Source organism: Antedon mediterranea, chromosome 7, assembly GCF_964355755.1.
Source record: "Antedon mediterranea chromosome 7, ecAntMedi1.1, whole genome shotgun sequence".
NCBI lineage: Eukaryota > Metazoa > Echinodermata > Crinoidea > Comatulida > Antedonidae > Antedon > Antedon mediterranea.
The window spans coordinates 29588102-30044575 of record NC_092676.1 but is presented as its reverse complement, the minus strand read 5'-3'; the positions used below and the strand labels follow the sequence as shown (position 1 = coordinate 30044575).

The 456474-nt window shown below is 33.8% G+C and overlaps 35 protein-coding genes across 51 annotated transcripts; 15 read left to right on the top strand and 20 right to left on the bottom strand.

The window, feature by feature from the left end:
- Nucleotides 1-3584: 3584 nt before the first annotated feature.
- Nucleotides 3585-7762, bottom strand: LOC140055602 (uronyl 2-sulfotransferase-like). The gene is made up of 8 exons (XM_072100939.1): nucleotides 7660-7762; nucleotides 6761-6984; nucleotides 5620-5763; nucleotides 5247-5326; nucleotides 4921-5053; nucleotides 4585-4682; nucleotides 4072-4235; nucleotides 3585-3754 (listed from the first exon to the last, which is right to left on the bottom strand). Exons 1-8 carry the CDS (start codon nucleotides 7760-7762, stop codon nucleotides 3594-3596), a joined length of 1107 nt encoding a protein of 368 aa, XP_071957040.1. The 3' UTR covers nucleotides 3585-3593.
- A 1131-nt stretch (nucleotides 7763-8893) lies between these two features.
- On the top strand, nucleotides 8894-12999 carry LOC140055601 (tubulin alpha-1B chain-like). The gene is made up of 4 exons (XM_072100938.1): nucleotides 8894-8908; nucleotides 10854-11076; nucleotides 11501-11649; nucleotides 12028-12999. Exons 1-4 carry the CDS (start codon nucleotides 8894-8896, stop codon nucleotides 12997-12999), a joined length of 1359 nt encoding a protein of 452 aa, XP_071957039.1.
- Nucleotides 13000-14202: 1203 nt separating this feature from the next.
- LOC140055189 (tubulin alpha-1A chain-like) lies at nucleotides 14203-21067 on the top strand. Its single transcript, XM_072100439.1, has 4 exons — nucleotides 14203-14375; nucleotides 17933-18155; nucleotides 18601-18749; nucleotides 19253-21067. The coding sequence occupies exons 1-4, from the start codon at nucleotides 14373-14375 to the stop codon at nucleotides 20228-20230; spliced, it is 1353 nt and encodes a 450-aa protein (XP_071956540.1). The 5' UTR covers nucleotides 14203-14372; the 3' UTR covers nucleotides 20231-21067.
- Nucleotides 21068-21164: 97 nt separating this feature from the next.
- LOC140055190 (protein jagunal homolog 1-like) lies at nucleotides 21165-25497 on the bottom strand. Of its 5 annotated transcripts, XM_072100441.1 has the most exons (4): nucleotides 25381-25497; nucleotides 24417-24494; nucleotides 22122-22300; nucleotides 21165-21838 (listed from the first exon to the last, which is right to left on the bottom strand). In XM_072100441.1, exons 3-4 carry the CDS (start codon nucleotides 22208-22210, stop codon nucleotides 21385-21387), a joined length of 543 nt encoding a protein of 180 aa, XP_071956542.1. In that variant the 5' UTR covers nucleotides 22211-22300; nucleotides 24417-24494; nucleotides 25381-25497; the 3' UTR covers nucleotides 21165-21384. The 5 variants fall into 5 exon arrangements, with proteins under 5 accessions (XP_071956542.1, XP_071956543.1, XP_071956544.1 ...); XM_072100442.1 differs by lacking the exons at nucleotides 24417-24494; nucleotides 25381-25497 and adding an exon at nucleotides 22874-24380; XM_072100443.1 differs by lacking the exons at nucleotides 24417-24494; nucleotides 25381-25497 and adding an exon at nucleotides 22751-22859.
- On the top strand, nucleotides 23101-27522 carry LOC140055600 (24-hydroxycholesterol 7-alpha-hydroxylase-like). The gene is made up of 11 exons (XM_072100937.1): nucleotides 23101-23283; nucleotides 23680-23818; nucleotides 24003-24177; nucleotides 24442-24588; nucleotides 24769-24853; nucleotides 25101-25193; nucleotides 25282-25503; nucleotides 25890-25985; nucleotides 26482-26570; nucleotides 26717-26804; nucleotides 26985-27522. The coding sequence occupies exons 1-11, from the start codon at nucleotides 23101-23103 to the stop codon at nucleotides 27048-27050; spliced, it is 1383 nt and encodes a 460-aa protein (XP_071957038.1). The 3' UTR covers nucleotides 27051-27522.
- A 49-nt stretch (nucleotides 27523-27571) lies between these two features.
- Nucleotides 27572-36386, bottom strand: LOC140055188 (protein-glucosylgalactosylhydroxylysine glucosidase-like). Of its 3 annotated transcripts, none has more exons than XM_072100437.1 (10): nucleotides 36289-36386; nucleotides 34588-34865; nucleotides 33863-34074; nucleotides 33031-33241; nucleotides 32069-32667; nucleotides 31684-31890; nucleotides 31106-31315; nucleotides 28996-29240; nucleotides 28166-28472; nucleotides 27572-27845 (listed from the first exon to the last, which is right to left on the bottom strand). In XM_072100437.1, the coding sequence occupies exons 1-10, from the start codon at nucleotides 36289-36291 to the stop codon at nucleotides 27787-27789; spliced, it is 2331 nt and encodes a 776-aa protein (XP_071956538.1). In that variant the 5' UTR covers nucleotides 36292-36386; the 3' UTR covers nucleotides 27572-27786. The 3 variants fall into 3 exon arrangements, 2 of the variants coding, with proteins under 2 accessions (XP_071956538.1, XP_071956537.1); XM_072100436.1 differs by having other exon boundaries at nucleotides 36079-36351; XR_011846639.1 differs by having other exon boundaries at nucleotides 27806-27845; nucleotides 28166-28273; nucleotides 36079-36351.
- A 209-nt stretch (nucleotides 36387-36595) lies between these two features.
- On the bottom strand, nucleotides 36596-38530 carry LOC140054637 (carbohydrate sulfotransferase 1-like). The gene has a single exon (XM_072099705.1). It carries the CDS (start codon nucleotides 38452-38454, stop codon nucleotides 37165-37167), a length of 1290 nt encoding a protein of 429 aa, XP_071955806.1. The 5' UTR covers nucleotides 38455-38530; the 3' UTR covers nucleotides 36596-37164.
- A 1104-nt stretch (nucleotides 38531-39634) lies between these two features.
- Nucleotides 39635-42027, bottom strand: LOC140054489 (interleukin-1 receptor-associated kinase 1-binding protein 1-like). The gene is made up of 3 exons (XM_072099494.1): nucleotides 41679-42027; nucleotides 41356-41552; nucleotides 39635-41119 (listed from the first exon to the last, which is right to left on the bottom strand). Exons 1-3 carry the CDS (start codon nucleotides 41940-41942, stop codon nucleotides 40846-40848), a joined length of 735 nt encoding a protein of 244 aa, XP_071955595.1. The 5' UTR covers nucleotides 41943-42027; the 3' UTR covers nucleotides 39635-40845.
- A 466-nt stretch (nucleotides 42028-42493) lies between these two features.
- On the bottom strand, nucleotides 42494-51483 carry LOC140054285 (probable E3 ubiquitin-protein ligase HECTD2). The gene is made up of 21 exons (XM_072099217.1): nucleotides 51423-51483; nucleotides 50849-50997; nucleotides 50568-50678; nucleotides 50232-50440; nucleotides 49960-50023; nucleotides 49335-49838; nucleotides 48973-49225; nucleotides 48566-48667; nucleotides 48171-48344; nucleotides 47699-47898; nucleotides 47422-47538; nucleotides 46901-47006; nucleotides 46738-46815; nucleotides 46007-46210; nucleotides 45532-45649; nucleotides 45087-45322; nucleotides 44637-44714; nucleotides 44380-44448; nucleotides 44068-44216; nucleotides 43537-43633; nucleotides 42494-42821 (listed from the first exon to the last, which is right to left on the bottom strand). The coding sequence occupies exons 2-21, from the start codon at nucleotides 50989-50991 to the stop codon at nucleotides 42636-42638; spliced, it is 3198 nt and encodes a 1065-aa protein (XP_071955318.1). The 5' UTR covers nucleotides 50992-50997; nucleotides 51423-51483; the 3' UTR covers nucleotides 42494-42635.
- A 360-nt stretch (nucleotides 51484-51843) lies between these two features.
- Nucleotides 51844-63062, bottom strand: LOC140055599 (uncharacterized). The gene is made up of 21 exons (XM_072100935.1): nucleotides 63002-63062; nucleotides 62712-62819; nucleotides 62409-62444; nucleotides 61797-61865; nucleotides 61541-61576; nucleotides 60971-61060; nucleotides 60683-60730; nucleotides 60168-60215; nucleotides 59556-59642; nucleotides 58944-59015; nucleotides 58475-58519; nucleotides 58228-58251; nucleotides 57745-57780; nucleotides 57523-57600; nucleotides 57109-57159; nucleotides 56575-56660; nucleotides 56268-56361; nucleotides 54576-54875; nucleotides 53865-53959; nucleotides 53321-53420; nucleotides 51844-52965 (listed from the first exon to the last, which is right to left on the bottom strand). Exons 1-21 carry the CDS (start codon nucleotides 63060-63062, stop codon nucleotides 52745-52747), a joined length of 1785 nt encoding a protein of 594 aa, XP_071957036.1. The 3' UTR covers nucleotides 51844-52744.
- Nucleotides 63063-63448: 386 nt separating this feature from the next.
- Nucleotides 63449-82705, bottom strand: LOC140055062 (protein mono-ADP-ribosyltransferase PARP4-like). 3 transcript variants are annotated; one of them, XM_072100243.1, is made up of 28 exons: nucleotides 82643-82705; nucleotides 77117-77277; nucleotides 76286-76472; nucleotides 76049-76112; nucleotides 75792-75867; nucleotides 75428-75556; nucleotides 74445-74606; nucleotides 74029-74166; nucleotides 73516-73692; nucleotides 72510-72670; nucleotides 71986-72126; nucleotides 71595-71693; nucleotides 71300-71483; nucleotides 71015-71171; nucleotides 70434-70564; nucleotides 69918-70136; nucleotides 69426-69631; nucleotides 69148-69229; nucleotides 68908-69048; nucleotides 67701-67887; nucleotides 66898-67159; nucleotides 66600-66699; nucleotides 66089-66259; nucleotides 65624-65704; nucleotides 65065-65247; nucleotides 64478-64660; nucleotides 64314-64336; nucleotides 63449-63653 (listed from the first exon to the last, which is right to left on the bottom strand). In XM_072100243.1, the coding sequence occupies exons 2-28, from the start codon at nucleotides 77246-77248 to the stop codon at nucleotides 63623-63625; spliced, it is 3807 nt and encodes a 1268-aa protein (XP_071956344.1). In that variant the 5' UTR covers nucleotides 77249-77277; nucleotides 82643-82705; the 3' UTR covers nucleotides 63449-63622. The 3 variants fall into 3 exon arrangements, with proteins under 3 accessions (XP_071956344.1, XP_071956345.1, XP_071956346.1); XM_072100244.1 differs by having other exon boundaries at nucleotides 69148-69226; XM_072100245.1 differs by lacking the exons at nucleotides 63449-63653; nucleotides 64314-64336; nucleotides 64478-64660; nucleotides 65065-65247; nucleotides 65624-65704 and having other exon boundaries at nucleotides 66185-66261; nucleotides 66601-66699.
- A 9317-nt stretch (nucleotides 82706-92022) lies between these two features.
- Nucleotides 92023-98607, top strand: LOC140054080 (uronyl 2-sulfotransferase-like). Its single transcript, XM_072098918.1, has 8 exons — nucleotides 92023-92447; nucleotides 94157-94413; nucleotides 95104-95247; nucleotides 95866-95945; nucleotides 96212-96359; nucleotides 97236-97333; nucleotides 97721-97878; nucleotides 98262-98607. The coding sequence occupies exons 1-8, from the start codon at nucleotides 92222-92224 to the stop codon at nucleotides 98435-98437; spliced, it is 1287 nt and encodes a 428-aa protein (XP_071955019.1). The 5' UTR covers nucleotides 92023-92221; the 3' UTR covers nucleotides 98438-98607.
- Nucleotides 95241-104621, bottom strand: LOC140054079 (peptidyl-prolyl cis-trans isomerase-like 4). 2 transcript variants are annotated; one of them, XM_072098916.1, is made up of 13 exons: nucleotides 104459-104621; nucleotides 103829-103896; nucleotides 103664-103728; nucleotides 103453-103570; nucleotides 102987-103129; nucleotides 102708-102804; nucleotides 102295-102411; nucleotides 101775-101899; nucleotides 101285-101351; nucleotides 100924-101035; nucleotides 100586-100656; nucleotides 99183-99652; nucleotides 95241-95710 (listed from the first exon to the last, which is right to left on the bottom strand). In XM_072098916.1, the coding sequence occupies exons 1-13, from the start codon at nucleotides 104526-104528 to the stop codon at nucleotides 95707-95709; spliced, it is 1527 nt and encodes a 508-aa protein (XP_071955017.1). In that variant the 5' UTR covers nucleotides 104529-104621; the 3' UTR covers nucleotides 95241-95706. The 2 variants fall into 2 exon arrangements, with proteins under 2 accessions (XP_071955017.1, XP_071955018.1); XM_072098917.1 differs by lacking the exon at nucleotides 95241-95710 and having other exon boundaries at nucleotides 98674-99456; nucleotides 99508-99652.
- Nucleotides 104622-104874: 253 nt separating this feature from the next.
- On the bottom strand, nucleotides 104875-113152 carry LOC140055341 (DNA mismatch repair protein Msh2-like). Its single transcript, XM_072100659.1, has 21 exons — nucleotides 113030-113152; nucleotides 112594-112643; nucleotides 112420-112455; nucleotides 112144-112231; nucleotides 111504-111649; nucleotides 111184-111372; nucleotides 110832-111048; nucleotides 110455-110513; nucleotides 110173-110293; nucleotides 109816-109926; nucleotides 109253-109503; nucleotides 108774-108888; nucleotides 108542-108687; nucleotides 108079-108250; nucleotides 107907-107970; nucleotides 107526-107748; nucleotides 106897-107064; nucleotides 106704-106795; nucleotides 106261-106415; nucleotides 105459-105634; nucleotides 104875-105115 (listed from the first exon to the last, which is right to left on the bottom strand). Exons 1-21 carry the CDS (start codon nucleotides 113061-113063, stop codon nucleotides 104957-104959), a joined length of 2772 nt encoding a protein of 923 aa, XP_071956760.1. The 5' UTR covers nucleotides 113064-113152; the 3' UTR covers nucleotides 104875-104956.
- An 880-nt stretch (nucleotides 113153-114032) lies between these two features.
- Nucleotides 114033-120284, top strand: LOC140054906 (uncharacterized). Of its 2 annotated transcripts, none has more exons than XM_072100023.1 (3): nucleotides 114033-114099; nucleotides 116195-116260; nucleotides 116507-120284. In XM_072100023.1, exons 2-3 carry the CDS (start codon nucleotides 116208-116210, stop codon nucleotides 119679-119681), a joined length of 3228 nt encoding a protein of 1075 aa, XP_071956124.1. In that variant the 5' UTR covers nucleotides 114033-114099; nucleotides 116195-116207; the 3' UTR covers nucleotides 119682-120284. The 2 variants fall into 2 exon arrangements, with proteins under 2 accessions (XP_071956124.1, XP_071956123.1); XM_072100022.1 differs by lacking the exon at nucleotides 114033-114099 and adding an exon at nucleotides 114435-114624.
- Nucleotides 120285-121086: 802 nt separating this feature from the next.
- On the top strand, nucleotides 121087-123680 carry LOC140054865 (uncharacterized). Its single transcript, XM_072099963.1, has 2 exons — nucleotides 121087-123147; nucleotides 123426-123680. The coding sequence occupies exons 1-2, from the start codon at nucleotides 121347-121349 to the stop codon at nucleotides 123506-123508; spliced, it is 1884 nt and encodes a 627-aa protein (XP_071956064.1). The 5' UTR covers nucleotides 121087-121346; the 3' UTR covers nucleotides 123509-123680.
- Nucleotides 123681-123988: 308 nt separating this feature from the next.
- On the top strand, nucleotides 123989-128149 carry LOC140054002 (uncharacterized). Its single transcript, XM_072098794.1, has 9 exons — nucleotides 123989-124217; nucleotides 124879-125020; nucleotides 125113-125231; nucleotides 125452-125834; nucleotides 125916-126172; nucleotides 126752-126953; nucleotides 127502-127575; nucleotides 127703-127819; nucleotides 127953-128149. The coding sequence occupies exons 1-9, from the start codon at nucleotides 124101-124103 to the stop codon at nucleotides 128147-128149; spliced, it is 1608 nt and encodes a 535-aa protein (XP_071954895.1). The 5' UTR covers nucleotides 123989-124100.
- A 115-nt stretch (nucleotides 128150-128264) lies between these two features.
- LOC140054005 (3-oxoacyl-[acyl-carrier-protein] reductase FabG-like) lies at nucleotides 128265-135660 on the bottom strand. Its single transcript, XM_072098797.1, has 9 exons — nucleotides 135510-135660; nucleotides 130237-130367; nucleotides 129994-130086; nucleotides 129723-129808; nucleotides 129162-129255; nucleotides 129007-129076; nucleotides 128848-128884; nucleotides 128695-128758; nucleotides 128265-128577 (listed from the first exon to the last, which is right to left on the bottom strand). The coding sequence occupies exons 1-9, from the start codon at nucleotides 135559-135561 to the stop codon at nucleotides 128419-128421; spliced, it is 786 nt and encodes a 261-aa protein (XP_071954898.1). The 5' UTR covers nucleotides 135562-135660; the 3' UTR covers nucleotides 128265-128418.
- A 101-nt stretch (nucleotides 135661-135761) lies between these two features.
- Nucleotides 135762-143917, bottom strand: LOC140055598 (uncharacterized short-chain type dehydrogenase/reductase y4vI-like). The gene is made up of 20 exons (XM_072100934.1): nucleotides 143770-143917; nucleotides 143162-143259; nucleotides 142884-143014; nucleotides 142653-142745; nucleotides 141665-141753; nucleotides 141194-141287; nucleotides 140851-140920; nucleotides 140678-140714; nucleotides 140490-140553; nucleotides 140032-140179; nucleotides 139175-139177; nucleotides 138269-138289; nucleotides 137829-137959; nucleotides 137567-137659; nucleotides 137393-137478; nucleotides 136835-136928; nucleotides 136675-136744; nucleotides 136546-136582; nucleotides 136356-136419; nucleotides 135762-136214 (listed from the first exon to the last, which is right to left on the bottom strand). Exons 2-20 carry the CDS (start codon nucleotides 143214-143216, stop codon nucleotides 136056-136058), a joined length of 1539 nt encoding a protein of 512 aa, XP_071957035.1. The 5' UTR covers nucleotides 143217-143259; nucleotides 143770-143917; the 3' UTR covers nucleotides 135762-136055.
- Nucleotides 143918-144538: 621 nt separating this feature from the next.
- LOC140055597 (metabotropic glutamate receptor 3-like) lies at nucleotides 144539-147745 on the top strand. Its single transcript, XM_072100933.1, has 4 exons — nucleotides 144539-145129; nucleotides 145380-146861; nucleotides 147209-147358; nucleotides 147581-147745. Exons 1-4 carry the CDS (start codon nucleotides 144539-144541, stop codon nucleotides 147743-147745), a joined length of 2388 nt encoding a protein of 795 aa, XP_071957034.1.
- A 306-nt stretch (nucleotides 147746-148051) lies between these two features.
- On the bottom strand, nucleotides 148052-153924 carry LOC140054004 (protein FAM76A-like). The gene is made up of 9 exons (XM_072098796.1): nucleotides 153666-153924; nucleotides 153142-153206; nucleotides 152972-153032; nucleotides 152685-152837; nucleotides 152323-152495; nucleotides 152098-152166; nucleotides 151386-151551; nucleotides 150994-151095; nucleotides 148052-149561 (listed from the first exon to the last, which is right to left on the bottom strand). Exons 1-9 carry the CDS (start codon nucleotides 153768-153770, stop codon nucleotides 149499-149501), a joined length of 957 nt encoding a protein of 318 aa, XP_071954897.1. The 5' UTR covers nucleotides 153771-153924; the 3' UTR covers nucleotides 148052-149498.
- A 76-nt stretch (nucleotides 153925-154000) lies between these two features.
- Nucleotides 154001-157572, top strand: LOC140054003 (centrosomal protein of 57 kDa-like). Its single transcript, XM_072098795.1, has 9 exons — nucleotides 154001-154141; nucleotides 154591-154765; nucleotides 154895-155074; nucleotides 155166-155407; nucleotides 155539-155616; nucleotides 155703-155891; nucleotides 156051-156262; nucleotides 156528-156672; nucleotides 157031-157572. Exons 1-9 carry the CDS (start codon nucleotides 154121-154123, stop codon nucleotides 157265-157267), a joined length of 1479 nt encoding a protein of 492 aa, XP_071954896.1. The 5' UTR covers nucleotides 154001-154120; the 3' UTR covers nucleotides 157268-157572.
- Nucleotides 157573-157777: 205 nt separating this feature from the next.
- Nucleotides 157778-163593, bottom strand: LOC140054001 (U3 small nucleolar RNA-associated protein 14 homolog A-like). Of its 2 annotated transcripts, XM_072098791.1 has the most exons (12): nucleotides 163514-163593; nucleotides 163205-163256; nucleotides 162882-162949; nucleotides 162324-162537; nucleotides 161620-161775; nucleotides 161079-161201; nucleotides 160570-160664; nucleotides 160209-160332; nucleotides 159609-159686; nucleotides 158698-159503; nucleotides 158492-158591; nucleotides 157778-158163 (listed from the first exon to the last, which is right to left on the bottom strand). In XM_072098791.1, exons 1-12 carry the CDS (start codon nucleotides 163534-163536, stop codon nucleotides 157915-157917), a joined length of 2088 nt encoding a protein of 695 aa, XP_071954892.1. In that variant the 5' UTR covers nucleotides 163537-163593; the 3' UTR covers nucleotides 157778-157914. The 2 variants fall into 2 exon arrangements, with proteins under 2 accessions (XP_071954892.1, XP_071954894.1); XM_072098793.1 differs by lacking the exon at nucleotides 163205-163256 and having other exon boundaries at nucleotides 163514-163573.
- Nucleotides 163594-163728: 135 nt separating this feature from the next.
- LOC140055046 (uncharacterized) lies at nucleotides 163729-180712 on the top strand. The gene is made up of 21 exons (XM_072100216.1): nucleotides 163729-163851; nucleotides 164414-164519; nucleotides 165005-165113; nucleotides 165468-165715; nucleotides 166380-166480; nucleotides 166884-167014; nucleotides 167635-167971; nucleotides 168432-168620; nucleotides 170630-170739; nucleotides 170902-171106; nucleotides 173705-173878; nucleotides 174035-174136; nucleotides 174328-174607; nucleotides 175050-175166; nucleotides 176335-176556; nucleotides 177019-177098; nucleotides 177562-177741; nucleotides 178138-178300; nucleotides 178551-178622; nucleotides 179023-179164; nucleotides 179719-180712. Exons 1-21 carry the CDS (start codon nucleotides 163827-163829, stop codon nucleotides 179845-179847), a joined length of 3222 nt encoding a protein of 1073 aa, XP_071956317.1. The 5' UTR covers nucleotides 163729-163826; the 3' UTR covers nucleotides 179848-180712.
- A 1217-nt stretch (nucleotides 180713-181929) lies between these two features.
- On the bottom strand, nucleotides 181930-184867 carry LOC140054251 (probable tubulin polyglutamylase TTLL2). Its single transcript, XM_072099170.1, has 2 exons — nucleotides 184709-184867; nucleotides 181930-184413 (listed from the first exon to the last, which is right to left on the bottom strand). Exon 2 carries the CDS (start codon nucleotides 184345-184347, stop codon nucleotides 182296-182298), a length of 2052 nt encoding a protein of 683 aa, XP_071955271.1. The 5' UTR covers nucleotides 184348-184413; nucleotides 184709-184867; the 3' UTR covers nucleotides 181930-182295.
- Nucleotides 184868-186362: 1495 nt separating this feature from the next.
- On the top strand, nucleotides 186363-192586 carry LOC140054917 (uncharacterized). Its single transcript, XM_072100040.1, has 3 exons — nucleotides 186363-186467; nucleotides 188021-188423; nucleotides 189060-192586. Exons 2-3 carry the CDS (start codon nucleotides 188037-188039, stop codon nucleotides 191418-191420), a joined length of 2748 nt encoding a protein of 915 aa, XP_071956141.1. The 5' UTR covers nucleotides 186363-186467; nucleotides 188021-188036; the 3' UTR covers nucleotides 191421-192586.
- Nucleotides 192587-192830: 244 nt separating this feature from the next.
- LOC140053980 (1-acyl-sn-glycerol-3-phosphate acyltransferase gamma-like) lies at nucleotides 192831-200856 on the bottom strand. The gene is made up of 9 exons (XM_072098769.1): nucleotides 200758-200856; nucleotides 199693-199952; nucleotides 198513-198682; nucleotides 198238-198399; nucleotides 197184-197337; nucleotides 196370-196466; nucleotides 196176-196254; nucleotides 195507-195720; nucleotides 192831-194814 (listed from the first exon to the last, which is right to left on the bottom strand). Exons 2-9 carry the CDS (start codon nucleotides 199868-199870, stop codon nucleotides 194678-194680), a joined length of 1191 nt encoding a protein of 396 aa, XP_071954870.1. The 5' UTR covers nucleotides 199871-199952; nucleotides 200758-200856; the 3' UTR covers nucleotides 192831-194677.
- An 11503-nt stretch (nucleotides 200857-212359) lies between these two features.
- LOC140055595 (centrosomal protein of 162 kDa-like) lies at nucleotides 212360-231764 on the top strand. The gene is made up of 28 exons (XM_072100932.1): nucleotides 212360-212431; nucleotides 212671-212779; nucleotides 213175-213248; nucleotides 213696-214167; nucleotides 214340-214370; nucleotides 214474-214523; nucleotides 214904-215099; nucleotides 215400-215511; nucleotides 215713-215737; nucleotides 216165-216302; nucleotides 216497-217176; nucleotides 217266-217323; nucleotides 217505-217612; nucleotides 217767-217894; nucleotides 218087-218344; nucleotides 224329-224469; nucleotides 224858-224970; nucleotides 225115-225262; nucleotides 225522-225671; nucleotides 225980-226141; nucleotides 227075-227158; nucleotides 227251-227487; nucleotides 227616-228006; nucleotides 229301-229431; nucleotides 229959-230183; nucleotides 230563-230712; nucleotides 231298-231350; nucleotides 231476-231764. Exons 1-28 carry the CDS (start codon nucleotides 212360-212362, stop codon nucleotides 231708-231710), a joined length of 4731 nt encoding a protein of 1576 aa, XP_071957033.1. The 3' UTR covers nucleotides 231711-231764.
- Nucleotides 231765-240824: 9060 nt separating this feature from the next.
- Nucleotides 240825-278283, top strand: LOC140054208 (glutamate receptor ionotropic, kainate 2-like). Its single transcript, XM_072099117.1, has 14 exons — nucleotides 240825-241048; nucleotides 252461-252843; nucleotides 264965-265105; nucleotides 266931-267182; nucleotides 267819-267991; nucleotides 269022-269072; nucleotides 269385-269531; nucleotides 270188-270355; nucleotides 271539-271751; nucleotides 272165-272365; nucleotides 272618-273178; nucleotides 274411-274642; nucleotides 275266-275534; nucleotides 276389-278283. Exons 2-14 carry the CDS (start codon nucleotides 252741-252743, stop codon nucleotides 276524-276526), a joined length of 2649 nt encoding a protein of 882 aa, XP_071955218.1. The 5' UTR covers nucleotides 240825-241048; nucleotides 252461-252740; the 3' UTR covers nucleotides 276527-278283.
- A 687-nt stretch (nucleotides 278284-278970) lies between these two features.
- Nucleotides 278971-346417, bottom strand: LOC140054061 (glutamate receptor ionotropic, kainate 2-like). 2 transcript variants are annotated; one of them, XM_072098889.1, is made up of 15 exons: nucleotides 346382-346417; nucleotides 335716-336050; nucleotides 300598-300756; nucleotides 290502-290753; nucleotides 290017-290192; nucleotides 289681-289734; nucleotides 288409-288549; nucleotides 287154-287300; nucleotides 286215-286340; nucleotides 285160-285261; nucleotides 284624-284827; nucleotides 283762-284322; nucleotides 283230-283461; nucleotides 281383-281639; nucleotides 278971-281135 (listed from the first exon to the last, which is right to left on the bottom strand). In XM_072098889.1, exons 2-15 carry the CDS (start codon nucleotides 335819-335821, stop codon nucleotides 280974-280976), a joined length of 2679 nt encoding a protein of 892 aa, XP_071954990.1. In that variant the 5' UTR covers nucleotides 335822-336050; nucleotides 346382-346417; the 3' UTR covers nucleotides 278971-280973. The 2 variants fall into 2 exon arrangements, with proteins under 2 accessions (XP_071954990.1, XP_071954989.1); XM_072098888.1 differs by lacking the exon at nucleotides 346382-346417 and adding an exon at nucleotides 336197-336364.
- A 12333-nt stretch (nucleotides 346418-358750) lies between these two features.
- On the bottom strand, nucleotides 358751-362676 carry LOC140054063 (E3 ubiquitin-protein ligase E3D-like). The gene is made up of 10 exons (XM_072098892.1): nucleotides 362599-362676; nucleotides 362135-362309; nucleotides 361859-361986; nucleotides 361324-361555; nucleotides 360733-360802; nucleotides 360509-360623; nucleotides 360318-360420; nucleotides 359995-360167; nucleotides 359488-359626; nucleotides 358751-359247 (listed from the first exon to the last, which is right to left on the bottom strand). The coding sequence occupies exons 1-10, from the start codon at nucleotides 362652-362654 to the stop codon at nucleotides 359224-359226; spliced, it is 1215 nt and encodes a 404-aa protein (XP_071954993.1). The 5' UTR covers nucleotides 362655-362676; the 3' UTR covers nucleotides 358751-359223.
- Nucleotides 361471-390173, top strand: LOC140054062 (origin recognition complex subunit 3-like). Of its 2 annotated transcripts, none has more exons than XM_072098891.1 (18): nucleotides 361471-361580; nucleotides 378984-379029; nucleotides 379166-379266; nucleotides 379540-379678; nucleotides 380182-380342; nucleotides 381714-381803; nucleotides 382048-382208; nucleotides 382738-382897; nucleotides 383323-383436; nucleotides 383616-383749; nucleotides 386134-386197; nucleotides 386411-386607; nucleotides 387312-387439; nucleotides 387820-388021; nucleotides 388137-388278; nucleotides 388659-388775; nucleotides 389338-389411; nucleotides 389513-390173. In XM_072098891.1, exons 4-18 carry the CDS (start codon nucleotides 379543-379545, stop codon nucleotides 389616-389618), a joined length of 1986 nt encoding a protein of 661 aa, XP_071954992.1. In that variant the 5' UTR covers nucleotides 361471-361580; nucleotides 378984-379029; nucleotides 379166-379266; nucleotides 379540-379542; the 3' UTR covers nucleotides 389619-390173. The 2 variants fall into 2 exon arrangements, with proteins under 2 accessions (XP_071954992.1, XP_071954991.1); XM_072098890.1 differs by lacking the exon at nucleotides 361471-361580 and adding an exon at nucleotides 378640-378689.
- Nucleotides 374655-377832, bottom strand: LOC140054211 (pyridine nucleotide-disulfide oxidoreductase domain-containing protein 1-like). Its single transcript, XM_072099121.1, has 5 exons — nucleotides 377802-377832; nucleotides 377133-377363; nucleotides 376313-376790; nucleotides 376074-376210; nucleotides 374655-375809 (listed from the first exon to the last, which is right to left on the bottom strand). Exons 1-5 carry the CDS (start codon nucleotides 377817-377819, stop codon nucleotides 375102-375104), a joined length of 1572 nt encoding a protein of 523 aa, XP_071955222.1. The 5' UTR covers nucleotides 377820-377832; the 3' UTR covers nucleotides 374655-375101.
- On the bottom strand, nucleotides 390051-396347 carry LOC140054064 (nuclear migration protein nudC-like). The gene is made up of 10 exons (XM_072098893.1): nucleotides 396311-396347; nucleotides 392579-392755; nucleotides 392230-392307; nucleotides 391908-392120; nucleotides 391483-391548; nucleotides 391280-391390; nucleotides 390966-391157; nucleotides 390776-390859; nucleotides 390509-390627; nucleotides 390051-390393 (listed from the first exon to the last, which is right to left on the bottom strand). The coding sequence occupies exons 2-10, from the start codon at nucleotides 392657-392659 to the stop codon at nucleotides 390342-390344; spliced, it is 996 nt and encodes a 331-aa protein (XP_071954994.1). The 5' UTR covers nucleotides 392660-392755; nucleotides 396311-396347; the 3' UTR covers nucleotides 390051-390341.
- Nucleotides 395794-453928, top strand: LOC140054060 (uncharacterized). 4 transcript variants are annotated; one of them, XM_072098883.1, is made up of 88 exons: nucleotides 395794-396064; nucleotides 397264-397839; nucleotides 399314-399465; nucleotides 399762-399935; nucleotides 400184-400388; nucleotides 400899-401126; nucleotides 401432-401594; nucleotides 402205-402444; nucleotides 403125-403349; nucleotides 403873-404146; nucleotides 404572-404692; nucleotides 404784-405088; nucleotides 405325-405409; nucleotides 405694-405895; nucleotides 406799-406926; nucleotides 407485-407607; nucleotides 407856-408000; nucleotides 408173-408521; nucleotides 408707-408924; nucleotides 412583-412875; nucleotides 413390-413565; nucleotides 413940-414096; nucleotides 414475-414687; nucleotides 414776-414889; nucleotides 415477-415608; nucleotides 416089-416198; nucleotides 416522-416793; nucleotides 416967-417148; nucleotides 417377-417576; nucleotides 417835-418096; nucleotides 418647-418781; nucleotides 419283-419507; nucleotides 419983-420091; nucleotides 420922-421049; nucleotides 421603-421770; nucleotides 421871-422008; nucleotides 422441-422664; nucleotides 423087-423173; nucleotides 424167-424318; nucleotides 424891-424911; nucleotides 425060-425220; nucleotides 425428-425632; nucleotides 425800-426059; nucleotides 426190-426384; nucleotides 426517-426603; nucleotides 426769-426833; nucleotides 429625-429831; nucleotides 430280-430430; nucleotides 430537-430651; nucleotides 430908-431006; nucleotides 431278-431528; nucleotides 431871-432116; nucleotides 432349-432501; nucleotides 432690-432806; nucleotides 433078-433244; nucleotides 433500-433686; nucleotides 434297-434404; nucleotides 436170-436309; nucleotides 436563-436694; nucleotides 436901-437102; nucleotides 437571-437710; nucleotides 438105-438358; nucleotides 438678-438823; nucleotides 439109-439352; nucleotides 439831-440037; nucleotides 440359-440591; nucleotides 441794-441999; nucleotides 442699-442936; nucleotides 443082-443264; nucleotides 443640-443795; nucleotides 444223-444432; nucleotides 444881-445026; nucleotides 445195-445380; nucleotides 446301-446412; nucleotides 446501-446674; nucleotides 446910-447145; nucleotides 447523-447745; nucleotides 447910-448101; nucleotides 448297-448491; nucleotides 448830-449046; nucleotides 449533-449663; nucleotides 450204-450221; nucleotides 451040-451154; nucleotides 451599-451762; nucleotides 451881-451997; nucleotides 452249-452464; nucleotides 452763-452924; nucleotides 453299-453928. In XM_072098883.1, exons 2-88 carry the CDS (start codon nucleotides 397291-397293, stop codon nucleotides 453620-453622), a joined length of 15777 nt encoding a protein of 5258 aa, XP_071954984.1. In that variant the 5' UTR covers nucleotides 395794-396064; nucleotides 397264-397290; the 3' UTR covers nucleotides 453623-453928. The 4 variants fall into 4 exon arrangements, with proteins under 4 accessions (XP_071954984.1, XP_071954988.1, XP_071954986.1 ...); XM_072098887.1 differs by lacking the exon at nucleotides 423087-423173; XM_072098885.1 differs by lacking the exon at nucleotides 424891-424911.
- The last annotated feature ends 2546 nt before the right edge of the window (nucleotides 453929-456474 follow it).

Here is a 456474-nt window from a genome sequence, read left to right as displayed (position 1 = left end):
AGGCCTGGTGTCCCTGCCTTAACCGCTCAGCCATTTGACTTGCTGTAAATAGATACCTACCTAAGCAGCACTTAGAGTAGGGGAGAGTGGGGTTGGTTGAATCAAATTTTCTATTTTTGACCATAATTTTTTTTTGGTTGCATTGGTTAAGCTGTAATTAACAGTGTATGTTCACTAACATTCCTTCAGGCAACACAGTGAATTATATGGACATCAGAAAACATATTTAGAAGTTAGAAGCAAATTACCAAGATGAGTCGACCGATTCAACCAACCCCTTCATCGGGGTAGGTTGAATCACATAGTGGGGTTGGTTGAATCATGAAATAATATGTAATAAATACAATGATATCTTTAATATTTATTTATTAAGATGAAAACCACATTATAACAAATATATATTAATTAATAAACTACTATTAAAAAAACTATTTCCTGATATATAAAGCTGCTGCACTATTATGTTTTTAAAATGTTAGTTATTATTACACGTAAAAAGCACCATAACATAAATATGAATTGTTTAAAGAGTTAGGCTTTTTAACTAGCCTAAGTTGTTTATTTGAGTTGTTTAAAATAATATATTAGAATTACAGGAACAAACTTGGCACAACAAAAAATGTAATTAAGTATATACAGTAAATGTTTATGTTTACATGAAAAACTGGTTACTCGCAAACCGAGCAAATGAATGTGCGTCCATTTTCGGTGCACTCCACATGTGACCATTCTTCACAACCCTCCGCTAAACACTTTACCCACTTTTCTCCCTGTTTGCTATTTGAGTAGCTTTCTCCACAAATTTCACAATACCAGTCAGTTTCCTTACTTGGTTTTTCTTTTTGAGTGTTGTTTGGCGTTTTCGACTTCGATTTTGATTTACCCTTACTTTTACTTGCAGATTTCCTTTTCATTATTGCCTCTTTTTCTGGGGTGTCGGTCAGAATTGCAGATTTTAAAGTTTTTCTGCCATGGCCTTTGTTTTTTCTTGGTGGAGCAACTGGAAATGGCCGAATAGTTTCCGGGCTAAATGGCAATCTTCGGCATGCAGCAGATGTGGACGGTTCATCCTCTAAAATTTCATTGGGTGTTGATAGTTGACTTGCATTGATAGGTGGTGGAATTTCAAAATCATCTTCCGACACTGGCTCATTTTCTGCTACTGGCTCGTTTTCTGCCAATGGCTCATTTTCTGCTACTGGCTCGTTTTCTGCCACTGGCTCATTTTCTGCAATTGGCTCATCTTCTGCTTCTGGTTGATCAGTTGTCGCTTCTGCAGCTCTTATACTAACATTTGGGTGACGCTTCAAAAAAGAACAAAACCAATCCTTCCCTGCTTTCTGGTTTTCAGTCCAACTTTGTGGCAAATCTACTTCATATGCTATGGCTAGCTCATATGCAAACTTCCTTACATCATCCGGCGTCAAACCAAAATACATAGCAGCAGCTCTCAATATATATTGAACCAGCATTTCCTCTTGGTTGTCACTAAACACCTGTCGATTTCGGACATATCCAACGTGTGTGTCAGTTAATGCTCTTGTCACTTCAAGAGGGTAATTCAAAGCACCATCGGCATCTGAAAATATAGTTTAATGTATACAGTTAGCTAATAGTAATATTTTAATACCTTATTATATTTTCATACATTTTAATATCCATACCTTTCTTTAGTTTGTTGACAAGTCTTTGGAGTGTACTGTAATTGACATCAAAGTCTTTTGCCACTGATCTTACAGACAGGTTCTCCAATATCACAATTCGTGCTGCTCGTTTTAACATTTCTGGGTTTTTCCCCCGTTCGGTTTTTCTCTTATGAGTTCTAGGCATGACTGTATGTTGATAACTGAAAAATGCAAACGAAAGATCATTAGAATTAACAAAAAAATAGGTAGCGCTGGCAGTCGTATACTAGGCCCTATAGGCTATAGTAGCCTCCATCATTTAATTTTAATAACTATGCCTATAGTAATACAGTAAATTATTTGAAAGATGTTTATTTATATTTTTACAATACTTAATAATAATAATACTGTAATTTTAGGCTAGGCCTAGTGTAGTTGTAGTTTAATTTCTTACAATTTACATCTTTAAATTTCTATTCTGTATAAGAACATTTCTATAGTTACTATTATTGAGTTGAAAAAGTTTAAAACTACATAAATTAACATAAACAATGCACATTATTATCTTGGGGTTGGTTGCATCACGTGATGGGGTAGGTTGCATCACCTGATTCAACCAACCCCATAGGCACAGACAGCATTAATTCGTGTCATAGAAAAAAAATACGTGGCTCAACCAAGAAGCTTATCATATAATATTTTACCCTAATATATGTGTTATATAAGACTACTAAAGATTTCAGGAAAAACAATCAGTATAAATAAACAAAACGAAAATCTTTACAAATTGGAAAATGTACTTACAGGCACAAATCGAGCTGGATTTTTAGAACAATAGGTTAACAAGCGTGTATCGGAATAATTTTTGGTGAGCGTGTAGAGTGACGTCAGCCAATTGCCAGGTAGTTCAACCAAATTTTTACCCAATTGTAATTTCTGAAATAATACGGCTGATTCAACCTGCCTCCGATTCAACCAACCCCACTCTCCCCTACAGTGTAGGCTTATGCCTAGCTTAACTAGGACTAGCCTACTACACTAGGCTAGGGCCTAGATAGATGATCGATAGGCCTACTACTAGTCTAGAGTGTAACAACTGTGTGAGAGAAAGTCGATGCCTTTTCAATCTCGTCATTCAGAAACATATATTACCAACTAGGCCTACGCTGTATTCATTAATTGATAAAAATCAATATATAATAATTATACTAATTGAGAAAATATAATAATCTAAGTACCCTTCCCTAGGTATAGCCTATAGCCTAGTTTTAGGCCCCCTTTACGTGTACCCACGCTGCTGCTGAATACCTGCTGTCTGGCCGGCTGCTGCTAGCTAGCTAGCTGCACATGCTGTTTTTATACGGTAGAAAGTTTATGTAGATACTTAATATAGAGGGCGCCAAATCATTAAAGCGTCACGTGGTGGTGGTGCTGTGTTGCGCGGTGGTGGTGGTGCGGTACTTCGCTGTCTTCTTTTGATACTATTTAAGTTAAGTTATACAGGAAATATGGTCGCCATCAATCAATAATAAAAAGCAATTGGGTTATTTAAAGAATAGAAAACTGGAAGTTCATTGTCTGAACCTTCTTTGGGTGTATCTCCATTTCACACATGATGTTTAGATTAGTTTTATAATCCGCACAATTTTATAATCGTAATTCAGATCAACATTAACAATCAGAGAAATTGCATTGAAGATTTCTCTTTTCATTTGAATACGAACGGCGACCTTTATAAACTCCACAATAGAACATATTTGAATAAAACGCCTCCCGAATCCATGGCCTTTATTTATTTCCTCGAATAAACGCCCCACCACAAGCATATAAACACAACATTGTATTATTAGAACACATTTATATTTGTAGTAGAAGTTATTGATTAGTAGGATCAGCAACCGGTAAATCAAATTCGCTTCAGAGAGTCTGCGCATGCGTTAACATGAGGCATTACCCATATCCCCAAAGTCACCTTTTGATACCCAGAGTTTTCTTCTGATTTTTTAAGCGTTCTTTTACATAATCGTATAATTGATATTCCCAATACATTTCTTTTAATAGAATTTTGTTGACTTCCTCTGTTGGCATCACTTTAGACTTCGTTTGAAATTGTTTGTTTTTCTTTTGCTCTGAAAAAATTATAAAATAACTCAACTTAACAGTTGAACGCAACTGAACAGAAATAATTATATTATACAAGTTACCTATTACGACGGTACTTATACTATCAAGAGAGACGCAACGCAAGCGAGTTGACCAATCGCAAGCGACAGTTCGGATCCATCGCTTGTGATTGGTCAAATCACTATGTTGCGCTTACAGTCTTTGCGCGCGTCACGTCTCTAGTGGAAACCACGCTTTAAGTAGGCGTGCCATCCTCCTATTCACCATTCATACATTAAAATAATCATACTTGTTAAACTATAATATAATTGAGATTACATACTTTGGCGTCGAACAATTTCAGCAGTAGCCCCCTGAAATAATCGAGGTAATGCTTTTTCTAGGACAGCAAATGTGTCTTCAATTTCATCAAGTAGTCCTAACGTTACGAAGCTTTGTTGTATGTTAGTTTTAGCCATCTCCAAAGGAATTGAACTATTTAACAAACTGTTTAAAAAAATCACAATCGTCGAGTCAGAAATAACGTAAACGCAGAATCCAATCATGGAGTAACACTTCATATATACCGTACTAAATGTCAAACGTTGCCCTGCAGGGAATGACAACTGTTTAATTAGTCTTAAGCTCTGTCTACACTATCAAACTAATTTGACAACTAAATATGGTAGTGATATGCCTAAATATGATAGTGATATAACATCATCATGTCCATATATGGGCACATCACACCTTTTTGTCACATAAAGTTTGATAGTGTAGACAGACAGAAAAGAATAAAAAAGAACCTGAACCTCACCACAACTCAATAAACAATACTGAAAATTATCTATCTTACCTGCACTGAGGGTTGTGTCCACAAAAGAATGGAATTATATACTGAAGTCTATTCCCTGAGCATTCAGGGCGTCGTTTTAGTACACATTCGTTAATGGTCTGTAAGTAAGTAGTACACTTTACTTCTTAAGTTCATAATTCGGCTTAATATTCGTAAAATATTTTGACACACACGGCGTAACATACTACTTGAGCTACTTCGTAGTTCCCACTCACTAAGAACGCAATGTCGTACGCGCAACGCAGGTTAATTGACCAATTACACACAGTTCGGATAATCGATCGCGTTGTGATTGGTCAAAATTACAACCAATCAAATAAATAATATTAGAATTACCTGATATTTCTCTTGATCTGTACCCGAAAAGTTCATAGGATTTCTGTCGTCGCCAAAACGTATGAAGTAGTACTCCGATATGAACCTGTCTATGGGATCTCGAATTATGTTTATATATCTAACTCTTGATGAGCTATGGATAAGGTAATAATGAATTTTTTTTTTCTTTCTAGCTAAGGACTACTTTCGATACATTACTGTGCGTCGTGCATTTGCTATTGACTTCCCTCATCCTAAGCCAAAACCAACCAAAACATGCACGCACGCACACACGACACAGCTGATTATCGGATTAAATTATGTATCAGGGAAGAGTACCTACTTACTTTGGAAAACTTAAAAAATGCATATGACGCTGGAATAAAACCGGAGGTTCCGCCGCCAGAATTAATTCTTTTATCAAAGCCTAAATTGTGACAAATAGATAAACAAAAATCAATCAACATTAAATAACTTTAACTGTAATATGACCTATGATACGTGTGCTCTATATTTTGTCGTCCCTTGTAACAATTGTTGTTGAATCATAATCATCCAACATCAAAGCGCTATACCATCACGACTGGCTTATATTAGTCCTACCATGGGGTGGTGTGAACGTAAAAGAAAACCGTATTTTTTGCCAATATAGATGACTTCACAGAAATTTTTTTTTAAAGACAAAAGAACCATTGTTTTGAATCAAATTTAAAACATTACCTTTTTATTTTCTGGTAGATGAAGAGGGCCATATATTGTAGAGCTTATCATATTATACTGGTTTCTGTTCGCTAAATATTTGAAAATATCTAAAACAGTTCGACTTCCACACTTAGGTACCCGGTTGAAGATTATTCGTTCCTCCTAGATACACAAAATGTAACGATTTAACAATATTATAGTGTTGTAATATCTATACATTGTTTTCTTGTTTTATTTCTGCTCGGAAGTTTGACAGCCAGTGAATGACGTCACAGTGCAGTCACCAAGCAAGATTGTAGCAGGTTTGAACGACTCGGCAAGAAACTTGCAAAGGCAGACATCAATTTCTTTAAAACATTCAAAACGTTTGGTGTAATACCTAAATTCATTATATAGTATGTAATAACATTCAAAACGTTTGGTGTAATACCTAAATTCATTATATAGTATGTAATAACATTCAAAACGTTTGGTGTAATACCTAAATTCATTATATAGTATGTAATAACATTCAAAACGTTTGGTGTAATACCTAAATTCATTATATAGTATGTAATAACATTCAAAACGTTTGGTGTAATACCTAAATTCATTATAGTATGTAATAACATTCAAAACGTTTGGTGTAATACCTAAATTCATTATATAGTATGTAATAACATTCAAAACGTTTGGTGTAATACCTAAATTCATTATAGTATGTAATAACATTCAAAACGTTTGGTGTAATACCTAAATTCATTATATAGTATGTAATAACATTCAAAACGTTTGGTGTAATACCTAAATTCATTATAGTATGTAATAACATTCAAAACGTTTGGTGTAATACCTAAATTCATTATATAGTATGTAATAACATTCAAAACGTTTGGTGTAATACCTAAATTCATTATATAGTATGTAATAACATTCAAAACGTTTGGTGTAATACCTAAATTCATTATATAGTATGTAATAACATTCAAAACGTTTGGTGTAATACCTAAATTCATTATATAGTATGTAATAACATTCAAATTTGTAATCATGACATATTTTCTTATATACAACTCACCGTGTTTGTATCAAATGTGCTGCCTAAAGGTAGATAATGCATACAACTCACCGTGTTTGTATCAAATGTGCTGCCTAAAGGTAGATAATGCATACAACTCACCGTGTTTGTATCAAATGTGCTGCCTAAAGGTAGATAATGCATTGTCTGTTTTAATTCTTCCCAATAAAAAAATCTCTTCTTTTTCCTCCTAGGAAACTTTCGTCGACCATTCGTTGATTTAATAATAGGCATACTATTAGGCCCACTCTTGTTTTTCGAGTCTGATTTGATTGGCAAAATAAACTTGTTCATGTCACTTGATTTCTTATCGAGAAACAATTTCTCTGTAAAATTAAAATCATATTCAAATACCATATATCATTTCAGTACACTTTACAATTATAATACAAGCCACTTAACCATTGTTATGCCTACGTTTGCCAATCGGTATATGAAAATAAATCTCTCTTTACAAATTGTTTGCTTAGGGTATGGTGTCTATTGAGGTACCAAGGCCTATGTATTTGAATAAGCTATAATGAATGGCTATTCACGTCAAGTACAATTACAGGACATCGATCGCCATCATAAAAAATAAGAAACACGTTGTATGCAAACTATTAGGGAGGCTGGATCAAAGGTAAAGTTAATAAATGCTCGTAACTCTAATTGCCATAATAAAGGTGAAAATTAGGCCTGCAAACAAAAAACAAGAAAATGAAAATCACTCGGGGGATTGGGAATACCTCTAGCCTGACAGTCAATCTAATAATTCTGATATTAGGAAAATGCTAAATGTTAAACAAAAACATACATAAAAGATAATGTACGCATACATTACTATATTTTATTACGATTAGGAAACCCCTTTGTTGGGATTCCCAATAACAATACTGTGACGTAATAATAAAGTAGTAATGACTACCATCACCCAGGAAAGATTAGTAAGTCGGTACTCAATGCTATAACCATGTTTCATAACTTCTACTCTCGTACCGTAAACAATCCTATAGGTCTACCTTTTTTAGCTGACGTCGTATTAGAGTCTGAGCGGCAACATGATGTTGTTGGAAGCTTGTTGATTGGTCGTTCTCCGTAATATTTGATATATCCGATGCTCATAAAAATGCTATAAATAACCAACAAAATTACTATCTTTGATAGTTTGTCCATTTCGTGTAGAAGCACTTTTCTTTCTATGAGAGTGTCTTCAGATGGGTGCAGGTCAAGTCGGCCCCAAACCGTCTCGGCCAAAGTCAAGTCGGCCCCACGTCAAGTCGGCCCCAAGTCAACTCGGCCTCAAGTCAACTCGGCCTCAAGTCAACTCGGCCTCACGTCAACTCGGCCAAAAACTAATCGGTCAACTCGGCCACAATAAAGTATGCAACGCAAAAAGTGCTTAATATTATTACGATTCTTACTATCCACGTTTTAAAAAAAATGAAGAAATAAAAAATATAATATCATATAAAAAAATGAACTCATTGCCGATATGAATAGAAGTACCCGCGTGTTACAAAAAAACACGTGCAGGTACCGTATTTTAGGAAATCGAAGACGGAGGCCTACGTTCCACCATTTGGCCATAGAAAAAATGATCGTACATCGTTTTTGTGCATGATTTGCGTTTTTAAAAAAGGGGAATCCCCCGGTCAACGAAAACACGTAGTAGTTGTAGATATCGAAAAAGCTGGCAAACGCGCAGGGAGGCTCAGCTACGAAATTTTATTAAACGTAAATAATAAAAGGAAAGTTGGTGAAATCATTCCTATTTTTTTGCTAAATATATTAGGCCATATTGTCTAAATAATAATATTCATTAAAAGTCAGAATTATTCATAGTTAAAAAAGAAGAAATATTATTTTATCAATCCCCTTCATTTGCACTTTTTGCGTTCCATACTTTAACGGGGCCGAGTTGACCGATTATTTTTTGGCCGAGTTGACGTGAGGCCGAGTTGATTTGAGGCCGAGTTGACTTGAGGCCGAGTTGACTTGAGGCCGACTTGACTTGGGGCCGACTTGACTTTGGCCGAGACGGTTTAGGGCCGACTTGGATCGAAACCCTTCAGATTCATCGATTCATCGATTCAATAGCTATTCAAAAACCACGACAATGGTTACGTACCGTATCGTTTAAATTTAAACATAGGGTCCATGGTTGAATCAGGGTTTGACAATACATACGAATAAAATAAGCGGTTCTTTACTCCATGGTTATAATATCATTAGAGGCTCCTTCGTGGTATGACCATGGGCCTGACAAACGTAACTAGACGCTACAAATCTGAGAGTATGTTGCTTGATTGGTTTTTTTGTTTTTTTAACAATTTCTTCACACTTAATAATTATATCTCTTATAGTATAGATAAATGTTGTCATCTAAAAAAACGTGTAAAGAAGGTAATTTACATTATTATAATATTTTTTTTTTTGTCTTTTCCAAAATTTCAATCCCTTAGTGCTCAATTTCTTGAGTTATTATTTCTTTTTGGTATATATTTGTATTTTATTTATTTTTTACACGCAAAAGCCCTTATGAAGGGGGACAATTCCGGGTTGTTTGTTAGTGTCCTTTAAAATAAAATAATCAGTCAATTCTTTTTCCTGACAAAAGGTGTAAAATTCCTTTTAATTTATATTTCTATGTTCGTATTTATTTTAATTTATTTTAAATTGTTGTAAACCAATATATTATAATTATTATTATAATTAAATTTCGTGATTGAACCATGAATTAAACGACCGGATACGATATCATTTATTTGATTGACAAGTAAATTAACAATTTGTAACAGTATAATAAAGACCGTCTATGTGTTACATAATTGAACAAGTAAACTTTATTTAAAACTAACAGGAAGTAGATAGCAATATTGGATATATTGCAGGCTTACATAGCATTTCGTTATTATGATCGTGTACTTTATGAAGTAGACACATTATATTGAGATTGGTACAGAAACGTTTCTTCAATACAAAATGGTATGTATGCAATAATTTTACTTATACAGTACAGTACTTAATACAGTACTTATGCAGTACTTAATACAGTATTTAACGCAGTACTTCATACAGTATTATACAGTACAGTATTTAATTACAGCTTATCCATCGATGGTTTAGGTCAGGTTTGCGCATGGTTTGCGGTAGCATAAAAACATTTTTGTATGTAAGGGGTTAACATGTACTGACTTGCACGTACACTCTCTTAAAGTAAATTGACTTATTTCTTTCAACAAACAATTATTTATTGTATTGTTTAAGTTGTTTTTAAATGTTATCAAATTTGTATAATAAATAATTAATAATAATATATAAACACATCAGGCATAGAACATTAATTCTAAACCGCCCGGTGATATACTGAAATTGAATTAAATCAAATCAAATCCATTCATTGCAACAAAGTAAACATTGTTAAATTTACAATTCAAAAATAAATAAGATAAAACACAAGTAAATATTACAATATAAAATTACATTAAAATATGAAACAACTTGTACGATAAAATGTTATAAAACTATATATGCTCTACCTTGGTATTGAGCACTCTATCCTAACGGTCTGATAATTTCAACCTGAGTATATATATATATGTATATAAAAGGAATTAAAAATGTATTCATTTGATACGTGTTTGTTTTTATTATTATTATCTTAGCTATTTATTGTAATTATATAAGTTATTATATAAGTTATTATATAAGTATTATATAAGTAATTATTATATAAGTATTATATAAGTATTATATAATTATATAATTATAAGTATTATATAATTATTATATAAGCATTATATAATTATAAGTATTATATAATTATAAGTATTATATAATTATTATATAAGTAATTATATAAGTTATTAAGTTAATTAATTTGAAACGATAAAGATGAGGAAATCATATATATTATATGTACTACTTTTTACTAGTTCTATTCAAATGTTACACGTGTTCGACTTTTTCATTGTTCTTTTTATTGCTGATTGATATTGGTACGTTATACCATATTTCCTCCATGGTTTTACCATGGAGGTAAAAAAATTAATTTTTTTACCTCCATGGTTTTACTAGGCACGGTGGAAGAACAGTATATAGGTAGTAATATAGATTGTGTAGTATAGTACTGAACACTGGCTTCATATAAAAAATAAAAATATAAATAAATTTTAAAAAACAACAAAATTGTAAATTTTGTTTTATTTGATAGGTTCAACGTGATTGTCTATCTATTCACATTGGGCAAGCCGGGGTACAGACAGGCAATGCATGCTGGGAATTGTATTGTCTTGAGCACGGTATAGACGCAAATGGACGCAAATCAACGACTATAGAACTCGACGACTCATCTTGTAAAACGTTCTTTAACGAACTAGAGTCTGGAAAACACGTCCCACGAGCAATCTTCGTTGATTTAGAGCCAACTGCTATAGGTAACATTATTTTAATTCAACTAATATTTTAATAAGTGTGTTTTTCTCGGTACTGAATCTATTTCCGAAGAAATTATATAAATGAGATGCTGTATTACAAAATATTCTCTTTAAAATGTTTCTAAAGTTTAGTTTGGGCTTACTGCAAACATGGAGGTAAACATATTTTTCCTTCCATACTGCAAACAAGTGCCACTTGAATACTTGTACCAGGAAATCCCCTGACTGTTTAATTGGTATTTCTTTCTTGAATTTAGTCCTTTTTTAGTTTCTTTATTTGTATATATAATCAATTAAGAAGCTTCTTACAACGTTTGCTATTTTTTTGGAAGAAATTGAATAATTTGAATCCGGGTAACCATGGTTCTTAATTTAATCGTAAGTAAAAAAATAATAATTTTCGTTTTCTTTTATTTTGAAATAGATGAGATTCGAACCGGACGTTATAAACGTCTTTTCAGTCCACGTCAAATGATTAACGACAAAGAAGATGCTGCCAACAACTTCGCAAGAGGGCGTTACTCGGTGGGAAAACGCGTTATCGATAACGTCATGGAACAAGTTAGAAAATTGGTAAGTTTCTTCACTCTTTGCTGCTGCTTAAACGTATTTTCTGGAAACTAAAAAAAAATTTCCTTGACATTTTGCTTCTCACTCCTATGAAGATCATATAGTATAATGATCGAAACGTTGAGAAACTTAACAGTTCTCTTCAGAACTATACAAGTGGTGCACTGCAATCTTTACGGTACTTGTGCGCATTCTCATCGTCGTCGGCGCGCGGTGTTCTGCTAAAGTATGGAACTGATCGTGTCGCAGCCACAGATAAACGCTTTGATCTCAGCATCCTGTGTTAGATTGCCTTGATCAGAGTTTCTAGCGAATGATGGATCTCTGTAGTCTCTCCATAGTCTACATCTTAATTCTATTTTTATGTTTATTATCTTTTAGGCCGACCAGTGCAGCAGTTTACAAGGATGTCTAATATTCAACAGTTTAGGAGGAGGGACAGGTTCCGGCTTCACGTCCTTACTAATGGACGAGCTTTCTAAAGAATTTTCCAAGATAAATAAGTTTATGTTTTCCATTCATCCGTCACCTCTCGTTTCAACTGCTGTTGTAGAGCCATATAATGCAGTATTTGCGATGAAATCGGCCGTAGATGAGAGTGATTGTTCTTTTGTATTTGACAACGAAGCAATTTACGAGATCTGCAGGCGAGATCTTGACATTGAGCGTCCATCCTACTTGAACTTAAATCGTCTAATTGTACAGACAATATCGTCAATAACCGCTTCGTTAAGATACCAAGGAGTTTTGAACTTTGACATGAGTGAGCTCCAAACAAACTTAGTTCCTTTTCCGAGAATCCACTTCGTTTCGTCAGCTTTTGCACCAACATTATCTTCAGAGAAATCTTTTCACCAAACGTGTTCAATCCCAGAAATTACCAGCTACTGTTTTGAAAAAGGTAGTCAAATGGTCAAATGTAATCATCAGAATGGTCACTACATGTCATGTTGCCTGCTCTACCGCGGTGACGTAGTACCAACGGACGTTAATATTGCAGTTTCGAACTTAAGACACAACAAGAACATTCAGTTTGTTGACTGGTGTCCAACTGGTTTTAAAGTTAGTATAAACCACCAAACTCCGACAAACTTTCCAAATGACGACCAAGCAAAAATGCAACGTGCCGTCTGCATGATCAGCAATAATACCGCCATTTCCGAGTCCTGGGCGCGTCTTGACCACAAGTTCGACCTGATGTACGCGAAGCGCGCGTTTATCCATTGGTATGTTGGCGAAGGAATGGAAGAAGGCGAGTTTACTGATGCTCGATATGACATGGCGTGCTTAGAAAAAGATTACCAAGAAATTATGATGGACACTGATGAATCAAGTAGTGAAGAACAATTTTAGCTTATTAATAATTATGCTATCAATATTTTTAAATTCATGTAGTACTCTGCAATCTATGTAAATAATTGTATTGTTGACCATTTATAGGAATTAATAATGTATGTGTGTGAAAGCAAATTAATAAATTTGAGAACATTCAATATTTATAGATTTGTTTATAATAACATTTTTGGAACTCGGTTTTATTAATGTTTAGGCCATAATAAATGTTTTTATGAGAATTATTTTGTGTTTAGCATTGATGATTTAATCGTTAAGTTAATCAGTTTAATCATGGAGGAATTTTTTTTAAAATAATTCCTTCAACATTGAAATGAGTAACTTCATTCGACGCTTCATTGTGACATTTAAAATGAACTTCGTTTATGCATTCCAACATAATGTATACAATGACATGAGTACTTTAACACATGGCATACAGATACCGCGCTGAATGTGTGTGTGTATGCCTATATAACATAGTACATTAATATTATCTTGTTTCTGATCTGGTTGCTCATCTTTGTAATCGCTTCACCCCGCGCTTCCCACATAATAGCTTTAACTATAAACTACATACGGTACAATATGTTAATTACAGTTCAACTGCAGTGCGAAATGGATCGCATTTGTTGTCAACATGATTATTGTAAGGTACAGTACTGTAATTGATGAGATTCATTTCAATGTGAACATCATGTTTTACCTAGCACCGCGTTGCACGTCGCGTATCAATGATAACATCGTTTGCACGCTCGCGTAATCTTCTGTATCACTGTGTGAACGCAGACTATAGATCGTAATGAATATTTCAAGCAGATGACTCATCGAGTCATATTAGAAGAATAGTTCAACCTCCAGAGACAAAAACGCACATATATTAATTATAAATTCTAAAAGCATTAGGAATTAAAATATACATTATAACAAAATCTATTATCGTAAAACAATAATTGCTAGTAATATGTATGTACTAGTTAATGTTACCATGTATCACTAAGTTTGCCGACAAAATTAGATATTTGCCAAAATAATGTAAAATATTTTATTTAAATATAAGTAGCCCTATTGCATTGTATTGTTTTTGATGAATAAAAAGATTGATTTGATTTGATTGATACACACGTGACAGATTTATTATTCATTTTCATATATATCACAGAAATGGCAATATAATTATAGTTGAATTGTATTCCTCAATTCTAGCATGGAGTATTCTAGCAAATCAGCTAACGCATGCGCATCGTGGACTTTAGATCGATGCTATCGGGTTGTAGATTGAAACAGGCGTGCATATTAACCGTGCTCTTTCCACGCATCACATTGGAGAAGGCAACGCCTTACATCTTGCTTCCATTTCATAACGTAACATTGCGAGATTCTAAACTTTTAAAATGGTAAGTGTTGCTATCATATTATTGTTCATTTATTCAGCTATATTATAAATAATTTAGTTTTTTTTTTAATTTTCAAGATTTGTTTTGACAGTTGGGATGGTCAAATTGTATAGTTTTGACGCGATTAATGTTTTTTGCTGCTTTCATTCACATTAATGTTCAATTTAAATTATCAATTTAAAATGGTATTGTACCTCATCCTCAGTTTAGATTTATTAAGAATGAGATTCAATATGCTGATGAGTATACGTAGTGATCGGTTAGTATTCGACAACGGTTTGGTAAAAAAACCTGTCCATTAAAACATGAAATAATTGTAACAACCATGCCTTTAATTAACGCGAGGCCGCGGTTGTTTCTGTATATATACATTTTTTTGCCATTCTTGTACTTTTTTTTTTTGACAATTCAAAACAATCTTTATAGTTTTTCTATGCAAACAAATTATTAATGATATGTGTGAATTGTAACGAGTAAACGGAAGAAATATTAGCTGGAAACGGGTTTCGTATCTCTGAAAATATTGATTGAATGAATCAAAATACAAACCAGTCCTATTAATTAGATTTAGTGTACTGCGGATTTTAGAAGTGATCCTTAAGGCCAATTTACACAGCAGACGCGGTAAAGCGGTAAGTGGAAAACCGCGTAGCTTGTTCCACGTAGAATCTGTATCTATCCTGAGCGGAAACCGCCCGTCCGCTCCGCGTTTTGTGTAAAGCGTGGTTCCCACTAGCGACGCAACGCAAGGACGTAACACAACGCAAGTGAATTGACCAATCACAAGCGATGGCTTATTATTGCTAACTGTCTATATCTTCGCTTGCCATTGGTTAAAACGCTTGCGTTGCGTTTACGTCCTTGCGTTACGTTCTAGTGGGAACCAAGCTTAAGGGTCGACGTCATAAGGAACAATATAGATTCTATATTTTTATTACCGTTACCGCTCGTCTGTGTAAATTTGCCTTTAGCCGGTTACTTTTAATTAGTCTTGAATTGAGAGCACGTGTATGATACACCATTGGATGGTTACATCAAATCATTACGGATACATTATCACCATGTTCGCTGTTAATCAATCACGATATATTTTCATATTATTTTATAATTGAAAGTGGTCTAGTTCTCATTGTTCGTATGTAGGACGTACATGTAGGCCTATAATGTATCACGGCATATAGCCACACAGCGAAGCTAAGAACGTTTAAACTATTCATTTAATCTTGAAAGAATTTCATTTAGCTTCGATTTGTCATCTATTCATTTAATATATGTACATTTTGTTTATTTAAATTCGTAAGATTTGGTAATTTAATATTAATTTGAATGCGAATAAAAACATAGGTTGATCCAAAATAAATAATATAGGCCTATAATGTCACTAGTTAAATTTAAACAGATTATTAACAGTATAGGTAGGGCCTACAGTAGGAATATTAACAATTTTCAGCAAATAAAGTTAATATCATTTTGTTATTAAATGAATTATTGAAGATAAATGAGATTGGAAATTGGTCTCGACATTGATTGTGAAACGACAGCGCGTTCACACTGCGAATGGATGACAGTCGGCCGTTACACATGCATCAACACACAAATCGCCTAGTGTGAAATGGGAATCGACATAGATTATGAGCACGGTCACACAGAATGGATGACAGCAAAATACATCAACACACAAATCGCCTAGTGTGAAATCATGTTAGCTAATCAGGCTTAATCTTTTAATGGAAAAGCCCACTTGGTGTTTACAGATTCTGTAAAAAACCACTCAAATATTACTTTAAAACATGCTCTTCTTAATTCAATACAGGGGTTTACTTACACCAAAAACCCACAATTTAACGACAAGCATGCTTAATCCGTTTTAACTAACACTAACTAACACTAACAGGGTAATAACCAATTCTTATATCGATGACAACTAGGGCCTACGTCATGAAGCCAACATTCGGTTCAAGTTGCATTGTGGGCCTAATTAAGTCGAACCATTTAACCATAATAATACCTCAACGATTTAACAAAGGGGGTTCGCAGGGTAGAGCTTTTAATATTTAAATTAAAAAGTTAAAATATTAAATACCAAGGGATTTATTTAATCCGTGGATCGATGATGTAGTCCATGCGGATTATATTTGTAAAAAAAAAGCTCGAGATATCCGACCTGGATGCAAATTGAACTTTGCTGTACTAATCATACGTATCAATTCTCCAGACTGATTAAAATGGGAAGCAACTATGCCTATTAGGAATGTCGGAGCAATCGCAAAGATGGGTGTGAACACGGATTAATAATGAAAGGTCAAGGTTCATTAAAACGCGATAGCAGGCAACATTATTATGAATAAATAACGCGATAGCAGCCACATAGTCATATTCTAGTCTGGATTCCAGACGGAGTTTTGAGCTTGTATTTTCAGACAAAAATCGAAACGTCGACTTTTGGACTAACATACAAAAATACTGTAAATAAATACAGACTTGGGGCAAGTCTATCATACTTGGGGCAAGTCTATCATACTTGGGGCAAGTCTATCATACTTGGGGCAAGTCTATCATACTTGGGGCAAGTCTATCATACTTGGGGCAAGTCTATCATACTTGGGGCAAGTCTATCATACTTGGGGCAAGTCTATCATACTTGGGGCAAGTCTATCATACTTGGGGCAAGTCTATCATACTTGGGGAAAGTCTATCATACTTGGGGCAAGTCTATCATACTTCATATAATTTATCTTTTATATCAATTGATCTTTTTTAATACGTTTATTCATTACACAAATCTAAACTAAAAAAACAAAAATAAATTATTCAAATACAAAAATATTGAAAACTGACATTCAAAACCACATCGTAGATTTCATTTCTCAAACAAAAATATGTTTCCATGTAGTCGGCCAATCATAATGCGTGCACTCGCGTCAACAGACACACTTTCTGTTCATGGGAATTTGTAATTTAGAAGAAATAAAGGGTTGAATTTATTAGCGTTTGATCTCAGTCTTCATTGGTCACGTGATTCCGAGCACGAAATGTCATGCAATAATAGTTATCAAGCGGATATCTTTTATACTCTGCAATAGCTCATCAGACAACCGTCATTAATATGCTGAGGTATATATTATTACAGTACACTACTTTAGCACCGATGAGAGTAAATTAGCTGTACAGTCAGATGTTGACAAGTTTTAGTAGTACTGAACAAAAGACTTTATTTATCCATTCATATTTCAAGGGGAAAATTATATAACCGCCCAAAAAATAGTGGGATACGTGGTGTCCTGTATGCCCACGTATAATACCGTATGCTGTTTGTTTGGGATTATTTCTCAAGAATTCAATGATTTTAATACTGTAGGCCTACTGCCAATACGTGTTGGAATACCTTAATGTTTTCTAAATAAAAGTAACTCTCATGTTGGAAAGACACGCCTCTTGGCGATAGTTTTCCTCGTCTTAGTGCCTTCTTTTTTTTTAATCACTGAAAGGAATAATAAATAAATAATAAAAAAAATATTAACATAATAAAAATAAACATTTTGTTGTTGTTGTTATAGCGTGAATGTATTTCAGTACACGTGGGTCAGGCCGGTGTCCAGATGGGCAACGCCTGTTGGGAGTTGTACTGTTTAGAGCATGGGATCCAACCTGACGGCAAGATGCCTAGCGATAGTACAATCGGAGGCGGAGATGATTCTTTCAGTACCTTCTTCAGTGAGACAGGGGCTGGCAAACACGTTCCACGTGCTGTATTCGTCGATTTAGAGCCTACAGTTGTTGGTAAGTATTAACAATACGTATACGTACGTTCAGTTAGCTAAACCATGTTTACATAATGGTGTCGCAAAGTGTCAGTCGTTTTTGATATTCCGATCCTTTTTTTTCGTTTGCATTTTCGTCACAAAGCGTCCTGTACTAGTTTTCTTCTTTCTTTTTCGTTTTGCCTTTTCTTCAATTCCCTCTTGTTAACGTACTCTTTGTTTGTTTTTCATTCTTGTAGTGTACAACCTTTAATTATTCATATTAATACATTTTCTGTCCATTCCCTACACACTTTTGCTGCTTATGGCGCCCCATAATTCCCATGCTCCATGTTGTCTTTCCATGTCTATTATTCCCAATCAATGTATTTTGTATTATTTTGTGTTATTACACATCTGCGATTATCTCCCATATAATTGAGTTTTGATACGCATAATACGTAAATCTAATATCAACTTTTCAGATGAAATTCGAACTGGAATGTACAGTCGCTTGTTCCACCCAGAGCAGTTGATAACAGGAAAGGAGGATGCGGCAAACAACTATGCTAGAGGTCACTATACTGTTGGGAAACTCACAATTGATCTTGCTTTGGACAGGATCAGAAAACTGGTAAGAAATATATGTGTATGTATACAACTCATACAGCGCCGTCCGTACGACGAGGCCCGACGAAACGTCTTGATTCTTCGACGAGACGAGTCGTCTTGAGATAGCGTCGGGTGTATTTTTTAGGTCGTCGGGACGCTGTCCGAGTTGAATTCCGACGAGACGAGTCGTTTTGAGATATCGTCGGGCGTAGTTTTTAGGTCGTCGGGACGCTGTCCGAGTTGAATTCCGACGAGACGAGTCGTTTTGAGATATCGTCGGGCGTAGTTTTTAGGTCGTCGAGAAAACTTTAAACATGTTTAACTTTCTCCCGACGAGACGACTCGTGAGCCACACGACGCTGTCTGAGTTGGCCTTTAGTAAACGAATCCGTGGATGGTGCTTTAATGTATGCTGCTTTTGAATGTACAGAGAGAATGATAATGGAAAGACGATAAAGTGATGATGACGACGATTTTCGTGACGATAACGGATTGTTCTAAACATCATTCTTTTATTTCCTACAGGCTGACCAGTGTACTGGCTTGCAGGGATTCCTGGTTTTCCACAGCTTTGGTGGTGGCACTGGATCTGGATTCACTTCCCTTCTCATGGAACGTTTGTCTGTTGACTACGGCAAAAAGTCCAAGTTAGAATTTGCAATCTATCCAGCACCCCAAGTATCCACCGCTGTCGTTGAGCCATACAATTCCATCCTGACAACACATACCACACTTGAGCACAGTGATTGTGCTTTTATGGTCGACAACGAAGCCATCTACGACATCTGCCGTCGTAACCTGGACATCGAACGTCCATCATACACAAATTTGAACCGTTTGATCGGTCAGATTGTGTCTTCCATAACCGCCTCTCTTCGTTTTGATGGCGCTCTAAACGTAGATTTGACCGAGTTCCAGACCAATTTGGTTCCTTATCCGCGTATCCATTTCCCTCTTGCGACGTACGCGCCTGTTGTATCCACTGAAAAAGCTTACCACGAGCAGCTGAGTGTTGCAGAAATCACAAACGCCTGCTTTGAACCTGCCAATCAGATGGTGAAGTGTGATCCACGTCACGGCAAATACATGGCCTGTTGTCTGCTTTACCGAGGTGACGTTGTGCCTAAAGATGTCAATGCAGCAATTGCTACAATCAAGACCAAACGATCCATCCAGTTTGTTGACTGGTGTCCAACTGGATTCAAGGTTGGAATCAACTACCAACCACCAACCGTGGTTCCTGGTGCTGATCTGGCTAAGGTACAGCGTGCTGTATGTATGTTGAGCAACACCACAGCCATCGCCGAAGCATGGGCTCGTCTTGACCACAAGTTTGATTTGATGTACGCAAAGCGCGCATTTGTCCACTGGTACGTTGGCGAAGGCATGGAAGAGGGCGAGTTCGCAGAAGCACGTGAAGATTTAGCAGCACTTGAAAAAGACTACGAAGAAGTCGGTGTCGATTCCGCAGATGACGCCGGTGAAGAAGGCGAGGAGTATTAATTATTTTATTGTGGATTTTTTGTTGCCAAAATAGGGTGCAATATCATTGGGATGGCTGAATGTTAAACAGTAATGAGTTGTCTTCCTAATATGGGTTCGGGGCCTTGAACACATCCCGCTTAACGTAGGCTAAAGCAAAAGTTTACATATTATCTTCCATTAATATAAATTACCATGTATAATGTTTTGCTATGTGTATTGTGCATAAATGCAATTGTTACGAACTAACTGATCAAAAGTGTCTTCCTAAAGAAGTCTACCCGATCAAACAATCGACCAAATAAAGTATTTGTAGTTAAGAATGATCCTACGGCTTAATGCTGTAGGATGAACTGTCGTTGTTAGAAGTACAATGTCCTGCTTGGTGGTAGATACCTGGTCAATTGATTCATGTAGTTGACGCGTAACGCGTCGAATATGTAAATGCTCGGCGCCTAGTCTAAACACATTAACTCGCCATGATCTACACTAAAAAATTGTATGCGACAAAGAACGTGATGTGCCCATATATGAAGATGATATCACTACCATATTTGCGCACATCGCACTTTTTTGTCAAACTAGTTTGATAGTGTGGACAGAGCTTTAAGATGTTACATCATTCAGTGTTTCGTAAAGTGATTGAAGGTTAATGTGAAACATGGTTAGAAAAAAAACAGAACAAACAAATAATGCTGAAATTAACTCAAATAAACGATGATAAATAATAAATGTGTCAATTGGTGATGGATAGTATTGACTAATTAAAAAAACCACTCTTGACAGATATTGAATTGTTTAACCATATCATAATCTTCAAAGCTTACTGTATTTGATTTTCAGAAAGTAGTTGCTTGTTTTATATTATGTGTTTATAGTCAAATATTAATAAATTGCTAATAGCTCCAGTAAGTATTGTGTGATTGGCTTGTTGTGACGTAACACTACCTTATTTGGGTACTTGGAAGGAGTTACAGAAAATGTTGTTTAGTAACATAATTATCTTCTTAATCAATACTTTTAAGACAAATTTGTAAGAAATGGATAAAAAGAATTTTTTAAAAACTTTATACACATTAAACTGGGGAAGATCTTGGAATTCTGTGCGACATCTCAATGTCTATTAATCAATCAAACAAAAAAATAATATAGTTCAAATTTCAATATAATTTTATTTATTTTCGTTTAGTTTTCATGTGCCATGCAGCCGATAACTTACTTGCATAACGATAATTCAACAGTGTAAAAACCAAGTAAATAGAAAGTCCAACATATTGCAAAACAATAGCTGGTAAACCAAATATCAAAAGGCCTTTACCAGTCTGTAGGTACATTTGGAGTTCCTTGTAATGAGTAATCATACCAAACACTGTACCACCAAGGCAGAATAGCAATGTTCCAGTCTTGTAAACATTGAGAAGTGCGCCATTGCTCTTGGAAAGTGATGATAGGCCAACGATTGATGAGAGAAAGCTACAGATGATGATGTAATGCCATGGTTGGATCTTGATGGTGTCAATTGGTGGGGGCAGTAGATCCATGTGTAAAGCTCCATCCAGAGCGGCAATTTTTACAGCTACAACTAAGTTCAGAAGCATACAAATCTTCATTTTTGGCTTCAGTACAGCACTAGAATGAGAAATATACAAATTATGTTTTCTACAAAGGAATCGTGTCAAATTTATTTTACTGCAGTGACTGATGTAACTACATTATGCATGGTGTAATTGGTTTCAATGTAGAAGTTTATGCAATTATCCATTAACACCTGCAGTAACTGCAGTAAATAGAACAATTTTGACATAGTAGTAATCCATGAATCATCTACAGTAATAGTGAAAACATTTTTTAAAACTAAAATATTAATAAGCCATAATAAGGATACTACTAAGAGAAACAGTGTTTGCTGCACCTTATCTTATAGTGATCTGCTACCCTCTCTCTGTGATCAAAATCGCTACCATCCGAGCCACTTGGTCTTGATCCGGTACGTGACGCCATTTTCACCTCTGTCTGTGATCAAGTGATGTTTTGTTTGACGTTAAACGGGTTGTGACAAATGAAGTATTTTACCTGATTTTAACCTTGTTTCTGGAAAAAAAAATAAATATATATATATATAAGTTAAATTTACCACTTAACAAAAAGTACTTAATGTTATTTTATAATTATATCCTAAAAAAAACATACCTATCTCCCGGTACTGGGCGTAGATTAGTATTACCCTTCTAGCTAGGCTAGCTAATAGGTAGTAAGCCGACCTAATCTCAGACTCTACCTAGGCCTAGACCTCGCCTAGCTAGGCCTAGTTACTAGAGTAGGCCTAACTAGGCTAGCCCTAGGCCCCCTACTTAATTAATAAGGGCCAGGCCATCCCATACGTCTACCTATATCAACCAAACTAAACTTCCAAAAACATACCTTACTAATGAAGGATACACAATAGTAACTATTAATAGTATACTTAGATATATAACATTAATTTTAAGCTGTAAAAAACTAAAAAATATAATATACACACGACACACATGCAAAACGCACTCAAGTGTGACGTGACAGGAATACGAAATGTGAAACGTCGATTTAATGTTCTTTTCATGTCCATCCAATGATGACTTCAAAGTATCTATCGTCGTATTAGCAAAACGTAACTTAGATTATTACCTCAAAAATAGGTATAATAAGTAGCGGCATACTCATTTTAACTGGGTTACCGTAAAGAGAGTAAGTTTTTAAGAGTAGCGCTCCATAGTTTTTTCTCCAATTTTGAGGGCGCTCTACTTATTTGTTTTTGTAGTCCCTGGATCGAAACTGAAGCTATGTTGCAACACTACCGGTATTTTCCGCCACATTTTTAGCATATACAGTACTTTGTATGCCTAGTTTCTAAAATGTTACTCACAATTTCGATCGTAATATCAAGCATTGTTGCAATTATTCTTGTGAATTGGTTTATGGTTAAGCTGAACAGGCGGAACAGTCCTCCCACGATCAGTGGTTGGATACCGTGGATGGGTGTTGGTGTTGAGTTTGGTGTCACCCCTTTGCGTTATATCAATAATGCAAAATACATGGTAGGTATATAAGTACAGTACTATGTATAGGGTTTGTTGTACATTATGTTACCATTTAGAATTAAGCTCTGCCTACATTATCAAACTTTATGTGACAAAAATGTGATGTGCCCATGATATAGGGACATGATGATGTCATATCACCATATTTGGGAATATCATCATATTTGGGTACGTTAACTGAGGCTATTGTTGAGGTAACATAAGACAAGGTTAAGACTTTAAAGACAATGGTATTTTTTGTAATTTTTTTTTCAAATAAATTGTTTGTCAGATTATAATAACCTTTGATTGTTGACTTTTTTTAAATTTAACCTTAACACATATGACACACTTTAAATCACTTCACAATTTTCATTTTAAAGCATTTTCATTTTAAAGCATTTTCTTTTACAGCATGGCCCAGTATTTACTGTACTTGCCGCTGGCAAATACTTGACATTTCTAATGGATGTTGATGATCATCGTCAATATTTCTTCAATTCAAAAAGCGTTGACTTCCAACAAGCAGTTGTAGATGCCGTACAAAACACCGGTAAGCTCCAATTAAAAAAATATTTTTGCCCCTCTGCTCACATATACAAATAAATCAGGCAAATTGCTAACAATTGTATAATATTTTAAAAGCACTAATAACTAATAAAATAATAGATATTTTTGACAAACGATTTCTTATGTGAGCCAAACTCTGAATAATCATAAAGTATTATATTTTTCAGCATCACTAACGCCTGAACTTTTCTTAAAGTACCACACAGACATGCATGATCTAATGAAAGGAAGATTAGCACCCTCACAGCATAATAATTACTATGCGGACCTCAGCAACAAGTTTTCGAAGGAGATTTGCAAATTACACAAAAGGGGCGAGATGGATCTCATGAAGCTTATAAGGTATCAAGGTTAAATTAAAATATTAAATCTTTTTTGCAAAAAAGAGAATTATGTACTCAAATTGTTCATCTGTATTTAAAAACTATACCAAACTGGAAGCATCAATTATTCTTATATATATAATATTCTTATAATTTTTGGACCTTAAAATCTTTTATAAAAGTCTACCAATCTCTATCAGCCATGGGGTTCTCGTGATTAAGTCGGACCTAATTAAAACTAAAACAATTGTTACTCACATGATTCTGTTATTGACATCCACAGAAAGGTAATGTTTGGTGCAGTTGTAAAGAACTTGTTTGGTGAAGGAATTGTGTCTGGTGAAGAAAAGATGCAAGAACTTGAAGATATATTTGTTAAATTTGATGATCAGTTTGAGTATGGATCACAAATTCCAGGCTTTTTGCTTCGGTAAGTTACGTCTGATTTAAGTACTGGTGTAACTCTCTTTATACCGCTGTGTAGTTAGCTAAGATAATTCTCTAATTAACTCCCAACAGCCTCAATTGTTGACTGTAATTAAAGAGAATGTAAATTTTGCTTTTTAACTAGCATATTTAAAATAAAATGTCCAATGGGTTTTTTTTTAAGAGACTGGGCTGCATGCAAACAATGGCTTCTCAAACTATTTACAAAATTTCAAAACGACATAAAACCACAATCATCAAAATCAATGGTGAGTGTGCATTTGTAAATTAATATTTGAATGAACCAGAATATTTGACTAAATTTTACTGTACCATCAAACACTAAACTGACTCACAATAAGACACTGAGGATGGTTGAGGACAGGGCCACATGGAGGAGAGTTGTTAAATCATCTACTGGGCCTCAACAGCTCCCAAATGGCTAAAGGCAAAGTAAGTATCCAACAAAAAGGTAAGGTTGTTATTTAAATTTAAACATTTGTTTTTCTTTTCCAGACTTTGGGTCAACAGATGATGAGTGAGGTTGGAAAAGTTGGACCAAATTTCGCACTTATGCTTTTATGGGCGTCTCAAGCCAATGCTATTCCAGTGAGTCATATTTGAACATTGTTATTTTTATCACCATTTAATTTTTTTCAATATTCAAGTTTGGTATCATTATTTTTTTTCTTTTCAGATAAGTTTTTGGGTAATTGCATTTCTTCTCGACGATCCAGAAGAAATGAAAAAGGTTTCTGCAGAATTAAATGATGTATTAGGCGACAAACAAACTGACCTTATAATAGATGAAAAGATTATTGGTAAACTGCCATCTATCAAGAGATGTATACTAGAAACGATTAGACTTCGCTCACCAGGTGTCATTGCTAGAAAGGTTATCAAGTCTTTTCACCTGAAGGTCTGTAAAACAAAGCATGAGTGTCAATAATAATATCAATGGATTGATGGTATTGCTTCCAATTTCTTTGGTTCAAATCTTGTACAAGGTCTTTTTCTGTATATCTATACACATAAAATGTATATTTACATAACAGCAAATGGCTGAATCGCATATGTTTACATTGCAATAATTTTGATCACAACACAGTTTAAAAACACAAAGAAAATATTGTTGGAAGGTTTGCATGGCAAAATCAAATGTTGATACAAAGTTTGTGATACACCACATACATATAGTTCTGAAAAGAACTGTTGAGTTTCTCAACTTTTGATCGTCCTCAGGCCTATGAGATTAATGTCGTATTCATGCCATTTCTTTCTTTTAATTTTTACATTTTATTTCAGGGCTACACTATCCCAGCAGGTGATATGCTAATGATCTCTCCATATTGGGCTCATAGAGACCCTAGATACTTCCCAGATCCACATGCATTTAAGCCGGTATGTATTATAAGCTCTGTACACTAACAAACTAGTTTGACTAAAAAAGTGTGATGTGGTCAAATAGGGTGGTGATATGCCCAAATATGGTAGTGATATGACATCACGTTTTGTTGTCACATAAAGTTTGATAGTGTAGACAGAGCTTTAGAAAATGTATGTACAAAGATTAGATTGATTTATGGATTTTAAAATAAAAGTGTTTACAGTCATAAATAAATTAATTTTGATCTCTTATATTTCTAATTATGATCCAAATAAAACAAATATTACATAAATTCAAATCATCACTCATGCTGACCAGCAATAGCTCAATAGAAAGAAATGAAGTCTTATTATTTCTATTAGATCATTTAAAAAAATGAAACAAAGGGTGTACCAATAATAATATAATATACCAGCTTAAAGGCAGTTTCATCAATTTGGTTCTACTTTTCATATAATATTACAACTGCTTTCTGATGGAAGTTGTGATGCATCTCTTTTTTTGTCGTAGGATCGTTGGTTGGCAGCTGATCTTGATAAGAACTTGTTCCTAGATGGGTTTGTAGGATTTGGCGGAGGTCGATACCAATGTCCAGGAAGGTAAACTAGTCTAAATTATTAATTTCAAAGTAATAGGAGATTTGAATGAAATGATCTGTCTTTTTGACAAGTCATAGGCTGAGATACAGTACAATGTCCTGCACACTTAACACCTATTTACAAATTGTTTTCTTCTTGTCTGTTAGATGGTTTGCGTTGATGGAAATGCATGTTTTAATAACACTACTACTGCAGCAGCTTTCTTTCACAGCTTTAGGCCCATTACCAAAACCTGTAAGTATACGAGTCTACTACAGAATTCATGCAATAAGATTTTCTTAGGGTTACCACTAAAATCCAGTCAAACAAATAAATTAGTTTTACGATAAAATATTTTTGTTAGCAATATCAAAATTTCGGCCAATTTAAAATGCTTTATGTAGTTATTTTACACAAACATGTTTTGTTTTTCAGAGTCAAATTCATGTTGTTGGTACTCAACATCCAGAGCACAGCTACCATGTTACGTTTTCTAAATGAAACTGATGAACATATTGTGATTTTTCTTTTTCCCTTTTGATTGCCATGTGCAAATGCAAATTATTAACCAAATATTTTAACTTAAACCTTAACATTTTAGTAAATTATTGAATTAAATACAGTATTATAAAGCATTAATTATACATAAAATGTTTAAGACATCGGAGTGAGAATTTCAGTTTTGATTGTTTAATGTGTAAATATTATCTAACTACCATTGTACTTACTTGGGTGTGAAAGTTTAGAAAAAGCCTAAATGTCTTCAATTTACTTAAATGTGTCAAACATTCCAAAATGAAATATTTTAATTACAATAGAATTTGTATTTTTATATGAATTTATTTTTGAAATCAAATTTTCGTTTTTCATGAAGGTGAAAAATACACGTTGAAACAATTTTATATGAATTTATATTTTAAAAAAATTTAAAATAATTAGAAATAACATATTTTGCATTGAATATCAACCTCGTAGTGAATAAGCACTGCACACAAGAAGCCATAGCGACAAAATAAGTTTTATTATAAATAATGTTGTTGCTTTCTATTGATATAATATAAATACAGTAAAAATAAAGATCTACATCTGACACTAAACCCTGCAGCAACAGGTGGCCATTGACACTAAACCCTGCAGCAACAGGTGGCCATTGATACAAATTTAGTAAATGAAAGACATTGTTCATTATGAAGCAGTTCTAAAGAAATTTAAAATAACATCTGCTTCTTAATAAATGTTATACATTTTGTTTTTTACATATTCTAGCAGGAACTCTTGCAATCTTCACTGTTTTTCCTGAAAATAGAAAAAATAATTTATTATTACACATTTTGATTTAAATAATACAAAATACTAAAAAATATATCATACAATGGAGAAAAATTAATAAAATACTATTTTTAATTATGTTGGAAATTTATTTGTTTATTATTAATTATTGTTTCTTACCTAGAAATGAAATAAAAACATATTTGAGGTTTTTTTTTAATGTTACAGTAAATAAAAGTAAGGCTTTTGCCTAATTATTAACTACCATATAACAGTATTTCTTTAGTAGTGAGCTGTACAACAAGCAAAAGTTTTATTTTCTAAATTCATAAAAATAATTGGCTCACCTAATTTAAGATCATAAGTTTCCGTTTTTGATACAATTAACTGAAGACTTGGAATGATGCTTCTATAGTTATCTTCAGTTAAAGTGATGCTTAGCGACGTTTCCCGAGCTACAAAATTCAGCGAGGAACTAAGATAGTTCAACCCAGTAATATTAAAGGTTGTAGACTTTGGTGGTAGAACAAAGTCAAATTCTAAGCACGATTTTATCCGTATACCACCAAACCCAAATGTTATTGTTTGTAAAAAACCACCCATTCCAGTTTGGAAGTTGACAGCCCCGGTACCGTCTGGGTTCTCTGTCCATGTCTGTTTGAAAACAAAATAGTCTCCACATTTTAGATTTTGAAAAATGAAAGCTTTGTGTTAAGCTCTGTTTACACTATCAAACTTTATGTGACAAAAAAATGTGATGTGCCCATATATGGACATGATAATGTCATATCACTACCGAATTTGGGCATATTACTACAATGCTTGTGTACAGCACACTTTTTTTGTTAAACTAGTATGATAGTGTAGACAGAGCTTTAGATTTTTGAAGATAATAAAGCTATCCCTGACCTATTGAGACAAACACCAATACACACAGTAGAAACCTTATCACTTTTGAGACCCAACAAAGTATCAAACCCTTCTCAAAGTATAGAGGTTGGCTGTAATATTAAAACATATTTTGCATGTTGTCCGTGTCCCCTTAATAGGGGTGTGTATCCTTAACAGGGGTGTGCCAGAGGAGAAGTGTATCCTAAATAGGGGTGCCAAAGGAGGGGTATGTCACAAAAACCTGAATAAGTATTTGATTGGAAAGACATTACAGTTAATATCTTACCATGAATGGTTCTTGTATATTGGCAAATGTTTTATTGAAGACATCATACGCTTTAGTGAAATTCTTGAGTTTCAGCCAGTTAATAGTAAACATTGCCCAGGTCATGGCAGGACCGTCAGGGTTAGTCACTGGCTTCCCCTTGTAAGTTTCATACAGTAGAAGGTCGTTGACCTGGACGTCATCAGGCATGTCATACATCAATGGAAACTGAAGAAGGATGGCATCTGCTTGCTTCACAACAGTTCCTATTATAAATTACAATTTTGTTTTACTAACATTTTATTTAAATATTTTTTATCAATATCTTCCCAATTCCCTGTGTTGGCCATGCGCCCACTCTTTGGCAGTTTGTGACAAATAAATTTAATATTCACTAAATAGTTATCTCAAAAAATAATTCCAAAGAAGTAAAAATAAACTTGACTAAAGGAAAATTCAGGGGTGGCCTACAGCAATTACGGTTGATATGTTCTGTAGTATGTTGGGCACACATTATGGATTAAATGGAGACTTATTCAGAAGAAATTTGAAAAATACCATTAAAGCTATGTCTACACATGGATTAAAGAATAGAAGGATATGCATCGACGGTGACATCAAACGATTTTACAACGCGCTTGCCTATACTAAAGCACTGCTGCCAATCAAACAAACACGTTTATTGAACTCCGTGTCTCTAACCGCGGCCCTCTGTAAAACGCTGCGAATCAACTGCTACATTTTTTGAGACCAAAACGTAACCATGTAGAAATCGTATGCGCAGTCTGAATGTTCTATTGACATGTCTGCGTCAATGATTAATTGACAACAAAAATATATTGCTGAATAATTCTGTTTTAGTTTCATCACAATCGGACTACGAAAAGTTCACTTTCTTACTACTGGTAATTTTAAGTAGTTGGTAATATTAATAAAATATGCAATTTTTATATTTGAATTATCATTATTTGCCTGCCATCTTGTCATTAAAAATTGCGTTAATCTATAGAATATTAAATTATGCATTTGACCATGTATGTTGTTAGCGTGGCCGGTGTTCACACATACAACAATCGTGTTTTTAATATATGGCTAAGCAGTGGTTTCTTCATAAATCTCCTTAATTATCGATGTGATTATATTTAAACTGTAGTGCCTGGTGATTGGCTAGTGGTTATGTCATCCACATCACATCCAATCACCGGGCCTAATTGAATGAAAACAGCGATCCCTTATCCGGGATTGGCTGGCTATGTATAGTTGCGATTCGTTGCCTAGCGGTCGTTTTGAAAAGTACACGCAGGGCAAACTTAATCACGAACAAACAAAGTACCTATTATTATTCACACAAGAAGTAAGACAACGGTGAGTATATAGATCATGATTATACGTTGTATCTACTACATTTAAGATTAGCCTAGGCCTACCTAGGCAGTATCAATGTCGGCAAATCACAGGCTTTACTAGCCCAGTTTAGCCTAGTATAAGGCCTGGGCCTAGGCTAGCATTCTTGCTGATTTTGTAATTTTACAACAAATGAGACAACAAATAGTTATTGTCTCAGATGTAGGGCTACTACAGGTCATAAAATGCTACTTTAATCATAAAAAATCATTAGCGTAGATCAATCGCGGCAGAAACCTATACTAATTACAACATAGTCAATAGTTGACTATGATTACAATGATAGCATCTACAAACATCATGCCACCAAAGAACGCGCGAAAGAAGCGTATCCAACAAGGTTAAATGTCGTTGCACATGTGCAGTAAACAATATAGTAGGCACGCGACTGTTTCGTTGTTACCATGCGGTTAATTAAACTGTAACATTGTGGGCGGTCCGCGGTCTGTCGGCGAGAGTCAAGGAACCCTTGATCTTACGTCGATGCATATCCTTCTATTCTTTAATCCATGGTCTACACTATCAAAAAGTGTGATGTGCCCAAATATGGTAGTGATATGACATAATCATGTCCATATATATCATCACATGTTTTTGTCACATAAAGTTTGATAGTGTAGACAGAATATTATAATTAGTTTAAAGAATATTAGTGTTAACTTTCAAATAGTCTATAAAATGGTATTAAAAACATGAGCTATGATTTAAGCATGAACATAATCTATACCCAATTGGTAGCCATCATATTCTGGGTGGTACTTAAGACTTGAATCATATGGAATGTACATTTGATTACCAACATCACTCCAACACTCAGGCACACTGGTGTTAAGCATCTGTGCTAATTGTTTTGGTAGTAACAGACTTATTTTTGCTACCATGTTTGTGTATACAGAGTTATTGACGTTTTCATGATATTCATCAGGAGGCATAACACCTGTGAAAACAAAACAACAATTTAGTATCGGTACTTAAAATATAAAACAATAAGCTGGTATAAAATATATTGTAGAACTTAATCAGATTCATCATAAATCACTTACTTTATTACAGCATGATGAATAATGTATTTTATACTAAGTTCATGAGGATTGTTATATTATATAACACATAAATAAATTCCTGTCACTTGATTGGACTATTGTGGGTCACATGGCGTGCAATAGTAGTCGTTTGATATTAATTTTTTTTATGTATACTATCAAATAAGTTCATGACGTGGTCACTGTAATATTTTCATTTCAATAGATGCTTAAATCAACGCATTGTGTAGAATTTAATTATAATAAAATTGAATAAACTCACCCATAACTCCATATTTGGTCATGCTTATATTGTACACTCTCGAATACCAAAATTCAGCCAGACCTTTAGCCAGATCAAACCCATTCTCTTCAAGAAGGAACTGTACATCTTCAGTCATTCTCACATATTGTTGAAGAGCATATGCTATGTCTCCATTGACGTGCTGTTCAAATTTACCAACGGTTCTGTCTGGACAGACATCATAACCTAAAAATTGAAAGTTAAAACATTAAATTGTAAATATATCATCATATTTTACTATTAAAAAAATGTTTAAATGCTGCAATGTTTAAAGATAAAAACATTTAAAATCATCATCATAATTATATATTTTTCTATTTTTTAATTTTGCAAACTATACTAAATGTTAAGATTATGTTATTACCCGAGTAAGCCATTTCCCAAGGGTACATAGTCCCATTGTAACCATTACACTTAGCAATATTTCTTGCTGCGTCTATATGTCGTGTTCGTGAACTAAGCATCGACTTTGCAAGGTTTGGATGAAACAACAGAATTGGAGGGTACATCCATGTCTCCTGGTCCCAAAACACATGCCCCATGTAGTCCTGGTTGCCCCCACCATTGGCAAGCCCTCCAGGTGCTAGCCCATAGAATGGAAAATCAAGTCTGCCTGTTGTATTTAAAGGAGGAAGTGAGCTCAATATATAATACATGGTACTATATATTATTCTTGATAAGTATACATTGTCAATGTCTATATGCCCATTACGCCATTTTGTTTCCCACGCAGCGACATGGTTTTGATACAACTCATTATTGGCAGTCATTTTGAGTCCTTCTGTATAGAAGTAATATGCCTCATCACCACTTGTCTTTGAAATAGATGTTATAAAGTTGTATTGTCTCGCTGAAACATCCTTCGGTAAAGTGATGCATGATGGGACATCTGTCCAGTAGACGTAAGCTGTAACAACTTGGGTGCTGTCATGTTCAGGAACAATTATTCCTCCTTGCATACTTCTATAATAAACATAACAATTAATAACAATTTCTTTTTACATTCTAGTCAGTTCGAATCATCCCACTAATTTTGTTCATCTTTTTGTATATAATAATAATGACTTTTGATAAAATAACCACTACACATTTATTCAATTCTGATGTTAGATGAACAGTATACTGAGAGTGTAAATTGAACTTATTAAACTTAATATTATTACATTTGATACTCTTGTGTAAAATGTTGGTTCCACCAAATGTTAGTAGTTTTAAAAGAATGTGAAAAGGCATAGACACCCTGCAATTGGCTCCTCGCTGTTGGATGCATAACATTTTTAATTTTTTTAATTTTAATTTAAAAAATCATAAAAGTAGAAGAATTACCTTATATTATCCTTTAAAGGATTTTCTTTGAAATTTATATCGGTACTATTTGGTAAAGAATTTGTGTCCAATTTCACGGTGACTTCATCAGATTTATTACTTGTTCTACTGATAATAATCTGGTTAACAAGAAGTCTATTCAACACTTGGTGCGCGTACGTTGTATGGCTCACCTTTACATCACCTGTTGTTATCTGGTGCACAAACACACCTGAAAAATATATCAGATTATGGATTAATGGTGCTGAGAAAAAAGAGGAGGTGGGAAAACCTACCTCATTATTCAAAAACAACTTTGACAGACACGTAACAGACACTAAGAGATGAGGCAACCTTTACAAGTTTTAACTCATTGCCTCTTTAAAATCACTAAAAGAATCACCATAAAAGCCTTCAGATCAGCCTAAAATATAATTCTAGGCCTGCTGTAACAAAGCCTAATAATAAAACAGCACCCACCCAAGCAACCATCATCAGGTTTAACTTAATTTTGTTTCATACACATTTAACTTATAGTTATAATAGATAACACTATGCAATTGTATGACACACTATACGACCCCCGGGAGAGGTGTATCATGGGTGCGTCATTTACAAATAATTATTGATGCAGGGTCAATGAACAATGGTGCTCCAATATTCGTCACTTTACCAACCACCATATCATGAACAACATGGTCACAATGCATCAAAATGGGTGCATCATGGTCACCTAAAGATAAGTCACTTTTTTATGCAGGGGTACATCATGGTATTCATAAGGTATGATGTACAACAGACAAATGACGCACCTCCCTGGGGGTCATATATCAGGTCGTATAATTGACATTACCTTTTGCAACATCCAAGATGTAGAAGTGAGAAGCTGATACTGGTGATTCCTGCAGAGATGCTGTGATGGCAGCAGTGGATGGCACTCTGGCACGATGACTACTAGTACCCTTGCCATTGTAGAGACCGTTAACATACACAGTGTTACTGTAGATTACTGTGGCTAAATACCCATTGCCCACAGATGGTTGCTGCTTGCTATTTGATGGAAACCTTTTAAGATAGAAAATCAAGTTTTTTTTTTAATGGTCACCAAAATCCCTTTACATTCATAAAATTACAAAAGATCTCTAAAAGGCTTTTGAGTAGCTTCAATAAATCAAGTGTGTGTGTATCAGAATAACGACAGGACTTTATCCCAAGACAATTATATTTTAAAGTTAGAACTTGCATAGAGGTATTGGTTAGCATGTTAGACATTTGCTGTTAAATCACTGTTCATCGTAAGATATAGATATCACAACCATGGATTACTATTTTTTATGTAACACTGCCAACCTGGATGGAGAAAACGACATTTAGATGCTTTAATTTTTGTTTTGGTTTATTTCTGTGCTCTGTTCTGTTGACCAACTAGCATAGGTGTTTAGCACCTGTTTGATCTTTCCTTGCCTTTTATATTTGTTTTTTTTTTCTATGTATTGTATATGGCAGAAATTGAATAAATAAAAAAATAAAAGCTTGATTGAATCATAACCAAATCATTAAACAAATAAACATGCTTACACAGTAGATGAAAATACTGAAGGGTCATCAGCTGATGATTTATAACGATGACCTGCAAACAGACATACACCTCTACTGTACTGATCTTGCCATTTCATTACTGATTGCTGATAATTATTTGATACTTCGAAAAAGACTTTTGGAATAGTTATTGCGTAATCATCAGTGTTTTCCACGATCAGTTCAGTGTTCATGGATGATGAGAGTAAAATATTTAGCAAAACGAAAAAAAGTAAAACTAATGCAGCTCCAGCCACTTGCAACAAACCAATTTCATACTGCAAAAAAATTTGTTTACAATGTTACGTTATCACAATATAAAAAATAATTTAAATTGTTTGGTCTAGGCCTAGCTTATTTAGGCCTACTCGACCTACGCCTACCTATTGTAGCTGGGCCTACCATAGTGAATACTTAATTCTACTGCTATCACTACTACTAGGGCCTGTCACGATAAATATGGTCCGGGGCCAAATCGGTCCGGCCGGACCAGTTTTGGCTCTAAAATTGTGGCCAAAAGCAGTCCGCCACTGCCAAAATCGGTCCGGGCTTTTCTTCTGTCGATTTTAATTGAATTACTAGGCCTATGATGCTGTTGTTTATGGCTAGAAAAATATCCCATGATATATATTAGTAAGTTATCTTGTCGGATAAATACTATAGTATAAAATAAATGTATTTTATCTAAAAACATGAAGGTGTTCACTCATATTTCGGCCTGCCACACACTCACACGAACGGGTATGAGACGCTGATATTGCCAGCTAGATTTTATTTATGATTGAGGCCTTTTTCCTTCCTCAGCCTAATCAATATTGGATAATTGTTTTATAATAATTGTATTGAATTGATATATTGATTGATTAACCATAAATAATTAATAAATTAAATTGTTTTTAACATCATGGGGAAACGAAGATGTTAAAAATAAACAAAATGGATTAAAAACAGGCAGAGATACATATTGTATACAAAAAGCCTAACAATTAGTACTAATTATTGATGAGTTACTACTAATAATGATAATAAAAAAAACAGGCTTAATAATATTAAAATAACAAATAAAACCCCGTAGTTTTCAATATAATGACTAATCATGGCCTTTTTTTAATATACATTATGACCTCATTTTGCGCACCATTTTGTAAGACCGGACGATATTTGGCGGCCAAAAACAGTCCTACTGCCCGGACCGATTTTATCCAGGCCGGACCAGTTTTGGCGGCCAAAATTGGTCCGGCCGGACAGGTTTTGGCAGCCATAAATGGTCCTCCGGACTGATTTTGGCAGCCAAAATCGGTCCGATTTTGGTCCGGACTGATTTTGGTGTGACAGGCCTACTAGGCCTATAGGCTAGGGCCCGGGCCTACTACTACTACTACTACTAGCCAGTCCAGTCACTAGACCTAGCTATTACTACTGAACTATAACCCTAGCTACTAGCCTTTTGGGGCCCAGCTAGGCCTAGGCCTAGTTACTTACGGTACTTACCACCTGGAACTGGCCATACCGCCCACCAGGAAGGCGAGGATTTGTTTCTTTCACTACTCTTCTTGACGCTGACGGAGGGGGATTTTCTAGGCCTAGGCCTAGACTTTGTGAGGTTTTTATGTTTTTTTCATCGTTAGATTTAATCAATTTCATATTTTAAATGGTGATATAAATATTATCTCTGAATAAAAAAAAACCTGAACCACCGACCATGTGCTATCAATTTACACTAGGGCCTAGGCTAGGCCTACTGTATGAACAATTCTCCTTGTTTGTGGTATGATTTCAACAACAACAACAACACTTCATCAATGCATTATCACACGTGCTCCATTCTTCTTGCTGCCTTTGCGCGCACCAATGATATGCTTTCGTATAATCACATGAACATCGTATCCCGAAGTGTCAATTGTGATTGGTCAAGAGTGTACTGTACGATCGATCGTCTGCTTTGTGTCCTGTCACGTTCACGTCCAAAAGAATTTTTCATTAAAAAAACAAAAACTACACATCCAGTATGATCTAATTTTAATAAAACTAATAAAAACATTTTATAAAAGCAAATCATTGGCCAATTTAATTCAACTGAGGTACGTAAGCGCGTCGAGACTCGAGAGTAATTTGACAAATCACGACGTGAGTGGATTTGTCCGAACTAATCTGTGATTGGTTAACTCACTTAATTGTTCTTTTTATAATCATATATATATATATTATGGTATTATTGTTGTCTCGGTTATAATTTGCACATGTAATTAATGGTCGCGTGTGGCTTTCCTTGGGTATAAAATTTGAGAAAAAACATTTGTTTCAAAAAATTAAAATTTTCAAACTTTTCTTCTAAACGTTCTACTAATCTCAGGGATGAACTAGCCTATCTAACTAAATATCAATAATTATGCCTATTTTACAGATTTTTTTTTGCAGTATAATATTATTAATTATGTTTTATATATTAGTAGTGAACATTTCGTCGAGAATCCATTGATGGTTACGTTAATGGCATACTAAAGAAAGTACTTTAAAGACCCTCTCTCAGTTGTATTTCCTCCGAAGTCCTGCTGACTTGCACTCTCGGGTGTTGCATTATGGTTTATGGTTCTTACGCGCTTTGAACGAAGATTTCGAATATTTTCCAATCAATGACAAACTCGAATCATGCAATTCCTCGGGACTTTTAACCTTTTTGTAACCGAAAACATCCATAAACTTTCCACAATTGTCCATTTCTTGTATTCGTTCAGCGAGTTCATACGTCATACTTCGACGCCATTTCTCAGCATTCAAAGTAGAATTTCGAGAAAGAGCATACGAACCACCTTTATACCCGGATGTACTGTTATTAATCCATTCAATAATATCACTTGTAAGAGCACCTAAACCAAGCTTTGCATATATCTTTGTTGCTGATTCTATTGGAGAAAGTGATATGTCTTCGTATCTGACTGACAAGTATTGTGATGACGGAATCTTGGAATATCCAAAGTCGGCATTTTCTATCCAATCTTTACACCAGTTGTTTAAATACTCGTAAAGTTCTGAAGGTAAGTCGTTGGCATCAAAAAGAGAACGGTGTTCTTCATTCATAGCGTGAATCACATCTCTATGCCAAGCTCTGAGATTTGACAAAATCATGCCTCGTGGATCTCGTATTAGATGTAATATTTTAAAATCAACATCATCGTCGTTTACTAATTTGGTAAAGTTTGTGATGTTATGAATTCGAATAGTTTTGATGACTGTAAACGTTTTATTTTGACATTTGTGCGTCAATTCACGGCTGACAGGCTCACATTTCGTAGATAAAGACTCATTTTGTTTGCGGCGAGACACTCCTCTAGTGGGCCTACAAAGATTTTTCTCTGTTAAATCTGGAATTTCTTGTAGTCTCGAATTGAAAGAAAGTTGCATAATTGCTTTCAAGTACGACTTCATATTATCAAATCTACAATGGTATATAGACGCGATCATATCAACATAGTTAACTAAATTCTTTGGGTTCTTATAAATTTTCTGATCTGGAGTCTTCCGTTGATTATCAAGTATACGACCGGGTTCAAACATGTAAAATACCTGAGGATGCTGTGCTATAATCTGACCCAAGAAAGACGAACCTGTTCGTCCAATAGCCAGGATGTGTATACCTTTGTGCTTTATAGCATTTAAACTGGAATTTTGCTGTAAACTCATAGGATCAAGTTTATTTTTAGAAAATAAACGTCCCCTCATTGCTATAAAACTCCTATGGAGGGGTTTAGCGAAATAATGACTGCTATTGTCCACTGTATTGTTCTCGTACGGTGCTCTTATTAAAATAAATATAAACACGGCCACAATCAAGATTGAAAAATATGAATACCTTCTTGTTGATTTCATTGCTACTTGATTAGAAGCTTCTAGACAAAATTCTGATCAATGCGTATTAATTTTAATACAGAAAAATGATATTGATTCAAATTAAATCCAAATTATAAAATAGCGTAAATTGACATGACCAGTTGAAGTTACCAGATGTTATAGAAAATTTCAGTATAAATGGAAACGGAAACAACTGTAGTCTATAACATAAAACAAGCAATGTTTTCGGCAAAAGAGAAAAGCTATAATTGATTCAAATTAAATCAAAATAGCAAAACTTGACATGACCAGTTTAAAGTTACCAGATGTTATCAATATAAAATAGAAACGATAGACCACACTGTAGGCTATAACATCAAACCAGCAATGTTTTCGGCAAAAGAGAAAAACGATATTGAGTCAAATTAAATCCAAAAATATAAATAGCGAAAATTGACATGACCAGTTAGGCCTATATTTATCAGATTTTACCAATAGAAAAGGACAATAGAAAAGGAAACGGTAAACCACTGTAGACTCACACCAGCAATTGTCGGCAAAAAGGTGCCCACACGTTCCTTACATGCTACATACAATCACTTTTATCAAATGCACTGGAATATAATAGGCCTACTATTCCTTGTATTGGTTCCATGGCTGTATACAGGTTTGAACTACTGTAGTAAATAACGGAGACGCTTTCAAAAACCATAATCGATGTTCACAGCCGATACGTGTACATTCTTTACAAAACTGTGTTATTTTCTTCAATGAAATGTTCCCAAGTTATTGAATATAAATACAGTATTTGTTTACTTTGCAGTACCATACACACACTTGCATTCATCAACAAACTCCTGCACAATCGTTCTGATTACAAACGCATCAATGACCAGGTACAACAGTGTGTTTAAAATCAATAATAAATCAATTCTGATCGATGAAAAGTGAACTTCATTAAATCAGAGGATTTCGGATGGTTGTCAAAAGCATTAGATTATTATAAATTAATATTCATTTGAATAATTAAGTTCGTGCTTATACAACAAAAGGTCAAAGTTATACAATCATTTTGAAAGCCTAATATTATATATATACAAATAAAATCTAAAAAATACCATATTGTATAATAAATTATAATACACGTAAAGAAAACGTTGATTTAATTTTCAAAATGCAAACAAATATTACTGTATACCGTATTATTTACCAATTGACAATTTATTTACAAAAATTCAACCTATTTTTAGGGTTTTATTTGAACCACAAAATACCAACAGAATCTGTAATAAATAGAGATTAGTCCAAGACAGCAATATTACAACAGACACACATGAGTGAACAATACAATTACAGGCAACATAGGGCATTATCAGTGTATCTGAAATAATTATTAGTACTGCTGCTTGGTTCCCATAGAGACACAACATGTAACGCAGGTGGTTTGACCAATCACAAGCAATGATTATTTTGGTCAACTTGCTTGTGTTGTATCTACGTCATTGTGTTACGTCATAGTAGAAACCAAGCTTAAAAGAAAATTTAAACAGTGCCAAGCTTTTTAATGTACTTTGACAATGAGTGGCTTATAATGTAGTGGTGCTGTAGCTTGGTGGTTAACATGCTTGTCTTCCAATACGAAGTCTGGGGTTCAATCCTGACATAGTGCCGGGGTTCAATCCTGACATAGTGCCGGGGTTCAATACTGACATAGTGCCGGGGTTCAATCCTGACATAGTGCCAGGGTTCAATCCTGACATAGTGCCAGGGTTCAATCCTGACATAGTGCCAGGGTTCAATCCTGACATAGTGCCAGGGTTCAATCCTAACATAGTGCCAGGGTTCAATCCTGACATACTGTAGTGCCAGGGTTCAATCCTGACATAGTGCCGGGGTTCAATCCTGACATAGTGCCAGGGTTCAATCCTGACATAGTGCCAGGGTTCAATCCTGACATAGTGCCAGGGTTCAATCCTGACATAGTGCCAGGGTTCAATCCTGACATAGTGCCAGGGTTCAATCCTGACATAGTACCAGGGTTCAATCCTGACATAGTGCCAGGGTTCAATCCTGACATAGTGCCAGGGTTCAATCCTGACATAGTGCCAGGGTTCAATCCTGACATAGTGCCGGGGTTCAATCCTGACATAGTGCCGGGGTTCAATCCTGACATAGTGCCAGGGTTCAATCCTGACATAGTGCCGGGGTTCAATCCTGACATAGTGCCAGGGTTCAATCCTGACATAGTGCCGGGGTTCAATCCTGACATAGTGCCAGGGTTGTCACTCACGACTAAATAAGGCTAAATATAAAACTATTAATTATTAAATAGTTTATCGATCCTGTAATTGCCGAGTTACACGCTAATGGTGATTAAAGATAAATCCATAGTTAGTCCAGTAGACACATGTTTAGCTAATATGTCCTATGCTACCTTGTAGTGGCTTTAGCTTTTTCCTTTGCCATCATCTCAAAGTTAATCTTCACCTTAGCTTTCACATGCACTGTAGCATTTGCAATTCTTTGTTGCATCGTCAGTGATTTACCTAACCGTTCAGTTGTAGGTGCCGTTTCTGGTCCTTCCCATTCTTTTGTATACTCTTCTATGATCTTGTTTGGTTGACCAACGACTTGACCCAGGAGAAGGCCGATGTTATCTGCTTTTTGGCGACAGTTGGAGACTGCTTTTATTAAAACTTGTTTTCTAGGATTCAAAAAGAAACATTTAAATTCAATATCAAATGGTAATTGTACAAATTCATGTAAAAGTGCACTCTTTTATAAAATGTAATCAAATTTAGTTATTTATTCAAGAGGATCAAAATATAGTGATGAGGCACACAGTCTATTTTGCATGAAAGTTTCTAATTGGGGTTCAGAGCTTAAACAAGATGGGTTAGAGTTTGAAATTATTATGTACTTATTGTATTTATAACTGACCTTAGTTCTTCTACACTGTGAGGTGTATGGTGAAATTCTGGTTGAGTTATAATAACAGAATCATCTAACTTTTCTACCAGAAGATTAGTAACAGCTAAGCATTTCTCAATGTCTACAAATGTGACTAAAAGTTCCGTAGTCATTACATACAAGCCATCCTCTCTTTGTAATGAATCAGTTCTTGAAACATCTCCTTCCTACAAAAAATTGTAATAAAAAGGGCATAAACCTATTTGTATTTGTGCAAATGTAAAATATGTAATGTAAAATATGTAATGTAATAATATGGAAAATGTGTGAACGAACGGTTAAGCTATATATACCTTTACTTGGAATGTATGTAGAGCTTGAAAAATATAATCTGTTCGTCTTGCCACACTGTTCTTAGCCTCAGCAGCTACCTCTTTACGACTACTAACAACCACGGTTACATTGGCTCTATTCGGCACTTGCCTGGCTTCTGCTGTCGCTGTCACCTCGATTTCTGTTGACGTTTTAGGCCTAGGATTACCTTGATTTTTATTATTAGTAGGGGTATTTGACTGGTCTAAAAGCGATGCATACACTCTAGAGGGCTTATACGACATTATAACCAATACAAGATAAAGTATTTTGGTAAAATAAATAGCTAAGTAACTGCAAACAAAAAAACATTTTTAAGTAAACCGCCGTTTCACATGTAAACAGATCATTTGAGAGTTATGCGTGTGAAAGCGCAGTCTGCTCATATACGTCAAACATATTGTTTTCGCGTCAACAAAGGCAGCACACTCTATGCTAAAATAACGAAGCAGTGTAACGTTTGACTAATAAAACGCGTTTAAAATTATATTGACAAATTTAACTGACCCGACGAATACGGTGAATTATTTTTCATTTTACAAGTTTTATAGAAAGCCAGGGAGGCTTTAGTCATGGAGGCGGGGCTTCAAAACTTCATCAACGAATGATAGTAAAAATAGATGAGTTGCTAATAAAGTCTTCTAAATTTCACAGTTTTGATGAATGTTTTGTTATTATCAATTATTTATAATTAGCAATACAAAGAACACATTTAAAATCATTTCTATAAACTGTTTTTTATTGCAATCAATACAAAATAAATACATTTCATTAATATAAAAAATAAAACATTTCCATACATTTGATATACAATAGATAAGTAGTGGATTGTATAAGACTTTTTTCTTTTTTTTTTTGTTTAATTCATTTCGGCTGTATAAACATGTATTTGCCATATGCTATTTGTATATCAACTCTATAACTATTATAATTGATAGTTATGTAAGGCCAAAGCCTTTTCCATTTTCCAGTGCAATTGTTAAACGATTTCTGAGTTTGTCTTTGGAAGCGTAAGATGGAAGAAGCAGACGATTAAAGCACGTCATAGCAGTAGGAAGGCGGTCACTATCTGGTCCATGTCGTTGGATCACTATTGGAAGACTTGATAACCCCTTTACAGGCACCTGAAATAATAATAATGATTCAACATTTATTAGTTTCTATCAATGGTAAAAGCAATGCAATAAAAAAGAGTGGTCATTTATAATGAGAAAATACAAAATACCATTAATAGAGGATCTTGCAAGAAGAGATTTCTTGTCACCCATAAACGACGAGACAAAAATATATTTGTATATAATTATATAAGTATATAAAATAAATAAGGTCATTACAAAAAATGAATTTACAATGCAGTTTCTCATTCTTAAGTTCTGTCTACACTATCAAACTTTATGTGACAAAAAAAATGTGATGTGCCATGTTATGGACCATATCACAACCATCTTTGGTCATATTACTACCATATTTGGACACATAATACTTTTTTTGTCAAATTAGTTTGATAGAGCTTCCCTCATCGTTATCGTTTCTAAATTAATCAATTCATTTTCAACATATCACTGGGCGGTTTAGTTGTTCAGTTTATTATTGTTATATTGTCATGAAATGCACATACACACATTTGCTTTGCAATATGTTTTCAACTCATTTACGACAAATGAAATGAAAAATACACCTGTCCCAATAGGTTTATTCTATCACAGACAAATAATAATAAATTTAAGTATTAGGAGACATACCATTGACTACATTGTCCAATGTCGCCCTACTTGCTATATGGAAACCAGATTTTTAGTTATTATTTTACTCAAAATAAATAGAGATAGAAAACCTTACCCTGTCACTTCCAGTTATAAAATTCAGCAACTTCTTTTTCTGTGTTTCATCTAAGCTGTGAACAACACTCCAGAAAGCTTTAATAGTTCGATGGTGTCTGGGGAAAAATGTATACAACCAAATTCATAACAAAACAATACAAAATTGAGCCTTATTATGTAAGAATAAGTAACTTAAATAATAATATTAACAACAACAATAAATTTGGACTTTTAAGCGCATAATGCATAAAGCCTCTATGTCCTTCATAAAAATAAAAGTAATCCATGAAATAAATAAAAAAGAGAAATAAAAATGAGTGACAGACCATAAAATATAAATGGATCTCAACTGAATTGAATATGGTTTATCGACATATTTGTTGAAAAGGTGAGTTTTTTAAAGCTGGTTAAATATAGTGGTGGTGGTACTCAATTTTATCACCATAATTTTAAAAGAATAGCAGAAACTCAACTTTTAAATTGAACATTTTGCAATGTTCTGTGGGGAGGGCCAAAACCTCATTTCAACTATCAATTTATTCAAGCTAACCTGGTGAAGCCATCTTCATATGTAGTACAAGATTCTAGAGCTATGAAATCTAAGTCAGGATTACCACACACAAGTAGTTCTGTTTCCTCAGCTTGAAACAGTTTCAATGCGGGACCACCACACATCAAGTGAAAACCATGAGAAAAGGCCTGATAAAAAAACAACCAAAACATAATATATTAATAAATGTTGTACAATGTTTAACAACATTTAAAATGTTACTACCATTAGTATCTAAAATATTCCATGCAATATGAGGAGAGGATAATTACAGAAACAAAATTACACAAACAGAACTGAAAGAGAATGTACCTCAAATTGCTTTGACACACTGGTTGTAAGAAAGTACTGGACATAACAATCAACATAAATTTGTCGGTTCTGAAAAAAAAAACAACTTAAAGATACAAGGCCTTGTAAAAACAATTCCTGGTATTCACTTTAGAACAGCCTATTTATATGATGTACCCATATATGGACACAAAGAATTACAAATACAGTAATTAAAAATGTTACCCTCCTGTTATTGGCGAATAAAAATTAAAAAAATTTAAAAAGTAATTTCTTACCTTGCTTGTAACCGGCACCTGTGAACCATTTGGAATAAGATCAACTGTGATCACCTGACTAAAGCAGTTTATGGAAATCTGTAAAAAAAATGTTAAGTTCATTTAATTAATAATCTGTGGCTGGAAAGGATAAAGCTATGTCTACTAGTTTGACAAAAAAAGTGTGATATAGCATCATCGTATCCATATATGGGCACATAACATTTTTTTGTCACATAAAGTTTGATAGTGTAGATGGAGTTTTAAAATAAGAATCTGTGAGAAAGATGTCAACAACAAACATAGATACAATAATTATCATACAGCCATCAAAACATAATCTAAATCACATTTTTTGTCACATAAATTTTGATAGTGTAGACAAAGCTTTCAACAACCAACATCGCTACAATAATTAACATACAATACAGCCATCACTTTGTGGACAAAACATAATAAAAATCACATTACCTGAAATGTCTGACAGAACACTTCTTCAACATCACCATCAAACTCTAGTAACTCTTGCAGGCTTTTGGCTAATGTAGGCTGGACTTCTTTCAGATCTTCTAGGCTTAGCTTGACACCATGAAGCTTCTTATAGATCAGGTTCGGAAAGTGGACGTCAAGTATTATACCATTGTAGATTGCTAGGCCTAGGATGATTCCAACTAATTCAAATTCATCGTCTGATTCTAAAGATCCACCTAAAATAAAATTATAAACTCGGGGCTAATTTTATCATTCATTGATGGGTCCCAATTGTAATTTTATCTAATGTATGATGATTGTGAATTTTTTGTTCTGTCGAGGAAAACAATTTTTCCAGTGTTCACATTTTTTTATATGGAACAAATAAATATTTGATTTGATTAGCCAAAGTAACAAGTAGAAAGAAAAGAAAATAAAACCTCACCATTTATCCACAAAAGCCTGGTTTCGTCAGTCTCTAGAAACATGCCATAGCTAGGCTCAAAGATTGACGCTGTCAGCAATTGAAAAAACTCCTTTTGCAAGCCTCCCATGTCCAATCCCTACAGCCAATTAAATTTATTTATTTTGATATAAGCGTATATGATTTTTTTAACAAATGTAGAGTCGTTATGATGCTTGGCTACCAATCTAAGGTTCTGGTGTTTAAATGCTGTCAGTGCCAAGATTTTTTCTAATGACAAATTACAACTCCACTCCCAAAGACTTGTAATAAGTCTGTGTTTACAGTATGTAAAGCATCTTGTGTATATGTTTGTCTAGTGAACAGGATTTCCAACTTTAAGAAAGATAGTGGAATGATCTCACTTTATGGTTATCATTGGCAGTTTGCCTAAATACACTGTATAAACAAAACAAATAATATGATTCATATTTGATACACAAAATCTTACACATACCTGCTCACCACCGCCTATGTACTTAATTTTAAGCGGTTTCTTAAGGTCAACTTGTTTGCCTCTGATTTGAGCCATGGTGTCTGCTATAAGATGATCCCTACGAATTTCTAGCACCAGAAAGGGACAGATGGCTGACTTAACGCTGTCTGAGATGTTCTTAAAACGACTTCCTTCTTGAATGTATTTCTGCGCTTGGTTTACACGCTATAAAAACATAATTGGATTTTACACAAACAAAATCATTTATGGATGAATTTTGTTCATTCATCAATGAAAAAATTACTTCCATTTATTGTCATTTGCATTTAAAATATATAGAAATTATGAAATGAAAAACTAACAAGAACAACAACTTAGGCTGTGTTCGGACGTAAAATCAGTTACATGTGTAACTTTACATGTATAATTAGTGATCGTTCGGACGATGACCAATAAACACGTGTAAACTAACAAAAAAATACCCAGCAGGGTCATATTTCATGCATAAGGTCAAATTGCTCCTTATCTTGCGGTTAATCAGCTTGCAGTTTAAGGTGTAAAAGCAACAGCAATTTACACCACACGCGACCATTACACATGTAAATTTATTCCGTCCAAATGTGCTCAAAGTGTCACATCACTTTACACTCCATCACTCATGGTATACTGACAAGCATTCAGTGCCTGAAAGGCAGCTGGATAAAAGTGGATATTTTTTCAAGCATAGACTAAGTTTGATTTAAGTAACTCACTGCTTGATGTAAAATAGCAGACTGATATTCCTTTCTCATCTGAATGACAGCATCAAAATGGAGAACAAGTACTTTGGACTAAAAACACAAATACAGAATCGGTTAATCCCTACGAAAATAATGAAAACAAGTACAAGTTTATTTAATGAATACAGTGACTTACTGCTGGATTAAGAAGAAATGGATAGTTGAGTAAAGACTTGCTTCTTACTGACTTGCTTTCTTGGCTTAGCCTCCACTTATTATATTCCGTTTTGTAATCAAGATTTCTATTTTCAAAATAAAAAACAATCATACTGTACTGTTTATTTTACTTTGTGTTCTAAACATTTTAATGATTTTATTCTATTGTTATATTAAGTTGCCATGAGAAAAACCAAATCTTTCGTTGAATTATTTGACAATAAATTTATCTTGTATGTTGTATTCATTTAGTTAGTTAGATGTATCTTCTTGACTGACTTAAAGTTTCTCAATTCAGATAGTGTGTTGCCATCATAAAGGATATCAAGAACTTTTGCAACATCAATATAATATCATTAATGATTCTAAATAAAGTTATCAATTTAATATAAAGTATTAAGAGTGAGTTAGATGTATCTTCTTGACTGACTTAGTGCTTACGGTATTCTACCATACAGTAGGTACAATAAATGGTGAATACCATGAAGTTCCTTAATTTACCTTGATACTTCGTCAGAGTAAAATTGTTCACATGATGCTAAGGTCTTTTCAGATAATGTGTTGGCGTCATAAAGGATTTCAAGAACTTCTGCAACATCAATTAGATTGTCCTCAGAACTGTAAATAAATTAAAAAAACACAAGCTGACTTTGTTTCATCTGACCTTAATAGAATAAAACCATATGTTAGCAGGATCTTAACACATATTATTTTATGGTGAATACAATTTTACTAAATTGCCAACACCCTCCACAAGTAAACGTTGAATCTTACAAACCCTTGTTGTGGATGCAGCATTGCAGATAAATGAGTCTTAAACATGGTGATCAGTTTTTGGAAGCTCGTTCGTTCATAGGTGCTTAATATTTTCACTAAAGCATTCTTCGTAGATGTAGACAGAGCCCCCAATATTGCAGACAATTTGCATAATAGTTCATGGTTACTAACAAATAAGGGATTTGCAAGCAATATCTGAAACTAAAAATAGATTATATAGTGATAACATTGTTAAGCTCTGTCTACACTATCAAACTTTATGTGACAAGAAAAGTGTGATGTGCACATATATATGGACATGATGATGTCATATCACTACCATATTTAAGCATATCACTACCATATTTGGGCACATCACACTTTTTTTTGTCAAACTAGTTTGATAGTGTAGAAAGGGCTTTATACATTTATTTGCTTAGATTTACACTTTCACTGTTTGGTTTAAATGTTTATTATTTTGTGAGTTTTTTTACCTGATTAATATCATCATTTTGAACAGATGCAGGATGGATAGAAGACATAAGAATCTCAAGTGAATTATTCATTGTTGACTGAAAGACATCGCATGGATAAAGATTCAACAAAAGGTCATATGCTTTACTAACTGCTTCCAGGTCAACCCCACTACTAAAGTCATCTTCTTTTACCTTCATAAAAATAGATAAAAAACATCAGTTAATTTGTTCTTATCACCCTTTTATATACAGTAACCATTAAGCTGTCTACACTATGAAACTAGTTTGACAAAAAAGTGTGCTGTGCTGAAATATGGACATCAACATGTCCATATATGGGCACATCACATTTTTTGTCATACTAAAGTTTGGTAGTTTAGACAGAGCTTTACAATACATAACAAAAAACTTACAAGGAAGCTGGAATTGAGAGCATCTGATGAAGTGAACACAGTTCTTATTGTGTTGATCAGGAATGATGGATCAGAACATAGCTTATAGTGATCAACAGGTGCCTAAGAAATAAATATCCAGTCAACATTAGTACAGTATACCACCATATCTTGTCTGGTTTTCCATAAATTCTGGTACAGAATTGTTAATGATATTCCATAAATTCTGGTAAATGTAATAAAGAGATTTGGGATGTCAAGCAGGTTTTGGGAGAATTTCAGAGAGTATTGGTAGAGTATATGTAAAATATATAAAATAAAATTCACTAATTGTTACTAATCTAGTCGATTGTTTAAGAATGTACACCAATCACTAACAATACTAATATATACTAAGTAACATTGGAAATCTATACTACATACAGTACCTGTAACATGTCAAAGGTCAAGTGTGTCAGTGAAAACTCGGATGGTATTTCTAGCGACATTTCACAGGACAACGATCGTTCAAAGGCAACTAAGTCTTCCGTCTCCACTAAAGCTTCATGGCTTGGTATTGGACTTTGAGTAAAAGGTAACGTGTTGGAGAGAGAACTTAATGATTGATTTGAGTGTAGACTAACTTGAGAACATGATAAATTAGTATGGTATCTATTAGGAAGCTGGTGGTCACTAACAGACCTAAATAGTAAAAAAAATATATATAAACATAATTAAGGTATAACTACTGTATATTATTTTTATTTGTCCAAATTTATAAATAATATATTTATATTGTAATATTACTTACCTCAATGATAACGTATCGTAGCCATGGTGATGATGATCCAAGTCAATTGAAGAGTGGACATTTGAAATAGTACCCACGCCAACTTTGCTTAAATCAATGGACAAGCTTTTTAATTTGTTAGGTAAAAGTTCTTCATTTTTTAACTCATCATGACGTTGTGTTGATGATGAATGCTGGGAAGGCACGTCAATGACATCAGTTTTGTTGGTCACTAGCTGCCTTGGATCAGCCAATGATTTTTTATCTCTTTCTTGAACTTTGAACTGCTGTTTTTTATTGGTGGATATAACATTATCAAGACTAGATGCTTTTAGAGTGTTTCTTTTATCCATTCGACTAATAGAGTCTGTTTCATCTGGATTGCCTTTATCAACAAACAATGATGCAAATGGTGTACAAGAGTATAATGAATATAAGAAAGGTTTTGATTGGCCTTCTTCTGGCTGGAAGACATCTTTTGGCAAGGAACAACCAATCAAATTCTCTGATGAACAAATATATTGCCTATGAAAAACAAAACAATTTTTTACTACATAAAGTTTGATAGTGTAGAGAGAGCTTTAAATAGTTAATAATATAGTTATAAATAAAAAAGGTACAGCAAAATCAAAATACTTCCACTTACTTTTGATGGGAAGCAAGATGTATACAAACTATGACAGCATTGCCTCCATTTACAATCACATGATCTGTGAAAACCAGAATGTAATTAGATAAAACAATTGTTTATTTCTTATTAATAAAATAAAGGGGACTACCTTTTGGGGATTTAGAAGGCTATCCCTTGTACCATGCAAATGAGTTTCATGTTTGTTTTTGTCTCTATTAAATATTCCTGTATGCTATCTAAATAAATCAAAACAGAAATGAGAAAACAAATTATAAATTTCAAAATACCTTTACATGAAGCACAAAACTTATTTCTGCATTGCTCATTGCCACAACCATTGGTTATTTGAAAATAATATCGCTTGACTAGCCGTTGCCATTGGTCTTTGAGGGCACTGCTCATCGTGTTTGGTTTATCATAGCTTTTAAACGGCAATGCTCTCGTGATTGATAGATTACTGTCTGACAAAGCGGCAAGGTTGCTGGCACTTAAGGTCCTGTATACATTTTAAAAAGTTACAAACAAAATAACAGGCAACCAAGTTGAGTCAGATTTTAATTATAAAAAGAGTTAAATATTATAGTATGCAACACAGATATTGAAAAAACAACTATTTAACTCACTTTTTAAAACTATCTAGCGGTGTCAAACTATTAGAGCGCCCTCGTTGAAATAATATATTGTTCATCGAGCCACCACCTTCATCTCTTGAGAGTTTTGGTTGCGATTGATGTCTATAAAAATTTAAAATAAAATGTAACTGTAAAACAACAACAAATTAATATATAAACTAGAGTCTTTCACACTAGCTGTTCCGGTCTGAAGATGGCAAATCAAACATCAATGTTTCATTTTCACACTACTACATGCATATTGATTGGTGCATGTAGACCGCTTGCTCTACCTTTCAAGTTTTAGTCTGCTCAAGTCAGTCTTAATAATACTTGCTGGTAATGATCCTTTTCTTTCTGCAAATTTTGTTGCTTTTCGGCCACCAGGTCGTGGGGGCGGCTTCCCAGGAACTGCGAAAGTTCCACCGTTACTCATTTTTTTCTGTCAAAAACAAAGCGATATCATTTATTAATTTCTCCTGTTTCTAGAGCCTAGCTCACCCAACTGTTGGGTGAGCTAGGCTCTAGTGAGACCTTTTTTAGTAGTGTTAGTATTTAGAACTGTAGATAATCATACTAGTAATAAGCCTTATTATTATTAAACCCAACTAAATCTACCTAGGCTACTGCAATGTACTACCAACAAATAGGCCAAGTTAGCCTTGAATCATGTACCTAGCCAGCCTGGCCCGGAGCCTCTGGATTTAAGTTGCGACCTGTTTAGAGCGTGTAGGAGGCCTAGAGGAGGAGCTGCTAGGCTACCTACTAAATAGCCAGTATACTGTATCATCTAGTAATTGAAATACTTAGACAGTACACTGCTTATTGACAAACATTTTATTTCTTCATTTTTCTCCATTTACTTACCTTTTAGATGTTTTATTAAACTTTAACAGACAGATGTATTATCTGTGGTCAGTCATGTTTGTGGTTGTTTTGGAAACTCCACCACTTTTTGACTCGCCATTCGTCAATAATCAATACACACATTCTATTCTTCGTTACCTTAGGGGGTTCATTGTGATAACGGAATTCTGATTGGATAATCGAAAATAGAGGGTGGACGTCAAGTGTGACTTTTTAAGACAATCAATCCGAGATAAAAAAAAAAACACAACATTCTCAGCATGTCTGTCTATTTAACCTTGTTTAATTGTTGTTTAATAGTCAAACAACATTCAAGAGTATTTTGCTGTAGTAATGTACTGAATGGTGCGGAACACCACGAATGTTAGTTTCTAATTACTGTATAATAAATATAAAAATAAACATTATTCAGGAAACAATATTTTATAAGTTGATTACATTTATTTCTCAATCTATAGCATTTCCAAAAGATATATTAATTGTCCCTGAATATTCCATTTTAATGTCACATATTATAGTTATTCACAAAATATATATTTACCTGTCAGCCTATAGGTTTTTGGTTTAACTGTTTATTTTCTCTTTTTAAAAGTGAAAATATTTTTTTTTTGTGTTTTTTCTACCTTTTTGTAACTTCTTTAAAACTATTCTTAAAAGTCTGATTTATTATTCTTCATTTTTCATGTTTTTGACAAAACATATTTAACATACTTAACTTAATTAAACATCAACATTATTATAATAATTAATAATATAATTATGATTATATACATTTATTTGTTTACATTGCAAAAATGTTTGTTTACATTGCAAAAATTAAAAATATAAATAAAGGTAGAATATCTGATGAAATGATTAATTCATAAAAAATAAATGACTATGTATACAATTTGTAACATAGTTAATAAAGTGGCTCACAAAAAAGTTATACTCCTATAATATATATTATATATCTATGCACACTATTTAAGTGCAAACTTAAGTTTTTTCATTTTTCAGTACTGTAAATTCTGTATGACAACATTCACATTACAAAACTTTAAAAATGTAATTTATGTAATTTATGTAATTTATGTACAGTACTAATAACACACATGCCCTATACTAAACTATACAAAATGTAATTATGGCCCTTTCACAAAACTCTCATCTTGGACAAAACTATATGTATCTGCTGCCACATATACAGCATAAATCAGTAAAGGTTCAGATACCAGTGAGTCTTTATACTTAAGCGACAGTATCACTTATTTGTACACAACTAAGATGCCACATCACACCAGTCTTGGCCAAGTTCTAGATACCAGTGAGTCTTTAAGCTATTACTTATTTGTACACAACTTAGATGCCACATCGCGCCAGTCTTGGCCAAGTTCTAGATGTGAGGCAAGTCCATAGTTATCATTTTCACTCTCATCTAACCATGCATTCAGCTGTTTTATTGGTTGTTTTTTTATTTCTCTTAAATTCTTTGAAGACTGGAATCTTTCAAGAGCAATGGCAATAGCTAGCATGAAGTGAACTTTCTTCTGCAGTGTTAAATCTACAAAAAAAAAAATTATAAAATAAAAAAATAACCTTTTCAATATTCAAGAATAATCAGAGATTGTTTAATCAAGTGCTGTTAAGAATTAAGAAGCCTTTTTAAAAATAAATAATAATATTACATAATAATTATTGTCACAGCAAATTATTTTAAACTCATTCTCCAAATTGTCTTGTATTGTTCTTTGTGTTTTACCATTACTACTATGGTCCATTAATGTTCATTTCATTAATTTATTTGACCAACATAATGTAAAATATAGGCCTACAGGGATAAATGGGTCAGGGGCTGCTAAAGTAAATAAGATTACTTTAACTACAAGAGTCATTCCCAAAAATGTCAAATGGATTACCTAGTGCCTTGATACCAGCACGTTCCAGCAAAGCAACAACAAATCTCCGTTTGATGGCAAATATTACAGCAAATGTTGCAGACAATTTCCAAAATCTTTTCTATAAGATAATTAAATGGTTACATTACTGGCCACATACAAATGTAACCAGCTTATACTTTATATACAGTACAACCTTGAGTGACTCATGTATGTTTTCTATAAGGTAATTAAATGGTTACATTACTGGCCACATACAAATGTAACCAGCTTATACTTCATATACCTCGAGTGACTCATGTATGTTTTCTATAAGATAATTAAATGATACATACATACAGGTAATCAGTAGAACTCCCATTAAGAGGACACATTTCTGACCCAACAAAGTGTCTTATTATAAGAGTGCCTCATGAATGCAGTTGGACATGTTAAATGTATATTGTCTACTGTTGTTATACAAAAAAAATGTACTTTATAGTTAAACAACTAATTAACTCACACTAATGTTTACTTCACATTATAATTCAGTGTTTTATAATGATTACAAGTACTATCAACTTACACTTTCCCAATCAAATTCAGACCACAACAGTTTTAATATATATGCAGACAAATTCACTTCAGAACCAGCAAAATTGAAACTTCTGATATCTAAATCTACATATAAGTATGTATAAGTAAAAACGTTAATTCAAAAATGATACATTATAATCTGTATAGAACTGGTTTATATTTTAAAATAATTTTTTTTTAAATTTTAAGATGATGACACGGTAATCTTGACACTTAAGCTTTGGACGCAACGCAAGGACCTAGAAACAATGCAAGCGTGTTGACCAAGGACAGGCTACAGTTCAAATATCCAATCGCTTGTGATTCGTTAACTCATTTCGTTGCGTTACGTCCTTGTGTTGCGTCTCTAGTGGGAACCAAGCATTAGTGTTACTAAAAAAACTGTTGAATGAAATTGTATATCTTATGTATTATGTGTGGTTTGTTGAAGGGGGCTAGTGAATTCTAGACATAACACTGCATATTTCTATTGTTAGTATTATTATTATCGTTACAATGGTACATTTTATTGATTTTATTTATTTATTTATTTTGAATTTATTCAATTATTTATTTATTTTAAATTTATTCATTTATTTATTTATTTTATATTTATTCATTTAAAGCGACTTTGCGTCTAAAGCTCTTGCTTACATCTTAGCCCCATTATTATTATTATCCATAATTAAAATGATTCTAAATAAAAGAAATTCAAAAATACCTGGTACATGCTGCCAAGCCCCTAATATATGTTTTTCAACATACTCTGTAAGAGTTAGTCCAGTCAGTGTAAGCTTCCTTAGTAATTGCATCGATACACAGTCAGGCTTTTTTGACATTTTTGATTTTTTGTCCATATAACTTTCACCTTCCCAAAGTGAATAAAATGCAGTTCTGTAAACCGTTCGTGTCCAAATCCTTGTTCCATTTTGACAAACCTTTACCAGATTCACAAGTAAATACTCCAGCAAACATACCACTACTGCTGTACTTAAGATGCTCTTGCAGGTCTCAATTTCATCTAACAATAATAATATTTATTTAGCAAACTCAATAGGCATAGGCCAGAATAACTGCTCACGTATAAAGCTCTGTCTACACTATCAAAGTTTATGTGATAAAAAAATGTGAGTATATAGTACAAATTGAGTATACAGTACAAATTGAGTACTACAGTAAAAATTGAGTATACAGTACAGATTGAGTGTACAGTACAAATTGAGTATACAGTACAAATTGAGTACTACAGTACAAATTGAGTATACAGTACAAATTGAGTATACAGCACAAATTGAGTATACAGCACAAATTGAGTATACAGTACAGATTGAGTATACAGTACAAATTGAGTACTACAGTACAAATTGAGTACTACAGTACAGATTGAGTATACAGTACAGATTGAGTATACAGTACAGATTGAGTATACAGTACAAATTGAGTATACAGCACAAATTGAGTATACAGTACAAATTGAGTATACAGTACAGATTGAGTATACAGTACAAATTGAGTACTACAGTACAAATTGAGTACTACAGTACAGATTGAGTATACAGTACAAATTGAGTATACAGTACAGATTGAGTACTACAGTACAGATTGAGTATACAGTACAAATTGAGTACTACAGTACAAATTGAGTATACAGTACAAATTGAGTATACAGTACAGATTGAATATACAGTACAAATTGAGTATACAGTACAAATTGAGTACTACAGTACAAATTGAGTACTACAGTACAGATTGAGTATACAGTACAAATTGAGTATACAGTACAAATTGAGTACTACAGTACAAATTGAGTATACAGTACAAATTGAGTATACAGTAGAGATTGAGTATACAGTACAAATTGAGTATACAGTACAAATTGAGTATACAGTACAAATTGAGTATACAGTACAAATTGAGTACTACAGTACAGATTGAGTACTACAGTACAGATTGAGTATACAGTACAAATTGAGTATACAGTACAGATTGAGTATACAGTACAAATTGAGTATACAGTACAAATTGAGTACTACAGTACAGATTGAGTATACAGTACAAATTGAGTATACAGTACAAATTGAGTATACAGTACAGATTGAGTATACAGTACAGATTGAGTATACAGTACAAATTGAGTATACAGTACAAATTGAGTATACAGTACAAATTGAGTATACAGTACACATTGAGTATACAGTACAAATTGAGTATACAGTACAAATTGCGTATACAGTACAAATTGAGTATACAGTACAGATTGAGTGTACAGTACAAATTGAGTATACAGTACAGATTGAGTATACAGTACAAATTGAGTATACAGTACAGTACTTAAAACTCTTTTAAGAGTTTTAAGTACTGTATTTAATATTACATATATGTGGTACTAATAATTGAAACTCTTAAATCTTACCATGCGTTTGTGAAATAATTTGAGCATGTTCTTCAATCAATTTTTCAAGTTTTAATAATTCACGTAGACATGGTATCCTCCATGATTTATTGTGCTAAAGATCAACAAACAAAATATGTCAATTAATTAAGATTATTCACATTTTATAAGATAAACATATCTGCTCAAATGCTTCAATAACCTGTTTGATATTTGTTATTTTATAACACCTAAATAAATTCCTGTCATTTGATTGGACGATTGTGGGTCACATGGCGTGCAATAGTACGCACTATTTAGCGCTCGTTAAATAGTACTTGTATACTACCTTGTGTTGAGCTGAAGAGACTCTTTGTACAGAATGGTAGATGGCATCACTTTCAGCAGAAGTAAGTGCCAATTCATTATTCTCCACTGAAAATAAAAAAAAGTATTTACTTACTCTGATAGTAAGACAGTACTAAAGTATTTACTTACTCTGATAGTAAGACAGTACTAAACCAAAGTATCTACTTACTCTGATAGTAAGACAGTACTAAACCAAAGTATTTACTTACTCGGATAGTAAGACAGTACTAAACTAAAGTATTTACTTACTCTGATAGTAAGACAGTACTAAAGTATTTACTTACTCTGATAGTAAGACAGTACTAAACCAAAGTATTTACTTACTCTGATAGTAAGACAGTACTAAAGTATTTACTTACTCTGATAGTAAGACAGTACTAAACCAAAGTATTTACTTACTCTGATAGTAAGACAGTACTAAAGTATTTACTTACTCTGATAGTAAGACAGTACTAAACCAAAGTATTTACTTACTCTGATAGTAAGACAGTACTAAACCAAAGTATTTACTTACTCTGATAGTAAGACAGTAAATCAAAATCAAGTTCATCATCACTCTTCATATCTAGGGGAAAAATATATTGACAATATTGATGAAATTTCATATCTGGAGAGTTGGTATTGACTTCATTGATTTAAATAAATATTGTTACTGTATCTATAAAAGTGGAAAAATAGATAAACATAACAGTAATTTACTCAAGGCAAAAACTATCAACATAATCCAAAATAATAATTTAGTTTATGGTAGTATAATTGTGCAGAATTCATTAAGATCATTCTCCCGGATTTTGACAAACTTAGTTACCAAGTAATACCAGGAGAGAGTGACATTAATACTCTTCCTGGTATTATTAAAGATTTTCTACCTTTTAATGTCATTTTCGATAACTTATTTAAAGTAGACAATGAATAATTTGAACACTACCTGTTTGGAAATGACAACGATTTTCAAATGCCTCTGAATTGCAGCTTTCTAGTGAGAAATGTGCTGTGGCTGCTGAAACTGTATATAATATCATCAATTATAACAAGTTTGCAACTTTAAATACATACTATTGTCACTGTACTATGCTGGATCATTTTTAATCATACATTGACAGTAATTCTGAACAACAAAATAAGCTAAACAAAATGAAAACATATTTACCATTTGTTTTGCGTTTAGGAAAACCAAGTGAAAATCCTGATAAATAAAGCAGTATAATTTATTAATTGTTTAACAATTTAAAAAAAAACAACCAAAAAAACAGGCAACTGGCTCCAAAGTTTTGAAAATGACAATGTAAAGATAAAGCAGTAGGTTAAGTTCAGCAGTTCAGCCCTTAAGCCCACCCACTATTTCAAATCATCTATAATAATAATTGTTCTTATATAGCGCTTTGCACAATGCTTCTAAGCACTTCACATTATTAACCTGATCACTTTTTTTTATCAAACATGTATGGAAACATACTCCCATAATGCAGCTAGTAATCAGCGCAAAGTTGTGTCTTGATCTAACTTGGTACCCATTTCTACACCTACACCCAAAATTGTATCTTGCCTAAGGATACCAGAGCTTTTAATTCTACCTGATTATTAACTTGTTTCTAATTTGAATATTTTTGACTTCCAATCACAAGAAACTTACCTTTTTTTTTCTTGAATATCGTTGCTAAAAATATTATAAAAAAAACAGAATAATTATATTCTACATTTCAGTAACAACATTCAAAAGCGAGAACTCCAAATGAACAATACAAATAAATGACATCATTGATGGTGTTACAAGCTTTACATTATTTTGATATTCTTAATAATAACCTAGCAACAATTGTAGCATTACATAAATATATATGCAAATAAATATACATATGCTGCTAAAATCCAGCACCTACCCCTTTTCAACTGTTTTTCACCAGATAATACACCGCCTCTTTCCACTGAAAAAAAAAGGAAACATTGCTAGAGTAATTATAATTCCTTGTCCTCACTGTTATAAATGAATTATTTAATTCTCAGTATATTACGTGTAAAAGTATATATTGTGTAGTATAATGAAAAGAAGAGAAGGTTTCTTTTTTGTTGATTCAAAAGATTAAAAGTACTAAAATGGTACTTAAAACGTTTTGCAAACATTCAGTTCACTTTGAGAAAGCTAGACACGTGTACAACATTAGGTAAACATTCAGTTCACTTTGAGAAAGCTAGACACGTGTACAACATTAAGTATATAAATACTGTTCTATTGTAACAATTCCAAAGAATCAGAATTACTGGTTAAAACAAATTTTCTTCTTGGTTTACCATCTTTTTCCAGTTTTCTTATTTTTAAATTATGTTATCTAATATGGTGAAATAACTTACCTAAATCCGAGAAGTTTACCATGCTTTTGAAATCCATTCCACATAAACTACCCATGTCATCACATGAAGTATCTACATTCAAATATAAATGAAAATATCATGGCATAAACAAATGCTTTAATGCATAACTTTAGGTATGGTAACTTCAAATTTATTTTAAGTAAATAATAAAAACAATGATAATTAAAGAACACCATTATATTGTATATCACCATTACTGTTTCGAATGATGGACAACAAAAACGGATTAGTTATGGCACATGATGATGATATATCACTACCATATTTAAGCATATCACTACCATATTTGGGCACATTACACTTTTTTTGTCAAACTAGTTTGATAGTGTAAACAGAACTTTACAGTAGCTAGCTACAAATACTACTTTATTGGATTGAGTCAACACTACACAACAGGAATCTCTCCTGCTCAACCCAAGAGGTCTCTCCCTGAGTGACTGTATCACTAATACTACTTTATTGGATTGAGTCAACACTACACAACATGAGTCTCTCCTGCTCAACCCAAGAGGTCTCTCCCTGAGTGACTGTATCACTAATAGAATGTCTTATAGAAAAATAAAAGATGCTGTCGTGTGACTTTAAAATTACCTGATCTGTTGTTCATACTGGCAAGTTTTAGCTTTGGCGGCAGTGGTGGTGGTGATTGAGCCTCAATAATATCAAAACAACTGGCTTCTAAACACACACACAAATTGAAAGCATATCAAAAGTCATTAAACAAGTCTCTTAAAAAATTACTTTATTCAATGAGGTATACCACAATTTCTTCATTTGAATTATCTACATTTGAAGTATCGACATTCAAATATAAACGAAAATATCATGGAATAAACAAATGGTTTAATCCATAACTTTAGGTACGATAACGTCCAATTTATTTTAGATAAATTATAAAGACAATGATAATGAAAGGACTGTACTGTACAGTGATTATGTATATCACCATTACTGTACTGTCTTTACAGTAATCACCATAATACTGAATACTACAATAATCATGTCTTCATTTAGAGTACGAATAAAAATTGCATGTGATAAACAAATAAAATGGTTTAATCAACAAATTCTTTTCTGGAATGTTCAATGATGCCAATAGCATGAGAGCTGATTTAATAGCCAGTCCAGTTGATTTTTTAAATAATTAATCATGCTTATGAAGATACTATACCAACATACATGAATAATAAGTTAACATCATACCTTTAGAAAATGACTTAGTATAAATTTTTCTTTTACTGTTAGAAAATGCTGATAAAAAAAAAAATCATTATAATATTAATCATAATAAAGATAATTGGATATCCAAATACATAAAGGCCCATTTACATTAGGATGATAACGATTGACGATAAATAAGCATGCATTTTTCTTAGATAAAAAAAAAGAAATTAGAAAGGTTTTCGTTCTAGAAGAACTACAGAATAATCATTTATGCTGTCTTTGATAAAAATATTATTGTTAAAAATCCAATCAAGGCGTCACGATAAATAAAAATGTTGCTGTGAAAGTATCATTTTCATTAAAGCATGGATGGTTATCTTATAGTTCTAGAATGAAAACTATTTACATTTCTTTTGATTATGTTTGAAAAATGCAGATCGTCCTAGTGTAAATGGACCTTAAGTATAAGCACATTGGCACACAAACAAATTCTAATCTGAAACAGTACAATAGATACATACATGTTTTGCATTTTGTTTTATCAAAAAACATACCTTTAGCTCTTGGTGCTGATACACTGTCCAAATCAAAACAATTTAATTCTTTAACAAAAGTGAAAGAAAGAAAGTTTAATCAAACAAGTTTCTTAAGAACCAAAAACTTTTTGTATTTTCAAATATTAAGATAAGATAAGATGCTATTAGTGGAAAAAAGGTATTGCTAATTAGAAAAAAAAACTGAGATTAATATTCTTCTTGGTATTACAGATTTTCTACCTTTAATGTCATTTTTGATAACTTGTAAACTTATTTAAAGCAATCAATGAATAATTTGAACACTACCTGAACCTGTTTGGACACGAGGACAACTTTCCAATGCTTCTAAATTGCAGCTTCCTACAAAGCTGCCAATATATTCTGGGGCTGCGGCTGCTGAAATGTATATGATAACAGTATATAAATATAACAAGTTTGCCACTCTAATTACATACTATTGACACTGTACTATGCTGGATCATTTTTAATCATACACTGACATAGTAACAGCAAATCAAAACAATCTAGAAGTAGAGCTAATTAAAAGTGAAAGAAAGAAAGTTTAATCAAACAAGTTTCTTAAAGAACCAAAAACTTTTTTGTATATTCAAACATTAAATAAGATGCTATTAGTGGAAAAAAGGTATCGCCATTAGATAAACAATAAAGTAAACATTGATCTTTTGTGGTGCAATACCATTTTGCTCGTTATACAGTTTCATACAGTAAGGACGTTGACACACTTTTTATTGTTTGAACCCAACTTCTGATTATCAAAATACAGACAGAATCAATCACTCATGTAACATTCATAAGAACAATAAAACTGAAAGACTAAATCTTAAACATAAATGGGTCTTTTAAGAGATTAATTACCTTTTCTACGTCTCGCTATCTTTTCACTCTTTAATGCTAATAAAAACAAAAAGTAGGATTAGAAATTAGTAGGATTGAATATAAATTTAATGAAAAAAAGAGAGATGGACATTTCGGTACCATCATAGAACCATTTTCAAGATCAAGTGAATACAAAAGAATAATAATTATGTGCACTAAGCACCAAAGTTGGTGACAGGAAATGCTACTGAGGGCTAATTAAGTAATTAGCTCCTAAATAGAAAGAAAATCAAACCTTTAGCTGTTGGTGCAGGGACACTGCAATCGCCTAAGGCATACTGTTTTAGAAGCATATATTGTCCCTCTGAAAAAATAATTATTTAAAACATTTTTTGTTGAACATGCATATTTTTTTTTGCAATTCAAAGTAAATAACTATTATGCGACATTAAATGGCATATTTTAATGTCAACATTAAATAGCATATTTCAATGTCGACATTAAATGGCATATTTTAATGTCGCATAATAGTTATTCACTTTGAATCGCATATGAAAAAAATGATTTACCTGAAAAAAATGTAATTTAAAGCAACAAATACTCAAATTATATGTCAGAGTTTTTGGTTAAAATAAACTGTTTATTTTGTCTTTTTATAAGTGAAATAATAATTTTGTTTGGTTTTCATTTTCTATAGAAGTGAATAACTTTATTAAAACTGCAAAATGGCCTATTAAAAGTCAGATTTTATTCATGTTTTGGGGATACACCTTTAACGAAAGTGAAAGCATATGAAGTTTTCAATAAAAAGTTTTAATAAAAGTTTCTTAGAGAACCAAAAACTGCTTGTATATTCAAATATAAAATAAGATACTCAGACAATCACCATGTGTCTCAAAGAGATTACCTGGTGAAAATCTCACTGGCTTTTCACTCTTCTTTGCTAATAAAAAAGAAAAAGAAATTACTAGGATTGATTTTGACCAGCTAAATAAGATACATACATCATACTAGGCTTAAATAAGCCAGCAACTCCTAGTATATATAAAATAAATAAATTCTTAAATACATAAACAAAATAAAAACAAAAGAAAGCAAGAAGGATCTTAACTTTAACACTTAATCATAACTTAAATTTTAACTAAAACAGTGAAAAACACACAGCATAGATGGGCATATTTTAAGTCTAATTTTCTATGTGAAAACATACCTTTAATATTTAATCCTCCTCGTCGTGGTCGAATATCTATTCCCATGCAACCTACTCCACTTAAATCTGGAGCTATCTTTTGATGTTCTAAACCGAAATCATAACAAGCTATAAAACAGGTTTTACCAAAAAAAGAGACATAATTATATTTTTCTTGAGGGATTATATGTAATATATAATTTGTATAACAACCTGAGAGTGAGTAAACACAGTATTTTTATGAGTTTAAAAATGATTTGTTTTATTAATAACAAATTGAAATATTAATAATAATGATGTTTCATACAAACCTGCTTGTCTTAATTGTCTGTATCTACTACTCTTAATCTTTACTGATTCAGGAATACCCATATCTATAAATAATCAAGGAAACTTAAAGCTCTGTCTACACTCTCAAACTTTATCTGAATTTGCCCATATATGGACATGTCATATCACTACTATATTTGTGCATATCACTTCCATATTTGGGCATATCACATTTTTTGTCACATAAAGTTTGATAGTGTAGACAGAGCTTTACAGTAAAATTATTGTTATTTTAATTATTGATTTTTTATATTCAATTCAATTCTTTATTTCCACATACACCACCCACAATACATAGTACATGGAGGATGCATGTTTTAAGATTTGTGCTTTGCACAGCACAAATCTTTATGCTAATAATGCACCCTTAAAAAAACTACCACATTTTGACGTTCATTGTATTGAAATCAATTATTGTATTATTTTTTTTAATTATATATTGTCTATTGTATTCTATTCTTTCTATTGTACAAATATTACATTATTTTAGCTTTTAATAACAATCACAAGACTTGTTTTGATCATAAACGACGGATGGTGCAACTAATTAATACCCACACAAGTGTACATTAACTGATTCTCATAACAACACTGTGTTAATGTTAGTAAAAGAATAACTTACAGGCAAATTCCCTGAAAAAAAAAAAAAAAAAAACTTGTTATGCATGTACATTATGAAATCAACAAAATAATAATAATAATTGTTTTTTGTATAGCGCCTAAACAAAATAAACTTTATCTAAATCGCTATGAAAACAAGACTTAGGTAGAAGTTATGTCAATAATCTTGGATTTTGAAAACAAATCTGCCTCGTTGCCGCAGTAAACAACATAACATTTCAGTATTTTGACTACTACTGTAAGTTGTCAGTACAAAATAGTTTGTATTAAATGGACATCATTGGGGTCTAACAAAGTTCACCTGCGTAGGAGTGTTCTCTAAATAGGTGTTGGCTTTAGTTTTAAAATATATATTGCCCCTTGTTCATTTCATGGGAGTGTGTATTTCCCTTTTATAGGGGTGTCCCCCGAATAGGTTCTAGAGTAAAATGGCCGTATACACACTGAGATATTTCCAGTAAATATTAAGTATTTCACTTAACTCAAGAAATATTTCCCTAAATTGCATTCACTTAGATATGAGATTATTTTAAGGGTAAAAGTGTTTGCCTTAGCATGTGAATACGACCACTGTAATCATACGACATAGGAAGTTAGAATAAAGACTAAATCAAAGTTTAATAATAATAATTAAGTTGGTAATAATAATAATATTATAGTAATATGACTCACATTGGATCCAAACTGTAAATTTTCTTAAATAAAAAAAGAACAAAAAAAGTACATTAGTAATGGAAATAGTATAATATAAAATGTAGTGAAGGTGGCCATGTAATATTTGAATGAAAGTGGCCAGGTGAAATTTGTATTGATTACATCATTTATTTATTACTTACCATTTCCATAGCAGAGTAACATAAATTATCTTCAGTTGTTTTTTCTGGAGGTATTTGCAAATCTGATTCAACATCTTCAATTTTAAGCGTGTCTTCCCATGAAACATAAGGAATAGTATCTACATCCTCTTTTGCGACAAGGTCGTTGATACTTGGCTTAAAAATAGCGTCCACAAAATCAGTCTAAATAATAAATACAAACAATGAATATAACATAGAAGTACATTTATGCTTTTACCAAATGAATCAAATCAACATGTTGCTTCACTGGAAATATTTTAAAGTAAAATCATTACAAAAATCAAACAAACCATTGACAACACAAGAAATGCTGTGGTGGCGATGCAATTTCTCTACAAGTCTCTACAAACAGGTATATGGAAATGTTGAATACTAAAGATTTACCTCATAGACTGCTGCGTCTTGATCGGGGGGACCCCGAAAGGTGCTAATAAATCGGCACCAATTAGATGAGAGAGAGATACCACCTAATTTCACCACCATGGGATGCCCCACAAACGACAGACATATCATTTTATTATCACTATATAAAATCATTAAAATTTTATGATTATTGTTAATTTTACCTTATTTCGTTCTTCTACGGCGATGAAACTTGTAAACTGTGTCACTATAGAATACTCTTTACTCAGGTCAATGATGTAAGATTTCTGAGCTTCTTTCTTAATGTCATGCTCTACCGGGTCAACATCCAACGTTCCGTCCTCCCAGTCACGGATAATTGCTCTGGCTGTTAGTTGGTGCAATATCTACGCAAGCATAAAAATATTAAATCCATCATAAGTCAATTTAGAATGATTTAATTTTATTTATTTATTCTCCTATTTAAAAAAAAATGTTTTGGTCAATTTTTCAGTCTAACCAATAAACAATAAAGAATCACATAATTAATAAATTGCAATAAATGAAAAGAAGGAGGAAAAAGAAGTAACATTTTCCCCCGATTCTTGATATGAAATAATTACATTGTTTGAAGGTTTGCATGGCGAAATCAAATATTCGTGTTATACCGCGAACTTTATATCAACAAATTACACAAAAGCAACGCATAGCCAATCTCACCAACGTCGCTCAAATGAACAAGAATCAATTGTGATAATAAAGAAATTCCATTCATAAACTTACCTTACCCCTTGTGATGTTAAGTTCATTTGTGGATACCTTTGTTGAAATCTCCTCACCATTAATTTCAGCTTTTAAAGTTGCCTTAAATACAATGGCAATAACAGTAAATAACAAAAAATACATACAAAAATGTGGAGATTATAAATTTTGAGTATGTACTTAAGTGTATTAAGAAAACAATCCTTAAAATAATAAAATAAAAATAAAATAAGTTTATGAGTAACAATCAATAAGGGAAGAGCGAATTTCACTTTTCCTTGTTAATAGGAGTTTTTAGATTTGAGTGAACGTAAACGAAGACCACTTCAACATGGGTCGTAGTCGGCTGTTCTCGTCGACAGATATATGAATGTTTAGATTAAGTGGACATTTATGTTGACATGCCAGTGAATGTATGATGTAATGAACTTGGGAATCTCTAGTATCACTTTTTTATTCAAAGTCGACCAAACTGAAGGCATTTACCTGTCGACAGCATGGAACGTATCCATACACAACTTGACGTGATCCACTGAATAACGATGTTATCTGACTCGGTGCTTGGATTGGTTTGGGGGCGCTGTCTTCTAACTGTTCCCACTCAACGTTCACGTTGCTTAACACTGGTTGCATTGCTTTCAACAACTGACTTTTAATCTAAATTTTGGCATTTAAAGATAATTAATTGGAGTTAAATGACAATTACATAACATAATGATATAATAAACAACATATAAAATGTTTATCTAACCTTTAAAGATAATTAATTGGAGTTAAATGACAATTACATAACATAATGATATAATAAACAACATATCAAATGTTTATCTAACCTTTAAAGATAATTAATTGGAGTTAAATGACAATTACATAACATAATGATATAATAAATAACATATAAAATGTTTAACTAACCTTTAAAGATAATTAATTGGAGTTAAATGACAATTACATAACATAATGATATAATAAACAACATATAAAATGTTTATCTAACCTTTTTTGCCCATCTTGACTTTAAACTTGTATCAAAAAACTCAAAAGCTCCTGTTCCCACACGAGCAATGGATTTTAACAAATGTTTGTTGGCTGTTGCGCTAAAAATAAAATTTACATCAAATATTAACAAAATAAATTCCCTTTTTTTGAGGTCCAAAGATATATATTTTTTTTTTCATTTTTGGAATACCAACTTTTCTGGAAAACCAGAAGTATATAAGTATATAAGTTTCCAGCATTTATTGGGAGGGTTGACAGCAACTGAAATAAAAATAACATAAAAGTGTTTTACCTACCTAATCCCAAACGTAAAAACTCTATTACAATTTGCATTGAGTTGAATCGCTGCAAGAGTAGATTCCTCATTATTAATGTGTCCATCAGAAATAAGAAAGATATTTCGAACACAAGTTTCGTCACTCAGCAAGAAATAGCTGTTTAGAGGGCGCCACAGATCTGTATTACCCATATTGGCTTTAGCACATGCAACAAATGACCTAGCAGACTTAATGTTGGCTGTAGTGGCAGGTTGGCAAACAGGAAACAGCTCATTAAAACCTTGATAAAAGAACATAAATGTTGAAAATTAACATCAACTGGCGGCCAAAGATGACATCATTCTTCCTCACATGTGATGGAATGTGTACTTGCACACAGGTATGAATATCTGTTTCATTCATAAACTGGATATAAAATGCCCAAATATGGTAGCGATATGCTTACTTATGGTGGTAATATGACATCATCATGTCCATATATAGCCACATCACATTTTTTTGAAACATATAGTTTGATAGAGTAGACAGAGCTTTAAACGCTATTTTAAAAACTTTTAAATCCTGTTACCCATTCTTTACTTTTTTCTCTTTCCACCTTTTTCTCTTATTTCATTTTAATTTGTCAGTCAGTTAATCAGATCAAACCCACTGTTAAATATACTATTTATTAGGCTTTTTCCTGGCTTACTTTTATCAACTTTTTCATTTTTTAACTTGTGCTAACAGCGCACGCAAAGAGACTATTTGTATTTTGCGCTATATAAATTTAAAACCATTAAACCATTAAATTATTTTAACTGTTATCTTCAGTAAAAACTTACTTGTTCCAAACGTAATAATGTTGAAAGTTGCTTGTTTAGGAAGATGTTTAAGGATCAGCATTACAATTGTTTGAGCTTGCATCTGGTTCTTTACATCCATTGAGTTTGACATATCAAGAAAGAAGAGAATTTCTGGCGATGCATCTTCTTTACTTTCAAAATCAGGATAAAACGTTAGCATACATGCCTAGAAAATGAAATAATAATGGTAACATTGAAAGAACAAATGTTCATAATAGTTCTGTATTAAACAATGACCGAATAATCCAAAATTAAATTAAATTGAACCTATCAAAAACATTGATTGAAGGGTCAGTGCCCGCATATTCACCAATCACACTTAAGTGAGATATTTTCTTTAAATTATATAATAAATTTCACTAACTCAATAAATATTCAAATTTTTCCCTTAAAATTATATTCATCTAAATAGATTTTTTTATTTTAAGGGTATTTTTGTTCAGCCTAAGTGTGAATGGTGACTTCAGCAGCTTAAGTATACTATCATCAGTGTGAATGGTGACTTCAGCAGCTTAAGTATACTACCATCAGTGTGAATGGTGACTTCAGCAGCTTAAGTATACTATCATCAGTGTGAATGGTGACTTCAGCAGCTTAAGTATACTAGCATCAGTGTGAATGGTGACTTCAGCAGCTTAAGTATACTAGCATCAGTGTGAATGGTGACTTCAGCAGCTTAAGTATACTAGCATCAGTGTGAATGGTGACTTCAGCAGCTTAAGTATACTAGCATCAGTGTGAATGGTGACTTCAGCAGCTTAAGTATACTAGCATCAGTGTGAATGGTGACTTCAGCAGCTTAAGTATACTAGCATCAGTGTGAATGGTGACTTCAGCAGCTTAAGTATACTAGCATCAGTGTGAATGGTGACTTCAGCAGCTTAAGTATACTATCATCAGTGTGAATACACCGGAGTGCATCACAAGGATAAACTCTAGGATAAGAGCAAATAATCACTGGATCTGTGGATTATAGTCTTTTATCTGAGAACATTTTTACTACTAGAACCATGAAAGAAGAACCCTTAACATCAGTATTGGTGTCCAATATACCACCAGCATTACTCTAGAAGTCACACATACACACTTAACATCAGTATTAGTGTCCAATATACCACCAGCATTACTCTAGAAGTCACACATACACATAAGTCTTTTGTTTTCAGTCTTTTGATTCACTCCATACCTGTGAGTTAGTCTTATCTGGATGTCTCTCAATCCACATTCTTGGTACATGTATTTCAGCAAGTTGAATCAACAGCTGAAATCCACTCCCTTCCAATCGTGTATTCTTTCTTAATTCAACCGTTGCATTTGTTGATGATTTCTAAAATAAAGATCATATTTGTGTAAAATTCTCAACATCACCATTATTGGATAGCATTAACAGAACACTGGTTAGACGTCGTGTTTGTAAATGTGTTACCTTAAATCTGATTGGATGAGTTGGAGACTCAATCAAACAAATGTCATATGGCATCAATATGGAAATCTGGATTGAAGTTCTTCTGAAATAAAAAAACAGTAAACAAGTATTCACTATATTTTGTTCCTATAGATAATATTTTTATACAATGAACTGTTTTAAATTTCTATAGTCCCAATGTATAGGTAAAAACCGAGTATATGAAGTCAAATAGAATCTTAAGATTCCTTCTGATACTATTGGCTTATACATCCTCAATAAACATGCTTAGTATTTACCCTGTTGGCTGGCCTGAAACTTTTAATGTTTCCATCTGTTCCTGAGTAGTCTGCGAGAGGGCGCTGTCTTTTTTCCACGGAGCTACACTGCCAGGCAGACTAAACATAACTTTGCCAGATTCAACACCAAGCTCAGCTACATAGGTGATTTTTATCAACACATCTGAATTTGGAGGTAAGTTACCTACACTCACTGTGAAAACATCCTTATAATGTATAAAAAAAAATGTAAAAAAAAGAATTATAGTGAATTTAAAATTTATGCAATGAGTATCTCTTCGATAGAAAAAAAATTAAAATAAATTAATTGTTTGTACAAAATCTAGCTTCTACAATATTGGAATGATACAATAACTATTCTTATTTGAATTTCGGTAATTAAGTTTAAATTTAAAAGTGAATTTGAAGTTTGAGTGACATAGTTAGTCACAATCTTTGCAATTGATATTCAAATCTGCTTAATGTCATGCATAAACATCTTGTGTTACTTACAGGTGTTTCCTCGTCCATTAAGTAAGCCCCATGTCCTTTTCTGATGGCCTCTTTGTATTCGTGATGAGCAACCTCTTTATCTTTAACTTCACCAATGATGTGTTTACCGTCAATGAAAGCCTCAAAGCCACACACTGCTGCCATGTCATCCAGAGGGAATACATACTTGGCTTCAATCGGAACGTTGCTGTCATTCCTATAGGCCTGTAGTACTACAACCTATTCAAACAAAGTTTACATTATACTAGTATAGGAGTTTGTTTTATATTATAATATATCAAACTTATTAGTGGAACCTCTGGTTTACCAATTCTATTTAATGGTTTGCATAAGGTTTGCAATACACTCTGGGTTTCTAAAAGGACAGTAAAGTTGAGATGTTTTGTTACAACCACAACTTGAAGTAATTCAATGGTTATTTTATGCTAAAAGATACACACAAAAAAAGGAAAGGGCCAAACAAAGTGATTGATCTGCAAAAAGTCAAAATGATGCATAAATGAGTTGAACTCTGACCTGTGCTGTAAGATCTATTAGCTGTGCTCTGATGTGGACTGCTGTGAGTGGAACTGAATTATTACTCTTTGACTGTAAACCTGCTTGTAGATTATCCATAGGATTCTTGAGTGACTCAATGGTATTGAGATCTGAAATGTTTTAATATATCAATGAAAATACTTTTATAAATAAGCTCTAAACTTGTTATTGAAGTAATAATTTTTTTACATTTGTTTTCTGTCTCATTTGTCCGAGACCTTTTTTAGGCACACACTTTTTTTTCTGTAGCATATTATTATTATTATTATTAAATTTTGTATTGTATACAGATTTGTAATCAAGTATTTTTGTAATGTATCGCAACAATGTTGGAGGAAGAGCGATGAAATCTGTTCAGGTCTATGCTTATTGATTACTCCTGGTAATTTTTTGCTTGATATGTCAAAAAATAATATTATAATAACTTCTGTTACAGCAGAATAAACACATTTAAATTTGTAGGACCAAAGAGTAGTGACTACTACTGCTTTATTTAAAGATATAATAGACACTTAGATACGTACTAACACAGGACTTGCATGACAAGACACGGTACTTACTAATATCTACAGGGCGTGAATGACTTGAATCTTGACTGGGTCGTATTTCTTGCAGTGACATTTGTATAATGTCTTTGATTGCATCGTTAGGAAGTTTAAATTCAACCAGATAGCGAATACGTTGTTGATTCTTATTATACACAACAAATTCATCATCCTGCAAAAAACAACAATTCACAAAATAGTTAAATTGTATTTTTTTTAAATCTGTATTTCATTCTTCTTGTAACAAAGACAAAATCAACAATCAGACAATTAGCATAACAATGATTTTGATTTTATTACCACAAATTGGGTTCTCATTCCATGCGTCTTCTTTACACCATGGACACTGTCATAACCCTCTGGAGCTGCTGAGAGTGTGTAATTTTTAGACTTCATATCCAGACACTTCCCAAGAGCAACTTCATTTACGAGCATGAAGCGAGATCCTTTAACTTTACTTCGAGATGAATACTTTCCACTTGTACTAGAAGAAATAAATGTAATTAATATCTGTAAGTCTGAATTGCCAATATGAAGAACAAAAAGTCAATCAAAAAAGTACAATTTAACAATCTGTATACATTTCCTACAGTACCTGGCACTGTCTGTAAAATAAATTCCACTTCCTAGGTTTCCAGGATCGGTCAGCTGTCCACCAAAATCATCCACTACAATCTTAGGTAGAAGAAGACCTCTGCAAACAACACAAAAAATATATTATTATTATTATTCATCTTTAAATGATGACATTTGGTAAAGACCTACAGCAGTGAAAGTGCAATGCATACTATGTCCTATCTTAGTATACCTTCATATCCCATTCGAAGGATGAGGCAACAAGAGTTACAACTTGCATAAGGAGACATGCCTTTACATCATTTATTCATTTAGTATTTATTTAAACTTGGTTACTTTTCAGTCAAAGACTGGTGTCTCACAGAGGCCCCAGATATGATCAGTGAATAATAATGCAAATGGAAACTGACCTTGTGAGTATGCCAACAAAGTTTGCTGGCCGGGATGCATGAAACAAAAGCCTTTTATTTCCCAGATGATGTGTAAAGTTTGTCGCTTCAATTGCTCGATTAACAGCAAAGATATTCTTTATGTCAAACTTGTTTCTACCACTAAAAAAATCAAAGGAGTTACATTTATTTATGAGCTATAATACTTACTTACATTGATGTACTAGAGTAATACTAGCTCTACTAGAGCTGGTACTGGTATGCAGAGAGATGAACCGACTGTAGGTTACTTACTTACATTGATGTACTAGAGTAATACTAGCTCTACTAGAGCTGGTACTGGTATGCAGAGAGATGAACCGACTGTCACAATGGCCCACAGATAGGAAATTATGAAGGAATCTGGTCATACATATTTGTGTATGTCCCTGACTAAATAAGTAAAGTATTATATACTTGTACTAGAGACGGATACTGGTATCGAGAGAGAGGAACTGGACTAAGTAAGTATTACTTACAATAGAATGTGAAATCAAATAGTTTACCTTTCAGTGCTGGATCTTACTAAATCAGAAATGGTCTTGTATTCTGGTGACGAGCTTGGCAAGTGTTCAACGTGACAGTGTAGAGCACGGACCTTTGCCTGCATCGTGTTACGTGGTGAGAAATTAGTCGCTTCACTTAAACATTCTATGTCTTTGATTAGCTATAATTATAATAAATCACAACAAAATTTAAGATTTTCTCAAGCTGGAAAAGTAATTGGCTGGAGCAAAGTAGGCTCTAAATGTTAACATAACGAAACGTTTTTACGTTTTTTAGAGCTTAGTGTCAACCCAAGACAAATACTATAGGTAGTAGGTAGCTTGTTACTATGTCAACCACCTTCTTTAATTAACTATAATTATATTAAAATGACAACAAATGATAGAATTTTAAGATTTTCTCAAGCTGTGATAGTCATTAGCTTGAATAATGTCAGTTTTAAGTGTTCATCTAACTGAATGTTTTTAAGTTTTTAGAGCTTTGTGTCAACCCAGGAAAAAGCCTGCAAATACTACTTGGTAGCTTGTGACCTGTATGTCAACCAACTCATTATATTTCGGTTTGGGTTTCGCTTCTTTTTTCTCTCTCGGTTTGTATGTACAGTTTCACAACATGAAGCGCTTTATAAATTCAGGATGCTATTATTATATAATAATATTTATTCAGCATGTTATATCAAGCACAATCTTGACAGGAGAAGGAATAGAAATGTTCAAATAATTTCATTTGGCTTTGTATGATTACTTTTGATGAAGTTTCTTTTTTTCTAAGCCAAAATTGTTGAAACTGTAGTGGTAGTAGTAGTAGTGGTGGTATGTAGTGGTATGTAACAATACTTTTTTGGCTTAAAAAAAAAAGAAACTTCATAAAAAAAAAGTAAAAAGAAGGAATAGAGTTAGCTGCTCTCAACGTTAACAATTTATAAACAAAGTTAGCAAATTAGTAGGTAAAATGACATAAAACCAATTCTCATTTTTATTTGATTTCAAGAAAATAAAAACTCACTTGACAAATGTCATGTACTTTGGCAAGTGTTGCTTTGTCTTGAATTGTACCGATGCGATCTTTATCAAGATGAATTAAACTGAAGAATTGCTCACTAAGTTGTTTGAGTTCCATTACACTGGTGTTTGTGTCAAGAATGTGTCTAATTTGCAGTAGTACTGCTTCAGCTTTGTCTACCTAAAAGAGAGTCAAAATGTTGATGCTTTGCATAGATCATTAGATGGTGCTCCATGCTGGTTCATTTTGAAATTGTTTTTGTTTTGTTTATATATTTCCAAGGATAACCATAAGCGAAGTTATTCACTATCCTTTTTAAAGGTGGCAATCTTGTTCACAATACAAACATATAAACAAGATGCTCTACATAAACAAGTCTTTGGGAGAGTGGAGTTGTAATTTGTCATTAGAAGAAATTCTGACATGACTGGACTTCAACCCATGATCCTTGGATTGGTAGCCAAGCATCTAAATCACCAAGCCACAACTCCACTCAAACATAGAACTAATATTTACTTTTGTTTTGTTGATATTTGAATCTGGTAGAGAGATGAGGGCATTCAGCTGTTCATAAGCCTCTTGCCAGATGTGTTCTATCAACTCTATCACTTGCTTTGATACAGCACCTGACTCTAAACTAGACTCCATTGATATCTAAATGAGAGAATAACAATTGCTGTATGTGGTCTAGCACTGGCACAATGTGTGAGAGCACATAATGCCATCTGGATAATGAAAATCAAATGTATTAATATTTATTAAGAAATATTAAATAAAATTCAGTGTACAGTAATGTCTGAGGTACAGTATATGTTATACAGCCCTCTATCAGAAGAGCTAGTAATAAGTGTCTTGATACTACAACTAGAAGGGCAAATAAAGTTATCAAATCAATTTCTATGAAGTATAAATGTATTATAAGCAGTATTTACCTTTCTCTGTTTATCAGATCCAATCCATCTTGAGATGAACTGGTCAGATTTGATGTAATTGTGCGGTGCATCACGATACAAGTTGAATAAGTATTTGTAAACTTCAAGAGCATCGGAACTACATTGCAAATAACGACATTCTTTTGTACCACTGCTTGCATCCTTTACAAAAATAATTTGTAAAAAAGTTTTCATTTTCATTCATCGACATTTTTTATTCGAAGATCAAAATAAAACATATACAAATACAATAAGCATGATAACGGAATGGGATACAAAATAAGCACAAGTGCTTTAAACAGTCTGATCGATACAGGCTTAATGTCTATAGATAAAAAGAAAGAAAGACTAAAGGCCAATTTACACAGACAAGCGGTAACGGTAATAAAAATTAGAATCTATGTTATTCCTTATGACCATTTACACACAACACGAAGCGGATGGGTGGTTTTCACTCAGGATAGATACATATTCTACGTGGGACAAGCTATGTGGTTATCGCTCAGGATAGATACATATTCTATGTGGGACAAGCTATGTGGTTATTGCTCAGGATAGATACATATTCTACGTGGGACAAGCTATGTGGTTATTGCTCAGGATAGATACATATTCTACGTGGGACAAGCTATGTGGTTTTTGCTCAGGATAGATACATATTCTACGTGGGACAAGCTATGTGGTTATCGCTCAGGATAGATACATATTCTACGTGGGACAAGCTATGTGGTTATTGCTCAGGATAGATACATATTCTACGTGGGACAAGCTATGTGGTTATTGCTCAGGATAGATACATATTCTACGTGGGAAAAGCTATGTGGTTATTGCTCAGGATAGATACATATTCTACGTGGGACAAGCTATGTGGTTATCGCTCAGGATAGATACATATTCTACGTGGGACAAGCTATGTGGTTTAAATTGACAATTTACAAACTAAAATTATTAATTAAGTATTATATAAGTTTATATGAATTTACCTTGAGTTGATCTCCGTTTCCATAGTGACAGAAAACACGGAAGTTAAAATGCTTGCCCTTTGACCTTCTGGCTTTTGCTATGACATGAAGTTCAAGCTGGTAAAATAGAGCTTCAAATGGGTTCGATTGCTTTAAAAACAACCAATAATAACATTAACTTCCTCTACTTAAAATTCTAGTGTCAATGAAATGGTTAGTGTAAAAAGAATCAGGATTCTGTCTACACTATCAAACTTTATGTAATGTGACCATAATGGACATGATGATGTCATATCACTACCATATTTGAGTACATCATTTTTTGTCAAATTAGTTTGATAGTGTAGACAGAGTTTTAGATCAATTAACAGAAATAACTATTTACCAGAAGATAACTTTTTGCAACTTCATAATTGTCCTCATCAAATTCTGGTGCCTTATTGTCACCCCATTTCCACACTCTAAAAAGAAAAATTATAATGATATATTTAAACAGAAGTACAGTAACATTTAATTTTAAAAGTACAATTGTCTTTTTGCAACTGTTTATTACGTATCTTAGAGATATCTAAATATTTGTATCCAGATTTCATAATCTAGATCATTAATACAACTAGTAATTTGTATAGCATGGTTACATACCTGATTTCCTGGAAATTAAACTTTGGTTCCTTTACACTGCTCAGTTTTCTGGAGGATAATTTTCCTGTTTTCAAAAATGTAAATATTTAACTTACTTTATAGAGACATCAGGGGTTATAATTTTAAAAATCAAATCTATTATTAAAAGCGCTGGATTATAAAATTCTTTTGCTAATTTGACAAATTTACAGTTGCTTGAATTAAGAATAAATACAATATTATCTGTATTGAAATTACCTTTTATTTTGCCTTCTTCAAATTCTGAGCCTAAAGTCATAAACACTCTGGTATCTACAACACGTTTTTCTTTCAAACATCTTTTAACAAAATCTGTAGAAACTATAGGAGTGCTGTTCTTCTGTGCGGTTCGACCTTTGTATGATAGTTTGGTTTTTCTTGTGTTGCTTACAATTAAAAAGTTTGTCTAAGAAAAACATTTCCGATGAAGTGATGACAATTATTGCAATGCTATTATAATACATACACAAATTGTGACAATTTAAACACTGTTTCTGCTGAGAATTCTACATTTCCAACAAAAGAATTACTACACTTTTTGTAATCACTGTATTTTATAAATAAATTCATTTTTGTGGTCTTTTCTACTTCTTGTTTATTTTCATCCCATAACAACCATTTCTATCTTTTATATTTTATTTTATTTATTTATTATCATTATTTATTTTTATTTTCCAGGGTTATGTTGCTCTGTCTGTGTAGCACAGATCTTGCATGTATTTCTGTGTGTAGCAAAAATAAAGCCAAATTATTTTTAATTTGCATTTATTGAAATTAAATTTAAACAAATAAATGAATAGATAGAAAATGCATGAATCTCGAACCTCTTTGAATCCCAAGATTTGAAAACATCCCTGGAAAACCCCCATGAAAACTCCTGGAAAACCCCCATAAAAACTCCTGGAAACCCCCATGACAACTCCTGGAAAAACCCATGAAAACTACTGGAAAACCCCCATGAAAACTCCTGGAAACCTCCATGACAACTCCTTGAAAACCCCCCATGAAAATACATAAATCATCTGCAACCTCTTTGAACCCCTTATTTACCTCATTTGTGAGAGCAGCATTAATTGTTCCTCCATTGTTAGTTATTTTCTTCTGAAATTCTTTCTTTTGTTTAAAATTGAAATTTGGGTCAAGATCTAGTACAAATTGGTATCCTTTAAAAATATTAGACATTTTTATGTCAGACGTGGTAAGTCATCGATCTGAAAAGTAACAAAACACAAACAAAAGTTTTCAGATAATTCAGATAATATTTATTTAGATAATAATGAATGAATATATACAAAATAGAAAAAAGATATTAAAGTGAACATAGATAAAGCAGTAATTGGTAGTCATTATTATCATGGATCCCTTCTAGAAGTTAAAAACTTGTCTCGTAGGGACCCATAACAAAACACATTACTAAAAAAATAAAAATAACCTAGAATATATAATTATATAATTTAGGATAAAAAATTACAGTATAATAACATAACTAACATCTTCTTTATAAAAATTATTTAAATTATATTTCAATAGTTTCATGATAATTATAAATGAAATAACTACCGATATTGGTAAATGAAAAAAAAATATGTATACATAAATTATTATTCCAGTATATATATAGTATATACTATATATACAGTCATTATACATAGTATAGATTAAAGATTGCAATAATAAACAACAACTAATATTTTGTGTAAGACATAAATAGTATATGAGTATAAATAATGATAATAAGCATATTAACTAAGCAGTATAATATTTAGATATATAATGATTCTTTAACTTTTTTCGGAAAGTAAATAATGATATTGACGTTTTGATATTTGGTGGGATATGATTCCACAAATTAGGACCTGATATAGTTATAAAAAATTTAGTTTTTGTAAGTCTAGCAAAAGGAATGTTTAAATGAGAAGTTCTTAATTTGTAATTGTGAAATTTGGTACGTTTACAGAGCATATCAATCATAGAAATAGGAAGTTGGTTTTTAAAATAATTAAACATAAAACTGGCAACTTGAACATTGTGGATATCCGTTAATTTTAATATACCAAGACGTTTAAAAAGGGGTTCAGATGAGGTTCTATATGGTGAAAAAGTAATAATTCTAGCTGCACGTTTTTGTAATTTAGTTAATCTATCAATATTAGAAGAGTAATCTGCAGCCCAAATAATGTTACAATACTGGAAATAAGGAAGTACAAGTGTGTTATAAAGAGAAATTAAAATATTAGAGGGAAGAAGTGCTTAAGTCTGTTAATAATACTAATAGATCTTGATATTTTTTTCGAAACGTAATTTTGATGACTGGTCCATTTGAGGTTTTCATGAATATATACACCTAAAAAAAGTGTTTCAGTTTTGCGTTCAATTTGAATTCCGCCAAGAAGTATATTTAGGTCATCAACTTTTAGTTTACGTTGAGAATTGTGAAAAATTAAATAATTTGTTTTAAGAGTATTAATAAGTAATTTGTTTGAAATAAACCAGTCACAAAATTTTGTTAATTCATCATTGAATGTAGTAAATAATAAATCAATATTGGAATTAGAGTAAAATAAGGTGGTGTCGTCGGCGAAGGATATTACTTGCAATTTGTTACTGACATTAGCCAGATCATTAACATAAATAAGGAAGAGCAATGGCCCAAGCACAGATCCCTGTGGCACTCCGCAAGTAATATCCATCGTCGACGATGTACAAGATCCTAATGCAACATATTGTTTTCTATCTTTCAAATAACTATTAAACCAATTCAATGAAATACCTCTAATTCCATAGCACTCAAGTTTTTTAATTAAATTATCGTGATTAATAACATCGAAGGCCTTTGAAAGATCAATAAATAAACTTAATAAATTTTCTTTTGATTCAAATGAATTTGTAATATTATTAATAAGATCTAAAACGGCATGGGATGTAGAGTGATTTTTTCGAAAACCATATTGGCGTTTATTAAGTATATCAAATTTTGTGAGATAATCAGAAAGTTTAGAATACATGAGTTTTTCAATAATTTTGGAAAACACTGAAAGTAGTGATATTGGCCGGTAATTAGATAATTGACTTCGTTCACCTTTCTTGAAAATGGGCACAACTTTAGCTAGTTTTAAGTGTGTTGGAAAAGTGCCAGATAAAAAAGATGAATTTATACAATGGGTAAGTTGGTGGATGATTAAGGGAGATACAGATTTTAAGACACGAGCAGTAATACCGTCAGATCCAGACCCTTTATTAGAATTTAGATTGTATATAGTTAGGTTAACATCATCAATTGAAACTGGGCTAATATAAAATGAGTTGGCAAACGCAGAATGAAGATAAGATAATGGATCAGTTATATTAGTTGGCATACTATTAATAAGATTAGGACCAATTGTAGAAAAATAGTTGTTAAACGATTCACATATCTCTTTTTGAGTTTTGTAAATATTATCACCGTCTTTAATTAGATTCGGGTGCTTGTTATTATTATTACCTTTATTTAAAACAGAATTTATTACAAGCCATGTGTTCTTCAGATTACCTTTATATCTATCAAACTGGGAAGTATAATAATTCTTTTTAGCAGTGCGACAAAGATTAGTGAAAATATTATTATATTTTGTATAGTTTAATTTGTCATTATTACTACGTGTGTGCATATATTTGTTATAAAGTTTATGTTTCCGAGAACTACATTTTAAGAGAGCAGATGACATCCATGGTTGTTTAAACGTTTTATTTGATTTTATACTACTTTTAACCAAGTGTCTGGAGTGGATATTTGTAAATTTTTCAATAAATATATCAAAACTCAATCTTGGGTCACAATCAAATATCATAGACCAGTCTTCACCTTCTAAATCAATCGATAAGGCATTTAGGTCGTTTATACGAAATGAATAGTTGGCGCTATTATCATCAAGGTTTTGATCATTAATTTCTTGATCAATGAACTGAAATATAGGAAGGTGGTCGGAGATATCATTAAGTAAAACACCAGCAACTATTTTATAGTTAGATTGTTTGGAATAAAAATGATCAATCAAGGTGGCCGAAGTTGAGGTAATCCTAGTTGGTTTTGAAATAGTTGGAAAAAAAGAATGGGAAATTAAGGTATTTAGGTAGGTGTTTGTTAATTTATGGTTATGGAATTTTAATAAATCAATATTGAAGTCTCCCATGAGATGACAATTTTTGTTTTCATTGTTAATTTGGGTTAATACATTATCGACGGATTTAGTAAAAGAATCTAGCCCTCCACAGGGGGCTCTGTAAATAATGCCTATAATATCATTTTTTGTCTTTGAATTTTCAATCTCAACAAAAAGTGATTCGGAAAGGTCGTCTGGTAATTTTAAGTCATTTCGAATTGTAATGCTAATATCATTACGTATAAAAAATGCAACTCCTCCGCCAATTTGATTATTGCTTCTATTGCTTGCAAAGAAGGAGTAGTTATTAATGAAAGGAATAGGGGAGTTTTCATTAAGCCATGTTTCACTGATACCGATTATGGAAAATTTGTTATTAATTGAATTCAAAAGGCATTCGAGATCATTAACTTTATGCGTAATACTTCTAATATTAAGATGCAGGAGAGATAGTTTAGTATTAAAGGATGTATTAAACTTAGAATTAAATTGTGAATAATCATAAAAGCTGCATTCATCTAGGGTAACTGACTGTGAATTGAGGTTATTAATTAGTTGATCAAAAGATTCATCATATTTGTCATTTTCATTGTAATTAACTGGATTAAAGGTTATGTTAGAAATATCATTGTTGTTAGTAAGTTCAGAGTTCACATTAAAGTCATAAAAAGGAAGTAAGTGAAGATAATTAACATTCATTAACAATAGCTGCGTATAGCGTTATCTAAAAAAGAAATACAGCAATAAGCATGCATGAGACTGTATACATTAATACATAATTAATGAGAAGCAAAATAAACAATTCTTGAAATAAAAATATATTATAGGTAATATTTCGGTTGACGGTAAGTAGAGTCAAAGTAAAGTTAAATTATTGCGACGACTAGAATTACTCAGTAGCTACGGGGGCATGTGCTTCCTTGAGGTACGGGTAGTATTTGGCAAGATGATCCATGTCGATGAATGTGCGAACATAACCATTTGCATCTATGTAACGCAATTTGTCAAGGTGGAGCCAGGCCTTTACTTTGTTGGAATGCAGGTATTTCATCGATGAGTATAATGCCTTTCTTCTACTTATCACTCTGCTGGTAAAATCATTATTTACGTAGATGTTATTATCTTTAAATTTAGGTCTCACTTTTGGAGCTGCCTTGCGTACTCTTTCTTTAGTGGAATATCTGAGAAAGTATGCAACAAGTGGTCTCGGTTTATCCCTGGTGGTATTACGTGGTCCAACTCGATGGGCTCGTTGTATATCATCATTAGCGATTTTGATGCCGGTGGTATTGGAAATAAATGAGGAAAGGAAATTAACAGTACCTTCACTATCCTCCGCTTGTTCGGGCATGCCAGTAAACCTCAGATTGTTACGGCGTTGACGTCCTTCTAGGTTGTCGATTTTGTCGCGTATCTCTTCTATGCATTCCGTAGTGGATTGCTGCGTATCCTCGGCAATATCCTTCAGCTTAACATCCATGAAATCAGAATTTTCCTGCATATCGGCGTGCAAATTCCTCAGTTCTTTTTGTAAACCGGTGATTTCAAGATTGAGGATGGTAATGTCTTTTTCCAAGGAGACAATCTTGGTGACTGCGTCGCATAATGTAGATTTAATATCAGCAATGGTTTTGCAGCCCATGATTGACTTGATGAGAGTCGACAGCCAGGTGTTCGGTTCAGCGGCGCTAATATTTAAATTAGAAATATTTGGCTCTTTGTTTTCCACGTTGGCCATTGTAGATGTTTAGTTAGAATAAATAACAAAAGTGTACCTATATTTAATGCAACCGATACGTTCACTATCCAGGTAGGTATACAGGTCTCATGCAGCTAGTAGCTTATCCTTGCAACATGCTATCACAGGTAAGCGAGTACTGTATCTAAAAACGTATACGTGTGAGAGCTCCGCTCAAACACGTCTGCACTCGACGAAGGACAGTCAATTGGTTTCGCCAGGGCTCGAAAGTTATATTTGCAAGGTCTAAGTTTATAAGGGAAGTTTTGGAGATTTGATTATCGCCAGTCGAATGGGAAACTTTCCGCATTTGACCGCATACCGTTACCCCCATCAATTTTCTAAAAAAATATTATATCTATGGTAGGTAAGCCTTGTTCTATAGTAGATTAGAACTAGAAGAATTCTACCCTATTATCCTATCTCCACTTCATTCCTGCTGGGCGAGACTAGCTCATATCAGTCTCTACTATCCTAGGCCTACTACACCCACTACTACTCTAGGTGCGAATTGGAATTAGCTAGCGCCGGTTAGGCCTACCTATTAGCTAGAGAAGAAGAGTATTGTTATATTCCTCTAACTAATAAGACTAGCCTAGCTAGGTAGGCTAGCCTAGCCTTTAACCTTAATTGGTACTAGGCCTAGCTACTGCATGTTTCCGTTAATCTTAAAAATATAATATTTTTGTAGCAACTAACGGGCAAGTAGGCCAAGCCTAATGTCCTTCCTGGTCTGGCCGTCCGGGTTTAGGCCTAGTAGGCTAGTTTGTTTTGATTTGTAACTTTCTAAAAATAGAAGTTACGTAACTGCAAGTCCTGAAAATTATTAGTCTTGCGCCCTCATATAAAACAGCTTTATTAATTGTTTACTGGGCGTTATTGTTCCTAGGAAAGAGTTAATTTACAATTTAACAATTTAACCTGTTGTTTTGGAGTGTTTTTAAGAAGAAGGGGGGGGGGGGGGCGGCGTTTATTCGAGGAAGGTGTAGAAAAAAATATATTCATACTTAGATATGAACAAATAAAAAAGAATTTATATCAAGAAGTGATAAAATACAGTAACATTTCCCAATCAGTGAGATCAATGAACTTCAATGAAATACTACACATAGAAATATGTTATTCAATGCATGTGGCGGGGCGTTTATTCCAAAAGATGTTTACGGGGCGTGGGGGGGGGGGGGGGATAATTCAAAGCGCGGCCGGTGTAAGATTGAATTGTGTCCAGCATTCAAAAGTGTCCGGGTGGACACTTTTCAGCATTGGATAGTGTCCAGTTGCATGTTTCAACGGGTTCGTGGGCGTTTTTCAACAATTTAATGCTGTCCGGCCCGTTTAATAATGTATGACCCATGGATTGAAATGCGTCCACTATTAAATACTGTATCATACGTTTTATGATAGGTGGTTGTTTTTATCACGCCTGCACTTGTCTTGTCTTCTTTTAATAACCAATAATACTTAATGATGCCAAACAATTTTTTTTTTCTAATTAAAGATCGCTTTGCCTAAACACCTCCAATTAGGGACCATTATATTATATGGTATGTGAAAAGACAAGAAGAATAAATAATTGTTAAGTATGTGACAAAAACAAGTAAATGAAGTGTTCCTCTTCCAATTAAAAATCACTTTACCTAAAACACCTCCAATTAGCGACCATTATATTATTTAGTATTAATAAAGCAAGAAGAATATATAGTTTTTAATTATGTGACAAAAAACAAGTAATTGTACTGGACCTCTTTCAATAAAGGACCACTTTACTTAAAACACCTCCAATTAGCGACCATTTTATTAATTGGTATGAGTAAAGACAATAATAATTAATAGTTTTAATTATGTGACAAAATTAAGTAACTGTACTGACTGGTCCGCTTCCAATTAAAGATCACTTTACTTTAAGACACCTCAAATTAATGACCATTTTTATTAATTGGTATGAGTAAAGGCAAGATTAATTAATAGTTTAATTATGTGACAAAATTAAGTAAATGTACTGGTCCGCTTCCAATTAAAGGTCACTTTACTTTAAGACACCTCTAATTAGCGACCATTTTTATTAATTGGTAGAAGTAAATACAAGAAGAATACATAGTTTTAATTATGATAGTGACAAAATTAAGTAACTGTACTAGTCCTCTTCCAGTTATAGATCACTTTACTTAAAGAAACCTCCAATTAGCGACCATTATATTATTTAGTATTAATAAAGCAAGAAGAATATATAGTTATTAATTATGTGACAAAAACAAGTAATTGTACTGGCCCTCTTTCAATAAAGGACCACTTTACTTAAAACACCTCCAATTAGCGACCATTTTATTAATTGGTATGAGTAAAGACAATAATAATTAATAGTTTTAATTATGTGACAAAATTAAGTAACTGTACTGACTGGTCCGCTTCCAATTAAAGATCACTTTACTTTAAGACACCTCTAATTAGTGACCATTTTTATCAATTGGTATGAGTAAAGGCAAGAATAATTAATAGTTTAATTATGTGACAAAATTAAGTAAATGTACTGGTCCGCTTCCAATTAAAGGTCACTTTACTTTAAGACACCTCTAATTAGCGACCGTTATATTATTTTGTATGAATAAAGACAAGAAGAAGAAATAGTTTATAATCATGTGATAAAAAACAAGTAATTGTACTGGTCCTCTTCCAATTAAAGATCACTTCAATTTAAACACTTCCATTTAGCGACCGTTTTATTATTTTGTATGAGTACAGACAAGAGGAATAAATAGTTTATAATCATGTGATAAAAAACAAGTAATTGTACTGGTCCTCTTCCAATTAAAGATCACTTCAATTTAAACACTTCCATTTAGCGACCGTTTTATTATTTTGTATGAGTACAGACAAGAGGAATAAATAGTTTATAATCATGTGATAAAAAACAAGTAATTGTACTGGTCCTCTTCCAATTAAAGATCACTTTACTTTAATACACTTCCAATTAGCGACCGTTTTATTATTTTGTACGAGCACAGACAAGAGGAATAAATAGTTTATAATCATGTGATTAAAAACAAGTAATTGTACTGGTCCTCTTCCAATTAAAGATCACTTTACTGTAAGAATAACAAATAATAATAACAGGATTTTTATAGCACACATACCACAGAGTGCTCAAGGCGCATTAAAAAAAAAAATAATAAAAACAAATCATACAACTCTCCCGGTCCCGAGAGCGATTTTTTTTTCCGTACGAGAGTTCCTCCATCGGTTCGTTTCGGACTCAATCGACTCTTCGGTAAGTCACCGATGCTCACTGATGCGTGACAAGACAAAACGTGAGCAGTTTTTTTGCACGAGTGACAGATTTATACATAATTTAGGCCTAATACTATACTCACTGTATATATAATAATAAATATTAGTAGTAGTACTGAACGTCATTGTAATAATAATAATAGGCCTAGAATTTTAATAATATAATACTGTATAGGCAGCCACAAACCAATGTATGTACCATCAGATTCACAAACAGTAACACACACACAGCAGCAGCACTTTGTTGGTCGTCACAAGCAAGGCCTAGCTAGCCTAACTAGCCCTACGTGCGTGTGCTTCAATGTAGTACATTTCCATCTACAGTACTATTTTTTATTTTAATAAAATGAAGTAGTAGGTTAGAAATACAGATGTTTTTATCAAGAAAATTACAATTTTCTTCAGGTTTTTAAGTGTAACATTTGAAAAATTGTATACATATAGGCCTAGTAGTAATTGTATTCTTGTAAGTTGTAATGTATAGAAAAACACATGCTTGCTTATAAAGCGTTTAATATTGTGTTAATTTATAATTATTGATATCTTGGCCGGTGGAAATTTTGAATTAAAATGAACAATTTTTTTTAAAAATTTATTTCAGAAACCATAATAAAAAAAATAAAATCAAGAATATGGAATACAGAAACCGATCTTCATGACAAGATGATAGTATCACATATAATTATTAAAGCTTCCTGGAAAATGTGTTGCAGTATTATTAAATGTATTTGTACTATTGCAGTCGTGTCAGTACCGTAATTGAATGTTTTTTACTTTGCATGTATTTTTTATGATTTTCCAAATTACATATACACATAATAAACAATAATATTAGTTGTAGGCCTATAACTTAATTAAAACTCCAAAATTGCCTATATTAAAAGTCTGAAATCTTTATTTTTCAAGATTGGGGATAATTAATACGTACACCTTTAACGTAAAATTTCCATTACCTTACAATATAAATATTAATTTAATAATATTATTTTAAAAGGTATAAAAAACATACACTGTGCATAGGAATTCCTACTGTACATAATCATTTTAAATTCAAAAGTAATACCTTGCATAGGCTTACACAAGCTTGGCTAGGCTAGCCATGGGCTAGCTACAATACCATAAACGATAAGAAAAGAGCCTTTCGTTCGTGACAAAAGGTCGTTCAACTTCAACAAATAATATCTGATACGACCTATTATTGGGTCGTAGACCTAAATATCTTCAATATGCTATTGGGTTCTTAATGTAATTACTAAGTAGGCCTAGTATTTATTAATTAATGTCATCAAAACTCGTATTAGTGTAGATTCATTTTACTATTAGAGAGCCTGTGTGAAAGTATTAGCTCGCGGTTTGTAAATGTAAATTGTATTATATTGTCACGCATCAGTGAGCTGACTTTACCGAATACCGAAGAGAGTCGATTGAGTCCGAAACGAACCGATGGCAATAGGGTTGGTGAAATTCAGTCCAAAATACGCAGAATTTTTTCCAAAATACGTAAAGTTGAGGGCGCTATACTAATCCAAAATACGCGAGTCTTTCCAAAATACGTCGACTTGAGGGCGCTATTCATTTTCCAAAATACGCGAATTGTCCAAAATACGTAAAGTTGAGGGCGCTAGTCATTTTCCAAAATACGCGATTTGTCCAAAATACGTCAATTTGGAACCGCTTGTAATTTTCCAAAATACGTCAACTTGAGAGCGCTATTCATTTTCCAAAATACGCGATTTAAATAATTACTTTACTTCTTCTAACCAATTATTGATATTATTTTAATTACAATACCATATGCTTTTTATTATTATTATATATTATATGAAATAACTATTATGTTAGATTTCAGATTAGGTAACTTATTTGACCATAAGTACTGTACATTAAATTGAAAGCGATGTTGGTCTGTCGAGCTCGGGAAAAATATCGATTTTGTAGATCACCAAATATATAACACATGCCCATGACTATGCTTAAATACTATACGTACATGCTGCTTTTGTAGCCGGTTTATGCCTCATTTAAACTAGCTACGTCTGGCAATGCAATCGTACATCGTTCAGACATTATTAATGTATATTATAGGCACTGTCTATTGACTGATGTTGGCACATATTTGTTTTTATTCAGTAATAAATGATTACATTGAAAAATAATAATTGGCTACTCTATGACATTTTATTTACAAAAAATTCTGCCTTCCAATACTTTCATTTATAACTAAAATGTACTTGTTTGTTTTTTACTCTAAGAAACTTTTTTTTAATACATTAAACTGTAATTCTACCTTACACTTTCAATATGATACATTTGGAAAGGCTCTCGTATTTTGGAAAAAAGTTTGCCGCCCTCAAGTTGACGTATTTTGGAAAATTACTAGCGGTCCCAAATTGCAAATTGACGTATTTTGGACAAATCGCGTATTTTGGAAATGAATAGCGCCCTCAATTTGACGTATTTTGGACAATTTGCGTATTTTGGAAAATGAATAGCGCCCTCAAGTTGACGTATTTTGGAAAGACTCGCGTATTTTGGATTAGTATAGCGCCCTCAACTTGACGTATTTTGGAAAAAATTCTGCGTATTTTGGACTGATGTTCACCAACCCGACTCACCGATGGAGGAACTCTCGTACGGAAAAAAAAATCGCGTCCCGAGAGCCGCTGTTTTGAGGTTGACCTGACAATTGTGGCAATTACCAATTGGGACATTACCCTTGTTGGACATCTGGTAAAAATAAATACTGATTATGCTGCCACTTTAGTACACAAAACGATAAATAAAAAAAAATAATACAACTTGTAGCATTCCATTTAAACACAGTAGGCTCTGTTCAAAACTGCTAGTGTAGAAAAGTCAAATCCACCCATATAATAAAACCTAGAACTAGCTAATGATGTAGAAACACCAACAGCTTATTTATCAAATAAAAATCAACATTATACTCATGTACAACTCAACAGGTAATGTAGTAACGAAAATTGCCTCACAGCTAATGTAGTTAATATCGCCAGCTAATAAAATATTATATATTTTACAAACCTAAATGTCTAAATCATGTGCAAATGTATTTCTCTACTTGCCGTCAGTCTATCCACCTCTCGTAAGTGATCGGCTTTCAAAACTTAGCACTCTGATCGTAAGCAACCACCCTTGTTAGCGACCACCTTTAATATTTAAAAGGGACTACCTCTGTTAAAGGACCGCTTCTCACAATGGACAACCTCCTGAAGGGGTAACCACCTCTCATAACGGACTGCTTTCATAAACTACCACCGCTCGTAGACGACCACTTCTTTTACCGACTACACCTCCCGTAAGTGACCACCTCAATAGAGGTGGTAATTTGCGAAAGGTGGTCGTTTATGAGAAGTGGTCCCTTAGGAGAGGTGGACGTTTTTTTTTTAGAGATTATTCGAAAAATACAAAAAACCGAAATACCCTTGAGTGAACGAATAATTATGATGCGCAATTAAGGTGTTTATTTTGCCATATAAAATATAAAAAAATAAATATTTTTTGGTAATATGCATCAACAATATTTTTCAAATGTATTTTAGATAAATAAATAAATAATGTAAAATCTCGAAACAAAAAAATATTGTGACTAACCAATTCAATGTTTTATTAAATAAAACCAAAAATCAGGCATCTGTGAAAAAAAATATAATGAAAAAGAACTCACTTTAACAATGACGAACTTACTTGTTTAAAGCACTTTTGTTATCAGTTAATATTATTAAATTAGTAACAGTATTATGAATATTACAAAATAATATTTTGAGAACTGAAAAATATTTTGAGGGAACAAATATATTTAGGGAGAACAAAATAAGATTTCAAGAACTGAACAATATAAAAAATGAATTACTACTTCGAGACAAGGAATGATCGAGAGAACGAAATAATTTCGAGGGAAATTATTTCGTTCTCTCGCGAATTAGTAATTCGAATTCCAATGAAATAATATTTCGAGAGAACGAAAATAGGTAGGCCCTATGCCTATATGATTTAGTGATATTCATTCCCTAGAAATAATAATACAGTACCGGTAGGCTATATATTTTTTCAAGTTATCAGATTTACTTCAAATTGACAACAGGTTGTATATACTCAATCAAAAACAAACAATTTAATTTGATTAGACTATATGTCTCCAGATATAATAATAGTAATATTTATTTCAATCGACTTGATATTTTGCGATTCAAGTTGGTATTCTAAGGAATTATAATTACCCTAACGGGAGTTGGTGACCTTCCAGTGCCCTAGTTTTTACGGGGTTAATATGATGTCGATGTCCCTACTTTTTTATCGATGAAAGCTGCCCGGGTGGTTGCAGCCATTTTCAACAGCTGGTATTACACTATTCAATGCTGAAAATTGTCCAGTGGACACTTTCAAACACCGGACACATTTAAATCTTACACCGGCGTTTATTATAACGGTAGTAATATCCATTGACTCAACACTATGCGATCAAATCTAATATGACTTCTTGAGCACTTTTTCCCGCCATTTTACATTTATTTGGGTGAAACAAAAATTAAAACAAATCTCTACAGTTTCGAACATCATCATTTATTTCCTTCCTTTTACCATAGAGGTATAAAATTAGATTTTCTAATTTTATACCTCCATGCTTATTGAACATCAGTCTATTAATAATCCAGATAATAAATCCAGAGTCTCGTCCGTGGGTGCGCGGATAATAATACTTATCAGATAAAGATGATTGTTTGCCATAAACTGCAATCTTAATTAAACATTCTAATTAAAATCATCCATAAACACAATGTTCTTAGAAATGTATTTTTAACAAACAGACTGAATATCTATAAAAAAAATCATTTTTATAGGCCATTTTTTAAATAATTCCAATTGGTTTGTTCAGTTGCATAGGTCAACCGGCTCAGCTACAGTGATTAAGTTCTAGGTTGACCCTGGTCTCCTCAATTTCAGTTGTTTTGTTACGAATAAATAATGAAAATAGGCCTATGAACAAGAAAATAGTGTAATACCACTACAAAACACCCAATTCAGATGAATAAACCATGTTTGGGGTACACACACACTACAAATTCACGACGGCATTTCTAATTTTCAAAATACCGCGCTGAAATTCTTTTAAAGTTATACAATATATAAACGGATTAATGGTTAAATTAGACGCTATTAATAATTCTGTTACTCTATGCAAAACAGAGTTATACTCGAAACACGTGCACAGACAATACACAAAAATAAAGACACAATTCGGCGTGATTGTTACCAGAAAAACGACAGACGACTGCATGAGTGTTAATATCAGGTTTGTTTTAAAACACGGCGCATGCGCATTAAGGTTGGAACCTGGCGCGCCCGGCTGTTGAGGAGTAGAACTTCCTACTATAGACCGTTGGCTTAACTTCCACAGAATACAGCCGTAACAATAGGACATAACGCTAATAGGAAAAAGTGCATTGAAGATAAGCTGATAAACGCCTGTAAAAATAGGGTGTTCATCTTTCAGATAGCATACGCCGTTATCATACTCCATTATGTCAAATATACGAATTCCGGCCAGAAAACCGGGTATATGTGGAATAAGTAAAGGAAGAGTGTATATGATTAGTTTATTCCCGCTTGATGACTTCATTCGGTAGAATAACGGATGAATAACAGCAATATACCGTTCGACGGTCAAGACTACCAAGTTGTACGAAGACGCCACAGTCATGTACCAAAACAATGAACGAAATTTGCATAATAATGTTGGCTTGTCATTATCGGCATAAATAACATAGTTGTAGAATATTAAAAACATTACACATCCAATCAAATCAATCACAGTTTGATGTAGAAGTAATTTTAACGAAAGCGACTTCTTAAATGATTTATTGTAGACAAATACAAAGATGACCAAAGAATTTGCGACGATTCCAGTTATGGATATAATCCATCTAGACGCTAGTAACATCGTTGTGTCTACTTGTTCTTCTACTGAATCATTCATAATCTAACCGTTAGATTAAATTAATATGGTACCACAAAAAAAGTTGATGGACGGTCCTCCTTGCAGATGGAGAAAACCACGCCGGATACGATTTACTTTTTTAAACACAAAAATTCAAACAGTTGACTTGTAAAATCGATGAAGCGTTGTGCATTGTGACGTCGTAAGAACTGTTTGGTACGACAAGTTGATGGACGATCTTTCAGATGGAGAAAAACACGCCGGATAGGATTTACTTTTTTAAAGACAAGAATCCAAATGGTTGACTTGTAAAATCGAATAAATCGTTTTACCGATAAGACTGTCAACACCACACACCTTCTGTTTAGTGATTTCGTAGATAAAAGTGAATATCATTCACCAGCATCCTTTAGTCAATCAACTCAACTCTTTGTTGACATCTCCACGTAATTATTAGTAATTATAAATCTCGACAAAATAACGCTTATTTTAACCCCAGGGGCAGTCTAATCGTTCTCATTACTGCAAAGTAATTACTTAGATTTTTGAAAGAACAATGATTAATTGGTTAAAATGTCATCATGTATATTGTTGATATCATGATAAATTGGTTTTCTTCATATATTTTTTCATACAATAACAATTAAAATGTTGGTTTAAAAAATATATACTTCAATATATGTTATCATTCAAAACAAAATTGCATGATTAAATTATGATTAATTAACTGTGATTTAAATAGGTTCGTCTGCTTCTTCCAGCCTTTGATTTGTCCAAAACTATAGAGGGCGATATGTAGAAAGACGTTGTAGTCACAACCTGTTACAAGTTGGAATTGTGAAGTCTTTTGTTGGTGAGCGAGCGAGCGAGGGCCAGACTTGAGCGTACTTAAAATCACGGCTTGAGCACCAGCTTAGAAGGGTGTCATGTCTTCCTGTGCTGTATATTATGACGTGTCAACATTTATAAAACTGTAAAACTAGTTCCATGTCGGCCAGTATTATCTAACATTTATATGGACGGACTTTTAAGTTAAAATGGCAAACAAAAAAATATTGATAACTTTATTTCTGATTACTGGTGTTCTAATAATCTGCTATGTATATGTTGGCAGTAATGGGAGCTTATCTTATGGCGAAGGTACATCATCAGCAAGCGGAGTACTGTCCATCGCCGGCAAACACAAAGTTGGGCCTAAGAAAAAACCGATTACATCAAGAAAACCGAAACTAGAGTGGAAGGAATATTGGAAACATATAGAAGGTAAGTAAATAACATTTAAGCAGGAACTTTAAAACGTGGTTTTGTTGTGAGCAAATAACTGTGTTATGTAATAATGTATACCCGGGTCGGTCAAACAATCAAATAGATGGTTCGTTGCGTGTAGTGAAGCATGAAGACGACAAAGCAAAAAATAATTTGTATGGTAGAGGTGACAATTGTAAAGAATATTTTGGCAAATTGCCAAGGATAACCATAAGCGAATTCATTCACTATCCTTAAAGGCAGCAATCCCGTTCACAAGACAAACATATACATAAGATGCTCTACATAAACAAAGTCTTATAACAAGTCTTTTACGAAAGCCCATTAATGCCATTTTAAGTATATGTTTTTCGAACGTAATCCGTTATAACGAATTAGTAATTCGTTTGAACGGATTAATAATCTGTTCAAACGAATTAGTAATCCGTTCAAACGAATTGCAACATATACAACAAGTGCCATTTAAAGTATATGTTGTAATTCGTTTAAACGGATTACTAATCCGTTCCAACGAATTACTAATTTGTTTAAACGGATTACTAATTTGTTCAAACGAATTACTAATTCGTTCAAACGAATTACTAATTTGTTTAAACGGATTACTAATTTGTTTAAACGGATTACTAATTTGTTTAAACGGATTACTAATTCGTTCAAACGAATTAGTAATCCGTTTAAACAAATTAATAATTTGTTTAAACAAATTAATAATTTGTTTAAACGGATTACTAATCTGTTTGAACGAATTAGTAATTCGTTTGAACGGATTAGTAATCTGTTCAAACGAATTAGTAATCCGTTCAAACCAATTGCAACATATACAACAAGTGCCATTTAAAGAATATGTTGTAATTCGTTTGAACGGATTACTAATCTGTTCAAACGAATTACTAATTTGTTTAAACAGATTAATAATCTGTTAAAACGAATTAGGAATCCGTTACAAACGGATTAGTAATTTGTTTAAACGGATTACTAATTTGTTCAAACGAATTACTAATTCGTTCTAACGAATTAGTAATCCGTTTGAACAAATTATTAATTTGTTTAAACAAATTAATAATTTGTTTAAACGGATTACTAATTCGTTCAAACGAATTACTAATTTGTTCAAACAGATTAATAATCCGTTTAAACAAATTATTAATTTGTTTAAACAAATTATTAATTCGTTTAAACGGATTACTAATTCGTTTGAATGAATTAGTAATTCGTTTGAACGGATTACTAATCCGTTTAAACAAATTAGTAATTCGTTTGAACGAATTAGTAATCCGTTTAAACAAATTAGTAATTCGTTTGAACGAATTAGTAATCCGTTTAAACAAATTAGTAATTCGTTTGAACGGATTAGTAATCCGTTTGAACAAATTAGTAATCCGTTTAAACAAATTAGTAATTAACAGATTATTAATCCGTTCAAACGAATTATTAATCCGTTCAAACGAATTACTAATTCGTTATAACGGATTACGTTCGAAAAACATATACTTAAAATGGCATTAATGGGCTTTCGTAGTCTTTGGAAGTAGAGTTTTAATTTGTCATTATAAAAAATCCTGACACATGACAGGACTTGAACCCAGGACCTTGAAATGGTAACCAAGCATCATAACCACCAAGCTACAACTCCACTCCATCTACTAATAATGTACTCTATTTACTGAATTTTATTTTTCAACGAATGAAGATTATTTTTTTTTCAGAGCGAAAAATTATGGGTTTTCAAGATGAAGGAAAGAATGTTTTTGAAGAAACTAACAAAGTTTCACAAAACAAGTCAACAGAAGTAGTTGGAAACGTTGTAAATGAAAATAAAAAGGTTGTTGAACCACCAGTAAACACTATACTAAGTAAACCAGATAAAGTAATTGTTGGAAAAAAGAAATGGTTATACGACTGGAACGAAACTAAGGAAGGAGTTGAAAAATTACCCTTATATGGCAACTGGGAAGATACAACGGTGAGGATGCTGTTATGATATTGTTATCTGTTTTCAATTATTGGTTTTACTTTTAAAAAGTTAGAATAAAATAATGTTATAACTAATAAATACCCTGTCACATGCCTAGGGAAACGCTGGAGTTTACTTACACCTGAGTGCACCCCATACAAAATGCAGGTGTAATCAGTGTGGCCAGCATTTGAAATTAAATTATGCTAGGTGGCAGCACAAAATTATGCCAGATTTTCTAAAATTATGTCTAGCATAAATGCTAGATGGCAGATGGGTCAATATTATGCTATCTAGCATAATTATACCAGAGTGTTGCGGCCATGGTGTGTAAACTCCTGAGATGTTTTGCTAGACGATTTGAAAGGGTTATACGTAAAGTGCTTGTGACAACAAAACAAATGTTCTACCAGATATTTCTACAATTTATTTCGTGCACAGAACAAGTGGAAATAATTGTGCTTGTCTCGTACAAAGATAAAACATTAACAGAAACACAAATATCAAAACAACTCTATTAAATCAAAAAGTAAAATCATTAACAAGATAGAAAACTAAGTTATCTACTTACATTGTGGTTATACTGGATTCTATACTATCTATAATTAATACCAAAAGTTGCTAAGTTTGAGTGAATTAAGTAATGTAACATCACTACACTTACTGTAACATATTCCTTAATATTTTATCACCTTTCAGGCTCAACGTATTATTTTTAATCGTGTTGGTAAATGTGGAAGTCGGTCAGTGTTGGACGTTTTCAAACATTTAGCCAAGGTTAACAAATACAACATGATCAACTCGGTTATTTATAACCAAACCCGTACATCAGAGGAAAAGAAGGTTTGTATTCGGAAGCCTTGTCCAGGGGCAGATCCAGCGTTAGAGATTAGGGGGGCTAAATAGGTTTGTATTCTGAAGCCTTGTCCAGGGGAAGATCCAGCGTTAGAGATTAGGGGGGCTAAATAGGTTTGTATTCTGAAGCCTTGTCCAGGGACAGATCCAGCGTTAGACATTAGGGGGCGCTAAATAGGTTTGTATTCTGAAGCCTTGTCCAGGGGCAGATCCAGCGTTAGACATTAGGGGGCGCTAAATAGGTTTGTATTCTGAAGCCTGTTTAGCCCCCGCCTAAATCCGCGCCTGTTGTCCACACTATCAAACTTTATGTGACTGCGATATCAGTGCCAAGCCCCTTAACAGCCACCGTGCACCGCAGAGATTATGTACAGTACTGTTGGTATTTGTTGCGACCAGACATAAGATCACAGGACTTTTACTATCTTGGCAAGGCAAGCTCAGTGTCTACCTGTTAGATAATGGTAACAAAATTGGTATTAAAATGAAACAAAGAGTTGCTGAACCCTTTTTATATTTTATTAAAATCCGATGAAACTTTTCCACAAGTTAAATTATAATACACACTGGCATCCGACAAAAATGAAATTGTTTATTTATTTTTAGAATCTGCTTGTGAGTGTTCTTTTGAAGGTAGACCCACCATTCTTATTTCAGCGACATTTGCATTACATTGATTTTACCAAGTAAGTATTCTTCCAATGCCAATTAATAATACTTAATGTAAACTAAGTAAATGAAATTTGTGTTTTTAAAATTTGCTGAAGCTGCATTCACTTCATTTGTTCCTTTTGATGGGAATAAAAGATGATGCTGTTTTGTTAAACAAATTGGAATATATCAAATGGAAGATACAGAAGTTTGAATGTTATTTGATTCAAATCTGAATCTGCTTATGGCGCTAGATCCAAATACATTTTATTTAAATTTTCTTAACCCTTTTTTTCGATAGATTCAGCTCTTCATATGTGAAATATATCAACATAGTTCGTGACCCTATTGAAAGATTTACATCACAATATTACTTTAGGCGATTTGGTGACGGCAAGAACGATAAGAGTACCCGTCCATTTAAGGGTACAGAAGAAGAAAAATACCAGGTAATGAAACAAACGGCGTAAACAATTGCTTGTTGCTGTACTTGCATTTTAATGCTACATTCAGAATGTAAACAATTGCTTGTTGCTGTACTTGCATTTTAATGCTACATTCAGAATGTAAACAATTGCTTGTTGCTGTACTTGCATTTTAATGCTACATTCAGAATGTAAACAATTGCTTGTTGCTGTACTTGCATTTTAATGCTACATTCAGAATGTAAACAATTGCTTGTTGCTGTACTTGCATTTTAATGCTACATTCAGAATGTAAACAATTGCTTGTTGCTGTACTTGCATTTTAATGCTACATTCAGAATGTAAACAATTGCTTGTTGCTGTACTTGCATTTTAATGCTACATTCAGAATGTAAACAATTGCTTGTTGCTGTACTTGCATTTTAATGCTACATTCAGAATGTAAACAATTGCTTGTTGCTGTACTTGCATTTTAATGCTACATTCAGAATGTAAACAGTGGGGTGGCCATTATGTACCTTGTCATTGCTTTTTGTCATAAAGACAGTAAAGAATGCAAGGTGTACACTACAGATCTATCTACACTATCAAACTAGAAAAAAATATGGTAGTGATATGGGAACATCATGTCCATATATGGGCACATCATATTTCGTTTGATAGTGTGGACAGAGCTTTAGTACAGGGAAGGGATTGTACAATGTATTGAAATAAATAATTTATACTATGCTTTATATTGAATACTTTAGTATTTTGATAATTCATAAATTAAATTAAATCTCCCTGTTCAAACTGTATTTAATTTTGATCGCTATTAAAACCCTCTAAACTTTAGTTATAGAAATAGTTTTAAGTGCCTAATCACACTGTAAGATGAAATGATTTTTATCTTGTTTTCAGACTATAAATGAATGTGTTCTGAGAAAGAAATTCGAATGTTCTCGTAACAAGCTTCAATATATAATACCATTTTTCTGTGGTCAAAGTCCACAATGCAGGTAATGTGTTAAATAAAATAATACCTTCATATAAATTACACATATTTAAGAATATTTCACAAATTTTTATTTTTGTTAAACTTCGTTTAATGAGGGTGACTCAAAACAGCCGAGGCTGTTATGCATGAGGCCCTCAACATTTAAAAACTGGGAACGATACAAATACGAAAAATGAGAAATAACAAAAGAAGGAAAGAAAAAGGACCAATAAAATATATAAATGAACATATATATATATATAGTAAATTTAGTATCATAAGAGAAAGAGTTTGTGCCCTGGAGTGGGTACAGTATATTTGCTACTGCCAATGACATAGTGTGTTCTATTTACAGTTTGTATAATGTACCATTTTAAAACATCTGAATGTATTTTTTTTTTAAATTAAGATTTCAAGACAGAACACCCCTAGAAATTGCCAAGAAAAATGTTGAACGTGACTTTATAGTTGTGGGAATTCTAGATGAATTAGAAAACACATTTGCAGTCTTAGAAAAAATGCTGCCTCGTTTTTTTGCAGGTGCTGTTGATTACATGAGGGCTCCAGGTAAGAACTTTGTTTCACTATAAAGGTGTATTGTCCCACAAAACATGAAAAATGACGATTAATAAAATCAGATTTTGAATAGGTTATTTTGTAGTTTTAATAAAGTTAATCATCTCCGTAGAAAAAAAGGAAAACAATGTATTAAAATGAATCATTAAGAACCTGTTGGCTGGCAGCCAATTTGACCATTTTTTGCTTTAAATTACAGTTTTTCAGGAAAATACAGGAACTTTTTTTTCATCCAATTTTTGGTGAAAGTGAACAACTATTATAGAGCATATTAAAAAAAAATTTGAAAAAAAGAAAAAACTTTCCAGGGAGACATATCTTTAAGTATATATTTTGAATACACATTTATAACAATGATCCATTTTCAAATTTAGGTAACACATATTCACGTAATCGTTCATCAACGATGACAAATTACAAAGAGTCTCCGTCTCCAGAGGTGCACGCTGTACTCATGCAGCAGATGTCATTAGAATATGAATTTTACCATTTTATCAAGGAACGCTTCGAACAATTAAAAAGTCAACTTGGTATTGGAACGACCAAATAGTAATTTATTTCATATAAAAGGGGCTAGGGGTTATTGTGTTTATTTCATATAAAAGTGGCTAGACAGTTAGAGTTGTTACAGGAAATCAATTATTTAAAAAATCCTTGAGAATTAAAAATAATTTTACATATTTTCACGTATTGTCATTCAGTATTTTATACTGTATTAGTTTATTTGGACAGTAGTAGCAAGCCTTGTTAATAGCTGTTTTTTTTAAAAGAATTTCAGTGCTAAAATTCTTGTAAATATTTTTTATTAAGCAGTTATTTATTTTTATAAAGGTACAGGGTACGTCACTAATTTCTAAGTTACAACCTATATTTCATCCATGTTATGGATATATTTAGGTTTATACCGACCGCATCTAACCAACTTTTATTTCCGATATCCATCAATTTATATGGTGTGATATGGGGACTGATAGATTTCGGTCTTAGAACCTAGACTATGGGACCGATAACTCTCAGGGTAAATGGATAACAGTAAATTTATTTTATTTGCATTATAAATATAAGTAATCATCTCGTGATTACAATTGCAATTCCTTCAACAGGAAGGAAGTACTGTACTGTGTTTAATTTTAGTAGTGTATTTTTTTATCAATTAGAAAAATAAAAATAAATAAATATGATTTAATTTTGATGTTTTTTTGTAGCCTTGTCATTCTATAATTAAATAAAAAATAGCATTACAATCTTAGATTGTATTCCCCTCCCCTCTTAATCTATAATTGCCAGTACATCACCTTCGATCACGATATCTGATGTGCCGGTCACGACTCCTACTCCGGTCTCTTTTTGTCTTGCGGTCACGACTCCTACTCCTGTCTCTTTTTGTCTTGCGGTCATGACTCCTGCTTCGATCTCTTTTTGAATTTCGATCACGACTCCTACTTCGATCTCTTTTTGTCTCACGGTCACGACTCCGGTCTCTTCTTGACTTGACGTGGTCTTTTTCTCTGCTTCTGTGTCTAGGGCCTCTCTCATAATCCATACTGCGAATCCTACTCCTTCTTCTTTGCTGTTTTCTATCCCTCTCTTTTCTGTATTGATAATCATCAGGACTTCTTTCCTTTTTAGAATCCCTGTTTTCATTTTTCGTCTTTTTCTTATGTTTATCTTTTCTATCTTTCTTATGTCTCCTTTTCAAGCGTTTATCATCATCTGATGAAGATGATGAGTCGGATTCACTTAATTCGTGTTTTCTCAACGAAATCTGTAAAATCACAACAAAAATAATGGTTGAATGAATTGTAATCAAGTACTGGTAAGAATCAAGAGCAGCTGTCAGGCCAATTTACACAGACGAATAGTAACATTAATAAAAATATAATATAATAATAATAAATGAAAACTTATATAGCGCCGGTATCATCCACCCATGTGGCGCTCATGGCGCTTTGTGCATTAACAATGTGCGAGAACATCAGCGAATAGCGACGTCTTTAGGTTGATCTTGAAACTGTTTAGACTAGTTGAGCATTTAACTGTTGCTGGTAAGCTGTTCCATACACTTGCGGCCGCAACGTAAAAAGATCTCTGACCCCACTGATTTTTCGCTCTACGCTCTTGAAGAAGGTTTTGTGACAATGATCGTAGGCCTCTGCGGGATGATTCGTAACGAACCACAAGGTCAGATAAATAAGCAGGAGCACTGTCATTTAGGATCTTGAATACAAACAACGCAAGTTTGTACTTAATACGTTGTTGAACAGGCAACCAATGCAAATCCATCAGGACAGGAGTTATGTGAGCGTTTGATTTTGTACAAGTTACAATTCTAGCTGCCATATTTTGCAAGCGCTGCAAACGTTGTATTTGAGATTTTAGTATGCCAAACAACAAGGCATTACCAATGTCAATTTTAGAAGTGACAAATGAGTGTACAATCAATTCAGCTGTTTTCTTGTTAAGATTACCGCGAATACGACCAATACGACCAATATATATAGAATCTATATAATTCCTTATGACCATTTACACAAAACTTGGAGGGGACAGGCGGTTTCTACCGAGGATAGATTCAGATTCTACGTGGGACAAGCTACGGTTTTTCATTTACTGTTATCTTGTGTTGACAGCATTAATCTCTGAATGTATTCCACTCTCGTTCCACGCATCACAAACCATTTAGTAAGTACACACTCACCTTTGGTTGTCTGTCTTCTTCATGTCTGGGCTTTGGTTTATCTTTTGAAGAACTTGGAAAACTTCCAACAACTGCAAAGAAAAAGATCAGTTATTGAGCTGCAAAAAACACAAAAAAAAAACACCCATATTTAGTGGTAGATTGAAAGGCTTGTCAGTGCTGTCTGTGTTGAATTCTGACGAGATAAGTCGTCTTGAGATAGCCATAGTTTTTAGGTCGTCGGGAGAACTTTAAACATGTTTACTTTTCTCCTGACGATATGACTCGTCGTACGACGCTGTCCGAGTTGGCCTTAATTGCTAAATTTATTCCAAACTAAGGTATTTCAACAAGCTTACATTTTTGTTTCTGGTTCAATTTGGCAACTGACTGACTAAAATCAACATGTATTCGCCTGTCATCTATCAGCACATTATCCATCTTGAAGTATGCTTGCTCACAATCCTCTACCTAAGAAAATGATAAGAAGCAAAATAGCTGACAGTCTTGGGCTGATCTAAATGTCTGAATTTTTAATGTGTTTTTAATTATAAAACAGAATTTTGGAACTTTTACACCTCATGGAAAGTCTGGTTTTAGGAGAGTTCCGTTTGTCAGAGAGTCTGGAAAAGTCAATTGTATTTTATTTAGACTCCAGACTGAAATGACAATTAAAATAGAACTTAAACTAATATATTTTTACTAATGTCTAGTTCTTACCCTTTCAAATTCTATGAATGCATATTGCAAAGATTCTTCTGTTTTCATGTCCTTGATTACTTCACAGCTGAGAAAGGTAAAGACATTTTATTTTTCCACTTATTTATAGCAAGGTAAACTAAAAATTACTGTACATACATCATTAACAAAGCAATTAGTACTACTACTGTAACTTTGAAAAAAAACAAAAATAATTTCAAACCATGTGCTATATTTTACTGTGTTTGACCATGGAGCTATATTTTTATAGCTCCATGGTTTGGCCATGATTAAATGAAATATAGTTATGTCATGAATACAAGCAGGCTGATTCATTCATTAACGAAAAAATCTATTCAAATTTATGCACCTCCCTTCGAGAAAACATACTAAAACAGAAAATTGTACAAATAAAAAAAAAAACAAATTTGATTTAAAATTCACAGAGTTTTGTTTTTAAACACAATGCTTAATGTTTACATACATCTGGCAAATGTGCAAAATGATTTACCTGTTAATTTGTCCAAATCTGGAAAATATAATTTGCAAATCATCTGAAGTTGTCACTGGATTTAATTTACAAACAAAGAGCACATTCTCTGGTGGTTTAATATCAGCGTCTGGTATGTCTCCTACCTGAAAAATACATTAAAAGAATGAATGTGCAGAGCAGATCATAAGAATGTACTTAATACAAGTAAAATGTGAAAAAAAAACAAGTATAGGGGGACACAACTTATCAAGCCCTTTTGAGTTTTTGTGTGTTTCCTTTTCATCTTTATATTATGTATTCATATATTGTTGTATATTTTTATGTTTGATGAATAAAGAATATTTGATTTGACTAGTCCTCTGGGTACGAAATTTGGCAAAAAATGTGGGTGGGATTATACTTGGATTGCATTACCCATGGGTTACTAAAGTTTTGTGTCTGAATTTTTTCTAAATTATGGTAGGATTATACTTAAGGTTGAGACTATACTTGAAGGTATATAGTAATAGTGATTCATAATACAAAAATGGATTCAAACCATTTCTAAAATGTGTGCATTGGCTTTTGATTCTTTAGATTCCAACTCTTCTTTCAATTCCTCTTCTGTTTTGCCTTTGTCTTTATCAACTTCCTCATCAGCTGCTATTCGACCACTCTATATACAAGAAAAATGTAAAGCATTAGTATTCACCTTTTATATTATCTTAATTTATATATCTTAATATTGTTTTGTTTCTTGAATGAATATAACCTCTTGTTTTTTAACCTTGGAATACAAATTTCAATTACTATGTATTTCACAATAAATTTGAACTTTGAACTTTATCCATATTATTATTTAATTTCTTTTATATTTTCTACAGTAGTACATTATACAATATAATACAAGTTTATAGAAACGTAGCTTATATTGATGATTGGACAGTTTAGTTTACAAAGTGAATTTCATACGTCTAATTGTTCTTTCGTCGGCTCAGGTGACCGATCCGGAAAGGTCAATCCATCAGGGTCATCAAATGGGTCATCTAAAACCACAGTATGATTAATTCTAAAGAAAACAAAATAAAATATTACAATAATTTAAATATTGTTAATGATGAATGATGCCACTGCATTATGTTTGTCAATAGCTGGAAGAGACTTGCATTTGAGGTAACCTTGTAATTCTAGGGCTCAATGGTTGTTAAAAGTCTGATTAGATGAAGAATAATTGATTTAGCTAAGCCATACCTGATGTCTTGATAAGGACGATTCTCCTTGTCTGTGAAAGACTCACTGAGTTTAGTAATGATATCAAAGCCTTCTGATACCTCTCCAAACACAGTATGCATGCCATCCAAGCTATCAACGTTCTCAGACAACGTAATAAAAAACTAAGACAAAAACATAGATTGTTAAGCATAGATCCAAATACAGTAAATTATATTGAAACTTAATCTAATAGATTAAAGTATCAAGTGGTTCGAATGTATATGTGAACTTATTCAATTAATCTCACACTTATATAATTATAATTTTCTTTATTATTATTACAGTATTAATTAATTGATCTTTATAATATTTGTTATTTGAACAATGTTCAAATTTGAGAACCTCATTTCTGTATTTTCGCCACAACTGGTGGCCTATTGATTGTGTTTGTGGAAATGAAATAAAAAAATTAAAAAGTAGTATAACTCTAAAAGTCTAGGGCTACCTGAGAACCATGCATGTTAGCTCCATTGTTTACCATAGAAACTGCTCCCAGTTTTTTATGTTTGATGCGTGGCGTTGATTCCATTTCAAAATAACGGGCTTGATCCCCATACAGCTGCCTGCAATAAAATATAAACCAATTATAAAATTATGTTTTTTAAATTCCAATTCTTTACATTAACAAATAAATTGTGGATAGAGTGTTAACCTACCTAAATACAGACTCTCCGCCATTTCCAGATCCACTTGGGTCACCAGTTTGAGCGATGAAATTACGCTAACATAAATAAAAATAGAAATAAATAAAAACAGAATAAGACACAGAACACCGAGGAATTGGACAATAAATTAATCTGTAAAAGTTTTGAATGACTTACCTGTACAGAATGAAATAAACAAAAGTTATAGTACTTGAGTTTGCAGAGTTTCAGAAAGTTTAAACAACCTAAAACAAAACAAAAATAGTTATTATTTTTTACGATCATTTAAATTGCCTAGGTAGGCCTAGATTTTATTGATGCAATTTTTTGCGGGTCATTCTACACCTGATATGATAATTAAGAATAGATATAAAATTGTCTCAAGTATATTCTAAAATTATATTTAATGCTAATTTGAAATTTATTACGTTTTAGTACGTTTTTTGAAAATACGTTTTTAATGTGAAAAACTGTCAAAATAGTAAGTTTAATCCGAAACAGAAGACCGCCCTCTGTGATAAAAAGTGATGATTTGTAGCGTTTGAATGAAAAGTATATTTTAACTGATTTTAAATTGTTTCCGGAAAGAAATATATATTAGTTAACTTTACCACTAATAATTGTTAATAAGATCTACTTTAAATATCATGCAAGGCTACCGGGCACTACCGGGCGTAGATTACTATGAACGGTTTTTTGGGCCCGATCGTCCGCATGGTAAAGATCGTCTGCTCTAAACCTTTTTTCCTGTCTCTTCCTCTCTGTACCTAGCTAGCCTAGCAAACATCGTTCGTAATAAATACTTACACCTGGGTCTTTCTTTGGGATAAAGATCAATCACTATATCACCAAGTGTTGTTTCAAGTAGAACGGCCATGAATCTACTTTTCTGATATTAATATACTACTAAGAAAATAATAATTTTGTTTTGAAATTTTGACGATCGCGCGTCGTTGTTGAAATAACGATGTTTTTCATGCATGGTTGACTTTTCAGCTACAGCACGTCTGTACGCGAAAGGCTATTCGTGAAATTTTGATTGGGATTATGATGATGAAGAGGGATTATGATGATGAAGAGACACTAATGACGTAGGTTCACAAAGTTCTCAAAACCAGCAAGGCAATTTTTTTTAAATTTTATTTTTAAATATAAATGCGATTTTTAATCGCTACATACAATATTGCTATACTGTAATTCTTTTGATAATACAGTAAGCAGTGTATAAAAAAAAAGAGACAGTATTTCAAGTACCGAATGTATCCATAGTACGCTAACAAAAATTACAGGTAAACAAAATAAAGTTCAGATTTGTGCGAGTATTTCTGTAATATATGAGTTATTCTTCTTTTTAACTTCTTCTTTTAGTTGATTGACTTCTGCCACAGCTTCTTCTAATGACATATTCTCCATTGAAATTGCTTTCACTTTTTCTAAAAATTCCTTGATTATCTCTTCACCATCCTGAATAAGAAAAAAAAAATGATTTCGATAAAATACATTTAAGAAAAATAAAAAAAATACCATTTAGAACTTATACCATACTTTATTCAAGTTAGTGAAACAGTGTGGTGATGTGAGATTCTGTTTTCGGACTTTTTTCTGTTGTCTTGGTCAATTTATTCGGTTTTCATGGGCTATTTCGTGGTTTATTTTACATCAACATTTTTATTTTCACACTTGTGCTAAACAGCGCATAGAGACTATTTGTATTTTGCGCTATATAAATTTTATGCCATTAAACTATTAAATGTTTCAAATTGGTTTGAATTCACAACATCATCATAAAACAACTGAATTATGGGACCTTTTTGGTGAGCCTTCTTTTCTTGGCAGCTGGTTCATCATCACCTTCCATTCCACCAGCTGGTGTTGACTGGTAGTCTTCAAGCTCTGCTGCCTTCTTTTTGGCAAAATCGATCACCTTCTCTGGAAAATGTGCCAATTCTGCCACATGTATACCAAAACTTTGATCACAAACGCCTTAACAAATAAGGAGAATTCAAATAATTGTGCAGTTAAAAGTAAAAGTTCTGGCGAATTGAAAATCATGAAACTAGCATTTTGTAAAAAGAATAAATTGGATTACTGGTGGATAAGAAATTTCTCTAAAGTTATCATAGCCATATGTCAAGGAGAAGATGAACATTAGAAGGAGGTGATGAGGAAACAGTGATTTGAAGGGCACTTCGGGTTGGAGTTGTGGCTTGGTGGTTATAGTGCTTGGCTACTAATCCAAGGGTCATGGGTTCAAGTTCTGTCATATGTCAGGATTTTTTCTAATTACAATTTACAACTCCACTCTCAAAGACTTGTAATAAGACTGTGTTTATGTAGAGAATCTTGTGTATATGTTGTCTTGTGAACAAGATTGCAACCTTTAAGGGTCTTTCACACCTGTTCCAGCACGGTTTCTGTCCGGCGAATCGAACATCAATGTTTCGTTTTCACGATGCTCCATGCGAACATGCGCATGACCTTGTTAAAACGAAACAGTTATGTTCAATTGGATTTGACGGACAGAAACCGTGCCGGAACAGGTGTGAAAGATTCTTTAAGAATGATACTGGATCGCTTATGGAACCAGAGGATAATCAAAGTTTACTCACCTGGTTTCACTTTGTATAACAACGTGAAAGTATCCTTGGTAGTAAGAGCTGTCACGTGTAAGTTGCTGACAGACGTCACAGTATCAGCTAAAGCGGTCAGCTCGTGGAAATGCGTAGCAAACACACAAAATCCCCTAATCTTTGTCGCAATGTATCTAATTTGAAAAATAAAAATGTGAAATATATGCCTGCTGAATAATGATCCTTTTTATGATTATTAAATACCACTGAATTACTATTGTCTGTTTCCAAACCAAAAATAATAATTTTTGAGTAGATGCTAGGCATTACCTATAAAATCATCTTGAAAATCATTATTTAACTAGGGTACACATTTTTGTGAGTTGCTGGTCAGTGCTTGATAAGGACCATTTTTTCAAAAGGATTAAGAGTATTACTAGTTATATTACTATACTAGGTTTAAAAAGGTTTTAAGAACTTACTCTGAAATGGCCCAGGCAAGACCAAAGCCATCATAGGTTGACGTACCACGACCCAATTCATCAATTATTACAAGAGAATTTTCGGTGGCTGACTGAAAAAATTATAAATTGTTATAATTATTGTCAATACAAAAATACAACATTATTGGAATTATTTACTAAAAAAACATTACTTTGCAAAAGCAAATTTTACCTTAAGTATAGATGCAGTCTCCAGCATTTCTGCCATAAATGTTGATATTCCCTTCAGCTGGCTGTCACCAGCTCCAACACGAGCCAAGATGGAGTCTACGATGGTGATGTCTGCCTCCTGACATGGCACAAAACAACCAATCTGTGCCATATGAACAATTACACCAATCTGTGAAAACAACAAGATTTAAGATCTTTGATTTGAAAAATTGATTTTGTCTTTGATGTATTTTGTCAATCTTCAATTATTTTATAGGCTAGCAAACATTAAAAAAAATCTTCTTTTTTTTATATATTTATTTATCATTTTGTATGTGTAGCAGGTCACTCACTTTCCTGGACTCGCGTTCATTCACTTAACTAATGTAATGTATAATATATATAAATATATTTCTTGGAGAGCCAAGGATAATTTTTCAGGACTTTTAGTATGATATTGCAACCATAGTTCTGAACCTTTCCTTAAAAAATCAGCTTGTTGCGAGAATTTTCCAGGTCTGCCTATACTTATAAACGAATGCTCTTTGACTAATAAATAGACCTGTGATGTAACCACTAAGGTGTCAACTCCTAATAATGCTGCTGCATATGTATTGATCATGTTCTGTGTAAAGAAAATCAAAATCTTACCTGTCTAATAAATGTTGATTTACCACCCATATTTGGACCGGTAATGATATGAAACATTTTATCCCTTCTTTCAAAAGTGATGTCATTGGGAATGAAGGCAATATCGTCTTGAACCTCCATGCAAGGATGACGAGCTTGAACCAATCTGATGCCGCCTTCACCGACCGAATTAATCTTTGGTCGAATGTACGGAATTGGTGCGTTTGCTGAAACCTGTGCAATACTATATAATAAACAAAGTTTTCATTTATCTAAGAGGACAGTGATTCATTTACTATTGGTATTCCTTTGCCACATGTGCCATAAATTATCATTCCAATCAGAATTTCCTTTTTTAGTTTCACTGTATTTCTTATGTATATATGAGAATGGTTACTGTACCTCACAAGAGCATCGACCTGGGCTGCAATTGAGTTTAACTGCAAAAATGGTTCAACATAACCGCCTAAAAAAGAAACAATTTTTAAAAATTTTAATGAACAAATTATTGAGAATGAGGTAGAGTATTAAAAATACCAAATGTACAAACTTAATTAAAACAGACTATTCTTACTTGCAATATCAATCACTTCAGCTACTACCGCCCTCTGTGTTTCGTTGTAGTCATCTTTCGCTGTCATGTACTCATCATTGTACTCTCTCAGCTTACTATTTGTAAATCGTACGCCATTTTTGTTTGTGTCAATCGTTGAGAAATTCTTATTGTTCCTCAAACATTTTTCATCCTGTGGATTATAAATATCTTGCAGTCTTATATTTTTTTTGCAATAAATATGTTAATTTTAATTTTGGACACACAAAAAAAAAGTCATATGTATATTTATCACTTGATTCTCTGTTAGCCTAACTGTATCTTGGCAGTGGTAACATTTGTGTCATAGTGGTTAAGGTAAGGCTTATGGCAATGATACGGGCATCACATGTGATAGATATGTGACATTGTATTATAGAATTTGCCTCTGAAACTGGACAAATTATAGATACAGTAATGAGATATATACTTATATATAGATCACCTTTCTAGTTACTCTGAAATAATACCCCAACTGTGAGTTACTTTCCAACTTTATTGTTTTACTGGGTTCTAGGCCGAGGTCCCTTGCTGCCTTGTTCAAAACAACTTTCATTTTGTCCTCCAATTTATCCATATTTTCTCTGAGACCTGATAAAAGAAACCATACCAGTTATTTAATAGTTTAGAAACAAAAGAAGATATATGCAGAGAGGAATCCAATCTACTGTACTTACTTTGTAAATTCTCATCAAATCCTGGCTTTATCATAAACTCGTGGTTCTGTACTTGATCAAGGTCAAGGGTCGATTCAATCATTTGTTGATATTTATCAAAATCCATTAAAATTTCCTAGAAATAAAGTATTAAATGTGTTTATATTAAATGACTGTATTGTATACAAAACATCTGTACATAGTTTAAATTGAACCAAGGGCTATGAGAATATGGAGCTTTCAAAGTCAGGTCAATCGATGTGTTGTTGGTGGGCGTCTGAACCTTGGTGAGGAGTGAGGACACACATCTCAATATCCCCGCAAATGGACAATGAATTAACGTGACATAGTTTAAGTCTAGTTTCGCTAATTTGTGTTTTTTTCAAAAAGAACTACTAACTTATGGATATTTAAAACCAGATAAACATTTTTAATCATGACATAGTTTGGTCGTTGCAAATTTAAACCTCTCTACAATAAGGCTGGCATGGCGTTCTTACCTTCAATGGATTACAAAACAGGTCCAGCAGCAATGGTTTACATTTGACCTCTGATGTCTCTAGACTTTCCATCACAATAGGCATATACTCCACACCCTGGTACACTTGGTAACAATCTTGCAGTGTGGCTTTCTTTCGTTGAAATTTTTTTGCAAGACGTTGAAAATCTGGAATTCTTTTGAGTTGTTCTTGAATTGTTTGTCGCAGTTCTGAATCGTCAAAGAACATTTCAACGATGTCTAGTCTCTCTTCTAAATATAAAATAATGAAGTAAATTAAATAACAGAATTATTATTAAAATAGAGTTATTTTTATTTTATTTCATACATATCCAACATTCATTCATCTTTTTATTTCATATATCAAGATATAATAATAATATATCCATAGCAAAATGCTTAATCTAAGAAATCATTGTAGAGATAAAAAAAAAAAGAAGTGAGGATGGATACGACACTAAGCAATACTTATAGCCATCCAAATTGAGATTTATGTAGACGGCTTCATAAATGCTTAGTCAAATGTATTTATTGATTATAAAATTAAAGAAACGTTGTTCTCACCAATTTTAGCCTTGTCCAATAAAGGCTGTTTGACCCATTGACACAGTAACCTTTGACCTTGCGCTGTTTTGCATTCATTTAACAAGCCCAATAAGCTTGTTGTTCGATTACCTTAAACATAAAAAAAAAGAGATTAAGAAAAGAAACAAAAAAGTAATATGTGTAAATCGGTAGAACAATAGATTTTTTAACATAATTAGAGTATAAATAATTTGACTGGTTTATCATAGGGGCTACTCCAACTGCTCACAAGATCTACCGGCACTGCTCAGATACAGAAACAGTAAGGAGTCAGGGGAGCTACTGTAGATCATCTCAAAACAGTCTAGTCAAAAAATAAATAACAGTTGTACAAACCATCAGTTGGAGATGGAAACAGGTTAAGTGCTCGTACTGCAGCAGCATCAAGCTTTAAGTACTGACTCAGGTCAAATGTCTGAAGCTTAAATTGTCCAAAGTTTGTTTCATCACCAAGAAACTACATTGGCAAAGAAAAATAATAACAATTATTGTCATACGAATGTTTTAAAATTTCTTGAATTTGGGAATTGCAAGTGCAACATTCCAGTATGAGGCTATTGGTGGTAATAGCTTGCTTTGTTTCGGTTTGAAAATGTGTGCATGTGTGGACAGACTTACCTCTAGGTATTTAATTAAGGCTGCTAATGATGACATTGCATGTTTGTGCTCCATTTCAACTGAAAAAAAAAATTTTTTTTCTTGAATTTGATAATTATGGAATGAGAGGCGATGTGTCACTTTGAGGAATCGACAAAGTTTCCCCTTATTAGGGGTGTCCCTGAAAGTGGGCTGATTTAAGCTCTGTCTACACTATCAAACTATTTTTTTTGGTCACATAAAGTTTGATAGTGTAGACAGGGCTTTAGTGTTAAAATATATATTGGTACTTGTTAGTTTTATGGGAAAGTGTTCCCTTAACAGGCGTGTTCAAAACGTCATCATGACATTTTGAACACGCCTATTAAGATCTGTACATAATAAGTAATAACAATTACCCATGGCAGCACTGTTGATCTGTTCATCACCTTTACTTTTAAGCAGTCTGTTTAAGTCCTGTACAATATCTTTGGTACTGAACTCAGTTCGTTTCCGCTCGGTAACTAGTATATTACTTCTCATAATAACCTGTTTTAGTTTAGCTGCTTCAGGGTTAGTTTCTCCGCTTACACTTTCTAATAAACATTCTTTTGGGCTTAATTGTACCAAAAGTGCCTAAATTAAGAAAACAAATTGGAATAAATGATCTTGTTGTACAATACCATAGACTATTGAGTTATGTAACATAACAGACCTTGATTTGAACATCAGAATATTTTTACATATTTCTTGTTTTTCAGGACACCATACCTCAAGGTTAGAAAACTGGTCATTATCTGGGAACTCGCAGATGCCAATCTCTCGCAGTGTTGCATCTGCATAACCAACGCCCAGTACCCTTTGACCTCCGATTTTAATTGCTACTACACCTGGTGATGTCGACATATCACTGTTGCCAAATAGCAGCTCTTCAAATTGAGTCAGGTTGCCAGGCGACCCCTGCAAGTTGTTACAAAACAGTTACATTCAATAAATAAAATGTCAATAAATTATGTATATAAAATTACAGTTTATAAGCTACATTTGAACTGTATGGATGATCCATTATAGGTTACATGACATGACAATACCTTAAATTCCAACACCCAGTCATTGCCTTTTCCAGTCGCCTTGTTTTGATAAACTTCAACTCGATATTGCCGAACCAGTAGAAGATGTTTCACAAAGGATTCAAAGTTCATTTTGCTTAACACCACATATGCCAACTTTCTTTCTCCTGTTTAAAAAAGTTTTTTTCTTCTTATAAATTTTGATTTTCATTTACAATAAATGTTCTATTTATAAGTGTGAGGAGTACTGAAATACTTGTTACAAATAATGCATACGACCCCCAGGAGATGTGCGTCATGGATGCGACATTTTCAAATAATAATTGACTCAGGGGTGTGTCAAAAAACTTGATGGTATTGTACTTGGTATGTCAAATCAAAAAACAATGTCCATCACTTTACCACCCACCATAACATGGTCACAGTATGTCAAAATTGGTGCGTCATGCTCACCTAAAGGTAAGTAACTTTTTTTTTACGCATGGGTGCGTCATATTGATAAGGTATGACAGACAAATGACGCACCTCTCCCATGGGTTGGATAGCAGGTCATACAATTGACAAGTGCATAACTCTACACATTGTTTAGCAATTTTCTATTACAGATTTTATAAAATATTTGACATTAATCAAAATGTAAACATAGGGAGATGCTCCATACCAGATCCTAGATATTTAATAACTCCTGACGTCTTGAAGACTTCTTTCGCTGCAAATACCGCATCATTCCCATGAACAGTGTAGTATTCCTATGGATGAAAACATGAGAACATGAAAAGATTTCAAACGTAAATGACAGAAACGGCAGGATGATGAAGAATAGAATAGTTACTAATAATTTGATGCGGTTCACAACAATAAAGGACATTCTGTTTATAAATATTATGGACAACATGAAGAAGACTAATTACCAAATTGACGAAATAAATGTACTTACTGTGCGGTCAAAGAATCTAAAAGTTGTATCTGGTTTCTGAAATGTATAAAAAAAATATTTTACTTTATAATCATATCTCAGAATATGTGTTATAGTTAGTATTAGTAGCTTAGTAGCCTAGTTGTAAAAATTGTAATTTGGATAGACGTTAATAAAAAAATTAAAATTTCCCACCTCCGGCATTGAATGAAGAAAGGACAACAAGCCACTTTCCTGAACTCCATCTAAAAATGTCAAAATAAAATAACATCATGAATGAATGAATAAATTTATTTTTAATAAAATATCAGTGAATATTATATACTATATAGGCCTAGGCGGCCTTATTCAGTAATGAATACTGAACAAAATAACATTACCAAAGCAAAGGCCTCACAATCCTAAAATATCTCGAAATTACCAAGCACACAGCACACAGTGACAGCTACCTGTCACTGTGTGCTCCTCTGAAGCAACCTCATCATAACACTAACAACCTACGTAGTCTAGTGGCCTAGCTAGGCTAGGCTCTAGGGCCTAACTAGTAGGCTAGGCCTAGTCCTACTCTAGCTTTTGGGTGCAAAAATAACTAACGACTAGTTTTATAATGTTAATAGCGAATTGAACGAACCCAACGTTAACTGTTGATTTGGTTGAACCGCCATTTTCAGCTTTAAAATAAACTTTATTTACAAATTTATACAAAACGACTTTTCAGCAGCAGGACCTTGTTACTAAACTCCTCTACTGGCATCCGATAGTGTAGACAACGACACATATGATTGGCTGTTGAATTGACAAATGAAAACATTGTCCAATCATAACTCGCGATCTAGCCGGGTTGTCTGAAAAATTGCGCGAAAATCGCACATGGTGTTTGTTTACAAATTACCCCCTTGAGACTGTAGTAGTAAATCATCATATATGGTTGGTTTTTACATGGAAGAAATTAGTCTGGGTTCGAGACGGAGATTTGACTTAATATTAGTAAAAAGATAGATATTTTGTATAGGCCTATATATTTTGTAATATTATATTTATAAAAGCTAAAAATTCCAATTATGGTCTATTAACTCAATAAATAAATTTTATTCTTTATAATAGTATTTTAATATTTATACTGTTCATAATGTTTTATACATAGCATATTTTCTTATATATTATCTTATCCATTGTATAGTATTGTATGTTTTGAACTGTTGTTATTTTTATTGTAATTTGAACCTTGGAAGGCAAATTTCATTTACTGTGTATTTTAATTTTAACTTGAACTAACTAAAAGAATATTCCTATTCTATCCCGTCTGAACTGAATCATCCTAAAAGATTCTGATAAACTTTCAAGTAGGCTTATTCGATTCTAAAGGGCAAAAAGTCAAAAAATAACCTACAATTTTATAGATTTCATCGATAATGACTATACAAAGTCCATTAACTTGGTGAGTTAATTGTTAAAATTTAAAATTAATATTTTACACGGTATCGATATTGTTAGGAGTCAGGTACGTCTGCCACGTGTGTTGAAATCACAAATTAAAATCAGCATTTTTGTCAAATTTGCATATCATTCCAGTGTGACGGCTGCGATCGCATATAACTTGTTGAACAATTATTCTTACCGTTTAGTTTGTTTGTCTTATTGCAACGGGCTGGTATGAGCCGGGCGTTTACTGCAATTTACTCACGGAACCGTATTCTTTAGGTATGTAGTAAAGCTGATATGGTTAATTATTTTATCAAAGAATAATAAACGATTTTATGTAGGGAGATGTAGGGATTGTAGTAGTAACAATTAACTAAGTAAATTAATCAACTAGTCTATCGTGTATTGTGCACGGACATCATGGTGTTGAGTTAAGCGACCGTTTTTCTGTGTAGGCCTATCAATTGGAAATAGGACGGGGTCAAATACGGGTCAAATACTTAATAATAAAGAAAAATATATTAACACACTAGGGCCTATAGGCTGTATGCCTTCCACGTAAGTTAACACTTAGACACGCCCACCATGTTATTATTTCCAAAGCAACGAGAACTCGCAGTTGAATGTGATCAGTGGAAGTGTTGAGACAACTCGGGTGTTGCTGCCGACTTTCCCTGACAACTCTACCGGAGTCGACAAAGCGACTAAAATCCGTGTTTATTAAAATTATACATTGGTACAAAGTTAGTTTAGCGCAAAGTGTCAACCAAGTAAATATAACAGAATCTTCGATTTGCTGTTAAAGTAGGTGTTATGTTATTAAGTCATATTTTATGTAGCAATTATATAATTATAATTAAATGGCTTAAGATTTAGTGCGGCTCAGTAGACCACGACTGTTCTCCAGAACCCGTCGAACGAAATATAGTTAGTTTTTTACTTTTTCCGTCCAGCAGTCTTTCGTACGGTATTTTTAAACATTTGAGTACATGAATGGAAGGAATTTCGTGAGGTATACGAAATTTAGCTAGGTTTTAGTGCGGCTCGGTAGACCATATGGCTGTTCTCCAAACCACCCAACGAAATAAAGGTTTTCGAAAAATGTTTTAATCTCGGTGTATAAACCATTCATGAATACGTACGTGTGCGACGTTTCGACTTCATCTGACAATGACTAGATTTTAGTGGTTGCTATACGTACGTATTGATGGTTTAACGTAAAGATAAACATGATAGAAATATACAGCAGCCCTACGTTAATTTGTGTGCATTTGAGTACATGGATGTCGTGAGGTAATTTACCATTTTAGGTATATAAGTATGAAATTCATAGTAGAGTAATAAAATAATAATAAAAACAAAATAAACGACGCCTGTTACCAGGAAAACATAAAAACAGTCACTGACGCGAATAATGACTATAGAAAATTGCTTTTTACATTTGAGTACATGGAATCGATGGAAGAAATTTACCATAAAAGGTACAAGTACGAAATTCAGTATTTTTATATATTTTACTAAGAATAGCACAAAACAAAATAAGTAAATGGTGCCTGTTACAAGAAAAACATAAAAGCGGTCACTGACGCGAACTATAGAAAATTGCTTATTATTTTAACGAATACCGGATTTCTATCCGTACATACATAAGTTGTTGATGATTTAAATTCTTTATTAAACCATGGAGAAATAATATTTCTTCATGATTAAACATACAAACCGGATGCCTAAATGATCTCAGCAGGCGTGTTTAATTATCTTAAAATCTACCTTGTTTCCTTTATGGTTTGCATGAATGATACGATCTCAATAGACGCTTATTCGGCCGAGCCGTATCAAATTGTCTGGTTATTATTATTATTAATCCGGGAATTCTGAAAAACTCTTCCTGATATAAATTGTAGGCCTACTCTTTGTTACAACCTTAATTATCCACCGCAACAACAACACAAAAAGTGTCTTACTTCGTCTACTTAGTTGGAATTAGGGCCTCAACTGTTGAAACAAAACTGCAGTTTAGTAGGTGATCTAAAAGACATTTATTTTGTCATCTCCAACATCTCCGAACGTTTGATTGAGGCCTAACCCTCAGAATGTTTTTGTTGAATATACCATTATAATATAGTTATTCACATTGACCAAAAAATGGATCGAAAAAACATGTTTACCTTAAATAACTGTAAATTAAAGTAAAAAATAGTCCAATGTTTTTTTTATAAATGAAAACATTATTTTTTAAATGTCTACAGAAGTGAATAACTTTATAAAAACTGCGAAATGGCCTACTCATGTATTCAAAGTCTATTTCAATAATCTTCATTTTTTATGTTTTTTTGGGGACAATACATATTTAATGGTTTCATTTACCTTATAGGGTAGTGCCAACAATGATGTGGAAGTATCATCCCATCCTCATCGGCTTGGTGTTTATAGCAATTACGTAAGTTGAATGCAGTAATTAATGTACTTTATTATTTTCCATGTCCATATAACCCCTGAATTGTTTCTCGACATGTTCAACAAATCATTGCTATCCGCTTTTTAAAGTTTCTCTTTGTCGAACATTCACTCACCACTTTCGATTAATTCAAACACTTATTTGAATGCGCTTATGAACATTCCTTGGAATTAAAGCTTGATTGCATTACATTCAAATTACAATTATTTTGTTGTTTTCTACCCATAGTTATGGTGATGAGCATCTCAGTGACAACGATTCGTGTGATTTTATAATTGTCGGTGCTGGCACAGCAGGTCTAGCTGTAGCTGGTCGGTTGGCAGAAATACCTCACTGGAAGATATGCGTCTTTGAACGAGGACCAGAAGAAAGTGGAATGGATGAATGGTATACCAATTCTTACAAATTCACCTCACCTCACGATCCATTCTGGCTAACACAACCAGCTTTAGGTACAAACGTGCAGTCGTACCCGAATGCTAAGCCTTACAACAAGAAAAAAGACGCCCGACACATCTATATCCCTCGATTTCGAGGACGCGGTGGAACATCCCGCGTATATGGCGCTATTGCTAGACGTGCAAGTCCAGCGGTTTTGAACTTATGGCCAGACGGCTGGAAACACGACCAATTTTCGAAGTACTACAAGAAGATAGAAGATCATTACTGTCACTATGATTCAGAAGAAGTAACGGGTATAACTGGCGACATGTGTGAACAATGGCATGGTAAAGGTGGTCCAATGCAACTCAACAGTCAAATCAAAGAAGCATTTAGAAAATTCCCGTTTGAAATGCAATACTTGTGTGAGGATACAACAAAACCATGGAAAGGATACGCAGCAGACTACAATGGTCCCGAGAACAACAGAGTCAGCTGCAGTGTTTTCCAACAGTACAAATTACGTCTGGACAACAAAGTCCCTACAGATGAAGCTAGACAAAATCGGGCCTCGAAGACTGGTCGTGGAAGCAGCTACACTGGTTATTATAAGGATCAACAAAATAAACCCTACCTCCACACATCTGCTACTGTAACGAAAATTATGTTTGAAAACGGTAAAGCAATTGGCGTCGCATACTTGGACGTAGTATCGAACAAAATCCGTACCCGACGTGCTAGTAAAGAGGTGATTGTGAGTGGTGGTTCGTTTGATACACCACACTTATTGCAAGTAAGTGGTGTAGGGCCCAGGGATCTCCTAAGAAGAATTGGAGTGGAAGAGGTTGCCGACAACGAACATGTAGGCCAACATCTATGGGATCATATTTCGGTACCATATGTCCTTAAACTAAGATCCGATTCAAACGACTTTCAAGCACCAGAAATTAATATCGATGGAGAAATCTATAAAACAGCGGATCTTGATAGCATTAATGGACCGTTTTCTTGGATTATCCACTACAGATCGAATAATACTCGTGTACCAGAGGAAATGAGTGACGTACAACTGTATGTGATGGGCAACTCGAAGCTTTTTGACGAAGTTGGCCCACTATGTACCTCTGACTCTTCTCATTCGGAGCAAACAGAATATCTATACGAGGGGGAATTTCCACAGGCGGTTAATGACGACAACGACGATGGTTCAAACGAAGGTACGATTCGTATAATTGACCAATGGCCGGAGTATCGAGGTTCACTCAATGCTACTACACCAAACATCTTTGACAAACCTAGTCTCGAGTATGGCTGGAACTACACTCTCAATGACGACACAACGCCCGCATTTGAAAAGGTATCTCGGTTAGTTCGAGATCAAATTCGAATACTTCGAAACATGTTTTTTGGGGAAAATGTTCATAAAAGTTTACGTGATTTGGTGTTGGATGAGGTGGCACCGGGGCTCGATGTAGACACCGATGACGAACTAAACGCTTGGATGAGAGGTATGCTTGTTTCAGCCTTGCATCCAGTAGGAACATGCAAAATGCCGGAGTGTTTAGACGAGTTTCTTCAAGTAAGAGGCGTTACCAACCTGAGGGTGTGTGACGCGTCTGCATTTGCAACTCAGACCGACGGTAACCCAGCGGCGACGCTCTACGCAATGTCAGAGAAACTTACTCACATGCTTATTTACCAACATCTTAAGCACGTAAATTTACTAGTAAGAAATGAATTATCAATCTCGGTTAATGAGAACATACCAATGTCCCCTAAAGATGCTATAAAAGAACTGGCGTTGTCTGTCACAAAGTGTATGAAGGCTACGGTTGAAGTAATTTGGCTACCGACAGGAAAGGGTACATCAGCGATTATAATCAAACTTTCTCTCATTTGCAGTGAAGCCCTCGATGAACGTGAAATTGCCGACAGTGCAGCTAAATCGACACTTGGTTTAATTGTTGACGGCTGTGGTATCCAAGACTATCCTTCTTTCAACAGAAAAGAAGCAACTCTTCCATCAAATGAACCTACACCTAAACATGAACCGTCACCGTATGTATACATGGTGTGGTGCCAGTCCTTTAAACAAGCTTCACCAGACGACTTGTGGAGTAAGGTCGGTAAATGGAACGGCGATAACGGCAGGCAACCTGGCTCAACTAACCGATTCACTTTGAACTGTCAACCTGAGTTTGTTTCTATTCTAAATTACGTTGACGACACAGCAAGAGAACTAATCTATAAAGAACCAGAACTTAATTTGCCAGTAACCGACTACATCTCAACAAAAAAAGTTGTCTCCAGAGAGTCGGGTGTTTCTTCCGCCTTCTTTAGAACTGGTTCGATGATTTCAAATTCTGCTGACGAATGGTATGGCGTAGCTTCGTACTTGGTTGAAGATGTTTATCAGATGTCTGGTATCCGAACTGCTAGACAATTCCCGCCTCTCAGTGACCAATCAGGATGGTGGATTGAACGTTCAGATGGACTGTTGTATTATGAAACAAAAGGAGTTCACTCAAATGAACAGGTGGCTTCATTCGACCTGGATGGCACTATTATCAAGACAAAAAGTGGTAAACCATATCCTCAAAATGAACACGACTGGGTTTTCACATCTCCAAATGTCAAATCAATCATACAAGACAACCTCTATCACAACATTAATAATGTGATTATGAGCAACCAGAACGGCATCGAATCTGGTGCTCAAGATAAAGATGAGTGGATGGCTAAAGTGGAAAAGATCACGTCAGACCTTGATGTACCAATGTTCGTGTTAGCAGCCACGACTAAGAACAAGTATAGAAAACCTGATACGGGCATGTGGGATTATTATAGCTGTACTTTAAACCAATTCAAGACAATCGACAAAGAAAACGCTGTTTATGTCGGCGATGCGGCTGGTCGACCTGATGACTTCAGTGACAGTGATAAGAAATTTGCCGAGAATGTTGGCATTCAATTCGAAAACAACAATCAGTATTTTGACATGAAAAGACATATTGAACTTTAGAATTAATTAAAATATTTACAATATTAATTACTAATAATATAATTATAGGCATACGCAAATATAATGCTACAATTTTGATATTATTATTCACATTGACTTAAGTACACTAAATTTAGATTTAAATAAATAAGATTATAACAGTAAGTACGGTAAATAACTTAATTCATTACTACGTCACTTTAAATTCCCGATTGGTATCTGTACGTTTCATTATGTTGGTTAACATAAACTAAATATGCTAATTAGCATACCATACTAGACTAAATCACATGTATTCAAATCAGCATATCTGTCGTCTGCTTTTAAACCATTGATACCAAACGTAAACAGTCATTATTACGATAGCCAGCAAACCGATCTGTTTGATGTTCCGTATATAGGTAGGCTTAATAGGTAATTACTTGTAGCAGCAATTAATTTGTTATATTGTACTGTGTCAAATATATATATATATACACACACAAGTGTTACCATATCTAGTGCTAGCTTTTACTGTTGCAATTATTAGGCATATATCGCACAATTAATTGAGCTGCAAGTCACTGCTTTAGTAACAAATTGTACTTTGCCCAGGTATGGATGCCGTCATTAAAATAGTCGCATAAAATAATTATCGCCGTGGCTAAAGATACGGTACCGTATTCTAACTTCTGTTTACTAAAGGTACGGTAAAATTGCATTACGTCATAACCAGCCAATGGGGTGCTGGGACGTGTGTGACGTCATCGTATAAGGACTTTGTGGATTTTTTTCATATCGCGAAAACAGTGATCAACCGCATTTTTTCTTTATGCTTTATTTATCGCTATTATCGCCGTCGTGTGTGACAAAAACTAAATGTAGCCTACGTCTGTTATTATTATTGAAAAGCCAAAACATGTTGATTTTAATTCTAGAATACAGAAAACCGTTTCAAAAGAGGCCTAGGCTAGGCCTACTACGCCTACTATAACCTCATTACAGTATATGAGTTTGTTTGTGTAGGGAAAGCGATGCCAGGCTGGGGCCAGCTGCATGTGTGCGCTGATTTCTGTGACTCGTTAGCCTGGGGCTACTGTCAAAATCATAGTATTTGAGGGCCCCTTTATTGTCTGCATTTGCTTGTTGTTTATGGTCACCATTGTAAACAAAGTTTAATAAAAAATATAGGCATAAATAGGCCATTTGGAATAAAAATAAAACCCTCATCTGCAGCGCACACACACCCACGCAGCCTGGCGCCGCCGATAGGAATTCTCTACACAAAACAACAGAGACACGATATGAAAAAAAATCCAAAGTCCTTATACTATGACGTCACACACGTACCAGCACCCCATTGGTTGGCTATGACGTAATGCAATTTTACCGTACCTTTAGTAAACAGAAGTTAGAATACGGTACCGTATCTTTAGCCACGGCGAATAATTATACAATTGTCCTCGCTTCTTTTAATTTGTTGTTCACGTGTTAAAAACAGTAGTTTTGAGCCCCACTTGTTTGATATCGTAATATAAAACTGATATGGCACCGTGTTGGTGGATATTAGGGGTTGGGGAGGTTACGGTTGATGCACTACTGATGGTTTTTAACTTACCTGTTTTTAACATAAGATCTTATAACTGTCTTACCATTTTCAGATAAAAATAAAATAAGCAAGCAATACTATCTATTGGTGGAGCAAACATGTCTGGCGTAAGGAAAGAATTAAGCGCGGTAACCTCTCCGGATTCAACTGTCTGCGATCAACCTCTTCAATCTGTTAAATTGGAAAAATGTGAGAATAGCAGCTCGGACAACGTCTATGTCAAACTAGAACCGGATGACATGACCTCTGACCCAACCGATACATACATGTCACCGGCCATACCGTTAACATTAAACAAAAAACAGCGAAAGTCTGACACAATGCGATATTTCAACTCTCCATTTTCATACATCGAGATGATAATTTTGTCAATTGACTTAAACCCAAAAATCATGATGACCTTTAAAGATATCATTGATTTTATGTCGAACGCTTTCTATTTTCTTCGAGGTGAATACACCGGTTGGAAGAACAGTGTTCGGCATAACTTGAGCTGCAATGATTGTTTCAAAAAGATCCTACGTCGGCCAGATAAACCACATGGAAAGGATAACTTTTGGGTTCTGAATTTCGATGGTAAACATTTTGACAATACCGAGAAGAACACCATTGAATTACGTATACGCTATCAGATATATTTACGAGAAGTTATTGAAACTGTTGATAGTTCATTTCCTCAGCAGCTGATGGCTTTCCAAAAGAAACTGGAATACAATAACAGAGATCTTGCAGTGAGTGATGGTGGTGATAGTAATTATTCCGTAAGGAGAGGACAGACACCATGTACAGTCGCGTCCTTCCAAAATGATACAGAAGATCGCACTGCAGAGTCGCCATTACAACATTCACCACAAAGAGTGGCCAGCCCAGAGAGTCCACTCCAAATCGTCGAGGACTCTCCCTGTAAACCGTTTCCTGTCGCTTTGTCCAGTGCTGTTGGCGGCAAAACTGTCAACCCAGAAATGACAACTCCAGTAAACCAATGTATAAACAGACAATCTGGAGACGTTAGTCAAGATACTTACCAAGTACAGTTCAACCACAGAGTGACGTCATCCGACACAATTCCTCAAAGCGTTGATGATTCGCCAATACAGCAGATACCAATTCCAGTAGGCCTAAGCCAAGAGTTTGGAAACAATGGTAGTCCAGTGAGCCATCTACCATCTCCTTTCGCACTGTCACAAGCTGTACAAGATATTTACAAACCAGTTGCGTACTCCCACTATAATACACCAGACATAATTCCCCTGCCGACACCTTTGGCAAATCGGAAAAACCAAGTAGTTGGAAACGTACCTCATCCGCAATCTTCACTGTATCCTCCAATCTTTGCCAACCAACACATTGTACAAAGGTTTTGTAGACAACCGAAGACGCCTCTTCCAGTAAGCAGACATAATATTTACACCCACACGTCGTATCCCTCTCATGTTCCCATGATGCCCGCCGGAAGTAGGCCTACTACACAACCGCTACCGATACCCGTAATGACCAGAACACCATATCCAATGCATTATTACAATTTCAGCAGCTCACAGCAGCACGGACAAAAACGACCATCAAATGACGAGGAACCACTTGATCTAAGCACGACAGGTGCCCATGATCTAAGCACAACAGCTGCCCATGATCTAAGCACAAAGAAACGAAAAACTGTCCTTTCAAGTTCGGCCACAGCTCAGAGTTCAACAAGTTCTCCAATCAATTATTCTCACATTGGTCCCAAACTAAGCCCACACTGCACTACTCCTCAGGCGTTCCATCCCCCAACCACTGGTTTGACATCGGCGGATCCAGATTATCGACATAAAGGTGTAGGTTACGCAATAAACAAAAACTGTCTATTCGAATATGGAAAAGATGGAAGGATCCGACCAGTTGACCTGTATTCTTCTGGTGAGTAAACAACATTGCTTCTTTTAAAAAAAACTTGAATGCATTTACAAAAACAGTATTAAAATAACTTAGTCAGATTTTTTACCCTACGTTGGGATCCAAGAGAATTCTTAATATGCACGTTAAGTACATATAATATCGAATTCTGGGTGGCTGTTGGTTGGGTTTTTAAAATAAAATAAAACAAGGCCATATACATGGCTGCAGTCGCGTGCTCAAGTTAGTGTTTACCGACCGACCGACCAACCAAACACAATGTTATCGATGTTTTCTTTTAGATGCAGCAGGAAGACAAATTTACATAATAAGCAATCCAGTTTATGGACCTGCCAGACCACCTAGGCCTCCTAAACCGATATGAATCTTAAGTATGAAAACGTGACGGCCAGAAATCATATTAAATCTATAGGCCTAGTATAAGGCTACAAAATTTAAAGTTAAAAACTATTTCTTTCTTCTTCAGTATTTGATTATACTTTTTGGCACAAAAAATGTATTGTTTAGGAAAAAAAAATTGTTGAAAAAAAAATTGTCATGGATAATTAATGTTTTGTAGCTAATCGCACAAATCAAGTTTGAAAAATATTTAAAAAAATCTGTATAAACATTTTTCGTTCAATAAAGTAAATTAATTTGTTAAATTATCGTATGGTGTTCAATTAATAGGCTTTTTACAGTGTACACGTACAACGAAAGCGTGTACACGTACAACGAAAGCGCAGCAGCATAGACTGCGCCATAAGTACTAACACTTTAGGGGGCGACAAACATGAACAACGCCCTCTTTAACCAGTACCTGGATCTTGTCATGTGACGGTGTTTGTTTTTGTGCAATAACCAAATCGTGCACAGGTGAGGAATCCTGCAAAACAGGACTTGATTTTGTAGTTTATACATCAAGAAAATACATATAATATATTACATTTCAATTATATGACTGGGTGTTGACAGATATGAAACAGTTAAGTTTGATATTGGTGTTGTTTGCTGTTGTACAGCATAGCGGCATCATCAAAGGCCATGTTTGTATCATCTACCCACGGCAAAGAGGTACATTCGATATATCAACGGTAAGTACCCCGCCGTCACAAGACACTTCACGCGTTATAGTTTTCACGTATTGTATTATGCATATGATAAACCTTTACAAGGATAGGATTAGCTTAGCTTATGAATTCTATAACATGTATAAATAATAATAATACATTTTATTCAACCTTTTTAAAAAAAAATTAAATTCTGTTATTATAACCTGTTAGTGGCGGTTGTTTCATCGCTGTTGGTTGTAAACTGAATAAAATAAAAAATAAAATCTGCATAATATTTTACAATTTTAAGGCCCTATATGTTAATTTTCGGATTTACTGTATTAATCGGTTCATTGTAAATTATATAACAAAAACAAAGTGTGTGTAATTATTATTCATATTAACCATAATTCCATATCCATCCAATCTAAAAATCACTTGATTGATCTGATAGTAGCTTATAAAATTTATATTTACTGTATAAATTATATAAATCCAAAGGCAAAAGGCTGGATCTCAATAGAGATACAAAAAAAGCGAAAAGCTAAATCAAAACGATAAAGTAAAACAGCAAGAAAAGTTAGCAGAGCTTTTGGGCAACACTAGCCCTTCATCAGTGTAAGTATGTATAAATTATAATATAAATATATTATTTACAATTTACTAAATATCATTATTAAAATGTATTTGTTATTAAATTTAGCCTGGTAGCCAGACATGCACCCGACATACGGCTCCATGTGGTGGAATAGCAGCAGCAGATCCCAAAGTATCTTATGTTGGAGGCAGTACAATCTTTTTTAAATTTCAACAGAATTTAAATCATTACGAGACTGGATTTCCAGGTATTTTGAATTTTTTAAATATCTGAATTAAATTTTTTAAATCAATAATAAAAATGAGATTTTTTCAATAATTTGTTTTTCATTTTTTTCAGGATACATGGATATATCTTATGCAATGGCAACAGACATGAATGACTTCCACACAGTAGCCATCATAGGTGATGTTAATGAGTATGCCCAGTACCACCAACGCAACTACACCATTCCAATTGTAAGTGCAGTTCTTAAATACATACCAGTAAAACAATTAAGTACAACATACCAAGAAATGTACTATTTAAATGAATGATGGGTATTTGAATGTGTAACATTTTCTTGTTTGTACACCATTTCAATTGTAAGTGCAGCTCTTAATACTAGTAAGAAATTAAATACATCAATCACACCAAAAATGTGTACCATTTAAACATGAATGTATAATTGTTCTCTAGATGATTCCCAACATAGACTGCTCTCACTGCGTTCTTAGACTCCGTTACATAAGTCACAAAACTGGTGAACATCCCTTCTACCAGTGTTCTGACATCAAGATAACCAAAGCCACTGAAGCTAACCCAAGCAACGTAGAATTCCCACAAGAAGGAAACGTAAAACCTCTCAAAGAAGCTCATCAACTGCATTTGAAGTCCAGAGAAAAGCGTCGTCTATCAGGACAGAATTTCAGCAAGCCTTTATATGGTTTTTCATGGCAGAAATTTTCACAGAAAGGGAGTGCAATGGCGTCTGTTGATCAGATGACTGGATTGACCGAGAAACTAGAATCATTTTATTTTGGTTTTGGATCGGGACTTCAATATGCAACAACTTCACCGAAGTAAGTAACTGTACTTAAATTGAAAGAGTAAGCAATGCTTAAGTATTACTGTTGTCAGATATTTATTTAAAAACTTCCCAGGGTTCAGAGTTACAAGTATCTTATGGATGGCATCGTGGCATATTCACCAGAGATTCCATATGCCTTCTTTCTTGAGCATCGAAATGGGGGTCTAGAAGATCGTGCCAACAAGATCTTATGGATCGACTTGTATGCTAAGGTAATTGCTGGGGAGTACGAGCTGCAGACATCAAAGCCACAAGCGTTTGTTGCATTGACACCATACAAGAGAACAGACTTTCTTACATTACAGCAAGTAGAAGTGGATACATCCCCTGGTAAGTGAATAGAGGCAACCCATTTATAAATTCATGTTGTTTATAAAACTTTTTCAATACTAGACTCTGTGAAAACAGGAAATTCTTCTAATAAGTTTTCTAGAGGACCAAATGAAACCAAACTTTCTCTAAAAAAAAAATATTTCTGGAAAACCAAGAGTGCCTGGTGATGGGAGAGTTGTCTTTTTTATGATTTCTTTCTCACTAGACTCTGTAAAAACAGGAAACTCTCCTAAAACCAGAATTTTCTAGGGGAACAAATGATCCCAAACTTTCTCTCTAAAAACATATTTCTGGAAAACCAGCACAAGAATGTCCGGTGATGGGAGAGTTGACAGACAAACAATTTAAAAAAACAAGCCTTCTAGATACATTTTAAAGCTCTATCTATACTATCAAACTTGTGTGATGTGCCCAAATATGGGCACATCAAGTTTGATAGTGTAGACAATGCTTAAGAAAATAAAAGTAATTTGATGCGTGAAATTACTTTACTATTCCATGATTTTAAACAATACAGAACTAGATGCATTATTGTTTCCATTAAAGCAAGAAATAAACAAAAACATTCTTCCTTAGGTAACTTTACATTAAACTTTGGACGTATTTCGTATATGGGTAATGTATACAGTGATTACCAGTCAGCACCTGAGAATGAGTACTTAAACTTACAATGGGCAGTATCGGACTTAACACACCAGATGTACTATGTACTAATGCTACATGAGAACGAACCAGTGAAAATGCCTTCCAAGATTTACTGCTACAATTTCACTACCCTGTAAGTAAGGACTTACACCACAAATGTTTTAAGCACATGCTTTACCAATAGTAAATGTGTACATTGATTTAATACGATAGACTCTTTGTAAAATAAGTAACTTTCATGACGTTTGAGATATATTGTGTATTGCTAACTCAAAAAGAAACTTGAGAAATAAGTACTGTATCTTGTGATATTAGACTTAAGCATTATCAAACTAGGTAGTGTTATGACATCTACATGTCCATAAGTACTGTATCTTGTGATATTAGACTTAAGCATATCAAACTAGGTAGTGTTATGACATCTACATGTCCATAAGTACTGTATCTTGTGATATTAGACTTAAGCATTATCAAACTAGGTAGTGTTAAGACATCTACATGTCCATAAGTACTGTATCTTGTGATATTAGACTTAAGCATTATCAAACTAGGTAGTGTTATGACATCTACATGTCCATATATGGGCAGGCACATCACATTTTGTTGTCACATAAAGTTTGATAGTGTATGCCACGCTTTAAAGAAATAAGTAAAGCATCATGTTTTTTTGTTATTTAACAGGCACCTGGATAGAATAGTTGACCTTGATGTCAGCCAATTTACTTTAACTGGATTTCAAGTTTATGAGAAAACGGGTAAATATTATTAATTTTCATTAGTCCCTTGTTGCATTACAAGATATGTTTTATATTCTCTCTATACAAGATGCATGCAACAAACTTGGCACAAGGAATCATTGACGTTCTTATTTTGTTTTTATAGGCCAGTTGCTAGCCTTTTCACCAGGCTTATTTAGTGAAGATTTGTCTGCATGGAGTCTAGTTGAAATAAATTCAGAAACTGGGAAAATAACTAAATTAATGGATATCGCTCCTGCAGGTAAGATGATTATTAAGATGATGGTTTTCAACGTCAAAAATTGCGAAATTGTATTGTAAAGATAATTTAACACCGAGGAAACACAGTTGCTTGGCAACCAAGATTGAATCTCTTTTTATTACTTTCTTTTTAGGAATTTTTTCTCACTATTACGGCGGCAATGTAATCAACATGGATCAAGTGAATGGCGTCCTCTATTATGTCCTGAAGGTCGCAGACTCGGTAGCGCAGGTCATCGTATCGGTCAAGATCGAAACTAAAGAGGTTGTGTTTTCACAACTGACCAATTTAGAGCACATTCATAGCTTAGCATTCCCCACAAACTCATAACTTAGTGCTAATCAACTAAGTAAAGTAACTGTAAAGGATTGCAAAGAATATATTTTTGAATAATTGTTTATGTTGTTGTTAATTGATAAATTACATTACTGATCAAATACCAGAATAAAGCATTCCATTTAAATGTGCAGATCATGTCTAATTTTATATATACTGTATATGGGCACATCATGTCTAATTTTATAAATACCATCATTTATAATGAATCCATCTGTAGCATGATTTTAAAAACTTCAATATATTTTACTAAGTGTTCATTTTTATCGTGGGCACATAGCATGTCTACCGCCATCAACCGGTAAAGTGACACCAGTAATAAACGACGCAGAATCTGATGCTAAGAATGCAATAGCGTTAGCAACCTCGTCTGCCTCGCCAGCCCGACCCAGTGCATGCGTTGTTTTACTTTTTTCAAGAAACTAAGGAGAGAAATTTAGAAATTGAATTTAAATAGTGTACCAGGTAATATATATTAGAGCACTATATATATTACAGAACTGTATACTATTTAGTAGTACAGTAATAGTATTACTTACCGCAGCATATGCTTCTTCATTTAATCCACCCCTCTTTTGCAACTCTGTCACTATTACTCCAGGGCTGCAAAATAAAACAAATTGTAAACTTCTTGCCTGATATATCAAGTCAGAATTTATTAACATTGAACTTTAAAAGAACTTAGTACTTACTTGACACAATTTACTCGTACTTTCTTTGGTGCCATTTCTGTAAATTGAAAACCAAACCAATTATACTAAATTGTTACTAATAACATATTTACAAATTTTCTAGGCCTAGAGTAGTTGATGGATACATTTTTGTGATGTAAGAGAGGAAGGAAAATATACCAAGTGCTACACAGTGCGTCATCTGATCCACTGCACTCTTGGAAACACAGTAAGCAAGCACACCTGGGAACTAAGATAAAAATAAGAACCAAATTGATGTAATCTAGTTTTGCTAAATGTAACAACATACATTTCTAAATTTGTTTGATCCTTACCGATCTCAGGCCATTGACACTGGACACATTAACAATGTTTCCTTGGGTTTTAGTTAGGTGAGGTACTGCAAGTGAAGTCAGATGAAACACAGATCTGAAATAATAATGAAGGGATCCATTAAAAGTAATTTTGACTATCAGTAAACAGTGGTGTAGCAACAAGAAATAAAGTGGTGCGGTTTTCGCAAGAAAAGGGAACAATCTCTGTCAGGTTGAAACCTTTACCAACCATACTGGTGGCTACGACCCTGATAAATATATAACAAACATATATCGTAGTTCGTTTGTTGTTAAGAGTATTCTATTCTCTAATGAAGATTACAAAAGGTAACTTGTGAGGCTGACTTTTTTTTTTCTGTTCTTTATATATTTTTATATGAATCTTGTTGTTTTCAAGCTCCTGTAATTTCTTTTGTTTTGGAGATAATAAAGTATGCCCTATGCTGTCTTAAAACATAGTGCCTCCCTCCTCCAGGCTTCCAACATTTCTATTCCTTACAGAATACATTTCTTTCCTCATTTTATCTTCCTTAGAGGCAACCTTTGACCTTCTCTTCTTACCTAACATTGGTGTTCATCATGTGATCAAAATCTTGTAAGCTTGTGGTTTCAATTGTTCCCAGTGCCAATATACCAGCATTGTTAACCTGCACAGATAAATAATCAAATTAATGAATAGGGTACAAAATGAAAAATGTTAATATAATTACTAAATACTCACAAACAACGTATAGTTGACCAACATTAGTTTAGGGATAGTGAATAATGGAATGTACAGAAGGTTTTACCATAGAGATAGATATTACTATAATATCTCTATGGTTTTACATACCAATATGTCAAGTTTTCCAAAGTGTTCAACTGCCTTCTGTATCAATGCAACATTATCAGCTTCTTTAGTTACGTCACCAGGTACAATCAAAGGCTAAAAGAAAACATTTGCATTAATAATGCAATAAGGTTTTGTTCTTTTGTTTAGAACAAATTAAACACCGATTTAATACACCAATACTGTCCAACTACTAAACTGTACAATAAACTATAAAACAATAATTTTACTAGGTCTATTTATTACCTTAGCTCCATGTTTTTCACAATCTTTGCCAGTCTTCTCAAGATTTTCAACTTGTCTGCCATTTAGTACTAACTTGGCGCCAAGCTTTGCAAACAGAACACTTGTTGCTGCGCCAATTCCTGAGCTTGCACCTGCATGAATGACAGACATATATTTTGTTTTTCAAATGTAAAATTATATGTTTGCAACATTGATTTTTCATTTCATTGTACATTTTAACAATAGGCCTATAGTACTTACTATATTAATGTGTTATGCACAATTTGAAGAGTTTTCTTTTGCAATTTGAAATTACTATTACAATTTGCGCAAATCGTTCAATTGCACAACATGTAATAACTGCCTAAATAGTAGCAAGCTACTAGTATGCGCCAAATAAAAAGGATTGTTAATGTTGGCAGTAACTTTTGCAACCCTAAAGTACTAACCACAAAAATTTAATTGCGCAATTTCGTGTCATTGAATTGTCACTTGTGCAATTCACGCATATTGCTGCAATGTGATCCTTGTTAGTAGCAGGCCTCGCTTTGCTTTATTATCAGCAGGGCCCGGGACGCGATTTTTTTTTTCGTACATAAGTTGGGGACCCCCTCATGAAACGTCACAAAATAAACATGAATAATTCATCAGTTAAATTTTCTTGTTCCGTGTGCACCCAAGCGTATAGCAACAAGAAGTGATTACACAAGAGTGCGGTACGATTCTAGGCCTATCTCCGCTGTTGTTGCGGCGTGCGATTTCATAGAAGAATAGCGGCGTTTTGTGTGGATTGTCGAAATAATCAGCCTTTAGTTTATGGTGTTTTTAATATAATTTTTTACTAAAGAATTACGTGTTAAAACTATAGTTTCTATTAATACTATTAGGCCTAATTATTAGTCTCTAAACCCATGTCTATTCTTGTAGTAGTAGTGTGGGTGTGTGTGACTTGTGTGTGTTAGGTATGACCAAAGATAGTTTACACTATAGTGTAACTATCTTTGGTATGACACAATCCGAGTAATAAGTCAGCAAAATTAAAGAATAAACATTACACAAAAATACATTTTTATTCTCGTGGGTCAAATCTTCCCATCTCATGTGTTCATATACGCGCATTTTTAAAGTTCCTTTGAGTACATGCATATTGTTTGATAATAAAATAGCAGAATTAAAAAAATACAGTACACAAATTATACACATTCTTTATTCTTGTGGGTCTAAGCTTTCTTTGGGCTATGTCCAATGAATTACTACTTAGTTTAATGTCTTGCCTAGCTGTCGATTAGCCTTGACTCGACACATTTTGTGTGAAGAAGAGTGCGCGAAGGCAATCACGTGAATTGACTTAGAATCCTAGGCCTACTGTAGAAAGTATCGTATCGCAGTTGTGTAATCACTTCTTGTTGCTATACGCTTGGGTGCACACGGAACAACAAATTTAACTGATGAATTATTCATGTTTATTTTGTGACGTTTCATGAAGGGGTCCCCAACTTATGTACGAAAAAAAAAATCGCGCCCGGGACTAGCTAGAGAGGCGAGAGGATGGTCCCGTGGTCACTGACTGTGTTGTGTAGCTTGCCAGGCAGACGGTTTACTTGGTGGCTAGCCTGGGATCCAGTCAAGCCGCCCCATCGCAAAGTCGCCCAATACAAAGTCGCCCCATCGCAAAGTCGCCCCAAAACAAAGTCGCCCCGGCACAGTCGCCCCATTACAAAGTCGCCCCATCGCAAAGTCGGAGTATGGTCGAAGCGGCCGCCAACCAAATTTAAGCGGCCGCAAGTTTAATATCGTCATTTGTATGGAACGCCATGTGCGCTTTAATCTTTGATTGTCGTTGTCAACGCCATGGCATGGCTTATGGCGAGTTGAGTTGCAGCTGACGTATGTATGGTCAAACCAATAAATATAAGCTAAATCATGTACTATCGAATCTTTATATTTCTATAATAATTAAGTTTGCCTGCCGATAAATCAATGTTTATTCTATTTGTATTTTAATAATATTAACTAACTAAATATATTTACATATAATTTAATTACTATCGAATCATTAATAATTTACGTTTGCATCATAATCTACAGTAATATTGAACCTTTATGTCTCATTTACGTACTACAGTATTTATTATAAAAAAATACATTGGCAGTGAAGGGAAAAAATAACGTTGAACTGACCCGACGTTTCTTGAGCACTCTCCTATTGAATCTTTATACATTATTGCATTAACTTAATTTACGTATGGTGTATTGCCGAATATTTATATCTCATTTACATACTATCGAATATTTATACAGTATTGCATTAATAATTTACGTACGGTGTATTGCCGAATATTTATATCTCATATTCATACTATCGAATATTTATACAGTATTGCATTATTTACGTACGGTATTGTCGAATATTTATATCTCATTTACATACTATCGAATCTGTATTGCATTAATATAATAATAATTTACATACGGTATTGCCGAATATTTATATCTCATTTACATACGATCGAATTTTATACAGTATTGCAATAATAATTTAAGTCCGGTATTGCCGAATCTTTATCTCATTTACATACGATCGAATCTTTATACAGTATTGCATTAATAATTTACATACGGTATTGCCGAATATTTATATCTCATTTACATACGATCGAATTTTATACAGTATTGCAATAATAATTTACGTACGGTATTGCCGAATCTTTATGTTTCGTTTACACTGTTCTATCGAATACTGTATTAAATAAATTGATGTCATCATGTTATTGTAATTAAATTATGATTGCGAACACGTACTACAGTAGTTACTTTACTAATTAATTAATATACAATAACAAATATATATATTTTGATATACTTTATTGAAAAAATATATACATTATACTTAATAATTGGCTTATTATATGTTATAATTAATATACAATACAAATACCACAGTGTATTTTATTGACTTTATTAAACATATATATCATTTAGAACAGTTAAAGTAAGTAATCATCGATTCGCCATTTCGTTTAAAAGAACGTATCACATTCAATCTGTAAAAAAAGAGAATAAATTACATAATAATGTAGATTGTTATTTACGTCCGAGAAAAAGAAAACCTGTCGAAACAATGACAATCAAAGATTACAAAACAACGACAATCAAAGCGCACACGGCGTTCCATACAAATTACCGTTATTGAACTAGCGGCCGCTTTGGTTGGCGGCCGCTTCGACCGTAATCCCGCAAAGTCGCCCCAACGCAAAGTCGCCCCAACGCAAAGTCGCCCCAACGCAAAGTCGCCCCATCGCAAAGTCGCCCACGGCTTTATTTCGGAAGTGCCGCCGCTAGTGTAGTACGCTGTTTTAATCATATAGCGGTTGCGTTTGATATCGATTGCGTTGTTACTTTGGTCGCGCTAAATGTCGTATACATTATAATGTTTATCCTATATACATAATTTGTGTTTTAATTTTTATTTTACAGGTTTTAATGGAGTGATGTGCTTTTTAAAAATCATTAAAAAATAGTCCCTTGTTTGAAAGTTCTAAAAAGATTTCGAAAAGATTATCCCTGATTTATAGTTTCGAAAATGTTAATTTAATATGATTTTAAAATTAGTTACCAGAGCCACAATTACGAATCTTTCTTCAACCTACGCGTGGATACCAGCTCATTTTTTAGGATAATATAAGTGTATAAATAGTAGGCCTTCGTATATTTACAGTAGTTAAAACAATAACAGCGTTGTAAGACAATAAATGTTATATAGGCTACTTATTGATCATTTTGCATTTATTGACAAGTTATGTGTCTATAGTTATTTAATTTTAATCATGACTTTTCAAAATGAAGAAATAAAAAAAAGGGGATTTCTTCGCCGATATGATCGTTTTACACATGCAGGTATTTTAGTAAAATTAAAACGCTACATTTTGACCATGGAAAAACCATCGTACAGTATGATTATCGTAGTGTGCGTGTTTTTTAAAAAGGGGAATCCCCGACGGGCAGCAGAAAGACGTAGCAGCTGTGAGAAGGAAACAGATACCAGAAGGAGCAGCTCCGATTGGTTTCAGAGAATGTTTCAGATTGCGAGTCGCTTTTTATTCAACAGCAGAATGATCATTTTACTGAAGAAATTCTTTTCAACCCTTTTGGTTATAGAACATTCTAATTATCATGCCTAATAAATATCCTCATATCGGGTGTTTATTTAATTTTAATAAACAAGACAGTGAAAAGGCACGGAATAATACGTACACGGACGTACGACGAATACACACATGCACGTCATCATTTACGACATATAGTGGCGATATGATGCAATTTTATAATGGATATAATGATGGGATTGCATTTCCAGGCTTATAATCAATGTTCATTGTAATACTATGTATATAATAGTAAACTGAATGTTTATAAATAAATTGTTTTACCTAATTTGTTGCATATAAAAAATAAAAGACACAGACGTAGCCTACGTTCCCTATAAAATATTTCACATTTAAATTTATGTACTGTTAAATGACATTATGCTGAATAATAGGCTTACTATAATCTTAAACTATGTTTACAAATTGTCATTTTTAATGCACACATCTTTCTCTCATCATAGACCTCAGTGTAAAATAAAAACAAAAATCAATTATTAATATAGGCCTAATAATAATAAATATTCATCGACCAAAGTAAAAATAATCTAGATCGTATAACATCATTTTATCGCGACCAAAATTAAACGCCACCGATTTCGAACGCGACTGATATCATCGTAAAACTCCGACGGGGTTTCCCCATCTTCAGATGGTGCGTTGTAGTGCGACAACGGCGGAGTAATTACGGGGGTTTCCCTCTGGTGAGAGCTAGCACGTTAGTGCGACCGCGGAGTGATTAGTTGGGGGCTTCCTCTCTGATGATTGGGGAGCGTGCCGATCGTGTGACCTGAGACTACATGGCGGGGCTTCCCCTTTTATGCCTACACGTTCCGTGTTATATTTTGTGTATCATTGCGACATTTTACGCACTTTTAAACTATTTTTTAACGTTTTGGGGCGACTTTGCGATGGGGCGACTTTGTGTTGGGGCGACTTTGCGATGGGGCGACTTTGTTTTGGGGCGACTTTGCGATGGAGCGACTGTGTATGGGGCGACTTTGTATGGGGCGACTTTGCGATGGGGCGACTTGACTAGCACCCGGGTAGCCTAGGCCTAGCGCCTATAATATTAATAGGCCTAAGTTCTAGCGGCATTCTAGCTAGGCTTCATAGAAGGCCCTAAATTATAGATTAATTTATTTTTACCTGTTATTAGCGCAACCTTTCCTAAAAGTGACAATGGTGTAGTCGCCGACATCTTACAAACTGTTATTAAAAATTTATGTGAATTTCAAGTTTTATTTTGGCTGAAATCCAGGTGTGTGCGTCCGTCCTTCTTTAAAAAAGAACGGCAGGCGATCGAGCGAAAGATCATACTATGCGTCAACTAAATTTGTTTCTCGTTTCAAACTAAGAAAAATGCGTCAACTAAAATTGTTCTTATACAGTAGTTTCAAATGTACCACACGTTTCCAACAAGTACCACATCACCAATTATTATAAAGAAAGAAAATATTCAATTTTGTATTTTATACAAATTTTTTATTGATGGCATGCAAATAACTTTTTTATACTTCATTTCCAGATCACAAATGTTATAATTTTGGCCACAGAATTATATTATTAATAATAAATATTATTATTATGAGAAAGTTTTTCGTTTAAATATACACACACTAGTATCTGTATATAATATTATTGATCTTTACAAATATACCCTGTGGATAACTAAAATATATATTTTTGTTCTTTTTATCGTGGGCACATAACATGTCTACCACCATCTACAGGAAGATTGACACCAGTAATAAACGACGCTGCATCCGACGCTAAGAATGCAATAGCGTTAGCCACTTCGTCTGCTTCACCAGCTCGACCCAGTGCATGAGTTGTTTTACTTTTTTCAAGGTACTATGGAAAGAATTTAAAATGTTAGTGTATTTGTTATGTACTATTAGATATAGTGCACAATAACACTGTAGTTGTTGTAATACAGTAGTATATTGACTTGAATTAATGATGTTGAGAAAAAAGAAGTATTTTTATACTCACAGCAGCATATTGTTCTTCAGTAAATCCAGCAGTTCTTTGAATATTTGTTATAATCACTCCAGGGCTGAAACAAGAGAAAAAATAACACAAATAAAATCAAACAATAAACAGCCAAGTTTTAACTTTTCCCTGATGTTAAATACTATACTGAACCAAAAAAAAAAAAATTTAAATACAATTAAATACTTACTTGACAGAATTCACTCGTATCTTATTTGATGCCATTTCTGAAAAAAAAAATTGAAATTACCAAATAATAATTGAAGATTACTTATATGAATAATAATAATTACAAAAATAATTTAAAAGGTATTTTTACCAAGAGCTACACAACGTGTCACCTGGTCTATAACACTCTTGGATGACCCGTAAGCAAGCACACCTGGAAACTATCAAAAAAACAATTATGTATTTATCTGAAGTTTTTTTTTGGACAGATTAAACATTTATAAATTACATTAATGTTCATTTGACCTTACCGATCTTATACTGTTGACACTGGACACATTCACAATGTTTCCTTTGGTTTTAATTAGGTGAGGTACTGCAAGTGATGTCAAATGAAATACAGATCTGGAATACAACAAATTTAAATTTATCAACATTTATCAGTAATATAATAATTTATTGTCATGGATCCTGTGCCATTCTCGCAATAAACTGAAAAAATGCCTTCTTAAGCTCTGTCTACACTATCAAACTAGTTTGACAAAAAAGTGTGATGTGCCCAAATATGGTAGTGATATAACATCATCATGTCCATATATGGGCACATTTTTTTGTCAATATAGTTTGATAGTCTAGACAGCGCTTAGCAGAGTAATCCTCCATGCTACTTATACTGCCTAAAGCAGTGATATTGATAATGTCGTATCACTACCATATTTAAGCACATCACACTTTTTGTCAAACTAGTTTGATAGTGTAGTCAGAGATGTACAAGCAACTTAACAACCAGGCCCTCCTCCCTTCTTTCTCACTCTTACCATATTATTCAAGCAAAACACATCTCCCTTCAACATTTTCTCCTGCCTTACCTGGCATTTGTATTCATTACATGATCAAAATCTTGTAAGCTAGTCGTTTCTATAGTTCCCAATAACAATATTCCAGCGTTGTTTATCTGCAATACAAATGATAAACTTGATATTTAAAAAAATGTTGAAGATGAGGTAATGAACATGGCATTGGTTACAAGAGTTTTTACATACCAATATGTCAAGTTTTCCAAAGTGTTCAACTGCCTTCTCTATCAATGCCACGTTATCAGCTTCTTTAGTTACGTCACCAGGTACAATCAAAGGCTGTAAGTGTAACATGTAATTGACATATTTCAAATATATTTTATGACTTTGAACCTGCAGCAGGGAGTTATAAAATAATAATATTTTACAACCCTCTGCTGCCAGCATGAATTTATTTAATGGAGCTATTACCAAAAATTGAAAAAGATTGGATTCCCTTTTACAATACCTCAGCGCCATGTTGTTTGCAATTTTTATCAGTTTCTTCAAAGTTATCTTCTGGTCGGCCACTTAAAACTAACTTGGCGCCAAGCTTCGCGAACAGAACACTTGTCGCTGCGCCAATTCCTGAGCTTGCACCTGTAATAAATGAATTTATTAACAGGGTTAACTAACCTGCTAGACTAGTTACACAGTATGCCTACTCCTACAAGGCTAGGCCTACAGCCCATCCAAGCTGATCCACATCGCCTAAATAAGTGACTTATCTACTTGCTAGGCTTATATATATATATATATATATATATAGGCCTGGACCTACCTAGACGAGAGAGCTAGCCTAGCCTCTCTAGTCTCTAGCTGACAAGGGCAAGGCCTAGCCTAGGCTTTAAATTACTCATCTACTAATATTCATAGCCTATTTAGTATAATTAATATTTGATACCATACCTGTTATAATCGCAACCTTTCCTAAAAGTGACAATGGCGTAGAGATTGACATTTTAGTTGTAAATTAATTGATATGTTTTGATTGTCCAGCCACCTTTTCTGCAGAAGGTTTTCCCAGGTACGTCCAACACGTGTACGTTTCTATATGAAGTAATCAACAGTGAACGTCATCACGGCTAAAAACGCGTCAGGTAAAAATCGTTTCTCGTTTCAAGCGCAATAAATAAACGCATTCACAAATTTATTATTGAGTTTTATTTTGCATTTTCATATCAAAATTAAAGATGTATTGTCCCTTGAAACACAAAAAAATGAAGGTCAAAATATTCTAAATTTAAAGTGGCCATATCAAAGTAATATTAAAGTTATTCACTTTAAGTCGAAAATTTGAGCCAAAAACAACAAGTTTACGTAATTAACAGGTAAATTAGTTTGATTACATTTCATCTGGAAAATCGTTACGAGCGAAAGTAAACAAAGATTTCAAACCATGAGTACGCATTATGCATATGCTAAATTAGGATTGTTTACAACTCGTCACGGTTAAGAAGGTATTTTTACACAGATCATGAGAGGAAGTTTTATGATTATGCATACAGAGTAGCCAAACAAGCGCGTTTCATTATGGGATATGTTTTGATTGAAAACTTTGACTGGAAGTCAAAGTTATTTTTTAAACAAAAAAACGTCTGTATTTCAGTTAAATTTTTTTTTTCCCGAAAATGTTTTGGTGATAGTTAGGCCTAATAACTATTATGATACTTCAAAATGACCCACCTTTTTTCGAAATCTATTATTTTTTATTTTTTTGGAATTAGTCAAAGGGACAATACATCTTTAAACATAACGTTAGTGTAATCAAAAATAATAAAACATAATTAGTATAAAATACCTCTACAAATAGACCGCCTATCGTGGATTGAATAAGAAAAACTAAATCATGTAGTAGATTAAAGGCCAGGTGCGGGCAAAAAATTTCTATTGATCATACATTCCAATAATTATCGATCTATAGTTTCCCCTATGTTTCATAATTTTTGGGAGTTTATTTGGGTTACACAAGCTTGTTGAAAATAAGCACTTTCTAATCAGTGGGGGGATAGTTCAAATTACACAGTAAAATCTCTATTCTTTTGTACACAAATTTTGTAAATAGAGAGGCGTTTTAAAAAGCTATGAAAAATAAACGGTATGGTAAAAAATGTTATCAGATGACTAAATATAGGTAATATAACTTAAATATTACATTTCTGATATTTTTATTCAACTTCAGATTTTTATTTTCATGCTATAGCAAAAATATCCACTGTATATCCACCATCTTTTTTCACCGTCTAGGGAGTCACCAGACATGTTATTACATTAGGTTAACTAACTAACTACTGAAAAAAAATTATCATGGTTTTTATGGAAGAATTTTGCCAAATTTTGTATTTGACCATATTACGGGAAATTTATGTTTTTTCATCTTGATTTCTGTTACAAATATTTGATTTATGTACAATTAACCAAATATTATATTTAAAATTCATGCCTGTACCTTAGCTTTAAACAATTGATATTAAATATTATTAATTATTAGTCCAGTCCAATACAAAAGGCCTATGAAATCAATTCGCCGGTGGTGTTACTACGCCTCTCATATCTTTCACGGGTGTTAATTATATTGTTATTGTAGGCCTACTTCGAAAAATGTGTAAGTTAATTAAACAAATGATCCATTACAATTATTTATTTTCTCTCTATTAAAAAAAATCATGGACACATTGCGTGTCTACCACCATCAACTGGCAAAGTGACACCAGTTATAAACGAAGCAGAATCTGATGCTAAGAATGCAATAGCACTAGCCACCTCGTCAACATGACCCACTCGACCCAACGCATGAGTTTCTTTGCATTGTTCAAGAAACTATATGAGAGAAGAGCAAAAAAAAAATTTTGATTACTTTGACTATACAGTAATTGAAAATATGGTAAGATATTTATTTGTGGAAAAGTAACAATCATAGTTTTACGGTCTATCCTGTAATTATTTATTCATGGATCCCATTGGCTGGGGGCAGCCCCAGGCGCGGCGCAACGCAGGTGAGTTGACCATACACAAAGCTACAATTGATAATCCATAACTTCGTGCAGCGTGATTGGTCGAATTGCGTTTGTTGCGTCCTAAGAGTGGGAACACAAAGCTTGCTAATGTATATACAGTACAACACACTCACTGCGGCAGATGCTTCTTCAGAGAATCCCGATTTCTTAAAGATGTCTGTTACAATGATTCCAGGGCTGCAAAAAAAGTTGTAACAACAAACTGTCATTTAAATATCTCAGAAATCAACTGAATGTATTTTTATCATCAGCGTATGCATAGTCTATTAATAGTTAAAAAATACATTAAAAAAATACTTACCTGACACAGTTAACTCGTACCTTCTTTGGTGCCATTTCTGTAAAAAGAAAACATATTTTAATGGCTTATGATATTATGAGTGATACACGACGGGTGATACAATATAATCAGCAGAAAGACCCAAAGTTTGTGATAAATAATAAATTGTTGGGCAATGGAATAATATTTGTTACCAAGTGCTACACAGTGCGTCATCTGATCCACTGCACTCTTGGAAATACTGTACGCAAGTACACCTGGAACCTGTAAGAACCAAATATCGGTATATTAATCTTATTTAATATCTCTTCATCTGAGACCATTCATGCTTGGTTGACAACAACGCAACTAGGGTGCGCGTACATGCAATGCACATTAGTGAGTTAAATAATAATTTGATCATCGGGTCGTGATTGGTCAATATACTTGCGTTGCGCTATGCGTTGCGCTTGTTGGCCTTCCGTTGCATCCTAGTCGTTGAGTCATCGGCAGACAATAATCATAAAGACTACATAAATGATATAATAAATACTGTACCGATCTGATACCATAGATACTAGACACATTAACAATGTTGCCTTCAGTTTTAATCAAGTGTGGCACCGCAAGTGAAGTCAAATGGAAAACAGATCTGAAATGAAAGAAAATGTATCAATTATTATATTATTTGCAAGAAAAACTTTGTGACAACAGACTTGTACTATTCGTAGCCAGGGGCTAAAATGCATTTTACAGTTAGGTCTACATAGTGAACAACAATAAAATCAAACATTGCACATATAAAAATAAACAATTCAAAAATGTAAAGAAATCCATTAAGCAATCTTTTAGTAGTTAACAGTATTTGTTCATTAACAATGAGAGTCCATTAGAAATTTGATTCAGTTGAACATGGAAATCCTTTTTTATTCAGTGATATTCATTGAAGTTTTGTTATGTTGTCGTCGTCAGGGGTAATTAAAGTAGGTCTACTCAGTAGTGCCGAACGATCTTGTTGACTTCTCTTACCTAACATTTGTGTTCATGATAGTATCAAAATCTTGTAAGCTCGTGGTTTCAATTGTTCCCAGTGATAATAATATACCAGCATTGTTTACCTGAATTTGATTGGGAAAAAAAAGAAGTTACAGGCCTAGATTATGCAGGGTTGTATACAGACTCTTAGGGGGTGTCGTCAGATGGGTCGTTGGTGCGAACGAATCCTAAACCATGTAGTGGAGCTGTAGCTTGGTGGTTAACGTACTTGCTATGCCTTCTAATCTCAAGGTCCGGGGTTTAATTCAATTGCCAGGGTTGTAACTCACGACTCTTTCAACCCCACTACCTCAAATGAGACTTAGTTTATAAGCACGATAAATTGTAAAATAGTTTATCTATCCTGTAATTGGCGAGTTTGTGCTCGCTGTTGGATATGTTTGAAATAAAATAAAATAAATGTCAGGATGTTGTAATCTATGAAGTCGTTTATGATTCGTTTATGATATGATCATGTAGCTGGTTTGGTTTTCAGAAAAGTCTGTTTATGTGTATTTATAGGTTAAATTATAACTGTGTGATGAGAAAGTGGCATTCTTTAAATATATGTGTTATAAAGGAGAAGAATGGCGATTGAGGAGTGCCAATATTTATAATCCGTTCCGCTGCTGCTCCCCTCCAGACATCACTTGCCGGCAATAACGATCGACCTTGTTGACATTATATATATCTTTTTATCATTGGACAATAATAAATGTTTTGTTAGATAAGATTAGATTGTTCCAAATCCAAATACCACACCACAAAAAGACTGCCCATATTCATCAGACTAGAACAGATATTATCTTCCATCATCAACCAATCAATTTACAGCAATGTTGAATAGTAGTGTTAATGTTGAATTTAATTTGTCAATTTCGATGTGTCCATTGTGGCGTCACAGATAGCGATATAGTAATAGAACCAGAATTTAATTATGATAACGTACTATCATTCATTAAGATTTAAATATTTTACATACCAATATATCAAGTTGGCCAAAGTGTTCAACTGCCTTCTGTATGAGTGCCACATTATCAGCTTCTTTTGTTACGTCACCAGGTACAATCAAAGGCTATCAAATGAGAAAGAATTTCACTTAATATACGCGCGTTTAGTTATTTCCAACTTTAGTTTTAGGATTTTCATTTGTAAGTTTAAGTACGCCAATGTAATTAAAATCTATAGACCCTATTTTTGAAAAAGAAAATACCTTAGCTCCATGTTGTTCACAATCTTTACCAGTCTGCTCCAGGTGTTCTACTCGTCTGCCAGTCAAGACTAACTTGGCGCCAAGCTTTGCAAACAGAACACTTGTTGCTGCGCCAATTCCTGAGCTTGCACCTGCAATTTGACAAACCGATTAAGTTAATGCACCTTTAAAACACGTTGTTGCCGGGTACATTAGTGTACCATATAGGCTAACGCACACCACGCTCTACCGGTATGGGACAGAATCCTAAATTTTTCTAGAAAATTAATTATTCTTACCTGTTATAAGTGCAACCTTTCCTGAAAGCAATATAGGTGGTGTAGCCACAGCCATGTTCGTTTCTCACCAGTGTCTACTACAGTACTAATCTGAAAATCTAATGAATTAAGTTTTCAATGTCCAAAAACCTTGAATAACAAAACAGACATACCCATAATGTTCAACCAACCACGAAATCTTTGTCACTGTTATTTCGAACGGCACCATAACAGAGGCCGTGTAATCAAATAAATGTTATACCTCCATGGACAAACCTTTTCCCTTTCCTTTCAAAATGTTCATTCTTTGAAGATAAACAAGGAAAATATATTTCATACATTTATATAGATAAATATTACATAGGAGACTTCGGTTTCAAATTGTACAGAGCGTCGTAGTTGTAAACTATTAGACATAACAATTTTGAAAAACTATTATTCAATAACTATATTTTATTTAATTATTTATTTTGTTATTCAATGGGTTAAGGGTTAATCTGTCATCAAATGTTTCCGAATCTACCGATAATGATCATTAAGTAATTACAAACGTTATCAATTTGTTATCAGTCTGATTTAGATTATTTAAATAGACTTAGGTAATATAGAATAAAGCAAAGTTTACTCACTCAATATATCTACTGGACTTTGAGTGTTAACATTCTATATGCCCACATCCATATAACACCAATCGCAAAACAAAGTTCGTTCTTGTCTAGCTAGGTCTATCAGTATCTTCACTTTAAATCAATTTCCAACGGCCTAAATGAAAAGGTAAAACGGTTGCAACTGTAAAGGTTTGATGCCTCTATTATAGTTTTAGTAGACAGGTTTGTTCCAAATTGTTTAAAGGGGTTTAAAGTTTGTAAGTTGGGACACACCAGTAGGCTTAATATACTGTTTGCGAGGCTTTGTAATATTTAAACCGTTATTCGACTAGTATCTGCCTCAGACGCATTGGCCTATGCCTCTCCTGGTTAATGTGGGAACTGGAGACGAGAGAAGCCCTTGGTCAATGTTGGGACCAGCCAAACTGATTTAAACAGTCCTGGCTTTTTAGTCATCATTCAAATGAATGTAAGACTAATTGACATTGTCGTTTACGACAGAAGTCGGCCATAAAAATATATAAAATATTCGACTTATTCATTTATATACTATACTTTGTTATTGTATACAGGAACTCAATGGTATGAGGACTGGATTGACAGCTGATGAGAATTTGTCATATGCTCAACAGAATGTCGAATGTTTAATTATTAATTAACTGACCTAATAATAGACTATCGATGATTGTGTCAACAAGATAACTATTTTCATTAATTATGCTGTCTCCTCCAGATCAGTTACTTAAAAATACAACATAGACTTCACATTTGGTAATTAAACGTATCCGCCATGTTTCAATCTTCCATGCCTAAATATATGTTGATGAACGTTTTCAACTTGGTGCTTCTCTTCTGCTTGGCAAGATCATCTTCAACAGATAGATATTTTGTAGACGGTGACTTGATTCTTGGGGCGTTGATGCCAGTTCATGAATACAACGAGACGAGTGGTGAATGTGAAGGCATTTTAGCCGTTCCATACATCAAACGAGTCGAGGCATTAGTGTACGCTGTTGATAAAATAAACAAAGACTTAAAAATGTTACCTGGAATAAAACTAGGATTTGATATCAGAGATACATGTTACTATGATGCGGTAGCTTTGGGGGAAAGTGTTAACTTTGTGCTAGATCAGGAACATGTAAACGAACAAGAGACATGTGTTGGGAGTTGTATAGCTCCACCACCAACAGATTGTACACAATTCCGTAATATTTCTGGTGTGATTGGTGCTCAGAGGAGTAGTAGCAGTATTCAGGCAGCCACCACTTTGGGTCTATTCAACGTTCCTCAGATTAGCTACCTGTCAACCAGTGATGAACTTAGCGACAAGATTAAGTATGAGTATTTTCTTAGGACTGTACCGCCTGATAGATTCCAGGTAAGTCGATTTTAGCGCGTATAATTATACTTTACATATTACACATTTTATTTGCTCTTCTTTCAATATTTTGTACACTTTAATTAATTGTGCTTGTGCCTTGCGCTTACGTCATCCTTGCGCTTACGTCATCCTTGCGCTTACGTCGTCCTTGCGCTGCGTCTTAGTTGAAACAAATCTTTATAAATGGAAACATTCTACACTCGTTAGTGTTTGTTTTAATTTTGCCTTAATATTTGATTTTTCGTAGGTGACTGCCATGATTGATCTGGTTCTCCACTTCAACTGGACATACGTCTCTATTCTGTACTCTGATGACAGTTACGGGCGCAATGGCTACAGCGAGTTCCAGAAACAATCAGCAGATCAAATATGTTTAGCAGTCGAAGAAGCTGTATCAGTTGATAGTAACATGAAGCAGATAGTACAAATACTCTTAGACAGAGGTGCAGTGGCGGTGGTATTGTTCTTAGACTTAGAAACGGCCAACGCTGTATTTGATGCTGTAGAGCGTCTCAATGCCACTGGTGTTTTTATATGGATCGCAAGTGACGCCATTGGGAATGCTGGAGTTAAAGGCATTGTAGAACACGAAGCTGCAGCAGAAGGATCGTTCACGATGGTACCGTATTCAGAACGATTACGGGCTTTCGATTTATCGTTTATCTCAACTACTCCATTAACGTCAAACAATCCTTGGTTTTCTGAGTATTACGAAAAAAATTGCTCAATGACGTCATGCATTGATGAGGACGACACTGATTCACACGATACCTTAGTGATGGATAGCGTATACGCGTTCGCTTACGCACTGCACAGCATACAAAGCTCACTTTGTCACGATACTAAACCGACCAACAACAAATGTGTTGAAATAATGCAACAGGTGCCAGGTGACATCTTGCTGGAAGAATTACGAAGAACATCTTTTGACAGTCTTGTTAACGGGCGCATAGAGTTCGATTCACACGGAGACATCCAGGGGCGTTACAGGATGAGTTATTTCCAACGTGATGCCGTAGTTGGGAAGTTACGCGCTTACCCTGTGGGAACATGGACTACTACAGACGGCTTCTCTGATTTTAATGATGACATTACTTGGTCGGTGAAATCATCGATAAACGGGTCGATCCCACAATCCCAATGTAGTGAGACATGTCCAGCCGGATTTCAAACTGTATTGATTTACGAAAGAGTGAGATGTTGTTGGGAATGTAAAGCATGTATTGACGACACAATTGTAGATCCTGATAATGACAAGGAATGCTGGAAATGTAACGGGTCAACTGGTCCTGACAACACGCATATGGAATGTCTTGTACTGGAGGAAGTTTATGTCAGTTGGGGAAGCCATCTTGGTTCTCTGATTCTTATAACGGCATCGATCGGACTTGTAGGCATTTTAATCGTACTCATATTCTTCATTTTCTACCGAAAGGAGCAGATTCTTCAAACTTCTGAGCCCCTTCTAAATTATCTCATTTTATTTGGTGAGACAATAGTGTTGGTAGCTACAATAACGTTTGCTGTTAAACCCAGTGAGACTGTTTGTGCGGCGGCAAGGCTTCTACCCGCCATCGGAGGCTGCCTAATGTATTCATCAATGGCTCTAAAGAGTATTAGACTTCAGAAAATATTTTCGGTTGCATTTGCTACAGATTCAACAGAAAATCCAAAACTAATCCAACGACCGAAACAACTTGGAATCTTACTGATTGTTGTTTCTATACAGGTATTAAACCAATTATTTATGTTTTGCATGGATAAGAAATATTAATAAACAAGAACCCTTTTCCTGAAATTTCAATAATAAAAGAAGTTACACTTTCGTGTTATAATTAATGTCACTCAATGATCTGGTGATGTACTGTAGATCGCTGTTGCTCTAGAGCACAATCGAAACGTCGAGGAACTTTAGCAGTTCTTTGCAGAACAAGATGTAGGGCTGTACCGCAAACTTTATATTAACATATTGATTTCGCCATGCAAACCTTCAATTAATGATCTACCCAGGGAGTTGTAATTACAACTCCCTGATCTAACCAACTAATTCTGAAATTTTGTAATATTTATTTCCAGGTTATAATATCCAGTGTTTGGTTGCTGTTGTATCCACCAGACGTACTTCCTCGCAAAGTCTTGGGAGACTCACCAAGAATCGAGCTTGCGTGTAACATCCAAATAAACGAAGTGATCACCAGTCTAGCCTACAATTTCGTCTTCATCCTTGTTTGCTGTGCGTCTGTGTTTAAGGCTCGTCGCCTTCCCGATAACTATTACGAATCTAGATTTTTAAGTTTCTGTTCTTTCACTACAGTCGTCATACTGCTGGCGTTTCTTCCACCGTATTTTGTAACTGATGAAAAAGAACTTTTTACGAAATGTATATACATAGCCAGTGCGCTTATATTAAATTGCTGGGTTGTTTTAATTTGTATATTTGTAATTAAGATTTATGCTATACGATATGTTAAGCCATTAGTAGACGATACAGCACCCATAGATACCAGATTGCGTTTACCGACCGGAACGTCGACGCGAACCTTGGTTAATTCTATGTATTTACAAAGACAACGACGATCATTAAGCACGGCGTCGGGAGAGAGCAGTACGTGAACCTTATTTAAAGCGTGGTTCTCACTAGAACGCAACGCAGCGACGTATTGAGGCAAAGTGTTGTATTGCATAATCACAAGTGGGAACTGACGACGCAACTGTGCTGCAAACATTGCAGGTTTGATTCACGTAGGCGCAACACAATTATATTGGAAGGGCAAACTTTATTACGTTGCGTTTTACAACGTAATAAACCAATACGTTTGAACCAATAGTATTGCGTTTCAAACGCGAAAGATAACGCATATTCCGTCAGTTATCCTTTGTAAATATTCACTGTTAATAAAAGAAAAATACAATAAAATATCAGAAATATAGAACATCGTTAGTTTATTTACAAATGCCGCCCAAACATACAAATATTCCTACAATTATTAACTTATAAACTCAGCAGCAATATATTATTAACAGAAAATCTATACAATATTGACATCGTTCACTATGCATACACTCACGAACTTTGTTAAAAAACTTCAAAAAGCATTAATAATTGTTTCTACATAATTACATTATTTGAATAATTTTCAACATAGAGGGAGCTTTCTATTTGGACAACCTAAAGCCTGTCTACACTATCAAACTTGATATGACAAAAAATGGACAGGATATTTGGGCACATCAACTTTTTTTGTCAAACTAATTTGATAGTGTAGACAGAGCTTTAGACATATCCAATTGTTTTGTTGATCATCACCTCTGTACATGTTATACTCCGTCAAAACTTTGTGAAGCAACTGCACAGGCAAGTAAGCACATCTCAATGTCTTTGCATGCGCACAATGAATTAACATGGCGTCACCAGTTCCCAGGTCGTCGTTGATCAAATCTTGGATAGTTATTAATACTATCCACAAACTCATTTTTCCATACAAACCAACAAAATTTTTACTTGGTCGCGTATTCATCAACATTGAAAATAAAACAACTTAAACTACAGAACATATAGGCCTACTGTATACCAAGTAAGAGTATGACAAAGTATTAATAGCAAAGTATCAATAGCAAAGTATCAATAGAAAAGTATCAATAGCAGAATGTGAACCCTAATATGTACAAGTAAGTTTAAAGTAGTTCTTATTAGCAGAAATATTAAGTTCCAAGTCCTACAAATAATATTACTACAATTTTTACAATGTTTACAAATTATTAGTCCATTAATTTGGTAAGCGAATTTTTGTAGAATAAATATTTTTTTTGTTTAGCATACATTTTATTATTATATTTTATAAAATCATGTCATATATTACAGTCGACTAAAATACATCATTATCGCTAGTCTTAATACACATATGTATATAAATTATTTAAATATACAAATAACATGAGCTGTCTTACAACTGCCAAATTAGCATGGAACATATCATAACATTATCAAAAAGGCTGAAAACTGGCTTGATATTTGGACACGAAATACAAAAAAAGCTTAAACAAGAATAGAGGGCGCTTTCATTAGGACAAACTTTTAAGATTCTACATGGTTTATTAAAATATTTTTTTTATGTCCAATATTTAAATTTATTCATCTCATTTTTGATTCCATCATTCTTGGTCAGTTATTAAAATCAGATATTAAAATCTTTAAAAAAATCTAGCATTGAAACATTTTTTGGGATGAGGTTTTCCCATAATATACCACTTACTTTTGAAACTGTTAACTGTAGCATTAAAACAATTGTTACATTCAAAGGTATTGGAGGATGTGGCAACAACTCAGTGTCTTTAGTATGAAGCTAAGTAACAGTTAACATTTCAGTTAAGTCACAGACTGCTTGTTTTTTACCTGCTGTAACTGTTTGTTCAACATTCGGTTTCTTGACTGAAAAAAAAACAAAATTTGACATACAGATTATCATAAGCAGCATCATTATCAAAAGCAGCCGGGAAATCATGTTACAAATAACACTTTCTAACTCCAGACTTTTTTATAGAAGCGTAAAAAAGGTAACATAAAAACACCCATTGTTTGGTGAAAATTAGTCTAAAAATTGTGAACATTTATTTGAGATATGGGAAGACTGAAGCTTGGTTGAAACTCAATTACACCCTAGTATCTTACCTGTAACTCTTCATTGAGATATGGGAAGACTGAAGCTTGGTTGAAGCTCAATTACACCCTAGTATCTTACCTGTAACTCTTCATTGAGATATGGGAAGACTGAAGCTTGGTTGAAGCTCAATTACACCCTAGTATCTTACCTGTAACTCTTCATTGAGATATGGGAAGACTGAAGCTTGGTTGAAACTCGATTACACCCTAGTATCTTACCTGTAACTCTTCATTGAGATAGGGGAAGACTGAAGCTTGGTTGAAGCTCAATTACACTCTAGTATCTTACCTGTAACTCTTTATTGAGATATGGGAAGACTGAAGCTTGGTTGAAACTCAATTACACCCTAGTATCTTACCTGTAACTCTTCATTGAGATATGGGAAGACTGAAGCTTGGTTGAAGCTCAATTACACCCTAGTATCTTACCTGTAACTCTTCATTGATATATGGGAAGACTGAAGCTTGGTTGAAACTCGATTACACCCTAGTATCTTACCTGTAACTCTTCATTGAGATAGGGGAAGACTGAAGCTTGGTTGAAGCTCAATTACACTCTAGTATCTTACCTGTAACTCTTTATTGAGATATGGGAAGACTGAAGCTTGGTTGAAGCTCAATTACACCCTAGTATCTTACCTGTAACTCTTCATTTGAGATATGGGAAGACTGAAGCTTGGTTGAAGCTCAATTACATCCTAGTATCTTACCTGTAACTCTTCATTTGAGATATGGGAAGACTGAAGCTTGGTTGAAACTCAATTACACCCTAGTATCTTACCTGTAACTCTTTATTGAGATATGGGAAGACTGAAGCTTGGTTGAAACTCAATTACACCCTAGTATCTTACCTGTAACTCTTCATTGAGATATGGGAAGACTGAAGCTTGGTTGAAGCTCAATTACACCCTAGTATCTTACCTGTAACTCTTCATTTGAGATATGGGAAGACTGAAGCTTGGTTGAAACTCAATTACACCCTAGTATCTTACCTGTAACTCTTCATTGAGATATGGGAAGACTGAAGCTTGGTTGAAGCTCAATTACACCCTAGTATCTTACCTGTAACTCTTCATTGAGATATGGGAAGACTGAACCTTGGTTGAAGCTCAATTACACCCTAGTATCTTACCTGTAACTCTTATTGAGATATGGGAAGACTGAAGCTTGGTTGAAGCTCAATTACACCCTAGTATCTTACCTGTAACTCTTCTATAGTTCCCGAGTGTTGTTTCTGGAGTTGTAACATTCTTATTCTTAAATCTTTCTCTGCACTCAAACATGTCGCCTTTAACTCAGCAATCTACAACAGTAAAATAAAAAAATAGTTAACATCCTGGATACTAAAACAAAGTACAAAACAAAAGAGAATCAAGGCCAAATAAAAGTGTCATGTCCCTGGCATCATAAATTATAGCTTTTTGTTTTATTGTATTTTCAAATAATTAATTAATTATAGTCAATGAAAAAAAAACATGATTTTTATTTAATTTTAAAAGGAAATTCACATCCTGGATGTGAAAATAACAATTTTTATTTTGCATAATTCATTCATTCATTTTTAATGAGTAGTTTGCCAACTCGCTGTCCTACCTGTTTTTCTTTTTCAATGGCAAATCTATCTCTCTCCATCACTTGTTTCTTAAGTGATGCAACCTGTTCTCTGAGCTGCGTCATGGCAACAACATGATCAGAATTTCTAGGATCATTCATCATCAGCTCAGATGAGTTATTGAAGACGATCTTATGAAGAGCAGATCTACAGAAATAAGAAATGATTTACCTGTATGTTTGAAACAGAAATCGTTAATAAAGGCAAATTTACACAGACGAGTGGTAATGATAAGCGGAAAAAACCATGCAGCTTGTTCCACATAGATTCTGTATCTATCCTCACGGTAAACCATCTGTCCGCCTTGCCTTGTGTGTAAATGGTCATAAGGAATAACATAGGTTTCATATTTTTATTACTATTACCACTCGTCTGTGTTTCCATATAAAGAGGGACAGGGTATTGCAAATCCATATGTCTATATAGAGAGAACAATTTCAACTCTATTTGTAAAATTAAATTTATTAAAAAATGGTTCAATTTATAAAAAAATTTATATACTCAAAAAGTACAGTGTTATTAATGTATTGTACAGCAGTACTTAAAGACATCAATGGAATGTTTTGTGGTTCAAAGAATGTGTGAAGAATGAGTATAAAACAATAGCAATTAAGTGAGTTCTTAATAGAAAGTCAGTACTTAAATAGAAAGTGAGTACTTAAATAGCAAGTGAGTACTTAAATGACTACTTACACAGGTGGTGTAGAGCTACTACTGGAATGATCGTTTTTGCTTTTCTTTCTTTCATGATTGGACGATGATCTGTTGGCGGAAAATGTCAAATGGAATGTAATGAAATGTCTTTTAACAAAAAACCTTTGATTTTCAACACAAACTGTTATGGTTGTAATACTTTCACTATAAAATAAAAAAATAATTTTGGTTGGAGGCTGCCGCGACCAATTGCATTGCACCTACTTGTCTTTACTTGAGGATTTCTTAGCTTCTTTGGTGTCACTATGCTCTCTACTGTCCCGAGATGAGCTTCTGGATGAGTGACTTGACATCAGATCAAACTTCCTTTTCTTTGCTTTCTGTAAAACTCTTTTGTAGGACAAGGTGCACAACCAGCATAGAATTTTGCCATCAACCTAAAACAAACACATTTTGCTTGGTGAATATAAGCCATACACAACGAGCCAGTCCTGTTTATTAGAATTTATTTAATTCTTCGTCTTCATTCCACAATCATCATGTTGATTATCACGGAACAGTATGGTGGCAGTATTCACAGGTGGTTTTGTGTTTAGTTTTGATTTATTTCTTATTTAATTATTTACCTTTTTGCGTTCATCTCTCCTGTCAAAAGCACACTTTTGTTTACATTGTTCACACACACGAGGCGCTCCATACTTCTTTTCAGAGTTAGAACATCGTTGGCATTTTGAACCAATAAATGCGGCAATTACATTGCAATACTCGCATGGCTTTGGCTGTAACAAAATATATAAATAGGTTTTATTTAAAATACTTGTACATTCTACTATATTTGGTAAGTGGTTCTAATATTTAAAAACAGACAAACAAGTCCTTACCGTTCCATACGAAAAGACAAACAAGTCCTTACCGTTCCATACGTCTTGACATTAGCTGAGCATTTCCGACAGATTGTATTTGTATTGCTTTTACTAAAATAAAAAATTTAACTGCATGTCAACAAAAAGTATATACATTGTATTTTATTCAAAAACACATTTATGACTGAGCCTAAAAGACCATTAAAATGTCACATCATACTTCTCTTGCTGGAACTCTGCTCTGCAATATGTACACTTCACCACTGGATAGTTACCTCGGCATTCCTGTGGTGGAAACAAAGTAGCTTTTTTAATACTTTAATCAGTTTTAATAATACATATTTGTACAGATTTAATACAGATTTGAATCAGATGGGGCTTGGGTAGTACACTAGGTCTTCATTAATTTGTTTCAATATGAATCTTATAAAAAACAACTGCGGCTTTGTTTTGTTAAAACCATAAATTTCCATTTTTTTTACTTTTTTCAAAACAAAACAATATTATTAAATTATTAGGTTTGCCTATTTTTATTTGTTTTTTCTTTAAAATCATTAATTACAAAATTAAAATACCATTATTAAAAGATTCACAACACATTAGCAATTATTTGAATAAAATACAAAGTAATCAAGTATTATTTGTTTAGGCCTACATCTTGATTTTGGTAGGCCAACAATTTTACTCCTCGGGGCTATAGGAAGTGACCACAACGGCGACAATTTTGACGTTTTCTATTCTAACCTTACAAAGTTGTTGGCCTTGAGACAATTCGTCGAACGGGTGTCTGCTATTGCATTTAGTACACGCAAATAACGGCTCAGCTACTGCTGACATTTCACTCTTCATTTGTTGATTGTGTGAACTATGAACAGAAAGAAGATTTAGGTTAGATTTCTATCCAAGACTAACAAAAAATTGACAATTTTCAAATTCAAAACAACAACAAATTCGCCGACCGACTGCCTTTTCTTTTTGTTCTTATACTACGACTGCAAAGAAGACTATGAAGTAGGAGGAAGTGGTTAGAAAAATTCTGAGGGCGGGCTTTTTATTTGGACCAATGGAATGTTTTCTTCAAATTGTTGATCTTTTTGCAATATTTTGAAGTTTCCGCCGCACGTACGACGCCAAAACAGGAAAGATGAGATTATTAGATTAACAGATTAACCATTTTACTTAATTTTATGTAAATCAAAATGACTGAAAACTTTATGCAAGTAAGTATAAACGTAATACACTTGTTCAGTGTTTTATATGATATTTTTAAATAAGCTAAGCTGTATTTAGGCCACATGCACGCATGGATGGGCCTGCTAGCCCAGCTTAGTCAGTACAGTGGCCCATCATCCACGTCTTCCGGCCAATCTTCTAGTGTAGGCTAGGCCTAGGCCAATTGTCTTCATACATGGGCATGGCCACGATGAGTGGGCCATGGAATGTTCCAGGCTCCGAATTCTCCTCTACTCTAGGTGTTAGCCTAGATTTAGAGGCCTGGGCCTAGAATAAATTAATAAAAAGCTTCTTCAACATATTTAAACATTTATTAAAAATATACTGTAACTGTAGCCTCTGTCTTTATTCTAGATATTATAGATAGCTAGGCTAGTCTTTAGGCCTATAATATAAACTATTTATGTTTACGTAACATGTTTGTTTTCTACTATAGTCAATGCCGTCATCGTATCATGTAGGCCTAGGCACAGACATGGACTATTCTCTACGTAATGATTCTATTTCCTCTTACAATGAATATCCTCACTCACGGCCATTATTAGACGATCAGTATGCACCAGGGCGTTCGCCAAGAAACACCAATTCCGCGCCAGAGACTAAAAGTCGTGGTTAGTATGGTTACAGTATGCTGAATTTGTTTTGATATATACTGTACTGTAGCACAACATACAATTTCAATTTGCCTACATCTGATATGCATATTATAAAGTATAACATTTTCATTTTTTATCTGACAGCAATTATATCGGCACTGCGTGGTCTACAGGACAAGATACGCAAGTTGGAGTTGGAGCGCACTCAAGCAGAACAAAACCTAAAAAGTTTAGCATCGGAAACAACACAATACAAAGAAATTCTTCAGAAAGAACACACGGCTAAAGAAGAGACACAAACAGAGATATCTAAACAAACTAAGGGTGTGTAAGAAACTAAATAATTATGCCTTCTTCTACCCTAAAAAAAAATAGTTAGTTTAACTGATTGAACCTATTCACTTTTTTTTAACAGAAGTAGAATTACATTTAGACTCGGCAGAAAGTAGGTGTAATCTGTTGGAGAAGCAGCTGGAATATATGCGCAAAATGGTGCAGAATTCCGAGCATGATCGTAACAGAGCCTTGCACGAACGGAAGCTGATCGTTAATGCTAGGGAAAAAGAAGAGGTTGAAGAGATACAGTTACACCAGGAAAAGGTGGAAAAATTGGAAAGAGATAACATGAAATTGCAGGCAACTCAAACAAGGACTCAAGTAAATAAAGTGATTTATAATAATAATAATAATCAGTACACAACTTGAGATATACCAGACTCTCCACCCCATGTATTAATTAAGGTATACCTAACATATTACATTTATGCTGTAAAATTTATTATTTTCAGAAAAAAATTCAACAGCTTGAAGAGAAGGTGCGTGAAGAGCAACATCATCGTAGGTTGGTCCAAGAAAAAGCTGCAGAGGTAATGCCTTAAGCCTGGTAATTCCAAAAAATATATAAAATCATAGTTTTTGAAAACATAAGTTTATTGTCAATGTTTTCTTTTAGCTTCAGACAGAAACAGAAATGAACCGAATTATGCTAGCGTCAAACACACCCCCTCAACCAACAAAACCAAAGAAAAAGAAGAAGCGAAGGAATGTGCAATCTAGTCAACCTGCTAAAGCTAAACCAACAACGACAAAAGGAAGCCATTACAGGGCAAACTTTAAAACTCTACCATTTGTTGCTGGCAAAGTAAGTTTAAACTTAATTATACCTTGTTGTTACATGAAAGGTACTCCTACATTGCATTCCAATATTCTAGTTGAAAGGACCAGTTAATATGAAAAAAAAAAAAAATGTCTTCCTGAAACTTTTATATGGCAAAATAAATGAAATGAATCTTTTTAACAGTCAACCACTCCGAGCCATTCACTAAGTTCGAATCTTCAGAGTGTACTAGCAATGTTGAAGACGCACAATCCTGCATGGTGTAACAATGGCCCCCTCATGAAGCGAGTTAATGGAACGGTCCATCGTCGGCCATCGGTATCATCGTCTACCTCAGAAAGTGACCTTGCTGACCTTATGTTGGGATTACAAGATGAATTTGGGCAGATGGGATTGTAAGTATTGAAAAATATAGTGTTATATTTCTGCAGACATTATATATTTGCACACCTTATAATTTCTGCACACGTTATATTTTTTGACATTTTATATTTTTTGACATTTTATATTTCTGGACACCTTTATTTCTGCACACCTTATATTTTTACACACCTGATATTTCTGTACACCTTATATTTCTGCATCCATGTATTACTTTTTCCTGGAAGATTTGTAATTTTCTTTAATTTTTCAAATGACTTTTTTTATTTTAAATATTAGTGAGCATCAAGAAATAGCTCGTCAGATTCAGGAAACAGATGATCGACATTTAAGGGAAGATTTGGAACGAGAACTGGAGCAGTTGGTGATTAGAATGGAAGCCAAGGGAGAACAGATTGCTAAATTAAAAAGGCACAAATCAAAGGTAAAATCTTGTCCACACTATCAAACTTTATGTGATGTTCCCATATATGGACATGATGACATCATATCACTACCATATTTGGGCACATCACACTTTGTTTGTCAAACTAATTTGATAGTGTAGACAGAGCGTTAGTGGGTCCTCTTGGTTGGCATTGATGTTTAATTGGTATATAAGAACTCTAGGCGTTTTTTCTGTTCTGATGATGAGAATAGTTTCTAGAAATATGTCGACATTTTAAGGCAGTTTGCAAATACCTCACAATCGTGATTTTAACTTGAAAGTTTGGTTTTTATCTAACAAACAATGTAGCAAATCTGAAAAACATTTTTTTTTTTGTCCATTTAAAATATTGCAGGCCTTGGAAAGTAAAAAGAAGACAAAGAAGCGAGCCATAAGTCGTTCGTCTTCAGTCTCAATACCATCAAGTTCAAACAGTGCTGAAGTTCAGGTCATTACAACGGTCAAAACAAAAGGGTCAAGAGTACAGCCAATTACAGTGAAGAATCAACCACCACGTCAGAATAAAACACTTCTAAGGGATATACAGACCTTGCAAACTACACTGAGGCGTGATGATGTGTGCTGGGAATGAACTGTATGCTTGTTTACATAAAGTTGACAATGTTGTATGTTAATTAAATATATACTGTACCAAAGAACTATTACAATTATGAAAAAAGTAAAATCGATGAAATGATATTGGACATAAATATTGAAAGAAAAGAAAGTATTTCAGCTTAAGTTGAATGACAAATGAGAAGAATTCTGCTTCCAATCATTGTGAACTTGTTTGTACAGGTATAATAAAAAATATTAACATTTAGTAACTTTTGTCTAAAAATTATGCTACAATAATTAGTTTATTTATTTAGTTTATAAAATTTACATTAAAGTCTTCCGGAATTAATTTAACAATTAAAAAATGCCAATATTTCGTTGGCAATGACTGTAAATATACTAAATGTTTTAGATGTACTTTATTTTCTGATTAAATGTATATAAATAATCTGTTAAAATGAACATAAGTTGTGAATTTAGATAACCCAATTATGAAGTAGACAATAAAAATCTTCAGAGAAACTACAGTTGTTTTAAAATATTTATTTGTTCCATAAATTTTTTATTAATATGTAGTAAAGTTGTCGTATTTAAAAAATAAGACAGTTTCGACAATTTCAAAATAATAATAATATACACAATTAAAGTGTACAATTTGACCCAAATTAAAACCACAAAAACTTATTTCTTAAAATGCTTTTTCCTTTTAGATTTATTTGTTTTTTCTTTGTTATTAGCCTCAATACTAACTGTATCTTTGAAAGCATCTGCTTCCGATAAAGGTTCAATTATTGCCCCCATTTGGGTTTTTATTTTGGGCTTTGTTAATTTCTTGAAGACAGCTTCAGTATTCCATGTGTTTCCTACCGGTGCTCGAATATGTGATTCAAATTGTTGAGCTGAATTAAACGGAAAGGGTAAATTATTCACCTGCAAAATAAAGAAAATTTAAAAAATAAATTTACCACATTGTAAAGTTTTTGCGCCACTCCTTTAGGCAGTTATATTCAAGAGAATGGAGCATTAGGAGACCGTAGTTTACTACGGCTGAAAAAATGGGTATTTAGAAACTCGGACTGGGCATGCGCACACCCCAAAGTACGTCATGGAAAAGAGAGTCTATGAAAACATTTACTGATAAATATTGAGATGCACGAAGACTGTAGTTACCATGAGATGAGCGGCGTTTTTTGTAAGAAATATTTAACTGCTATAATTAACTTAACTAATAATTGCAAAAGCAGATTTGAATATTTACCTGATGCATGGCGACAGATTTATTTCGTTTCTCGTTGATGATCACATGAGCTAGTTTTCGGTCCTGACGTGGAGCAGCAGGTGGCGCTTTAATTATGAATCTGTTAACAGAGAATTGGTATAATATAAAATAATATATGTACAGTATGCAATGTCCTCTGTAATCATGAATTATTTTTTCATAAACAACTAAACTAATGTTCTTACCTTTTCTTTTTCCTTTTTGATGGCTTGACCCCAGTTCCTCCCCAGTCACCCCATCCTGGTAGTGTAAGGTCAATGTCCTTAGGTGTACTCTCATCAATCTTTCTCTTTTTGTCTTGCTGGAAATCTTCAACAACATCATCATCTGCAAACGCCTCTTGTATGTTCATCAGGTGCTTGTCTGGTCTATCTTCCTTTTCAAAATCGCCAACAACAATATCTGGTTCAAGACATTTTATTTCTCGTGGTTTGATGGTGAATACCTTCATAGGATTGACATGAATATCTTTTATGTTTCCCCTTTTATCTGTTGTACTATCCTCCTTAGAATCGTGTATGACCTTGCTGTTATTTACCTCTGGTAAAGTCTCTTCATCAGAACCAGTGAATTCAAAATCCTCAAGAGTCTGTTTGCGATTTACTCCTTCGCTTAACAACTCCTGATCATCAACAGGAGTCTCTAGTAAGTCAGCATTTGATACGCCCTCTAACATGTGACGTGTGACAATTTCTGGAGCGTCATCATCTTCAGAATCACTGTCATCAACTTGTTGAGCAGTTACAGCCTCAAGTGCGGATATACGAACATGATCCTTAGCGCTCTTTGACGTTGTCTTGGACTCCTCTTTTGTCAGATTTTTAGCCGATGCATTAAACCATGGATTATTGATATCTGTCAATGATGGCGCCAAACCTTCTTCTCCCTCCAAGCCCTCTTCTTGATCCTCTTCATCGCTCTTGTTGATCTCTGCAATTTTTTGGGTCAGGTCTCTGCTCTTCTGTAACTGTTGTTGAATCTGCTCTCTAGCCTATCAACATTCAACAGCTCAGAATTAAAATATGGATAATATAGAAATAGCAGATTGATATAGAAATTATTTTTAACAAATAAAATATAAATGAAATCATCATACCTGTAGATTGTATTTACCGAAGCGAACAGTACTCTTTGCCCATTTGCCAGTGTTTCTATGCTTCAGACTAACACGTTCCTTTTATGAGAGAAATAAAATACAAATTATTACAATTCACTACGTTATTGACACTATACAAATATAATAATAATAATATCGACCATTTATAAAGCGCTCTTTACCGTAGTATACAAATGTTGAATGTTTACTATTTATTTTGCCATGAGAAGGTATAGGCACATAGTAGTTGCAATTGAAAAGGTATGATAATTGTAATTTAATGTATGTATAAATACTTTATTGTCACTCTCGTACAATAATATAGAAACTTTATTAACAAACATGACATATAAGACCAAAATAAAGGTCAATTTACACAGACGAGCGGTAACAGTAATAAAAATATAAAATCTATGTTATTCCTTATGACCATTTACCCACAACGTGGAGCGGACGGGCGGTTTCCGCTCAGAATAAATACATATTCTATATGGGCCAAGCTACGCCTTTTTTCGTCTGTGTAAATTGGCCTTAAATCAGCTTTTGCTATTCAAGTTGGCCTTACATATTGTTGAATTGTAATGATAAAGTGTTTTATACCTGTGCTCTCGTTTTGTCAATCTTTGTCATCATTTCGTTTGCTGCCTCAGGATCATTCTCCATCACCTCTTGCATCTTTTTAATATCCTCTTTTGCTTTTGCTTTCTTTTGAATACGATGGAACCTAACAAGAAGTAAAGATGTACAGTAATGGTCAAAACAGACATTCTGTCGATAAATATATATACACAATACGAATCCAAAGGCAAATTACTGAAAAAATGACAATGCTGTGGGTATCAGTGGCTGGATATCAATGGAGCTAAAAATCAAAACAGCCAAAAAATGTACAACACTAGCTCTTTACAATGAGAATTACATTATTTATCATTCTAAACATTATTTCTTTTGATATGCTTACTTTTTACTTTTGATCTTTTTCTGTCGTTTACACTTTGACTCGTAGTAAGACTGTAAAGCTCTTGCCTTCTGTAGTTCTGCTCGCCTAGCTTTTGCCTTTTGAAAAAAATATATATAAATACATATAACATACTGTAAAGCTATGTCTACACTAACAAACTAGTTTGACAAAAAAAAGTGTGATGTGCCCAAATATGGTAGTGATGTGCCCAAATATGGTAGTGATATGCCCAAATATGGTAGTGATATGCCCAAATATGGTAGTGATCATGTCACATAAAGTTTGATAGTGTAGACATAAATTAAGTCATACATACCTGTAGTTCATACTACAGTAACATTTGATGGCACATATAACAGATAATAGTTTTTTTTAATAGAACATTTTTATTTTCAGTCAGGCTAATTTATTCATGATGTAGTCAAAACTGGGCAACATACAATAAGCCAAGTTTCACCCAGCATATCCTGCCATGCATCTATAATATTTTAAAGATGTTTAACAAATACCTCCTCTAGACTCATAGCCTTCAGGGCTTCTTCTTCTGCTTGTGTAAATTCTTTGTCAGGTCGTTCCATGTGCTTACTGCCATGTAACAACGTATAGATTTCCTCCTCAAGTGGTGTTGCAGGCTGAAGTTAAAAAAAGATAACAATTTGAAATGTGAACACAATTAGTAACAATTTACTATTCAAATGTATGCTACATGTGTTAAGCTCTGTCTACACTACTAAACTAGTTTGACTAAAAAGTCTGATTTTTTTTATTATTTTGACTTTGATAGCGTCGACAGAGCTTTAGTGATATCCTCTTTTATTAAATTAAATAAACTTTTTAAATTTCACCTTCAATTTCTTGACAAAGGTGTTCGAACAATTAAACTAGTTTGACTAAAACAAGTGCGATGTGCCCAAATATGGTAGTGATATGATGTCATCGTGTCCATACATGGGCACATCACCTTTTTTTTGTCATATAAACTTTGATGGTGTAGACAGAGCTTTAGTGAAATGTTCTTTTGATAAATTAAATATACTCTTTGTATTTCACCTTAAATTTCTTGACAAAGGTGTCCGTGGTTTGAAGGCTGGTGGTTGATTGGTTGAGAGGGAACGACAGATGTTCGGCTCTTCGATTTGCCTGGACAGCTTGCTGCCACTTTGAGAGCTCATTACTGGTGTTTTCATAAGCAAGTTTACGTTCAACCTATACATAAGTAAAGTTTTAGTTAGAGTTGTAATGATTATACACACACACATGTAACTATGTATGCTAATTAGTAATTGACTTAATAAAAGCAAGTGGTTACTGCCTCCACGGCAGTTAGTACATAGAAGCCGCGTCTGTTTCATTTCAATTTATTACAAGAGTCTGTTCTAGCTAGCCAACAAGGCAGGTATCAATCTATTACAAGAGTCTGTTCTAGCTAGCCAACAAGGCAGGTATCAATCTATTACAAGAGTCTGTTCTAGCTAGCCAACAAGGCAGGTATCAATCTATTACAAGAGTCTGTTCTAGCTAGCCAACAAGGCAGGTATCAATCTATTACAAGAGTCTGTTCTAGCTAGGAAACAAGGCAGGTATCAATCTATTACAAGAGTCTGTTCTAGCTAGCCAACAAGGCAGGTATCAATCTATTACAAGAGTCTGTTCTAGCTAGCCAACAAGGCAGGTATCAATCTATTACAAGAGTCTGTTCTAGCTAGCCAACAAGGCAGGTAATCTCAACAGTATTTAGGGCATAGTTTCCATACCTTTAATGCTTCATGTTTTGGCAATGAAGCTGACAAGGTTTTACTTTTTCTTTGAACATTAATTAGTTGTTTCTTAAGTTCTGAATGTGATGTTGTACTCTTTAATGTCCCCATCAACTCATGAACTCTGACACGACTTGATTTGCCATCTTTTGAGGCTAAGGTAAACTCTGATATTTCCTTAACAGCCTCTGATCTCTGCTGAACTCTTTTCCTAAAATAAGATAATAACAAGTTATTTATATCATCAAAGTATTATTAAACTAAAGCTCTATCTACACAGTAAAACTAACTATCAAACTAGTTTGACAAAAAAAGTGTGATATGCCCAAATATGGTAGTGGTATGACATCATCGTGTCCATATATGGCCACATCACATTTTTTGTCACATTAAGTTAGATAGAGTGGACAGAGCTTAAAGATGTAGTCTTAACCTTGGGTCAGCTAAAACGGTTCAAACACAGAAATGTTAGTAACAATTTTAAAAACATAATTTCATTTTATTATTTATCAAGCATTTATAATTATGTATAATAAAAAATGGTATGAAACTAACCCTTTCTTTCCATCCAGAGATCCGATGGCCTTTAAAAGTTTGCTATGTTGTTCATCATCAACATCATCCTAAAAACAATAAAACTAAATGTTTTAATATTATTTATTATATATTTATTTCATCAATAACTACAATATCCATAACAATATATTAACTTACTGTCTTTTTTTTTAATTATAGAATGTTAAAAATCATATTAATAAATCTAAATCAAAATGAATAAAAATTATTACTTTTGTGTAATAATCTATAGAATAGAATAGTAAAGTATTAAAAAGTAAATTTAGCATTTTAATATTTTCCAAATAAAGCTGTTATCAGACCTCGTCATTGTCACTACCACTAGTCCTTAATGATGAGTCAGTTGTCGTTGACCTGAAAGTAAACAAGGACTGCAAATTACAGTATTGATTTTGGAAAATATATTAAGGGGCGAACCGACTAGATACTTCAGTGCTAACACACACTGCGAGGATGAACATTCCTACTCCTGCTGGTGGTGGTGGGTCACGACGGACGGAGGGTACTTTATTAGTTAGCCCTTTTAGCCTTTCCTAATTAACAAAAAAATATTTCATTTAGGATTTTATATTTTTTAATGCAGATTTAACAAAACTGATGAATAGTCTTACCACAATATACCTTGATTATACATTTAAATAATACTAAATGTAGACAGCTTCCAATGTAAATGCCGACGTTAAAGAAAAACATGTGTTGGATGCAAATAAACTTTGACCTCTGTTTTTACGTTGACAGTATGTTTGGTTGGGGGCAGCAGAGTCAGCAATAACGCCCTCTACACACGTCACATTGGCGAATCGAAAAAAAAGAAGAAGATTTTTTTCAGGTTTTGGAAATTGTTGCTCGCGCGCGAGAGAGAGATTAGGTAGGCCTAGCCAAAAATAAACATCTCAAAATGTTCTGGAAACACCATTACTGAAAATGAATTATTCCGATCTATTGTCTGGTAAGAATAAACCTTAATTATTGTTATAAATGCAGTCTTATGCTATTGAGATATTAAGGCCATTGTCTGTTGTTTTGATCTGCCGACTCGGTAATTGTTGACAGCAGGACAGGAGCTAGGCCTAGTACGACGTATGGACGGCGTCGTGTGGTCGGGATGAGAGAGACATAGCTAAAAAATGTTGGACAGATCGTCCCTGTTTCATGTGCGCATGCTGGGAATATAAAAATGGCTTAGAGACTTGACTAGACCAGGGAGTTGTAAAACCGGCCCTTGGCGACACAAGTCTGTATTTCATCAATAGAATATATAATATATTATATGGTAATGCTGTTTAGTTTACATAAACAATATAAGCAAAATAAAGTTATTTTAATATACATTTATAGGCGCCCATTTATATGTGTATAAATATATAATTATATATAAATGCAATAATAGAAACAGGTTTTTATATATAAAAAAATACATTGTGCTGTTTCAAATTTGGATTTCAAATCACACATCATGTCATCATGGTCTTTGCTGGTATATCATTATCGTATCATTGCATATTAAATAGCTTTAGATGCAGAAGAATCTGGTAAAGGACAAGGCTTCGTAACAACATACGGAAATTCTGACATAACCTCTGACGAAATAGAAGAAGAAGAAGAAATTGATGATGAGTATGTGTTATATTTCCAATCTAAAAACATATAAACACAATTGATTCTGGACAACCTAATTAATAATAATAATAATAATAATATCCTGGATTTATATAGGGTAGCACCTAAAGTTGTGAAACCTCTAAACACTGAACATTATTACCCCATTCATTTTTTTAGATCAAACATGTATGGAAACATACTCCCATAATGCAGCTAGTAATCGGCGCAAAGTTGTGTCTTCATCTAACCCTCAACACAGAATAATTAGTTCTTAAAAAATGTAAAAAAAAGCAAAATACAAAAAAACTAAATTCTGTCAAACCAAATATGTAATATCATCAGTAATATTCCAGTGTAAAATTTCTAAAATGTTTTTAAAATTGAGTGTCAAATTATACTGTGTAAGTGTATACAATTTATACAATTTGTTGATCATTGGGGCTTTATATATCATATACAAACATATTATATGTATATAGTTACCACAATTGTTTTTGCAGTGATATTATCATTGTTGATAAGGGAAAACATGGGAATTTATTTACGAAAACAGGAACAAGCCATGTGGTAGTTCAACCACCATTATCTAGGAAACACAAGGGTGCTATAGTAAGTACTCGTTCTTAAAGTTTAATATAATGATGATATGAGTTATGTCTGTACATAAAATTGAATGAAGTTTGTAGGTTTTATCCATATATTTTGCTTGATAACTAATTTGTATAATATATAGCTTATAAAGCTCTGTCTTTATTTCACAAAAAAATGTGATGTGCCCATATATGGACATGCTAATTTCATATCACCACCATATTGAGGCATATCACTACCATATTTGGGCAAATCACACTTTCTTTGTCATACTCGTTTGATAGTGTAGACAGAGCTTTAGAAATTTAATATCAAATTGGTTTTAAAAAATGATTTTTATTGCTGAAAATAGTAATCTTTCTTCTCCAAAAGGAATTTGACAGCAAGCAATTAGGTAAAATTCCAAAACTGTCTGTACCAAAGTCTACAAACTTACCCAAAGTGGATGGCAGCACAGTAGCTTCTTTTAAACCATACCAGTCCAACAACTTATCAAACACTAGACCAAGAGCCCAGAAGAGGACCTACATTACAACACAAACTAGTTCAGAAACCCCAGTCACAAATGCTGAAATAACTGTCTTTACACAGACAAACCAACCAATTATTTTACTAAAACGGTAGGTATATAAATGATTTGTATTGGTATATAATACACTGTACCATAATATACTGTACAGTACCATAATATACTGTACAGTACCATAATATACTGTACAGTACCATAATATACTGTACTGTACCATAATATACTGTACAGTACCATAATATACTGTACTGTACCATAATATACTGTACCATAATATACTGTACAGTACCATAATATACTGTACCATAATATACTGTACCATAATATACTGTACCATAATATACTGTACCATAATATACTGTACCATAATATACTGTACAGTACCATAATATACTGTACCATAATATACTGTACCATAATATACTGTACCATAATATACTGTACCATAATATACTGTACCATAATATACTGTACCATAATATACTGTACCATAATATACTGTACCATAATATACTGTACCATAATATACTGTGCCATAATATACTGTACCATAATATACTGTACCATAATATACTGTGCCATAATATACTGTACCATAATATACTGTACCATAATATACTGTACCATAATATACTGTACCATAATATACTCCGACTGTACCATAATATACTGTACTAGGTCAAGTACAATATTTGATATTGCATTGTCTTTTGATTTTTTTTCATATTTTTCTTCAATCTGTGTTTTGATTTCAGTTCAAATGGCACAAATGTAAACATGGCAGATTTGAGGCCAGGTGTGATACAAATACCTTCTTCCCAACTACTCAAACTCATCCAACATAAGCAACTTACAGGTAAGACCAATGACCAATCACATTGGAGTAGATTGGTGACTTGGTGGTTATGATGCTTGGCTACCAATCCAAGTCCTGTCTGCATGTCAGAATTTTTTTCAAATGACAAATTACAACTCCACTCCCAAAAAGTTGTAATAAGATTTTGTTTATGTAGAGCATCTTGTGTATATGTTTGTCTTGTGAACAAGATTGCCACCTTTAAGAAGGATAGTTTAAGTTTATCCTTGGCAATTTAGCTAAATATATAAAGAAAGATCCTGAATGGTTGTAATGATCAAATTTGGTTTTGTCAAATTGTGTTCCTGTTCTCAAACAAATAACAAAGTCTACTAAGTGGTGACTAAAAAGATTAACTATAGTGAACCAATACAAATACAATTTATTTTTGTTTTTTAAACAGCAGCTACAAATGATACAAACAGCAAAACACCAGGAAAGCATTCTAGTAGATCATTACCAACTAAAATGACACCACAAACACGTCCAGTAAAAGTCCCAGCCTCAACGTCGGAAATCCTTTCAACCGAAAACGTAAGAAAACGTGTACACCCGATGATGAGATGGTAGAAATAATATGCAATATTTTTTTTTTGTGATTATACACAAGCACAGTTAAATTGTGTTGGCTGTTGATGTGTATTTTCAGTTGTAGTAACACTATGGTTAAAGATGTATTGTCCCCCTGAAAAATAATTTTTGTTGTTGAATATGCCATTTTAATGTCTCATAATAGTTATCCACTGTGACCAAAAATTGGATCTAAACAAAATTTATTTACGTGAAAAAACTTCTATGGAAGTGATTAACTAACTAAAAAATAACCTATTCAAAATCTGATTTAATTAATCTTCATTTTTCAAGTTTTTGGGGAACAATACATAAATTTCCTAAAGATATTATCCTTGGTATTTGAGCATGTAGAAATAATAATGTCTCTGTGATGGGCCGACTAAGACACCAAACACTCCCGCCACCACCCCACAAATTTTGAAATTTTCAATTCAAACGATAAACAATAAGTTAAATTCAGTGTAAATTTTACAACTTGGGTCTCCTATTTCAAAATCCTAGTATCATTATTATTTGATATGTCTATTTTTGAAAAATATTAGTATAATTTGCATTTCAGACTATTATTATTATTATTTCAGGATGATGATGATGATGATACAGATACCGTTAATCTTGCCCTGTGTGCTCATTGTGGAATAAAATCAAGAAGTCTTGTAAAATGTGACTCCTGTAAATGTGATTTCTCTGTTAAAAAATATCGGAAACTTATTCCTGTGCCAAAAGAAGAAATGAAAACTTTAAACAATGAATCATGGAGATCTTTTGTTAACAAGAAAAAAACAGTTTATTTGCCGGTAAAACGGCAGTCACCTCCATCTACAGTATCTTCTAGTAATTGGAAAGAATCATATCGGCTGAAGACACCAGCAAAGAGCTACCCAGCAAGGAGGCCTAGAAAACAAGCTGTTCAACCTGGTAATATGTTACTTAGTTTCACTTCGCAACCTTTTTTCGTTTTAATTTGAGTTGATTTCATTCAAAATAAAGAACATGTTTAAGGCTGGTTATCACCAGAATGATTTACAATTTGGTCCAGAAGTCAGTGAGGAATTATAAAACTCTCTCTTCCTCTCTTAAACATTTTCTGTCATTTAGACCTTTTTTCCAATTTATTTTCTGTTTAGGGCTAGATGGTTTGGTGTCAATGTTTTTTCCTTTAAATATTTCGTTCTTCCTGATGTTTTTTTACTTTCCTTTAGGTTTCTTTCATTGTTTGTTTAATTGGTAGTCTAATTTTTAGTCTAATTATGTGTCAATATCATACATTGTAAAAGTTAAAAATTGATCAAAAAAGGTATTTAAGAATTCATGAAAAGCATCTGCATCTTCATATTTCTGTTCATACAAGTAAATATTTAATATTGCATCCATCTAGTGTGTATATCAATATCTAGTGATGAGGAGGAACCAATGAGTCAAGATGAGGAGACAAGTAATGGGGTCAATTCTGACGACTGTAGTTTACCGGCGGTATTTAATGGTGTACACTCTGACGACTGTAGCTCACCAGCGGTATTTGACTCTCATAAAAAGAAGAGCAATGGTAGTGTGGAATCTGATTCAGGTTTGTACTCTTTATACGCTATTTTTGGAAGTCTACAGTGATGTACACATTGCAAAAGTCTACGGTGATGTATACGTTGCAAAAATGTAGCTAGAGGTGTTGGAATAATAAAAAAACATTACTCACAAAAGTTGTTTGGAGTGAGTACTGTCTTAAACTATCCTTTGAAGTCCATTAACGATTAAAGCATATTGATTGAATTAACTCAACAGTTCTTTTCAGAATTACATATATAGTTTACTGCAATCTTTATATCAACATCAACTATATTTTAACTTAAGTTCAATAATTCAATAGTTTTGCTATTTTTGCAATGTAAGATTATGGTTAAAACACAGAATTAATGCTAATTGTTGCTGGCTGGGATGGTCCCATCAGAAGTGCTTAAGTTTGCTGTAGGAATCTCCAGGGTCTAGCATGTGTGATGTATGTGTTCAGTTTGCTGTAGGAGTCTCCAGGGTCTGGCATGTGTGATGTATGTGTTCAGTTTGCTGTAGGAGTCTCCAGGGTCTGGCATGTGTGATGTATGTGTTCAGTTTGCTGTAGGAGTCTCCAGGGTCTAGCATGTGTGATGTATGTGTTCAGTTTGCTGTAGGAGTCTCCAGGGTCTAGCATGTGTGATGTACAGTATGTGTTCAGTTTGCTGTAGGAGTCTCCAGGGTCTAGCATGTGTGATGTATGTGTTCAGTTTGCTGTAGGAGTCTCCAGGGTCTAGCATGTGTGATGTATGTGTTCAGTTTGCTGTAGGAGTCTCCAGGGTCTAGCATGTGTGATGTATGTGTTCAGTTTGCTGTAGGAGTCTCCAGGGTCTGGCATGTGTGATGTATGTGTTCAGTTTGCTGTAGGAGTCTCCGGATTTAGCATGTGTGATGTATGTGTTATTGTTTGTATTGTCAAATTCGGAATGAATGAATTGAACTGTTGTACCGATATACAATATTACATTAAAAAAATTACAATAGAAATATACCACCTACTGATAACAACACCAGGAACTTAAGCAACTAGACATATTTGCATACAGTACAGGCCATACAAAGTTAGGAGGTCCAGTCTAGTTATTTGCATACAGTACAGGCTATACAAAGTTAGGAGGTCCAGTCTAGTTATTTGCATAAAGTACAGGCCATACAAAGTTAGGAGGTCCAGTCTAGGTATTTGCATACAGTACAGGCTATACAAAGTTAGGAGGTCCAGTCTAGTTATTTGCATACAGTACAGGCCATACAAAGTTAGGAGGTCCAGTCTAGTTATTTGCATACAGTACAGGCCATACAAAGTTAGGAGGTCCAGTCTAGTTATTTGCATACAGTACAGGCCATACAAAGTTAGGAGGTCCAGTCTAGTTATTTGCATACAGTACAGGCCATACAAAGTTAGGAGGTCCAGTCTAGTTATTTGCATACAGTACAGGCCATACAAAGTTAGGAGGTCCAGTCTAGTTATTTGCATACAGTACAGGCCATACAAAGTTAGGAGGTCCAGTCTAGTTATTTGCATACAGTACAGGCCATACAAAGTTAGGAGGTCCAGTCTAGTTATTTGCATACAGTACAGGCCATACAAAGTTAGGAGGTCCAGTCTAGTTATTTGCATACAGTACAGGCCATACAAAGTTAGGAGGTCCAGTCTAGTTATTTGCATACAGTACAGGCCATACAAAGTTAGGAGGTCCAGTCTAGTTATTTGCATACACTACATGCCATACAAAGTTAGGAGGTCCAGTCTAGTTATTTGCATACAGTACAGGCCATACAAAGTTAGGAGGTCCAGTCTAGTTATTTGCATACAGTACATGCCATACAAAGTTAGGAGGTCCAGTCTAGTTATTTGTATACAGTACAGGCCATACAAAGTTAGGAGGTCCAGTCTAGTTATTTGCATACAGTACTGTACATGCCATACAAAGTTAGGAGGTCCAGTCTAGTTGCAGATGCTTATTTAAATTTGTGTTCATTTTTTGGTTTGTATGCATGTTTTGAAGTTTGGTCTTTATTTAATGTTTTCAGATGAGTCTGAACTTAAGCCCACCAGTCACCACAGATTGGATGATACAGATAGTGGGAGTGGCTATAATACACCTGTCAAGAAGAAGATTAAAAACAAAATGAGAAACCAGGTATTTTAGTTTTGCATATAATTTCAACTCCACTTCCTAAGCCTCAAATGACACTTGTAAAAAACATTTTGTTGACAATCTACTGCATTTGCTGTTGGATGAGTATGACATTTATTATTTGTATACTATTGAATTCTATTATCTTCGTGTTTTTGTTTTTAGAATGGGGAATTACCTTGTAAAAGTAGTGAAAAAGTACTAAAAGACGATCTACCAGATTGTAATCTAGAAAAGTCCGATATAACCGCACAAAATGGTCTACGATTAGTATCCTTTGATGCAACTCTTATTAGAATTGGAAGCAAAGAATATACATCTTGTACATCTGTTGATTTTCAATGGAATAAAATAGTTTTAAATTTGAACGGTAAGCTAAAAAGAAAATGTGTGAAATTGTAAAAAACCACATAAAACAGGAAAAGGAGTGCCTCTATATTATTAACCATTTACCGGTAGGTGTGCCAAGCCTGTCAGATTGCCTTGACATTCCATTGTAAAAATGCCTTCTAAGCAAAAATCTTTGGGCCTTTTTTCATGATTAATTCTGTATGGATTTTTGGAGTATGTGTTTTTATGTTGATTTATACCTAAAAGTTTGACATTGCCAGTTGTAAAAATGCCTTCTAAGCAACAAACTTCAGTGCTTTTTTATTCATGGTTAATTCTGAGTTGCCTCTATTTTGATGTTCTGTCTAAAGCTCTGTCTAAACTATTAAACTTTATGTGACAAATGTGATGTGCCCATATATGGACATGATGATGTCATATTACTACCACTAGGTATCCCAATGAAAGCGCACAGAGGGGTATCACTTTTGAAATATTGACGAAATTCGAAAAAGTAGTATGACTTTGATGTTAAATAAATCGTATTCAATCTTAATTAATACTTACAAAATTTATATTGTTTGAAAGTACTTGTTTTAATCTATGTATAAGTGTGTTTATAATTAAAATTAATGAATTAGTTGCCGAGAAAATGCGATTTTAAAACGGTTCTAAAATCCCGTCGAGCCGATTTCCGCGCGTTGAAAACCTCATCGGAAAATCCCCATCAGTTTTCAAAACACGATCGCACGATTACCATTGGAGCTAGCGGATTAATTTTTGTTGTATGTTATCAGGCTTTAAATAAGCTTTAATTTGATACGAAAATCGTCTTCTATAAATAGGTTTTTCGTAACGAAAAGTCAATTTTTGTGACAAAAATCCAATTTTGATTCACCGTTTATGGAAAAATATTATGGATTTTGGTATTAAATTATAGCTAAATCTACATTGAAATCGATAAAACATAGTTTACAAACGTATTGTGCATGGTAATTGAGCGAACTACATTTTAAAATGGTGCATGAGGCGTAAATCCCGTTCAAAATTTTAAAGATCCAACCATTATAATCCGGTGAATAATGTAGTGAGTAAAATATTGTACTCTAAAATACGCGCGTGTTTGTTGTGGCGTTTTCCGTTAAATACATTAATGCACCCTATCAGCGAATGGTACGTTCCATATTTTGAACACGTTGTTTAGTTTTCCTCGCTCGAGTTCGACCGGCTCGACGCGAGATGTGTGACAGCAGCGATGTCGGAGATTGACATGTCCTTTTCCGTCGTAGAATATCTGGTTTTACACATTAATTTAACAACTTAAAATTGATGTAATGTGCGGAAGATTTATTATGCAAGTATACAATAAAATGGAAATTTATTAAGCTAATTTACCAACGTTACATTTGACTCTGTATACGGCGGCCGAAAGTCATTAACTGCGACCGAAATACTTTAACGGAGCGACTACTGATCGCGAGTAAGCCGTGACTTGGCCTAAACTTTAGCTCCGTATTTCAATTTAATAACGTAATAATACGAAAAGAAAACAATTTTTATAATGTTATATATACTATTCAGGTAAACAATTAATTGTTTTAATTAACATTGATTATTTTAAATGAGTTTATTTTGACCCATATTGTGCGTTTGCCTTAAAAGAGCATATCTTACTTAGCAGCCCGGCTTAGATTTGGTGTCATAATCATATGGGCCTAAAATCTTGTTTTACGTATTCAAAAGTTATATATAATAGTATTTATGATTGAAATTATAAATATAAAGTATATTAAAATATTCTAATAATTATACTTACCGAAAATTAGTGTAAAAGAAAGGAAACAGTACACACCGTTTTTAACATACTTTTTCATTTTTTCTTTTTATAATTTTAAATTTCACCATTAAAAAAATTTTTTTTTTTCATATACACATCTAAAATATATTTATTAATGAAATATACACTACATTCTAACAAGTACAAAAAAAATTAAATGAATTAGTACAGTAGTTCAAAAGTTACAGATCATTGAAAAATAGCAGTTTTTTCATTTTTTAGGGAATTCCAGCAAAAATGGGCGTTAAATGCTTTCCCACCACTTTGCGGACCAATAATTTAAAAAATAGGTTTCGTTGAGGCTCCAAAAAAAATAGAGTTGTACAACTCTGTGATATCTATAGGTTTAACAAAATTCAAAACTTTTAACTAATTATTGTAAAAGTTATAACCTTTTAAAAATGCTTCCAATTTCAACTGCAAAAAACACCATTTTTAGGCAAAAAATCGTATATTTTTTTACCACTTTAAATAACCATAACTTTAGAACGGGTAATCGGATTTCAATCATTTAAATCGCAAAATGCTAATTACATTAAGTTCTTTATGGTTAACTGAAAGAAAATGTAAAAAAATTAATCTGAATTTTTTCATTGGGATACCTACTACCACATTTGGGCACAACACACTTTTTTGTCAAACTAGTTTGATAGTTTAGACAGAGCTTTATACCTAAAGGTTTAAAAGTAATATCAAAGAAGATTCGTCAACGCGCTATGATCTTTTCATTATTGTTGTTGTATGCCTAGCAAAGTGAATTTCCATTTTTAATAACATTTCTTGAATCTTGAATTCTTACAGATACCTCGTCACTTATGCAACTAGAGCTGAAGACAGTTGATTTGGTGTCGTGCGTATATTACACATGTGATTCAAAGTTCTCTATATTTTTTCAAACAGTTCCAGCTGTAGGCCTTAATATTAGAAGTAGGTTAAAGATGAATAAAACTAGCTGGTACGATCCAGGAAGCTCAGGTAAGAATACAGCTGTGACACAGAGCCATATATATAAGGTGAAGAATAATAACAATGAAAGATTAGTCTGTGTACCTCTGTACTGCTATGCCATACTATTTCACAGTCCTCATTTCCTTGATCATAGTGATACAAGATTAAAATACTTTATTGCAGATCAATCCAAAAAGACAATCAACATACATGCCAACAAATTAACAGAGAATAAAAGTGCACAAATAAGAAAACTCATCGAATCTTATCAAGTCACAAATAAGGGTAAGAATCATTATGTACTAGTTGCTTTATTATTCATAGTCAATGTGTTAATGTGCTTGCGCTTTAGGAGTGATCAGGATTAAACTAGAGGTCATTTTCATGCAGAAAATTAAGTTTACATAAATACATTAGTATAACTGAAGGCAAAAAACAATTTGGGAAAAATAAAGAAATTATTTTGTCTTTTCAAGATCTGCAATGTTTGGAAGTAGCACCAAACAATATAGACAACATTTTAGAAAAGTACAAACCAACAACGGAGGTCAAAGTTCAGAAGGAAAAATCAACTTTTGAACCTGATAAGTTCACGTCCACTTCATCTGACCAACGAATAGTCAACAGGTCATCATCAATAGTCAACAGGTCATCACCAATAGTCAACAGGTCATCACCAATAGTCAACAGGTCATCACCAATAGTCAACAGGTCATCACCAATAGTCAACAGGTCATCACCAATACAACAACCTTTGTAAGTGATTAATTTAACATTAATTTGTTTATTACTTATTTTATCCTTTAAAGATGTATTGTCCACAAAAGCATGAAAAATAATAAATTTATTAGAAATTCCTTCTTATAAAACAAAAACAAAAATAATAATTTCACAATGTACAAAGATAAAATAAACATTTAAATTTAACTAAAAACAATTGTCTGATACACAATTTGACTATTTTTTGCTTTAAATTACATTTTTTTTACATCTAATGTTCTCAAAGTGATTAACTTTTATGTGACATTAAAATGTCGTATTCAACAAAAGATAAAAATATTTTTCAGGGAGACAATATATCTCTAATATATAGAAATCATAATAGTTTACCAGGACCTCAGGATTAGTAAGACAAGCATCACTAAGCTACAATTCCTTTTTGTTTCTTTGATGAATGATTTTCATTTTGTATTTGCAGGCAATTGATCTACCCACCGAATGAGTCCAAGGGAAGAATCTCTGTCACAAGTGAAGATTTGAGTTGCTTAGAGGATGGCGAATTTATCAACGATGTCATTATCGACTTTTACCTGAAGTATGAATAATAGATTATTATAATTTAGTTGTATTTGGCAAGTGAATCAAATCTCTCATGTCATATATATATACACTGGATCTCAATACATTATTCAGTACATATTATAAGTGAATCAAATCTCTCATGTCATATATATATACACTGGATCTCAATACATTATTCAGTACATATTATAAGTGAATCAAATCGCTCATGTCATATATATATACACTGGATCTCAATACATTATTCAGTACATATTATAAGTGAATCAAATCTCTCATGTCATATATATATATACACTGGATCTCAATACATTATTCAGTACATATTATAAGTGAATCAAATCTCTCATGTCATATATATATACACTGGATCTCAATACATTATTCAGTACATATTATAAGTGAATCAAATCTCTCATGTCATATATATATACACTGGATCTCAATACATTATTCAGTACATATTATAAGTGAATCAAATCGCTCATGTCATATATATATACACTGGATCTCAATACATTATTCAGTACATATTATAAGTGAATCAAATCTCTCATGTCATATATATATACACTGGATCTCAATACATTATTCAGTACATATTATAAGTGAATCAAATCTCTCATGTCATATATATATATACACTGGATCTCAATACATTATTCAGTACATATTATAAGTGAATCAAATCTCTCATGTCATATATATATATACACTGGATCTCAATACATTATTCAGTACATATAATATGACTATGATCAGTAAGAATAGAGGAGATTAAGAGGAGGAAATTCCCGAAAGCAAAAACTTGTAAAGGGATGTTTGAAACAGAATGTACTTTATTAATATTCATCTTTATCATTTCAAATTAATTAATACATTTCAGTATATCACCGGGCAGTTTAGAATTATTGTTCTATGCCTGATATGTTTATATATACTTATATATAAATCCAAAGGCAAATTACTGAAAAAATGACAATGCATGGGTATCATTGGCTGGATCTCAATGGAGAAAAGCTAAATCAAAACGATAAAGTAAAACAGCCAGAAAAGTTAGCAGAGCTTTTGGGCAACACTATATTTATATATATATGTATGGTAGAAATAATAGCTAAACAAAATTCAAAAGGAAATTGGTTCAAAGTTTATTTGATATTTGTTTTATTATTTACATTCAGGTATCTCTTGCATGAGGTTCTCAGTGAGGAAGTCAGAGAGCGAACTCACATTTTTAGTTCGTTCTTTTATAAACGACTGTCAAAGCGTGTAAATACATTGTCTAAATTTGAATTAGGACCACATAAGTCAGTACCAGAAAGACGACACAGCCATGTGAAGTCATGGACGAGAAACATCGACCTCTTCCAGAAAGACTTCATTGTTATTCCAGTTAATGAAAGGTGAGAGGGAGTTTTCAATTTGTGATGAACAAGTCATCATTTTTATTCACTGTGCGCAGAATAATATGCTTTATTTAAACATGAAAACTTAGCTCAACTAGCAGTTGTTTTTCTGCAAAGCCGTGTATAAGTCAAATAGTCAAGTATTATTTATTGTCATTTGTTTTAAGAAAAAAAACATAGAAATTATGTTTACTCTGTTGGCGGAGCAAAATATCCAACGGACACAACACAAACTCAAAAACAAAAACATTGCAAAAAAGTGTCTACATGATGTTTAAGGGAAAAAACTATAAAACGTTCACAAACAAAAACCTTAACTGCAATACATTATACATGCTAATAAACAATCTTAACCACTGTTTTTGATGCTTAAAAATAACTACTGAATAGATTAAAAATAAAAACTGGCAGAGATATAATGTTTCTATTAAAATATGTATTAAAATCTTTTTTTTACAGTGCTCATTGGTATGTTGCTATTGTTTGTTTCCCTGGTCTAGTTAAGCCTGCCATGATTGAGAGCAATATTCAACAATCAGGTACAAAAACAATTGTGTATACTACATCACCACTAGTACCATGTTGTAAAAACATGGAGGAACCTCCAATTTAAAACTATTATTGCTTTATATAAATATTATATAATGTTGTGATACAGTACTATCATACCATTCCATGTAAATGTATACTTCTAAGTTTAAATTTAATTTAATCTAAATTAAGAAGAACTTTAAAGCTTGTTTTTCTTCATACATATTCAATTCAATTCACATTTATTTACTCATCTTTTATAAATATAGTTTCATAGCATAAATGATGGCAAGGATCCTGCATAGAGAAGTTTAAACTTCTGTTTTCGCAGGACCCTTTTACATAAAAACATAAAAAAATAAACACAACATAATAGATACAAAAAAAAACATTTCCTATATACATTTTAGATATATACAGATGCCGATCAGAGAATAATGTGATTTAAGAGTTTGCTTTCTTTCTCCGTAGCATCTTTAACTACTATCAGTATTACGGACACTAGTGAATCTGATAATCCTGAAGTGATCAGTTCGAGTCTCTCAACTAATGAAGAGGAAACTGAAGAATCAAACAATGAAGAAGAGAAAATGGAACAAAATACTGAATCAGTAGAAGAGGATGACAAACAAAACAACAGTAAAGAGGAAGGTAATACATCTAATGTACACTACATGATATCAGCAGTCAGTCTAATTGTTCAAGCAGACCTTACCTCTGTCTACACTATCAAACTTAATGTGACAAAAAAGTGTGATGTGCCCATATATGGACATGATGATGTCATATCACTACCATATTTGATCATATCACTACAATATTTGGGCACACCACACTTTTTTGTCAAACTTGTTTGATAGTGTAGACAAAGCTTTAGACGTTATGTTTAATACTTGACATAAATGTAAATCGCCTTTACAAGCCATAAACTGCTAGACATTAACAAAGAAACATTACATTAATAAGTAATTTACTAATGTTCTATTTTAAATGTTATTTCAAACTAAGTACACATTATATGACAAGTATGTGTTTTTTTAATAAAAGATTGTAAGAACAGAGGGAGTGAAAACAACAGGAATTCAACTGAAACTGCAGAACAGAATCAAGTTACGAGTCCTACTAATATTCAAGAACCAATCAAATCTAACAAGGAACTAGATGCTGCTAACAATGTATTCCATACTCATCAGTCCTATGAATTCAAACAGTGAGTAAAAAGGCTTGCTATAAAAAAACCATGTTATAATGCTAAAAAAATGTTAAATTCAAACAGTGAGTAAAAAAGGCTTGCTATAAAAAACCATGTTATGTGAGATTTGATTGATTTGTCTGGGAAAACAAGTTCAATGTCTAACAAATTCATAATAATTTTATTTGTCAGAATATAATTGAAATGTTTATATTTAAAGTATTTCTGATTAATATTCCATAATTTATTGTTGCTGTATTTCTTTCAGACCGTGTATTTTAATCTTTGATTCACTTAAGGGAACATCAAAGAGAAACACCTGTATAAACAAATTAAAAGAGTAAGTAAATCAATTCCTACAGAATCATTTCCACTGACGATTTCAACTGAAAAATTAAAATCTGTTTACCCTGCCAGCAAGAATGTAGACCAGTTGGGGTAAACTGCCACAATTTCCAGAAGGATATCTGATATAATAACAAAGTTTCTAAAGTCAAAAATAAAAGTTAGGCTTGCCCATATGAACATGATGACGTCATCACTACTATATTTGGTTTTGTCAAACTAGTTTGATAGTGTAGATAGAGCCTTAGTTTTACTTTAAACTCTGTCTAAACTTCAAAAGAAGAGAGGAGGGCTCATATATGGACATGATGATGTCCTATCACTACCATATTTGGGCACATCCCAGAGCTTTAGAACCCCATAAATTTCATTTTATATTGCCTTTCTTTTGGTAGGTATCTAACAGTTGAATGGAAAATTAGAAAAGGTAAAAACCGTGACTTTGACTTCAAAGGAATGCAGCCTGATGTCCCACAACAAAGCAACTATCATGACTGTGGCGTTTATCTTCTGCAGTATGTTGAGTCATTTTTTACAGTAAGTATTTTTTTTCTGTTGTCTTGGTCAATTTGTTCGGTTTATTAGGCTTTTTTCTGGTTTATTTAACACTAACGTAACACTTTCTTTCTTTTTACACTTGCACTATACAAATTTAAAACCATTATATTATCACAGAAGGATTCGGCATTGAATCATCTCAATTGCGGTTGCTATTCTCATTCTCACATATTTTCTCATCTTTATCATTCAAATTAATTCATAACAAATTTTTAGTACATCACCAGGCTGTTTATTTATTCTGTCCCTGTTGATTTATATACATTTATAATCTAAAAAGTATGCTTTACAAATCAGTAAAATTCAAGGTATTTTACTGATGGTAAAGGTGTGCTGTTTGTAATTTGGTGTGTAGAAGTTTACCAAATTTATGCGTGTTGTAAATCGCCCTCCTCAAGGGAATGTTAGGAGTGTGTTAGGTGAGTGATCGTACTCGCTCGCCTTAAAAGACGAGGCCTGAAACTTTACCATATAAAAATTATCGATAATTAAGTGTAATTGTAATATTTAACAATGTGTCTTGTTTTTTCTAGCTGCCTATTAATAATTACAGTAGTCCTTTACGAGGTTTGTCTGAATGGTTCACAGAAGACAAAGTCAATTGCAAGAGAGATGAAATAAAGAAACTCATATCGCAACTTAGCGAACAAAACAAGAGGTGACCACAAAGAAAGTGGCAGAAGTGATTGCATAAGTGGTGGCAGAATTAAATATGAATAGGATACACAGGATACAGTATTATATTGAATACTTGTTAAAGTTTCAATGGAGTTTTTATTTTCTGTTTACTTTTTACATTATGTTTTTGTTTTTTATTCCTTTACAACGACTTAGGGTATTGTTCAGTGTTTTATATGTGGTATATATGTATAGCAAGTCAGATATCTATGTCGCACTAAGTATACTACTGGCTATAAAATGCTGTTTGGGCAGATAAATATTATTATGTGCTATTTTTTATTTGAAGCTAAATTATCGACTGCGTCCAGTGTTATATTATCACATTAATAGTAAATGGTTTTTTTTAGTATGTTTCAAAACGCATTTTAAATGAAAAATCAGTTCACACTTACTTGTTTTCTTGCATCAACCAGATTTAGACTTCTGTTTACACTTATTATCTTATTGCATCAACCAGATTTAGACTTCTGTTCACACTTATTGTCTTCTTGCATCAACCAGATTTAGACTTCTGTTCACAATTATTGTCTTATTGCATCAACCAGATTTAGACTTATGTTCACACTTATTGTCTTCTTGCATCAACCAGATTTAGTTTATGTTTATATGTAAACAATACCATGTAAAATACTTGTAATTCTATGAATTTATTACTTATTTTTGTTTCATTGTTGTTCCTAAAAGTACAGTAGTTCAAATGTTGTATTTCCAAACACTTGGTGCACAATAGGGGGGTTATTTTTTACATACCTCTACTACTTTGTGTTTGGGAGCCTTCCTGTTAACGTGTACAGTATTAATATGTTATAATAAATTAAACATTTAAAACAATATTTGAAAATTAAAGTCTTGTTGTATTTTGTTGTTCTTTAGTCATTGTAACTTTGTTTTGTGATGAGAGGCATCTCGCAAAAGTAAGCAAGTCAACCCATTATTTTCCTTGTTGCTCATTAATTTAGGCTAAACTAAAATTGCTGCTTAGCAGTATTTGTTAAAGAACGGAATGAAATTGGTATCAAAGTATCAATAACATTGTAAAAATGGAATGAAATTGGTATCAAAGTATCAATAACATTGTAAAAATGGAATGAAATTGGTATCAAAGTATCAATAACATTGTAAAAATGTCGTTAAAAAAGGCTTACTGTGCTGCTTTAAAAATCTGTTCTAAAAATGACATCAGTTATTCAAATTTTACTCTTTAAATATTAAAATATACTTGTGACAACCTGGCTGTTCCATTTATTGTTTTTACACCCTCTGTTCGAAAATGTACATACGATTATTAATATTACTGTACTAATAGACAGATAGTTTACATCATTCTATTTTAGTGGTTATCCCAACTGTTTTAGCTTGTCAAACAAGAAACAAATCGGATCAAATAAATACATACAGTAATATTATATAGGCCTATGCTAGAGTACATTTTTCGGAACGACGTAATTTGCCGGCCTACTTTGAAGTGCGCATGCGTAATATTATGCACATAACTTTTTTTTTATAGTTTTGATCAAAGAATATATATATATTCTTTGTTTTGATTTATCGCCGCATGTGCGTACGAGTTGGTGGCCGGCATGGTACATGGTCCGGTACGGTACGCACGATGTTTTCTTGAAAAAGAAAATTTGGCCTCTCTAACTAGATAAAAAGTTTTTTACGACACAATAGGATAATTAATTTATGAATCAATAGCGTAAACCATGCTAGTAAGTCAGCACTGAAGTTGTTGTGTTTATATGTTTTGTTTTGTGTTTGTATATAGATATATAAAGCAAGCAAATGCCTAGCCTAGCCCCTAGCTAGGCCTAGGCCTACTACTAGTACTACTAGATAGTAAGGCCCGAGTTGAAGTCAGATTAGGCTTACCCCTTGTCTCAGTCCCGCCTAGTAGTAGTACTGTATGCAGTAATAAATTAAATTTACATTGTTACAAATGTTGAGTTAGAAAACATATCTTTCTGACCACTCAAAACTGGATCTCAGTTCATTTGTTATACACAACATAATTACACTAAAAATAAATAAATAAAACAGATCTGTATAATTTGATGAGACACATTATGTGTTTACTGTACATTTTAGTTTTATACATATGATCAATTCAAAAAGTAATAATAATTAGGCATACATATTACTAGGAAAGACATAATTATTTCAATTTATAAGTAGCTACCAATTGTGCCCTTTATAGCATAAATAGGGCTATCAGAGTAGGCTTACTACTACTAACTTCTACTTTGGCATTCTCAGTGATACATTTTATACTATATTATTTCAAATCCAATAAAAAAAAACTACAATTGTTCGCTTTTTGAATTAAGCCAATTGAAACTATTTTATTTCAACCTTTATTTCAGTTACATTTTCATCAATAAAATATATTTTTTGCACTTTTTCTATTTATTAAATATTATTAGACTTAATTATGAATTTATAGTTTGACCTCTTGTCATATTTAAATTAGGTATTTGTTGAATAATTTGCTCTCCATGTGGTTTTGTAAATGTACCGGCAGATCCTCGGACTATATGTCCACGACACATTGTACGCCGCAGCTGTTTTTGTGCTTCACGGATAACAGTCCGAATATCAAGGTTCGGCCAGCTTGCACGCTTTGTGTCTTCATTAAACGGAAATATTAACTTAAAATCACCAATCTTTGCGGCAGGTTTTAAGATATGTTTACTTCCATTTGTTCGGTCAAACTTCAAGTCCAGAAGGCCTTTTTTGGTGTTCAAGATAGATGCTGGTTTCCGTAAACTCTGGAGAGAACTTTCTCGTGATGTAGGTCGTGATGTAATTTCTGGTTTCATAGAACTTTTACTGTTTATTAATGACCCAGTGCTTTTTGAAAAACTCACTCTCGTTCCATTTTTATTTGTTTCATTCCTTCCAGTCCGAGTTTTCTCTACACATCTTAAAGACTTTGTCGTTTGTCTGGTTGACTTTAATGTTGAATTTAATTTTTTATTTTCTCCATTTCCAGCAGTCAAATGTCCAGCTTTCCTGTTGGAAATTTTTGCATCACTAGTTACAGATTTCAATTGAGAAGTACCACTAGTTAAGTTTAAACTTGGATTCTCTGAGGTTACTTTACTTGATGATTTCACTGTAGGTTCTATACAAGGATGAATACTTTGTTTCTTGTATAGAACAGCCACTGTTTTTGGTTTAGTACTATTTGAATGAGGTTGAGGTGGTGCCTTCACATCTTTATTTTCATCAACAATGATTTCTTTACTTTTACCGACGAGTTTCAATGGAGACGTTGTACTACTTCTAGATAACGAGAGTTTAGATTTTGATTTTGAAATGGTCTTTGGAAGAGAAAGTCTTTTTTGTGGTGATTCACTTCTTCGCACGTTACGATTAGTGGCAACTCCTCCATAAGTTGGTTTAGAGTTCAATAATTGTTTTTGTTCTCTGTGATCATCAGTGAATGATAACATCTCAATGATGTCATTTAACAGTGCGCTTTTAACTGTGTGATCAGTGGAGCAATCTAACCCCAGAGCTGGACTAAAGTTGACCTCAAGTAACCATGGTTTCAGAGTGTTATCAATAAGAATATCAAAGCCAAACAACTCGAAGCAATTTGAAACTTTAGGCACACTTGTCGTTTGAGCGAGGATGGTATATATAACAATGTTCGAAATGCGTTTCCAAATAACACTGCCCTCAATATTTTGCTGATGGAAGTAGTTTCGTAAAGTGGCAAAGCTCCATTTGCATCCTGGGCCGATGCGTTCTTTATCAGCTGTGTATGATGGACCTAGTTTATTAATACTCGTATTTGTCAGATGTGAAAATTGGTTGTGGATGGATGATAAATCAAACTTCTCGGTACTAAACCGTACAATTCCTTCGTCGTAGATGTAAATAACAAGAGGATGGAAGCTCAGTACAACAACGTAAACACGTAGATCAAATTTGTACCCACTAATTAGGAGAGGGTTCGATAAATATTTCTGAACAACAGCTGAGCAATCGTATGCCAATTCTGAAAGATCTTTAAACAGAAAGATTCCACGACCTCGAGACAAATCTGCAGGCTTACAAATCCAGAATTCTTTATTACCGCTATCCGATTGAAGCAGTTTTGAATACTCTGCTACAAATTTTGTGTAATCATTCGGTAAAATAAAAGCGAGCGGTGTGAAGTTAAATATTGACGCTCCATACACGCCTCTCATTCTCTTCATATTCCGGGCCAGCATATCCTTCTTCGTGATTCCTGTTGTCCGCGGAAAATGATTGAGTTGTTGCCATGGATGTATATCGTGATAATCAGACAAACGGAAACGACTTGTTCTCCACCATAGATTCCATTCATGGTCCCTGTGTCTTTCTTCGTCAAACTCTTCCCATCCTTTTTCCAAGAACACATTTTGTATAACTTCTGGTCCAGACCCGTTATCATTCAGACGAAAAATAAACGGATTAGGATTTGTAGGGCTCTGTGACTTTTGAGTCATTCCTTTACAGTGCGGTTCAATGCCATTAATCTACTACTAGCCTAGTAGTAGTAGTACAGACAGGACCTGAAAAATAAATTATTTTAATATAAATAAAACAATTCAAAATTTGTTTTGGTAGAATGAATAAAAAAAGCCTGTTTTTTAAATTATTTTGTCATAAATTAAAAATGTTGTACCAAAATAGTTTTATTGATTGTTTAATTTTTAAAGTATTTTTTTTCTGACAGCCCACCATAACATCCTCCAGGGAAAGTTCCTAGACCTAGCCTCTGGCTGGGTCCTATATGACTAGCTAGCCTACTTAGACTACTAAAGTATGCCTACTAGTACTGGCACTGCTGTATTTTCCTAATCTTACCTTCTTGTAAATAACATAGCCTAATATTGACTTTTTAAATTCAAGATGCAATACATGTTAAACTAGGGTCTATAGCCAGGAGGCTAAAAAAGAAACAAGAACGGGACACACACATGACAGCATGTAGCTATCGTGTGTGTGGTGGTGTTGAGCTGTTTACTTTTTTTGGAAGATCGATTACATAATAAATAACATGGTTGCTAAGCGACCGCAAATCCTAATTTGATCGAGGGAGGGCGACATGCAAGAAGCCGATAATCTGAAAAATTAAGTTAATAGTAGCAAATATTTCAACTTTGCAAACTGAGCCATACATATTATAAAATAATTTAACTGTAATTCAAACTATATAAATAATAATGTGCCTTTATCTGTACATCATCGAATAAATAGCCCTAATTATAAAATATAAAAAATATATATCAATTTTAAATGCTTTAATTTTTTCTCCCTCCCTCACTGGCTGCACTTCTTTTTAAACTTTCTTAATTAGTAAGTGGCTTCCTGAATATGATGGTATCTGTAAAATGTGTAAGAATGGTTTAGAAGACATTCAACATTTTCTATTCACATGTAACCCAACTCAATGGCATAAGCATTGAAGAATATACCAAATTAGAATATATGTTAATCGATATCAATCATTTGGATGTATGGGAAAATTTTATCTCTGGTGACCTGAACACCAAATTAAATCTTGTATTATTAGGTGGAACTGATAACTACTATCATTCATGTATGACACGTCGATTCCATATCAAATGTCTTTGATTGTTACTGTAAGCACTATGTTAAAAGAGCATGGGCACACAGACAGTTGTATTCTTCTAGGCGAGTAATGTTCATATCAATTAAACTAAATGATTGATCTATCTCATTATAGTTTTGTCTACATTGTTGTTGCCCAATTCATTTTATATTGTACAGTTCCTACCTATTCTATTATTGTTTATTTCTTTTAATTTTGTATTTTTAGGTGTCAGTGGGTTTCCTGCTGCTGTAGTGTTAATTATCAATGGCATTGTAGTTACTGTAGTTGAATTGTTTTGACATGTTGACCTACGTCGACTTTTTATTGTAAATTGTTATTTTCTATATCATGTTTTTTTTTTTTTTATATTTCTTTTGGATGGACCTTCCATTTGGTCGAGTGCCACTATTGTTAAAAGTGTAATCTCCAAATAAATTATTATAGTGGTTCACAAACCGTCGTTTGATGGATGAATAATGGTTAATACTATAGAAAAGCAAAAAAATAAATAAAAATAGCAAAAGACGGTCAAAGTCGGCATGGATCGATGAAGGTCAAGCTGTGACCACACTGAAATGAGGTAATCCAAAACCATCGGACCGTCAATTTCAAACGTACATTGAATTGGATATAAACAGTTCGTTAATGCATTTCGTGTTGTATAAGTGTCAAAGTGTAACTTGTAATATTCTAATATAATTTTAATAACATTGGACGTCTATTAATAAAATTGGACGTCTATTATTACATATTTGTTTTTCTTGTGAGTTAGAAGGTGTATAGAAGAAAATTAAATACATAATACCGAATTAAAACATTATATACTGTATGCAAAATAGAAAAACTTTTAATTCCAAGAAGCATCGTTCCTCCCTCTGCTGCTGCGCGCCAACACCGTTTCACTGCTAAATTTGTCAGAAAATGGAAAATCCCAGCAGCCGTTAACTTGAAATGGGATTATTCCTTATTTCTAGACATTCAGACGTTATAAGCTTAACCTAAAGCAGGGTAAGTAGTTTGGATACTATTAGTTCTATTTTAACATTATTTAATGTTGTATTTTATGAACAAAAACTCGCTTTGAATTCGGGATGCTAGGCCTGGAAAGTACACCATGTATTCGTTCATCATACAGGTGGAAAATGGTCTCGCCGCCCTGAAATGTATTGAAAATCAGGCGGGACGAAGGGCTTAGCCTTAGATAGAAGAATATATGTATGTATGTAAAGCATATGATTATTTCTTTATTTAGGTGGAGGAAATTTGACTTGAATATTTTTTGGATTGATTTGCTAGGCCTACTTATTTTATTCTAGGCCTAGGCCTAGGCCTATATATTTAATAAATAATTAATAGTTGTTGTATAGGTCGGAAGTTTAGTTCGGTATTAAAATATTATTAGTATAGTACAGTAGTAAGTATATAGAATGCAGGCTACAGTATGACTATTTGATTGTTGTAAATGATTGGAGTAATGATATGATGTCATTGGATAATCATTTCTGCATTATTAGACATAGTTTTCTACCACATCAATTAAAAAATGCATACAGTTGGTTGTGAATTTTTATAATTACATACCATATGTCCTAGTATAATTTTGGTACATTAAGGCATGGAGTAATCTTTACTCCATGATTAAGGTGATGGTTTTTTGCCCTGGAATGCTTGATATACCTTGATCTTGAGAATGATACTTATTATATTATTTTTGAAAATTATATAAGGCGAAAAATATGGACCAAAACGTTTCTCCAAAACTGCTTTGAATAGATGGATTAATATCCTCTACTAATTATTAAACCCTGTATAATATTTATGTTTAATGGTAAGAATACCATAATTGCAACTTTTGTTCTGTGATAAGGCCCAAGGATGTCTTTTTTTAAAAGACAAAATCTAATTTACATTCCTTGAATAATAATTTAATTAAATTTGCATAAACCTTGACAATAAATTATCTTCAATTCATCTATCTAAAATTCTAAAACGATTAATTATACTGCTGTACTAATGTTAAATAATCTCCATGGACCATGGTGTGGCTTATGAAACATGGACTGTGTTTAGCTTTGGTTTGTTATTGATTTATAATTTGCTCATCAGCATAACTTGGATCAATAAAGTCTAGGCTTACTACAACAGCCATAGAATAGAATGTATTACTAGACATGTCAGAGGCAATAGGTAATATTAAATGCAATGATAATAGTGTGATTTTCTGTATTAGAAATATGTAATAAGCAATAATGATAATAAGGTCTTAAAGCGCATAATACTTTCTATAGCTCTACCTCTGTCTACATTATCAATCTTTATGTGATAAAAAAAATGTGATGTGCCCATGGACATGATAATGTCATATCACTACCATATTTAAGCTTATAACTTCCATATTTAGGCACATCACACTTTTTATGTTAATCTAGTTTGATAGTGTAGACAGAGCTTTAGCTTTGCACAAAAACAAGTTGCTAGGCCTATATACTGTAATCAGAAATTATTCACCAGTAATCATTTATTTTTATTTTTTTGTCACATTGTTTATTTTGTAATTTCAGATAACAATCTGTTACCATGGCTACATGTTCTGAAAGCATTGGTAGCGGCAGCGCTTCATCGTCCTTGGAGGACGCAGACAGCATGGCCAACACTCTGGACGAACGATTCCTACAATGTCCAATTCATCTAGAACGGTATGAAAACCCCAAGATGCTACCCTGTCTCCATTCTGTCTGTTGCGATTGTCTTGAGCAGTGGGTAGAGAAGAAGGAAGGTGTTCTTGAATGTCCGGAATGCCGCAAGGAACATCCGATACCGGAAGGGGGCATCAAAAGTCTACCAGATAACTTCCATTTGAATAACCTTATTGAATTTTTACAGAAGATCGGAGGTAAAAGCAAAGGAACTGTTGAAGGAGAACCTGTAACTCATACTTGTGGTCTTTGTAAAAAGAGTGAAGAGGTAAATGTCCACCATTTTGTTTAGGCTTTACTTTTTAAGCATTTTGCATTTACAGTATAATATTACCTAGACCATGCTTAGACCCTAAGGCTATAGAAAATAGATTATAGTCATTGTCTGTCATCATCATCGTCATCACTGTCATCATCATCATCGTCATCACTGTCATCATCATCTTTATTCTTTATCATCATATTTATTCATCATCATCATCACTATTATCATCATCACCATCTTTATTCATCATCATCATCATCATCACTATTATCATTATCGTCATCATCATCATCATAATCACCAACATCATTCATCATCATATCAACATCATCATCATATTTTATTATCAGCTTTCTGCCTCTTCCAAGAGGTTACTGACTCACTCATTCCACACCATCTCTTCAATTCTTCTTGTCTTGCGCATATTCCTCTATACCAACTTTTCGTAATATTAATGTACGAGTCCCAGGGACTACACAGCTAGGTTGACATACTGTACTTATGACCTGATATTGTGCCTTTGCAATCTTGTGATGAAAAATGCACAAAACGGTTTACAGGTATGATGTAATTAAAACAAGTAAAGGTAAAAATGAATAATTTCATTAATTGTGCATTTGTTTTTTTAACTTTTATTAGGTTGAAATGTGGTGTGTCGATTGTGCTTTATATCTGTGCACCTCATGCATCCCAATCCACAAGATGATGGCAGCCGAACATGAAACAATCACTACAGAAGAATTTGATAAACTTACTGACTCCCAAAAGATCCATCTAAAACCGGTTTACTGCAACAAACATCCAAAATTCAAAATCGAGTTTTTCTGCAAGACCTGCGAAGTTCCCGTCTGTTCAAACTGCACAATTGTACAACATAAAGCTCAGAGTCATAATCTTGAAGAGATTGAAGATACCTACAGTGCGATGTCACAAGCTCTTAAAGAACAGATCACAAAAGCAAACAAGAAGAAGGATTCTGCGAAGAGGGCACTAGACACGATGCAACACGTTCAGGAAGAGTTACAAGATCAGCATATTCAAGCTTTGTTTGAAGCTGAGAATCACGTTGAATCTATCAAGGCGATGTTAGACATGAACATGACCATCCTAAGAATGGAAATTGAAGAAGACTACAACAATAAAGAAGCGGTTATTGAAGCATGGCGCAGTAAGATCGCTTCTTTCTCCAAAGAAATCACAGAAGGAGTTTACTTTGCTGAGAACTTGCTTAAGTTTGGTAACTTTATATCAGTTACTACTACCTCGAAGCAAGCTTCAGTTCGCTTGAAATCTTTGATTGGTGAGTCCATCCCAAAACAAAATAAGTATGATTTCAAAGTGCAATTTTTTCCAAACCATGAATTTCTGGATGAAATAAAAGAGATGAGCATTGGTAGTGTTGAAAAACAAAACAAATTGATGGAGAAAGCGAAAGATGCAACCTGTCCTAGACCTAAAAAGAAAGGAAGCAAAGTGGAAGACAAAAGTAAGGGAGACGGTGATGGAAAAGAAGAAGATATTGTGAAAGATGACGCTCCGAAAGATTTAGAACCTGAAAGTGTACAACCCACTGAAAATCCGAATAAGGAACCACAATACGCACAGGTTAACAAACAAAAGAAACCAGCAAAAGGGAAAGGAAAGAAGAAGAAAAGTCCTGTTCAGTCGACTTCAAATCTGCCAACAGAAGCGGATGAAGTTTTGTCTGATGACTCCACCACGTCTGACATCAGTTTCATATCAGATGTAGGCTTTACCTCTTATGCCAAGTCTTTTATAATAAATGCTAATCCAAAAAAACCATGCGTGATCAGCAAAGAAATACATCTTAGATTGTTGATGAAAAATGAAAAGAACCAACCAGTAAGAAATACCTCTAATGATAGAAAGGTAATGGTAGAGTTAGAACGACCCAGTGGTTGTGGTAAACGAGAGATTATAAAAGTCAGAGATAGAGGTAGCGATCAGTGTCATATTAAGTTTACCCCATCTGATATAGGTATACATAAAATCTTTGCTAGGATTAATGACCAAGCCATTAAAAGATACCCTTTCACTTTGAATGTAACTTCTGGACTTAAAAGCACGTTCGGATCAGATTCAATGATCTCCGTTTCCAAAACCCCTTCCAGTCCTCATAGAAGAAAACACGGAAATCAAGCAGCCCCTCTTATGTCCTTATCTTTTTTGCCGTCGGTAATTGCTGTCGATGCTAAGCTCCGGGAACCGCTAGATATCGCTGTACTTGGTGATGGACGCTTGGTTATAACAAATCGTGCTTCTCGACGAGTCGCTGTCATGGATAAAAAAGGTGATTTCTCTCATAATGTGTCTGTACCACAAAGCGAAGAGAGTCCCTTTAACCCTACAGGAATCGCAGCAGACCCGTGCAGTCCAAACACATTTTACGTCACAGATGCAGAAAGACATAAATTCTATCACCTAGACGCCGACAACAACCTGAAAGGGAATTTCTTTTCAAATGATCTTCAAACTCCAATGGGATTAACAACACACAATAATAGAATTTATATAGTAGATCACAAAGCAGCAAATATTAAAGTGTTCTCTACCCTAGGCTGGCTACTTAATATTATCGGTAGACCCCCTCACAATATCTTTAAACAGCCGTGGTTTGTTGCGGCTAACAGCAAAGGGCATCTCATCATATGCGATTCTGCCGAGAGCAACGTGAAGATAGTTAATGAAATGAGTCAAGTTCTTTATGTATTCAAAATCCTAAACAAAGGCAATCCTACTGGCTACCCAACAGGAGTGGCAGTTTCCCCTAATGATAATATACTTATTAGTAGCACTCCCAAAGATGGACCACCGCTGATCTATGAATACAATCCTGTGGGGAAATTCATAAGAATAGTTACGGTCCAAGGAGACACGCTTAAACTCCCTCGAGGCATGGCGGTGGGTAAACGAGGTGCTAGGACTGTACTTTATGTGGTAGACATGCATGCTAACTGTGTAAGACAGATTGAACTGTAGTAACATTAATATAAAAAAACCAGTATTATAATAGTTAAATTTAGCAGATGTAGCATGCTAATTAAAGTAACATTAATAACATGATATGTCTAAGCTGGGACAAAACCAGTATGTTAAAAATAATACATTCGCTATTGCAACATTCGAAATTGTATTTCTTAATAATAATAGTAGCAATTGTTATCATAAAAAATAAAAAGATTCCAATTTTGTTTTGAGGTGAAGGCAGTATTAGAATGCTGTTTGCTGTACACAAACTTAGTGCTTTTTGGATAATGTACTGATGTGTATACTAAATATTATATTGGCATCTTTGGTACCTACTGTATATGCCATTGCTTAACACTGGAGGTCCAGTAATTGACCTTCACGACCCCTAACGAGGCAACACTACCAATACATTGTTTATATATATGTGTTCCCTTTACAGTACATTCCATTTTGTTCCACTAAAAAAATGTATATGAGATGAACAGCTGAGCGCAATATTTTTAATTATATAAATAAATGTTAATTATAGTTATACATATGTCAATCATTCTTTTTTTTAAATGTTAAAGATAGAAATGTCCAGTTTAATTTACAACGTGCTGCAATATTGTAATTAAGTCCTATACTTAAAAGGACTCTAATCTTGTTTTATGTTTAATTTTATTCAAATATGCTTTTAAATCAAATATTTATAAATGGAAAGTATAAGATATTCATTCATTCTTCATCTTGAATTTTTATTTTATTTTTTCAACAAATAATTTAGGAACCCCCCCCCCCCCCCCCTATGTTAAACATTTCAATGCAACATTGTAAGTACAAAGAGTGTGCTCTGCTTGACTGATTTCATGCCGAAATATGAATAAATGTCTATTTGTTTATGAACTAGCCGTAATATGTGGAAAAAAGAGTTTTTTGACCTGGAAATGATTTAATTTGGAATCATTTAGTTGATCAAAAAGAAATATTTGTTGTTATACATTTGGTGGAATATTCAATATTGTTGTTATTTAATATTATAAAGGTGTTATATTGTTGTCATTTATAATAAACTAGATGAAATAGATGGTTAATTATATCAAAGAAAAGCCATGTTATGTAATTCATTTAAGTTGGAACAAATAAAAGCCAATTCATGTTATGTAATGCATTTAAGTTGGAACAAATAAAAAACCTAAAATGTTGGAATTTAAAGTCTTTTTTTTCAGAATTCAATTGAATTGCTGTTTTTTCTGTGGATTCAGAAATTTTGAAATAAAAGTTTGATAAAAAACTTCACAGGTGGTTTGTGCTGTAGACTGTTTTAAGCGATGCATAATACAGGTTGGATTTTTTTCGCGAACTCCTCACCAGAAAACTTAAATTATTGACATTTTCTGCCAACGATACAAAGCAATAAGATTTTAAGAATACACTTACACCAAAACTTTCAATTATAATAATGGTATATTTATTCCAATTTATAACCGTTCATTCAATCAATGTATCCAGGTAGGTTTATTCTGTGCTAATGTACAACAATACTTTATACTTTTATTCCATTACAACATTTCATTCAAAATGTGTGCATACATTGATTAAAGTATAAAGATTAAGAATGATATGACATGGCCTATACTTAGGTCTCATGTCATCATCTACCATGATGTAATGTTGCATGATAAAGCAAAAATGATTATTAAACAGCAACTTCAAACTTGTAAGAAAAACAAAATTCTCTACCTGAATTATTTAGAATGTTAGAATAATGAAATATTTAAAAGAATTTATCATTATCAAAGTAATACTGGAAATAATTGCTTAAAAATTATCTATATCATTATACAGATGTTTTTTAATAGATTTGTTTGCATGAATACAAATCTAACGTAATAATCAGATTAAACCAGAATTTTCATATTTAATTTAAAAAAAACACCTTTTTCCAATTAAAAAAACCTATTTTTATTATTAATAATTTTTAATTAAAAAGAATTCTAATATCGCACACATTGCTTTAAATTAAAAGATAAAATAGAATCTAAAATATTTTTACAATTTTTTGGAAAAAAACAACCGAATCAGTGTCGACAAATTAAAATTACTTTTGGACACATAATGAGTCTTTGGTGAAAAAGTTACCATTAAAATACTGCTTGTGGTGTATGCCATTGTATTGCACACAGAATTAACAAAACAACATTTCTATATCAAAAATACAATGTAATAAAAGGCATAATACCAATAAACGACTAAAGTAAAGTTTAAATGCATACTAAATGTAATTTTAAATGAGTGAACTTCGAGGTTTTTAGAATATTTATTATTTTTCTAATATTTGGAATGTTATTATATTTTAATTATTGACTTCTTAGATAATATTATATACAATAATTTAAACATAATAAGTTGGAGGAGTTTAATTATGACCAACATTTGACTTTTGTTATTAAGTTTATTACTTGTAATTGTAGTACCGTATATCAATATTCAAATGTTTTTGTCAATCATTACAACAATACTATGCAGCATACATTGTGTGCGTAGTACAATACTATGCAGCATACATTGTGTGCTTAGTACAGTGTAAAGTTCACTCTTAATTCTTCTATTTGTAATCTAAAGATATCAGATAAATTTAGCTCAATTCTATTTATAATTGTTGGGTAGCCACACACTATGTCATTGTCAGCACTGTCATTCAGATGTCAATGCTTGACCGTAATTTAACACACTACTGCACCACTTTTCATTAACTGGGTCCAATCTATTTCATAGTTAAAATCTGACTTTAAAATAATATAATTAATATATATTATTATTAATACACTTTAAAATTAATATTAAGAAGACATGTTTATCTACAACAATCAATATTATTTGTTAATAAAACCTAACATTTTTTATTTATTTATTTTGTCTTTAGGCAATGTAGCTAAGGATTACCAATAGTAAATTAATCACTGTTCTATCAGGTAGGTGGTTATCCCCCTGATACAGGGGCAATTTTGTGAACCAGTATCACCATTAATCACTGTTCTATCAGGTAGGTGGTTATCCCCCTGATACAGGGGCTATTTTGTGAACCAGTATCACCGTGGTAACATTATAGGCTTCAGTTGGAACAACAGGTAAACACAACATACATATTTACATCATATACAATATTGTGTAACTATCGATTTATTTAATCATTTGAGATCAGAATACAAAAACTAAAACGCCAGCATTCTGATATGTCTCCCTCTATATTTCCTTATTTGGTAATGCTCGTACATCTATGTTTGTTAGTCCTTTTTTTCAACTTGATTTGTTGAATTTTGTGTTTCTTGTTTTGTAGCACTACCGTTACTTATAGTTGATCCATATGTTGAACCTTTTGACGATACTGTCTCCGATATCATTCGTTTGCATAGTAGATACACTAAAAGAGGAGTTACATGATACATGTTATTGGCAGTGCGTTAGGGGTGTTGGATGGAGGTCATTGGTATAGTAGGTCAATTCATTATTACTGTGTTACTCCCACTGTGTAATGGTTACTGTAATTAACTAAAAACTGTATCCAATCTATGTGCAGGCGCAGATTTAGATGAAGGCTAAACAGGCTTTAGGCCTCCCTTAAAATTTAACAGTCTTTTTTCTTTTTTTTTAAATTTTATTCAGTTGTCAACCAACAGCGATGCAACCGCCACTAACAGGTTGAATCTAAACATAATAAACTATCAAATGTATTCAAATAAACAGCACAGACATAAACAAAGTCATGTCTTTTAAAAATAGAAAAATTATTATTTTTATTTTTCTGCAAGCCGATGGATCATTTTCAATATTAGCACCCACCTCCCCCTATCTAAAATGCTGGATGTATTGTGATATGACTTTCATTGCCAATTATTACTTATCAGTTGTGGAAGTAGGAGAATTGATGATGTGTTGCTGGCAGGTCAATTTTTTTTGCATTTCCATCATGATAACATTTACAAATTTCAATATTTGTAACTGACAAATGCTTCCAGTCTATGTACTTTTTACTAAGACCTTAATTGCAAATGATATACAGTGTATATAGATATGTAATGAATAAAACTGTACTTTAAATGTTAGTGTACTTACCCAAGTATGTACAAATAGTTAGCACTATGTAAGTATACATGGATCCTGTGTAAAGTAAGTACATTAAGTAGTAAGCAAATGGTGTAAATAGTAGAGTAGACCAAAAGAGTACAACCGACACCGGACCACTGTTGTTTTTTAACGTCAATGGTTTATATTTTCCCTGGTACCCGTCCAATGTGCCATGTTCATGAAAATGGTTCACTGCTTCATCCTGTCATAGAAAATAGTATATTGACTGTTTAGAGGTGTATTATAACATTTAAGATCCATTTCTGGTAGGATTATACTTATAACCAACCTACCAACATTTTGTTACATTCTAGTAGTGTTATTTTACATCTCCCTGGTTTTACATAGGCTATGTAATATTATACAGATATTGAGGTGAAATATAAGATTGGATTTTTTGCTAGATGGAATATATATCATCATACTCAAGGAAAAATTACGATCCTCAGAGCGGTAGTCATGTGATGTAGTTTCAACCAATCACATATAATAATCACGAATAATATAAAATTATACTGACTGCAAAATGTCTACACAGAGGCACTTTGTCCTGTAGAGCTTTAAATATTATATCTTTAATACAAAATCCAATAAAGTACTGTATGTAAATACTGATAGTTGTAAATAAACCAGGTTACGCTGGTAGAAAGTTTTTACCTTTTCTTGATATAGTTTATGACAGAATGCTGCGCTATCATCATCATTATCTGTTGGTATATCTTCTGCAGGTATTCTCCTATACACAATAACAGAAATGTTAGATCAATCTTTATTGTTGATTGGCAATACAAGAATAAGATATGGACTACAAATCTACACATTTAATCTGAAAAAAGGAAGAATAAACTTACTTTACTAATAAATGAAATGTTAGCTTTTTAGCCGACATTACTTGCATAAATGTTGGGTCATCTTTACAACATAATGTTACATCATACACAGCAGGAACTATTGAAATATAAAGATTTACTTAATATTATGTAGATTGTTGGTGCTCAACTTCAAAATACATTGACCTGGGTTTTAGTTTAAATTCTGACAAAATCCATTGACCTGGGTTTGAGTTTAAATTCTGACAAAATCCATTGACCTGGGTTTGAGTTTAAATTCTGACAAAATCCATTGACCTGGGTTTGAGTTTAAATTCTGACAAAATCCATTGACCTGGGTTTGAGTTTAAATTCTGACAAAATCCATTGACCTGGGTTTCAGTTTAAATTCTGACAAAATCCATTGACCTGGGTTTCAGTTTAAATTCTGACAAGAACTGATTTCTTGTATTGTAATTGTTTTGTCTGGGCATGTGGTGCAGTGTTTTGGACGTTGAATTACTGATTGTGAGTTTGAATCCAACTCTTGTCGCATTGCTTGTATCTCTAGGCAGGATACTTTACCTACAGGTACAACTCTTGTCGCATTGCTTGTATCTCTAGGCAGGATACTTTACCCACGGGTACACAGTTAGATTACTGAATACTAGCTGCATTGTGTATCTTTCCAATAATGTGAAGCGTTTAGAAGCATTGTGCAATAAGCACTATATAAGAACGAATATTATTAGTCTAAAAACTAGTGAATTCTCTTAAACTCTCACTTAATAGTTATGGATAGTCCACTATAAACAATATGGAGCATTAAAGTTTATTTCTCTCAGTTGTAACTTACCAACGCCCTTCATCGCCTGTGTTATAACTGAGAATCCTTTGGTTCGTGGTAATAAATGGTGATTTAATTCCTTCAGTCCCTTCTCCCTGGCAACCTCGTTGGCTTTTTCTTGTTTTTGTTTTGTAAAACGGGTGCCTTCGCAAAATAGTAACATCTATTAATAAATAACATTATGTTTTTAACTTTTAATGTGTACCTCAGGTACAATGTAGTTTTTATAATAATAAGTTTATTCTTAAATAGTGCATAAAAACTCTCAATGAAATTTATGGAAGAAAAGTACTAAACTTTTTTATGAAATTTCCATATGCTGCATTTTTATGATCTAAATAATAAAAACATTTTATAGATAGGTTTTAATTTTATATAAATATTTAGCTATCTTTATATACATTGAATGTAAAAAATGACCAGTTGTTAAGTTTACATGTGATTAGTGGAAACACTTCAGAAGACATTAGTCTTTATTGCACTAAACTGTCTATTATCTCTTTGTTTTTACAAAGTACATAGATTAATTCAGTACTACAATAGTAATAGTAGGATATCAGGTCAAACAAACCATAGTTTGTTCTCAAAGTCAGAAAACTTGAAAGTCATTGAAGGTCAGTGCACTATGACATTGACAACTCATCTTCTATATGTGTCTATTATAATTCATTTTAAGGAATACTGTTCTACTATAATGCATTACACACAGAGTACATGCATTTCAACACGAAAGGTCGCACCCACAATTGATTGACGCGATCCTGTTCACAGTATAGTATTGTTCAAATTCTCAAAAGTTTTACATTGCAAAAATGGCCATTGTAACCGATTCGTGAAAGTTTATGTATTGTCCTATTTTTGTCATGTTTTTATTGTCATTGTCCGTTTTATATGTAAAGGGTAGCCATAATACGAATTTGCTCTTTTGGTTTTTTTCTCTCCAATTTTGCTTTATCTTTACCACTTTTATCATCAAATTATCTTATAAATATGCTTTTTGGAAAAATAAAGTGGTTTTACAGTACTCAAGGTCACATGACAGGACTATTCCAGTACAACTTACCCAAGATTTCAATGGATAATCTTTCAATATACTAATTCCATCAACCAAAGCCTTTCGATCTTTCTGAAAATTCCTTTTCAGAAAGACCATCTCAATCAGAGAAAAGCCCCAACCTACAATTGGAATATATTTCAATTCTTCTTTTACAAAAGATTTGGACGACTGAAAAGACAAATAATATATAATTATGTTTCTTTTTTTAAAAATAAAATCAAAAAGGAATGAGGTACGGAAGAGATACCAAATTTGAGTGATCACTAATTTCTACCACTTACCCCTAATATACCAAACTTTTGACATGTTGACCACGTCACTAAAAAATCGACATCAAAACGATGATTCATAACGATGAGGGAGTGCTCTTTCGCTAAAAAATCTACTAGTTTTCCGTCATGGTAGAAAATAATTTCTGCTTTTGCCCAGTGGTCAAACAAGAAGACCATTTCTGGAAAAAAATAGTTTTGTATTTTATTTATTTTTTCTTGTGCACATGTTATTTATATTTAGTACTAAAGCATGGCATGTTTTCTGTGAATTACCTGCCAGTCAAAATAACAGACATCATAATATTATGAAAGCATATGTTCAAAATCAGTATATTTATTTAAATTTATGTGCCTAAAGTCTCTGAAAGTGTACATTTAAAAAAGCACATTTAGTTTATTTATTTAATTTTTTATTTATTCAATTTCTGCCATATACTATACATAGAAAAAAAAACCAAATATAAAAGGTAAGGAAAGACCAAACAGGTGCTGTGCTCTGTTCTGTTGACCAACTACCATAGGTGTTTAGCACGGTGCTAAACACCTATGGTAGTTGGTCAACAGAACAGAGCACAGAAATAAATAAACCAAAACAAAACATTACATTCTACAATTCATTTAGGGAATCACATGTGGTGAGAGGTGTGATTAAGCATTATTCAATTTTTTGTAAAGTTCAAACTTTGGAGTCACCTTTATCTATGTTGTATTTGTATAGGGTTGAGAGTTTGTGATCATGATGTACCCATGTGTGCCACATTCTGATTCGAAGTTTAAAAATATCAAAATATTTAATATTGACTTAATGATTTCTACTTAAATTGAAAGCATATGGACTTAAAAAATGTTGATATTAATTATTTAATTGAGCATAAGATAAACTATTATTGAGTAACAAAGAAATTATGTTTAAGAATGTACTTAAGTTAAGATATTATGTTTAAGAATGTACTTAAGTTAAGATATTATGTTTAAGAATGTACTTAAGTTAAGATATTATGTTTAAGAATGTACTTAAGTTAAGATATTATTTTACAAAATGTAAATTATTATTATTTTTATTTTAAGTGTGCATACGAGTAGCATAAAGATATGTGCTCTATTTAGACACATTCTTACAAATTTGTCTCCTTCACTGTATTTTTTTTTTTTTGCGACATGGACAAAGACAACTGAAAACTTAACTTACGGACCCAATGTTGGTATGCTAAAACACAAACACAACGTCTATATAGACTTTTACTAAACGGCCAGATAACTAAGCAGCAAGCCTGTAATATCCATATGACGACACCGCTAACAAGGAATGTGTAGCCTACAATTAGAGGTACGATGTAAGTCTTTTGAATGATGGACAATAGTGACATGATGTGTGACTCTTCTTGTAAATGTTACTCAACTTAACATCTACCAATGGATTAGTCCGTACTTTGATCACTTAGGTGACTGCTGAAATTAAGTAAAATTTTAGAGAACTTTCAATTTAACATATTGAATTGTGTCATCAAAACAAATTCAAAATATAATTATTTATTTAAATAATAAAAAATATATCAAATCTCTTTGTTTATTCAAGTTTGTTAAATTATTAGCATTTCCTCAAACTTGAAAGCAAAAAGATAACGAAGAACAAACAACAGCTATTGTAAAATTTCCTGGAAAGTTTCATACATTATTTCCTGCACGATTTCATATAAATATAGTATTGCCATAAGGTTATCAAAGAAAATAAAATAATATTAGTAAAATGTATACAATATCTCTCCCATACCCTCACTTCAAATTAATTAAATCACGTTTTATTCGTCTTAAAATATTTTTTACAAAAATATAGGCCTACATGTCACATACAGTAGGCCTATATTTTTTATGTCTACCGTATTTCTAGGGCTATCCCCTCTATACTAGCCTAGTATCCACCCTAAACTAGGCTATTTCAAGTCTATTGGTATTAGCTAGTAATATTAAATATAGGCTTAGTTTAGGCCCTATACTCTTTTTTTGCACATGATGAGCTAGGCTTTATAGGGTTTAGCCTGCTAGTAGTAACTATACTACTAACTACTCAGACTACTAGGCCTAGGCCTAGTACTACTACTACTAGCCTAGCATAGGCCTAGCTAGGCTACTAGTAGGAGGCCTAGCCTAAAGGCCTTTTTGGTAGGCTAATAGAATGATGTTTGTAGTATTTTTTATTATAATCTATATTAAATATAAACAATCTCGAAACAAAGCATAACATTTCTAGATCTACCTGTCAATGTATAATTGTTTCTTTTACTACCGTACCACTAGCACGCTTCTTACCACCAGAAATTCTCTCAACAAAAACGATGTGGTCACACTACTGTGTGTGGAGGTGGTAATATATATTCAGAGCATTCTCTACTTCTACGGAGCGCCATTTATGCCTTTATTTACTTCCGAAATAGAAATAGTACTACGGTAACTCAAATTTAGCACCAGTATTTTAATACACTGTGCTCAAGTGGACCCAATTTGGTACCAGGGAAGCACATTGATATAAAATAGAAATAAGTCACTGAATGTTAATACAGTATCTTTTCGTATTTTAATACACTGTGCTCAAGTGGACCCAACTTGGCGTCAGTGGAGCACAGTGATATATAAAATAGAAATAAGTCACTGAATTGTAATATCTTTTCGTATTGTAATACAATGTACTCAAGTGTACCCAATTTGGCACCAGACGAGCACAGTGATATAAAATAAAAATAATTCACGGAATTTTAATATCTTTTCGTATGTTAATACACTCTGCTCAAGTGGACCCAACTTGGAGCCAGTGGCATGGAGCACAGTGATATAAAATAGAAATAAGTCACTGAATTTTAATATCTTTCCGTATTAAGCATATTTGAATACCTACCGGTATGGTACCGTAAATGTTCGACAATACAGTGTCACATATCTCTATTTAAAAAAAAAACAATATTAAAAAAAATATATATATATTAATGTCGAGGTTCGAACCCGAGCTGATAGCACTCAAAACTGAGCATTACCCGTTGAACCACAAACTGAAACATGACTGTGTATTACGTAATTCATCATTACGTCATAAATATCCTATTAACCTTGCTAAAACCAAAATGATCAGTTAGCTCAGTCGTCTGAGCGTCGTGTTAACACACGTATGTCGTGGGTTCGATTCCCACGCTGGTCGGTGGAATAGAGTTAAGGCTATGCGAGCCACTGTGTTTGGGGTTCACAGATCATACGTCCCCATTTCCACCACAAATCATGAGGCGAGAACATCAATGCATCTGGTGATGTGGTGGAAAGGACCCCAAAAGGCTGTGGCAGGGCCTTAGTGCTGAGGCAGGGAGAGCACATTTACCATCTTTTTTTTTTGCTCTCGCCAACTGCTTTGATGGTTTAAATATTATGTTTAGCGCCCTCAATTTATTTTAATGTAAAAAAAGAGAATTAATTCTCTGCGTTACGTGTTTAGAAGAGAATTAATTTTATCTCATCGTAGTTTGGTATGCCGTGCGTTTGTTATGCAAATGAGTGTGCACATGTGCTGTGGGAAAGATGGTATTGTTAGTTATTCGCGATCAACGCACAACACTGTTCAATTTTTATTTTGTTAATCTTTTACATTAGAATTGTAATTCTACCGTTACACATTATAGTGTACTTTTAAATATCCGTTTCATGCAAGATATTGTATTGTAGGCCTACTAATATTATGTTGTAAATAAAAGTTTATAGTAGAATAAATAAATAAATATGTTTTAAGCAGATCTTCGAAATTGAAGCATATGAAGTCAAGTTTTTAAAAACCCAACCTAAAATTCGCATCTGGATAGTTGAAATTTAACATTATAATTATCAAAGGTGATATGATAAATCTAATTGTTTTCTAAATTATAGAAATATTAAAATTAGTAAGTAGGCCTTTCTGTGCTAGCTCTGTTTGTATTTCATAATTTCGTTTTGTTGAATTACCGTCAGGGCCGCGTGCATTGCATGTCTCACACTTGGGAAACAATCACCATTGTATGGCTGGTCCTGAAGACTTTTATATTTCGTTTCATAATTTCCGGGGACTAAGCTTTCATTCTTAGCTCTGCCCCAACCATAGTGAGCTTAACTGGAGACTTAATATTTAATTTCATATTTCAATAAATATTGTTTCAAAATTGTCTTTGCTCAGCCCCAATCATTAGTGAAGACTCTTATATCATGTTTCAAAATACTATAGGTATCATTTCTGAGGACCTTGTAGCTATTTTAAACAGTTTGGTAAGCCCTGCGTTGTTATGCAAATGAGTTTGTGCAGGTGTAACACGCCACAAAATTAATTTTAAAAGTTAAATTTTGATTTTGTTAATCTTTATTAGAAATTCAAATCATGTCAAGATACAATTTTCCGGGCGGGAATCGAGAAACTCCCCTCCTTTAGTTTACAAAAGTAATCTTGAAAAGAACCCCATGTGGAATAGAAGCTTATCCGTTAAAAAGAAGCCACCGTACCCATACTAAACAAATGAGGAACATGGGTGTTATGGTGTCTATTTAATGGAAACTGAATGCCATACACTTTTGTTTATGATTTAAGGTCCACTTGCCTAGGCATAAATATTGATAAAACCAAAATGATCAGTTAGCTCAGTCGCCTGAACAAGCCTGGCCATCCAACAACCAACCCATTGATTGCTACCTCCTATACAAACAGTTGGTATGCCGTGCGTTATTATGCAAATGAGTTGGTGCAGGTGTAGTGGGAAAGATGGTGTTGTTACTCATTGCGGTCAACATGCCATGGCCACACTGTTGAATGTTGATGTTGTTGATCTTTACATTAGAAGATTTTTCAAATCTTGTAAAAAAACATTTTCTCCGGGCAGGAACCTAGCAGATCCCCTCATTTAATTTGAAAGTAATCTCGAAAAGAAGTCCATCTAGAAAAGAAGCCCGCCCAAGAATACTAAAACATGAAGGAGTACATTTGGCTTCAATTGGCCTTAGGGCTGAGGCGGGAAGAGCACACCAACATCTTTTATTTTTCTGTGGCTTTCGCCACCCGTTTTTTGATGTTGTAAATGTTAACAGTGTGGCGTGTTGACCATCTTTCCCACTACACCTGCACAGACTCATATGCATAACAACGCCGACATACCAATGAGGAGATATAAATTCTTTTCTAAACACGTAACGAAGAGAGTTATAATTCCCTTTTTTCTAACATTAAATTGTTGGTCATTCGCGGCGGTCAACAGGCCACACTCTTGAATTTTGATGTTGTTAATCGTTTACATTTATTATCCTAAATTATTTTGACTCTAAATATCTCTCTTTAAAAATAAAAGAAAAAAATTATATATTTATTTTTTTAAATGCATACAGATTCGAACCCCAGCTAATATAACTGAGAAAAGCCAACCGATAGTTACTAGAGCACTTTGATTTGATTGTTCGCATTTTATAATTTTAAATAACAGTACGTCTAGACACCACTATAACAGTACGTCTAGACGCCACTATAACAGTACGTCTAGACGCCACTATAACAGTACGTCTAGACGCCACTATAACAGTACGTCTAGACGTCACTATAACAGTACGTCTAGACGTCACTATAACAGTACGTCTAGACGTCACTATAACAGTACGTCTAGACGTTACTATAACAATACGTCTAGACGTCACTATAATAATACGTCTAGACGTCACTATAACAATACGTCTAGACGTCACTATAACAATACGTCTAGACGTCACTATAACAATACGTCTAGACCTCACTATAACAATAGGTCTAGACGTCACTATAACAATACGTCTAGACGTCACTATAACAATACGTCTAGACGTCACTATAATAATAGTAATACGTCTAGACGTCACTATAACAGTACGTCTAGACGTCACTATAACAGTACGTCTAGACGTCACTATAACAGTACGTCTAGACGTCACTATAACAGTACGTCTAGACGTCACTATAACAGTACGTCTAGACGTCACTATAACAGTACGTCTAGACGTCACTATAACAGTACGTCTAGACGTCACTATAACAATACGTCTAGACGTCACTATAACAATACGTCTAGACGTCACTATAACAATACGTCTAGACCTCACTACAGTATAACAATACGTCTAGACGTCACAATAATAATACGTCTAGACGTCACTATAACAATACGTCACTATAACAGTACGTCTAGACTTCAATATTACAGTACGTCTAGACGTCACTATAACAGTACGTCTAGACGTCACTATAACAATACGTCTAGACGTCACTATAACAATACGTCTAGACCTCACTATAACAATACGTCTAGACGTCACTATAATAATACGTCTAGACGTCACTATAACAATACGTCTAGACGTCACTATAACAATACGTCTAGACGTCACTATAATAATAGTAATATGTCTAGACGTCACTATAACAGTACGTCTAGACGTCACTATAACAGTACGTCTAGACGTCACTATAACAGTACGTTTAGACGTCACTATAACAGTACATCTAGACGTCACTATAACAAAATACGTCTAGACGTCACTATAACAATACGTCTAGACGTCACTATAACAATACGTCTAGACTTCACTACTGTATAACAATACGTCTAGACGTCACTATAATAATACGTCTAGACGTCACTATAACAATACGTCTAGACGTCACTATAACAGTACGTCTAGACTTCAATATAACAGTACGTCTAGACGTCACTATAACAGTACGTCTAGACGTCACTATAACAGTACGTCTAGACGTCACTATAATAATAGTAATACGTCTAGACGTCACTATAACAATACGTCTAGACGTCACTATAACAATACGTCTAGACGTCACTATAACAATACGTCTAGACATCACTATAACAATACGTCTAGACGTCACTATAACAATACGTCTAGAAGTCACTATAACAATACGTCTAGACCTCACTATAACAATACGTCTAGACGTTACTATAATAATACGTCTAGACGTCACTATAATAATACGTCTAGACGTCACTATAATAATACGTCTAGACGTCACTATAATAATACGTCTAGACATCACCATAATAATATGTCTAGACGTCACTACAACGGTACGTCTAGACGTCACTACAACGGTACGTCTAGACATCACTACAACGGTACGTCTAGACGTCACTACAACGGTACGCCTAGACGTCACTACAACGGTACGTCTAGACGTCACTACAACGGTACGTCTAGACGTCACTATAACAACAGTACGTCTAGACATCACTACAACGGTACGTCTAGACGTCACTACAACGGTACGTCTAGACGTCACTACAACAGTACGTCTAGACGCCACTATATAGCAGTACGTCTAGACGCCACTATAGCAGTACGTCTAGACGCCACTATAGCAGTACGTCTAGACGTCACTATAGCAGTACGTCTAGACGTCACTATAGCAGTACGTCTAGACGTCACTATAGCGGTACGTCTAGACGTCACTATAACGGTACGTCTGGATGTCACTACAACGGTACGTCTAGACGTCACTACAACGGTACGTCTAGACGTCACTACAACGGTACGTCTAGACGTCACTACAACGGTACGTCTAGACGTCACTATAACAACAGTACGTCTAGACGTCACTACAACGGTACGTCTAGACGTCACTACAACGGTACGTCTAGACGTCACTACAACGGTACGTCTAGACGTCACTATAACAACAGTACGTCTAGACGTCACTACAACGGTACGTCTAGACGTCACTACAACGGTACGTCTAGACGTCACTACAACGGTACGTCTAGACGTCACTACAACGGTACGTCTAGACGCCACTACAACAGTACGTCTAGACGCCACTACAGCAGTACGTCTAGACGCCACTACAGCAGTACGTCTAGACGCCACTACAGCAGTACGTCTAGACGCCACTATAGCAGTACGTCTAGACGCCACTATAGCAGTACGTCTAGACGCCACTATAGCAGTACGTCTAGACGTCACTATAGCAGTACGTCTAGACGTCACTATAGCAGTACGTCTAGACGTCACTATAACAGTACGCCTAGACGTAGGTAGGGTTGGGGTCCGGGACCGCGATAGAACGACAACGGATGGGGACCCTCCAAAGAAATTGCATTTTATTTGTCAGGAATTTGTATGATTTATTTCTTTTTTATTTTTAAATGCGCCTTGAGCACTCTGGAGTGGTATGTGCGCTATAAGAATCTTATTATTATTATTATAACAGTCACTATAACAAAATACGTCTAGACGTCACTATAACAATACGTCTAGACGTCACTATAACAATACGTCTAGACTTCACTACTGTATAACAATACGTCTAGACGTCACTATAATAATACGTCTAGACGTCACTATAACAATACGTCTAGACGTCACTATAACAGTACGTCTAGACTTCAATATAACAGTACGTCTAGACGTCACTATAACAGTACGTCTAGACGTCACTATAACAGTACGTCTAGACGTCACTATAATAATAGTAATACGTCTAGACGTCACTATAACAATACGTCTAGACGTCACTATAACAATACGTCTAGACGTCACTATAACAATACGTCTAGACGTCACTATAACAATACGTCTAGACATCACTATAACAATACGTCTAGACGTCACTATAACAATACGTCTAGAAGTCACTATAACAATACGTCTAGACCTCACTATAACAATACGTCTAGACGTTACTATAATAATACGTCTAGACGTCACTATAATAATACGTCTAGACTTCACTATAATAATACGTCTAGACGTCACTATAACAACAGTACGTCTAGACGTCACTACAACGGTACGTCTAGACGTCACTACAACGGTACGTCTAGACGTCACTACAACGGTACGTCTAGACGCCACTACAACAGTACGTCTAGACGCCACTACAGCAGTACGTCTAGACGCCACTACAGCAGTACGTCTAGACGCCACTACAGCAGTACGTCTAGACGCCACTATAGCAGTACGTCTAGACGCCACTATAGCAGTCACTATAGCAGTACGTCTAAACGTCACTATAACAGTACGCCTAGACGTAGGTAGGGTTGGGGTCCGGGACCGCGATAGAACGACAACGGATGGGGACCCTCCAAAGAAATTGCATTTTATTTGTCAGGAATTTGTATGATTTATTTCTTTTTTATTTTTAAATGCGCCTTGAGCACTCTGGAGTGGTATGTGCGCTATAAGAATCTTATTATTATTATTATAACAGTACGTCTAGACATCACTATAACAGTACGTCTAGACGTCACTATAACAGTACGTCTAGACGTCACTATAACACTACGTCTAGACGCCACTATAAAAGTACGTCTAGACGCCACTATAACACTACGTCTAGACGCCACTATAACACTACGTCAAGACGCCACTATAACAGTACGTCTAGACGCCACTATACCAGTACGTCTAGACGCCACTATACCAGTACGTCTAGACGCCACTATAACAGTACGTCTAGACGCCACTATAGCAGTACGTCAAGACGCCACTATAGCAGTACGTCTAGACGCCCTATAGCAGTACGTCAAGACGCCACTATAGCAGTACGTCTAGACGCCACTATAGCAGTACGTCTAGACGCCACTATAGCAGTACATCTAGACGCCACTATAGCAGTACGTCTAGACGGCACTATAGCAGTACGTCTAGACGTCACCATAGCAGTACGTCTAGACGTCACTATAGCAGTACGTCTAGACGTCACTATAGCAGTACGTCTAGACGTCACTATAGCAGTACGTCTAGACGTCACTATAACAGTACGTCTAGATGTCACTATAACAGTAAGTCTAGACGTCACTATAAACAGTACGTCTAGACGTCACTATAACAATACGTCTAGACGTCACTATAATAATATTAATACGTCTAGACGTCACTATAACAGTACGTCTAGACGCCACTATAACAGTACCTCTAGACGCCACTATAACAGTACGTCTAGACGCCACTATAACAGTACGTCTAGACGCCACTATAACAGTACGTCTAGACGTCACTATAACAGTACGTCTAGACGTCACTATAACAGTACGTCTAGACGTCACTATAACAGTACGTCTAGACGTTACTATAACAATACGTCTAGACGTCACTATAATAATACGTCTAGACGTCACTATAACAATACGTCTAGACGTCACTATAACAATACGTCTAGACGTCACTATAACAATACGTCTAGACCTCACTATAACAATAGGTCTAGACGTCACTATAACAATACGTCTAGACGGCACTATAACAGTACGTCTAGACGCCACTATAACAGTACGTCTAGACGCCACTATAACAGTATGTCTAGACTCCACTATAACAGTTCGTCTAGACGCCACTATAACAGTACGTCTAGACGCCACTATAACAGTACTTCTAGACGCCACTATAGCAGTACGTCATAGACGCCACTATAGAAGTACGTCTAGACGTCACCATAGCAGTACGTCTAGACGTCACCATAGCAGTACGTCTAGACGTCACTATAGCAGTACGTCTAGACGTCACTATAGCAGTACGTCTAGACGTCACTATAACAGACGTCTAGATGTCACTATTAACAGTAAGTCTAGACGTCACTATAACAGTACGTCTAGACGTCAATATAACAATACGTCTAGACGTTACTATAACAATACGTCTAGACGTCACTATAATAATATTAATACGTCTAGACGTCACTATAACAGTACGTCTAGACGCCACTATAACAGTACCTCTAGACGCCACTATAACAGTACGTCTAGACGCCACTATAACAGTACGTCTAGACGCCACTATAACAGTACGTCTAGACGCCACTATAACAGTACGTCAAGATGCCACTATAACAGTACGTCTAGATGCCACTATAACAGTACGTCTAGACGCCACTATAACAGTACGTCTAGACGCCACTATAACAGTACGTCTAGACGCCACTATAACAGTACGTCTAGACGCCACTATAACAGTACTTCTAGACGCCACTATAACAGTACGTCTAGACGCCACTATAACAGTACGTCTAGACGCCACTATAACAGTACGTCTAGACGCCACTATAAAAGTACGTCTAGACGCCACTATAACACTACGTCTAGACGCCACTATAACACTACGTCTAGACGCCACTATAACAGTACGTCTAGACGCCACTATACCAGTACGTCTAGACGCCACTATACCAGTACGTCTAGACGCCACTATAACAGTACGTCTAGACGCCACTATAGCAGTACGTCAAGACGCCACTATAGCAGTACGTCTAGACGCCCTATAGCAGTACGTCAAGACGCCACTATAGCAGTACGTCTAGACGCCACTATAGCAGTACGTCTAGACACCTCTAGATGTCACTATAACAGTAAGTCTAGACGTCACTATAAACAGTACGTCTAGACGTCACTATAACAATACGTCTAGACGTCACTATAATAATATTAATACGTCTAGACGTCACTATAACAGTACGTCTAGACGCCACTATAACAGTACGTCTAGACGCCACTATAACAGTACGTCTAGACGCCACTATAACAGTATGTCTAGACTCCACTATAACAGTTCGTCTAGACGCCACTATAACAGTACGTCTAGACGCCACTATAACAGTACTTCTAGACGCCACTATAGCAGTACGTCTAGACGCCACTATAGCAGTACGTCTAGACGTCACCATAGCAGTACGTCTAGACGTCACCATAGCAGTACGTCTAGACGTCACTATAGCAGTACGTCTAGACGTCACTATAGCAGTACGTCTAGACGTCACTATAACAGACGTCTAAATGTCACTATTAACAGTAAGTCTAGACGTCACTATAACAGTACGTCTAGACGTCAATATAACAATACGTCTAGACGTTACTATAACAATACGTCTAGACGTCACTATAATAATATTAATACGTCTAGACGTCACTATAACAGTACGTCTAGACGCCACTATAACAGTACCTCTAGACGCCACTATAACAGTACGTCTAGACGCCACTATAACAGTACGTCTAGACGCCACTATAACAGTACGTCTAGACGCCACTATAACAGTACGTCAAGACGCCACTATAACAGTACGTCTAGATGCCACTATAACAGTACGTCTAGACGCCACTATAACAGTACGTCTAGACGCCACTATAACAGTACGTCTAGACGCCACTATAACAGTACGTCTAGACGCCACTATAACAGTACTTCTAGACGCCACTATAACAGTACGTCTAGACGCCACTATAACAGTACGTCTAGACGCCACTATAACAGTACGTCTAGACGCCACTATAAATAGGCCTACGGGTCACAGTGCATATCGGCCGCCAGTCATTTTGGCCGCCGGTTATGGAACGCCCAAAATCATGAAACGCCAAAAAGGACAAAATATGTATTGTTTTTTTCGGCCGCCAAAATTGTCAATTGTTAATGTATGGAACGCCTTAATTGTCAAAAAGGGTGTACGTATACATGTGCCTATTGCCTGTATAGACGTGCGTATTCAAACAGCAAGCAATCAACAAAAACGATCATAGTTCACACATTTTGATTTATATGGAGCTGCGCTAGCAATATTTTACTATCATTCGCCGGCTTCTTCCTGGGCCATACAACCCTCCCCCCCCCCCCCCACAACAACCACTATGAAATAAAGTAAGTCATGTAGAAATACTGGAATCCGAAATACTTTAGTTAAAACTACTAAAATAATCCCTCCATAAGTCATGAATTGGCTGTGTGATTTACACACGTCTATTCAGGCGATAGGCACATGTATACACCCTTTTTGGCAATTTAAGGCGTGCCATAGCCTACGTTATTAACAATATTGACGATTCTGGCGGCCGAAATGAACAATACATATTTTGTCTTTTTTGTCGTTTCATGATTTTGGCCGTTCCATAACCGGCGGCCGAAATGACTGGCGGCCGAAATGATCAGACACCACCCTACGACGGCGGCATAATTTAAATGTTATCGCTGGCAACACTACTGACAGAGTGATGGAAAAGTTGACCGTACTGTTTTGATGACATTTTAATGATGAAAGAGAGCGAAGTTTAAATTTTATTCTGGAAAGAAGTAATTCTATTCAAAATACATTTTAGGTATTTTGATATTTTATAATGAAGTTAAATTAGGTATAGGCCTAGGCTATAATTATATTTAGGCTATCGAGAGAACCGAAAATGGTAGGCTAGGCCTAAGCCCAGCCTACTAGCTATAGGCTAGGCCTAGTAGCCTAGTATATATTAGTAGGGCTCTCATCTGCAGAAAGTGCTGTTCAGCCAAACTGCTTGCCTGTGACTGGGTCACGCACGCCTAGTAGCTAGGCCTAGTTACTAGTACCTAGATATCTGCAACTTACAGTATTAGTAGCTAGGCCTAGAGGCCTAGCTAGGCCTACATACAGTAGTAGGCCTACCCTAGATGCAACTGTATTATATAATAATATAACACACTGTTCAGTGTTCATATTGCTCATATATGCTAGTCAAGTCAAAAGAATACAATTTGAAACTGAATTTATTGATTTTTATTTTATTGCCAATTGGACATTATTTAATTATCAAATATCAGGAATAAATTACAGATTTGTTATAATTTATAATTTTACGCTACTACCTACATCTACTCCTATTCGTAGATGCAATCCCTGTGCTTTATCTACGCCTATTGAGACAATCGGGCCAAAGAGGCAATATGGTGTTCATATACTATAGTCTGGAGATTGTATCTACAACTAGGCGTAGATGCAGCCATTATGTAAATTTAATTTAATTAAGCAAAAATGTTGTATTGTAGGCCTACTTAACTCTTTTTATTAATAATTTATTGAAGCTCAACTACTGAAAATGTCGAGAAAGAAGAATCAAAAGTGGTCCAAGAAAGAACTTGATAGTGCCTTTGAAAAATTCCTTCAAGAGGTTTGGAAAATTATTTTTATTATACAAAAATGTACATATAGAAACAATAATAGGCCTATTAAAAATGTACACATTAATTTTATCTTGATTTCATTTTAAATCCTTCCTGCAGTGATTTTTTTGTTTTATTTGACTAAACACATACAATTAAAATAAATAATAACATTAAACTATGTATTATCAGGATATACATTAAATCCAATAATATAGATTTTAGATGTTTTAAATTAATAATATAGTCTGTATCGGATGAATCTTTTGATGGTGAACGTTACCGTGCCAACTCGTCTAAAGTAAAAGAAGATCTTCCATGGTGGATGACAGATGATGATAAGGATACCTCCATAGGTAAAATGTTGTTAAGAAAAAATGAGACTAATTCTGAGTTTTAGCTTTCTTTCTCTCAGTCTAAAAGGAGTACATAGTTGATTTGTTACTTGTTTCCGGAGCTCAAGTCGAGGCTATGCTATGCCTATAAGCCCTTCTTGAAAATGACATCATATCTTGAATACGGCGCAAATTTTAAAGGGTGTTTGGTCCATGCCTGTTCGAGACCTGACTTTTTTAATTAGTTGATCTTGAAGATACTACTTGTGACCTCCATCCACTCATATATTAAACACTGTATACATGTGTTTATTTGAATGCATTTAAATGAGTGGAAAATAAACGAAACAAAACTACTTGCTCCGGTAATGAATTGCATAGATTGACAACAGCTGTATCCCATTATTTTAATTTAGGTGCTAATAAATGGCTGAAACCCAAGAAGCAGTCAACTCCCCTGAAAGAAGAAGAAGAACCTGAACATGTATCTGTGAGTATTGTACTTAGAACCACATATAATATGTTGTTTGTAATGAAACATTTCAATCCCAAATTTTTGTATTTTTTAAAAGAGGAACCTGAAAATACTGTAAGTTTCGGCTTAAACCTTGTATACACTATCAAACTTTATGTGACAAAAAAATGTGATGTGCCCATGAATATGATGTCATATCACTACCATATTTAAGAATATTACTACCATATTTGGGCTCATCACACTTTGTTTGTCCAACTTGTTTGATAGTGTAAATAGAGCTTTAGAACTGGATATGATTTGTTTTAAATGTATATGTACAGTATGTGTGTATATTTGTTTGTTTTTACCATACAACAATTGTAAAATATATTTTATGAATTATAAAACTTGCAGTAGTTCTAAAAAGCAGGACTACCAAACTATTTAATACACAAGGCTTTGTTTTATTTATTTTTACAGGGTGAACAAAAGAAGTTTGTGAAGACAGGCAGTAGACCAGGAGGCGATGCAGAAGTAGCTATGAGTAGGGACAGTCTAGATGAACGTATGTTAAGTTCTCAGTTTAGTCAAGACGTAATTGATTCATGCCAGGCACCTTATGCCAGGCACCTAACGCCCAGTCATCTTACACCAGGTACCTTACGCCAAACACCTTATGCCAGGCACCTAATGCCCAGGCATCTTACACCAGGCACCTTACATCCAGGCACCATACGGCGGACACCTTACGCCAAACACTTTACATTAGGCACCTTATGCCAGGCACCTAACGCCCAGGCATCTTACACCAGGCACCTTGCATCCAGGCACCTTACGTCAGACACCCTATGCCAGACACCTTACGCCCAGGCACCTTACGCCCAGGCACCTTATGCCAGACACCTTACGCCCAGGCACCTTATGCCAGACACCTTACACCCAGGCACCTTATGCCAGACACCTTACGCCCAGGCACCTTATGCCAGACACCTTACGCCCAGGCACCTTACGCCCAGGCACCTTACACCAACCTTAATAAAATAATCTTTAGAATGCCCTAGTTGAAAAGGAAATATTGAAATGATTATAGTTATTATAATGTTTTAATGTAAATTTCTTTTTAGCGTATAAATCAGCTATTGAAACTAAAAAAAGGTTAGTACTATTTTGGTACAGTATCTGTCTATATTGATGATATACATGTTAAGAGAAGCATCGATGGTTAAAATTGCTAAATTCGTTTTTTTTTCTGCGATAGTGATGTGTTGGTTTCTAAGTCAAGCTTAGATGAAAGTCTTACTCATACAGGTATTAAATTTCAATAAATAAATAAATTCAAGTAGACTAGAATAAAAACTCTGTTTGTACAGAGTTCGAAAAGTAATAATAGACCCTTGTAAATGTTTAAATCTATTCCTGTTTCATCGGGCATTACATCTAAAACAATTACATTTATAAACTACTGTCTAAAACTGAAATGCATAAAATCGAGGATAAAAGTACAATAAAAAATGGTAGCAATTATACCACAGAGAAACATATGGAATATACACAATACTGTACATATACATAAAGAATTGTACAAATACAAAGTTAAACGAGTACAACTGTACTATACTGTAAATTGCTAGTTATTAAATCATTCTTTTTAATGCAAGATTGAGATTGCACTTTTTTATATACTGTAGATGATTTTGAGGGACCAGAGAAGGATCACTTATCATCAACCGGCCCTGGGGCAGAAACGTTAGCAGAAATTGCTGATAAGGAACGGTTCTTTAAAGAACTGGAAGAGAACAATAAAGGAAGGACGATAGATTTTGGCAAATTGAATGCAGAGGCAGATTCCTCTAAGACACTTAATATGACAGCACAGCAAACTAAGTATGTACTCAATGATTGATATATAAGGTCGCAGGTTGAACGTCAAGGGTGGTTGTCAATTTTATCGATCAGGCATGGGGCGTACTCTACGGGCATATGTGTACTTAGTTATGTATGTTAAAGTATCAAGAGCTAGGGGCTAAGCCTACTATGCGCTATCTATATGATTAAATAAAATAGTATTTACCAGGCATCAGATCAAATTGGTTCCCAATTTGTTAGAGAGCTAGCTGTCTTTTCACCCTATCATGGTAGGCCCTGCATTTGGTATCACACAAACAGTTCAATGTTATTTTGCAGGTTAGAAGCAAGCAACAATCTAACGACACAAAAGAGAGACAGTAAAAAGAAATTGGATTCATCAAATTCTAGTATTGAGGAATCTTCTCCAGAAGTTAAAAGCAATAAAGGAGTAAGCATACTAATATTAACACTCTTGCACAGTATAATCATTAGGTCTAAAGAAAAGTAATTATTTTTTATAGATTTCTATTCGTTTAAATCTGGTATCTATTTGACAGCTACATACCTTTTTCAGGCTTTCATCATATTACTACATTTGTTCCTATCATCATTATAATTATTATATTTATTATATCATCTTTCTTTTTAGAAAAATCCAAGTATGCTTTCAAAAGGTAAGGAATATTATTATTATAAAATTTACAAAACTTAAAACACAAAATAAAAAGTCATGAAGTTTCTAAAAAAGCAGTGGAACCATTTCAGTACCCAGTAGTTTGAAGCTCCCAATGAAGAGCTTTCGTAACCGAACTCACTGGAACTCACTCAAGCTCACTGGAACTCACTCAAACTCACTCAAACTCACTCAAACTCACTCAAACTCACTGGAACTCACTCAAACTCACTGGAACTCACTCAAACTCACTGGAACTCACTCAAACTCACTCAAACTCACTCAAACTCACTGGAACTCACTCAAACTCACTCAATCTCACTCAAACTCACTCAATCTCACTCAAACTCAAAATGTCTGCCTATTATAATATTATGTAATAATATGTCAAACTGTAAGATAACTTACTTTTGTTTTATTTCATAAAGTTGCACTTTTAGATACAGGAGAATCAACCCTAATTGATAAGTTAGGTGGCACTAGAGGGAAAGATGGCAAGAGGAGTACAGGAAATTCTAAAAAAAATTCACCTGAAATTGAGGATGAAGGTAATGTTTTGAAACAAGGTAATAGATAAATTTAAAAATATAGTATATCGATTTATTTTGATTTACTAAACAATTAACAAGACATGCATTCAAAATAGATGCAGTATTTCTGGGGGATTTTTTACTTTTAAAAACCAGCATAAAAAATGCGATAAAATGTACAGTATATCATCATATCATAACAGCTAATTAATGTAATATTTTCTCTGTAGATTTACTAAATGCAGGAACAGGAACACAAATTGAAGCTTTACATGCAGCTTTGAAGAAAGCTAGTGGGGATAGCGTAGGTCAGGGGTCAGAAACCGAAGAAGACGATTCTTTGAGAAATCCTCATTCAAGAACTGTGGAAGATATTCTTCGTGAAGTTCAAGAGGATAGACAGCGCCACCAAGTTCTTAATTCTAGTGATGATGAGGCTGGCACCAGATATGATGTGAATAGTCTGTTTTTAACACAGAATGAGACGGGTCATCAGACGCAATACGACACTGGATTTGGGTTACCATCAATTCCTGAGAGAGACACAAGCAATGGTGCATTTAGTCTCCAACCAGCCACTCAGGATGAAAATAACAGAGGGTTTAGTCTCCAACCAGCCACTCTGGATGAAGACGATAACAGAGGATTCAGTCTTCAACCATCCAACACAGATAATAGTGGTTTTAGTCTCCAACCAGCCACTCAGGATGAAAATAACAGAGGGTTTAGTCTCCAACCAGCCATTCTGGATGAAAACGACAGAGGGTTTAGTCTCCAACCAGCCACTCTGGATGAAAATGATGGTAGAGGTTTTAGTCTCCAGCCAGCCACCAGAGATGACTATGAATCAGGATTTAGTCTCCGTCCAGCCTCTCAAGTTCCTAGCAGTGATAGATTAATAACTGCAAGTGTAAGTAGTGTACATTTAGCATCTTTCCCCCTTGGCTCTTAGCAAGAATTTCTAAGAAAAAATAATAAATTTATGTATTTTTATGGCAGGCTGATGATGAAGACTCTTTTAACAACTTGCTATCAACATCCAAACCACATAAGAAAGGTAAAGACTAATTTTATTTAAAAAAAGTTATTTCATTTTGATTTTACAATCATTCGGGAAATAATACTTCATGACGTTATGTTAAAAGTTTCTAGCAAGGCAACTTGAATTGAGTGTATGTTGTACAGTGTAGCAAGACATATTTTGAAAGAGAATGACATTTAAACTGAATTGTATTTAGGTACTAAAGGAAAATATGATAATGTAAAGAGTTCAGGCTATGGCCAACCAAAGCTGAAATCAACTACCGCATGGTCACCTGCTCAAGTCACTAAGCAGAAGGTGAAAGGTCAGTAAAGTTACCAGATATTTAGTTTTTTCTTCTCTTTTTTGGAAGTCAAAATTTAAATAAAATTGTCTTAAAAAAACATTATTTAGGTTCAGATATTTAGTTTTTTTCATTTTTGGATGTCATTAAAATAAAAAACCATGATTATTATTAGGTTCAGAGGTTGGTACAAAAAGTGGTCGAACAAGAGCAGGAGACAAGAATTTGGTGGAGTCTGTTCAATCATTCGCTCATTACATTCAAGATCATTTCAGTCGTGGAAAGAAGTCACCACCTCCAGAAGTAAGATCAATTTTGTAATATGCAATAGCTTTGGTGTACTTCATTCATTTGTTCACATGCAGATTTAAACAGTTCCATCTGCCATTCCGTGAAACAAGTGAGGATAAAGTCATAATAAGTGTAACCAATCTGTATCTATATAGATAAAGGTGTTCTCATGTTTTATAGCTATAATAATTATTTTACTTTCAGTGGTCTAACAATGAACCAAATTTATCGGCAAGTTTAATGGATTCAAAGATTCAGATCATATCTCGAGAGAGGGCACTTGTTGCAGAAGTGGCCGAATGGCAGCAGAGATGGAAGGAGGAGCAGCGACAAAACTGGAAATTAAAAGCAGAAATTGCATCAAAGGAACGAGAATTCAACAGAAAGAATGAAGAAACAAAATTACATCATGAGAAAGAAATGTTCAAGTTAAAACAAGATAATTTTGTGTTACAAGCAAAGGTATTTAATATTGGCTCTTTTTAGGAATGTTTAAAGTTGGGAATACATGCAAGAAACATTAAAAAAAGGGAATACATGCAAGAAACATTAAAAAAAGGGAATACATGCAAGAAACATTAAAAAAAGGGAATATATGCAAGAAACATTAAAAAAAGGGAATACATGCAAGAAACATTAAAAAAAGGGAATATATGCAAGAAACATTAAAAAAAGGGAATACATGCAAGAAACATTAAAAAAAAGGGAATATATGCAAGAAACATTAAAAAAAGGGAATACATGCAAGAAACATTAAAAAAAGGGAATACATGCAAGAAACATTAAAAAAAGGGAATACATGCAAGAAACATTAAAAAAAGGGAATACATACAAGAAACATTAAAAAAAGGGAATATATGCAAGAAACATTAAAAAAAGGGAATATATGCAAGAAACATTAAAAAAAGGGAATATATGCAAGAAACATTAAAAAAAGGGAATACATGCAAGAAACATTAAAAAAAGGGAATATATGCAAGAAACATTAAAAAAAGGGAATACATGCAAGAAACATTAAAAAAAGGGAATACATGCAAGAAACATTAAAAAAAGGGAATACATGCAAGAAACATTAAAAAAAGGGAATACATGCAAGAAACATTAAAAAAAGGGAATACATGCAAGAAACATTAAAAAAGGGAATATATGCAAGAAACATTTAAAAAAGGGAATACATGCAAGAAACATTAAAAAAAGGGAATACATGCAAGAAACATTTAAAAAAGGGAATACATACAAGAAACATTAAAAAAAGGGAATATATGCAAGAAACATTAAAAAAAGGGAATACATGCAAGAAACATTAAAAAAAGGGAATACATGCAAGAAACATTTAAAAAAGGGAATACATGCAAGAAACATTAAAAAAAGGGAATATATGCAAGAAACATTAAAAAAAGGGAATACATACAAGAAACATTAAAAAAAGGGAATATATGCAAGAAACATTAAAAAAAGGGAATACATGCAAGAAACATTAAAAAAAGGGAATACATGCAAGAAACATTAAAAAAAGGGAATACATGCAAGAAACATTAAAAAAAGGGAATACATGCAAGAAACATTAAAAATAGGGAATACATACAAGAAACATTAAAAAAAGGGAATACATGCAAGAAACATTAAAAAAAGGGAATATATGCAAGAAACATTAAAAAAAGGGAATACATGCAAGAAACATTAAAAAAAGGGAATACATGCAAGAAACATTAAAAAAAGGGAATATATGCAAGAAACATTAAAAAAAGGGAATACATGCAAGAAACATTAAAAAAAGGGAATATATGCAAGAAACATTAAAAAAAGGGAATACATGCAAGAAACATTAAAAAAAGGGAATATATGCAAGAAACATTAAAAAAAGGGAATATATACAAGAAACATTAAAAAAAGGGAATACATGCAAGAAACATTAAAAAAAGGGAATATATGCAAGAAACATTAAAAAAAGGGAATACATGCAAGAAACATTAAAAAAAGGGAATACATGCAAGAAACATTAAAAAAAGGGAATATATGCAAGAAACATTAAAAAAAGGGAATACATGCAAGAAACATTAAAAAAAGGGAATACATGCAAGAAACATTAAAAAAAGGGAATACATGCAAGAAACATTAAAAAAAGGGAATACATGCAAGAAACATTAAAAAAAGGGAATATATGCAAGAAACATTAAAAAAAGGGAATACATGCAAGAAACATTAAAAAAAGGGAATACATGCAAGAAACATTAAAAAAAGGGAATACATGCAAGAAACATTAAAAAAAGGGAATACATGCAAGAAACATTAAAAAAAGGGAATACATGCAAGAAACATTAAAAAAAGGGAATACATGCAAGAAACATTAAAAAAAGGGAATACATGCAAGAAACATTAAAAAAAGGGAATACATGCAAGAAACATTAAAAAAAGGGAATACATGCAAGAAACATTAAAAAAAGGGAACACATGCAAGAAACATTAAAAAAAGGGAATACATACAAGAAACATTAAAAAAAGGGAATACATACAAGAAACATTAAAAAAAGGGAATACATGCAAGAAACATTAAAAAAAGGGAATACATACAAGAAACATTAAAAAAAGGGAATACATGCAAGAAACATTAAAAAAAGGGAATATATGTAAGAAACATTAAAAAAAGGGAATACATGCAAGAAACATTAAAAAAAGGGAATACATGCAAGAAACATTAAAAAAAGGGAATACATGCAAGAAACATTAAAAAAAGGGAATATATGCAAGAAACATTAAAAAAGGGAATATATGCAAGAAACATTAAAAAAAGGGAATACATGCAAGAAACATTAAAAAAAGGGAATACATGCAAGAAACATTAAAAAAAGGGAATATATGCAAGAAACATTAAAAAAGGGAATACATGCAAGAAACATTAAAAAAAGGGAATACATACAAGAAACATTAAAAAAAGGGAATACATGCAAGAAACATTAAAAAAAGGGAATATATGTAAGAAACATTAAAAAAAGGGAATATATGCAAGAAACATTAAAAAAAGGGAATACATGCAAGAAACATTAAAAAAAGGGAATACATGCAAGAAACATTAAAAAAAGGGAATACATGCAAGAAACATTAAAAAAAGGGAATACATGCAAGAAACATTAAAAAAAGGGAATACATGCAAGAAACATTAAAAAAAGGGAATACATGCAAGAAACATTAAAAAAAGGGAATACATGCAAGAAACATTAAAAAAAGGGAATATATGCAAGAAACATTAAAAAAAGGGAATATATGCAAGAAACATTAAAAAAAGGGAATATATGCAAGAAACATTAAAAAAAAGGGAATATATGCAAGAAACATTAAAAAAAGGGAATACATGCAAGAAACATTAAAAAAAGGGAATATATGCAAGAAACATTAAAAAAAGGGAATACATGCAAGAAACATTAAAAAAAGGGAATACATGCAAGAAACATTAAAAAAAGGGAATATATGCAAGAAACATTAAAAAAAGGGAATACATGCAAGAAACATTAAAAAAAGGGAATACATGCAAGAAACATTAAAAAAAGGGAATATATGCAAGAAACATTAAAAAAAGGGAATACATGCAAGAAACATTAAAAAAAGGGAATATATGCAAGAAACATTAAAAAAAGGGAATACATGCAAGAAACATTAAAAAAAGGGAATACATGCAAGAAACATTAAAAAAAGGGAATACATGCAAGAAACATTAAAAAAAGGGAATACATACAAGAAACATTAAAAAAAGGGAATACATGCAAGAAACATTAAAAAAAGGGAATATATGCAAGAAACATTAAAAAAAGGGAATACATACAAGAAACATTAAAAAAAGGGAATACATGCAAGAAACATTAAAAAAAGGGAATACATGTAAGAAACATTAAAAAAAGGGAATACATGCAAGAAACATTAAAAAAAGGGAATACATGCAAGAAACATTAAAAAAAGGGAATACATGCAAGAAACATTAAAAAAAGGGAATACATGCAAGAAACATTAAAAAAAGGGAATACATGCAAGAAACATTAAAAAAAGGGAATACATGCAAGAAACATTAAAAAAAGGGAATATATGCAAGAAACATTAAAAAAAGGGAATACATGCAAGAAACATTAAAAAAAGGGAATACATGCAAGAAACATTAAAAAAAGGGAATACATGCAAGAAACATTTAAAAAAGGGAATACATACAAGAAACATTAAAAAAAGGGAATACATGCAAGAAACATTAAAAAAAGGGAATACATGCAAGAAACATTAAAAAAAGGGAATACATGCAAGAAACATTAAAAAAAGGGAATATATGTAAGAAACATTAAAAAAAGGGAATATATGCAAGAAACATTAAAAAAAGGGAATACATGCAAGAAACATTAAAAAAAGGGAATATATGCAAGAAACATTAAAAAAAGGGAATACATGCAAGAAACATTAAAAAAAGGGAATACATGCAAGAAACATTAAAAAAAGGGAATACATGCAAGAAACATTAAAAAAAGGGAATACATGCAAGAAACATTAAAAAAAGGGAATACATGCAAGAAACATTAAAAAAAGGGAATACATGCAAGAAACATTAAAAAAAGGGAATACATGCAAGAAACATTAAAAAAAGGGAATATATGCAAGAAACATTAAAAAAAGGGAATACATGCAAGAAACATTAAAAAAAGGGAATATATGCAAGAAACATTAAAAAAAGGGAATACATGCAAGAAACATTAAAAAAAGGGAATACATGCAAGAAACATTAAAAAAAGGGAATACATGCAAGAAACATTAAAAAAAGGGAATATATGCAAGAAACATTAAAAAAAGGGAATATATGCAAGAAACATTAAAAAAAGGGAATACATGCAAGAAACATTAAAAAAAGGGAATACATGCAAGAAACATTAAAAAAAGGGAATACATGCAAGAAACATTAAAAAAAGGGAATACATGCAAGAAACATTAAAAAAAGGGAATACATGCAAGAAACATTAAAAAAAGGGAATACATGCAAGAAACATTAAAAAAAGGGAATACATGCAAGAAACATTAAAAAAAGGGAATATATGCAAGAAACATTAAAAAAAGGGAATACATGCAAGAAACATTAAAAAAAGGGAATACATGCAAGAAACATTAAAAAAAGGGAATACATACAAGAAACATTAAAAAAAGGGAATACATGCAAGAAACATTAAAAAAAGGGAATACATGCAAGAAACATTAAAAAAAGGGAATATATGTAAGAAACATTAAAAAAAGGGAATATATGCAAGAAACATTAAAAAAAGGGAATACATGCAAGAAACATTAAAAAAAGGGAATACATGCAAGAAACATTAAAAAAAGGGAATACATGCAAGAAACATTAAAAAAAGGGAATACATGCAAGAAACATTAAAAAAAGGGAATACATGCAAGAAACATTAAAAAAAGGGAATATATGCAAGAAACATTAAAAAAAGGGAATACATGCAAGAAACATTAAAAAAAGGGAATACATGCAAGAAACATTAAAAAAAGGGAATACATGCAAGAAACATTAAAAAAAGGGAATACATGCAAGAAACATTAAAAAAAGGGAATACATGCAAGAAACATTAAAAAAAGGGAATACATGCAAGAAACATTAAAAAAAGGGAATACATGCAAGAAACATTAAAAAAAGGGAATACATGCAAGAAACATTAAAAAAAGGGAATACATGCAAGAAACATTAAAAAAAGGGAATACATGCAAGAAACATTAAAAAAAGGGAATACATGCAAGAAACATTAAAAAAAGGGAATACATGCAAGAAACATTAAAAAAAGGGAATACATGCAAGAAACATTAAAAAAAGGGAATATATGCAAGAAACATTAAAAAAAGGGAATACATGCAAGAAACATTAAAAAAAGGGAATACATGCAAGAAACATTAAAAAAAGGGAATACATGCAAGAAACATTAAAAAAAGGGAATACATGCAAGAAACATTAAAAAAAGGGAATACATGCAAGAAACATTAAAAAAAGGGAATACATGCAAGAAACATTAAAAAAAGGGAATACATGAAAAGTTCTAATAATTTTATAAAATATACAAAAATTGTCGCTAAATTTATCTATTTTAAAAATAAAATTGTATTTTAAACATCTTTAAAGAGTGAGGTAACTGATATTCAGAGAGCATCTTTAATAAAATTAAAATACATCATTACAACAAATCTCTAACTCGAGATTCCTTAAAGCAAAAGAAAAGTTTGAATTACTACCAATAAAACCATTTTTAAGACATTTAATCTGTTTAAAAGATTTATGGATTGTAGGATTTCTTGTAAGATGACTTGTAAGGACTTAGGATTACCAAGTTAGAACTCCTAATGAGTATTGTATGGCATGACATGAAAGATTTTTACTTCAATTTCAAAAATCAACTTTTTAAAATCTTGTTTATATTCTTGCCATGTAGATCAACAGTGAAGAAGACCAAAATCTGGCAAAAAAACGATTAATGTCAGGGAGGTCAGTGGATGAGAATAATAAAGAAGAAATTAAAATGTTGCATAAAGAGGTTATAGAACAGGAAACATTACTACAAGGCTATCAACAGGTAAATATACACTGAAGCTCTGTCTACACTATCAAACTAGTTTGACAAAAAAAATTTGATGTGCCCAAATATAGCAGTAATATGACATTGTGTCCATATATGGGCACATCACATCCATCACATAAAGTTTGATAGTATAGTCAAGTTCTCTCTACACTTTCAAGCTAGTTTGACAAAAAAAATGTGATGTGCACAAATATGGTAGTGATATGATATCATCGTGTCCATATATGGGCACATCATTTTGTTACACAAAGTTTGATAGTGTAGTCAGAGCTTAACTCTATGTTTGTTGCACTAAAGTTTCAAATATTTATCAAATAAGACATTAATTAGGAATGTTACAGGGTGCAGTACAATGATTATAATTGATTTCTATCTCCTGTAGGAGAATGAACGTTTATATAGTGAAGTGAAGAGATACCAGGCTATTACAAAAGATACAGAAGAGAGATTGTTTAAAGAGAATCAGAAACTTAACACAGACATTGGCAACCTCAGGTATTTTTCTGTTCATTCTTTTATAAATTTAAGATGTTTTCTAGTTTAACTTCAGCACAATCTACAGTAAATTATAGTTGGCCTTTTCATGATTTTTTTTGTTGATGTTTATTTGCCATTTAAAATGTATGTTATTTTTTACAGAGAGGAATTGGAGAGAAAAGAGCTAGCCCTAAGACACAAGGGAATCATCACCAGTGACAGAGCACAGCATGACATCAGGGCTGGAGCAACAGCTGTGCTTGGGGCTGGTAGGATTGCTCAATTGGAGGCTGAAGCAGTTGAAGCTAAAGTATGTTCAGTATTCTTTTTATAATGTTTCATAATTTTGTTTGTTCTTTTGAATTCAGAAGTTGGATCAACCACTTTAAGAAACAAACTTAATTGAATCATTTTAGTATGTACTTATGCAGTATTAGTTCCTTGCTTGCGATGTTTATAATTTCAAATAAATATATTTTTGAGGCATTTACATCAATCATTTTATGTAATTCTTATAGTGCAAGTAAAATAATTCAACCTTTTATACCATAGATTATTATTATCCATAGATTGTGGAATCCGAGTTGAAACATCGTGTTCGGTTATTGAAAGATGGAGAAAACGAGATCAAAAAGCAGTTAGAATTAATGATACGAGAACGAAACCAAGCACAGAATACTATACAAGCCATGCAAGATGACAAAATCAATGAATTTCAGGTACAAGTACATTTTAACCTAAATTTTTAAAGTGTTTTATTCTGCATGTTGTAACTATTTTTGTAAACACTGTAATACCTCTATTGAACGCTTCAAAGAGCTGGAGAATGGAACGTTGTAAATGATTCTTCTTCTTTTCTTCTTTTTTTTTTTTTGGTTATCTGAGGATATTTTATGGATCATTTGTGTGTGTAAAGTGTTTAGAAAGATTGCATTAGATGCTATATAAGACTATCATTATTATTACTATGTTGAAATCTATTTTATACAAGTAACAATATGTATATACATTTGTACATTTTCTACAGGGTCTTCAAAAGCATTATGATGAAGAAGTTGAGAAGCTAAAAAAGAAACTGAAATGGTACGCAGAAAATCAAGATCTTTTAGACAAAGACTATCAGTCATTGAAGGAGAAGGATGAAGAGTTGAAAATGCTGAAAAGTGAATTGGACAATTATAGAAAAGAGGTATTTAGAATTTAACATTTTATTTACACCAAGTCAGTGGTGGTACAGCTTAAGCCAATGCAACTACCCAGCGTTGGAAGGCTCCTTAAGCTCTGTCTACACTATCACACTTTATGTGACAAAAGTGTGATGTGCCCAAATATAGTAGTGATATGACATCATGTCCATATATGGGCACATCACATTTTTTTGTCACATAAAGTGTGATAGTGTAGACAGAGCTCAAAGGCCAGGTGCGGGCAAAACATTTCTATTGATCATACATTCCAATAATTATCGATCTATAGTTTCCCCTATGTTTCATAATTTTTGGGATTTTATTTGTGTTACACGAGCTTGTTGAAAATAAGCACTTTCTTATCAGTGGGGGGATAGTTCAAATTACACAGTAAAATCTCTATTCTTTTGTACACAAATTTTGTAAATAGAGAGGAATTTTAAAAAGCTATGAAAAATAAACGGTGTGGTAAAAATCAGATGACTAAATATAGGTAATATAACTTGAATATTACATTTCTGATATTTTTATTCAACTTCAGATTTTAATTTTCATGCTATAGCAAAAATTATCCACTGTATATCCACCATCTTTTTTCACCGTCTAGGGAGTCACCAGACATGTTATTACATTAGGTTAACTACCTAACTACTGAAAAAAAGTCTTCCTGGTTTTTATTGAAGAATTTTGCCAAATTTTGTATTTGACCATATTAAGGGAAATTCATGTTTTTTTGTCTCGATTTATGTACATTTAACCAAATATTATATTTAAAATTAATGCCTGTACCTGAGCTTTAAGGAGTGCTAAACCAGATGACTTTTCCCTTGCGTTATGCCATTCAGCCATGTCTTCAATTTTTTCTTCTGTTTTCTATTAAAATATTGTAATTGAAATGTTCATAAAAAGTAGTAAAAAGAACATTTTATTTATAGAAAAACCAGAAGAATTCTGAAACGCAGAGAAGAGCTAAAGAGAGAGCAGCAGATGCACGCAGAATACAAGACCTTCAGAGACAGGTTAGAATTTAAATTGACCAATCACAGCTTACTAAGATTAGCCTTTTGTGTTTCATTATTATATTTCTCTTAATAACATTGTTTTTTTTTAGGTAAGAGAAATGGAAGAAATTATTAAAAAGCGATACCCAAATTCCTTACCTGCCTTGATATATGCGGCTGCTTCAGCCCCAGGCCAGGCCCAAGATGATGGTGTTCCAAAAGTCAAGTCACACACGATGTCATACCTGGAAAACAGGGTTCACAAGCTGGAAGAAGAACTTGAAGAAAAGGATGAAGAAGCAAAGAGAGGGCTTAGAGTTATGGAACAAAAATTTAACAATATTAAGGTTAGCTTAGTAGTTAGTAATTTAAAAAATATATTGTATGTATATTGGATTGCGAATTATTTTTACTCTTAATGGTAGTGACCCACTGTAGTGTAATTTATGTGGTTTGTGTTTCATTCATACTTCAGATTCAATATGAGGATAGAATAAAGCAACTGGAAAGCCAATTATCAATTTACACAACAAATCCGTCCGCCAAAAGTCATCCTCATACTAGTGTTACAGTATTACAAAAGGAACTACTGAGTATTAAAGATAGATACAAAGTCAAAATACAGAAAATGGAGCTAGAAATGGAGGCTATGCAGAAGAAAATAACTGCTGGAAAGGAGTCTAGTAATAGATCTGAACCTTACAAAACACCTGGTGCGCAGTCTAGTCAACTGAAACAGTTAATAAATGAATTGGATGAGAAAAATCATGAAATTGAGCTTTTAAAAGGAACATGTGATAGGTTGATGAAAGAAAGAGTTGGATCAATGACAGCCATGGCAACCAATGAACCAGTACCCACTAAAGGTCAGTGACTTTCCTTTTCAAATGTACACTGTCTGTCTGTCTTTCAATCTGAAATCTCTAAATTCTGGAAATGGAGGCTAGACAGAAGAAAATAACTGCTGGAAAGGAGTCTAGTAATAAGTCTGTCTGTCAATCTGAAATCTCTAATTTCTGTAAATGGAGGCTAGGCGGAAGAAAAGAACTGCTGGAAAGGAGTCTAGTAATAAGTCTGTCTGTCAATCAATCTGAAATCCCTATACCACCACATATCTTCTAATTCACTAGACTTGTATCATGTCTTGTTTTAAGCCATTTACCCATAAGCCTCATAATTATCTTTCTGTATTCAGTACTCTTTATCAATTCAATTATTTTCAGGATTTTCCAAAATATTTTATTTAAACAATAAATTACATTTATGGAAAAAGCTTTAAAACAATCATATAAATTTAAATGCAAAAATTAATTACTTTGAAATGCATTTTAACAAAATTTTAAAACCTCAAAATGTGAAAAACTTTTAACAGTACTCAAAGGATATCAATAAAATGATGTAAATTTAATGTCACAAATGAAATATATTTACATGTGTGTTTTACGAGATTGCAAAGTAGATTTCAGAATTATTGTCTATATAACCACTTGTCTCCAGTAAAACTCAAATAAATTTTGACTGCTTTTATCGAAGTAACATGAATATATTTTGAAACTACTGAATTACTAATACTGTATTTTATATTATCGTCATATTTTGTCGATAGAACTCAAATTATTATTTTTGTAAAATAATCTTATATTAAATCAAACAAGTTTTTTGTGTTGCATATCAAATACATGTTCCATACTGGTAGACCAGTGTATATTTTAATAATAATATAAAATATTTACTATTCATATTTAATTCAGAATAAATGAAGTAGTGAAAGAATTAAATGTTTATTTATTAAAAATATATTTTTTCAATATAAAATTTAATGACAAAAAGAGAGATCGACGTTTCGGTACCATCATAGAACCATTTTCAAGATCAAGTGAATACAAAACAATAATAATTATGTGCACTAAGCACCAAATTTGGTGACAGGAAATGCTAATTTGGGGCTAATTAAGTAATTAGCTCCTCCCTACTGAGTTAGATAAACAATTTAGCTTTGATGGAATCCGATTGTTTATTGAGTGTAGGTTTTATCTCTTTGATCCACAACATCTCCTTAATTAGGCAAAAAAAAAATATATATATAAATGAAATAAATATTAATTTTCCTTTCATCTCTCTATGATCCTTGTTAAAAAAAAGTGTTTTATATATTTGTAGGGAGCAAAAAAGGTAAGAAGTCAACTAGTGATACAGACGTAGGTAGGCAGCTTAAAGTATACCAACCAAATAACTTTGCTGGCCTTCATATCTCAGATGTTATACAAGAAAATGAACAACTTAGGGAACAGGTAAGTCAAACAATTACTAAGGTTTTAACTATTTTTAAATAATTTTATATAGTTAAAACTATTAAGCTATTTTAGGGGGAAAATTTTAGGTAATGATGTTGTGTGTTTGTGGTTTTGACTATTGGAGAGCCACATAGATAGCATTGGCAAGAGGTGCTTGCATGGTCGACAATCCTCATGGTACTCCATTATTAACACATATTTATATAATGTTTTTATGTTACACCTAGAAATTGAATAAAATAAATTTCAGTTCAGTTTGTCTACTTGTATCTTTCTAATATGTTTTACTATATACAAAACATAACTACTTCATTAAAGAATTGCTAGTAAAATAATGTATATTTTAGTTGGTGATAGTGGACTATCCAACAAATTTGAAACTCTCCTAAAACCAGACTTTTTTTGAGGTCTAAAAGTCCCCAAATTTATTTTACCATTAGAAACACATTACCAGACATATTAGGCCAGCCCAAAAGTTTCCAGTATTGGCAGAGTTGACTGTATATATTTTGTTTGTTTTGCAGTGCAATACCTTATCTATAGGAATGGAACAACAAAGACTGAAATTACAAGCAGCATTAGCCGAGAGTGAGTGTGCTATACGACATGCAAGGGAGCACAAAATGGAAGAAATTCAACAATTAAATTTAAATCATAGAAAAGAAATTGAAAGAGTTGTTAGCGAAGCGGCGATAAAGAATTCAGAATCTGTGAATGTGAAATTAAAAAGCAAAGTTGAAGCACAAGAGGTAGGTAGATTGGAATAGATAAAGTGGGGAGGTGTAGGGAGATGGTGGGGGAGGGGTAGGGATTGGGAGTGCTGGGGGAAGGCAGGTTAAGAGCTGGGGGTTAGGGTGGTGTTAGTGGGACAGGATTAGAATGTATTCAAGCTGTAAAGTTTGATTTTTTTTCATTGGTATACTTTTTTTTATTATAATATAATATACTTAATTTTCTCATGGAAAAACACTTGATTCACCCAAGGGTGTTCTTCAGACAGACCGTGCAAGACCGTACAAAACAAAATGAAAATTAATAGAAATGAGAAAACAAAAACAAAACTTCAATTGAATATCTATAATCTAATATACCACTTATTACTGAAAACCATTTTTTTGCCTCTGCTAGGTTTCCATAAAACATTTACAGCATCAGCTGTCAAGTTTGCGTATAGATGCAGATGCCCTTGCTGTTGCTAGGATACAAGAAGAGTCGCTAAAAGTTCAAATAGAACATTTGTCGTTAGAGTTGAAAGAAGCAAAAGCTTGTCATAGTCCAGTGAGTATTTGGGGATTAATAAAGATTAGGTGATGAAAGTAATCATTGCTTTCAGGTTGTTCTAGCCACCCGGCACCGACCCGGAGAAGTTCAAATGTAGTTTAAAACATTCCAAGTAAAATTCTGGTCATTTTGATACCTTGTGTGTATTTGATGCATACAATAGCAAACTTTGTGAATAACAAAAGAACCTCATCCATTCATTCACATTTATTTAGCAATGTATTTACATTGCTATATACAATATTGCAGGGATCTTTACAGAGAAAGTTTATTTACAAACTCTCTCTCTTTTTGTATATACTTGGTATACTTGGTATTTTACTTTATTCTGTCCAAAAAGAAATGTTGACATAGCAGTTGCTCAAAATTTATTTAAGAGTCAATTTTAACAGTATACCGCATCAATATTTTCAAAATGACTATGATTGAACAATAATTTAACAGAGTTAATCCTGATTATATATGGAATAGCAGTGAAGTGTTGTGTTGTACATGGAACCATGGAGTTAGGATACATCCATGATCAAACAGCACTCAACCACTAATATATTTTGTAAACAAATTTGTTTCCATTAATTGCAGCAAATGAAGCATTTTGAAGCGTTGCAAGCCAAGATAATTGCCATGGAAACGAGGTGAGTGCGTGTTAATTTGACACATTTAGTATCTGAATCACTAATTACAGCGATATTAAACAATTATCTGGTAACAAAAGTATTTATATGATGAATGAATCTTGCAATCTGATATTTCTTCTCAGACATCTTGACCGCGAAAAAGAAATGAAAAATGTGATGGAGAAAACCCAGGAGACGTTGATGACCGAAACTAATCAAAAATTAACAACATACCAACAATTACTACTTGATAAAAACAACGAATTACAGCGGTTTCGTGCGGAGTTAGATTCAATCCTAGACGTGTTAAAAGAACTACAACGACAAGGTGTTGTAATACCCACATTAACTTCCAATTCAAACTCATTATTGATGTAAAAACAAATTAGTATTTAGAATTTATTTGATTCTAACGATTAAGCGTGTGCTTTAAAGTGCATTGGTTTAAAGTTTATTTTCTTTATTTCACTTTACACTTTTATTGTTTTCTTTATTTTATATAATATATTTATATCATTGTTTGTGTATATATATCAATATTTTTTCTTATTTATTGACACACTAAATGACTAGAATTTCCTTTTATTGTAGTTGATGATAATTACTCATAAAATCAAGGTATCCATAAAACAAATAATAATAATAAAGTAATAATTGAGATTTTTTTTAAAGATCTCCTAACTGACTTTTATTTAAAAATGAAATCTTTAGAAAAAAGAGCTTCATGATAGAAATGACTTTAAAGTAGTCTATCGCCCTCTATTTGCTTAAAAATATATTTCTACAAGTACACAATCATATAGGCCTACCGGTACTTCAAAATGATTTATTGTCCATATGGATGTAAGATAAATATAATATTGTTATTTCGTAAAAATATATATTTATAAATGATAGTGGTTCTTTATATAACAATCCTATAGGCTTTGTTACACTGTGCTACCCACAACTTAAAAGCAATGCTATTTATTTAGCATCTATCGGGAGTACGTCCTAAAACTTGGTTCTCTCTTAAAAGTGAGTTAACCAATCATAAGCGACAGTCTAGATGATACACGCGTCATGATTGGTCAAATTACTTGCGTTGTGCGTACGTCCTTGAGCGCTGAGTCCTAGTGGGAACCAAGCTTAATGATGCTGTTGTAATAAACGTATTAGTATTCATGGATTGTATGTACCTATTATACTCCTGGGTGACTAAAGAAAATGAAGGTAGGCTACTGCTTCATTTAACATACATTACATAATAACTTTACAAATACTGAAAAAATACATTTTTTTTTAAATTCGCTAAGATTAGAGTTACACTTCAGGCGAATAAGAAACTCTTGATTCTGATGGCAAAACGCGAAAAAGAACAGATTTTTTACAATGGTGCCCCAATGAAAACCAGTTTAAACTGCTACCCTGGGTAAAGAAATGTAATAATAATAATAATGATTTAATCTTCCCATATTTATTTTATAAAACTCATAGGAAACGCAATTGAAATAGTGGAGCTGTAGCTTCGTGGCTAACGTGCTTAATATAAGAATGTAACAAACATCCCGGGTCACAGCTTGGAAGACCAAGCATATGCAGGGCAAAACAAGGCAACAAATACAAAACACTTAAAATGAGAAGGTAAAAATAGTACTAAGCAAATATAGAAACATGTTATATTACAACACATTCAGTACATTTAATGATAAGATACTATGCATCCGGGTTGTCATGCAAAGTATTGTGTATGACAACACTTGCTGCGTACAGCGTACCCAAGTTGTGTATGACGACACTTGCTGCGTACAGCGTACCCAAGTTGTGTATTCAATTCACTTTTGTATGACGACACTTGCTGCGTACAGCGTACCCAAGTTGTGTATTCAATTCACTTTTGTATGACGAAACTTGCTGCGTACAGCGTTACCGTGTACAGAGCTTACCCCCAAGCTGAGCATTCATGTCGTATAAATATAGGAATATGGTATTTGGGGTCTTGTACAGTAGTAGATTTTTCAAACATTTTGCGACATTTGTTATGAGTTCACCTTTTCAGAATATTTTGATATCACGACTACACTGGCCACTTTATAGCAGGAGGCCTACGCAATAGCGACTTGACGCACAAATCGATCATTAAATTGTATACGTATTATCACAGCTGTTCCAAATTCAGTAGTTCTTTCTATACAAAGCGACAAAAAACGAAAATGTTTAATAAAACATGTTCATATCCATCAATGACATTACTTTGCAAGTGTAATATCCTGGATGTATTAGATATGTACGCGGCGGATGGAGATAATGTTTCGTAAAGCTCTTTATTTCATAATTTACATGAATGTCCTGAAATGACTAACTAATCTTGAAAGCTGACCCATATGGTAACATTTCACAAATACTGTATTTTTTATCCATATTCTCTCTAAATTCAAATTTTTTTGAATTTTAATGCTATATTATATGACACTTATTCTATGTTGGCAAAAACGTATGCAAATTATATGTGCGTGTGATAAAGAAAGATTATACGTAAATGGTCCAAATAAAGAACTTTGATAAAAAGTATCGTAATACAAGAAATGCAAAAGCCATAATCCCACAAAAATGTGTTTCTTTCTTTAATCCATCAAACCTGTTTGCAGAAGGCACTGTGCGTCGTCGGTTCCCACTTGTTATTACGCAATACAGGACTTTGCGTCGCTGCGTTGCGTTTAAGTGGGAACCACGCTTTACAAAAGAGAGTAGAGAGAAGATTGGCATATTTTGCCCAGTCCTACTGCTCCGGCGGAGAGACAGGCAGGCTGGTCTTTATAGATTAGCTTAGAAATATTCATCAGGTATCCGGGTTCCTTTCTTCTTCATTTTCGTTCATTCAAAACTACATTTGATGATATGGTGGTAGTGTGTGTTAATTAGTGACGTACACCTGGTTAAAGCCCTAACGTTTACGTGTTCACTCAGCAGACATTTATTTTCTCCTTTCCCCACGAGAACAGTAGTAATTACTCTCTGAATATCTAATACAGATTTACTCAACGATTGATATTGAAGACGTCCCTAATTTACCTTAGTAATTACAGCTCTATTGCTCATGGGTTCTTCTTGTTTTCGAGAGGGTGCAGCAAGGGAAAATGATCTTACAGTACTAACCAAACTCTGCGTATCCAACTCCACCTAAAGCATGACCGAACATTCCACCTAAGGCATACATATGGCCGATCATGGTAATGGTTTAAATGTATCTTAAGATAAAAGACACCTTTATGATTGTGCTAAGATTCACTGCCACAAATTCCCAGCATATTCTTAACAAACCCATTCTAGGACCACAGGCTTGTTGCCTCCCTGGTGTACAGTATTATTATATACCATGTCATCCTGCAAACTCAGTAGAACCGACGCTTAATTATTGCATAAAATAACCCTTTCTAATCATACCGTGTCTAACTTAATGATTAAAACATCATAGAAATCACTCCCTGTGGGGTTAAAATGTGTTTTATAAGAGGTTGTTCCAATTAGCAGGGAAATTAGAGGCGCCTATAAGGCATTAATAATAACCGCTTTATTAACAGATAATTCACCAAATCAGATTCACGAATCGTCGACTGCAAATGAATTACCATTTTGTTTTAAAGTTCTACGATTTAAATGTATATTGAGAAATGGATCTTTTTCGATACTGCTTCTTTTTTTAAGCTTGGTTACCATAAAGAGGCGCAGCGCAATACCGTACGTGCAACGTAAGTAATTTGACCAATCACAACGAACAGATCTGAACTGCCACCTGTGATTGGTCAAATCACTTGCGTTAAGAGTTGCTTTGCTTTAACTTGCTAAAATCCTGCCCCACGTACCAACATTCCTGCCCTTAAAATAGTCCATGAACGCTGTGATTGCCTTTCCAGCCAGGCGCGCGCGTGTGCAGTATCTTTATTCACGCATCTATTGAGCCATTCATTCATTCTGCACACGATTGTGTTTAAGCGTGGTATAGAATGACTTTCCGACTCGACAGCTGCGTAATTACATGACGCGTTGTGAAACCGAAAGATCGTTTTGACAGAAACAGGTTACATGATACATTCAACAGAACAAAACGACCATACAATATAATATTTAAAATCGTTTTATTCATCTCTCACGTCTGAATTATGAACGTGTGGATGATTAATGAATGAACAGTGTTGTAAATTATTCACAAGAACTGAAGTTAGATTATAAAGTTTGTGATAATAGTTAGCCATGTGCATCGTGTAAATTAAATTTTTGTACATTAATGTGCTGTAAAATCTTACAATTTGAAGGAAGAGTTCGTGCTTAATGCTTGAGACTGTTTCACACGTCTCAAGTCAAGCTAATTTTGGAAGCAGTAGTTACGGTTTAGACTACTAATAGTGTTTCCCAAAACGCGTTTAGAAGGTAATGTGTAACGCATTACAAGTGGAAGTTAACGCTATTCAACAATTTTACATTTCGAATTCATTTTAACATTTTGAGACTGTAACTTTGTAAAAATATCAGCAGTTTTTGTGTCTATAGTCATATTAGTCATTAGCCCAGTCCTTCCAAAAAACGCGTTTAGAAGTTAATGTGTAACGCATTAAATGTGCAAGTTAACGCTATTCAACCATTTTAAATTTAGAATTAATTTTAACATTTTGATTTAGACAGTAACTTTGTAGAAATGTCAGCAGTTTTTATTATGTAGGCCTAAATTTGTCATTAGCCTAGAACATCCAGGCTAGTGTTTCTCTGGGAAGAAATTCGAGGCCTGTAGTTAATTTAATGAATTAATAGTAGAAAACACAAACGAGAACACTGTACTATCGAATGGTTCATTGATATGTAATTAAGACTTGATATTGGAAACAATACTTAATAATGAATCATTTAAAAAAGGTATTATTTTCGTTGACACTGAATATTTCAACTTTGTATGGTAGTTTAATTCTCCATGCATTCATCCGTCTACATTATTAAACTAGTGATATGACATCATCATGTCCATATTATGGTGGGTACATCACTTTTTTTTTTCTCCAAATAGTTTGATAGTGTAGACAGAGCTTTATACGGTAACGTTTATATAATTTTAATATTAATGACATTGTTTGGCTACCACCATTGTTCTAGTGCATGTGTGCCATGTAGTTATACCTAGGGAGACATGTGTATCACTCTCCCCAGACATATCATACATCTTAAGGATTCCATTACAAGCTGATGTACATATCCAATTGCAAACAATTTTCAGAATTGACACAAACACTGTTTTAATTCAAACTCTACCTTCGATGTGGGCGCAGCGCAATGACGTACGCGCGACGCAAGTAATTTTACCAATCACAAGGAACATATTTCAACTTGCGCCTGTGATCAAATTACATGCGTTAAGAGTTGCGTTGGTGTTCTAGCTGTATTTTTGCCTTGATTTATTTATACAACTTGCTAAAATCTGCCCCACGCATCATACCTGCCCTTAAAATAGTCCATGAACTCTACCTTCGGTTTTCCATTTGGAAAAGCAGTTTTTTTTTCTATTTATGAATTCGTGTATTTGTAATTGTAGGAGTGTATAAACTGTTGTTATACAGTATGTTGATTGGCATTTTAGTTAATAGTTTATGCTAACGAGGGTTTGGCCTATTATTTGATATTTGACAGATTATTATTATTCATAATAATGCAATGCTAATTAATACTCTTTTAATGGTCTATCTAGAATGTACTGGTAGATCACCATTTAAGTACCACAAAATAATTAATTTACATTAAAACACCCTCTTTTGTAAATTTTCCATAGAAAGTTCCGGAAGATATTAAAAATTGCACTTCGGTCGCCAACTTTGCTGAAATACTGATCACATGATTCACCTTAATAACTTGACAATGCCGATTGATTGCTCCTGACAAGTGGTATTTGATAATAAATATTATTATTATACCAATGTCTATAGATACATTTAAACATGGTTAATTTTACGAAATAAAATTTTATTATGATCCTGTTTCGTATTTAATTTGAGCCTTAGTATTTTGTGATTTCATTTTGACATGTTATGTTCTTTCATACCATAGGCCTATTTGACCATTTTACAAATCGTAAAAAGAGGAAATAATGGTAAGTTGAATGATATTGTAAATTTTTTTTTCTATGTTATTGCGTCATGTGAGTCCTATATCATCTAAATTATGTTACCTTTGACATTGCTCCTATCAAGTTGTCACATGTGTTACACATATGATACTGTATCAGGGATTTTTCTATATATACACGATTCTTTTTTTATACAGTATATTGGGAATCGGCTAGATATTATAGCGGAACACATCGTACTCAAGCGTCCACCCTACGTGCGTATAACACGAATATCATTCGAATTTATAATAGCAAACAGATAAATATTTGGCACATATGGCGTTCCATACGTATAATACTTGAGCTCACAATTACATAGTTTTCAGAAACGCTGGCTGGACTAAAGCTCTGTTTACATTATCAAACTAGGTGTGATAAAAAATGTGATGGGCCCAAATATGGTAGTGATATGCCCAAACATATAGTGATATGACATCATCATGTTCATATGGGCACATTTTTTGTCACATAAAGTGTGATAGTGTAGACAGAGCTTAACCTTAAAAATGACAATAACTACAGACTTGGGGCGAGCAAGTGTAAACAAACGTGTACTTTATATTTCTATATTTACGATCACCAACCATTGTCATGCTCGATGCTTTTCCAAATGTAATAATTTCTCTTTTTGAATAAATTGAATCGGTCACGCTACACCGTGCGCGCCAGCTCAGCAGTCAGATATATGTGAATTTGAAAACGTATTCGGTTCATATGGGGATTTGTGAGACTTTACGTTTATTCCTGCTGATAATCTGTAGATTGTGGATGAATTGGAGCGCGTGACATAGGTCCAACTGATGACGTAGAATTCAAATTAGTCCACTAACTTTCTCCTTGTCAACGTCATCTCTTCGACAAACACTTAATATAATTTCCATTCTCAAATGATCAAATAGTTTTACAGTTGTCATTTGTGCTCATTTAGTTCCATATAATATGTTTAGTTTATTTATTTATTGAAAACACTGCGCTTAATAAGTCCAAATGTATTATTACTTCTACAAACACTTCAATTTTCAATAATCAAATTGCTTTACATAATATTTAGTTTATCTACGGTGGTACATCTTACGGTTTAAGTGTTTCCACATGTAAACTACAAATTATATTTTACAGATCTTGAATAATGTCTTTGAATATTCTTTAAGTGACACTTTGAGACCCATTGTCGTACTAATAATTTTAAGTGCCATCAATTTAAATTCAGCAAACGATTGATGTATGGCGTATAAAGATGATGATAATGGTATCATTATTACCTAATGTGTGCAGATCGTGGTTTGAATACGAGGAAATCTCGTCTTAAGAGAGTTGTCATTTCTGTTATACAGAATTATTTCTAAATAGTCAGTTATGCAGCTATGTTTTTCCTCTAGTATTTACTTTATATTGTTTACTTCGTTAAAGTCTAATGAGATATTCCCGTGTATCCAGACTTAAGCATGTGTAATATTTACTTAGTATGCACTAAGTTAATAAGTCCACACTAGTGAATTTAATTAGTGCCGGTCGTCGGAATCCGAGGTATATTTGTAGTGAAAAGATAGTGGAATTTTACGAGGAGGAGATGGTAGAAATTGGAAAAACTAAACCACTGGTGGTCCACCTAGAAGTGCATGTGTGTTTCAGCTACTGTAAAAACATAATTCACTGTCAACAAATGTGATGTGTCCATATGGACATGATGATGTCATATCACTACCATATTTGAGAATATCACTACCCTTCAAAGTATTTTGTTGCCTTGTGTAGAAAGAGCTAGCTTTACATTTTTTTTTGTCAAATTGGAATGTGCGCACCCCCACATACCTTTCAACTTGGTTACAATTGGTGTTTCTTCAATAATTTTGTTTTCTTCCTTAACTTCCTTTTCAGAATAATCCTACTACCATGGTTTTTCATAATTAACTGTTTCATAATAGCCTTCGTTTACATCACGGCAATCATCGCTTTGATTTAATCAGCGGTGGAGTGATTGAGGCAGCATTCTGCATGTTAGTATACGTGCATTGAAGTTAAATTAAAACAACAGTCTTCTCACCTGACCAATATTTGAAATACAAATGTTACAATTAACGTGGAGAGAGTAAGCTCTTCCCAACAATACAGATATGGATAGAGGTTAGAGAAATATATAGATGCTTATATACGTTCTGTTTGTCTTTGTATACTGCTCTAATCATGTACAGCACTTTGGTCATTTTTTTGTTGGAAAAGCGCTTTATAATCTATAGTATATACGAAACCCCGCCCTATGAAGGCAGAGGAGGCGTTCCATACCGCCCAACACCGTTTTGTAGGATATACTGCTCTTCCTTTAGTTACATACATTTGACTTCTTTTAGAGAATGTAGTTACTTAACCACTAACAGGACTGTCTTAATAATAGGGCATTGTGTGGAGAGGGAGGTCCATTGTAGAAATTTACTTCACACGAGTAAAAGAACAATTAGAGCCATAAAACATTGGTCGATGTTGATCGAAACGAAAGGTGTACACCGAATGATAAACAAACAAGTTATTATGTATTAGTCTCTGAAACAGCCGCTTTCTGTAATTGTAACGTAATGTATAAATTTATTAGACTTAAAATATAGATCTATCACATAAACGTGCCAGTAGCGAGCGCTTCTGTTGATCTCAATAATGTGACAAGTTTGACAGTGACACTACTTGATTTACAATTTATTTTATACGAATAGAGAAAGTATTTCTGTATTTATATTAAAATACATATAAATTGAATACGAAATTATTTTTACTGATGTATTGTATAAGTGAAATAAACAATATGTTTTATATATGTATTTAAAATTCCATCAGATGTAATGTTGAAAAATTAATGATAGGTATGCTTAATTGCAAAAGCCAATTCAAAATAGAAAGTATTCTATTTCATATTGTAGATTGGGGACCTACAGAGGATTTAACCACGCGTGCGTACAAATGCCGTAGTATTGTATCAATGTTTAAACCCGCGCTCGTCACTAACGAATCACAGTACAGTATAACATTTTGTGCGCGTTTTATATGACGTAATTCCAAACGCGCGCGTGTGTTTTGAGCTGACGATTCGTTGAATTATTTTCTCCAGACCATCGTCGATGGAACTCGACTACGCTCAAACAATATTATTAATTGTTTAATCACGTCTGGGAATAACTGAGTAGTTTAGAGATGCTTCTTATGACCTTAAAGAAAGTAAACCAAATGCCTTTCGACATTATCTTGAGTATAGATGACCGAGTGAATCCGAACGAAGAAGAAAAACTACAATAAATATTTAGCAGCATAGGCTGATTGCGCTAAGTCCCGAGATGCTTTAACTGCTTATAAATTAGATTTGACACCGTCATCATTTTAGCAGGACTCGTAGTAGCAGCAGCAACCGTACCGTAGTGAAGATCAGATGCAATATACGCATAGGGGAATATCATAACACGCTGCACGTCTTTTTTCACGTTTGACAGTTTCTTAACAGGGGATTTTTTTTGTTCCAAATATTATCTGTTGACGGAATAAAATGAGTTATTTTGTCAGGTGAATGCAGGAACCGATTAAATGATAACGTTTTCTTGGAATTCTGGTAAGACAATGGGTTAGTAAGCTTTAGATTTGGCATACTTTTGTCATCATAATTTAGTAGCGTGCACAGCGTCAAAGCAATTTCTAGTTGTCATATACTGAATTGTATATGGAAACATTGCTAGTTGTAAGAATGTATCGGATTGTGCATGCATACAAACATACTATTAAATATGCTACAGTTATTATAAAATGTGAGACGTATTTGGATACTTCGTTAATTTAGGTCGATATTATATATATAAAATGCTCGCAGTACTAATGACAAGTTTTTGACAGGTTTTTCTAAATATAACTTAAATAATGCTCACTATATTGTCTATTTTAAATGTATACATTATTACTCTCGCCTCTTCTTTTTCGTCATTCAAACATTTTCCAGGATTTGTTTCCATTTTCTGCTTGAATATTAATCAGCACTCATGTATGTACCGACTTTTGATTTTCTGTAGGGTTAATATTAAATAGTTAGCATTTTTCAACAACCACCTCATTTTTATGATTTATTATTATTATTTTGTGTTTATTCCACAATTTCTTTTCAAATACAAGTCAGGTGTGACATCAATCAGAATTATAAATCCCATTCAAATTAATAGAGCGTTTGGTGTAGTACTAATGGACGAACTAAATCTACTCCGTAGAGATCATTTTACCAAGTCCGGTACTTTGTGTAGATGTGCGGATATCTGTGTAGCAATATTAATTAATTGTTTTCGTCAATTTTTTACTGTATTGATTACAGTATTTAATTAGTACTATAAATTTCTTATACTAATATAATAATAAAGGAATAATAGAATCTTATTTAAACTGTAAACCTATCGCCTGATATAATGGTGTCATCATTGGACACCGGTGAACTATTTTCACCCATAGTTTTATTTATTTGATTATTATTTGATTAATAATTATTTCTTCTCACTCATGACATTTGTTGGAAAATGTTAGCAAACAAAATATATTTAATTTGCATATTATCTTTTCTATTTGAAATACTACATTTAAATAATAAATTACATCGATATATTAGTAAGAGGAATTGTGCGCGTATCATTTTGTTCAATTAAGCATAACATTGTAAATACCAATTCGTTATTTCAAACATAATTATGTTTTTAATAACTTCTCTGAAATAATACTTAAAACGCCTACAATACAAGAATATACTAATAGAGACTATACCTGTACTTCTAATACATATGCTTGTGTCGTCTTTCATCGTACTCTTTATCTTATTTCTTATTTTCTAATACTTCATCAACTCAAGTCCAATTGACCATATATATATGTTCTTACCTAACATTTTGATTTTACAGGCTTAACTTCCTATTTTAGCCTCAATTGAAAACACTTAAGTCAATCGATATAATACTTCAATAATGAAACACGTAAACGCTTAAACATCATTCAGCTTTCGTATCAATTACTTTATCATAGACTTAGACTCAATCATTCATTTTTATTAACTTCACTTAATATTTTCTAGTCAAAAAAACACATTCAGTATTCAATTCAATACAAATAATAAGATGTATTTGATAATTGTAGATAGGAAACACACACTGTGCGTTTCTAATGTGAAACTTTGCGACGAAATGGAAAGTTATGTCACGTTAATTTATTGTGCGCATGCGTGGAAGGTGACACGCTTCCTCACTACATTTATCGACACAGTTTTGGTGGTTTTCATCAATGCGTAGGTTCTTTGGTCCTAGAAAATTAATATTCTTTTTTAAATCAAAAAATACCCTTTATAACCTTTGAATAATTTGGTATCAAACTCATTTGGATGCAACGCAAGTGACGTAAGCGCGACGCAAGTTCGCGCAATCAAAACGCCATCCGAGAACTGTCGCTTGTGATTGGTCACTTGCGTTTTGCCTAAACATCGTTGAGTTACTTCGTGAGACCCAAGCTCTAAGGTAGAAACAAATGTAGGCCACCTATCTGATTTAGTTTTACAAACTACATTCCACATAGCCATATTAACAAATCTAACAAGTAATAAAGAAACAAATTAATTTGAATATAAACTGTGTAACATAGTTGTAACATTATTTACAATCTTACATCAAATATGGTAGTGATATACCTAAATATGGTAGTGATGTGACATCATCATGTCTATCTATAGGCACATCACATACGTTTTGATAGTGTAGACAGAGCTTTAGAGCTGTACTGAGTAATGAGGTCGTTATTCGTTGAATCGTGTTGGTCAGCTATTTTGAATTATTGTACATTTATGACGTTTTGTGTCGTATAATGATAATGTATCATGAATACATTTAGAAAACAAAGATACTCAAAGATAATACTGTATAAACAGTTACTCTCATTTTGCTTCTCTTTATTTTAGTAAATGAAAATTGGATTTTGACAATTTCTTGAAGAAGTTCTCTTTCTCCCAAATGAAATACTGTTGAAGATATAAATAAAATTCCGAAAAATATCATTATTATGATTCAATATTTTGAACTATAGGCCCTATATTGTATCATAATAGCTTTTGTCTCTTTGTTCTGAGTTTATTATTATATTAAACTTAGTGATGCTAATTTTTAAAGTTGTAATGGGTCGATTTCGACAATCTTTCAAAAAATCATGAATTTTTGTTTACACACTTTTTCCTTATCATCCTCTATTTGTCAGTCTCCATTTTTATATTTACTTTTATTCTAATCCCATCATGCAACTCATGTCTGCCTTATGTACCAATTTTATCTGCCTTCAACTTGCTCCTTACTTGCACTGAGGAAGGGTTAGCTCTGCATTTCTTCTTCTTCTTTCTGCCTTATCTTCAACTTGCTCCTTACTTGCACCGAGGAAGGGTTAGCTCTGCATTTCTTCTTCTTCTTTCTGCCTTATCTTCAACTTGCTCCTTACTTGCACCGAGGAAGGGTTAGCTCTGCATTTCTTCTTCTTCTTTCTAGCTGTTTTTGTTTTTTTGATTTAGCTTTTTTGCTGAGATTCAGCCACCGATACTCACAGAATTGTCATTTTTTCATTGCTTATTTTATTTTGTATCTCCATTGAGATCCAGACACTGATACCCATACCATTGTCATTTTTCATTGCTTATTTTATTTTGTATCTCCATTGAGATTCAGCCACTGATACCCACAGTATTGTCATTTTCTTTTATCCATTATAAATTGTAAAACCATTATACCAATCATGGAATGCAATAATCTATAGGAACCCAGTTGTACCAAGATTAGTAAACCACATAAAGTATGTAAGCTAACCCTTACCAGGTACATTAGTATGCACACTGTTCAACATTCGTTAAAATAGACTCGAACATGATTTAACACTTCAATATTATGTCATGTTTGTCCAGGGACGTTGTCAAATGTCCATACGGTCAGTTATAGATGAGTGTCTATTGGACGAGTATGTGTCTAATGGACGAGTATGTGTCTATTGGACGAGTATGTGTCTAATGGACGAGTATGTGTCTAAAGGCCCTGTTTCTGCTGCCAACTAAATACCGTATATTATACGGTATTTTTTGAATACCGTATATATACGGTATATTTTTGGCAGCAGAAACTGCGCTCATAAAAAATATACCGTATTTTGTATACCGTATTTTCCCCACAAAATTTGTGGATAAAATACGGTATTTACAAATTTATACCGTATTTTTTGTACCCGTTTCTGCTGCCAATAAAAAATACCGTATTTTTTTTTTACATGACAAAAGGTCAACATTCGTGTTTTTATTTTCTGTCACTGTACACACGTGTATAGATATATTCGGCGAAAATGTGGAGCGAAGACGTCACAGTTTTACTAAATAAATGTGTGTGTGGAAGCTAAAATGTCTGGCCAACTAAAAGGTAATAAAAGGGACAACCACATTTATAAAGACATTTCTAAAAAAATAAAGCAGGAGTATGGAATAGACTGGTCTCCAAAGCAAGTAAACTCAAAGCTGAAGAGCCTGCGAAAGCAGTACAACATTGCAAAATACAATAACTCGGGGAGGGAACGAATTAATTGTCCCCATTACGATGTTTTCTGTGCTCTCACAACATCTCTATCACTAGGGCTAGGCTGTTGAAAGTGAGACGTAAAACTTCCTTTATTGCGACTTTTAATTATCGATCAAATAAATGAATGGCAATTTGGGTAAAAAAGATGAAATTTAACACGACCACCCAAGAAGTATTGTTAGCAGAAACGGGGTACTAAAAAATACGGTATAAAAAATACCGTATTTTATACCGTATTTTTATACCGTATTTTAAGCAGTTGCAGCAGAAACGAGTATGTGTATATTGGACGCGTATGAATGTGTGCAAGTTTATTTGACGAATGTAAAATTCAGTAAATTCGGGTTAGAGTCAAGTCATAATGAGACAAATAACAAGAAACTGAAACATTACAAACTGATACCCTCTGTTTTAACTAAATTAATGTCGTATAGCAACATTTCGGCCACAGGCCCTTTGTGGAAATTGTTTATAGACCTATTGTTGGCACACAAATTATAGTATTATATTCGTCCATACTTCAGTTCGTCCAATTCACCTGCCTGGACATATTATCCTTTAAATTTGTAAATAGTTTGTAACTGAAAATGCCATATTCATACAGAAACCTGTAGGTCTATATTATATACGCGTAGGCCTGTAAAACCGATCAGTTCAATGCATTCTGATGCACGTTTTAGTGAAATTAGAAATGTGAAATAAACGATATATAGATGATACAGCTGCTGCCTCTCTTTTTTATGCGTAAACATTTTATCTGTATAATTTCTCTTACACATTATATTCGCATATATAATGTTTTGAAAGAGAAGAGACGATATTACGTCACAGCATATTATCTGTCAGATATCAAGTATTCCTTCTCGTGGAACGTGACTCTGTTGTAAGTATTAAAGTTCATTTTCTAACAATTTGCATAAGTGCTTTATTTCTTTCTATGAAATAATAAAAACAACAAATCAATATGCGATGGTAAATTAAGATATTTCCGTTGCCAATTATGTTTAGGACATTCGGTAGAAAAAAAATCATGTTTGATAATTATAATGTATCACACGAAGGAATGCTCGAACGCAAATTTGATTTTGGTATGAAGTGGTTGTTGCGTTTAAGCTCGGCGGCGCACACTAGAGCTATCGGCTGAGCCAACTGGGCAAGAGTTGCGTTACGGTTGCCATGTATGACGTGGTACATGTGCGTACAGTATAGTGCGTTCCATCGTGCGTATCACGCGCGGTATTCACTTCGTGTTGGTCTTTCTCAAAATTGACATCGGAATCAAACTGAATGCGTTGTAATTAAAAGTAGGCCTAACTATTTACTTTAGTCTTTATTTAATGGTGTTTTTTTGTTTAAAAAAAATATATTTGCCTTTGCTATAAGTTTACATCAGTTGTAGGTGTGGAATTGTTGATGCGTAGGTATCAAACTTCGTTCGACTATATCCTTCAGACTGGAACGCCTCCACTGTTTTCACAGAATTTGTAAAAGGGGCTCAATGTGGCTTTTTAATTTATTTCATTTTTGTGTTTCTGTGAAATGTTCAAGGGTGCAGGTGGTAATTTAAGATTATTTAGGTCATTTTGTTGTTCGTTAATTAACTTCCATCAATTGCATTATGTGACTAAATCTGATTCACTCATAATATGAAATTTGATCCAACTAGTGCTCATTTCAGTAATACAGTACAGTACTTGAGTTTCAGTATTCCGGCTGCATTCAACGTCATGTAATGTTATGTAGCAATTCAAAAGAGTTTACAGTATCATAATGATTATTATGAATTTGGGGAAAAACGTTGAAGTTGTTATATAACGTCATCACATTCAACATTGTCCAGATATATCTATAGGCCTAGTTGTTGTGTTTGATCATACAGACCATTTTGAACAACGATTTGACGCGCGCGTCCAAACGCTGTTGAAACGCACGCGTAAAATTATGTCTCTCTTGCGATAATATTGTTGTTTCTCTTTCTGTTGAAAAAAACCCATTGTACCATGCATTGATATTGTTATATTATGACCCAAGCTTAGCATTTTTGATAGATAGACTGCTCTTTAAATATTCATTTACTGATCAACCTTTAAGGGTAAAATTTAACACTTTGCTTATGACAGGTCGTATATTTTAGGATTTACTATCTAATATGTCATTTCGGATTATAAGGTAAGACATTGTCACACATTGCTTGCTAAAAATAGTAATCGACTAACTTTGTAAACATACATCTTAGAGATGTGAGCAGTGTATAGACCATAGTCAAATGTTTTTAGTTATTTTATTCATATCCAGGAGAGTAAAACTAGTTATCGACTAAAATTGTAAACATACATCTTAGAGATGTGAGCAGTGTATAGATCACAGGGTCGCAAAATGTTTTTAGTTATTTCATTCATATCCAGGAAAGTAAAATAGTTTGAGAATGGTTTCCAATGAATGAACTTTAGCTAATAATGCAGTACTCGTTAAATTTACAAGATAAAAAAAAAATGTGTAAGATTCTTGAGGTAAGAATTCATTAGTTTCCAATTATTTCAGTTTAATTGCATGAATACTATTGGTTTTAGTTGCTATCTCCACAACATTATATTGGTTCTTTCATTTATTAGTTTATGTTTGGGCGATTCCCAAATGTATTCCACTAAAAATATCTTCATAATATAAATCACAAATAGTCAATGTACTGTATAATAATGTTCTTCATACCGCCGTCGATTTGACACTATGCTGCTGGTTTTAAATATACACATTCTTTTTGTTTTACAATTAGTAAAAATGTATAACTTAGAATTGTCTTTGAAACAGGTCTAATTGTAACACACTATCGGATATGAAATAAGTTTCAAAATAGTAAACAAGAAAAAAGTGAAATGAACTGAACATAACACATGGCTAAAACTTTCACAAAACCTTGAAATCATCAACAATGCATTATGTATTTTTAGTGCAATAATGAATTCGATCGTGCATAAGAAAAAAGTAATAAAACAGGCCTGAATTCACATCTGACGGTTTTCAATGTACTGTCGATGTTGTTCGACTAAATAAGTACAGTTAACCTTTGAGTTAAATGAGTCGAACTGCCGCCATTACGACTCATAGTATAGTTTTGAAATGTATGGTCTGGTCTGATGGGCTGGTTTCATCGTCATAAATCTAAATATTTAGGTTATATGAACAAATAATTAGCAAGTTTTTGTTTTTAGGGATGGTAGACGGAAGGAAACGGCAATTTATTCGAATTATTATTCTGCGCATGCGTATAAGTCTAGTATGAAATAAAAACAATATAATAACCAGAAGTGCGCCATCTAACGTACCATATTACATTATTTTTTGTCTGCAAAATGTAATATATAGCTCAGCTCCAGAAGTTAATAATAGTCAACCTTATGAGTAAATGGAAACGTGTTTGATGACGTGTATTACTTTTATTTAGAAGAAAACCACATATATTTTCAAAGTTTTCGTGTAATTTAAATGCATACTTCGATACTCACGCGTCTGTGATGATGACGTCGTCAAATTAAGTAATCTCCATGCTGTGGACAGAACGAAACTTGTGAAGGTTTACACTTGCATAGTTCCATTCTTGATCTGTAAATCACTTTTCTATACATATACATGCACTAAGATCATAATAATGGTTAAAACGTGAGAAATATTGATCAGACGCATTGTGAATACAAAACACATATTAAATATTTATAATTAGGCCTATTTAGTAACAATATCGCAAAACCTGCGAATGTGATGAAGACATTGCAAGAGTTTTAACAATCAGAATTTCTATAACAGTTAGAACATATGTACATGTCTTGGTACAATTTTAATTTTCCGTTGACTTGTTTTAAATTATTTTTTGTTATTGCAACAAGACCTAATTTGTCATGAGGTATGCTACAGTTAATAGCGATTAGAACATCAGACAATAAATCAATATTTTAATAGTAAATTGTCGTCGTGGCATTTTCTCTATTTCTACAACAAACTTTGAACGTTGATATTTTCGTACTGTCTGCATCAGCTTCTTCAATCAATCAATCAATCAATCTATACGTTTATTATTTTCGCGCCGTTTAAAGCTTTGTTCCTACGTAAGCGCGCCGCAATTAATTCAACCAATCAGGACGCGATGGATCCTCCGAAATGTCACTTGGGAATGGTCAACTCACTTAAGATGTGTCTACGTCGTTTTGTTACCTCCAAGTGAGAACCAATGTTAAACCATTGTCATTTTTTCAACTACAGTCTGCTTCTGTCTATTTCAATAGCCAAAGAAGTTCACAGTCTTAATACTATTATATGACACGTTTAAATTAACCTACGTGTGATTTTTTTTGTCGGATATACGATATAAATCATGTGTCGACTATTTCAATCTATTAATATGGTGTTTTTTTGCAGACGGTAAGATTGTTCGTCTTAGGAACACTTGAAAACAAATGTTTCCGTTTGTAAGATATAAATCAATGGTCAGACGTGTGAAGAGGCTGCTAAATGTCGATATTAAAAAATAAATAAAAGAAAAGATTGTGGATTTAGAACAGAGTTTTGACCGCTTAAGCTTTGTTCCCCCTAAAGAGACGCAACGCAAGGACGCAAACGCAAGCGAGTTGACCAATGAAAAGCGACAGTTAGGATAATTCATGCGTTGAGTTCACGTCGTTGCGTGACGTCTCTAGTGAAAACCAAGATTTAGACTAATTTTTTTATACTTAACATTATTTTTTATGATTTTGAAAAGAGATATATTGGTGTTATAAATATCGCTTTTATTAGTATATTAAAGCATTATTTGCGAATCAAAAGTTTAAAGCGTAAAACTAAAGTAGTGTTTATTCTAAGTAGCGCATATAAGTATGGCGCATCAATCGAATACCGACAAACTACGGTATCACTGTGTTTTATTACTTAGTTTTATCAGTGGTACTTATGCTAGTAATAGCTGATATATGGTTAAGAGTGAATGCCAGGTATTTTCTTGGCCATGGACTGGCTGTAAGTACTGCTGTTATGCTGTGCAGGACTATGAGCTTGTATGATATACCACAATGTACTGGTGCTTGCAACATGAACCAGAAATACGAATTATGGTGTGATTTTTAAATAACTGTTAATTTTTAGTGTATAATAATTAGCGAATAAATTGTTTTAATCAATATATCAAGAACAATAAATTAACTAACCATTTAACGAAAAACAGTATGTATGTATAACGTAGATTACATGTTTACGCTCGAGTTAATAAAACCAAAGCTAACTTAAAGTTTCCAATATTAACACAGAATTTTGTTAATTTTCAATCAAGTCTATCATGTACATTATTATTAAGGCTTATCCTGCTTGGCCATCGTTGGCTATCTAGGAGGAAGATGCACAAAAAAAACTTTTAAAAGTGTAGGACGCCCTCTATCAACTGAAGTATTAGAATGAATATGTTTTATCATCAATGTCCAACCGTACAATTGTGCTAAAAGGCATTACATATAAATTTAGATATTTGAACGTTTTTTAGACAGAATTTAGAGAACATTGCTTTCCAAAGACGGTGATTAAAGTTACTAAACGAGATTATGAAATGATTTGTGTACGTTCAGTTTCTTGAAGTATTCTCCGCTTCGAAATTTTATCATCAATTTTCAGAATGAATGTTATTGTGACCATTTTCTGTAGATAATGTTTGAATAGAATTAATTGTATTAACCTCGCTTGTCCTCTGTGAAATTTGGCATCATTAATTATGGGTATAGTATCGGACACACTATTCAGTTTCAAGCACGACTCTTGGCCAAAGATGGGTTTCAGGCTGCTTCGAGCTAATTAATTACTGATCACATTAGACTTAATGAACCGGGTTTCTTTTAGTGAATAAGTTCTTTGACAGATACTGTTTTAAAGATAACAAATCGATCATCATTTGGCTCTCCCGAATCCAAATGTCGCCACAAAGTTTGCCATGATGAAGAACTTTATTGACATTTTGTTGATATAGTTTTTGTCTGCTGATTGATAAACCTTATCCTTAGTTAAATGTATTAATGCATTGAGAGGTAGTAGGCCAAGAGGTTTTGATGAGAGGGGAAAAGCGATCGGTGATCCATCTTGATTCCTAAGGCTTCTTCCATTTCGGATACTATTCAACTCCCTTATATTGATTATCTGATTACCTCGTCCATCAGAAGTGACGTATAGTCGTTAAATATTAGAACTGTCTTTCCTGTTAAATTAAACTTCCAACCAGTTATGCTATTTTGAACTTGTAAATCAACGATCAAATATATTCGAGCAGTCCGGTGTTGAAAATGAAAAACGCGTTTTGTCGAAACGTATTTGAAAGGCGTAATAAGCTATGACATATTAACTAAACACGTTTTGTATTTATTGTTAGAATAATGCAGATATCATATATGATATTATTATTATTGTTGTGTAGTGCCTAGCGAAATATAATATATAGGATCACATGACCGTGTGTGTTCTAAAATGACGACATACCCAACGGCAACGGTGTCATCATATTATGAGAGGAGATAGTATCTCTATGATGTTTAATTTACTCGACAGACAATCCTAAATCAATGGTGTTTATTTATGATTATTATCATTTAATAACATTGAGTTATTAAGTTATGTATAAAGTCGTTTCAATAGCTAAACAATAATATAGATAAAACCTATTTAACATTGTATATTATGCGGGTAGGAAAGTTATGAATATTGAAAACAATAATTATGCTTGCATAGAATAAGGCCATTATAATAGAAAGCGGCAGGTTTTACCAGAATTCACTTTTCCCTGGTTACGCAGATTTGTTTTTTTGTTGTCTTTTGTGGTTTTCCAACTTTTATTTCATCCTAATTAGCATTGTTTCATTCATCATGATTTTTACATGTTTACATTATCTAATCTAATTCATCATAATGACGTAATTACATCATTTGGTGTGTTACATGCTACAGATTTTGTCCTAACATGTAGGCCTGGGCATTAGTGGAACCATAAGTCACCGTCAATAACACCGCCTAAACATAATTATCTTATAATCTTAAATAGATTTTGATCAAATATTTTTAGTGTGGTTAATATTAGAGGGTTAATAATAACCTGCCCCGTTATTCGTCCTTTTAAATTACAATTAAAACTATTAATATGATTGTTTGCATTTGCATTTATCGATTATAATAGCCTCGTTTAAGAACCTATTTGTGAACTAATTAATTGCGGATAATGAATAAAATAAATAATTCTAGATTCCAGTAATATTTGATAAGATTTAATAACTGATGCAATCTAAAGTGCTTGTATGTATTAATGTGTCACATTCGCTGTTGTCACCAACAATGTCACCAAAAATGTCACCCCGTCATTACTGTTTATACTTAATGTTTGTTACTTTCCACAGTGCAGGACTGATGTCATAAATTCGTAACACATGCTGTGGCGTCGCATGCCACACGAATCGCTAACCACGACGACTCAACGGCGATTGGCCCGTATGTGTTTAGTCGTGTGCCAGCAGTAAGCCACTGGTCCGCTGCTTCAAAACAAGCGCTGGAATGTACAATTACCTGCTGACGACACTACCGATGATTTCGGCCTAGCTTTCGATTACATGGTATCACATCAGCGATATCGTCAGTTTTACTTTTTGTTTTTGTTGAGGGATATCAACGGCGTTCATTATGACGACAAATGTTAGGATCAATTCCTGCTGCAGTAGTATATGGTTCGTATTTGTAATCTTCCATCACCACACCGTTACGCAAATTTCATCGTTAAAATTAGGTAAGCCATTCATTTGTTAATTATTGTATGCTTACTAATTTCATTAAGATACATACCTTGAGCTTAACATCCTATATGGGCTAAGTTCTACTGATTTACTGGGAATAACTACAAAGGTATGCGTCAAAGTAGCATTTGGCGCGCAACGCAAACGCGCAAAATTACTCGCTGGTCTTTCATCCTATAGAAATATAGTGCAAATGTTTTCAAAAACTTCGCCTAATTATCCAGGATTAAAGAATTTGATTTAATTGTAACAATTATAAGATTATATTCATCGTATTCAACCGAAACATCTGTTCGCCATTCGACCAGCAGATTCGTCAAATAAAAATACATTTTAAAAATCGTAAAACTAATGCTGCTATTGTAACCTACACCCAAATATTAACATAGGAACAAAACTCGTTTATGTCCAAACCATCGACATACCAATGCTCGCTGGAGTATGTATTACTTTATTCGCGTGCATTTTCGAGTTATATTCGAGAACTAAACCTTGCACTAATATTAGTTGACGTGAGCCTGTGTATCTTACATATTATAGAATCAGTGACGTACTCGGTATATCAGATAGGTAATAGAATATACGACAGGTTAAATGATAATTACATGTCTTAATTAAGAGCAGTATATTTAGACTATTGCATGTGATTTACTATTACTGGCTATTGTGGCGATGATTTGACTAATTGCTTTAAACTGACCGTAGTATTATAATTGGATCGTTTTGGATTTAAAATAGGTCTAACGGTAACGCTATATGTCACATGTCAAGCCAATTAATAACTTTAATTTATACAGTCATAAAATCGATTATACTATTACGCTATTTGTAATACATAACAACGCACCATATCTGGCAAACGTATCTAATGTTCTGTAGCCATTCGTATGTAAACGCTTCAGTTGGTTCTGGCTATCAAGTTCTTCACTACGTTGTTTTATGTTTTATGTTTTATTCAATTTTCAGGCACAACAATACATGACAATACAGCGGTGCAGCACCCTGAGGATTGCCATGAGTGCAAAGCACTATCGAGATGGCTCTCCATATACTGCACTAGAACATATAAGACAAACATATACACAAGATGCTCTACATAAACAAAGACTTAATATTAAGTGGAGTGGAGTTGTAAATTGTCATGAGAAAAAAACCCTGACATATGACAGGACTTGAACCCAGGACCCTTAGATTGGTAGCCAAGCATCATAACCACCAAGCCACAGCTCCACTTCACGTTATTATTGTGTTTTGTTTTCTGGAGTTACAACTCTATCACGGTTAAGATAATTCAGAAATTTAAAATAAGAATAAAAAATATCCTCAAATTGATAATAAAATCCCAATATAAATTATTCTGTCAATTTACAACACTAGATGGCACGCTCGCTTCGCTCGCGTACCATCTAGGTCGTGCCCACAGATGGTTCTCGAATACACAGTATTTCCAGCGAGAAAAAAATGGAGATTTCAAATGTACGTACTGCCGGACTATAATACATTGTCGTTTACAGAAACGAATAAATATACACAATGATTTATGTAGTCAGCTAAAATTAGCACCCTGGGAATTACTTCCGAGAGAGAAACAAAATGAGTCAATTTTTTTTATTTGGACTCATTTAAACAAACCCAATTTGTGTTTTGTATGTAACATTAAGGGTTGAGGGATGGGGGAAGAAGATAGGTACAAAGAGGAAACATTTTAAAATATATTCTTATCCACTCAGTAACGAAATATTGTTTTTAATGTTTTATAGGCCTATAAATAATATACCACTAAATACAGTAAAACATTTACGATTTAATACGGTACTTTGTTAAAACTCTCACTGTCATAGTCGATTGAAATAGTAAAGTACATGTAACGATACACCACTACGACGTTTATATATTTTTAAATTATTAATTAATACAAACGTTGAGAAGCAACTGTCAGTAATAACGTTTATTTATTTGTATATTATATGTTTATAATCTAACAGTAGGGCCTACCCACATTCACAGTAATAAAGTTTATTTGTATATATTTTTATATTACATCTAACAGTACCAACACTCACAGTAAGAAATTTGCGATTCAAATTGCGATCAAAAGTGGTTAATACCTTAACAGTATTGTACAGCATTGCAATACTATTTATGTTTATTCTCCAAGGGGGCCCATAAATCTAAATCTATACCTCTATGGTTAAACCAAATAATTTGGAATGTTTATTTGTATATTATATGTTTATAATCTAACAGTAGGGCCTACCCACACTCACAGTAATAAAGTTTATTTGTATATATTTTTATATTACATCTAACAGTACCAACACTCACAGTAAGAAATTTGCGATTCAAATTGCGATCAAAAGTGGTTAATACCTTAACAGTATTGTACAGCATTGCAATACTATTTATGTTTATTCTCCAAGGGGGCCCATAAATCTAAATCTATACCTGTATGGTTAAACCAAATAATTTGGAATGTTCCATTCATCACAAATCAATACATTTGTAAAAACGTATATTAAATGTATCAAAATAGTATTTTTTAAAGAAAATCGGCCTGTCTTCAACATTATGATGGTGTACTCTAGCTGTTCAACCGGTTTTCAGCTATTAAAAACAATTATCGTAGGAGGAGATAGGAAAATGCGAAGCCTCCTCGCATTTTTGTGGCGGGTATTTTTCAAGATGGACATCCATTATACAGTGTATACCACGGTCGGAAAACACCCCTATTTGGGGCAAATCTTGGAACCTAAATTCTTTTTAACCGTCAATAACTTATTATCTAACTTAATTTAATTAGTAAACAGGGTTACATCAGGTGGTTAAAATCAGTACCGAAAGTACGAACCAACTTTATATACCATCGAGTAAAAATTATAGAAGTAAGGCGCGATTTACCGAATTTTGCCCTTACGTAAATTTATATATAGATGTGTGTTTCATTCACACACATGTTGTTTTTGGATTTGAGTGCATGTCATAATCAAGCATTTATAGAACCAATAGATGTACTGATTATGTTTAAATAACATTTAGTATAAAACTGACTCCAAATAATGAGAGGCAAGTCATGATTCAACGTTTTGATCTTTATTTGATCATCATCAGGAATGAAAAGAAAAATTAAATAATCGGTATAATAAGAGTGCCTGACACTAAATTGAATTGGTCAGTTTTGCACCAAACATTTTTCAGGTTTTTTGGCACATGTGTTTCATTATTACCGAGTATTGTTATATTATATATGGCTTTAGAATAAAATAGACTGGTCAAAGAGACATGTTAATAGACATGTTAAAATTGTCAGAGACAATGATGTTCATGCGCAAGACAAAAAGTAGGTCGCACTCGAATTGCGTCGTAGAACCGGGCATTAACATGTTCAGCGTTGAAGGATGGATGATCTAGTGTGTAATATGTGAAACATCAACAGTCATACATAAACAACACATATCGTTCATTACAGATTATTATTCTGCTGTCCAAAGAGAATTCAATATTTTAGATTTAACGAGTTGCAAATAATTATAATTTAGAGTGCATGTCATGTCATGTCATGTCATGTCATGTTCAATTCCTTCACTAGAATCATTTTTAGATAATAATGCAGATAATAAAGTATTTCGTATAGAACGTTAAGTCGGTACTCATGAAATTATTTAAATAATAATAATAATTCATTAAAATTCAGGACTTCCATGCACTATCGAACTAAAACAATGCTATGAATGTAAAAGTGTGACGTGATGTTTATGGCATGTTTAGCGTTTCATACCTGATTGTACTTTAACTACTGCAGTTATAATGAGCGCTATTTTGTTCCATAGACTTATTCGATTTCCAATGTCCATTCCACGTTCGTCAAGGGGGATTTTAATGGTAATTACGTGATGTTTGTGGCGTATTTAGCGTTTCATACCTAATTGTACTTTAACTACTGTAAGTATACGAGCACTATTTTGTTCCATAGACTTATCCGATTTCCAATGTCCATTCCACGTTCGTCAAGGGGGATTTTAATGGTAATTACGTGATGTTTGTGGCGTATTTAGCGTTTCATACCTCATTGTACTTTAACTACTTATACGAGCGCTTTTTTGTTCCATAGACTTATCAGATTTCCAATGTCCATTTAATGGCAAAAATATATATTTAACAACGAGTTTTCTTTAAAGCAGCAGGTTTACGTTCCTCAAGAATGATTGTATAATGTTTGAAACACCGTATAAAGTAGTTGATCTTCATTCACAAAATGTCAACTAGTTCATGTATACCTCAGTTGTAGGAGGCCTAGTGACAATACAGTTTTAATATCTTATAGGCCTCTTAGAATAATTATAACCGAACGTGCCGTTTCGGTGATCTATGTAAAGTTGTTTCTGACTACTATCGCATGAGTCTTAACTTACACTTTAACATAATACAGAGTACAGACGTTACATGTGACTAACTCTCTGTATTGCAGAATTTGCCTATTACACTGACCATTAATGCCAATTTGGATAGAGAATCGATCGTGTGAAAAGATCGCATTTAAAAAATGTGAAATACAAAGTTATTTGTCAGTGGTTACTACCATCTCAATGTCACGTGCTTCTATGTTTTCTAAATTTCATAGTATTTTTAGTACGCCTGCTGCTGTCCGTATTAAAATCAGTTTTTACGACTCCTCGTGCAAAAGACAAATATGGGTTGCATATTTTAAGGAGGGCGTTCTATAAAATATATTGATTTATCGTAAAGAAATGCTTTCCTTGGAAATACAGTGATGTCCCAATTGAGTGATTTGGTTTCAAACATCTTACGGTACAATTCAAAGTTATCAGTTATTTATGTGAAAATATAAAGTTATACCTTGATCTCAGGTGAGAATATGAAGTTGAAATACGGTTGAATTAATAGGAATGTTCATCCGTGAAGAGGCAATAGGAATGGTTCATAAATTGCAACAACAAAATGTATTTACTTTGCAGACGTACAGAGTAGTACTGCACTATAACCCTCTATAAGCCTCTCCAGCAGTTGTATTACATTATTGTTGCCCGTTGTTAACAGAGGAAGTCGTTTTGGCTATTGTTACGTTATACTATAACCATTTAGGGCATACTGGAAGCCTCTCCAGCAGTTGTATTACATTATTGTTGCCCATTGTTAACAGAAGAAGTCGTTTTGACTAAAGTTGTTACGTAAATTTTGGAAACGAGCAATTAATACTAACACAAGTCATCGTCACCAAAGTAGTTGGTTGTTGTCACCATGTGAGTGACAAAACTTCAAGAAAGAAACACACAAACCTTCATACACAAACGAGTAGGCCTGGCTTTACTGTCACTCACTCATCTTCATACACAAACGAGTAGGCCTGGCTTTACTGTCACTCACTCATCTTCATACACAAACGAGTAGGCCTGGCTTTACTGTCACTCACTCACCTTCATACACAAACGAGTAGGCCTGGCTTTACTGTCACTCACTCATCTTCATACACAAACGAGTAGGCCTGGCTTTACTGTCACTCACTCACCTTCATACACAAACGAGTAGGCCTGGCTTTACTGTCACTCACTCATCTTCATACACAAACGAGTAGGTCTGGCTTTACTGTCACTCATTCATTCATTCATTCATTCATTTACATTTATTTAGTCATCGTTTATAATTTTCAATTTCAGTATATAATTGATGACAACAATCCTGCATAAAGAAGTTTACAGTTCTGTTTTTGCAGGACCCTTTTACATAATTGATAGTTTATTAATCAACTCTTAGCTTTTAATCTTACTTAAATCGTCCAAAATCATACTCTAGCTGCAGCTATATATTGTTCATCCATTTTTACTCATTTAAACTTACTATTGTTCTTAAATTAGTTTATAGAACGCAAGGTAAAAATAGTTAGTCTCGTCGGGGTATTCTTTAATGTACTTATTGTATCACAAACTCTAAGTACATCTTTCTGTAGTCTATTTCAAATCAATGACACAATATGTTCCATTGTTAGTGTACGTTAAGACGCATTCTTAGTGCATCATTTCATTAATGTTGTATTAAGTAAGTCCGAGCGTTAAACATAACACGTTTAATGCTATTAAGACCTAAGTGTGCAAACTACACGCGTTAATCAGACAAGAAGGTTTGTATAATTATCTTTAGTTAACCTGTGCTGCTGCTTAAGGTAACATAGAAATCCATTAAGACTCTGTAGTTTATTAGCAGTGCGTTTTGTTGATCTATTTTAAGTGCTGTCACTTTTTCTTTCTCTAATAAATGTATAATCAAAGACGAGTAAGACTTATGAATGCTAATAACATTGAGATAAAAATATGTAAATCTTCTACATTTACAGTCCGAATTATAAGTCAATGACTCTAAAACTTAAACGCCAATCTTTGAATTAAAAAAAAAAAGTTTTGTTAAACGAGGTCTTAGTCCTAAATCCACATCATATTTGCATTGTATTGAGGTCAGTACAACTTCTTCCACCAACATGTTTATTTTAAAACCGCTTTCAAAATTTAATTTTTTTTCTAGTTTGCATCCCTAATGTCTTCTGTAGCTTTTCTTTTGCTTCTGTATATTTACTTTACGAGACAGATTTAATCTATAAAAAAGATTAAATGAAATGAACTTCAATTAATGCTTTACATAAAGCAAGTTTTTAAAAGTTGTAAAAGAATTATAAGCATTGAACTACATTATGTAATCTGTGAATAATAGAACCAAATTGTTGAATTCAGAAGTTTTGTGAATATTTTAATCAAAACTTCAACAACATTTCTGTGGAATTTTTATCGCTTGATCAAGTAAGGATTTGTATTTTTTAACCACGCTTCAATTTAAACAGATTTTGCTTTGATTATTACCAACAGGTGTTGGTATTCCGAGATTTTGTTGTTAATAGCTAATATCAAAAAATATCTTAGTAATACTAGTATTAAAGTAAAGCAATAACATAATGAATAGTTCTATCTAGAGCTATGTCCATAGACCTATTTAAATGTGTCCGATCGTACAGTTTTAATGTCTCCATACAGTCTGTGTTCTTAAACTGAATATTATGTTAGATACATAAGATAAAAATTTCGCAAAACTTAAAATCGCGTACCGGAGTTTTTGAGATACACATACACACGCACATGACACGTGCGCTTATAGTGTCTGTGTATACGCGCACATGACACGTGCGCCCATAGTGGTCTGTGTATACTCGCACACGACACGTGCGGCCAAAGTGTAGCCCTATATGTGCACGCACGCGACGTGTGTCTTTTATGTCACTATTAAATGTATTGAAAAATGAATGTCTACATGACGTCACATACTTAAACTCTTTCAATTAACAACTAATGTGTTGAAATATTACTTTTTTGGTCGTAAAACGGTAGTTTGGATGTCACATATGACTGCATAGCAACTTAGCACTTAACCTTTGCCCCAGTAAGTGCTAATGAATTGTATAAGTACAATAATATTCAATTTGTTCTCACTAAATTGTTATCATCAATTAATATGTGTAGGTTGAAATAAGACATAAGGCATATCCATGTTTTAACATTACGTAAAGTATTTAGCAATTGCTAGTTTCGTTTCTTATTTTTGGTTAATTCAGAATCATCTGGAGTACTCATCCCCCCCTAGATCAAAGTTACTGTTGTATGTATATATGTTTTGAAAAGCTTGGTTCCCACTAGCGACGCAACGCAGAGACGTTACGCAACGTAAGTAATTTGATCAATCACAAGCGATTGATTATTCAATCAGTGACAGTGGCTTGCCATTGGTCAACTCACTTGCGTTGTGCGTACGTCCTTGCGTGGCGTCTCTAGTGGGGAAACCACGCTTTACGTTGCGCGTACGTCATTGCGTTGCGTCTCTAGTGAGAACCACGCTTAAGGTAATTCATCAAGGAGAGGAGAGAACACATGTCACATATTGATATTACAATATAAGAAATACTGCACTAAAAAACATTCATAAAACAAACATCTTAATTATCGAGATTTTGTTCCTTTGTAAATTATCAAACGTACGTGTGTAAGTCCTCGTGAGACAACCTCACGTTTCAATTATTGATCCCAATTGATTCCAGAATAGATATTTCTTGAAATTATCCATTTTAAGCATAAAATATTGATAATACCTTACCTGTTGGACTATAGTTTTTATGCTAAGCAGTCGTTTTACGTTTGTATTTTATAACTTCGAGTTATAACTTGAGACAAGTAGTTTATTTCAGCGACATTTATTGCACACAAGTTAATCGAAGTCATCTCAATCCGTTCAAGAATTCCCGGTATTGATTTTTTTTAAAAAGAATTCTGTCGCCAAATATTAGTACATTTATAAAATAATTGCAACTTTACAATCAAGATAAACGTCGTCATAAATGAAGATTTGATTTAAAAAAACGACGATGTCTGCTAATTATTACGCATTGCAATCATTATTATTCAATAAATTCTAAAAAAATAGTTTTTAAGATTAAGAACATACTTATTTTTCATATTATTTTATAAGCAGAAAAAATTAACGCACACCTTCACGCGTTTAGTAATTTAATTTACAGAATACACCTCAGTACTATCTGCACATTTTCCAAGACGGAGACTGTTTTGGAATCTTGTTTCCTTTGGATAAATTGAAAGAACGTTGATAAAAGAAAACAAAATCGCCTTTGGCATCTACAATAAAATAATATTTTGGGCCATAAACTCCTTAAGTTACTTTCGATACTTTTTAATCGCCAAGATTTAACGTGTTTTACCTAAACGAGCTTGTATGCCTATCATAGCATGTTGTACGATACTTCCATTGAAAATTGAATTGAAGTTTGATAATTATAGTATCTTTACATAAAACGTTGTTCCCTGTGGCTGTTCATTCATCTTACGTAAACTAACGAGTCAATTACGTGCGTACAGACATCACTATCTTAAATCTTATCTGATTTTACAAAACAAACGTAGATAAATTTGTCTAAAACGGCTGCATTTTCTAACATAAACATTCGTAAATGCATGGTTTCCACTTAGAACATCAGCGCAACGCAAGTGATTTGACCAATCACAATGGATTATTCGAATTGGCGCTTTTAATTGGTCAAATAGTTTGCGTGTAGTTTGGTTTATATAGTTTGTGACACTTTGTACATTAATGTGTCTAAATGTGAATACAGTAGTTTTTATATAGTTTGTGACACTTTGTACATTAATGTGTCTAAATGTGAATACAGTAGTTTTTAAAACATCAACACAATACAATGTGGATAATTGTAATAGACTACAACCTGCCATTAAATACTATTAGAGTTGTAAATTTAGAAGTTTAAATGTATTTGTTCCTGCTAATATTACCGAAAGTAGACGTTTTGTTAAATCAGTAATTCATTTGGTTACAAGAAAAATATCTACTGCTCAACATTGATAAATGTCTTGTCGTACTCATGATCTCAGACAACATTAATGTCATACAATCCGAGCTATATGATGTTGGCTCTTGACCTTTCTGAATACATTTATCTTTACTAACTGAAATCAAGATTTTTGCTGATATAGGCTATATCCGCCATTTGGCCTAATAAAATATGTTATACTACAAATAGAAAAATTCCTAAAGTAATAAATATCTTATTATGACTCGTAATATACACCAATATTAAAATCTTCAAATAAAAAAAGCTTCAATATTGCTTTTAATGTATTGAAATGTATATTTTAATTTAATTCTATTTTTTTTCTTGCACTGATGAAGGGCTAGTGTTGCTTGAAAACTGAAAACTCTGCTAATTTGTGTGGCTGTTTTACTTTATCGCTTTGATTTAGCATTTTTGTTTCTCCATTGATATCCAGCCACTGATACTCACAACATTGTCATTTTTTTCAGTAATTTGCCTTTGGAATTAATTTAATTTTTATATAGTTTGTCATTTTAAAGAGTGCACCTAGATATCTGTTTTGTATAAATGGTTATACTCTCTATCTCTGCCTAAATAAAATTGAAGTAAACATGTTATTATGTCTTTTTCAAACGTCGGTCCAAATGTACTGTATTATTTTAGGTGAGATCTGCACGTGAGAAGCCCTGCATTCCATATTGGCATCGGTTGTCATATCCGACGCGGACTAGTAACCCGAAACTGACTGATGTACTTATATCGAAATGACATTTGCTTATTTAAACTGTTCTATGGAGATACGAATCACTTATCTTTAAAAGGCCTTGTATGTTTACTCTTGAAATCTTTATCAAATAACTTAACGATATTGAGAGTCCTACGCTCCTTAAACTTCGATTTATCTCTCAGAAATGTACTTGAAATTGCATCGGACTTTAATAAATCAAATATATGTTAGAATGCAAAGAGGTTATCATTTGATATGGCATGGTAAAGCTCTGTCTACACTATCAAATATTATGTGACAAAAAAATGTGATGTGCCCAAATATGGACATGATGATGTCATATCACTACCATATTTGGGAATATCACTACCATATTTGGGCACATCACACTAGTTTGTTAGTGTTGACAGAGCTTAAGTTACAGAATGGAAATGGAATTTATCGTCCTCACTATTTCATTGAATATCGTCTGGTAAATTACCCCAAATTACGGTGCTACCAATCACCAATGCAGCCTCATAATTGGTTGATAATCTACCTATAATTACCCTCGCTAATTCCCCTGACCCATGATCCTACACTAATAACCAAAATAATTTGTGCGCCTTAATTATGCAATTTAAATATGAACTTTGTAGAAGTCAATTTCAAATGAAAACAGCCAAATCCTAAAACAAAACATTTGCCACAGCTGTTACACACATCACAAACTTACTAAAACAAATGGATTGAAGAGTTATAAAGAAAACTTAAGACAGTCTTTGGACGGATACAATGCCTGAATGTTTTGATAAGTATAGTTAGAGGACTCACGATAATCGATTCTAAAGTTAACCTACCACATTGCGAGCGTCTGTTGAACCTATTCACGGGAGAGGCATTGGTCAATGGATATACATATTGCTGTGTTCTTCGAGGGTAGTCGGTAGAGAGGCATTGGTCAATGGATACACATAGTGCTGTGTTCTTCGAGGGTAGTCGGAAGATAACTAATTAACAATTAAAAAATGGCAATCAACTTTCGGGTTTCAAAACCAAAATACATTTACTATTTCTAGTGAGTATTTTGTTTCTGTACTAAGTTGTACATTATTGTAGTTTGGTAACAAAGATCTCTCCTCCTTTCCCCGAAACTTCCACTTACAAATCACTCGTTATTATTGAATACGAAGTTACACTGTATTTAGAAAGTAGTTTCACTTTAGGTTTTTAAAACAGAAGATCGGTCGCGCGCGCGCACATACGCTATACCACATTCAAAACATTTCTACAACCATTTGATTTCTAAATAAGATATTCTATATCTGTCATTTGTGTAATCCAGCAACTGATTATGGGATCATGTTATAGTAGACATGAAATAGACATGGGGTTGCGCCTAAATGAGCCTAATTCTGTCACAGCTGCCATTGATTGTATGTTATCTCAACGGTCGTCTGCCATTGAAATAACAAACTATATGAAATGTGAATGTACAAGTGCGTATGATGATGGACTGTGTCTATTAGTTGCCAGGTGATACGCACTCATATCGTCAGTATTATAGAAAGAGTGAAAGATGCGTTCTATGCAAAACGAAATACCGTCAACCACTTGGCGTCAACTTTTTTATATAAACCAATCCATATTATATGCTCACCGTCACTTATGCGCGCACAATATCGGCGCTTTTGTACACGCGCGCCATGTGATGACTATCCAGAAACGTCTTCTTTACTCCTCCCTCCAATCCACCCCACGGAATTGGTATCTGGGTCTGGCCTCATACTGACAATAAGTGCGTTACTAATACTGAAAATGCGTCAACACTAGTTTAAAATGTTCACATAATGTAATGAATATCAATATCTGTGAATGTTCACCTGAAAAACATTATTGTTTCAGATGGTTTCAATTTGTGAATAATTTATAAAGCTGACAAACATATCGAATACGAAGACCTAGATTCACTTTGAGTCAAAGTTTGAGTCAACATTTTATTTTTCTTCCCCAGGCGCTGTTTTTAAGGAGAGAGGTAATGATAGCGTTACAGACGAGGAATTCATCTTCCGTTATGCAATTAATCAAACAGATATTGAACCAGAATCCATTTACCTCCAACCAGATGAAAACATTTTAGATGTCAAACAAAAAGGTAAGACGTACGTCACTACGTATCACGTGTCTTCAAACTACTGTTTTGAATGGTTACATACTGTGTACGTACGCGCGCGCGTGTATCAACTTATGTATCTTGTTGATACTGAGGATACCTTTTTTACATAGAGCAGGTTGATCGGTATAACCACCAATTTGACGACAATATACATAAGGACGTGGTGGCCCGTATACTGAATAAAATCTCTCATTGGAGAGAACTGATTGTTTGTATCAATATATTACGAATAATTTGCCCACAGCCTTTTTTTACAATAATCGTTCTTCTGCGCTTACTGTGTTCGGTTTAAAGGGTTACATGTTCGCTTAACTCATTTAACCTACACCTGTGTCCGCCAATCATTCCATGTTGCCATCAACAATTCAACAGAGATGAAACCGCTGAATTTATTTAAATAAATGAATAAATCGGTTGCTTTCAATAAGTCTACTCTATACATCATTCATTCATTTAAATATTTATATGTCATCCAGGAATTATTTATAGTAATTTTTCATTGTTTTGTTTAAATTTCAAACGGACTATGAGGGCTTATGATCTATGTACACTGTCTCTCGCCAAGATATACCGGTAGTCTAGCTCCTCAGTAACGAAGATAAGCGTTGGAGTTACGTTGTTTTAATAATCAGTACTGCTAAGGGACCCTCTAAGTTGTTGGTGGTGATATAGGGAATATGATTAATACTAAATAATTGTAAAGAAAATTGCTATCATACCTGCATTATTAAATTCAGTAATTGTTATTTATATTATATACAATTAATTAGCATCTGTAACGTATTATTTGCTGCCCTTGATGAATATGTTATGCAGTAATAAATTGTTTATAATAAAAGTTTCCATTTTGAGAGACAAAAATTATTATTTGAATGTAATGAAAAGCAGAGGAGTTGCGAATTCATATTTCGGTTGAGGATACTTTCTTTAAAGCGTTTAGATATTACAATGTGTAAATGGTAAAGACACGTTAACGATCTATAGGCTAATAGCAATAATAATGTAAATTAAACTTTGGATGAGATTAGAGCTTTGTTCGTTTATACATTATAACTTTTGCGTTCTGGAAAATATTAAACAAGTTGTTCATGTGATTTGATCGATGGCCTGCTTATGAATGGCAGCAGGCGATTACAAGAATTAGACAGATCTTGATCTTGATCTTGATCTTGATCTTGATCTTGATCAGATCTTGAACCAAACTAGTTCATAGTTTGTATGATACATTATTCAGTTTTTGTTACAACAGTGCGCATGCGTCACAATAATTTGACACGACAGCATATCATTTTTTTCGACACCAAAAATATTGTCGTTAAATTGTCATTTCATATCGACTAGAAAAACTCCACAAAACGTTGGTGTATGTAACTCCGGAGTTTTTGTAGGCGATGTGAAAGAAGCTATCAGATGGGCTAAAAAAACATTTATTTTTGGATCAATTACTCTTTCAAATAAGCAAAGTATAATTTTATTTAACTGTGTTCAGAAATATATAGTTGATTCCAAAAGATTTGCTATTTAAATTGTTGTTGATATATATTTCCACCTTCTGTTGCTAACCTCATGTTTGTTGCAGAGGCTCCTCGAGACTAAGGATGTGAGGAGCCTCCTCGAGACTAAGGATGTGAGGAGCCTCCTCGAGACTAAGGATGTGAGGAGCCTCTGGATGCTGAAATATTGAAAAAAAAAAAACAAAATCCCCATCCAATCATGGAAAAGTGATAACCATTGTAATTTCTCTCTTCACTTTCTTTTGGCCAAACAGAAAAAGATTCTAAACTGAAATTTTATTTTTTTTCAGTGTGCTTAGCGCACAAGAATGGTATGATTTCAGTGGTCGGGCCGTCCACGATGTATGATACTTTTAATGTTAAAACAGTCAGCAATTCGTTAAGTATCCCATATATTGATACACAATGGACGCCATATCGATCAGACAAGCAACTCGTATTGAATATGATGCCTGATAATAATATATTCCTGGACGCCATCTTGGATCTGATTAAGTTTTATAAATGGAAAACGTTGACCTTATTATACGAAGACGATAAAGGTGAGACAATTGCTATGCCCAAATATGATAGTGGTATGCCCAAATATGGTAGTGATATGACATCATCCATATATCACATTTTTGTTGTATAGACACGGCTTTATTTTATTTGATACTACTTGTTATTGGTGTAGGCCTTTATATAATAATACGTTTACAAATTCTACTTAGGTTTGAATTATGATTTTATCTTTTAAATACTATTATTTTATACTATTTATTACACATGGTTGTATCTCTGTTTATACCCTCGTGGATTACACTTATTAGTCGAACTATTATTTACTGTGGCGTGTGTTGTATTGCATTTATTCAATTATTAGGAAATTTAAGCTTCATATATTACGGATTATATTGAGATAATGTGACTGATAATAGTGCGTGAGTTATTGGCAATAATAATATAGTAGGCCTACTTCATGTAAATTTAAACTATGCATTAGTCACGTCGTTCAAGCAACAAAAATTCTGGTCTCGTTAACTGTGAACTGTACGCAGCTGGTGGCCGCCATTGAAATATTCAAAAGCACCCCCTCTACACTATGTACAATTATGCAAATTAGGTTGATGACGCGTTTTACATAATTAAATATTCATAAACTATATTGTTTAATTGTAATAATGTATTTCTTTCAGGTCTTTTGAAATTTAAAGGACTTTTTGAAAAGGCGTCTGATTTAGGAATTAACATAATGATAAGTCGGTTAGTTGACGAATATGAAAGTGTACTAAAGAACGTGAAAACATCAACAATCTCCAATGTCATCATAGACTGTAGTCAAGATTCATTGGCGCATATCTTAGCAAAGGTAATGAATGCTATAAGTTTGGTTGCTAAGGGTGTACGGGCAACGCAATACCTTTGACCAATGACAAGCGTCAGATCGATTAATCCGTCACTTCGTTGCGTCCTAATGTGGAAATCAATCTTTAAATTTAGTCTCTGTTATAATTCGACCTTAAGAAAGGCCAGGTACGGGCAAAAAATTTCTATTGATCATACATTCAAATAATTATCGATCTATAGTTTCCCCTATGTTTCATAATTTTTGGGATTTTATTTGTGTTACACGAGCTTGTTGAAAATAAGCACTTTCTTATCAGTGGGGGGATAGTTCAAATTACACAGTAAAATCTCTATTCTTTTGTACACAAATTTTTTAAATAGAAAGGCATTTTAAAAAGCTATGAAAAATAAACGGTGTGGTAAAAAATGTTATCAGATGACTAAATATAGGTAATATAACTTGAATATTACATTTCTGATATTTTTATTCAACTTCAGATTTTTATTTTCATGCTATAGCAAAAATTATCCACCGTATATCCAACATCTTTTTTCACCGTCTAGGGAGTCACCCGACATGTTATTACATTAGGTTAACTACCTAACTACTGAAAAAAAGTCTTCCTGGTTTTTATGGAAGAATTTTGCCAAATTTTGTATTTGACCATATTAAGGGAAATTCATGTTTTTTCGTCTCGATTTCTGTTACAAATATTTGATTTATGTACAATTAACCAAATATTATATTTAAAATTCATGCCTGTACCTGAGCTTTAACATATAATTATATAACACAAAGGAAATAATGATAACAATGATTATTATGATTTTACGATGATTCTTTAGGATTAATAAGGTTTTTGTTGATGGTTTTAATAAATGTAGTAGGCCTAACTGCACATAATCTCACCCAAGACGGTTAAAGGCGAAATAATAGCTTTTCTCTAACGTCGTTATAACCTTCTTGCACAGTGCAACATTCGGCATAACACACTCAACGTGCAACTTATTTCTGTATTACTATTTCATATAATTTTATTTTCTCCCAACAGATGAGTGAAAATCTTATGTTTGAATATTATCACCTGATATTTACATCGTTTGTAAGTATCCATTTTGACGGCGCGCCGTTCGGGACATGAGTAATGTCCCGAACGGCGCCCCGTATGTTTTGACCTACTTTTAATAGTCCACTATCCGTCGATAGTCTTTCTGTCTCTGAGATATTAAGTAAATCCGCCTATTCATAGTCACTCACGACATTTTGTTTTACTAACATCGACCTTTCATTTTGTACGATGCGCCTTGCGTCTACACTGCCGTCGAGTCGAAATGTCATCCTGTGACGCACATAAACATAGGTCAAAGGTGTAATTATTTATTTCAAATAATTATTTCTGTATCAATTTTGCTAGGATTTTCATCTGTATTCAAGAATATTTGACGATTATATGGGAATAGGATTAAGAGTGACGTCATTACAGTTATTTGACACGGAAGAGGAGTCAATACGCATGCTCAGTGATGTAGTTGAAATGAATAATGGCATATCTAGGTTGACGGTATACTCAATTTTTCATTTACAACATTGTGATTATATACTTTACTGGCATCAATATATTTTTTTTTTAAGTAGAAATACTACTTACTACAAATACCCGACCGACCAAGTAAAGCTCTGTCTGCACTATCAAACTAGTTTGACAACAAAAATGTCCATTTATGAGCACATCACATTTTTTGTCACATAAGGTTTGATAGTGTAGACAGAGCTTAAGGAACACTTTTTTTTTAAAATCAGAATCCTATTTTTTGGTCGCTTTTTGATCATTTAGGTTACCCCGGTGTACTAGTTCACAGTGCACCGTCACGGTCGTGGACCATGGCAAAGCGCCTTAATTGGCTACAATGACATGACCCTTTAGGGGAGAAGCGTGTAGTTGAAAAGTTTAACATCTGAATTGAGTCCACAGCGCCATGAGCAAGAACTACATTACCCGGTTCGTTCGCCATTGTTAACAGCTTCAAACCATATAGTTTTGATTATGTAACAACTATCTACTTCAAATACTGAAATGTATACTTTGTAAATAATCAGATTGCAAAGTTGAATGAGAAAATTAATTCTTAATGAGTTCAATGTAATTACTGAAATTCAAAAACATTAGGAAGAAATGGTTGAACTAAGTGACCTGAATAATATTCGTTTTCAATTTAGATTCAGTCAGCTCTGATGTACGATGCGGTGAAATTAGTTGATCGTGCTTTAGATATAAGCAAGCAACAAGGTAAAGAGATCAAGAAACCTAGAGACGTAGATTGTGATTCAATAATCACAAATGAAACGTGGCGACACAGCACTAAGATGTTCAACGCGTTACGTAAGGTAAATAACCGTATCACATCATCGTCTGTATATTATCATTGCTAATATACGACTTTAAAGTGCTAATTGATGTTGCTTAAAGGCCAAGTGCGGGCAAAAAATGTCTATTGATCATACATTCCAATAATTATCGATCTATAGTTAACCCTATGTTTCATAATTTTTGGGATTTTATTTGTGTTACACGAGCTTGTTGAAAATAAGCACTTTCTAATCAGTGGGGGGATAGTTCAAATTACACAGTAAAATCTCTATTCTTTTGTACACAAATTTTGTAAATAGAGAGGCGTTTTAAAAAGCTATGAAAAATAAACGGTGTGGTAAAAAATGTTATCAGATGACTAAATATAGGTAATATAACTTAAATATTACATTTCTGATATTTTTATTCAACTTCAGATTTTTATTTTCATGCTATAGCAAAAATTATCCACTGTATATCCACCATCTTTTTTCACCGTCTAGGGAGTCACCAGACATGTTATTACATTAGGTTAACTACCTAAACTACTGAAACAAAATTATCCTGGTTTTTATGGAAGAATTTTGCCAAATTTTGTATTTGACCATATTACGGGAAATTGATATTTTTTCGTCTTGATTTCTGTTACAAATATTTGATTTATGTACAATTAACCAAATATTATATTTAAAATTCATGCCTGTACCTGAGCTTTAAAGTAGACTAGAGTCAAAAGGTGACGATGAGCCAAGATCTGCTCACGGTTGTTTGTTTTACCGAAATCCACCTTTCAACAAGAAGGATTGAGCTAAACAAAACAAACTTATCTTATCTTATGTAATAAATATTACAATTACAGAACTCGTATACAGTCGTTTCTACTAAGCAAGATAACACAAATAACATTTAAATACAGTAGTACCGGTACTTTCTCTATATGTAATTCTTGTACAAAAGAAACTGGTCCACATAAAAAAGAACCGATTTTAAATACGGTTTATGAAATATCCAATTAATTTCGGTCTTGTTCGTTTGAATCCCTTTTTAAAAGAACGCTTTCCAATTTTTAGCGGAAACACAATCTTTTTTATAAAGATTGTCTGTAGAAACGGGTCCAAGACCACAAAAAGACAATTTATAACAGGCCTACAGGCCTAAATATGCGCAGTTCTTCTAATGATTTCACAAATAACCAACAATGTTTTATTTTTGTATGGAAAGGGAGCATCTGGATACAATGGTGTAACGGGACCATTTAGCTTCAATTCAAACGGAATGCGAGAAGATGTTCATTTTTATATTTATGAATATACACCTGAGGCTAAAATAAACTTTGGTACTTGGAACACGACTAGCGGATTGGTAAAAAGAAAAGAGGAACCAGGGCAAAACCCCAATGTTATCAAGAAAAGACTTCGAGTCACATCGGTACTGGTAAGTTTTGTGAATTATATCTAATGGTACATTAGTAATAATCATGCATCATTAGTGTGGCAGCACTCTCTGCTTCCGTGGGATCGATAACCCTAGCGCTAGCTCGGTAGTTTAGAGGTATGAACGCCAGGCTAGGTGATCTGGAGGGGGTGAGTTCGACAGTCACACTCAAGAATTACTTTCGTATATTTTCGAAGTATTCTTAATATAATTAGCAAAAGGTACGATTACGTCAGAGTAGGGTAAACATCTTACTAACTGTCAAGTTACGGTAGCTCTTTTCTGTGTGATCAGGTAAACAAGATGTGTTAGTATCATGGAAAAATATATTGAGTCTTTCACTCTTCTTTCCCTGATGTTATATACAAAACCCACTGTCCGCTTTAATTGTTTGTCTGTATATGTGGTTTTAGGCAAAACCGTTTGTAATGGTGAAGGATACATCAGTAAGTGAAGGTGTGGAGTATGAAGGCTATTGTATTGAGCTGCTTGATTACTTAGCTCAGATGTTGGACTTTGAGTACAACTTGACATTAGTGGAAGATGGTAACTATGGCATACTGGATCCGAAAACTGGCAAATGGAATGGAATGGTTGGAGAACTCATAGATAAAGTAAGCTCCATTTGTTGCATGATCTTTACATTTTTTTTTCTTTTTAATTATGTTGAACAATACAGACTATTTTGTTATAATTATTCTTTATTCGAAAAAGCCGAAAAAAAGAGATTATTATGAAAAATAAATTAAAAAAACAATATATACAAAACCTAGAAACTCCCGAGTAAACTGTACGGTGTTGATTATTTAAGACACAAGTTGATAGACAGAATTTTTGTTTTGTTTACAACTATGTTGTTTTTTTAGAAAGCGGATTTGGCAGTAGCTCCTCTGACAATCAACCTAGCACGAGAGAAGGTCATCGGTTTCTCGAAGCCATATAAATACCTAGGTTTGAGTATTCTGTATAACATCCACGAAGCCAAGAGTCCTGGAATATTCTCCTTCTTAAACCCTCTATCATTCGACGTCTGGCTATACATACTTATAGCCTTTCTTAGCGTCAGTATCATGTTGTTTTTAGTGGCAAGATTTAGCCCTTACGAATGGTACAACTCTCACCCGTGCAACCCAGAATGCGATGTTGTTGAGAATCAATTCACCTTTCTAAACTGCATGTGGTTCTCCTTTGGAGGTATCATGCAACAGGGATCTGAGTTGACACCGAAGGCGTTCTCGACTCGGGCATTGAGTGGATTCTATTGGTTTTTCTCACTAATTCTTTTATGCTCGTATACTGCGAATTTGGCGGCATTTTTGACAGTGAACCGGATGACGTCACCTATCCAGAACGCAGAGGATCTTGCAAGGCAGACGGCAATTGAGTACGGGACATTATCAAGTGGCGCCACAGAATTATTTTTAAAGGTTTGTTCAGTTTATTGAGATTATTTAACATTTTTCTATAAGTTATGATAACGTTTTAAAAATGTTTAATTATGCGCATTTGACAATGATTTCATCTTGCCATGCGTTACATTATCGCAATCATTGTCTACTCATTTTCATAATCATTTTCTAATCATTATCATAATCCTTATCGTAATCACCATCTTCAGACAAGCAATGCAACCCAACCAGCAAATTGAATAATTCCTCTCATATCAAGAAGAAGAGGAGGTGATAATCATAACAACTTTATTTTTAAAACGGATACAATACTTTGATTGGTGTTTTATAAAAGTTATCATTTACTTATGATTCAAAAACTATTTACAAAAAATGACACATAACTGACACAAATTAAAAAATAAAAATGTGATGATAAAGAGCAATGATACGATAATACACTAAATTATAATTAATACCACTAGATAATAATTATGTGAATACAAAATTCCAAGAATATCTTTATATAATTACTCGATCCTTATCTCACAAACAGTTAAAGTATTTTCATTTGATTGGAGTATGATAACCCTATGTTAGTATCTCAGCATTTTTGCATTTTAGTAATTATGTTGCATTTACAGATCGTTATCAACGCGCTGCAAATTGAATTGTGTGAAATTAACATTTTTCATTTTCAATCAGACTTTGTGTTTTCGTTTCTATAAAGCTCTGTCTACACTATCAAACTGTATGTGATGTGTCCATTTATGAACACGATGATGTCATATCATTACCATGTTTGGGCACATCATATTTTTTTTGTCAAACTAGTTTGATAGTTTAGAAAAAGCTTTAGGTCTTTGTTTTTCAAAAGAAAACGACATTGGTTGAATATTTGTTCGGTATTTGTTTGCTATGTGGCACGCATCCTCCACATGGTGTATCAAAATAACCGGAATAGTACTGGTAAACTACATTTTCAAACTGGCCTGTAAAGCTACTCTGCCTACACTATCAAACTTTATTTGACAACAAAATGTGATGTGCCCATACGTTGGACATAGTGATGTCATATCACTACCATCTTTGGTCATATCACTACCATATTTGGGGACATCACACTTTTTTTGTCAAACTAGTTTGATAGTGTAGACAGAGCTTAAGAGAGAGATGCCGGGTTAGCCCTGAGATATGTATCTTTCCTGTGAATGTATAATACAGAAACAAAATATCTATCCTTAATCTAAAAGTCGTGTTATTTCTTTTAGAGATCGAGTATTCCGACATTTGAAAAGATGTGGCAATTTATGTCAAACAAACCAGAGGTGTTTGTGAAGACGGAAGAAGAAGGAGTAAATCGGGTTTTAAGTGCCGATGAAGATTACGCCTTCTTAATGGAGTCTACGGCTACTGAATATTATATTTCACAATACTGTCGAAATCTGACGAGGATTGGTGGTCTATTAAATACAATTAGTTATGGAATTGGAACCCCACTTGGTAAGTACGGAACGCTGCTTAGGACATTATTTAATGATTACATTTTGTATGATTATTATCAAAAGGACTAATAGCACAAAAGCTTGGTGGTTATGATGCTTGGCTACCACTCAAAGGGTCCTGGGTTCAAGTCCCGTCACATGTCAGGATTTTTTCTAAGGACCAAATTACTCCACTCCCAAAGACTTGTTTATGTAGAGCATCTAGCTGGATGGATCACCCTCATTAAATATGGTTTTAAAAAAGCTAGTAGGAAACTAGTCTGACCACAATTAACCAATGCGTACTTCAGATGTAGTCTCAAACAATTTAAGGCGACTAAGAGCTGTTTCTGGTTGGCACAGAGAGAAGAGAATATCTTTCTCCAATCACGAACAAACAAACAAATATATATACACTGTATGATGTCTGTACTTTGATAATTTCCAGGTATAAATATTCCGGTTAGAGGTAATAAACAGGCTAATCTATGTTTTGTTAAAATATATTATTCCGGTTAGAGGTAATAAACAGGCTAATCTATGTTTTGTTTATATATTATTCCGGTTAGAGGTAATAAACAGGCTAATCTATGTTTTGTTTATATATTATTCCGGTCTAACGTATACACGTTTTCTTTTAAGGATCAAAATTAAGGGACAGACTCACTCAATCTATTCTTCAGCTTCAAGAGAATGGTACTCTGATAGAAATGGAGAATAAATGGTGGCAGAAAGGTAACTACAAGAGTGATACTTGCAAAGCTTATGAAATAGGCGACGATGACAACCGTCTAGGCTATGAGAACATTGGCGGAGTGTTTGTTGTGCTTGTTATTGGCATTGCATTTAGCCTATTTGCTGTTGTTTCCGAATTCCTTTGGAAGAGCCGACAGTATGCTGAAATTGAAAAGGTAAGGTCTTTGTAAGGAATAAAGCTTGGTTTCCACTTGGACGCAGCGCAAGGACGTCCGTCGCGTCGTGATTGGTTAAATTACCGGCGTTTCGCTTACGTCCTATAACGTGGTTCACACTAGAGACGTACGCGCAACGCAAACGTGTTGACCAATGACAAGCGACTTTTCGAATAATCCATCGCTTGTGATTGGTCAAATCCCTTACGTTGCGTTACGTCCTTGTGTTGTGTCTCTAGTGGGAACAAGGATTACATTACTAGCGTTTCGCTTACGTCATTGTGTTCGTCCTATAGTTGGAACCAAGCGTATTAATCAGTATACGCGGTACGCGTAGAGAATTTTATCGTACGTTTATATTTATGATCCCTGGTACGCGTAAGAACGTAACATGACGTACAAAAGTAAAACAAAAACTATTTACCAAAGTTTGGTTTTTACTTTCGTAAAGTGCATACTTATTTATGTCCATTGAATTCGATTAGAATTACGCTTAAAACACTTTGTGACGTCATCAGGAATTGTTACGATCTATAAATGTAACATAAGATGATGATTGCTATACAACATCTTATCTCTTGATAAATATCTACTGAGCATGACCAATGATAACGTCATAATCGTTAATGTGTCCAGGTATTACACTACGTTCACATTGAGCCCGAATTCCTGTCTCGTGACCGGATAAAGTTACAATTGGGTGTGATGTTTAAGGACCGTTTAAACTAACTAGTTCGGATCTCGTACAAAACGTACGTGTTAGATAAATGCAACTGGTTGTTTTTTAATATGAAATTTATTTTCTGACCTTGATTATTGAATAAAGAAAACATATTCCCTTTTTTTTTCTCCAGCGTTCCATGTGCCAAGAGATGAGATCGTCCATGTGGTTTGCGTTGAACTGTAAACAGACCGGAAGAAGAAAACGACTGAATTCAAATATTGACTTAGATCATAAGTTATCAAATCCATTTACAACGTCGGTTAGATGACTGTAATTAGGTCATTCGATTGTTTTATATGGATATATAGCAACATTATAAATGGAATAGGCCTGGCTTATTGGTGTACTATTGACGGATCTTGTTATTGGAAACGCTGGTTCCAGTGACATAGGAATTTTCACACATTAGCTTCACAAATTACAAACTCATATCTTCTTAATTACTTTAATAGTATGGTATGTATTATTAATTTGAGTTAATCAACATTGTTAAAATATAGGTTCTTTGATTTTTAACTCACTTTTACGCATGCGTAGATAAATCTTTTAAAATTAAACTATCGTCTCTCTCGTCTGCCGTCTTGAAACGAAAGTTCGATTATGATTTTATCTCTCTTGCACGCATGCGTAGATAAATATAAAATGATCGTCTGCCGTCTAGAAACTCAATAATAATGTTATCTCTGTCGGTTACGATGTTATCAGTATCGCCGCAATATCAATTAGTCTTATCAATACTATAGCTATAGAGAGCTAATTGTTATCAATTTTAAAAAAGTGTATCATCGATTTTATTATTTGTAATTGCTTTACTTTGATTATTAGTCCATGGGCTCGTTCATACTTAGTTATTTACCTGTTGGTTTCATGGGCCAATTATCGTTAACCAGTGATGGGTGGTCACCAAGTACTTACCTGGGTAATAACAACACCTGAATGGGCGATGTAGTATGGTATAGGCCTATGTGTGTAGGCCTACAGTTTAAGGAGAGTACGGTATCATCCACAAATCAAGAGATTGCATTGAGGGGTTTTTAATTGTAAATAATAATAGTCTTATTAAAAAAAAAATGTAATGGTTTACCAGCTTTTTAAGTTTTAACACACTCATACGATTCTCAAACAAGTAGAATAGACAATTTTAGTAGTAATTTGAATTAATATTAAAGTTATCATAAATTGTATTACTGTGTATATAAAAAATGTATATATTTAAAACAAACGATAGGCCTGCTAATTGTATTACATTATAGCGGATTTTTATGATCATTCCCATATAGTCTCAAACAAGTTTCACTTTTTTTAATCCAAATTAAAGTATTTTAAAAAGTTTAATTCTATATGTAAAACAATTATCACAAACTAATTTAATTAATTTTCAATTTTCCCGTAGTTGTTTAGTTAATTATGCTACTCAAATATTCAAGATTGAATAATTTTTAAAATATAAAGATACATAGCAGTTTTTTTTTGCTTGACATTAAATTATAAATTAAATATATTATTCTAGCAGTATTAATTTTACCATTATATCATACACCGTGACGGTTCAATGTTAAATACAATAGGCCTACATAAGTAATTATTAAAAATGCGTATTATATAATATTTCGTTTCATGAAATGTTATGTAAACGTTTTAAGCGATTATAATATATACGGAAAATGTCAAAGGTCGGTTGTTAGAAGTTGTTTGCGCATGCGAAGAATGACACTTGATATGTTTATCCAGTGGCCCTGGCGTTTTAACTTTAACTGTCCAGAATGTAGGCCTATAGCTTACATTTTTTTGGTAAATGACAAAATAGCCGAACTGTGTAAAACCATCAAGAACTAATCTGTGATAACATTCATGTGTAAGTGATCCGTTTTATAGCTTTTACAAAACTAATAATAAATTTGTCATAATAATACGAGTTTTAGTTTGTGGATGTAAATAATAGCACAGCTGGTAATCAAATGTAGATAAGTCTTTTTCAGGGTATTCACCATGATGTATTTTAATAAATTACAGAGGCTGACCTTCGACCTGATTGAAATTGTTTATATTTATTACTGTTTTATTAATAATAGCAATTAGTCTAGATTAATTAGAAAAAAAGAGGGAAGTACGCGGCCCACGTTTTCATCCATTAATAATACAGTGGAGTACACAATAACAAAATTAAACAACAACGAAACGTATTTATTACCCATGCGCAGTTGATTAGAAAAGTTTCTGTGACGTCTTTTCTAACCAAAGCAAGGAACCGGTACTTTTAAATGTGAAAATCGACCCAAGATTACTGTTTTTCATCAATTGTTGTAAGTATTAGTTTCAAGTTTGTTTTATTGCAACGACAAAATAGTTTACATAGGCCTATTTCTTGTTGATACCGCGCCGCCCTCTAGTAGGTCTAGCTAGGCCTCCGGGCCTAGCTAGGCCTAGCCTAGGCCCTAGGGCTAGGCCCTAGGCTAGGTTGGTACGGTATTTAAGATCTAGCTAGGCTCCCTAGGTACGAGCATAGGCTTTGGCATACCAGCAGTGCGACGTACCGGAGCCTGAGGTAGGCCTAGCAAAGAATTAGTATTTTACAGCATGCTAGATAGATACAGTTTAAGTAATTGCTTGTAATTGTACATTTACAAAGTCAGAGCGACAAATGGCAGAGATGCAAGATTAGAATATTGAACAAAAAAAGTACAGCATCAACAATTTAGAATCAATACCAATTTTAATAATATAATTAATATATAATAATATACAAAGTAGGTCAAATTGTATAATATCTGTAGTCCTATGTGTATTTCCTCAGTATTCAAAACGAGTCTTTAAATTACTGTAAACCTAACCAAAAATCGACAGGGGATCGACTTAGATTATTAATGCGTTATTAGTAACAATAATGATTTAATTTCTGTACAGATACAATTAGTATATCCCAGCTGTACTACAGAAACCATAGACAGACGATACATTTTAATCCTACACGTAAAACGTACATTCTATTGGTCTCAACTCTCGGCATCCGACATTAAAAATGCGTTAAAATAAAAACATATCAGAGATTTTTGGTTTCCAATTAAACCCCATCCCATCACTACTGACGTTAAAACCTTGTACACTCTATCTATTGAAACAAATGTAAACGTATTTATTCGTTGAGTGTAGGCTAATAGTTTTTTAATATTTTGGTATTCTGGATAATTGCTGAAAACGAATCAGTAGGATTTTGATTAATTTGGGATATTAACAATAATTAGGTTTACTAAATAAATAGCATAGACCATACCATATACTAATAACTAATAGGCCTAATGATATTGATTAGGCTGGTAATATTATATGCCTTGGAAAAACAAAATAAAAACAGTTGGATATTTAATATTTGAATATTTATTCACAAATGTATTTTTTTTTTCTTAAATCTACTTATTTTCTTAATTATATGCAAACCGTCTCTATTATATATGGCTGATAGATAACCCCAAATTAGACATCTATCGGTGGTTGTCAAATTTGCATATTATGTATAATACGTCTCCTGTCGATAGGAGGCGACATTTATAATACGAACAAAAAAAGGTTAAATTGTCAGTGCCTCGTGTGAACATACAGTAGCTTTACATCGCTTGTGAATACAAATATCTTTTTATGCGATAATATGACATGATAAAACGTAAACATAAAACAATACATTCTAAGGTCATAGGTCATGCTCTTCAATTGACTATTATAAATGATAACTAAGACTATTAAAATAATTTATAATAACAGTTTTAAAATGTTCATTATTCTCTTATAATCTTCTTACTGTATATTATCCGAGTACAACTATCCTAGTTTATGTTCAATTATATATACATCGATGCTGAATTTAATTATTTATATATTTATATATTATTCAAAATAGAAAATTTTCTTTATTCCATCCTATATTTGTATAGGGTAAAAGTTAAACTTTACTGGGCCCACCAGTCTAGAGCAAAATTTAAACAAAAAGTATAGAACACTCACGGCAATTATAAACTTTACTGAAAAAAATAAAGAATTATTATTATAGAAAATGACATTTATCATTAAAATGGTTTTATAAAGAAATAATGGTTGTTTTACTGTGGAAGCAAATTGCATTTTATGATATTTTGCTTCGATAAATCCAGAAAGTAAAACATTTATTAATGCCACTTAAGTTTCACGAATTCCAATTTTGTTTTATTACCGTCTGATATACATTTCCCGTCTCCAATATTAAAATGTTTCATTGATCGTTGGCTACTATAATTCCACAACCATTATATACTATTTGAATGACGTAATGATTTTTTAAACAACGTTTCGGTTTATATTGCCTCTCGAAATTTGAAAGGCAATCAGAAATTTATGAATAATATAATTTATTTTCCCAAATCTATTTTTTACTTCATTCAACATTTCAATACTGAAGCAAAGTCAAACTAATACAATGAAGTTCCACTTCTTTACAAACATGAATTGTTACGTGCGCATGCGTATAAATCTCAATAAAAAATAAAAAATGGAACGCCCTCTCAAAGCATAACAACTGTTCCTAAATTATATCGTCTATGATATAAGACCATGGAGAAATATTCTCCTTAAGACGTACTGATTAACTGAAAAATGTTTTTATTCCGTTATTTTATAAATAACGTGAATGATTTAACTGAAAAAGGTCTGTATTACGCCATCATGACGTATTTATTTAACTGTTGATGCTATGTTAGACTGTCCATCATTTGAACTGTTTGCCCGTTCATTGCGCTTTGAAATGGCGGAGACAGGTAACCATCAAGTTCAAGTGATTTCCTATCTTGTTTTTTGGAATTACAACGTAAAGCGAATCGTAGTTCTGCCGCCATTTCTGCACACATTGATTTCTGAAAACAAAGTATACATTGGTCAATATTTATCCCTTCAAACAATAAAGTAATTTCATTGTTTGGCAAAAAACGTCTGGGGCTTATGAAGAGATATTGAAGCACTAGGCCTATAGCTCATTAGCCAGATGTTACAACAACTTAAAATTCATAAAACAATCAAACAATTTAAAAAAAAATGATACAGGAAAGAAGTGCCATTGAAAAATTATTGTGGACATAAAGGAATCTTGCAGTACATAATTACCTTATCCAACTCGGCGTTCTGTCTCGACTTCCAGAGAAATTCTCCAAATGCTAAGAACACCCCAATTGCTAGGCCAAACAGTAAGACAAGAAATATGCCTCCTATATTTTTCAACCCTAGTTCGTTGGCGTCTTCTTTCGTCGAATCTTCTCGCTCACACTGCTCTTTCTTCCACCATTTATTTTGCATCGCAATCAACTTTCCATCTTCTTGTAATCTTAATATTACCTTTGTAATTTCATCACGGTAAGGGGAGCCTGATAGAGAATAAAACACATTAATTGAATTAATAATTATTAAGAAAATTGTAAATTTGTCTCAATTTAATTTTCGTGTCCCTGTGCGTAAACTTCGTATTAATAATCTTTTAAAAGTGCAGTTTTCTCGTGTTAATGTTTGTAAAAACGGTATTTTTTGTCGGGTTGCTCATTCATATAATAGTTTAGTTCAAATGTTTCCTTACATCGATATTTTTAGTTTTAATACTTCTGTTTTTAATGTCATTTTTAATAATATATAAATGTGTTTGTTTCCTTATCCTTTTTTATGTAAATCAAATGTATATTTTATTTTACATTGTTGGATCTTGAATAAAAAAATACGAGAATAGGATAGAAAAACTTTAAATTGTACTTTAAGCCATTCTGATAAGCAGTGATAGGTATTAGTACGCTTTAAGCCATTCTGATAAGCACTGATAGATATCAGTACGCCTTAAGCCATTCTGATAAGCACTGATAGATATTAGTACGCTTTAAGCCATTCTGATAAGCACTGATAGATATTAGTACGCTTTAAGCCATTCTGATAAGCACTGATAGGTATTAGTACGCCTTAAGCCATTCTGATAAGCACTGATAGATATTAGTACGCCTTAAGCCATTCTGATAAGCACTGATAGATATTAGTACGCCTTAAGCCATTCTGATAAGCACTGATAGGTATTAGTACGCCTTAAGCCATTCTGATAAGCACTGATAGATATTAGTACGCTTTAAGCCATTCTGATAAGCACTGATAGATATTAGTACGCCTTAAGCCATTCTGATAAGCACTGATAGATATTAGTACGCTTTAAGCCATTCTGATAAGCACTGATAGATATTAGTACGCTTTAAGCCATTCTGATAAGCACTGATAGATATTAGTACGCTTTAAGCCATTCTGATAAGCACTGATAGATATTAGTACGCTTTAAGCCATTCTGATAAGCACTGATAGATATTAGTACGCTTTAAGCCATTCTGATAAGCACTGATAGATATTAGTACACTTTAAGCCATTCTGATAAGCACTGATAGATATTAGTACGCTTTAAGCCATTCTGATAAGCACTGATAGATATTAGTACGCTTTAAGCCATTCTGATAAGCACTGATAGATATTAGTACGCTTTAAGCCATTCTGATAACCACTGATAGATATTAGTACGCTTTAAGCCATTCTGATAAGCACTGATAGATATTAGTACGCTTTAAGCCATTCTGATAAGCACTGATAGATATTAGTACGCTTTAAGCCATTCTGATAAGCACTGATAGATATTAGTACGCTTTAAGCCATTCTGATAAGCACTGATAGATATTAGTACGCTTTAAGCCATTCTGATAAGCACTGATAGATATTAGTACGCCTTAAGCCATTCTGATAAGCACTGATAGATATTAGTACGCTTTAAGCCATTCTGATAAGCACTGATAGATATTAGTACGCCTTAAGCCATTCTGATAAGCACTGATAGGTATTAGTACGCCTTTTGTCCGCAAATGCTTGTTTGCGTTAGGTCACTAATTATGTGACGTCATTCACATACACTGAACATAGTACCGGTATGTTTTGCGTCTTACCTAACTGTGTTCCAATTCCGTAACCTCTTGAATTTAATAATCCACCAATCTGTGTCAGGTTTTTACAGTTTTCTGCTACAATGTATTCTATCATAGTCGATTCCATTAGGAAAGCATACTTCTTTTGTGTTAAAACTCGGTTGATACCTTCTGAATAATTTGTCATGAGTACTTCATCACGATTTGAGGACATAAAATCCCACATCTTTTTATACGTAGGAATTGTAGACTCCTGTTATTGAAAATAAAGTGGTAAAAGATGCTGTTCAATTACTGTACCATAAACTTTGGTTTCCATTTTGATGCAACAAAAGCGAGCAAGCGCGCCGCAAGTAATTTGACCAATGACAAGCAGTAGATCATCCTAACACACATTGTGGCGGGGCAACTTACTTACGTTAAACCTATGGCGTGGGAATCAAGCTTTATGGGGATGGACAACAGTTATTGTGAAAGATTGCATGTCCCTCGTATCCTCATACATGATTGTATGTATTACGGTAACCATTCATTGCTATAACTCTTTACTTACCTCAAAGAAGGCCACACTAGAGCCACCGTCTCGAGTCCCATACCGAATAGTAGTCTGCCCTGCTAGATCATCGGCATTCTGAATTGGTGATATCATTCTTTCAACAGTTAGAAAAGCAGCTAAATTCGCTGTATATGACGATATCAAGATCAAGGAGAAAAACCACCAGAATCCGCTCAACACTCTTGTGGAAAAGGCTCTTGGATTAATCTCTGAGCCTTGTTGCATTAGTCCACCAAACGCAAACCACATACAATTGAGCAAGTTGAACTGGTTTTCCACTCGGTCGTACTCTGGGTTACAGGGATGGGAATTAAACCATTCGTACGGGCTAAAACGTGCCAACACGAACATAGTCATACTGACGGACACAAACGCGAGAAGCACGTATAGCCAGACGTCGAACGAAAGTGGATCTAGAAAGGAGAATATACCCGGATCTTGAGGCTCAGGTACACGGTAAAGAATACTGATGCCTAAATGCATGTATGGTTTAGAAAAATCAATGGCTGTTTCACGATCGTAGTTTATTGTAAGAGGAGCAACGGCTAAATCCGCATTCTGTTGAAAAAGAATAATGTTATTTTAGTCGTTAATTCTTTGAGTCCTGCTTTTTATTTTTATTTTATTTTGTATTTATAATTTTTACAATAGGGCGAATAAATCATTATTACATCGTTGGAAAGAGAAGAATGAATGTATTCGTAAGTAGGATTCGACGCTTATTCGACAATTTCTTCACATAGAGCTATGACGTCAATCATGTATTTAAGATTAAATAAGTGGTTTATAATTTTCTTTATTAATACATTGCCTGTTTGAGAGGAAAATATACATAACATCTACAGACATAATTCCTCACTTTCTTGACAAGTTCTCCGACCATTCCACTCCAGTTTCCATCTACGTTTTCTGTTCCATAATCACCATCTGGAACCAGAGCTATTTTATAATCAAATTTGATCGATTTTGCAATTTCTTCTAGTAAATCTATACAGTAACCTTCATATCTATCGTTGCCTTCAAGAGCTTTACTCGACTCTTTTTCCATTACGTAAGGCTTTTCCTGTTATTAAAAAAGAAAATACTGTATATCATTGTCAATAAAATTCCATCAGACTATTAAATGATGTTTAATTTTGTGACTTAATTTGTTTATCTCTATACTATTTTGATTTTTTTTATATTTTAATGCAATGTGTTTTATATAAGTGTTCCTAACTCTTTTTATACTTTTAACCTAATTTTTTATTTATTCTTATATGCTATGAAATACCAAATATATTTTTTGAGGACAAGTAATAAAGTGAATTGAATTATAGTAGTATCGAAAGCTGACTTGAATGACAGAAATGTTATTCACTCTTCTCCCACAATGCAATGTAATTAAACGCTTACCAATACTGTTGTAACAATAAGTGTTCTATTAGCCAAATCCATGGTGTGGTTTGTCCGTCCGTCTGACACGTTCAGACCGATTGCCTGATCCCATGTACCAAACTAATAGAAAACACAGCTACGATTACTACAAACAAAATAAAGGAGGGACACACCTTTGGCCGGGTCCCACGTAAACACATCTACGATTACTACAAACAAAATAAAGGAGGGAGACACCTTTGGCCGGGTCCCACGTAAACACAGCTACGATTACTACAAACAAAATAAAGGAGGGAGACACCTTTGGACGGGTCCCACGTAAACACAGCTACGATTACTACAAACAAAATAATGGAGGGACACACCTTTGGCCGGGTCCCACGTAAACACAGCTACGATTACTACAAACAAAGTAAAGGAGGGAGACACCTTTGGCCGGGTCCCACGTAAACACAGCTACGATTACTACAAACAAAGTAAAGGAGGAACACACCTTTAGCCGGGTCCCACGTAAACACAGCTACGATTACTACAAACAGAATAAAGGAGGGAGACACCTTTGGACGGGTCCCACGTAAACACAGCTACGATTACTACAAACAGAATAAAGGAGGGAGACACCTTTGGACGGGTCCCACGTAAACACAGCTACGATTACTACAAACAAAGTAAAGGAGGGACACACCTTTGGCCGGGTCCCACGTAAACACAGCTACGATTACTACAAACAAAATAAAGGAGGGACACACCTTTGGCCGGGTCCCACGTAAACACAGCTACGATTACTACAAACAAAATAAAGGAGGGAGACACCTTTGGACGGGTATTTATGATTCGGTTTCAAAGTTTGTCTTAGTCGGGTAGTTTCCATGAAAATACATAATGGAATACCTTAATAAGCATTAATTGGGTGTCCCCTGAATATGGGTTGGTCGAGAGATGTCACAAAACATAAATGGGATTTCCCCTTTAGATCCTTTAGGAAATCCCATGGGAAAATCTTGTCGCTTTGAAATATGCAAGAATCTCCTTAAAATAATATAAATAAAGGAATATAATTTAAAGGAACATACCTTTGCCATTACCCCACCCGATAATTGATTGTATATAAACGTAATGTTTTCACGGACTCCTTCCATGTCGACATCAAAAGCTAACTTTCCAGTTAATGTTGAAAATGGAGACGATGCAAATGTCGCCTAAAGAAGAAAAAAAACGAATTGACAGTCCATCAGCGTTTTCGTCTATGGCACGCAAACACCGCATTAACACATTAACGAATTGACATTTCATCAGTGTTTTCGTCTATGGCACGCAAACACCGTTTTAACACATTAAATGTGCGCAAATTTTGGAAATATAGGTCTAACCATATTGGAAGGAAACGCAAACTGGCAAGTCAATTTCAGAAAATACATAAATGTTATAATGTGTTAATTTCAATTGATGTGTTTTCAGTTAAATGTGTCGTTTATTTTGTATGTGTCTAAATTGATTTTATAAATTGTTAAACAAAAATAGTTTCAATGCGTTTATCAATTATCTATTTAAAAAAATGTATTTAGTGAAAATGTCATGTGTCTTTAATAATAATCTATTTGCTTGTATTGTCTCTCTTTTGAATGTACTTTTTGTGATTGTAATTTTTGTATTTTTAATTGAATAATAGAAGACCCTGAATATCAGGGCCCTGAATATCAGCTCCTCTGGATATCAGGGCCCTGAATATCAGCTCCCCTGGATATCAAGTCCCCTGAATATCAGGGCCCTTGGATATCAGCTCCCCTGGATATCAGCTTCCCTGGATATCAGCTCCCCTGGATATCAGCTCCCCTGCATATCAGGGCCCCTGGATATCAAGTCCCCTTGATATCAGATACCTAGATATCAGGGCCCCTAGATATCAGCTCCCCTGGACATCAGGTCCCCTGGATATCAGCTCCTCTGCGAGGAAACTGGAAGGATCACCCTCTATAAACATTGTTGAAATACAAAATAAAAATAGTGTTTACCATTTCTATAGAATCGGCCATAGTTTCACCATGTTCCCACGTTTCATCAGATTTACAGTCCAGGTTTTGTGGCACAATCATGTTTTCCCGATCTCGTAACGCTTCAGCTATCAACATTACCCCATCATATATCAATGCCGCTTTCGTCTAAAAAATTCACCAAAAAAACCCCATCTTTTTTTGTTGCTGTAAATAACTCATTTTGGAAACGTGAATTCGAAATAAGACGGGTCCAAATATCATTTTGCTTCAGCAATACACCATTAATTAATATTTTAATGTGTGTAATTGTTTCACATAACAACAATGCTTAAGTAAGCATGACGTATGCATTATGTAAATTTATAGCTTGTTCCCCACCACCTGGATAAAACGTAAGTAAACCAGGGGACAGAAACATACGACGAGCAATAATGGGCATTATATATGTTGGATCAGGGGAGGACAAGTGAATTTGTATTGTCATTTCACAACAGACGAGCAATACATTCTATGTATGATGATAGTATTAGAATATGGATGTATAACATACTGTATATGGCTGGATACGTATAACAACTGATTACTTCTTGAATATGTGAATCTAGTTATACTGGATTTTAAATGGATTATATGTCTCTGCATCTAGGTGCCATGTATCAAGAATACACAGCATAAGGACGCATAACAGCATGAAGATAAATACAAGAGGTGAGTGAGTCTTAAGCTCTGTCCACACTATCAAACTAGTTTGACAAAAAATAGTGTGATGTGCCCAAATATGGTAGTGATGTGCCTAAATATGGTAGTGGTGTGACATCATGTCACATCGTCCATATATGGGCACATCATATTTTCTTTGTCTCATACATTTTAATAGTGTAGACAGAGCTTTATTTTAATTGTTTTTACGTTTTTTGTAGACACAAACAGTTAGACACTTAAAACAGAAAATTGCACTTGATATACAATGTTTGTTATGTTATTAGTTGGATATCGGTGATATCATAGTAATAATGTAGTAGCTACATAAATGCTATTGAAATAAGTTCATTTGGATTATATAATATTGTAAGTACTGTACCATTTTAGTACATTCGATCTGTTGGATCAACAACAAAAAATTATCTTTAAAAAAAATACTAAATATGCTCATATAAAACGCAAATACCGGTAAAGAAAAATCACCACAAACAGGTGCAAATGTATTTTATTGATTATAAAAAGAAGCAGCACATGAAAAACAGAAATGGACAGTAGATTGGCAACAACTTACCGACATACTTGTCTGGTAATGCTCTCTCTTCCACTTTTGAATCACTTCTTCAACATCTTTATTGTCGTCATCAAGAAGTCGAAAACTTGAAATATTTACGTTATCTCCCGCATATAAACTCATATCAATCATATGCATATTCTAAACAAATTAAAAACAAACAATAAATAAACCTAATAACTGGACACCGGAAAACAATGTATTAATGACGTCAAAAATAGTAAATAAATAAATGGGTACATAATACTCTTGCATAGCGCCCGCTGTAAGATAAGATTTAATTTATGCCATAATTAATTTTTGTCATGTATAATATTCACTCTTTGCTTTGATATCATTCGTGATTTCTAGCATAAACGTTGGCGGGGGGGGGGGGGTGGGAGGTGGGGAATATAATGCGAACAGAAAGGAAGATGGTAGACTGAGGAGGAGCCGAATAACGACAGAAACTAAAATGTAGTTTGTCTTTGTCAAACAAAAATAATAAGCGTATAGCCCTGTATGTACAAGTAAATCAACAACTTCTACGATTGTCGTCAAGATGGGTGTTAATGAGTTATCTTATCCAATTGTGAATGTCAGAGGGTATATGTCACTTCAATCTATGGATGTCCTGTAAACGCGGCAACTGAACAAATAAAACAGGCCTTGAATAATAGGACAAAAAAGAATATCCTAAACGTATACCACGACAGCTGGACCGGCTACTTTCCATATCATGTCATGTTGGTGTTAGCTGTTAAACCAAATGCCAAAGAGCACATGACGGTGAAGCATGTCCAGGCTTCTGGTCATTTATTTGACCAGAGTAAGACATGTTGATATCTATATCTGTTATATAAATATATTTGTTAAGTGGGACATATCAGTAAACATCGCGTGTTCATTGACGAGGAGTTAGCATTATGAAACTATTTGTTATGATGGACGCGTTAAAAACAACGTGCTTCACAGAAGATACATGACGTATATGACGTATTTTGAACGCGCGCGTCTCAGCTTGCGTGTATTTTTTTTAGTAGCGTCACGATTGTGAGATACCTGCGGTATTATTGTTATAATAATGTATGAGTTTACTGACGTATTCTCCGCCATTCTTAGAAGCAGCTCATCAATGTGCATAATGATATCAAAACATACTACTGTAGTAAACAACTATAAACTGAAGTATAATGAATACAAAGTGATAGATGTTTCCAACAATTACGACAATGCGTTCAAAGTGATTGAGTGCGTCTATATCATGATGGATAATTTGTTGATGTAACTTACCAGTGATGTAAATACATAGTGGAATTCGTAGCGAAGCATCTGAACCTGCATAGTCTAAATTACAAAACAAACAAAAATTGTTGCTACAGACATTTATATATATATATTCCATTTTAATACACTCTGTTTATTTTACCACCACTGAATAGGTTTTAAAAGATTGTCTACACGATACTTTGAAGGAACCGTCATTTGAATAATCTCCAAACATATTTTATAATCTTTTATTATTTGTTGTTGAGATCATAAATTATCTATAGAATTAATTTGTCAATTTGTGTTTTTTTATTAATATGAATATTAAATAAAAAGTAAATAAATAACATTGTACATTACCTGATTTAAAAACAATGGAAGAGTTTCGTCGTCACAATCCACTATTATGTTTGATATTCCAGATCGTTTTATTTCTTGCAGTAACTGTCTAAAATCAGGTCCCATCATTTTCTTAATAATCACTTGACCTTGTTTGAAATTACAAACGGTCAGTAATTCTTGAAGTCTAACTAATCCTGAAAAAAGGTTAAATAGCATTTACTACTGATTTTGTAGAGGCCTGTATTCCTCTGGGGGTTTTTTTTTTGTTTTTTTTTTTTGGCGCGCGCATAATTTGTATGACATCACTTAACGGACGATGTGCGTTTAAATACTGTTGAAAATGGTACGGCATTTCACGCGCGTGCCAATTTTGTGTTACGCTAATATTAATAAAACAAAATTGGCACACATGGCTTGTCATACGTATTTTGAGCTAAAAGATACAAACAACAATCAAGACGCTAGTGGCGCTCTTAAAGAATTGCTAACATAAATGTCCTTACCTTCATCGTACTGGTACAAAATTGCTATTTTTGTCATCTTGAAATATTGTGCTAAGTCTTTTAAAGCTTGGCCTAACAAATTGTGTTGTGGATATAAATTGAACGAAGCATAATTATGCCGTCGTTGATAGTCCCACCGACACTCAATTATTGGAACAGAAAAGGAACTGCACACAGATTCAACGGCAACAGCGCCGGCACTCGATTGGGGTGCAAAAACTGCAACAACGCCTTTATTTAGAAGTTCACATGCTGCAAAAAGACAAAATAATGAACACAAATTACAACATCAGTATTAAAAACTCAAATCAAAGTGTTCATTTATCAATTATAAAATCCAAAATACAAAAACAATTATGTAAATCAATAGAAAAAAGCTCAAGGAATTAAAAGGTTTGAATGAAATAGATGAAGAAAGTTTGTTTCATTTGACAAACAGATCTGTAGAAAGTTAATGAATACATTAAGATACATTCACTCAGCCAAGAGCATTCAATCATTATTTATTGTTTTATTTTATATAAAATACGAGTTCAATTAAAATCGAAGTGAAACTGCAGACAAATGGTTGAGATACTTGGAAGGCTAATAGGTTAATATAAGACAACATACGGGATATTCGTATTTGGCAAAGAAACTAGGACAGTACCAAAAAGGTGCTTCTAAAAGACCTCTCTCAGCAGAGTGATTGACGTGAGAATTGATGACACGCTTCACTGCACATCTTGTTAATAGCAAGAATTTACCAATTAATCATATCCATATAATATGATAAATGTACCGTTCCCGTGGATAACATTAACACATTCCAAACACACATTACAATTCTCAAAATGCTGCTCTACTTTTCGTGAACAGAAATCTTATTTTAAAAACTTTATGATTGTCGAAGGTTTATTTTGTTCAATGTAAATTGAAACTAAATTGAATTAAACTTTATTTCTTACAGACAATTTTAATTATGGAGATCTTTATTTTGACTACAAATATAAATTGCAAAATGGATAGAACAAAACCAGACCAACCGAGTAACCCAACATTATTATACTTAAATAGTATTGACATTTTGAAAATTAACCTATACGAATTATAGCATATTATATTTTTATTATTTCTAAATTAATATTTTGTTTACTAAATTCACTGTTGACAAGTGTTTTCAAATTTACGAACGCGTACACAAAAGTATGGTACGTCGTCATAATTTGTGCATGCGCCCGCGTTAAGTTATGTGCCCTCTCCAGAAAGTATATTGCTATTACGGTTGTATTAAAATGGTACGTCATCAGAATGTGTGCACGCGCTCACGTTAAGTTATGTGCCCTCTCCAGAAGGTAGAGTGCTATACGGTTGTATTAAAATAAAACTATTTATTACTTCCATAGGCTATTCGTTTTTTATGTCTAATTAGATCTCGTTTCCATTTGTGTGGGTAGTTGTTGGTCATTTCGTTTCCGACGACATAGACCGGCGCCAACTAAGATTTATATCATTGTTGTACTTAAAATTACGACAGTTTTAGGATAAAGAATTGCAGAACGCATTTATTATTATCGGAAGATAGCTTACATGTATCGTTAAATTAATTTAGAAATTGAAAAAAAAAAGGCGGAAAATTGAAATTCAAAATCGGTGGTTACGACATAAATGTTATAAAAACAAAATACCAATAGAAATACCATTATGTCATATCTAAATATTATTACAAATCTAATTTGGAAATTTAATGACATGTGCTAGGCCACGTGCCAATAAGAATGAACTTAATAACTGAATGTTGTGCTTTGAAATATAATAATGACAGTTCTAAATTGGAAAACATTCTAGCGACTCAGTACAGTTGTACAAACACTTAGGAGTCAATTTAGATTGTAAGAGACTGAAAGACGAACCGTTCTCGTGCGCTACGTTTGTTTTTGTTGTCTTTCAACAAAAATAAATCAGACTAAATACAAAATTAGAAGACATGTTTTAATTATGAGACGTCGAGTAAAGTTGCAACCCGCTGACAACGTCATGTCATACTACTTCATCATCACCAACTATTACACAAGTTTGATTAGTTAGTTTGTTTTCTAAGATACAAGATACAAGAAATATATTTGTCTTCGTCAAAAACAAAGAAATGTCGGTTATCAGCAAATCCGATTAAAAGATACATAAACAGACTAAAATATGGAAAAAAGTGTAAAAGTATAAAACAGTAACATTTAACATCTTTAAAACACTTTTTGTTCTCTTTAACTTACTATCACTATTGCTGCTGCATCAGCAAACAACATTGTTTATTTTTTATAGTCTAGTCTTGCAACTAGTACCTTCATAAATATCTGTCTAATCTATGGTTTCTTTCGAGTTAATCTGTTATTTAGGCCTATAGTCGTAAGAACACTGTTAAGTAAAGTTTAATTAAAATCAAATTCAAATTTATTCACCTCCCTTAGGAGAGACAAGTACTGTAAAATAAATAAAACACATCTGAATAAAGATTCACACGAATCATAAAAAAAAAATCGAAATGGTTTTAACAAATTAAATAAAGTGTGAAGAAATAATTAAGAAATTTCATTTTTCAAGTAGACTAAAGGTTTGCAAAACGTCATAGTAGGAAGTGCTATACTTTGTATTTGTACTTTTCTTCGATTTATTGAAAAAAGAAAACTCAGTGCTACTGTTAAGCGTGGTTAGAAGCAAGTAACTGAAAAGTATTTATTATTTACTTAGGCCTACTATCATCACGAGAGGAATATCACTTCCGTCTATGTTTAAATGGACAATTTTAAGTACCTAACACAAATACGCCACGTGGGAAATTAATGGCAAATACCAAGAGAAATGAAATACACAATAATGGTAGCCAATCAGGAATGCTTGTTGGTTCTTGATGTCGTAATGGCTAATTAAACAAAGGTTATTAGGTTCAATGAGCTTAGTTGACTTTCATTCTCAAATAACTAGAGCCTTCCAGCAGATAATGACATTAATGTTACCTTTACTCATGTTCGATGACTCGATTCGCAAATTGCATCATGATTCATGGTGATGACCAATTGAAAATTGTCTCCCTTCTTCTTTCAGCAGTTTAAGCACTAGGACGCAACGCAGTGGCGAACGCACAACGGCGTTGACCAATCACAAGCCAGTTTGAGGGGTTTGGCATTGCGTCGTGATTGGTCAAATTAGAGCACGCAACTCAGTGACGAACGTGCAATGGAGTTGACCAATCACAAGTCAGTTCGGGTGATCCAGTGTCGTGACTGGTCAAATTACTTTCGTTGCACTTACGTCCTTGCGCAGCAATTCAGTGGCAACCAAACTTAAGTATGATCATAATTTACATCCAAACGTGATACTTATTTTCACGTTTATAATAATGAGATAGAAATCTATAATTACAGTTCTTTTATTAGGATAATCGAGCAATTTTGTAATTATCAACGCGGCAACAAGTATAATTAATCCAAGGTAACATCATTATCTTGCAAAATGTATTTCTAAAATCAATAAAATTATGCGCATATCAATACATGTCTATAATGTCAAATCTATTAAATTCCCAGTACCTCATTCATTAAACATTTGAATATAATTATATAGCATTTGAAAAAAATATAGTCGTTTTGGATAGGGTTAAATGTTCAGAATAACGTAGTGATGTAGCTATTTATTTAAACGTGTAAGGAAATACACTATAGTGGTAAGCTTATTATATAGGCCTACTTGGCAAAGAACACTCCGACCCCCTTTTTTCAAATAAGTTAAAACCCAGTACATTGTATACAATGTGTATGGAACAAAGAACCTTATTAAAATGGGAAAAAGTGGGGATTTGTTCTTAAAGGGGGATTCTGGGTTTAAAATTGCTTTTAAATATCGTTTATTTATTAAATAAAAAATATTATAACAATATAGACATGTCAGAATGAAGAAGTAATAACGAGAAATTAAAAAAATTAAATTTCATATACATTTTAGGGTAAATTCATGGAAAGTCTGTTTTTCAGCAGCTTAGGGAAGCTCATTAATATTCATGAGATATTCACAAAATCACGTCATCAGTGGATTCCAAACTCGCGACGTCAAGCTTGTACGTTATGTTCTCTCTCCTCTGTCAAACGATGACCACCCGATCATTGTGAAATACATTTTTTTGTAGATTTGCTAAGCTAGGCCTAAAGTGTAATAATAACAGTAGTAGCATATATTTATTTGACATTTAATGAAATACAAAATTTAGTACAGATTACGGAGTCATAAATTATACTATTTTTATACCTCGAATTAATAGTACAGATCGTATATCGGCTTCACGTACTAGTAGGCTAGGCCTAGCCTAAATCATTTTATTCATGCCGGGGTGAGAGCCAATTCTGACTAGGGATTCCATGCCACGATGGCTACGTTAAAATATTGCATTGGGGCCATCATTCATGGGCCTAGCTAGCCTATTACTAAACGATTGGCCCATAAATAACAAAACTCAGTGGATTCCAAACCCATCCTATCAACCAAACTCCTAAACAATCTAGGCCTAAACCTAAAACGTTCTACAAAAATCGGCTGTAAATAATGAGGCAAAACAAGGTCCGATCGCCGTCCGCACATCTAATAAGTAGGCCTAGTTAGTTTACTCTCCAAAAAAGCGGATACTGCATCAAGCAAGTAGACCGGTAGTAGGAAGGAGACCTAGCTAGCCTAGCCTAGCCGATCCGGCCCAGTTAAAAATTGAGCTAGCTAGTGTAGTAGACCCTATGCGAATTGATACTACCAGGCCTTTTACTATATAGGCTACACTTGTTAAAATTAGCAATACTGTACTTATGTTTACAAATATTCCAACTCTCTCATTCGAGCTATATTATCTATACCATTCCGGTAGGTTGAGTCGACCTTCAATCAAATACTGTACATCGTTCATGTTGTGATATAGACGGGGTATACTCGACCCGACCAGTTTGGTATTGTATACTGTATCTGCTTATCACGTGACGATGCCAGGCATGGGCAGAGAGAGCACGTGTATCGTCATCGGTGACTACTTCTTCGCATGCAGCTAAAGTAAAATGACGTCACGTTAAAGTGTGTCGTCACAGAGTCTCATGCATATTAATGAAGCAAACTTGCTGAGAGTGTTTTCCACCACACGTACCCACCCCACACACGCGACGCGAGATTTATCGAAACTCCCGAGCCCATCATCGACTGACGATCATGTTTTTGACAATTAAAATCAGTATGGCATATACAACAAAATATATTTGTTTTCACTGCTGAGGATAATAAATAATATATTGAATTTAACGCCTAGATACTTCCAGTGCGAATACAAAATAATAATAATGTACAGCTGAGTATTATTAATATTAGTATGTACAGTATTTTCAAATGCTGCAAGACATGAGACCCGAAATAGGCTAGGCCTAGGTGGCAGCGCACGTGCATACCTAGCTAGAGCTAGGGGTGGGTGGGAAGTGTAGCTAGTATGCTGGGTTAGTGTACATCTGCACGATGCCTCGCGGAACGATGAATGAGGATATGGAGGCCTGATAAGTGATAGTAGTGGGTACTACTCTAAACTGTATTTTACGTTAGTTAAGCCGCTAGTGAGGAGGTAGTACTAGTATCATAGAAAGTCTTTCTAGCCTAGGCCTAGCTAGGCATCTAAGCCAAATGGGTCAAATAAAAAACTATATTTCATCTGCTTCTTTGTTATCAGGAACAATATCGGAATTATTGAAAACATTTGTAAAATCATCATCGCGCAATCAAGAAGCAGAGAGAAAACATTCTTTTGCATATGCATGAGACTCTGTGACGACACGCTTTAAGGTGACGTCATTTTACTTTAGCTGCATGCGAAGAAGTAGTCACCATCGTCATCTCGCTCTCCTCGCTCATCAGGTGGTGCAGGATTGTATACGTTACGCTTCATTGATTTTGAAGGCTTTCCCTAAGTCAGTGCGAAAATCGGCAAACGTAAAGTGCAAACTTATCTAATTTTTCACTGTTTTGATGGATTTTCATAGAAAATTGATTTTATAAATGGGAAGACCGACTAAAATTACATAAGATAAGTATAATTTTACAAAAGTAATTGATATGGTTAATGATAACGAGTCGTCGGAAGATTGACCATTTCACGAATTTCGTATTCTGTAACCACAGTGTGATTTTGCCGTAGCTGCACTTGTAATCTGGCCTCATTTCACAGCCTTCGTTCTGCTTCACTGGGCGCTTATATAAATTGAAACTTTTACCGTTCAAGAGACAAACAAATATATTTTACATTTTTTACTATTCATTTTAAACCCGGAACCCCCCTTTAAAAATGCAATTGTAAAATAGCGCCCTCAATATAAAAATCAATTTACCCACTCTGCTTAATTCGCCTGAAATCAAGTATCATTATTTTATTTCATTTTACGCGAATTGATATTGCATGGCTTTTGGCTGAGTCCATCAATTACAACGTTCATTCATTACGTCATGTTGACGTAACCCGAGGCTAGCAAAACAAATCTTACTCTCAACGATTACCATAGCAACTTACCACGAACTATAGGCTAAAACTAAATTCATTTTTTTATATTGATAAGATTATATTGTTTATTTCGGTATGTTTCGGGCACTGTCGAATGCCGGTTTTTTTAATAAATGTTTACATAAATGACAACAATGTTTTCGAGAAAACAGTAAATATCTCTGCGAAAAACTTTGAATCACAAAAGACTTTTGAACAAAAGGGCAATACTCTAATCAATTGTTCATATTTTAGCTGATTTTCAGTCGCTGTATCTAAAATTTATCCAATGCAGTAATATAGTGTCATATACCATCAAAGCAACACTAGCCATAACATGTGATACGTATGACACTGTATTACATAATCTGCCTATGATACTGAACACATAATACCATATATATGGATTTACAGCAAAGATTCGAGTGACTGAACGCACATTATTTTGATACAAAAGCATGGAGTAATCTTTACTCTATGTATAAAATATAAATATATAAACATTACGTTCGTTTGTTATTTGACAGTGCTTTCTACCACATAATGTTGAGAACATTACAGAGAATCAGGTTCATAAAATACTGTTATGTAACCATTTTTATGTTTGACATTAATTTGATCTCTTAGCCACCTGTCTCCAATTTTACAGCTAATTATTCTGTATTTTGTGTAACGAGCGACGTGACTGTCTCTCTGTAAATGACTCCCCGTAGTTGCATTGGCAGACATGCACCTTCAGACCTCAAGTGAGACGATAAAATGCAAGAGATTAAGATTTCCGATACGTAACGATTAAGGGATGATGTTGAGTAGTTGCTATGAATATATTATATTGATTATGCAAACACATTATATCATAGCTACATGATCATACCCACCATATTACGAATGTTGTATTCGCTGTCGCGTCGAACCTTTTGCCATCGCGTCAAACCTTCTGCCATCGCGTCGAACCTTTTGCCATCGCGTCAAACCTTTCACCATCGCGTCAGACCCTTCACCATCGCGTCGGACTTTTTGCCATCGCGTCGGACCTTATCATATCAAGTTATGATAATGTATAATTTTCTTCAGGAAAAAATAATATGCACACATTTGGCAACATTTGATAAAGTCTGTCCGACAGTGTGATCAGTGTGTCACTGTGTTTGTTACTAAATCAAATCAAATTCTCATATTTGATCTTGCTACGGACTGTGCAAAGTGAATTACTTAATTCAGTATAGAGGCCTATACATACTTGCTTAAGTCTACTTAGTATGCTTTGCGTGAGTTCGTAGTGATAATATAAATTCGACTAATGAATTTCTTGTCGCTTTGGGACTCGGACCTTAACATTCTGACACCGATCTAGACTATAATGCATTGAATTTCACTCTGTAATTATTGATGTTGCTTAAAAGTTTATAGATTGTTGGAAAAAAAAGTTTTCGAAACAAGAGATGGAAATAACGTTATTTTTTAATTGGAAATATTATGGACCAAGTACAAACAAAATATATTAAGCAGATGTGCTTTTATTTAATTAGCATCAGTTTATGAATAATTAATGAAACCATAATCAGTGATTGTTGATTACTGTAACAACGAATAGAATATTATATTGTTGTTGTTGAGTGCTGTACGTTTCTAATGAATTTAATCATTTTAAGTTACTTAGCTGAAGTTTTCACTTAACTTTATTCCAAATCATAATTTTTACTTTTCAATTTTAAGTCAAATGATAATACATGATTAAAATAACAATACATGGTTACAGTGTGGATATGAGGTGATAATACCTTTGTTTCCAAGTTAAGTTGTTATGATGCAAAGTATTTAAAAAATCATGTTTATTACATTAAAAAGAACGAACATAAATTACAACATAGGTGGGCGTATAAATAATAATAAATAAAGTTAAACAAGATGTACGTTTGATGTTCTGAAGCTCTGTCTATCAAACTTTGTAAGACAAAAAAATGTCACGTGCCCATATATGGACACGATGATGTCATATCACTACCATTTTTAAGCATATCACTACCATATTTGGTCACATCACATTTTTTTTGTCAAACTAGTTCGATAGTGTAGACAGAGAAGAAGCCACAGTTTTCTTTCCATATTCTTTATTCAGTTATAATAGAATAAGTAAGTTTCATCGACTGATGGTAATCAATCGATAATGTATGCAGATTCTTGCTTGTGACGAGATAAATGATTTAAAAGGATTCTTTAATTCATTATTTGAATGAAGATCATCTGTATTGCTTTAAAGATGAAACTCATCATCTGTATTGCTTTGAAGATGAAACTCATTTTAAAGTATGCGAATAACAATAATGAGTGTCAAGGTGACATTTTAATTTACTAAAAAGTGAATGTTTTATGTTCCGTAACTCACATTAATGTTTATATATGTTGTCACGATAATGTCAAATGATTCAAGCAATTTGAAAAAGATTGGACAAAAAAAAGGTATGTCGAAAAAGATGACAATTTTGTCATAATTAGTGCTTCCTTAAATGTTGTATTATTCTATACACTGATGTATCGGATAACACGATGTAAAAACTATAAAATACACGTTTTATAAATAGTAGGCCTAACTCAAGATTAATACAATAAATCACATACTATACTACATTACGTAACAACGGTCATAAGTTTAAAACTATACAGTACTATAATGTCTGTCAAATTATGAACATATAAACACGACATTACCGAGTGTTTAAGCTTGGTTCCCACTGGTACGCAACGCAAGGACGTAGACGCAAGCGAGTTGTGCCACAGTGATCTAGACTCTGAACTCCCCAATTCATTTTTTTATGTACATTTTTAAAAAGACCAAATAAATAATGCAAATAGTGATCATAGGCTTTTACGTTACGGTATAATCGTACGGTACGCTGTAAAAAGGGATTTACCGCAGTAACATCGGCTTAAAACTAGCTATATTGGCAAATTCCATTCGTCGGTTGATTTAATTATCTTGTCCAAATAAGTCACTACTTAATTGATATTTTGAATCAGTTTTTATTTGCTTATAATAATACTCATTGATCAGTAGCGTACCGTACCGTTGATTGATCTCAATAATGTCTGCTAACATGTCAGATATCTCACATTTGTCTTGCGTTATTGGCAATTACTGATCATCAAAGATATTTGTACTAAATATATTCGAGGAAAAATGATAACCCGGTCGAGAGCTTGTAGCTAGTTAATTGTTATTCGTCCTGAGGGCCATACGAAATACAGAACTAGGTACCCAGAAAAGAGAAATATATTTAAGTTGTTAACTATCTAGTGATACATTATCCAAACACAGTATAGTAAGTTGTTAACTATCTACACTAATGTAGTGATACATTCTCCAAACACAGTATAGTAAGTTCGTAGTTATGTCAATGTCACCAAACCAAACTTATTCGCCGTGCGGCTACGCGCATATCGATTGGCACATAGAGCGTCTAGTCGTGAAAACGAAATATTGTTCGATTTGATTTTCCGGCGCCAGACCGGAAGCGTGTCAGAACAGGTGTGAAAGACTCTTTAGTAGAAATCATAGCATATACATGCTGCACTTACCTTTTTGTGCACATTCAAAGCTATCTTCTAAATTGTCTATATACATAATCTCCGGTTGAAGATCAAACCAGAATGTGTTGCCCATTGATGTTTCATTTATTGCAAATCTGAAAGCTCTTTCTTCAACACTTATATCACTTCCTCCTGTGAATAGTCCACCTAAACAAAAGATAATACATATTATTGTTGTTGTCATTATGACAATTGACAATGAATCTTTTTACAAACTCACGGGTAAGTTGGTTCCATACCAACCAAAGTAACTAATCTCAATAGCTGTGACGTATGTTGTTATTATCTTTTTTAAACACTAAGTTTAGGCCTACATCCTGATAATATAATAGTTCATTTTAATTAAAGTCATTATTTATCATCATCCATAGGGATGGCCTATAAGAGAGTGCATTTTTATGTTTTAAGTTACAATGTATACTCTTGATATATAAACTTATTTTAGTTATCATAAATGTGCAATATTAAATAATTATTATAAGTAATTTTTAATAATTTAGCCAGTTTTTATCAGAGAGTTGGCTTTGTGCTTATCTGTGTGCAATTTGTCTGTGTTTTTTTACTGTTTTAGTTATATATATGATATGCCAGTTTTCAATAAACATTTTTGTTAATTCTTTTTAATTGACAACATAAAGATACTTATGACTATGACTAAAACATATATAATTATGAGTGTATCAACATTGTACGACATGATATGAGTCGGCCTAATAACATTGTTAAATTGTGATGCATAACATGCATTGTGTCTGTATATAACAATTACATATCTGCTGCATTACTGATGATATCAGATATTTTCGCATTGTATATATTTCTTCGCATAATCATTGCTTTTGTTAAAATGCACAGATTGTTTTAAATCAAAATATTTTCATAATGACTAGCTTTCACCATGAACTGGCTAAAGCAACATATTTCCACTTATCAAAGCAACATTCATCATCATGCTGTTGCTGAATATTTTCACATAACAGTACTCGATGATTTTAAAACGTTTCAATTATGAAAGCTTAGCTCCCACAAGTTATTTGACCAATCACAAGCGATAGTTTTTTAAGCTGTCGCGTAGCTTTATGATTGGTGAAGTTCTTGCGTTGCGCGTAAACGCATTCGTGTTGCGTTCTAGTAGAACCAATCTTTAAGCTCTGTCTACACTACCAAACTATACCAAAATATGGTAGTGATATGATCACCATGTCCATATGGGCACATCACATATTTTGTCACATAAAATTTGAAAGTGTAGGCAGAGGTTTAGTTCATAAACTTATGTTATAATGGCATATGATATCATCAGAAATTTCTACTAATTAATGTACCCTTTGTTTGTTAGCTGTAAGCATGCCGCGATGTGAATCCATCCCCCTGTGATGATTGGAAGCCAGAAATAATTTCCAGTACACCATCCATATGATTCAAACTATAATCACCAAACAGAAAAATGCGTATAAAATTTACTTTTTAAAAACTTCATGCCATTTTTTAAAACGCATGAATAATAGATGTAAGATTAAAACCAGCAATAACTACTAGTTTTAAAAGCATTTCTATGTGTTTATCAATAAATCTACGCTTCTTGACAGATTGATAGTTTGGCTTTTGGACATTTTGATGCGTTTAGTTTTGGACAATTTCTAAGAAACATGACTGCATTGACACCCTTGAAATATCTAAGCTTGTTTCAAATGACACCATTACTTATTAGTGGTGGTCACTGTAAAGTCAAATTGCACACATATTTACGCGATGGTTAGCGAATCTTACGCGAATCTTATGCGATACCGTAGTATGCGAATCTTATGCGACGGTACACGAATTTTACGCGATGGTACGCGACTTCTACGCGATGGTAAGCGAATCTTACGCGATAGTACGCGAATCTTACGCAATGGTACGCGACGCGATGGTACGCGAATCTTGCGCGCACAAAGATTTATACAAGTGGGTGACCGAAGTTAGCATTTATGATGTCACGTGCCCGCAATTTATCCTCATCAAATAAACGATATGTTATAACGGAAAAAGTGATACATTGCTGAAAGCTGCATCAATTTTCGCCACAGTGATAACAATTTAATGATTGTTAGATATGAGCTACATTATCTCGTTCGTTATTTTATGATCAATATGACAAAACTGAAACATTAAATAACAATAAATGTCAAACATACAAACCCACTAAAAGCACTGACAATATGATCATAATGAAACAGTCATGGCATAGTACACATTTTACAATACATATCATCCTATGGCATTATTATAATAAGACTTTAACAAATAAAAAATGCATAACATCAGCGATTTTTTTTATAACTTTTGTATACGATCATTTCTCATTTTTGATAATTCTTGTAGCATAATCAAATTTTAATTTGTTTCACACCTTTTTATTGTATTGTCATAACGTTGTTTATCTTCCCACATTACGTGTTTTTTATGAATACATTAATAAGTAAGTAAACGTATAAACAATTCTACTATTCTATTCTGATATTTCATTTAATAAAATAAAATAATCCTATTTTAAATCACGAAGTAAGTTGTTGCAGCCTTACTGCTGGGTAGCGCCCACTACGTTCTAAAGTACTTTGTATATTACCGTATACAGATTATCTTTCAATGACGAGTAATAAGAAACAAATTAAAATTTGATTATGCTACAAGAATTATCAAAAATTAGAAATAATCGTATACAATAGTTATAATTCGTACTTTAAACCCTTCCGGGTATTTGCCATTGAAGTCAACAACATTCTTAATATTTGTGTGTATTTCATTTCGAATGTTATTGCCATTTAATTAGAAGCAATTTAAACAATTTAACATAAAACTAAATAGTGTTAGTCATTCAGTAGCTATATGTGGTCGTTATGAAACAGTACTATGTAATATGACTATGGTAGATAGGGAAAAATTTAGAATATGAAGTTAAACGAATGCAATTTGCGTTGTTCAACTTAATCCTTTAAAAAATCGTTAATTTGTTTAAATATTCGTTGTTTTTGTTTGTTGCAATTTCATGTTTGTCTATCAGTCAGGGTTCTCTCTGATCCATCCGTTGTCTCTATAGAGAGATACTAAAACGATAAATAAGCTGCCGGTGATACTGGCTTCAAACTTGGCACTTAACGTACACTCTGGTACATTGCTCGATAAAGTCCTTTAATGCTCCTTCTCTCATAGGTTATACCTATATATTTGTAATCATAAAAGGCTTCTATTGTTTGATTGTATTTTAGAAATATATTAGAGAAATAAATTAAAAAAGCAAAAGAGGTAATGTTGCTATTAAAAAATGGAATAAAACTAAACATCAATTGTACAGTTTGTAATTGCACTTACTTGCGTGAATAATGGACATTTTTCTAACTCTCGATTAAGTTTAGTTTAATTTTAAAATACAAAATGAGTTATAGTATAATATGTTATTTCATGCGTATGTTGATGTTAATATAGTGAATGATTCATTGAAGTATAATCTATAGATTAAACCAAAAGCAATTATGTTATGTTTGTCCTGTAAGCTAAAAGTTACATAATACAAGTGAAAAGAAACTTTAACATCTTGAAGTATTGAATTCTCTGAACAATCATAGCCACTTTGCTAAAGCATCGTTAATGTCACTATCAAGAGATGTTTACTTTGCGCGTTCAAACACTGATAATAATAGAACGGGTTTAGCACGCGCGCGTAAACTGTGTGACTTGTGTATCACTGATGAATCAATTATAAGGGTAGAGCTACAAATGACATTACAACATGGAATTATAATTTCCAATTATGAAATCCGTCTGTTCGTCAGTATCTTAACAGGGTCACGTGGTGCATACCCACCAACCCACAGTGGATACCAGTTAGCATATAGTAACTGTTTTTAGTACCCTCTATGCTCATCATAATTAGAAGCAACTGTTTTTTACGTGGGCTTCAAGTTAAATAGCTTGTTGATCGCTGTAGTTTGTCTATGAATGTGGTGATACACCTGGTTATTTAAGTGTCTACTCAAAGACTAACTGCCAAACTTAGTTACAGTAACGACTGTTTTACATTTTCATATAAAGTCTGTTATATCAACATCCGACGTACCATGCACTGCAGTACTTTTCATGGTGGATAATTGTAATATCTTGATTTGTAACTACAGATACCATAGTAGTGGCAAATAATGTCATTAAATTGACTCAATAAACCCTACAGTAACTACACATCATGTGTAAGCGTTTCCATTTCGACATTATACAATTATAAGTACTTCTTCACTAGTCATTATTTTAAAATATTTTCGATTGCCACTAAACTCTTAAAGGTATATCGTTTATTATCAATGTACGCATCTGCACTCTATGATCTGCTCTACACAAACAAGCACCATATAAGGACTTTGTAGTAGAAGAAAGCATCGCCTAATACTTTAATCGCGTTTTGTATCCACGTAAACATTTCTTAATGAATTTCACGGGTGATCCACCCTTCAACATAATTCAAGAACGTTTTAGATATTAAATCCGAAATGTTGGTTTACTGTACAAAGCACTGATTACTGGTATGGAACTTGTGTGTGATCCAGTCAGGTTGATGGGTTTTGCTCCAAACGCACCGTGGAAACATTACGCAAAATGCGTTTATCTATATTGAGCACTAGACTGCCAAATAGATCACAATCAACGCGTCTAAAGCCCGGGAGCATTTGGGTCTACATACATAAATTATTCGTGTTCACAATTTCCAAATTGAATAAATTAGAGAAATAAAATCAAGTTATATTAAACGTTAATAATTGAAACGGCTCCTCAGGGAGTAGCATGCTGTTGTTCATCAAAAGGGCAACCTGTGTTTTTTTTAATGAAACCATGTTTGTTGACGCAGCTAAAACGGATATTCCCATGGACTACAGATAAACCATTGCAGTTATACATAATTCAATACAGTATATGCAAATAAATTCTAGTCTTTCATACATTTTTTAAATTCTAAAAAAACAGTGATTTTAAATAATATTTGGAAAATTATGACTGTCACTTTCTATCAGTGAAACCAGGAAAGACAACGCGACATTGACGCGCGTTCTAATATAAGTACGCGTGCGTCAAATTTCTGATGTTAATTTGTTTAATTACGATTCGGGTGTAGCTACTTTTTGTTTTAGGCGAGACTATGCCTACTACTCACGCCATACCACCCAATTCACTTCACGTGTCCAGTAGTGACATATGCAAATTATGTAGAACAGTGTCCATACGTATAACATGTGGCCACTGTACAATATGATATATGTGATATATATATATATGCCACACTATATTACAGAATTTGCAAGATACTGTACACAAGGCCTAGATATTTCGAGAATAATTGAAATACGGTGGTGTGCAATAGAAACTATGTAGACAGTATTAATTATGTTATTTGAAAGCATTAGTTCCGTACGTATAATACCAGCAAAATATATAATTTACCATATTTACATTTCTGGTTTAAATAACAGTAATAATAATCATAACATACAGATAGAAGTTTTACTGTCAAACATAAATTTGTATAGAGTTGCGTTTTTTGTTTAATTGGTTTTTTTTTTTTTACAAATGAAGATGTTTTGACAAAATGAAAATGACTATCTGTATTGTAGAGAATAATTTGATAATAATTGATGGTTTTATCAGAACCTTGAACAAATTAGTTAGTAAAACAACGTATTTGAACTGTAACATTATTTAAATAACGTTATTACATATGGCAGCATTCGATTATTCTAAAAACCATTTTATAGTTATTTCATTAGCCGAAAACATTTGTTTGATTGATTGAATTTTTTTTTTTTTTTGATTGAATTTATTTGGTTCATACATAACATACATTATAAAATAGACGAAAAACAGTACATCAAATTCAAAAGACAACACCAGAAAAGTACTAAAAAACAGAAGGTGTCAAACAAAGGAAACAGAACAAAATGAACCAAGGATAATTAGATAAAGTTTCACATTTTCAGTGTAACTTATTTCCATCTAAGTCCTTATGTACATTTAACTGAGACAAATTGACATCTTTAAAAAGTTATTTAAACAAAAAAGTAAACGCAATTTCATAAGAGAGAAACAAAAAGAAACATTATAAAACATTCTTAAAATATTCTTTGACTTTGTGTTTAAACAGCTTAATTTAAAAAAAAAGTGTTTATTCATTGTTGTTCCCTGGGTGCTGTAAGCTGTTGTGTTTTATCAGGGAAGGAAATGAAGGTTTTATGATTGATTTTTAGATTTTTTATTGTTGATATTTTTAGATACAGTTTTATTGAAACATTATTTGTATTTTAATGTGCTACTCGGTAAGATGGGAACACTGACTCTTTGCCATAGTTACCCGTTGTTTCCTGACTCTTATACTTTGTGGAGGTTTTGTTATGTTTTTGGCAATAAAGAATAAGAATGGAAAGAATCAGAATAAAAAGTCTAACATCTAGGATGTGATATTTTCTTTGCCTATAAAGTATAAGGTTTATCGCAAATGGAAAGGTTAAGGAGCAAACGTCACGACGCGTACGTACAAACAACAAATCACGTACGTACGCGTCGTGACGTTTGCTCCTAAAACCGTTCCCATCATGCGCGTCGCGCGCGCTATTTGCGATAAACCGTATACAGTACCTGGAATTCAAATTTCAAGGTCAACGCATTAGTTACGATAAAAATAACTTCTGTTAATTAATTCTGTACAATCTATGCTAAAATTTCAATACACGATAATATTATCTTGCAATATTGCGTGAATAAATATTGATTCAACGTTTGGAATTCCGTAAATAGTCATAATTTGAATAAAATAAAAGCAATGCTGTTTAATTCTGTCAAAAATCAACAGCTGTTTGCTGTTTATCAAAAATAATTGTTAGAATTTTGCAAAGTCAAGTTAAACTGAAATACTGCCGTTACATTTTTAAGCAACATTTTCACATGTATGTTTAATGTAATAATGTATGCTACTAATGTACTAAGTTGGAACAAACGTGATATCTCACAGACGTCACTATTTTCATTATCGGTTGGACGCCCATGTCATCAATAATATGTGTGGTGTTACTAGTCATGTATTTTAGCTAACATTAAACAGCAAAGCTTTAACAAATTACTTGATGACATCTAATCTTCGTTTCCAGAAGATATATCATCCATAGTAATATATACTTTGTAATTTGTAAATGCACCTATTGCCCTCCATACATAACTTTGCTCTGATTAATTTTATGTCGGGAGTGAGTCGCCCGGTTTCATGACTTTGGCTTGAATAAAAACTACTTTTGTTTGTTACTAAATAATATTCATCATTTTTAATGTTTTTATTTATTCAAAACTACAGCTGACATAATTTAAATGTGCCATATTATACAGATTTTGTGAACTCATAATTTGAAGAATAAACAAGTTATTATAAAGTATATCCTTAGACGGTATTCGTTTTACACTTAAATGCCACACTAAATATGATATCAACTTCGATATTCTAAAGTTACAAGGCATAGCATTATATGAATTAAAACTTTGATATTTTCAATCGAGTTATAATATTCTTGGTGGATTCTGCATCGTACTTAACGAGAACATAAAACATAATGTATTCAAATTCATCTAACAGAGTTCATGCTAATGAAATAACTATAAAATGGTTTTTAGAATAATCGAATGCTGCCATATGTGATAACGTTATTTAAATAATGTTACAGTTCAAATACGTTGTTTTACTAACTAATTTGTTCAATGTTCTGGTAAAACCATCAACTATTATCAAATTATTCTCTACGATAAAGATAGTTATTTTCAGTATAATAAATATATATAGTTGAATATTTTGTCAAAAAATCTTCAATTATCACCAAAAAAAAAATGAAAAAAGAATGAAAAAACTTATGGTGGTTTTTCATGGCCAAAAGTTAACTTTTCAGAAAACTGAAATAAATACCAAACACCTATCGATCAATCAATTTATTATCAGTATTTGCACGCACTTCAAATTACAAGCCATCAATCGGGGTCATTTGATGTGTGTCCAGTCAAATAAATATTGACCATATGCGAATTATGAGATTTTTTATTCAAAATCCTTTTTATTGGTTGTTTATCCATTATATTGTGACGGTAATTTACTGCTTGGCACATACTCTGATCTTCCGCTGTCAAGTTAGAATTTTAAGCGATCAGTGTCACATATTTTAAGCAGGAATATTTATTATAATATTTTGTAATGTGTCTAATAATTTATCTCCAAAGCATAAAAGTATACTCTTGACAGTGAAATAATTCAAAGACACAAATGTTAGTTTGTCTGCATTCCTTCCTTTGTGACATCCATTGGTTAAATGTTGTCTTAACATCTCTCAACTTCTGGCGAATGTTAATGTTTTGTAAAAAGTCAATTAGTGTAGCATTGCGTTCACGCGCTGTTGTAGTGTTAAGACGTTGTTATGGTAAAGGCCAATTAAAGGGTCTTTCACACCTGTTCCGGCACGGTTCCGGTCCGGCGCCGGAAAATCCAATCGAACGCCAATGTTTCGTTTTCACGCGGCTACGCACATATCGATTGGCGCATAGCCGCGTGAAAACGAAACATTGATGTTCGATTCGCCGGACCGGAACCGTGCCGGAACAGGTGTGAAAGACCCTTTACACAGGCAAGCGGTAACGGTAAGCGGAAACCGCGTAGCTTGTCCCACGTCGAATCTGTATCTATTCCGAGCGGAAACCGCCCGTCCGTTCGCTCCGCGCTGTATGTACATAAGAAATATGTAAGCAATTTAACCAATCACAACCGATAAATTATCCGATTTTTCGCTTGTGATTGGCCTACTCTCTTGTGTTGCGCTTACGTCCTTGCGTTGCGTCCTAGTGGGAACCAAGCTTAACTAACTGCGTTTATACATCAATGCGTTGCGTCCACGTACGGACTTTAGTGAAGGCAACGGCAAATAATGATAACGTTTCAATTTTGTGGGTTGTAAATCATATATTTAGATAATAATCCTTATTTCTAATTAAATGAAACAACCTAATAACCGTTTTGTATTCAGTTTTCATGACACAAATACTCCAACGCAGAAAAGTCTTAAAATATTTTGATGTTAGTGTCAGTGTGTTTTAATATTATATATTGCTGCTATAACTTCAGTAGTCCGTAGCTACTACAAGAGATTGTTTCTTAATAGCTTTCAAGTGCTTTTACTTTGCACATAATACACGTTTTCATAAAATGTACAATTTCGTTTTAAGTGGCATTCAATATACGAAATGGATTATTTTTTATATATATACACACGCAATACACATAATTGGTTTCAGAATATGATTACAATGTAACAGTCACGGTGCACGTATATTCAACATAATTTACGAATTTTAAAAAACGTACTTAAGATATGTGTCTCGTTTTGGTGTTTAAAATTGTAGGCCTAAAAAATTGACTCGGTAAAGATTTCTTCAAATACAATCGGTCGTGTATTCGTTATTATGCAACACAATCCAATACATCGATAATATAAAAGTATAAATTTCATTTATGCTAGATCGTCGTCGGAGATTACCTTGATCAGATAAGATTCAAAACGTAAATATAGCGACACGTGCTTAAACAATGTACTAGTTTGTATTTTAAGAACAAGATCACAAACCAAGTAATTATAACTAAAGTTGGTATCACTCAACATAAAACTGCTCCTTAGAGTTGATTTAGGTTACGTTTTAGCGTCATGTATGTCAGATATAGGGTATATGATATCATAGTTTATCAGTGCAGTGGGGAGCAGCAGATGAACAAACAGCGCCAAAAGCGACCTCTGAGTTCCGTCATTGACATGACCTCTTATATCAACCTAACTTATTAACGTTGTTTTAAGTATGTATACTGCTTGCTAATTGAATCTTGCTCAGTAAACATTTTGCATTCGGAGTACTGTATATTGTTAAAAGGTATATGTTATCATGTTTAACAACATGTATTATGTTAACATTTCAACATTCCATCCGTATCGGGCGAATGTCATTAGATCGTTGTTAGGCGCGTGTCGCCAACTTCTTTCCACGTGGATCCTTTAAGTGGTTCTATGGTCCATATGCATTCTAGTGGTTCTATGGTCCATATGCATTCTAGTGGTTCTATGGTCCGTGCATTCTAGTGGTTCTATGGTCCATGCATTCTAGTGGTTCTATGGTCCGTGCATTCTAGTGGTTCTATGGTCCGTGCATTCTAGTGGTTCTATGGTCCATGCATTCTAGTGGTACTATGGTCCATGCATTCTAGTGGTACTATGGTCCATGCATTCTAGTGGTACTATGGTCCATGCATTCTAGTGGTTCTATGGTCCGTGCATTCTAGTGGTTCTATGGTCCGTGCATTCTAGTGGTTCTATGGTCCGTGCATTCTAGTGGTTCTATGGTCCGTGCATTCTAGTGGTTCTATGGTCCGTGCATTCTAGTGGTTCTATGGTCATGCATTCTGGTGGTTCTATGGTCCGTGCATTCTGGTGGTTCTATGGTCCGTGCATTCTAGTGGTTCTATGGTCCGTGCATTCTAGTGGTTCTATGGTCCATGCATTCTAGTGGTTCTATGGTCCATGCATTCTAGTGGTTCTATGGTCCATGCATTCTAGTGGTTCTATGGTCCATGCATTCTAGTGGTTCTATGGTCCATGCATTCTAGTGGTTCTATGGTCCATGCATTCTAGTGGTTCTATGGTCCGTGCATTCTAGTGGTTCTATGGTCCGTGCATTCTAGTGGTTCTATGGTCCGTGCATTCTAGTGGTTCTATGGTCCGTGCATTCTAGTGGTTCTATGGTCCGTGCATTCTAGTGGTTCTATGGTCCGTGCATTCTAGTGGTTCTATGGTCCATGCATTCTAGTGGTTCTATGGTCTGTGCATTCTAGTGGTTCTATGGTCCGTGCATTCTAGTGGTTCTATGGTCCGTGCATTCTAGTGGTTCTATGGTCCGTGCATTCTAGTGGTTCTATGGTCCGTGCATTCTAGTGGTTCTATGGTCCGTGCATTCTAGTGGTTCTATGGTCCGTGCATTCTAGTGGTTCTATGGTCCGTGCATTCTAGTGGTTCTATGGTCCATGCATTCTAGTGGTTCTATGGTCCATGCATTCTAGTGGTTCTATGGTCCATATGCATTCTAGTGGTTCTATGGGCCATATGCATTCTAGTGGTTCTATGGGCCATATGCATTCTTCAACACTTTCTTACATCTTGTATACTAAACTACAGTAGAATGAACCCCACCTTGAAAATACAGAAATGAAATCACCCTTTATATATTATGTCAGATTTATTCTGTCAGATTCATTTAATTTCTTTTTTCACTCGGACACATTGTTATTTACAAGTTTTATCGATGAATAAACTATTAAGTAAAGTTCATTATAAGATGTTCAACGCAATTAGTATTTATAGCGTTCACTTTACGTCAACAAATAATCGTTTCATTGGAACGAAAACGAGAAATAAAATGTCAACACATCGATCATTTCCGTCGCCATTAATAAACCGCGACGCGTTTTAAACTATGGCAATGTCATTGAATACGCGCTAGCGGAACGTCATTGAATACGCGCTAGCCTGCAACCCACCACACCGTGGACCTGAAACGTTGCTAGTCTAAAATTGATGTTAACAAATGTGTAACAATTAGTGTATTACCTACTGTGATTATTAGGTGAAGTATCTGCTTAATTATCCCCAGCAGCTGTTTTGGTAAATTAATGATTTAACCTCTGCACATGTACATAATTCATAAGCCCTCATCATAGTATAGCAAGATAACACATCGTCTGAACGCGAATTATAGGAAATGGAAGGGTGTATAAGGTTCAGTTCAGACGCGAGATGATGACATACCAATAGTTACATCAAGCATTTTATTTTCATTATTTTCAAAAACATCATTTGAAATAACACCAAATTAAATACGAATACAAACGAATAAGGTATTCTTGACGAAAGTTGTTGCCAATTACCAAAGGGGACATAATAATCTGAAAACTTTATATAAAGGTATAAGTTATAGGAAATCACCACCTATTAAATTTCAGGCAACTGCTAAATTATTCCAGATTTTACACAGATTTGTAAAACATTACAAATACTCATTCATTTAAATTTACCTTTAACATATGATATAGCCTATCCGCTACGCTTTACTGACAAACAAAATGCGAACATTTACAATCATAATTTTAACACCATGCTTGAAATCATATTCTATTAACAGCGTTTGATCACGTGTACCTGTCGTCATAATGTTGTCAATGACGTCACATTACTTAGTAACACAAACAAGCAAGGTGGTGGTTATAAAGATTGTCAGCTAAAAATATTACTAAATCTGAAAGTAGGATTAAATCATAAATTTTAGATTTTGCCTCGTAAATTGTAAACACACTCTTATTGTGTTTTATAAGTTGATTAATTGAGTGTCTCTCTTTGGATGGGAAGTTACAGTACTCGATACACATTTAGTGCCTAACTAAATTCATTTTCATTTTACAATTTAGTTTTTTACTGTATATCAAATTTCATTTTTCCATCCTTTAGTTTTATTTTAAAGCATGTTTTACCTTCTAGTGTATTTCTAGGAATCTCCCTTAATACGTGTATGTTAAAATACTATAAAGACTCAATGATCATACTATTGGAATTATTATTTATTATGAACATTCACGTCACGTGGTGACGTACTTCCTCGCCCAACTTACTACCGATTGTAGTCTAGGTTTTTTAACCGAAATTAGTATAAAGATAAACATTTTGGCATATATGGCGTTTCACACATATAATACTTAAGCTCACAATTGGGGCAATACAATACAATACAAGTCTATACAGAGTGTAGCAAAGTACTGATTCAACGCCTCTGTAGTGTAATTCCTCCATGGTTAAATTCACGTAACAGTGGCGCGGCCTAGAAGCCCAATATTTCTGTCAAAATGCCCCAATGCATCATTTATGCGTTAGTGAACACAACATGTCAATGTTAACTTATTCATAAAACATTCTTTAAGTTTCAACTAATGTATTCATGTCTCGGAAAATCTAAATTTGTTATTGATTTCAAATTTATATTAAAACAAGTTTATGTGTATTGGAAACTACTCGGAAATAGAAATACATTAATAGCTTGTGAGTGAGGTGTATGTGTATGGTGTTAGTTGGCTCGTAATAACAGTGATGTATATATAATCAATAAAAGATTTGAGAAAACTAACTGAGTAATACGACTTCGTTAATTGAAGGAGTAAATGATAGTTTAAGTTGCAGTTTATCCTCATTTCGGTCACCCTATCCATTCACACAATTTGATTTCATTTTAAATGCTTATATCACGTGAATGAATAATAATGAAACTATCATAATATTACCATGTATTATTATTAGACTAGTATTACATGAAAATAATCTACATCACTTAACTCATGAACAGTTTTTTTAACGCAACGAATTTTTGTGTGACGATAGAGAGGGCGCACTCTTCTACCAAACCGCGTGACGAAATATTAAAAAAAGTCTTATTGCAAACTTGCCTTTCCCTTTTGACAGACGAAATATCTTTTCACAAAAGCCTCAAATGACATATAGCATTATATTACATAGCCTATGTAAATACGTGAACGTGATTGGTTGAAACTGCATCACATGACTACCGCTGCGAGGATCGTAAATCGTATATATCCTCGAGAACGATGATATTGACTTTGTAATTTTCGCGTAATAATCGTGTCCCCTGTCATTAATCATATAAATTCTCGAGTACGATGATATTGACTGTGTAATTTTCGTGTGCAACACTCGAGTTTGCCGATAAATAAACAAAAGTCATCTACTCGATCTTGAACTCGGGTGGAATTGTCACTCCATCGCAAGACGACGTTTCATCCGCTGGGCCACGGAATTTGCTTGAAGAAATTAATCTTCTAAACTATTTAAGCTATGCATACATAGCGCCCTCATTTGTTATAAGTCCACCCTAAATGTGATGAAACACCGTTTATGATTGGTCAAAACTCACGGTAGTAACCTAGTAACTAGTACGCGCTGAACATCCGGTGATTCGGCTCCTCGAAGATCGAGAAGACGACGAATTGTTTATTCGGCCTACCTGATTATAATATTATTATTAATAGGCTTATTGATGGAAATTCTTCTGTTAATTTAAACGACCTAGGCCTAAGTGAATATTTTATTGCCAAGGAATCATTAATTAGTAATTATCTGTATATTATTCTTCGCAAGGTAAGGTGTCTAGGCAGGCTTGTTTTAAATACAATACAAATACTATAAGGAGGCCTAGCTAGCCTAGCTTCACCCAACCCAGCAGACTTGTTCTTGGCTATATAATATAACAGATATTGCCTTTTATATCGGTTAAATATAAGATTTGACATCCCCTCGGGAATGATATTAAGTTCTCGGGGAATATATATTTCCCTCAGCTGGCGCTTCGGGAAATATATATTCCCTCGAACTTAATATCATTCCCTCGGGGATGTCAAATCTTATATTTAACCTCTAAGCAGTCAATATCTGTATAATAGAACAGGTTATAATCTCTCTTGACTTTCATATAATGTAATTGCATCGTTTCAATCGATTAATGTAGTAGGAATCGGAAATTCTCTCAATACAGCTTTTTATACATTGTATGGATTTTATACGAGGCTATGTTATGAATACTACATTAAACATTTATGTTATTCATATGGTTTGTGTAGGTTTTGTTTAATGTTAGGATAATATCACTATATATAAATCGTTATTTAAATAATGTACGTAGATTTTGATTTAAAATAAAAACAAATTCAGCTCACGATTATCAATTAAGTACAGTACCTTCGCTACGAGTTCATTTCCACTAAGAACCACAGCTTTTACGTATCATCACAATCGTGTTAAACTCGGTTCCCACTTGGACGCAAGGACGTAAAGCTAAGCTATCTACACTATCAAATTAGTTTGACAAAAAAAGTGTGATGTGCCCAAATGTGGTAGTGATATGACAAAATGTGGTAGTGATATCACATTTTGTCACATGAAGTTGGATTGTGTAGACAGAGCTTTAGAAGCACACCACAAGTAATGTGTGACCGATCACGACGCGATGGATCATCTCTGGCGTTACTTCTAATGATGGCAGTGGTATGCCCAAATATGGTAGTGATATGCGTCATCGTATCCATATGTAGGCACATCACATTTTGTTGTCATATAAAGTTTGATAGTGTAGACAGAGCTTAAGTGGGAACTAAGCTTTAGGGAAACATGCGTTAGGGAAACATTGACATAACGTTAAATCCTATCGCAGCCCTTACGCTTCATGCATTATTTATAATGAGCTATATTACATTCATTGCCACCTACGCTTCTGTATTTATGAATATTTGTATTAAGGAAAAAGAGAACAGCAGTTAAACGCGCGCGTCTTTTTGTGATGACGTCACTGACCGAGATGTGACAAATATGGTAAGATTCGCGTAGGATTATGGGTAATTTATTATTGTAAAGAGACGCGTCAGATTATTGTAACAGCAACTAGTTAATTTGGTTCTCGTAATAATCAGTTGGATTTAATAACAAGATTAAAGTAATCAATATAATGCTAATAGATGTCTTTAATTTCGAGTTGAGATAAATGAAAAACAAATTACTAAGATCATAATCCACGATGCTACTAAATATACAAAAATAAATAGTCACGCTTGATCAATCACATGTTAAATATAAGCACCAAAGGAATTAAGTATTCCGTAATTGAAAAACAAAATTATTATGTGTGTGTCTAGCTAGGTTAAAGACATTAGTATACGTCATTTGTAAATCAATGTATTGTTGTATACTTACGGGATTCATTGTTTAACAAACATACTCATTCCCAATTGTAATACAATTTTAACACATTAGAAGGCATTTTCCCTTTTTTATATAATTGGAAAGTTGCTGAGATATGAGCTTGGTTCCCATTTGGACCCAACATAACGACGTAGGCAGCACAACGCACGTCGTGAGCGAGTCGACCAATCACGACAAATCATCCAAGCTGTCATTTCGTCCTTGCGTTGCATCAAAAATGGGAACCAAGTTTTAGGAAGTTCAACATCTGAATCCCCACGAAGCACCATACTAATGATTTGTTCTCAGTAGAGACGCAACACAAGGACGTAACGCAACGTAAGTGAGTTGACCAATCACAAGCGAGGGATTCTTCGAACTGTCGCTTGTCATTGGTCAACACGTTTGCGTTGCGTGTACGTCCTTGCGTTACGTCCTACTGGGAACCAAGCTTAACTAATACGATATCGGAGTGTGTCACACATTAAATTCCATACCACACACAGACAACGCGTTTATTAGAGAAAAGTGTACAATTGAAACTAAGTAACTAACAAAGTATCGATCTTACCATAATGCTAACACATCAGTTATCATAATTTTACCGTTAACGTTACACTGAAGGAAACATTACAAAACGCCTTCAGCAAAATGTTGCAATTTTAGCAAGCTAATAACCATAGGCCTAGTTTTCTCAAGACTGTAAGAATGCAATTCTTCGAGATACGCTCCATGAAAACACGCCTCCTTTTAAAATTTAGTACTGTGGTGTTTTCCCTTTTTCGTTTCATTCTCTGTAATATATATTGTTCTTCAATGAAAAATTACAACATAATTCAGTATTACTGTATAACAGAAATGCAAAATGTTATATAGTATCCATTTATATAGCTTAATCTTCATCATTTTAGTGTAAAAGATTTTCTTTGCAAACATATTTCCTTTTTTTTTTATGCTCTAATCTTTTGTGGAAGGTAAACGTCTGTTCATTTATCTCTCCAACTACGTCATACAGATCGTTATCATCTATTTCTGTCATAAAATATCGTTATCACCACCATCATCATTGGGATTACCATTTCTTCATCAATGTTATCACCATGAGCAGCATCCTCAATTGATACGATATCACCGCCATCATTCATGTTATCACTATTTCATCATTAATGTTATCAACATTTCATCATAAATTTTATGAGTATTTCGTCATTAATTTTATCAATATTTCATAATTAATGTAATCAATATTTCATCATTAACATTTCGCCAGGTTTCCACCATTAGGTCACCACTCATGCACCTGTTCTTTACAAGCTGTATACCACATCATTGAGCCTAGCTATGCTAAAACCTTTTTATATAAATAATACGACTAAAAACAAGTGATTATGTGAATGACTAAACGATTATAAATAGGTGAGTAGTCTTAGCATGGCAATATAACGTACAGCAATCATTAATTTAACGCAGCAACGAATATATATTCATTTTGACCAATAATACATTTAACACAAGCGCGTCAAATTATGCAGGAAGCCATGGTGAATAAATACGATTTAAAAGAAATACACCGATGTGTTTCACTAGCCGACTGATGCCTACCCGACCTATTTTTTTTATTATTAAGTTCTAAACAGTACATAAATGCAGAGTATTCATGGAAACTTGAGACAGTCTTAACTCTGCTAAATATTCCAATTAGTAATATCATTGGCTTTATTCATTTAGTCTTCTTTCATAAAGTCTGAACTTACATTCGTAACGTTTCATAAAAATGTCAACAAACTGATAAGTATAATGTTCGTCTGTCAATTATTGCACGCACCACACGTGAACCGCATACTACTGTATTTATTGCACGCACCGCACGCGTACCGCATACTATTACATCAATGGCGTATTGATAATAACAGTATATTAGTTATTTCGTGCGTAAGGTCTAGGGCACAAACTATGTCGCGTTTCTTATGACATCATTTTATTTCGTTGTATGATCAGATTACATGAAATATATCAAATGAAGCAGTTTAGACATCTTCCTATATCTTCTCTTATTTGTATGATAACTGTCAATTGCAAAGACAGAACTGCACTAAAATGATGAATGTCACTATTGGCTAAGAATGTAAAACTGTAATTTTAAATAAGATTTTGGTTCACTTAATATAACACGACGTCTTGAAATTCAAAGTTACAGTCCATATTTTCATTTTGAAATTATTGCCAAATAGAGTTTGAAATTTTAAAAGGTTACACAATACAAATTAAACTTTTTTGTCGACTTATTACTATTATTATTCTAAGGAATATAATTAGTATTAATCACTATGACACCTACACTACTATCACCCACATATTTGGTCATTTTGACAAGCAAATTAAAATTCCACGCAAATTAAAGACTGTAGATTTTGTACACGAAGACGCCATGTTGAAATCAAAGTGCGTATTATACGCGACGTTAACAACTTACATTATGTCTTTGTCGAGGTGTCACTCGAATAATAACAATTAACGTATTGTACAACATTTTTATTGTACGGTACACATGATGTGCTCAACACAAACGTGTTCAATCTTAAATGTTTATAAGACGCATCATAATGTCTGTGAAGCATTTACGCGCCGCCGCCGCCATCTCGTTTGGTCGCGATAACTTAAGTATATGGATTTAAGTATGAATACTAGCTACTTTCAAGTATCGACTTAAGTAAGAAGCTATCGTCTTCTGTAAAGCAATTTCCAAAGGGTATTATCTCGTGCAATTTGACTGCGGTTACTAAAGAGTCTGTCTTTGTAGGATCATCATTAGTTTATGAATAGTAAAGATTAATGCGAACGGGTTATAGACCGGCTGTAAGAGGCTACTGACTCTCCTCGCAATGTATTAATAAACAGCGCATTAGGCTGATATAATGCACTATTTAAAGTATAGACTTAAGTACACAAACCATGGTTATTGTTTAAAGATATTAACATAATTATTGCTATTGTAAAATACTTCACATCTGCCTTCGTTATACCAATAATAATAAGGCTATAGCCTGTGATACGAGGATAAAAATGATGCCCAATGTGGTACTATAGCTTTGCCTCCTTCAGAGGCCTTAAGTACGATTACATTTCCCATTAAACAAAAACAGTGTCGCTTCGTAAGCCCATGCACACTGCTGCTGCTGACACTTTATAGTAATATACAGTTCTTATCTATATGAATAGATATAATATTGCCTAATAGAAACTGAACGTCAATATATCTAAGGCTTACCATCAACATTAATGACGTCAAGATGTTTTAAAGAAGGGGTTTAGATGGTTTGGAACTCAGATTGAAAAAGGAAGTACTTAGCTAGAGAAATGTATAAAGTAAATTAAATAACAGTAGTTAATGTTATTTTAAACTCCAATGATTAGCACTAGTACAATAAAGAAGGATGAATGTTTATCCACAAACCATCCAACTCGGCTTAACGCGTGACACACAAAGTAGACGCGCACGCGCGTGTGCAAATACAGATAAACATGTTATGCTATGCCATTTTTTATGCATGCGTTACTATTCAGAGTAGGCTGTCATGTTAGGCAAAAGTGTTCGATGTAATGCAGAGCAGAATAGAAATAAAAGTCAAATGCACTCATAGGCCTATCTTAAACATTTTAATGCAATACAGGTTGTTTCATGAGGCGTTCCTCAGTATTCATGAGGCGCGTGGCTCTGAATGTATATCGTGTAAAATAAAATAGTCGACAATAAAGGTAAGGTAACGTAATCCCCACCACCTATATCTATCTAAAAGTACACGTAAACTTGAATAATTTTACATAAATTAGTCATTGAAAACTAATCAAATAATAATATATTCTTCATTTTAAGTGTATACTTTGGAAATTAGCGAGGAGCGATTTTAATTATAGTGACCACAGTGCAGTGGGCAATCGTCCAGATCTTAGAGGACACATTTTTTTAAACGGTTACAATGTACAGCGTTTCCAATGTTGTTTAGCTTAATTTACTTAGCTCTTGAAATCTAAACACAGTGCTTATCTTAAGAGCTTTTGAGTGGCTTATGGCTATAACTATGCACAATATGGTTGTAAATTACGTTCTGGTAAAAACGCGTTTAGGTTTTTTTAAATGCGTTTACACCAATGTTAGACTATATTCTCTTTTAACATAATTTGAAACACGTTGTAGTTTCCTGTTATAAGAGCACCATGAATGACTTGTAAGAGTGATAAGCGTTATAATTAACATTATGAAAACCTCCACGACGTAAAGATTAAAAGATTACATTCCGGCGTTTGAATTCCTTTCCGTATTCTAATTATCTTTTAGCAGCGCGTTGCAAAATGCGCGCCAATTACTAGGCAACATAAACTGTAAAGAATGTAACAAGATTGTTACAAGAAAACACTTAATTCCAGACGAATTATGTCAATTGTTTATTAATATTTGTTTAATTTCTTTAAAATCGTAACGTATTTCGTCATCAGTGGCCTGCAAAATATAATGGACACGCGATTTGTACGCGATTTAATTGTTTTACTTTTCCGTATTGTCGTTTGATTTTCCAACGGCATGCAATTAATTGCAAATTAGGGAATAATTCATATTTACACTTAGATGAGTTTAATTTACTTTGGTGATTTGTGAAAACGACCTTCGTAAGCAGCATCTAGCCTACTAATGCGTAACATAAGACAAACCACAATTTACCCTAAATTTAGATATTAAATCTAGCGTATGTAAGTTAACATTGCAATTGTCATCAATGTTTTTTTTCTTTTATGAACAGTTAATTAAAACCATTAGAATATAATCAGCGACTATTTACAGTTAAGCTTGTAACAACAGGATAATAACGAATACAGAGTTCTAAATGATACACACAGGAGCTGTCGCCGTATAAATTTATGGGAATTTTCAACCGGTACTTCTGCTACTGCATCGGTTCAATGCGTATTCTATGTATACGACCCGCGTGTAATAATAATGTATTATACACGATTACACTACATTACTTTTCACAAGCTCACACTAATATCCCTACAGCGCTTTCACACGCGTATTTGTGACGTAACACGATTTGCGCACATTATCACATAGCCAGTTGTATGACATTTTTAGATTATCTTAATGGATATACTTTCATAAATTTACTTTTAATGTTTCTATTATATTTATCAATAATATTTTATAGTTTATAAACATTCCAGGAGGCCTATATTTCAATGAACTACTTCTTCGAAAACAGTATGACAATGTAATACGTTGTGAGATACGCACCTGAATGAGTAACGATTTGAACTTTGACCTATTGATATAATATACAGTTAATCATCAGAGTCAAAACGGTTTGTGAATGTCCCTTTAAGCTTCGTATTGTCATTTGTGTTCTAATGAGTTTCAAATTGGTTCGGTAAATTTTAATGAATGGCAGTAAAGTGTGGCTTAATCGACACGGATAGTAAATCACGTGTTTAACGAACACAGTCATTTAAAATTCAATAACTACACGTCGATTGGCATAAAGTACGAAACGAAACAACGAATTTAAATGTTAAACAATGAGGTGTGAACACGACCAAGCCTAAAGCTCTGTCTACACTATCAAACTAGTTTGACAAAAAAAGTGTGATGTGCCCAAATATGGTAGTGATATGACATCATCATGTCCATATATGGGCACATCACAAAGTTTGATAGTGTAGAGAAAGCTTTATACAACCGGTAGAATTTCATTAAAAATGTTTGCAGTTAGGCCTACCTCAAACTACACGAATGTCTGTCTTTAAACACAAACTAATGTAATGCTAAAGTTGATGGTACATGGTCTAAATATTCAATTACACCTTAGATAAAGGTTAACATGGAATGAGCCATAGGGCACATGTACAACATGACACACAGAAGCGAGCCATAGGCTAACATGAGATAACATATCCAAAATTGCCACGTGTCTCCAGCTAAATGATGTTCATGACACATTTACAGATAACCTGTTTTAATGCCCAGTAAAATTTAATCATCCATTGCGTATATACATACAAAATGATGCTTACTCTTTCTGAAAATGGCAACATTCTGAAAATTGTCTTTATATTCTAAAGCTCTGTCTCACTATCAAACTTTATGTGACATAAAAATGTGATGTGCCCATATATGGACAGGATGATGTCATATCACTATCATATTTGGGCATATCACTACCATATTTGGGCACATCATACTTTGTCAAAATAGTGTAGACGGAACTTCAGAATAATAAAGAAGGTACCAATCAGTGATGATAAAACAAAACATCTAACAGTTTTTTTGTAGTTTCTGAAACAATAACAATGTTAAAAATGCTACCGTACTTATACCCAAGGTGGGGGTCGGGGAGGGAAAACCACATCTAAATGTAGTGTGCTTTATTTACATTGAGCATCAATAGTACAGCATATACCCTTCCTTTCGTACACGGACAACCATTATCAAAGAACACTCGTATTTAACTACGGCCAGACCAGGATATTATTAGGCTGTAATGTACCCTTAATTAGGACTGTATCTGTATTCATACAATCACTTTGCTCTATACATTTTCATGACATTCAATCACATTAAATTACAAAAACATAACTTATGTTATAATGGTCATTATGTGTGTATCCGTGAAATTAGTACACTACAATTATCGACGATGATTTAATGAGTAACGTGTTTTAATGCAATATATTAAGACAGTATTTAGTTCAGTGCTGCATGTTAAGTACGTTGTCGACATTGTTGTACTAATCATGTTCTTGAGTATGTCATTAACAAGACTTTGCATTCAAATTCAATTACACATTTTCATTCAAAGATCAATCGTAGACTAACCTACGTTTTCGATTGAATCTTTTTGATGAGATTTAAAGGTTCATTAAACTAATAAAAAATACAATATAATTCTCTTCGGTGGAACTAATTCATTTTCACAAGTTTTTTTTTTAAAGTACGAATGGAATAATTAGTTTGGCATAAAAAAAACCGCCATTTGATAATAAATAACTTATTAATGACCTATCGTGCAGCTATTAGTATTAGTACTTAGTAATAATTAATTATTATTCTGTGTAGCACACCAGTTAGAATACAGATGTTTGCTATATAAATGTCACTTTATGATCACGAACAAGTATAGGACTACCTATATTAATGTAATTGTATACTATTTGCTGTATTTACGCCCTCTATAAAATATCAGTACGCGTATAAATGTCATTAAGCGTACGATACGCGCGCGCACGTATACTATATTATACATAGATGTTTAAATCTGTATAATATGTTGTGCAAAAAAAGAAGTTGGATATCAATGGAGATACAAAATAAACTCAGTAAAGTAAAACAATTTTGCAGATCTTTCGGACAGCCACACTAGCTTTTTATCAGTGCAATCAAATAGATAAATGTACACTTTAACCTTACACTTAGCTAAATCCAATCTTAGGAGTTCATTTCCCCTGAGTTGTGAATTTTAGGTAAATGCTCATTTCATACGGTACGATGAGTAACCTCTCTGATTAATTGTCTTAAAATCAATATGTCATATGAACAAGAAAAGGTGAAATTAAAAGTCGTTACAATTAGTAGAGGCTATATATGGTTTGACCTTGAAAAAATTCTAATAAAAGGTCTTTTGGTATTTTCTTGTAGCTTTAGGTGTCAATAATTACCAAAAAATTTTTGCAGCCTTCTAGTTGCTGCGTTAGTGAGATATTGAGGGTCAAAGGTCAGTCACCTTTTTGTGGCATTTGATGGCTCATAACTCCTCAACTCCTGGGTTTAAAAAGACAAATGTGGTTTCTACATCTATGTTTTAGTGGTCAAACAACAAAATAAAGTTTTTTGCAAATTTTGGGTTACTTGTGCCATTGGTCAGATAGTCGGGTCAAAGGTCATTGACCTTTATTCATTAATAACTACTGCTAGTATAGGACCTGAGTAAGATTTGTATGCATTCAGTTTAGGAGAGAATATCTCAACTGTTATAGGATAATTTGACCCCAAGGAACAACATGGGATATGTGTCAAATTCGTTATCTGGGGAGAACATGCCCAAAATCGGGGTCAAAGGTTAGAAATGTGTGGTTCTTATATCTCGAAAACCACTTGTCATACAGATTTGCTTTTGGTGTCAAATTGTTCAGAATATACATATTTATATTCGGTCTAACACAACTTTTACCCCAAAAAATGACCGGAAATGCTTTTACTGACCTTTGACCAAAAAACACATTTTCGGGTTAAATATTTAAAATGTCAATGGACACACTGTATGGTATCAAATGAAAGCATATATACAATATGCTACCCATTGCTAACCAACTTGTATTTAATTATGTGATGTTATTTTTGGAAAATATGCATATTTTATTAAATTTAGACAAAAATGAGTATAAATTAATGTAAGTTTATTTTAGGTGAAATAATTCTAGCGTTGTAATGAAATATTTGGTATAAAAAAGAAAAGACTTAGTTGTAGTTTATTAAGTTCTTTATTTGGTAGACCAAACAAAATGGCATTGCAGTAGTCTAACCGTGATGTTATTAGTGCATGGACAAGTTTAATAAGCGAGGAGTGTGTTTGCGAATTGATCTTATGTTACGAAGGTGGTAGGTATCAGATTTACTAATGTTGTTGATATGTCTGGACATAATCGTTGCTGAGTCAAATACAACTCCGATATATCTAACCTCCAACGATGATGTGATTGATGTTTCTAGCAATGGCCAATTTCTTGAAGTGTTTTGAATGAAGAAATAAGATTTCTGTTTTACCAGGTTTAAAAAGAGCATGTTTTTAGTTAGCCAATCCTGAACATCAACAACACAAGCTTCGATAACCGATTTCGCCTCATTAAACTCTGCTGGATTAAAGCTGATGTACAGTTGTGTATCATCTGCGTACACATGATATTGGACACAATGTCTCTTAATGATATCACTCATGGGCGAGATGTAAACTAAAAACAATACTGGACCCAGTATTGATCCTTGAGGAACACCGCATTTCAGGTCGATAGAGGTGGATTTGACATTACCAATCCGGACCTGCTGCTTCCTAGAAGACAAATATGACTTGAACCAATTTAGAGCAGATCCACATATACCAATAGACGAGATCAGTCTTGCAATAAGAATGGAATAGTCCATGGTATCAGAAGCTGCCGACAGGTCGAGGTACACAGAAAAAAGACAATTACCTTAATATTCAGAGTTAAAATAATATCATTATGCACCTTGAGAATGGCTGACTCTGTACTGTGGTGCTTTCTATATGCTGATTGAAGAGGGTCGAACAGATTATTGTCGTCAAGAAAATGTATGAGATCTAAAGCAACGCATTTCTCAAGGATCAATTAGATAAAAAAGCGACATTAGAAATAGATCGAAAATTTGCCATGCAAGTATGATCCAGTGAAGGTTTCTTTAAAATAAATATAACTAGACCCAACTTTAAATCATCAGGAAAGGTCGTACCAGTTGATATAGATAAATTAATAATAATTCTAAATACTGAAGTCAATTATGCACATTTTCCATAAAGTTATATTCCTAATTAAAAATTTCAATACAAGTTGGGTAGCAATGGGTAGCATATTGTATATGCTTCCATTTTATACCATACAGTGTGTCCATTGACATTTTAAAGAATAATTTAACCAGAAAATGTGTTTTTTTGGTCATTTTTTTCGATCAACCAGCATCGGCCAACAGCTTAAGATGGCCAGCATGGCAACTTGTCAAACAACTCTCAGGGAAGAGATCTCAAAGTGCCTGCATCATGGGAGAGGATCGTCTTCTAGCATGGAAAACTCACTTCCACAAACTACTATCGGTAGAGACTTCAGTGGTAGATGACATGGATATCGTCAAAATCTTCAACTTAACCACCAGATAAGCTCCGAGAGGTGCTCCGAGGCTGAGGTGTCAATTGCCTGCAAACAGATGAAATCTGGCAAAGCACCTGGTCTTGAAGGTCTTCCCATCGAAATATGGAAATTACCTGGCACCCAGAAAGCTCTCACTTCTTTCTGCAATCAAATTCTTGATGGAAACAGGCCATCAGAATGGGGAATTTGGTTCATATCCCGAAAAAAGGTGATCTTTCAAAACCAGATAACTACAGGGGTATTTCATTATCACAATTGGCTGCAAAGATCTACAATCGCCTGATTTTAAATAGGATACGTCCTGTGATTAATGAAGTTTTACGCCCCAACCAGAATGGCTTTCGTCAGGCACGATCAACAACTACGCACATTCTTGCACTGAGGAGAATTGTTGAAGAGGTTAAGAACCATCACAAAGAGGCAGTCATTATCTTTATTGACTTTCGCAAAGCCTTCGATTCCATCAATCGCAACATCATGATGAAGATCCTCTTAGCATACGGCATCCCTCATAAAATTGTAGAAGCCATCAGAGTAATGTATATCAATACATCAGCAGTTGTCCTGACTCCAGATGGTGAGACTGATTGCTTCAACATCGACTCTGGCGTAGTTCAAGGAGACCCTCTTGCTCCATTCTTGTTTATTGTCTGCCTTGACTATGTAGTGCGATCAGCAACTACATCATCAGACGGTCTCACCCTCCGCCGTAGTAGAAGACATCCAGCTGAAGTACTACCAGACCTGGACTTTGCCGATGACATCGCCATTCTTGAAGATTCCATACATGCTGCCAAAAATCTACTGCACAGAATTCAACAAGCCACACAAGCTATAGGTTTATACTTAAACATCAAAAAGACCCAATTCATACATTTAAACCCCTCATCACCTTCTATAACTCTCGCACTGGATGGATCAGCAATAGAACAAGTAGAGGATTTCAATACCTCGGAAGCTACTGTTCATCCACTAACCATGATGTCGAAGCACGACTTGGTCAAGCATGGGGTGCGCTGAACAGTCTTTCAAAAATATGGGCATCTCGTATCAACAAGTCCACAAAAATCCGCCTCTTTAAGTCAACAGTTGAAGCCATTCTTCTTTACGGCTGTGAGACATGGAGTCTTACTTCATCGCTCTCAAAATCATTGGATGGAGCATACACCCGCATGCTGAGGAAAGTCCAAAACATCCCATGGTCCTCACACGCCACCAACAAGACACTATATGCCAACCTTCCCCGTCTTACGACCATCATTCAAAGACGTCGCATGGGCCTTGCCGGTCATGTTATGAGAAGCTCTGAGCCTGCCTCAAGAGTTCTCCTTTGGGAACCAGAAGAGAAAAGGAAAGTTGGAAGACCTCAACTGACTTCGCTCGACATTCTGTTGAAAGATACCAAACTAGACCTGAGTGAACTGAGAAAGAGCATGCTTGATAGAGATGTGTGGAGACAAATTATCATGGCACCCACTTAAATTAATAGTGGGATGACATTAAGTAAGTAAGTTTGGTCAAAGGTCAGTAAAAGCATTCCGGTCATTTTTTGGGGTAAACGTTGTGTTAGACTGAATATAAATATGTATTTTCTGAACAATTTGACACCAAAAGCAAATCTGTATGATTTGGTTGTCGAGATATAAGAACCACACATGTCTAACCTTTGACCCCGATTTTGAGCATGTTCGCCCCCGATAACGAATTTGGCACATATCCCATGTTGTTCCTTGGGGTCTAATTATCCTATAACAGTTGAGATATTCTCTCCTAAATTGAATGCATACAAATCTTACCCAGGTCCTAAACTAGTAGTAGTTATTAATGAATAAAGGTCAATGACCTTTGACCCGACTATCTGACCAATGGCACAAGTAACCCGAAATTTGCAAAAACTTTATTTTGTTGTTTGACCACTAAAACATAGATGTAGACACCACAGTTGTCTTTTTAAACCCAGGTATTGAGGAGTTATGAGCCATCAAATGCCACAAAAAGGTCACTGACCTTTGACCCTCAATATCTCACTAACGCAGCAACTAGAAGGCTGCAAAAATTTTTTGGTATTTATTCACACCTAAAGCTACAAGAAAATACCAAAAGACCTTTTATTAGAATTTTTTCAAGGTTACATAGGATAAATGTCACATATAGCCTGTACTAAATGCTCTTCTACAGGGTACTGCTTTATCTACATAGTACTCAGATCTATTGCCAGGGCCGGTGATGACACGTGACGAATTGAAATAAAGTTACGCGCACGCACGCACAAAAGCGGTACCATTTTCAACACGCGCGTGTAAATGTACTGCGTTAGTTGTTTACCAAGTTCCCAGATTATTCATTTAGTAGCTTTTTAAATGAATGTCTAAATTTTGGCCCTGTCTAATGTAAAAGGCACAGGATAGCACACTGAAACATTTCCCTTCTGAAAACAAATGTCTAATATTGCGTCTGCTGACTTCTTCATTGCCACTTTTTATGTAAACCATTGTAGATGGAACTCGAGGCATCTAATTATTCGTCGACAGTTCGTTTATATTCTCTTTTCGTTTTTAAAGTGACAGTTGTTATAAATTGAGCACATACATTGGAGCCAGATTCCTCTAATATCACTACTGTCAGAACAAATAAAAACGTTTATAAATACCGATCGTCTGAAACGAAGAAAACAAACACGAGGGGTTCGCGCACTATTTCAGGAGGCGCGTGGCAGCATGTGAGTTTGACATCCCACGCGCTGTGAAATAAGTGGCTACACGCGTGTTTACTTAAGTTACAACGCATACTTTGCATCTAAGTTCGCATACTGACCCCATCCGACCTATGGGTGGTGGTGATGATATCTGCAGTGTTATAGACTACAACGCCCGCCGGAATGGCTATTCGATTTCATATATTTATATTGCTATAGAAAAACACATTACGACTTATAATATTTTCACGGTTCCAATAAAATATCTGTAGCCGGCTCAGGTGATCTTAAAATATGCATTAACATTCGTGCAGGAATATAATTTAGGAGCAAAATATAAATCAATAACGTCTCTTTAAATATTATTTCACCTAAATGGAAAGTTGGAATGTAAAATATTTAAAAAGATTATAATTTGAAGGATTTTATCAACAAATCAACAGGAGAAACTTAACGATAGTTACAGTATTAAAGCTTGGTTCTCAGTATTAGGACGCAACCAAAGAACATAAGCGCAACGCCAGTAATTTGACCAATCACTTGGATCATAATCGTAACTGTTGCTTCTGATTGGTCAACTCGATTAAGTTGCATGTACGCCATTGCGTTGCGTGTACGCCATTGCGTTGCGCGTACGCCATTGCACTGCATCATAGTAACCATGCCATTGGTCAGTTAACACACGCTGCGCGAATCATGCTCCTATAATATTATTCGTAGATACAATTAAACGATGATCATTTTCTAGTCATTCATATAATGTTTGCCTTGAGTACCTAAAGTATGTTAATTGGCATAATATTAATAACCCGGTGAGGATTAAATGCGATTAATTATCAGTTAATAATGAGTCAGTCTATAGAAAGGACGGCTGTGCATCCGCCATCATCTCTATCCTCATCGTGACGTGTTTATAATTGCTATTATAGATGTTTTGTGATGATATGGTCAATGGTATTACTGTGTTTTTTTTTTTATATTCGTATTTTAAAATAATGTATATAATCTGTATATAGGGTATAAATGAATTATATGTCAAAAATACTACCGAAAATAACTATACAACATTAGTAAATGTATCTCCTACAGTACATTTATTAGTTAAGTGTTCACAATTTTAGATGTTGAGAATTATAGAACAAAAAAAATACTAGAAAATTATGAAAAAAGGTGGATAACAGAAAAGAAATAATGCTCTGATTCCAAGAACAGTAACGTTGATAAAATAAAAAAAAAATATATATATATATATAATATATATATAAACCAAACAAAAGTAAGAATAACAATGAATAGTTATTATTATTATTAGAAATAATTGTATTAATTTGTTGATGAAATGAAATGAATAAATAGTGGTTAACGCCACAAAAGAGAAAAAAAAATGGTATTAGTGTTACTGATGTTGGTGGTGCGTAAATTGGTAGGCAACATCAGACCATTATTCCATGATAAGATAATGTCAATGTTGTTGGTGGTGTTGGTACTGGTTGTGGTGGTGGTGGTAGTGGTGTTGGTACTGGTTGTGGTGGTGGTGGTAGTGGTGTTGGTACTGGTTGTGTTGGTACTGGTTGTGGTGGTGGTGGTGGTGGTGGTAGTGGTAGTGGTGTTGGTACTGGTTGTGTTGGTACTGGTTGTGGTGGTGGTGTTGGTGGTTGTAGTAGTAGGAGTTTTGGTTGTGTCCGCAATGCAGCTAGCACCATCACTAATTTTTGTTAATCTAAAGTGTACTTTTGAGATGAACTACAACGCATGTGACTAAATCGACCTAAGCCTCATAATCTAAATACAATTATTAACAACTATATCTAAAAGCAAAGATTTGTGTTTGTGAATGCCTTCTAACACCAACATTAACCGGCAATGAACACAATACATTGATGTCCGTATTTATTATATTATCTATGCTGTAAAGAACTATCGTACACAATTACATTTCGTGACGTAATCTAGTGGTCAAATTCTTTAGAGATACCAGTAAGGGGAATATCTGCAATATCCTCTTTCACATTTTCTACAAAAGAATAGTGACCAATGACATATTATTGTCATGAGGTGTAATATATCTCGAATAATGACCAATGACATCAATTGTCATGAGGTGTAATATACCTGGAACATTAGCTAAAATGATTCCATTAGCTTATCGAGTTGTGAATACCTTGAACTTGATTTTGTGGGGGAAATCGAAGATACTTTGGCTTAAATGACAATCGATACATTCGTAACACAATCCTGCTGACGGGTGAATGAACGTCGTCTTCGTCTTCATTGTATCAAGGGGACATTGATAAACAACTATTATGTCGAATTCCAACAATAATCCGTCTAATTTGGCATAATTCTGTGTAACACCATAATTATTAGATAATAATAACTTGAGATGAAGACGCCAAAAAGTAGTCTGGGTATAATAAAAATGGGAACTTCAACCTTCACAATATCTAATTCAGAGAGGAGGGAAGGGAATACGCTTTAGGACGGTAACCGTACATTAAGATGTGAATGACGTATCTCAACTATCATAATTATTTATATTTATATTATCTCGCAATAAGTTTGATTTTCAGTTTATAATGTTGAATTTAACAATGTGTGTAAAAATAGAAGATGTCTTTCGTGATAAAAGTTACGCGCGCGTACACACTATGATAATGGAGCATCTTCTGTGTTTCAAAAAGATATGTTGTATAGTATAATACGTCATACAGTGAAGCAAAGGTGAATTACATTTTACCTGATCAGTGGATCCAAAATAAAAGATGCCAATCAGAAGATATTTTTCGTGCGCGTGCGCGTACATACTCTGATAATGGTATGTGTTTCACTAACGATGAATGGGTACAAAAGCAATAATAACATCAATATTGACCACATTCAACCAACTTGTATTACATACGTTGCAGCATCGTTACGTGACTACATGCTTCTTTCTGTTATCATATAATATTTATTTTAATTACAAAATGCGGCTTGACATGACATTTTGTGGAACATTACAATATATTAATAATAGCGAGGTATGTTACTGTTGCAAATATTCTAAAAAATACCCAAAATTTTAGATTTAGATAGAAAATAAAAAGAGATCAATTTAGAAGAAAGTTTTTTTCTGTGATCAATAATTAAAATGAGTACCCGACTCCGACAACACTCGGAGAAGGGCGCCAGTAGACGAGTCGATACATAATTGAAGAAACCTTTTATGACGACGAATAAGGAAACTGTGATCGTCGCTATCATAATACTAGGTCAAGTTAACGGCATACAAATTATTATGATAATGTACATATAATAACAAATACGTTTGAAATGCATACACCTTCCTAACAGACATGTGCCTGCAGCATCAGACTATGTTATAGGTCAAAAACATATCGAAAAGAAACAGCCAATCACAATACGCGATACATCAAAAACAACGCGCGTAGTTGTATATGCGTTTGCCTAATATGATAGAACTTGATATGAACAAGCGTATCATTCACCCTTCCTCTACTACTCACCAAGTCACCCACTGCAAACAAAATAGTACACCCCGACATCTTGTACGCGTCAAACAAAGATTTGTATTGGCTCCAAAATTAACGTAACATTGGCGCCAAAATGTGTCAGTTACAACTAAATGCATAAAAGATTTTTTTTTTTTAATAACGAGCTTCACAAATATAATACCCGAAATTCAAACAAGTACGTTCAATCTAACCTAAATCGAAACTCTTCCCGAAATTCAATCATCCACACAGGCCCCTTACTATGGAACTCCCTTAACAAGTCTTTATTTGATCATAGTTTCATCACATTTAAACCAAAATACAAAAAATACCTAATATCTAAATACAAACAAACCTAATATTTCACCCAAATTTTGACCTATTTCAAACACCTCTTTTACCCTTATTTATTTGTTTGTTTGTCTTGTCTTCGTCCCATACTTGGTCTCTTGCGTTGTGTATGTACCGTCTGTTACCCTGTTTGTCTCTGTCGATGAACATTGATCCAAACTGTATTATTATATTATATATATTATTATTATTATATTATAACAACTTCTTTCCTGGTGGAACCTGTCTTAAAGCTTATTTGAGTTTCTCCAGATACAAGGCATTAACTATTAACTACTTGGCTGCCAATCCAATGGGGAGTGGAGTTGTGGCCTGGTCGTTATGATGCTTGGCTGCCAATCCAAGGGTCCTGGGTTCAAGTCCTGTCATATGTCAGGATTTTTTCTAATGACAATTTACAACTCCACTCCCAAAGACTTGTAATAAAGACTTTGTTTATGTAGAGCATTGTGTGTATATGTTTGTCTCGTGAACGGATTGCCACCTTTAAGAAGGATAGTGATTGAATTTGCTTATGGTTATCCTTGGCAATTTGCCTAAATATATAAAATAAAATAAAAAATAGATTCATATTTTGTCAACATATTTTGAATTTTGCTTTGTGTAAATAAATGAATGAATAAATGCATTATACAACAAAATCCATTAGTCAATTGTATTAAAATTATGGTAATTAGCGTATCACTCAATGTTTTTTTCTGCTTATTAACATGTACTGTACTTATTAAATCTGTATTCTCATTTGTATCGGTTACATAACAAAGAAGATTTCTTTCAAATATTTCCTCTGCATGTTACATCACAAGATACAGTTACAATCAAATGCCTTGATATGTCATTATTTTGAGAAAAATAACACGTTAGTTGTAGTAACACGAGCAGTTTTAGATACTTAAGTCAGGATAGAATTTACTTATAATACCACATATGATCCTGGTAATATACTTAAAAATACAACACTAGTAAGTAGATTTTAAGGTATATCTTTTAGAAAGAACACGTGGAAGTTAAAGAAAAGTATTTTATTTCCGAAAACGCTTTAAGCACATATTTAATTTTTCTTAGGCAAGGAGTTAATTACGTAGCAGACTTTCTGCTTCATATTGTTTTATAATACAACAATAGGCCTAGTCGTCGTAATTACAAATACTTATCATTATAATAACGTAGACAATTAACTAATTAATATTTAATTAAACCCACTGTAATATAGTATGTATGTATTCAATTCAATGAAATGCTGTATTGTTATACAGTATATATTACCAGTAATAGTTCACAAGTGACTAGTAACCATATGCACTGGTCACTTAGTAGCGTGGATAGCTGTGTTTGCACACGCGCGTCAAACGCGTAATAAATACATGCGCGTCTACTTTGCGATACTATTACTACCAAGGGAATAGTGCTATATTATTATTACACGGATAATATTGTGGTCGTATATTTTGACAATATGTACATACATTGACGTAACATACAACTAGTACAGGTAGCAAGATTCAATGCTTGTAAATTAGTAGCCACGTGCTCTACTAAATCGCATGAATGCATCAATTAATACTTATAGTCATCATAATATTCGTTACATACTGATGATATTAACATGTTATACATCTGTAAAAATGACAGACTATATCAAGTTAACGCTTTCCACAGTGTAAGAATTTATATAAGGTCTATTTTTACAATAATTTTATCACAGTATATCAATGAGTTATGGATCATCAAGATATACACACTTTAACGCGTGTCCAAACGCTGATAGGTTTTTAAATACGCGTGCGTTCTTGATACATTGTTTTTTTATCAAATAAAACAAACGCGTGCTATTTCAGTTAAGAATGATTGCAATCATTGATATCAAGAGGAGTCTAGCAACTTTAGGTTACGTTTTGAAATAACGTTCCAGCTTCCACATAACCCTCAACTTTTAGAGGTTTTGCATCAAACCTTATCGTTATGATTGGTATAGTGCTAAAGGATAGCACAAGGTGATTCCGTATGCGAATCAATAATGTACGCGTAGCTCCGATTTTGTCCGAACAAACCGGACAGTTACATTTCTCTTGAATTGGGAAGAAGATGAAAAATATTCCCTGGTTTTAACCATGATTCTGCCCACTCGCATTATTTCCTCGCCATATTATGTATTGTCATTATCGGATCTTTCCTAAACGAAATCCTAATACAATTATAATTGGCTTTTATCACAATATTACATAATGCATGATATTCAACAGTAGTCTGCTGCATGTTCTTGTCTCCATGCATATTAATATAGTATATGCATACACGCAAGGACGTACGTATCTAATTCTGTCGCCTATGTGTGCAATATGTTACCTTCATAATAGGCCACAAATATATGTTATTATGTAAATGGTAATAACTATGGTACAAGTGATTGACATCAGCATCACAGTTAATCGACCGTTGAAATATACATGAACAATTTATATTAATTGTATTATATTTATAGGCACAACAAAACAACAACCAAAATATGATGGTCTACATAGTAACAAGAAGAATAACAAGGAGGAGGTATGCAATTTTATATTTACTATAACTTATAGGCCTTACGATTTCCGTAACGATAATTTTCAGCATAAATTACGTCAGTATTATATAACATTGTTTGCCTCGTCATTGAAGCGTGCAAGTTGGCGCACGTGTAAAACATGTTATGGAAACATCAGCAATTGAACGCACACTGTCGTGACATGATGCAACTGACTAAAAAAGAAAATTGTGCTCAACAACTCACCTATTTTGATAACTTCCCCATTTCCTTTAAAAACGGATAACAATTCAAGGAACACTAAAATTCTTGATACAAAATTAATATCCATCTTGGTTTGATACAAGTCCATGAATGAGAAAGTGTCAACACAAAAACGACGCACCGCAGCAGGCTTTACAAAGAGGCTGCTGCCGACAACTTATTTCACTCCGTTACATTAATCTCAGTTCGTGGAAAGAGAAAATCGTCCACGGTGTAATCAGTTTCCAATGGCCAGTGATAGGCGAAAGGTTTTTTCTATGATACCTGATCCAATATGAATACCTCAACTGATAGTCATCCTCACTACTGCGTTCTACCTGAGAAAATAATACGAGAGAAGAGTCAATAAGCGGAACCACAATCTAGCATCCCTGTGTGATGAGCAGCCAACAGCCCTAGGTGATTCCTAATCCGTCGATTTTTACTCCATAACACAAATATATAACGCTTAATAATATCTTACTTTTTATTAGCCCGCATCAGCCTTTATTTGACCCTCCCAAACGAATATCATCAAAAATATTAATATTAATTGTCGACATTTTATGTGTCTTCACTTCTTCCTTGTAGGTTTAGTTTTAAAGCGAGGCTAGAGTCGCGAAATGAATCCATGGTGATTGTGTGTGCGTGCAATGAATGCTATCACACTACTTGAAACAATAACATTACAAGTTATATCACGTGACACGCGTAACGCATGATGTCATCTAACAATATTTTAATTAAGTACAGATATGTAAATTCACAAAAACTATCGCTAGTAGTAACACACACACATTATTTTGACGGAAATCGCAATACGTCGTTACTTCATTAAACACAACATACTCGCTTTCAAATAATAGTACTTAATATTCGGTTTTGCGTCGTTTCCATGGAGATAAATATAGCCATCTAATGCTATTATCATCCGTCTTTAGCATTTATTTCAGTCGGAACAATGACTTAAATTGACAAGGTCAATCATTGAGAATATTGTACTACAATAAGACAAAGTAAATATCTATACATGTTTCCTCGAGACATTGGTAAATATCTTAAACTGTATCTCAATAAACAGTATAATAGTTAGCATTGAAAAACTCAAGTGATCCTTAATGTCTGTAGCAACTTAACCCTAGAGGGTTAGAGAACGAAGACGACACACTTACAAACAGATTGATGAATATTGTAAATTAGGCTATGCATTTAAGATTTGTTTTTCCCATTCGTAAATTTGATTTCGCGATATAATGCTGAATAAATCAAACAATGCTAGTACTATTGTTCATGCTATTTAACAAAAGATTCATGGCCAATGTTGCTTTGGTGGTACATGGCGTTCTTAAACTAAAAAGAGTTACAATGGCATATTGTTTTGTTAATGATGCTCCTCTGAAATCATTCAGTTAGATAAAGAATATCGGTTTACCATTCGAATGTTACATAATGAACAGTTACAAGAGTGTCGGTCTCATCACAAAAACGTGTCATATCAAGATTCATAGAACATTCACAGTAATAAAACGAAGAAATAACGACTTAGGAGATATAATTATTATCCACGGAACGCGGTAAGCGAACGTAAGACACATGGACAATAAACGTGTGCCGCCGCACGCGCGCGGTACACTTCTGACGAGCGGACGTAATTTTGTTTAGAAAGTAGGACTAGGCATAGAGACCTTTCATAACATCATAACGCATTTGAATGTTTGTTTTTATACAATAAATATTGATTGATAATTGTAAAAAAAAAGAATGTTTTATTCACAAACTCCACGCCACGAATATACGCATCATATATTACAGGCGCGTTTATACGTTAAATTAAATCTACTTATGGGCTACGCGCACGTACAACTTTGTGTGTCGCGCGTTTCTTCTTGCTATCAGTTTGTCATCTAAATTAAACTAAATTAATTATTAAAATTTTTTGGCCAGATTATATAAAATTATTTGATGAAATTTTGTTTCAAGTTATATTACAATCAAATGAACTTTAAAAACTCAATAGCAAATTACTGATGATGGCGCTATTCATGTTTTTATCGGTCCTCAGATTCACAGAGACCTTTGGGTATCCTAACGTATTCAGAATAGAGAGACAGAAATGGAAATATTATGTACAAACATCTGTTGTTTTGCTGCAATACAGTAGTAACATCATTAAATAGAAATACATACATTATTACAACGTTTTTTTATACGATACGTGACGCGTAGCTATTCTCGACATAATGTACAGGTATCTGTTTGAAACAAAACCAATCGTCAAAGAAATCCATTTGTACCTGTTGCCAGTTTATAATGACAGTGATCGTTGTTTGTTGTACTTTTTAACGATGTAATGCATACCTTGTCATGATTGCCCCGTGTGGGATAAATAAAAGTTGATTCTAGTTTAATACAAACATTACATTAGTGATGATCAAAGTACACGAAAACTCAGCAATTTCATTAGCTTAAAAGCCGGCCATCGTCCATAGTGTTAAATTGATGCGACAAAACACAGTACAGTTTTCATTAAAATAAATATTATGATAATTACATTTTAATATTTTTCTGTGACAACTGGATTATCAAAGAGTAGAATTCATTTTGAATTTTATTGAATATTCTGACATTTTACCTGCTGTGATGATATTAAAATCAATAAACACAATTTAATAATTCAAAAATATCTGAAAATAGAAATACTAAAACATAGGCCTAAACTAAAGTTACGGAGAGGATGAGGCCAGGAGAGGGAAATAATGTTCCATCAAGTGCATTGGTGTTTCGGAGTTTATGTTCAGTAGAAAGCTTATAACAAATTGACAGAATTGGAAAAAAATACAGCCAGCACGACCGATATGTTATATTCCTTTTTAATAGAACATTCTGATCAAGTTACGTCATAAAAATATCGCTTATTCCGATCCAAAGTTGCTGCAAAATATGGAACGCTTCAACGGATTAAAGAGGCGGAGTGAATTTGCAAGGACCTCATTACTCTACGCGGTAGAGTTTTGACGACTGCAATTGGCTATCAACAAGCGCGCGATTGAATTACGCGCAGTCACGTTGCCACGACGAAAGCGCGGTGGATGCATTTCATAAACATTCTTATTTTGAATAAGTGTGACTCTGGTGGTTGTAACGCACTATAATGTGCGCATGTGTCAATATCGAAATGAATGGGTCGCTTTAAATTTATTTTGCTATCATATTCAGATTAAAATGAATGCCTAGTTTAATTAAATCAAGTTGAGTAGAATTGCTTTCGGTTCATCCTATACAATTTATGCGCATTTTTCAATAATAATCAATGTTATTTTAATGATGGTTAAAGGGGTATTGAATGTAAAGATGTAAGATGTCTCATGATCCTATTCAGAATTTGGTAATCTCTCTCCCAACGACACTTCCTCAAGAATAAAAAAACATTTCGTCACATCTTTCCATAATAAATAGGCCTTACAGTATTATAGATCTACTAAACTAAATTATTTTGTACAATATTCTTCAAAATAGAGAAAAAATGTAATAATTGGGTTTTTTAAGTACGTGAGTGGTGCGCGCACGTACCTTTGTATCTTAGCCATTTAAGTAAAAATAAGAAATAACACAGTAATCATCTCGGACAGAGTATTGAAATTTTCAAACCTTAAATGACAAAGTGGAAATCCAAATCATCTCTGAACCAACCACGTAAAATCGCTAATTAACGTTTTTATCATCTGGGAAGATTGATATCACTTGCCTGGTTTTTATTGTTATAAGTATGTCCAGTCAGAATAACACGTAAGCTATTGCCCCAGTTTTAATAACCATAAACTATTGGTGGATAAACAATAAGTCAAGCGAATGTTTCCGATTTTTTTTTATATACAATGTTAATACGAAGGTATTTTAAAAGCCTCTATGAATGGCATCCACACGTATCAATGCTTGTCATAACATTATTCAGTATAGTTGGACGGTAATAATCGTTTGTCGAAATACAAACATTCCTCTTGACCACAAAGTCTGATCGATTACCAGCGCGTTCATAGCCGATAATAGACACGGTAATAACTGGGACACTGGTTGCGTAACTCCGGTACATAAACGTGTGGTCATTAGATTGAACGCGCGTGCGATCGAGTAAACCTTTTGTAAAGAGTGGTGGGCGATGATAATAAGGCCAAGGCTAGTGTTATTTATTACATAGTAGTGTAACGTATGCTCCTGTAATTAATTCGACGCTATTTAGGTTGTATTTAGGCTCAGTTATTTGGTGATGATCAACCCAGACTATACAAATTCTACGATATTTAGGTCGCGTGTAGCCTTAGTTATTAGGTGATCAACCCACTATACAAATTACCGATAATTACCGTACCCATAAACCAACTTACCTGAGAATAAATGTCTGAAATGCAAATTAAATGTGTAATGACAACACACATAAGTGTGCGATACAAATCCATCAATATACCTCATATTACAAATTATTTCTTTATATGGAAATATATAATCACGTTAAAGATTAAAATAATCATTATTTATAATATTGATCTGTGAAATCGGATCGATCTACTCAAAACCAATCACAGAATAAATTGGATTGCCACATTAATGTTATATCACATGTCACCAAGATTTACAAAGGTCACTTACGATGCATCATAGACGTAAGACACCTTTCCCGCCCATTATAATGTCGTCTGCTAATGAGATAGATTGACATTCACTGAAATCAAAATTGGACCAATATTGGCTTACAAAGTTTATAGTAAATAAGATGAAAAAAGTATTAAATTAAAGTGTATACAAGAATCATTAACATTTCAGCAAAGTTTTTAATGTATTTATTTATATTTTTGAAATGGGGTAAGGGTTTATTTTGAAAGTACGTTTTAAGAAATATATCATGTTAAGAGGGCGCCAGACAAATTTTAAAAATCATTAATAATACATTATTATTTTTAATTGTAATCTTCAAAGACGACTTAAATATGGCCACAATATCAATAATAATATACTTGATGTAGAAAAACAGAAACAAGATTATTTTTACACACTTTTTCAAAAAGTGTAACCTATCTAAAGAATAGAAATTTAAAAACTTGAAGAATAAGTGGCACGACGTGCGGCGCTTAAATCGATATATAGTACCGCGTCAAAATGATATAGTATCGCGTCAAAATGATGTAGTATCGCGTCAAAATGATAGAGTATCGCGTAGCGCGTCAAAATGATGTAGTATCACGTCAAATCGATAGAGTATCGCGTAGCGCGTCAAATTGATAGAGTATCGCGTAGCGCGTCAAAATGATGTAGTATCGCGTAGCGCGTCAAATTGATATAGTATCGCGTAGCGCATCAAGATGCTGATGTATCCTTGTCGAGTATTTTGACACATATCGTATTAAAAAAGTTTACACCTTTTGGTTATTTTGAGTTAGTTATACAACTACAGTAGGCCTAATACTGGTCTGCAATACTTACTAAATTTTAGAAATCGTATTTTCCTAATAACTTTCAACAAAGCTGTCTTGATAAAATTGTCCTTGGTTATGACCTGGAAACGAACCTTGGCAAACAAGAACAGCATGACAGTACTTTTGGTGCTTGATTTGCAAATATCATCGAAATATAAAATTGCCTCGAAAACGACGACGAGAAATGTACGCACTAGAATCATAATAATAATAATAATAATAACCTCCATAACAATCCAGAATTATTCACGATGCAGCTGTTGAATATATAAATATTATATATCATTTTATCCTGCTGCTGCTGGTAAATGCCGATATGATCAGGAAAACAGTTTTATAAACAAAACTATTATTATTTGAGAATTAAAAGATTAACGTTGCAATTATGATCATAAACAAGAACAGTTTATAAACAAAGCTTTGTCATTATGAACACAAAAAAATGTTGTAAATATGAAATACATGATTTACTGCTACCGGTGTTCTATATTTGTCCATAAAAAGAAATAATAAAAAATACTGTACTGTACAAAACCTAATAAAAAATGTAATTACAAATTGCATAGATATTATAAGGTTATATAAGTATTTTACACAATATACTTCGTAAGTTGAAACTTTATCGAAATAATATGTAGCTTTTAGTATTTTTAAATGCTAAATTCAAAGTAATTAGGTATATGCAGCATTATTATAAAGCTAATATAGAAAAAGTGTTATTAATTTCCAATAATATAAGTGCATAATTACTTCAAATAGTAGTAGAATGCGCATGCGTAGATACACATTACTGGTAGAATACGGTAATTATGATGGATTGCGTTCTGTAGACACGATAACAAAAATGATAAGTTAATACAACCAGGGAAGAGTGACATTAATTTCACTGTTTCTTGATACAACAAAATGTTTTCGGTATTAATATTTCTAACGAGTTGTTCATTGTCAGTGCCAAGTGCTGGTTCTCACTAGAAAATTGTATCCAATTTGTGTTGGGTGCAGCTTAGACATAAAACGTTACTTATTGCACACAAAGTTATCTTGATTAAATGGAACATAAATTACTCATTTACAAACCATGTATGGCCCTAATACGGAATTGATCTGCTACCTAATTTAAATAAAATTATTTCTTATAAAATACATGGAGATTTACTATAAACTATAACTTAGGTTAAAATTCTTACCGTGTTTTCAGTTTTAAACTATACCTTTTTAATAAGATAAATGATCCAATAATAGAAATTATAATTAGAAAAGTTATCCTAAATTCACGCGTAGCTAGCTCAGTTGACGCGACATAGTACGCCGCGCGCGTTTGAATTATCCGTCATCGAGATACAAATTGATCATCGCATTCATGGCTATAGTTTACCTATCGGCTGGTAGTACATAATCACATTTGAAATATTAACTCATATCCAACTGTGTGGTGCGAGCAATGTAGATTAATGGTAGTTTTATGTGTAAGTCACGTGGTTTTTTTTAAACGACGCGCCTGATTGGTTGATGAACAATTTACTCTGCGTACTTTTACTGCGTGTGGCGAAGTAGATGGCGGGCTATTTTTTTAACGGCGTATTTGATTGGTTAATTAAGTTGCTATCCTCGTCCCTTGTGGATTAATGATCGTATTTGATTGGTCAATTAAGTTTTAACGCGTAATTTTAATAACGAATTTGAACTTCTTTTTTTCTACATGGCAAGGTGAACATACAATTTCATTTAAGGGAAAAATATGCCAAAGATGTGAATGGTTATTAGGTTACGGGGTCTAGTTACAGAGCACCTGCAGGTTTAGTGTAAAGCCATGTCAAACATTTATGTTACACGCTGGACATTCGATGATGATAGACTACTTAACTCTTTAAAATAAATCATACATAATACAAATCGTCTTGTCATTTAACCGTACTCTTCCACAATATTTGTATCCGAGAAATGAAAGGTGTTGGAAATATATGCATGTTATCCTCTAAAGCTTGGTCACACTTGGACGGACTCGACGCAATGCAATGACGTAAAGTGATTTGACCAATCACAAACGTCATTTCGGATTTTCAATCGCGTTGTGATTGGTCAAATTAATTGCGATACGCGCAAGTCCTTACGCTGCGCATCTCCTAGAGGAAACCAAAGATAAAATGGCATACATTAATAGTATTATTTTTTGTAATGGAACTGTGTATTTATATTACACATTTTACCTTTACTTTGTATACCTACTTTAACACATAAGATGGCCTAGATTCAAAATTAACAATTAAAAGTTGGTGCTATAAATTATATATAGTTCCCGCAATAAAACAGTAACAATAATAGTATGAAAACAAAATGTTAAAATCATTTGAAAAGGTCGGCATAAATCATTTGGCGCCGATTCATCAAGATTAATTGATCTGTTGAATCTGTATGTATCGATAATTTGACTTCTTCGCACTCTTACCAACTTATACTCGATTCTTTCACAACCTTGTTAAGGTGGTTAAGTTAGCCAAAATATCTGCATACTACTATGTAATCTAGACATTTTCTGTTGTGATTATTGCTTTTTATTCACATTGAAAATGTAGGGATCATATTGTAGCACGATCTAAATGGCCAGGCTATCCTAAATGATATTTAAACATGCAATCAGGAACCATTTAATTCAATTCAATTCTTTATTAATACATAAACTTTGATAACATTAACATCAAGAAGGTAAGCAACAAAAGAAACAAATAAACAACATCAGAAAATGACTGGGAAAAAAATCAGAATAACAAGAGAATATTTGGATAAAGTGTAAAATCATTGGATTGATCATTTGAGAATGAAATAGTGGGTAACGCCACAAAATAGAAAAAAAACAACATCAGAACTTTAAAAAACAATTAATTATGTCTCCTAAAAAAGGCGGAGTTAACATAATTGATAACAGGCAAAATAAAAATCATGCATAAGAAAACTGAATTTGTCAAATAATCCAAATGATTATATTAGCTCCCTCTCTAAATCATAACGTAAACTTGAATTAAATGAGATTTGCTTAAAAAATTCGTCTTCAATTTTCTATCCTATTGCAAAAGGTAATAGTCTATCAGAGGACACTGTACGGGTATGGTGCGCCTTTCAATCATCAACGAATGTGCATAAGAGGTATCAAATGTTAAACCTCTATGGTCCAATCTTATGACGTCATCATGTCAGGATAAAATATCTCGACATTTATTATGTCATCAGGAGGAATAAATCTCTGTCTGTCTGACAAAATATGATAGTGATATGACACATCATGTCCATATATGGGCACATCACATTTTTTGTCACATAAAGTTTGATAGTGTAGACAGAGATTAAACAGTATTTAAACCTTTTTCAAAATACGGCCGATGAATGACGTAACAGAAAACTTCTTCTTCTTTTATGTCGGTCTATAAATGAATCACTTTAATTTACGTTCTCAATAACACCTGTACACAAATAGAGCTCTTGTCATTGTATTATTAGATTCTGGCTTATCTCTGTCCAATAATGTATTAATTTATCTATTCTTTGTTGTTTTTTTTCTTAGTGCCACTTACTGTATATGTTAATTTGATTTCTAAAAACTGATAATGTATAGTTATACGCCAATAATACTGTACAAATAAACATACTTATATTTGAAAAATCTCCTTATTTAGAATCGTTGAAAAAGTTTGCTGAAAATAGATGTTAAATGTTGACATTGCTTTTGTCGAACTGTTTTAATCGATTCTTATTGTGTTCTTAATGTCTTAGAACTCATTTTATTTTGATTCATTGTGATATAAAAATAAAAGTCATTTATATATACAACGGTTTGTGTTAATGATTACAAAAAATAAAAAAGTCGTCTTTGTAATGCCACGTGCTAATGTATTATTTCTAACGTCGACTGTGACAGTTCAGACAAAGTATTAAATGTTTTACTGTGTTTAGTGGTACATTATTATAAAACATAAAAACATATATACATTTACTGAGTGAATAAATAATATATTTTTTTTTTTATGTTTTCTTTGCACCCGCCATTGCGATAAATCTAAAATGGTGCTACTATTGGTATAGGTAGTAACATAGGTATTAACATAACATACATAGTACGCCATTAATGTTATTATAACACCATGACATACATGTGTTACAAGTGTTGAAATGTTCAACCTTTGTAACATTGCCGACAATTATAGATCTGGTGATATGGCTTAAAATGGCATAGATTTCAAGTGACGTCACTAAGGGAAACTGCACTTGATGCGCTTTATATATATATAATACACAATACCACGGCGCGCGTAAAGTGTATGTATGTTCATTAGCTTGATTGTTTAATGTATTCTGTGGTTTTTTTTTGTTAATTATCCTTTCTTTTTCTACCATCTGCGGTGTGCCTCTGGAAATCTCTCTTTAGTAAAATGTTTAATGAATTAAATAATAACTATTAGCAATTGACAATTATTGTTATTCACAACAGTAATTATATATACAATATACACATCGTATCTATTCAGTTCATTGTGATTCATTAAACTATTGCGGGCTTATTCACAATTATTAGACCGTAATTACATAACAATTGTGGAAATTAATTTACATTAAAGGTCGAATAATTAGTGTCTATAGAAAATTACAATACAATATAATTATACATTAGTGTTTTTGAATTCTATTTATTAAGTTATTTTGCCGATTATTGTATACTTCCAAATATGGTCATTATACGCACACCACAGCAGGCGTACTTACACAGTAATCATAAACCAATAATATTAATTATGTACCTTGTTACAAAATGAGCAAATTAAACGCATTTGTTTTGAGCACTATTAAAGCTTGGCTCCTGATGACACAATGTAAGGACGTATGCGTAACTCAAGCGTGTTGACCAACGACGCGACAAGTTTTAGTAATCCATCGTTTGTGATTGATCGAATTACTTGCGTTGCGCTTATGTCTTTACGGAAATTAAGTTGAAATAACCATGTTTTATCCATACGATTCTCTGTATTTGTACTGTATCTTCACATATGGCATTATACATCCAGTAGTATCAGGCAGATTCCGTAATACAGTGTCAGTGTTTTATAGGCCTAACTTCATTACAAGAATCACCCATTGACGATACATGTTTCATGTGTCGCAGCCCTTCACATTAAAAAAAACCAATGAACATAGCAGATTATAATATGACTTACCCACATGCTTTGGCGAGAAAGCCAGGCTGATATTCATCATTGTGTTACAGCAATATAACGAAAGTATTAAAATAATTCCTTGTATATGCATCAAAAAATGTCTACGTTATCAGGTAACAATTCAATATCAAAATTGATAGAGAAGATACGATTACTACAAATTTATGAGAAATTATGGAGATATGGTCAGTGTTTGGAAATTGTAGCTGACTTACAGGCAGTAAGCATGCATTATTCATAATATGAAATTATCTAGTGAAGGAGGCACGTTGAATGCCGTTGATTCACCACTAGGCTGTTTTCATCGGCTCAAATCAGGTATATCTCGTAAATTTATTTATTATGTTGGTCAAATATTCTTGGAGTTCTAAATGTTAAAGATAAAAATGGTATTTTGTGAAATAATTTTGTTATGATTTAACAAAATAATGTATGAAATTTAGGCTAATGTTTATCTGTATTAGATTTATGTGTTATGATGACTAGATACCGAGCTAGTTAACCGAACTTGAGTGTCTAAAATAATATTCAGAATTCAATTTGTTATCTTGAAGAATTAAATCTAATACATTTCTTAACTTAATTCTACTTTCAAAACTGATTTCGAAAAACGTTACTAGCTGAGATTATTTGCTGAATCAACAGACTGGTTTACAAAACATTCATTCATTTTACCGCAAGGGAAATGAAAGTGATTGTATAACCTTGATGATAATTTTGATATGAAAACTATTCCAACAAAATAGTAATTACACAATAAATAGAGACGCGTGTACTTAAAATAAGCGTTTAAACTGCACATGCGCACGTCGTCATAGTAGGCGCGTATGCGTTGCTCATTGTGTCGCCCAGTAGGCGCGTATGTGTTTACCATGCGCGCACGTCTTCACAGTAGGCTCGTATGCGTTGCTAATTGTGTCGCGCAGTAGGCGCGTATGCGTTGCCCATGGTGTCGCGTGCGTTGCTCATGGTGTCGCACAGTAGGTGCGAGATCGAATAATATCTCTGAAGAGGAATCACAACAAACACACCAAATATACAACTGTGAGCAATTTAATCACACGCTTGTCTTCCTACTGACATTTTCGACAGAAATATTTAGTACACAGTGTATTCACACTGATAACAAAATGCAACTGTTCTTTCTTTGAATATCTTCCGACGTCGACTCATGTGGACGGAGGAATTTGTACATCGAAATATCACACTTTGAAGAATAAACTCCTGGATAGCTTGTTTGACAAAATTGAAAATAGATAAGTGTAACATTTTAAGACGTTACTTGATATAACAGGCTTGAGGATGATGAGAGGAGAACGAAGCGAGAAACAAAATACAAGGATGAAAGAGGCTGATAAAATTAATTCTATGGGCTTATGATTATCATTAATATAGAGAAGAAATGAATAAAGGGATAGGGGAGGAGGACGAACAAACAATGCATGATACTGTAGTAAATGGAATAGTAGCGTTACACAACGTCAAGCACTAGTACTACCGGAATGTAATGGATCTCACATTAGGAAGCTGGAGAATGGAACAGGCGAAATAATAAAATGACTGAGTGACGATCAAGTATAGTATATACCGTAAATCATAACGCCGCCGGAAAGCAGTACAGAAACATTTTAACTAAAGTTATTTGACGGAACTAAATAAACCATCCGTCAAAACGTGACGAGTGCCAAAGAAAGTACACACAGACTACGTCATATAGACAGAATCTATCAGCCCGTCCGTTTAACCATTTTTAACTTATCTGCTGTTTGATTTAAAAATGATGGATGTTTATACATTATGCTTACATATAATATTGGCTTTCTTATTCATTTTCTCATCAACTTTTGTTTATATTATCTCTTTTTTAAAACTGTACCGATGTAAAAATCTGCATTTCTAGATCACATTTTCGGCTGTAAACATGTCATTTAAAAATGGATCCTTCTTGAGGAGATTCCTAAAAACAATATACATACACATATAATTACTTCTATTCATGTTTTTTTCTCTTACGCTCTGTCTACACTATCAAATTGTATGTGACCAAAAATGTGATATGCCCATATATGGACATAATGATGTCATATCACCATATTGAAGAATATCACTACCATATTTGGGCATTTCACACTTTTTTGTCAAACTAGTTTGATAGTGTAGACAGAGCTTTATATAGTAGGGCAAATGTGTGTCAACAAGATGTTATTGGCATGGGTTCAATCGAATTTGAAGAAAAATGTTTCCAATATATGTATTGATTATATAGAGACAGGCCTACATATTCTAGAATAATCAGGCGTTGAAGAAATGTGATATGTAAAATAAGAATTGACTTAAGATAGTTAATTATTGGCAAGATGTATAATCGCCTCCTCATGATTTATTATACTTTGAAACATTTACCAATACTGCGAAAGGCATTTTACTTTAAAATTGAAAAAAAAATGTGTCTTTCAGAGCAAGTAAATCTATTAAAAGATTATTTAAGGATTTTTGCATTTGAAGGAGATCAAAAGATGTTGATTGAGTGGTTATATCTATGACTGATGATCAACGTGAGTGTGCGTTGCGCGTACAAATTGATGGTTAATGTGAGTGTGCATTGCGCGTACAAATTGTGATAATGCATTTTCTGTGTTACAATGATGTGACTTGGTCTTAGGTCGAATGTAGTTTGGTAGGAAGAGGCAGTTACCGTGAACCCATCACCCGTCTTTTTTAGGACTCTTTATAATCCTGGTTTGTTGTGACCCAAGTGCAAAATATGAAGGTGATAATAAGTCTCCCACAAAACACACCCGAAATGTTTGTGCTTAGGAAACGGCTATGAATTTAAATTGAACACAATTAAAGAATGTAATATAAATTGACATTATGGTCAGACAAGTTGCCCTTCCGTTCCCGCCGTAATTATATATTTTCCATTCTAACACATATAACAGCCAAATGAGCATTTCGTATTTAAAATAGATTACGCATGCGCAGTTAACGAATCTATACCCAATGCTCTTTGGATGGTAATTTGTGTGGCACCTAAGCTGACAGTAAAAACGTGAACTTCTTAAACTGATCTCGTTTGAAATATTCAAAATGAAATTACAAATTAAAAATCACCATAATAATAAATCATTACAGGTTTTTGTACAGTACAATAAAAGAAAAATAATATGGAAAGATTGCATTATGATTACAGATTTCCTAATTCATAATTAGGTTACTCACTTAGTACGGTCAGCGCTGGTTAGTTTTTCTGTCAATTATATTTTCTTTTAAATCAACGATTTGATGAACAAGACAATGTCGGTTGTGTCGGCATATATTTGTTATGTTTTGCAATTTCGGCAAGATACTGGGATAATTATTAGACATTTCCAGGACAAAAATACGTCGATAAATATTATATCAATTAGGCTAAATGTAGAGTTAAAGCTTACGGCAATGATTATTTGCTGCCCGGATAATTTAAATTAAATTATATTTTAAACCAAAAAATCAATTTTCAAAAAAAAAATTACGCCAACGCACTTAACCATTCACATCGACTCGCTATAAGTAAAAAAAAAACTTCTGCGAATCTAACATTTTATCTGCTGAGCATATCGATTATCGACTTTGTAAAGATTGAGACCTGAAATGATTTACGTGAAATAAAAACCGTTTTTACTACAAACCTGTGGTATTATTATAGTAGTAGGAGAATTATACTAACAAGATCCACTAAGAGTGGTCTTGAAAATTAAAAAAATATAATATGGAAAGTTTGAAACATTTTGTTGAATTTAACATTTTCGTACAATACTAATTATATAAACCTATAACGATGACATTTACATTTTTCAAACATTCTAAACATTTGAAAGTTTATCATGAAGACATGATTATTAATTATGATGAACTTTCAACATTAGAAGACATGAATGTTATTAAGAAGTAGGTCTATATGTCAGATGCAACAGCAAACTTTAAACATCATCAGAAAGATTCCCGTTTGATATCTGAACTATATCATTAATTAACATTATTCGCTAACATAGTTCTATCAAAAACGGTTAAGCCTATCAAAATTGGCATAATCTATTTGATTAGGTGGTGTCACAGCACTAAATAATGTCCTCCCGGTAACCATCAAAGTGTCAAAGTCAATCAAAACGTCTCTCCTTTTTTGATAACTAACTCTAATAGCATTTACGTACAATGTCGGATCTGGTTGATCGCGTGATTCGTTAGCGCGCATAATTTGAGCGGTTTAGAGTTACCATAGAAACATTACCTGTAACTAGTACTTTCACATTATTCAGCTTGACATGCTTTGATTGCAATGCAAGCAATGTGATGTTAGTGACATGCAAAAGATACCTGAAGTCGTACTGGATAACATTATTACACGTGTGTGAATAAAACAGATGCAGTTTAAATAACATATTACAGGTGAATATGCAAATTAACTTAATAAAGAACATGCGTATTACATCATATTCCATTGCAAATTGCGATGGTCTTGGTACATGGTTCAGTAGAAACAGAAGTTGAAGTAGACCGATTTATTACTAAAACAGCAAAGGATGTTTTTTTTTCTGGAAGTGTATGGAATAAAATATTTAGGACACTTTATGTCCAAGGCTATCGTAAATAAGCTGAAACAACATAACATGTTTAATATCAATATCAGTCTGTTTAACCGCACAAATCAGCCGGTACACGTGTCTAGGCCTCCTTTCATTTGACGTAATATGTTAGTCCAGTGCCTAAGCCGTTCCATTTGGATGCAATTGTATCGCTCATATGTCATTTTGTTTCCATGCTATTATAACTCGCCGCCACAACGCGTCAATGACATCATCACAGACGCGTGCGTGTTGATAACACGACTTTTGTACGCGCGCGTCAAATTATGTATCACTGAAAAAGAATTTCTTCCCCGTCTCTCTCCCCTTCCACTCTCCACTGTCAGTACAGCAGATACAGTTATCTAACCAGCATTGTTAATTGCAAACAGAGTCCACAGACCCCATACGCCACCCCCCCCCCCCCCTCCCCCACCCCATGTATTCAATTCTTATTCACTCTCGGTATGCTAAATGTAGTAGCTCTTTTATTTAGTGGAAAGAAAATCAAACCAACCCGCGAACTTTATTTACACCGTAAATAGAAAAGAGTTAAACAAATACAATCGACGCTTTTCGAGATTCAAATTAATCCAATGACCGAATTTAATTTTACTCTTTATAGTCAAAGTGTCTGACAAACGAGAAATGTAATATTGGCTCAAACTTGTGCTATCACTATTGGGAATATTGGATTTTGAAATGCAGGCCTATGATTGGTTGGCAGTTTACATTTCTCATGTGACCCATGGAGAAGCGCGTCTAACAGTTTCCATGCCAAATCAGACTGTTAATTGATGGTTTACTTAATATAATATTAGGCTGATATGATGTAAACATTATTCAGTATATTACAAATTATAAATTGTAATTCAAAATAAAGCACAATATACAAACTATCTGTGTTATTGTGGGCATATTGTTCGCACATGGCTTTCGTGTACCAGATATAGATTATGAGAAACCTTTTTGTTGTAAAATTATGAATAGCATTATAAACAATTTATTTAAATTGTGTATTGTTGAGAGGCTGTTTTAGCGGTGTACATTCACCAACCTCTCCCATAATTGCCTGTTTTGTTTTCTGTTTTTGTTTTGTTTTTGTTATTCTTGTTTATGTTACATATGAATGTCAATAATAATAATAGAAAAATAATGTAAACAAATACAATGTAATGTACTCCAAACTACCAATTGTCGTTAAAAAAAACTCTATCCAAGCCTCTCTTATATTATCTATGTTTTGTATGATTTATGAACTAAAATACAAGAATTAAAATTACATTACTCAATGTCGTTTCGTTTACACATGCGTGGATGATTATGAGCTGGTTTATCCATAATTTACTAGCGCTAATTACATAATAATGGATTTCTATGAAATCTGTTTGCGAATAAAACATGTTAAAATGTGCAAAGTAGTGCAGTATTTGAGATAATTACCAGCAATATTCACATGTACTGTAGCAGCAATTGTAACGCATACTGTAACGAATCCTTTTAATGACAATCGTTTGAAATCTCTACCGGGAACATTATGTTGGATGAAGATATCATTTTTGTAACAGTTTATCGGGGAATATTGATGGAATCGAAGTGGACGCAAGGGACCACTTTAGGCCATCTAATTATTGAGCATATTAGAAAGATAAACAAAAGCATAATTGCTTAGTTAATCAACAGTGCAGCTGTTGATAATTAACAAAGATAGGATGTCATTGGAATCATTGTTAGAGGAGGTCTGGTGCCGGTGTTGGCGAATCATTGCTAGAGGAGATCTGGTGCCGGTGTTGGCAAATCATTGTGGGGGAGGTCTGATGCCGGTGTTGGCGAATCATTGTGGAGGAGGTCTGGTGCCGGTGTTGGCGAATCATTGTGGGGGAGGTCTGGTGCCAATGTTGGCGAATCATTGTGGGGGAGGTCTGGTGCCGGTGTTGGCGAATCATTGTGGGGGAGGTCTGGTGCCGGTGTTGGCGAATCATTGTTAGAGGAGGTTTGGTGCCGGTATTGGCGAATCATTGTTGCTAGAGGAGGTCTGGTGCCGGTCTTGTTCACTGTTTTTTTTTCGAAAATATAGGCCTAGTCTTCTTCAACTTTATATTTACATTGAATCACTGCCTACTACGTATTATTTTATCTGACAGCATTTAAGGATGTTTTCATACGTTTGAATACTCTATATTTTTGTCCACGTAAAGCCCGGAGACGAATGAATTTAAAAATTCTTTTTACTGTAGGCCAATTGTCACTGATTATGTTTCAACTATTTTTACCGCCTGTATATCTTATTAACTTTAATATTAATAATAATATTAACTGGTACTTGATATAGTGCATTATGCTGAAAGACTCAATGCGCTTTACATTGACAGACAAATTTAGAAAATTAAAAAATCAAACGGTGGGTTTTGAGAAGAAATTTGAAGACACACTGGTGGAAGTTGCCTGACGGATGTCAATGGCAACGCATTCCAAAGAGATGATGCAAAGAACAATTTCCATAAAACTTGGTGGAAGGATGAAATAAATGGGGAAGAAGAGACTCTGATCCTGATATCAGAGACCGCTTAGGAACCTAAATAAAAGAATTGTGCTTCTGTATTGCTAAAAAGTGACAATAAACACCGTATATCTTGTATCTTAATGTTGTGTTTGAGGCATATACACAATTTTGTTTACAATTCAGAAACAGAAATGACATCATCGCATGCTATGATAAGTGCAGTTACATACCAATTCTAATTATCACTTTTAGTTTAGTTTTATACTGTTTGTTTTGTATTTGTTTTTGGGTCTTTGTTCTGGGTCCTATTTATAATAACTAGTATACACGAGTATCCCGTGTAAATTATACGGTAGTTGAAGAGTATTTACTTGTATAACTTCCACGAAATGGCAATCATGTCATTTTTCATGGTTCATACACGTCACATATCCCTACTGAATAATTACAGCATTAATGTAGGCCAACTTCGACATAAGGTCGGCCATTGGTGGTATGACGTAATTGATGGGAAAGATAGTTGTTTTAATCTATATTTACTTGATCTAAAATCTCAACTTCTTCAATCGGGTTAACTTGGTTTAGGAAACAAATTAAAAGATGATGAGTTATGGCTTAATAAACACACAAGAGAGGGCGCAATTACACTTTTAAATAACTTCAATATCTTCTGTCTTTTGCTATGCTTCGAAGTAACTCGCTTTGCATACGCTTTTTTAAATTTTATTAAGCATTGTTCCAAGCATTAATTCGTGTAAGTAATGATTTTTAATAAATGTCTTAACTGTTCGGTAAGTATATTTAACTTTTCGATAAAACAGCTCTTGCAAAAATTTGCCTATGTGGCGTTTCATAAGAGAGAAAAGAAAATAACACCTCTAATGGTTTAGTGACACGTCCGCGACACGCGAGAACTCCGACAAATTAAATTATCTCTGCGTGATGAGTTGTCACCAATGTCTTTTAGCGGAATGTTAGCAATTATAAAGAATAATTAGAATTTAGTAAACGCTATGTGAGAGCAGGGACGTGAAGCCCAACACCCATGATAAACCATTATATTGATTATCTTGATAAAACAACTCAGTTGATTAAAAACCTCGAGGTTGAGAAGAACATCTGTTCAGGGGTGTTTAAAGAGGTCCTTTCACCCGTTAAGGATATCGTAGACCTACTATAACTAAAAAAAAAAAACTTTCCATCATGTCACGTCGACAATTCAAATGAGCAAATAACCGTACACGCAATGGCGTCGTACGCGCAACGCAAATCACAAACAAATCTTTGCATGCGTTCATGTCACGTCGTTGTGGGATCGTCAGAAATCAACGTACAGCTTGTTCCCGTCACGTCCAACTTCTTGGTATGGACCAGACGCAATGGCGCGCGTAGGCGTACGTGCAACACAAGAAGTGAGTTGACCAATCCAAGCGAGAGTTCGGATGATCCACGCGTCATTGCTCGGTAGTCAATTATTTGCGTTGCGCTTAATTACGCCGTCATACGGGAAGCAATTGATTCTAAACGTTTGTATTGTTGAAATTAAACTTAATTCATAGTTTCCTTATAAGGTCAATTGTGGCACGTTTTAGATAATCAAATATTGTATTGGCGTGTAGGGCCTGTCAGTGACGTAATGCATACATCGGGACGCACGTATTTGGCTATGATTTTATTATAAAGGCATGAACACACTGACCTTTGGCTTTTCGATCAATTTATTTATGAAAATATCAATAATTAAAAACGTCATTAACGTCAGAGTAAACGTATACTTCAATTACAATGAATTATTGAATATGTAATGGCATTTGATTATTTTATTAATTCAGTTTTAAATTACAGGGTGAATGCGAGAGAGACCTCCAATGCGAATTAACCTACTGTGCTCCTATCTACTCAAATTTCTCCTTTAAACTAAATTAATTTTTAATGGAATGTGACTCTTATTCACCAACAATGCTAAAACTTTATACTAGATAAAGAAAAGAATAATTAAGGATTATATAATCCGAAGAGCTCAAAAATAATAAGTCCTGGTGTAGATGAAATACATTCTAACGTTATTAAACAAATTTCTCCGTTTATTTCTAGAACTTTATGTCACATCTTTAACCTTTCATTTAAATGTGGGAAATTTCCTAATGCGCTAAAAGTTGCCAAAGTTGTGCCTATTTTTAAAAAAGATGACCCCCATAAATTTTCAAATTATAGACCGATTGCTTTAATAATATTTGAAAAGCTAATATATGCTCGTCTAATTTCTTTTTTCACAAAACATAATATTATATAAAACAATCAATATGGCTTTCGAAAATCACATTCCACAGATCTCGCACTTTCCCACTTATTATATGAAAAAATAACTAAATCACTTGCAAACAAGCACCATACTATCGGTATTTTTTTAGATTTGTCAAAAGCATTTGACACCATAAATCATAACATTATTATTTCTAAATTATCGAATTATGGTGTCAGAGGTCTTCCACTACTACTTTTAAAAGACTACTTATCATTTCGCCAACAATATACATCAATAAACTCAACCAATTCTCAACTCTTGCATGTTACCTGTGGGGTACCACAGAGGTCAATCCTTGGCCCACTACTCTTTTCAATTTAGGTTAATGATCTTCCAAATGTTTCAAAATTATTTAATTTTATCTTATTTGCAGATGACACAAATGTTATTATTTCTCACGAAAACAAAAATAATCTTGTATCTATAATTAATAATGAACTTAACAAAGTGTCTCTTTGGTTTAAAGCAAATAAGTTATCACTGAATATTTCAAAAACAAATTATATTTATTTTAATATTAATAAAAAAAAATAACAAACAGCTAACAGAGCAATTATATATCAATGGTAACCAAATAAAGAGAACAGAAAACTTAAAATTTCTTGGAGTCACCATTGACTCGGAACTAAATTGGAAACCTCACATAACATATTTAACTAAAATAATCTCGAGAAACGTTGGAATATTAAGTAAATTGAAGTACATACTTCCTTTAAACATCTTATTTTCCCTGTATAATACTCTTATTTTACCCTATTTATCATACTGCAATGTTGCTTGGGCTACAACTGTAGATAAATTTACTGGATGCTGCCCCTGGACAGGTTCTGATAACACGAAAATAATTCTCTCTTTAAATTACAAAAAAGGCTATCAGAATCTGTTCGGGAGCACCTCCAAAATCTCATACTAAACCACTTTTTTATTCTCTCAATACTTTAAATATATTTGATATAAATAAACTCCAAACAGCTTTATTCATGTTCCGCCTAAATCATAATAAATTACCAACTCAATTTTACTCCTATTTTCAAAATTTTAATCATTCTTTCAACACCAGATCTTCAACTGTAAAAAATCTAATATACGAAAAGCATACCATATTACTTAGAAGAACATCTTTTATTTACAATGGACCGTATATATGGAACAACTTACCGCTCAATCTAAAAGCAATAGCCATCATAAATACATTTAAAACAAAATACAAACAAACACTTATTTCAAACTATTTACCTTAAGACTGTTTTTTTTTTTTTTTTTTGGTGCCTTTTTGTTTAATTTTATTTGTCAATTTGATGAAAGAAAGAAGTTTGTTTTTGTTCTCTCACTTAAATTAAATAATTAGATATATTACTTATCTGGAGGACCAAACTTAAAGCCTTAATTCGTCCTCCTCACACAATTGAATTTATTAATTTATGTTTCTGTTCATATTGTATTGTGTTGTGTGAAACAATAAACTTGACTTGACTTGATATAATAAAATATAGACCTACATGATTTTTAAAATCATATCGTGCCAATATAAAATAAACTAACTTGATTTTCACACAAAACGTGTAAAAACTAAATATGTTAAACATCATTTAATTTCCATTTATAATGTGAACACATTTAATTTTTATATAATAATATAATTACAATCATGTCATTGTTGAATTGTGCCACTTTGGACGCAATGACGTAGACACAATGTAAGTGAGTTGACCAATCACAAGCAACGTTTAGGTCCATCGCGTTATTATTTGCGGTGCGATTACGTCGTATTGAGAGATTTTAGAAACCTTTTTACACACCAGATTTGGCAGTTGGAAGGAAACTGATTGATGGTTTGCGATTTCAATGTTTTCATTTTGTTTATGATCAGCATAGAATATTGAAGTTGATCAACTATCATATTCAATCAATGTCCGGCGTGTGAACAACAAGGTTGTGATGTCAATACACCTAATATTGTGTAAGTTTGTGGGCGGTCGAGTTGTTACTCGTGAAATATCGCAGCAGCCGACAATATAATAACTACACTATTTTAGAATGTTATTTTCCACGTCACACTGAAGCTTGGTTCCCACTAGAACGTAACGCAAAGACGTAAACGCAACGCAATCGTTTTAACCAATGACAAGCGAAGTTATAGACAGTTATCAATCAAAAGCGAATAAGCCATCGCTTGTGATTGGTCAATTCACTTGTGTTGCGTTACGTCCTTGTGTTGCGTCGCTAGTGGTTCCCACTAGTGGTAACCATGCTTAAAGGGCGCAACGAAATGACGACGTAAGCGCAACGTAATTATATTACAAGCGATTATCCGATCTTTCGTTCGTCAAATCGCCTGCGTTACACTTATGTCCTTGCATTGCGTTTTAGTGTGAAACGAGCTTAAAGACTAGACAGATACTTAATACAGTTTCCTTTTTCTCGACGCAACAACGTAGCCTACTACGTGCGCTCTACGCAATCAATCACAAGCGACGATTCAATCGCTGGAGTGTCAAATTACATTCGTCGAGCGTAGGTATTTTTGTTGCGACGTCCTATAGACTATAATGCACTCAACGTCCATCAATGCCATCACAAGATATAGGCCTAATGTATATTTATTTTTTAGAAAGAATTAACGAGCCGACGCCACTTTATGGATATGTTGTTTTTTTTTAATAATTTAGTTAGTTATCAAGTGTATCAAATTGCATTATGCTTTCTGTTAACGATCTAGTGCAGTACAGTGTAAGGAATTACATTTAGGCCCTAAATTTTGAAATGTTCTCAAAATATTAATGCATCGCGGTTTCGGATATCATATTTACACAACAATCTCATTATTACTTGCTAGGTTAATATAGTAATATAAAAAAAATATTTAAAATATACAGTACAGTAGTTAAAAATACCAAATATTGACATTTTAACTCATTTATTTAATTTATCTAGTTATAAATACCTTTATTAGCACCATAACATTAATAACGATGATATTTTATTTATGTTAAACTGTAAATAATATAAATGCTATAAAAATATATCCTGTTGTGATGCAAAACAAATTAAATTCAAAATACAGATATTAATCAGTATATAAAGTAATATTGTTCTGCAGTGGTTGTATATTTCATATTAAATGAATACCAAATTATAAAACAGAAAGTAAGTCAATGTGTCATTTTTATATTGTGCGTGTATTTGTTCTACAGTTAGTTATTTGACCTATATTCAAAAGATCAACATTTTTATGGCAAGTGTAATGTTCCTTATGGGTCCCCGTATAAAGTCATATGGTGTGTGTACTGTTCCTTATGGGTCCCTGTAGATAGCATTGATATGATTCAAGTACAACACTATAAGTGGCCCTAAGTTTATTGGTGAGCTCCCTCTAGTCTTGACATCTGCTTTTCTTGAAATCTATGCAAACTAGTACGTCTAGATGTCTTTATTCAAGTCGTAAGAATCCGACCTAGAAAAATAATAAATGATTTTTAAAATACTTTTCACTGTGTGTAAGTAACTAATATGTTTTCTTCACAAAATCAGTGTTAGCTTCGGCACATCCTCCCCACATTTGATGTCTATGTTTGTATATTAAAATTCCTTGAAAATATCTTTGTTGTATAATTCTAGACTAGGCCTAGTGGAGCTCAATTGTTATGGCGAGAATCGAAAACAAACTGGTTATTGGAAGGATAATAATTCTTACTTTAAAGTTGTTTTGTTTTTGCAATGACGTTGGCATAGTAGATGTGTTGGTGGCTAATAAAAGTAGAAGCTCAAAACATATTTTCTTTGGTAGAATTATGCTATGTACTGCCATGTCTTTGTTCCATTCATCTGCAAGACTAAACATATTAACAATATTTGGACTGTCAGTGTTATAACAATGCACTAAGAAATTTGCTATTTTTTTCTCAGCACTCACTAAAAAAGATCTGGTTGGTGTGACCTGAATTTGAGTTGAACCCAGAATTCTAACAACAAACCTAACAAGCCATTGAAGAAACAAATTTGGATTAATAATAGGAAAACAGATTGCTGCCACTGTAAGCATACAGAACTTTCTATTTACACTATCAAACTAGTTTGACAAAAAACAGTGTGATGTACCCAAATATGGTAGTGATATGACATCATCATGTCCATATATAGGCATATCACATTTTTTTTTCACATAAAGTTTGGTATAGACAGAGCTTAAGAAATTGCTTACTTCACAATTTCCTCTCCCAGACACTGTTCGTACAAAATCTTTACAATTTGACAACATTGCACATTTGATGTTTCTTCAACATTATTCATGTTTTTACCACTAAACTTTGCTAATGTCTCATTTGCCTTCTGCTGTGACCTGAGTAACTTCATTTCAGAATTTATTAACCATATCTACAAAAGAAAAAAAAATCAGTTTTAACGTTGCCCACCAAAATACAATAAAAGGCATTCAATTTTTCTCCCACGGTCATCAAGTATCGATCTAGGTCATCAAATAAGTATCTACTAAGTTCAGTTAGGAGACTGGCACTTGTAACTTACCAATGCATGTATTTTGCTATCTTCTTCACTCTGGACAATAAATCGAAAAGCCATGTATGTTTTTGATACACTTAATAGGTAATTCGATAGAAAGACTTCCAACCTGCAAAACAATGTGAATAGTAACTGTGATATTGTTAATAGTAATACATTAATATTAAAAATGCTAGGAAATATGGTTTTTAACTTGCCTTGGAATTTGTTTATGTTCTCGTAATAAATTATCTACGCCATTTTTCCTGATTTCCACTGAGTATTGAAATATTTCTACACTTGACATTGTTTTCCAATCGTTTGTGTCATTTTCTGGAACAGAATTAAAATTAAATGTGCTATTAACAAATTATATTCAGTTAAATCATACTGTATAATTGTTTCTAATGTATGTAATTAGTCTAGATATGAACTAGTTTACCTTGACAAGATACTTTACCAATAAGAGAAACACATCTCCAGCATGTCAACCATTTAAACATTGATGCATTCTAAGAAAATATGAGAAATAATGATTTGCTAAACTGCATCATGTTAATTCATTGTGTGCATGTACAAAAGCTCTGTCTACACTATCAAACTAGTTTGTCAAAAAAAGTGTGTGTGCCTAAATATGGTAGTGATATGCCATCATCATATTATATGGGCACATCACATTTTTTTGTTACATAAAGTTTGATAGTGTAAACAAGGCCTCAGTTCCTTTCCACATCACCTTAGCCTCCCTAGTTTTTACAGCTGAGTGGACTGGGGGTTGTTCTTATTGGGATGTGTCTTCTGATAGTCAAGGGTCCTAACCACTCTGCTATTCAACTCCTTACCTTCATCACCTTAGCCTCCCTAGTTTTTACAGCTGAGTGGACTGGGGGTTGTTCTTATTGGAATGTCATCTGATAGTCAAGGGTCCTAACAACTCTGCTATCCAAGTGGACTGGGGGTTGTTCTTATTGGGATGTGTCTTCTGATAGTCAAGGGTCAAGGGTCCTAACCACTCTGCTATCCAACTCCTTACCTTATTTGAATTGTTTCTAACAGAAACAGGACTACCAGATGACCTGATAACTCCCTCGTTGATGACCTGAGGCGATACTATTATACTGGTGCTGTTCATGAAGCAGTCCTTAGTGGATGGTACCAGAGATTTACGAGCAATTTGTGCGACATCCTCGCTAGCATGACACTGCCAGTCTTCCACCATCTCTTGCCAGTTGTCTGATGGCAGTTGACATACCCTGTCAAATTTACTAGAAAACACAAGTTTTAAAAAAGGTTAGTACACATAGTTTTATATGTTACATCTTGGTGCACATGAAAAATACTGGATATCCTCTGGTATAATCCCACCCCCTAGAACACAAAAGTTGGGGGGTTGGACTATACCCAGGGAAAGCCTGGTTCAGGCAAATAAACATTATTGGTAAGCATTTCTTGTAAAAACTCATCTGAACTGGCTAGAGAGAGGCCTACATCCAGATCAAAAGTCAATACTGGGACTATACTAAGGGATATGTTTGTAGGGGTGGGATTAGATATACAGTATTAATTACCATTGAGATTTTAGTATTGGTGATTGACACGTTGCACAAACTAAGTTGCATTCTAAGTCTGTTAAAGCGTCTTCAAATGACCGTTGAGCACTGTGTTCTTCATCTTGTGCCTTGGCATGATCTTTTATCTGAAATGATGATATGCAGTTATAATTTTGAAAAATCTCAAATATTAGCAAAAAATCCAATACAAACACAAAACTCTTGTTTCTACTAGATAGTAAAAAATAAAAATTACCGTAACAGAATTTTAAAATGAAATGTTTCCCTGCTTACCCTGAAAATCATATGTGCTCCCTCGTCTTTAACCCATGATAGATTATGACAGGAGTCTGGAATAAGTTGAATATTATTAGGTAGATTGAATGTCCAGTTGTTGTTACCATTTTCAACTTTAATTTCCTCATCCGATATTTTCAAATCAAACTCAGACTCTTGTTTTGTCTTCAAGCTACAAAAAAGAATATATAGGTATAATCTATACTTTTTTGCTTATAATATAATATATACTTAAGTATATACCCACAGCATTATTTGCCTTTGGATTTATATATATATATATATATATACTAAGTAGAAATATCAGGTGCGAAACGACCAAGGTTTAAAACGACATATGAATGAAGCAAATCGGTAGCTACAGGCATAGCCATGATTTAGTCTAGTAGGGCCCAACACTTAAAATACTTTGTAGACATGGGTTTTAACGCAAACTACTATTTTTTATTGTCAATACCTACCAAACAACTAACTGAAGTGACTGAATATGCCCTCGAATTTCACCGTAAACATTCATAATTATTTTCAAACCACATTTCGCGCACTAAAAAAAAGCAGGTATATTTTGGTACATAATTGCAGGTATATAAAATATACCAAATTGGCTAGTTGAGAATTCTCAACTATTACCGCAGTACGCCTGTACGACGAAGCCTACCGGTATAATGGGATAGGCTGATTTCCTTGTTAACTTAAGGGGTCATTTAATTACTGAATTATGATTGGTAGTAAAGGAAATTTACTGGAATCCTATTGGATGGTAAGGTGGTAGTAGGACCATGTCCATCCCATTGCAGTAATAAAGTTGAGCCACCTGCGACCATTACAATGTCCTACCATGCTAATGTAGGAGTGGGAAAATGTTATGCTTACTACTGTTTCTTTTAATAATTTAGTACAATTAATAAGAATAAAGAATACACTTAACAATATACAACAAATAACATTAATGTACGATCCCGTTTAACACTGTTCTCAACTATAGCCATTTTGGTGTTCTTGAGCACAGTGATAAAGAATAGGATAAACTTAACAATATACAACAACAATGTACGATCCCGTTTAACACTGTTCTCAACTATAGTCATTTTGGTATACAGTACTAGAGCACAGTGATAAAGAATAGGATAAACTTAACAATATACAAAAAATAACATTAATGTATGATCCCGTTTAACACTGTTCTCAACAATAGTCATTTTGGTATACTTGAGCACAGTGATAAAGAATAGGATAAACTTACGAATATACAACAAATAACATCAATGTACGATCCTGTTTAACACTGTTCTCAACTATAGTCATTTTGGTATACTTGAGCACAGTGATAAAGAATAGGATAAACTTAACAATATACAACAAATAACATTAATGTATGATCCCGTTTAACACTGTTCTCGACTATCATTTTGGTATACTTGAGCACAGTGATAAAGAATAGGATAAACTTAACAATATACAACAAATAACATTAATGTATGATCCCGTTTAACACTGTTCTCAACTTTAGTCATTTTGGTATACTTGAGCACAGTGATAAAGAATAGGATAAACTTAACAATATACAACAAATAACATTAATGTATGATCCCGTTTAACACTATTCTCAACTATAGTCATTTTGGTATACTTGAGCACAGTGATAAAGAATAGGATAAACTTAACAATATACAACAAATAACATTAATGTATGATCCCGTTTAACACTGTTCTCGACTATAGTCATTTTGGTATACTTGAGCACATTGATAAAGAATAGGATAAACTTAACAATATACAACAAATAACATTAATGTACGATCCCGTTTAACACTGTTCTCGACTATAGTCATTTTGGTATACTTGAGCACAGTGATAAAGAATAGGATAAACTTAACAATATACAACAAATAAAATTAATGTACGATCCCGTTTAACACTGTTCTCTACTATAGTCATTTTGGTATACTTGAGCACAGTGATAAAGAATAGGATAAACTTAACAATATACAATAAATAACATTAATGTATGATCCCGTTTAACACTGTTCTCGACTATAGTCATTTTGGTATACTTGAGCACAGTGATAAAGAATAGGATAAACTTAACAATATACAACAAAAATGTACGATCCAGTTTAACACTGTTCTCAACTATAGTCATTTTGGTATACTTGAGCACAGTGATAAAGAATAGGATAAACTTAACAATATACAACAAATAACAATAATGTATGATCCCGTTTAACACTGTTCTCAACTATAGTCATTTTGGTATACTTGAGCACAGTGATAAAGAATAGGATAAACTTAACAATATACAACAAATAACATTAATGTACGATCCCGTTTAACACTGTTCTCAACTTTAGTCATTTTGGTATACTTGAGCACAGTGATAAAGAATAGGATAAACTTAACAATATACAACAAATAACATTAATGTATGATCCCGTTTAAAACTGTTCTCAACTATAGGCATTTTGGTATACTTGAGCACAGTGATAATAGGATAAACTTAACAATATACAACAAATAACATTAATGTACGATCCCGTTTAACACTGTTCTCAACTTTAGTCATTTTGGTATACTTGAGCACAGTGATAAAGAATAGGATAAACTTAACAATATACAACAAATAGCATTAATGTATGATCCCGTTTAACACTGTTCTCGACTATAGTCATTTTGGTATACTTGAGCACAGTGATAAAGAATAGGATAAACTTAACAATATACAACAAATAACATTAATGTATGATCCCGTTTAACACTGTTCTCGACTATAGTCATTTTGGTATACTTGAGCACAGTGATAAAGAATAGGATAAACTTAACAATATACAACAAAAATGTACGATCCAGTTTAACACTGTTCTCAACTATAGTCATTTTGGTATACTTGAGCACAGTGATAAAGAATAGGATAAACTTAACAATATACAACAAATAACATTAATGTACGATCCCGTTTAACACTGTTCTCAACTATAGTCATTTTGGTATACTTGAGCACAGTGATAAAGAATAGGATAAACTTAACAATATACAACAAAAATGTACGATCCAGTTTAACACTGTTCTCAACTATAGTCATTTTGGTATACTTGAGCACAATATACAACAAATAACATTAATGTACACGATCCTGTTTAACACTGTTCTCAACTATAGTCATTTTGGTATACAGTACTAGAGCACAGTGATAAAGAATAGGATAAACTTAACAATATACAACAAATAACATTAATGTATGATCCCGTTTAACACTGTTCTCAACAATAGTCATTTTGGTATACTTGAGCACAGTGATAAAGAATAGGATAAACTTACGAATATACAACAAATAACATCAATGTACGATCCTGTTTAACACTGTTCTCAACTATAGTCATTTTGGTATACTTGAGCACAGTGATAAAGAATAGGATAAACTTAACAATATACAACAAATAACATTAATGTATGATCCCGTTTAACACTGTTCTCGACTATCATTTTGGTATACTTGAGCACAGTGATAAAGAATAGGATAAACTTAACAATATACAACAAATAACATTAATGTATGATCCCGTTTAACACTGTTCTCAACTTTAGTCATTTTGGTATACTTGAGCACAGTGATAAAGAATAGGATAAACTTAACAATATACAACAAATAACATTAATGTATGATCCCGTTTAACACTGTTCTCAACTATAGTCATTTTGGTATACTTGAGCACAGTGATAAAGAATAGGATAAACTTAACAATATACAACAAATAACATTAATGTATGATCCCGTTTAACACTGTTCTCGACTATAGTCATTTTGGTATACTTGAGCACATTGATAAAGAATAGGATAAACTTAACAATATACAACAAATAACATTAATGTACGATCCCGTTTAACACTGTTCTCGACTATAGTCATTTTGGTATACTTGAGCACAGTGATAAAGAATAGGATAAACTTAACAATATACAACAAATAAAATTAATGTACGATCCCGTTTAACACTGTTCTCTACTATAGTCATTTTGGTATACTTGAGCACAGTGATAAAGAATAGGATAAACTTAACAATATACAATAAATAACATTAATGTATGATCCCGTTTAACACTGTTCTCGACTATAGTCATTTTGGTATACTTGAGCACAGTGATAAAGAATAGGATAAACTTAACAATATACAACAAAAATGTACGATCCAGTTTAACACTGTTCTCAACTATAGTCATTTTGGTATACTTGAGCACAGTGATAAAGAATAGGATAAACTTAACAATATACAACAAATAACAATAATGTATGATCCCGTTTAACACTGTTCTCAACTATAGTCATTTTGGTATACTTGAGCACAGTGATAAAGAATAGGATAAACTTAACAATATACAACAAATAACATTAATGTACGATCCCGTTTAACACTGTTCTCAACTTTAGTCATTTTGGTATACTTGAGCACAGTGATAAAGAATAGGATAAACTTAACAATATACAACAAATAACATTAATGTATGATCCCGTTTAAAACTGTTCTCAACTATAGGCATTTTGGTATACTTGAGCACAGTGATAATAGGATAAACTTAACAATATACAACAAATAACATTAATGTACGATCCCGTTTAACACTGTTCTCAACTTTAGTCATTTTGGTATACTTGAGCACAGTGATAAAGAATAGGATAAACTTAACAATATACAACAAATAGCATTAATGTATGATCCCGTTTAACACTGTTCTCGACTATAGTCATTTTGGTATACTTGAGCACAGTGATAAAGAATAGGATAAACTTAACAATATACAACAAATAACATTAATGTATGATCCCGTAACACTGTTCTCGACTATAGTCATTTTGGTATACTTGAGCACAGTGATAAAGAATAGGATAAACTTAACAATATACAACAAAAATGTACGATCCAGTTTAACACTGTTCTCAACTATAGTCATTTTGGTATACTTGAGCACAGTGATAAAGAATAGGATAAACTTAACAATATACAACAAATAACATTAATGTACGATCCCGTTTAACACTGTTCTCAACTATAGTCATTTTGGTATACTTGAGCACAGTGATAAAGAATAGGATAAACTTAACAATATACAACAAAAATGTACGATCCAGTTTAACACTGTTCTCAACTATAGTCATTTTGGTATACTTGAGCACAATATACAACAAATAACATTAATGTACACGATCCTGTTTAACACTGTTCTCAACTATAGTCATTTTGGTATACAGTACTAGAGCACAGTGATAAAGAATAGGATAAACTTAACAATATACAACAAATAACATTAATGTATGATCCCGTTTAACACTGTTCTCAACAATAGTCATTTTGGTATACTTGAGCACAGTGATAAAGAATAGGATAAACTTACGAATATACAACAAATAACATCAATGTACGATCCTGTTTAACACTGTTCTCAACTATAGTCATTTTGGTATACTTGAGCACAGTGATAAAGAATAGGATAAACTTAACAATATACAACAAATAACATTAATGTATGATCCCGTTTAACACTGTTCTCGACTATCATTTTGGTATACTTGAGCACAGTGATAAAGAATAGGATAAACTTAACAATATACAACAAATAACATTAATGTATGATCCCGTTTAACACTGTTCTCAACTTTAGTCATTTTGGTATACTTGAGCACAGTGATAAAGAATAGGATAAACTTAACAATATACAACAAATAACATTAATGTATGATCCCGTTTAACACTGTTCTCAACTATAGTCATTTTGGTATACTTGAGCACAGTGATAAAGAATAGGATAAACTTAACAATATACAACAAATAACATTAATGTATGATCCCGTTTAACACTGTTCTCGACTATAGTCATTTTGGTATACTTGAGCACATTGATAAAGAATAGGATAAACTTAACAATATACAACAAATAACATTAATGTACGATCCCGTTTAACACTGTTCTCGACTATAGTCATTTTGGTATACTTGAGCACAGTGATAAAGAATAGGATAAACTTAACCATATACAACAAATAACATCAATGTACGATCCCGTTTAACACTGTTCTCAACTATAGTCATTTTGGTATACTTGAGCACAGTGATAAAGAATAGGATAAACTTAACAATATAGGCCTACAACAAATAGCATTAATGTATGATCCCGTTTAACACTGTTCTCTACTATAGTCATTTTGGTATACTTGAGCACAGTGATAAAGAATAGGATAAACTTAACAATATACAATAAATAACATTAATGTATGATCCCGTTTAACACTGTTCTCGACTATAGTCATTTTGGTATACTTGAGCACAGTGATAAAGAATAGGATAAACTTAACAATATACAATAAATAACATTAATGTACGATCCAGTTTAACACTGTTCTCAACTATAGTCATTTTGGTATACTTGAGCACAGTGATAAAGAATAGGATAAACTTAACAATATACAACAAATAACAATAATGTATGATCCCGTTTAAAACTGTTCTCAACTATAGTCATTTTGGTATACTTGAGCACAGTGATAAAAAATAGGATAAACTTAACAATATACAACAAATAACATTAATGTATGATCCCGTTTAACACTGTTCTCAACTTTAGTCATTTTGGTATACTTGAGCACAGTGATAAAGAATAGGATAAACTTAACAATATACAACAAATAACATTAATGTACGATCCCGTTTAACACTGTTCTCAACTTTAGTCATTTTGGTATACTTGAGCACAGTGATAAAGAATAGGATAAACTTAACAATATACAACAAATAGCATTAATGTATGATCCCGTTTAACACTGTTCTCGACTATAGTCATTTTGGTATACTTGAGCACAGTGATAAAGAATAGGATAAACTTAACAATATACAACAAATAACATTAATGTATGATCCCGTTTAACACTGTTCTCGACTATAGTCATTTTGGTATACTTGAGCACAGTGATAAAGAATAGGATAAACTTAACAATATACAACAAAAATGTACGATCCAGTTTAACACTGTTCTCAACTATAGTCATTTTGGTATACTTGAGCACAGTGATAAAGAATAGGATAAACTTAACAATATACAACAAATAACATTAATGTACGATCCCGTTTAACACTGTTCTCAACTATAGTCATTTTGGTATACTTGAGCACAGTGATAAAGAATAGGATAAACTTAACAATATACAACAAAAATGTACGATCCAGTTTAACACTGTTCTCAACTATAGACATTTTGGTATACTTGAGCACAGTGATAAAGAATAGGATAAACTTAACAATATACGTACAACAAAAAACATTAATGTACGATCCCGTTTACCACTGTTCTCAACTATAGTCATTTTGGTATACTTGAGCACAATATACAACAAATAACATTAATGTACACGATCCTGTTTAACACTGTTCTCAACTATAGTCATTTTCATATACTTGAGCACAGTGATAATATGAAAAACTTAATAACACTATAATATTTGTAGATGAATGACGCGGACACGTACATATATGTTCATAAGTAATTGATATAAATTGACTTTTAAAAGTGGAATTAACACAAATGATTGTAGATAAATATGACGTGAATTGCACGTACATTATGTTGATGAGTAGTATATTTATATAAATCGACTTTGAAAAGTGAAATAACACTATTAGTTGTACACTATTGATCATATATGAATATGACGTGAATTGCACGTACCTATGTTGATGAGTAGGCCTATATTAATATAATTGACTTCGAAAAGTGAAATAACACTGATTTGTAAATGAATATGACGTGGACACGTACATATATTGATTAGTATATTGATATAAATCGACTTTTAAAAGTCAAATTAACACTAATATTTGTAGATGAATATGACTTGGACACGATTTACATATGTTGATGAGTATATTGATATAAATCGACTTTTAAAAGTGAAATAACACTAATATTTGTAGATGAACATGACGTGGACACGTACGGTACATAATGTTGATGAGTATATTGATATAAATCGACTTTTAAAAGTGAAATAACACTATTGATTGTAGATGAATATGACGTGGACAAGTACATTTATTGATGAGTATATTGATAAATCGACTTTTAAAAGTGAAATAACACTAATATTTATAGATGAATATGACGTGGACACGTACATATGTTGATGAGTATATTGATATAAATCGACTTTTAAAAGTGGAAATAACACTATTGATTGTAGACGTGAATTGCACGTACATATGTTGATGAGTGTATTGATATAAATCGACTAAACGTTAAATAACACTGTCTTGTACAAGTACCCTCACTTGCACTGATGAAGGGCTAGTGTTGCCCGAAAACTCTGCTAACTTTTCTAACTTTATCGTTTTGATTTAGCTTTTCGCTTCTTTTTTTGTATCTCCATTGAGACCACAGCATTGTTATTATTTCAGTATTTTGCCTTTGGATTTACTAATATTAAAAGTGAAATAACACTAATGACTGTAAATGATATGACATTTATGTTGATGTATATATTTTTGTATATATAATATGCACACGTACATATGTTGATAGGTATTGATATAAATAGATTTTTAAAAGTACGGTAATAGACACTTTATTTGTAGATGAATACGACATGGACAAGTTGCAATAAATTCTATCGTTATATCGTATGTTGATGAGTATTGATATAAATCGACTTTTTTAAAGTGGAATAACACTAAAATGTATAGATGGATATGGCCTCAACAAGTATTGTATTAAGCGCTACTGTATATTGATAGACTTCATACCTGTAATGTCAATGAAATCTGGAAACAAGAATTGTGTTTGATCCTCCTAATAGTATTCTAATAATCTTGGCTTGTAAAGGAGGCATGACAAATCTAAACGCATAGCCAGGGGAGGAGTTGGAGTTTCGAACAAACTCCCCTGTGCCCGTCCTACGGTTTTTGTGAACTTTTTAGTAGCGTGCAAACGCGACTCTACAGCTCACTATGTCGGTCGGTCGGTAAACACCAACTCAAATTTGAGCACGCGACTGCAGCCATGTATAGGAGGCCTATGGCCTGTTTATACTAGAAATCAGCAGTTAAAGTATATGTAAATAATATGTGTTAATATAGAATTAGTTTTTTTTATTTAATAAATAGTATTAAAGTTGATCTTATTCTTTATCTGTGATTAATTATACTCAAATGACTATAGTTTAAAACAGTATTAAACGGCATCGTACATTAATGTTATTTGCTGTTTATTCGAAGTTTATCCTATTCTTTATCACTGTGCTCAAGTATACCAAAATGACTATAGTCGAGAACAGTGTTAAACTGGATCGTACATTAATGTTATTTGTTGTATATTATTAAGTTTATATATTGTTAAGTTTATCCTATTCTTTATCACTGTGCTCAAGTATACCAAAATGACTATAGTTGAGAACAGTGTTAAACGGGATCGTACATTAATGTTATTTGTTGTATATTGTTAAGTTTATCCTATTCTTTATCACTGTGCTCAAGTATACCAAAATGACTATAGTTGAGAACAGTGTTAAACGGGATCGTACATTAATGTTTTTTGTTGTATATTGTTAAGTTTATCCTATTCTTTATCACTGTGCTCAAGTATACCAAAATGACTATAGTTGAGAACAGTGTTAAACTGGATCGTACATTTTTGTTGTATATTGTTAAGTTTATCCTATTCTTTATCACTGTGCTCAAGTATACCAAAATGACTATAGTCGAGAACAGTGTCAAACGGGATCATACATTAATGTTATTTGTTGTATATTGTTAAGTTTATCCTATTCTTTATCACTGTGCTCAAGTATACCAAAATGACTATAGTCGAGAACAGTGTTAAACGGGATCATACATTAATGCTATTTGTTGTATATTGTTAAGTTTATCCTATTCTTTATCACTGTGCTCAAGTATACCAAAATGACTATAGTCGAGAACAGTGTTAAACGGGATCGTACATTAATGTTATTTGTTGTATATTGTTAAGTTTATCCTATTCTTTATCACTGTGCTCAAGTATACCAAAATGACTATAGTTGAGAACAGTGTTAAACGGGATCGTACATTAATGTTTTTTGTTGTATATTGTTAAGTTTATCCTATTCTTTATCACTGTGCTCAAGTATACCAAAATGACTATAGTTGAGAACAGTGTTAAACTGGATCGTACATTTTTGTTGTATATTGTTAAGTTTATCCTATTCTTTATCACTGTGCTCAAGTATACCAAAATGACTATAGTCGAGAACAGTGTTAAACGGGATCATACATTAATGTTATTTGTTGTATATTGTTAAGTTTATCCTATTCTTTATCACTGTGCTCAAGTATACCAAAATGACTATAGTCGAGAACAGTGTTAAACGGGATCATACATTAATGCTATTTGTTGTATATTGTTAAGTTTATCCTATTCTTTATCACTGTGCTCAAGTATAACAAAATGACTATAGTCGAGAACAGTGTTAAACGGGATCGTACATTAATGTTATTTGTTGTATATTGTTAAGTTTATCCTATTCTTTATCACTGTGCTCAAGTATACCAAAATGACTATAGTCGAGAACAGTGTTAAACGGGATCATACATTAATGTTATTTGTTGTATATTATTAAGTTTATCCTATTCTTTATCACTGTTCTCAAGTATACCAAAATGACTATAGTTGAGAACAGTGTTAAACTGGATCGTACATTAATGTTATTTGTTGTATATTATTAAGTTTATCCTATTCTTTATCACTGTGCTCAAGTATACCAAAATGACTATAGTCGAGAACAGTGTTAAACGGGATCGTACATTAATGCTATTTGTTGTATATTATTAAGTTTATCCTATTCTTTATCACTGTTCTTAAGTATACCAAAATGACTATAGTTGAGAACAGTGTTAAACTGGATCGTACATTAATGTTATTTGTTGTATATTATTAAGTTTATCCTATTCTTTATCACTGTGCTCAAGTATACCAAAATGACTATAGTTGAGAACAGTGTTAAACGGGATCATAGGCCTACATTAATGTTATTTGTTGTATATTATTAAGTTTATCCTATTCTTTATCACTGTACTCAAGTATACCAAAATGACTATAGTTGAGAACAGTGTTAAACGGGATCGTACATTAATGCTATTTGTTGTATATTATTAAGTTTATCCTATTCTTTATCACTGTGCTCAAGTATACCAAAATGACTATAGTTGAGAACAGTTTTAAACGGGATCGTACATTAATGTTATTTGTTGTATATTGTTAAGTTTATCCTATTCTTTATCACTGTTCTCAAGTATACCAAAATGACTATAGTTGAGAACAGTGTTAAACGGGATCGTACATTAATGTTATTTGTTGTATATTGTTAAGTTTATCCTATTCTTTATCACTGTGCTCAAGTATACCAAAATGACTATAGTTGAGAACAGTGTTAAACGGGATCGTACATTAATGCTATTTGTTGTATATTGTTAAGTTTATCCTATTCTTTATCACTGTGCTCAAGTATACTAAAATGACTATAGTTGAGAACAGTGGTAAACTGGATCGTACATTAATTCTATCCTTTGCTTTACTGTACTTTGATTTGATAAGCAAGTTTGGTTGCCCCGCCCCCATATGCTGCCTACTAAATTAGGATTCCCTAGCTTTTCTATAAAAATTGAAGTACCCACAATGCACGTTATACGGAAGTCATAGTCTTGTAAATTACAGACACAATAGTTTTTATCGTATTGTTTTCATTTAAATATCACTAAGATTGTCTTAAACTACAAACAACTAAAATTAGTGAAGGTATGCTAGTGTTTCTAAATGTTTACTACTGGTAGTATTAATACAATTTGGATTATATCATTTTCCAGAAAGGTAGTAAAAAACATAAAATAGTTGAGAATTCTCAACTAGCCAGGATGGTATAGGAAATATAGCTCATAATTGGTAACCAACAATGGTTATTATATTTATAATAATATTGTAAATTTGAAGTCTATTGAGGGCGTATAAGTCAACCATGTTTGATCTACCAATTTGGTATATTTCTTTATACCAAATTAAAGTACCCCCTCAATGTTAAGTAGGCATACTGTGTGTATGTAATAAAGATCTTGGAAATATTTGTGATTTAATTGATTACAATACTGTATATAGATACCGTATACAGTACTGTATATTAAGATACATTGACATTTATTACAGTAATAACAGAGAACACAAAACATTGTTTAACATTTTATTAGGAATTTTATTTTGATAAGCCTCTGCTAAAATAAATCTACACACGTGCTGTAAACCATAGAGATATTATATCTCTATGTGTAAACTAACCAGAGGTAGTACTGTAGACACACAGACACAAGCTGACCAACAAAGTTTAGAAGTGCAAGATCTTAATTCTAAGTTTATCTGTTTCATTATTTTAACTTCATATAAATCCTCTTTGTGTTAAATGTTCTTGTATTTGTAAAAATTGTGTTTTCTGTCAACTTTTGTTGATTTTTTTGTATCTTAACTGTATCCTTTCTAAATTTAAATGTTTGAATGAAATAATTATGTAAATTTTACCTTTTTGAGTATATTTTATGTGTATACTATATAATCCACCTGCCATTGGTGGTTTGCACTATTGGTGGTTGTGTAAATAAAGTATTAAAACAAATTGTTTACATTAAATTAAAGATTACAATGCATGATTACACCACTGAATGAAATACTAAAATAATTGACTTTCCTAATTCTCACACTGTAAATAGCACATTGCATTGTAAAACATTAAAATACTATATCTGAGATTGTATAGGTACTTTACAGTATAAAAAAAATAATACTGTACATTATTCAAAATGATCAAGTATAATCCTATGGGCTAATTGACACAAGACTCCATTGTTAATACAATTAGAGTTCAATCCAATATTTCACCATAATTGCCATATTAGTCTGACAGGTTAAGTTTTCAATCAAAATAGTCTTCAATATCAACCCCTGGATTCAACAGGTCCTCTCCATACCTCGTCAAATCCGTCTTGTTCAATATCAAGTTCTCAAAGGTTTCCTCAAGATCTGTGTCACCTATAAGAATAGCTCCGTACATTTTGCCATCTTTAAGTATAACTTTTATATATTCGACACCAAGCGTGACTCGAACCAGAGCCTCGTAGTCCTTCTTATCAAGCCCCTGTCCGTTAAACTTACCCAACAGCACAACTTTAAAACCAAAAAATGTTGTCATATGTGCAAATAACTCAAAACAAAAGTCCTGGTGAATTACCTGCCCAGAAGTATCCGCTATCATACACTTAGCTGCATACGCTCCCATTTGCCGGGCCTGAGACCATAACCGCATCTGAAACCATTGCTCAGCCGGTTGCCATGATGCTGAGCAAACATCACCGGCGGCATAAACATGTTCTAAGTTCGTTCTCATGTGATCATCAACACTTATACCGCCATCGGGTGCGATAGTTAGTGGCATTGGCCCTTTTGTGAATGGGGCGACATTTGGGTTGACGCCAGTAGCGCTAACTATAAGATCACAACCATATAATTTGCCATTTGTTAATAAGATGTAGACAGGCCATGATTGGCTCATTGTGTCACATGCTAGAATGTTTGCAGCTTGACCTAGCTGTGCGTATTCTTCTGCCGTTAGTATTCGCTGAACCTGACAAAAAAAAACAACAAATATCATTTTTAAAAATTAGTCTATTTCAAATCCATTTTAAATCTATTTTTATATCGTCCTTATCTTACCTTTTTTGATGAATAAAGTATGTCTATGTCCACGTATATTAAAACCAACCAAAGTAATTGGTATAACAGTGTATGCATGGTAACAGTGTATGCATGGTAACAGTGTATGCATGGTAACAGTGTATGCATGGTAACAATAAATGGAAATAATTTTCCACTGATAAATGTAACTGACCTCGCATTCATATTCTACATACACAGGGTGATGACCACTTCCTCCTCCCTGCATTGACACGCCATTGCTCCAATCAGGACCCAAAGCTCCCCCAGATGATGAACCTTTGGTTGAATCTATATTATCAGCGTCCGATACTAAAAGGGGAAAAAAGACAATTTAAACAAAATATGAATTCAAAAAGTCTGCAAAATTGACAAAAGTCATAGTGATTAAAATCAACATAACAAACTACAAACCTGCATATATCATTCTTTTACTTGGACCTGCTACAGATTCTTTTTCACTTTTTAAATGTGGAAGAAAAAATTCTGCAGCGCCAGCATCAACAAACGTGTGACTGATGCTTTTATCGCGGATCGCCCATATCACAGTACTGCCTTGAATCTCGTAAACAAGTTCAGTTGCAATTCCACCGTTGCCAATCACAGCAACGCGATTAGCAGCAGCCAACTTCTTTTGAAAGGACTTCACGGTTTCTGTGTCTCTAATTCCTAAAACATTGGGATTGTCTTTACATATGATGTCAGGTTGTCCACCGGAACATATACAAAGTTTAGAGTAAGGAATGCTTTCACCGTCATCTATTGTAATAACCTGTTTTGCAGCATCAATCCCGCTAACCATCGCATGAACGATTGATAATCCTCTTACAGAAGACTGTAGGTTACTCGCATGCTTCTCTTCTACTGAAAAATGTTCAATAACTTTCGAAATCTAAAAAAAAAGACAATCATACTAATATATTTCAGTTTTTATAGAATCACAAAAAAAAACATTTTTTTAAACAAATTTATTCAGGACCGTGGCCAGCGTGAGGCATGACATTTTCAGTTTTCACCACACACTCGAAAATCCATCAGCACAGCTCATCATATTTTATATTTATATTTAAAGCATCTTTGCCTCGTCTGTTTTTAACCTTTTACTACGGCCTTGCTATTGTTTCTCCACTGTGTCTCTTCTATCTTTCACACTATATTCCTCCAATCAAATCAATTGCTTTATCATCCATATTTAGGGTCTCCTATTCTATAATCTACAATCATCATACTGTACCTGTCTAAAGTTGGTAACAGCCTTGACAAGGGGAGATGCGGTGACCAGCGTTATTGGAATATCGGGCGACAGTAAGGACAAATGCTCAACACAAGTTACCCCAGCAATACCACCACCAATTACAACGTAACCTGGCTTACTACTAGTGCTAGGCCTAGTAGTAGATGTAGTAGTAGGTGGTGTAGAAGTTGGTCTTGAAACTGGCGTTGCAGCCATTGTTCTTTCACAGATCTATTATTGTGTAACAGAGAATTGAAAGGATCATAATAATATTTATAAATATATAAAATAAAAATAGTTACATACATTAATTATTAACCTTATTATTAGTAGGCTACTTCGATGAGATTCACTAGACTATCGAAAATGTGTGGCCTATTTGGCGTTTCATAGATTCTATTTTGGTAATGTAAACAACAACATACGACGTTCACGCTCTAAAGTAGGTCTAGGCGGCACATGTAAGCCGCGCCTACTCTCTACAAACAAGCCTACTACTAACTATAAAGCTAGGCCTAGTTAGGCAGGCCTAATAATAATGCTGCTAGGGCTTACCTACAATAAACAGAAATTGTACACAATATTCAAATATGACAATATAAAATAAATTTCATTTGGTTGAATCAATTACAATGACAACTTAAGGTATTTTAGGCCAATTGAACTCACCTCATTCGAAGACTGCATGCCTAGCTTACTTTTTTTTGGATCTTTTTCAGAAAGTTTAGTTTTAATTTTATGGAGCGCCATTTGTGCCTTTATAACCGTTGTGTTTACCTTTTTATGATTAAAAGCCTATTTTACACTAGAGAGGACGCATAACTCTAGAAGATGGCGCGCCATTTGTGCCTTTATAACCGTTGTGTTTACCTTTTTATTATTCAAAGCCTATTTACACTAGAACGCATAAAAATCGACGATAAATAGATATAGGCTTATATGCATTTTTCCTACTTAAAAACAATCTCAACACTGTTTCACTTTAGAATTATAAGACTATCTATCTATGCTTCTTTTGATGAATATATACACGTCCAATAAATAATAAATAAATATTTTGGCAAATGGCATATATAATAAACTTTGACGCCTGGTTTGATGATTACTAGGCTTGTCCCTTGAATAAATGACTATTAAAAAAAATAAGTTAAATGACTTTTAATGACTCATTATAACCGAATTAAACTTTCGACCAATCAAATCAAACAGTTTATTGACCCTTCATTGATATACCAACAAGTCATGTCAAAAAAACATTAGCGGCGCTATATTATAAGATCTCTAATAAATTATTAATGAAGAAAGTTTAATAAATATAAGTTATGTAAAAAATTCGTTACTAAATAGTATTGTTTTATTAAAATATAAATAATAAGAAACAAAGTTTATAGGGCATTGTCTACTCACAAGTAATAAAGCGGATTAACACGATGTAGTTTTTATTTGATACACTCACCCACGTGTTTTACATGTGTGTTTTTAAAATAAATTAAATAGAAAAGTTTACGCGGCGGAACGAACATGACGAGCGAAACAGGTACCACGTCTTTTTCCAAGGTAACTATGTTTTATAAGTGTAATGTATTTATAAGTTGTGTTGCCTAATGACAACCATCCGAAGTTATAAACAGTCTTTTTTCATATAAACATTTAATAATGACTGTATTTAGCTAGGCCTACCAAGGCTAGGCTAGTGACAGCGAGTGCTTGGACAGGCAGCCCTTTGCAAACAATGTCTACCGCCCTCTGTTGGCAATATGCTCGGCCATTCAATTTGCACTGTGACAGTATATACATGGATTAATCCATGGTATATAGCATACAATTTGTAACTAATTGTTTTACTTATAGGGATGTTTTGCATTCAAAAGTAAAAACAAGAAACAGTTGAAATCGGGTAAGTGTAAATGATAATATTACTTATACAAAACTGTATTTTTATATTGTTATACTGTTATTAACTTTCTTATTTGTTTTATCCATTCTGTCCTTCATACTGAAAAGTGATTAATAATAATATATTTTTTTTACAGAAAATTATTTTCAAAATCCTGATGGAAGCGCTACAGCAGGAAGGAAGATTCGTGCTGCAACTTATAGGGAATTGTGGGATACTATTCGTGATGATTTGGAGGTAAATTTATTATCTCCTCCTCAATAAATATATACCAGGAGCTTCTTATAAATTGAAATTCTTGTTTCTTTGGAAGTTAAGATTTAAATTAGTACCTCTCTTGCAACCAGTGGTGACCCAGGATTTTGAAATTGGGGGGTGGGGGGTGGTTGTTGGGGGCTGCAGGGTTTAAAAATATTGAAATGAAGTGCTGACCTTAATTCCTATCTTGTGTATTACAATTTAAAGGGGGCCCTTTGAATCTGCGAAAAGTATTTCTAATTTTGATTGCAGGGGATGGAAGAAGAAGTCTATGACAAGATATTTGATGAGTTAATAAATTTTCTAAAGCAATCTCATGACGTATTTGGGTTAAAAGAACATAAGAGTAAACATCTTATTAATGAAGTACCAACTGCAGCATTGATTACAGGTAATATTATATTATAAACCTGCTTACAAAAATCTGTTTTCAGTGACAAATTACGCATCTTGATACGAGTTCCTACCAGTTTGCCGACCCCATAAGATAATCACATCCAATCAAGTCCTTCAATTATTCTACACTGTGTTGTTTTCGCTAGGCTGCATAAGTCTAGCTAGATGGCATAGCGTTGTCACCTCGTACTGGTCCCATTTAATCACCCCTTTCTATACTCTTTTTAAGCAAATGACTCGACTCCATACTCTACATAAGCATAGTTTGACACCAAGATGGCCGGTATGCACCCCATGTGACTTTTTAAAATCCGTGAACGCAACTCTTTATATATATGACTCTGAGCCTAGCTAGGTGACATGGCGATCACCTTGTACTCGTGCCATTTAATCACCCCTTTTCTATACTAATTGTTGTTTTCTTTTTCATTTTTACAGCAACTATGCCATATTTCATATTATTATTAATAATAATAATAATTTAATTTTCTTTATTAGGTGTCAACATGCCAGACCACAATACCATATATTCTAATTTGTTCAATCAATTAAAGGATGGAATTACCCCGTACATTGCTCAGCTAGCATCCAAAGATTGTCCCAACATCAAGTCACTTTTAGCTAAGCTTGTTGGCCAATTAATGCAGACTAGTGATATGGTGAGTCAGCATATCAAATTATCCATCTTAACGCCCGTATTCTTAAACCGGACTTTAGTCGTAGTTCGAAGTTCGACTTGAAAAAGTCGTAGTTCGAGCTATTACTTCAAATTTGATTAAAAAACGAAGTAGTCGAAGTTTGCAGTTCGACTTAATGAAGTCGAGCTTTTAGTCGAGTTGCACACGTCTGGGTAACAAAGGCTATACATTGGCCAATGACAAGAGAGTATTTGAGGAGCAGACGAAATTTTGCGCATTGATATCACTTTCCATTTCTTACAACACTTTTTACGCATCAGGACTATATACATGAAAAATAATTTTAATCGTTAATTATTAGAACAATATCAGTATTAATTTAACAGTGAAGTATATTTGATTAACAACAAATAAAATCTTCAAAATATATTTAGGAACCATGGCGGTACGGTAACTTTTATATTTTCTAGGCCCCCAACAAAGTATGATCGCCACGAACCACGCACTTCATAGCATGACAAGAAAGCGCTAGGCCCCCTAAACATTCCATCGCGTGGTGAATTGCCGCATCTCCCATTGTCGCTATGGCGTGACGTAGCTCAAGTCGGACTTGCGCGAAGAAAATAATGTAATTTGTATACAGTTGTAAATAAAGATGATTTTCATTATTATAACTTATACCAATGTATATTTAATTAAGCTAATATAAATATAGATATTTCATTCTTCAATATCTGGCCAATATAACAACTCAATGACTGTTACGTTTTTTATAAACATCGTTTAAAAACCATTTAGTCGACCATTTAGCCTGCCCCCTTCAGGACTAAAAAAATCGATCAAAATCCGTCTCGATTTAGTCGAGGTTGGCCTGAATTAGTCGGCGATTTAGTTGAAGTTCGGTTTATGAATTAAAATGACGTCATTTTTTTAGTTTTAGCTCGAACTACGACTAAAGTCCGGTTTAAGAATACGGGCGTAAATCTTACTCCTCTAACGCTCTGTCTACACTATCAAACTTTATGTGACAAAAAAATGTGATGTGACCATATATGGACATGATGATGTCATATCACTACCATATTTGGCCATATCACTACCATGTTTAGGCACGTCAAACTTGTTTTGTCAAACTAGTTTGATAGTGTAGACATAGCTTTAATCTCATTATTTAAGCTCTGTTTACACTATCAAACTAGTTTGACAAAATAGTGTGATGTACTGCATAAATATGGTAGTGATATGACATCATCATGTCCATACATGGGTACATCACATTTTGTTGTTACATAAAGTTTGATAGTGTAAACAGAGCTTTATATTTTTTATTTACTCAATAATATTCCTAAAGTAATTCATTAATCTGTTTTATCTTCCTTTTTGTTACTGCAGTTAGATGATGATGAAGATGAGATTGATATTAAAAAGGTTCCATGTACAATGTCTGTCCTCTGTTCCTGGTATCATCATACAACTATGAAGGTTCTAAATTGTTACATATTTTGAGTTTTTTAATAGAATTGAATTCTGGTATGATTGGTAAAAGGAACATTATTATCCAAAAATTCCAAGATTTTATAAAATTATAGATAAACCATAGAGAGTGCTATCATTTTTAGATATTTCCAAACATAGAGGGTGCTATCATGTTTAAATATATCCAACATAAAGGGGGGTTATTTCTAGCTCTAGAAACTAGCAATATCATTATCATGGTTGATTTCAGACGTCGCCTGTCAAGAAGCAGTCCAAATCGCCTAGAAAAAGGTTGTCAAAGGCTGCGGCCTCTGACGTGTCGTTTCCACAGTTCCCACCAATTGTTGTTATCGTTGAAGATTTAGAAGGCTTTACTTCTCCTGTTCTACAAGACTTCATTATTATGTGCAGGTAAACAAACAGAATGCTATTCTTATTGCTATAAACATCATAAACACAATAAACAAATAACTACAAAGTAAAGTGGCAGGACACACAAAAGGGAAGTAAATCCCTATGGCTAAGAGCCAGTGTTCCCCTCTTACTTAGTAGCACATTAAGATAATAAATATAGCATTTTAATTAGTATATCAGTAAAAATTTTAAATTCATAAAAACCCCAAATATGGCAGCACCTATTGGAGAACAACAGTGTATAAACATTTTACTCAGATAAGAAATTCATGTTGATTTTAAATTATCATTATAAACGATGAGGGAAGTTATACATTTAGTACATTACAATCTGGTGACAAGAGCGGCCATTTCATTAAGGTCATTATTGGCATTTCGTTAAGGTCACTGTAGGCGTTTCGTTAAGGTCATTGTAGGCGTTTTGTTAAGGTCAATATTATTAAATTGTTAATGCACTTCTATGCAATTCTATAATATATATTTTGATTGACGTTTATCTGAATTTGTAATTTTTATTTCTTTTTAGTCAAAATATTAAGCAGCTTCCGATAGTGTTACTTTTTGGTATTGCAACATCAGTATCCGTTGTACATCGCCTTCTTCCTCAACATGTGTCATCCTTACTTAGCATTGAAAAGTTTCAATCTAAGTCCTCTACGGAGTATCTATCAGAGGTCATTCAAATGGTTAGTTTGATTAGTGAAATAGGTTTTTTTTGCATTTTCTTCATTAATTTAAAAACTGTTCCCTCTTCATATTCATCGTTGAAATTTTCCACAATCCTCATGTTGATTATCACGGAACTGGAAGTCAGTGTAGTGGTAGTTTAGTTGATTACCTATGATTGATTAGCTATTATTGATTATTTTTTATTTTATTCAGTCAAAACCAACAGCGATAAATACCGCCACTAACAGGTTTGAAACATAAAACAATACAACATCAAAAACGGTTAACAATAAAATACATATAAAAAAAATATATATATATATAACATAGATCAGCATGCCATAAACAATTTCAATTTAAAATTTATATTAGCTATGATTGATTAGGTATGATTGATTACACCTATCATAAACCAACAATCAATCACATTGTATCTTTTTAGACCTTGCTCAACCCAGATCATCCATTTCGTCTCGGACACAAAGTGTTCCAGCTTCTTTTGGATCTTTTTCTTTTTCATGATTTTTCAACAACCAGCTTTATCAAACGATTACAGGTAGATAAACAGTGTTTATATATATTAAAAGAGGAAACCATGGAAACCATTGGCCAATGGCCAAAGACAGAAGTACGTGAAACAATCTAATAAATATTTAAAATGTATATACAAAGTAAAGAGAAAGAGTAAAGTTTATACTCTGTATTAATCAAAATGTGTGTTTGATTTTCAAATAGTTTGCCATGATGGAGCACTTTTTTAGCCAATCAGCAAGTGTGTTATGTTGTAGACAACAAGATGTGGCCTCCCGTGTCCAGAAGTTGAACAAAGATGATGTTGATATGATTTTACAACTACAGTCTGTCAAAAGGCAAGTTTTCTCATAATAAATGTTGCATTCAATTCAACATTTAGTTTGACAAAAATCAGCAAACATCAATATCATATATAAAAACTAAACAAAAAACAACAAAGTATCATTTGGTCGAGTGATAAAATAGAGACTCAAATAATCTGTACTAGCTATTAACACTGATACAATATAGGCCTTTTAACAATAGGGAACTGTAGATTTGCGCCAAGTATATCATATAAATTCTAGCTATTAACACTGATACAATATAGGCCTTTTAACAATAGGGAACTGTAGATTTGCGCCAAGTATATCATATAAATTCTAGCTATTAACACTGATACAATATAGGCCTTTTAACAATAGGGAACTGTAGATTTGCGCCAAGTATATCATATAAATTCTAGCTATTAACACTGATACAATATAGGCCTTTTAACAATAGGGAACTGTAGATTTGCGCCAAGTATATCATATAAATTCTAGCTATTAACACTGATACAATATAGGCCTTTTAACAATAGGGAACTGTAGATTTGCGCCAAGTATATCATATAAATTCTAGCTATTAACACTGATACAATATAGGCCTTTTAACAATAGGGAACTGTAGATTTGCGCCAAGTATATCATATAAATTCTAGCTATTAACACTGATACAATATAGGCCTTTTAACAATAGGGAACTGTAGATTTGCGCCAAGTATATCATAAAAATTCTAGCTATTAACACTGATACAATATAGGCCTTTTAACAATAGGGAACTGTAGATTTGCGCCAAGTATATCATATAAATTCTAGCTATTAACACTGATACAATATAGGCCTTTTAACAATAGGGAACTGTAGATTTGCGCCAAGTATATCATATAAATTCTAGCTATTAACACTGACACAATATAGGCCTTTTAACAATAGGGAACTGTAGATTTGCGCCAAGTATATCATATAAATTCTAGCTATTAACACTGATACAATATAGGCCTTTTAACAATAGGGAACTGTAGATTTGCGCCAAGTATATCATATAAATTCTAGCTATTAACACTGATACAATATAGGCCTTTTAACAATAGGGAACTGTAGATTTGCGCCAAGTATATCATATAAATTCTAGCTATTAACACTGATACAATATAGGCCTTTTAACAATAGGGAACTGTAGATTTGCGCCAAGTATATCATATAAATTCTAGCTATTAACACTGATACAATATAGGCCTTTTAACAATAGGGAACTGTAGATTTGCGCCAAGTATATCATATAAATTCGTATGTATGAATTATTTTTTATAACTTTTAAATATACTACTTTTCTATTGTTTACACATTTTCCATGTACAGTATTTTAAACTGCAGTGTATTAACAAGGATTTTCTGATTTTTATATGAATTGAATTGTATTCACTGTGTACATACTGGAATATTGGGACATGTGTTCTCGCTTCTCATCCTAACACAGTTTAGGGGCTTCTAGGTCAGACAATTCACTGTGTACATACTGGAATATTGGGACGTGTGTTCTTGCTTCTCATCCTAAAACAGTTTAGGGGCTTCTAGGTCAGACAATTCACTGTGTACATACTGGAATATTGGGACATGTGTTCTCGCTTCTCATCCTAACACAGTTTAGGGGCTTCTAGGTCAGACAATTCACTGTGTACATACTGGAATATTGGGACATGTGTTCTTGCTTCTCATCCTAACACAGTTTAGGGGCTTCTAGGTCAGACAATTCACTGTGTACATACTGGAATATTGGGACGTGTGTTCTTGCTTCTCATCCTAACACAGTTTAGGGGCTTCTAGGTCAGACAATTCACTGTGTACATACTGGAATATTGGCACGTGTGTTCTTGCTTCTCATCCTAACACAGTTTAGGGGCTTCTAGGTCAGACAATTCACTGTGTACATACTGGAATATTGGGACATGTGTTAGTTCTTGCTTCTCATCCTAACACAGTTTAGGGGCTTCTAGGTCAGACAATTCACTGTGTACATACTGGAATATTGGGACATGTGTTCTTGCTTCTCATCCTAACACAGTTTAGGGGCTTCTAGGTCAGACAATTCACTGTGTACATACTGGAATATTGGCACATGTGTTCTTGCTTCTCATCCTAACACAGTTTAGGGGCTTCTAGGTCAGACAATTCACTGTGTACATACTGGAATATTGGCACGTGTGTTCTTGCTTCTCATCCTAACACAGTTTAGGGGCTTCTAGGTCAGACAATTCACTGTGTACATACTGGAATATTGGGACATGTGTTCTTGCTTCTCATCCTAACACAGTTTAGGGGCTTCTAGGTCAGACAATGACAAATGGCAAATTAAAAGCTCTCTAGTTTAAGATGCAATGTATAATTGCTAACAAAATCATTACATTAAATATTGCAGATACATTCCACATCTCAAAGGAGAAAAGCAGGTACTTATTAAGAAGAACTTAGCTGAAGCAAAAGTAAGCATGTCGTTTACACTATATATATTGATAGACAGGCTACTTTAAGCACAGACATTATGTTAAACGTTATCATTAAAGCCTGTCTACATTGAGTTGCGGTGAGTTGTGTATATATTGACATTAGAAGACATTAGATTAGGTTAAACAGACAGTTTGTGTATGTCATATAAACATTATAATTAATAGTTTTTTTTATTTTAAAATCCACAGATTGCTATCACTGAAATGGCCAATGTCATGTTTTCCCATGATACAACATTTGTACCCATCATGCATTGCCTTCACATCATCACACGCAGTCTACCGAAACATCCGCTGGGTAAACAACTACGGGAGTTGTATGCCATGTGTCTGGAAATGTCCATTGTAAACACTGAGGAGTATCAGCATGCCAATAATCTTGCTAGGTAGGGATCAGGTTGTGAAAGGATGAAAATGAGAATGTTATGAGACGCAGTGTAGAAGATTTCAAATGCTTAAATAAAGTTGCATTTTAGGAAAGATGTTTGTTTACCCATCATTGTTACAAGACGTCGCTATTCGCTGATGTTCTCGCACGTTGTTAATGCACAAAGCGCCATGAGCGCCACATGGGTGGAGGATACCGGCGCTATATAAGTTTTCATTTATTATTATTATTATTATTATTATTATTATTTTTTATATAGCACGACCAGTATTTTTATGTTTTTCCCAGCATAAGTTTGATTGAAATATATATTTATACTGGGTAACTCTTCAGTCAAGGCTGGTCTCCCAGAGGGCCCAGTTGGTGATCAGTGGCTGTGATGTACTAATACACCGGAGTAACCCCCTACTCGTCTCGAAAGATGCACTAGGTTCTTTAAAGTGCACACGAGCTAGATGTGTACACTGGACCTACGGTTTATAGTCCTTATCCGAGAAGACTCGTTCTACCACCAGAACCATGGAGTGAGTGAGCCTCGAACCCATGCCGATGTTATGGCTACGTAATTACGGTTCCACTGTCTTAACCGCTCGGCCACTCACTCACTATATGTATGTAAGTATGACGTGACTATGTATGCCAGGTGCTAGGAAAAATGATTTTTAAGCTAAATAAAATGTATGTATGATTTTTTCTTTTTAGAATGTTTGCAAGAGATGAGCTAATCAGTTTTCTAGGTCAATGTGAGGTCAAGTTAAAAAGCTGCAGCAAGCTAAATGCTGAAGCTGATAAACTTGATGATTTTAGGACACGATTGATCAAACTTGGTGGTAAGTGAAACCTTTATTACTTTAAAATTTGCATTTGAAGTATGTTGATATAAAGTGTGCGGTACACCATGTACAGTATAATATAGTTAGTTAGTTATAGAACTGTTGAGTTTCTTGTACATTTCAATACACTTTGATCGTCCTCAAGAGTGTTTTCGGCAGGCAAACCTTCAAACAATATTATACTACAACAAACAAATGCTTGTAAAGTTAGGTATACTCTACACCAAAAGGAAGTAAAGCTTTATGTGATGTCATATCACTACCATATTTAGGCATATCACTACCATATTTGTGCACACACTTTTGTCAAACTAGTTTGATAGTATAGACAGAGCTTAAGACTAATTAAATATAGAAAGTTTCTTTATTTTTTCCAGATAGCTGTAATGATTTTGTTGAAGAGGAAGAAAAGGCAGAACCAGAACCAATAGAGGAGACGAAAGAAACAGGAAGGAGAGAGAAAACAACGTTAAGAAGTCTTCAAAAGAAATTGATGGAGTCCGCAAAGAAATCTAGAAAACTGACCAAGTATGAAGCTCTTCGGGATGATTGTATGACATACCTACAAGAAATGTTCAGGTAAATGGATTGAATGTGGTATTTAATGTCAAATGTTGTATTTATCAGGACAACTTAGTAATGTGTTGTGACCTGCATTACTTAAAATTAGTTAATATCTTCCCTTTTTTTTCAGGAATTATTTAAAATGTCCACAAAGCATGCCATTGTATGAAGTGTATTACTGTACAGCTGTGTCAGAGGTCAGACATCACATCAATGCATCACCAAGAGCTGCTCTGCAAACTGCCCTTAGCAACCCACATTACTATCTTCAGGTAACCAGTTTATTCTGCTCTGCCAACCATGAGTTGATCTGTAAGGTTCATTCATTCGGAAAACCAATTTTTGTCAAACCGATTTACCAGTGAATATCCTTAAAGCTTTGTCTACACTATCAAACTAATTTTACAAAAAACGTGTGATGTGCCCAAATATGGTAGTGATATGACATCATTGTGTCCATATATGGGCACGTCACATAAAGTTTGATAATGTAGACAGAGCTTAAAGCGACAATAAAAGAATATTGAATCTTGTGTCATCTACCCTTGTTCATTAGAAGAACCTCGCAAGCACTAGTGAAAATTGCTAACGAAAATATTATAAAGTTGTACAGATTTATAATAAAATACAAATGCTTTGATTTTTCTGTTAGTGTAAGTGTTGTAAGACTGATTCAGGAAGAATGGTGGAATCATTCCCAGATCTTTGTATCATCTACAAGCTTCATCTAGAGTGCGGCCGTTTTATCAATCTCTTTGATTGGCTCCAGGTATTCATTTTATCTATTTCTCAGATTTAGTGAATCCATTCTAAAGCTTGGTTCTCACTTGGACGCAACGCAACCAAACAAGACACGATGAATCGACTGAATTGTTGCTTGTGATCTTTAACTCACTTATGTTGCCCCCACATCCAAGAGGAAACCAATCTTAAGCTAGGCTGTGTCTACACTATCAAACTGGTTTGACAAAAAAAGTGTGATGTGCCCAAATATGGTAGTGATATGACATTATCATGTCCATACAGTATATAGGCACATCACATTGTTGTCACATAAAGTTTGATAGTGTAGACAGAGCTTTAGAATTGTTGAATATTGTCATAAATGAGTTTCAAGTGTTTTTGTCTATTGCTTGGCGACCAATTTGATAACATTTTATTGTTTTTACTCCAGGAAAACTGATAGAAATGGTTTCCTTTTTCACATTTCATTGTATCAAGCTTTATGCCAATATCTAAATATCTTTATACTTTTGTACCATACCCCTTACTTTACTGCTGTTTGATATACACTTTTTACAAATAAAACTTAAAATCTTTCTCTTTAAAAGGCTTTCATCACTGTAGTAAAAGGAGGAAGCTCTGAGAATGAAGATGAAAACACAGAGGAAGACCAGGTTTTACAGTATCCTTTAAAAATTTAAAAACAATTTTTTTATTGAATTTTGGTCATTTTATAATTGGAAGCATACGAAAGTGATAGTTTGGCCTTAACTTGGTGTAAAGTGCACGTTTCATACGTGCTGTATCAGAGCTTCAATTTCTGGGATTCATCAAACATACCAAAAAGAAAACTGATCATGTGGCACGGTTGACCTGGGGTGGATGCTGATTGGTTAAAATAAATACTGATGATGTGGCACGGTTGACCTGGGGTGGATGCTGATTGGTTAAAATAAATACTGATCATGTGGCACGGTTGACCTGGGGTGGATGCTGATTGGTTAAAATAAATACTGATCATGTGGCACGGTTGACCTGGGGTGGATGCTGATTGGTTAAAATAAATACTGGTGATGTGGCACGGTTGACCTGGGGTGGATGCTGATAGGTTAAAATAAATACTGGTGATGTGGCACGGTTGACCTGGGGTGGATGCTGATTGGTTAAAATAAATACTGATCATGTGGCACGGTTGACCTGGGGTGGATGCTGATTTTTATTTAAAATAAATATTGATGATGTGCATGAGGTGAGAATACAGCTGTTGAGCATTACACAATATGCTACAACTTCAAATGAATGCCAACAGATTTGTACAGTTCACAGGATTATTTATTTCTTTATAACAAAAACAAAACTAAAGATACTACACATTGTTTGATATTTTGTTTACTTATAATAAACTTATGCAATGATGACACTACCTCGTTGAAGTACTGTGTATATCAATGGATACATTATAATGTAATCTCATTGTTCACTGCCATTTTGATAAATTTGGCCAGTATAAAAAATGTATTGCAGTTACTAAAACTAAGAAGCACAAAAAAGGAATTGTATTTCCAGCAGTGGTTCGGAAAAGTTCCTTCGGAGTCTGCACAATAAATTGCGTTTAATTGATCTGAGCTTTAGAAAAGTCCATTTCAGGATGCTGTGCCATGAATCTAAAACAAAGACAATAAAAAAAAGATAATATATTAGAATTTCATAGATAATGAGGTCATAGCTCAGGTCAATTTATCGATGATTCAGTCAAATATAAAATGGATGTTGACCTACTTTTGAAGCATTTCTTGTTTCTTTTGGTCGTCTGATGTCGGTAATCCCATTTGTTTCTGACGCTGATCATACATCATTTTCTCTACCATTCCCCTCGTCTCTCCGTCTAAATCACTCAACTGTAAGATAAACCGATCTTAAAATGTTGTCAATCAAAACCTCCTATTGCTTTTAGTTCTTATAACAAATATGGTAGTGATATGACATCACCATGTCCATTACAGTATATGGGAACATCACATTTTGTTGTTGGAATATTACACGTACCTTTGAATTTTCAGGTTGAACTTTTTTCGTGTTAATTTCCGGATCAGTTACTAATAAGCGGCTCCACCATTCCATTTGATTCACCTAATAATGTCAACAAAAATGAAATATAATTGCCCTCTGATACTGTGATACAGAATTTTTATTATAAATAAATGCTTAATAGATATTTCTAGTATGAAAGCGTTACCTTTTCCATATTGAGTACAATAATACAACTATCTTGCAGAGTCCAAAATGATTCTTCTAATTTTATTTCTTTGTTGAGCTCTCCATTAATAATTGGTGGGTGTCCTTTCAGACCAACTTTCAGGGTACGTTTTGTAAATTCTACAATCACATCTCGAGACTTGATTTTTTTTATAGGTGAAGGAACACGGACCTAGAAAAAGTAATTTGAATTTTCAAGCAATATTAATTTATGGACTATACAGTAGTGTATCGCACTTCACTCCCTGACCCAGTTTAATTGTTATGTTAGGCCAAGTGTGACATAATACTTACATCTAACTCTTGAAGAGTCTGTGTCCAGCTATATTTGTCCAAGTCGCATCCATTACCAGAATTGGGTTTCAGTTTCCCCTTATCATCTTCATCCTCTTCCTCATCATCTGACTGAATATTGAAGATACCAATTAATTATTAATTGCTTAATACTTAAAATAAATATTCAATTCACTGGATGAAAATTAAAAACGAATAATTACCGGATCTTTTTTCTCTGTAATCTTTTCCTCTTTGGCATCAGCAGAAGACTCTGGCTTTTCACTTTTCTAAAAAAAAACAATAATCAAAAAGTAAATAATGTACAACTTATTCACTTGTAACCCAGTTTTTAAATCAACGCGCAAAATGCTTTGAGCGCGAGTATAGTCGCACTTTGTATATTATGCATTGAAAAATTAAAAAATCAAATACATATACAGTACAATGTTATGGCTAATGGAATCAGCAAGCAGGGGATAATGGAGTGTGAAGAGTAAATGAAGCTCTGTCTACACTATCAAACTTGTGATGTGATGTACCCATATATGGACACGATGATGTCATATCACTACCATATTTAGGCATATCACTACCATATTTTGACACTTTTTTTGTTAAGGTACAGCAAAAATTCTTTGATGCATACTTTGCTATCAATTTGTTTCTGTAACTGTTCGGCTTCTTCGTCCGTTATTTCTTTAATCTCTGCCGTGTCGGATGCTGCCGCTGCTGCTGATTTTTCGGCTTCTTTACGCTTTTTTTCTTCTCTGGCTTTCTTTGCTGCCTCATTATCTTCCTGTTTTTTATGTTGTGTTTTTATCGCTTCCTTCTGATGTTTCTTTAAGCTATCCATTACAAGCTGTTTTTATAAAAGATAACATTACATTTAATTCTAGTAATTACAAGGAATCGTTCAATAATTTACTATATTATAGAGGGCACTTCACTCCTTAAAAAACCCTACCTACCTGTTCAGCTCGTCCCTTTTCAGCTCCTGTAAAGAAATCAGTTTTTCTTCTTAGAAACGAAAAAAATGTGTCGATCAACTGAAAGAGAAAATAAATGAGTGAGAAAACGTACTTAATTACTGGTTAAAATGTTAATATTGTTTAGGCAAACAAGTACATCTGGCTAGGCCGACTGTTAACCATCTCGTGGCCACAATTCAGGCAATCCAAACCGCGTTTTGTCACCCCACCAGTATCGCTTTTGCAAGACTTTTCTTAGCCTAGCCATTTCATATATATATTATCAAATGTCTTCAAAATTACACAATATGCAATATTGCAGTTATTCAGTATATAAAAGACAACTTACCTGCTGTACTCCACCCTCATGCTGCTGAGCCATTGCCAGCAACATCCCATCAAAACGATCATCATCTCCAGTCACCGCCATGATTAATATGTGTGTGTGCGTGAGGTATATTCAGAGCGTCATTTCGACGATCGAGCATTCTCTACTTCTACGGAGCGCCATTTATGCCTTTATTTACTTCCGAAATAGAAATATAGTAGTACGGTAACTGGTTCACTGGACCAAGTTTAGCACCAGTACACTGTGCTCAAGTGGACCCAATTTGGATCCAATGGAGCACAGTGATATAAATAGAAACAAGTCATTGAATGTTAATATCTTTTCGTATGCTAATACACTGTGCTCAAGTCGACACAATTTGGAGCCAGTGGAGCACAGTGATATAAAATAGAAATAAGTCACTAATTTTAATATCGTTTCGTATGTTATTACATTGTGCTCATGTGGACCCAATTTGGAGCCAGGGGAGCATAGTAATATAAAATAGAAATAAGTCACTGAATTTTAATATCTTTTCGTATGTTAATACACACTGTGCTCAATCTCTTTCATCAATATCTTTTCGTATTAAGCATATTTGAATACCTACCGGTATGGTACCATTGTTCGACAATACAATGTCACATATCTCTATTTAAAAAAAACAATATTCAAAACAAACAAAAATATCCGTCGAGGTTCGAACCCCAGCCGATAGCACTCAAAACTGAGCATTACCCGTTACGCTACCAAATACATGACTGAAAAGCTGATAATAGTCTATTTATACGTGTATTACGTAATTGATCATTACGTCATAAATATCCTATTAACCTTGCTAAAACCAAAATGATCAATTAGCTCAGTCGTCTGAGCGTCGTGTTAACAACACGTATGTCGTGGGTTCGATTCCCATGCTGGTCGGTGGAATAGAGTTAAGGCTATGCGAGCCACTGTGTTTGAGGTTCACAGATCATACGTCCCCCTTTCCACCACACATCATGAGGCGACAACATCAATGCATCTGGTGATGTGGTGGAAACGACCCCAAAAGGCTGTGGCAGGGCCTTAGTGCTGAGGCAGGGAGAGCACATTTACCATCTTTTTTTTTTTTTGGCTCTCGCAAACTGCTTTGGTGGTTTAAATTTTATGTTTAGCGCCCTCAATTTATTTTAATGTAAAAAAAAGGGAATTAATTCTCTTCGTTACGTGTTAGAAGAGAATTAATTTTATCTCATCGTAGTTTGGTATGCCGTGCGTTTATTATGCAAATGAGTGTGCACATGTGCTGTGGGAAAGATGGTATTGTTAGTCATTCGCGATCAACACACAACACTACATTTTTATTTTGTTAATCTTTTACATTATAATTATAAATCTACCGTTATACATTATAGTGTATTTTTTAATATCCGTTTCATGCAAGATATTGTATTGTAGGCCTACTGATATTATGTTGTGAATAAAAGTTTATGGTAGAATAAATAAATAAATATGTTTTAAGCAGATCTTCGAAATTGAAGCATATGAAGTCAAGTTTTTTAAAACCCAACCTAAACTTCGCATCTGGATAGTTGAAATTTAACATTATAATTATCAAAGGTGATAATTGTAATTGTTTTCTAAATTATAGAAATATTAAAATTAGTAAGTAGGCTTTTCTGTGCTAGCTCTGTTTGTATTTCATAATTTTGTTTTGTTGAATTACCGTCACGGCCGCGTGCATTGCATGTCTCACACTTGGGAAACAATCACCATTATATGGCTGATCCTGAAGACTTATATATTTCGTTTCATAATTTCCGGAGAATAAGCTTTCATTCTTAGCTCTGCCCCAACCATGGTGAGCTTAACTGGAGACTTAATATTTAATTTCATATTTCAATAAATATTTTTTTCAAAATTGTCTTTGCTAAGCAACAAAATTAAATTTAAAAGTTAATTTTTGATTTTGCTAATCTTTATTAGAAATTCAAATCATGTAAAGATACAATTTTCCGGGCGGGAACCTAGAAGCTCCCCTCCTTTAGTTTGCAAAAGTAATCTTGAAAAGAACCCCATGCGGAAAAAAAGCTTACCGGTTGAAAAGAAGCCACCGTACCCAAGAGTACTAAAAAAGATTTTTTCACTGTAGCCTATAATAATATCGAAACATTCTGTTTGCTGCACTTCATCTGACGTTCAAAGAGAAAGGCATGCCAATTAACATTGGCATTGTGCACAGATGGCTTTATATTGTGTGGTACCCACTTTGACAAAAATACAAATGATTTTGAACGCTACGCAAATGATACCATGACACGTAGCATTTTTTGTCTTTTTACGAAAAACAGAAATGTAAACTACTAAAAATAAAATAATAAGAAAAACCGTATTTATCTTATTACGAAGGAGACTACTTTTTTCATTGTACATTTAAAAACAATTTATTTACATAATTGGAAAATTATGACAATAAACAAAGGAAAATAGAATAGATATTAGTAAAACTGTATTCAGAATACAAAATCTATGGGTGTAATGGAATAATACAATCTGTATTACATTCCCTTTCCAATGATACCATGGATGACCAAATACAAAATGGCGGCTGAAGGAGTGGTTTAAAAAAATGGCACCTAACTTTTTTGGATTCTTCAGCATCTCAAGAATAACAAAGTTAGCTAAAAAAATCAATTTTGGGACAAATATCGAGCTGGAAGACATATAACCCGTACTAAAACTTGATCCCTTGATAACCTGGTCGTAAGCACCAGCGTAAGCACGTACTAAACGTAGCGACACACGTGAACACAAGAAAAATTATGAATTCATTCCCATTCTTAAACGTTTTTCTCAAACCTCTCTCTCTCCTCCCTCTTTTTGAATCTAGCTATGTTTATCGGGAATAAATTCAATTCAACTTTCGGCGAGTACCTAGGTAGCTCAGCAGGGAAGACTCGTGTCTTTGTTATTTAATGGTTGGTTCGAGCACTATACTCAATGGAAAACCGAAAGGAAAAGGTGATTCCGGTGCGCGAGTGATATAGCCTAAACACGGGATGGAAAGGGGTGTCACCTATGTGACACTTGCGGCGAGTGATAAACGGGATGAAAAGGGATGTCAATCATGTGACACTGATCGGTGAGTGATAAACACGGAATGGAAAGGGATGTCACCCGTCACGTCACACTGATTTGCGAGTGATATAAACACGGAATGAATAGGGATGTCAACCATGTGACACGATCGGTGAGTGATAAACACGGATGGAAAATCAAACACTGATTTGTTTATTTCATTTTTTTGTGCCACTCGTAGCGTTCCATATCATGTTTCAGCCGCTACAAATCTTAATTTAACGATTAACCAATCACAGCAAGGTGATGGTTGATTGATTTTGTATCAAGCTCGGGGATTTGCAAATGAAGACCCTTGACGACGGGATAAAAATGGCGGCGTCCTGGATGTAAACAAAAGTCGATTGAACCAGGGAGACAACTCCCTGATTGAACAATCTGTTAAAAGTACTATTTGCAGTATTTATTTCTGATAAAATTATGCATATGAATGAATGAATAACGGGCATAGAACTAGTCTAGACTAGGCCTAGACCTACAAATAGTATAATGTATTTAGGCCTAGGCCTAGAGTATAGGCCTAGGTGTAGCCTAGTAGGCCTAGTAGGTAGTGTAGAGTATCTGCTCGGCCCTTCTTGCATGCTAATAAATACATTTTGTAGGAGGCCTTTATATTAAAATAACTAGGCCTACCTAGCCTAGGCCTAACTTGAACTTGGGCCTAGCCTGCCTAGAGTGGTCACAGTGCATTTCGCCCGCCAATCATTTCGGCCGCCGGTTATGGAACGCCCAAATTCATGAAACTCCAAAAAGGACAAAATATGGCATGATCATTTCGGCCGCCAGGTATGGCGCGCCAAATTGAAATAGCCAGAAATAACTCATTAACTGTACAGTATTACAGTGAAAAAAAAAAAACTTTATCAAGTCTATGGAACGCCACAGAGAACTATGGTCATTTAAACTAGAGATCAATTGTGCAATGGGCTAAATACATTTTGTTTTTGCCGTAGGCATAGATTTAAAGTTATATTAGTTACAGTATTTTACCGTCTGAATATTTTGGTCAAAATGAATATTAATTTAATGTTTATTTTTTAATTTATTTTTAAGTCCCGAAGATGCGTGTGCTTTGTAAAAATGTGTTTCTTTTAATATGAATCAAGTCAAGTGTTTTTGACTGGCACATAAAAAAAACTTCAGCATCACCTCCTTCTTATTAAAAAAATATCATTAATATTCACTGTAGTGATGGCAATGTGCACGCTATAATATCGCAACTGTTTCTGGAATTGAAGACCGCCGATTCGGCTTAATAATACAGTATTTAGTAAAATATTAACATTTTAACACACATGGCGTGTCATACATATTCAAGAATAATTACAATTCTGGCGGCCGAAATTAACAATACATATTTTGTCCTTTTTGGCGTTTCATGAATTTAGCAATTCCATAACCGGCTACCGAAATGACTGGCGGCCGAAATGATCAGACACCCCTAGAGTATGCACTAGGCCTAGACCATCATTTGTTTATTGACCCTGCTGGCACTCCCTGGTCGTCCTGGATCAAGTACGGTTCTGCTGCGACCAACAAACACACGGTCATTTATTAATCTTATAATTTTTTTTCTTGTATTGTAGCAAAATATTCAAAATCATACAGTCAGTATGGATGAGCGCCATTGGTGGATTGCAACCAAAATCCAGGAATCATTTCACATCGGTGGATTCAGTGACAATCCAACTCTGCTGGAAGATTTCCTCTGCGAGTCAGAAACGCTAGATTTAATCAATAAATTTTTGGGAGAAGGCGGACCAAATAAATTATTCTTCTACTCAGACCGACCACAAACAAGTGCATTAACACCAAGCGGCTTACAAAGCACAAGACAGCTACACGTCATAACTTCTCTTGCAACGTTAAAAGATGTTGATGTGGAACAAACGACAGTTTTATATTTGCTTCGGCACGATACCGACCGTGAAGTTGATCAAGTGCATATGGAAAAAGACATTTTCTGTGGAGAACTTCGACACAGCGTTCTGGACAATTTGAATACGTTGCTTACCGATATCTACCTACCATTGTTACGTGCTCAAACCGATTGGGGACATTGTACACCGGAACAAGTAAGCCATTGTCTAAACAGTCTTGAGAAGCACACAGCTGCTTTGACAGAGACCGTCAAGGTACCAAGCACCGCTGCTCGCCAACAGGTAAACTCATCTCTCTGTGTAATATTTCAATGTGTTAATAAACTGACAGTACAATGTTAATGTTTTCTTTTTTACTACAAGGAATGGCTTTGCTATTTAAGTCAGTTTTTTTTTTTAATAGTCTAATCGTTTTTACTTTAAGTTTTGTTAACATTAACAATTAATATTCAACATATTTTTACTTTTAACATTTTCTTTTATTTAAACCTGAATGTTTAACATCTACTTCCCACTAAAATTTATTTTTTTATTTTTTTTTTTGCATATCAGTAATTTTGTTTTTTTAATGTATTTAATGTTGTTTTTTTAATGTATTTAATGTTGTTTTTTTAATGTATTTAATGTTGTTTTTTTAATGTATTTAATGTTGTTTTTTTAATGTATTTAATGTTGTTTTTTTAATGTATTTAATGTTGTTTCTGTAATGTTTTTAAGTTTGCTTGGTATTAGTTTTTACTTTATTAACATTGACAGAACGCCTGGTGTCTACATGATGATGTGGTAAGATTCAATCAAATGCATGATAATTAATAACCAATTTAATTTCTTGTACTTATTTCTTGTATATCCATACCCTGCATGTGTTAACCTACTACTAGCAACATTGTTACACAAAAACTATTGAAAACAAATGGTCAAGTTTATTAATTATTTCTCAAAAATAAATAAATATATATATTGATAAATATAATTATATCTAAGGGTTGTGGACACTTATGGCGCTCTATTGCTGACGCAACCCCTTGACCGCTTGTGTCAAATAAATAAATGATAGGAAAAAAAATGAAATAATACTACACTAACTTTTGTCTCTTTGACCATAGGCCATCATAGATAATAATTATTACCATTCACTTCAAACATGGATGCAAATGGTGCATTTTGAAAATTATAGGGATTTACTCTTGACACACTGTAGGTGCTTTAGACATACCCACACAGCCCCTCCCCCCCCTTGTTGTCCCCCCCCCCCCTTGTTGTCCCCCTCCCCCTCTTGTCCCACTCCTCTCCCCTTGGTATTGCCTTACACCTATCCTTATTTTAGGCACTCCACTTGTGTGTATGTATTTTTTAAGCCACAATTTATTTGGGTTTATAAGTTAAATATTAGAATAGTTGCATGACATTTGAACACAACAATGAAATGTACACATTGCATAACATATCAGAATATATATTCTTGCTTGCATGTACTGGGTCTACTGGGATCTTTATTATTTATGTATTTGTATTGTTTTACTTTATATGTTTGAAGTGCAGTATGGAAAGCCAATTTGATGGTGCTTAGCACTCTTAGCAATCCTCAGGGTGCTGCATCGGTTTTTTTATATATGTTGTTGTTTGTACCTAAAAATTGAATAAAATAAAATTTTAAAAAAACTAGGACGTTTTCAGTATATTAAAAAATACTCTCTTTAGATATATATAGTTTTTTTATAATATTATTTAGCATAAATTTGAATATTGATTGCAGGTGTTACGTAGACCAGAGAACCTTGTGAGTAATGAGTTCAGTAAGCATCGGTCCACAGCCTACGATGGTAACATTATCTCAGAGTACGAAGCGTTAGTCACAGAATGGATCTCAACCATTGATAATGCTTTGACAGACGGTGGAGATGAAAGGTTGACATTTTATAATATTTTGATTTAATACTGAATATTTAATATATAATTTAAAATCCATTTCTATACAGTTGGAAGAACAATGTACAGTAATAGGAAATTAAGCTCTGTCTAAAATATCTGTCTGATACAGTATGCCCAAATATGGTGGTGATATGCCCAAATATGGTAGTGATATGACATCATCATGTCCATATATGATCACATCACATTTTTTTGTCACATAAAGTTTTATAGTGTAGACAAGGCTTAAAACATGTTGTTCAGTTTTATGAAAAAATCATTATTTTTTAAAGGTTTATGGATCCAAATTCCGGTCCTTTATCTGAACTTGAACGATGGAAACGACGCCAGCGAATGCTGACTAGTATCATGGAACAACTTAAAGGAAAAGAATGCAAGACTGTCATTGGTGTACTTATTAGCTCAAAATCAAAGGTCATCAAAAAATGGAAGCTGATTGACGGCAGGTTAGTTGTAAACTGTACCTTACCAGTTAGTTTAATCCAATCCAATAATTATATACTTATACTTACTTATACTAACTTATATATATAATATAATTCCAAAAGCAAATTACTGAAAAAATGATCAGTGGCTGGATCTCAATGGAGATAAAAAATCTTCTTCCTTCAAAATCAATGTACAAAGACTGTCAAATAAACTAAAACTAGACTAGAACTTCAAAATAATATTGATTATATCCATTTTATTTCAGTATTACAGATGCAGCTAATGAAACAAAAGACAAAGTAAAATACCTTGAAGCGCTGAGGCGTCACTTTGAACAATTATACAATGGCGCTACTCCAGCTAGCATGGTAAACACCGCCCTCCCTGGTCTCGTAAACAGTGTCAAGCAGATGGAATCAATTTCAAGGTTCTATGCCAGAGGAGGATATTTGGGGCTCCTCTTTACTAAAGTAGGTGGCATTGTCAATAATATTTTTACATGCCTAAAGCTCTTTCTACACTATCAAACTTTATGTGACAAAAAAAATGTGATGTGCCCATATATGGACAAGATGATGTCATATCACTACCATATTTGGGCACATCAAACTTTTTTGTCTAACTAGTTTCAAAGTGTAGTCGGAGCTTTATGTGTAATACAGTAAATCAAATATGACACTGTACAGTGGTCAATCACTTCACCGAGAGAATCAATGCTACCTCATTTGGGAATGAACAATGTGGTATGTCGTGAGCAGTCTTGTCTTAAAGATATATGTCCCCCTGAAAAAAAGTATTTCTTTTTTCGTTGAATATGACATTTTAGTGTCAGATAATAGGTCGTCACTGTGACCAAAAATTAGATTGAAAATCTGTAAAAAAAAAAAAAAAAAAAAAATAGTCAAATTGACTTGAAGTCAAATGGGTTTATGTTTTAAGTGCTTTCTCCCATTAAGAGAATTTTATTGACTTTTATTTAGATCACAAATCAGCTTGTAAACACTTGTAAAGACTACCTGCGCAGTGAGACCATCAGCAGTCACCAAGAGGACCAACTTTGGCCAAAGATCTATGAAGAGGTTGACAACCAGATTGCATCTGGTGATGTGGTCTCCAAACCTAAACCAACCAACAAGAAGAAGAGTAAAGAGAAAGGCACTGAGCAGGATACACTCTTTGGAAGACTGAAAGCTTGCCTCAACCTTTACGTAAGAAACATCTCAAAAATGTTATATTGACAATAATAAGGAAAACTTATATTGTTTCGGTTTTCATCACAAATTAGATGCTCATGACACAACAATGCAATGAATGAAATCATGTAGTAAAGTCAAAGTCCGAGCTGATGATAAAGATCTTAAGATTTGATTTAAAGGAGTTCAATGAATTTTTAGATTTAACATGTTCGGGGAGTTGGTTCCAAAGAAATGGAGCTGAAAAAGTAATAGATTCGAAAATGATTTTGAAGTCTCTGTAATTGGAATGAAATGTTTGTTTTGTTTGTTTTTTGTAGAATGCTTACAAGGAGATGGTTAGAAATCTGCGAGACAGCCTAGGAGGGGCCCACGCACTCACTCACTTCCCATCGATAAGCTCAATTGGAGCTCCGACATCTAAGCCTAGCAAGGGGTATGTCAGAGGTTACACCAGACCATCAAAGACACCATCAGTAGCAGGTATGATACCATTATTGTGTCTTTCTATTGTTTCTTTGCATACACACATAACATAGTGCTTGGAAGAAACCATCGGAACTAAAAAACCATTAGTTATTTTTGTATTCTCTCCTGTATTGTTTACTGCTTTGTAAATATGGTACCTTTTTCTTTATTTTTTTTATTTAATAAATAATATATTTATACAGGATAAAACAATCAGATAACAGTGTATCTGTTTTACATTGTGGTCCTGTCTTAATCAAAATATACAAAAGAGAAACTTAATTAAATATAATACAGTGTTTATGAAAAGAAATGAGATTTGTATCTAGCCTTAAAGGACGTAATTGTTGGTGCCGATTTAATATTAATTGGTAAATTGTTCCATATTTTTGCGCCTGCAACTTTAAAGGACGAATTCATTTTACTAAGGGTGTATTTAGGTATTGTTACATTCAAATTTTCTTATTTATTCTGTACATACAGGAATGATTGTTGATTTTATGTTATGTTTTTTTTCTTCTTTGTATCGCACCAACAAAATTTCTTACCTTACTAGGATGAATTCCAGTACAGTATTTTGTTTTCAATGATTCACTATTAATTTCCAAAAACATCATTTTTATAGGAGATATGACTGATGGCCATGGTATACCATTTACTGATGAGGAATCCATATTTGGGCATATGGATTCCTTTTGTGGCCGTGTTCGTCAAGTAATTGATTCTGTCTACACATTGATTCAGTACAGTAAACTTATCCAAACTATAGAGGGCCTCCCACGTCCTCGTAAAGATGACCTACAGTTGGATGACTATGACGATGTTGAGAATGTTGCAAATACGTCTAATTTACCAGATTCAGTTGGTAAGTAAACAAAAAAAAAGTTTAATGAAAATGAATTTTTAAAATACAAATTATGTACTTTTTAAGATATAAAATCAAGAACAGTAAACCAATGTAACCTTTTTATACTATTTGCACAACTTTTTCAAGCATATGTGCTTTATTTTTGTGGAAAATGGTTCCTTATTTAGTGAAGGAAAGCAAAACATGGAATGGACCCAACAACTTTCCAAGGTTATTTCAGCAAAAATATCTTTGGAACTTGGAGTTGAATTGATTTCATTATATCTGTGCTCTGTATTCATTCATCATTCATTTATCAGTGGAAAATTATTATTTTCATTTATTATCATTTACATATAAAATATACATAGAAATGATATTAACAGATAAATAAAAAACAAACAAAAACAATTACTAATGTTAATCTATTCTAAATGACATTATTTAATGTTTAATGAAAATAAAATGTTTAAAAGGAAAATTATGTACTTTACAATTACTAAGGTTAATCTATTGTAAATGACATTATTTTATGAAAATAAAATGTTCAAAAGGAAAAGTATGTACTGTACAATTACTAATGTTAATTCTATCGTAAATGACATTATTTAATGTTTAATGAAAGTAAATTGTTTAAAAGGAAAATTATGTACTGTACAATTACTAATGTTAATCTATTGTAAATGCAATTTATTTAGTGACATCGTATGACTCGAACCCATCCGTCAGTCCTCTGAGAGGACTACACACCCACAACATACTGACCTCTGTAGTAGAAGAGGAAGAGGATGAAGGAGCTGACGAGGATGAAGAAGAACATGGAGTTGGTACCAATGAGATGGTAACTAACGCTGATGAGGTGCATGAACTAGCTGCTACGTCAACTAAATCTGGGTTATCTATTCAAGATGTACTTCTGTTAAGTAAGTCTATCTACCTATCTTGATCTACCTTGAATGATGGGTTCTGCAGCCTGTTTGTCCTTATCTATTTATCTACATACTTGATCTACCTTGAATTATGGGTTCTGCAGCCTGTTTGTTCTAATCAGTTTATCTACATACTTGATCTACCTTGAATTATGGGTTCTGCAACCTGTTTGTCCTAATCAGTTTTAATATCTACATACTTGATCTACCTTGAATTATGAATATATTAGAAATGTATGATGCCACAACTTGTGTGTTCCTCATAAAACTTTTCTCATAACCTTGTCTGAATGGAGTGAACTTGCAGCCTAGGTCAGACAAACAATTTTCAGTCCATTTTTAAATTGGTTTATTGCTGAGGGCATGGCTTTTAAAACGCTACAGATGCTTTTTGTAATATTTTAAGAGCAATTCTCTGATCTTTGAACCCAGCAAAAACATTGTGTACTCTATTGTTGTATTATGGTGTTGCCAGTTGTGTATTGTTCTTTAATTAAATGACATTTTCATTTTGAAGGAAAACTTTTCAACATTGATGACCCGGATGATGAAGGACCCAGCATATCATCAATCGTCCGCGACCATGTGACAAGTATGAAGTCGCTACTTTCCACGAACATCACAACCGAGATTATGCTGGACGTAGAAGGAAAAGAGAAGGACCGATATAGTGAAGTTTATCTAGAATTCCAAGCGACTGTGCAGCAAATAGAAGCATACATGTGTGCCTACCTTCACGCCGTCTTCCTCAGAAAAATGAAAACACATCAATCTTTGGATATCCTGACAAGGTACAGTACTGTATGGGTCTGTATGTCTGTGTGTCCAAGGATAAACGTGGCCATAAGTTTCATATAGATATATATATAGATATAGATAGATATATATATGTGACTGATAGATTACTGATCAAAAGACAATAAAAAAAAAAATGACAATGCTGTGACCATCAGTGGCTGGATCTCAATAGAGATACAAATAAAATAAGCACTGAAAAAATGACAATGTTGTGGGTATCAGTATCTGGATCTCAATGGAGATACAAAAAAAAAGCACTGAAAAAATGACAATGTTGTGAGTATCAGTGGAGAAAGGAAAAGCAAAATGCTAAATCAAAACGATACAATAGAAAGAAAGAAATGCAGAGCTTTTGGTACACTAACCCTTTCTCACTACAAGTTATGTATGATATCTTGATAATTGTTTTTAAATTTAGGTTTTCCCCTGTAATGCATCGTCAAGGTGTAAAGTACACAGTTACTGAAAAGTACATGGATATGTTCACAGCTTTTGAAACAGACTTAGAAGAAGTTAAGGAAATCTATGAGAAGTACAAGGTAAGGAAAATATGAAATTTGAATACAATAATATATACAATACTCCTGTTATGTAGAATTATACCATATCACATTTTTGTTATAAATTCAGGATGAGCCAATCAAAATGCGGAATGCCCCACCTGTAGCTGGCGCTATTCAGTGGTCGCGTCAGCTTTTATATCGCATCGAGGAACCAATGAAAATCTTCCGTGACAACAAAGCAATAATGACTATGAAGGAATTCTCACGCATTGTCAAGTTATACAACCGTATCGCTACTGCACTCGTTACGTTTGAAAGCCTTTGGTTGAGTCATTGGAAGACGCAGCTTGAACCGGCTAAAGCGGGGTTGAAAGCGACACTGCTTGTGGTACATCCAGAAACAAGATGCATTGTGGTTAACGCTGATGAAAGGTCAGTTTGGCATTTAACTTTCTGTAAACAAAAGCAGCTTATTTTCACATATTTTATATTTGAATAAATGTTAAAGTTATTTATAAAACAATTCCAAGTTTCTCTTAACTATGTACATGTATTCATGCATCAAGGAAAAAAGTTATTTTAGACAACAATATTTAGAGCTTTGTAAATAGCGTGATGACTAGGGTTTCTGCAGATTTCTACACATGTTTTTTTTTATCTGGTCATAGGGTGCTTCAAATGATGCAAGAATGTCGATGGATGAGCCGACTTGGTATCAATGTCCCAGAATCTGCCTTGCTCGTTGCTAAGCAGGTTTGTTTAAATTTTATTGTTGATACACCACTACATATCACATTATATGATTTGAACTTTAACTGTAAGATTTGTACGATGTAAATTAACATGATGTGAATAATTCTTCCATTGTTTGTGTATAAAAATACTAAACATATTACTAATTTTGGTGTTGTATTGTCTGTATTTTACCAATATTTTATTATTTTTATATATATGTGACAAGCAAGTCAATTTTCGAGCCAGAGTGCTTGACAAAATAAATAAAGGAGTTGAATTAAAATGCTTTTTTAACATCGCAGGAGCATCGCTTCAAGAGCTATCAGAACCATCTTTTACAATGTCTAAGTGAGCTCAACGATGTATCTGCCATGATCCCAGAACCACTGGAAAGCCTCTTCAAGCCTCATACCAATAGCGTAATCCAGGCACTGCAACCTGGCCTTACCACCCTAGCATGGAATTCAATGAATATTGATGCTTTTCTACATCAAGTTCGTACAGGTGAGGGACTTTTGTTGAGCGTTAGGGATCTTTTGATTTGTGACAGCCTCTGTCTACACTATCAAACTGATATGCCCATACCGTAAAACCTCGAAAAGAAGCCCATGGGCTTCTCTTTTTAGTGCTCTTGAGTGGGCTTCTTTTCGAGAGTACTTTTGCAAACTGTAGAGGGGGGCTTCTTTTCGAAATGAATACTGTAAATTTTTTGAATTTCTACTACAATAATGTGACTTTTGAGACATTTTTTCAACCATGAAATTATGTTTAATATACCAATTAAAAAACAATATAAAAAGCAAAAAAACAGTCCTATGATTCACCGTCAAATACAATTCTTCATCATCTCAATACAGTATGAGTAGTCTATCTCGAAATGAAGCCCATACTATCTTGAAAAGAAGCCCAGGGGGGCTTCATTTCGAGATGGGCTTCTTTTCGAGAGTACTTTTGCAAACTGTAGAGAGGGGCTTCTTTTCGAGGTTTAAGCCCATGGGCTTCTTTTCGAGGTTTTACGGTATATGGACATGAAGATGTCATATTACTATCATATTTAGGTATATCACCACCATATTTGTTTTTTTTTGACAATTGACAGTGTAGGTAGAGCTCGGAGCCTGGATAAAATCTGTCAAGGATTCGAGTGAAGAAGGATATCTCAATTTTCCTACATGTACACAAAGAATTACAGTAGCATGGCATTATGTAGTTCCCTTCCCATGGAACAGAAAGTTTTCACATTCCTCTTCACAATACCATAAATTGAATCAACACAGTCATGTGAGAAACACAACTTGCACACAGATGACTTCATAATTGTATTTTCATGTTTCATCATTTTGTTTCTGTATATTGAGTACAACTAGTAATATTGATCGTGTATTGTGTGTGTTTTTATCCATCTAGCTATTATAAAGTTGAAGGCTACTGTAGATGCTATAAACAACATAACCAAGAACACAATACAAGCAAAGCTACAGGATATTAGCAAGTTATTCCTCTTCAATATTGATGCTGCTTTTGCTCACTCATGGGTAAGTCAATTCAACAAGTGATTTGGTGATGAGAAGGCCTAAAACAGTGATGTAGCCACAGGAAATAAAGTGGTGCAGTTTTTGCAAGAAACGGGAACAATCAAGCCACTGCGTTGTCAAAGACGTCTGTGAATATAAAGTGGTCAGGTTGAAACCTTATCAATCGCACTGGTGGCTACAGCCCTGCAAAATGTATTACAATTACGTCAGAGCAGGGCAATCATAATTAAATTTAACAAAGCTTCTTTGAAATAGGTGTTCAATTTAACAAGGCCTAACATACTTGTGCTCGTATATGACTATTATAATTTTAAAAGAAAAAAAGTTTCATCCATCCAATATTTCATTTTAAAATGTTATTTTAATATCATCTAACAGTGAACAAAGTCACCATTATTAAGATTGTTAGCAAAACTGTAAATTAAACTTCAAATTGATATTTAAAAAAAAAAAGAAAACAGCAGGAGAAAAGAATGATGCAAAGAAAACCTTATTTGGTAGAAATAAAATCGTTTTTGTTTTTGTTTTTGTTTTTGTTTTTGTTTTTCTATGATGAAGCCTCCAGGTACATTCACAGACAAAATGCTAGAATCGGTGAATGAAAAGAAGAAACTTCTACATGAATATGTTTCAGATATTGAGATTGCTGTTTATGAAATAATTCATATCCTAGTAGGAGAGGTAAGAACATATACACTGTATATATAATAATAATTATGTGTGGACCACATACTCCCCATCTCTAATAAGTACCACTCTGTCTATACTAACTTTATGTGACAATAATATGATATCATGTGGCCATATGGATATGATGATGTCATATCACACTTTTTTTGTCAAAATAGTATGATAGTGTAGACAGAGTTCTATATGGCATACACAATTTACTTTAATATACTTTGTAACACTGTGTTTATTTTTTCCAGCGAGTTTCATCTGCCAATTCCAGCAACAGGTCATCTCCTAGTTTGAAGCACTTTTCTGGCCGAAAGGGTAAAATTGTTTCTCAGATGGCTGAGGCAACGTCACCAGATAATACCGACTATGATTTGCCTATTGGTAACATGCTAGGTATGTTTTAATGATACAGTCCTCAACTTAAAAGGATGCCACACTTTCAGTTACTACCCAATAGACAAATGCTTCCAGGTCTTGTTTAAATCTAGCATCTTTTCTTTAAAAATTATACTAAAGATTGCTGAGTATACATTTGTATATTTTGTTGTGTTTTTATATCCCATAGCATTATACTCTGAACATGTCTATGAGGCTGTGTTGTCCTCCGTCTGCCGAAGTCTTGTAACTCTCGCAGAAGCATCCGGCTGTGAAGGAGTCATGGAGCATGTCATGAGCGAACTAGCCAACACAGAACAAGCCACGCCTCGTCTTGAAACCATTACAGAAACTAGCAACCTAACTCTCAGTCCAAGTCCAATCACAGGGAGCAAACATCGTAGTAGAGTTGGTACAGCTACAAGTAGACGTAGCGACGTGAGTTTGGAAGAGAACTCAAGCAGGGCATCAACATCGTTTTCATACCTGTCAAATCTGTCGTGGACGGCAGAGAAGACCCTTGAAAGAACTTACTTGCAGTAAGTCTGTTGATTATTACTGATAAAATTAAGAGTCCTTTGTTTTAATAGCTATCAATCTGTAGAAACACTCACACATGTTGATAGTCATTCTATGACATTTGTGCAGAATATATTTTGGCACCAGTGATGGTATTCTAGATTAATACTTAGTTAATAATTTAACAACCATTCACTTATTTCAGATTTGAGGTAGAAGTAAAATTTGTCATTCCAAACATTGTCATTGAGCCTGGGCTGGATTCAGTGTGTACTGCCTTAGTTGAGATTGGTAGAGCCATCTTGAAGTGTTCAGAAGGATTGTCTTGGTGGGCCGGTGAAAATGAAAGTTCATTTGATGAGGTCATAGGTCAAGAGCCTGTTGTCATCACCGTTATGCATCATCTTAATAGCGTGGTGCATGGTATGATTTTTCTATTAGTTTACTTGATACTTGATAATTGACCCTTCATTCCTTAATTCTAATGATCCTGACTTTGCTTATGACCTCTTTGATAACACACTTAAAGCCCTTTATGACCAACACTTCCCGTTACTGAAAAGGAACAATACAAACAAGAACAAAAAAATTAAATCTTGGATGTCAAATGGACTGCTAAAATCAATAAAGTATAAACATAAACTCTATGCAAAATTTCTTCACCGCCCTTCTCCTGCCAATGAAATCAAATATAAACGATATCGTAATAAACTTAACTCCACTATCAAAATTGCCAAAAGAATCCACTTTCATGATATTTTCACCAAGCAAAAAAATGATATTAAGGCAACCTGGAAATCAATTAACTCTTTATTGAACCATAAAAACCGAAACCAACACAAAGGCAATACCCCTGTCAACTGTAACGGAGTACCAACTAAAGACCCCGTCATTATTTCTAAAGCATTTAATGATTTTTTTGTCGAAATCAGACCCTCCCTTGCTAACAAAATCCAGCAATGTTTCTTTCAAAGAATTTCTTCCTCAACCAAATCCGAAATCAATGTTCTTAACCCCCGTCCTAGAAGATGATATCATAAGAATTATCTCCTCCTTCGATAACAATAAAGCTCCTGGTACTTATGATTTCCATACTAAAGCCATTAAACATGTTATCAACCTTATCTCCCTTCCCTTGTGTCACATTTTTAATCTTGTCCTCTGCAAAGGTGTTTTTCCGAACAGGTTGAAGCTGGCGCGCGTTACCCCTGTTTACAAATCTGGCCCCAAATCCAACCTTTCTAACTATCGTCCTATCTCCATCCTGTCAATCTTTTCGAAAGCCTTGGAAAGAATTATCTATGATAGAACATTTTCATTTATCAGCAAACATAACATCCTTTTCAAGAGACAATATGGCTTTAGAAAAGGACATACACCTCCATGCTTTGATCGACCTCACTAACAAAATTATTCATGCATTCGAAAATCGTCAATTTGGAATCGGACTTTTCATCAACCTTTCCAAGGCTTTCGACACCATTGATCATAATATTCTTCTTTTTAAATTGTCTCACTATGGAATCCGAGGACCCGCCTTAAACGTTTTCAAAAGCTATCTCACTAACCGCTCCCAATGTACTAAATATTTTAACTCTATTTCTAATTTTTGCCCTATTACCTGTGGCGTTCCCCAGGGCTCCTTACTTGGCCCGCTTCTGTTCACCTTTTACATTAATGATATCCACCGAACCTCAAACCTGCTAAATTTTTTTCTATATGCTGATGACACTACAGTTTTTCATGCCAACAAAAATATCCAAACTCTTTTTGACACCTTTAATACCAACGTTATCCCCTTGTCCCAGTACTTTATTGCCAACAAACTCTCCCTCAATCATAATAAATGTACTTACATCCTATTCGGAACCCCGCAGTTGACTAGAGGTATTGATGTGTCCCCACTTAAAGTCGTTATTGATAATCAAGAAATCCCCTCTGTTAAGTATAATAAATTTCTTGGCATTATCATCGACAACTCTCTCTCATGGAAACCCCATATCCAAGAAATTGAGAACAAAGTGTCTAAGAACCTTGGGATCATTTCTAGGCTTTCTTCCTTCCTCCCAACTAATATTCTCAGGACCCTTTATTGCACACTCATCCTTCCTTATTTGAGCTATGGTAACATTGTCTGGGCCAACACTTACCCTTCAAACATCATTAAACTCTCTATCCTACAAAAAAAAGCTATCAGGACTATATCTGGCGCTCATCCACTGTCACATTCCTCCCACTTATTCTCCAAACTCAATCTTCTCAAACTCTCGGACATTAACCTATCCCAGCAAGGTGTCTTTGTTTTTTTGGCCACTCACTCACTTCTCCCTTGCCATCTTAACGACCTTTTCGCTCCTAATAATACCGTTCATAAATATTATACTAGAACAAGAAATAACATATATATCCCTAACCATAACACCAATTATTTTCAACATAGCATTAGATATTCTGGACCTCTTTTGTTTAACAATTTACCCCCCTCAATTTCCTGTGCTGCTAACCGCTATTCATTCAATAATAACATAAAAAATTACCTTTTGTCTCATTACTGATCGATCTGTTTGATATGGTCGTTGTTTCCATGTTCCGTGACTTGCTATCTTTATTATTCATTTGTCATCATATTCGCTATATGCCATGCAGCTGTACTTTTTTCTATTCTTTTTTTATTTTTTATTCCAACTTTTATCTACTGGTTTTATATATATTTTGTATTTCTTTATTGTTTAATTAATTTATTTTCTTTATTTATATTTTTTTTTTTCTTCTCTTAATTTAAATATTTTGTAAAGGCAATCCCGTCACAAGATTGTAATCTTTTTGGGATTTGCCTTCGTCCATTTTCTTGTTTTATCACTTGCCATTTTGTTTTTGTTACTTTTGTCTTTTGGACGTGAATAAATGTTCCTTGAATTGAATTGAATTTAAATTGAATGGTAGGATCCTCCTTGATAATTGACCCTTCATTCCTTATGGTAGGATCCTCCTTGATAATTGACCCTTCATTCCTTATATGGTAGGATCCTCCTTGATAATTGACCCTTCATTCCTTATATGGTAGGATAATTGACCCTTCATTCCTTATGGTAGGATCCTCCTTGATAATTGACCCTTCATTCCTTATATGGTAGGATAATTGACCCTTCATTCCTTATATGGTAGGATCCTCCTTGATAATTGACCCTTCATTCCTTATATGGTAGGATAATTGACCCTTCATTCCTTATATGGTAGGATCCTCCTTGATAATTGACCCTTCATTCCTTATATGGTAGGATAATTGACCCTTCATTCCTTATATGGTAGGATAATTGACCCTTCATTCCTTATATGGTAGGATAATTGACCCTTCATTCCTTATATGGTAGGATCCTCCTTGATAATTGACCCTTCATTCCTTATATGGTAGGATAATTGACCCTTCATTCCTTATATGGTAGGATCCTCCTTGATAATTGACCCTTCATTCCTTATATGGTAGGATCCTCCTTGATAATTGACCCTTCATTCCTTATATGGTAGGATAATTGACCCTTCATTCCTTATATGGTAGGATAATTGACCCTTCATTCCTTATATGGTAGGATCCTCCTTGATAATTGACCCTTCATTCCTTATATGGTAGGATAATTGACCCTAATTCATTCCTTATATGGTAGGATCCTCCTTTTTTCTTTGAATTACTGTACAATAGACAATTGGAAGAACATTAAAATTTTAAAATAGTTTAAAAGATCTAAAAGTAGGCTATGATAATACAATTAATTGTACTCTTTCTTTAGTGAATTTGCTGTATTTTTAAAATGTTTTAGTCTATTATTTTATAGTAATTAATTTGTGCACACACATTACCTTTAATAAAGTAATTTTTTGACAAGGACTTTTGGATATTCACTTCTTTACAGATCTACAAAAAAATTGTTTTATATATCTCTAATGTATGATAACAAAACTATAGTACCCTTTCATTGATTACTTAATTTTGTTATAGTAATTCATTTGTGCACGCAGATTACTTTTACAAAAAGTAATTTTTTGATGAAGACTTTAAATCTTTTGGATATTCACTTCTTTACAGATCTACAGAAAATTATAGACAACCACGTTTTACACTTTCGCTTCTATGACTTCCTATGGCAAGACAACATGCACGGGACATACTATGAATTCATCAGCAATGACCCTGGAATGCACGCCATACAGCGAGAGGTGGAGCGACTTCTACACATTGAGGACAAGATTCAAGCTATTCCCAAGGTGCTGCCTGTTGGGTCAATCTGTCTACAAACAAGTCCTATCAAGGATGCGTTGTATGGTTTTGCTGTGCAGTGGAAAAGTCTGTATGCTCAGAGCTTACATGAAGAAGCTAAGGTTAGTACATGCTGAGTGACAAGCTGAGTGGTTAGTGACTGAGTGACTCAATGGTTATGACAGTGGAACGTACTGTAGTCATAAAAATCAGCAAGGGTTCGAGGCTCACTCGCTCCATGGTTCTTGTGGTAGAACTAGTCTTATCGGATAAGGGCTGTAAACCGTATTTCCAGTGTATACATCTAGCTCATGTGTATTTAAAGAACCTAGTACATCTTTCGAGACAAGTAAGGGGGTTACCCTGGTGTGCTTGTACATCACAGCCACTGATTATAACTAGGCCCTCTGGGAGACCAGTGTCTGACTGAAGATATCACCCGGTACAGTATAAATAAATAATAACAAACTTAAGTATTAACATCCACAATTTTACTTTAAAACATACTCAAGCCTTTGACCCCATGTGGGGTATAGGCCATAAACATTAATACTTTCCAGAGTTTTCTGCCTTTATGGTTATCCATATATTTATATTTTATTATTTTTATTCATTCACTTTTGTATAATCTTTCAGCGCCAACTCGACCAAGCTCTAATGTACAGAATGAACGTAGTTACTCGTCTGTCATCAGAGGTTAAAACATTAGATCAGCTAAATGGTGCTCTTAACTTATTGGAAGAAGTGAGGGACATGGAAAACAAAATAGATGCAATATACCTACCAATTGAGACTATGTACACTGATTTAAGGTAAGTAGTCATCATTCATTATCTGCTATTCTAACTCAATCAATTGTTCCATTTTTAAATTGCTCTTCTAACAATCATTGCTCATAGTGCTGTAAAAAAGAAAAATTTTTAGAAGTGACTTGAAACTTTCAAAGATGTCCATTTCCTAATATGTAATGGCAGATTATTCCATAGCCTATATTCAGCAGTACTGAATGTCCGATCACCCCAGCTATGTTTTCGCTTTGGAATGTGCAAGAGCTTGATTGCTGGATCTCTGTATATATGTGCAATGATGGAATGAGCCGTCGAATCCGACAAATCTTATTTCTCTCTGAACTTTTATTAACTATATTTAATAGTATAGTGTAAAACGGCTTTCTTATTTGATGTAGGAGCTATAATTTGCGTCTTCCAAGAAGTGAAGTCGAAGAAGTAAACGCCCTCCGTGACAGATGGCAGGATGTGATTGATCTTGCTGAAAGTTGTCGAGTCAAGTTATTGAAAGAAAGACGTGGAGCATTTGAACAAGAGCTTGATAAGCAAGTCAAGGTAATTGAATAAACCCCATAGAGTAGGCACCTCCCAACACAATCACAACTTAAAATAAACCCTAAACAAAAGCATCTTTTGAATATAACTGCTATACTGCTAAATAATAATAATCGTAGTCTTAGCACCTAATACCATGTTTCTAAGCACTTTAAATGATCCATAAAATATCCTAAGATAACCAAAGAAAAAGAAGAAAAGCAATTAAAAGAACCATTTACACTGCTCTGTTCTGCACTTTGAAGCTGCCATATGAGGAGAGCTTGCAAGAACAGTATTCACAGGAGTTAGAGTGAAAAAGGCATCTGTCTATTCTATCCTACCAAAATAAGAAAAAGAAATTGATAGTAACAAAATGAAAATTTCTTTCTTTTTCAGTTGTTTGTTGTTGAAGTAATCCAATTCCGTAACAGTTTTGATTCTCAAGGCCCTGCAATGCCCGGTGTGCAGCCAGCTGAGGCAGTCTCTAGACTGCATGAGTTCTTAGAGATTTACAAACTCTATGATTCAAAAAGAAAGACCCTCGATTCTGTATCCAGACTCTTTGGTATCAATTGTAAGCCGTTTCCTGAGCTGGACAAAACAGGAGAAGTAAGGTTCTATTTTCGTAATCAAAGTAGTAAAAGAAACAAATTTAGTTATAATTTTAGTAATAATTTATTTATTTTATTTAATGTAGGAACTAGACCTCCTTGGCTTGCTGTATGGATTGTTCCAGAAGTTCATTGCCTTTGATGCCGAGTTTAGAGATCGTCTGTGGGCTGAAGCTGACCTGCCTAACGCAACTCAAACAGTAAACAATTTTTTATTTGCTAGACAAAACTAAAGCAATCTAGAAGATGCACTGAATTGATTGAATAAAACTCCAAATAAAGAAAACACATTTTGAAAGCTAAATATTTGATCTTATTTGTAGCTACTCATGTTTTATTTTAAAGAAATTTTCATCCATAAAAGTTATATATACATTTATTATACTCTGTTTTTGTATTCTGTCATTTAGTTATATTCTAAGGACTTTTAAACTTTCAATCACACTAAATTCAAAGCACATTTTTGATTGATTGAAATTGAAATTTATATTTATACTGGGTAACCTCTTCAGTCAAAGACTGGTCTCCCAGAGGGCCCAGTTGGTGATCAGTGGCTGTGATGTACTAATACACCGGGGTAACCCCCCTACTCTTCTCGAAAGATGTACTAGGTTCTTTAAAGTGCACACGAGCTAGATGTATAGACTGGACCTACGGTTTATAGTCCTTATCCGAGAAGACTCGTTCTACCACCAGAACCATGGAGTGAGTGAGCCTCAAACCCCTGCCGATGTTATGGCTATGTAATTATGGTTCCACATTTTAATAGATGACTTTTTTGTTCTAGGTTGAAGGTTATTGGTCAGAATGTCAAAATTTACCTGAGAAGTTGAAAGATTGGGATGCTTACAATGAAATGAAAAATTCTATTCAGTTTTATCTTGATGTATTTCCTATTCTACACAAGCTGGCATCAAAGGTAATTCAAATTATAATAATTATTAAGACTTTTTTACAGCACTAAAACTCTGTCTATACTATCAAACTAGTGTGAAAAAAGTGTGATATGACATCATTGTATCCATATAGCCATTTTTTTTGTCACATAAAAAGTTTGATAATGTAGACAGGGCTTAAATCTCTTTCTTTACTATCAAACTACAGTAGTTTGATAAAAAAGGTGTGATGTACCCAAATATGGTAGTGATAAGACATCATCTTGTCCATATATGGTCACATCACATTTTGTTGTCACAAAGCTTATTAAGTCTAAGTATTAGTAACACAATATGAATGAATTCAATCATTCTTCACTTGTAACTACACATAATATTTTAAGAGGTAACTAAATGTGGAAATATAATTAGAACCATGATAAAAATTGACAACCAGATGCATACAAATACATCTATTTTCATATAGTACTACTAATTTTTTACATACCCATTATTTGTTGTAGGAAATAAGGAACCGCCATTGGTTACAAGTTATGTCAGTGACTGGCAGCTCATTCCAGCTAGAAGCAAATGTGTTCAAACTAAGTCACATCTTAGATATTGGACTCATGCAGTAAGTTCTTGTGTTAAGTGTTTTCAACATTTAAACTAAAGTCTATAGTTTATCATTGTAATGTTTTTAAGTAACTGTGCCTTTAGATGCCTACAAAAGCAGCTTAACCAGTCCTTTGAACTTTGAGGTACAGTCAACTCCAAAACCAGACTTTTCTCAAGGTCCAAAAGGTCCCAAATTCTTTTGTCACCATTAAAAACACATTCTGAATACCAGAATTTCCGAAAAAACAGAAATATTACACCGCACAATTAGATTTAGATCCTAGTTACTTAGTTGTAAATTGCATAATGCTTATAATACAAATATTTACCTTGTTATAGAAATCAGGGAGAGATTGAAGAAATCTGTCACTGTGCCAGTAAGGAACTTGAGTTAGAAGTAAAGTTACGTATCACCGAGGAAGAATGGACTGAGCAGGTACTTATGTTCAAGAACTACAAGAACAGAGGCCCTATCTACCTTGAGAAGGACAACTCTGAACACTTACTTGAACAGCTAGAAGATGCTCAAGCTCTGCTAGCTAACATGCTTACATCACGACATATCGGCCCACTTAGAGAAGAGGCAGCTAGCTGGGCTGAAAAACTTAAAGGTATGTATGTTTGTATGCTAAAACCTGAAAATGTAGAAAAAATGTCTGGCATCCAACTGAATTGAATATCTAGGATAAAGTTTACTTTTATTTATTTTTTTTTTAGTAGTAGTAGTAGTGTTTAATAGTGTACAGCATTTTATAAACTTTTTATACTTTATTCTGCATGTTAGGTGTTGCTGAGGTATTAGAGCAATGGCTAGAAGTACAAGATCTATGGTTATACTTAGAGGCCGTGTTCAGCGTACCGAAGACTGCTAAAGAGCTCCCTCAGGAGGCAAAGAGGTTTAATCGTATTGACAAAAGCTGGACCAAGATTATGAAGCGAGCCTATGACACTAGGAATGTTTTACAAGTAAGAGCTGTAGATTTATATAAAGCCCATATATGGATATGATGATGTCATATCACTACAGTATTTAGGCATATCACTACCATATTTAAGCATATCATTAACATATTTGGGATATCACACTTTTTTTTTGTCAAACTAGTTTGATAGTTTAGACAGAGCTTTATATTTTAATAATTGCACACTATTGTTTTTGTTTGTCTTTCTAATCATAATTGTTTTGATACTCAGTGTACGTATGGCGGCGATGTACCTAAAGGTGTTGTTCTGCGACATATCTTTGAAGAACTTGAGATCTGTTTCAAGTCACTCGTTGGTTACCTTGACAACAAAAGGAAAGCATTTCCCCGTTTCTACTTCATGTCAGATCCGGTGTTACTAGCTGTTCTTAGCCGACCTAATGATCTAGAGTCCGTCAAGCCGCATCTTAGGTAAGTTCGTGAGGGCATAATCTTTCTACTTTTGTTTTTAGATAATTTTTTTGTAATACTTATGTTTATATTTATATATGTTCTCATGTATGTCAGATTTTGCTGTTTCGAGTCACCCTCATAAAAGAAAGTTTAACAAAAAAAAATATATATATAAAAATCTATTTTGTACAACAGGGGAGGAATTATAGTTATTTTTTTATTTAGTATTCAATCAAAAATCTTTATTTCATAATTTTTCTCATTTTATATTCTCAGATGCATTTTCAATCATGTGTATGACATTAAACTGGAAAAAGCCTTAACACCAAATTTGTCAAGCACTGCAACGTCACCTCACCGCCGCACCCCTTACCACCATTCCCGTGAGGCTTCCCCATGTCATCTGCTGAACAGTACAAATGGTATGGGCTCAGCAGCAGCTGGTAGACTTAGCCAAGAAGGTGAAGGTGGAGGAGTACAGTATCATGCTGTAGCAGTTGTTTCAAAAGATGGAGAAACTTTATCATTACAGAATGAGGTGAGTGGATCAGTTAACACTGCTGTTATAAAGCACATTTAAAATATTTGTTTCTATAAAAATATTCTGGATTTACTTAGTACTTACTTACTTTAATCCAGGACATACTTAATGTTCTAGCCTATTTCCAAAACAGAAATACTGTATATGGCACTAACAAATATTTTGTTGGTAAAGACTTCAAAATACAGTATATTGAAAGCATCGTTTAAAGAAAAGATTTAAGCCATGAAATAAATACTAATTAACCCAACAAAATAACAAAAGATGCAACCTATGCTGAGGAAATACCCAAACTTATATATGACTAGATTCTTCCAAAACTTCCTATCTGCCATTCATAGTATTACTCATTGTAAGTATTACTTAGTCCGGAACATACCCAAACTTATATGACTAGATTCCTCCATATCTGCCATTGTTACATCCAGTTCATCTCTCTGCATACCAGTATCCGTCTCTAGTAGATCAATGTATAACGCGCATAATGCCGGACTCAGGTGCCTCCTACCCTATGTATTAGATGTATAATGTTACTATTACTACGTAGGTTACTCTGTCTGATGGAGTTGAGGTATGGTTAAAAGAGTTAAAGGATTCCATTGGTGTTACAATCTACTCTTTGGTCTGCAACACGATAGAAGATGTTGAAGCTGGTATTGCTCTGGAAGACTTGGCTCTTAAGGTTAGTTAAGCCTACTTACTTCTCTTTAATAGTTAGTTTATTTTTATTTTAATACATACCCAACCGACAGCGAGCCAAAATTGCCAATTACAGGATGGATAAACTATCATTGTCATGCTTACAAACTAAATCTCATTTGAGGTTTAGAGAGTGCAGTCGTGAGTTACAATCCTGGCACTAGGTCAGGATTGAACCCTGGACCTTGGGATTTGAAGGCAAGCATGTTAAGCACCAAGCTACAGCTCCACTACTATAATATTCCTTTAATGCTTTATTTTGTTTACCAATACCATAGTTATATGTCCAATTCTACCTCCGCTTAAGTTAACTCTTAAAATGTGAATTAAAGGTGGTAATTCAACATGGCGAGTGCAGAAGTCAATTTAAAAGCTCTTTAAATAACAAAACAAATGATGGTAGAGAAATAGTTCATATATTTTCTTTCTATTTCATTCATTTTAAACTATTCAATGAAAGTGTATGCAATATTTGCCTTCATAGTATCCGGGTCAAGTCGCCCGTCTCGGAATGCTAATGTATTGGACAAAGGAGTGTGAAGTGGGTATTGGAGAGATTCGTAATGACCGCAAAGCCATCCCCAACACCTACAAGAAGTTTATAACCAACGTATCGCGACTCTCAGCTGTTTTGTCACGTGGAATGTGGAAGAACTCTGACGAGTGCATGACGTTCCTTCATCGACAACGATTGGAAAGTTTGATTGCTGTAAGAGAATTTCTTTTTCTTAATTCAACAACTGGGTGCTATGTTTTATATTCTTTTTAATGTAATTTTGTTTGTTCAATAACATACCATATACAGTATACTGTGGTATAATTTAATTGTTTTTTTTTTGTAAATAAAGATTAGTTAAGGAGGAGGCCGCGAAATTAGCCACCAGCCTTAATGACTCTGTGGCTATTTAGCCTCTCCTGTGTCTCCATAATTAGCCAGCAGCCTTAATGACTCTGTGGCTATTTGGCCTCTCCTGTGTCTCCATAATTAGCCAGCAGCCTTAATGACTCTGTGGCTATTAGCCACCAGCAGCCTTAATGACTCTGTGGCTATTAGCCACCAGCAGCCTTAATGACTCTGTGGCTATTTGGCTTCTCTCTCCTGTGTCTCCATTCTGTACAGTACTTTCCATTGCTTCGTAAGAAATTGTTTAATCAGATGTTTTATTCTTTTTGATTATTTTCAGCAATCACATTATCTTCGAGACACACTGGATCACATGGCCAGTCGAAAATTAAGGGAACTAGGAGATTTTGAATGGCGAAGATGCATACGATTCTACCATGAATTCACAAGTAATTTGATAATATCTTTATTACACAAAGTGAAGTGGAGTTGTGGCTGGGTGGTTATGATGCATGGCTATCAAGGGTCCTGTGGCTGGGTGGTTATGATGCATGGCTATCAAGGGTCCTGTGGCTGAGTGGTTATGATGCATGGCTATCAAGGGTCCTGTGGCTGGGTGGTTACGATGCATGGCTATCAAGGGTCCTGTGGCTGGGTGGTTATGATGCATGGCTATCAAGGGTCCTGTGGCTGGGTGGTTACGATGCATGGCTATCAAGGGTCCTGTGGCTGGGTGGTTATGATGCATGGCTATCAAGGGTCCTGTGGCTGGGTGGTTATGATGCATGGCTATCAAGGGTCCTGTGGCTGGGTGGTTATGATGCATGGCTATCAAGGGTCCTGTGGCTGGGTGGTTATGATGCATGGCTATCAAGGGTCCTGTGGCTGGGTGGTTATGATGCATGGCTATCAAGGGTCCTGTGGCTGGGTGGTTACGATGCATGGCTATCAAGGGTCCTGTGGCTGGGTGGTTATGATGCATGGCTATCAAGGGTCCTGTCATGATTTTTCTAATGACAAATTACAACTCCACTCCCAAAGACTTGTAATACGACTTTGTTTATGTAGAGCATCTTGTGTATGTTTGTCTTGTGAACAGGATTGCCACCTTTAAGAAGGATAGTGAATGAATTTTCCTAAATATATAAAAAAAAAAAAAATTGTCATGGATATCACATGGAGTATGAACTGTTCGGTTTAGACTGTTTACTTGCTCCAGCTTTATTATGCACTTTTGTGAACTTACCAAAATTTTAATTTATCTGTTTTGATTTTTTAGATGGAAAGATTGCACCATACATTACCATCCTTGAGAACAAGTATGCCTATGGCAGTGAGTTCTATGGTGCTCGTTCATCATTGGTTCTCACGCCAACTACAGAGAGATGCTTTATCACGATGACTATGGTATTAACATGTCTTTATTGGCTGTCAGAGAAACATTACTTCGTCTTTAATCTGACAATATTTGCTATATCTTTGTTACCCTTTGTACAGTAGTATACAGTTTTAATGTATTATCTTGAAACAGAAGACATTTCATATGATAGAATACTCTTTGAGTGCAATATCAATATACTACAGTAATATACTTTGTATAGTGTTATTATTTTATTATACTGAGTGACCTCTTCAGTCAAAGACTGGTCTCCCAGAGTGCCCAGTTATTATAAGTGGCTGTGATGTACTAGTACATCGGGGTAACCCCCTACTCGTCTCGAAAGATGTACTAGGTTCTTTTAAGTGCACATGAGCTAGATGTGTACACTAGACCTACAGTTTATAGTCCTTTTCGTTACTAACATTCCTGGATTGGTGTAGTCTTTGATGATGCGAATGTATTTAAATATTTGGCATCTAGCACAAGAGTAAACTGTGGGCAATTTTACCAACACAGAAATGAGTACCTCTTCATATGTTACACCAATTCTGAATTGTTCATCACAATTTGTAATTTCAGTGCATGAGAAACCAGAAGGGATGTGCTTTGGTTGGAGGTACTGGAGTTGGTAAGACAGAGACAACCAAGGGGCTAGCAGCAACCCTAGGCCGCTTCTTGGCTATGTTTGCCTGCTCACCTCACAGTGATCCGCAGAGTTTAGGCAAGATTATGCAAGGCTTGGCGATGGTAAGATACTGTATTTTGTTATTTTATGTATCAAATAAAATCCATTTTGTGTAAGTTTTTTATTATAGATTGGTTCGGTCATCAATATTATTTTTTGTAGGATGGTAGCTGGGCATGCCTGGATGAGTTCCAGCTTCTTCAGCCACATGCTGTTGCCATGGTAATGGACTACTGTCAAGGTATCATTGGAGCCTTAAGGTCAGGCTTAAACAAGTGCATTGTTTCCACTGGTGAAGAGGTATTGTACTCTGTCTACACTATCAAACTTTATGTTACAAAAATAATATGATGTGCCCAAATATGGACATGATGATGTCATATCACTACCACATATCAAACTTTTTTGGTCAAACTAATTTGAGAGTATTTTAACAACAAAATATTCTCTTGTTCTGTTTGTCTGTGAACAGGATTGTCAACTTTATGAAAGACAAAAAAAGGCAATATAAAAAAAAATAATGTATTTAGTGAATAAGTAAATGATTGAATGATTATAGTATCTGTTTGAGTGATTGATTGATTGGTAGTAGTCAATAATTGATTAATAATAATAATAATAAATAATTGCTTATATAGTGCTTTTCCAATTTGATCAAAGGGCTTAACATATTTTGATTACAATTTTAAGATTAGATATAAAATATTGATTTTAAACATCCAACTGTTCTAGATTGTTGTGAGTAAGAACACAGCATTGTTTATGACCGTCAACAACACCAATGCCAATAGTAGGCCAATCGGCAACGACGTGAAGACGTTGTTCCGCAGCATCTCGCTACCTGTTCCTGACATGGCTATGATCCTGAAGGCTAAATGTGCAGGTTACGGCTTCAAAGCTCCTAAGATCCTTGCGGATAGACTCAAGATTTTTATTCAGCAGTGCAAGGAACAATTGTACGTAACATAAATGATTTTTGTTTTCATTATTTGCTGATCGCTGATTCAAAAAAATCTGTAAAAAAATGAAACACCAATCAAATAATATATTACCGTACGTCATCACCTCCCAACATACAGCACACTATTTTACACAATTTTTTCCACACCCATATGCACACATTTAGTCACATATTATCTATGTTTTCTTTTTTTGCCAGTTTTTTTTAATTTGTTTTGCCACATCGTTTCTAATAAAGAAGTAAAAACACCCAAACCTGATTTTTAAATGGAAGCGCCTTGTATAATTTTATCTATTTCATTATTTCAATCCCAAACAATCTCTAATTAAACTTGATTTTTAATTTTAGTAGCTTTTATATTATATATGTTTGTTTTTTTCTTTTTGTTTCCCTGTTCATGCATGCTTTCACTCACAGACCTGCCGAGGAGCAGCACCTTATTAGTTTGAGTTCTACATGTGCATCGTTATTACACGCCGTTAAAACATGGCACATGATTGAAGGGTATGAAGATGATTGATGATCTTGTGAATGTCATTGCTGTGTGTGTAGTTTACTTCTAACTTTTCATCATGATAAATATCTCATGAAATTAAACTTTGAACACTTTAAATTGAACACATTGGTTAGGTTAAGCGTGGTTCCCACTAAAAAAGTTAACTGATGACAAGCCACTGTTCGAATAATCCATCGCTTGTGATTGGTCAAATCACTTACATTACGTTATGTCCTTGCGTTGTGTCGCTAGTGGGAACCAAGCTGTATCTAAATTAAAATACTAGTAACCAACTAAAGTGAAACTTTGTTTGTGATTCCAAAGTGCCACTAGAATCTCTCAGACTTTGCATGCACCATTGACAAGCCTTTAGCTATCATCATATTTCTTCATTGTGTTTTTTTAATTCAGAAGACTGTAGACTGCATGTATTTGTGTTGATTTCTTTATTTATAAACACCTCATCACAGATCCATTTTCATTCACAATTATCATGTAGTGTATTTATACATTTATCATTATGTTTAGCTCTGTCTACACTATCAAACTTTATGTGAAAAAAAATGTGATGTGCCCCTAATGGACATGATGATGTCATATCACTACCGTATTTAGGCATATCACTACCATATTTGGTCACATCACACTTTTTTGTCAAACTAGTTTGATAGTGTAGACAAAGCTTGAGATAAACTTTTCTGTCTGTGTATGTACTGGTAATGGGTACTTTATAAATTCTAGTGACCTAATAAAATATATGTTCTTCAACAATGTAGTTCTTATTTGTACAAGTCAACTGTATTCATTATAATCTATCGAACCTAAAAGTTATTGAAATAGATGTTTATTATTGTGTGTTTTTTCATAAACTAACTGAATGAAAGGCAATGTATTTATTTTTTAATTTAAAAAAAACGTGCAGCACAAACACAAACTAACTTCTCATATTAAGGTGTGTATGTTTTATTTCAATATGAGTTTCTTTTCGTTCTTATTATTAGGTCAAAGGAGTATCAACAGTTATTTACCTTAGGTTCCATAGCAACAGTGGTACAGTTTGCATCTATGGGACGCAAATTGACAAAAGAAGAACGTGCTGAACTTTCAAGGGCTAGTAGCCAAGTATCACTGGCCCAGACACAGAGTTTAATGCGTAAGTATACACTTTATTAATCTCTTAGCGTGTAAGACTTTCCAGGGAAAGAGTTATGACTGACAATATGGCAATAACCATACGTACAGAAATGAGTCCAATAAATGCGTGTTATTTAGTTTTTTTAATTTTATTTATACTGGGTAACCTGTTCAGTCAAAGACTGGACTGGCTGTGGGGGACAGTGGCTGTGATGTACTAGTACACTGAGATAACCCCCTACTCATCCCGAAAGATGTACTACAGTAGATGTGTACACTGGACCTACGGTTTATAGTCATTATCCGAGAAAACTTTTTCTATCACCAGAACCATGGCGCGAGTTCGCCTCAAACTCTTGCCGATGTTATGGCTATGTAATTATGGTTGCACTGTCTTAACTTGCCACTGTAATGTATGCTACAGGATGTATAGACATTTTATTGGTTCCTACCCTCTGTGTATTTCAAGGGGTTTACTCTTCATTTATTTTTTGGGGTCAGTTAATTGGATCACATCCTTAATTTCTCGTAGTTTTCACTTTTCATATATTTTATTTAATGTACTTATTTTCTTACCCTACACCTTTTAAGCATCACTTGGCGATAAGCAAGGTAAGGATCCTATTAATATAATCAAGTCATCATTATTATTATTATTATCAACATTGTTTGATGTGCTTCATAATGGTAAAATAACCACATTAACTAAAAGTTACAACTTACTACAGTATTATTGACATTTTTTTGTCTGATGTTTCAGCATCAAGTGTTACAATCAGAAGTCTGAAGGATGGTTTAAGTATGAACCAAGGACCTCGTAAGCAAGGCTTGCCGAACCCGATGACTGCGGCTGCACGTACTGAGCATACAGTGGTTGCCCAGGCTCTGCACCATATCATTGCTCCTAGACTCAAAGCTGATGTAAGTAACACAAGCTGGCCATGTTGTAGGTGAAACTTGAATAATCACAAGAACTATATACAATTTCAAAATAACTGGAAAAAAAATGCTACTCCAGTATACTGAAAGAGAGTGGAAAGAAAGAGTGATCTACAGTACTGTAGCTTGTTCCTCTGTCTTTGTTTATTTTAATTCACAATTCAAATGTTATTTTATTCTTTATTTTAGTCCAATTATATATTCAGCAACGTCATCAAAGACATATTCACTGGTACCGGTGAAGCACCACTGCCTCAGTCTAGTCGTTCTCATCGATCACGCCTCAACGCAGAACATGCCATGATAGCAAAGGCTCAAGAGAATGGCTTGATAGCACACACGCCATGGGTCAATAAGATCATGCAGTTGTATTCAGTCTCACAGGTCAATCATGGTATGAGACTTTTTGTTTTCTTCTAAAAAGAGAAGTCTGTTTAATTGATGTCACCCTTTAATTTGATTAGACTATTCAAGTATACCCTGTACTCAGATACAAACAAATTTTATTTCATTTTTACGAAATATTTAAATTTACTTATACATTATTGCCTTTTCTTTTAGCTGTAATTGTGGCAGGGGAACCAGGAACAGGGAAATCTACCTGCATACAAACTTTAGTAGATGGTCTATCTACTATCTCATCAACCAACCAATCACGACAGTCGAGGAGCAGCTCTTCAGCAATCTCACCAGTCAGTCATAAATTGCAGCGAATAAATCCGCTTGTTGTTGATGATCTTGCGTTAATGTTTGGTTATCTGAATCAAAATCGAGATTGGGTTGATGGTGTGTTTACAAATGCTTGGAGAAAGGCTAATAGGGTAAGTAGATTATTGTCAGTTGAACAACATGTACATCACATTCATTAATTCAATGTTGTACTTCAATGTCGTTTTCAAAACTTTTTCTTTAAAGTTTACTGTAAAAAATGAATTTTTTCTCTAATTCTAGAATGTTAGCACAACTTGGCTGTGTCTAGATGGACCTTTGACCCCAAGTTGGGCTGACAACTTCAACAGTGTGTTAGATGGTGATAAAGTTTTGCATTTGCGAAATGGAGACAAGTTGTTTTTAGCAGACAACATTAAATTGCTTTTTGAAACGACTGATCTTAATACCGTTTCACCGGCAACTATTTCTAGAGCGGTAAGTTCACATCCTCTCGCGTCATTTTTAAACTTATTATCGCAACATGTTGTCATTGTATAGGAATATTGAGAGGGTCTGCACATGTAAAATGGCTTCTTATTTTATAATGTCATTATTTTCCTATTTCAGGGCATTGTGTATTTTGACAAGGATATCCTCGGCTGGCGACCAATTGCTCAAGCCTGGATGGAAGGCAGAAATCAACAGGAGATTCACGTAAGTGCATTGCAGCTTCTTGAATACCTACCTGAATAAACCAGTCAATGCCATTGTTTCTATAGTTATACACCTCTTGTAATATTATCATAGACCACTACTCACTTTGTTGTGTCACAGTCAGATTTTTTATTCAATTTGTGTCTTTTAATTATTTTCTTCCAGTGTTTACAGAAAGCCTTTAACAAAACAATGGATGCAGTTGTTAACTTTGTCATCTATGAAACAAAGTAAGAATTGATGTGCCATAGTATTTTTAAGTTCTGTCTACACTATCAAACTTTATGTGACAAAAAATGTGATGTGCCAATATGTGGACATCATGATGTCATATTACTACCATATTTAGGAATATCACTACTATATTTGGGCACATCACACTTATTTTTGTCAAACTAGTTTGATAGTGTAGACAGAGCTTTAAAGCAACAGTAAAACAATGAATGGGTGTCCCTATGCTGGGTGTCCCTATGCTGGGTGTCCCTATGCTGGGTGTCCCTATGCTGGGTGTCCTTATGCTGGGTGTCCCTATGCTGGGTGTCCCTATGCTGGGTGTCCCTATGCTGGGTGTCCCTATGCTGGGTGTCCCTATGCTGGGTGTCCCTATGCTGGGTGTCCCTATGCTGGGTGTCCCTATGCTGGGTGTCCCTATGCTGGGTGTCCCTATGCTGGGTGTCCCTATGCTGGGTGTCCCTATGCTGGGTGTCCTTATGCTGGGTGTCCCTATGCTGGGTGTCCCTATGCTGGGTGTCCCTATGCTGGGTGTCCCTATGCTGGGTGTCCCTATGCTGGGTGTCCCTATGCTGGGTGTCCCTATGCTGGGTGTCCCTATGCTGGGTGTCCCTATGCTGGGTGTCCCTATGCTGGGTGTCCCTATGCTGGGTGTCCCTATGCTGGGTGTCCCTATGCTGGGTGTCCCTATGCTGGGTGTCCCTATGCTGGGTGTCCCTATGCTGGGTGTCCCTATGCTGGGTGTCCCTATGCTGGGTGTCCCTATGCTGGGTGTCCCTATGCTGGGTGTCCCTATGCTGGGTGTCCCTATGCTGGGTGTCCCTATGCTGGGTGTCCCTATGCTGGGTGTCCCTATGCTGGGTGTCCCTATGCTGGGTGTCCCTATGCTGGGTGTCCCTATGCTGGGTGTCCCTATGCTGGGTGTCCCTATGCTGGGTGTCCCTATGCTGGGTGTCCCTATGCTGGGTGTCCCTATGCTGGGTGTCCCTATGCTGGGTGTCCCTATGCTGGGTGTCCCTATGCTGGGTGTCCCTATGCTGGGTGTCCCTATGCTGGGTGTCCCTATGCTGGGTGTCCCTATGCTGGGTGTCCCTATGCTGGGTGTCCCTATGCTGGGTGTCCCTATGCTGGGTGTCCCTATGCTGGGTGTCCCTATGCTGGGTGTCCCTATGCTGGGTGTCCCTATGCTGGGTGTCCCTATGCTGGGTGTCCCTATGCTGGGTGTCCCTATGCTGGGTGTCCCTATGCTGGGTGTCCCTATGCTGGGTGTCCCTATGCTGGGTGTCCCTATGCTGGGTGTCCCTATGCTGGGTGTCCCTATGCTGGGTGTCCCTATGCTGGGTGTCCCTATGCTGGGTGTCCCTATGCTGGGTGTCCCTATGCTGGGTGTCCCTATGCTGGGTGTCCCTATGCTGGGTGTCCCTATGCTGGGTGTCCCTATGCTGGGTGTCCCTATGCTGGGTGTCCCTATGCTGGGTGTCCCTATGCTGGGTGTCCCTATGCTGGGTGTCCCTATGCTGGGTGTCCCTATGCTGGGTGTCCCTATGCTGGGTGTCCCTATGCTGGGTGTCCCTATGCTGGGTGTCCCTATGCTGGGTGTCCCTATGCTGGGTGTCCCTATGCTGGGTGTCCCTATGCTGGGTGTCCCTATGCTGGGTGTCCCTATGCTGGGTGTCCCTATGCTGGGTGTCCCTATGCTGGGTGTCCCTATGCTGGGTGTCCCTATGCTGGGTGTCCCTATGCTGGGTGTCCCTATGCTGGGTGTCCCTATGCTGGGTGTCCCTATGCTGGGTGTCCCTATGCTGGGTGTCCCTATGCTGGGTGTCCCTATGCTGGGTGTCCCTATGCTGGGTGTCCCTATGCTGGGTGTCCCTATGCTGGGTGTCCCTATGCTGGGTGTCCCTATGCTGGGTGTCCCTATGCTGGGTGTCCCTATGCTGGGTGTCCCTATGCTGGGTGTCCCTATGCTGGGTGTCCCTATGCTGGGTGTCCCTATGCTGGGTGTCCCTATGCTGGGTGTCCCTATGCTGGGTGTCCCTATGCTGGGTGTCCCTATGCTGGGTGTCCCTATGCTGGGTGTCCCTATGCTGGGTGTCCCTATGCTGGGTGTCCCTATGCTGGGTGTCCCTATGCTGGGTGTCCTATGCTGGGTGTCCCTATGCTGGGTGTCCCTATGCTGGGTGTCCCTATGCTGGGTGTCCCTATGCTGGGTGTCCCTATGCTGGGTGTCCCTATGCTGGGTGTCCCTATGCTGGGTGTCCCTATGCTGGGTGTCCCTATGCTGGGTGTCCCTATGCTGGGTGTCCCTATGCTGGGTGTCCCTATGCTGGGTGTCCCTATGCTGGGTGTCCCTATGCTGGGTGTCCCTATGCTGGGTGTCCCTATGCTGGGTGTCCCTATGCTGGGTGTCCCTATGCTGGGTGTCCCTATGCTGGGTGTCCCTATGCTGGGTGTCCCTATGCTGGGTGTCCCTATGCTGGGTGTCCTTATGCTGGGTGTCCCTATGCTGGGTGTCCCTATGCTGGGTGTCCCTATGCTGGGTGTCCCTATGCTGGGTGTCCCTATGATCCATTTAAAAGGGATTGATTTCAACTGTTGTACTTTTTTTTGTGTTGTCATATTTTTACTATGGTATCTTGATGGAATTACTTAAAATTTGGTACTGAATTTATAATCATTGTTTATGTACAAATTGTTAAAGATGATTTTAGAAGAGTCAAGACATTATGAATGATATATCATAATGTTGTTTTAATAACATTTTATGTACTAAACTTTTTTATCATTTAGGCCCAGGATGTACCTATGTGAGGTCGGAATGTTCCAGATGTGTCTAGGCTTACTGTCAGCCATGTTGAATGAGATCAACGTGTCGATTGGTGGAGAGTTGCACATTGAGAGGCTCTTCCTCTTTTGCCTTATTTGGTCATTTGGTAGCCTCCTTGAAGGAACTGATCGCAAGAATTTCAGTGACCTTTTGAGAACATTGACCTCTGCGTATGTATATTTTTTGACGAACCTCTTCTTTGTGACACACCTATTTGGGTTATTATTTTTGTTGGGTCCCAAAGGTGTTCTCTTAGAGGTTCTACTGTATGTATGGTAGAAAGAATGTTTATACTTAACTTACGACTGATTTAGTCAGTTGAAGTCTTTCTTTTTCAAACAAGCTTTTCCTTAATTTAAATTATTGCCACTTCTCGTCTATTTTAATTTATGTGCAGTGCATTGAGAGCTTGCTTAATGCGCTATATAAGAATGAACTATCGTCTATTTTAATTTATGTGCAGCGCATTGAGAGCTTGCTTAATGCGCTATATAAGAATGAACTATTATTATTATTTTGTTAATATTTTTCTATGTACACCTTATTATATATGGAACAAATAAGCCTTTGATTTTGATTTGATAAATTATTATTATTTCAAAAATATTAATTTACTAGGTTACCAGACTATGATCATGAAATCTCTGTGTTTGACTACTATGTTGATGAGGCTGGAGAATGGGACCCCTGGATATCCAGGGTACCTGAAGTTGCCTACACAGACAACCAAGACTTGCTAGGAGAATTTGTCATAGACACAGTTGACACGGTAAAGTTTGGTTTCTATATTCAATATTACTACCTGTATTCACCGTACTTCTGTACCATTGTTATGCACTTGATTATATTTACATTTTAATCTCTTTATGCACCAGATCCGTGCAAGAGTCCTCTTGGAGTTTGCCAACCTTTCTAATCTCCACATGATACTGGTCGGACCTCCAGGATCGGGAAAGACTTCAATGATCAATGACTTCATTGACTCCCTAGGTAGGTTTTGTTTAAACCAATATTGACTCCCTATATAGGTTTAGTTTAAACCAATACTTATACAACAAAGATGGCCAGAAGGGGCAGTTTTCATACTCATGTAGTGCATTGTACTTTTATGTCCTGACTAATGTGATTGTTGTAGATTTTTCAGATGAATTATACTTATTTAAATGATTATTTCTTTATTTTGTAGATTTAAATTTACAGATAAAAATATTTATATGATATAAATAATTTTTTATTTATTTTGTAGATCCTCCGCAGCAGATCAGTAAGCATCTAGTATTTTCCGGAGCATCGAGTGCCAGTCAGCTACAGCAGTTTGTGGAAAACAACATTTGGCACAGGCAAGGTATAATATGATTTTATTTTTTTTTTGTTATTCAGGAAAATAATGAAATAATTGTAAAGGATTTGCCTAATAAATAATTATTAAACTACACTTGTAAAGAGAAAAAAACACATATTTTACACTTACACAGCTATATCGTTATAAATAAAGCTTTGGCATACACACATAGCCTGTCATACCTATACCTATTAATTATAAATACCCACGCACTGGTGAAGAAACTATACCATAAAGACTATGGCGAGTCTAATATACACAATTTCTAAATTAGGATTTGTATATGGAGCCAAAGACAACAAACGACTTCAGATGTTCATAGATGACATCAGTTTACCAACGCCTGATGAGTTTGGTGTACAACGATGCAATGAGTTACTACGTCAACTGATGGACGACAAGACCCTGGTTACTCTTCACAAGCCATTTGAGTGGCGCACCATCGAGGGACTGCACGTCCTTGCGTCGATGACCACCAATGAATACCCAAGTGTAAACAACAGTCTGATATCTACTAGACTTTTGGTAAGAAATATGACTAGTTTGTATCAAATCAAAACATTTCTGTATCAAGAATTTAAAGTTTTTTTTGTGGTTGTCCTTGTTTCATTTCTTTGTTTTACAATGTTGCAATTTTACTTTATTGTGTTGTGCTTGAAATGAAATAAAATAAATATCAAGAATCAAGAATAAATCGATAAGATATTAAATTGTTTCCTGTGTTTGTGTCAGACACAGGTATAAGAATTCATGTAAATAAACCTACTATATTTCATTACTTGAGTATATAACCAACCATCCCTACCCACTTCTTCTTTTTCCGGCTCCTATCCACTATCTGACAAAAGAGTTTGTTCACTTCCACAGCGTCATTTCGCCATCTTCTATCTACCAGAACCAAAAGACAATTCTCTTCATGCCATCATTGACTCTGTTCTTGATGGCAACATGACCAAGAACAACCAGCAGTCTCTGTCACAAGAGCTCCATGACTGCATCGTCAACGGTTCTTGCGAACTCCTCACCAGTATTCAGAATGTTCTCAGACCATCGCCTATGCCAGGGAGATATCATTACATCTTTACCCTGAGAGACATTACAAAGGCATTCCAGGTATGGATCTCTTCTCTTTTTATAAAGCATGAAAAATGCACAAAAAAACTCCTAATGCAAATAATTTAACCAATCACAGGTGACAGTTTAGATCTGTCTCCCTTGTAATTGGTCAAATTACTTGTGTTGTACGTACGCCATTGCACTCTCATTTTAATGAGAATACCTACAAGTACAAATCACACCCATTGAAACAATAAATCATGTTACTGGAATGTAATATTGTTTGTAGGGACTTATGAGGCTGTCGGAAGAATCCCGTGAGGAACCAAGTATGGTCATATCGTTGTGGAAATATGAGGTTACCAGAATAGTTGCCGATCGTATTTGTCGTACCGCAGACTTCAAATGGTTAGAAACAAACATGGAGAATATAATGAAGAAGGTAGCTTCTTGTTTTAGCTTTCTTCTACATAACTTTTTTCAAACATAATTTGCAGATCAACAAATACATTGTCATTTGTTATTGGACATCTACTCCTTTACCATCATTCTACATGCAAGGAAATAAGCTTAAATGAAATACCAGGGCACAATATGCCCATGTTTAATCAACATTTTATTTGTTTTTAGCATTTTCCAATGACACAAGAAGAAGAATTTGAACTCTACGACCATTTTGTGACATTTCCCATCGAATCAAGAACATATCAACGACCTGTGACCTCTATGTCACAGAAAACAGTACGGGTAAGAAGAATTTGATTAATATGTACTCAGAGAGCGCAAACATCTGCCGCATATACTCTATCAATAAATTAATATGACCTAGGAATATGACAATTGAATGACATCTTAAAATATTATTGATAACTAACAGATATAGACAGAAAAAAACAAACACACACACGCATGAAAACATAACCTACGAGGTAATGATGTATTACTAGATATAAATTATATTTCTAGTGTTTTCTTTAACGTTTTTAAATATGTGTATTTCAATTTTGTACTTGGCCAGGTTCTGCTTCAACCAGTGACAAACTTAGTCGAGGTTCATCGTTGTCTTCTATCTCACCTTACACGCTACAATGAAGAGTTTGGAAATGTTCAACTTAACATCATGTTATCAGATCATGTGATACATCATGTGATCAGAATGCATCGTATTCTTAGTTTTCATCACGGGTAAGTACCAGTTTTGATGAACTGTCAATGTATGTCACTCATTCTTTGCAACTATTCAAGCTCTTCTTCATATTTTTCCTCATCACCACAAACACTGAATATTTGTAACATATTGCAACAAGACTTCTCCAATCAAGGTGATTATTGGCCAAAGTGTGCACTTATTTATTTTTCTTTTCCTATCATTCTCTATAATTTTATCCAAGTGGTTTTCCTATAGATGTATTTTTGATTAATTTATTCTAATTTCCGTAGTGGAAGCATGCTTTTGATTGGTGCTATAGGGAGTCACCTGACCAGCCTAGTCAACATGGCGTTACACGTAGCCGACATGCCACTGCATCCCATTGACACCTCAAAGAATAACAGTTTCTTTGACGGACTACGATCAGCGGTTAGACTGTCTGGTACAGAGGGAAAAATGCTCACATTAATGTTCACTGTAAGTAAATCAAAGTCATGTGGTCTTGTTCTCGTTTCTGATTCTGTCATCTGTTTCTGTCATCTCTTTTTGTCGCCTGTTTCTGTCATCTGATTCTGTCATCTCTTTCTTTCATCTCTTTCTGTCAACAGTTTCTGTCATCTCTTTCTGTCATCTTTTTCTGTTATCTTTTTCTGTCTTCTGTTTCTGTCATCTGTTTCTGTCATCTGATTCTGTTATCTGTTTCTGTCATCTCTTTCTGTCAACGGTTTCTGTCATCTGATTCTTTTATCTCTTTCTGTCAACGGTTTCTGTCATCTGTTTCTGTCATCTGTTTCTGTCAACTGTTTATGTCATCTGTTTCTGTCATCTGATTCTGTCGTCTCTTTCTGTCTTCTCTTTCTGTCTTCTCTTTCTGTCATCTCTTTCTGTCATCTCTTTGGCCATCTCTTTCTGTCATCTGATTCTGTCATCTGTTTCTGTCATCTGTTTCTGTCATCTGTTTCTGTCATCTGTTTCTGTCGTCTCTTTCTGTCGTCTCTTTCTGTCATCTCTTTGGCCATCTCTTTCTGTCATCTGTTTCAAATTCTGTGTCAGCATTCCTTTAATTCTCTTCTGTCTCTTCTTGCAGGGTCAAGACCTCAAAGAGGACGTATATCTGGATGCCATTAACAGTCTTCTGGTATGTGGAGAGTACCCACCACTCTTTTCAAATGATGAACTGGATGGGCTTCTACTGGTAGGTATCAATTACTAACACTCTATTCAATAACATCAATAATTATTTAATCTGTTTTTTTTTGTGGTATTGATAGATTGATTGACAAATTTTCAGGTCAACTGGTTAACTAATTATTTATGAGTTATGAATTTGCTGTTTATATTTATACAATTGTGTTGTGTACTTTTATATCAGTTGTAATCAGTGTGTTTTATATATTCTAACATTTACATATCAATTTAATATCAAGTTGTTATACTCTTTATTTTAGTCTTTTCTTCCAAGTAAAAATCAATGTATTGTTACTAACCCATTTGTTATTTAAAATGTATATTATGAACATATCAATAGGTTGAATTGTTTGTTGGGGAATTAGAAGTAAGTCTATATGAATGAAGCATTACACTTTGAAGACTTTACCCAAGCACACACACTTTAATTATACCAGTGTGTCAGTAGCTGCTTGCTAGATCCCTCTGTCAAGTTAATGTCCATACCTAGAAATGTAGAATGTGTCTAGATATGTCTAGCTCTGACTTAGAAAGAGGAAGACCTGAATAGTATCTTATGCATGTTCCTAAATGTGTATTTAAATAATATACTTTTCAAATTAATCGTTAATTGTTTTTACATATAACAAAGTTTGTAGTGATTGTTTAATATCCTTAGACCAATTTACACAAACAAGCGGTAACAGTAAGCGGAAAACCGCGTAGCTTGTCCCATGTAGAATCTGTATCTATCCTGAGCAGAGACCGCCCGTCCTCTCCGCATTGTGTGTAAATGGTCATAAGGAATAACATAGATTCTATATTTTTATTACTGTCACCGATCATTTGTGTAAATTTGCCTTAAGAATAATGTGTTCTCATACTAATAATGTCACTATTATATTTTATTTGCAGTATTTCCAAAAAAGTAAAGATGAAATTACGTCGGTAATGACATATTTGGATCACATTAATCACTATCATCTTTATCGGACGACACGCTTATAGCTTTTATTACTTCTGCTTACAAATACTATGAAAAATTTAACAGGGTCATTACAAATATTTTGAATTAACATTCCCAGTCTTGTGGTACTAACATTTGACATAAGTTTATTTATATTAACCTAGTTACTAATATTACATAAATATTCAGATCATAGTATATTCAATGTCACTGGATATTATTGCTTCGTTCTTCTTCTTTCTTTCCATTCATCATACACAATCATAAACATACATAAATAATATTAGTACAAAAACAAAACAAAAAGAATTGTTCGTACTTATTTATTGCTATAAAGTTTACTTAGTCTCATACTCAAGTGCCCCTATTGGTATACATAATTATAATCAATTGCTTCAGTCAGATATTCCAAAGCTCTCATTTTCTCATTTTAAATCTACAGTTCTCACTTACCATGCAGATAGCATTTTACTTTAGTTAATAATAGTTGAGAGGTAAATGTTTGAGATAAATCAAGGTTTGGTATGCTTAGTGGGAATCATCTGTAAAGCTCTGTCTACACTATCAAACTTTATGTGACAAAAAAAAAATGTGATGTGCCAAATGACATGATGATGTCATATCACTTCTATATTTAAGCATATCAATTATCATTAACATATTTGGGAACATCACACTTTTTTTGTCAAACTAGTTAGATAGTGTAGACAGAGCTTTAGTAAAGAATAATATATTACTACTGTGAAAGTCCATTTATTCATAATCTGCTTAATATTACCGTTTACACTATTGAAAATATGACTTACAAACTATAACATCATTTCAGGCTCTAGGACCTGCGATGAAGCGTAATTTCCCACGTATGGTCATTGACCCTATGAAGTTCTTTGTGTCAAGGGTCAAGTGTAATTTGCATATTATTCTATGTTTGCCACCGACACACAGGCTTCTGAAGATTGCATCAAGGTAGAGTATTATTCCTTTGTTTTGATAGTACTCAACATGTTTGAGAATTATTGAGGTGTCTTCTCCTGACACTTCTGGCCCTCATTCTTCTCCTCACATCTCAGACCCTCAACAGTATCAAAAGTATCTGTTTATGCAACTAAAAAAAATAACCATGTATACTTACCTGATGAAACCTAAAAATGCAATTATCTTAAAATAATATCATCTTATGATAAAATGCAATGATCCATGCAAAATGTGTTTTCTTCAGTCAATATCCTGGATTATTAAAAGGCATGCAGGTGAACTGGATGTGTGACTGGCTACATGATGCTCTGACTGGAGAAGCTACTTATTATGTTCAGAAGTATTCACTCTGTAAGGATAGCCCACCTGAAATGAGGTACTGTAATATTCAATATTGAAACAACCATTTTATCATTGATGGTGTATCAACAAATTAATCCCTCTTGGTTAAAATTTTCTCTCATATTTTTATATTTCCTTTTCTAACAAGTTTTTCATTAATTTAATTATTTTAATTTATGTACAGCGCATTGAGAGCTTGTTTATATGCGCTATATAAGAATGAATTATTATATCCTGTAGAAATAATATTGTGTCCTGTATGGCAAAGATCCACAGTCATGTCCTGCATAACTGCAATCAGATTCCCTGGGCAGGGGAGACTAGTGACAAGACAACGTTGACCCAGGTCAAGATACAAGGCAAGAAAGAGACAATTAAAGTCACTAATGTAGAAGTTGATAATCTACCATATACTAAGAGTATCATGAGACAAAGGATTGAGGTAGCTATGACTATGTACCTAATTGATATTCAAAACCCCCCTATGGCATAATGGAACAATCTGACAGTCACCAACAATACTTTGCAATATATTAGCACCACTGTTAAGAGAATAACTTCTAATGGCCAAACAAATAGTCCCCTTATTAGTTTTATTCCTTGTATAGCGGTTACGGTTACTTGGCCATAAACTTTTCACTTGTTCATTTTACAGAAACATGTCTTTAATAGAGGTGTTCCAAAGGGCGTGTATATGTTTAGTCACTGATAATTAGCTTGTCTGTTTTTTCCCCCCTCACAATTTTTTTACTGTTAAACTATTATTTTGTAAGCCAATTTTTTATATTATTTTGTTAAAGTAATCTTGGATCTCTATCACACAAACCTCCTGGTTTCCTGAGACCCCATTTCATCATTTCATCATTTTCTTCAATCCTTGTACATACTATTATTTATAATTTCTCTTCAGCTGAAGCATCGACTTGATAATGAACCAGGCAAACATGAACTATTCATTGGTCCTCGTACATTCCGCCGGTTTATGGATTGTTTTAAATACCTATACACAACCAAAAGCAAAGAAAATACAACCAAAGTTAACCAACTTAAGTAAGTACTTAGATTCAAATTTTAAATAAATTTTTTTAATTTTAAATATATTTATTTATGTTATGTTGTTCGATTTATATAGCGCTTATACAATCAAAAGGTTGTCCAAAAGCGCTGAGAGAAAAATATTATAAGGAAAAAAGGTTTTTAAGAGTGTTTTGAAAACTCTGATAGAGGATGCATTTTTAATAGGATCAGGAAGATTGTTCCTCAGTTTAAGGTGGCAGATGGATTAGTGTTCGACCTAAGAGATCTTTTGCAAACCGAAGATCTACGTATAATTAAATTGGAAAGTTGTCATAAAGAGATTTATATGTAATTAAAATTAGTTTAAAAATAGTTTGTGTTATTAATGGGAAGCCAGTGAAGTGATTTAAATTATGATTTTTTTTAGGAAAACTTTATCCTGCCTTTCAAAGACCAGAGAAGATGCACGTGCAAAGAAGGCAGAAATAGCAAGACTTCAAAAGTTGTTTGAAGAAGCCAGTGAAAAGACAGCAATGTTGCTAAAGCAACTTAGCAGTAAAGCTACTGTCTTGGAAAAGACCAAAGCCTTGTACCAGCAGTCTCAGGGAAGTTTGAATGCCTTCCTGCAGATGACGGAAGTGGAGAGTGATGAAGAAGAACAGGACGAGCTACTTATGGATGGTAAGACATGTTGGGAGCGCCAGATTAAGACGACCTATGACCTACACAATGATGAATATATTAAGCTACACTATCAAACTCTTTGTGACAAAAAAATGTGCCCATATATAGACAATATCACTACCATATTTGGTCATATCACTACCATATTTACGCACATCACACTTTTTTAGTCAAACTAGTTTGATAGTGTAGACAGAGTTTGTGTAGACAGAGTTTTGTTCTACAGTTTAAAGATGGAATACCAACACTTAGTTCTTTGCCTAATTGTCAAAGTATCCTTCAGTCTTGTTTAAATAAATTGTTTTTGAAATTGTAGATGATAGAGATGAATATGACAAAGAATTTGATCGTCTGCGTGAAGAAAACCTGAAATGCCGCCAGGTTGCAATCGGAGAAGAACTACTGAAAGCAACGAAAGAGTTGGAAGAATGCCGAGCAAGTTTACAAAAAGCTCGTGAACAGGTTAGAATGAAATATACTTAATTTGATTTTTTTTAAAGAGTTTTTCGAGATGTAAAAGAATAAACTATAAGAAAAAAGCTATAAAGCGCAACTTTCTTAAATTATTTAGCATCACAATTTAAACACAAGTTGCTTAAATAACAATGACAGTAATTCAAAATTATATTTTGAGATGAAATAGAAAAAGCTTTTAGAACAAAAGGGATAAGTAACAACTTTCTTAGTTTAAACCCACGACACTTGAATATCAACAGCAGTATCAATATAATATTCTTTTATTTTTAGGTTATCTTTTGGAAGGATAGAGTTGATCGAGCATGCATTGAGCGAGTGCGCTCTTTTCAAAACCCAACTCCAATCGTGCTCCAAGTTCTGGAGATGATCATGGCACTACTTGGAAAGTCTAAGCCTGTACAACCAGAGAAGTCTGAAAGGTTGACCTACCCAAGCGATGAGAACTCATCCATGTTGTCTGGCAGAACAAGCTCAATCGGCATGAAAAGTCCTAGTAAAATCTGGAAGAGTTCCAGTATGTATTTTAAGTTTGTCTTACTGTACTTTATCTTACTGTACTTTCCTTATTTTATCCCATTTTTGGTTGTCTGTAGTTAAAAGGAGAACTTTTATTGAGGTAGACTAAATTATCTTTTTAGTTTACAGGCTCTAAATAGTAAGATAAGACTTGTGTCTTTGTAAAGTCATTTCAATTCAATTCAACTTATTAATAATACTCAGAGGCCCAGATAAACTCATTTTGTGGCCATGCACATACAAAAATGTGAACTCTGTTCCTGTGAACTCTCATTTTGGAGCTTCAAAAGGCTGGAAAACAAAGCGGTGAAAATGTTTTCTTTCCATCATCTTCCTTGGTTATCTTAGGATATTTTTATGGGTTTTTCTTTGTGTGTAAAGTGCTTAGGCGCTATAAAGACTACCATTATTATTATTATTAAATACAAAGACACATTGACATATATGACACAATATTTGTTTTACTTTTTAAATAGAATCAAAAGATAACATATCAGAGAAGAACAAGTGGAAACAACTTCAAGTGACGATGAATGACTCCAATAAGTTTGTTGAACACCTTCACACCATTAGCTGGGAGAATGGTCTTGACAAATCAATCCTCGCCAATGTGGAGTATTTCCTACCAAAGACTAAAGATGGAGAAGGGGTCACTGGGGAAGGGTCCTTACTCGATGTACCAGGTAGGCATAAGCTAATACATTTACAGTCTGCAGTTCTGATGAACTCTGTATAAACAATTAAATTGTTATCACAAATAAATACTTGTCAATATGAGACGTTTAAAGAAAGAAATACATTTTTCGAAAACTCATCAGTCCTAAAAGGCTGTACCTTTATAAGGCAGAAGATGTGAAATTATATTTGAAAAAAGATTAATATTTCTATGCACCTAAATACTAACCACAAAACAGTACTCATAAATGTATCCATGATCTAACTGACACTATATATTTTATCTTTCTGATGTTCGTCCAAATTGATATTTTTCCCACCTCTAACAGGAGGACCAAAATTGCCAGCATCATCTCGTAAGTCGCCCTCTGGAGGTGAAGGCATCACAATTGCTACGACTCGTTACAGTTCGGAAGATGCTGGTACACTTGTGGCATACACCTGTGCCATCGTAGAGTACTCCCATCTGTGTGGTCCTCTACAAGAAGCTCTCGAGAAACTTAAGGAACTTGAGAGAGAGAAAATGGAAAATGAAAAACTTCAAGTTGAGAAAGAAGAGAGGGTAAGAAGATTCAATTTTTCTTACATTTTTTTCCTGTCTGTGATTAGAAATGATTTATTTGATAGAGGTTTTTTGTTTAATGATTATAATGATTTCGTTTATGTTAAAGAATTATTATGCTGATGATAGAAAATTATGGTTTGAATTGCTTTAAGAGACCTCCGTAGTATTTATATGGTTTGAGAGACCTCCGTAGTATTTATATGGTTTGAGAGACCTCCGTAGTATTTATATGGTTTGAGAGACCTCCGTAGTATTTATATTGTAGTATAAATATTATTGTTGTTTACAATTCTTGATTTAAAAGGAGGATACTATTTTACAGCTAACCTTTTATTTGATTTATGTCTCATAATCTATGGTTTATTTTTCTACAACCAGCTATTCATACAGTCCCACCTTTGGGACACTCCTATTAAGGGCAATATATGTTTTAATACTACAACCAGTCTCTATTTAAGGGACACACCTATAAGGAAAAGATGTTTGACCTTTGGAACTGTATAATTATTTGTCTGTGCTAAACATCTTAATTACAAATAGAAAAATCTTGTTTTTTTTTTATTCTGACAAATTATAATAATATTGTGTTGCTTTTAACCTATTCAATCTTCAGCTTTTCTGGTTCTCTAGAATCTTGAAACGAATGGTGGTAAGCATTGCATGTGATAGCAACATGTCGCATGTTAATGTAGTAGACAAGTGTTTAGGATTTTAAATAATTTGTGTAGAATAGGAAGGGAAAACAAATAAAAGAAAACCCGTATTTGTTAATATTTTTTAAATAACTCTATAAAACTATTTGTTGTATGTGAATGTTTAACACTATAGTGTAATAATGAGTTGCTTGTGTTTAAGTCATACATTTTCTGTATAACTCTTTAGTGTGTACTGTAGATTATGTGAGCTACAACAATAATAAAAGTGTAGTATACAAGTAGTAGCCTTTATGTATGTGCAATTGTTTTTATTTGTTTTAGTTTTGTAGCTTGTAGCATGTAAATAGAAAGTAAGTAATATAATGTGAAATGTAAAACAAGCAGAGAACAACTATAGTCAGTTTAAGAAGCATTATAGAATTCAACAATATTTGAAAGTTACAGTACATACAGAACATAGATATTTTAAATTTGATGTACCATAAATCTATATAATACAATAAATTTATTGAAATTTAATTTGTATTTATAAATCGTTTCTAGGAAGCAAGAGAAGCGGAGGAGAACCAGAGTGAGTCATCAGGAGAACCAGAGAAGCAATACACAGAAGCAGACATCCCTGCCATCCAAGATGAACTGGACCTGCTTCAGAAGTCATTTGATGATGCCGTAAGAGAGAAGCATTCATTGGAGATTGAGCTTGTCGCTAGCAACGAGAGGTTAAGAGCGGCCGTTGACATGATTTACAGGTAAATCTCATTGTCAACACTTTCACAGTCCAATACAATTTTTGTTTATATCTATATCTGTTTTGTTATCAATTCTTTACTCTATTTATGTAAATTTGTTTGTTTTATCTTTATACTGGGTAACCTCTTCAGTCAAAGACTGATCTCCCAGAGGGCCCAGTTGGTGATCAGTGGCTGTGATGTACTAATACACCGGGGTAACCCCCTACTCGTCTCGAAAGATGTACTAGGTTCTTTAAAATGCACACGAGCAAGTTGTGTACACTGGACCTACGGTTTAGAGTCCTTATCCGAGAAGACTCGTTCTACCACCAGAACCATGGAGTGAGTGAGCCTCGAACCCTTGCCGATGTTATGGCTACGTGATTACGGTTCCACTGTCTTAACCGCTCGGCCACTCACTCACTGAAAATAAAATAACATCAATTTAGACTATGAATATAATAGTAATTATTTTGAAGCAAGAGTTTTGTAAGTAAAAGATAAATTTAATACCAGACTTAAGCTCTGTCTAAACTATCAAAGTAGACAAAAAAAAAATGTGATGTGCCCAAATATGGTAGTAATATGCTTAAATAAAGTAGTGATATGACATTATCATGTCCATATATGGACACATCACATTTTTTTGTCACATAAAGTTTGATAGTGTAGACAGAGCTTTACAAGTACACCCAATGACTTTTCATTTTTTATCAGTTTGAAGGAAGCAGAAAAAAGATGGAAAGATTACGTGGATGAAAATTCAGTGAATGAGTTGCTACTAGGCACTTGTCTGGCAGCCTCTGCATTCCTGACATACTGTGGCGGGATGCAGATTGACTCACGTAAACGTCTTGCGTCATTCTTTATGCAAGTTTGCTCCAGACACAGTCTACCTGTACCACGAAGGCAACTGTTCAAACATATTCAGATGATAGACTTCTTATTTTCAAAGGTAACTGATGATACGGCGGATACTTACTTGGATAAAATAATAACTGCCATGTTTATTAAATTAATTTAACCTGATAACCCCTCTAAAATAATGAAATAAACCAGTAGTAGTAACTAACTGATATTGTTTTTTTTTGTATGTTTAGGTGGATATTGAATCGTTCCGCTTGCTCAATCTGCCGATGACCCCAGTGTCATGTGATAATGCCTGTTTCATTACGCAAGAATTAAGTTCAACAGCATGGCCATTGCTGTGTGATCCAACAAGTCGTGTCTTGGACTGGCTTAAAGCATTTAAAGGTGGTAAACTTATGAAAGTAAAATATCATGTAAGTTGGATTGTATCTCAATTATATATCTGTATACAATTCATTCAACCAGTAATAAATAAAGAATTCTATACAGATATTTAACATAAAACCAGATGAAGACATTTTTCGAATATCTCAATTATGTTCAATGCTGCTAGTAGTTTAGTGTTGCTGGTTGGTTTGTTTATATCTTGTGTTTTGTCTTTGTTTTTTAACTTTGTAACTGTTTGATTTTCTGTATACTGGGTCCTCTGGTAGAACAGTTTTTGACTGGAGATGTCCCTCATTATAAAGAAGAAATAAATAAAATAAATTACTTGTCATTCTCATTGTCTAGCTGTATCAGCGCTTAATATATATATCCTCTTCTTCATTTTCCTTTCTGTGTTTCAGGAGTTGAGGTCTCAATTGGAGACATGCCTGACAGAAGGGTCATCTCTGGTGATCACAGATTGCAATGTTATAGCACTGACAGACGATTTTCGTTTTTATCAAGTATTACGTAAAAGGATGACGTTTATGACCAGTAAAATGCCATTCAAAATGATGGTAAGACGTTTACTACATTATAAACATTCAGTAATATAGAACGTTTGATTTACAATTACCTAGGACTCTACGCATATTGTGTCATTGGTCATTGCCTCCTGAACCTAGAATCGGCTAAGTGTAAAGCTCTGTCTACACTATCAAACTTTAGGTGACAAAAATGTGCCCATTATGTACATGATGATGTCAAATCAATACCATATTTGGGCATAACACTACCATATTTGGGTACTAACTTTTTTTGTCAAACTAGTGTGGTGTTATGAAACACATCCCAATGACCCAGTAAATCTTAGGTCTTCGTAAATCGAAGCCTTCCTATTAATTGTCTCGGAAACCTCATTTGACTAAACAACTAGTTTATTAATTGTTATATTAATGTACAAACTATCCATTGATCATATACCATTCTCATGTCTTCTATCAGGTAGCTGACCATGAAGTAGAGTGCAATCCTAGCTTCCGTCTTTACCTCCACACCACAAACCAACCACACACGATTCCTAACTGCCTGGCGGCGTATACCAGTGTGCAGTACTTCTATCAAACAGCTGAGGATTGTGAGGAAGAGTTACTGGATAGGTTCATGCAGTTGGAGAAGGCTAGGCTTGAAGAAGACAGAGTAACTTATGCTAAGGTACTGAAAATATACATGATCTGTATTCTACCTTAAGCTATGTCTACACTATCAAACTAAATGTGACAAAACAATGTGATGTGCCCATTATGAACATGATGATGTCATATTACTACCATATTTGGGCACATCACACCTTTTTTGTCAAACTAGTTTGATAGTCAGTGTAGATAGAGCTTTAACTAAGCATATTAGTAAGATTGAATTTCTAAAAAGAAAAAGAGAAATAAGATTTAGTGTTACTTGTGCAAAAACTAAACAGGGTTACTGTACACCATGTGCTCCCAAAGTTGGAGTGATTTGAGAATCTCTGAACATTTCAGTTGTTAAGTCTTCAGTAGTGAGGGTTGTGACTCGAAAAGAGTTTCTTCAGAAAAACGGTTGTAGCATCATAAACACCAATATTCACTTATCATGAACTAAAACTATTCAATTATATGTTATCTAGGAAAAGATTGGCAACATGCAGCAACTGGAGGAGTTGGAGAGACAGATGTTAGAATGTCTTGCAGGTGATAAGAGGCTATTGAATGATTTACAAACGACAAAGAAACTTGCTGATATGAAAAAACATTACGATGAGACTTTAGAAAGGTGATACAAATTCTTGTTCTGCAGATTCTTTTCAAAAATGTCTTCCTTAAAATCTGATTGAATATTAAATAAATAAAGGTAAATAAATAAATTAGAGGTAAAAAAACATCTCAGTAGTGACTTTTTAAATAATAGTGACTATTCAAATATTTGAAACTTTTCTTACAGCCAAGGAAGAGTGATAACATCTGAACGATCGATTCGTAATGCTAAAGAGAGTTACCGATCAATCGCAAAGCGTGGAGCGGTGTGCTTCAATGTTGCCAGAGGTCTCACTGAAATTAACCCAATTTACCAATCTTCCTGGCAACAGTTTCTACAGGTTTATGACGCTTCAATCAAACACTCAGAAAGGTAAAAAGACGATTTAAATTGACAGACAGACCCTTTACTAGGGTAATAATAGTGTATTGATTTTTGTTTGTTTATTTACACTAAACAATCTATTATGCATGTTTATTTTAGCTTAAAAATCTTTCTAATTTTGCTAAATCTATCTGTTTTTCTATCTGTTTTTTCACATCTGTTAACAGAAAATGTTTAACAGCAAATAAATTTATAGAAATCATATCGTTCTGCTTCTTACAATACCAAATACACAGTGCACCACTTTTAGTTTTCCAGCACAATAAATGAACACTGCTAAGTATGCAACGTCTTTCAATAATACTTTTACTTCTGTAACTACTTGCACTGAGTGTACCTTTGTCTTGCACTCATCTTTAGGTTTCTTGCATGTAAAAAGCCACGTAAAAAGTCTGTTTCACTCAAGACTATACACCGGTATGTGTCTGCTGTGGTCATTGCATTTCCATCACAAATGATGAATACCAGCCATTATTAGTGTTAGTATTCCATTAGAATGAATCCACAGCACAAACTCTCATAACACTTTGTCATTGTGAAAGAGCATTGTGTGGAAGCATGCGCTTGATACGAAGAGACCCTTAGGAGAGATGAAGTGTCCACTGCGCTTTAAAAAGACAGTTATAAAGCGTATGAATACCTATGCATTACCCATTGTTGGGTTGTCAGGTCATGATTGAGCGTTCATTTCTATCTTTGTTTTTTTCTCCCCATTTTTTTACTTCTTTTAACAGTTTTTTCATCCATTTATCATCTAAACATACTATTTTGTTGTGGTCACTAAGCAAGTCCATTCAATCGTAATGCCAGATTTTCATTATAGAGACTCACTACATCTAGTGTACTATGTCACTCATAGTCAGACAGTCTTATAGTATTTGTGATATTGTTTTTGAATTGTTTTTTAGAGCTGCAGTGAAGGCAGTGGTAGAGAGACTGACATACTCAGCATGCATGACATTATCAAGATCATTACTGGAGAAAGATCGTAACATTCACTTGGTACTGCTGGCAATGGAGGTAGGCATCAAACAAATAATTCCTCATCTTCATCATCGTAATTTCCAACAAAGAGGGATTAAATATAAACTAAATATTTGTTTTGTAGGTAGAGGATTCAGTTGGGAACTTGGGCCATGGTGAGCGTGAGTTCATCATCTCTCCTCAGTTTGGTGCTGCTGTGATGTCATCCATCGGTAAAGTGGTTGCCCCTGACCACAAGATTGCACTTTCTAAGAAGCCTTTTGATTGGATGTCTGATAATCAGTTTCAAAACCTACAGGTATTTATTAATAGTCCATTTAAATAAGCAACATAAACAACTTATTTCAGCTGTCAGGTTTGTTTTATTAGGGGATTTTTATCATTTCATTTATTTCGTCAGAAAAGAACAAAAACAAAACAAAACAGTCTGATGCCTTTTGTTTTATTGAATAAAAGTGGTTTAAACAAAACCTTTCATAAATTCAAACTAAAGAGATAGTTGTGTTTGCATTATTATATTTATTATCTTGCAGTTGATGGCGATGCATTTTGAATGGTTCCAAGACATGTTTGACCGAATGTCCAAAGACGGACGTGAAACTCAGTGGCGTACACTTGGTGAGCATGAAACGCCGGAGTCTTACTCCCTACCGGAGAAAATGGACGATGTGTACAATCCAATGCAGAGGTTTATGATACTGCGAGCGTTCAGACCTGATCGTATTATGCAAGCTGCTACTATCTTTGTTAGTACTGTTCTAGGGAAAAGGTGAGTGTGTCTGAAGTACTTGCGGTACTTATAGTTTAGTGATTTAAAACAATCAGGAATAAACACAAAAAAAAGATCTAATAAAGATCAAATGTTGAATCATGACTTCCCCCTCAATTTAATATGTTATGACAATTTATAAAATAATTATGGAATACTTAAAAAAATGAAAATGATTTATAATATTGTTAGTCAGAGTTGGCATTGGTGGTCTATGATGTAGTAACTGGAGTAGAATCATTGTTACATGATCCTAAAAGCTGCAATTTACGATACTGTAGGAGGTTTTGATATTAGTCAACATTATCTTTTGTCTCTCCTGCTAGTGCTCCACTTTCACTAAAATAAAAGAAATAAAATAAATGAATTCTTTCTAGATATGTAACCGAGTCACTATTAGACTTGGCTAGTGTGTTACGCCAGAGTTCACCCACTACGCCCATTCTATTGATGTACACTTCAGAGGCACAGCTCGCTACCAGACTGTTTACTGAATTTGCCAACAAGAAACAAACTAAAACCGCAACAGTATTCCTGAGTGGAGCCTCTCAGAATGAAGGTAGACAAGTGAGGAAGGTTCTGGTCAAAGCTATGCAAGAGGTCAGTATCAGGTCAAAGGTTAATAGGTGATACATCAGCTTCTTTGAATGTATGGAAACTAGCCCCAAATAAGAAACATTTATTCTACAATTATAGAGGAAATGAATATATTAGTATTATTGCCAATGATGACTACTTAAAACTGAACCCATACCATTTTCTAGGGAAGCTGGGTGCTGCTTCAAAATGGTCAAAATGCTGAAGGACTTCTCACAGGTTTAGAGAGCTTCTTAAAAGAGAATGACACCTCCCAGGATGAGGGCACTTTTCGACTGTGGATCTCGGCTGAAATGACGCAAAACATATCTGTACGACTGTTGCAGTATGCATTTAGAGTTGTTGTGGATTCTCCTCAGGTAAGTATTGTAACACAGAAATGTACTAAAACCAGTAGTATGATATCTGGGAGGTTGTTGAGAAAAAGGTTGAAATGATACTGGTTATATACAGACTTTTTATGTTTGTCTATTGTTTAAATTCACTTCTCAGTAAGGAACTTAAAATGGACATATCATAATTTGCTATGAAACCTGTTATTTATTTTTGTTTAGATTATGCGAGAGAATTTAGTTCGAGGAATTTCATTGATTGATTCCGATTTGTTGAAGACAAGCTCGCGGAGTGAATGGCCACCATTACTTCACAACTTGATAATGCTGCATGGTGCACTTCGATTGAGAGGGCGCTTTGGCCGAGCTGGATGGAACTTACCACAGGACATGGACTTCAAGTTTAACGAAATTGATGTGAGTCAAGTTCCTAAACCAAATGGACACAAAACATTTTTAAAACATGATGATAATGATGACATAAGGCATACAAAATTACATTTATTTTTACAGAAAAAATAAGCAAATGTATATTATATATATCTAGGCGGTTTAGATTTATTTATATTACGTAACATCTTATAACATTTTCAAATCAATCAAATCAAATCTTTATTTGTTCCATATATAAAATTTTTACATGGAAAAATTGTTTTCCTGGGCAGAAAATATGGTAAAACATTCACAATTACATCATGTATAGAATGAAATTACAATTAAAAAACATTCATTAATTAATTTAATTGTACTCATAGGAAGCCTTGGCGATATCTAAAGTTGTATTCAAGGACACGCCACATCCAGAGGGTGACGGCTTAAAGGGCGTGTCTTGGATTGGTTTGCGTTACATGTTGACGGAGATCGTGTATGGTAGTAGTATTTTGGACGAGTTTGACCAGACAAACCTTGCCGGAATGGTCGATTATTGGATTGGACCAAATGCTGTGAAAAAGGAATTTGAAGCTACCAGATGTAAGTAATTAATATGGTAGAGTAGACTTAAGTGTTAGTACTGCATTGGCTGTAAGTACAGGATTCGACCCAACGATCTTGAGATTGGTGAAGAAGCATGGCAACCATTGTAGTTTCCAGCCATTGGCATGAAATTACCCTTAGTGGAGAAGAATGTTGTTGGTGTAACATCTAACTCCACTGTTGAGTGCCATGAGTGTTAATGCGGATACAGCTCTATATTATACAAATAATGAGTGTAATGGTACAAATAATGGCATGAGGTGAATGATGAAAGGTTATATTTCAACAAGGCGAGGTGTTATATAAAAATACATATCTCTTTATTGTCAAATAATAATAATTACATTGCTCAACTTATTTGACAAAACTACCAAATAAAAAGCTTTCGCTTGCCTGGATTTGGCCTTGTAAATGAAATATAAAGCAATTATTCAACATCATTATCATTTTTCATCATTATTTTTCTAATAATTGTTTTCATAGTGAAATATAAGATTCCATCAGCCTTCTTCAATACTGTTGTAAGATCTTATTCTATGATCCAATCATGTGAGGCCATTCCTAACCACATGCTGGATGTCCCAGAAACTACTGGGGTGCATTCATCTACTGAGGTATGTACAATGACACTTTTTTAAGCATACATACACTCATATAAAAGCTCTGACATGATGATGTCATATCACTACCATATTTAAGTATATTACTGCCATATTTGGGCACATCACACTTTCTTTGATCAAACTACAGTAGTTTGATAGCTTACATAATACTACATCAAAATATGTATTTGTTATTTAAATATATAATACACTCATCTAAAGCTCTGTCTATATATGGACATGATGATATCATAGCTCTACCATATTTAAGCATATCACTACCATATTTGGGCACTTTTTCTTTCAAACTAGTTTGATAGCTTTACATAATACTACATCAAAATATGTATAAATTTGTTATTTTAAATATATAATTAAACATGTGTTTTTTAATCACTAAAATCACTGTTTTAAATTGTCATTGCATTCCATATCCATATTTTCTTCTTTTTTTGCAATAAGTAAAACATATTTAAAACACATTTAATGGAATGAAAGCATATATTTTTTTTAAATATTTTTTGTGAATCTTTATTTCTGCTGCTATGTTAGGATGATGGTCATTTAATGGTAAGATGGAGACATTAATTAAACATGAATTAATACCATTTTGAATGGAATGCATTAGTAATTAATCTACTAAATAATGTTTTATTGATGTGGAATTAATTTGGTTGTACTATGTGTTGTATTATTCTTATTTTTTCATTTATGTTTTTTTTTATTTGTTATTTCTTTAATATTGTTGATAATGTTTGTACTTCGACTTTGTTTCAAAACTTCTAACATTCTGTTTTGTTTTTTTATAAATGTCTTTTAATTCTTTGCTGAACAATAAAAACATTAACACAATTACTGTTTTTAATCAAATAACAATAATAAATTTGCTGAATTAAACAAACTTCAATTTTTTTAGTGTTTTTACTTTAGTTTGCATGTTTATTTTTGTATGTATATTTATGTTGTTAAAGCTCTGTTCACACTATCAAACTAGTTTGTATATTTATGTTGTTAAAGCTCTGTTCACACTATCAAACTAGTTTGTATATTTATGTTGTTAAAGCTCTCTTCACACTATCAAACTAGTTTGTATATTTATGTTGTTAAAGCTCTGTTCACACTATCAAACTAGTTTGTATATTTATGTTGTTAAAGCTCTGTTCACACTATCAAACTAGTTTGTATATTTATGTTGTTAAAGCTCTGTTCACACTATCAACTAGTTTGACAAAAAAATGTGATATGCCCATATATGGACATGATGATGTCATATCACCATCTTTGTGCATGTCACTACCATATTTGGGCACATCACACTTTTTTGTCAAACAAGTTTGATAGTGTAAACAGAGCTTTACTTGTATGTTGTTTTACATCATTTAATACAGACTACCCTTGGAGATGATCAGTATGTATTTACACGTCTCAACATAATCTTGGACAACGTACCGTCAACAAAAACACTCGCTCATGTGTTTGAACGGCCTTCAACCCCTACAACAGGTACTTTATTTTTGGAGATATTTTTAATTCATTTCACTTTATTTTAGACTTCAAATTCATAGAAACATTACATGTACAGTATTAACAAAAGCTAGTATACAAACTAAACATAAGTTAATTTAACTAAAAAACAAAAGCTTGATATGTGTCTTGCCATCAATAGCAGTAGCAATAGCTTTTTCAGTACTTAATACCTTTGTTTCTGTTTACACTACCATATAGTTGACAAAAAAGTGTGATGTACCCAAATATGGTAGTGATATGACATCATGTCCATATATGGGCACATCACATTTTTTTTCTCACATAAAATTTGATAGTGTAGACAAAACTTAAATATTTTGACAGTGATATAAGTGTGATTGTGTGATTAATACTAAACATCCTTTTCACGTCTGTCTTTCTGTCCATTCAATTGTTATTCTTCAATATTCGTTTTTACAGAACCTGCCGTTTCTAGCGTTACTGGGCAGGCTATGACATCATCGATAGCTGGTATGGGTATGTATGCAAGTGCGAGTGCCGCAGCAGTTAGATCACGTAAAGATGTTGAGATCTGGGAAGTATGCCATACTGCTCTGCAAAAATTACCCCGAGGATGGAACAGAGTAAGTACATTTTAGCCGTTCTTATAACTATACTAAAGTGTTTACATTTGTTACCCACTAAAGCATGTACTTGCTTACAATACATCTTTCTTTAAGCATCTGTTATGTTGTATTTTAGGATTACATTGCTGAGAGAGTTCGTAAAATCGGTGGTGATACTCCATTTAATCGCTTCATCCTTCGTGAAGTTGATTTGATGATTACTTTGTTAGCTGAGATGAGGTCAACATTACAGGTACGCCATTGCTATCTTGTGAATGGTATCTTTAATATGATTTCAAAATGTCTTTCCATTTATATTCTACTGAAGTTACTGCAGAAACTGCATGTTCTTTACTCTTTAAACATTGTAACAAACTAGGATAATTGTTATTGCAGTAAAGCAATGTAGTTACTGCAGTAACTGCAGTGAGCAGAATAATATTGACATCATCCGTTTGAATTTGTATTCATCATTTTATTAAACACTATTTAATATTTATTTAGAAACTGAAGAATTTGACAGAAAATCCAACTGAGATGTTTGGGGATCTGTTCTCTGATAAACTGATAGATATTGCAGACGACATGTTCCATCATCGGATACCACTAATTTGGAGAAACCTGGCAGGTGATTCAGCGCCCCCTGCAACCTGGCAACTAGGCCATTGGTTGGCAGATCTAGGTCAGCGATGTCTGCACCTTGAAAAGATCATTATACAGGTCAGTAGACAAACTATTTCATAAGAACTTTTATAATTAATTAAATATTAATTAATATATGGAGCTCTTGCTGTAAGCCTATTTATTGCTTTAAATAATGTACTTTTTTTTAACCGAATAACATTATTAGTAACATAATACATTATTAGTAACATAATACATTATTAGTAACATAATACATTATTAGTAACATAATACATTATTAGTAACATAATACATTATTTTTGTATATCAATTTAAGAAAGTTTCCATGCATAAAGTAATAGCATACTTTCTGCTCTGTTTTATTATTCAACAGGGAAGAGAAAAGTTTCCGGCGTTCTGGCTCGGTGCATTCTTTCAGCCTAAAAGTCTACTGGCGTTACTGAAGCAGGATGCAATGAGAGCACATGGACAGCATGCTGCACAAATGGAACCATTCATCTTCCAGACAGAGATCACAGCCAGAGACAAAGATCATGTAAGTAGCAGGAGGTGAATTCAAGGGATTTCTGAAAGGTTAAACTTAATTAACACCCCCACCTATTTCAAAATCCTGGGTCCGTCATTGAGGTGATACCTTGTAATCATGTATGATGTGCTGGAGAATTGAGCAGTGTAAATGATTCCTCTGCTTTTTTTTTTTTGGTTATCTTAGGATATTTTATGGATCATTTTTTGTGTGTAAAGCGCTTGTAAACATTTTATTAGACGCTAGACTACCATTATTATTTCTATCTTTATTTACTGAACACAACTACGTATCATCACTTATTTTAAGTTATTATATATTGCCAATTTGTGTATTGTACTGATTATTGTTTTATGAATATATGATGAAATTATTTTGTTTAGGTGCGTGATCCACCTCAAGAAGGGATGTTTGTGTACGGCATTTACATCTGGGGATGTACATGGGAGAAGACGACAGCGGAACTCCAAGACATCGCTCCAAGACATGGTCCTACACCTCTTCCAATCATACACATTGTATGTATCCCAGCAAGTGAAAAGCCAGCAGCTTCAGAATTAGTTCGTTACGAAACCTTCTCCTGTCCTGTTTATCCGACACGTGTAAGCCCTCGTGAGCCGGTGTTCCTTATGGACGTTCGGCATGATAACATACCGCCCTCTAGATGGGCACTCCGAGGCCTAGCTGCTACGATCCGTCCGTTTTAATTGTTCAATTTCTACATTTTTAAATGTTTGAACCGATAAAATTCTATATTAGATTAGTTTATTTAAAGTATATTATATATTTTGTTCTGTCAAAGAATTTTCAAGTGGATTTCCATTGTTTATTTTTTATGATGCTATAGATAAAGTGTTCCATCCCTTCCATTTTAGTTAAGATTGTAAATTTTAAATAATGTTTTTTTTTAATAAATAAACATTGATTTTGAATATTGATAATAACTTAAATAACCAAATTGTGTGAAAGCAAGTGCAAATAAACAAACACCTTAATTTGAAATATTAAAAATTAATTTTGAAATAAAACAGTTTCAATGTCTTTTGTTTATTTTTCCAAACAAATATTTGTTGTCAATACCTGTTCTACTCTAAATGCATTCATTTAAAAATGTGTTTGAAGTGGTCTTTGATTGGAGGGAAAGTTAAAAGGAAGATAATTAGTTCTGTCTTCCCAACCCGTGGAAAAAGAGTGAGGGAAATTGGAGGGAGCATCTAATTGTTCGTACAAAAGTTGGGGACTCCTTGTAAAAGATAGCTGAACTAATTCCTAAATAACTAACTAAACCTAACCCTCTAAATAATCTATTCTCTGAGGCCCCGTTTCTGCTGCCAAAAATATACCGTATATATACGGTATATTTTATATACGGTATATTTTTTGGCAGCAGAAATGGGTCTCATAAAAAATATACCGTATATATATGCGGTATATATACCGTATAAATATCCCCATCGTTTGTGGATATTATACGGTATATTCCAAAATATACCGTATATTTCGTACCCCATTTCTGCTGCACTCAAAATATACCGTAAATGTGACCCGACTCGTGACACGAGGTCAAAAACTAACAGAGCGCGACGCGTTTGTTTTGGTTTTTCTGCTGCATTGAAAGTTGAAACACACGTGTAAAAGCAAGCAACAGATCAAAATGTCACTGTGGACCGAACAAATCACTATTTTTGCAATTCAATTGTGGGGGGAAGCGAAGGTTGGGGGGGGAGACTGCATGGCAACAGAAGAGATACCGAGATTTTAATTACAATAAATCGAATGTTCTTACAACGTGATGTAAAATCATGGTAAAATACTGTATAATAGAAAATGGAAATTAAAACGGCAATATAGGATAATATAGCATAATATAAACTCAATTTGAATAACAGAGTTTATTTATAGTGACATTTCTAGATTGTGCTTGTATGTGCGGTGTAAATTCGTTGCCACTTCTGCTCATTAGATTTAAAATAGAAAGCAATGCTGTCATGTAACCTCACTACACGAGACTCTAGGTCAATCCATACTTCCGTCTCACGAAATGCATTTTGGGTAATGAAAGCCAACTTTTTTACAACCCACCCACGAAGTATGTGCAGCGGAAACGGTGCACGAATTTCATATACGGTATATTTATACGGTATATTTTGGGTTGGCAGCAGAAACGGGCCCTTACTATAAAGTAAAAAGAAGTTGATCATGGGATTCAAAAAGCGTTTGCATTAGCGAATTGTACTTAGATAAATGAATAGGAGCTACTTACGTCACACATAATTGGATATGACTAATGAATATTCATGTTTATTCATGTTTCATGAGGAGTCCCCTCCCCCCCCCCCCAACTTCTTATGTACGAAAAGAAATATCGCTGTAGGGGACTGACTGTACAGCGGTCTTTAATTGGTGTAGTTTTTAACTAGAGGGGTCGTTAATTGGAGGGAGACGTGTACTTGCGTTGCGCTTACGTTCTGCGTGGTTGCGTCCTAGTCGGAATCAAGTACGTTCCTATTAATTTAGACTTCTACGCATGCTTGCCGCTACAAGAATAAAGCGCATCAAAAAGTTATGACGAAAATCTCTCCTCATTTGCATATCACACTTGGCAGATGTCTGTCCCTGTTTATTTTTCTACACAAATGCCATGTTTTTTACAAAAATTACTCTAAATTAAATCAACATTTTTGAAATATATTTGCATGTATATTACTATTCCAATATGGTCGAAATTCAGCGACTTTTTGAAAAAAAAATCTATTTAATAGACTTTAACGTTAAAAAGTTTTCTCTCTAGTACCCGGGTTCAACGGCTCAACGAGATAAACGTCGTGCAGCAGCAGACTAAGTGTCAACTTAAAGGTATGTGGTTCAATTCTTTCACTAACCGGGTAGTTAAGTTCTTCTTTCAGCAAAAATAAAAAACGCGAAACGCTCTCTCAAAATAAAACGCAAAAAAAAAACGGTCCACGCGAAAAAAAATCCACACACAAAAACAAAACAAAATTATATACAGTATAAAGATTTTCTTTTTTTTAACTGAGTGGTTCTATGACGTCATAAGATTATCATATTGAATAAACCTAAACTATCGAATTATAGAATTAATTATTCAGTAACATGTACAGGGCACATTATCAAAAAAAAACTCTGTACTATATATGTATATATATACTGCATTATATATTGCGTTACCAACGTCTTATAGTGTTAATAGTAGGACTATATATAGTTCAGGAATTTTTTCAAAAATGGCCAAAATATCGGCTTTTTAAAATTCAGTTATTATGCGATAATATTGCTATATATGCGATAATATTGCTATATATGCGATAATATTGCTATATATGCGTATATATATTATAACATCATTTTATAGAGTGTTTGTAACCAGTTTTGTCGAAAAAGAAAAGGTTCGAAATTTGGTCATTTTTGGAAAAAATACATACATACGAACGTACATCTAGGGGAAGCAAATAGGTATTGATACATTTGGGTGGGTGGCCTAGGAAAAAAAATCGATTGCTAATGTATACTACAGTAGCCTACCACAGTTAGTGTACTA

Excerpts from the sequence above, each read along its gene's own strand:
- LOC140055602 (XM_072100939.1), bottom strand. The coding sequence starts at position 7,762 with ATGAGCATCGGATATATCAAATATTACGGAGAACGACCAATCAACAAG. Across the intron at positions 5,054-5,246 it reads CATTTTTTAAGTTTTCCAAA|CTCATCAAGAGTTAGATATA; the intron begins GTAAGTAGGTAC and ends CCTTATCCATAG. Across the intron at positions 4,236-4,584 it reads GGACACAACCCTCAGTGCAG|TTTGTTAAATAGTTCAATTC; the intron begins GTAAGATAGATA and ends TTTTTTAAACAG.
- LOC140055601 (XM_072100938.1), top strand. Across the intron at positions 11,077-11,500 it reads TTTAGAGCCAACTGCTATAG|ATGAGATTCGAACCGGACGT; the intron begins GTAACATTATTT and ends ATTTTGAAATAG. Across the intron at positions 11,650-12,027 it reads TGGAACAAGTTAGAAAATTG|GCCGACCAGTGCAGCAGTTT; the intron begins GTAAGTTTCTTC and ends ATTATCTTTTAG.
- LOC140055189 (XM_072100439.1), top strand. Across the intron at positions 18,156-18,600 it reads TTTAGAGCCTACAGTTGTTG|ATGAAATTCGAACTGGAATG; the intron begins GTAAGTATTAAC and ends TCAACTTTTCAG. Across the intron at positions 18,750-19,252 it reads TGGACAGGATCAGAAAACTG|GCTGACCAGTGTACTGGCTT; the intron begins GTAAGAAATATA and ends TATTTCCTACAG.
- LOC140055190 (XM_072100441.1), bottom strand. The coding sequence starts at position 22,210 with ATGGCGTCACGTACCGGATCAAGACCAAGTGGCTCGGATGGTAGCGAT. Across the intron at positions 21,839-22,121 it reads GCAGATCACTATAAGATAAG|TGCTGTACTGAAGCCAAAAA; the intron begins GTGCAGCAAACA and ends TTCTCATTCTAG.
- LOC140055600 (XM_072100937.1), top strand. The coding sequence starts at position 23,101 with ATGTTACTCACAATTTCGATCGTAATATCAAGCATTGTTGCAATTATT. Across the intron at positions 23,284-23,679 it reads TCAATAATGCAAAATACATG|CATGGCCCAGTATTTACTGT; the intron begins GTAGGTATATAA and ends TTTCTTTTACAG. Across the intron at positions 24,589-24,768 it reads ATTCCAGGCTTTTTGCTTCG|AGACTGGGCTGCATGCAAAC; the intron begins GTAAGTTACGTC and ends TTTTTTTTTAAG.
- LOC140055188 (XM_072100436.1), bottom strand. The coding sequence starts at position 36,231 with ATGAAATTGATTAAATCTAACGATGAAAAAAACATAAAAACCTCACAA. Across the intron at positions 33,242-33,862 it reads CATCTTGGATGTTGCAAAAG|GTGTGTTTGTGCACCAGATA; the intron begins GTAATGTCAATT and ends TATATTTTTCAG. Across the intron at positions 29,241-31,105 it reads ATATGATGGCTACCAATTGG|GAACTGTTGTGAAGCAAGCA; the intron begins GTATAGATTATG and ends AATTTATAATAG.
- LOC140054637 (XM_072099705.1), bottom strand. The coding sequence starts at position 38,454 with ATGAAATCAACAAGAAGGTATTCATATTTTTCAATCTTGATTGTGGCC.
- LOC140054489 (XM_072099494.1), bottom strand. The coding sequence starts at position 41,942 with ATGTCGTATAAGCCCTCTAGAGTGTATGCATCGCTTTTAGACCAGTCA. Across the intron at positions 41,553-41,678 it reads TACATACATTCCAAGTAAAG|GAAGGAGATGTTTCAAGAAC; the intron begins GTATATATAGCT and ends AATTTTTTGTAG. Across the intron at positions 41,120-41,355 it reads CACAGTGTAGAAGAACTAAG|AAAACAAGTTTTAATAAAAG; the intron begins GTCAGTTATAAA and ends TTTGAATCCTAG.
- LOC140054285 (XM_072099217.1), bottom strand. The coding sequence starts at position 50,991 with ATGAGTAACGGTGGAACTTTCGCAGTTCCTGGGAAGCCGCCCCCACGA. Across the intron at positions 50,679-50,848 it reads AGCAGACTAAAACTTGAAAG|ACATCAATCGCAACCAAAAC; the intron begins GTAGAGCAAGCG and ends AAATTTTTATAG. Across the intron at positions 47,899-48,170 it reads AAAATGATGATATTAATCAG|TTTCAGATATTGCTTGCAAA; the intron begins GTAAAAAAACTC and ends ATCTATTTTTAG.
- LOC140055599 (XM_072100935.1), bottom strand. The coding sequence starts at position 63,062 with ATGGGTATTCCTGAATCAGTAAAGATTAAGAGTAGTAGATACAGACAA. Across the intron at positions 58,520-58,943 it reads GGTAAACTTCTCGGATTTAG|TGGAAAGAGGCGGTGTATTA; the intron begins GTAAGTTATTTC and ends TTTTTTTTTCAG. Across the intron at positions 57,601-57,744 it reads TCCTAAACGCAAAACAAATG|TTTCAGCAGCCACAGCACAT; the intron begins GTAAATATGTTT and ends TATTATATACAG.
- LOC140055062 (XM_072100243.1), bottom strand. The coding sequence starts at position 77,248 with ATGTCTAATATTTTTAAAGGATACCAATTTGTACTAGATCTTGACCCA. Across the intron at positions 75,557-75,791 it reads TTGCAAAAAGTTATCTTCTG|CAATCGAACCCATTTGAAGC; the intron begins GTAAATAGTTAT and ends TTGTTTTTAAAG. Across the intron at positions 74,167-74,444 it reads GATCTGATAAACAGAGAAAG|ATATCAATGGAGTCTAGTTT; the intron begins GTAAATACTGCT and ends TCTCTCATTTAG.
- LOC140054080 (XM_072098918.1), top strand. The coding sequence starts at position 92,222 with ATGGCAAACAAAAAAATATTGATAACTTTATTTCTGATTACTGGTGTT. Across the intron at positions 95,946-96,211 it reads CATTACATTGATTTTACCAA|ATTCAGCTCTTCATATGTGA; the intron begins GTAAGTATTCTT and ends TTTTTTCGATAG. Across the intron at positions 96,360-97,235 it reads CAGAAGAAGAAAAATACCAG|ACTATAAATGAATGTGTTCT; the intron begins GTAATGAAACAA and ends TCTTGTTTTCAG.
- LOC140054079 (XM_072098916.1), bottom strand. The coding sequence starts at position 104,528 with ATGGCCGTTCTACTTGAAACAACACTTGGTGATATAGTGATTGATCTT. Across the intron at positions 101,352-101,774 it reads AGATTTGGACAAATTAACAG|CTGTGAAGTAATCAAGGACA; the intron begins GTAAATCATTTT and ends TACCTTTCTCAG. Across the intron at positions 99,653-100,585 it reads AAGAAGACAGACAACCAAAG|ATTTCGTTGAGAAAACACGA; the intron begins GTGAGTGTGTAC and ends GTGATTTTACAG.
- LOC140055341 (XM_072100659.1), bottom strand. The coding sequence starts at position 113,063 with ATGGCGGTTCAACCAAATCAACAGTTAACGTTGG. Across the intron at positions 112,456-112,593 it reads TTCTTCATTCAATGCCGGAG|AAACCAGATACAACTTTTAG; the intron begins GTGGGAAATTTT and ends TATACATTTCAG. Across the intron at positions 107,749-107,906 it reads CAGGTCGATGCTCTTGTGAG|TATTGCACAGGTTTCAGCAA; the intron begins GTACAGTAACCA and ends TTTATTATATAG.
- LOC140054906 (XM_072100023.1), top strand. The coding sequence starts at position 116,208 with ATGATGTGGAAGTATCATCCCATCCTCATCGGCTTGGTGTTTATAGCA. Across the intron at positions 116,261-116,506 it reads TTGGTGTTTATAGCAATTAC|TTATGGTGATGAGCATCTCA; the intron begins GTAAGTTGAATG and ends TTCTACCCATAG.
- LOC140054865 (XM_072099963.1), top strand. The coding sequence starts at position 121,347 with ATGTCTGGCGTAAGGAAAGAATTAAGCGCGGTAACCTCTCCGGATTCA. Across the intron at positions 123,148-123,425 it reads AGTTGACCTGTATTCTTCTG|ATGCAGCAGGAAGACAAATT; the intron begins GTGAGTAAACAA and ends GTTTTCTTTTAG.
- LOC140054002 (XM_072098794.1), top strand. The coding sequence starts at position 124,101 with ATGAAACAGTTAAGTTTGATATTGGTGTTGTTTGCTGTTGTACAGCAT. Across the intron at positions 127,576-127,702 it reads TCAAGTTTATGAGAAAACGG|GCCAGTTGCTAGCCTTTTCA; the intron begins GTAAATATTATT and ends TTGTTTTTATAG. Across the intron at positions 127,820-127,952 it reads AATGGATATCGCTCCTGCAG|GAATTTTTTCTCACTATTAC; the intron begins GTAAGATGATTA and ends CTTTCTTTTTAG.
- LOC140054005 (XM_072098797.1), bottom strand. The coding sequence starts at position 135,561 with ATGTCGGCGACTACACCATTGTCACTTTTAGGAAAGGTTGCGCTAATA. Across the intron at positions 130,368-135,509 it reads AAAGGTTGCGCTAATAACAG|GTGCAAGCTCAGGAATTGGC; the intron begins GTAAAAATAAAT and ends TCATTCATGCAG. Across the intron at positions 128,578-128,694 it reads ATGAAGAAGCATATGCTGCG|TTTCTTGAAAAAAGTAAAAC; the intron begins GTAAGTAATACT and ends TTCTCTCCTTAG.
- LOC140055598 (XM_072100934.1), bottom strand. The coding sequence starts at position 143,216 with ATGGCTGTGGCTACACCACCTATATTGCTTTCAGGAAAGGTTGCACTT. Across the intron at positions 137,960-138,268 it reads AAAGGTTGCGATTATAACAG|GTGCAAGCTCAGGAATTGGC; the intron begins GTATGGTATCAA and ends CATTTATTACAG. Across the intron at positions 136,929-137,392 it reads GTAATGAATACAAATGCCAG|ATCTGTATTTCATTTGACAT; the intron begins GTAAGGCAGGAG and ends GTTGTATTCCAG.
- LOC140055597 (XM_072100933.1), top strand. The coding sequence starts at position 144,539 with ATGTTTCAATCTTCCATGCCTAAATATATGTTGATGAACGTTTTCAAC. Across the intron at positions 145,130-145,379 it reads TACCGCCTGATAGATTCCAG|GTGACTGCCATGATTGATCT; the intron begins GTAAGTCGATTT and ends GATTTTTCGTAG. Across the intron at positions 146,862-147,208 it reads TGATTGTTGTTTCTATACAG|GTTATAATATCCAGTGTTTG; the intron begins GTATTAAACCAA and ends ATTTATTTCCAG.
- LOC140054004 (XM_072098796.1), bottom strand. The coding sequence starts at position 153,770 with ATGAAGAGTGAAATGTCAGCAGTAGCTGAGCCGTTATTTGCGTGTACT. Across the intron at positions 153,033-153,141 it reads GCAGAGTTCCAGCAAGAGAA|TAAAAGCAATACAAATACAA; the intron begins GTATGATGTGAC and ends TTTTTATTTTAG. Across the intron at positions 152,167-152,322 it reads AAATCCTCAAGTAAAGACAA|ATCATCGTCCAATCATGAAA; the intron begins GTAGGTGCAATG and ends TTCCGCCAACAG.
- LOC140054003 (XM_072098795.1), top strand. The coding sequence starts at position 154,121 with ATGACTGAAAACTTTATGCAA. Across the intron at positions 154,142-154,590 it reads TGACTGAAAACTTTATGCAA|TCAATGCCGTCATCGTATCA; the intron begins GTAAGTATAAAC and ends TTTCTACTATAG. Across the intron at positions 155,075-155,165 it reads GATATCTAAACAAACTAAGG|AAGTAGAATTACATTTAGAC; the intron begins GTGTGTAAGAAA and ends TTTTTTTAACAG.
- LOC140054001 (XM_072098791.1), bottom strand. The coding sequence starts at position 163,536 with ATGTATAATCAAGGTATATTGTG. Across the intron at positions 161,776-162,323 it reads CAAAACATGAAGCATTAAAG|GTTGAACGTAAACTTGCTTA; the intron begins GTATGGAAACTA and ends ACTTATGTATAG. Across the intron at positions 158,592-158,697 it reads TCAAAAAGGAAAAAGAAAAG|ATTCATAATTAAAGCGCCAC; the intron begins GTAAGAACATTA and ends CTCTGTTAACAG.
- LOC140055046 (XM_072100216.1), top strand. The coding sequence starts at position 163,827 with ATGAATTATTCCGATCTATTGTCTG. Across the intron at positions 167,972-168,431 it reads AAAACAAGCTGTTCAACCTG|TGTGTATATCAATATCTAGT; the intron begins GTAATATGTTAC and ends GCATCCATCTAG. Across the intron at positions 174,608-175,049 it reads TCACCAATACAACAACCTTT|GCAATTGATCTACCCACCGA; the intron begins GTAAGTGATTAA and ends TTGTATTTGCAG.
- LOC140054251 (XM_072099170.1), bottom strand. The coding sequence starts at position 184,347 with ATGACTCAAAAGTCACAGAGCCCTACAAATCCTAATCCGTTTATTTTT.
- LOC140054917 (XM_072100040.1), top strand. The coding sequence starts at position 188,037 with ATGGCTACATGTTCTGAAAGCATTGGTAGCGGCAGCGCTTCATCGTCC. Across the intron at positions 188,424-189,059 it reads TTTGTAAAAAGAGTGAAGAG|GTTGAAATGTGGTGTGTCGA; the intron begins GTAAATGTCCAC and ends AACTTTTATTAG.
- LOC140053980 (XM_072098769.1), bottom strand. The coding sequence starts at position 199,870 with ATGTCACTATTGTCCATCATTCAAAAGACTTACATCGTACCTCTAATT. Across the intron at positions 195,721-196,175 it reads ATAAACTATATCAAGAAAAG|GATGAAGCAGTGAACCATTT; the intron begins GTAAAAACTTTC and ends TTTCTATGACAG. Across the intron at positions 194,815-195,506 it reads AACTATTTGTACATACTTGG|TGTATCTACTATGCAAACGA; the intron begins GTAAGTACACTA and ends CTCCTCTTTTAG.
- LOC140055595 (XM_072100932.1), top strand. The coding sequence starts at position 212,360 with ATGTCGAGAAAGAAGAATCAAAAGTGGTCCAAGAAAGAACTTGATAGT. Across the intron at positions 217,613-217,766 it reads CACTAAGCAGAAGGTGAAAG|GTTCAGAGGTTGGTACAAAA; the intron begins GTCAGTAAAGTT and ends GATTATTATTAG. Across the intron at positions 225,672-225,979 it reads ACAAAATCAATGAATTTCAG|GGTCTTCAAAAGCATTATGA; the intron begins GTACAAGTACAT and ends CATTTTCTACAG.
- LOC140054208 (XM_072099117.1), top strand. The coding sequence starts at position 252,741 with ATGACGACAAATGTTAGGATCAATTCCTGCTGCAGTAGTATATGGTTC. Across the intron at positions 252,844-264,964 it reads AATTTCATCGTTAAAATTAG|GCGCTGTTTTTAAGGAGAGA; the intron begins GTAAGCCATTCA and ends TTTCTTCCCCAG. Across the intron at positions 269,532-270,187 it reads ATGGCATATCTAGGTTGACG|ATTCAGTCAGCTCTGATGTA; the intron begins GTATACTCAATT and ends TTTTCAATTTAG.
- LOC140054061 (XM_072098889.1), bottom strand. The coding sequence starts at position 335,821 with ATGGACTTGTATCAAACCAAGATGGATATTAATTTTGTATCAAGAATT. Across the intron at positions 284,323-284,623 it reads TCGGAGAACTTGTCAAGAAA|AATGCGGATTTAGCCGTTGC; the intron begins GTGAGGAATTAT and ends CTTTTTCAACAG. Across the intron at positions 283,462-283,761 it reads CTAGTGTGGCCTTCTTTGAG|GAGTCTACAATTCCTACGTA; the intron begins GTAAGTAAAGAG and ends TTTCAATAACAG.
- LOC140054063 (XM_072098892.1), bottom strand. The coding sequence starts at position 362,654 with ATGAATGTTTACGGTGAAATTCGAGGGCATATTCAGTCACTTCAGTTA. Across the intron at positions 362,310-362,598 it reads TCACTTCAGTTAGTTGTTTG|CTTGAAGACAAAACAAGAGT; the intron begins GTAGGTATTGAC and ends TCTTTTTTGTAG. Across the intron at positions 360,624-360,732 it reads TGGTAAAGTATCTTGTCAAG|AAAATGACACAAACGATTGG; the intron begins GTAAACTAGTTC and ends ATTCTGTTCCAG.
- LOC140054211 (XM_072099121.1), bottom strand. Across the intron at positions 376,791-377,132 it reads CTGTTACCAACTTTAGACAG|ATTTCGAAAGTTATTGAACA; the intron begins GTACAGTATGAT and ends CTTTTTTTTTAG. Across the intron at positions 376,211-376,312 it reads TAAAAGAATGATATATGCAG|TATCGGACGCTGATAATATA; the intron begins GTTTGTAGTTTG and ends TTCCCCTTTTAG.
- LOC140054062 (XM_072098890.1), top strand. The coding sequence starts at position 378,654 with ATGACGAGCGAAACAGGTACCACGTCTTTTTCCAAG. Across the intron at positions 380,343-381,713 it reads TAATGCAGACTAGTGATATG|TTAGATGATGATGAAGATGA; the intron begins GTGAGTCAGCAT and ends TTGTTACTGCAG. Across the intron at positions 388,776-389,337 it reads ATCTCTTTGATTGGCTCCAG|GCTTTCATCACTGTAGTAAA; the intron begins GTATTCATTTTA and ends TCTCTTTAAAAG.
- LOC140054064 (XM_072098893.1), bottom strand. The coding sequence starts at position 392,659 with ATGGCGGTGACTGGAGATGATGATCGTTTTGATGGGATGTTGCTGGCA. Across the intron at positions 391,158-391,279 it reads AGACTCTTCAAGAGTTAGAT|GTCCGTGTTCCTTCACCTAT; the intron begins GTAAGTATTATG and ends TACTTTTTCTAG. Across the intron at positions 390,860-390,965 it reads TTGTACTCAATATGGAAAAG|GTGAATCAAATGGAATGGTG; the intron begins GTAACGCTTTCA and ends TGACATTATTAG.
- LOC140054060 (XM_072098883.1), top strand. The coding sequence starts at position 397,291 with ATGGATGAGCGCCATTGGTGGATTGCAACCAAAATCCAGGAATCATTT. Across the intron at positions 421,771-421,870 it reads TTATGCAAGGCTTGGCGATG|GATGGTAGCTGGGCATGCCT; the intron begins GTAAGATACTGT and ends TATTTTTTGTAG. Across the intron at positions 440,038-440,358 it reads GTCCTTACTCGATGTACCAG|GAGGACCAAAATTGCCAGCA; the intron begins GTAGGCATAAGC and ends CACCTCTAACAG.